The sequence below is a fragment of the Loxodonta africana genome, chromosome 12 (assembly GCF_030014295.1).
Source record: "Loxodonta africana isolate mLoxAfr1 chromosome 12, mLoxAfr1.hap2, whole genome shotgun sequence".
Classification (NCBI taxonomy): Eukaryota; Metazoa; Chordata; class Mammalia; order Proboscidea; family Elephantidae; genus Loxodonta; species Loxodonta africana.
This window is the reverse complement of record NC_087353.1, coordinates 55,537,659-56,098,411: the sequence shown is the minus strand read 5'-3', so window position 1 is coordinate 56,098,411 and position 560,753 is coordinate 55,537,659. Positions and strand designations below refer to the sequence as shown.

Sequence of the window (560,753 nt, the reverse complement as noted above, 5' to 3'; positions counted from 1 at the left end):
GCTCTGTGCCAGCTGCTGCCAAAGAGAAGATTCTTTATGGGACCCACAGAGTAAAAGCTGGCTTTATTTTGACAACCTACAGGGCTTCTAGCCTCCCTGTCTTCATGCTGCCCTGCAGCTGGCTCCACACAATGAAATAGAGCCCCCACACAGTGGGGAAGCGGTTGTAGGGCTGCCTGACTCTTCATCATTGCTGTGAATGGATAACCCAAGGCCAGGCCTAGGTTCCGTGATTCCCTAGAAGGACTCACAGAGCTCAGAAAAGCCATTATATTCATGGTTATGGTTTATTATGGCAAAAGGGTATGGATTACAATCAGCAAAGGCAAAAGGTTCAAAAGGGGGTGTCCAGGAGAGATTAGGTAGGTGTCAGCTTCCAGTTGTCTTCTTCCGTTGGAGTTGTATGGGTAGCGCTTAATTCTCTCCGAAATGATGTGTGACCACACACGTGAGGAACTGGCCACCTGGGAAGCTCATCTGAACCCTGGTGTCCGAGATTTTTACTGGGGGCATAGGCCATTTGCTTGGTCAACCTAAGTTACTCAGTCTCCAGCCCTTCAGAGGTCAATCTGATACTCTGTGGCCCAAGGCCCCCACCATAAACCACATTGTTAGCATAGACTATCTGGCATGGCCCAAGGCCTCAGCTATACAAAGGCACTATTGTTAGGCAGGATATTCCAGGAGCTTAGAGGTTATCTCCCAGAAATTGGCCAAGGGCCAGTTATTTCTTTGAAAAGTACAGGATTTGAACATCACAAACCTGCTGAGTTAACTCTTTATTGCACAAGAACCAAAGATGGAAAAGTGTTCAAGGAAAATCCACATATGCAGAAGAAGGATCTATCTGAATAAACTGAACTGACACCACAGAAAATTGAGACAATATGTGGAACAGCAGACAACTTGGTAAATTCTAACTGGTATCCTCAGAGAGATTCAAGAAGGTTTTATAAACATTAGACAAGATTGCTCAAAGAACAAGAAAGAGTTTTGGTATTTAAAAATATTACTGCTGAAATAAAACATTTTAGAAGGGCTGAACAATAAGATGGACATAGCTAAAGAATGAATTGGTAAAGTTGAAGATAAAGTACATTTTCAGGACTTAGAGCAAAAATTTAAAAAGGGCAGATTATATGGGCAAAAATATAAAGATATGGAGGGATATAGAAGATTGGCCATATACTGATAATTGTTTGACCTGGGGGACAGGCACAGGGTGCTCCTTGTACTAGTCTGTGTATATTTAAGCATTTCCATAATAAAATGTGTTTTAAAGAAAATAAGATAAAAGTTCGAAATAAGACAAAAAGACCAGGCCAAACTCTAGAATTATGATCAGTATACCAACAGCAAGGCAAGTATTTACCTGGTGTTATGGATTGAATTGTGTCCGCTCAGAATATATATTGAAGTCCTAATGCCTGTGCCTGTGAATGTGACCCTGACTGGAAATAGCAGCTTTCTTTTGTTATGTTACTGAAGCCATACTGGAGTAGCCACTAAGAACCCATTGCCTTCGATAGGGTTTGGAACCCCATAGGGTTTCCAAGACTGTAAATCTCTATGGAAGCAGACTGTCATATCTTTCTCCCATGGAGCTGCTGGTGGTGAGACAGATACGGTTAACTGTGCTGACAGAACAGAAGAGCTGTTAAAAGATTACCATCTAGAAGCTGGGTAAACAGGAAGCACACCCTGTCAACATAAGATAAGGATGAAACAACCCGTGAATTATTATCTCCTTCCTAGTGTTTTTCTAGTCCCTTCCCCCTTTACAGGCTCCCAGCGCAAAAGAACAGTGTGTCCACTTCAGTGCGCTTGCGCTGTATCCCATAAGTGATGCCAAGGGCTGCCAGAGGGCTCCATCTTGAATATCAGCAGGTTCCGTCTTGGATTCCAGATGCATGTGCAACCTAATTAATACGTACCGCCATTCTGAGAAGTACCCGCCTCTTGAAAGAAGCCCATTACTTTTTCGTCTCCACAGAACCCATATAAGCCCTAGACTTGCTTCCCTTTTCGAGTCAGTCTTTTGGAGAGGCTTAGATCCCTGCTGACTCCTTTTGCTTGACTCAAGCAAAATAAAGCTTACTGAAGATAAAGTTTGTCTTTCGCGTGTATTCTTACTTGGGAAAAGACAAGGGACCCTTTGTGTCAGATTGGTGATTGGTAACAGTGGTTTTGAACCGCCAGCCTTTCTTTAGCAGTCAATCACTTTTATCACTGTGCTACCAGGGTTTACTGGAGGAGGGTAGGTCTTAACCCTAATCCCTTCTGAGTGGTGTCTTGTAAAGGGGAGTATAGACACTAAGACACACAGGAGAAAGAGGTACCATATGAAGGTACATCTACAAGTGAAACAGGCTGCTCAGCCATATCTTGAACAGTACCTGAGCCAATTTTTTTTCCCCTTCTTTCTTCTTTCTCTCCTTTCCCTCTCCTAGCCCATCCCTGCCTCCAAGTAAGATCCTGATATTAACTCCCCAAATGGTTAAGTGTTAACAAATGTTTCCTCTAAGACTGTGGAAAACAAGTGGTATTGATTTAAGCCTGTCAAATAAGACAAGGATGGTGCCAGCTACCCCCTGAGCTGATGGGATAATGGCAGGAAAAGATCAACATGTTTGAGATACGACCACCAAAACCAAGTGGAAGAAAGAGAGCGCACATGCCACAAGTCCCTAAAACTTATGGCCCCTTTTCCCTTAAAAACCCGAACCCGTTGGTAGTCTGGTGAGACAGATGACTTTAGGAGGAGATCATTCCCCTCTGTCTCCACATACCGGTATATCTAATAAAGCTCTTGTTACCCACCTCACCCTGTCTCAAGAATAGGTATTTGCAGCAGGCGGCTCTAACTTGCGATATTGCGGTAACACAAGTACCCAAAGAACAACAAAAAATGCCCAGGGCTACCGACAAACAAGAACCCTCCCTTAGATGCCCTGATTTGGACTTCTAGCCTCCAAAACTGTGAGACAATTAATTCCTCGTGTTCTTTAATGCCACCCACTTGGAATATTTTTTGTTATGGCAGCACTAGCAAACTGAGACACTTGGTGTTGATTCTGTATGCTCCATGTGTCTGTCTACAGCGGTGTGCACTCCCCTAGATTGGATAATCCTCACTTTGAAGAAGTGTGTTTCCTGCACTTTGTATATTCCTAATGGAACATCAGCTCAAACAAGGAACTTAATGAACACGCTTGGAAAAAGAGGACTGTGAAGGTTGATTGCATTTCAGGGTTAAACGCTTTGCAGGGGCTTTGGATACCTTACCTCCTGGTACCATACTCAGCAGGTCTGTGCCACTGAAAAGGTGTGAATTCTAAGTAACAATTCATCAATGATGATGATAATGACCGTTGTGATGTCTTCAAATGGAAATGTGTTAGCTCTTAAATAATTCTAATTATCTAGGAGCTCTCAAACACAATTTCTGGGAGCAAACTGGAAAAAAAAAAACCAAACACTCAAGCAGGCAGTATAAGCCTTTATCTCCATAAAGTATCAATGAATCATATGAAACTTCGGTTTGTTTTGCAATCCTAAAATAGTTAATAATGTTAATGAAAATACTTATTTGCAAGCCAGACAACTATTCCAGCAAGTACATCCCAGGTTATATATTCCAATAAGTTAGGAAACTTGGTGGTACAGTGGTTAAGAGCTTGGCTGTTAACCAAAAGGTCAGTGGTTCGAACTCATAGCCACTCCACGGGAGAAAGATCTGGCAGTCTGCTTCCGTAAAAAATTACAGCCTTGGGAGCCCTATGGGGCAGTTATACTCTGTTTTACAGGGTTGCCATCAGTTGAAATTGACTTGATGGCAATGGATTTTTTTATAAGCATAAGTAGGTTAAAGCATTTCATTTATTGTAAGTTTTTCTAGACATATATGCAGTTTTATTTTGATTGTCAAAATAAATTTGTGATGCCACAACATGGATGAACCTTGAGAACATCATGCTGAATGAAATAATTCAGTTACAGGACAAATACTGTATGATCTCACTTACATGAAATAGGCAAATATAGAGAAGCCAAAGATTGTTCGTGGTTACTAGGAATAGGAGGGAAGGCAAAGAGGAGCTTCTGCTTGCTGGCCGTTGAATTTCTGCTAATGGCGGTGGAATATTTTGGAAAAGGATAGCAATAATGGTGGCACTCTATGAAAAATGTCTTCAATGCCTTTGAACCGTAAATGGTGGAAGTTGTGCTGGTGAATATTTTGGTGTGTATGTTTTCACCACAATATAAATAAAGTTGTGAAGAAATTCCAAACAAGATGAAATCAGAGGATGAAAGATTAAATATCAGACAAAATCAAATCTAAGGCTAGCAGCCTTAAGCAGGAAAGGTAAGGAAATTTTCCATCGATAAAAGTTTAATCCACTGAAAAGATGTAAGAGGGATGAGCCTTCGTGCCCCCCACAACATAGCTGTGAAACACAGAAAGCAAATAAGTACTCAGGAGTTCAACTCCTGGGTGGCACAAATGGCTAAGCTCTGGACTGCTAACCAAAGAGTTGGCAGTTCAAACCCATGCAGTGGGGCCTCTGGAACTAAGGCCTGGTAACCTGCTTCCAAGGGGTCACAGCCATGAAAACCCGAGGGATAAACAAAATCAGGAGAGACCTCCTTCTCCTTGTCAAGTCCCAAATTATTCCATTGGTTATTTTTGTGAGGCAGAGTGTGAAATGTCCAGGACTCCAAGAGTCAGATAACAATCAAAAAGATTTTCCAACTAAGTTTCTTTTAGTTACAGCTCAAGCTTATTTTAAATTAATCATCAGGTATGATAAACACGCTTCTCAACTCTCTGTTGATGAAGTTTGTTTATTTCTTCTCAGAATCTCAAACAGTGAAGCCTCTCTTAGCCAATTCAGGCAATGAATGAGAAGCTTATTCATGGTGAAACTCCTTGGATATGAAATGTTTTGGACATAAAGTAGGCTGCCTCCCACTTTTTACAAGATTATCAACAGTGGAGTTATTAAATTAAAACTGCTCCTTTCTCACTGAAGGCACCAGGAGATGGGCTGCCCATGTTCTCTACTAGAAATATCACCACGTAGAAAAAAAAAAAAAAAAAGTAGAAGCATGTGTAATTTCTCATGGCATTGAGCAAAAAATAGAAACTTTGTAGATTAGAATACTTCATGCTTTTATTTGCATCTTTTCTTTTAACTTCAGCTTTTCAAGAAAATACTAAAAGCATTCATGAAACATTACTAATAATAATCTCAGAATGATAAATTATTATGACTTTAGCCCTGTATCTTCTGTACTAACCAGTGTTTCCAGAAAACTAGGATTTAGAAGTACTTTCTGTATAAACACATGGCTGTCTTTAGTAAAAGTGGATACCATGTTTGTTTGTTTTTTTAATTTTTATTGTGCTTTAAGTGAAAGTTTTTTTTTTTTTACAAATCAAGTCAGTCTCTCATACAAAAATTTGTATACACCTTGCTACGTACTCCTAATTGCTCTTCGCTTAATGAGACAGCACGCTCCTTCCCTCCACTCTCTATTTTCATGTCTTTTTGGCCAGCTTCTGACCGCCTCTGCCCTCTCATCTCCCCTCCATATAGGAGATGACAACATAGTCTCAAGTGTCCGCCTGATCCAAGAAGCTCACTCTTCACCAGTATCATTTTCCATCCCATAGTCCAGTCCAATCCCTGTCTGAAGCATTGGCTTTGGGAATGGTTCCTGTCTTGGGCTAACAGAAGGTCTGGGGACCATGACCTCTGGGGTCCTTCTAGTCTCAGTAAGACCATTAAATCTGGTCTTTTTACGAGAACTGCGGTCTGCATCCCACTGCTCTCATACTCCCTCAGGGGCTCTCTGTTGTATTCCCTGTCAGGGCAGCCATTGGTTGTAGCCAGGCACCATCTAGCTCTTCTGGTCTCAGGCTGATGTAGTCTCTGGTTATGTGACCCTTTCTGTCTCTTGGGCTCATAATTACCTTGTGTCTTTGGTGTTCTTCATTCTCCTTTGATCCAGGTGGGTTGAGACCAATTGACGCATCTTAGATGGCTGCTTGCTAGCATTTAAGACCCAGACACCACTCTCCAAAGTGGGATGCAGAATGTTTTCTGATAGATTTTATTATGCCAATTGACTTAGATGTCCCCTGAAATCATGGTCCCCAAACTCATCCCCCTGCTACGCTGGCCTTCAAAGCGTTCCGTTTATACAGGAAACTTCTTTGCTTTTGGTTTAGTTCAGTTGTGCAGACCTCGCCTGTATTGTGCATTGTCTTTCCCTTCACCTAAAGTAGTTCTTATATACTGTCATTAGCGAATACCCCTCTCCCACCCTCCCTCCCTCCCCATCTCGTAACCATGGCAGAATATTTCCTTCTCTGTTTAAACTATTTCCCAAGTTCTTATAATAGTGGTCTTATAAAATATTTGTCCTTTTACAACTGGCTGATTTCACTCAGCGTAATGCCTTCCAGGTTCCTCCATGTTATGAAATGTTTCACAGATTCATCACTGTTCCTTATCAATGCATAGTATTCCATTGTGTGACTATACCATAATTTATTTATCCATTGATGGGCACTTTGGTTGCTTCCGACTTTTTGCTATTGTAAACAGTGCTGCAATGAATATGGATGTGCATATATCTGTTTGTGTAAAGGCTCTTATTTCTCTAGGATATATGCCAAGGAGTGAGATTGCTGGATTGTATGGTAATTCGATTTCTAGCTTTTTAAAAAAAAATTAAGGAAGCGCCAAATCAATTTCCAAAGTGGTTGCACCATTTTACATTCCCACCAGCATTATATAAGTGTTCCAGTCTCTCCACAACCTCTCCAACTTTGATTATTTTGTGTTTTTTGGATTAATGTCAGCCTTGTTGGAATGAGATGAAATCTCATTGCAGTTTTGATTTGCATTTCTCTAATGGCTACTGGCTAATGATCGTAAGCATTTCCTCATGTACCTGTTAGCTACCTGAATGTCTTCTTTAGTGAAGTGTGTGTTCATATCTTTTGCCTATTTTTTAACTGGGTTATTTGTCTTTTTGTAGTTGAGTTTTTGCAGTAACCTGTAGATTTTAGAGATCAAGCATTGATTGGAAATGTCATAGCTAAAAACTTTTTCCCAGTCTGTAGGTAATCTTTTTACTCTTCTGTTGAAGTCTTTGGATGAGCATAGTTGGCTGATTTTTAGGTGGTACCAGTTATCTAGTTTTTCTTCTCCATTGTTGGTAATGTTTTGTATAGTTTTTATGCTGTGTATTAGGGCTTCTAACGTTGTCCCTATTTTTTCTTCCATGATCTTTACCTTTTTAGATTTTATATTTAGGTCTTTGATCCATTTTGAGTTTGTTTTTGTGCATGGTGTGAAGTATGGGTCTTGTTTAATTTTTTGCAGATGGATATCCAGTTATGCCAGCACCATTTGTTAAAAAGACTGTCTTTTCCTCATTTTACTGTTTTGGGGCCTTTGTCAAATATCAACTGCTCATATGTGGATGGATTTCTGTCTGGATTCTCAATTCTGTTCCATTGGTCTATGTAACTGTTGTTGTACCAGTACCGGGCTGTTTTGACTACTGTGGCGGTATAATAGATTTTCAAATCAGGTAGAGTGAGGCCTCCCACTTTGTTCTTCTTTTTCAGCAATGCTTTTTTTTTTTTTTTTTTTTACGTATCTGGGGCCTCTTTCCCTTCCATATGAAGTTGGTGATTTGTTCTCCATCTCATCAAAAAAAGGCCTTGGAATTTGGATCAGAATTGCATTAAATCTATAGATTGCTTTTGATAGAATAGACATTTTTATATTGTTAAGCCTTCCTATCCATGAGCAAGGTATGTTTTTCCACTTATGTAGGTCTCTTGATTTCTTGCAGGAGTGTTTTGTAGTTTTCTTTGTATAAGTCTTTTACATCTCTGGTTAGATTTATTCCTAAGTATTTGATCTTCTTGGGGCTACTGTAAATGGTATTGATTTGGTGATTTCCTCTTCGATGTTTTTTTTGTTGGTGTAGAGAAATCCAACTGATTTTCGTATGTTTATCTTGTATCGTGATACTCTGCTGAACTCTTCTATTAGTTTCAGTAATTTTCTTGAGGATTCTTTAGGGTTTTCTGTGTATAAGATCATATCATCTGCAAATAGAGATACTTTGACTTCTTCCTTACCAATCTGTATGCCCTTTATTTCTTTACCTGGCCTGATTGCTCTGGCTAGGATCTCCAGCAGTATGTTGAGTAAGAGTGGTGATAAAGGTCATCCTTGTCTGGTTCCTAATCCCAAGGGGGATGCTTTCAGGCTCTCTCCATTTAGGGTGATGTTAGCTGTTGGCTTTGTATAAATGCCCTTTATTATGTTGAGAAATTTTCCTTCTATTCCTATTTTGCTGAGAGTTTTTATCATGAATGGGTGTTGAACTTTGTCAAATGCCTTTTCTGTGTCAATTGATAAAATCATGTGGTTCTTGTCTTTTGTTTTATTTATATGATGGATTACATTAATTGTTTTTCTAATGCTGAACCATCCCTGCATACCTGGTATGAGTCCCACTAGGTCGTGGCGAATTATTTTTTTGATATGTTGTTGAATTCTATTGGCTAGAATTTTGTTTCCCCCACATGTCTGCCAGTTTTTCATATTGTGGGGGCTTGTGTGTTGCTGTGATGCTGGAAGCTATGCCACCGGTATTCAGATACCAGCAAGGTCACCCATGGAGGACAGGTTTCAGCTGAGCTTCCAGACTAAGATAGACTAGGAAGAAGGACCCGGAACTCTACTTCTGAAAAGCATTAGCCAGTGAAAACCTTATGAATAGCAGTGGAACATTGTCTGATATAGTGCTGGAAGATGAGCCCCCCAGGTTGGAAGGCACTCAAAAGATGACTGGGGAAGAGCTGCCTCCTCAAAGTAGAGTCGACCTTAGTGTCGTGGATGGAGTAAAGCTTTCAGGACCTTCATTTGCAGATGTGGCACGACTCAAAATGAGAAGAAACAGCTGCAAACTTCCATTAATAATCGGAACCTGGAATGTACGAAGTATGAATATAGCAAAATTGGAAATCATCAAAAATGAAATGGAACACATAAACATCGATATCCTAGGCATTAGTGAGCTGAAATGGACTGGTACTGGCCATTTTGAATCGGACAATCATATAGTCTACTATGCTGGGAATGAGAACTTGAAGAGGAATGGTGTTGCATTCATCACCAAAAAGAACATTTCAAGATCTATCCTGAAGTACAACGCTGTCAATGATAGGATAATATCCATACACCTACAAGGAAGACCAGTTAATACGACTATTATTCAAATTTACACACCAACCACTAGGGCCAAAGATGAAGAAATAGAAGATTTTTATCAGCTGCTGCAGTCTGAAATTGATCAAACACGCAATCAAGATGCATTGATAATTACTGGCGATTGGAATGTGAAAGCTGGAAGCAAAGAAGAAGGATCAGTAGTTGGAAAACATGGCCTTGGTGATAGAAACAATGCCAGAGATCGGATGATAGAATTTTGCAAGACCAACGACTTCTTCATTCCAAATACCTTCTTTCACCAACATAAACGGCGACTATACACATGCAGCTCACCAGAGGGAACACACAGAAATCAAATTGACTGCATCTGTGGAAAGAGATGATGGAAAAGCTCAATATCATCAGTCAGAACAAGGCCGGGAACGACTGTGGAACAGACCATCAATTGCTCATATGCAAGTTCAAGCTGAAATTGAAGAAAATCAGAGCAAGTCCACAGGAGCCAAAATATGACCATGAGTATATCCCACCTGAATTTGGAGACCATCTCAAGAATAGATTTGACGCATTTGAACACTAGTTACTGAAGACCAGACGAGTTGTGGAATGACATCAAGGACATCATCCACGAAGAAAGCAAGAGGTCACTGAAAAGACAGGAAAGAAAGAAAAGACCAAGGTGGATGTCAGAGGAGACTCTGAAACTTGCTCTTGAGAGTCGAGCAGCTAAAGCAAAAGGAAGAATTGATGAAGTAAAAGAACTGAACAGAAGATTTCGAAGGGCATCTCGAGAAGACAAAGTACTATAATGACATGTGCAAAGAGCTGGAGATGGAAAACCAAAAGGGAAGAACACGCTTGGCGTTTCTCAAGCTGAAAGAACTGAAGAAAAAATTCAAGCCTCAAGTTGCAATAGTGAAGGATTCCATGGGGAAAATATTAAACGACGCAGGAAGCATCAAAAGAAGATGGAAGGAATACACAGAGTCATTATACCAAAAAGAATCAGTCGATATTCAACCATTTCAAGAGGTGGCATATGATCAGGAACCGATGGTACTGAAGGAAGAAGTCCAAGCTGCTCTGAAGGCATTGGTGAAAAACAAGGCTCCAGGAATTGATGGAATATCAATTGAGATGTTTCAAGAAACAGATGCACCGCTGGAGGTGCTCACTCGTCTATGCCAAGAAATATGGAAGACAGCTTCCTGGCCAACTGACTGGAAGAGACCCATATTTATGCCTATTCACAAGAAAGGTGATCCAGCCGAATGAGGAAATTATAGAACAATATCATTAGTATCACACGAAAGCAAAATTCTGCTGAAGATCATTCAAAAACGGCTGCATCAGTATATCAACAGGGAACTGCCAGAAATTCAGGCTGGTTTCAGAAGAGGACGTGGAACCAGGGATATCATTGCTGATGTCACATGGATCCTGGCTGAAAGCAGAGAATACCAGAAGGATGTTTACCTGTGTTTTATTGACTATGCAAAGGCATTCGTCTGTGTGGATCATAACAAACTATGGATAACACTGTGAAGAATGGGAATTCCAGAACACTTAATTGTGCTCATGAGGAGCCTTTACATAGATCAAGAGGCAGTTGTTCGGAGAGAACAAGGGGATACTGATTGGTTTAAAGTCAGCAAAGGTGTGCGTCAGGGTTGTATTCTTTCACCATATCCATTTAATCTGTATGCTAAACAAATAATATGAGAAGCTGGACTATATGAAGAAGAACGGGGCATCAAGATTCGAGGAAGACTCATTAACAACCTGCGTTATGCAGATGACACAACCTTGCTTGCTGAAAGTGAAGAGGACTTGAAGCACTTACTAACGAAGATCAAAGACCACAGCCTTCAGTATGGATTACACCTCAACATAAAGAAAACAAAAACCCTCACAACTGGCCCAATGAGCAACATCATGATAAAAGATTGAAGTTGCCAAGGATTTCATTTTACTTGGATCCAGAATCAACAGCCATGGAAGCAGTAGTCAAGAAATCAAAAGACACATTGCATTGGGCAAATCTGCTGCAAAGGACTTCTTCAAAGTGTTGAAGAGCAAAGATGTCACCCTGAAGACTAAGGTGTGCCTGACCCAAGCCATGGTATTTTCAATCGCATCATATGCATGTGAAAGCTCTACAACGAATAAGGAAGACCAAAGAAGAGTTGACGCCTTTGAGTTGTGGTGTTGGCGAAGAATATTGAATATACCGTGGACTGCCAAAAGAATGAACAAATCTGTCTTGGAAGAAGTGCAGCCAGAATGCTCCTTAGAGGCAAGGATGGCAAGACTGCATCTTACATACTTTGGACATGATGTCAAGAAGGACCAGTCCCTGGAGAAGGACATCATGCTTGGCAGAGTACAGGGTCGGCAGAAAAGAGGAAGACCCTCAACAAGGTGGATTGACACAGTGGCTGCAACAATGAGCTCAAGCCTAACAACAATTGTAAGAATGGTGCAGGACTGGCAGTGTTTCGTTCTGTTGTGCATAGGGTTGGTATGAGTCAACTCGACGGCACCTAACAACAACAACAACAACAGAATTTTGTTGAGGATTTTTGCATCTAAGTTCATGAGGGATATAGGTCTGTAATTTCCTTTTTTTTGGTGGTGTCTTTACCTGGTTTTGGTATCACGGATATGCTGGCTTCATAGAATGAGTTTGGGAGTATTCCATCCTTTTCTATGCTCTGAAATACCTTAGTAGTAGTGGTGTTAACTCTTCTCTGAAAGTTTGGTAGAACTCTGCAGTGAAGTCGTCCAGACCAGAGCTTTTTTTTGTTGGGAGTTTTTTGATTGCCTTTTCAATCTCTTCTTTCGTTATGGGCCTATTTAGTTGTTCTACCTCTCTTTGTGTTAATTTAGGTAGGTAGTGTGTTTCTAGGAATTCATCCTTTTCTTCTAGGTTTTCAAATTTGTTAGAGTACGATTTTTTCCTATTAATCTGATATGATTCTTTTAATTTCAGTTGGGTCTGTTGTAATATTGCCCATATAATTTCTTATTCGGGTTATTTGCTTCCTCTCCTGTTTTTCTTTTGTCAGTTTGGCCAATGGTTTATCAATTTTATTGATTTTTTCAAAGAACCAGCTGTTGGTCTTGTGAATTCTTCCAATCATTTTTCTGGTTTGTATTTCATTGAATTCTGCTCTAATTTTTATTATTTGTTTTTTCTGGTGCCTGAGGGTTTCTTTTGTTGCTCTCTGTTTGTTCAAGTTGTAGGGATACTTCTTTGATTTTGGCCCTTTCTTCTTTTTGTATGTGTGCATTTATTGATAAAAATTGACGTCTGAGCACTGCTTTAGCTGTGTCCCAAAGGCTCTGATAGGAAGTGTTTTCATTCTCATTGGATTCTATGAATTTCTTTATTCCATCCTTAATGGATTGCGTAGTGGTTAAGTACTATGGCTGCTAACCAAAGTGTTGGCAGTTTGAATCTGCCAAGCGATGCTTGGAAACTCTATGGGGCAGTTCTACTCTGTCCTATGGGGTCACTATGAGTTGGAGTCGACTCGACAGCACTGGGTGTTTTTTTTTTTTTTTTTTGGTTTATTGTTCAGTTTTCCAAGTGTTTGATTTCTTTTCTCTGCTTTTTATGGCCTTATGGTCAGAGAAGATGCTTTGTAATATTTCAATGTTTTGGATTCTGCTAAGGTTTGCTTTATGACCTAATATGTGGTCTATTCTAGAGAATGTTCCATGTGCCCTAGAAAAGAAAATATACTTGGCTGTTGTTGGGTGGAGTGTTCTGTATATGTCTGTGAGGTCAATTTGGTTGATTGTGGCATTTAGATCTTTCGTGTCTTTATTGAGCTTCTTTCTGGATGTTCTGTCCTTCACCGAAAGTGGTGTGTTGAAGTCTCCTACAATTATTGTGGAGCTGCCTATCTCACTTTTCATTGCTGCTAGAGGTTTTTTTTTTTTTAATGTATTTTGCAGCCCTGTCATTGGGTGCATAAATATTTAATATGGTTATGTCTTCTTGGTACATTGTTCCTTTAATCATTATATAGTGTCCTTCCTTATCCTTTACTGATGGATTTAACTTTAAAGCCTATTGTCAAAAATCGATATTGCCACCCCTGCTCTTTTTTGATTGCTGTTTGCTTGGTATATTTTTTTCCATCCTTTGAGTTTTTGTTTGTTTGTTTCTCTAAGTCTAAGGTATGTCTCTTTTAGGCAGCATATAGGTGGGTCTTTTTTTTAATCCATTCTGCCACTCTCTGTCTCTTTATTGGTGCATTTAAGTCCATTTAGATTCAGCGTAATTATGGATAAGTATGAATTTAGTGCTATCATTTTGATGCCTTTTTTTGTGTGTTGTTGACAGCTTCTTTTTCCCACTTAATTTTATGTGCTGAGTAGATTATATATTGTCCTTTCCTCATATTTGTTGTTGTTGATTTTGTTTCTGCTGAGCCTCTATTTTTTTCTCGTATTTTATTTTGATGTGTAGGATAGTTTGTCTCCTTTGTGGTTACCTTATTATTTACCCCTATTTTTCTAAATTTAAACCTAACTTTTATTTCTTTATATCCCCTTGTCTTCCTCTCCATATGAAAGATCTATTTCTTAGTCCCTCATTATTGTTTTAATGTTGTCTTCTTTTACATAATCACACCACTGTTTCCCCGTTTTGAGTGTTTTTTTTTTTTAATAACTTTTATTAAGCTTCAAGTGAAAGTTTACAAATCCAATCAGTCTGTCACATATAAGTTTACATACGTCTCACTCCCTACTCCCACTTGCTCTCCCCCTCTTGAGTCAGCCCTTTCAGTCTCTCCTTTCTTGACAATTTTGCCGGCTTCCATCTCTCTCTATCCTCCCATCCCCCCTCCAGACAAGAGTTGCCAACACAATCTCAAGTGTCCACCTGATATAATTAGCTCACTCTTCATCAGCGTCTCTCTCCCACCCGCTGACCAGTCCCTTTCATTTCTGATGAGTTGTCTTCGGGGATGGTTTCTGTCCTGTGTCAACTGAAGGTCTGGGGAGCATGGCCGCCGGGATTCCTCCAGTCTCAGTAAGACCATTAAGTTTGGTCTTTTTATGAGAATTTGAGGTCTGTATCCCACTGATCTCCTGCTCCCTCAGGGGTCCTCTGCTGTGCTCCCTGTCAGGGCAGTCATCGATTGTGGCCGGGCACCAACTAGTTCTTCTGGTCTCAGGATGATGTAGGTCTCTGGTTCATGTGGCCCTTTCTGTCTCTCGGGCTCTTAGTTGTTGTGTGGCCTTGGTGTTCTTCATTTTCCTTTGCTCCAGGTGGGTTGAGACCAATTGCTGCATCTTAGATGGCCGCTTGTTAGCATTTAAGACCCCAGACGCCACATTTCAAAGTGGGATGCAGAATGATTTCATAATAGAATTATTTTGCCAATTGACTTAGAAGTCCCCGCAAACCATGCTCCCCAGACCCCCGCACTTGCTCCGCTGACCTTTGAAGCATTCATTTTATCCCGGAAACTTCTTTGCTTTTGGTCCAGTCCAACTGAGCTGACCTTCCATGTATTGAGTGTTGTCTTTCCCTTCACCTAAAGCAGTTCTTATCTACTGATTAATCAATAAAAAACCCTCTCCCACCGTCCCTCCCTCCCCCCCTCGTAACCACAAAAGTATGTGTTCTTCTCAGGTTTACTATTACTCAAGATCTTATAATAGTGGTCTTATACAATATTTGTCCTTTTGCCTCTGACTAATTTCGCTCAGCATAATGCCTTCCAGGTTCCTCCATGTTATGAAATGTTTCAGAGATTCGTCACTGTTCTTTATCGATGCGTAGTATTCCATTGTGTGAATATACCACAATTTATTTACCCATTCATCCGTTGATGGACACCTTGGTTGCTTCCAACTTTTTGCTATTGTAAACAGAGCTGCAATAAACATGGGTGTGCATGTATCTGTTTGTATGAAGGCTCTTGTATCTCTAGGGTATATTCCTAGGAGTGGGATTTCTGGGTTGTAGGGTAGTTCTATTTCTAACTGTTTAAGATAACGCCAGATGGATTTCCAAAGTGGTTGTACCATTTTACATTCCCACCAGCAGTGTATGAGAGTTCCAATCTCTCCGCAGCCTCTACAACATTTATTATTTTGTGTTTTTTGGATTAATGCCAGCCTTGCTGGTGTGAGATGGAATCTCATCGTAGTTTTAATTTGCATTTCTCTAATGGCTAATGATCGAGAGCATTTTCTCATGTATCTGTTGGCTGCCTGAATATCTTCTTTAGTGAAATGTGTGTTCATATCCTTTGCCCACTTCTTGATTGGGTTGTTTGTCTTTTTGTGGTTGAGTTTTGACAGAATCATGTAGATTTTAGAGATCAGGCGCTGGTCGGAGATGTCATAGCTGAAAATTCTTTCCCAGTCTGTGGGTGGTCTTTCTACTCTTTTGGTGAAGTCTTTAGATGAGCATAGGTGTTTGATTTTTAGGAGCTCCCAGTTATCGGGTTTCTCTTCATCATTTTTGGTAATGTTTTGTATTCTGTTTATACCTTGTATTAGGGCTCCTAGGGTTGTCCCAATTTTTTCTTCCATGATCTTTATCGTTTTAGTCTTTATGTTTAGGTCTTTGATCCACTTGGAGTTAGTTTTTGTGCATGGTGTGAGGTATGGGTCCTGTTTCATTTTTTTGCAAATGGATATCCAGTTATGCCAGCACCATTTGTTAAAAAGGCTATCTTTTCCCCAGTTAATTGACACTGGTCCTTTGTCAAATATCAGCTGCTCATACGTGGATGGATCTATGTCTGGGTTCTCAATTCTGTTCCATTGGTCTATGTGTCTGTTGTTGTACCAATACCAGGCTGTTTTGACTACTGTGGCTGTATAGTAGGTTCTGAAGTCAGGTAAGGTGAGGCCTCCCACTTTCTTCTTCTTTTTCAGTAGTGCTTTGCTTATCCGGGGCTTCTTTCCCTTCCATATGAAATTGGTGATTTGTTTCTCTATCCCCTTAAAATATGACATTGGAATTTGGATCGGAAGTGCGTTAAATGTATAGATGGCTTTTGGTAGAATAGACATTTTTACTATGTTAAGTCTTCCTATCCATGAGCAGGGTATGTTTTTCCACTTAAGTATGTCCTTTTGAATTTCTTGTAGTAGAGCTTTGTAGTTTTCTTTGTATAGGTCTTTTACATCCTTGGTAAGATTTATTCCTAAGTATCTTATCTTCTTGGGGGCTTCTGTGAATGGTATTGATTTGGTGATTTCCTCTTCGGTGTTCTTTTTGTTGATGTAGAGGAATCCTAGTGATTTTTGTATGTTTATTTTATAACCTGAGACTCTGCCAAACTCTTCTATTAGTTTCAGTAGTTTTCTGGAGGATTTCTTAGGGTTTTCTGTGTATATAATCATGTCATCTGCAAATAGTGATAACTTTACTTCTTCCTTGCCAATCCGGATACCTTTTATTTCTTTGTCTAGCCTAATTGCCCTGGCTAAGACTTCCAACGCGATGTTGAATAAGAGCGGTGATAAAGGGCATCCTTGTCTGGTTCCCGTTCTCAAGGGAAATGCTTTCAGGTTCTCTCCATTTAGAGCGATATTGGCTTTTGGCTTTGCATAGATGCCCTTTATTATGTTGAGGAATTTTCCTTCAATTCCTATTTTGGTAAGAGTTTTTATCATGAATGGGTGTTGGACTTTGTCAAATGCCTTTTCTGCATCAATTGATAAGATCATGTGGTTTTTGTCTTTTGTTTTATTTATGTGATGGATTACATTAATGGTTTTTCTGATATTAAACCAGCCTTGCATACCTGGTATAAATCCCACTTGATCAGGGTGAATTATTTTTTTGATGTGTTGTTGGATTCTATTGGCTAGAATTTTGTTGAGGATTTTTGCATCTATGTTCATGAGGGATATAGGTCTATAATTTTCTTTTTTTGTAATGTCTTTACCTGGTTTTGGTATCAGGGAGATGGTGGCTTCATAGAATGAGTTGGGTAGTATTCCGTCATTTTCTATGCTTTGGAATACCTTTAGTAGTAGTGGTGTTAACTCTTCTCTGAAAGTTTGGTAGAACTCTGCAGTGAAGCCGTCCGGGCCAGGGCTTTTTTTTGTTGGGAGTTTTTTGATTACCGTTTCAATCTCTTTTTTTGTTATGGGTCTATTTAGTTGTTCTACTTCTGAATGTGTTAGTTTAGGTAGGTAGTGTTTTTCCAGGAATTCATCCATTTCTTCTAGGTTTTCAAATTTGTTAGAGTACAATTTTTCATAATAATCTGAAATGATTCTTTTAATTTCATTTGGTTCTGTTGTGATGTGGTCCTTCTCATTTCTTATTCGGGTTATTTGTTTCCTTTCCTGTATTTCTTTAGTCAGTCTAGCCAATGGTTTATCAATTTTGTTAATTTTTTCAAAGAACCAGCTTTTGGCTTTGTTAATTCTTTCAATTGTTTTTCTGTTCTCTAATTCATTTAGTTCAGCTCTAATTTTTATTATTTGTTTTCTTCTGGTGCCTGATGGATTCTTTTGTTGCTCAGTTTCTATTTGTTCAAGTTGTAGGGACAGTTCTCTGATTTTGGCTCTTTCTTCTTTTTGTATGTGTGCATTTATTGATATAAATTGGCCTCTGAGCACTGCTTTTGCTGTGTCCCAGAGGTTTTGATAGGAAGTATTTTCATTCTCGTTGCTTTCTATGAATTTCCTTATTCCCTCCTTGATGTCTTCTATAACCCAGTCTTTTTTCAGGAGGGTGTTGTTCATTTTCCAAGTATTTGATTTCTTTTCCCTAGTTTTTGTGTTATTGATCTCTAGTTTTATTGCCTTGTGGTCTGAGAAGATGCTTTGTAATATTTCGATGTTTTGGACTCTGCAAAGGTTTGTTTTATGACCTAATATGTGGTCTATTCTAGCGAATGTTCCATGTGCGCTAGAAAAAAAAGTATATTTTGCAGCAGTTGGGTGGAGAGTTCTGTATAAGTCAAGGAGGTCAAGTTGGTTGATTGTTGTAATTAGATCTTCCGTGTCTCTGTTGTGCTTCTTACTTGATGTCCTGTCCTTCTCCGAAAGTGGTGTGTTGAAGTCTCCTACTATAATTGTGGAGGTATCTATCACGCTTTTCAATTCTGTTAAAATTTGATTTATGTATCTTGCAGCCCTGTCATTGGGTGCGTAAATATTTAATATGGTTATATCTTCCTGATCAATTGTCCCTTTTATCATTATATAGTGTCCTTCTTTATCCTTTGTGGTGGATTTAAGTCTAAAGTCTATTTTGTCAGAAATTAATATTGCTACTCCTCTTCTTTTTTGCTTATTGTTTGCTTGATATACTTTTTTCCATCCTTTGAGTTTTAGTTTGTTTGTGTCTCTAAGTCTAAGGTGTGTCTCTTGTAGGCAGCATATAGATGGATCGTGTTTCTTTATCCAGTCTGTGACTCTCTGTCTCTTTATTGGTGCATTTAGTCCATTTACATTCAGGGTAATTATAGATAAATAAGTTTTTAGTGCTGTCATTTTGATGGCTTTTTGTGTGTGTTGTTGACAGTTTCATTTTTCCACATACTTTTTTGTGCTGAGGCGTTTTTCTTAGTAAATTGTGAGATCCTCATTTTCATAGTGCTTGACTTTATGTTAGTTGAGTCGTTACGTTTTTCTTGGTTTTTATCTTGAGTTATAGAGTTGTTATACCTTTTTGTGGTTACCTTATTATTTACTCCTATTTTTCTAAGTAAAAACCTAACTTGTATTGTTCTATATCGCCTTGTATCACTCTCCATATGGCAGTTCAATGCCTCCTGTATTTAGTCCCTCTTTTTGATTGTTGTGATCTTTTACCTATTGACTTCCATGATTCCCTGTTATGTGTATTTTTTTTTTTTTAATTAATCTTAATTTGTTTGTTTTTGTGATTTCCCTATTTGAGTTGATATCAGGACGTTCTGTTTTGTGACCTTGTGTTGTGCTGATATCTGATATTATTGGTTCTCTGACCAAACAATATCCTTTAGTATTTCTTGTAGCTTTGGTTTGGTTTTTGAAAATTCTCTAAACTTGTGTTTGTCTGTAAATATCTTAATTTCACCTTCATATTTCAGAGAGAGTTTTGCTGGATATATGATCTTTGGCTGGCAGTTTTTCTCCTTCAGTGTTCTGTATATGTCGTCCCATTCCCTTCTTGCCTGCATGGTTTCTGCTGAGTAGTCAGAACGTATTCTTACTGATTCTCCCTTGAAGGAAACCTTTCTTTTCTCCCTGGCTGCTTTTAAAATTTTCTGTTTATCTTTGGTTTTGGTGAGTTTGATGATAATATGTCTTGGTGTTTTTCTTTTTGGATCAATCTTAAATGGGGTTCGATGAGCACCTTGGATAGATATCCTTTTGTCTTTCATGATGTCAGGGAAGTTTTGTGTCAGGAGTTCTTCAACTATTTTCTCTGTGTTTTCTGTCCCCCCTCCCTGTTCTGGGACTCCAATCACACGCAGGTTATCCTTCTTGATAGAGTCCCACATAATTCTTAGGGTTTCTTCATTTTTTTAAATTCTTTTATCTGATTTTTTTTCAGCTATGTTGGTGTCGATTCCCTGGTCCTCCAGATGTCCCAGTCTGCATTCTAATTGCTCAAGTCTGCTCATCTAACTTCCTATTGCGTTGTCTAATTCTGTTATTTTATTGTTAATCTTTTGGATTTCTACATGTTGTCTCTCTATGGATTCTTGCAACTTATTAATTTTTCCAGTATGTTCTTGAATAATCTTTTTGAGTTCTTCAACAGTTTTATCAGTGTGTTCCTTGGCTTTTTCTGCAGTTATCCTAATTTCATTTGTGATATCATTAAGCATTCTGTAAATTAGTTTTTTATATTCTGTATCTGATAATTCCAAGATTGTATCTTCATTTGGGAAAGATTTTGATTCTTTTGTTTGGGGGGTTGGAGAAGCTGTCATGGTCTGCTTCTTTAAGTGGTTTGATATGGATTGTTGTCTCCGAGCCATCACTGGGAAACTAGTTTTTCCAGAAAATCCGCTAAAAAAAAAAATGCAGTCAGATCCCTATCAGAGTTCTCCCTCTGGCTCAGGCTATTCAGATGTTAATGAAGCCGCCTGGGGAGGGTGGGGGAGGGAACAGAGAGATAGGAGAGTAGCACCTCAGAATATAGCCAGAGTTGCTTGTCTTGCTTGGAGTGACTATTATATCTGAGATTCCCACGGGGCGCGTTGCCTATGTGTGCTGGCTGTGTGGAGATTGCCCCCGGGGGGTCTGGCCCGCTGGAGTCAAGGTCAGATCCTCCGCTTCCAGCCCCATGCCCAGCGTCAAGGCTCCCCTACTGGAACGGTGCACTCTCGACTCCAAAATCAGTCGCTGCCTCCCGGGGACTTCTCGTCCCTCCAGCCGCGTGGCCGTGCCGCCTCCGAGAACCAGTTGGGCCTCCTCCCGGGGTTAGTTCAGATGGGTGGAGCAGGTCCCCGTGCTTGTGCCGTGACCGAGTGTCCCGGCTGGGACGCTGTTCTCCCCGCTCCAATACCAGTCGCTGCCTCCCAGGGACTTCTCCTACCGGCTGCGTCCCACGCCGCCCGCGCGACCCGGCTGGTCCCCTTCCCGGGGTTAGTTCAGGGGGGTGGAGCAACTCTCCGTGTTTATGCCGTACCTGCGTCCAGTCCAAATCCCTGCGGGACGGTTCCCCGGCTTGGACGCTGCTCTTTCTGCTCCAAGACCAGTCACTGCCTCCCGGGGACTTCTCCTACCGGCTGCGCCCCACGCCACCCGCCCGTGAAACCAGCTGGTCCCCCTCCCAGGGTTAGTTCAGGGGGGTGGAGCCGCTCTCTGTGCTTGTGCCGTACATGACTGGTATGCTGGCTCCAGGCTCTGGAAACAATCGCTGCTTCCCCGTATTAGTTCGTTCTCCGTCTCTAAATCTGTGTTTGTTGTTCAGGGTTCGTAGATTGTTATGTATGTGATCGATTCACTTGTTTTTCCGTGTCTTTGTTGTAAGAGGGATCCGAGGTAGCGTCTGCCTAGTCCGCCATCTTGGCTCCGCCCCTTGAGTGTTTTTTTGTATCTTGATTTATTTTTGTGATTTCCCTGTCTGGGTTGTTCTAGTTTTGGGTTGACACTGATGTTATTGATTTTCTAAGCAAGGAACTCTGTTTAGTATTTCTTGTAGTTTTGGTTTGTTTTTACGAATTCCCTAAGCTTCTATTTATCTGGAAATGTCCTAATTTCACCTTCATATTCGAGAGACAGTTTTGCTGGATATATGATTCTTGGCTGGCAATTTTTTCCCTTCGATTTTTTATATAAGTGATCCCATTGCGTTCTTGCCTGCATGTTTTCTGCCGAGTAGTCTGAGCTTATTCTTATTGACTCTCCTTTGTAGGTGACTTTTCATTCATCCCTAGCTGCTCTTAACATTCTGTCTTTATCTTTGGTTTTGACAGGTTTGATCATAATATGTCTTGCTGGCTTTCTTTTAAAATCTACCTTATGTGGTGTTCGATGAGCATCTTGGATAGATATCTTCTGATCTTTCATGATATCAGGGAAGCTTTCTGACAACAGATATTCAACAATCCTCTGTGTTTTTTCTGTCATCCCTCCCTGTCCTGGTACTCCAATCACTCGTAGGTTATTTCTCTTGATCGAGTCCCACATGATTCTTAAGGTTTCTTCATTTTTTAAAATTTTTTAAATCTGATTTTTCTTCAAATATATTGGTGCCAAGTGCTTTATCTTCAGGTTCACAAATTCTGCCTTCCACTTGCTCAATTCTGCTCCTCTGACTGTCTATTGAGTTGTTTACTTCTGAAATTTTATTTTTAATCTTCTGAATTTCTGATTGCTGTCTGTGGGTTTTTCCAGCTTATTAAATTTTTTGGTATGTTCCTGAATAATCATTTTAATTTCTTCAACTGCTTTATCTGTGTTTTCCTTGGCTTGTTCTGTGTATTGCCTGATTTCTTTCCTGATGTCTTGAAGGGTTCTGTATGTTAATCTTTTGTGTTCTGCCTCTGGTAATTCCAGGAAGGCACTTTCATCTAGAAGATCTCTTGATTCTTTGTTTTGAGAGCTTGTTGAGGCGATAAGATCTCTTGATTCTTTGTTTTGAGAGCTTGTTGAGGCAATCATGGTCTGTGTTTTTACATGACTTGATATTGACTGTTGTCTCCGAGCCATCTATAAGTTATTGTATTAGTTTATTTTATGTTTGCTTACTGTGTCGTAGCTTCTTGCTTTGTTCTGTTTTGATATACCTAAATGGGTTGCTTAAGTGAGCTAGCTTGATTATTTTTTCCTTTGGAGCTCTGACGTCCTGTCCCCAGATCGCTAAAGCTGTTATCAGCTATATCAGTCTAGGAGTCCATTCACTTTTCTTGTATGATTTCAGCTCAGGTGTCCAGGTAGCTGCTCATCAAGTGTGTGGTATAGGCTCTGTCCTGCAGTCTTAGAGGGATAGTGGCGATTGGTGTAGGTACTGGTATCTGGTTGTACCAGAGCCATCCCCTAATTGTTTCTGAGGAAAGCATGTCTCTGTTCCCTAGAGTGTACAGGTGGGTGGGTTCTGCAAACGGACCATGGGCACCCAATGTTTTTGTCTGTAAGGACTGGGAGGTACCAGTTATCCTTGGACCCCTGTCGTGGGTGGCTGGGTGGCCTGAGTGGAGCCACTAGTCCTTAGGCCCCTGATGTGGGTAGGTGAAGACCCTGTTTAATAGGCAAAGCAATGTCAAACATCAAACACCCACCTCTCCACCGCACAGCTGAAACAGTTGTCGTCTCATAACAAGGGCCTATTCTCCTGAAATAGGCCCACACAGGTCCATGCAGAGGGGAAAGGTACTCAAAGTCCATGGACCGTTTATGCCTGGACAGGAGCCGTTTCTGCCCTGAGCTCCCCTGGTTAGTGGAACTGGCAAATTATCTTTTCCCCCAATTGCAAATTGACTCCTTCTCCAAGGCCGGGAGGATGGCTGTAGGCACTCAACAGGGCCTGTCTCTGGCCCTGGGAAATCATCCAATGAAGCTGGCTTCAGAGCGGGGGGGGGGGGCGGGGCGGGGCTGCGGTAAAATATACGCAAGTGCTTAGCTTTTGCGGAGAGCACTGTTTTTCTCTGGTTCCAGAGGTGCGAGTAGTCTGTGTGTCTGGCTGCTTCTGCCTGAGGAAATTGCGGCCGGCCAAACGCTAGTACCAGCCCATCGCAGCCGCTCCTGGGAGTGATGCCTGAGGGCTCCCATTGATTCAGGTCCAGTAACTCCTCCCCGCTTCTGAACTGTCTCTTCCTCCCTCTGCCCCTCAGATCATTTTCTAACCTTGCCTTTGATGATCAGGGCTCCTAAGGGCTTGTCATACATATACTTGTTTCACTTGTTTTTTTTGTGTCTTTGTTGTAAGAGGGCTCGCCAGAAGCATCCGTCTATTCCACCATCTTGGCCCTGCCTCCTAAATTCACATTTTTGTTAGAAATGAAGTACCCCAGTACCCAGAGAAATGAAGTAGAGGACAAAAATAAGTAAAGGGAAAAAAAGCAATAACATTAAAATATTCACCGGCTGAAATTTTGGCCTGAATCAAGCATTTGGGGCTGCTCAGAAAGTCAGCGTGTCTCCAGGGGTTGTTAGCCCAGGCCTGTCTGTGGCTGCAGTGACATGGGAAAGACCGGGTGCCCCCCCACCAGGAGGAGTTGCCTGGAGGCCAGGCTGGCAGGGTGGGGTACTCTGTGAGTAGTGGATACAATTTAGGAGTCAGAAAGAGTCTCCTGAAGCCCTACTTCCCCAGGGCCCAGGGGCTGGTCAGCTCCCCTTTCTGGGAGGCACAAGCTCTAGAAAGCCTGTCATCCTGAGAGCCAGGCCATGATGCTCCCTGGTGGACACAGAGGGGCTGAACACCAGGGTGCTTGCTCTTTTCAAGGCCAGAGAGGGTACCAGGGGACCCTCGCTTTTCCTGTTGAGAATCTGGGGTCTTCTCCAGCTGCTTGTTGTTGTTGTTAGGTGCCATCGAGTCGGTTCGAACTCATGGCAACTCTATGTGACAGAGCAGAACTGCCCCATGGGGTTTTCCAGGCTGTAATCTTTAGGAAAGCAGGTCGATAGGTTTTTCTCTCAAGGAGCTGCTGGGTGGGTTTGAACCACTAATCTTTCAGTTAGCAGAGTGCTTAACTGTTGAGCCACCAGAGTTCCTTCTTCCAGCTGCTAGCATCTTAAATAATGAGTCTGCCTCCCATGACCCAGGCATCGTCACCCCACCTAGGGCACCTCAGAGCCCCGTGTTGACAGGGGAGTGGAAGTGGGGAGTGCTCAGCAAAGATGCTCCCCATCAGGCCTAAGACCTGCACTCCCAGCTCCACTTGTCACCCCACTCAGAGCGTCAAGCTTTGCACCTATGGGGCCTTGGACAATTCATTCCTTTTTGGGGTCTCAGTCCTGGAAGGTCAGGGAGGTGTGTGTCATGTATGTGGCACCATGTCAGGCCCACAGCATGCACCCAGCCATGGTGGAGGCTATTGGTGCTGTGATTCCAGCTGGAACAAGGCCCAAGGGCCTACCCAGGGGTCCCAGACCACACAGGCTGGGGAGTGGTCAAGGCCCTGTGCCCAGGAGCAGCCTCCATGGCTCCTCCCTTCCTCAGCCTTATCCTAGAGCAGCCCAGGATTTGGGGTTGGAGCTGCAGTCATCTTCCCCCTTCCTGGAGAGTCTGGAACTCTGACCCTAAGAGCCATCCCAGAAGTGCTGTCCCAAACTCGCCTTGGAGCTGGCCCTCCCTGCCATCCTGCTGGCCCTCTTGCTGGGGCCCTTGCAGGGGAGGGAGACTCCCCAGCTCTCCCATGGGACCTTTCTAGTGCCCAGGAGATAAACCTGGGCTAAGGGTAGGACTGATACGTGGGGAGACTGGCTCGCATAAGAGTAGAAAGCCTGGGCTTAGGGGTAGGTAGGGTCAGAGTAAGGAACCCTGGTAGTGCAACATTTAAGTGCTTGGCTGCTAACTTAAAAGTCAATGGTTTGAACCCACCAGTAACTCCAAGGGAGAAGGACCTGGTGATCTGCCCTTGTAAAAATTAGCCTCGGAAACCCAGTGGGGCAATTCTACCCTTTCACATGGGATCGCTGAGAGTCAGAATCTCCTCCATGGCACCTATCAGAACAACAAGAGCCAGAGCCCCGAGGGGTCTAACCCAGCACCACCCCCCATAGCCTTGCACTTGGGGAGACCCTCTGAGGGGCCCAGATGTGAGGACCTGGTGCACACACCTGACCTTAGCCCCTTCCCGGCCTCCACCAAGACCCCAGGGAAGGGGCCCTGTTAGGAGGGTCCATGGGGTCACAGAGAGGTGTCACTCAGCTCTGCTCTGTGTTCACACTCTCCCCAGGAGTCCTGTCCTGGCCACTCAGGCCAAATAACCAGGCCCCCACCTCGGCCTGTGCCCACCCCCACCTCGGCCATTCTGCACCCCCTGGGGTCCTCTAGCCAGGCTCTATGTTTCACTCTGCCCGGATGGCTCTGTAAAGAGGAGATTGGGTGTCCAGTGCTCAAGTGGCTAACATGATTGAGGGTGGACCTGGGAGCCCTGGGGGGTACAGAAGGGGCCATGTAAGTGCCAGGATCTATGAACTGTCCCTGCAGAAAGTGAGCAGCTGCATGTGTCCAGCCACAACTGGTGTTGTGGCAGGATGCCCACCCCAGCCAGTGGCCATGGCAGGTCAGCCTGTGGGAGTTTGGGGACCACATGTGCGGAGGCTCCCTGATCATCAATGACTGGGTGCTGACCACCACTCACTGCTTTGACCAGTGAGTACCTGGGGGGAGTGCCAGGGGGAGCCAGGGCTGGCCAGGTCCTCCATTTCCCCCCAACACCCTCATTCCCCTACTGGAATGGCAGCCTTCCCCCCACCCCCTGTCCAGGGCAGGATGGGAGGCAAGGGATGCCCCCCCCATCCGGGGTCTCACTTGCCCATTCAGGGTGGCCCCAGGGCCTGGGCTGGGCACAGTGAGAGAGTGGGGAATGGGACAGGCCCAGCCCTGGCCCCCATTGTCCACCCCGAGAAATGATTCCCCAGAAACCAAGAGCTGCCACATCAGAGAATCTCAAATCTCAAATCCACTGTTCACAAGCTGGGTGGCCGCTGACGGGTGACTCCCTCTCCCTACGCCTGTGAATCAGGGGGAAGAATCTGGGCCTTGCAGGATTGCTTCAAGGATTCCACTTGAGGCCTGTGAGCACGTTGCCTGTATCCACTCAGATCCCCCGAAGTTTGTTAGTAGTGTTATGACTCACAAACACTGGCCTTCACCATGAGACTGGCAGTACACTGGCCACAATGAATAAACAAGGGGCTCTGCCAAGGGGCCCAAGCCTGCCATCTTCAGTAACAGAGTTAACTCCCAGCGCAGAAGTTATCCCCTTATTAGGCAAAACAGGAACTAACCTCTGCTTTTAGAGTATCTCCTTATTTAGGTATACTTCCGGTTCCAACTCAGCTAAAGAAAACAAGAGACTGGGGACTTCAGTCCAGCTAAAACCGGTCTTGGACCAGCTCAGGCCCGCCTGGACTGCATAATACTGATGATCTTGCTCCTCAGACAACTTATTGACGTCACAGGCCGAAAAACACACACGTCTACACCCCGGACGTGGGCAAAATGCCATCTTTGTAGCCCCTCTTTCAGACTGAACAGGCATAGAAGACTGGACAGCCCCAAGAATGTCCTCTCATGTCAAACCAGTCAGCAAGCTGGCCCCACCGTAGGGTGCTCCTGAGGACCCCAGACCCAACTTACTTTATCCGTATAAACCCGTTGGGCTATTGTTCTGGGAGACACTTTGGCGACCCGAGTCCCGAGTCCCGGTGTTCTCCTTTACTTGGCCAACTAAATAAAGCTTCCTCTTTCACTTTCATCAGCTCCCTGTATCTTCACAGCCGTGCGAGCAGACCTTGGAGTGTCAGGTTACAACCACACCCTTCCTTCCCTGTCCTCAGAAGCCAGCCCCTGCCACCTACTTGCCACTGGGCTCCTACCCCTAGGCCGGTGATCCTGGGGAGCCGCATGAAGTGGCCCAGCTCATTGTGCACCCCAGCTACCTGGAGCCGCAAGGCTGCAGTGACATTGCACTGGTGCAGCTGGCCTTGCCTGTCACCTTCAGTGAGCTCATCCCTCCAGTCTGCCTCCTCAAACCTGGAGACTCCCTGGGCCCTGGGACGTGGTGCTGGGTCGCTGGCTGGGGGGGCGTAAGCATAAATCTACGTAAGTTTGTTTCAAGGTGCTAGGGGGTGCCACGGGGTGGGGCAGTCCTGCCACCCTTCCTAGAGCCAGCTGGGCCTCTACAGGGCCGACATGGGGCACTGGGTCAGCTGGTCAGCTGTTGAGATACTTCATTCTGTAGCAAAGCATCACAGCCTGCTAACCTAGACCCCCACAGGCCCCCTCTGAAGGATTAAGGCCCCCAGGATGCTGGCCAGCCTGGGGCACACGTACACCCCATTAGCTAGTACTGAGCCATTTATGGGGTTACATAATTCATATGTTGGCTCACAGCACTTGCGCAGTCATGGTGGGACTTGGTGGTATTGTGATGCCAGGGCTGAGGGTCTAGCCAGGGATCCCAGACCACGTAGGCTGAGGAGAAGGCAGCTCCTCCCTTCTCGGCCTCATCCCTTCTGATGAATGAGCTAGACATGAGAGCCTGAGTACAGGCTTGATTATGGATGGGCAGGGTAACCTCCACCACCTGCTGAGACTTGAGTTTCTTATCTGCCAGGTGAGGTCTCAGAGTGTCAACCTCATAGGGTGATGGGAGGGGTGATGGTTAAGATTGTGTGTCAACTTGGCTGAGCCAGGATTCTCAGTGTTTTGGCAGTTGTATGATGTTGTGGTCACTTCCCTGTTGAGGTTTGATATGTGACCACCCCCATGATGGGATTTGCTGTGAGTAGCCAATCAGCTGAAGGGGAGTTTCCTTGGGCCTGTGGCTCACACTGAGCGTGGGCAGACTTTCAGGCAGGGCTTTTGCTCTTTCTGGATCCTGCATCTGGCTCCGTTCATCTGACCTCCAGCTCTTGGGATTTGAGCTAGCAGGTTACCTGCGGTCTTGTCTGCCAGTCTTGGGATTTGTTGATCTTCACAGCCTGTGAGCAACAGCTTTGCTCTCTGGCCTGCCAATCTTGGGTTAGCCAGCCCCTTTGGCTGCATATATCAGGAGAAGCCTCTTTCCTGACCCCTGGGCTTGGGATGTTACAGCCTCTACAACCACATGAGCCACTTCCGATATAAATCTCCCTCCCTATATATTTTTATGCGTTACTGGTTTTCCTTCTCTAGAGAACCCAGCCTGAGACAGGAGGGGTGATGGAAGGGTACGTTTCCGGCACTCCCAACAGAGCTGGGCGAGACTGGATGAGGGTGGAGTACTCCAGATGTCTCAGCAGCTCTCATTGTCATCATCATCATTGTTGTTGCCATCATCATCATCATCACTCGTGTTTGTAGTGTCTTCTACTAACTCACTTTGGGAAACTGAGAAGAACTGGGTCACATGGGGGAAGTGAGTCAACCGACCAGTCGCTGGCCAGACCCAGGCCTCACCCCACCATATGTGCATCCCCCTGATGGCCGGCCACTGGGGGGAGCCTGGGACTCACAATGGTTTCCACTCACCTGTGCTCACCCGCGCATCTTCCTGGTGGGTGTTTGCTATTTTGCCGTCAAGACTTTTTCCAACTTCTGGTGACCCATATGTGTCAGAGTAGAACTGTGCCCCACAGGGTTATTATTATCTTCTATTTATTTTATTTTTGTTGTTGTTGTTGGGAATATACACAGCAGAACACACACCAATTCAACAGGTTTCTACATGTACAATTCAGTGACGTTGATTACATTCTCCGAGTTGTGCAACCATTCTCACCCTCTTCTTCTGAGTTGTTCTCCCTTCACTAACGTAAACTCACTGACCCCTAAGGTTCCTATCTAATATTTCAAGTTGCTGTTGTCAGTTTGGTCCCACCTAGAGAGTTCTCTAAACAAACATGATAGTCATGGACTCTAGACTTTCTGGAGCCGTGAAAGGTGGATGAACCCCTAAAACTATTGTCCTGAAATAATCTTTAAACTTTAAGCCAGAAATATCCCTTTAAGTCATTTTAAAACCAAACAATAGTTTAGCTTGACTAGTAGAAGAGATCTGCCTTGAGCACTGTGCTCTTTTAGGAACTATCTATATGGGATCAGTTTGACCACAGCAATTTGAGAAATTAGAAAGGAACCTAGGGGGGCAGTGAGTTTATGTTAATGAGGAACAACTCAGAAGAGGTGAGAATGGTTGCAGAACTAGAATATTGTAATCAATGTCACTAAACTGTATGTGTAGAAACTGTTGAATTGCTATATGTTTTACTGTGTATATTCTCAACAACAACAAAATAAAATTTAGGAAAAAAAAAAAAAAAACCCACAATGCTCAAGGCAGACGTTCCTTACTAACTTAGCTAAACTATTGTTTGGTTTAAAGAAGGCTTCAGGAGATTTTTTTGGCTTAAAGTTTAAGTCTCACTGTTTCCTCTCTTAACCTTTTGAGTTGCTGTTGTCAGTTTGATCCTGTATAGATAGTTCTTAAAAGAGCATGATGCTCAAGGCAGACATTCTTTACCATTTTTTTTTAATTGCAGTGTGATTCACATCACATACACTTAACTATTTTTAAGTGAACTATTCAGTGGCACCCAGTGCATTCACGGTGTTCAGCCACCACCACCTCTCGCTAGTTTCAAATCTTTTTTATTGCTCCCTTCCTAGCGTTTCCTGCAGCTTCCCTCTGGGCCTCAGATCCCACATCTGTGACATGGCGGTAACATGGGCTCGACTTGCTGCCTTGGCATAGCTGGCAAGAGCTCATGAGCGTAAGTGGAGGTCCCAGAGGACTGACACCAGAGATGGCTTTGCGTGGCTGGTCCATCTGAGTGGGGGCATGGGGACAGCCCAGTGGGGGCCGGGAGGAGACTGCCTTAGGGCTGCAGCTGCCCTCTGAGCCAGCTCTCTGCACCCACCTAGCTCCCGCTGCCTTTCACCCTGAAGGAGCTGCACCTGCCCCTCATTGACACCCAGACCTGCAAGGCCTACTATCAGGAGGGCTCCAGCTCCTCTAGCCAGGGGGCCATCATTCGAGATGACATGCTCTGTGCCAGCTTGGAGGAGGGCCAGAAGGATGCCTGCGGGGTGAGCAGACGAACCCAGACCACCCTGTCTCCCCACACCCTGAAGGGGGGAAGGGGTAGGGGTCCCTGCTCCCCACTCCCACTGGGGACTCTCCTGGGCAGCATCTCCTTATACAACGGTCAATTCAAAAAGGAAAGAAGTGCTCCTGGACTCTGTCTGTCCTTCAGATATCTGCTGCTGTCATGTCCACCCAGACTCCTGCCAACCCCGTGTGGGTCAGAGTAGAACTGCACTCCGTAGGTTTGTTTTTTTTTTTAATTATTTATTTTGTTGTTGTTGTTGTTGAGAATATACACAGCAAAACACACATCAATTCAACAGTTTCTACGTGCACATTTCAGTGACACTGATTACATTCTTTGTGTTGTGCAACCATTCTCACCCTCCTTTTCTGAGTTATTATTCTGAATAACCTTCCCCCATTATTCACCATTAACATAAACTCACTGTTCCCTAAGGTTTCTATCTAATCTTTCGAGTTGCTGTTGTTAATTTGATCCCATATAAACAACCACAGGGTTTTCAATGGCTGGTTTTTCGGTAGTAGATCACCAGGCCTTTCTTCCGAGGTGCCTCTGAGTGGACTCGAACCACTAACCTTTCATTTAGCAGCTGAGTGCTTTAACCATTTGCACCACCCAGGGAATATTGTCAGAACATGTACCATCCTTAAAGCTTTTTCATTTTGGCCTGAAAATACATGTATTTTTTCTTTCCCAAAGTAACACTCAGAGCCATTGAAGGTCACTACTTCTGAGCTGGATTGGTTTTGTCTTTTCTCATCTGCTCCTATAAGCACCCTAACTCCAAACCAAGCTTCTGCTCACCTTGCCTCTTAATATTGCTTTATCTAAGAGTTAAAAAAAATTTTTTTTTTCACCGAAAACAAAGCCAACAGCAATCTTTGCAGCACGGAAATGCACGGTTTTCTTTCATTTTGTCTTCATTTTATGTAATCATAATTTTTTTTTAAGCTCAAACTATTGTATTGATCAAAAATGCCAGTAAACAAATATATTAACATTCTTTTTGGAGCCATATTCTATAATCCCTTGTTATTTACTCTCACGTTTTTTTTTTTTGGAGCAATGGGAGAAAGCAAACAGTTCTGGGAGAAAACCCACAAGAGTCTATTCACATGGACAGACTGCAGGCATGAAAAGCAAAGATTCAGGGGCTTAACTGTTTAATTAACTTTCCTGCTGTTGTTCACTAACTTGAGGTGTGAGGTTTTCCAATTTCCTTTTCCTGTTTGTGGGTGGTCACACCCTATTTAGAGAACAGGCTGTCCCATCCCATTTCTTATCCCATTGGACAGAACTTATTTCCCAGACGAGCCACCCCTGTACCTTCCAGGGACCCCCTGAACCTTCTAGGGAACCCCGACCCATTGGTCCTCCTCTGCCCACTAGACCTGGGCAATAGAGTGGACAAGGGAGGTAGGGGACTCGGGGCCCTGCTGTGAAGCCCTTACCCATCTGTGTGAGGAGGGCAGCTGGAACTGAGCACCCCGGCCCCTTGGGCCCCTACATGAACCACTTCTTTTCCCCAAAGGTGATTCCGGAGGCTCCCTGGTCTGTGACATTGGTGTCTGGGCTCAGGCCGCAGTGGCAAGCTGGGGGTTTGGCTGCAGCCTCCCCAAGAAGCCTGGTGTTTACAGCCACGTCAGCACTACACCATGTGGATTATCATCACAACCTAGAACTCAGCCCCTCCTGACAGAAACTTCTCTCCAAGCCAGGCTGAGATCCTCTGCTCTGCTGCTACTTCTGGGACTGCTGGGGGACACGCCCTTTCCCCTGGGGCTTGGCTAGTCTTGGCCCCCCACGTCCCAAACCCATGACCTCTCTCTGCTCCCTGCTGTCCACCCAGTCCTCCAGTGACCCTCTCTGGGCCTCCTCCCTGCCGCCCCAACTCTAATACCCACCTGGTGTCTTCTTCTCTCTCACCTGCCTGAGGCCGAACTGCGGGGTGCAGCCCATGTCTCAGGGATGACTGTGGTGGTTCCTGGGGGGCTGATGTCTGTCCCTTTGCAGGTCTGTCTTCGGGGCAAAAAAGACAGGGCCTGGAAGGGCCACTTTCCTACTTTGGGCAGTCATCCCTGTGGTTGCAGGGTCACAGCCTCCCCTGGGGCCTGGCAGCTGGGAAGGGGATCCTGTTGATGGGTGTCCTCAGATGCTCACAGCAGCCTGCACTATTACCCCCATTTCTCAGACAAGGAAACTGAGGGCTGGGAACTCCAGGCTTGCCCAAGTCCACTATCCCAGCAGCCCTGTCCCTCGGCTCAGCGGGTCGAGGAGGGTCATCCACAGAACAGAGGGGCAGGAGAAGCAGGTCCTCTGGATTCCCAGCCAATTGCTGAGGCCAAAGCAGTGGTCCCCTGCCTCTCAGCACCTGGTTGCTGCCTATGTCTGGGGCACTGGTCCGCCTGGGTTCAGGGAAAGTGTGGACAGGGAGTGGGAAAGCAGGCTTTGTAAGTCACTAGGAAGGCTGGGCATCGGTCCCAAAGTCGTGGTCAGATGTTAAGGTAAATTCTCAGGTTCAGCCAGGGCTGGGGTCAATCCTGGGGTCATGGGTAGGGCTAGGTCAATCCCAGGGTTGTACAGGGTTGGGGTCAATCCTGGGATCAGGGGTAGGGCTAGGTCAGTTCCAGGGTCATGTGCAGGGTTGGGGTGAATCCCAGGGTCATGAGTAGGACTGGGGTCAATCCTGGGGTCATGGGCAGGGCTATGGTCAGTTCCAGGGTCATGGTAAGGACTGGGGTCAATCCCAGGGTTATGTGCAGGGCTGGGGTCAATCCTGGGGTCATGGGCAACATTAAGTCAATTCCAGGGTCATGTTAAGGGCTGGGGTCAATCTCAGGGTCACAGGCAGGGCTGAGGTCAGGTCTGTGTTCAATCTAGGTTGGGGCGGGGGTGTGACAGCACAGGTTGTTGCCAGGCTGGGCTTGCTGCCGTCTCTCTCATCCCCCTCCCTCTCCTCTGGCCCCAGTCTTTCCAGAAAAGTCTGGAAAGTGCCCAAAGATGTATAAGAAAGCAGTTGGGAGACAGGCACAGGCCCCCATCCCAAGCAAGGGCAGAAGGAGATGGGAGGAAGAGGGGGATGGCTGCCACCCATGCAGCCCACACCTGGCTCTCCCTCCCCGGCTGGCCTGGTGGTCACACCCCCCAGTGGCTCTCATGGCCCTTGGAAACGGAGTACCTCCTCTGCCCTCCAAGGCCCCTCGTGGACCACTATGCATGGCCATGCATTGCCCACATCACTATGTGCTGGCTGGCTGGGCGCTGTGCTGGCTGGCTGGCTGGGCTATGCAGGGAAAAAGGTGAGCCCCTCTGCCCTCACCTGGAAGACCCCTCCTCACATACCCATGCACAAGAACTTAAACTTTGAACCCCACCTTTGCTGGGCCCCTCCTCCTAGGGGTTGGATGCTGGGGAACCCCTCACTCTGCACCCCCTCACTACAGCCCATTGAGCAAGCACAGCCTGCCAGGACTCCCACTCAAGGGTCACTGGTCACAGGGACCCAACGATGAAGGACTCAGTGGTGTCTCTGTGTCCCTTTCTGCCCAGCAATAAAATCTGTCAAAAGAGTTTCAAATTCCACCAATCAGGTGAGGAGAGGGACTGGCCCTGCCACCTGGGGGCTGCCTGGGGAGCAGGGACCAGCGGGCACCGTTCAGGGGGGGCCCAGGCTAAGGACCTCGCCTCCCCCACCAGGGTCCCTTAAAGGATCTTCTGTTTGACACAGAACAGGTCCCAGTGGGTACCCAGTAAGGACTTGCTCATAGCCCTGATGGGGTCCCCAGGTGTGGGCAGGTCCATTGTCCTGGAAGAAGAAATGGGCAGAGGAAGGGGCAATGGGTGAGGCAGTCAGAACTCCTGGAACCCAGAGAAGAGAGAGGGAAGAGTCAGGGTCAGCCATTCGGGGTCGGGGGATATCATGGGTGTGGTTGGGTGACCCAGTCCCAGTGGGAGCCTGAGGAAGGGCGCTGTGAGACCTCGAGATCCCCACACAGCCCTTGAGCCCATAGAGGTCAGGCTGGGAGGGAGTGGTGGGCCAGGGCTCTCACTCTTTCCCTCGCCCCCAGGGGGCGCCCCAGCAGGGCGGGCACAAGAGGAAGCAGAGGGGGAGCCAGGCGGGAAGAGGAGGCCATGCGCACGCTGCTTCTCTGGCTGCTCCTGTCCCGGGCCGGGCTCTGGGGACTGGGGGAGTTCGGGCAGGGCGTGAGGACCCAAGAAGGATCACCTGCTCAACTCCCCCCAGGGTCACCGGATGGGGACTTAGTGTCCTCGAATCCAGGTAAGGGCCCAGGAAGAGTGCTTCGCGGTTCAGGGCACCTGGGCCAGCGTGAGGGCGCTTTACCTTTTATCTCTCTCCCTACCCACCAGGTGCCACGAAATGGAACTTGCTCACGAGTAGGTGATGGGCTCAGGGGAGGGACGGGCTTGCGGATCACGTGGGCGGGGGCCGGAGCGGGGAATCAAGCATCACTGTCTCCCTCCACTGCCCCAGAACAGTCGCGGCCGCGGAGTGCCCCTGCTTTCTGCGCACCGGCAGGGCCTGGCCCCCGCCCCAGCTCAGCCTTCTATCCATCTATCCATCCTAGCACCCTGTGGTCGCCGGAAGGTCCCCACGCGCGTAGTGGGTGGCAAAGACGCGGAACTGGGGAGCTGGCCATGGCAGGGCAGCCTGCGCCTGTGGGGCAACCACGTCTGCGGATGCAGCCTGCTGAGCCGCCGCTGGGTGCTCACCGCCGCACACTGCTTCGAACAGTGAGTCTGGGGGGCCGCCAGGGGGCTGGGGACACCGAGCTTCAGGCCCTGAGTCAACCCGGTCCTGGGCTCACGGATGCTGGTGGACGTGGCCCTGGTGTCCTCTGAGCCCCAGGCCTGGCTGCAGTCCGTTACAACCTCATGCAGTCCTATTGGTGTCCTTGGAGGGAACCCTGTTGAGCGTCTTCCAGAATGTTTTTCCAGAACATTCCCGAGTACATCTGTGTATGTTGTCCTTTAAATTTTAAACAAATGGCACCGCCATCCTTTTCCTTACCCACTTCACCCCAGGCACCTGTACCACAGGTGTGGGAGGAGTTACCTGAGGTGAGGAAAGCTCCTCAGGAAAGCTGCCTTGACCTATGTGCTGGTTAGCACCCTACATTGGGGTCCCCTGAAGAAGTGCCCCTATTTAGGTGTCCTAGAGGGCTCTTTGAGGCAGAGACTGGTTGAGTGACTGGCAGGTCAGGCGTTGGGGGAGTCACCCACCCTCCTGCTCTGCCCCCACACAGCCCCAGGCTCTGAATTGGGTGTGGCCTCTCTGGGCTTCTGCCCTTTCTACAGGGGACCCTTTGGCCATGGAGTAGGACTTGCCAAGGGTGGCTCTCAGACATAGGACGAGCACGTAGTGGCAACCCCAGGGTTTTCCCTCCCTTCCCACGGAGAGGCCCCAGGTGAGCTCAGGTGCCTCCTTCCAAGCCCCTGACTGTGCCCTCCTCTCTGCCAGGACCACTGACCCCTTTCCATGGAGCATCCAGTTTGGTGAGCTGTCTGCCACGCCATCCATCTGGAACCTCCAGGCCTACGAGAACCGTTACAGCGTGGAGAGAGTTGTGATGAACCCCAGGTTTCTGGGGTCTTCACCCTACGACATTGCCCTGATGAAGCTGTCCTCCTCTGTCACCTACAAGGAGCATGTCCAGCCCATCTGTGTCGTGGACTCCACTGTGGAGTTCCAGAACCGAACTGACTGCTGGGTGTCTGGGTGGGGAGACATCATGGAGAACAAGGGTAAGGCTGGGGGACAGGCGGGTTTGGGGAAGGCTGCGTCCACGTCCACTTGTTTACCCACTGGAGCCCGTGGTGACCCGCTCAGTGTTCTCCCCTCACTTGCTGCTGTACTGCCTCCACCTGCACGGGCAGGATTTTCTGGACCAAACTCTCAGTTCCCGCTCCCGGCTGGCTATGTGGCCAGCTGCGTGCATTGGAAGAGGTGGCCAGCTCGGCCCAGGACTGCACCCCAGGCTGTTTCTCTCTCCATAAATGTGAGGATGGGAGCTCTCAATGGGTCTGTAGGTGACGCCGCAAGTTTTTTCCACGCATTCATTCCACTTAAGTTTGGGGTGCCCCCTGCTCCCCAGCATCCCCAGTTGTTCCCTGCCCTCTGCATCTGTCCTCATTCATGTCAACTCCCCTGGAGGACTGAGCCCATTGCTCCATCCTCCTAATCCAAGCCATCCTCCTCCACCCTGGGCTCCCCACTGAAGACCTGCGGGGGGGTGTCCTGCTCACCTCTCACCCCAAGTCCCCAAAGCAACCCGGGGCCTGTGGCCTCAGATGGGCACACTCCCTTTGCCCGCAGTGCCCCTCCCCACTGCTCCCAGGGCTGGCCCATCCCTGCATCTCTCTATCATGACAATAATGACAACAGATCGACTCCTGCATGCAGGTCTCATGCCAGGCACTGTTCTGGGCTCTGGGACTCAGGAGTGAGCAAAGCCAAGTCTCTGCTCCTCCCGGAACTCACTTAACGAAGCCAGGCTGGGAACATTTTTATATCCATTTTACAGATAATGAAACTGAGATTTAGAGAGCTATGGGAATTGCCCAGGGCCCCAAAGCTAGTAAATAGAGGAGAAGCCCAGTCTCATTGGCCCAGAGAGGGAGAGATGTCCCCAAGGCTGCACGCCTGGCATTGGAGGTGGGAGGGCTCCAGGGGAAATCTGCCTCCCTCTAGAGTTGGCAGGAGCTACATAAAGTGCTGCTGCTGCAAGGGGTGAGCGGATGCCGGCCCAGGGGCACAGCCAGCTGCACTTTGTGGTCCTGGGCCTGGACCCTGCAGCCGGACCTTACCATCCTCCACAAGCCAGTTCGTGGCCCCTCCCTGTGCACTCTTTGGTCCAGGAGTCCCCTCACTCGCTGGGGCAGGGGCCATCTTCGCATTTACAGATCAGGAAACTGAGTCTCAGGTAGCCCTGGAGCAGCCTGCCCACCCTCTTGGTTGTTCTGTGGGGTTGGCTGAGCACCCGTGAGGTTCTAGTGCTGGCACTGACGAGAGCTGGGGATGAGAGCCCTGCCCCAGGCCCTGTGGGTGCCCCACAGCCCACCCTGCAGCCTGAGTCTCAGCTGACCATCTCTCTTTGTCTCCTGTCCCCACCCCCCAACAGAGCTGGAGCCTCCATACAACCTCCAGGAAGTTCAGATCTCCATCATAAACACCACCATATGTAACCACCTGTACCAACAGCCGGATTTCCGCCATAACATCTGGGGAGACATGGTTTGCGCTGGCGAGCCAGAAGGTGGCAAAGATGCCTGCTTTGTGAGTGTCTCCCTTTCCCCACCAGGGCCTCTGTGCCCCGACATCCCAACCCCCCACCCTACTCCTGCCCTGGAGTTTACCACCTGCCCCTGGTTTCCCACGAACTGAACTTCACGCCAGCCCCGGGAGGTGGGGATTGTTGCCCTACTTTGCAGATGCAGAAACTGAGGCTCAGTCGCTTCAGCTTGTTGTCCAGCTGCACAGCTCCTACTCTCAGGCCTCTCCTTTAGTTCTGTACTGCCCCGGCACCCCCGCCCAGGCTCACGCACACACTGCTCCCCAGGGTGACTCAGGTGGACCCTTGGTCTGCGAACTGGATAATGTGTGGTATCAGATTGGAGTCGTGAGCTGGGGTGTGGGCTGCGGTCGCCCAAACCGGCCTGGCGTCTACACCAACGTCAGCGAGCATTTCCAATGGATCCGAAAGCTGATGGCTTGTGGCCCACTGGGGACAGACCCTTCCTCACTGCTTCTTCTGGCTCTGCTCTGGGCGTCCCTGCTCCTGCTGCCAGCCTGAGCCCATGGAGCTGGCACACTGCGCAGAGCTGGGGACACCCAGGCCAAGCCTTTGCTGAGTTGGGTTCGATCCCTTCTGTCCCCTTTCTTTGCTAATAAACACGTGAGCATGCTTGAGTTGATGCCTTGAGAGCTCCCTCCCCACCACCCCAAGTCCACCAAGCCAGGCCCGTTCCTCCCTCCCAAGTCTCCCTATCTACATTTTCAAGGTTTGTTCTAAGATAGCAGACCCCTCTGGTCAGTTTGATCAGAAAGGTGATTTATGGGAGGAGATTAGCAGTGCCAGGCTCTATAGAGGGGTAGGGAGGATTGGGAGGCTTTGGAGGAAACACTTTGGGACCCCCAGTTCATTGGGGTTCCACACCCACAGATATCAGATTCTCCTGGTCTGACTATGGTTCCCCCAAGGCAGCCCTTGCCTGGGCTGGGATATGGGTGGTTTATTGGGGTGATCCCAGGAAGCACTGGTGAGGGAGGGGGACACGAGGCAGGAAAGGAAGAAAAGGAGTCTGCGTGAACGAGGGCCACTGTGTGGCACCTGGAGTACAGGCTGCCAGCCTCTGAGAAGCCCTGTGTGGGCCAGAGGCTAAGCCAAGATGTGGGCTAGGGTGGCTGCTGGGGTGGGGTGGGCTGCTGGGGCCCCTTGCTTGCCTCTCCCCTTCCTGTCCCCTGCCTGGGCATTGGCACCCCAAAGCCAGGTAGGGCCAGTCTGGGGAGGGGGTACCTGGCAACTGCAATGCAGGAGGTGGTGGGACGTGCTGGGCCTCAGCCCCCCGTAGAGAGTGGGCAGGAATGTGGCTGGTCCCATCTAAGAATGGGGCCACCTTCGCTCCCAGGACCCCTGTGTACAGCTCTTAACAGCGTTCCTTTGCACAGTACACCCTTACGGTAAACACCTATTCGTTGGTTATTTGAAGTTCAGCATTTTAAAAAATAATGCTTTGTTGTTGTTGAGAACATACACAGCAGAACATAACCTTTTCAACAGTTTCTACACGACATTGATTACATTCCTTGAGTTGTGCAGACATTCTCATCCTCCTTTATCCAAGTTGTTTTTTCCCCATTGACATGAACTCACTGCCCCTGAGGTTCTTGTCTGATCTTTGGAGTTGCTGTCACCTGTTTGATCCCATACAGATACATCTTAAAAGAGCACAAATGCTCAAAGCAGACATTCTTTACTAGTAAAGCTAAACTATTGCTTGGTTTTAAGAAGACTTCAGGGGATATTTTTGGTTTAAGGTTTAAAGATTATCCCAGCACAATACTTTTTAGGGGTTCATCCAGCCTCTATGGCTCCAGAAGCCTGACTCCATGAGAATTTGAAGTTCTGTTCTGTGTTTTCCCCCTTTTGGTCAGGATTGTTCTACAGAGTCTTTGATAAAAATATTAAGTAGTGGTAGCTGGGCATCATCTAGTTCTTTTGGTCTCATGGAGTCAATTAGCCTGAAGCTCAAATTTATCTTGGTTTCCTGTACTTTTTTTGGCTAAATTTGGCAGCCCTACGCCCAACTCCTGCTCCTCAGAGCTCCATCCATTTTTCGAGGGCTCCTCCTCCCTCTAATTCCAGCCCCCCTCCCCCCTGCCAAGAAACACACCGCAGGACTTTGAGTAACTTCATTCACTGGTGGAGATTCAGACTCACCACATGGTGGAGTTCCTGTGTTCTGGTACCACACCTGATGGCAGCCACAGGCTACTTTCTGTCCTGTCCCCTGGCTGCAGGCTGCTGAGCCCCTCCACCCTACCAGGAGGCCTCTTCTGGCCAGTAGCCCCTTCCCCATACCCCCATCTGTCTGCATGACAGATCCACAGATGGGGGTGTCTCTGCTGTAGACTGGGGCAGGGTCTGCATGAGGAAGGCTCCTCAACAGTACTGGATGAGTGAAAGAATGACTGAATGGATGAACGTGTCCAGGGCCTGGGGCCTGGAACCAAGGGGGATGCAATGAGGGGGAAGGATGGGCCTGGAGAAGCCCAGCAGATGCTGCCAGACCTACACCTCAGAGCCCCCAGGTCGCCTTGGGGGGCAGAGACTCACCTGGGGTGTGCAGAAGGAGCCTCCCCAGGAGCCATGGGGAGGAGCATCAGCTGTGTCTGGGGAGAGACCCCGACACCAAGCGCTTCTTGTTGGAAACCTAGGGGACCGCTGTCTTGATCTCCCTCAGGGGCACAGCTTGTGATGGCAAGTGGGGCCTTGCAGTGTAGCCTCTTGCCCCCTTGGCTCAGGTGTGGGCACTCAGCAGCCTGGACCTCATAACAGGTAGGGCGGCTACACTGGTCCCTCTGAGAGCAGCCCTGGCTCTGGCCCTTTGTGCCCCTGGTGTTGACTCAGGTGTGCCCTGGGCAGCCTGCCCCCGTGGGCCCTGGGACAGACTCTTCCAAGGTGGGCTCTAGAGGAGTGAGTGCTCTGGCTGCACTTGGACCTGTCATCTGCCGTGCGTGGGCCAAGCAGGCATGGAGCTGGCGCACAGGCAAAGCATGCACTGGCCCTACTGGAGTGTCCTCCTCTCCTGGGGTCCCCACCCTGGGGCCCAGCCAAGGGGAGCCGGGCCGGCATGTGGTGAGCGTCAGATCAGGTGTCCTGCAGCCTCAGCCAGTCCTCTGCCTGCTCCACGTCTGCTCCATGTGCCACCGGGCCATGATCCCTCCTCGGGCTACTCACTAAGATGCACTTAGAGAAGCCAGGCAAAGCCAAGCTGTTTTCACCTGAGGAAGAATCTGCCAGAAGCCTGAGAGGCTGAGAGGCTGAAAGGGGTGAAGCACCCAGTAGGGAGGATAATCCCAAACAAGAGGCGAGTGGCTGGAAAGGGCTCAGGATGTTCTATACATGTGTATGTGGACAGAGGTGCTGCCTTTGGAAGGAAATTTGAGGATTGGTGTTGGGGAGAGGTCCAAGAGGAGTCGGGAAGTTTTGCCTTTGATATCAATGTGGCTCCCCTGCCCTGCAGTCCCAGGGAAAATGGCAGGAAAGGCACTGAAATGAGGGAGCTCGATCATTTTCCTCTAATGCCATGTAGATGCAATTGCAAGTCCCTGAGCAGTGCAAATGCTGAATGCACTTGGCTGCAGACCAAAATGTTGAAGGTTCAAGTCCATCCAGAGGCGCCTTGGAAGAAAGGTCTGGCCATCTTGAGAATCAGTGCCTGGGAACCCTATGGAGCACAGTTCTACTCTGACACACATGGGGTTGCCATGAGTCAGAGTTGATTTAATGGCAACTGGTTTTTAACTGCTTAGATGCAGCCATGTGGAAACCAGGTGGAGGGGCAGGCCCTGGTAGGTGCAAGCCCATCGCGAGATAGTAAAGAACACCTGGCGGCCATGCGATCTCCACCCAGGGCCCTGATGGGGAGCAGCGATGTTCCTCTGAGCCCCCAGGTGGCTGGCAGCAGGCCATAGGGTTAGGAGCACCTGAGTCAACGCAGGAAGAGGAGCAGATCCAAGCCTGAGTCAGTACTCGGTGAGGCCCCCAGGATGCAGACCCCTTCCTGGCAGGAGAGCTGACTGGGCCCAGGCCAGGTACCAAGGCAGAGCAGTCACAGGGCCAACTTGGGGTGGGGGACTCAATCCTCTCTTCCGGGACTGGTGACACAGAGGCGGCCCTGCCCTGGAGAAGCTCCATCTCTAATTCTCTGTTGATACCATAGACACAAGGACTGTCACTCTCTAGTCAGGACAAGGGATGATGGCCTTTTTACTTGTTCTCCTGCCAGGCTCCCGGAGGACAAGCTGAGGCTTCCAGAACATGCTGTGGTGGTGGACGCCTGGGCACAGATCCCAGCCCTCCGCCCACCCCTACCATCCACACGTTGCCCAGGGCCTCTACCCAGGCCAGCCCACCTGGCCTTCCCCATACACCTTGGCCAGGTGGGGAACCTTCCCCTGTGGCTCCCAGGCCGAGGCTGGGTGGGTGGAATTGGCCCTGGGTCCCAAGGAAGCTAGCCCAGGGCCAGGCTGGTGACCGGGAGCCAGGGGCGCCTCCTAGGCCTCACCTATAGAGGACAGAACTGGGGCCTGGCCAGGTGAAGGGGTACCTGGGCTGGCTGAGTCCTGGGGCCCCTCTGCTGAGCAGGCTGCACAGAATCTGGGCACCACAAGAATTCCTGGGCCAGACACCTCATCCCCTCTGACAAGCCTGTGGGCCCAGGCTCTGCCCCTCCTGGGCCTCTCTGCAGGTCAGAACAGCACCCTCTCCTGACCCAGGAGGAAGTCCCACCTCCAACCGTGTGGGTGTCAGAGGACAGAGCCCAGAAGGGAGGGCTGTGCCTGGTGCAAACAAAACAAGGACTCAGACCCCAGCTTCCATCCCATTTAGCTGCCTCCTACCCCAAAATGGGACCCCCTGAACCCTGTAGCCTACAACCTCCAGTCCTGGTGCCCAGAAGGAGCCTCACAGTAGACTGTGGTGCTCAGGGCCACCCTTCCTCCTTTACATCAGAAGCCTTGTCACTTTGAACCAGACCTAAAACCAGCAGGTCAAGTTGATTCTGACTCACAGCAACCCTACGTGTGTCAGAGTAGAACTGCACTCCACAGAGTTTTCAATGGCTGATCTTTTGGCAGTAGACCTCCAGACCTTTCTTTTGAAGCATCTCCAACATTTTGGTGAGCAGCTGACCTCATTAATTGTTTGCACACCCAGTGACCCCTTGACCTAATTTTGTTTTAAGTCTTGGGAATCCCCTCTCTTATCTGAAGCAACAGTCCCCTCAGTACATCAGCAAAGACCCTGTACAGGTCTCTGTGCATGTGGTCTTGATTTAGATCTTCAGGGTTCATTTGATGTGGACAGTTTCAGTCTTCTGGTCACTGCTAGGGTGAAAACAAAATGGACTTAAGGCCCTTCCTGACAGCGGAGCTTCCCCATATGTGGCATTATGACAGCACCTCCTTGGACACTTGGTTGTGGACACTGACCCTGGTCTCCAGGAGTCCATGCCTGTCTCACCACCTTCCAGGCAACAGGGTCCAGCTTGGCCCCCGCCTAGGTCGCAAGGTCCTCCTCACTGAGCCGGCACCTGTGATGGGCTGAGACGGCAGACAGGGCATGCGTGGGGCTGGGCTGGCGTCCAGGCCCATCTGTCCCTGCCCCACCTCCCAGTCACTGTGGCCACCTGCCTTCTCCTTGAGAGAAAGGGCTTGCTATGTGTCTGAACCTAAGGGATCTCAGAGAGTGAGAGGTTCGCCAGGTGGCCCGTGATGAATGTCCTCGAGAGACGGATCTCAGGGCAGATTCCCTGGCGGAACAAAGCAAGGCCGTCCTGCCCCAGGCCTTTCTTTGCTTGGTCTGGGCCAGGCCTTCGTGTGGCTGGCTCCCTTCCTCCAGGCTTTGCCTAATATCCCTGACTAGAAAAAAAATAGTTCTTATAGAGTAAACCCAACCCTAATACCTCTGACTACCACACTTAAAACTGGAACTGTCTCTCCAATCCCCACTGGCCCCATCCTGCCTCTTGCCCTTGCATATTTCCCCTCTAGCACTCATCAAGACTGACTTCCCAAGTCCCATATTTCCTGTCTTTCCCCGATCGAGGTCCCTCCCCCCTACAGCTGAGGGGTGTAGTGCTGCCTTCCTCTCTGTGAACCCCCAAAGCTGAGCTCAGCGCCTGGTTCAGGAAAAGCCTCTGCATTGGTTCCCTCAGAAAAGCAGACCCACCAGGAAATGCACATGTGCAGGGTTTATTGGGGGATTGAGCCCTGCACAATTGACAGGGCTGGTTACCCAGTTGGGGAGGCAGTTCTTTCTGCATGTGGCGGTGGCGCTGCAGCTACTGGGACAGGGTAGGTGGTGGGTCCTGGAGGAGCATGGACACGCTGGACCTGCCTGTGTCTCTCACCGCCTCCCTGGCCCCTGGTGTCCTTCACCCTGGGGCTCGGCTTGCACCTGGCTGGGGTAGGAAAAGCTGAAGGAGATGTAGCCGGAGCTGGGCATGTGGACACCCCATGGCTATCCCTGTGAGCCAGCAGATAAGCAAGCCTGAGGGCTGACTGCCCCTGGTAGGGGTGCTGTGTGTCTCCAATGCAATTCGAGTTTTTAGTCACCAAGGTGGGATTCCTCTGAGCCCCCTTCTTGGGCCCTATTAGGCTAGAACGGCCTCCGAGCTTTTCTTCTGTCATGTCACAGTTGAATTGTGTCTCCTAAAAATATGCATGGAAGTCCTAATCCCTGTCCCTGTAAATATGACTCTGCTTGTAAATAGGGGGTTTCTTTTGTTATGTTAATGAGGCTATACTGGAGTAGGGTGGGTCCTAAACCTATTCCCTTCTGAATCGTGTCTTATAAAAAGAGCAGAATACACAGACACAGTGGGAAAGGGTAACTATAAACAGTCAAGAAACGCCAGGGAATGCCAAGGGCTACAGACAAGGAAGAACCCTCACCTAGAGCTGATGCCCTGATTTGGACTCCTAACCTCCCAAGGAGCCTTGGCGGCAAAACGGTTAAGAGGATTAAGGGCTCAGATGCTAACCAGAAGGTTGGCGATTGGAATCTCCATAGAGAAAGACTGGCCATCTGCTCCAGTAAAGATTACAGCCTAGGGGTTGCTATGAGTCAAAAATTGACTTGATGGCATCCAACAACCACCTTCTAAATTAAGAGACGGTAAATTCTCACAGTCCTTTAATCTACCCAGTTGTGGTATTTTGGTTTATAGTAACTAGGACAAATGGCCTCACTAGAGGCCCCTTCTGTCCCCCACCCTGGGATGTGCCATGACCCAGGATGTAGAAGATGGGCCTGGGTGAAGGGTGGAGAGGGCAGGGAATCTAAGCTGCCATTTTTTTTTTTTCTTTCTTTATAAACTCGTGAAGTTTAATTGTAGAAAACTTACAAAATAAAGGTAAGAAAAACAAAAAAAACTGAATCGCCCTTAAACTCACACCCCAGAGACAGACACAACTCACCTTTGGGAGTTCAGGTGCCACCTGCCTTCGTCATCTCATTGCAGGTCACGAACACCGGTCCCGAGTAGCACATGTGTGTCTCTAGGATGCTCCATTTGTGACCCAGATCACCTCAGTCCCACAAGTGATGGATGCTGAAGATTGCCCCTTAAGGGGAGGGCGGCAGTCCTGGCCCCCAGGGCCTGGCCAGGACCCCTCTTGTGCGGAGCTGGGATTTCTGCCTCCCGGTTCTGGGCATTTCAGGCTGCACTGCTCCCTTGGACTTGCCCTGGGGCGTGCCCTCCCTCTCCAATGCCCTGGGGTTCCTGGCCGTTGGCCACTTCTCCCCTTCTCCCCTCTTTTGAGGGAGAGCGGGAGGGTCCAGGGAGAAATACCAGAGGCCCCACTAGGTACAGTGATTTTGCAGCCCAGCCTTTCCCTGCCCCAGTCCCCCACCTTTCCACACCGGGCCTGCCAGACCTGGCCTCACTTGGAGTGATTTCCCCCCAGGTACCCCGTATTTTCCCTCCCGTCTGGCTTCCATCCTGGTCCCCACCCCTGCCCTGCCACAACGCATCATACACACACACACACACACACACACACACACATACATGCACACATACACAAATATGTACATGCTTACACACATGCACATACACATGCACACACACAAATACACAGTATGCATACACAATACACAAATATACACATACATGCCTATGCAAATACACATACACATATACTCATACATTCATACACACATACAAATATACACACAAATACATACACATATATTAATACATATAAATACATACATGCACACATATACTCCTGCATGCATATGCACATACACACACAAATACACACATCCGTGCACACACAAATACACATATCTGCATACACAAACACATTCACATATATGCATACACACACGCCCATGTGTCTTTCTTCCTCAATTGCTGTGTCTGCTGCCTCTAGAACATAACCTGTGTCAAAGAAAAAGAAAAAAAAAACCCATTCAGTTGATTCCGACCCATAGCGACCCTAGTGGAGAGAGTAGAACTGCCCCATAGGGTTTCCAAGGAGCCGCTGGTGGACTTGAACTGCCGACCTTTTGGTTAGCAGCTGTATCACATATCACTTACCCACACTGCACCACTGAGACAGATAGGTGGTGGTGGAACAAAAGAGCTATTAGAAGGTTACCATCTAAAAGTTGGGTAAACAAGAAACACACCCTGCTCCTTCTTAGTGTTTTTCTAGTCCCTTTCCCCTTTACAGGCTCCCACACGCACAGAACAAGGTGTGACCACTGTTTAACCTTCCTTAGCCCTCTGAAGATGGCGATGTAGTGCCAAAGATCAGTGCTCCTGCACTATATCCCATTAGTGATGCCAAGGGCTGCCAAGAGGACTCCATCTTGAATATCAGCGGGTTCCATCTTGGATTCCAGATGCACATGCAGTTTAATTAACACGCACCACCATTCTGAGAAGTACCCGCGCCTTGAAAGAAGCCCACTAAGTATTCATTACTCTATTGTCTCCACTGAGCCCATATAAGCCCTAGCCTTGCTTCCTTTTTTGAGTCAGCCTTTTGGAGAGGCTTAGAACCCCACTGACTCCTTTTGCTTGACTCAAGCAAAATGAAGCTTGCTGAAGATGAAGTTTGTCTTTGCGTGTATTCTTACTCGGGAAAAGGCAAGGACCCTTTGTGTCAGATTGGCGATTGGTAACAAAATTTGGTGGGCCAGCCAGGAGACTAGGGGCTCAAATTAGCCCCCAGTTAGGGGACACAGACCAGAGGGACTGAGCCTCTGGAACAGACCTCTACTCAGAGACAACCGGCCATCTGGACTGTTTTGTCTGGTGTCTCTTTGAAACGGTAAGTTCAGGTGACTCTCCCCCTCAGTCCTCCTTCCCACTTCAGCAACTTTTATTAACCTCTTTTTTTTCTGCATACCTTGTCTGCATTTTTTTTTCTCTTTTTTCTCTCTTCTTTCCTCTTTCCACCAAATGGGTCGTGAGCCCCAATGAAGGCGGATTCCCAGAGAGTGTTCTGGTCATTTGCCTTTCGTGAAAGGAGAGTTGGGAAAAAGGAGTGAGTCCTTATGAGGGGCTGATAACCCCATATCCCAAGGGTGGGTCACAGACCTCAGACAGAGCCACGGACAAGACCCACCGAGTGGGTCATGAACCCCACCAGAGGATTACAGAGAGCATTCAGTAAACTGAGCAGGTCATGAGCCTCTGATGGGGAGGCTGCCAGGAGTGCTCCTGAACGGGTTGCATAGTCCTTCCTTGACTTTTTTTTTTTTTTCTTTTCTTTCCTTTCGTTTTTAAACTATTCGCTTAGGAGGCCCTTCTATTGGTCTCTGGTGCTCCAGTTTTTTTCCCTCTCTTCTTCTTTCCTCTTTCCACTGAACGGGTCACAAGCCCCAAAGAGGGGGGTTCACAGACAGCATTCTGGTCGTTTGCCTTCCTCAAAAGGGATTTTGGGGACAAGGAGTGCGTCCTTGTTAGAGACTGATCACCCTATATCCCAAGGGCAGGTTGCGGACCTCCAACAGAGCCGTGGAGAGAGCCCACCGAGTGGGTTGCAAACCCCACCAGAGGGTGGTGGAGAGCACTCAGTAAATTGAGCAGGTCACTAACCTCCAATAGGAGGAGGCCACAGAGGGTGCTCCAGAGCGAGTGGAATACCCCCAGTGGGAGGTCGCGGAGATCGCTCCTATAGTCTACTTCCTTGACTTTTTTTTTCTTTCCTTTCATTTTTAAACTATTCTCTCAGGAGGTACTCTTGGTCCTGGTGACTCTAGAGTTTGGGCAGGCATATGAGTGTGTGATGTCCATCCTTTTTGTGTGTCTGGATGTTGTCTGTCTCTGGTTGGTGTGCCATTGTTCTGGGGAGTGGATGTAGGCATCTATGTTTAGATTGGGATATTGAAACCCCTCATCTGATATTGGGGATAGGAGGTATCTGGAGGATTGAAGTAGAGATTCAGATATTCCTAGTAACGTGTAAGACCTCACTAAGATCATCCTCGTCCCGCCTTTCCCTTTCCGGCTTGTCTGGTCCGAGTGCTTTGTTTGTCTATTCATCTTATGTGTGACCAGGCCTGTCTGGGAGGTTGAGTCTGCAAGACTGTCTCAGTCACCTCTGTGCGTGTCTTATGTGTAATTTGTGATTCATAGAAATTAATTGGTGAAAAGAAATTCAAGTTTAATTAGAACGTACTTATAGAGACTCCTAAGAATTTATTGATTGGGCTGAAGAAAAAGATCATTTTGTCTTAAAGTAAAAGTAACAGTTCCAGAACAGTAAAAGGGAAAGAAATTAGTTATCTTTTGCCTTTCAAAAATGTCTAGGTTAACTTAAACATATGTAAATGATTAGAATGACCTAATCTTGTCTTCTACCATGAGATAAAAGGTAGGTGAGGGTGGGGCAAGATCAGTCCTTCTCAGCTCCCAGCCCTCATCTCAAGGTATACGTCCAGGGAAGCTTTTAAAAGACTCCAACTAGGTGGAGCCTTTTTAAGACAAAAAAAAAAAAAAGATAAGGAAATTGCTGCTTTACTATAGTATCAGAAATTGGGTAAATCCTAAGCTCTGTCTATTGTAAAAGAACCTTAAGAAGCCAAATATATATGTATGTGTGTGTGTGTGTGTGTGTGTGCGTGTTTGTGTATTTGGGTCTGCTAATGAGTTTTTTTTAATAAGTAAGTTTATTTTTGCCATTTAAGGGGATACAAAAAGAAGTTTAAGAGGTTTATTGAAAAAGAAATTTATTTGATAATGGTTCAAAAGTTTTATCTGCCTGACTAAAGTTTAATAGTTTATGAGATTTTTAAGAGCTTTAATGTTAAATAGCATGTAAAACAAAGAATTAAGTTTCTCACCGTTAAAATAACAAGTTTCTTTGATTGCTCAATTGAAGAGTTAATCTCTTCTTTGTGTAATCTGCCTCTCTCATTAGAATAAGGTTCCTGAGTCAGAAACCAAGCCACACCACTTTAAGAAAAAAGAAAAAGCTAAGGATTTAGTTTTATTTTAAAATCTTTGGTTAAATAACTAAAAGCATTATTTCTTGATAACTTATGATAAACTCCTGACAGGTTTGGAAGCCATGGAGTTTTTTTATAAAGAAAAAGTGCAAAAAGGTTTATTTAACATGTTATAAATTACATAGAAGATGCTGTTAAAATCAAGAAAAGTGCCTGATTCACTGTAAGTTAAAATTTATGTTCGTATTTTCTTTAGTGTTTTGCCTAATATTAGACAGCAAATGCACAATATTATGTCATAATTTTATTATTTCTGTATTGCTCACTTGGTTGAGACTTTATTTTTTTGAATCTGGCATCATCAAAGCCAATAGTTTGACTGGGGAATTCAAATAATTTACTTAAAAAGTTATTTTTATTACTACTCAGATATTTAGAGGCTTGATAATCTTGGTATGTTCTTAGTATATCCTGACTATATGGTATTATGTCTCAAGATTATTATGTATTATATCTAAAGCTCTTTAAAAATATGGTTAATGATAATATTTAGAGATTTTTTTATCTGAAGTTTTTTTTTAATTGATTTGGCCTTTACATCATGCTTGTAATTAATTTCTATCAAGTTTTTTGCTATTAAGAGCTATGTTTATAAATTAATCGTGGGCACATTAAATTTTGTCATCTGCTACTGTTTTATGAAAATATTTAACCAGAATATCTCAACAAGAAAAGATGGACTATATTGGGCTTATGAAGGGGACTGTGATTAGACTGATAAAGATTTCCAGAAATCTTAAAAAAAAAAAAAAAAATTTTTTATTTATGCAGAAGCTGATGGTTTAGCAGACTGTGGTCGATCCAGAATCACTTCAACAGAAGTTAACTACATACGACTGAGTAAATGAAATGATACTATGGGTTTTATGTAAAAATATTGCTGATGTTTTAAAGCCTTTCTTTCTAGAAATAAGAAACACTTTAAGGTCCTACATTCTGGAGATGAGAAACCATTTTCCTCTTTTCTCCTAAATTAACTAATGCGTTAAGTTATTTTAACTTTTAAATTACAAGTTCCTGTTGGTAAAGTTAACAGAATTGTAAATATCATAACCAGAGAAGGGTCTGAAATTTGAGCTATGATTTTACAAATTCGAATAACATTAGATTTCCTATTAGTTCTCCAAAGAATAGTTTGTGCCTTAATAGATAAATGTTGCTGTGTTTATATATGTGGCAGAATGTAGTTGTTGCTAAGGCACATGAAAAACAGTAACTGATGCTGCTTATGCATAAATAAACACCTCATGAGATTTGTTTCCTTGGCTCAAAGACCTTAGGGCCATGGTTTCATTGGTCATATCAGACAATTGGCCTAATATTATTGTTATAGAGTTTCTATTCTACCTCCTGATCTGCTGTATGATGCCTGAGATCTTAAAAACCAGACAGTGCCCAATTACCATTTATTGAGCACTTTTGATCAAAGATTCTATACAAGATCATGATCCAAGAGGGAGCCATGAGAGAGTTGTGTGGAATTCTCCTGGAATCCAGATTTCTGGCTTTCATGGAGGTTGGGGCAACCTACATAGGCCATCACTTTTGGGTGTCCTTTTTACCCTCCAGCTTTGAGGAAACATTGGTTCTTGAAGCCACTTTGAGGCAAGCAATTGTCCAGATAAACTAACAAGACTATTTTGCTCTGGGCGTTGTGCTTTTTTTTTTTAAGAATTCAGTCTGTTTTGAGAAACTGACTCCTAAGATCAGCAAATAGAATTATATTCAGGGTAAGTCAGTAATTGGTTTAATCAGTCTTATCTACAAGGTTTACATGAAATATGTGTCTAGTATTTATAATCAAACTCTCACCCTCTTGCTATACAGAAAATTACATATCTTAAGAAAACCAGGTTCTCAGAGGAGATTGACCTCATGGCTCAGACTCTGTTTTGTCATAGATTCCATTTCTGCTTCTGAGAAAGTGACCCAAGACTGTTAAAAGGTAAACCAAGGAGAGGCAGCGTGCCTTCAGGGAGAACACTTAGTATGTTTTAGATGAATTAACTGGAGACCTCCAACAGGAGAAGTCCATGCTGTATTATCTTGCTAATCATGAATTCTCTAATGAAAACTTCATTGTTACATGTAAGTTTTTCTATATTTTCTGTTTTCTCTATACAAACGTTGTGTGTTCTTTCTAGATATGTTTTTTATGTGATATATATATTTTTTATCCACCTTTTTGATGATCCCTGTCCAACTGGTAGTGAATTTATGTGGACAATTTCTTGTTTAGATTCCTGATGAATGCGTGGATAGCATACTTTGAGAACTTTAAGATTATCTTTAGATATCCATAGTAAATATTAGAAAGGTAATGTTAAACTTGTTACCCACTGTAAAATAAGAGTCAGAAAAAAGCCCATTGGTCCAACACTTAGGGTATGGTTGGTAACTTTAATTTCTAAACCAAAAAAAAAAAAAAAAAAACAGATCCAGTGCCGTCAAGTCGATTCCGACCCATAGCGACTCTATAGGACAGAGTAGAACTGCCCCATAGAGTTTCCAAGGAGCACCTGGCTGAGCCCAATTGCCGACCCTTTGGTTAGCAGCCGTAGCACTTAACCTACTTACAGTATATTTGAATTGAGAAATCTTTAAGAAATTTATCAATCACTATGGGACAAATAACAGATGAAGTTGCTAGTGGGATGGAAACACAAAATTGATCTCTGACCTCATTAAGCCCAAGTGACATGAGATAACAAAATAGCCTTAGATTTTTATTCATTTGTCCAAGAAAAGTGCAGTCTGTGCAGTAACAAATACCTCTTGTTAAATAACACAAAAGAAGTAGAACACATAGAATTGGACAACAAGCTACTTGGTTACACACTGTAACACCCTTACGAACACTAGATTTATTGGGTTGGTTACTATCAAGAATAAGTACAAGCACTAGGTAACTACTGCAAGGGATAGTCCTGATAGTATTAGCCATAATAAGAGTTATCCTCTATTGTCTTACACACTTAAAAGGCAAAAAGAAAAGCCTCAGACTACAATGTTGATGAGAACTGTGCTCTTACTTAAAATCCTGGTGAAGAACAAGATGGTATCCAGTGGAAAGGCAGCACCATGAGTTTAAGGAGCCTGCAGTGGCCGCCATCTAGGAGCTCAACTCAGTCCAGGTATTGATCATCGATGTGTTCCCTGTCCTTGAGCATAGAGAATGTGACCCAGCTGGAGCTGTGCTCACAAGGGCTCACAAGGACTCCCAAAGACACATCAGCTGAGCCCTGAGATAAAGACAATAGATGAGACAATTCTGAAAATTATCTTTTAGGGAACTTCCCACATAAAGCCACTCAAACAGAACAGAAAAGACTTTCCACTCTTATCTTTTTTCTACTAGCATTTAGTAAATAGAAAATTTGTTGGACCAATGAAGACCCCCAAAATCCTGACAATCTGCCAGCCAATAACGCAGTCCCTGGTATTGATCCAGAGTGGGAATACTATTCAAAGGAAGGCATGAGTAGGCTGAGGCATTATAGAAAGTGCTTACTAGAAGACCTTAAAACTAGGGTACAAAAACAGAAAAACATCTCAAAAATTTATAAAGTAATTCAGGAATCTAAAGAAAATCCCTCTGAGTTTCTTGAAAGAATTTCTCAGGCTTTCCGGAGACACACTGACATAGATCCTGAAGTTACTGAAAATCAACGAATGGTTAATATTGTCTTCGCAGGACAAAGTTCTATAGATAGCTGCAAAAAAACTCCAGAAATTGGATGGAGGACCAGACCCCAGCTGGTGAGATAGTCACATACCTCTAGTAGCAAGGATGGGCAGTGAACAAGGAAAAATACAGGCACCTGGCTTTTCAGTCAAGTATTTGAGTGTTATCTGGTCAGGTAAGACGGGAATGATGCCTGAAGAGGTGATAAGGTCCAAGCCTACCCCCACCCAGAAACTGTGAAGCAACCACAAGCATTGTCAGGCTCCTAGGATATTAGTGCCCCTTCATACCCCATGTAGCCCATACCCTATGGCCCCTATATAGGTTAGTGAAGAAAAAGTGAGACTAAAGGAAAGAGAAACAAAAAGATTGGGTGAGAAAGTGATATAAGAGGATAGAAGAGAAGAGAATGAGTGAGAGAGAGAGACAAAAAGAGACAAAGATTGGAGAGAGAGAAAGAAGGTGAGACTAGGGAGAGTTCTAGAGAGTGAGGGTGTGAGAAGGAGAGAGCCCATAAGAAAAGAGAGACAGAGACACAGAGAATGTAAAGAAAACAACAGTGTGAGATTGTGAAACAAAAGAGAGGAAGGCCAAGATATTTGGTGGTCAGTGCAGGAGGCACTTCCCTCTTTTACTTGGTTTCTACCCTTTTTGGCCCTCCTGGTTGCTATGCTTCTACTTCTGATTTTTGGACCTTGTCTCCTCAAGCTTCTGATAAAGTTTGTGTCTTCTAGGATACAACAATTCCAAGATGCAGCAAGGATTCCGGCCCATTCCTGAAAGTGAGACCGCCAGTCCTTACAAAACTTTAGACCAGATAGGGAGAGATTCCTGCTCTGCTAGGCAGGCCAGCTACCTGGGGTCAGCTTGAAGAGATTACAGAAGAAGATACCTCCACTCCTACACCCTCATAAAGAATCATGAGTATGAAATCTCTCAGGGGGGATTGAGGCAGATAGGGTTAACTGTGCTGGTGGAACAAAACAACTGTTAAAAGATTACCATCTAAAAGATGGGTAAACAGGAGCTACACCGTGTCAATATGAGATAAGGTTGAAACAATTCATGAATTATCTCCTTCTTAGTGTTTTTCTAGTCCCTGCCACTTTACAGGCTCCCGGATGTGCAGAAGAACAAAGTGTGACTGCTGTTTAACCTTCCTTAGCCCACCGAAGATGGTGATGTAGTGCCAAAGATCATTGTGCTTGCGCTGTATCCTATAATAAGCTGCCAGAAGACTCCATCTTGAATATCAGCAGGTTCCATCTTGGATTCCAGATGCACATGCAACCTAATTAACATGGACCGCCATCCTGAGAAGTACCCGCCCCTTGAAAGAAGCCCACTAAATATTCATTACTCTATTGTCTCCTCCGAACCCATATAGGCCCTAGCCTTGCTGCCCTTTTTGAGTCAGCTTTTTGGAGAGGCTTAGACCTCTGCTGACTCCTATTACTTGACTCAAGCAAAACAAAGCTTGCAGAAGATGAAGTTTGTCTTTTGCATGTATTCTTACTCGGGAAAAGAAAAGGACCCTTTGTGTCAGACTGGGGATTGGTAACACCACCAGGGCTCCAACCTGAGCCTGTCTGCCAATATTTTCATAAGAAACAACACGGCTCCTCAAAACAGAGATCTCAGCTCACCCGCAGGGAAACCTGGCCCAAGCAAATCAGGAAATGTGATTATAAAGTCCCATTTAAACATTTCCTAATGTTCCAAAACAATCATGGAGATCAGTTCCAGAGGAAGAGAGGCCCTCAAGGAGTGATGTCTCCTGACCCCTCAACCCAGTCTTGGCTTCATCTGCTGGGCCCTTTGCAGGACGTGGTGGGGCTGCCTGGAATTTACGGAAGCCATCCCATGTTGTTGGACATTGAGATCATGCTCGACTTTTCTAAATACATTACAGTGACCAATGTTGTGACTAGATCTTTGTTCACAGCCTCACATAGTTTCTTGGAATCAGTTCCTTCAAGTGAGGTTACTGGGCCAACGGGTTTGCACATTTTTGATAAGGGTGGCAGGGGACATATTCCGACCTGTGGTGTGAGGAGCTAGAAGCACAGTGAGTGGGAGATGATACAGGTCAAGGTTTGTGGAGCGGCACTCTTTCTTTCTCATACACACACACACATGCATACACACGCACAAACACATACACACAAATGCACACATACACACGTACACATACGTTCACACATATACATATGCACACACAAATGCATACACACATACACACACACACACATACATGCAGATGCATGCAAGCTCACATCTTTCTTCCCCAGTTGCTGTATCCATGGCCGCTGGAATGTAACCCGAGTCCTGTCTTCCAATATTTTCATAAGAAACAACATGGCCCCTCAAGCTACCCGTCTTCCTTGCCTTTCTGGTGGTGGGAATGGGGGGAGAGAAAGCCTCTTAGACAGCATCCCTGCATTTTACAATACACTTATAGTGCCCACTCCTCCTGGAAGCTGGCCAGACACCCCGGGGGATTTTGCGACCTTTGTGGAAAGACCAGGAGTCCCTTCTTCAGATCTGGGTGCAGGCAGAGCACAGAGAAGCCTATTGTGGGAACTGGACCTCTGGTGGAGGGGGTCCAGGCCTGGGGAGAGGGACAGAAGGTGGGGTTCACAGATGGCCTCCCAGGGGTCTCCTCCCAGCTCTTGGCAGGAAGACTCTGGGAGGGCTGGTAGGTGGTCTGTTAATCTCTGTGTTGACTGCTGTCAGGCCTTAGCAATCCCCCATACCTTCCCACACACCCTAAGATGGCCTGGCATCCTCCCAGCAAGCCCTGGAGCTCTCATGAGCAGGATGCGAGGAGATAAGATAAGCACTCTGAAAGGTCGTCTTAGCCTGGCATGGAAGTGCAGGCCCAGAGCTTGGGGGTGGAGTCAGAAAGGTCTGGAGGGGTTCCCTGGCATCCTACCAAAGCCCAGGCCAAGGGCCCTGCACACACCTGCTAAGGGGCCAGGGAGCTGTAGACACTCACAGGAGGCTCTGAGCTGAGACTGAGGTGAGCAGAAGGGCCCTAGCAAGTTGAGGGAGCTAGGACCCTGTCCTCCTGCGTGTAGGCACCGACCATGCAACCTGCCTCTCTTTTCCAGATGCTGCTGTAACTGCTGGCCCTCACCATTCTGGGGAGCTCCACCTGCAGCTCCCAGGGTAAGTTCTGCTCCAGGTGTGGGGGTCTCGGATGGCCTGGGGGCCCAGAGCCCCCAGTCCCACGTCACCCCCTCACTCCCACCCACAGAGCCCTCCATCTACTGAGGACAGGCTCTGCCTCCTGCAGCCCTGACAGCAGCCCCACCACCACCACCAAGTTGGCTGCACTATTGTCTGCTTTTACAGATGAAGAAACTGAGACCCAAGTGGTGCACTCATGCCTCCAGCCACTCACTCAGCTGGCTCGGCCATTGTCCTCTTAGCAATGTTTGAGTCCCTGACCACATGGAGCGGCCCACATGGCCACCTCTTATCAAGGGGACACTCTGGGCCTAAGGCCCCTTCAACTCTCTGAGCCTCTGTCCCTGTCTCTGTAAGGAGGATAAGATGCCCACTCCGAGGGCGTGAGAGGAGGAAATGAGGGGACTTCCTTGTTGGCACAATGGCCCTCAGTAAATGGCAGCTGTTCTGTTATGTCACTTCCAATCACCATGCTGACCAGGGCAGCCAGCGGGCCCCCAGGTGAACCTGGATGAGGCCATGCCACACCTGCCTCCACCCATCTAATCCCTCTGCCTTTCTGGGTCACCACCTCCAGGGGATCTCAGGGAAAGAATCATCGCCTTCAGCCTACCGTGGCCCTTCCCCTGGCACACACTTCAGAAGAAAAGGGGGCTGAGTTGGGCTGGAGGCTCTCGGTGGAAGTTCCTGGGATTGGGTGGCAACGAGAAGTGGGAGGGCCAGTGTTTCAGGCTCTCAGAGTTATCAGAGGCCAGCAGCTGGAGGGTAGCAGACCAGTTCTTCCACTCTCTTAGCCCCAGTCAGTGTCCCAACTAGCAGACTCAGAGTCCTGGCAGCACCGGAATCCCCCTAAAAAGGAGAATGTCTTTTAAAAATTATATATGTCCGATGGTCATCCTCAGAAGCAAGGATGGCAAGACTTTGTCTCACATACTTTGGATGCGTTATCTGGAGGGATCAGTCTCTGGAGAAGGACATCATGCTTGGCAAAGTACAGAGTCAGTGAAAAAGAAGACCCTCAACAAGATGGATTGACACAGTGGCTGCAACAATGGGCTCAAACATAGCAGTGATTGTGAGGATGGCACAGGACTGCAGTGTTTCGTTCTGTTGTACATCAGGTCACTATGAGTCGGAATCAATTTGACGGCACCTGACAACAGTCTCATAGGTGTTTCTAGGGAAAATCCAAACTGTATTTGGCTTGCCTGTGGTTTATTGTTTATTATGAATTATATGGGGTGAAGGGGGTGTATTTTTCTTCTGTTTAGGGTCCCTAAAAGTCCTGGACTCTCCCTCCCAGGACCTCACTCCATGAGAGCAGAGTATGGCACTGGGAGCCCTTCAGCCCTGAGCTCAAATGCAGAGCTGTCCTCCCGGACCCCAGGCCCTCCTCTATCACTGTGTTACCAATTGCAAATCTGGCACAAAGGGTCCTTGCGTTTTCCCGAGTAAGAATACACACGAAAGACAAACTCTATCTTCAGCAAGCTTTATTTTGCTTGAGTCAAGCAAAAGGAATCAGGGGGGACCTAAGCCTCTCCAAAAAACTGACCCAAAAAGGACAGCAAGGCTAGGTCCTATATGGGTTCGGAGGAGACAATAGAGTAATGAATATTTAGAGGGCTTCTTTCAAGGGGCGGGTACTTCTCAGAATGGTGGTGTGTGTTAATTAGGTTGCATGCACATCTGGTATCTAAGATGGAACCTGCTGATATTTCAGGATGAAGCCCTCTCAGCATCTCTTGGCATCACTAATTATGGGATATGGAGTAAGCGCACTTGATCTTCGGCACTACAGTGCCATCTTCAGAGGGCTAAGGTCAAACAGTTGTCACACTCTGCTCCTCTGTGCATACAGAGCCTGCAAAGGAGGAGGGGCTGCCCCAATCCTATCTCCTGTTGGCAGGGTGGATTCTTGTTTACCCAACTTCTAGATGGTAATCTTTTTAAAAGCTCTTTTGTTCCACCAGCACAGTTAGCCCTATCTGTCTCACGACAGGATGTGGTTCCTGTTTACCCAACTTCTAGATGATAATCTTTTGTTCAGCCACCAGCACAATTAACCCTATCTGTCTCAATCCCCCCGAGAGATTTCATACTCTATTCTTAAAGGGAGCATGGGTGAAGGTCTCTTCTGTAACTTCTTCATGCTGGCAAATGGGTGCTGTCCTGCCTAATAGAGTAGAAATCTCTATCTGGTCCAAAGTTTTGTAAGGATTGGCAGTCTCACTTTCAGGAATGGGCTGAAAACCCTGCATCATCTTGGAATTGTTGTAACCTAGAGGACACAAACTTTATCAGAAGTTTGAGGAGACAAGGCCCCAAAATCAGCAGTAGAAGTATAACAACAAAGGGTAGAAACCAAGTAATAGAGGGGAGGGCCTCCCTCACTGTCCACTAAATATCTTGCCTCCTCCCTCCTTTGTTTCTCAATCTCACACTGTTCTTTTCTTTACATTTTCTGTGTCTCTGTCTCTCTTTTCTTATGGGCTCTCTCCTTCTTATACCCTCACTTTCTAGAACTCTCTCCCATCTCACGTTCTCTCTCTCTCCAGTCTTTGTCTCTCCCACTCATTCTTTTCTATCTTCTTGTATTACTTTCTCACCCAATCTTTTTGTTTACTTTAGTCTCGCTTTTTCTTCACTAACCTGTATAGGGGCCATAGGCTGTGGGCTACATGGGGTATGAAGGGACACCAATATCCTAGGAGCCTGACAAATGCTTGTGGTTACTTCACAGTTTCTGGGTGGGGGTAGGCTTGGACCTTATCACCACTTCAGGCATCATTCCCATCTTACCTGACCAGGTAACACTCAAGTACTTGACTGAAAAGCCAGGTGCCTGTATTTTTCCTTGTTCACTGCCCATCCTTGCTACTAGAGGTATGTGACTATCTCACCAGCTGGGGTCTGGTCCTCCATCCAATTTCTGGAGTTTTTTTGCAGCTATCTATAGAACTTTGTCCTGCGAAGACAATATTAACCATTCGTTGATTTTCAGTAACTTCAGGATCTATGTCAGTGTGTCTCCGGAAAGCCTGAGAAATTCTTTCAAGAAACTCAGAGGGGCTTTCTTTAGGTCCCTGAACTACTTTATAAATTTTGAGAGGTTTTTCTGTTTTTGTACCCTAGTTTTAAGGTCTTCTAGTAAGCACTTTCTATAATGCCTCAGCCTACTCATGTCCTCTTTTGAATACTAGTTCCACTCTGGATCTATTACAGATACTGCATTGTTGGCTGGTAATTTGTCAAGATTTTGGGGGTTTTATTGGTCCAACAAATTTTCTATTTACTAAATGCTAGTAGAAAAAAGATAAGAGTGGAAAGTCTTTTCTGTTCTGTTTGATTGGCTTTATGTGGGAAGTTCCCTAAAAGATAATTTTCAGAATTGTCTCATCTATTGTCTTTATCTCAGGGCTCAGCTGATGTGTCTTTGGGAGTCCTTGTGAGCCCTTGTGAGCACAGCTCCAGCTGGGTCACATTCTCTATGCTCAAGGACAGGGAACACATCGATGATCAATACCTGGACTGAGTTGAGCTCCTAGATGGCGGCCACTGCAGGCTCCTTAAACTCATGGTGCTGCCTTTCCACTGGATACCATCTTGTTCTTCACCAGGATTTTAAGTAAGAGCACAGTTCTCATCAACATTGTAGTCTGAGGCTTTTCTTTTGCCTTTTAAGTGTGTAAGACAATAGAGAATAACTCTTATTATGGCTAATACTATCAGGACTATCCCTTGCAGTAGTTACCTAGTGCTTGTACTTATTCTTGATAGTAACCAACCCAATAAATCTGGTGTTCGTAAGGGTGTTACAGTGTGTAACCAAGTAGCTTGTTGTCCAATTCTATGTGTTCTACTTCTCTTGTGTTATTTAACAAGAGGTATTTGTTACAGCACAGACTGTAATTTTCTTAGACCAATAAATAAAAATCTAAGGCTATTTTGTTATCTCATGTCACTTGGGCTTAATGAGGTCAGAGATCACTGTTGTGTTTCTATTCCACTAGCAACTTCATCTGTTATTTGTCCCATAGTGATCGATAAATTTCTTAAGGATTTCTCCAATTCAAATATACTGTAAATAGGAATTAAAATTACCCACCATACCCTGAGTGTTGGACCATGGGCTTTTTTTTTTTTCTGACTCTTGTTTTACAATGGGTAACAAACTTAACATTAAAAAAACATACCTTTCTACTATTTACCATGGATACCTAAAGATAATCTTAAAGTTCCCAAAGTGTATTGTCTATGCATTTATCAGGAATTTAAACAAGAAATTATCTACATAAACTCACTGTCAGTTAGAAAGGGATCATCTAAACTAGTATAAAAAACATGTCTAGAAGGAACACACAAATTTCCTCCAGAGAAAACAGAAAATATAGAAAAACTTAACATATGACAACTAAGTTTTCTTTAGAGAATTCATGATTAGCAAGATAATACAGGATGGACTTCTCTTGCTGGAGGTCTCCAGTTAATCTGTCTGACACATACTTAGTGTTTTCCCTGAGGGCAAACTGCCTCTTCTTGGTTTACCTATTAACAGTTGTGGGTCACTCTCTCAGAAGCAGAAGTGGAATCTAAGACAAAATGGAGTCTGACTCATGAGATTGATCTCCTCTGAGAAGTGGTTTTCTTAAGATATATAATTTTCTGTATAGCAAGAGACTGATTAAACTGATTACTGATAGACCCTAAATGTAACTCTATTTACTGATCTTGGGAGTCAGTTTCTCAGAACAGACTGAATTCTTTAAAAAAAAAAAAAAAAAGCACAACGCCCAGGGCAAAATAGTCTTGTTAGTTTATCTGGATGATTGTTTACCTCAAAGTGGCTTCAGGAATTAGTTGTTTTTTTTTTTTTTTTCCCAAGGCTCAAGGTTCAAAAGGACACCCAAAGGTGATGGCCTGTGTGGGTTGCCCCAACCTCTATGAAAGCCAGAAATAGGGATTCTGGGAAAATTACATATAACTGTGTCATGGTTTTCTCTTTTGGGTCATGATCTTGTTATAGAAACTTTGATCAGAAATGCTCAATTACTATCTGTTTTTAAGATCTCAGGCACAATACAGCAAATCAGGAGGTAGGATGGAAACACTAACATTAGGCCAATTGTCTGAAATAACCAGTGAAACCATGACCCTAAGGTCTTTCAGCCAAGGAAACCAATCTCATGAGGTGTTTGTTTATGCATAAGCAGCATCAGTAACTGCTTTTCATGTGCCTCAGCAGCAACTATATTCTGCCAAACCTAAGATTGTTAATTCAAGAGTTACAATATCTAAACCCACTAGTTAGATAATTTAGGAGAAAAGAGGAGTATGGTTTCTTACCTCCAGAAAGTAGGACCTTAAAGCATTTCTTATTTCCAGAAAGAAAAACCTTAAAACATCAGTAATATTCCCACATAAAACCTACAGTATCATATCGTTTACTCAGCCTATGTAGTTAACTTCTGTTCCATGTGATACTGGATCAACCGCAGTCTGTGAACCCATCAGCATTTGTGTAATAATTTTGGAAATTTTGATTGAGTCTAGTCACTGTCCCTTTCATAAGTCCACTATAGTCCATCTTTTTTTGTTGAGATATTCTTGTCAAAAGTTCTCAGAAAATAAAATCATCTGTAGATGACAAAACTTAATATGGTCATGATGAATTTATAAACATAATTCTTAATGGTGAAAGACATGATAGAAATTAATTACAAGCACAACACAAAGGCCAAATAAAATCAGTTAAAAAAAAAAGTTTTGGAACCATGTTTTTTTTTTTAATAATTTTTATTGAGCTTTAAGTGAACGTTTACAAATCAAGTCAGTCTGTCACACATAAGCTTATATACACCTTACTCCATACTCCCACTTACTCTCCCCCTAATGAGTCAGCGCTTCCAGTCTCTCCTTTCATGACAATTTTGCCAGTTTCTAACCCTCTCTACCCTCCTATCTCCCCTCCAGACAGGAGATGCCAACACAGTCTCAAGTGTCCACATGATACAAGTAGCTCACTCTTCATCAGCGTCTCTCTCCTACCCATTGTCCAGTCCCTTCCATGTCTGATGAGTTTTCTTCAGGAATGGTTCCTGTCCTGGGCCAACAGGAGGTCTGGGGGCCATGACCACTGGGATTCCTCTAGTCTCAGTCAGACCATTAAGTGTGGTCTTTTTATGAGAATTTGGGGTCTGCATCCCACTGATCTCCTGCTCCCTCAGGGGTTCTCTGTTGTGCTCCCTGTGAGGGCAGTCGTTGGTTGTGGCCAGGCACCATCTAGATCTTCTGGTCTCAGGATGATGTAAGTCTCTGGCTCATGTGGCCCTTTCTGTCTCTTGGGCTCGTAGTTATCGTGCGACCTTGGTGTAGAACCATGTTTTTAAAGAACTTTGGATGTAACACATAATAATCTGGAGACATAATAGTATATATCAAGAATATACCAAGACCATCAAGTCTCCAAATACCTGAACAGCAAAAAAAATAGCTTCATGGGTAAATGATGTGAATTCACCAAACAAACTATTGACTTTAATGATGCTAGATTCAAAAAATAAAAAAATACATTTGCAACTAAGTTAGTAATTAAGATGGCATAATATTATGCATTTATTGTCTAGTATTAGGCAAAAACACAAGAGGAAATACTAACAAATAAATTTCAAGCCAAAGAGAAAGAATCAGGCACTTCTCATGATTTTAATAACACTTCCTATGTAATTTATAACATGTTAAATAATTCTTTTTAGCACTTTTTCTTTACAAAGATTTTCTTGGCTTTCAAACTTGTCAGGAGTTTATCATAAGTCACCAAGAAACAATACTTTAGTTATTTAACCCAAAGATCTTAAAATAAAAACTTCAGCTTTTTTCTTAAAGCCGTGTGGCTTGGTTTCTGACTCAGGAATCTTATTCTAATGACAGACTGAACATTCGTCTTTGAAGCAGATTCAATTTAACATCAATAAGTTACCTAAAAGATCTTAGAAATTATTTTAAGCCTGTATACCATAAAACATAACTAAATGAAATAAAGCTTCTTTAAATATTCCACATTTTCATTCGACTTTCACTATTTCTCATATTTTTCCAATCTAATTGGCTTTGGAAATGACAAAGTTTCTGTTCAATTGACTAGTTAAACATTTCTCCAGGCCATTTCATTGTGATTTCTATTCTACCTTGGCAGCGAGGGCTGGGGGCTAAGGAGGCCTGATTTTGCCCCACCCTACCTACCTTTTAGCTCAAGGTGGAAGAAAAGGTTAGCCCATTCTATTCATTTACATACAGAGGCATTTGGAAAGGCTATCTACCCAGTAAACACCAAAGCCCTTTAGCAATTTTGTAAAAGAATCCAATTTTTAGATAGGGAGACTGGAGGCTGGAGGGAGTCAGCCCAATTCCAGATATTTTGAAAGATAAAAATTTATTTTTCTTTTGCTGTTCTGGAACTGTTACTTTTCTTTTAAGACAAAATTACCTTTTTTCTTGAAACCATCTAGAACAAAATATGACCAATTGTTCAGTAAACAGCCCAATCAGTAAATTTTCAGGAGTCTCCACAATCATGTTCCAATTCAACCTGAATTTTTCTTCACCAATTACTTTCTATGCAACACAGACATTACACTTAAGACACAGACAGAAGCGACTGAGATAATCTCGCAGTCTCACCCTTCCCAGACAGCCCTGGTCACACATCAGACAAACAGAGAATCTCAGACCAGACAAGTCAGAAAGGGTTTGGTGAGGTCTAACACACTACTAGGAATATCTGAATCTCCACGTAGATCTTCTAGGTACCTCTTATCTCCAATACCAAACGGAGGGGTTTCAATCTCTCACTCTAGACAGAGACCTCCACATCCATTCCCTAGAAGGAGGGTGCACTAACCAGAGACAGACAACTTCCAGACACACAAAAAGGACGGCCGCCACACACTCATATGCCTGCCAAAACTCTAGATTCACCAAGACCAAGAATAGTTTAAAAATGAAAGGAAAGAAGAAAAAGAAAAAAAAAAAGTCAAGGAAGTAGACTATCGGAGCGCTCCCCAAGACCTGCCGCTGGAAGTACGCGACCCGCTCTGGAGCTGCTCTCCGCGGCCTCCTCCTACTGGAGGCTCTTGACCCAGTCAATTTACTGAGTGTTGTCCGTGACCCTCTGATGGGGTTCATGACCCACTCAGCGGGCACTCTCCGTGGCTCTGTCCAAGGTCGACGACCCACCCTTGGGATATGGGGTGATGAGCCCCTAACAAGGGATCACTCCTTGTCCCCAAACTCTCTTTCTCAAAAGCCAAATGACCAGAACACTCTCTGCTAACCCCCCTCTTTGGGGCTCACAACCCTTTCAGTGGAAAGAGGAAAGAAGAAGAGAGGAAAAAACTGGAGTACCAGAGACCAATAGAAGGGCTTCCTGAGAGAACAGTTTAAAAACGAAAGGAAAGAAAACAAAAAAGGTCAAGGAAGTAGACTATTGGAGCGCTGTCCATGACCTCCCACTGTGGGTACGCTACCTGCCCGGAGCATTCTCTACAGCTTTCTCTTATCAGAGGCTCCCGACCCACTCAATTTAGTTGAGTGCTCTCTGAGACATTATCATATTCTCTGAGACCCTCTGATGGCGTTCACAATCCACTCGGTGGGCGCTCTCCACAGCTCTGTCCAAGGTCCACAACCCGCCCTTGGGATATGGGTGATAAGCCCCTAACAAGGAATCACTCCTTGTCCCCAAACTCTTTCATGAAAGCCAGGCGACTGGAACACGCTCCGCAAAACCCCCTTCATTGGGGCTTGCGACCCGTTCAGTGGAAAGAGGAAAGAAAGAGAGAGAAAAAAGGAAATGGAGACAAGGTAGGCAGAGGAAAAAAAAAAAAGGATAATAAAGGTTGCTGAAGGGGGAAGGAGGACTGAGGGGGGGAGAGTTACCCAAACTTACCGCTTCAAAGGGACACCAGACAAAAAGGTCCAGGCGGCCGCTTGTCTCTGAGTAGAGGTCTGTTCTGCAGACTCAGTCCCTCTAGTCTGCCTCCCCTAACTGGGGGCTAATTTGAGCCCCTAGTCTCCTGGCTGGCTTGCCAAATATTGTTACCAATCGCCAATCTGACACAAAGAGTCCTTGCCTTTTCCCTAGTAAGAATACACACAAAAGACAAACTTCATCTTCAGCAAGCTTTATTTTGCTTGAGTCAAGCAAAAGGAGTCAGGGAGGGGTCTAAGCCTCTCCAAAAGGCTGACTCAAAAAAGGAAGCAAGGCTAGGGCTTAAATGGGTTCTGTGGAGACAATAGAGTAATGAATATTTAGTGGGCTTCTTTCAAGGGGCGGGTAGTTCTCAGAATGGCGGTGTATGTTAATTAGGTTGCATGCACATCTGGTATCTAAGATGGAACCCGCTGATACTCAAGATGGAGTCCACTGGGCAGCCTTGGCATCACTTATTATGGGATATAGTGCAAGCGCACTTGATCTTTGGCACTACGTCACCATCTTCGGAAGACTAAGGAAGGTCAAACAGCAGTCAAACTCTGCTCCTCTGCACATAGGGAGCCTGCAAAGGAGGAGGGGACTAGAAAGACACTAAGAAGGAGATAGTAATTCACAGGCTGTCCCAATCCTATCTCACGTTGACAGGGTGGATTCTTGTTTGCCCAACTTCTAGATGATAATCTTTTAAAAGCTTTTGTTCAGCCACCGTCACAGTTAACCCTATCCATCTCGAGTGCTCTAGGGCCACCTGAAAAACACCACAAATGGAGGCACTTAAAACCATAGGTGTCGCAGTTCTGGAGGCCGTGAGTCCAAACTCAAGGTGAAGCCTCCCTTGAGACTTCCCCCTACTCTCCTGTGGTCCCTCCACTCCCCTCTGCTCACCAAGCCACAGCTTCTAACTGCGGTTTGGCCAGACCCTAACCATAGTTTGAATTTGGTGCCAGAATCCCATGCATGCGCAAACCAAGATTTTGGAGCATGCACAGGACCTGAAGAACTGTGCCCTCAATCTGTCCTTAGATCTGAACATCACCGACATGATTCAGCATCTGGACCTCCACGTGTGGACATGGGAGGGCTAAGGACAGAGAGGAGTTCCAGGCACCAAACCCAACCCCCAGACGCCATTGGAAATAAAAAGTTCCCCAACCCCCTCAGACAGTGAGCACGTGGCCTTATGGTTGCTGCTCCTTGTCTGCGCAGACAATAAATTTCCACTTTCTGTTTCGCTTGCAACTGGTGGTATGGCGTCTGTCTTATTTCGATCAGCTAATAGGACAGGACAAGAACCCTCGGTCAGTTACAAAGGTATAAGCAGGGCCATGCCCTCCTGGAAGGCTCTAGGGGAAGACCCTTGTTATGGAATGAATCGTATCCCCCAAAATATGTGTGTCAACTTGGCTATGCCATGATTCCCAGTATTGTGCGATTGTCCACCATTTTGTCATCTGATGTGATTTTCCTGTGTGTTATAAATCGCACTTCTATGATGTTAATGAGGTGGGATTACTGGCAGTTATATTAATGAGACAGAACTCAATCTACAAGATTAGGCTGTGTTTTAAGTCAATCTCTTTAGAGATATAAAAGAGAGAAGCAAGTGGAGAGAGAGAATGACCTCATTACCACCAAGCATGAAGAGCCAGGAGAGCACATCCTTTGGACCCAGGGTCCCTGTGCTGAAAAGCTCATAGACCGGGGGAAGATTGATGACAAGGACCTTCCCCCAGAGCCGAAAGAGAGAGAAAGCCTTCCCCAGGTGCTAGCTCCAGCCTTGGTCTGTTTGTGAAAGTCATCCTCTTGTGGTATTTCTGTTACAGTAGCACTAGATAACTAAGGCAGCCCTTCCTTCTCTATTCCAGCTTCTGGTGGCTCCCGCAATCCTTGGTGTTCCTTAGCTTGTAGACGCGTCACACTCATATCTGCCTCAGTCTTCACACAGCCTCTCCTCTGTGTCTCCTCTTCTTTATAGGACACCAGTCGGATTGGATCAGGGCCCAACGTACTCCAGTGTGACCTCATGTTAACTGATAACATCTTCAAAGACCTTATTTCCAAACAAGGCCAACTTCACCAGTACTGGGAGTTATGTTTTGAGGGGACACAATTCAACCCACAACACCCCTATGTGTCTCCAGGAGCAGCTGATGTGGTGCCCCAGGGTCTGGGGGATGGAGGAGGGGCTGATCAGGATAAGCAGATGTCCCTGGGACTCCTACCCTTAAGCAAGCCTGACCACGCTCCTGTTCCTTCTCCCTTCAAAGAGATTTTTGGTCACCGCCGGGGCTCCTCGTTCCTCACCCAAGGGAATAATGGCCAGAGGATCACGGGCCTGCGGGTTTTCATGGCACCAGTTGTCAACAAAGGGTGAGTGCGCCTAGACCCGGGCCGTACCAGTCCCCACCTCTGAAGAGACCCAGAGACCCCGGTCCCCTCAAATGCATCTTTTGCCCCCTCAGCCACACCCCAGCCTCCACAGATACTGGCTCTCTGTCTGGTTCTTCTCTGGGGTCCCACAACCCAGGGCTGTCACTGACCCAGACTGAGGGCTGGAGCCAGCACCAAGGGGAACCAGAGGGGCCCACCAGCCTCAGGTCCTCTCACTCCAGCTGCTCGGAGCTTGGGGCTGTGGGGAGCAGTGCTGAGGCCCCCTCTTTCCCTGCGTGTTCTCCCCACCACTTCTTCCTACCCTGGAGAGGTCACCAGCCAGCAAGGACAGTCTTGCCTGAGTTATTGCATGCGTCTGACTTGGCAGTTCTCAGCAGGAGTGGGAGGGAGCCCTGTAGTGTGCAAAAAGTATGCTCTTTATCATGATAAAAGCCCGATGCCCTGGAGTCAATACAGATTCCTGGCAGCCCCATGTGTTACAGGATAGAACTGCTCCATAGAGTTTTCTTGGCTGTAACCTTTACAGGGAGCCCTAGTGGTGCAGCGGTTAAGAGTGTGGCCGCTAACCAAAAGGTCGGTAGTTTGAATCCACCAGCCACTTCTTGGAAACCCTATGGAACAGTTCCACTCTGTCCTATAGGGTAGCTATGAGTTGGAATGGACTTGACGGCAATGGGTATATACATACATATGTATATAGATACACATATATTTATCCTATTTATTTAAAGAGGATTTACATATATGTGTATGTATGTATGTATATGTGTGCATATATATATATATATATATATATACACACAAAGAGTTTTTTTAAGAAGTTGTCTCACACCGTTGTGGAGGCGGGTAAGTGTGAAATCCACAGGGCAGTCTGGCAGGTTAGAAACTCAGGCAAGCGTTGACATTGCAGTCTTGAGGCAGAATTTCTCCCCTGAGAAACCTCAGTTTTTGCTCTTAAGGCCTTCCAGCTGATTGGACGAGGCCCACCCACATTATTGAGGGTGATCTACTTTACTTAAAGCCAACCGTTTGTAGACCTTAACCACATCTACAAGATTCCTTCACAGCAACACCTATATTAGTGTTTGTCTAGATAACTGGCTTAGCCAAGGGGACACATAAAACTCATCATCATACCAGTCATGCACAAAATTGGTCAAAAGATGCCCTGTGGGTTGGACATGCTCACAAAAACATGGCTCCACAAGCAGAGAAGATACTTGCGACTGAAAATGAATTTAAAGTTAACATGGCCCCAAAGTATGGAAATCCATTAGCTATGATAAAAGGGACATTCCATGTTGTAAAGCCATTCTGTGATGCCCCTAAATGACCAATAGGTGACAAAAGTCATTGAAAATGCTAATTTTTATCCAAATGGTTCTTGTTTTTATTTTTAACTAATTTGCCATTTCAAGTAATTTGTTATTTTTCCCCAACTATCTGCTTTTCTTCCAGCATTCAGATAAAATATGGGAAGGTCTGGAGCCAGCGGCAGGACGTTTTGGGGAGCAGGTTTGAGAAATTCCTCCTGGAAGATGGAGAATATATTTCCCAGGTGTCTGGCAGCCACAGGCTGTGCCTGAGACATATCACCATCACTACCAGCAAGGGGCACCACGTGCAATTTGGCTGGCCAGGAATCCATAAATTCTGGGCCTCACCACCGCAGCTGTTGATGGAGGTCAACTCTATCCGTGGCCAGAAAGGGGGAATATCTATAACAAGCATAGCCTTCAACTGGGCCAAGGTACTGACTTCAACTACACCCATACCAAACCCTTCAGCCATTTCAACTCCACCTTCAGGAACCTTGGCCTCCCCCTTCACATCTCTGGGCACTTCCTCCTCCTCTTCCACATCTCTGAGCATTTCCTCCTCCTCTTCCACATTGCCAGACTCTTCTTCTTCCTCTTCCACATCTCTGAGGACTTCCTCCTCCTCTTCCACATCTCCCAGCACTTCCTCCTCCTCTTCCACATCTCCCAGCACTTCCTCCTCCTCTTCTACACCTCTGGGAACTTCCTCCCAGCCACCTAAATTACCCCAACAGAAAGTCCAGCCCCGTCACCTGAAGTGACAGGAAGTTGAAACTTTCCAGTTACAACGTCAGCTTAACAATAAAGAAGTCAGGCCAGATATGGGAAGACCATCTATAAGACTGAAATCTGAGCAGAGAGGAGGGGAATGTAGAACACTGGCCAACTCCAATAAATGAGTACAATTTGAGCAAAACCTTACGCTTGGTGTTGCCTGTTGGGTCCAGGGGCAGGGAAAATGTTGGGAGGCATTGGGAAGCACTGGAGTGAGAGCAGGGACTGGTGGCCTCTCAGCTTGGCCCAAGGGGGCTGGAAGCACAAGAAGGGTGTTAGGAGAGTGCTAAGGGGTATGGCAGTGAGGCAGTAGTCACAGGAAGTGGCCTGGAGACTGGAGGAGGATGGCAGGCTTGGCATGTGGGTTTCTCTTTCCTTAAAAGTCCCTTAAGGACATCTAGGTCAATTGGCATAACAAAGTTTATTAAGAAAATGTTCTGCATCCCACTTTGCAAGTGGTATCTGGGGCCTTAAAAGCTAGCAAGCAGCCATCTAAGAGCTCCCATTTGGAGCACCGGAGAATGAAAAACACCAAAGACACAAGAAAATATGAGCCCAAGAGACAGAAAGGGCCACATAAACCAGAGACTCCATCAGTCTGAGACTGGGAGAACTAGATGGTGCCCCATTACCACCAATGGCTGCCCTGACAGGGAACACATCAGGGAGTCCCTGATGGAACAGGAGAAAAGTGGGGTGCAGAACTCAAATTCTAGTAAAAAGACCAGGCTTGATGGTCTGACTGAGGCTGGAGGGACCCCTGAAGACATGGCCCCTGGACTCTCTGTTAGCCTGGAACTAAAACCTTTCCCAAAGTCAACTCTTCAGACAAAGATTAGACTGGACTATAAGACATAAAATGATACTGGTGAAGAGTGTGTTTCTTTTCTTTTCTTTTTTTTTTATAATTTTTATTGTGCTTTAAGTGAAAGTTTGCAAATCAAGTCAGTCTCTCACACAAAAACTTATATACACCTTGCTACATGCTCCTAATTACTCTCCCCCAATGAGACAGCCTGCTGTCTCCCTCCACTCTCTCTTTTCATGTCCATTTCACCAGCTTCTAACCCCCACCACCCTCCCATCTCCCCTCCAGGCAGGAGATGCCAACATAGTCTCAAGTGTCCACCTGATCCAAGAAGCTCACTCCTCACCAGCATCCCTCTCCAACCCATTGTCCAGTCCAATCCCTGTCTGAAGAGTTGGCTTTGGGACTGGTTCCTGTCCTGGGCCAACAGAAGGTCTGGGGGCCATGACCACTGGGGTCCTTCTAGTCTCAGTCAGACCATTAAGTCTGGTCTTTTTATGAGAATTTGGGGTCTGCATCCCACTACTCTCCTGCTCCCTCAGGGGTTCTCTGTTGTGTTCCTTGTCAGGGCAGTCATCGGTTGTAGCCGGGCACCATCTAGTTCTTCTGGTCTCAGGATGATGTAGTCTCTGGTTCGTGTGGCCCTTTCTGTCTCTTGGGATCGTAATTACCTTGTGTCATTGGTGTTCTTCATGCTCCTTTGCTCCAGGTGGATTGAACAATTGATGCATCTTAGATGGCTGCTTGCTAACTTTTAAGACCCCAGACGCCACGAAGAGTGTGTTTCTTGGCTCAAATAGATACATGAGACTAAATGAGCAGCTCACTCTCGGAAGCAGGATGGGAAGATAAAAAGGGACAGGAGCTGGTTGAACAGACGTGGGAAATACAGGGTGGAGAGGAGGAGTGTGTTGTCACATTGTAGGGAGAGCAAATAGGGTCACATAATAACATGTGTATAAGTTTTTGTATGAGAAACTGACTGGAATTATAAACTTTCACTTAAAGCACAATTTAAAAAAAAAAGCATCTTAAAATTACCAAAAAATATATTGAAAGAGGACAAATAAATAACCTCTCTTGAAAATTAGAAATGAGTTCCATCAGCAAAGCAGAAATTGTGATGATTTCCCAGGAGATAGGAAAAAGATGGGCCAGACCGATAAAGCCTGCCAGGAACCCCCTTCAAGGAAGGCAAGAGCAGACCCGGGGCAGCCTCATGCTCTGAGTGGACAAATAGAAAGCAAGATGGGGCTCCAGGGTGCTAATGGGGTAATTAACAAGCTTATCCTATCAAGTACAAGACCCCATCCACTGGGACCACGAAGAAAGAAAAAACGCTACCCATCAAATGACTCAATCCTTTCTCATCTCTTAGAATTTTTATTTTATATTTATAAGTTGGAAACCCTGGTGGCATAGTGGTTAAGTGCTACGGCTGCTAACCAAAGGGTCGGCAGTTCAAATCCGCCAGGTACTCCTTGGAAACTCTATGGGGCAGTTCTACTCTGTCCTATAGGGTCGCTCTCAGTCGGAATCAACTCGACGGCACTGGGTTTTGGTTTTTACTTATAAGTTGCTGTTGTTAGGTCCCATAGAGTTGGTTACAACTCATAGTGACCCTGTGTGCAACAGAACGAAACTCTGCCCGATCCCGCTCCATCCCGCTTTGCTTTGTTTGAACCCACTGTTGTAGCCACTGTGTCAATCCATCTCATGGAGAGTCTTCCTCTTTTTCACTGACCCTTCACGTTACCAAGCTTGATGCTTCTAATGAGCATTCTGGCTGTACTTTTTCCAAGACAGATTTGTTTGTTCTTTTGGCAGTCTATGGAATATTCAATATTCTTCACCAACACCACAATTCAAAGGCGTCAATTCTTCTTCAGCCTTCCTTATTCATTGTCCAGCTTTCTCATGCGTATGAGGCAATTGAAAATACTGTGTCTTTGGTCAGCTGCACCTCAGTTTTTAAGGTGACATCTTTGCTTTTTAACACTTAAAAGAGGTCTTTTGCAGCAGATTTGCCCAGTGGAAAGTGTCTTTTGATTTCTTGACTGCTGTTTTCATGGATGTTGATTGTGGGTTCAAATAAAATGAAATCCTGACAACTTCAATGTTTTCTCCACTTATCATGATGTTGCTTATTGGTCCAGTTGTGAGGATTTTTGTTCTCTTTATGTTGAGGTGTGATCCATACTGAAGGCTGTGGTCTTTGATCTTCATTAGTAAGTGCTTCAAGCCCTCTTCACTTTCAGCGAGCAAGGCTGTGTCATCTGCATAAGGCAAGTTGTTAACAAGTCTTCCTCCAATCCTGATTCCCCATTCTTCTTTGTACAGTCCAGCTGCTTGGATTGTTTGCTTAGTATACAGAGTGAATTATATGGTGAAAAGATACAACCCTGACGCACACCTTTCCTGACTTTAAACCATGCAGTGTCCCCTTGTTTTGTTTGAATGCCTGCCTCTTGATCTGTGTACAGATTCCTCATGAGCATAATTAAGTGTTCTGGAATTCTCATTCTTCGCAATGTTATCCATAATTTGTTATCCTCCACGTAGTAGAATGCGTTTGCATAGTCAATAAAATACAGGTAAATATCTTTCTAGTATTCTCTGCTTTTAGCCAGGATCCATCTAACATTAACAACGATATTCCTGGTTCCACATCGTCTTCTGAGTCTGGCTTGAATTTCTGGCAGTTCCCTGTTGATATATTGCTGCAGCCACTTTTGAATGATCTTCAGCAAAATTTAACTTGAGTGTGATATTAATGATATTGTTTGATAATTTCTGCATTCGGTTGGATCACCTTCCTTGGGAATAGGCATAAATATGGGTCTTTTCACTCAGCCAGGTAGCTGTCTTCCAAATTTCTTCACATAGACAGGTGAGCACTTCCAGTGCTGCATCTGTTTGTTGAAACATCTGAACTGGCATTCCATCAATTTCTGGAGTCTTGTTTTTTGCCAAATGCCTTCAGTGCAGCTTGGACCTCTTCCTTCAGTACCCTTGATTCTTGACCATATGCTACCCCCTGAAATGGGTGCATGTCAACCAATTCTTTTTGGTATAGTGACTCTGTGTATTCCTATAATGATTACATCCAAGGAAGCAGTAGTCAAGAAATCAAATGATGTATATTACATTGGACAAATCTGCTGCAAAAGACATCTTTAAAGTGTTAAAAGGCAAAGATGTCACTTTAAGAACTAAGATGTGCCTGATCCAACGAGTTTTCAGTTGTCTCATATGTGTGCAAAAGCTGGACAATGAATAAGAAAGACCAAAGAAGTATTACAGGATGCCAACGAGTCAATCTGACTCATAGCAACACTATAGGACAGAGTAGAACTACCCCATAGAGTTTCCAAGGAGCGCCCGATGGATTCGAACTGCCACCAGGGTTTCCATAAGAAGGATTGATGCCTTCAAATTATGGAGTTTGCAAAAAATATTGAATATACCATGGACTGCCAGAAGAAAGAACAAATCTGTCTGGGAAGAAGTACGGCCAGAATGTTCATTAAATGCAAGGATGGCAAGACTTCATTTCACATACTTTGGACATGTTACCAGGATGGACTAGTCCCTGCAGAAGGAAATCAAGTATGGTAAAGTAGAGGGTCAGTGAAAAAGAGGAAGACCCTTAATGAGATGGATGGACACAGTGGCTACAACAATAGGCTCAAGTATAACAACAATTATGAGGATGGCACAGGACCAGGCAGAGTTTCATTCTGTTGTACATGGGATTCCTATGAGTTGGAACTGACTCAAGGGCACCTAACAACAACAACAATGCCTAGGGTATGGATCTTTATGCATTCCATTTTTGACGACTTCAGATTTCTTAGATTCATACTTCGATACTTCATACATTCCATGTTCTGATTATTAATGGATGTTTGCAGCTGTTTCTTCTCATTTTGAGTCATGCCACATTAGCAAATGAAGGTCCTGAAAGCTTGACTCCATCCACGTCTTTAAGGTCTGCTCTACTTGGAGAAGACAGCTCTTCCTCAGCCATATTTTGAGTGCCTTCCAACCTGAGGGGCTCATCTTCCTGCACTATATCAGAGCATGTTCTGCTGCTATTCACAAGGTTTTCACTGGCCAATTTTTAGAAGTAGATCTCTGCTGCTTGTTCCTAGTCTGTCTTAGTCTGGAAGCTCAGCTGAAACCTGTCAACCATGGGTAACCCTGTTGGTATTTTGAAATACAGTGGCGTAACTTCCAGCATCACAGCAATACGCAAGCCACCACAGTACACAAACTGACAGATGTGTGGTGGAAAGCCACCTTCCGGTCAATTTGTAAAACATATTGAACTTGAGCCTTGTGAAGGATTATCTATGTGCAGTCATTTTCAAGAAACAGAAACTCCAAGGTCAGACTAGAAGCTGTGTTTTAGAGTAACTTGTTACTATATGGAAACCCTGGTGGCGTAGTGGTTAAGTCCTACAGCTGCTAACCAAAGGTCGGCAGTTTGAACCCACTAGGAGCTCCCTGGAAACTCTGGGGCAGTTCCACTCTGTCCTGTAGGGTCGCTATGAGTCAGAGTCGACTCGACAGCACTGGGTTAGTTGTTGGTTGGTTGTTATTATATAAATACTGCTCTGGCCCCATTTCCATGGATAAGGTGTGGTAGAAAAATCTATGGAAAATCTCTCATCTTTGGAACATATTGACTCCGTGGTGGTGCAATGGTTAAGCACTCAGCTGCTAGCCAAAAGGTCAGCAGTTCAAGCCCACACAGGAGAAAAGACCTGGCGATCTGCTCCTATAATGATAAAAAGCCTAGAAAACCCTTCGGGGCAGTTCTATAGTTCTGTTATATAGGTTCACCATGAATCAGAATCGACTCGACGGCACACAGTAACAGTCAAAATGTTGCCCCAATTTGCAAATTACATATCCAATAAACTTCAATCAATTTTCGTTGTTGTTGTTAGGTGGTGTTGAGTCGGTTCCAACTCATAGAGACCCTACGTACAACAGAGCAAAACACGGCCTGGTCCTGTGCCATCCTCACGATGGTTGTTATGCTTCAGCCCATTGTTGCAGCCCCTGTGTCAATCCATCTCTTCCTCTTTTTCACTGATCCATACTTTACTAAGTGTCATGGACTGAATTATGTTCCCCCAAAAATATGTGTATCAACTTAGTTAGGCCATGATTCTCAGTGTTGTGTGGTTGTCTTCCATTTCGTGACTGCAATTTTATGTTGAGAGGATTAGGGTGGGATTGTAACAGCACCCTTGCTCAAGTTACCTCCCTGATCCAAGGTGAAGGGAGTTTTCCTGGGGTGTGGCCTACACCACCTTTTATCTCTCAAGAGATAAAAGGAAAGGGAAGCAAGCAGAGAGTTGGGGACCTCATACTACCAAGAAAGCAGTGCTGGGAGCAGAGCACATCCTTTGGACCCGGGGTCCCTGTCCTGAGAAGCTCCCTGACCATGGGAAGACTGATGACAAGGACCTTCCTCCAGAGCCAACAGAGAAAGAAGCCCATCCCCTGGAGGTGACACCCTGAATTTGGACTTGTAACCTACCAGATCGTGAGAGAATAAATTTCTCTTTGTTAAAGCCATCTGCTTGTGGTATTTCCGTTATGGCAGCACTAGATAAATAACCAAGACAGCAAGTATGATGTCCTTCTCCAGGGACTGGTTCCTCCTGATAACATGTGTAAAGCATGTGAGACATAGTCTCTCCATCCTTGTTTCTAAGGAGCATCCTGGTTGTACTTTTTTTTAATCGGTTTTTATTATTGGCTTAATATTATTTTTGTTTTAACACTTAATTAAACCACACGCACACACACATACACACACGATCTACGCTTGTATGTATAGCACTTGTTTACCTTGCAGGAGGTCGAAGGTAAATAAGACCCCAGTGAGTTCCTGGTGGATTCACTGCCAATGCACCTTCCAGCCCACCCCTGCTGCTCTCAGAATGCCTGTGTAGAGACTGGTGTGCTTGTGGTGGAAAGAAAACCCAAGAAGAGAGAAAGAACTGGCTGGGGCAGAACACAGTGGGAACAGGGCAGAAATCCAAGAGCAAGGGGCCCGAGGGTCAGAGTGGACCTCAGGTAAAACAGAGCAGTAGATCCCAGAGTCACTTGGTAGCTTCAAGGAACCCATTCTCAGGCTGAAGAGGGTCTCAGGGTACCGAGAAGGGAGGGGGAGGGGAGAAGAGAGGTGCTGAGAGTCCTGGAACCCCAACTTGTGGGGGCTGGAAGCTGGGATGGATGGGCAAATTTCCGTGCTGAGAGAGGAGGGGTAAGCAAACTCTTGAGAGGTCAGAGAAGCTGCTGTTCCTTCAGGACTAACCCAGAGAGCTTCCCAGAATGCTCTGTGGTACAGGAGCAGGATTGATGTGGCTGAGGAAAGCCGACGGGCTTTGCCTTAGTTTACAGCAGGAAAGCAAAGGTTAGCTCTGGGAAAGGAATTACTCCACAGCCGGGAGGAATGATCTTAGCACAGGAGTGGGTTAGGGAGATTGGGACTAAGATCCAGGGAAAAACTCCCACTTGACGGTGGAGAACAGGGGAGGGGGAGATGGGGTGGGGAAGATGAGAGTTGGGGGCATGTGTTAGAAGGAGAGGATGACTTGTGTTTACTCCCTCAGCATCCAGTGAAAATATGGCGACAAGTGGAGTTCGGGTTGGCCTCCAGGTGGTCATCCATCTGAGCATCCTGCTGATGGTCACCCAAAGCCCCCAAAAGCCAAACCCATTGCAGTCGAGTCGATTTCAACTCATAGCGACCCTATAGGACAGAGTAGAACTGCCCCATAGAGTTTCCAAGGAGCGCCTGGTGGATTCGAATTGCCAACCTTTTGGTTAGCAGCCGTAGCACTTAATCACTACACCACCAGGGTTTTCTAAGGGTCACCCGATGTCCGGGAACTGCCTCCACTACCTCGACTCCGCCACCAGGAGGCGGCACGTGGGCGTCTGGGAATGACACGATTCTCCGTCCCCTGAATGGACTTAGAATTCTAGAGCTAAAGTCGTTTTCTCTCAGATGTGGAGATCTTGCTGCGCCATATCCTCGCGTCCATTGTTGCTGGTAGTAGTGGTCCTGAAACGTCACCAGGAAGGGCTGAGGGCCAGCAGTTTGGTTGGAAGTAGGTGGCTTGAATTTGCCTTTGTGGAGACCCTTAAGAAAACTGAGAAATTGTTGCTTGTCCACAGCAGCCCAACGCTGGATTCTTGTTTGTTTTCAAAATACGTTTATAGTTGTTTTCTGTTTAAAATACCGTAGTAAATGGGTAAGGAAAGAAATTTGGAAGAGATTCAAAAGTACAAAAAAAAAAAAAACATGAAAACCTCCTCCCTGTATTCCCATCACCCAGAGCGAACAAATGCTGATGTTGTAGCAGTGTCTCTGGGTGCCCAACGCTCTTTATGCTAAAATACATACAAGGTTGTGCATTGTGCTTATGTTTAGAACCTGTCAGAATTACTTTAATTTCTTTATGTTGCTGTGTGTTGTTGAGTGGATTCCGACTCATAGCGACCCTATAGGACAGAGTAGAACTGCCCCATAGGATTTCCTAGGTTGTAATCTTCATGGGGAAAGCCTGGTGGCATAGTGGTTAAGTGCTAGGGCTGCTAACCAAAAGGTTGACAGTTCGGATCCACCAGGCGCTCCTTGGAAACTCTTTTGGGCGGTTCTACTCTGTCCTATAGGGTTGCTATGAGTCCGAATCAACTCGATGGCACTGGGTTTGGTTTTTTGTTTTAATCTTTATGGGAGCAAACTCAAGTCTTTTCTCCCATAAAGCACCTGGTGGGTTCAAACTGCCCACCTTTATAATTTTTCTTATTAAGTATTCGCATATAAAAAAAATTTTTTTTTTCGCATATAGGAAATAATAAATCTTAGTGGCTGTCTAAAAACTCCCTTGTGTTCTGTAACTTTTTGGAGAATAAGAAAAGGACGGGAAAAAAAAAAGACATTGGCAGCGTCCTTCACAATTTCAGTGCAAAATAACAAGCATGAGTTTAATGTTGTTGTTGTTAGGTGCTGTCGAGTCGGTTCCAACCATATGTACAATAGAACGAAACACTGCCCGGTCCTGCGCCATCCTTACAATCGTTGTTATGCTTGAGCTTATTATTGCAGCCACTGTGTCAATCCACCTTGTTGAGGGTCTTCCTCTTTTCTGCCGACCCTGTACTCTGCCAAGCATGATGTCCTTCTCCAGGGACTGGTCCCTCTTGACATCATGTCCAAAGTATGTAAGATGCAGTCTTGCCATCCTTGCCTCTAAGGAGCATTCTGGCTGCACTTCTTCCAAGACAGATTTGTTCATTCTTTTGGCAGTCCATGGTATATTCAATATTCTTCGCCAACACCACAATTCAAAGGTGTCAACTCTTCTTCGGTCTTCCTTATTCATTGTCCACCTTTCACATGCATATGATGCGATTGAAAATACCATGGCTTGGGTCAGGCGCACCTTAGTCTTCAGGGTGACATGTTTGTTCTTCAACACTTTAAAGAGGTCCTTTGCAGCAGATTTACCCAATGCAATGCATCTTTTGATTTCTTGACTGCTGCTTCCATGGCTGTTGATTCTGGATCCAAGTAAAATGAAAACCTTGACAACTTCAATCGTTTCTCCGTTCATCATGATGTTGCTCATTGGTTCAGTTGTGAGGGTTTTTGTTTCCTTTATGTTGAGGTGCAGTCCATACTGAAGGCTGTGGTCTTTGATCTTCATTAGTAAGTGCTTCAAGTCCTCTTCACTTTCAGCAAGGAAGGTTGTGTCATCTGCATAACGCAGGTTGTTAATGAGTCTTCCTCCAATCCTGATGCCCCGTTCTTCTTCATATAGTCCAGCTTCTCGGATTATTTGTTCAGCATGCAGATTAAACAGGTATTGTGAAAGAACACAACCCTGACACACAGCTTTTCTGACTTTAAACCAGTCAGTATCCCCTTATTCTCTCCGAACAACTGCCTCTTGATCTATGTAAAGGTTCCTCACGAGCACAATTAAGTGTTCTGAAATTCCCATTCTTCGCAGTGTTATTCATATTTTGTTATGATCCACACAGTCGAATGCCTTTGCATAGTCAATAAAACACAGGTAAACATCCTTCTGGTATTCTCTGCTTTCAGCCAGGATCCATCTGACATCAGCAATGATACCCCTGGTTCCACGTCCTCTTCTGAAACCAGCCTGAATTTCTGGCAGTTCCCTGTCGATATACTGCTGCAGCCGTTTTTGAAGGCTCTTCAGCAAAATTTTGTTTGCGTGTGATATTAATAATATTGTTCTATAATTTCCTCATTCGGTTGGATCACCTTTCTTGTGAATAGGCATAAATATGGATCTCTTCCAGTCAGTTGGCCAGGAAGCTGTCTTCCATATTTCTTGGCATAGACGAGTGAGCACCTCCAGCGGTGCATCTGTTTCTTGAAACATCTCAATTGATATTCCATCAATTCCTGGAGCCTTGTTTTTCGCCAATGCCTTCAGAGCAGCTTGGACTTCTTCCTTCAGTACCATCGGTTCCTGATCATATGCCACCTCTTGAAATGGTTGAATATCGACTAATTCTTTTTGGTATAATGACTCTGTGTATTCCTTCCATCTTCTTTTGATGCTTTCTGTGTCGTTTAATATTTTCCCCATGGAATCCTTCACTATTGCAACTTGAGGCTTGAATTTTTTCTTCAGTTCTTTCAGCTTGAGAAACGCCAAGCGTGTTCTTCCCTTTTGGTTTTCCATCTCCAGCTCTTTGCACATGTCATTATAGTACTTTGTCTTCTCGAGATGCCCTTCGAAATCTTCTGTTCAGTTCTTTTACTTCATCAATTCTTCCTTTTGCTTTAGCTGCTCGACTCTCAAGAGCAAGTTTCAGAGTCTCCTTTGACATCCACCTTGGTCTTTTCTTTCTTTCCTGTCTTTTCAGTGACCTCTTGCTTTCTTCATGGATGATGTCCTTGATGTCATTCCACAACTCATCTGGTCTTTGGTTTAATAAGCTAACATTTACCCCACAAACAAATGGTTCATGAATCCAGGTTAAACTGTTTTCTCAAGGCTAAAGATGAAAGGCTGCAGATTTAACTGTCTTGTCAATAAATTTGATAACAACAGAAAGTTGTCCTGTTTTAACACTGAAAGGTGGAATAATAAATCCTAAGAATATGGTTGCCTAGGAGCTAGCCAACTGAATCTAGTCTTTTCTTACCTGTTTGTCTCAACCTGATCAATGAGGAAGCCAGTTTTTCAGTTCACTGTCTGAGTCATTCATATCCTGTATCCTTACCCTCAAGGAGTCCTGGTTCCTCAGTGGTTAAAGTGCTCGGCTGCTAACTGAAAAGTCGGCGATTAGAACCTACCAGTCTCTCCATGGTAGAAAGAAGTGGAAGTCTGCTCCCATAAAGATTACAGCCTTGGAAACCCTATGGGGCAGTTCTACTCCATCCTATAGGGTCATTACGAATCCAAATTGACTCTATGGCAATAGGTTTGGTTATCCTTAGCTTCTTCTCTGGATAAGATGTCTTGGCCATTATGAAAATATAGCCTAGAAGGCATTTCAGTTTATACACACAAATTAAAAAAAAAAGCAGTTACCATCCAGTCAATTCCGACTCATAGTGACACCATGTGTTTCAGAGTAGAATTGTACTCCATAGAATCTTACGGAAGTAGATCACCAGGCCTTTCTGTGGCGCTGCTGGGTGAATTCGAATTGCCAACCTTTCCATTAATAATTGAGCCATAAACCATTTCCACCACCCAGAGACCCAGGGACCAAATTTTTAACCAGAGAAGGAGGAGGCAGGAGGAAGCCAGCTAGCATTGGAAGAGAGGAAGAGGGGTACCACCTACTGATGCCCAGAAGGAGGCACTGCTTCCACACTCAAGCAATGGAGGCCTGGAGGGCTAACCAGTGCTGGGTTCCCAGAATGTCCCTTACTCCATGCAGTGGTGCCTCCTGAACCACCAGGAGGAAGGGTTGGGGGCACTACTGGCTGCAGAGCTGACCACATACATGAAGGTGGGGCACCTAAGGGAGCCAGGTAGACCTCCCTTTCATGGGCCTGGCATCTGAGCCCACCCTGCTCAGCAGAGAGTCCCTCCTGGCCACAGCTCAGCATTCACCTCCCTCGGCCCAGCCCCGGCCTGCAGAGCCCTGTCCATGGCTGGCCCAGGCCAAGGCCTCTTAGGCTGTACACATATTTTTGCTATTGAGCCAAGTAATGTGATATATCATTAGGTTTATTTTTTACACCTCTGTTTATTTCACTTGAGTTATTCCTTGCCTTTATTTTTCTTTTACTTAGTTTTCTAGAAAGTACTAGAATTTTCAACGGAAATGTAGCATACTGTTTGCATTTCCTAAATGTTAGTGGCCTCAGTCCTTTACTCTTGTCCTTTTGGGGCGTCAAAAAAGACACACAAAGCTCTTTTGGGCGTCTTTGCAATGATGCTCCAGGGAAGGGATGGCAGCTGGAGATTGAGTTCAATCATATTGCCAGTGATTCAATCAGTGGCCTCAATACAGTAAATAATATTATATTTACATATAATAAATATTAAATATGTATGATATTTATATATAATAAAATAATCACTCCTCAATAAAAACTCTCAGTGGCCATCTAAGATACTCCATTAGTCTCACCCCATCTGGAGCAAGGGAGAATGAAGAAAACCAAAGACACAAGGGAAAGATTAGTCTAAAGGACTACTGGACGGCAACTATCACAGCCTCCACCAGCCTGAATCCAGTACAACTACATGGTGCCTGGCTACCACCACCGACTGCTCTGACAGGGATCACAATAGGGGGCCCCGGACAGAGCTGGAGAAAAGTGTAGAACAAAATTCTAGCTCACAAAAATAAATAAATAAAAAGACCAAATTTACTGGGGTGGCTGACAGAGACTGGAGAAACCCTGAGAGTATGGTCCCCAGACACCCTTACTGCTCAGTACTGAAGTCACTCCTGAGGCTCACCCTTCAGCCAGAGATTAGACAGGCCCTTAAAACAAAAAGAGACTAAATGAGCACACCAGCCCAGGGTTAAGGACGAGAAGGCAGGAGGGTACAGGAAAACTGGTAATGCAGAACCCAAGGTCAAGAAGGTGAGAGTGTTGACATACCATGGGGTTAACAGCCAATGTCACAAAATAATATGTGTATTCATTGTTTAATGAGAGACTAGTTTGCTCTGTAAGCCTTTATCTAAAGTACAATGAAAAAATACAAAATAAATAAAAACTCAGAACACTGAGGCTCAGAGGAGCTTCTTGGTTGATATAGACATAGACAGGAGGGTGACATGTCCCTGGGAACAGGAAAGTATCCCATTTGGGACCCTTCCAGTCCCAGCACCATGCATCTCTTCCTTTGGCTGGTTCTGATTTGTCTCCTTTTGCTCTAATAAAACTGTAATTGTAAGTATAGCACTTTCAGTGGGTTCCGTGAGTTGTTCTAGCAAATTATCAAACCTGCGAGGGTAGCAGAAGCCCCAAGACTTGGAGCCAGCTGGTCAGAAGTAAGGGTGGCCTAGGGACCCTGAGGTTGTGGCTGGTATCTGAAGTGAGGGAAGTCTTGTGGAGGACCATGCCATTTTCCTGGGATGCTTAGCCCAGCTCCAGGATGTTGGCACCAGAAGTCATTTGTAATTTCAATAACAAATTCTGTCCACAACAGTTCTTGTTTTTAGTCTCAAGAGATTATCTTGTCCTCACTTAGAAGACCAGTGAGTAGCAGATGGGGCTCCACCTCCTTCCCTGGATCTTTCCTCCTCCCTGTTTCCTCTTTTCCCCTGGTCTCTCTCCATTTCTGGACCTTAACACAGAGCAGGATTAGACGTTTATTATTACTGGCGACAGTCGGACCTTCCCTAAGCTGGTTTTTCAAAAACAAGTGAATAAAGAAGACTTTTGTTTCCCTTTATAAAAAACAAAGCAGCTTAGTTTTTTTCCTCCTGCTCTGGTCCTTGATGGAATTTTCTTCAGGATTTGTTCTGGACTCTGCATCTTGAGATGCCCCAGAGGGCAAAGGTCAGGGCAGTGGTGCTGTCTGGGACTCAGAGACAGGCACCCATTGGGGCTGAAGCCCAGCACTTAAAAACAGCTATTGAGAAAGGAACTGTGTCTTTTTACTAAACAACCATAACTAGGTCCAGTATTGACTGAGAACATACCATGTGAGGCAGCACAGCACAGAAGTCAAGAACCTGGACTTTGGAGCCTGTATTAGTATCACTTAGCTTTTGCTGTGTAACAAACACCCCCAAAACTAAGTGGCTTAAAGCAACAACCATTTTGCACAACATCACGAACGTACTCAATGTCACTAATGGTAAATTTTACGTATATTGTACTACAGTAAAAAAAAAAAAAATTAAAAGCAGTTTAGAACAACAACAACAATTTATTTGGCTCACGATTCTGTGGGTCAGCAATTTGGGCTGGCTCAGCTGTGCGGTTCTTCTAGTCTTCTATAATCTTCAAATATAGTAGATTGTTAAGAAAATGAGAAGCTAGGCAGTGGGTAGATAGGTGTTCACTGTAAAAATCCTTCAGCTTTGCTCTGTATTTGGGCGTGATTACAGTAAAGTGTTGGGGGAAAGACCTTTGCCTTTGTACTTGATAGACAGCTTGTTTGGGTCCACTCTTGGCTTCCATAGTCTTGGTTGGTCTGGACCCTCTCTCCTCTGGCAGGGAGGTGTGGACTGAAGAATTCCAGGTCATCACCATGGGCTCCTGCCCTCTGCAGCCCGCACAGGGAGAGCTTGTCCAGTCTTGGGAAATAGATGAGCACTTTATTCAAGACCAATTTGCTTTTGTTTCAGCACGTAAAACCCTTAGAGCCGACACCAGAGCCTTGTTAGAGCCAGCCCTTGATAAAGGGACCGTACTACCCACCCCAAACCCATTGCTAATATTCTGCACCCCTTGTTCCATTCCACCCTCGTAACCGCCTCATACACTAGGCTCTGTTATGACTCCCATTTGCAGATGAAGAAACTGAGGCTCAGCAAGGTTAAGGAATATGCCAGCAAAGAACAGGGTCAGAAGGGGAGCCCAGGTTGGAGTCCAGGGTTTGGGCCTCAGGTAAAATTTCCAGGGGCAGGCAGTGTGCTCAGCAAATAAGCACTGGCAGAGGGCATCTTGGGGGTCTGCCCTGCTTAGTAGGTACCTTATCTGGAGCCCAAGTGACAGGCAGAAACTCCCCAGGGAGCAGCTCAGCCCTGGGAGGTGCTAACAGGGCAATTAAGACTTGTGCCAGAGCAGCCCGGGGACTCAAACCTGGACATCCTAGCTCTCTCCAGTTGACAGGTGAGTATAATTTATTGTCAACCCACAAGTAGCAGATTTTAATTACACAGATGATGAGGCAGAATGCGTGGTTGGCAGTCCTGGTTTCCCAGGTAAAAAACTGAGCTCTGGGGGGAAACTGTGGATAAAAGCTTAGCATGGAGCATGGTGCCCAGTGAGTATTTGAATGGGTGAGTGAAAGAGTGGGGGGACCTGAGTGTTTAAGTTGTGGGCTTCACTTGGCTTTCAGACAGGGATGCCCTTCCCCTCTGGTCAGTCCCCTCCCCACTCAGTAGGATCTCCAACTGACCCCACAGCCCTGGCATCCTGTGAGGCCCCGTGGTAGAGCAGCTCTCCTTTTGCAACCCACTGTGTGAACCAGGGACACAGGTTTCTGCCTCCCAGCTTGCTGCGGACTTCCCTTCAGAGGGTTGCCCTGACCCCAGGCTCCTCTGAAGAGGCCATGGACAGCTGTCCTTTCTGCTGGGTGTCAGGCTGGAGAAGCCCAGGGAGGTCCTCAGGCCCCACAGCTGGAGCAGAGAGACGAGGCATATGGCCCTGACCCAGCCCCAGGACATGTGGCCGAGGCCCCCTGCTCTGGCCAGCCAGCACTGCCTGTGCTGGAGGAGAAGGCCCCATTGTTCTGATTCCTGGCACACTGAGGTCTGGGGCGTGCCATGTAAAAGCTCACCAGATCCCTCTGACACAAGGACAAAGGCCTTGTGTTACATCTTCACCAGTGTGGGCTGGGGGCCGGGTGACAGTGGGTGCAGGGCAGACCTCTCACCCTGTAATCCACCTCCTGAAGATGGTGCAAGAGTACACACATGTACAAGCAGCACCTGTGTGTAGACAGGTAACCTAGCACCTGTATGTATAGGGTGCATGTGTGTGAGTGTGTGTGTGCACACGCATGTTTCCTTGCATGGGTGTGAATGTACATCTACTGTACCCAGGCATGTGCACGCCTATAAACTTGCCCTCCCCTGGGTGCCCACAAAGCCAGCCTGGAGTTGGAAAGAAAGTGCCAGAACTGGCAGCAAAACCCACCAACAAGCCTTCAGGTTAGCTTGGAACACAAGCCCCCTTTGTGCCACCTCCTTGGCCCCTTCCTCCAAGAGCCACGTGCCTAGGGCTCAGCCCCTTCCACCCCCACCTCCACCAGGGTTCCTCCCAGGGCCTCGGAGGCCCTGCTGCCCACCCCCTTCCTGGACCCAGTTCAATACACCTGGAACTCTCTCAGACCTGGGGCACCAGGAGGGCAGGGGGGCTGGAGGGCAGCGGAGTCCCAGCAGGGCGCCCACATCTCTGCAACAGCCTAAGCCCTAACGCAACTCTGCAGGGAGTGCAGCATGGGAGGCAGAACAAAGGGACAACCTGGGGAGGCCTAACGCTTCCCTCTGGCTCCAGGCTCCCTGCGAAAGGCTGTTTTGTAAAAGAAGAGCCCTGCCCTCACTGGGAGTCCCTGGGTGGTACAAACAGTTGAGATCTCAGCTACAAACACAAAGTCCTGGTGATCTGCTTCCAAAAGCCCACAGCTTTGAAATCCCTATGGAACCACTCTGTGCACATGGGGTCACCAGGAGTCAGAATCAACCTGATGGCAACTAACAGGACAACAAAAGACCCCCACATCCGTCCTGCAGCACTTGGACAGGGATGCATTTGATCTGGGATGGAGGGTCATTTTCCACCAGCGGCCAGCAAACATGTTCTATATCGGGCCAGAGAGCGTATGCTTTAGCCTTTGTGGGCCACTCGATCCCCATCTAATTCTGCCCTTGCATTGCGAAAGCAGCCCAGACAAATGAACGAGCGTATTACTTGTTGACCCTGAAATTTGAAGTTCGGATCATCCTCGCATGTCACAAAATACTACTCTTCTTTGGATTTTTTCCCAAGCATTGAAAACGCTAAAGAGCATTCTTAGCTTCTGGTTGTGCAAAAACAGGTGGTGGATTACTTTACAACAAAGATGAGAAGGCAAGGGGTCAGGGAAACTAGATTAATGGAAATGGAGTAACCAGAATGGAAAAAATGAAAATGTTGATGCATTGTGAAGAATGTGACCAATGTCACTGGACACTTTGTGTAGAAATTGTCTGATGGGAACCTAAACCACTGCGTAAACCTTCGCTGAAAACACTATAAAATACTGTTAAAAAAACCAAAAACAAAAGCAGTATACTTGGGCCCCCCAGCCGTAGTATACTCACCCTGGTATAGATGATCAAAGTCCCAGCTAGGCATGGTTTCCACCCACTGCTATCCCTTGACGTGACCAGTATTGCCAGTCCTGGGGAGCCAGCCCTTCTAGAGTTAGCCTGGCATATACAAGCCCCTTCACTGCACCCCCACTCTTTTTCTTTAAACACAAACAGGGCATCTGGATACACCTGTCTGCCCCAAGCTTTTCCTCCTGGGACAATGTGTCAGTGCAGCCAGCATGTTCTCCATCTTCACACCTGTGCAGTGTACCATGGAGTAGATTGCACCAGAATTTATTTAATCAGTGCCCTCTTGCAGGTACATTTCTAATTGCTGGCGATTTCAAAGAAACCTGCGAAGAACAACTGTGAACCCATGCCTCATACCATCAAAGTCTTGGTAGTGTAGGTCAGGCCCTTTATATGGAGACAACAACTGAGCCCTCGAAACAACCTCAGGGTGGGTTCTGTGATTGTGCCCATCTTGCAGATAAAATGATAGAGGCACAGAGCGGTGAAAACACTTCCCCAAGATCACGTGTCTAATAACTAGGGAAGCAGATTTAAACCCAAGTCTGATCCCAGGGCCTGTGCTCACCTCCACCCTTTCTGTGGGGGACTGGGACCTTGGGGCTATTCCCAAAGGCCAGGGAGGGCCCTTGGGCAGCCTGGCCTCCAGCCTGTGACAATGCATGCAGCATTTCCCGTCAAGTTGCTCTAGCCCCTGGTGTCTACATGGTTGGGCATCTTCCGGCCTTTCTTTCTCTTTTCTCCACCCCCTTGCCATTTTACTACCTCCAGGCCCTGGTTCCTTCCCAGTGGCATGGCTTTGGGGCCCATGGAGCCATCTCCAAACACACCAGCCCTCACAGGCCAGCGACCCAAGCATCACGGTATTATACAAACAGGGATCTGTGTCCCCTAACACAGGACTTCTTCCCAAGGACTCAGGAGGAGAGGACAGGGAGTAGGGGCAGAGGGTGAGATGGGAAAGAAGTGCCACACCAGCAGGGCTGCCCAGGCTCTATGCCTTCAGCTCCTCTTGGCCTCTGCTGTAGTCGTGGCACTGACTGCACCGCTGGTGTCTTCCTTACCACAGCCTGGGAGCCCCTTCCGGGCTGTTCACTCCTTGTGACACCCAGCCCTGCACGAAGGAGGCGCTGTGGACGTCTCCCACATGGCGAACAGGTGAGGCCAGCCTCAGAGCCCCACTCACACCTGGCGCCCAACACACACAGCAGGACTGTCTGCTCCGGCTCTCAGGGGCAGTGGGAGCTCAGCCTGGGGCTCGGTGAAACCCACTGGACTGGGCACTGCCTACACCTGAAGCCTGGAAATGTCCAAAATCTGGTGCTGCATGAAGCAGGAGCCCTGGCCCCACAGAGCCAGCACATGCACCTGCCCTGCCACCCCCATGGGATTGACACCTGCCTGGCCCAGAGACGACAGAGGTATGGCTGTCATTGTCCCTGCCTGTTTTTCTAGGCTGCTGGGCACATCCGGGAGCCTCCTCCAGGCCTGGGGATTACCCGAGGAAGAGCCTTCCTGTCTCCTTGGTGGCCCTCACTCCTTTCTTCTGGATGGGAGTCCATGGGTATAAAGGCCAGGTGGAAGGCACCCAGGCACAGCAAGGACTCCCCAGTCCCGACCTCACCTGGGTGGGTAAGAAGTTCCCACCCCCATGGAGGGGCCCAGTGGGATCTGGGGGTTGGAAGAGCCTTGGGTTACCGTCCCCCGGCCTCTCCTCTTTTCCCCAGGAGCCTTGTGATCTGCAGCCCAGAGCCATGTTGCTGCTGCTGACCCTTGCCGTCCTAGGGACCCCCTCCTGCTGGGCAGGGAGTAAGTTGGCCCTTCTGCAGCCCACACCCTGGGGCCACCCCACATTCTCCAGCCTCTAGGGTCCCCTCCCCACCACCCTGGTACAGGCTAACTCTAGCCACAAGGACCACCCAAACTACCTGTGTGTTTTTTTCCACCCTTGTAGCATTGTATGGGTACGGAGGAGGCAAGTACTTCAACATTTCTGCAGACGATGAAAATGAAATAACGGCAATTCGATTCTGTATAGGTTTAGGTGGGCTATTTAAAAGGTGAGTAGGAGCAGGGGACTCATCCCATGGTCTCGGGAATTCAGGGGGAGGGGGCTTGGAGCCTCTTCTCCCAGTCTCTGGGTCTGCTCCTGGTGACTGGGGCCAGGTGATTCCTTGGAGTCATGGACCCACCCACGTTCACCTTTCAATTTATCCCTTGGCCCCAGCCAGCTTCCCCCACAGTCACCAGCCCCAGTTCTTTCTGCCTCCATGTTCAGGTCCTGCAATTACCTCCTGGGTTGGTCTACAGAGGGTTAAGACCAAAACTCATTGCCGTCGAGTCAATTCTGACTCATAGCGACCCTATAGGACAGAATAGAACTGTCCCTACAGAGTTTCCAAGGCTGTAAATCTTTACAGAAGCAGACTGCCACATCTTTCTCCTGCAGAGAGGCTGGTGGGTTTGAACTGCTGACCTTTTGGCTAGCAGCCAAGTGCTTAACCACCAAGCCACCAGGGCTCTTTTAAAGAGGGTTAGGTGGTGGCTTCTCCCTACCTTCTTCTTTTAACCCAAACTCAACTTCACTAGAAATGGCTCTTTGGTCCCAGAATACCTGATGGGGAAATCAGGTGACAGTCTGTCCAGGTTTGGGTCAAATAGGAAAGGATATGAGGGTCAGAATGGACCACTGATTGAACACAAATCACCAGAAGTATGTAGAGAGCAGTTCTCCTAATACTGGGGTGACGTCTCTGGTCTTGACTGGTGGCAGATTTTTGCTCTGCGCTTATGGGGAACATAGGGACCCAAGGGAGGGAGTGGGGCAGAACTTCCCAACCCCAAAGGAGGCAGAGTGTGAGGTGGGCTGAGCAGAGGGAAGGAGACCTGCAAGGTGAGGGGAGGGACAGGGAGCAGCCCAGTGGGTGGGCTAAAGAAGGGTCATTGCTGGAGGAGCCAGGGATGCTGGCCACCCTGGGTCTGGGCATTTGAAGCTTCACCTCTCTCCCAGTGTCCAGCTGCGAGTTGGGTCCTCCTGGAGCGAGAGACAAGGTGCCACTGGTGGGAAGTGCCAGGAGTTCATCCTGTGGCCAGGGGAGCATATCATCTCAGCCTACGGCACCTACCGGCTTTTTCTCCGGTCCCTGGTACTGTACACCAACCTAGGGCGAGTGGCCTCTTTTGGGAGTGAAAATGGCCAGAGCTTCTTCGCCTACCCTGAAAAGAAGGGGCAGGTGCTCACGGGTGTGTCCGGCCAGCACAAGCTCCTGGGCATCTCCGGCCTTATCTTTGAGTGGAATTTCCATTAGTGAAAACAACAGCTGTTCCAGGAAATACTACCAAGTAACCACTTGAATGAGCTCTCCTTGACCCCTGGGCAGGGACCCAGGAGTAGAAAGAATCCCCCAGCTGAGGCATCTAGGGGTTGAGTGGACCACACTGGTGTAACCCCATCATGACCCCGAATCTGAACCCTCCGATAAATAAAGCTTCTGCAGAAACAGTGAGGCCAGGCGTGGTCCTTGGGTCTAGAATGCAGCCAAACCCTTCTGAACTTGGTGGTGGAGGTGGGGTGGCTGGAGGGACGGAGGAGAGGCAAAGCGCCAGAGGAGATGCCAGTGAAGTGAGCTGAGGGATAAGGTGGAGGGGTCGGATACCCCAGGCCTCAGCGAGTCTGCCGAGGACGTGGACCTATCTGTCAGATGCTGGAATCTTGGAGGAGACGGAGCTCCATCCCAGGACCCCCCCCCAACCCATGCCAGGCCTAGGCCCACCCAGCTGGCCTCCGCTGGCTCCATTCCAGGCTTCTGAGTGTGAAGGGGCCTCAAAGAAGCCTCTGTCATTCATTCACTCACTTCCTCTTTCACTCAGCAAATATTGCCAAGGCCTTCTCCATGCCAGGTTCTCACCTGGCACTTGGGGGTATTCAGAAGGGGCCAGGTGTCTGGCCAGGAGCTGCCCAGTGGGGAGACCAATGCAGGAGCAGAAGGGGGGCAGCTTGGTGTGGCATCTGGGTTCATGACAACACATGAAGGGGGTTGGGGGAAAGGTGCCTCCCAGGCAGAGGCAGAGGTGGGTAGTGTGCTTCAGGGAAGCCTGCCTAGAGGAAGTGACATCTGAGTTGTGCTATCTCAAAGGATATGTGAGGATTGGCCAAGTGGAGAGAAAAGGGAGGGCACTCCAGGCTGAGAGACTATAGGCAGAGATCACATACAACAGTGCTTCTCAGAGTGTGATCCTGGGCCCTTCCAGAGGGTCCACGAGGCCAAAGCCATTTTCACTGTAATACCAAGACGTAATGTGCCTTTTTCACTCTCACTCTGTCCTGAGTGTGCAGTGTCCCAAGGCCATAGGGCACACGACAACGTTGCCACTCTGACAGATAATAGAACTTGTGTTTTAGCGTTCCAGAAATCCTTCTGTCAGACACGTTTTCTACACAGCTCAGCAATTCCACTCCTATGGATTACCCCCCAGAAATGAAAACGTGTGCACACATAAAAAAGTGGACACCAATGTACACAGCAGCATCAGTCATAGTAGACAAAAGCTGAAAACCACACAGGTGATGGGATCCACACCACGGGATCCCTCTCTGCAGTGGACAGGAATGAACCACCCATACACACCACAGCCTGGATGGATCTCAGTTCTGTTACACTGAGTGCAAGAAGCCAGGCTCCAAAGGCCTCAGACTGTATGATCCCACTTAGATAAAATATCTGGAACAGGCAGATGCACAGGGGCCAAAGTTTATGAGTGGTACCCAGGGGGAAGGGAGTTATTGCTGAAGGGGTACTGAGTTTCTTTCTGGGGTGATGTTTGCACAACAAGATGAGTATAATTAAAGCCACTGAATTGTCAGTAGTGAAGGCCAAATTTTGTTAGATCTGTTTTACCACAATAAAATGTTTTCAAATGTTAAAAAAAAAAAAAGCCAGGGGCTGAATGCTACATTCTGTTTGGTGACATTTATAGAAGGAAACTCACAGGCGTGTATGTGTGTGTGTGTGTGTGTGTGTGTGGTGGGGGCAGTGCCTAGACAAATCCTGAAGGAGACCAACAACCCAGGTTGCTGCTGGGAAGGAGTGGGGCACAGACCAGCAGCAGCCCACAAAACAGACGGCAGCATTGTGGGAGCTGGTCCACTCTGATGTAGGAGAATCTATGTACATGCAATGCTTGCTAATGATAAATTAATAAAGTAGGATTTAAAGTACTTTTGTTGAGCATGTACACTGTGGCTGCTCTTTCTGCTGCTTAAACCAGTCCCCTTCCCTAAGCTGCTTCCAGCACAGATGAGCCCTGTGGGGGGCGTAACCATGGCCCCCCGGGGATGTCCAAGCCCTTATCCCCAGAACCTGTGACTGTGGCACCTTACATGGGGTGGTCGGTGAGTAATGGCCCCCCAGTGATGTCCACGTCCTAATCCCAGAAACCTATATGCATTACCCTACATTGGAAAAGGGCTTTGCGGATGTGATTAAGACTTTTGAGATGGGAAGATGACCCTGGATTATCCCAGTGGGCCCAATCTGGTGACAGGGATAATCAGGAAGGAGATCGTGCTGACGTGATAAGTGACAGCACTGACCCCCATAGCAGTCACTGCCCTGTGAGGGGGTGTTAGGGGGAGAGGGAGGAGGGGGGGGAGGAGGGTGGGAGGGGAGGAGGAGGGTGGGGGGGAGCAGGAGGGTGGGGGACAAGGAAGAAAGAGGAGGAGGAAGAGTGAAAACGAGAGAGGGAAAACCCACTGCCGTCAAGTCGATTCCAACTCAGAGCGACTCTATGGAGGAGGGGTGAAAAAGAGCAAAAGGAAGAGGAGGTGGAGGGTGTAGAATAGGAGGAAGAGAAGGGGAGGCAACGATTCCATGCAAAGCCCAGACCCTGGGCCATCAGTCCTTGTCTGTGTGAGACAGTTCTTAGGAATTCATCGCTCAGCGAACACATGGCGCGCATGCTCGGTGCCACCAGAGACAGGTGTTTGAGATGTTGCACCTGTCCTGGCTGACCGTGTGGTCTTAAGTGTACACGGACACGGAATCTGAAGCAGTCGTGGGTGTAGTGCCGCGTTAAGGGCCAAAATGAGGGGGTGGGGGTTGAGAGGTGCCCGTCCCACTCCCCCTGGGGACAAAGACGGCGTGGGCTCACTTTTGTGCACCTACTTTATTCAAAACGGGGTCAGAGTCTCTCTGGCCTTGCTTCTTGGCTCCCTCTGCCACCGCCACCTTGGGATCACCTGGTCTCCCCGCCCCCAGGTGAGTACACCCGGCCCAGGTGGCCGTCCACATGGGCAGCCAGAACCGCTCAGGCTGCAGCAGCTCCACCCTACCCGGCCATTGTGGGCGCTCGGGTCCCCGCCGTGGGCCCCTGGGTGGACGCCGTCCTTTGTGTGAACCCCCACTTGAAGCCTATGCCGGACAGGCAGAGGAGCCTGTACTGGCAGTTGGCGGACAGCAGCTGCTGGCCCACGACCGGCAGGTGGGCGCTGAACGCCAGGCCTGGAGGGCTCCCTAAGCTCACCTGGCGCCCCCTGCTGGTGCTCCGGAGCAGGTGCCCCACGCAGGCGCGGGCGCTGCCAGACACGGTGGTGGTGACGCGCTCGCCTGGCCACAGCAGCCGCTCCTGGGCGCGGCCGCCGGGGGTTCGGTACCGCGCGCTCCAGTGCTACCCGAACCGCAGCTGGATGCTGGGAAGACGGGCTTGGGTCACCCATTGGGAAGTCCTTCGCGCGCTCTACCCCTTTCCCCGGCCGGACATTCCGTCCCTTCATCCCTCCAGAACAGCTGCTCTCTCCCTCTCCAGCTCCCACGTTGCCTCCCTTGGCCTTCTCCCCAAAAGTGCAAGCGATCTCTTCACAGGTGCTGCTGGCCCCAGAGAGGTCAGCTGTCCTCTGACCCACCGTCACGGCTGCTCCCTCCAGCCTCTGCCTCTTTGGGACACGTACCCCCCTGAGTTCCCAGAGTCTCGCCCAGGGGTGGGTGTGGACCCCAATGTCCATTCCTGCGTGTCCGGTGGGCTGTGTGGTCTTCTGTGAGCTGGATGGGGAGAGGCCAGGCTGAGGCATGCTCTGGGCAGCGACGTGGTGCGCGGCCAGTGAGAAAAGAGCCTCCAGAGTGTTGGGCACCAAGTCCTGGGCTGCGCCTCCGCGGGTCGACCCAGGTCACCAGCTCCCCTTTCTGGAGACCACCCCTCTTTCCAGCCCACCCCGAGGAGCCCACAGTGGCCACACTGAGACCTTTGGTGGCATCCCCTCACCTAAGCTGAAAGGAGAAGTGGTGGGCCTGACCCAAGCATGTCCAGGCTGATTCTCAGGGCCAGAAACCACCGGGGCAGGCTCTGCGTGTGGCTGGTGCTGTGACGTGGAGATTGGAGTCAAGCACAGCTGGGTTCCAGGAGACTGGAGACAGCCCTGCCTGTCTTCCAGCCCGGTTCCAGAGTGTTCCAAAGCCCAGCTTATTCCTGCTCTTATTACATTCTAAGACACACCCGGAACAAGATTGCAGACAAAATGCAGGACACCAGCGAAATTACATTTTCAGATAAACAACAAATACATTTTTTTGTAAGATTATATCTCAAATATTGCCTTTTTTTTACTGTATAGCTGAAAATATTTTTTTCTAGTATGAATATGTTTATATCCCAAAGATTGCACATTTTTGTGTAAGTATGTCTCAAATGGAGCTCTAGGTAGCACAAACCGTTAACAAACTCAGCTGCTGACTGAAAGGTTGGCGGTTCAAGTCCACCCAGAGGCACCTCGGAAGAAAGACCCGGAGATCTACTTCTAAGAAATCAGACATTGAAAACCCTGTGGAGCATAGTTCTACTCTGACCCACACAGGGTTGCTATGAGTCAGAGTCAACTCAGTGGCAACTGGTTAGGTTAGATGTCTCAAATATTGCTTTTTTTTTTTTTTAAGTATGAGTATATCCCAAATACTGCATTTATTTAATGCAAATGGTGATGTGGTGGTTAAGTGCTCCGTTGGTAACCAAAAGGTAGATGGTTTGAACCTACTAGCTGTTCCGCAGGAGAAAGATGTGGCAGTCTACTTCCATAAAGATTGTTATTAGTTGCCATCAAGTCGGTTTCGACTCATAGCAACCCTATGTACAGCAGAACAAAACACTGCCCCTCACAATCCTTGCTATGCTTGAGCCCATTGTTGCAGCCACTGTATCAGTCCATCTCATTGAGGGTCTTCCTCTCTTTCACTGACCCTCTACCAAGCATGATGTCCTGCTCCAGGGACTGACTGGTCCCTCCTGATAGCATGTCCAAAATACATGAGACAAAGTCTCGCCATCCTCACTTCTAAGGAGCATTCTGGCTGTACTTCTTCCAAGACAGATTTATTTGTTCTTCTGGCAGTCTGTGGTATATAAAAATCCAGCCTTGGAAACCCTATGGGGTAGTTCTACTCTGTCCTATAGGGTCAACATGAGTCAAAATCAACTTGATGGCAATGAGATGTTCCAAATATTGCACAGGTTATACTTATACTATATATATATATATTGTTTATCTCAGGGAACCCCTGAGGGAGGAGGAGAGCAGTGGGATGCAGACCTCAAATTTTCACAAAAAAGACCAGACTTAATGGTCTGACTGAGACTAGAAGGACCCCGGAGGTCATGGTCCCCGGACCTTCTGTTAGCCCAAGACAGGAACCATTCCCAAAGCCAACTCTTCAGACAGGGATTGGACTGGACTGTGGGATAGAAAATGATAGTGGTGAGGAGTGAGCTTCTTGGATCAAGTAGACACATGAGGCTATGTGGGCAGCTCCTGTCTGGATAGGAGATGAGAGGGCAGAGGGTGTTAGAAGCTGGCCAGAAGGACACGAAAATAGAGAGTGGAAAGAAGGAGCGTGCTGTCTCATTAGGGGAAGAGCAACTAGGAGTATATAACAAGGCATATATAAATTTTTGTATGAGAGACTGACTTGATTTGTAAACCTTCACTTAAGGCACAAAAAAAATTAAAAATAAATTATTGTTTATCTGAAACTGAAATCTTAATAGGTGTATTGTAATTTTATTTGCTATATCTGGCAATCCTAGTGCATCTGGCAACCCTCTAGGTGCTTTGGAAGAAGGATAGACAGATGCTGGCGGGAGCAGTCAGGAGGGGCTGCTCAGAGGAGAGATTGGCCCTCCTGGGACAGAGCCAGGGTTCCGGTTGGGGGGTGGGGGGACAGAATTGCAAGTTAGGAATTGGGAGAAGACCAAGGGAGATCTGAGCATGGGCTTTCTGGGGTGAGTTTCTGTCACTTACCACCAAGAGGCCCTAAACCAAAAAAACCAAACTCATTGCCATTGAGTCGATTCTGATTCGTAAGACCCTACAAGGCAGCAAGAAAGAAACTGGAGGAGGGAGGCCCAGTGTTCTCACCTGACATGCAGGTGATGTGGCCCTTACCTACCCAAAGCACCCTTAGCCTCACTCGGGACTCTCACCCACTGCAGGCCCCCCCATGATTGAAACCGTCCACAGAGAAGTAGGGCCAAGACCGGGGGACAGCCCAGAAAACTGACTCCTACTCACCCCTTGATAAGGCCAGTGATTCCCACGAAGACCCATATGCCCTGGATCTCACCCTGCCCTTCACCCTGAACGTAGAAGTAGGAACCACCGCCCCAGCCCTGTATCTCTGCAGAGGAGGTTTGTGTTAGCGGGGAAGGAAGGCAGAAAATCCAGAAGGCAGGGGATCTGTGGGGGCTGGTCCCTGCACCATCAAGTGTTTGGTGCGTGTCAGCCACCCGGCTGGGATGCCTGTAGAGCGGGACACGGAGGCCAGGGCAGGAGGACCAGGGAGGGCCTCACCCTGGGTGCGGCAGGCAGGACTCGTGAGGAGGACTAGGGTCAGGGCCAGCAGCATGGCACAGAGATGCCCAAGGACCTGGGCCTTGGGTCAGGAGGAGTGCAGGCAAGGGCAGCTCTGATGGAGGCTTGTGAGGAAGTGTCAGGTCTGGGGCCTCCTGGAGTTTGGGCAGGGGGACAAGAGGAAAGACAAGACATGTCCTACAGGAAACTAGCTCAGAGGCCCTCACCTGGTTAATGCCCTCTGCTGTGGCCATCTTGAAGTCTGTAATCATTTTAGAGCAGGGGCCCCTGATTTTCCTTTACATTGGGCCTGCCAAAGTGTGCAACTGGTCCTGGAAGAGACTCCCTTTCATGAGGACATCTCTCCTCCCTGCTTCCTGATTCAGTCCCAGGTGAACCAACGCCCGCCTCCCTGACTCATTATCCCAGTGCCCTCCAGGGCCCACCAGCCCTGCCTTCCCTTACCTGCTCTGCTGTGGTCTGAGCCCCTAACCTGCTGCTTTATACCAGGGGCTGCCCAGTCAGGTCCACCATAAGTGGACCTCAGAGACTCCACCCTCTAGGGAGGATCAGGAGCCCTCTTGTGTGTTGTGCTGTGTTTGCGTTCCTCTCCACAGCCCCCAGACAAGTGAGGCCAACAGCCCAGGCCAAGGTGTCAGGGCACTGCCCTGGGCTCACCTGGGCACCTGGGCCATCCCAGCCCACAGAGATCTCGGGCTGGAAGAGCCACATATGGGGCAGGTGGGGTGATGGTTGACCTCCATGATGCTAACCAGCCAAGTCCAAGGACAGGTCCAACACCAAGTGACCGGTGTTTGTTTTGAGCTCCAAAGATGCTCAGAGCCCTGGACTGTGGGGAGGAGAAACCACCCTGCTCCTTCCCCACGATGGTACAAGGGACAAGGACACAGAATAACTGCCTAGGTGGGAGATGACCAGGTTAGAGAGCAGGCAAGACAGCCCCCACCTTCCCTCAGCTCAGTATGTTGGAAGTAGAAGGAACAGTTAATAATAATGCCCGTTGAGGGAGCACTTTACTGAGGCCAGGGCTCTCGGCGAGTTGTCACATTTCATCCTCGCATCACCACTACTGCTGCTTCCATTTCACAGCTGAAGAAACTGAGACCGAGAGGTCAAGTGCCTTGCCCAAGTCAGGAGGGTCCTTAGTGGCCAAGGCCGGGTTCAGTTATGGGAAGCCTGGGTCCAGAGCTGGGCAGGAATCACCACACCACCTTGGACCCCTGCATCCCAGGCAATGCTGGAGGAGGGACACCCACTGTTGGGCCCCTCAGCTTCTTCCCAGTCACCATCACCTTTTCCTCTCTCCCTGGGCCCTGATTCTCCCAAATGCTCCTGCCAGTCCAGCTCACAGTCACATGCTTAGCTGGCCTACTCTGTGCTGCCTGGTACTGCACTGAGCCTGACAAGGCCACCATGGAAGGAGGACCGGCCACCACCATCTGGCACCTTGAGGCAGTCCTGGGCTCACCTCTGGGCCACAGCCCACTGGGTCCTCCTGAGCTGAGGCCTTTCTGCCCCAAAGCCTGGGAGAGACAGTGTCTGGAGTGCTGTGATGCCAGGGTGAGGACAGGGGTGCCAGCCTGGTAAGCCCTCAGCAAACAGCACTCCTTGGGGAAAGGGCACCAGAAAGGGCCAAACAAAGGGCTTGTGATTCAGGCTTAGTTGAGCCTGAGGCTGGGAAAGTTCATTGGTGGATTTAGCTTTAGGGTATGTTTCAAAATCCGGAAGTATGAGTCCTCCTACTTTGTTCTTCTTTTTCAAGGTTGCTTTGGCAACCAGTGTTCTGGTGGTGCAGTGCTTAAGAGCTATGCCTGCTAATCTAAAGGTGGGCAGTTCAAATCCACCAGCCACTCCCTGGAAACCCTGTGGGGCAGTTCTACTCTGTCCTATAGGGTGACTATGAGTCAGAATCAACTTGACGGAAACAGGTTTTTGGCTATTCAGCGCCCCTTGCTGTTCTATATAAATTTAAGGATTGGCTTTTCCATTTCTGCAAAGAACGCTGTTGGAATTTTGATGGGGGTTTTGTTGAATCTATAGATTGTTTGGGGTAGTATTTTTACAGTCTCCAGTGTACAAGTTTTTTACCCTCTTAGTTAAATTTTTTCCTAAGTGTTTTATTATTTTAGATGCTATTATAAATGGAGTTATTTGCTTATTTTCCTTTTCAGAATGCTCATCTCTGATGTGCCTGTTTTGTTTTTAAATTAACTTTATTGAGAAATAATTAACATACTATATGTTGGCTGTACAACTTAATGAGTTTTGATAAATGTGTACACCCAAGTAACCACCACCACCGTCAATATATAGAAAGTTTCCATCACCCCTAAAAGATCCCCTGGCCCCAAGCAATCACTGATCTACTTTCTATCATCTTTTATAAAATTAATTTCTTATAAATGAAATAATACAGTGCATACTCTTATGTGTCTGGCATCTTTCATTCAACATTATGTTTTTTGAGATTCATCTGTTATTTGTATTTCAGTAATTTTGTTCCACTTTATTGCTGATAAGTATTTCATTTTATTTATCCATTCACTAGTTGATGAACATTTGGGTTGTTTGCTTGGACCTATTATAAATAAAACTTCTATGAACATTTGTACATGGGTCTTTGTGTGGATGGAGGGATAGAAGGGTGGATGGATGGATGGAAGGCTGGATGAATGGATGGATGGGTGGATGGTTGGATGAATGGATGAGTGGATGGATGGGCGGATGGATGGACGGACGGATGGATGGATGGATGGGCGGATGGAAGGGTGGATGCCTGAATGGATGAGTGGATGAATGGAAGGGTGGACGCATGAATGGCTGGAAAGATAGATGGGTAGATAAGTGGATGAATGGATGAGTGGGTGGGTGGGTGGGAGGGTAGATGGATGGATGGAAGGGTAGATGGATAGATAGATGGATGGATAGATGGATGGATGGAGGGATGGAAGTGCAGATAGATAGATGGATGGAAGGGTAGGTCGATGAAAGGAACAAGCTCATGTTCATCTTGCACATATTCTGGGCCAGGCACAATGTTAGGTGCTTTCACAGTTGGTACTTCATTTAATCCTCAGAAACACCGGTGAGGTGGGCATTAATCTGCCATTTTTACAGATGAGAAAGCCAAGACTCAGAGAACTGAAGTAACTTACCCAGTGAGGAGTGGGATTTAAACCCAACTGCAAATCCGTCACACCTTCTAGCAAACCTGCTGAAGTGCTGGCCCAGAGCCCACTACTGTGGGGAGTGTCCTCGCCTGGGTATCCTCCTTGCACCTCAAGTACTCAACTCCTGTTGCACTCCACAGGCCTTGAGGGTTTCCTGCAAGTTTCTCACCATTGCCCTGGAGACTCAGGGCCCAGGAGCATGAAGTGCCATTGGCAGAGTCTGCTTGTTCCTGTGGATTCTTCTCAATAACTCATTATAAAGCCAGAGATGAGGCCATGCCAGACCCAACTCCCGGGTCCAGATTGAGGAAGGGACTGTTTATCCGACCTTGGCTCCTACCTCTGGCCCTCCTCATCCTTGGCAAAACAACCCCCAATCCTGGGTGACTCTCGACTTTGGACAGAGCCCTGTTAGGCTTCCGGAACATCAGAGTAAATTGTAACCACTTCCTTATCCATGCACTGGGTTAACCCTGGAGGAACATTTGCATGTTGGCCCTGAATCATTCTCTCTTGCACAGCCCTGAGCAGTGAGTCCCTGGCCTCTAGCCTGTTCCTGGGCAGGGTCACTTTGTTGGGGCTGCCTGAGGCCCACCAGGGTGAGAGGAAGGGCCAGCAGCTGGGGTGCCCTTGAAAAGACATTTGGTACAAGCCAGCTATGCTATCAGAATGGGCCAGGCAACTGGGTACTGAGAGGGGTTGCTGGAGGGAGTAGGCAGTGCTGCCCACCCACATCTACACCCCCACCTCCCAGGCACCGGACCCACACCTACCAGGCACCAGATGCACACATACCCCCTCCCCCACGTCCCAGGCACCAGGCCCACACCTACCTTCCCCCCACCTCCCAGGCACCAGACCCACACCTTCATCCCACCTCCCAGGCACCATGCCAGCCCTCTCTGTCTGGTGTAAGAAGTCGGGGAGGGGGGTACTTTATAAACAGAACTGCCAGTCTTCTAAATCCTCCACAAACACTGCCTCTGGAGGGGAGCCGGGAAGCGAAAGGGGCTTGAGTTTCTATTCTAATCAAGATGGAGCTGAGAACATCTTTCTGTGGGTTTTGCTGTTGATTTCAGCTCCTTTCTTCTAACTCACTGCTGGCAGACATGGGAGGCCCGGGGAGGGGAAAAGGGAGGGTCTTAGGAGGTGCCCGGGGCAGGGGGAGTAGTGTTTGTGCTGCACTGGGCCCCCCAGGCCTTCTATGCAGCGTGTCCAGGTGGCACTCCACTCTGGGCAGTGGCTCAGGGGACAAAAGCTCCACCCCAGTGGCAACGCCCATGCCGATCCCACATGTGGTTCCCCCATAAGCCTTGTGGACGGACAATTATAAGCTCAACCACCCTGTCTCAAAACTGGGGTGGAAGTTTATTAAACAGTGACTGAGAGAATACAAAGTCCCAAATTCGTCCCTCCCATGAAGTGCTGAGCCATCCTTGTGAGGCTTGGCCCATGCAATCAGGACACAGCCAGGGGGCGCTGGCCATCAATTTGACTACGGCCTCTGTTATCTGCCCTGGGGACTGTCCCAGAGTCACTTTAACTGCCCAGGGACAGCCCTCAAAGCCCCTATTTACTGCCCCCAGGGAAGCCCCAGAACTCCAGTTATCTGTCGCAGGGACAGCCCCCATGTCCTCTGTTAACTGACCCTGCATCACCAGTAGAGAGGGTGGGAGGTGACAGGTTCCTGCTGGGCAGAGGTTGGAGGAAAAGGCCTGTCACTGGCCAGTTGGTGCCCATGGCAACCATACAAGGAGGCCTGGGGTTGAAAACCATGTGGGCTCTGGCTGGCTGAGCCTTGACTGGGGTGACCATATAAATTATCATCCAAATTTTGGGACACTTTTGAAAGGGAGAAGGAGTTTGCACTAATGATTACATCAGGATAGGCATCACCTAAGACTGTCCGAAGACAGCAAGACATATGGTGGCCCTGACCACAAACATACAGAGAAGAGAGACAAGCTCAAACTGTCCAAGGCAGTTCTTCTCAAACTTTCCATGGTGAATGACCTTTTTTTCAATCAACCATGGGCAGGTACTTTTGTAAAATACAATAAAATAAAAACGGATTATTATAAAATTGAAAAGAAAAAAAAAAAGGAAGGATGTATAAAGTATATACCTACATTTTTTATTACTAGATTGAACAACATAAAATTACTCTGTCGTAAGAGTTGCAGCCAAAATAGTCTTACAACTCAATAATAAGATAAAACATTTTTAATGGGCAAAGGATTTGAACAGACACATCACAAGAGAAAACAGGTGAATAGCTAATAAGCTTATGAAAACATGCTCAACATTATTTGTTATTACGGAAATATTAATCAGAACCACAATAAGATACCACTTCATACCCACTAGGAGAGCTATAGTAAATAAGATGAAGTGTTGATGAGGTTGTGGAGAAACTGGAACCCTCATACACTGCTGGTGGGAATGTAATGTGGTACAACCACATTGGAAAGGAATTGGGAATTTCTTAAAAAGTTAAACATATATCTACTACTATATGATCCAGGCATTTCACTTTTAGGTGTTTGCTCAAAAGAAATGAAAACAGGAGTCGGGGTCAAGATGGCGGATTAAGTGAAATGATTATATATGTGACAAGCTAGGAGCCCTGAACTTCAAAGACAAATTTAGGAAATTGGACTGAGCAGCACAGGGTGGGAGAGACGGTTCAGAAGGGGCAAGGAGTTGCCAGACATGACTCAGTGGGAACCAGCTCCCCTCGGGGATGTTCCATTTGAGCGACTGCAGTGGAGCTGGAGGTAGCATGCGGGAAGCAGTTTCCTCAGGGAGAGACAGCAAGCTGCACAGTCTACTCACACCTCCAGAACCAGAGAAGAACAGCACTCTCAGCAAAAGAAAAGTGCTTACATTTATTTTACCATGCCCCAAGGCCCCAAGCCAGCTCCAATGGCTGTCAATTTTCCTGGGCCTGAGATAGGTCCTGCTGCGCACCCTGAGGTGTTCTCTCAGCCTTGGAGAAGGGATAAATTAATAATTGAGGGAAAAGATAATCTGCCAGCTCCACTAAGCTGGGAGTTCAGGACAGAAGCGGCTCTTCTCCAGGCACAAATGGTCCATGGACATTGAATACCTTTCACCACTGCATTGACCTATGTGGGCCCACTTCAGGAGATTAGGCCCTTGGCACACTACTTGAGATCTGACTTCAACTGTTTCAGCTGTGTGGTGGAAAGGTGGGTATTTGATGTTTGACACTTCTTTGCCTATTAAACAGGGTCCTCACCTACCCGCATCAGGGGCCTAAGGACTGGTGCTCCAGCCACTTCACCTAGACATCCGTGACAATGGTCCAAGGATAAATGGTACCTCCCAGTCCTTACAACAAAAAGCATAGAGTGCCAATGGTTCAGCTTCAGAACCCATCCACCTGTGCACCCTAGGGAACAGGGACACACTTTCCCCACAGACACTTGGGGGATGGTTGTCAGCTCCTGCCTTGTTCAGAGCATGACCCCCTGCTCCAACCAGACACCTGCACCTACACCAATCATCCTTGTCCCTCTATGACTAAATGACACAGCCTGTAACACACATTTGATCACCATATACCTGGACACCTGAGCTGAATCTATACAAGAAAAGTGAATGGACTCCTAGGCTCATATACCTGGTAACAGCTCTAGCATCTGGTGACAGGACGTTAAAGCTTCAAAGGTGAAAACGATCAAGCTAGCCCACTCAATCAGCCTATCTGGGCATATCAAAACAAAACAAAGCAATAAGCTATGATACAGTAAGCAAACATAAAATAAACTAATACAATAACTCACTGATGGCTTGGAGACAACAGTCAATATCAAATCACATAAAGAAACAGCTGATGATTGCTTCAACAATCTCTCAAAACAAGGAATCTCCTGGGAGAAGGTGTCTTCCTGGAACTACCAGATGAAGAAGAAAAAAGACTAATATACAGAACTCTTCAAGACATCAAGAAAAACACAGAACAAGCCAAGGAACATGCAGATAAAGCAGTTGAAGAAATTAAAAAGGTTATTCAAGAATGTAATGAAAAATGTAATAGGCTGCAAGAATCCATAGAGAGACAGCAATCAGAAACTCAGAAGACTAACAACAAAATTACAGAATTAGACAACTTGATAGAAAGTCAGGAGAGCAGAATTGAGAAAATGGAAGTCAGGATTAGTAAGAATGCAGATAAAACACTTGGCACCAATATATTTGAAGAAAAATCAGATAAAAAAAATTTTTTTTAATGAAGAAACCCTAAGATGTGGGACTCTACCAAGAGAAACAACCTACGAGTGATTAGAGTACCAGAATAGGGAGGGATAACAGAAAATACAAAGAGGATTGTTGAAGATTTGTTGGCAGAAAACTTCCCTGATATCATGAAAGATGAGAAGACATCTATCCAAGATGCTCATTGAACTCCACATAAGGTAGGTCTCAAAAGAAAGTCACCAAGACATATTCTAATAAAACTTGCCAAAACCAAAGATGAAGAGAGAATTTTAAGAGTGGACAGGGATAAACAAAAAGTCACCTACAAAGGAGAGTAAATAAGAATAAGCTCAGACTATTCGGCAGAAACCACGCAGGCAACAAGGCAATGGGATGACTTATATAAAGCATTGAAGGAAAAAAATTGCCAGCCAAGAATCATATATCCAGCAAAACTGTCCCTCAAATATTAAGGTGAAATTAGGACATTTCCAGATAAACAGAAGTTTAGGGAATTTGTAAAAACCAAACCAAAACTACAAGAAATACTAAAGGGAGTTCTCTGGTAAGAAAATCAATAACATGGGATATCAACACAAGACTGCAACACAAGAGAGAGCAACCAGATATCAACCCAGACAGAGAAATCACAAAAATAAATCAAGATATAGTAGATAAGAACTACTTTAGGTGAAGGGAAAGACAACACACAACACAAGAGAGGTCAGCACAACTGGACTAAACCAAAAGCAAAGAAGTTTCCTGTATAAACTGAATGCTTTGAAACCTAGCATTCCAGGGGTGCAGGTTTGGAGACCATGGTTTCAGGGGACATCTAAGTCAATTGGCATAACAAAATCTATTAAGAAAACATTCTGCATGCCACTAAGGAGAATGGAGTCTGGGGTCTTAAACACTAGCAAGTGGCCATCTAAGGGGCATCAAATGGTCTCAAGCCACCTGGAACAAAGGAGAATGAAGAACACCAAGCCCAACAGACAGAAAGGGCCAAGTAAATTAGAGACTACATCAACCTGAGACCAGTAGAACTAGATGGTGCCTGGCTACAACCGATGACTGCCCTGACAGGGAACACAACAGAGAACCCCTAAGGGAGCAGGAGAGCAGTGGGATGCAGACCCCAAATTCTTGTAAAAAGACAAGTCTTTGTGGTCTGACTGAGACTAGAATGACCCCGGTGGTCACGGTCCCCAGACCTTCTGTTAGTCCAAGACAGGAACCATTCCCAAAGCCAATTCTTCAGACAGGGATTGGACTGGACAATGGAATAGAAAAAGATGCTGGTGAAGAATGAGCTCCTTGGATCAAGTAAACACTTGAGACTTTGTTGGCATCTCCTATTGGGAGGTGAGATAAGAGGGTCAGAAGCTGGCAGAATGGACATGAAAAGAGAGAGTGGAGGAAAGGAGTGGGATGTTTCATTAGGGGGAGAGCAATTAGGAGTATATAAAAATTTTTTTTTTTTTTTTTATATATAGCAAGGTGTATATAAATTTTTGTATGAGAGACTGGCTTGATTTGTAAACTTTCACTTAAAGCACAATAAAAATTAAAAAATAAATAAATAAAGATTAAAAAAATGCTCAAAACAGGAAACAGCAATGTCATTATGTAAAAGATGAAAACATTAAAACAATAAAGAGGGACTAAAAAAGTGTAGCCATAGGTCTTTCATATGGAGGGGAAATGAAGGCGATATAAAGAAATAAAAGTTAGGTTTAAACTTAGAAAAATAGGGGTAAAATATTAAGGTAACCACAAAGGAGACTAAGAATCCTACACATCAAAATGAAGTACAAGAAAAACATAAAGTCTCAGCAAAAACAAAATCAACGGCTATGAATAAGAGGAAAGGACAATATATAAAGATAAACTACTCAGCACAAAAAATTAAGTGGAAAAAAGAAACTCTCAAGAACACACAAAAAAAAGACATCAAAATAACAGCACAAAACTCATACCTCTCCACAATTCCTCTGAATGTAAACGGACTAAATGCATCAATAAAGAGACAGAGAGTGGCAGAATGGATTAAAAAAACATGACCCGTCTATATGCTGCCTACAAGAGACACACCTTAGACTTAAAGACACAAACAAACTAAAACTAAAAGGATGAAAAAAAATATATCTAGCAAACAACAATCAAAAAAGGCCAGGAGTGGCAATACTAACTTCTGACAAAATAGACTTTAAAGTTAAATCCACCACAAAGGATAAGGAAGGACACTATATAATGATTAAAGGGACAATATAACAGAAGGCTACGAGCATATTAAATATTTATCTCTCCAATGATAAGTCTTCAAGATACATAAAACAAACTCTAACAGCACTGAAAAGTAAGGTGGACGGCTTCACAATAATAGTAGGAGACTTCAATACACCACTTTTGGTGAAGGACAGAACATCCACAAAGAAGCTCAATAAAGACACGGAAGATCCGAATCCCACAGTCAAACAACTTGACCTCATAGACATATTGAGAACACTCCACCCAGCAGCAGCCAACTATACTTCCTTTTCTAGTGCACATGGAACATCCTCTAGAACAGACCACATATTAGGTCATAAAGCAAGTCTTAGCACAATCCAAAATATTGAAATATTACAAAGCATCTTCTCTAACTAAAAGGCCATAAAAGTAGAAATCAATAACAGAAAAAGCAGGGAAAAGAAATCAAACACTTGGAAACAGAACAATACCCTGTTCAAAAACAACTGGATTATAGAAGACATGAAGGATGGAATAAAGAAATTAATAGAATCCAATGAGAATGAAAACACTTCCTATCAGAACCTTTGCAACAGAGTGAAAGCAGAGCTCAGAGGTCAATTTATATCAATAAATGCACATGTACAAAAAGAAGAAAGGGCCAAAATCAAAGAATTATCCCTACAACTTGAACAAATATAAAGAGAGCAACAAAAGAAACCCTCAGGCACCAGAAGAAAGAAAATAATAAAAATTAGAGCAGAATTAAATGAAATAAAGAACAGGAAAACAATTGAAAGAGTTAACAAGACCAAAAGCTGGTTCTTTGAAAAAATTAACAAAATTGATAAACCACTGGCCAAACTGACAAAAGAAAAACAGAAGAGGAAGCAAATAACCCGACTATGAAATGAGATGGGCAATATTACAACAGACCCAACAGAAATTAAAAGAATCATATCAGGCTACCATGAAAAATGGAACTCTAACAAATTTGAAAACCTAGAAGAAATGGATGAATTCCTAGAAACACACTACCTACCTAAACTAACACGAACAGGGGTAGATCAACCAAATAGACCCATAACAAAAGAAGAGATTGAAAAGGTAATAAAAAAAACTCCCAACAACAACAACAAAAAAGCCCTGGCCCGGCTTCACTGGAGAGTTCTACCAAACTTTCAGAGAAGAATTAACACAATTACTACTAAAGGTATTTAAGAACATGAAAAAGGACAGAACACTCCCAAACTCACGCTATGAAGCCAGCATATCCCTGATACCAAAATCAGGTAAAGGCACCACAAAAAAAGAAAATTACAGACCTATATCCCTTATGAACTTAGATGCAAAAATCCTCAACAAAATTCTAGCCAATAGAATTCAACAACATATCAAAAAATAATTCACCTTGACCAAGTGGGATTCATACCAGCTACCCAGGGATGGTTCAACATTAGAAAAACAATCAATGTAATCCATCATATAAATAAAAGACAAGAACCACATGGTCTTATCAATTGAAGAAAAGGCATTTGACAAAGTCCAACACCAATTCATGATAAAAACTCTCAGCAAAATAGGAACAGGAGGAAAATCCCACAACATAATAAAGGGCATTTATACAAAGCCAACAGCCAACTTCATCCTCAATGGAGGGATTCTGAAAGCATTCCCTTTGAGAACTGGAACCAGACAAGAATGCCCTTTATCATCACTCTTATTTGACATTATGCTGGAGCTCCTAGCCAGAGCAATTAGGCAAGATAAAGAAATAAAGGGCATCCAGATTGGTAAAGAAGAAGTCAAGTGTCTCTATTTGCAGATGACATGATCTTATACACAGAAAACCTTAAAGAATTCTCAAAAAAAAAACTACTGAAACTAGTAGAAGAGTTCAGCAGAGCATCAGGATACACGATAAACATGCAAAAATCAGTGGGATTCCTCTACACCAACAAAAAGAACATCGAAGAGGAAATCACCAAATTAATACCATTTACAGTAGCCCCCAAGAAGATAAAATACTTAGGAATATATCTTACCAGAGATGTAAAAGACCTATACAAAGAAAAGTACAGGACAGTACTACAAGAAACCAAAAGAGACCTACATAAGTGGAAAAACATACCTTGGTCATGGATAGGAAGACTTAACATTGTAAAAATGTCTATTCTACCAAAAGCAATCTATAGATACAATGCAATTCTAATCCAAATTCCAACGACATTTTTTATGAGATGGAGAAACAAATCACCAACTTCATATGGAAGAGAAAGAGGCCCTGGATATGTAAAGCATTACTGAAAATGAAGAAAAAAGTGGGAGGCCTCACTCTACCTGATTTTAAAACCTATTATAGCACCGCAGCATTAGAACCTATTATACTGCCACAGTAGTCAAAACAGCCTCATACTGGTACAACAGATACATAGACCAACAGAACAGAATCGAGAATCCAGACATAAGTCCAACCACATATGAGCAGTTGATATTTGACAAAGGCCCAAAGTCAGTTAATTGGGGAAAAGACAGTCTTTTTGTGTGTGTGTGTGTTTTTTAATTTTTATTGTGCTTTGAGTGAAAGTTATAAATCAAGTTGGACTGTCATACAAAAGTTTATAAACACCTTGCTATATACTCCTAATTGCTCTCTCCCTAATGAGACAGCACATTCCTTCCCTCCTCTATTTCTTTTTGTGTCCACTTGTCCAGATTCTGACCCTCTTTACTCTCTCATCTCCCCTTCAGACAGGAGATGACAACATAGTCTCAGGTGTCTACTTGATCCAAGAACCTCATTCTTCACCAGTATCATTGTGTATCCCATAGTCTACTCCAATCCCTGTCTGAGAGTTAGCTTTAGGAATGGTTCCTGTCTTGGGCTAACAGAAGGTCTGGGGACCATGACCACCGGGGTCATTCTAGTCTCAGTCAGACCATTAAGTCTGGTCTTTTTATGAGAATTTGGAGTCTGCATCCCACTGCTCTCCTGCTCCCTCAGGGGTTCTTTATTGTGTTCCCTGTCAGGGCAGTCATCGGTTGTAGCCAGGCACCATCTAGTTCTTCTGGTCTCAGGATGATGTAGTCTCTGGTTCATGTGGCCCTTTCTGCCTCTTGGGCTCATAATTACCCTGTATCTTTGGTGTTCTTCATTCTCCTTTGCTCCAGATGGGTTGAGACCAATTGATGCATCTTAGATTGCTGCTTGCTGGCCTTTTAGACCCCAGACTCCACTCTCCAAAGTGGGATGCAGAATGTTTTCTTAATAGATTATATTATGCCAATTGACTTAGATGTGCCCTGAAATCATGGTCCCCAGACCTGCGCCCCTGCTATGCTGGCCTTCGAAGCATTCAGTTTATACAGGAAACTCCTTTGCTTTCGGTTTAGTCCAGTTCTGTTGACCTCTTCTGTATTGTGTATTGTCTTTCCCTTCACCTAAAATAGTTCTATCTACTATCTAATTAGTGAAAACTCCTCTCCCTTCTTCCCTCCCTCCCCCCTCTTATAACCATCAAAGAATATTTTCTTCTCTGTTTAAACTATTTCTCAAGTTCTTATGATAGTGGTCTTATACAGTATTTGTCCTTTTGCAGCTGACTATTTTCACTCAGCCTAATGCCTTCCAGATTCCTCCGTGTTATGAAATGTTTCACGGACTCATCATTGTTCTTTATCGATATGTAATATTCCGTTGTGTGAGTATACCATAATTTATTTATTCATTCATCCGTTGATGGGCACCTTGGTTGCTTCCAACTTTTTGCTATTGTAAACAGTGCTGCAGTGAACATGGGTGTGCATATATCTGTTCGTGTAAAGGCTATTATTTCTCTAGGATATATTCCAAGGAGTGGGATTGCTGGACTGTATGGTAGTTCTATTTCTAGTTTTTTAAGGAAGTGCCAAATAGATTTTCAAAGTGGTTGTACCATTTTACATTCCCACCAGCAGTGTAGAAGTGTTCCAGTCTCTCCACAACCTCTCCAACATTGATTATTTTGTTTTTTGGATTAATGCCAGCCTTGTCGGAGTGAGATGGAATCTCAGTGTAGTTTTGATTTGCATTTCTCTAATGGCTAATGATCGTGAGCATTTCCTCATGTTATCTGTTAGCCACCTGAATATCTTCTTTAGTGAAGTAAGACAGTCTTTTTAACAAATGGTGCTGGCATAACAGGATATCCATATGCAAAAAAATGAAACAAGACCCATACCTCACACAATGCACAAAAACTAACTCAAAATGGATCAAAGACCTAAACACAAAATGTAAAATGGTAAAGATCATGGAAGAAAAAATAGGGACAATGCTAGAAGCCCTAATACATTGAAGCAACCTATTTGGGCATATCAAAACAAAACAAAGCAGGAAGCTAGGATATGGTAAGCAAACAAAATAAACTAATACAATAACTTATAGATGGCTCAGAGACAACAGTCAATATCAAACCACGTAAAGAAGCAGACCATGATTGCTTCAATAAGCTCTCAAAACAAAGAATCAAGGGATCTTCTGGATGAAGGTGTCTTCCTGGAACTACCAGATGCAGAATACAAAAGATTAATATACAGAACTCTTCAACACATCAGGAATGAGATCAGGAAGGAGACCAGGCAATACGTAGAACAACCCAAGGAACACACAGAAAAAGTAGTTGAAGAAATTAAAAAGATTATTCAAGAACATAATGAAAAGTGTAATAGGCTGCAAGAATCCATAGAGAGACAGCAATTCAGAAGATTAACAATAAACTTACAGAATTAGACAACTCCATAGAAGTTAAAAAAAAATTTTTTTTTTTTTTTATAGAAGTTAAAGGTAGCAGAATTGAGGAACTGGAAGGCAGAACTAGTGAGATTGAAGTTAAAATACTTGGCACCAATATATTTGAAGGAAAATCAGATAAAAGAATCTTAAAAAATGAAGAAACCCTAAGAATCATGTGGGACTCTACCAAGAGAAATAACCTATGAGTGATTGGAGTACCAGGACAGGGAGGCATAACAGAAAATACAGAGATAATTGTTGAAGATTTGTTGCCAGAAAAATTTCCTGATATCATGAAGGATGAGAAGATCTCTATCCAAGAGAAGCATCGGACTCCACATAAGGTAGATCTCAAAAGGAAGTCGCCAAGACATTATAATCAAACTTTCCAAAACTAAAGATAAAGAATTTTAAGACCAGCTAGGGATAAACAAAAAGTCACCTACAAAGGAGAGTCATTAAGAATAAGCTTCGATTACTGGGTAGAAACCATGCAGGGAAGAAGGCAATGAGATGACTTATTACATAAAGCATTGAAGAAGCAAGGATAGGAAGACTTTGTCTCACAGATTTTGGATATTGTTATGGATTGAATTGTGCCTCTGAAAATATCTGTCAACTTGGCTAGGCCGTGATTCCCAGCATTGTGTGATTGTCCACCATTTTGTCATCTGATGTGATTTTCCTATGTGTTGTAAATCCTATCTCTATGATGTTAATAAGGTGAGATTAGTGGCAATTATTTTAATGAGGCAGGACTCAATCTATAAAATTAGATTTTGTCTTAAGCCAATCTCTTTTGAGATATAAAAGAGAGAAGTGAGCAGAGAGACATTGGGACCTCATACTACCAAGAAGCAAGAGCCAGGAGAACAGTGAGTCCTTTGGACCCAGGGTCCCTGCACTGAGAAGCTTCTCAACTGAGCAATATCGATGACAAAGACCTTCCCCCAGAACCAACAGAGAGAGAAAGCCTTCCCCTGGAACCGGGGCCCTCAATTCAGACTTCTAGCCTCCTAAACGGTGCAAGAATAAACTTTTGTTTGTTAAAGCCATCCACCTGTGGTGTGTCTGTTATAGTAGCACTAGATGACCAAGAAGAATTGCTATCAGGAGGGACCAGTCCCTGGAGAAGGACATCATGCTTGGTAAAGTAGAGGGTCAGCAAAAGAGTGAAAGGCTCTCAATGAGATGGATTGATACAGTGTCTGCAACTACGGGCTCAAGCATTGCAATGATTATGAGGATGGCACAAAACCAGGCAGTATTCTGTTCTGTTGCACATGGGGTTGCTATGAGTTGGAATCAATTCGACAGCACCTAACAACAACAGCAACAATCACCCTGGAGTCACCCCCATGCCTGTAGAATGTAGCTTTTGTGCCATATATTCTAGGGGCCATGGTTCACAGAGGCCTGCATATCCCATCTCCAGCCAGTTTCTCCAAGGAGCTAGGGCTCAAATCCATCCACTAGGCTGGGTCATGGAGACCACACCAATCCTGCAGGCAGGTGGGAAGATCCCAGTGCTTCACTCATTTTGTTGGGGAGACATTGGCGTCTTCACTCACTGCTAAGGGCCGCCTCACCCTCTCCTCCGCATCCCGCACCAGGGACTGTGTTGTCTGGATACAGACTAGCCTGTGACAGACAATTCCTCTTTCTCTGCAGAGGACACTGTGGCTCAGGGAGAGACCTCCCTTGGCCAACACTACTTAAGGGACAGGATCTTAGTCCAGCCTTGCCCATTGATATGGGAACAAACACAGCCAGGACTTTGTCCCCAAACCAGGAAGTGTTAATGCAGAAATACCCAGTTATTTTTCCAGGTATCATTTCTTCCTGCTGCTCTAAAACTTTGGACCCCACTCTAGGGACAGAAGCAGAGGAGGCCCAGGAAATGTGTGCCACGTCACCAAGCCTGCTGAGGACACCCGATGGGCTTGGTGTTCTTCAGGGCCCAAGGAAACTGAAGGAGACACCATAATTCCATTCTGCCAGTGTAGACAGATCTCCTTCCCTCCCTTTTTCATGCCTTCTTTCTGTTTTCATCCTACTTCATTTTCTTCCTTGTGTTCTTTGATTATTTCTAGTATATTTGATGATATTCTACTAGGAATCCTATACCTTTCTGCCTTGTTATTTTTTAACTGAGCACGGGGGAGATAAAGAGGGAAGAGCCTGGACTCTGAAGTTGCCAGGAGCCAGTTATTCAGTTGTTGTTTCTCAGCTCCAAAATCACCCATCTACACTTGGCTTTGTGATGTTGAGGTTGCCATTCAGTCATCCTCATTTAGGCTTTGCCCATTGCTTTGCCAAGAGGAAGTGCTAGAGTGAGACAGTAAGCCTGCAGGGAGAAGAAGAGAATCACTCCTTCCTGTCTATTTCATAGAGATTTCCCACCAGCTTCCATTAGATTACCATCAGCTTCTGTCCGCTTGCAGTTCCTGTGAGCATCACCCCAAAGGCACATCTTTACCCAGGCAGGAACATTCCTATCCCATAACCAGTTGCTGTCCAGTCAATTCCGACTCATGGCAACCCCATGTGTGTCAGGGTAGAACTGTGCTGCATGGGGTTTTCAGTGGCTGATTTTTTGGAAGGAGATCGCCATGCCTTTTGTCGATTCCCTTCCCAGAGTAGTAGAAGATTCCAGTTTGGAATTTTTCCAGCACTTGGGGAACAAGCTTTATCATTCTCCATCTCAGAGACACCAGTGCCAGGCAGCCAGTGCCTTTTCTTTGCATCCCCTCTTCAGTACTCCTGGGTCCCATGCCCCTTGGCTCCTCTTTCAAGCCCAGACGCACCAGCAATAGCTGAGCAGTGCCTTCTCAGAGCTCTGAGTTTCAGCTCCACAAGGGTGGTATGTGCCAGCCAGCATTACCGATGGCCTATATATGTGTCTCCTTTTTGGGCCTTCCTTTGAAGAGCTCTGGTGGCAGAATGGTTAAGCACTTGACAGCTAACCAAAAGGTTGGTGGTTCAAACCCACCGGACACTCCACAGAAGAAAAGACCTGGCGACTTGCTCCCATAAAGATTACAGCCTAGGAAACCTTATGGGGCAGTTCTATCCTGTCACATGGGTTCGCCATGAGTCGGAATCAACTCAACAACACACAACAACAACATATGTGTCTCCTTTTTTGGATCTTCCTTTGAACCAGTTGTAACAACTTACTGGTTCTCTCAATGTGTTCATTTTATATTTACATATATTATGATATTACCTTTTTAAAAAAACATTATCTTTTAACAATTTACATTCTGATTCAAACAAAAGAAAAAAATAAACAAGCACTGTGCAAAACATTAAAAAATTATCTGGGAAATATGAATGCTAATCATACCTGATATTAATGAATTACTGTGGGGTTTTTTTTAGTGATAATGGTATTGTAGGTATTTTTAGAGATACATACTAAAAAGTTAAAATAAAAAAATTTCTAAATTGTTCTAAAAAGTCCAGAATGAAAATAGCTAGTCGCTGAGTCACCCAGTTATAGAGAAATAGAAATGAATGTTCAGGGAACTGCCTGGTGCTCACTCTTACCTGGAAGCGAGGTAGGTTGAGGTCACAGTCATGACAGTACCAGCGTCTTCTAGGCTGACAAGTGGAAGCATGTGTCATGGGAAAGGAGGTTTCATTAGTTGAGGTACAATCACATGACCAGGCCCTCTTTGTTGTGCTAACATTAGACTAGTAAGCACCATTGTCCTGGGGAAAAGGTGTGGTGGGACCTTTTGTTCAAGGATGGTTAAAGCCTGAGCTGACCTTCTCAAGACCCCTTGATATGCAAATCTGAGTGATGAATTTTGAATTGCCAAGGAGCAATTCAAAAGGAACCCTCCTTGTCATTAAGCTTTACTGGGGTCCACTGTGGGATTGCCACTACTTCCTGGTATATGGATTACATACAGTATCTCTTGACTACAAACCATGACACACGGGCTGGAGACAAACAATGGCAGCACAGGTAAATATCAGCAGTATTTCCTAGCACCATATCATCACGGAGACCTGGTGGCAGAGTGATTAAGAGCTACAGCTGCTAACCAAAAGGTTGGCAGTTGGAATGCACCAACTGCTCCTTAGAAATCCTATGGGGCAATTCTACTCTGTCCTATAGGGTCACTATGAGCAGCAGGTTTGATTTGGATAATGCCATCATCCATTTCCAGATTCTCTTTAGAGCCTTGATGGCACAGTGGTTAAGAACTGGGCTGCTAACCAAAAAGTCGGCAGTTCGAATCCACCAGCCGCTCCTTGGAAACTCAGTGAGGCAGTTCTACTCTGTCCTACACGGTCGCTATGAACTGGAATCAACTCGATGGCAATGCCTTTTTGTTTTCTTATATCATAATGGTACCACTGAGGGAACAGAGGCCCTCCAGACTCAATGGGTCCTTGTCTTTCTCTTGTAAGAATACACAGAGAAGGCAATTTTGGGTTCAATTCTAACAGGTTTATTTTACTTGTGACAAGTAAAAGGAGTCAGCAGGGGCTTATACCTCTCCAAAAGACTGATTCGAAAAGGGGAGAAAGGCTAGGGCTTATATGGGTTCAGTGGAGACAATAGAGTAATGAATATTTAGTGGGTTTCTTTCAAGGGGCAGCTATTTCTCAGAACGGCAGTGCATACTAATTAGGTTGTGCAAGCATCTAGAATTCAAGATGGGACCCACTGATATTCAAGATGGAGTCCTCTCAGCAGCCCTTGGCATCATTTATTATGGCATATAGCGCAAGTGCATTGATCTTCGGCACTACATCACCACCTTCAGAGGGCAAAGGAAGGTTAAACAGCAGTCACACTTTGTTCTTCTGTGCATGCAGAGCCTGTAAAGGGAGAAGGGGCTAGAAAATCACTACGAAGGAGATAGTAATTCACAGGTTGTTTCAACTTTATCTCATGTTGTGGTTCCTGTTCACCCAATTTCTAGATGGTAATCTTTTAACAACTCTTTTGTTCCGCCAGCATGGTTAACCTTATCAGTCTCGATAATAAGACAGGGCTAGAGCCCTTTCCTTAAAATCATTGTTTCCTCAGGATAGCCACTCACCCAGCCCATTTCCTGAAGTTGTTTTTCTCCTCAGAACTTCCTTGAAAAGAAACAGCTACCAGCTAGCCAGAACCAGCTAAAACGGGCCCTGCCCTCCATCTTGGCACTCCAGATAACCTTTAGCTCATTAACTACCTCATGCATGGTAAATTCTCCACCCCTGGGTAGAGAGCTAACATGCTAAAGAACAAAAATGGCTAACCTCTTCCTATGTGGGGAATCAAACCCCAGCCTTACTCATACAATGCTCACTCCTTCTAAAACACTTCTCGACTGCGTGCACGCCATTTTGTATTCTGAAACTGATCCTGCCTATGTAAACCAGCCTCAGCAAGCTGCCTGCGAGGCAGTCTTGGAAGGCACTTAGCTCCAACTGTCTCTTTGCTTGGCCAACCAAAAAAGTTGCCTTTCATCCTCCCTAACTCAATCTCTGTCTTTCTGGCCCCAGACAGAGTTGTACCGATCAGAACCCAGAGTTCCTGGCAGCAACCACAGAACAGGCAAAGCATAAACTAGTTTAATTAAATAGGAGCATACCATGAAAGTAGAGTTTAGTGAGATTCACAATTAGTAGAATTTTTTTCTGACGGATTGGGATGGTTCCAACTAAGGTCCATTAAAAACAAGCTATTGTTTAGTGGATTCCAACTCGTGACAACCCCATGTGTGTCGGAGTAGAACTGTTCTCTGTGGGGTTTTTAATGGCTGAGTTTTCAGTAGCAGATCACTAGGCCTTCTTCTGAGGTGCCTCTGGGTGGACTCTTACCTCCAACCTTTTGGTTAGCAGCAAGTGTGTTAACTGTTTGGCCCACCCAGGGACTCCAAGGTCCATTAGCAGGAAGTACACCCAAGGACCCCAAAGGCAATTCTCCCTAAGTGATTCAAGCTTAATGTGAGTGCCTAAGGGCCCAAGCACAGCATGTGGCTGAGGCTAGAAGTCCTTTTGAACACTGTTACCCTGGCACTCTGCTATAGAGAAAAACGACTGGGCAGGTGAACATGACCATCAAGGCCTGCAGCCTTAGATTCCACATGTAGTACACCAGGGTAGTGCTATCAGCCAACTAGACCAGCAAGGGGATCATCGGAGCCCTGGAGGAGGGTCTAGCAGACTCAGGGGACTAGTGTTCATCAACACCACCATTTGACATTGACCAAAGCAACAGAACTGAACTGAAAGAATGACGTGACTTTTTTGTTCACTTTCTTCGCTGAAAGCTGCGCTAGTCTCTTTAGGCTAAATAAATCCTTAAGATCCTTGGCTAATTCATGGATGGAGTGGAGAGGCCCCAAGAGAAGAATTCTATGCTAATGAGGGAATGTGGGTGCTTGAGTGACTAATTAGAAAAACAGAATAGATGTGTCCACATTGTCCTCCAAACGGATGACACAGATCATATTACCGTGAACTCCAGAAACATTGATTAACACCTACTATTTTATTGGACACACACCAAGGTGCATAAGTCAATTCAGAATATTTCTGGGGAAAGAGTCAAGCAAATAGACGATAATAACAGAATACAATAAATGCATGGACACAGGCTTACCTTTTAGGATGTGTGTTTGGGAGGGAATAATAATAAAAACAAAAACAAATAAAATATATTGTCTATATATACAGCAGGGAAAGACTAGGAAGGGAAGGGAGGGAACACTGATATTGTCACAGGGTCATGAGGGAAGACTGCTTTATGAGTGTGACATTTGAACAGAGATCTACAGGAGGTGATCTGGGGGAAAAGGAGGAGACGCATTTGGGACTTTTGGCCTCCAGGACTACGGGGACAGAGGAGGAGAGGCACAGAAGGGAGAGAAGAGAAGAACAGAGGGAGGGAGCCAGGGAGAAGGAGGAAAAAATGGGGTGCTCTCAGGGATGGAAAGTGGAGGGTGTGAGGAGAGCTTGGGTGGCAGGGGAGAGAGAAAAACCAAAACCAAGTCGTTGCTATCTAGTTAATTCAGACTCAACACGGAGTTACAGAGTAGAACTGCTCTGTAGTGTTTTCTTGGCTGTAATATTTACAGGAGCAGATCGACAGGCCCTTCTTCTGAGGTGCTGCTGGTGGGTTCGAACTGTCAACCTTTGCGTTAGCAGCCAAAAGAAAAATCAGAAGTCAATATGTTGCACAGTAGGTGGAAAACAAGGGTCTGCTTCAGCCCCATGTGGACAGGATGCCTGCGTCTCTAGCCAGGGCACCGTCCAACCTCATGGCCACCTCCCCCCGTTTAACCCTAACTGAACCTCCACTTCCCAATGTCCGTATACACGGGGAAAAAAAAAACAGGAACTGGGGAATAAATAATTTATTGAAACTGGGGAAATAAATAAGTGGGAAGGATTACAAATAACTGTAAAAAGCATTAATATTTATATACACAAACACGCTTCCGGCCCCGGGGGGGAGCCCAAGCCGCAGGGCGGGGGCGGGCCGGGGCCGGGACCACCTTCCAGCTGGAAATGATCCCTGCGACGGCACGCGGGCGCCCCCCAGAGGTAGATGGCTTATTTACAACCGAGAAGACACGTGGTCCAGTGGGCGGGGCACCCCTGGAGGCCTGGTCTCACCAGACCCCAAACCCAGACATCCCCAGCCGGTCCTAGAAGACCCTCCGCAGCGCTCTCCGGGCCCCACTCTCCTGCGAGTGGCCGCGGAGCTGCACCCCTTGAACAATCCTCTGGATCCAGGAGCGGTGGGCGGTGAGGCTGATGTAGACGCCCGGGCGGTTGCGCTCTGCACAGCCCTCGCCCCAGCTTATGATGCCAGCCAGCAGCCAGGTCCCGTCCACTTGGCACATCAGGGGGCCTCCGGAGTCACCCTGCCGGAGAGGGGTCGTTAGGTACCCACACGGGGAGGAGGGGTGGGCAAGGGATTGAGTGGCAGAGGGTTTCTTTCGGGGGAGCCCATTTCTCTTTCCTGAAGGCAGAGCAGGAGGCCAAGGAAGGACAGGGGTGAGGCGCATCTTGCATACCCTCTTCCCTGACAGTAGTGCCCCTGGAGTCTACCCAGGGGTGCCTTGGAAGAAAGGCTTGGCGATCGATCTACTTCCAAAAAATCAGCCACTGAAAAGCCTATGGAGCACAGTTCTACTATGACACATATGGGGCCTATGTGAGTCGGAATCGACTGGATGCCAACTGGATTTTTTTGGTTCTTCCCTCACAGCCCCGTGAAGCAGGATTATTGTTATTTCTGTTTTACAGATGAGGAAACAGAGGCTCAGAAATAAGGAATGTCTTGCTCCAGCTCTCAGAATGCATGAGGTTGAGCAGGAATTCAGTCAGGCCTTTACAATGCCAAAGCCCAGGCCTTAACCACTATGTTACCCTGCCTTCCCCACTGCATGCTGGAGCTGGAGCTGGGGGCCGGGTTTGGGAAGCCCCTCATGGAGATGTAGGTTCCCCACGAGTGGGGTCTATTTTGTTCCTGGCTGCATCCCAGTGCCTAGCACAGGGCCTGCCACAACTGAAATGTTGGATATATACATGAGGGATAAACAAATGAACCATGCGTAAGCCAGGCTGAGGCCTTGCTCTATTAGGGCCCAGGGCTGAGGGGTACGGCCAGGTCACAGCTGGTTCAGGATAGGAGCCCAGTGAGGTGGAGCCCAATGAGGACAGGGCTGATGCTGGCCAGGGTGGGGAGAAGGTGGGATACTCACCAGGCAGGCATCTCGCTCCCCTTCCAGGTACCCAGCACACAGCATGTCCTCAGTAATGGCTCCCTGCCCAGCTCCCTGCCAGTATAGGTGGCTGCAGACTTCCGAGCTGATGATGGGAACCTTCAGCTTCTGCAGGGCCTGAGGGTGGGGCAGGGGCACTGAGAGCAAGGAGAAGAGAGTCAACCATGGACCCTCTTAGTCACCGCCTCAAGGACCTGTTTCCCTCCATTCTCCTCAGCAGTGTTTATCAAAGGCTAATGCTCAGCCTGACTCTAATCAGAATTCCAGGGCCTCGGCCTCTGGACCCGCAGAATTACAATATGTGAACGTAGAGCCTGAGAATCTGCAACTTTAACGAGCCCTCAAATGCCCACAAAACGCTTACAACCAGTGGGCCAGCGTTCCCCATCTCAGGCCCTACTTTTTCCAGCTTGGGGGTTGCTACAGAATAAGTGTTCGATACCGTCCATTGAGGGCGGATGAACATGGATTTCTCTTGTCAGGACTTAAGGAACCTCCACACCCTTCCTAGGGCTGGTCTATAGACTCCCAGTCTGTAATTCTAGCTCCCACTGGCACCCCTTAGGATGACTGTGAAAAAGCTGGAACCTCAGAGGCAGTGAAATCCCCAGACACCCAAACTGGTGTCATTTCTCTGAACTTCTTCTGGAATTTGGTTAAAGTCCCATTTTCCTCCCACTTTTTCCTTACTTAGTCTCTCTTTCCCTCAGAATCTCTGTCTTCCAGATCTCCATCTTATCTCCTTCATCTCCTAGTTTCTGCTTGTCTGTTTCTTATTCTTGGCTCAATTTCTCTCTCACTTTCTACTTCTCTGCCTCTTGTGCTTTATTCAATCTGGCCTGTTTCTCGATCGTGTTTTCCAAACACCCAAACTTGGTTTGAAAATTATATTTAATGGTTATGGAGACAGCATTTTCTCCTGGGAAATTTTGCCTGCAATTGTGGCATGCTGACACCAGGGCATGCCTCTCCCCATTTTGGAATCTTAGGGCTGTTTTCATATTCACACCGCATTCAATTTGGCACTACACATGCCTTCTTTCAGCCATTCCTATATCACGCAATAGTTTGGTTTATCCAGCTGCTGTTGCCTTGGAACACACATCTTAAAATATAAGTGACCTAAAATTGTCCACCCAGGCTTCTGTGACACCATATCTCTAGATTGCAGCCTGTGTCTCAGTCATGCCGCGCCTCTTGGCCTCGACCCGACCCTTTGATCCTCATGGTATCTGTGTCTCTGAGTGTCCACCACCTTCTGCTCCCCTCCATCCCCAACCACCTTGCTGGGGAAGAAGCCACACCTCCATCGTAGATACTCCCCCAGCCTGCAATCCAGCAGTCACTGTTGGGAGGGAAATGGACGGAGGAATCAGGGAGACAGATGGGCAGGATTCGCTCAGAGAACTGGATGGGGTGTTCAAGGAGCACCAGGGCGATGTCGGCACGGGCACCCTCCTTCCAGGAGTACACAGGGTGGGGCTGCACCCGGGCAATCCCCACCTTCTGGGACCGAAGGCCAGGGTTGCCCAGCTGCCAGATCCCCAGCAGCACGGAGAACTGGGATAGTTTGTTCAGATGGCTGGTGGAAAGAAAGAAGAGGGTGGGCTCAGCCAGGGACCACAGGGTGGCCAGGGACAGGGTGGGAGGGAATAACTGGGCAAAGAAACTTCTGGACAGAAGTAGGCTCTCCACCAGGGGGCGCCAAGATTGGACAGAGGCCTGCCGTGGAGCAGGAGGCCTGGACAATCAAGTGGAGGAGACTGGCTTACATATCCCTTGAAGCAGTGGGCAGCAGTGACCACCCAGCGGTTGGTGAGCAGGGAGCCCGCACAGTGGTGAGTCCTGTTCTTCTGGATGCTCACGACCCAAGGCCACTCGGCATCGGCACTGTCCTCGCCCCCCACAATGCGATTCAGCTGCTGTGGCTTCCCACAGGCTGGGGGTGCTGGGGAGGAAGGCCAAGTCTCTGTCATTCCCTCGGGCACTCTCTCCTCCTCCTTCTACTCCCTCAAATACTCAGGCCCACAGTTCCAGTCTTTTTACCCAGTTCCCCATTGCCTTTGCTCCCTCTGCCTTCCTGCATTGACTTACCCTCTTTCTTTGCTATTCCTTCCAAAGACCTTCTTAGCTGGCCTTTCCCCTCCACCTCTTTTCTTAACTCTTCCCTGTCTCTGTCCTGTTTATCTCCTTGAGTCCCTCTTTGACCTCCCCTGGAACCCTCTGGCCCACACCCAGGCTCTTTTCTGCTTTCTGAGTTTTGCTTCATGGAAGAAAGATGTGGCAGTCTGTTTCCGTGAAGATTACAGCCTTAGGAACTCTATGGGCCAGTTCTACTTTGTCCTGTAGGGTCACTATGAGTCAGAATCGACTCGATGGCAATGGATTTGGGTCTTCCTTCCTTCTTCCCTTCCCTCCCTCCTTCTTTCCCTTCTCTCCCTCCTTCCTTTCCAACGCTATCCCCACTTACCCCACTCCCCATCTGACCTGCCCCCACAAACGCAGACACACAGACATGGCCCCTCACTTCCAGCTTTCCTATCCCTCCTTCCCTCAGGACAGCCAGCTGGCACTCACCAGGCATCTTGGCAGCATCCAAGGTGGCTGAGGGGAGAGATGGAAAGAGTCAGGCTGGTGGGAGAAGTCCCTGGCCCGGTGGTGAAGGCACCTTCCAGGTATGGTACCTTCTCCAGGTGGCTCATTTCCCAGGCCTCCCAGGGCGGGCAATTCCTGGAGCCTCAAGCCCTCTCTGTGCAGCTGCAGCCTCGTCCTTACCTCCCACCACCTTCCTGTCCAGGCCCAGGCTCCATCCCACCTGCAGGGGTAGGACCAGGCCTGGAGCCTCTCTCACTGAGGGGCCAAGCTGGGGAGAGGGGAGGTTCAAGAAGCACAAACTTGGGCCCCTTGGGCATTATCCCCCAGGCCTGAGTCTGTGGCCCGCACATTTTCCACACACACAGTCTCTCTCATACACGTGTGCACACACATACACAGAGTATCTCTCTCACAGTGTCTCTCTCACACAGTGTCTCTCACAGAGTGTCTCTCACAAAACACAGAATGTTTCTCTCACACACACCGTGCCTCTCTCACAAACACATACACACAGTGTCTCACAAACACACTCTTTCACAAGCGCAGTGTGTTTTTCTCACACACAGTGTCGCTCACAAACACACACTGTCTCTCTCTCTCACACACACACACACACACTGCCCCCTCCAGACCCAAGGCCCAGATGCTGCTGCCACCCTGTGCCCTCCCCCTCCCCCACCTGCCCCAGGGCCAAAACGTGCCTACTGACATGCCAAGAGAGGACAAGAGGTGGGGAGGAGGAGAGACAAGAGGGAGGGAGGAGATGGTGATGAAGATGGTAAGTAACAACTAGACAGCTGGTGGGTCCTGAGCACTCAGTATGTGCTAGGCGCTGCCTTGGTGCTGACCTGTATTTTCTCATTTAGTGCTTACAGCTGTAGGGGAAACCGAGGCACAGAGCCAAAGTGAACAGAGAGAGAGAGAACACAAAAAGGAAAGGAGAGACCTGGATTTCCGGCCAGGAGGGAAGGAGGGAGGGAGGAAGGGATAGCAGGTCCCAGGACTCACCTGCCCAGGCCAGAAGCAGCAGAGTGGCTAAGATCCGGAGGCTGCCCCCAACCAGGGCCCGGGGACATCTGGAAACCACCATGGTGGGTAGGAATGGGGCACGGCCAGGCGGCAGGCAATCTCAAGGGACCTGAGTGTTGTACCTACTAGGCAGACTTCCTTGCAGGTCAGCCCCACCAGGTTTTATCCCTGGTAGCGGAATGTGGTCAGACCTGTTCCCCAGTGGCTCAGTCCCTGCAACCCCAGGCTGTGGGTCATGGGAGGGAGTGGGGCTGTGGGGAGGAAATGAGCCGTTAGCAGCCTGGGAGCTCTGGTGAGACCCCCACCTGGGGCCTGGGGCCTGCGGGCTGTGGCTTTGGGGCTAGAGGCTCTAGCTCCAATGGGGGTCAAGGACTTGGACTTGACATTGACTCGGGGGCGGTGCAGAGAAGGGTCCCCACAGTGTTGAAAGGCAGGGGTCCAGGTGGAGAGAGGCTCAGACCCAGGTGCCTGGGTCTATGGTGGCTGAAATTTGGGCTTGGGATGTTGGAGGTCCCCAGGGCCTTGAGGTAATGGGACTGATGAGGAGGTGCCAGAGGGTGCAGTAACAGCTTCTGCCTCCAGGGGCTTCTACTGTGACTCAGGGAGCCTGGCCACCTGGGGCCCAGGAATCCCGTTAGCCCACTTCCTGGGAAGGCTGAGTCAGGTTTGAGGCCGCTTCTGGTGGATGGGCTGCCATCCCGTCCCAGCAGCACCTTCCCAGAAGGCGGAAACTCGCCTTCCTGTTGTGTCCCTGGGGCGGGGCTCAGCAAAATCATCCTTCACCTGGGCTCCCCAGCCAGCCTCAGGTGCCCCAGCAGCTGTCACGATGATGGCGGTCAGGGAAGGGCTGGGGTCTGCGACCAGGAACCCCCTTTCTGGACACCCATCCTGGGGCAGCTTCATCCTGCAGGTCCTTGCTGAGAGGTGTAAGCCCCCACCCCCACGGGCTCTGCAGCCAGCTCCCCTGGTCTACCTGGAGGTTGGTGGAGGCCACTCTGGTGCTTCCCTGACAAAGCCTGCCCTCTGGAATCCCAGGGACATCCTGCGGTGCTGAATCCTCCCTCACTGCCCACCACCACTCTTGCAACACACCCACCACAAGCAGGAGCTGACTTCCTCCTCTTCCGGGATAGACCTGGGAACTTTTGTCCATTCCCTTAATCAACAGACCTCCTGCGGGGCCCCTGGTGTGGCAGGATGAATAATAACAACAGTAACACCAGTAGCGAGTGATTAGTATGCCAGGTATCAGCTTGTTTAATTCCCTTATTATTATTGCCACTGTGCAGATGAGGAAACTAAGGTTTAGGGAGGCCAAAGGCTTTGCCCAAGCTCACCCAGCTGGAGTGGTGGAGCAAGAATTGTAACCCTGGTTCTGGAGATGCTCTTGACCACTGTCGGACTAGACTTGGGGAGGCCCTCAGGGCCACAGTCCTGTGGGGGAAGGAAGGAGAACAAACTGGCAATCATACAGGGTCCTAAGTGTTGGGATGGGGGTTTCGGGAGCCCATCAGAGGCACCTGACTCTGACTGGGGGTCAGGAGGGCTGCCCAGGAAAAGGAGGCATCCACACAGGCCTAGAGGGCAAGGTGAGCAGGGCTGGGGGAGGGTGACATGGTTACAGGCTGAAGGAAGAATGGGGCAGGGGCTCAGAGGTGGCTGCAGGCTGGCCGTCTGAGGCTGGAGCACAGAGACCGGGTTCTGGGGCTGCTGCAGGCTGGCCTTGCCTCCGTGGACCAAGTTCACTCTCTGGGCCCCGCTGGGCAGGTCTGACTGCCTTGCAGAGTTCAAATCGAGCTCCATCAAGACCTGTTCCCCCCAGAGCTGTCCAGAACCTGCCCTGGGAATGGACCCCTGCAGCCCACCTCCTCGCTGTTAGGGATTAACGTCTTCTGCAGGACCAGGCTAGCACACGCTGGAGCCCACCTCTTGGGCAGATCTTGCCCAAGAATTGTCACTATCAGAAAGAATCAGTGAGATGGCAGGAGCCCCGTGGCACAACGGTTAAACTCCCAGATGCTAAATGAAATCTTGGTAGTTCGAACCTACCAGCTGCTCCTCGGGAGAAAGACCTGGCAATCTACTCCCATAAAGATTACAGTCGAGAAAACCCTGTGGGGCAATTGTGCTCCATCCCATGGGGTCGCTGTGAGTCAGAATTGACAGATGGCACACAAACACAGCAGGTGGGCTTGTGGTTAAACTACAGGCAACACCAACCTTCAGCTTTGAGGTGAGCCCCTTTGCCCTGCCCCCACCCAAAGATAAGCCAAAGAAGGGGGCTCAGGAGCTCTGAGCAGCCCCCCCGACACACCCACCCCAGTATAGGGCTGCGGGTAGAGGGGAGCTGCATGAAAAGACAGCACAGAATGGCCAAGTGGGGTAGTCTTGTGGGCACCTAGCAGCACTCCTCCTCACTGGTTCCCTCTCTTGGGGTCTGCCTCTGCACCCCAAGTCTCTCAGGCTTCCCCAACCTACTTCCTTCCTGAAACCAAGGTGGCTGGCCTCCCCAGGTTACTCACCAAGCATATACTGGGTGCCTGCCATATACCAGGGCCTTTGCCGGTGCCAGGACACACAGTTGTGAGTAAGACTTAGGTTCTACCATCAGGAAGCACAAGTCCTCTCAGGGATGGGAGGCTGGTGAGCAAGCCATGAAAGTGAGGTGTAGAGGAGGTGGGCAGGGGCCCTGGGACCCACCTGGGAAGGTTGTCATAGGAGGAGGAGGTGTGGGCAGGGACCCCAGAGGCCACCCTGACGGTGGGTGAGCTTTCTACACTCCTAGGTAAGGAGGGTGGGTTTGGGGCTAGTTTGGTGCCTGGTGCACATTGGGTCTCAACAGATTTTTTTTTAATAACTCTTTTTTTTTTTAATTGTGCTTTAAGTGAAAGTTTACAAATCATGTCAGTTTCTCGTACAAAAACTTATATACACCTTGCTATGCACTCCTACCTGCTCTCCCCCTAATGAGACAGCACACTCCTTCTCTCTACCCTGTATTCCGCATATCCATCCAACCAGCTACGGTCGCCCTCTGCCTTCTCATCTTGCCTCCAGACAGGAGTTGCTCACATAGTCTCATGTGTCTACTTGAGCCAAGAAACTCACTCCTCACTGGTATCATTTTCTGTCTTATAGTCCAGTCTAATCCCTGTCTGAAGAGTTGGCTTTGAGAATGGTCCCAGTCTTGGGCTAATAAGGTTCTGGGGACCATGACCTCTGGGGTTCCTCCAGTCTCAGTCAGACCATTAAATCTGGTCTTTTTATGAGAATTTGAGATCTGTATCCCACTGTTCTCCTGCTCCATCAGGGATTCTCTGTAGTGTTCCCTGTCAGGGCAGTCGTTGGTGGTAGCATCTAGTTCTTCTGGTCTCAGGATGATGGAGTCTCTGGTTTATGTGGCCCTTTTATATGTTGGGCTCAGCTTTACCATATGTCTTTGGTGTTCTTCATTCTCCTTTGCTCCAAGTGGGTTGAGATCAATTGATGCATCTTAGATGGCCGCTTGCTAGCATTGAAAACCTCAGACATGACTCACCAAAGTGGGATGCAGAACCTTTTTTTAATACATTTTGTTTTGCTGATTGATCTAGATGTCTCCTGAAACCATGGTCCCCAAGCCCACAACCCTGCTACTCTGGCCTTCGAAGCATTCGGTTGTATTCAGGAAACTGCTTTGCTTTTGGTTTAGTCCAGTTGTGCGGACCTCTCCTGTATTGTGTGTTGTCTTTCCTTCACCTAAAACAGTTCTTGTCTACTATCTAGTGAATACCCCCTCTCTCCCTCCTTCCCCACCCTCGTAACCGTCAAAGAATATTTTCTTCTCTGTTTAAACTTTTTCTAGAGTTCTTATAATAGTGGTCTCGTACAATATTTGTCCTTTTGCTACTGACTGATTTCACTCAGCATAATGCCTTCCAGATTCCTCCGTGTTATGAGATGTTTCACAGATTCATTGTTGTTCTTAATCATTTCGTAGTATTCCATTATGTGAATATACTGTAACTTATTTATCCATTCATCCGTTGATGGGCACCTAGGTTGCTTCCATCTTTTTGCTATTGTAAACAGTGCTGCAGTGAACATGGGTGTGCACATATCTTCAACAGATATTTGTTGAATGAATAAATGAGAGTGGAGGATGGGTGTCTAGAGGATCTCAACCTCCCCTCCTCCACTCCTCTCCTGTCTGCCTTCCTGCTTCCTCTCCATTCCTGCTTTCCCCACATTTCCTAGGTCCCAACCCACTGCCCGGATGACCCAAGGGCCAGGCACGTGCCCCCGACATGCTGCTACCCCAGGATGGGTGGCTGGGAAGGGGGTTCCAAGGAGAAGGGCCTGAAGGAGGCAGAGGAAGTTCTCGGAAGTGGAGGCGAAGCGGCTTCCTGCCACAAGTCTACCCTGGCATGGTTCAACATTCATTCAACAAAACATCAAGTGCTTACTGTATTCCAGACCCACACTGGGCATCCCAGTTGGACATCTCCTTACCTAGGTAAGAGATGGATGAGCCACCCATCCCTGCTGCCCACTCCACAGCCCCCCTGCCAGTAATTTATACTAAGGTGTTAATGACTGATAGGGCTGCAGGGGTATTTACATGTTAAAAGCAACTGGGGCTGGTAAGGCTTAACCCAATGAGATGAGTCACCAATGGTGGCATCTCAGACGTGGGCATGGGAGTCAGAGGAGGTCAAACATGAAGGCCCAGATGAACACTGGAAGGTCTGAACACTGGAGCCCTGCAGGATTTCCAGGGGGGCACTGAGATGCAGCTGTTTTCACAGGATCACTGGCTACTGCATTAGGAACCAATGGTGAGGAGGGCCAGGAGAGATGACGGAGATGTGGATGGATGAGGGCAGTGGCAGTGGGATGGAAAGAAGGGATAGATTCTAGATCTTTCTCTGAGGTTGAGTCAGCAGGACCGGGTGACGGTTTCACGTGGGCATGAGAGCGCAGCATGGAGCTTGATGTCGAGGGCTGGCCAGAGCAACTGGGCTGACAGCACTGCTGGCATGGGAAGTCTGAGCTGGCCTGGTGTGGGGCAGGATCCCAAGAGTGATGGGGAGTCTGGTTTGAGATGGAGGTGTGGCAGACCCCAAGTGGGGATGCCCAGCAGGCAGGGGGAGTTCAGGGAAGGGGCTGGGCTGGGAGGGACCTGGGACCAGAGCACGTGGTGGATTCAAGGCCACGAGGCTGGCCAGGATGCCCGAGGCACAAGGGTAGGTCACAGATGAGAGAAGCTCAAGTAGGTGTCAGTCCAAGAACCTCATGCTCACTGCTGACCCCTCCCGCACATGCCAGAGGAGAGGTGCAGGGGCTGGGGGGCCTGACTCCCCAGGGCAGACCTCCCTGCTGTGGTGATAACCAAGCCAGGAGTAGAGAACAGGTAGGAGAAGAAGTGGGAGCACTTTCGAGGCCAAGCTGCGACCAGCACAGGCAGGAAGCCCCTGGGAGCTGACAGTGTGGCTGGGTGCCCAGTGACATGGAGCTGGGCAGAAGCCACCAGACCACCAACGGCCCCGTGGAGGAAGCTGGCCTTTCCTTACAGGCAGGGGAAGCTACCGAGTTTTGGGTTGAATTGGTTGAATGGTGTTCCCCCAAATATATGTTGAAATCTTAAGCCCTGTACCTTTGAAAGTGAACTTGTTTGGAAATAGGGTCTTTGAAGACGTTGTCAGTTCAGTTGACTTGAGGTTGTGCGGGTCCCATCTGAGTGGTGTCCTCATGAAAGAGAAGACATAGAGAGGGAAGAAGGCCCTGTGACTACAGAGGCACAGCTGTAAGCCAAGGAACTGCAAGGATCGCTGGGGTCACCAGGAGCTAGGAAACAAGAAAGAATTCTTCCCTAGAGCCTTCAGAGAGTGCAGGGAGGGGGTGGGGAGGCAGGTGGGGAGGTGGCAGTCATGTCCACGTAGAGATATGAGATGGAGAGAGATGGACGGCCAGTGAGCCAGGCAGGTAGCAGGGTAACTGGCTGTCCTGCTTTGCCCAGGACAGTGGGGTTTCCTGGGACATGGGACTTTCAGTTCTAAAGTCGGGGCAGTGCTGGACAGACCAGGATGGGTGGTCAACCCCAGCCAACAGTTCCCTCTCCCACTGGGGCTGAGGTGGGGTGTGGTCAACACAGCAGTCACAGACCTGAGGGTTCCATCGTTGGAAAGTCCAGGGTCCTTCCGGCCTCTAGAGGGTGCTAAGAAAGGCAGGTCCTCAGGTCCCTGTAATCCGTGGAGACTGAGACTAAGTGGGAGCTGTAGCCAGAGACTGGGTAGAAACTGTGCCCAGGGCGATGGCAGTGTGGAGTTGGCTCTGTCCTCCACAGCTCTGCTTTCTGCAAGGAGAGGCTGGGTCTCTCCAAGCTGGAGTGGTGGGAAGGCTGGGCCTGGGGCAAAGTTGGAAGCCTGGAAGGAATCCACTTTTTTGGGCATGTTGCTTCACTCAGCCTGTTTCCTCTTAGTTCTGGCAGCTTGTCCTCAGAGACCAGGGTTGCAAAGCACCTGAAACCAGTCTTTGCAGGTTTTGTTAGGCCTGCACGGTAGTGCAGTGTGTTTTGTTTCAGCTGGGCCAATGCACATAAAGAAATCTGCATTTCCAGTTTTTCTTGAAAAACTGGAAGCTCTGGCCACAGTGGGCTGCCTGGGCTGAGAAGCACAATCTACCGTACCCTCCGCTGTCCAACACTGGCCATTGACCCTTCCCATGCTCTTGGTGGCTGCAACAGTGGGCTCAAGCATAGCAACGATTGTGAGGATGATGTAGGACCGGGCAGTGTTTCCTTTTGTTGTACATAGGGTCATTATGAGTTGGAACTGACTCGACAGCACCTAACAACAACAACTTGGAGAGCAGGGGCTGTGTCCTGCCTCCCACAGGGCCTGGGGCACAGAAGACTCTAAGCCCCCTCATTACTGCCTGAGAACCGAAGGAGGGAGTCTTAGCCTCCTGTTGTTGTTAGCTGCTGTCAGCTCATGCCCCAGCTTGCACAATGGGGCAAGATGCTGCCCGATCTTGCACTACGCCATGATGGGTTGCAGATTGGACTGTTGTGATCCATAGGGTTTCCGCTGGCTGATTTTTGGTCTTTCTGATAGCTAGATCTTTCCTCCTAGTTTGTCTTAGTCTGGAAGCTCCACTGAAACCCGTTCAGCATTGTACCAAACAAACCAAACCAAACCTGTTGTTGTCAAGTTGATTTTGACTCATAGCAGCCCTATAGGACAGAGTAGAACTGCCCCATAGGGTTTCCAAAGACCAGCAGTGGATTTGAACTGCCAACCCTTTGGTTAGCAGCCAAGCTCTTAACCACTGTGCCACCAGGGCTCCATTCAGCACCACAGCAACACACAAACCTCCACTGACAGACAGGTGGTGGCTGTGCATGAGGTGCATTGGCCAGGAATTGAACCAGGTCTCGCACGTGGAAGGCAAGAAGTCTACCACTCAACCACCACTGTCTGTCTCTTAGTTTCCTGTGGCTGCCATAACAAATGCCACAGAGTGGGTGGCTTTAAAGAACTGAAATGTATTGTCTTATAGTTGGAAGGCTGGCCATTTGAATCAGGGTGTCAGCCGTGTCAGTTCTTTCTGAGGTTCTGAGGAAGAAGCTCTTCCATGCCTGCCTCCCAGCTTCTGGGGGTTGCTGCCAATCCCTGGCGTTCCTCTGCTCATTGTAGACATGTCTTCACATGGAGTCTGCCCTCCCCCTGTGTCTGACTCTGTTCTCTCCTTTTATACGACATCACTCAGAAGGGATTAGGACCCACCCTACTCTGGTATGACCTTGTTGACTTAACTGAAAACAAAACAAAAATTCTATTTCTAAACAAGGTCGTGTTCACCAGCACAGGGTTAGGACTTCAACATATCTTTTGGGGAACAAAGTACATTCCGTAGCAGACAGGCTTGAAGCTAAGCCCCCAGAATAGAGTGGCGCACTTTGGAGCTAAGTAAACAGTAGTTTCTTCCTCCCATCAGGCCTCAGTTTATTCATCTGTGAAAAGGATCCGTCAGCACCAGCCGGACCTGTCGTGACCTGCTGAAGGAAGGACCACTTGGGTGTGCAGAGCTGAGCAAAGACTGAGCAAGTGGCTGGGCCAGGCTCATCTGCGGGCAAGGTTTTCTGGGCACTAATGATTTTTACAGGCCTGGCTGGTTGGCACGGGGGACACTGGAGGGCCTACTGTGGTGACACTGCTCATCGGCTGGTGGTCTGCCACCTCCCCAGGGGGAGGTCCTTCCTTCTATCTAACCAGACTCCTTAGCTGTCCTGGGAACCTGTTCTCCTGGTAAGTGGCATGTCACTTGGATCTTCCTTGCCTTTTGAAGACTTGGGTCAAACTTGGCTGCAACTTGGTCCTGGGTCTCGGGTCTCGGGTCCAAGGTCCCACTCAGAGCCCTCTGCCAGGTCCCCATTCCCCTTGATCTCACACTGTCTTTGGCCTCCACTCCAGGCACTTCCCGCCAGACTTCTCAGCTCTGGCCTATCTCAGTCCTGGCCCCAAACCTCAGCCCTTCCTCCCTCTGCCCCAAGAAACCCAGCCCCGCCTGGCATTTTGGATGCTCAGTAGCTCTGTTGGATCCCAAGTCTTCCCTCCATCTTCTCGCTGTCCTGCCTCTTCCCAAAACTGGGCTGTGTGGTCCGGGCCCTCTCCACCCCTAACCCACCATTTCTCTCCCAGGCAGCAGCCCCCCACCCAAAGCTAGCATGCTTGCCCATCTCCCCCCACCAAAAAAATTCTGGGGAATAAAGTCTTCTCCATCTTATAACAGCATTGCTCTTCCTCTTGACATTTATTTTAGGTAGAAGTCAAGCAACCCCCTTTCCTGTCCAGCCATCCCTTCTCTAGCCTTAAGGAATCCTCCTCCCCAGTCCCTTTCTCAACTCCAACACCTACTAGCCTTACTCTCTAAATGCAGCACCCCGCTTGCTCATTCTTTGAATGCTGGACTTCTAAGGTCCAGGTGTTCATTACATGACCCTATCAATCTTCACTCTGGCTAACATCTTCCTGAAATACAGAGTACTATTATTTCTTGTGGTCTACTAAGACCTTCAGGCTTTTTTTTTTTTTTTTAAGCTTCACTTATACGTGCTCAGCCTCCCTTGCTGGTCTCTCTCTTTCTGACACCTCACTTGCCTGTGGCTCCGTGGTTATAGCACTCTTCTACACACACCCACAACCTTTCCCTCCTTTAGAAAGTTGACTGTGCACTGGATTTCTATAAAGTTAATCACATTTTCTCCCCTGATTGCAGTTGTTCTTATAGAAAAATATCCCATCAGCCTCGACTAGGAATCTTTGGGGAGAAAGCTGCCTAGTGCCCCACAAACATGTCATTGAACTGTCTGCCCACATCCCCACTCCATGCTCCCATCTATGCACTGCTTCTTCTGGTTCATGGGAAAGCCTCTCATTTTGGTGGACCCCCGCCATGGGAATTTTCTCCTTTTATGTGGCTAATTTGATTGCTCAAAGGTGAAGCTTGGAGCACCCTTGTGTCTGCTTACCTTTAAAATACCATGTTTACTAAAGGGACGTGTTCAAGCTGGGGCCTACTGACTAGCAAGAGCAGACTGTTAACTTTTCAGAATTTGACAAGCAACTGACATCATAGTAGTAGCTTAAAGTCCACCATCCTTGGTGGGAGTATTTACACCACGAAAATCAGCAAATCCTACAAAATGTGTTTTCTGGAGAACCAGCTGTTAAACATCAGGCAGCATACCCCTGAGTGTCAGAATGTTCTCAAGCCAGAGTCTTAACCACTCAAGTACACTTCTCTCCCTTCTACCTGGGGCCAATTTGAGCCTACTCTCGGAACAACTCAAAATCCCAACACAGAGAAACCGATCTGGAAGGACAGGGCTTCCCCCGAGAAGGGAGTTCTAGAGTGGGAAGCAGGGAGCCAGGGAGGCCAGGCTATAGCTCAGACGCCAGCCGGGGGGAGTTGAGCTGGGAAGTAGGACAGAGGGAAACTGGCCATGGCCAGGCCTAGCGGCAAGGGCAAACTTGTGAGGCACCAGTAACTCAAGAAGAGAGGAGGTGTGGGGTCGTGGAGTCTGAGGTCAGAGGTCACGGCCCAGGCTGTCCACCTGCCTCACCTAGGCCTGAGCTCATGGGAGAGGAAGTGGCTGGTACAGCCAGGCTGCCTGTTGGGGATTAGCCCGTCTAGGGGTGGGTGCCACCTAGGGGCTGTGCAGTTCCAGAGGTGAGCCACGCACATAGCTGGGACCTGTAGGGCCTCCAGGCTGGCCTTCAGGGGGACCTGCTGAGCTGTGACCTGGCTGGTCAGCCCCATCATGCCTGGCCCTGTGAGAGTAAGCGAAGGAGAAACTAGCTCCAGCCACCCCCGCAGGGTGAAGAGCCACCTCCAACCATGGTACTCCTCCCTTCTCATTCCCCCAGGGAAATAGATGAGAATGGCTCCTGGGTAAGTTATACTGCTGCTCGTTTCTCTAGCTGGGAGGACAGCCAGTGGACAAGCACAGGTGTGTGGAGAGTCCGTTAGCAGTTGGGATTGGGACAGGAGGGAGAGACCCAGAAAGGCCAGGGAGACACAAGCTACCCACTGCCATTCCTGGAGCTGTCTCTTCAAGCTATGACCTGGGCCCTGGGAACTTGGGCCTCCAACAAGCATCTCAAACTGGGGACTCTATCAAGTTTCTCAAATTCAGACAGTGCTCCAGGCTTCCCTGGGTCAGAAGATGCCCCAGTTGCTCGAGCCATAAGCCCAGGAGGCATCCTCAACTCATCCCTTTCCCCACTACCTGACCAAGTCCATCTGCAAGTCGTGCCCATATATATGTCTGCTGTTCAGTTTCTCTTTTAAACCAGTTTTAACATCTTACTGTCTTCCTCATTCGGTAATGAGCTAAATCTTTGACACTTGTTCATTTTATATTTAGTCAAAAGTTATAATTTTACTTTTTTTTTTTAAAAGTCTACTTTTAACAGGCTACTAATATATACTCAGAAACCCTGGTGGCATGGTGGTTAAGAGCTACAAGCTGCTAACCAAAAGGTCGGCTGTTCGAATCCACCAGGCACTCCTTGGAAACCCTATGGGGCAATTCTACTCTGTCCTATAGGGTCGCCATGAGTCGGAATCTACTTGACAGCAATAGTTTTTTTTTTTTTTTTTTTGGTATATCCTCACTGCCTGGCACATAGTGGCCTCTGATTTGGTTGAATTAATTGATTAGTTAATTAAATGAAACCCAGTTTACAAATTTTTACTTAATTAATGAAATGGGTTAGAGATGCAGTATTTGTTTTTGTATTATTTTAATCTTTTAAAATTTAGTGTATTTTGGCTATCTTTCCATGTCAGTAAGGAGCCTTGGTGGTGCAGTGGTTAAGCCCTTGATTGTTAACTGAAAAGTCAAGGGTTTGAACCCACCAGTCGTTCTTCAGGAGAAAGATGTGGCAGTCTGCTTTTATTGCTCTTTGCCTTTATGTACTGATGTGTTAGCTATGACAGCACACCTTGTATTTCTAGTAGTTCATGAATAATTCTTATCAATTTTATGTGACTATTAAGTATTAGTAGTGAAATGTCACCCATATCAAAATTAAGTTTGTTTTCAGTGAGTTTTATAGTATTAAGCTGGGAATTTTCTACTAAAAAAGGATTTTGAATCTCCCATTTAATATTTAAACAGTATGTTAGGAGTGTTTCTATCACAATACTTTTTTTTTTTAATGTTTTATTGTGCATTAGGTGAAAGTTTATGGAGCGTATCAGTTTCCCGTTCGATAGTTTGTACATAAAGTATTTCATAACACTGCTTTCATTCTCCACAATGACAATGACAATGGGTTTAATGAGTCCTATGTCAGCAAACCATTCATTCACAATGTGACTATTAATACTTGTATAATATTCCATTGTATAATGTACCATGATTCACCCAAGCTCATGTCCTCTGATTCTGGGCATTCAATGCTTTTTACTGTTGCACATGACACTTCAATAAACAAACTTCCTCATAAATCTTTGAAAACAAGGAGGCGGTGCCAAGATGGCAGAGTAGTCAGGTGCTTCCAGTGATCCCTCTTGCAACAAAGACCCCACCCAAAAAAACGAAACAATTATGACAAGCTAGGAGCCCTGAACATCAAAGGCAAAGTTAGAAAATGGACTGAGCGGCAGAGGAAGGGACAGACAGTTCGGAAGTGGAGAGGAGTTCCCAGACCTGAATCACTGGGAACCGTCAGGCACCATTCCCTGGAATGACTGTGGTGGGGCTGGCAGTAACGTTCTGGATGCAGTTTCCTCAGGGAGAAACAGCCAGCAGCACAGTCTACTCATACCTCCAGAATCAGAGAGGACGGCGCTCTCGGCAAAAGCTAAGTACTTGCATATATTTTACCATGCCCCGAGACCTCAAGCCAGCTTCAGTGGCTGTCGATTTCCCTGAGCCTGAGAGAGGCCCTGCTGAGCACCTGGAACCATTCTCTCAGCCTTGGAGAAGGAATAAATTCACAACTGGGGGGAAAGATAATCTGTCTGCTCCACTAAGCTGGGAGCTCAGGACAGAAGTGGCTCCTGTCCAGGCATAAACGGTCTGTGGACTTTGAATACCTTTCCTCCCTGCATGGACATGTGTGCACCTATTTCAGGAAAATAGGCCTTTGTTGGCAGAGTGCAACTGTTTCGGCTGTGTGGTAGAGAGGTGGGTGTCTGATGTTGGATACCACTTTGCCTATTAAACACGGTCCTCACCTAGCCAAATCAGGGGCCTAAGGACTGGTGGCTCCACCCATGTCACCTAGACACCTGCAACAGGGGTCCAAGGATAACTGGTACCTCTCAGTCCTTACAACCAAAAGCACTGGGTGCTGATGGTCCATCTGCAGAACTCACCCACGAGTGTGCTCTAGGGAACAGGAACGTGCTTTCCTCACAGACACTCAGGGGATGGTTGTCAGCCCTCTGCCTTGTTCAGAGCATGACCCCCTGCTACAACCTGCTACCTGTACCGACAACAATCACCCCTGACCCTCTAAGACTACATAACAGAGCCAGTACCACACACTCAATGAACAACTACCTGGACACTACCTGGACACAACTACCTCAGGTGAGCTGAATCCATAGAAGAAAAGTGAATGGACTCCTAGGCTCATATACCTAATAACAGCTCTTGCCATCTGGTGACAGGATGTTAGAGCTTCAAAGGTGAAAATAATCAAGTGAGCTCACTCAAACAGCCTATTTGGGCATATCAAAACAAAACAAAGCAATAAGCTAGGATACAGTAAGCAAACATAAAATAAACTAATACAAAAACTTACAGGTGGCTCAGAGACAACAGTCAATATCAAATCACATAAAGAAGCAGATCATGATCACTTCAACAAGCTCTCAAAACAAAGAATCAACGGGTCTTCTGGATGAAGGTGCTTTCCTGGAATTACCAGATGCAGAACATACAAGATTAATATACAGAACTCTTAAAGACATCAGCAACGAGATCAGGAAAAACACAGAACAAGCCAAGAAACACACAGATAAAGGAGTTGGAGAAATTAAAAAGGTTATTCAAGAACATAATGAAAAAATTTAATAAGCTGCAAGAATCCATAGAGAAACAGCAATCAGAAATTCAGAAGATTAACAATAAAATTAAAAATTAGACAACTCAATAGAAAGTCAGAGGACCAGAACTGAGAAAATGGAAGAAAAAAAAACACTTGGCACCAATATATTTGAAGAAAAATCACACAAAAGAATTAAAAAAAATGAAGAAACCCTAAAAATCACGTGGGAATTTATCAAGAGAAAAAACCTTAGAGTGACTGGAGTACCAGAACAGGGAGGGATAACAGAAAACACAGGGAGAATTGTTGAAGATTCGTTGGTAGAAAACTTCCCTGATATTGCAGAAGATTAGAAGATATTTATCCAAGATGCTCATTGAACTCCACATAAGGTAGATCGCAAAAGGAAGTCACCAAGACATTATAATCAAACTTGCCAGAACCAAAGATAGAGATTTTAAGAGCACCAGGGATAAAGGAAAAATCACCTACAAAGGACAGCCAATAAGAATAAGCTCAGACTACTTGGCAGAAACCCTGCAGGCAAGAAGACAATGGGATGACAGAAGTTTAGGGAATTTGTAAAAACCAAACCAAAACTACAAGAAATACTAAAGAGAGTTCTCTGGTTGGAAAATCAATGATATCAGATATCAATCCAAGACTAGAACACTGGACAGAGCAACCAGATGCCAACCCAGATAGTGAAATCACAAAAATAAATCAAGATAAGAAAAAAAAAACGCTCAAAATAGGGAAACAGTAATGTGATTATGTAAAAGAAGACAACATTAAAAAAATAAAGAGGGACTAAGACATATAGTCATAGATCTTTCATATGGAAAGGAAGACAAAGCAATATAAAGAAATAAAAGTTAGGTTTAAACTTAGAAAAATAGGGGTAAATATTAAGGTAACGACAAAGGAGAGTATCAATACTACTCATCAAAATAAAATACAAGAAAAAAATAAAGACTCAGCAGAAACAAAGTCAACAACAATGAAAAAGAGGAAAAGACAATATATAAAGATAAACTACTCAGCAAAAAAAATTAAGTGGGAAAAAGAAACCGTCAACAACACACAAAAAGAGACATCAAAATGACAGCACTAAACTCATAACTATCCATAATTACATAGGATGTAAATACATTAAATGCACCAATAAAGAGACAGAGAGTGGCAGAATGGATAAAAAACATGATCCATCTATATGCTGCCTACAAGAGACACACCTTAGACTTAGAGACACAAACTAAAATTCAAAGGATGGAAAAAAAATATATCAAGCAAACAACAATCAAAAAAGAGCAGGAGGGGGCCAAGATGGCTGACTAGGTAGAAGCTACCTCAGATCCCTCTTGCAACAAAGACTCGGAAAAACAAGTGAATCGATCACATACATGACAATCTACGAACCCTGTCCATCAAACACAGATCTAAAGAGTTGACCTGAGTGACAGAGACTCAGCCAGCGCAAGCAGGCTGCACACTGACGCGGCTAACGAGAGAACGAGCAACCACGGGGAAGCGGCAACTGTTTTCGGAGCCTGGAGCCAGCGTCCCGGTCAGAAAACCTTGGCGCTGGGCTTTGGACCGGGCGCAGGGGAGCTAAGCAGGGCATCCTGAGAGAGCGCAAACACAGGACGCAGCCCTAGCCCCCAGAAGTGAACTCGGGGGAAGCCCAGCCAGTGCACACAGGCAGCGCAGCGAGGCGGCTGACAGGGGGAGAAGTCACCGGGAGGCAGCAACTGGTTTTGGAGCCTGGAGTGCGGTGTCCCAGCCAGGGAACCTTGGCACTGGGCTTTGGACTGGGAGTGGAGGGACTGACCACGGCTTCTGAGACAACACAAGCACAGGACATGGGCCTGACCCTCAGGGGCAATCTTGACCCAGCCAACGCACACAGGCTACACACCCCTCGGGAATCTCAGATAAAAAAGTCATCACCAAGCAAGATAAGTAACTTTGTCTATATTCCTGGGTGCTACTCTCTCCTATCTATCTGATCCCTCTCCTCCCCTTCCCAGGCAGCTTCATTAACATTGGAATTTCCTGAGCCAGAGAGTGAAATGCTCTGTGGGTTTTTTTTTTTTTTTTTTTGTCTTTTCCTAACCCATTCTCCCGGCCTGAGAGAAGCAGCTACAAAAAAACCAGGGACCAAAAATCCTTCCCTGACTTCCCAAAATTGGATTAAAAATACAGAACCAGCTCCAGCCAAGCATATGAGATCCACAGTCTTGGGCTTTCATCCCTACAGGGAACAAGGTGGCTATTATAATGCAAAGGCAATTCTGATAGGGATCTGACTATAATTGTTTCAGGGGATTACTGGAAAGACAAGTTTCCCAGGTCTGATATCTCTGCCTATTAAACAGAGCCCTCACTGACCCACAATGGGGAACTGAGGGCTGAAGCTTCCCCCAGACCACCTAGCCTCCTGCCATAGGGGTCTGAGGATGGTGACACCTACCAATCTGTAGAGGTACAGGCATTGGGTGCCTAAGGGACAGCTGCAGAGCCCATCCACCAAAGTGCTTTAGGAATAGAGACACACCTACCTCACTGGCACCTGGGGGAAGCCTGTCAGCATCCTGTCCCCCCTGGAGTGTGACCCCCTGCTCCTACTGGAATCTGGTGCACACAACTATCACCACTACTCCTCTAGGTGGATAGGTGACAGTCTGCACCACACACTTGGTGACCCAAAATCAGATTCTACTCAAGAATAGTGAATAGACTGTTAGGCTTATATATCTGGTAACAGCCCAGACCATCTGGTAATAGGACATAAGTGATTCAAGGGCTACAACGATCAAGACAACGCAATCTAGTAGCCCATCTATGCATATTGAAAGAAAACAAAACAAGATAAGACTCAGTGAGCAAATATAAAATAAATCATTAAAATATCTTATAGATGGCTTGGAGACAGCAGTCAATATCAAACCACATAAAGAAGCAGACCATGATTGCTTCTACAACTCCCCAAATTAAAGAATCAAAATCTTTCCCAAATGAAGATACAATCCTGGAATTGCCAGATTCAGAATATAAAAAACTAATTTACAGAATGCTTCAAGACATCAGGGATGACCTCAAAAATGAAATAAGGCAATCTACAGAAAAAGCCAAGGAACACACTGATAAAGCAGTTGAAGAAATCAAAAAGATTATTCAAGAACATAGTGGAAAAATTAATAAGCTGCAAGACTCCATAGAGAGACAGCATTCAGAAATCCAAAAGATTAACAGTAAAATTACAGAATTAGACAACTCAACATGAAGTCAGAGGAGCAGAATTGAGCAATTGGAATGCACAGTGGGGGAGGTGGAGGATAAGGCAATTGACACCAATATAGTTGAAGAAAAATCAGATAAAAGAATTAAAAAAATGAAGAAACCCTAAGAATCATGTGGGACTCTATCAAGAAGAATAACTTGCGTGTGATTGGAGTCCCAGAACAGGGAGGGATAACAGAAAATACAGACAGAATAGTTGAAGATCTGTTGGCAGAAAACTTCCCTGACATCATGAAAGACAAAAGGATATCTATCCAAGATGCTCATCAAACCCCATATAAGATTGATCCAAAAAGAAAATCACCAAGACATATTATCATCAAACTTGCCAAAACCAAAGATAAAGGGAAAATTTTAAAAGCAGCCAGGGATAAAAGAAAGGTCTCCTACAAAGGAGAATCAATAAGAATAAGTTCAGACTACTCATCAGAAACCATTTAGTCAAGAAGGCAATGGGATGACATATATAGAGCACTGAAGGAGAAAAACTGCCAGCCAAGGATCATATATCCAGCAAAACTCTCTCTCAAATATGAAGGTGAAATTAAAACATTTACAGATAAACACGAGCTTAGAGAATTTACAAAAACCAAACCAAAGCTACAAGAAATACTAAAGGAAATTGTTTGGTCAGAAAATCAATAATATCAGATTCCAACACAACAAAAGGTCACAGAACAGAACATCCTGATATCAACTCAAACAGGGAAATCACAAAAACAAATTAAGATTAATTTTAAAAAGAAAAAAATGCTCAAAACAGGGAATCATTGAAGTCATTATGAAAAAGATCACAATAATCAAGAAGAGGGACTAAATATAGGAGGCATAGAACTGCCATATGGAGAGGAAAACAAGGTGATATAGGATGATACGAGTTAGGTTTTTACTTAGAAAAATAGGGGTAAATATTAAGGTAACCACAAAGAGGTATAACAACTCCATAACTCAAAATAAAAACCAAGAAAAACATAACGACTCAGCAAACATAAAGTCAAATACTATGAAAATGAGGAACACACAATTTACAAAGAAAAACATCTCAGCACAAAAAAGTAAGTGGAAAAATGAAATTGTCAACAACACACACAAAAAGCCATCAAAATGACAGCACTAAAAACACATACTTATCTATAATTACGCTGAATATAAATGGACTAAATGCACCAATAAAGAGACAAAGAGTCTCAGACTGGATAAAGAAACACGATCTGTCTATATGCTGCCTACAAGAGACACACCTTAGACTTAGAGACACAAACAAACTAAAACTCAAATGATGGAAAAAAAAATATCAAGCAAACAATTAGCAAAAAAGAGCAGGAGTAGCAATATTAATTTCTGACAAAATAGACTTTAAAGTTAAATCCACCACAAAGGATAAAGAAGGACACTACATAATGATGAAAGGGACAATTGACCAGGAAGATATAACCGTATTAAATATTTATGTACCCAATGACAGGGCTGCAAGATACGTAAAACAAACTTTAACAGAACTGAAAAGTGAGCTAGACACCTCCACAATTATAGTAGGAGACTTCAACACACCACTTTCGGAGAAGGACAGGGCTTCCAGTAAGAAGCTCAATAGAGACACGGAAGACCTAATTGCTACAATCTACCAACTTGACCTCATTGACTTATACAGAACACTCCACCCAACAGCTGCAAAGTATACTTTTTTTTCTAGTGCACATGGAACATTCTCTAGAATAGACCACATATTAGGTCATAAAACAAACCTTTGCAGAACCCAAAACATCGAAATATTACAAAGCATCTTCTCAGACCATAAGGCCATAAAAGTGGAAATCAATAACAGAAAAATCAGGGAAAAGAAATCAAATGCTTAGAAACTGAACAATACCCTGCTCAAAAAAGACTGGGTTATAGAAGACATTAAGGAGGGAATAAAGAGATTCATAGAAAGCAACAAGAATGAAAACATTTCCTATCAAAACCTCTGGGACACAGCAAAAGCAGTGCTCAGAGGTCAATTTATATCAATAAATGCACACACAGAAAAAGAAGAAAGAGCCAAAATCAGAGAACTGTCCCTACAACTTGAACAAATAGAAAGCGAACAACAAAAGAATCCATCAGACACCAGAAGAAAACAAATAATAAAAATTAGAGCTGAACTAAATGAATTAAAGAGCAGAAAAACAATTGAAAGAATTAACAAAGCCAAAAGCTCGTTCTTTCAAAAAATTAACAAAATTGATAAACCATTGGCCAGACTGACTAAAGAAATACAGGAAAGGAAACAAATAACCCGAATAAGAAACGAGATGGGCCATATCACAACAGACCCAACTGAAATTAAAAGAATAATATCAGATTATTATGAAAAATTGTACTCCAACAAATTCGCAAACCTAGAAGAAATGGATGAATTCCTAGAAAAACACTACCTACCTAAACTAACACAATCAGAAGTAGAACAACTAAATAGACCCATAACAAAAAAAGAGATTGAAACGGTAATCAAAAAACTCCCAACAAAAAAAAGCCCTGGCCCGGATGGTTTCACTGCAGAGTTCTACCAAACTTTCAGAGAAGAGTTAACACCACTACTACTAAAGGTATTTCAAAGCATAGAAAATGATGGAATACTACCTAACTTATTCTATGAAGCCACCATATCCCTGATACCAAAACCAGGTAAAGACACCACAAAAAAAGAAAATTACAGGCCTATATCCCTCATGAACATAGATGCAAAAATCCTCAATAAAATTCTAGCCAATAGAATTCAACAACATATCAAAAAGATAATCCACCACGACCAAGTGGGATTTATCTGGTTTAATATTAGAAAAACCATTAATGTAATCCACCATATAAATAAAAGAAAAGACAAAAACCACATGATCTTATCAATTGATGCAGAAAAGGCATTTGACAAAGTCCAACACTCATTCATGATAAAAACTCTCAGCAAAATAGGAATAGAAGGAAAATTCCTCAACATAATAAAGGGCATCTCTACAAAGCCAACAGCCAACATCATTCTAAATGGAGAGAGCCTGAAAGCATTTCCCTTGAGAACAGGAACCAGACAAGGATGCCCTTTATCACTGCTCTTATTCAACATTGTGCTAGAGGTCCTAGCCAGAGCAATTAGGCTAGACAAAGAAATAAAGGGCATCTGGATTGGCAAGGAAGAAGTAAAATTATCTCTAATTCCAGATAACATGATCTTATACACAGAAAACCCTAAGTAATCCTCCGGAAAACTACTGAAACTAACAGAAGAGTTCGGCAGAGTCTCAGGTTATAAGATAAACACACAAAAATCACTTGGATTCCTCTACCTCAACAAAAAGAACATCAAAGAGGAAATCGCCAAATCAATACCATTCACAGTAGCCCCCAAGAAGATAAAATACTTAGGAATAAATCTTACCAAAGATGTAAAAGACTCATACAAAGAAAACTACAAAGTACTAGTGCAACAAACTAAAAAGGACCTACATAAGTGGAAAAACATACCTTGCTCATGGATAGGAAGACTTAACATAGTAAAAATGTCTATTCTACCAAAAGCCATCTCTACATACAATGCACTTCCGATCCAAATTCCAATGACATTTTTTAATGTGATGGAGAAACATATCACCAACTTCATATGGAAGGGAAAGAAGCCTCAGATAAGTAAAGCATTACTGAAAAAGAAGAAGAAAGTGGGAGGCCTCACACTTACCTGATTTTAGAACCTATTATGCAGCCACAGTAGTCAAAACACCCTGGTACTGGTACAACAACAGGTACATAGACCAATGGAACAGAATTGAGAACCCAGATATAAATCCATGCACATATGAGCAGCTGATATTTGATAAAGGCCCAGTGTCAGTTAACTGGGGAAAAGATAGTCTTTTTAACAAATGGTGCTGGCATAACTGGATATCCATCTGCAAAAAAGATGAAACTGGACCCATACTTCACACCATGCACAAAAACTAACTCCAAGTGGATCAAAGACCTAAACATAAAGACTAAAACGATAAAGATCATGGAAGAACAAATAGGGACAACGTTAGGAGCCCTAATACAAGGCATAAACAGAATACAAAACATTACCAAAAATGACGAAGAGAAACGAGATAACTGGGAGCTCCTAAAAATCAAACACCTATGCTCATCTAAAGACTTCACCAAATGAGTAAAAAGACCACCTACAGATTGGGAAAAAAATTTCAGCTATGACATCTCCGACCAGCACCTGATCTCTAAAATCTATATGATTCTGTTAAAACTCAACCACAAAAAGACAAACAACCCAATTAAGAAGTGGGCAAAGGATATGAACACGCACTTCACTAAAGAAGATGTTCAGGCAGCTAACAGATACATGACAAAATGCTCTCGATCATTAGTCATTAGAGAAATGCAAATTAAAACTACGATGAGATTCCATCTCACTCCAACAAGGCTGGCATTAATCCAAAAAACACAAAATAATAAACGTTGGAGAGGCTGTGGAGAGATTGGAACTCTTATACACTGCTGGTGGGAATGTCAAATGGTACAACCACTTTGGAGATCTATCTGGCGTTTTCTTAAAAAGTTAGAAATAGAACTACCATACAACCCAGAAATCCCACTCCTCGGAATATATCCTAGAGAAATAAGAGCATTTACACAAACAGATATATGCACACCCATGTTTATTGCAGCTCTGTTTACAATAGCAAAAAGCTGGAAGCAACCAAGGTGTCCATCAACGGATGAATGGTTAAATAAATTGTGGTATATTCACACAATGGAATACTACACATCGATAAAGAACAGTGATGAATCTGTGAAACATTTCATAACATGGAGGAACCTGGAAGGCATTATGCTGAGTGAAATTAGTCAGAGGCAAAAGGACAAATATTGTATAAGACCACTATTATAACATCTTGAGAGATAGTATAAACTGAGAAGAATACATTCTTTTGTGGTTATGAAGGGGGGAGAGAGAGAGGGTGGGAGAAGGTTATTTACTGATTAGTTAGTAGATAAGAACTACTTTAGGTGAAGGGAAGGACAATACTCAATACAGGGAAGGTCAGCTCAACTGGACTGGACCAAAAGCAAAGAAGTTTCCAGGATAAACTGAATGCTTCGAAGGTCAGCGGAGCAAGGGTGGGGGTTTGGGGACTATGGCTTAAGGGGACTTCTAAGTCAATTGGCAAAATAAACTCTATTATGAAAATATTCTGCATCCCACTTTGAAGTGTGGCGTCTGGGGTCTTAAATGCTAACAAGCAGCCATCTAAGATGCATCCATTGGTCTCAACCCACCTGGATCAAAGGAGAGTGAAGAACACCAAGGTCACACGATAACTATGAGCCCAAGAGACAGAAAGGGCCACATGAACTAGAGACTTACATCATCCTGACACCAGAAGAACTAGGTGGTGCCTGGTCACAACCGATGACTGCCCTGACAGGGAGCACAACAGAGAACCCCTGAGGGAGCAGGAGAACAGTGGGATGCAGACCTCAAGTTCTCATAAAAAGACCAGACTTAATGGTCTGACTGAGACTAGGAGAATCCCGGCAGTCACAGTCCCCAAACCTTCTGTTGGCCCAGGACAGGAACCATTCCTGAAGACAACTCATCAGACATGGAAGGGACTGGACAATGGGTTGGGGAGAGATGCCGACGAAGAGTGAGCTACTTATATCAGGTGGACACTTGAGACTGTGTTGGCATCTCCTGCCTGGAGGGAAGATGGAAGGGTAGAGAGAGTTAGAAACTGGCAAAACAGTCACAAAAGGAGAGGCTGGAAGGAGGGAGCGGGCTGACTCATTAGCGGGAGAGTAAATGGGAGTATGGAGTAAGGTGTATATAAGCTTATATATGATAGACTGACTTGATTTGTAAACTTTCACTTAAAGCACAATAAAAATTATTTTTAAAAAAAGGAGCAGGAATGGCAATATTAATTTCTGAGAAAATTGATTTTAAAGTTAAATCCACTATAAAGGATAAGGAAGGACACTATATAATGATTAAAGGGACAATATAGACAATATACAAGGAGGATATAACCATATTAAATATTTGTGCACCCAATGACAGCTTCAAGATACACAAAACAAACTCTAACAGCATTGAAAGGTGAGCTAGACAGTGCCACAATTATAGTCCAAGACTTCAACACACCACTTTTGGTGAAGGACAGAACATCCAGAAAGAAGCCCAATAAAGACACAGAAGATCTAAATGCCACAGTCAACCAACTTGACCTCATAGACATATACAGAACACCCAACAGCAGCCAAATGCACTTTCTTTTCTAGCACACATAGAACATTCTCTAAAAGAGACCACGTATTAGGCCATAAAGCAAGCCTTAGCAGAATCCAAAATATTGAAATATTACAAACATTTTCTCTGACCATAAGGCCATAAAAGTAGAAATCAATAACAGAAAAGGCAGGGAAAAGAAATCAAACACTTGGAAACTGAACAATACCCTGCTCAAAAACAACTGGGTCACAGAAGACATCAAGGATGAAATAAAGAAATTCATAGAATCCAATGAGAATGAAAACACTTCCTATCGGAACCTTTGGGAAACAGCTAAAGCAGTGCTCAGAGGTCAATTTATATCAATAAATGCACACATACAAAAAGAAGAAAGGGCCAAAGTCAAAAATAATCCCTACAACTTGAACAAATAGAAAGAGAGCAACAAAAGAAATCCTCAGGCACCAGAAGAAAGAAAATAATGAAAGTTAGAGAAGAATTAAACGAACTAGAGAACAGAAAAACAACTGAAAGAGTTAACAAGACCAAAAGCTTGTTCTTTGAAAAAATTAACAAAATCGATAAATCATTGTCCAAACCGACAAAAGAAAAACAGGAGAGGAAGAAAATAACCTGGATAAGAAATGAGATGGGTGATAGCACAACAGACCCAACTGAAATTAAAAGAATCATATCAGATTACTATGAAAAATTAAACTCTAACAAATTTGAAAACCTAGAAGAAATGGATGAATTTGAGAAACACACTACCTACCTAACCTAACACAAACAGAGGTAGAACAACTAAATAAGTCCATAACAAAAGAAGAGATGGAAAAGGTAATTTAAAAACTCCCATCAAAAAAAAAGCCCTGGTCCAGATGGCTTCACTGCAGAGTTCTACCACACTTTCAGAGAAGAGTTAACACCATAGAAAAGGATGGAATACTCCCAAACTCATTCTGTGAAGCCAGCATATCCCTGATACCAAAACCAGGTAAACACTCCACAAAAATAGAAAATCACGACCTATATCTCTCAGGAACTTAAATGTAAAAATCCTCAACAAAATTCTAGCCAATAGAATTCAGCAACATATTTTTTTTTTTGATCATATAAATAATTCACCATGACCAAGTGGGATTCATACCAGGTATGTAGGGATGGTTCAACATCAGAAAAACAATTAATGTAATAAATAAAAGAACCACATGATCTCATCAATTGATGCAGAAAAGGCATTTGACAAAGTTCAACACCCATTCATGATAAAAACTCTCAGCAAAATAGGAATAGAAGGAAAATTCCTCAGCATAATAAAGGGCATTTATACAAAGCCAACAACCAACATCATCCTAAATGGAGAGAGTCTGAAAACATTCCCCTTGAGATCGGGAACCAGACAAGTACGTCCTTTATCACCACTCTTATTCAACATGCTGCTGGAGTTCCTAGCCAGAGCAATTAGGCTAGATAGAGAAATAAAGGCATCCAGATTAGTAAAGAAGAAGTCAAAGTTTCTCTATTTCCAGGTGACATGATCTTACACACAAAAAACCCTAAAGAACCCTCAAGAAAACTACTGAAAGTAATAGAAGAGTTCAGCAGAGTATGAGGATACAAGATAAACATACAAAAATCAGTGGGATTCCTCTACATCAACAAGGAGAATTTCGATGAGGAATTCACCAAATCAATACTATTTACAGTAGCCCCCCCAGAAGATAAAATACTTAGGAATAAATCTTACCAGAGACGTAAAAGATCTATACAAAGAAAACTAAAAGACACTACTGCAAGAAACCAAAAGAGACCTACGTAAGGGGAAAAACATACCTTGTTCATGGATAGGAAGACTTAACATTGTAAAAATGTCTATTCTACCAAAAGCCATCTATAGATACAATGCCATACTGATCCGAATTCCAACGACATTTTTTAATGAGATGGAGAAACAAATCACCAACTTCATATGGAAGGGAAGAGGCGCCAGATAAGTAAAGCATTACCAAAAAGAAGAACAAAGTGGGAGGCCTCACACTACCTGATTTTAGAGCCTATTATACCCCCACAGTAGTCAAAACAGCCTGGTACTGGTCCAACAACACATACATAGACCAAGGGAACAGAATTGAGAATCCAGACATAAATCCATGCACATATGAGCAGCTGATATTTGACAAAGGTCCAAAGTCTGTTAAATGGGGAAAAAACAGTCTTTTTAACAAATGGTGTTGGCATAACTGGATATCCATCTGCCAAAAAAAAAAAAAAAAAAAGAAACAAGAAACATACCTCACACCATGCACAAAAACTAACTCAAGATGGATCAAAGACCTAAATATAAAATCTAAAACAATAAAGATCATGGAAGAAAAAATAGGGACAATGCTAGGAGCCCTAATTCAGGGCATAAACAGTATACAAAACATTACCAACAATGCAGAAGAGAAACTAGATAACTGGGAGCTCCTAAAAATCAAACATCTATGCTCATCCAAAGACTTTTACCAAAAGAGTAAAAAGATTACCTACAGACTGGGAAAAAGATTTTAGCTATAACATTTCCGATCAGCGTCTGATCTCTAAAATCTACATGATACTGCAAAAACTCAACTACAAAAAGACAAACGACCCAATTAAAAAATGGGCAAAGGATATGAACAGACACTTCACTAAAGAAGACATTCAGGTAGCTAACAGATACATGAGGAAATGCTATTGATCATTAGCCATTACAGAAATGCAAATCAAAACTACACTGAGATTCTATCTCACTCCAACAAGGCTAGCATTAATCCAAAAACCACAAAATAATAAATGTTGGAGAGGCTGTGGAGAGACTGGAACACATACACTGCTGGTGGGAAAGTAAAATAGTACAGGCACTTTGGAAATGGATGAATGGTTAAATAAATTCTGGTATATTCACACAATGGAATACTACGCATTGATAAAGAACAGTGATGAATCTGTGAAACATTTCATAACATGGAGGAACCTGGAAGGCATCATGCTGAGTGAAATCAGTCAGTTGCAAAAGGACAAATATTGTATGAGACCAATATTATAAGAACTCAAAAAATAATTTAAACAGAGAAGAAAATATTCTTTGATGGTTATGAAAGTGGGGAGGGATTGAGGGAGAAGGGTTTTCACTAATTAGACAGTAGATAAGAACTATTTTAGATGAAGGGAAAGTCAACACACAATACAGGAGAGATCAGCACAACTGGACTAAACCAAAAGCAAAGAAGTTTCCTGAATAAACTGAACACTTCGAAGGCCAGAGTAGCAGGGGCGGGGGCTGGGGGACCATGGTTTCAGGCGACATCTAAGTCAACTGGCATAACAAAATCTATTACGAAAACATTCTGCATCCCACTTTGGTGAGTGGCATCTTGGGTCTTAAACCCTAGCAAACAGCCATCTAAGATGTATCAATTGGTCTCAACCCACTTGGAGCAAAGGAGAATGAAGAACACCAAAGACACAAGGTAATTATGAGCCCATGAGACAGAAAGGGCCACATAAACCAGAGACTGCACCAGTTTGAGAGCAGAAGAAGTGGATGGTGCCTGGCTACAACCGATGACTGCCCTGAAAGGGAACACAACAAAGAATCCCTGGGGGAGCAGGAGAGCAGTGGGATGCAGACCTCAAATTCTTGTAAAAAGACCAGACTTAATGGTCTGACTGAGACTAGAAGGACCCCGGAGGTCATGGTCCCCAGACCTTCTGTTAGCCCAAGACAGGAACCATTCCCAAAGCCAACTCTTCAGACAGGGATTGGACTGGATTATGGGATAGAAAATGGTACTGGTGAAGAGTGAGCTTCTTGGCTCAAGTAGACACATGAGACTATGTGGGCAGCTCCTGTCTGGAGAGGAGAGGAGAGGGCAGAAGGGGTCAGAAGCTGTCCAAATGGACACAAAAATAGAGAGTAGAGGGAAATAGTGTGCTGTCTCTTTAGAAGGAGAGCAACTAGGAGTATACAGCAAGGTGTATATAAGTTTTTGTATGAGAGACTGACTTGGTTTGTAAACTTTCACCTAAAGCACAATTAAAAAAAAACTAGGAAAGGTGTGTGTCAGGGCTGTATCCTTTCACCATACCTAATTCAATCTATATGCTGAGCAAACAATCCGAGAAGCTGGACTATATGAAGAAGAACATGGTGTCAAGATTGGAGGTAGACTCATTAACCACCTGAGATATGCAGACGACGCAACCTTTCTTGCTGAAAGCAAGGAGGTCTTGAAGCACTCACTGATGAAGATCAAAGACCATAGCCTTCAGTATGGATTACACCTCAACATAAAAAAAAAACAAAAATCCTCACAACTGGGCCAATAAGCAACATCATGATAAACGGAGAAAAGATTGAAGTTGTCAAGGATTTCATTTTACTTGGATCCACAATCAACACCTGTGGAAGCAACAGTCAAGAATCAAATGACATGTTTACTGCATTGGGCAAATCTGCTGCAAAAGACCTCTTTCAAGTGTTAAAATTAAAAATGTTACTTTGAGGACTAAGGTGCCCCAACCCAAGCTATGGTATTTTCGATTGCCTCATATGCATGTGGAAGCTGGACAATGAATAAGGAAGACTGATGAATTGATGCCTTTGAATTACGGTGTTTACAAAGAATACTGAATATATCATGGACTCTCAGAAGAACAAACAAACCTGCCTTGGAAGAAGCACAGCCAGAATGCTCCTTAGAAGCAAGGATGGTGAGACCTCATCTCACGTACTTTGGACATGTTATCATGTTACCAGGATGGAGCACACCCTGGAGAAGGACATCATGCTTGGTAAAGTAGAGGGTCAGTGAAAAAGAGGAAGACCCTTAACAAGATAGATTGACACAGCGGCTGCATCAATGGGCTCAACTATAGCAAGGATCGTGAGGATGGCACAGGACTGAGCAGTGTTTAGTTCTGTTGTACAAAGGGTCACTATGAGTCACAATCAACTCCATGGCACCTAACAACAAGCATTTGACAAAGCGTACAGACCCCAGTGGGCTGAGGCCAGTCAGGATGGATGTCCAACAATGCAGAAAGGGGAATGGTTGTCAGCGTCTGCAGCAGAAACCAATGCCCAGGGGGTTAAACGCTTTGTGCAAGATCCCAGCAAGGAGCTGTCAGCAGATTTGCGAGGAGAATCCAGGCTTCCTCACCCAAACTCCACCGGAAACCTGGGTAGCTTCCTTCCCTGTATGTCCCCAGGCTTCCTCAGGGTGACTCAGGAGGAAACTCCTGTCCCCAGTCTCTCCACACTAATCCAGCCCGGGTCAGGACTACGGGAAAATACAAGCTAATTGCCCTGCGATTAATTAACACCAGCCAATTAACAACGTAGACTTCCTCAGTCCTGGCCAGCGGAAGTATGGTCACTACGTGAGGCTTGCTGGGATGCCTGGGCCTGGGCTGACTTCCGGCTACAAAGGCTGTTGGTTGGAGGCCAGTCAGCAAAGGCAGTCGCAGAGGTGCACCTCAGCAGGCTCCAGAGGCCACGTGGGTATGGCGGGCTAAGAGCTCTAGTTTTCCAGACCAGGAGCCTGAGCTGGGAGGGGCCCATGCTCGCCTCCAGGCTCCTGCCCCCTTCCCTGGGCCGCGAGTAAACACGCCTGAAAGAGAAGGACAAACTCTACATTGTCCAAGGAGCAGAGGCGGGGCCGCATCCTCCCTACCCACCAACCTGGCCCGAGCTGCGTATTGGCCTGTGTCTGCTTCCCCCTGGTGGCCATAGGAGGGACTGGAGCCAGGCTTTGCTTCTCCCTAGCGACTCGACGGCACTGGGTTCTCTGGGTGGAGTGAACCTTGGGCTGCTAACAAAAAGGTCAGCAGTTCGAATCCGCCAGGTGCTCCTTGGAAACTCTACGGGGCAGTTCTACTCTGTCTTATAGGGTCGCTATGAGTCGGAATCGACTTGATGGCACTGGGCTTGGCTTGGCTTGGAGTGAACCCTGGTCACACAGTGATTAAGCACTTGGCTGCTAACCCAAAAGTTGTTGGTTGGAACACACCAGCCACCCTGCAGAAGACCTGGCGATCTGCTCCAAAAAAAATTGTTAGGTGCCGTGGATTTGGTTCTGACTTATAGCGACCTTATGTATAACAGAACAAAATGTTGCCGGGTCCTGGGCCATCCTCACAAGTCATTGCTGTGTTTGAGCTCGTTGTTGCAGCCACTGTGCCAGCCCGTCTGGCTGAGGGTGTTCCTCTTTTTCGCTGACCCTCTACTTTGCCAAGCATGAGTCCTCTTCCAGAGTATGGTCCCTCTTGGTAACATGTCCAAAGTACATGAGAGGAAGTCTCACCATCCTCGCTTCCAAGGAGCACTCTGGCCATATTACTTCTAAGACAGATTTGATCATTCTTCTGGCAGTCCATGGTATATTCAATATTCTTTGCCAACACCATAATTTAAAGGCATCAATTCTGTCTTCCTTATTCATTGTCCAACTTTTGCATGCATAGCTTGGGTCAGGGGCATCCTAGTCCTCAAAGTGACGTCTTTGCTTTTTAACACTTGAAAAGAGGTCTTTTGCAGCAGATTTGCCCAATGCAATACATCATTTGATTCCTGGACTGCTGCTTCCATGAGTGTTGATTGTGGATCCAAGTAAAATGAAATCTTTGACAACTTCAATCTTTTCTCCATTTATCATGATGTTGCTTATTGGCCCAGTTGTGAGGATTTTTGTTTTCTTTATGTTGAGGTGTAATCCATACTGAAGGCTATAGTCTTTGATCTTCATCAGTGAGTGCTTCAAGTCCTCCTTGCTTTCAGCAAGCAAGGTTGTGTCATCTGCATAATGCAGGTTGTTAATGAGCCTGCACCTTTTTTCTCAGCGTTCAGTGATATGCTGACAGCTTGAAATCAGTTCATGATGAGAGTATTTACACCACAGAAACTGGCAAACTCTAGAAATCAGGGCTTTTTTCACCCTCCCAGAGAGCTGGTTGTTAGACACTTACCAGCACACCACTGGACCCAGATAATGGCCAGGCAGGAGAGACGGGAGAGCAAGGCCTGTGTCTTTTATGGGTCAGCGTAGGAGCATAACTGTTTTGTTCTTTATTCAGGCCCAGCACAGGATCTGACACATGGTGCTCAGTGAGGGTTTGAGGAAGGAAGGGAAGGATGGAAGAAATTGTGCCATCAGGACTCTCTGTCAGTGTACTTAAGATCAGCTTACCTGGCCTTGACCGTGGCTGTGAGTCAGCCCTCATTGCAGGGCATGCAGGGTTTTGAATGCCAACAACTGAAAGAACTCCAAAGGCCAAGGAAGAAGTTTGAGTCGGGGTAATATAATCCAGGCTTTGCTCTCAGACAAGAATCAGACTTCTGTGTGCAGAAAGGGCTGGCGAGAGGAACCAACAAAAACAAGTACAGCCCGTCATGAGACAAGACCTTGCTCATCACTTACTGTCATCAGGACCTATGTAGGACCTTAGAAGAGTTTAAGCCACAATCCGTGGCCCCAGGGAGTTCAGTCTTGTGGGTCAAGAGATAGGAAACATAACTGCTATGTGTGATAAGTGCATTGAAAAAGGCAGGTGTGGCGTCAAAGTGAGACTCATTTTGCCTGGGGTGGGCAAGTGGGGCTTGCAGGCAGAGGGAAGTTGTGGGAAGAAGGAAGACAGGTGGAGATCTCAGGCTGGGTGAATGATCTAGGTCTGTTTGGGGCGTGTGGAGGGCTCCAGGCTGTGTAGGAGACCATTGCTAGAATGGAAGGACCAAGGTTGGGGTGATGGGAGATGGATCTGGAAAGCTAGCAAATCCCAGCAGAATGTAGGGCTGTAGTTTCTCACTGCTGAGGCTGAGTAGGAATAGTCAACCAAACCCACTGCCCTCGAGTTGATTTCAACTCACAGCAACCCTATAGGACAGAGTAGCCCCATAAAGTTTCCAAGGCTGTAAATCTTTACGGAAACAGACTGTCACATCTTTCTCCCAAGGAGAGGTTGGTAGGTTTGAACTGCTGTCCTTTTGATTGGCAGCCAAGTGCTTAACCACTGCACCACCAGGGCTTCCTAGGAATAGTCAGCTGGGACAAAGAACTTGACGGAATGGGGAGGATTTTTTTTATTTATTCTTGGGTGGTCCTGGAGCTCCTGTCCACAGGGACCCCGCTGGTGGCTCCCTGCATCAATAGTATTAATGAACACTAATTTACGAATCAATACATAGGCAGATAGGTATACCAAGAGGTGTGGGAGGGTGTCAGGGTACACACCCACCTACAGATATAGGTTTGGTGGTGGATATTTCTACATATGTAACTGTAGGTGCTGCTTATATATTAATATCGACAGAAGACCACACAAGGGCCACAGTCAGGGCAACTTCTTAGATATAACCAATCACCTCATGGGATGAAGTTCCTAAGCTTGAAAGCCAAGGACCGTAGACTCAGGGGACATCTACATCACTTGACATAACATAGTTCATAAAGATAAAGTTCTGCATCCTATCTTGATGAGTAGCATCTGGGGTCTTAAAGACTTGCAAGTGACCATCTAAGATACATCTGTTGGTCTCTTACTGTCTGGAGCAAAGGAGAGTAAAGAAAACCAAAGGCTCAAGAGAGCAATTTAGTTCAAAGGACCACATGAACCACAGCCTACAAGACCCTGAGACCAGAAGAACTAGATTGTGCCCGGCTACCACTACTGAGGGCTCTGACTGGAGTCACAACAAAGGGTCCCGGACAGAGCGGAAGAAAAAAATTGTACAACAAAAAATCAAACTCACAAAAAAGACCAGACTTACGGGTCTGACAGAGACTGGAGGAACCTCCAAGAATATGGCCCTAAGACACCCTGCTGACCTTGAACTGATGCCTTTCCTGGAAACCACCTTTCAGCCAAACAATAGACGGGCCCATAAAATAAACAATAACACCCAAGAGGAATGTGATCCTTAGAACAAATCCATTTTACAAGATCAAAAGGGCGACATTTGCCCAAAAGCAAAGATGAGAAGGTAGGAAGGGATAAAAAATCAGGACGAAACGGAACAGGAACCCAGGACCAAAATGAGGAGAACGCTGACACATTGTGGGGACTGAAACCAATGTTATGGAACACTTTTTTACAAACTATCGAGTGGGAAACTAATATGTTCTATAAACTTTCACCTAATGCACAATAAAAAATTTTAAAAATAGTAGGGGTCTGGGTATCATGATAAAAACACTCCTAATGTACTGTGTATATATTAAATTGAAGATTCAAAATACTTCTTTAGTAGGGAATTCTCAATTCAATCCTATAAGATACACTGAAAACAAACTTAGTTTTGATGTAAGTGACATTTCACTACTAGTACTTAATAATAGTCACGTAAAATTGGTAAGAATTTATTCATGAAATACTAGAAATATGAAATGTGCTATCATACCTAATACATCAATCTATAAAGGCAAAGAGCAATAAAATATTTCCTATTCACCCCAGTTCTAAGCTGAAGAGTTGCCATAACATTACATACAGTAAACATTTTATTACAAATATAGATTTAATTCATACACATTATACAATTCATTAAGAAAACATCATTGCAATAAACCTTAATTGCACCTGGTTAAAAGAATGGCCTCTAATATTTTTCATTTAAGCTATCCTTTCATTTCACAGGATGAATTTCAAACCTGAGAAAGCTCTCTAATGCTGACCCGAGTAGTTGGTGCACCCAAAACTACCACAGCAATTTCATACAAACTGGGGATATTGTGAATAGCTTTCTTCCCAAAATTCAAGAACACTTTTTTTCCCTCAATTCTTTGTACACCATCAAGGCTTGTTAATATAGAGTCAGTATTAACAGTACAGTTGTATGATCTCAATTGAATTTTTGTCTTTCATTTTGAGAAATATTCCCATCTTATCAATATCATCATTTGAAACGAGAGTATTCCCTGGTCTGCTTTCCTCTGTTGTACTTTCAGTATTGCTCTTTTTCAGATTTTCTATCATTTCCCAAATGCTTTTTAAATGCATGTGGCCTTCACATTAAGTTCAGAGCTAATTAGAATTTGATAGCGAGGATCTAGATAAACTGCTCCCAATATGCCATCATTTTCAACGGTAATTTTTCCCTGACGTTAAATTTTTCGATAAATGTGTCTCCAAATGTATTATTAAGAGTTCTTAATTTTAGCCTAATTTCCACCCATATACCAAAAACTTCACTCATGGTTAATTGTTCACTTTGCAATCTTACCGTCATTTTCTTTAAAGAAAGGTTTAAAGTTTCCAGAATTAGTTTGACATGTGCCCATTTGTCATTAGAAAAGCAATGTTTCGTATTATTCTCACCTAATACATTTCTGCATCTGAGTGAGGTTTGTAACTTGGTGTATATACTGCTCCATCTTGTTGGGCCATCCAGTACTGGTTTTCTTAAATTATTTTCCGAAAATTTGGCAGACAATGTCAGAACACGAAGTATTTGAATGAGTTCACCACACTCTCCTAAAAATTCTTCCAGGTCAGCATCCTTTACTGTGTCTTTAATAACTAACTGAAGTGGTGTGCAGCATGCTTTCTACCAGCCAACCTTCTCTTATAAACCTTGTGGCTCTCACTGCACTCTGCAATGGTTCGTGTCTGCAAGTCAGCACGCTAAGTCAGCTTCTGCAAAATTTGTCATTTTGCCAACATTTGCTATTCAATCTCAGTATTATTTCTGAGCAAATCAACAAATTTAATCATATTGGAGCCATTATCTGTGGTTACAGAATAAATCTGTTGAAAATCAATGTTTTATTTCTCTAAAATTTGATGTACTGTGGGGCTTTTTTTGTTTTAGTTTCTCATTCAAAAATTTATAACCAAAGTGTTTTGTGACATTGGCTGCAATTCCTGCAATGTGTCAGCATTCTTCCCCTTTCCACCCTGGGTTCCCCATGTCCATTTGCCCAGTTTTCCTGTCCTTTCCTGCCTTCTTATCTTTGCTTTTGGGCAGGAGTTGCCCATTTGGTCTCGTATACTTGATCAAGCTAAGAAACGCACTCCTCACGTGTGTTATTGTTTTGTTTTATAGGCCTGCCTAATCTTTGCCTGAAAGGTGGACTTCGGGAGCAGCTTTAGTTCCGAGTTAGCAAGGTGTCCAGGGGCTATAGTCTCAGGGCTTACTCCAGAAAGCCTGGTCTGTTTTTTGTGAATTTGAATTTTATACTACATTTTTCTCCCGCTCTGTCTGGGACCCTCAATTGTGATTCCTGTCAGAGCAGGTGGTGTTGGTAGACAGGCATCATCTAGTTCTTCTCGGCTCAGGCTGGTTGAGGCTGTGGTTCATGTGGTCCATTAGCTCTCTGGACTAATATTTTCCTTGTGTCTTTGGTTTTCTTCATTCTCCTTTGCTCTGAACATGATGGGAGCAATAGATGCATCTTAGATGACCACTCAAGAGCTCTTAAGACCCCAGATGCTACTCGCCAAAGTAGGATGTAGAACATTTTCTTTATGAACTATGTTATGCTAACTGACCTAGATGTCCCACAAGACTATTGGCCCCAGTCCTTTGCCCCCAGTAACTTGTTCCCTCAAGGTGTTTGGATGTGTCTAGGAAGCTTCTATGACTTTGCCTTGGTCACATTGTGCTGAATTCCCCTATATTGTGTGCTGTCTTTCCCTTCACCAAAGTTAACACTCGTCTACTATAGGGTCGCTATGAGTCGGAATCGACTCGACGGCACTGGGTTTGGTTTCGTTTTTTTACTATCTAGTTAGTGATTTTCCCTTTCCACTCTTCCTCTCCCTCATAACCATCAAAGATTGTTTCTTTCTGTATGTAAACCTTTTCTTAAGCTTTTATAATACTGGTCTCATACAGTATTTGTCCTTTTGTGATTGACTTATTTCACTCAGCATAGTGCCCTCCAGGTTCATCCATGTTGTGAGATGTTTTGCAGATTCATCATTGTTCTTTATCATTGCATGGTGTTCCATTGTGTGTGTGTACCATAGTTTGTTTATCCATTCGTCCATTGATGGACACTTAGGTTGTTTCCATCTCTTTGCTATTGTGAATAATGCTTCAATGAACATGCATGTGCATATATCTATTTGTGTGATGATTCTTATTTCTTTCCTTTCCATATAAAGTTGGTAGTTAGTATTTCTATTTCTAGCTTTTTGAGGAAGCCCCATAGCATTCTCCATATAGTGGTTGTACCAATTTACATTCCCACCAGCAATGCATGAGACTTCCAATCTCCCTGACACCTCTCCAACATTTATTATTTTCTGTTTTTTGAGTTAGTGCCAGTAACATCGGGGTGAGATGATATTATAGTTTTGATTTGCATTTCTCTAATAGCTAATGATCAAAAGCATTTTCTCATGTATCTGTTAGCCTCCTGAATGTCTTCTTTGGTGAAGTATCTGTTCATAGCCTTTGCCCATTTTTTAATTGGGTTATTTGTTTTTTCACTGTTGAGGTGTTGAAGTATTTTATAGATTAGACCCTTATTGAATATGTCATAGCCAAAAAATTTTTCCCAGTCTGGAGGTTCTCTTTTTACTCTTTTGGTGAAGTCTTTTGATGAGCATAATGCTTAATTTTTAAGCACTCCCAGTTATCTAGTTTATCTTCTGGTGTTTTTGCATTGTTAGCTATGGTTTGTATTGTATTTATGCCATGTATTAGGGCCCCTAGTGTTTTCTCTATTTTTTCCTCCATGATCTTTATACTTTTAGGTTTTGTATTTAGGTCTTTATCCATTTTGAGTTAGTTTTTGTGTATGGTGCAAGGTATGAGTTCTGTTTCATTTTTGTTACACATGAACATCCAGTTTTGCCAGCATCATTTGTTAAAAAGACTGCCTTTTCCCCCATTTAATGGACTTTGGTCCTTTGCCAAAGATCAGCTGATCATAGGTAGGTGGATTTACGTCTGGGTTCTCAATTCTGTTCCATTGGTCTATGTGTCTGTTGTTGTATCAGTACCGGGCTGTCTTGACTACGTGGTGGTATAGTAGGTTCTGTGATCAGGTAGTGTGAGGCCTCCTACTTTGTTTTTTTTTCTTCAGTAATGGTTTGCACATCTGGGGCCTCTTTCCTTTCCATATAAAGTTGGTAGTTAGTTTTTGCATCTCATTAAAAATGCTGTTGGTATTTGGATTGAGATTGCATTATATCTGTAGATCACTTTGGGTAGAATTGACATTTTCGCAATGTTGAGGATACACGTTGGTTTTTATGTACAGATTTATGTGTCTTTCTTTCAATTCTTTCAATCCCAGGGTCAGTGCATGTTTCTTACCATCTTGTGTGAACTGAGCATTAATTTCTAGAATTGACTGACTCAATCTACTGGCAACATCCACTTTCAAAGAAAATATTCATTTTTCTAGATTACTGCTAATTTTGGAGCTAAATTTTAAGGACAAGTGAGTTGTCATTTCCCTAATATTCTCTGAGTTGATTGAAAAATTTTGACCAATTGAAGCAATAATTGAATTTAAAGTTTTACAGAATCCTGAATGTTTAATTAACTCTGGAACAACAATTAACAATAACTAATTCAACACACACATCGACAATTGTTTGTTTATGAAATTTCTTCTTAAGGCATTCCGGAATGGCAAACTCACCTAATGCTTATTCAGAACACTCTGACACTTTCTTCAATCTTTATCTTCTTGCTTTGCACGGTATTACATTCTTCTATATGGTGACGCTTCAGGTGCCTCTCTGAATTTGCTGCAGTCTCCAACCTTATCTGCGTTGCAAATTTTACACATGTTTTTTACTTTCAGTCTTTTCCTACTTGGAAAATTCTCGACATGGATTTTTCTCTGGTTCATCCTATACTAGAATTCAAGAGATAAGAAGTAATATTAACACTAGGGCATATTTTATAGCTACAATATTACATTGCAGTAGAAACAAGCCTTAGACTTTGATAACATAAAGAAAATAGAATGTATAAATACATTTGTAGAAATGAGTTAGGGCCAGTACATATTAGAATGCTTCTAGGCATGTACCGTCAGTATATTAGAAAAACCAGAATAATTTTGATTTTACGTTTGCAGGGCCGCCGATTTCTTCCATTCCAAGTCCCACTTTACAACATTCTCGTACATTTATCCAGCACCTTTTGAAGAAAAATCTCACTTCACAGTGATGCCATCAAGTTGTTTTCAGGGAAATAATGCTATAACGCTGCTGAAAAATTAATTTTCTTCCCATTAGTTGCTGATGTTTGTTAACATTTCGAATCGTGAGCTAAACATCAAATTTAAACATATAAGTACAAACATTTAAATCAAGATCGAATAGAAGAATCGAATCATCAGAAAAGTATACACTATTTTCTATTTCTTGAATTTAAATACCACACTTTAAAAATGTGAATAATGTACGTTTAAAATGTTAACATTCACCTGACAAATTTCTGTCCACATGAAAACCTGTCCAGAACTCTACGCGGTTTAACCAGGTCTTTCAGATTTCCTACTACAAGCGTTCTAACGTTGAGCAGTTCTCACATCTCCAGAAGGCACAGCCCATGCACAGTGTTGTGAGCTAGGTCAAGCACAGAGCGGAAACAGGGAACTTTGCCCGGCCTGTGAATCATCTTGCATAACAGCAGTCATCGCCTGCAGCGGTGGCTGTGCAATGTCTCTGGCCAAAGCAATCAATTGTGCCTTTACCAGCCATGTGCCAGAGAAGCATTTGGCACACATGGGCGCCAGAAGCAAATCAAACATAAATGGCCCTATGGTCTTGCTTACAACTTAAAAATTATCACTGAACTAAAAATAGTGGAGGGGAAAAAATAATAGTTTTCTATTCTGGTTCAGGTTCAGAAAAAATTTTTTTCCATTCAGGTTTCAGTTTCACTCTGGCGAAAATTTTGGGTTTTTTTTTTTTTTTTTTTCAGTTTCTTTGGTTCCATTCTGGTTCGAAGCACTGTCTCAAACTCACTGCAGTCCTCTCCCATGTTGTATTTGTGACTTGCCTTAACCAAAATGATGCAGCAGAAGTGACCTGTGCCAGTTCCAGGCCTAAACCTTAAGAATATCTGGAAGCTTCTGTTTTGGGACTTTTGGAAGCCCTGAGCTTCTATGTAAGAAGTCCAGCTAGAGAGACCATGCGCAGAGACACATGGAGAGGCCTGTGAAGAAACAGAAGTATAAGACTGCATGGAGAGAGATGTTACCGCAAATCACAAGTTTGAGCCGCTTGCCACAAAGCCAATACTGAGACAGGAGGAGGTGAGCAGTAAGAGGGTTTTATTGAATACCAGTGTTCAGGAGACAGAGGGGGTTAAATTTCTCCCAAATTTTGTATACCCTAAAGGGTTGATGGAAGAGTTTTATATGGGGAAGATCAGGGTTACCTAATGTTTTGAGCATGTACTCCACAGATGGTCTTATACATCACAAAACAACTACAAAAAAACTCTTTATTAAACTAAAGATATGCATGTCAGGCATCCAGGCTCTAATCAGCATATTTGTAACAGGCTGAAAAACTCACATAAGAATCTCTCAGCTAGTGGAATTGTTTTGCCAAGTCCGCTGTTGCTGAGATAGGGAGCAAGAAAGAAAGTTGCAGATTAAAAATGCCAGATAGCCTTCCTGTTGGCTTGCAGACTGAAGGCCATTTCTCAAGAGAACAAAAAAAAAAGAAGAGAGACCAAGGCCACAGGAGCTGAGATAGCTCCGCACCCCTTTGGAAGAGACCGGTGCAGCTGGTGCAATCAAAAATGTTTAGAGATTACTTAGAGCATCATTATGGTGTTAGTCAAGTCAAGCTCTCCATCACCTGTTTTGAATAGGGGAAAACATGTTATAAGGTATTAGGATGTTTGTTATGTTTAAGAGTGGAACAGGCTGCTCAGCTATATTTTGAGCAGAGCCTGCACCGTTTTCCAAGGACTAGAGATTAATCACAGCTTATACAGCTATACTAAAACAAATGAGAAAATGTATTCTCTCTAATATTAAAACACTAAAGAAAATGCATTTTCGCTACTTCAGAGAGAGGAAGAACCAGCAGCCCTGAGTGCTTTCAGAGCCAGGCCTTCTCGCTATCCCTGCCAAGGTGGTAGCCCTGTCATCACAACCATCATGTACATGGGCCCACAAGGAAGGCCAGCAGAAGAACCACCCAGCTGAGCACTGGCCAACCCACAGAGTCATGAGGAATAATAAATAACTGCTGTTTTAAGCTACTATGTGTGGGATGGGTGCAACAATAGATAACAGAAACAAACTCAGGCCAGTTAGCTGTAGGGTTGCATGCTCTTATTCTGCATGCAAATTGTTTCCTCCCTTTTGAGGAAGTTAGTTGGTTGATTGAGTCAAGGAACAAAACCAAAAAGAGGATTTACAAATGAGACAGGAGCCAGGACATCCTTTGGTCCCAGGATCCCTGCGCTGAGAAGCTCCTGGAACTAGGAGACAGAGAAAGAGCTGTAATACTGAAGGCAGCAAGAAGCAGCAGCAGAGACTCAGCAGCAGAGACCTGGCAGCAGGAGGCAGCATGATGGATTTCCCGGCCCACGGAGAGAGAAAGCCAAGTGCCTTTGGGCAGAGGCTGAGAGCCAGGGAAAGGTGAGCCTGCAAGCATGGCTGGGAAGAAGCTGTCCTGATGGAAGAACTATATCCTGGGTGTTCCTGAGCCTGAATGGTAACTGTTACTTCCCTAATAATAATAATACTCATAATCGTGAGTATCGTCTGTGAGTTCTGTGTGGCCACTGCAATGAATTATCAAAGCCAGCAGAGAAGTAGAGAGTGCTGTAGGAGGGATGGTTGGTGTCAGAATTGGTAAAGATGGCAGAGAGGAGAGGCATGTCTGACCTCCACCTCATAGGAATAAGCCTTGGGCTGTTGATCTTGATTCTCCTTCCCTCTTGTGAAGTTAGGGGACATCAGACGCCACCTTCGTGCCATTTTTACAGGAAGGGATAGCCTTTTCAATAAATAGTGCTTAACAATTAGATATCTACATAGAAGAAGAGGTATCTTGACCCTTATCTAACATCACACACAAACATTAATTCAAAATGGATCATAGATATAAACATACAAGCTGGAACTACAAAACTTAGATAAGAGAACTTAGGAGAAAATCTTCCTAGCCTGGGCACAAAAAGAACTATGGATACAAGAAAATGGACATAGACTCTCATTTTTACAGAATGGAGAAAGAGGAAGAGATAAAGGAAGGCAGAAGATTATGCATGCATAGAGAAGGGTCTGGAAGGAGGAACAGTGGTCATATCAGGCAGCAGCAGTGAGGTGCAGTAGCTCAGTTACAGAGGTAACCACCAGGTGGCCCCCCAGTATTCACATCTGTTACGGATTGAATTATGTCCCCCCAAAATACATGCTGAAGTCCTTACTCCTGGTACCTGTGAATGTGACCTTATTTGGAAATAAAAGTCTTGGAAGATATTATCAGTTAACATAAGGTCATACTGGAATAGACTGAGTCCCAGCTGAGTGGTGTCCTTACCTTATAAAAGACGAGAAGAGACACAGAGGAACACAACATCCCCGGAGGGGATGATGGCCATGTGAAGTTAGAGGCAAACATTGGAGTAATCCATCTACAAGCCAAGGAAGGCCAAGGATCGCTGGCCATCATCAGAAGCTAGGACACAGACATGGAACAGATTCTCCCTCAGAGCCCTCAGAAGGAATCAACATGGCTAATAACCCTGATTTCAGGCTCCCAGATCCCAGGACTGTGAGACAATAAATTTCTGTTCTTATAAGCCACCCAGTTTGTGGTACTTTATTTTGACAGCCCCACCTTGTGTGGTTCCTTTCAGAATGTGTCTGGGCTGACACCATGTAACTTGTTTTAACCAGTAAAATGCAGCAGAAATGACACTGTCCCTGCTCCAGGCCTAAGATCTGGAAGCTTCTGCTCTTATGCTCTTGGGATCTCCAAGTTGTTGTGAAAGAGGTCTGGCTACCCTGCTGAAGAAACCATATGAAAAGGCCTCAAGAAGAAAAAGAGACCCTAAAAGTGCATGGGAAGAGAGAAAGGCCTAGTTATCTTAGCATCTCAACTGAGCCACAGCACAACTGAGCCAAGGTGCCAGGCATGAATAAGCCATCTTGAACATTCCAGCCCAGGTGAGCCTCCGAGTGACTGCAGCCACCATCGCACAGGGCAGAAGAACTGCCCATCTGACAGAGCATGAGTGAATCAGAGCATCTTTTCAGAGCAGAAGGAGAGTGGAAGAGGTCAGGTGTTACAAATCTAATCAATGTATATTATACAATGATACATAGAGACAGAAAGTAGGTTAGTAGTTACCAGAGGCTGGGAGGAGGGGGCATGGGTGTTATTGCTTAATGGGTACAGAGTTTCTGTTTGGAAGGAATGGAAAAGTTTGGGGAGCAAATAGTGGTATGGTGGCACAACATCGTGGGTGTGATTGATGCCACTGGATTGTACACTTGAAAAGTTAAAATGGCAAAATTTATGTTGTGTATATTTTACCAATTTAAAAAAAAAAAAAAGCTAAGGGTACATACCGACAACCCAGTGTATAAAAGGGTTGTGCCAGGTACATGTCCACCTGCTGGCCCATTTCGCCATGGCCCTGAGTAATAGCATTCCTTCAGTGCTGGGTTAACTCAATACAGGAGAACTAGCATCTCCTCACTTGTGGCTTTGATTTGCATTTATTTAATTACAGAGGCTGAACACTTCTTGGCAAGCCTATTAGCCAGATTGGTTTCTTCTTTGGTGACTTATCTATTTGTGCCATTTCTTCATTTAATCTTTAGGGTCTTCTTGTTTTTGTGATCAATTTCTCCAGCATCTCACATGGTAATGGTGCCAGCATTTTGCCGTATTTCCGGAAAACACTTCACCTACTGGTTTGCCTTTTTATTTTGTAAGCGATTTTGGTTCTGTTTTTTAACCTGTGGACCACACATGCTTTCTTTTGTGATGTCTTCTATTACTTCTAACCTTGAACACTGTTCCCCTTCCAAAGAGTTGATCAATGTCCAGTTCTTTTTTTTTTTTTTCTGAAGGAAGACTTGATATTTGAAAAATACTTAAGTCTTCGTATTCCTCTGGATTCAGTCTCTTCCACATCTGTTTGGTGGACAGTGTGAGGAGGGGGCTTAGCTTCCTGAACACGCCTCACTCCCACCCAGTTTCCCACCCCAGTATGCTGTTCCACAGAAGTCCAGCTTTCTCTGGCAGCCCTACTTTCTCATCCGCATCTCGACTTTTGTTGCTTGCTTGATTTTATGGTACAATCACCTCTAGAATAACTGGTTTTAAAGGAAAACGCAGGGGAAACAGAGAAAGGTGCCCAAAAGGAAGTAGTTAGTCTCAAAGGATCTCAAACCCCCCCCCCATCACTAATGAGATCAAGTGACTCTGGGAGCCTGGAAAACTGGGGTCACTCAGTTGTTTTTGAAACACCTCCCACAGTATATAGATTTTCTTTCTTAAATTATTCCTTGCTATCTCCCTCTTCACATTGTAAGCTGTCTGTTTTGTTCACTCCATAGTCCCCTCCCTGAATTTGTGCATACTTACTGAATAAATGAATGAATCTGGAGTCCTAGGTCTTCTCATGGTATATTCAATATTCAATACACCATGGACTGCCAGAAGAACAAACACATCTGTCTTGGAAGAAGTACAACCAGAATGCTCCTTAGAAGCAAGATGGTGAGACTTTGTCTCACATACTTTGGACATGTATGTGAGACCAGGAGGGACCAGTCCCTGAAGGACATCATGCTTGGTAAAGTAGAGGGTCAGTGGAAAAGAGGAAGACCCTCAACAAGATGGATTGACACAGTGGCTGCAACAATGGGGCTCAAACAGAGCAATGATGGTGAGGATGGTGCAGGACCTGGCAGTGTTTCGTTCTGTTGTACATGGGGTCACTCTTCCCATACCCAGCTCTCTCTTCTTCCCTCCAGCCCCTCAGAGGTAGCTCGGCCTCCACCTGGAACTCCAGGGTACAAGGGGCGGTAGGTAAGGGAGGGCAAGGAAGCTGGGAAGAGGGGGGCCAGCACCTGGGCTGCAGTCCTGAATTGGGGACTCCTGGTGGTCGGCAGTTTGAATCCCCCAGGCACTCCTTAGAAACCCTATGAGGCAATTCTACTCTGTCCTGTAGGGTCGCTATGAGTCCGAATCGACTCATCAGCAGTGGGTTTTGTCTTTTTTTTTTTTTTGAGGGGGGTAAGTGAAGTGAGATGCGTGGACCCAGAGCCCACCAGGTGCCCACACTTGCCCTCGGGGGGGTGGGATGAGTCCAAAGGCAGGGCGAGAGACGGGGAGCTGTGGGAGATCCCCATGCCCATCTCTCCCACTCCATCCTATCATCTCTCTCAGTTCATTCCCCCTCCCCGTCTCCCACCTCCATCTCCCCATTTTCCTACCCTCACCTCCCATCTCCAGCCAGCTGCTCTGCGCTGCTCCCGCTGGCCACCAGACGGCAGCATTGCGCGGCCCAGGCGCTCCGGGAGGCCACGGCCAGAGCGCGGGTGACTGTGGAACCCTCACCGTACCGGGACCCAGGGGCGACCCCGGCCCCCGAGACTGCCCGGGCCGGGCTGCAGCGCACCCAAGCCCGCGCACGAAAACGGCGCAGATGGGGAAACTGAGACAGGGCTCTCCTCGCCCGCAGCGTCCCCAGGCTGGCGGCGGTGTCCCGGGACGTCCACCCCCGCTCCGACGGGCGAGGCCGCCAAGCACCGACTCCGGCCCTGACGTCACCCCGTGCCCCAGATAACTTCCTTCGGGAGCCGCTTCCGCCGCACGTCCCGAGCCACCGGCCGCGCCCTGGGCCGTGATTCTGGCGACGGTCACCCGGGCCCGGCCTTCCCAGAACCATCTTCCGCCCCGCCCTCCAGCTGTGGGTTCCGGGAAGCCCCCAACTCCAGGCCTGGGTCAGGCCACCAGGGGGCGGGGCCCGCGCCCTAGGGTGGGGGCTTCTGGGTCCCAGTTTCCTGGGGAGGAGGGCCCGGGAGGAGCGCTGGCGCCAGCCGGGGTCCCCACACCTCCCACCCTTCACTAGCTCATTTTTCTCCATAAGCACGAGCTACCTTGATGGTTCACCTCTGCCCCACCAAAGTGTCACCTGAGCCGGGTCTTTGTCCACCGATGCTTGCCCTTCCAGACGCTCAATAAATATTGAATGAATGAACCAAAAGGGGAGGGTCTCTCCCTACAGTCAGTTCATGTGGGCCCTGTGGTCAGTTGAGGGGGTTCTGGGGCTGCTTGAGGGTGTCCATGGTCAGTTGTAATGGGGTAAGTCAAGGCCGCCAGCACCCAGAAGGCAGCGCCCTCAGCACCAGAACTCCAAGGGGTGCTGGGGTGGGGTGGGAGGTCTGGCCCCACCGGGTTTAGTGGGTTCAGGGCCAGGTCAAGAGAGCTGGGGCTCCTGGGGCACCTCCTTCCTGCAGGAGAGGAGCTGGGCGGGCTGGGCCAACAAGTCAGGCAGCATAGCTGAACCCACACGCAGCACCACAGGCATAAAACCCCACTTCATGGAGCCCTGCAGCTCGCTAGTGCTCCCGGTGCCCCCACCCAGGCCGAGAACATGAGGACCCCAGCCGTGGCTCTGCTGCTGCTTGTGCTCAGGCTAGGTGAGTCCAGGTGCAGCCCTGCTGCCCCCCTAGGGGTCTTCTCAGGCCCAGCCCAAGCTCTGCCTGGTCCCCGACTGGCTGGGCCAGGTCTGGGCTGCAGGACAGGCCTCCCTTCTTTCCTCAGTGGTAGTGCCCTGGGGCGGTAAGAAGGTTCCATATAACCCACAGGGGAGGGGAGGAGAATGGGGTGGGGAAGGGGAGGCGGGCTTGGATGCAGGCCTGAGAGACCCCCTCAAGCAGTGATGTCGACTGGGGCTTCCCTTCCTGCCTCCCCCTTTCTGGAGCTCTGTGCTTGGGGCTTCTCCTGCTTCCTCTCATCCTGGCCTCTCTGCATCCCCCTAAAACTCTGGGGCAGCAGCTATGGCTTCCCCATCTCCCGGATCAAACCTGGAGGCTCCAAGTGTTCCAGTCACTTGGTAAGGATTTGAACTCAAACCCCTGGACCCCATCAGCTGAGACAGGGCTGTGTAGCGAAGCTGCTGCCACTGCCTGATCCCAGAAGCCCTAGGAGGCTGGTGAAGGGTGCCTGGCAGAGAGCTTGGATCGAGGGTGCAGGCTGCAGAGGGTCCCCCCAGAGAAGAAGGGGGTGGCAGGAGCAGGCAAAGCTGCATTGGTCCCTCTCCCAATCCTGGGTGGGGTCAGCAGGTGCCAGCCACGGGGGGCCCCCCTACCAGGTCCCTCCCTGAGGGGCTGGCCCCTTTCTGCCAAGGAAATCTTTCCGCATTCCTGGGCCAGCCCAGCCAGCCTGGCAGCCATCACACTTCCCTGACCTCAAGTCACCTCCCAGGCCGGGCCGGTAACCCCAGGCTGTGGCCGGGCTCCAGGCTTCCTCCTTCTCAGTGGTAGAAAGATGCCAGGTCGGCACATCCACAGGAGGCCCCCAGGCTGCCAGGGCCCCAAGTGGGCCTGAGCCGCACCGCCCTGCCCCTGCCCGTGCCCCTGCTCCCTCCTGGCACAGGGATAATAGCATTCTTTGAGGGAGTCTGGCTCCATTAGGGTGTGTATGTTGGGATTGCTCTGGTGGGGCTGAGTAATTGGGGTCACTGCCAAAGTGGAGACAGGGGCCTCCCAAACAGGCCATGGCCAGGAGCCTGGACTCCTACGCCACCCTCACCCCCAGCCCACTGCTGGCGCAGCACCCCCCCACCCTCCCCGGGCCTCTGGCTTTTCTCTGCTAGAGCCCCAGGCCTCTCCTGTCCCCGCCAGCCCAGCTGCATCCCAACCAGCTCCGGAAGCATTGGGGCCCTGGACTCAGGGATGACAGGCCTGACACACTGGCCATCCCATCCAGCCCCCTACTGGAAGCCCCCGGGAGCACCCAGGTCTCCCAGCTACCCCTCCCTGGTTAGCCATGGGCCACAGCCACTCTTCTTCTGCCCCCAAAGCAGTCCATGAGCTCAGGCCCCAGATGCAGCCGTGCCTCCACGGAGCTCCCAGGCCCATGGGTGAGCTAAAAGGAGGCTTCTAGCTCTATAATGAGTTGGGCAGCGCCATTCGAGGCCCAGGGAAGGGAGGAAAGCTTCCCAGATGGGCAGTGCAAGCAAGGAAGACTTCTCAGAGGAGGTGAAGGCCTTTCAGTTTGGCCTTGATCAGCAACTAGGATTTGGACTTGTAGAGCCTGGGAGGGGGAATCCAGGCAGAGAGGGTGGCGTAGCAAACCCCTGCCACCCCCAGGGCCAGAAAGCTCAGCACTGACAAGTAACAGCAGATAGAGGGGTGGTCTGGATTGAGGGAGCCTCAGAAAGCCCATTGGGCCTCAGGAGTTTGGACTTGATCCTGGGAGCCTTGAGCACTGTGAGTAGGGACGGCTCAATATGATCTGCCACTTCAGGTGGGACATCCAAGGGGAGGTTCTTGCAAAATCCCAGAAAGAGCAAAAGAACCTAAAGTACGCTAATGCCAGGGAGGACAGAGCATGAGTGAATCCATGCATCTTTTTGTGGCAGAAAGAGCAAGGGAGAGATCAGGTGTCATAAATCTAATCAAACTCTATTATACTACAGAGTGAAGGGCTGATAGGAATACCCCTCTGCAGTCATTTGCATTTTAAAAAGGCATCTTGTTAACACAAATTCATGAGCAGGATGCCCAGGGCAACTTCTGACACTACTTTGCCTTATGCTTGGCACCCCTGCTTTGAAAAAGGGTCAGTCCCTGCCCTGTGCTTTCTCAGCCACCCAGCGTCCACACCCTCCTCTTGCCCCATCATAGCTGACCCTTTCTTTCCTCCTTGCTGCTTCATCTCCCAGCCCCCACTCACCAGCACCCTCATTTCCCCTCCATGGCACTGGGGAGTAGGCCCCTAGGGCTGGTAGTCCACCAGAAAGAAAGGGATTCTGTAAAAATCCTTGGAGTCCTCAGGCTCCCCATGGAGATGCATGGCCACAGCCTGGTACTTCCTGTCCTCATGGTCCTCCAACTCCCTCCAGTTGGTTTTCTTTTCTGGTCAAAGAACAAAGAGATGGCCAGTAGCGGCTGCCCATCCTCGGAGCCCAGAAGGAGTCAGGTTTAGGGGAAATGCTGAGGCTGAGGTGGGGGGGGCCTGTTCTGAGGGCTCCACTCCAGCTCTGACAACATCTGCCCCCAGTAAACTGGACAGACTGGGTGGGTAGGTTGAGAAGAGTCTCCGTGGACACATACTTTCTGAGTGTCACTGGGCTGGGGGCTGTAGCCTTGGCTGGGGTCTCAAGGCTGGGCTGGAGGCTCCAATCCTTGGTTAAGGGCCAAGTAACAGGCCCTGCTCCTATTTCCAGTGGTGTGGGAGGTAATGGATTTGGGGAAATGGAGAACCAGAAATGGGGAACAGCCTTCATCCTCTTTCCTCTGCCTGTCCCCTGACTTCCTCTGGGGGAGGAGTGCCATGATCACCAGGGGGTCTTGGGCTCCAACTACAGAGCATACTGGGAGGCCTGAGGGCTCTTGGGAACCCTGCACCTTCGGGGGACCCATGATGACTTCTGGGCCAGAGAGCCTGTGGGGCTGGGGCTGTGCTATCAGGATGGAAGTTAGACTTGGGGAAGAACTTAGAGGAGAGTTGCTGGAACAGACCGTGAGAAGGGCTCAGAACTTTGAAATGCAGAAGCAGTCCCTCTCCCCCACTAGGAATACTTCCTGTACCCCAGCTCTGAGCTGTTCTGCGGGGCTGCAGGCCAGAGCTCTCCCCCAGACCTTCCAGATGATGATGGTTGTGGAGTCTGGAGAAGAGACCCTCTGGCGGACAAGAGCAGAGTCATCTCTCCAAGCAGGAGCTCTTCTTCACTGGCGTCCTCTGGTCAGCCCCTGTGTGGCAAGGAGATTGCCCAGCCTTGCAGACAAGCTCTGGCCACAAGCCAGGGCCTGGGGACATCCCAGAGAGCCAGGCCTAGGGACTGAATGGGACTCTCCTACCAGGTCCCTCTGTGGCTGGGTGGGAGAGGGGAGGGGCTGGGCTGCTGGCAGGGCTCGCCAGAGAAGGAGTGGACCCTGGCTTCTGCAACATTGCTGATCACCCCCTTTTTCCTCACTTCCAGGGACTCAGGGAACCAAGGCATCAAGAGGTGAGCATGCAAAGGCCCTGGGGCGGCGGGGGGGAGTGGGTGAGATCCAGCTTGTCTGAGAACTGCAAGACTGGCTGCGGAATAAGCCACAGGGGGATTCTGACTCTTGAAGCAATGGGGAAAGCACCTGTCTCCACTTTATATATACTATCACATGTGCACACACATATGCACATATGCACTGTTGAGGAACAAAATTCTTATTCTGTTAGGAGCAGAGAAAAAATGAACCTTATCAAGAAATAGCAACTCGAGTTTGGGCAGCACAAAGTGAAAGTGCAGTGTGCCCTGAAGCTTGGATTGTGTGAGGGGTTTTTACACAGGAGATTCAGCACGGTTAGCACTACCGCAAACATTTAGAAATAACTATTTTCTACGTGTCAGCTAATCCACAGGCTTCTGGGAGCCACAAGAACAGGGAGCAATTCTTTCTGACAGCAGATGCAATTCTGCCTCCTCACTGCTGCCACAGTCCCCTCTGGTTGTCTTCCATGCAAAGGTGCCATACCACACCCCTTCCAGGACCCTCCGCACATCAACCAGCCTCCCCAGCCCCTGTGTCGTGTCAGGTTTTGGGATCAGAGTTTTGCAAGCATTATCTGCCCTCTCCCCCCCGCACCCCGAAGACCTCAGGATAGGGCCTAGGTCAGGGCCCAGAGGAGCGGGCTTCGTGGGGTCAGCCCATACCTGAGGCTCCAGCAGGGCAGCGGCAGGGAGGGCCCCGGAATTGAGTCGGAGGTGGGAGGTGGGGCAGGGGGTTGTGGTCTGGGATCCGAGCGCCTGGGAACAGTCGGTGAGCGCCCCTCCCGCTCCGTGTCCCCCCAGCCTGCGGTCGCCCCCGAATGCTAAACCGGATGGTGGGCGGGGAGAACGCGCAAGAGCGCGAGTGGCCGTGGCAGGTCAGCATCCAGCGCAACGGAAGCCACTTCTGCGGGGGCAGCCTCATCACCGCGCGGTGGGTGCTCACCGCCGCGCACTGCTTCTCCAAGTGAGTCCTCGTCCCTCCCGGCCGGGGCTCAGCACCGCGGACAGCGCCCGGCGGCCCCGCCCTCCACAGCTGGCCCGGGCCGGCCAGAGGGGCTGGGGCGCTCAAACTTGGCCAAACTGTCCACCCCCGTGGAAGCCTTATACAGCCCTGACCCGCCTTCCCAGCCAGAAGCTCCTCTAGGGCCAACCCCAGGGCTAACTTCCAGTTGCAACCGCTGCTCCCAGCCTTGCTCCGGTCGGTAGGGAGGGTCCACTCCCCCACTGCTGGTCCCCCGGGGCATTGTCTCTGCAAATGCCTGCCAGCCCCCGAGAGAGAGAGGCTCCTTCCACGCCCCAGCCCTCTTCACTATCTCCCCTCCCACCTTTCAAATCCAAGACTCCTCCCCTCCTGGCTGGGACTCTGTGGGCACATTTGAGCCCAAAGACTGGCCACAATGTCCCTCCCTCCATCCACCCGGTCTGCACTCAGCTCTGCAGTCCCTGAGCAAGGGGTCAGGCCACCCAATCTGCTGCCGAGCTCTGAACCCCGCAGCCCACACATACCACGGTTTCCAGACATCTCAGCTCCCTTCCCCACATTGTAAGTTGGGAAACTTGGGCTCAGAGACAGCAGGCCACCTGACCAAGGTGCACAGGCAGAGCTGGGTCTGCACCCAAGCCACTGGCTCCCAGCTACCCCCTCCTCAAGGGCACAAGCCAGGCCATATCCTTCAATCCTGGCAGCAGGACTTTCAGGTGGGGACTGTCTCTGTCCGCATTTGACAGGTGAGGAAACTGAATCACAGAGGGCTTGCTAGGTGACTTGCCTGAGGTTACTCAGCTGGCTAAGGTGGGGCTGGGAATTAAAGACAGCAGCCTGGCTGCAGTGTCTGCATGGAAACAGAGACTCTGGATCTGTAAGGGGCAACCCCTGCTGCTTCCCCACCTCCCTTCTCCACTCGACCTCCACCAACCGCCATTCAGGCCCCAGAGGGGCTGCCTCACCAGCTCTCTGCTCTCTCCTGCCAGCACCTCTGAAATGTCCCTGTACCGGGTCCTGCTGGGGGCACGGCAACTGGTGAAGCCAGGGCCACATGCTGTGTATGCCTGGGTAAAGCGGGTGGAGAGCAACCCCCTGTACCAGGGAATGGCCTCCAGTGCTGACGTGGCCCTGGTGGAGCTGGAGGATGCAGTAACTTTCACAGACTATATCATCCCTGTGTGCCTGCCTGACCCCTCAGTCGTCTTCAAGGCTGGCATGAACTGCTCCGTCACCGGTTGGGGCAGCCCCAGTGAGCAAGGTAAAGGGGCAGAGCTAGGAAAGAATGCCTTGAGAAGGTCCTGCGCAGCTTGGGGGCCACTCTGAACCAATGATCTTTTTCTGCGATATGGGTACACATGCTTTCTACTCAAATGGGTAGGTTGGGTTGGGAAAGAGGCAGCAAGCCCAGAAGGAGGAGCCATGGGGAAGAAGAGAGAGGGAGAGAGAAACAGCCCAGGCTGCACCTTGGAAGGAGGGAACAAGGAAATCCGTTCCTCAAAGCCCTGAGCCAGAGGAGAAGATCTAAAGCCAAACAAGAAGTAGGGAGGGGCAGAGCTGGGGTCCTTGACTGGACTGTCTTCTGAGCGGCAGTGGCCTCTCCCCTCCCCAGACCGCCTGCCCAGCCCTCGAGTCCTGCAGAAGCTAGGGGTGCCCATCATCGACACACTGAAATGCAACTGGCTCTACAGCAAGGACACAGACATGAACTCTGACTTCCAGCCCCAAACCATCAAGGACGACATGCTGTGCGCCGGCTTCGCTGAGGGCAAGAAGGATGCCTGCAAGGTGGGCCAAGGGGCCAGCCACCCGGGGGCTCAGCCTGCCCACTAGCCAGGTCATGGGAGGAGCTGGTCCAGTCAGGGTGAGGCGCTGGTTACACGGACTTCTCAGGCCCATTTATGCCTCGACCATCTGGGAACCTGTTTTTAAAAAGTAGATTCCTGGGCCCACCCCAGGAGAGCCGGATGCAATGGGTCTGGGGCAGGGCCCAGGAATCTGCATTTTTAATACACATCATTAGGTGAGTTAGGGCAGGAAACAGGCGCCTCAGACAAGAGAAAAAAAGGACTAACAAGGGGGTGGGGGGCTGGGCAGGAAGGGAGCTAGGGAGGGGAGTTAAGCGGGAGATGGACAGGCAGGAGAAGGAAGACAGGCCCAGGGATGAAGTACACGCTTTTGTGTACATGGTGTGTATGCAAATGCATGCATGGATGTGTGAGCATGTGCGTTCGTGCATGTGTGCGTGTGTATATGTGCATGTATGTTGTGTATGCGTGTCTAGGTGCGTGTGTGCACGCGTGTGTGCGTGTGTACACGTTTGCACCTGCAGAGACTGGCTCTTAGGTCCCTGTGGACTCGGGGGTCCCTTATCTATGCCCTGATGCTGGCCTCTGCTCCCCTCGCAGGGTGACTCGGGGGGCCCCTTGGTGTGCCTCGTGGACCAGTCCTGGCTACAGGCCGGGGTGATCAGCTGGGGAGAGGGCTGCGCCCGCCGGAACCGCCCAGGCGTCTATATCCGGGTCACTGCCCACCACGACTGGATCCACCGGATTATCCCCGACCTGCAGTTCCAGGCTGCGGACGCCAGAGGGGGCCAGAAGCGAGACCCTCCCCACCCCCTGTTTCAGCACCCGCAAGGTCGGAACTTGGCGTCCTGCCTGGGCACCCACGCCGTACTCCTGGTCCTCTCGGCCCTGCTCACGGTGCTCTGAGCCCCGAGCCCGCCGCAGAGTCCGGCCACCGTGTACATTTGTAAATAGTTCTCCAATTCTCTCCACCCTCCATGCCCAGTATTTTTATTTATGTTCACCCTCCAATAAACTCCCAACCTCCGGGCCTGCTGCCGTGAGAGTCCTTAGGGGGAAGACAGGAGCTGGGTCCCAGGTCCGAAGGAGCTGTGAGTTGGGGGCCTATGCCCCAGGTGGGGTAAGAGGCGAGGAACCTTAGTAGGAGAAGGGAAAAGTGGGGGGGCGGGGCTTCCCAGCGGGAGGGGCTGGAGTGTCACCAGGGACACCTGTGCCCGGCCCCTCCCAGGAGGCTTCGCCCCCGGATGCATGACTCGAGTAATCCCTGCTTCCACCCGTGTGTCAGCCTGTTTGTTGCCTTGAGTGTTTGCGGAGGACCGCCAGGCTGAGCGACAGATAGAGGGAGTGCACCCGCCCACTCTGCCCACACCTGTCAGGCTCGTCTGGACCGCCCTTTCCCCACCTGCCGCTGGTTACTCTACATCCAGCGCAAACAGGTCTCCAGCTCCATCCACCTGCACACTCCGGCCTTGCCCGCAACCCGGCCCCGCTCGATGTGGCCTGTGTCTTAGCCGGGTGAGGACTGCCCACGGGTGTTCTTCTGCAGCCAGATGGGCAGCACCCCCTACTCATGCAGGCCCATTCCTGAAAGCAGGGAGCTTCTGCTGCATGTGGCAGACTGTCCAGCAGCATGCACACACACCCATGCACACGCTCACCTGGGTACACGTACACCTGTGCACATACACACGTATGCATGCCTATGAACACACCCATGCAATGCTCACCTATGTACACACATGCACTCACCTGCACACACCCATGCATACTCACCTGCATGCACACCCTTCCACACACACATGCCCATGCACACACACACCCATAAACACCTATGCACACATGCATGTACACACAGGCACAGTTGCCCGCCACAGTGCTGGGAGGCACTGGCACTGGCTATTTAGGGAAGGAATCAATAACCACTTGGCGAGCACCTGCTGTGACCTAGCCCTGGGGACGGAGTGGAACAAACAAGTGCACCTCCCTCATGTCCCCTCTGCTGAGAGGCAGGAAGGATGCGCCACCCCCCACTGGCCGCGCAGTGGCCCTCTCTGGGTGTTTGCAGAGCTCCTTGAGACCAGGGACAGGGTGACCCCGGTCCTGGGGCTCCAGGTGCTCAGCATCCCATGGGGGAAGCAGGTGCAGTGTGGCCCCAGCAAATGGGGGACCGGCTGAGAGTCCTGGAGGGTAGGCTCTGAGGAAAAGCTCTGGGCCATCTGGCTGAGCTGACCCAGGCCCCAGTCTTGGAGAGGATGCTGTGGACCCTGGGTAGTACAGCAGCCCTTTTGTAGCGCCTAAGGGAAGGGAACCGTGTTAGTGGGGAGACCTGGGGTGAAGCCTGCCTGCCACTGGGTCAAGGACTAGTGTCTGCTCTTTGGGGCTCATCACCCCATCTGCCCCTCTAGGCTGCTGTCCCTGGCCCCCACCACCCTCCTCATCCTCCTGCCTCTACTAGAGTGGAGCGTAGAGCTGAAAGGACCGGGGGCTGTGGCCAGGTGTGCAGACCCCAGAGGGACAGTGCACACCCAGCTTCTGCATCCCTAGTGCCTGCCGCTGGGAGGGTGAGTCAGGCTGTGCAAGACAGTGACCAGCATGTGGCCAGGCACCGCTCACAGCTACCATCTGCTGAACTGCCACCGAGGCCCACGGCAGACATCCGCAGGAATGGAGAACGCCCTGGCCCAGACCAAGTGTTTTAGGGGAGAACAGGTTTATTTGTGGTTGACAGTCCAGAGAAGCTTAACGTCACAAGTACTTGAAAGAAGCACCACAGACCTGCAAGGCTTGTTCTTGAGATGTCATTTGCCCTCTCCTGGGGTGGGGGCCTCTGATGGGAGCAGCAGCCTCAGTGATGGGCAGGGGAGCTCGCAGGGCCCTCCAGCTGCAGTGACTTCTCTGGAGAACAGACTGGCTCAGACTGGAGGTGCAGGCTGGGGCAGACAACATGGCCCTCTCCAGGCCAGCCATGGCCTTCAACAACGGGGAGGATGGAAGGTGCAGGAAGCAAGGGGCTGAGGAGCGGCGGTGCCGGCCCCAGGCGGTGCCTGGAACGTTGCAGGCATGAACTCACAGGAGTCCCAGTGCTGAGCACCCACAAGCTGACTTCCCCCCAGGCCCTGTCACTGCCCCTCCCCTTAGGGCTGGCAAGCTGGGCCAAGCTTGAGGGCCCTGGAGTGGCGGGCACCTTCCTTGCCCAGAGGCCGTGAGAACAGCGAGGACAGAATGATCCAGGTCCCTGTCAATCCTGCACATAGGCAAAGGTGCTCAGGGCTCCCCCGGGATGCCCCAGGCACTGAGGGCAGTGCAGGTTTCTGCGGGTGTCCGGCGAGCAGCAAATGGCAGGTCAGGGCTGTTCAGAAAGCCAACTCCACAGAGCAGAATCTGGGTTCCCTCCCCGCGGGCGGGCAGGACGCAGAGCGCGGGGTGGCCTGCAGACACCAACCAAGCTGGAGCTCCAGCACGCTGGGGCCAGAGACATCGCGGGGCCTCCTGGAGCCACAGTGCTCTGGGGACATGGACCCAGCTGCAGCTGCCAGGTCCAGACACCTGTGCAGAGTGGTCACCAGGGAGAGCCAGAGCAGCTGCCCAAGGGCCAGACCCCAGATGTGTGGACAAAGAGAACTGGAGGTCTTGGCACTTAAAAAGTCACTCCGATGAGGGTGCTCATCCCCTGGATGAGTTGACACTGACCAGGAGGTCAGCAAGGTGGCTGGGCTGACCTGGCTGAGCTGGGAGCTGCCAGCTCTCAAGCTTGACAGCAGACAGACCCACGGACGGATGGATGGACATGCAGACACTGCCAACTCGCCCAGCAGAAACCTGGTGCGCTCCGTGGCAGGTGGAGGAGCAGCACAGGGGCCGCCACAGGCTGTTCCTGTGGCCTCTTGGTGTAGTTTACGACACTAACAGCTGTTATGCTCATTCATAAATACGCAACTTTATTTGCTATTTTCAGGGGGAACTTAGGCATTAAACTGTAAGCTGATAAAACGTGGACACCTAAAAAAGTATAAAAGTATAAATATCCCCTTGGAATAAATTTTAGCGGATTAAGTCTTAACATCTTTAAATTAAAAAACCACAAACCTATCTATCATGTCAAGGTCGTAAGTCAAGTGCTGCCAAATGGCCAGCAGCTCCCTACAGAGCCCGCCCCCTTGCCAAGAAAAGGGCCACCTCCCCCCTGGGCTCCGCTGAGTTGGCGCAGTCAGTGACAGCTACAAATCCGCTTTATAGAAAGGTTCCATATAAACCATTTAAGCCAAGCACGTAAAAACGTACGATAGACTGTACAAAAAGAAGGAGGTAAGTCTAGATGCTGGAGAACTCAGTTAGCCAGATTATTGGCAAAGGAGAAGAGGGCAGGGGCAAGAAGTCTCCACAAGTATTTGAAACTAGAGGGTGTCAGAGCCTCTGACCTACGAATCAGCAGCCCCAGTGGTCAGTGTGCACAGCTGCCTGGGACAGCCAGGGCTTGAGAAGCAGAATCTGCCTAGCCCACCACGTCCTTCCACCTCTGATGCCCGCCGCCGGTGCAGTAAACTTGGAGCGTGCTAACGGCTGTCGGTGGCAGGGTCCCAGCAGCTCGTGGCTCGCCAAGTGAGTCGAGCCTGTGCAGGCAGCGTGTGTCTCAAACGTCCCAAAACATGAGAGAACTGCATAGTTAGACAAAGGAAACGAGAGCAGGCAAGAAAGACAGACACATGTGATGTGTGTAAACACCCAGAACTTTCCAAGGAATCCAGGGCTTCTACCGAGGAGCCTCCCCTGCCCGACACCATAACAGGCACAACAAAGGCACCCACAGAAGCAGCATCACATGAGCCCGTTTATGGGATGAGGCAAACCTTGACTCTCCTTAAGCTAGTGGACAGGACCGACCTAGAGTGCAGCCGTACTTACAGGCATTTCTAAAAAGTAAAACGCCTGGCCATCTACCACACTAGGAAGAACGGACGGTTCTCTTGCCTGGAAAATACAAAGTGAGCCGCCACGGCTCATCCATGCAGCTGTGCCGGAAGCATGGCTGAGAGGAAAACCCACCACCAGAGGCAGAGGCAGGAGCAGGAGATGCAAGGCCGCGTCAGTCAGGTGCCTCTGGCCCATCGATCCTCAGTCCACAGGAGCATAAAGACGTGGCAGAAAGGCGCCCAGGATGCCCAGATTCAGGCGTCCCATAGCAGATGGGCAACCAGCTACTTTCTGTGGGGGCACACTGCTCTTTAGGGACTGTTTAAGTAGCACCAAGAATGCTGTTCTTTAAGTGATCTTCAATGATTAAAAAAAGAGTCACTCCCTACGGGTCAGTCGCGTCTGGCAGGTCCTGGGTGGCCTTGATGCCCAGTCTGCCAGCCTCAACCCAACCTGTCCTCACTACCCCTCAGACCTGCTCTCTAGAGAGAATTGTCACAAGCAGGTTCCTCCTCATGGCCAGGCTCCCTCGGTGTGGCAGCCAGCTGCATCTTGGGAAAATTAAAAAGTTTTTCAGCTGTCAATACTGTCTTCACATCCTTGAGCCTCGCTCTTGCAAAATCTGAAAAAGACCAAGTACAGAGAGTGAAGCGGGGGCCTGGGCAGAAGCGGCAGCACGTCCCTTACAGCCGACATCCAGGCTCAGGCCGCTGCACACAGCCACACCCGCCACCTGGGACCTCAAGGCCCCTGGGCTTCCTTGAGACCTCGAGGCTCAGGCGCCTGAGACAGGGCACTGCCCTTGAGGTGGGATGGCCCACTGGGACCCACTGACTTCCCACCACGCCAGCCTGCAAGCCCCTCCAGGGCAACCGTCCCCTACTCCCTTCTCCAGGAAAACCCAAGCAGCAGCACCCACCCACCCTCAGGAAGGGTGTGGGCGGCTTTGGGAAGGAGCCAGCAGACCGGGGCCCTCCTCTCAGGCACCCCAACCTGCTCAGAAGGACCTCCTCCTTTCCTCCCTCCCTCCCTCCACACCAGCCACTGGCCAGCACTGCCCCCTGCCCCCGACCTGCTCTTACTGTGGCCACTCAGTTCACTGACACACCACCTGACCAGGCACAGCAAAGATCCCTTGTCCTGCACCCCACCAGCCTGCCACACTGTCCTGTCCAGAGGCCTGTCCCCTGTGTCCCCACGGCCTGAGTCTCGAGTGCACCAGGCCTGTGTGCCCGAAGAGCACCCCACGTGCAGGCAGGAGGTCTGGTAGGCTCCAATCCTGCGGGGCTTTGTCCTGGGGGCTGCTCTCACAGCTAGTCCTGTACCCCCATAGCCCCCTCACTGCCCAGACCCCCCTGAGATAGGGCACGTTGGACGGCAGGCTTTCCATAAATAACTGGGGGTGGAGGCATGTGAGCCAGTCGAGCCCGCAGCGTGGTGAGCAAGCTGTCGATGCAAAGACACCCCAGACCTGGAGGCTTCAAGTAAGAGACAGGAAGAAAGGCAGATGGTTGGTAGTTTATGCTGAAATGAAACTCTGCTTGTGTTGGGCTCATGTTATTGGCAAAGAGTTTCACCTGCTCCCGTTTATTTTTAAAGCGGCAACTAGAAACTGCACGCTGCTGCCGTGCAGCACACGGTTTCCACAGAACAGTGCTGGTCTAACCCTGGGCTCAGCCAGCTTCTCTCCAAGGGCCAGGAGGCAAAACCGAGGGCGTCACTAGGCACTTGGCCATTAAAACCACACGCACGCACACTCAGCCTGCAGCTGGACAGAGCCAGGCAGTGACGGCGCCAGGTCCACCAACCCCTGGTGCGCCCACGTGCTGCTGGGTGCCATGACTCAGGCCCATGGCTGGCATATGCCTGCCCCAGGCTCTCCTGCATACCGAGCACTAGGCAGGGCAGTGGGTGAGACTCCCACCCTGTGGGCCCAGTGGGAGCAAGGTGCCACCAGAATGATATTCTCCCCGGGAGGGCATGGGCCACAATTTCCCTATCCGTGACATGAGGTTGCAGGCCTGGGAGCGGCCCCTGTCGCCCCTCTAACACACTGTGTCGCCTATTTTAGCTGGTTCCACCAGGCCCTGCTGTATGCTGCCTGCAGCCCTGGGCACGGGGCGGGCGGGAGTGGCGGGGCATTGCTGTTTACAGGCCCGGGCATGGGGGGCTGGAAGGGAGTGAAATCTCCATCATAGGTAGCTGGACAGAGACCCAGAGACCACTGCAGCACAGTGAGTCCCTCTGCTCTGGGGATGCTGTGAGAAGGACACCCCCCCCAGGAACAGAGTGCACTCACAACCAGGTGGCTCCTATTGCAATCTACAAGGTGAGCACCTCGGACAGTGGGGAGATCTCTGCCAACTATAGGCGCTATGGTGGGCAGGGCCAGCAGGTGCGGGTCAAGAAAGACAACAAAAGAGTATGGGAGGTCTCAGACTGCAGTCTCACCATGACCTTCACGCTAGTTGGGCTCATCGCCACAGGGACCTGGCTCCTCCTTGCTCTGGCTGCAGCGGCAGTGGGAGGAGAGAAGCTTGGTCAGTGAGAGGTGGATGGGAGGCAGGGGGAAGAACCAGCCACACAGGGTCTCAGCCCATGGAGGCAGCAATGAGGCACACACGGGGTGGACAAGAACCCAGGCAGGGGTGCTCTGGAGCAGGTGGGCCCAGCTCCATGGCACAGATCCCCCTCTGCTCATGGGTGCAGATCACACTGGAGAAGGGGCGCAGGGTCCCCGCACCCACTGTCCCTTAGTTCCAGCCTTTCCTCAAAGGCACCTCCCTGGCCAGGACCCCTCTAGGCATGTGAATTTCTGGGTTGTTACCACCCAGCCCCATACCTAGAAAGTCTGACACCCCGTCTCCCACCATTTCTGATGTGAGGCAGGGAGTGCTAGCCCATTCACACCCAGAGGCACAGCACCAGGCAGTGGCCATGGGAGCTGTGACCACGGAGCAATGACCAGACTCCAGAGGGAGACCTGGAGGGCTGGCAGGGTTGCTTCTAGCAGGGGTGATGGCCACAGGAGCAGACATGTGGTGGCCAGAGGCCACGCAGGCCACTGCCCTGGCTCTTGCCGTCAGTTAAAAGTTCCACATGGCTGACTGCTTCTTGAATGTTCTTTGGCAATACCCGGAGCCTTTACCTGGGCTGCGCCCCAAACTGGCCCCTGCAGAACCCCACTCTACCTCTCACTCTGCCAAGGACCCCCAGCCTTGACGGTGGGCCACAGGAATCTGTCACTCCTGGGACAGCTGCTGCCCCCAGCCCTGCCAATTCCCCGTCCTTCACCCTGAGGTACCTAGCATCCTCAGGATGCAAACTCCACAGGGACTGGACAAGGCCCTCTCCGTGGGTCCAGAAGTCACAGACGCTGCAGGTGACCCTCCTTCTACGAAGCCCCCCACAAGCACGCAGACGAGACCGAGAGGGCTGCTTACATGGAGGCTCAAGCCCCCTCATACCAAGGCTGCCCCTGGGAACAAGGACCTGCGTTGCCCGAAAAAGCAGAGGCTTCACTGCCTGGCCCCACAGCCTCACTGTGTCCTCGAACCAGGGACCCTTGCTGACAAGTGAGGCCAGTTACAGGACAACAAGGCCAAGAAATATCACGACAACCCCAGGCAGCTGCGTGTCACAGCTCAGCTAGAGCAGAGGAAAATGAGCCCCTCACCTGGCCAGCAGACAGCCTCACCCTATGGATACCCCTGGAAGACTACAGCCACCACACCCACCTTGGCTTTCTCACTGGGCTCGCTGGCCATGCCGTACGGCATGTTGTGCAGTTCCTTGGAGACGACACAGAGGAACTCGGCCTGGTCCTCGTTCCCGTAGTTGTAAGAGGAACCAATGCTGACCAGCTAGAAGGAAGGGACAGGCTGCATTATGTCCTCAGGGCAAAGCCCGCCAGCTGACCACCCCAAGCCCACAAAGCCCGTCAGCCACCCACCCCAGATCCACACAGCCTGCCGGCCGGCCGCCTACCCCACACAACCTACCACCCACCCACCCCAGACCCACGCAGCCCACCCACCCCAAGCCCATGCAGCCTGGCGGCCACACACCCTAAACACACATAGCCCACCAGCTGCCCACCTGAGGCACTAACACCAGTGCAGGACATGGCTTGGACATCAGTTTGGGGAGCACCACGGCCTCCACAACCCATAGAGGGACACCGTGCCCAAGACAAGGGTTGGCCTCTGCAAAGGCTCTCAATGAACTTGCGGGAACAGACTCCCAAAATGTCCACATGCACATCTGTGTTCCACACGTACACACACGCTCATGCATGCACACATAACTACGATCCTGCGGCATGCTGGGACAGGCTCTCTTCTCCTCAGTGGACCCCCAACATTTCTCTGTCCAGTATCTTAACTGGCCCAAGGAGATGCTGACTAGGTTGGGGCAGGGGGAGCAAAGCAGTCAAGGGAGGAAGCGACAGAAGCTTCCTACTGGACGGTCCACATGTGTATATGCATTGCCCATGTGCCAGGCTGTGTGTGAGCTCCCAGGGGAAGGCAGGACCTGCAGACTGACCTTCAGTGACCTCGAGGACAGACCCCAGGGGAGTGGAAGGGGAGACAGGCAGGGTCTGGGCTGGCACTGGAGCCCAGCAGAAAAGAGTGAAGACAGGGCTGCCTAAGTTTGGGAGGTGGGCACAGGGAGTCATCTTCCCCCACTTCTCAGTCTGTGTCCAGCCATGGCCCAGCCCTGGACACACCACCTCCTATGGGTCACCCAGGCTCTGGCCTAGGGCCAGTTGCACCAGGGCTAAGAGCTGAAAAGTTCCTCTGGCCAGGTACCCCCACACAGCTACAAACACTTTCAAAATGCAAAATGAACCAAAGGAAACCACTAAAAGGTTAGAGGGGATGCTAATGGTGGAATTATGGAGCCAAAATGTGGCTAAAGGGCTGCTCACTCCAGGTCTCCCTGTGGGTTCCAGGTCGGGCAGCAGTGCACAAAGCAGGCCTACTCGAGGCGGCACTGAGGGAGGGGTTCGGCCACCTGAGGAAGCCTGCAGAACGGTAGGCAGCTTGACTGGGCCCCAGGTAGACAGACAAGATGGCAAGGGATAAGGGGCAGTCTGGGCCCTGCGTTTCCCAAAAGGCAGGCCTGAATGCAAACCAAGAGGGGTGCTGTCAGGCCAGTAACTAAGCAGGCACTGAGGCCATTGGGGCCAGTGCCTCACTGCTGGTCCCCAGGCCCGCCGCCTGCGGACATTGTGCCTTATCATGAGATGTACGGCACCAGCAGGGTAGATCACCAGCTGTCTCCAGGGCTTGGCCAGCTCCTCACCTGTTCAAACTTCCAGCCGTCAGACATGGTGGACACCATCTGCGTGAGTTCCTCCTCTTGGCACTGCAGCACGCGATACACGTGCTTCACTGGCACCTGCGTAAGGGCCAGGGTCAGTGGGCAGCTATCTCTGCACCCCCACCATGCCACCAGCTGCCTACACGGCCCAGAGCCAGGTGCGCGCCTCTCATCGCCAAGGCTCAGGTCAAATGCCCAAAGCAACCTGGACATGTCCACAAAAGCAAAATAAACAACCCATAGCAGCTGCCATTTTCTGCTTTCTCATGCACCTCCAAAAATATTTCTATTTCTAAATCCCAAAATAAAATGAGTCATCTTCCTGGAATCTGAGAGCACCAGTGACTGAGTATGAATGTGTGAGGACACCTGCTTTTGTTCTACACCAAGTATCAGGGTGAGTCCGTGGGGCAGTGCCACGGCCTTCCCACCCCCAGCTCCCCACGGGCCAGCGGGTGAGGGCCCTAGGCTGTATGGGTGCTGGTCTCCTACCCTGCCCACCTGGCTGCCGATCAGCAACTTGAAGTGGCTGGACCATTAGCCAATCTTTTTTCTTTTTTTTTAGTTTTTATTGCGCTTTAAGTGAAAGTTTACAAATCAAGTCAGTCTCTCACACAAAAACCCATATACACCTTGCTACACACTCCCAATTACTCTTCCCCTAATGAGACAGGCCCCCCTTCTTCCTCCTCTCTCTCTTTTCGTGTCCTTTTCACCAGCTTCTAACCCCCTCCACCCTCTCATCTCCCCTCTAGGCAGGAGATGCCAACATAGTCTCAAGTGTCCACCTGATCCAAGAAGCTCATTTCTCACCAGCATCCCTCTCCAATCCGTTGTCCAGTCCAATCCATGTCAGAATGGTTCCTGTCCTGGGCCAATACAAGGACTGAGGGCCATGACCACCGGGGTCCTTCTACTCTCAGTCAGACCATTAAGTCTGGTGTTATGAGAATTTGGAGTCTGCATCCCACTGCTCTCCTGCTCCCTCAGGGGTTCTCTGTCGCGTTCCCTGTCAGGGCAGTCATCGGTTGTAGCCGGGCAACATCTAGTTCTTCTGGTCTCAGGATAATGTAGTCTCTGGTTCATGTGGCCCTTTCTTGTCTCTTGGGCTTGTAATCACCTTGCGTCCTTGGTGTTCTTCATTCTCCTTTGATCCAGGTGGGTTGAGACCAATTGATACATCTTAGATGGCTGCTTGCTAGCGTTTAAAACCCCAGACGCCACTCTCAAAGTGAGATGCAAAATGTTTTCTTAATAGATTTTATTATGCCAATTGACTTAGATGTCCCCTGAAACCATGGTCCCCAGACCCCTGCCCCTGCTATGCTGGCCTTCAAAGCATTCAGTTTATTCAGGAAACTTCTTTGCTTTTGGTTTACTCCAATTGTACTGACCTCCCCTGTATTGTGTGCTGTCTTTCCCTTCACCTAAAGTAGTTCTTATCTACTATGTAATTAGTGAATACCCCTCTCGTAACCACAAAGGTATGTTTTCTTCTCAGTTTAAACTATTTCTCAAGTTCTTATATTAGTAGTCTTATACAATATTTGTCCTTTTGCAACTAATTTCACTCAGCATAATGCCTTCCAGGTTCCTCATTGTTATGAAATGTTTCAGATTCCTCACCGTTCTTTATCGATGTGTAGTATTCCACTGTGTGAATATACCATAATTTATTTACCCATTCATCCGTTGATGGGACACCTTGGTTGCTTCCATCTTTTTGCTATTGTAAACAGTGCTGCAATCAACATGGGTGTGCATGTATCTGTTTGTGTAAAGGCTTTTATTCCTCTAGGATATATTCCAAGGAGTGGGATTGCTGGATCGTATGGTAGTTCTATTTCTAGCTTTTTAAGGAAGTGCCAAATCGATTTCCAAAGTGGTTGTACCATTTCACATTCCCACCAGCAAGTGTTCCAATCTCTCCACAGCCTCTCCAACATTGATTATTTTGTGTTTTTTGGATTAATGCCAGCCTTGTTGGAGTGAGATGAAATCTCATTGCAGTTTTGACCTGCATTTCTCTAATGGCTAATGATCGTGAACATTTCCTCATATATCTGTTAGCTACCTGAATGTCTTCTTTAGTGAAGTGTGTATTCATATCTTTTGTCCATTTTTTAAATTGGGTTGTCTTTTTGCAGTTGAGTTTTTGCAGTATCATGTAGATTTTAGAGATCAGGCGCTGATCAGAAATGTCACAGCTAAAAGCGTTTTCCCAGTCTGTAAGTAGTCTTTTTACTCTTTGGGTGAAGTCTTTGGATGAGCATAGGTGTTTGATTTTTAGGAGCTCCCAGTTATCCAGTTTTTCTTCTACATTCTTTATAATGTTTTGTATACTGTTTATGCCATGTATTAGGGCTCCTAACGTCCCTATTTTTTCTTCCATGGTCTTTATCGTTTTAGATTTTATGTTTAGGTCTTTGATCCATTTTGAGTTAGTTTTTGTGCATGGAGTGAAGTATGGGTCTTGTTGCATTTTTTTTGCAGATGGATATCCAGTTATGCCAGCACCATTTGTTAAAAAGACTGTCTTTTCCTCATTTAACTGTTTTGGGGCCTTTGTCAAATATCAACTGCTCATATGTGGATGGATTTATGTCTGGATTCTCAATTCTGTTCCATTGATCTATGTATCTGTTGTTGCACCAATACCAGGCTGTTCTGACTGCTGTGGTGGTATAATAGGTTCTAAAATCAGGTAGAGTAAGGCCTCCCACTTTGTTCTTCTTTTTCAGTAATGCCTTATGTATCCAGGGCCTCTTTCCCTTCCATATGAAGTTGGTGATTTGTTTCTCCATCTCATTAAAGAATGTCGTTGGGATTTGGATCGGAATTGCATTACATGTATAAATTGCTTTTGGTAAAATAGACATTTTTATGTTAGGTCTTCCTATCCACGAGCAAGGTATGTTCTTCCACTTACCTAAGTCTCTTTTGGTTTCTTGCAGAAGTATATTGTAGTTTTCTTTTTTAAGTCTTTTACATCTCTGGTAAGATTAATTCCTAAGTATTTTATCTTCTTGGGGGCTGCTGTAAATGGCATTGATTTGGTGATTTCCTCTTTGATGTTCTTTTTGTTGGTGTAGAGGAATCCAACTGATTTTTGTATGTTTATCTTATATCCCATAGCCAGTCTTTTTAAAAGGCTCCAGGCCAGCTTGGGTCCCCAGAGGGAAAGCCCATTATGGGGGGCAGGAGGCAGGACGTGAAAGGATCTTAAGCGGACTGACTATGCTAAGGATGTGCGCCAGCAGCATAGTGTCCACTCAGCAGCCTTCCTCCAGAAGAGGAGGACTCGTGGGGGGGGGGGGTCAGCTGCTGCGCTTCCAATCGCAGAGCAGGTTGGGGACAGAGACTGGTGCTCAGACCCACCAGCGCTGCCCTCTATGGAGAGTGTCAGGCACAACCCACTTTTTTCTTTTTATTGCGCTTTAAGTGAAAGTTTACGAATGAAGTCAGTCTCTCATATAAAAATTCGTATGAACCTTACTATGTACTCCTACTTGCTCTGCCCCTAATGAGAGAGCGCACATCTTCTCTCCACCCTGTATTCCCCGTGTCCATTCAGCCACCTTCTCTTCCCCGCCTTCTTGTCTCCACACAGGAGCTGCCCACAGTCTCATGTATCTACTTGAGCCAAGAAGTTCACTCCTCACCAGTATCATTTTTTATCTTATAGTCCAGTCCAGTCCCTCTCTGAAGAGCCGGCTTTGGGAATGGTTCCAGTCTTGGGCTAACAGAAGGTCTGGAGACCATGGCCATCCGGGTTCTTCTAGTCTCCGTCCAACCGTTAAGTCTGATCTTTTTTTTTTTTTTTAATAATTTTTATTGTGCTTTAAGTGAAAGTTTACCAATCAAGTCAGTCTGTCATATATAAACTTATATACACCTTACTCCATACTCCCACTTACTCTCCCCCTAATGAGTCAGCCCGCTCCCTCCTTCCAGTCTCTCCTTTCGTGACAATTTTGCCAGTTTCTAACCCTCTCTACCCTCCTATCTCCCCTCCAGGCAGGAGATGCCAACACAGTCTCAAGTGTCCACCTGATACAAGTAGCTCACTCTTCGTCAGCATCTCTCTCCTACCCATTGTCCAGTCCCTTCCATGTCTGATGAGTTGTCTTTGGGAATGGTTCCTGTCCTGGGCCAAGAGAAGGTTTGGGGACCATGACCGCTGGGATTCCTCTAGTCTCAGTCAGACCATTAAGTCTAGTCTTTTTATGAGAATTTGGGGTCTGCATCCCACTGCTCTCCTGCTCCCTCAGGGGTTCTCTGTTGTGTTCCCTGTCAGGGCAGTCATTGGTTGTAGCCAGGCACCATCTAGTCCTTCTGGTCTCAGGCTGATGTAGTCTCTTATTTATGTGGCCCTTTCTATCTCCTGAGCCTGTAATTACCTTGTATCTTCGGTGTTCTTCATTCTCTTTTACTCCGGTGGGGGGGGGGGGGGATGAGAGCAATTGATGCATCTTAGATGGCCTCTTGCTAGCATTTAAGACCCCAGACACCACGCGACAAAATGGGATACAGAATGTCTTCTTAGTAGGGTTTATTATGCCAACGGACCTAGATGTCCCCTGAAACCACGGTCCTGAGACCCCTGCCCCTGCTACTCTGGGCTTCCAAGTGTTTGGTTTATCCAGAAAACTTCTTAGCTTTTGGTTTAGTCCAGTTGTGCTGACCTTTCCCGTACTGTATGCTGTCTTTCCCTTCACCTAAAATAGTTCTTGTCTACTATCTAATTAGTGAATACCCCTCTCCCTCCCCACCCTTGTAACCATCAAAGAATATTTTCTTCTCTGTTTAAACTATTTCTTGGGTTCTTATAATAGTGGTCTCATACAATATTTGTCTTTTTGCACCTGAGTAATTCCACTCAGTATAATGCCTTCCAGATTCCTCTATGTTATGAAATGTTTCACGGATTCATCATTGTTTATTGATGCATAGTATTCCATTGTGTGAATATACCATGATTTATTTACCCATTCATCCGTTGATGGGCACCTTGGTTGCTTCTATCTTTTTGCTAGTGTAAACAGGGCTGCACTGAACATGGGTGTGCATATATCTGTTCAGGTAAAGGCTCTTATTTCTCTAGGATATATTCCGAGGAGTAGGACTGCTGGATCTTATGGTAGTTCTATCCTCTAGCTTTTTAAGGAAGTGCCAAATCGATTTCCAAAGTGGTTGGACCATTTTACATTCCCACCAGCAATGTGTAAGTGTTCCAGTCTCTCCACAACCTCTTCAACATTTATTATTTTGTGTTTTTTTGGATTAATGCCAGCCTTGTGGGCATGAGATGGTATCTCACTGTAGTTTTGATTTGCATCTATCTAATGGCTAATGATTGTGAGCATTTCCTCACGTATCTGTTAGCTGCCTGAAGGTCCTCTTTGGTGAAGCACCTGTTCATATCCTTTGCCCATTTTCTAACTGGGTTATTGGTCTTTTTGTAGTTGAGTTTTTGCAGCATCATGTAGATTTTAGAGATCACACACTGCTCGGAAATAGCTAAAAACTTTTTCCAGTCAGTAATCTTTTTACTCTTTTGGTAAATTCTTAGGATGAGCATAGGTGTTTGTTTTTTAGGCGCTTCCAGTTATCTAGCTTCTCTTCCAGTGTTTGTGCACTGTTAGTAATGTTTCGTATACTGTTTGTGCCATGTATTAGGGCTCCTAGCGTTGTCCCTATTTTTTCTTCCATGATCTTTATCATTTTAGATTTATATTTAGGTCTTTGATCCATTTTGAGTTAGTTTTTGTGCATGGTGTGAGCTATGGGTCTTGTTTCCTTTTTTTGCAGATGGATATCCAGTTACGCCAGCACCATTTGTTAAAGAGACTGTCTTCTCCATTTACCTGACTTCGGGCCTTGGGCCTTTGTCAAATATCAGCTGCTCATATGTGGATAGATGTATGTCTGGATTCTCAATTCTGTTCCATTGGTCTATGTATCTGTTGTTGTACCAGTACGAGGCTGTTTTGACTACTGTGGTGGTATAATAGGTTCTAAAATCAGGTAGAGTAAGGCCTCCCACTTTGTTCTTCTTTTTCAGTAATGCTTTACTTACCCAAGGCCTACTCCCCTTCCATATGAAGTTGGTGATTTATTTCTCCATCTTATTAAAAAATGTCATTGCAATTTGGAGAGGAATTGCATTATATCTATAGATTGCACTTGGCAGAAGAGACATTTTTACAATGTTGAGTCTTCTTATCCATGAGCAAAATATGTTTTTTCACTTATGTAGGTCTCTTTTGGAAACCCTGGTGGCATAGTGGTTACGTGCTACGGCTGCTAACCAAAGGGTCAGCAGTTTGAATCTGCCAGGCGCTCCTTGGAAACTCTATGGGGGCAGTTCTACTCTGTCCTATAGGGTCGCTATCAGCTGGAGTCGACTCAACGGCACTGGGTTTGGTTTTTTTTTTTTTTTTTTTTGGTTAGGTCTCTTTTGGTTTCTTGCATTAGTGTCTTGTAGTTTTCTTTGTATACGTCTTTTACATCTCTGGTAAGACTTATTCCTAAGTATTTTGTCTTCCTGGTGGCTACTTTAAATGGTATTGATTTGGTGAATTCCTCATCGAAATTCTCCTTGTGGATATAGAGGAATCCCACTGATTTTTTATGTTTATCTTGTATCCTGATACTCTGCTGAACTCTTCTATTAGTTTCAGTAGTTTTCTTGAGGATTCTTTAGGGTTTTCTGTGCATAAGATCATGTCATCTGCAAACAGAAATACTTTGACTTCTTCCTTACAAATCTGGATGCCCTTTATTTATCTAGCCTAATTGCTCTGGCTAGGACCTCCAGTACAATGCTGAATAAGGGTGGTGATAAACAGCATCCTTTTCTGGTTCCCATTCTCAAGGGGAATGCTTTCAGAATCCCTCCATTCAGGATGATGTTGGCTGTTGGCTTTGTATAAATGCCCTATCTTACGTTGCAGAATTCTCCTTCTATTCTTATTTTGTTGAGTTTTTTTTTAATCATGAATGGGTGCTGAACTTTGTCAAATGCCTTTTCTGCATCAATTGATGAGATCATGTGGTTCTTGCCTTTTATTTATATGATGGATTACGTTATTGTTTTTCTAATGTTGAACCATCCCTGCATACCTGGTATGAATCCCACTTGGTCAAAGTGAATTATTTTTTTGATATGTTGTTGAATTCTATTGGCTAGAATTTTGTTGTAGATTTTTGCATCTAAGTTCATGAGGGATATAGGTCTGTAACTTCCTTTTTTTGTGGTGTCTTTACCTGGTTTTGGTATCAGGGATATGCTGGTTTCATAGAATCGGTCTGGGAGTAGTCCATCCTTTTCTGTGCTCTAAAATACCTTTAGTAGTAGTGGTGTTAACTCTTCTCTGAAAGTTCGGTAGAACTCTGCAGTGAAGCCGTCTGGGCCAGTGTTTCTTTTTGTTGGGAGTTTCTTGATTACCTTTTCAATCTCTTGTTATGGGTCTATTTAGTTTTTCTAAGTTTTCAACAGGTATCTCTGTTTGTGTTAGTTGAGGTAGGTAGCGTATTTCTAAAAATTCACCCATTTCTTCTAGGTTTTCCAACTTGTTAGAGTACAATTTTTCACAGTAATCTGATATGACTCTTTTAATTCCATTTAGGTTTGTTGTGGTATCACCCACCTCATTTCTTATTCAGGTTATTTGCTCCCTCTCCTTTCTTCTGTCAGTTTGGCCAATGGTTTATCGATTTTGTTAATTTTTTCAAAAAATGAGCTTTTGGTCTTGTTAACTCTTTCAATTGTTTTTCTGTTCTCTATTTCATTGAATTCTGCTCTAATTTTTATTATTGGCTTTCTTCTGGTGTCTGAGGGTTTCTTTTGTTGCCCTCTATTTGTTGAAGTTGTAGGCGTAATTCTTTGATTTTGGCCCTTTCTTCTTTTTGTATCTATGCACTTATTGATATAAACTGACCTCTAAGCACTGCTTCCTCTGTGTCCCAGAGGCTCTGATAGGAAGTGTTTTCATTCTCATTGGATTCTATGAACTTCTTTATTTCATCTTCAGTGTCTTTTATAACCCAGTCTTTTTGAGCAGAGTATCGTTCAGTTTCCAAGTGTTTGATTTCTTTTGCGTTTTTTCTGTTATTGATTTATTTTATGGCCTTATGGTCAGAGAAGCTGCTTTGTAATATTTCAATGTTTTCAATACTGTTAAGGCTTGCTTTATGAACTAATATGTGGTCTATTCTAGAGAATGTTCCATGTGCGCTGGAAAAGAAATGACACTTGGTTGCTGTTGGGTGAAGTGTACTATATATGTCTATGAGGTCAAGTTGCTTGACTGCATTTAGATCTTCCGTGTCTTTATTGAGCTTCTTTCTGGATGTTCTGTCCTTCACCTAAAGTGGTGTGTTGAAGTCTCCTACTACTATCATGGACCTGTCTATCTCACTTTTCAATGCTGTTAGAGCGTGTTTCATGTATCTTGAAGCCCTAGTCACTGGGTGTTACAACCTCTTTGTATACTGTCCCTTTAATCATTACATAGCGTCCTTCCTCATCCTTTGTGGTGGATTTAACTTTAAAGACTATTCTGTCAGAAATTAATACTGCCACTTCTGTTCTTTTTTGATTGTTGTTTGCTTGATATATTTTTTTCCATCCTTTGAGTTTTAGTTTGTGTCTCTAAGTCTAAAGTGTCTCTTGTAGGAAGCATATAGATCGATCATGTTTTTTTTATCCATTCTGCCACTCTCTGTCTCTTTATTGGTGCATTTATTTCATTTACATTCAGTATAATTATGGATAGGTATTTTTTTTTTTTATGAGTTTAGTGCTGTCATTCTGAGGTCTTTTTTTGTGTGTTGTTGACAGTTTCCTTTTCCCACTTAATTTTCTGTGCTGAGTAGTTTATCTTCATATATTGTCTTTTCCTCTTATTTGTTATTGTTGGCTTTTTTTGCTGAGTCTTTATGTTTTTCTTGTATTTTATTTTGATGTGTAGGATTGTTACTTTTCTTTGTGGTTACCTTAATATTTATCCCTATTTTTCTATGTTTAAGCCTAACTTTTATTTTTTTATATCACCTTAACTTCCTCTCCGTATGAAGGATTGATGGCTACATGTTTTTAGTCCCTCTTTATTGTTTTAATGTTGTCATCTTTTACATAATGACATTACTGTTTCCCTGTTTTCAGCATTTTTTTTATCATGATATATTGTGATTTCCCTGTCTGGGTTGGTATCTGGTTGCTCTGTCCTGTGTTCCAGTCTGGGGTTGATATTTGATATTATTGATTTTCTAACTAGAGAACTCCCTTTAGTATTTCTTGTAGTTTGGGTTTGGTTTTTACAAATTCCCTAAACTTCTATCTGGGAATGTCCTAATTTCACCTCCATATTTGAGACACAGTTTTGCTGGATATATGATTCTTGGCTGGCAATTTTTTTCCTTCAATGTTTTTTATAAGTCATCCCATTGCCCTCTTGCCTTCATGGTTTCTGCCAAGTAGTCTGAGCTTATTCTTATTGACTCTCCTTTGTAGGTGACTTTTTGTTTACCCCTCTCTACGTGCTCTTAAAATTCTCTATCTTTGGTTTTTGGCATTTGATTATGTCTTGAAGACTTTCTTTTGAGATCTACTGTATATGGGGTTCGATGAGCATCTTGGATAGGTATCTTCTCATCTTTTATGATATCACGGAAGTTTTCTGCCAACAAATCTTCAACAATTCTCTATTTTCTGCTATCCCTCCCTGTTCTGGTACTCCAATTGCTTGCACGTTATTTCTCTTGATAGAGTCCCACATGGTTCTTAGGAATTCTTCATTTTTTTAAGTTGTTTTACCTAATTTTTCTTCAAATATATTGGTGCCAAGTGTTTTATCTTCAATCTCACTAATTCTTCCTTCCATTTCCTCAATTCTGCTTCTCTGACTTTCTACTGAGTTGTCTAAGTCTGTAATTTTATTGTTAATCTTCTGAATTTCTGATTGCTGTCTCTCTATGGATCCTTGCAGCCTATTAAATTTTTCATTATGTTCTTGAGTAATCTTTTTACTTTCTTCAACTGCTGTATCTCTGTGTTCCTTGTCTTGTTCTGCATTTTGCTTAATCTCCTTCCTGATCTCTTGAAGAGTTGTGTATATTCATCTTTTGTATTCTACATCTGATAATTCCAAGAAGACATCTTTATCCAAAATATTCCCTGACTCTGTTTTGAGAGCTTGTTGACGTGATCATGGTCTGCTTCTTTATGTGATTTGCTACTGACTGTTGTCTCCAAGCCATTAATAAGTTACTGTATTTATTTTATGTTTGCTTACTGTGGAAACCCTGGTTGCATAGTAGTTAGGTGCTACAGCTGCTAACCAGAAGGTCTGCAGTTTGAATCCACCAGGTGCTCCCTGGAAACTCTATGAGCAGTTCTACTCTGTCCTATAGCATCGCTATGAGTCGAAATCGACCTGACGGCAATGGGTTTGGTTTTTTGCTTACTGTATCCTAGCTTCTTGCTTTGTTTTGTTTTCATATGCCCAATTAGGCTGCGTGAGTGAGCTAGCTTGACTATTTTCACCTTTGAAGCTCTAACGTCCTGTCACCAGATAGCTAGAGCTGTTATCAGGTATTTGAGCGTAGGAGTCCATTCACTTTTCTTGTATGGATTCAGCTCAGGTATACAGGTAGGCGGTCATCAAGTGTGTGGTACAGGCTCTGTCCTAGAGGTTTAGACGGGCAGGAATGATTGGTGTAGACACAGGTATCTGATTGCAGCAGGGGGTCATGCTCTGAACAAGGCAGGGGGCTGACAACCACCCCCCGACCCCGGTGTCTGTGAGGAAAGCACGTCCCTGGTCCCTAGAGCACACAGGTGGGTGGGTTCTGTAGCTGGACCATGGGCAGCCAGTGCTTTTGGCTATAAGGCCTGGGAAGCACCCCTTATCATTGGACTACTGTCACAGGTGGCTAGGTGACGTGGGTGAAGCCATCAGTCTTAAGGCCCCTGGTATGAGTAGATGAGGACCCTGTTTCATAGGCAAAGCAGTGTCAAACATCAGAACCCCACCTCTCCACTACACAGCTGAAACAGCTGAAGTCAGATCTCAAGCACATGCGCACCATTGCAGTCTGCCAACAAGGGCCTAATCTCCTGAAATGGGCCCACACAGGTCCATGCAGGGGTGAAAGGTATTCAAAGTCTGCATACTGTTTGTGCCTGGGCAGGAGCCTCTTCTGTCCTGAGCTCCCCAGCTTAGTGGAGCTGGCAGATTATCTTTTCCCCCAGTTGTTAATTTATTCCTTCCCCAAGGCTGGAAGAATGGCTCAGGGTGTGCAGCAGGACCTATCCCAGGCCCAGGGAAATCAACAGCCACTGAAGCTGGGTTGGGGGCATGGTAAAATAAATGCAAATACTTCGCTTTTGCCAAGAGCGTTGTTCTTCTCTGGTTCCAGGGGTGAGAGTTGTCTGTGCAGCTCACTGTCTCTCCCTGAGGAAATCATGTCTTGAAGGCTACCACCAGCCCCACCACAGAAGCTCCAGGGGATTGTGCCTAGGAGGCGCTGGTTCCTGCTGAGTCAGGTCCGGCAACTCCTCACCACTTCTGAACTGTCCGTCCCTCTCACTGCGGCTCAGTCTGATTTCCTAACTTTGCCCTCGATGTTCAGGGCTCCTAGCTTGACATATACATAATCGTTTCACTTGTTTTTCAGGTCTTTGTTGTAAGAAGGATCACTAGAAACATCTAACTACTCCACCATCTTGGCCCCAATTCCCACAGGCAACTTCTAACAGTGCCAGCCCGTGGCAGCCATGGATGGGCAAGTGAGGATCTGCTTCACCAGGGCACACATCACACAGGAAGCATCAACCCCACCCTCTTGCCCAGTAAACGATGAGGTTCTCCTCATGGCAGCAGAGACCCACAGGCCCTTCTGCCCCAGCGCCGGCCTCATCACCAGCTCCCCTACTCTCCCATCCCAGCCATACTGGTCCCTGCTGGCCACCAGCGTGGCTGAGTCTGCTCCCACCCCAGGCCCTTCACACCTGCCACTTCCCCTGATGCCCCCACCAATGCAGGCCACACTGCTCTCCCCACCGCCCCAGCTCCTCCTGGGCCTTCCTTTCCTCCAAGGCTGTTCTCACGCCATGATGTCCACGGGGTGTGGGCCCGAGGGCAGGGCCAGGCCTGTTTGGCTCGGTGGGCCTTGAAGAGGCCTGGGCACAGAACTGGACAGAGGTGCCCTTCATGCTGACCCTCAGCACCAGTGGGCACCAGGCCAGCCCCCTATGGAGGGAGCAGCCTTGAGGGACAGCTGGAGGGTGGGCTGCCAGGTGGGCACGAGCCACTACGGAGGAGAAAGGGGCCAGGGCAAAGTCCACCTCCATCCAGAGCCTCCCTTGGAGGTGAGGCTGAGTCCTGCCCACATGCCTCGCCCCGGAAGCTTCCGGCACATGAGTCACTCACTCACCTGTGATGTTTTGCTATCTCGTTCTCTAATTCTGTCCTTTACAAGTTTTATTAGCGAGGTGATATTGTAAAACTCCGCTTCTTCCAACACTCCTGGAAGAGAGGAAAATAACCGTCACCCCCACCAAATCAGAGGAGGAGGGCAGGTCAGGCGGCGGGCAAGCACTTACTGACTGATACCCAGGAAACAGGGTCCTCTGACGGAATGGCAGCCAGTGTGCCGGTTACCTCAAGAGGTCTCCCAGGGGAGGAGCCCCCACCAGCACGTAACCAGGCACGTGGGAGAAGAGTGCGCATCAGCCGTGGCCCTCAGTGCCCCCTGCTACAAAGGATCCTGACCCACTGTTTGGGTCTGAAGAGCCACTGTCTCCTGGAGGAGGGAGGGAAGGGGATCTAAGCAGCCCTCGCACCTCCCCAAGAATGAAGGCCTATGTCTTTGAAGCAGGAGACCACTGTCCGTGCAGGAAATGTGGCGCAGGGTGACCCCTTAGGACCCTGTGCCCGCTGCCCAAGGAAGTCCAGGCAACCAGGGTCTGATGCCAGGACCCTGCCCCAGAAAGGAACTCTCCAGAGCGCAGTTATTGTTCACTTACCTTCCTCAGCGAGGTCCTTGTTAATCACCAACTTCCCGTGTCGCAAATAGTTGAGCACGGGCCCAAAATAGGTGGGGTCTCTGTCTATCAAGTAGGCACCAGTTTCATCCTACAAAGAACAGAGCTCCAGCAGCATTAGACCAGGGAGAAGCAAGGTTCTGCAGCTGACCACAACCGCGCCCCACTCACGGGGGCTGGCTGCATCTGAGCCACCTGTGTCTCTTGGGTCTGTGACCACAGCAGCGCTCTCGGCCCAGGAGGGAGTCCACCACCATGCTGAAGCTCTGGCCACAGCAGCCTCAGCCCCCTAAACCTGTCGCTGCATCAGGTCTGAGCCAAGTTCAAGCTGTTTTGTGTTGAGACAACCTGGGCTGTAGAGCCTCTAGAAGTCAGAGACAGGAAGACTCAGGCAGCAGCAGCCCCCACCCCAAGTGTGAGAACGGAGCGGGGAAGGGGTTCTCATTAAATACTCAAGTCCTAAGTCCAGCATTCCCTTTCTTTTAAATGTCTTTAGGGTTGATGTGTATTTTTAAAGCCAGTGCTAAAACAAAAAGGAGTGCTGGTGGTGCAGTGATTAAGCGCTTGGCTGCTAATCAAAAGGTTGGCAGCTGGAACCCATCAGCCACTCCGACGGAGAAAGACGTGGCAGTCTGCTTCCACAAAGACGACAGCCTTGGAAACCCTGTGGACAACTCTACTCTGTCCTATAGGGTCGTTGTGAGTTGGAATAGACTCAACAGCAGCAGATTTGGTTTGGTTTGGTTTGGTTCTGGCCGAGACAAGTAGGCCAAACACTGGCTCAATGGGAAGCAGGGAAATTGTTAAGAAAGCAATCTTAAATATAGCTTTCACAATCAAAAAGAAAGTCTCCGCACTATATAACTGAAAGTAATCCTGATGAAGCAATGGTTAACAGATCGGCTGCTAACCCAAAGTTTGGCGGTTCAAACCCACCCAACAGCTCCTTGGGAAAAAAGACCTGGCAATCTGCTTCCATAGAGATTAACTTGTTGCCATCGAGTCGATTCTGACTCATAGAGACCCCAAAGGACAGAGCAGAACTGCCCTATAGGGCTTCCAAGGAGGGACTGGTGGATTCAAACTGGTGACCTTTTGTTTAGCAGCCATAGTACTTAATCACTGGGATTACAGGCTAGGAAACCCTATGGGGCAATTCTGTCCTGTCCTATAGGGTCGCTATGAGTCAGAATCACTTAACAGCACCCAGCAACAACACAGGACTGTAATACATGCTTGTTACATAAACCGTGGGAAAGGCAGAAAGGAAGGAGAAGGGAAGCCCCGTCCTGTCATGGATCCGCAGGTGAATGTTTTGGTGCACTCATCCTTTGGACCACTGCTCATTATGGCTGCACTGTGCACGCAACCCAAGTGGCTTTTCCTCCCAGGCCTGCGCTAACAGCTGGACCGTGATGTCTGTGAGTGGAAAGTATGGCTCTGGGTTGGAGATGCCACTGCCTCTCAGCCCCACTGGGTATGCCCCAATGCCCTACTCCTGGGCCAGCCAGTGAGCTCACGCCCTGGGAGCTGCTCCTCCCGACAGGAAAGCAATGTTCCGCTACCCCAGGGCCCTCTCTCTTAATCACCAGTGAGACTCCAAAGCCACAGCCCTCATCACCTCCCCACACGGCCCTGGAGTTGCGACAAAGTATCAAGGGCAAAGAGCATGGCTGCTGTCCCTAAAAGGCAGTGTCCCCTTGGACACGGCCACAGGTCTCAAGAACACCAATAAAAGGGAGTCAAGATCACTGCTCCCATGGGAGATTCCAAACAGGAAATGACGCTGCTTACATGTCTCACTGTGCCTGATCCCTTGGAATCACCGTCTCGGGCCAGAGCAGGCTCCAAGCGTGACCCTGTGTGGACAGCTGTGCATGGACAGGCTATGTCTGTGTCCATGGGTTTCTGTGGCGGTTTCCTCCCAAGAGACACTCCAGTGATAGAAACCAGCAAACAAGGCCTCCGGCTATCACAGCACTCACAGCAGTGTGTGTGCTTGAGAGGAAACTGCTGACATGGGAAAAACACCCACAGATGGAGACATGAGGAGACGTGTGTCTGCCCTGGCCCACCTGGGATGCCCCTCCAGGGAGCCTCTACCAGCCGTATGGATCAGCAGGCACTGGGAGAAAGCCACCAGGCACAGGCCCACACCCAGCCAGCTGTCCCTGGGCTAGCCTCTGCTCTCCTCACCCTCGGGGCTGCCGGCTTCCTTGACCCCTTGCCCACCCACCACCTGCTCCCTCTCCCTCCCACAGCCTGTGGGCAGTGAGGAGCCACTGGGCTCACTGCCCCAAGCTATTGCCACCCCAGCCTGCCTGCAAAACCAGACACAGGCCTGAGGCCCAGCTACGGGGAAGAGGAACTGCCCAGGAAATGGGTTTGGGGGCGCGGCTGGTACTGGCCATGCTCGGGGCATTCTGAGCCCTGTCCCAAACATGCCACTCGCTGTGCTGGGACCTTGGCACCAGGGGTCTTAGGCTTGAAGGTGTCAGGTTTCCTGTGGGAAAAACGCAGCAGTTGCCCAGGACACTGTGCTGTGCCCTGCCCTCACACACCTGTCTTCTGTCTCCTCACACTGGCAGGGAGCTATGGGAGGGAAGGACCTGCGGGCAAGGAAGGAGCTGCAGGGAAGCCAGGCAACAGGACAGGGCGTACCTCCCAGCCACCCTCTGGCCCTCAGGATAGCACTCCACCCCTCTCCCCAGTGCCCCAGGAGTTCCATGGCTTGGCCCCTGAGGCTGATGGCAACCAAGCACATTTAAGCAACAGACATTAAACAAAGACGAATTTCAAGGGACAGAAAAAGACACCTTTGGTATATTCTCTTTCTAAAAACAAAAACAGTAACAACAACAATAACAAAAATCGGCTAAAAGTGCTTTCTGTTTACTGCCATGACCCAGCACCAGGCACCAGTGAGGTTATGTTCATCATCTTCCTAATTCCCCTCTACAGAGAACCAAAGCCTCAGAGAGGTGCGTTCACCTGCCCCGAATCACACAGCAGGTTAAGTGGCAGGCAGATCCAAATTCAGCCCGAGTCTCAAGTCTAACTAACTCTGCCACCAAGGGAAATGGCTCCCTCCCACCCCAATGCCACAGCACACCAACCCAGGGCTGTGGCTGCCCAGGCACCCTGCAGCCCCGGGACAGCCTGCCTGATGGAGGCATGGTGAGAACAGGAATGAGCAAGCCGGGGCAGAAGGAACTGCCGGTTCACACCTCCCACGACTCAGTGCCTCCTCGACTCCGAGGCTCTTGGTTCTGTGGTTGTTGGCAGGACAAAGTCCTTGAGCCAGCAGAGGTGGGGATGCTAAGAGGGTCAAAGTGTCAATAAAGGTTCTGGAGAGGAGCTATCACACATGCTCACGGAGTGTCAGGAGTGCGGCTCGAGATGGCCAACAGCCCACACGGCCAGGGCCAGCCACTGCACCACTGCGCACCCCAAACCCAGGACTGGCAAGCGTGTTCCAGAAGGGGCCACACTGGAAGTATACTGGGCTTTACAGGTGTATGGCATGACTTTTCAACACCGCTCTTGCATAGCACAAGCAGCTGAACAGGAGTGGGCGTAGCTACGTTTCAACAAAATTTTATGTGCAAAATCAGGTGGGTAGGCCACAGTATCCTGACCCCTGCTCTAAACCAAGACCCACCACTGTTCCGCTGGGCAACAGCAGCAGTGGCTACATTTGCATTCAGCAGAAAAAGGAACTCTCTGCACCGGACGACCACTTCCTCTGGGCCTGCATGGCCAACGGTGAGCACGTCTGGAGGTCACATGTCTGTGCTGGACACCCCAACAACCTTGCCCAGAGAGGCCTGTTACTACCACCAAAGGCAGGCCCTCCTCTCAGGCCTCACAGCACTGGCTCGTGGGCTGGTGCAGACCCAGGGGCCCTGCCAACAGATGACCCCAGCTGGGGCACGGAGGTGCTGCTGCCCCACTCAGGCCCAAGTAAGCCACGTACCCATGGTCAAGGCTAAGAATAGCATTCAGAGTCCTGTCCTCAACTGAAGGGCTAAGTGAAACAAATCAATGTCTTGGGCCCCTGGCTGCGCTCAAGCTGCTGCAGGTGTCCTCAGAGCACAGGGTGCTCATTCCAACTCGGTGAGGGAGCTCTTCCTTGGATTTAGTTACTCTGAACATAATCCACCATTTCCACTCCAAAAATTCCCATTTCTCTCACCAAGTGGCTTAAAAGACTGTCCTTCCACCCACACCCGCCACTTGGGCGGTCTTGGCAAAACTCCTCTCTGTCTTCCAAATCCTAAAGCTGCAGCCAACACCAAGCACCCCTGAGTGGGCACCGGCAGAGGCTGCCACACCCCCAGAGGCCCATCTGTCGCTGCCTCTGCACCCCTGAAGCCGGTGAAGGCCCCGCTCACATGCCTGATGCCTGTGTGCAGTCAGCCTTATTCACTGCGGGACAGGACCTCCTCAAACCCTCCTTAACCGGCGTGTTTCCAGCCACAAGGCAAGAAGCAGTCTCCCTTTAACTCCTGAAGCACCCCCACACTTCCACAGGGGCTGACTTGGCAACAGACAGTACGCTCTCACTTCAACAGCGCTGTGGCCAGGACCATGTACTCTGAGAGGCGTCAGCAAAACGATTCCCACAACAAGTGTTGGCAAAGCACTTAGTACAGGCGCTTCGGAGCGGGGGAAGGAGGGAGTTACACCTGACCACGCCCACCCGAGGAAAGACCCAGCAACACAGGACAGCGGACTGCAAGGACTGAAACTAGCCAAGAGTGAAATGCGCAGCACAGCTGGTCCCTAGAGGAAGTCCTGAGAGGAAGTCAGAACATGCAAGTGGGCTGTCAAGAAAGATACTTTCAGGGAGGTGGTGGTCCTGGGCACAGAGGGGCATGGTGGGCAGGGGTATGAAGACTGTGGCGGGGGGGTGGGGGAGGACAAGTAGGCCACCGAACCAGTCATAGCCCTGACAGAGGCATAGACATGGGGCCCGGCAACTTCAATGTCCTGGGCACGAGGACCCTGGCTTTTGGCTTGGGTCACACTCCCATCCTAACAACCTGTCAACTTCTATAAAAAGCGTTCCTCCTCCTCTTCCACGTGGCATCACTGCTGCCGCTCACCATAGATATCCTGCATTTGAGAGCATACTCTGGAAGCCACCCACAGGACTCCTGAGTGACCTCCAAACTCCACCAGGTTCCTGGAAGGTTCTGCGTCTTTAGTTTCTTGGGAACTCCTCCACCCAGCCCCTACCTGATCTCCAACACCACATTCTGCAAGCCCAGATGTGCGCTGGATGCTGGTGGAAGGCAGGCAGAAAACGTTCTGCCCTCTGCGCTGAAGTTCAGGAATGGGACTATCCACCAGGTATCTGCTCATTAATCCTGATGATGTAGTCAGGGCACAGAGATTTGAATCAACATCCTGTTTGTCTTCCATCATGTAATTAATGGCATCCCATTCCCCGTAACACCTCTGCCCCTCCACCCTCATCCTCAGATCCTTTACTCAGGGTTTAATAACCTGGGAGAAAATCTCTTGTGACATTCTTTCATCAGAACAACAATCAAAAAAAAAAAATCTGTGAAGACAAATTTCATACATGTTCTCAACTGAAGTAAACCAATTCACTAACGTGACTAATGTGAAGTAGCAGCACTCTTGCTAGCAAGCTGACACTGTGACTAAAACTAACCTTTATTTACTATCAACTGCTTTATGCGACAGACTATCTGCAGTATTACCTTCATGCACTAATTCTTGGCTTTACCATTTGGAAATCAGACGTAATTAGGTGGATGATGATGAAAAAGGCAATTTTTTTTTTTTTGTACTGGGTAGCACAGGTAGATCTTGATAGATTAATTACGTCCCCCAAGGGATTCCTATTACAAGAAAGCATAATTTTTATAAGTCGTCTTAAGAGGCGGCAAAATAAAGAATTGACTTAACCGTGGAAACTCAAACTAATCAGCCTCTGGATCAGTTGATCCAGGAGTGAATACAGCCATTGCCTCAAGACAGCCCAATGGACCAGATATCCAAGGAGTGCCTAGCGGATTCGAACAGCTGACCTTTTGGTTAGCAGCCATAGCACTACGCCACTACACCACCAGGGCTTCCCGCCCAATGCACAGGAGCAATTTAAAAGCTGACCTGATACATGAACTAGAAGGGTTGAGAAGAAATACAAGTGTGCAACCACTAAACTCCGTGTTTAAAAAGAAAAACAAGACAGTAAAACATACACCCACACTACAGAAGGGGAACCACAGCTAACAAAAGCCTGTTTCTAGCCAGGAGATGCCTGTCACTTTCTGCGAGGCCATTCTCTCAGCAGAGAGTAATGGAAATAGCTGGGAGAGGGGGGCAGGAGCGCTGGCATCTCAAACCCCACTTTCTCATGGGCTGGGTGGTTTTGCAGTAACATAAAGAGTCCTCATTTCCTGATCAGTAGGTCATGGCACATTGAGGAGGTTTCTGTCAGGCTTCTTGAACTCAAAGAAGGATCTGAGCCTTCCTGGGAAGCCTCACGCTCACCTGGCCAGGCATACAGCCAAGTGCAATTAAGTCGGCTCAACTGAAAGACCCAGTAAAGTTAGCATAAGGCTTGGGAACTGCCTAGGATAAACATAGGTAACAACGATTCTTCCAGCAGGGCCTTTGCTGAGTTTCAATCCTGTACAGTTCCCAAGTGATGATCTCCCCCGGCCACACAATCGGCCAAACAATTCTTGTAAAGCAAAGGTAATAATCAAGATAGCGTCTACCACAATCTGCACAACAGTGGGAGCCTTTAATTTACGCGCTCCAAAACTCAAAACCCCTAGCCTTTTGCGAGGACAACGGGAAAACTAAGTTCTATCAAAAACAGATTTCCTCCTAGCCCCCTCCTTGAGCCCTCTAATATGAGCAATATTCACTTGGAAAAACCACACCTCTGAGAGCTGATATAGCGCCTAAAAGAATCAGCACCAACTCTCTAAATGCAAGTCACTGGGGAAGGACGGCCACCCGGATCAAACCCCGAGCCAAATGTCCGGAGCGTAAAGAGACGAGAAGAATGCAACGGCTCTTCTCCGTTCCCAGAGCCAGTAAGGCCACCGGGACCGGGAAGAGCAGGCGTTCACACACCCGGAGCAAAAGCGCGGAAAAGTAGATCCAGGATCTAGGGAGTCTGCTCTACCGAAGTGCAGGGAAGGCAAGAAGGAGCGACGCCCCGAGGAGAAGCGGCTGGGGATCCTCGAGGGTGGTGGGCACCGGGGCGCCGTCCTCTCCCTCCCGGGCCCAGGACGGGTAGTCGAGGGTTCGAGTCGCGCTGGTCACGAAAGAGCGCTGGGCTCGGAGCCCGGAGCCGGGGCGTGCGCGGCGCGCGGGCAGGGTGGCCCGGACCCTCGCGGTTGGCCCGCCCGGCCCTCACCTTGTCTGAGTCCAAGTCGGGGTCGGCCTGGCACAAACGGTACAGGAAGGATTTCGGGTCACGGCACAGCGTCTGCCTGGTGGTGAGGAAGCAGGTGCCGCCGACATTGAGCCGGACCCACTTGGACACGCTGCCGGGGCGCTGGGCCGGTACGCCGAGCCCCGCGCTGCAACGGCGGCACAGACCTCCCTCCAGCCCTGCCCGGAGACCGTCCGGGGCCGGACGCAGCAGCTCGCAACGACTCTCCGCCATATTCCCAGAAAGCCCGGCCACAGCTCCCTTCCACCGGAAGCGTCCGGTCTTTAATACGGTCCTCCAGGCCTCGTCCCGCCCACGGGTTAGCCCTCGTAACGCGCCCGCCCCGGCGTTACGCGAGGCGGAAGTTCCGGTTCGGAATATCGGCCGGCCCTGCCCCCTTCCGGCCGGAGTCGGCCTTGGCGTGGCCCGAGGTGAGTTACCAGGGTTGAGCCCCGTGGACGCCCGACTTCCGGCCCGCGACCCCTCAAATGACGACAAGCCACGCCAGCGAACGTCTACATCGCTACATGCCTTTTTTTATTACAAGACTACTTGAGCATACGTGGAAAATTCATCATCTGGTCACTACATCTAAACCACAAAATACTTGAAAAAAAAAAGAACAGATTCATTAAATTATATGATTAAATCATTGATCAAATAGAAAATTTATATAATAAAGCCAGAAAAAAAGTTGTAAAATATAGTTTACAATTATTATTCACATTCAAGGCTGTACATCAATACATACAACAACGTGGCCCCGAACATGAATTCAATCCAAATAATTCATATATTAGAATTTAAATAACATAGACTGAACTAGAGGCCAACAATAGCCAGCAAATAACCTCATATAAGAATAAAATACAAAAAAGTGTGTATCCTAATATCATTGAATTTATTTTCTTTTTTTTTTTTAATTTTTGCTTTGCCTGTACATCACAGTTACACCTACAGACCAAGCAGAGAATATTACACTACATGTTCTAACTGCCACCACCCGGAAAGCCAGCTAACACACTATTGGTTCATCCTATTTTAGGTTAAACAGCTATAGTAGCTCTAAATACCACCACGATTTAATTTTAACAACATCCAATCAAACTTGTGGTCAAGAGAGAAGCTTTTCACCAGCAAGATGACCCCCATTCATGTCATTCAGCCACACAGATTAGACTAGGGTGGATGCACAGCTATAAAAGGTCTGCCTTTTGTAAAAAGCTCTTTGTACATCAAGTTTGGTATTTCTTCATATTGAAGAAGTGTTATGGGGAAATTCAGGTAGACTGGTAGCCTCGTTCAGTTGTCCACCATGGCTGTTTGAGCTACTGATCAAACTGCTCTTTGCTGAAGCTGCATCCTCCCGACAAGCCTTCCACAGGAAGGCTGACCTACAACCCTGCGATCTTGTGCCAGTAAGCTCTACCCAAGCCTGATAAGAGGACATTTGCCAGGTATGCTGCTTGAAAAGCAAAGGCCACACCCACTTGAGTCACCTCCAGTTCATGTTAGGTGAGAGGATGAAAAGAAGCAAAATGGGAAAACGTGTATGGCAAAATCTCAAAGACTAGTACCTTCACCATACTCTCACAGCAGGTGCAACCTGTACTGCCTGGTCTGTGGGCCAGCTAGGGGTGAGAGGACTCAGGGCATAAGGAGGGCAGGAGACCTAACTCTGTACAACTCAATCATAGCCTCTGGTGGAGTTAAGTGCCACTGAGCATGGCGCACAGATAAACGTGGCATGCACATTTACAGTCAGGATCTATGCCCCCCTCCCACACGGCCACACACACACACACACACACACACACACATACAAAGTCGAAAAATTAAGAATGAAACCAAATTGGATGGTCTGGCCTTGAAGGCAACCAGGCAACCTTCAGCACTGTGGGCAGGAGGGGACAGAGAAGGCACATATATTCATACCAGCCAGGGCAACCACATCTGAAAATGCAAAAACGACTGGGCTGCTGTGCTCCACTGGACCGCTGAAACGTTCTGACCAAATCTCACAATTCAAAGACTGGAGGCTCAAGTACACTTCTGTAAAACCCCACCAGTCTACATGGTTTCTTTTTTTGAGCATAAAGGCTCTTCTGATTCCAAGTGGACCGACACACTTTGAGTCAATATGTGTAATAACAAATCACCCACTAAGCATGTGGCAAGACCAGTTCAACAACTTATATCTCTGCTGACTGTGCAGATATAAATTCAGTACCATTGTGGACACCAAGTACAAGATTCTGAAAAGCTCGCCGAGCACGTGAAGCGAGAGCAGCGGGGAGAGAACCTGCATGCAGGCACAGCCAGACTCTGCCAATGAAAGCAAGGAGAACGGCTTTCAGAAAAACCTGTCACAGATGGATTGCAGCAATGACTTTTAGCATTTAAAAATAAAATAAATAAAGCGGGCTTATTCAAACTTTTTTTGGAACATCTGGCTTACGGAAACTTATGTTTGAACTCTGCAGGACAGAACTGATGAGGGTGTTCCTGGGACTCTGAGAAGCGAGGCATCGGATCAAGAAGAGAGCGAGAAAGAATACTTTTAAAATGAGCAAACTCTTTAACCCAAAAATACCACTTCTTGGAAGCTACAGGGAGAAAAAAAAAAAATCAGTCAAAATCAAAGGTTTATAAGGCTATTCATCACAGCGTTATCCAAATAGTGAGAAAACAAAACCACCTAAGTGTGTCACAGCAGGTCAAGTAGATCGTGATGAAATTCACAACCATAAACTCTACAATCATTAAAAACATGTTTTTGAAAAATTGTTTATGACATGGGCAGACACTGGGTGCAAAACAATCTATGTTGTAAGATCCCAGGCTGGTCAGCAAAGCAAACCAATGTGTGTGGGGACACCTGGCAAGACCTACACCCAAATGTTCACAGCAGTCTCCTCTGGCGGCAAGCCTCCAGTTGACTTTAGAAGACCAATGTGGGCTCTAAGAGAGCACAGCATTGCCCGGAGCCCCTGGAGAGCCCTGGGGGTCTGTACCATGTGCTGTCTCCTCTGCAATTCCACCAGGCCTGGGCCACAAATGCCACAGAGTGGTCCAGGAAGAACGCTGGGGCAGGTGAAGAAGCTCCCGCCAGCCACCTTTTCCAAAGATATCTTTAGCAGGCGCGAGGCAGCAGCCTCACAGCATCACTACCCACCAGGGATGGGATGACCTGGGGTCCACAGGCACTGCACATGGCCCTCCACGGTCCACAAGAAGGCAGGGGACATCCTCATCTTAGCCAGCTGCCCCTGCACTCTCCTTGCCCACTGCTCAGACTTTGGGAACGTTCCTGCCCGCTCTGACACACGCATCCTGAATCTGTTATACCTAGGTAACAGCCACTTTTATTTTTCCATGCATGTGCATCCATGCACATAGACATGCAAGTATACACATGAGAACGTAAGGCACCTGTGTGCCAGAGCTATGGCTTCAGGGAGGGGCTGGATAAAATGCAGGTTGACATGAACAAGAAACAGCAAGTGTGGACCTTCAAAAACAGCAAGAGGAAAAGGGCTTACGGGTGGAAGGAAAGAATGGCCTAGAGACAGACAGTGCTCATCAGCTCAGGCAAAGGGCAGTATGCACAGCTCTGTGTGCCACAAGCTTCACCAGGACCCTGTTTCTGAGCCTCAGGCTGTGTGGGAGCATGTCGGTGAAGCCCAGGAGGTAGTGGGGCTGCCAGAGGGGCAGAGGCCAGTGTGACGGCCACCTCCCCTACAGCCCAGCGAGGTGCTTGAGAGGGAAACCTTCCCTCACTGTGGGCCTGGCCTGATACCCAGGGCCAGAGGTGGCTCATTCCAGACAGGGAGTGGGGGAGTGGGAACTTTTTCTATTTGAGCCTTTTGCTCCTGCCACTTTGTGAAAATCTAGGGGAAATGCAAAGTTCTTATCCCGTGGGACTTTGAACTCAGAGCCATGTCTGGGAGCCGACTGTGAACGTGGTGGTGTCAAGGGCTGCCCTATGGGGACAACCTGGGGCAGGGAAAGGAAGGACTGGCCGAGTCTGCTAGACCACCGAGAGTCCTCTCCACCTGAGCAGGGCAAAGAATAAAATAGCCGACAAGTTCTGGACCGTGTGTACAACACCAGTACACACGTAACAACCTGAAAACGGGAAGAGGGAGCCAGGCCAGGTGTACTTAGGTACAGGTGTGTGTGAGGTTCAGGCCAGGTATGCTCAGGTACAGGTGTGTGTGAGGTTCAGACCAGGTGTACTTAGGAACGGGTGTATGCACGGCTCAGACCAGGTATACACAGGTACAGGTGTGTGCAGGGTTCAGACCAGGTATACTCAGGAATAGGTGTATGTTGGGGGTGGGGGTTCTCGCCTCTTTCATGCAATGGTGAGTGGAAAACACTTCCTTCCAGACAACGTTGGCTCTTTACAGGACGAGTGGCCAGCCCCATGTGAGATAAGAAGCTGGGTGTCAGGCTGCCCAGAACAAGTGGCCACAGCAGCACAGGAAAAGGGCATGGCTATACCTGCTGGACCCCAGGCTCCTCTCAGCCATGCTTAACCAATGCGGAGCCACATTAACGCTTTTTCAACAGACGGGGGAGGGACCAGACGTCTCACTGTCCCCAGGCCATGAGGTGGCTTGCAGGGGCCACCTGTAACATGACCAGGGTTGTGCCAGTCAGGCTCACCATGACAGGGCTCCTTCCCTTCCAAGCCACGCTGTTCCCTGGTTTGAGATCTGACCACTTCCTGACAACCTGCGTTCCCACCTCACCCCATGGCATCTGACCCCACATAATGAGGGCCAGGACCACAGGGACCCTGCAGCCTGGTCTGCATGGGGTCAGGCTGGGCCGGAAGTGAGGGCACAGGCAGAGAGCACAAACGACTGCACTGACAACTGTCCTCCAGCACAGTGTGCCACAGCTGCCTGTGAAAGGACTGGTGGTAACACAGAAGGCCCATGCAGGACCAGCACTCAGGGGGTGGGTCGAGGAGTGGGGCCTCAGCTGACTGACATGGGGAGAAGCTGGGATGCAGGTCGGCCCACTAGTCTGCAGAGGGAATGAGACACCATGCACGAAGCGGGGTCCGCGCAAGCGAGAGTGGGTGGAGCCTCCACAGAAGCACAGAGTGAGCAAAGCAACCCTGAATTCCTGCATGTCTGTTATTGGTTTTGTTCTCTGTGTTGTTGGTTTTTTCTTCTTTTCTCTTAAGTAAGAAAGCTGCAAGGTGTCCGACGTCTGCTCTCCCCTTGAGGTTCCAGCAGGTGGTCTAGGAGAGTCCTGGTGACGTGGCGGCGAGCCCTCATGGGGCACATGTCCTGGCAGCGAGTGCCACCTGGCCATGGCATGTCACTGCACAGCAGCGTCCGGCTGGTTCTGGTACCTCTGCCTCCACACCTCCTGGATCTTCTTGCACCACTTGTGAGCATTGCCGCTTGGGTCCATCAGGTAGTACGTCCGGTTAGGCTGCAAGGCAGGAAGAGTTTAATGCTCCTAGAGGACCACCCACCAAAGAAAACCTATAGCCTAAGGGCAGAGGCACAGAGAGGCAGCCTCGACTTGCTGCCAGACACTGCAGGGTGAACTCTTCATTCCTCCTAAATTAAATTCGCAAGAGAATGTGCCTACAGATCCCTAGTGCACCCCCAAACTCCCAGACCGACTCAGGCCTGAGCCATTAATGAGGAGGCCATGGGCCAGGGGAACACACGCCCTTGAACTCAGCCACCCCTCGGGTCAGAGCACTCCAACAGCCTGCTCTTCAGGAGGGCCCTCGGGAGCACACTCACTGTGTGAACAAAGAAGGTTTTAAAGTTCTTCGCCTCTGGTCGGAGCTCCTGTGACCATGGGATCTCCCCTTTCAGGACTTTGTTGATGGGATCCACGTAGTATAGATGTGGCCCTTCTGTGAGCAGTAGCTGTCGTCGGCGAGCAAATAAACCCTGAAAAAGAAAAGGCCCGGTTATAAAGCTCAGAAGTGGGTGCCGATTGCACTTAATGCTTCCCCAGGGGTAGCACCCCCTTCAGGTAGTCCCGGGCACAGGGAGCGCTACCCAGCCCCTGGCTGAGAGGCTGCTCAAACAGCATCTGCAGCATCTCCTCCACCCTTGCTCATGCTGAGGGGGCGGGTCTTGCCTTGGCTGGAGGGCACAGGGTGGCTGAGGTTCAGCAGGGTCACACAGGCAGGAGATTTGGGAAGCCTAGTATTTTTTGAGAACTCTGCTCCATTTGCATCTCCATAAAGCACAACATTAACAACTCGTGCAAAACAAGTCCAGTGAAATACTAGGCTATCTGCCTAGCCAGCATGGTGGCCTTGGCCCAATGGCCTGCAGCAGGGAAGGCCATTCCCCTGGACACAGAGCCCTGCTCAGGACTCTAAGCACTGCCTCCCATGTGGGTTTGACAGGCTGTGTCCCCACATGTCCTCTCACTATTAAATCCAGAGACCATATCTAAAAGGTGAACCAGAATGAAGGCACTGAACTAGCAGTGCACCAGAGCTGGCGAAGACCTGTTCCCAGTCAGTGCTAGAGTGTGCATTCACCCCAGGGGCAGTGGCGGACTTACCTTCCGCTTATCTACTGGACCCATTTTTAGTATTAAGTTATTTTCTACAAACTGGTGCCTATATAGAGAAGAAAACAAGAATGAGAAATTCATGGAGGGTGTTGGACAGAAATTCTTCAACAGCCCCCAGCCCCCACCCCACCGTCAACAGCCCCCACGATCGATGTCCCCTGCAGTGAACGCTCCCCCTCTACGGTCAACACTCCCCCAATGGTCAACGCCCCTCCACAGCTAAAGCCACTCTCTTACCAAAACCACCCCCCCCACACACCCTGTAAACAACCCCCACATGAAGTCTGCACTCACCCAGCTCTCCTCCTCTGCTGCTCAAGCCCCGCTTTAATCAGGTGAGAAAACCCAAAATGTGACTTAGCACGAAAGCACCCATTTGCGTTAGAGTTTCTCTTCAGGATTTGGTCTAGAGACTAGACACTGGAACCATCACCCAGTATCGCTTGTCACTTGGAAACCGGAGCCACAGAGCTGAGCTGGAGCCACCCTCATTTGTCACCTCAGACCCACTGAAGGGTGGGTGCTGCTGGGAACCACCCCCAGCACGCAGAATGCTGTTCTTAACCCGCACTGAGCTAGATCCCCATTCAGGCTCTGAGTCTACAGAGCGGTTTAGAATCACAAACCCCTAGAAGGCCAGAGTCGGAACTGGCCTAAGAACTTCCCACCTGGCCTTTTTACCACAGCAACAAAGCAATGGCATTCAAATAAGGCAGGGCTGTGCAGGGGAAGCTCCCAATGCAGTCTCTGGTTCAGTGCACGTGAGTTCATGTCCCAAGGAAGGAAGTACACCTCACTGCTTTATGATTATAAAGGTGGTGCTTTGATGTCCGTAGGTTACTTTTTCTAGTTAGAGCCAACTGTTACTGCTTTATGTTCCTTTGATTTTACCAAAATTCCTGACCTGAGTTCTCCTATAGAGATATTATGTTATATAACTAAAAAGGAGCCCTGCTGGCACAGTGGTTAAGTGCTGGGCTGCTAACTAAAAGGTTGGTGGTCCAAACCTACCAGCCTACCCGGCAGGAGTAAGATGTAGCAGCAGTCTGCTTCCATAAAGATTATAGCCTTGGAAACCCTATGGGGCAGTTCTACTCTGTCCTATAGGCTTACTATGAGTCAAAACCAACCCGACGGCAGTGCGTTTGGTTTTGGCTATGTATAAGTGAAAAAGGCCTAAGATGATTGCCATGTCACTGGAAAAACAAAGAAAAGGAATTCTTTCTCCAACCATTCACAAGCTCCCGTGGGACTGGGGACTGGCAGCTCGTGTAAAAAGACTGACCCAAAGCCTAAGCCATCCTTACCTACTGAGCAAGGCCTGGTCAGCAGAGCTGGTGGGGCCCCACACCTGTGCTCAGAGTGCTGGGGGTCTCATACTGAGGGGCCAGCTGCAAGTGACCCTGACACAAGCAGTGCAAATCTTAAGAACTAAGAAGAACTTACGAGAAATGTGCTGTGACCTCCATTAGGAAGACAGTGATACTTGACTTAGACACTCGAAAACAAACCCAAACAAACAGAAAGCAAGGCTGGACAGAGACAGGCCACCTCCCTGGCAGGAGAGGGGACATTATAAAGACAATTGTTCTTCCTGGATTTGTTTTTATGGGTTTAATCCAATTTGTTTTATAGAACTTGACAAAGCAACTCTGAAGTTCAGCTAGAAGAATAAACAGGTGAGAGCACCAAGGAGATTTCTGAAAAGGGGTCCAGTGAGGGGGGCCAGCTGCACTGCACGGAAGGCACAAAAATGCACGGAACAGAAAGCTGATCACAGACAGGCCCGGCTACATGTGAACTCAGTAAAGGAAGAGTCACAAATTAATCCTGGTAAGGCACTTATCTTATATTTTATATTATAAATGTATCTCATACTATATTTAATTATCCTGGGGGACAGTCAGGTGTGAGGGGAAGGGTCAACTTAAGCCCATCTAGTGGCTGCTGCTGGCTGTGGCTGAGCCACTCTGTCAGGTGTGGACCTCCAGAGCAGCCGCAAAGGCACGGGGACAGAGGGTCACAGGGGACCTCTGGGGCCTCAGCTTTCACATGTAGCAATGTAAGTGCCAGATGGATAAACGAGAGGGTTTTAGAAATTGAACAAAAGAAAAACTAGAAAAAAAAGAGAACTAGATATTTTTTAAGCCTAAACAGGAGGGATTACTCTCTAAGCTTAAAGCAAAACAAATCACCAAATATAGGGCAGCAGACATGACGACATAAAAACAAATATAGGCAAGCAAGTCGGGAAAGATTTTCAGCATATTCAACTCACATAGGGTCGGCATGTGCACTCTGCAGACTGTCTACAGAGTGACCTGGAAGGCCTAGAGCTGCCACAGAAATCTGGGTACACTCCCAAGAGAGGAATTAGGTAAAGCGAGAAGCTTCTCAATGGCCCTCAAAAAAGAAATGACATAGAGCCCCACTTGTCATCTGTTGGGATTGGGGTGCACTGGTGCTCGGATAACACTGAGTGGACTCTGGCTAAGTGCTGTTCTTGCCCAGCTATGGTGGCCCTGAAATGAGGGCTCTCTGAGGAGGCTTCTCCTGTCCAGAAACCCATCCTAAGGGGTGAGGGATAAGGAGCAGAGATGTCCCAGCAGGACTGTTTATTCTAGAAAAACTGGAGCCACAGTAATGCTTCAGCAACAGAACATTCCTCACGCCGCAGCGTAAGGACCTCATCCTGACCGACATCAGCCCCCTTGCATGAGCACCCTCTTTGACACACACAGCCCCACCACCCTCACCTCCTCAGCTGAGGCTGCAAAGCCAACTGGATGCCAGCAGACTCCTGACCAGACCCAGTGGCTGGGCAAACCCAGAGAGGCCAGAGACAGGCCAGGGCAGCTCGGCTATCAGTATAAACACCAGAGTCTACTCATTTAGCTAATTAACCAGTTAGCTTCCAGCAGCTTTCAAGCTATTTATCTACTTGGAAAAACTGAACTGCTTAAAGGAATTATTGAAATTTTTAATTTCAAAAGGGCATTCCCACTCTCCTGAGGAAAACACCTGCCCCCTCTAAAGCATTAACCAGTTGCCGTGGCATCCACTCCAACACATGGCACCCCCAAGTGTGTCAGAGTAGAACTGTACCCCACGGGGCTATCAAGGCTGTGAGCTTTCTGGGGACCCCGGTGCGCGTGCGCACAGGATGCTCCTGTGCCCCATGCCCTCACGCAGCTCCCATTCCCCAACCCTGTGTGCCCCCTGTCCCCACATGCCCCCCACCACCACACGCCTGGACAGAGCCGTTCGGCCCAGCATTTCTCAAACTGAGGCGGCCCAAACTCCACCCCCTCCCCACCGCAGTGTATGTTAGCATCGCCAGTAACATCACATTAGGAAATACTGATGCAAAAGACAAATTTAAGCCCCCTACAATTGGAGACTCTGTCGGCTGGCATCAGTACCCACTTTTTAGAGTCTGGCAACATCCTAGTTTTCTCCCTGCTTGTTGCCTCTTTCCCTGCGCCTCGCGCTGGTTGGCCCTCCTCTCTCCTCCCCCACATGTCCTCTCCTAAGTTATCTGCGTCTGCTCTCCTGCCCAAGCCAGAAGTACTTCCTGCCTTCTCCCTACATCTCCCTGCACCCTTCTATCCAAGCGCACCCCCTCCCCCGCGCACCCACCCTCCACACCTGCCTTGGCCAGCGCTCTGCCTGTGCAAACAGCGAACACAGGAAAATGCTGAAGAAAAGCCCAGTGAATAATGGACCCGGGGAAGCCCTTTCGAATGCGCCCAGGATAGAAAGATTAAGTCAAAAACATACACAGGTCTGCCTTCTTCACAGTTTGCAATTTCCATACCCTCCAGAAAAAACACCTAGCATCAACAGACTAAAGAGATAAAGAAAAACATTTGCAAAATATACAACAAAGGAGAAATATGCTTTATATATGTAGCTCTTAAACATTAATTGTTGAAAAAAACACATAACATACAAAAAGAGAAATATTTAAAGGATACCAAGTACCTCACATGGCCAGTGAGCACCCAAGATGTCAGCCTCAACAGTCATGAGCCCAGCTCACTGCACCCAAGCACTCACAGATGGCCAGACTGCTGGGCACATGGGCTCCCAGGCACATCTTGCTGACACAAATCCCGACGCCTTACCAGGCCACCCTCACTCCCAGCCACCACCCCAGCAACTTCATCTTAAAAGAAAGAATCAGACAAGTGGGGAAAGACTGTGCAAAGAATTATTTACAGCAGCAAAAACTTGGAAACGCCTCCAAGTGTCTAACCACAGGGCAGTGAGTATTTTGATCCAGGTGAAGCAACAGACATACCTGGAATGCCAGGTCAAGGGCCTTGCCTGATGAAGCAGGGGCAGAACGAGGACTGGAGCTCCCAGCCCATTCCCCCTCCCCCCGACACACCCCCAACTGCACCCACGAATCCTCCTTGGGGCGCATTAGTGGCAGTCCTGGAAGTCTAACGGGCTGCCAAACACTCACAGGCAGCAGCAAGGAGGGCACGGCGGCCTGAGTCTCTGTGCTCACCATAAGGGGAGGTACCCTCCACCATTCTACGTGCAGGTAAGTCCTTACCAAGGGTTCCCACCAGCCTGCTTCTCCAACAGTAACCTCTTCTCATCCTCAGAGAACTGTAAGTCCAGTTCAAAAGAGTTCGAATCCAGGTCGTGGATGTACTGCTCGATGTTGCTGCCAGAGCGCTGTGGGAGGCCTGGCTCTGGGGCTGATAGGGAGTGGCACGAGGATGATGAGGATACCTGCATGCAGCCGAACTGGCTCAGGAGGTTGTCATACTGTGAGAGGGAGCGAGAGAGGTGCCTCAGTGCCAGCACACCTGCCCTCGTGAGCGCCCTGTGCACAGCAAGCCCTCACACGCAGGGCTCACCCCCACCCCCCACTGCTGCATACGTTCCCGTAGCAGTCCTCATCGTCCTCGGACATCGCTGGCAGGTAGGCCGTGAGCTTTGGGGGTGTCTGGTGGTGCAGGTTCTCCCATATGATAGACTCGAAGAACGAGTGGGCTTTCAGAGGCGTGTAACCGTCCATCTCCTCACAGCCTAATCGCTTCGTGGCATCTAAGACCTTTGACAGAGGTGAAGACAGGGCAGGCCGGGTTAAAAGGCCATTCTGGCATCGAAAATGATTTTGAGGAATCTTGCTCAATTCTTGCCCGGAGATAGCAAGGGCCCCTGACTGTCCCCTCCCCGCCATGGGCTGGGGGAGGCCTGGGTCAGCCCCCAGGGTCCCTCCGTATCTCACTTTCCTCTTAGGAGAAAATGAATCACAACCTTGTGACTGTATTCTTAAAATACAGTGGAAAACCTAACTTGCTGGCCTGGATAACCAGGGCACAAGTAACTGGCCTGAATAGTGCCTCACACGGACGTGGAATGACGCACCCATGTGTACCACCAGCACCTGACCGCCAACACCTGCTGAGTGGTCTCCTCCCCAGTGACCCGCTGCCACCAGCTCCCACGAGGACCAGCCCCTTCCCCGCCAAGGGTAAGGAGGAAGGTGATCGGAGCTTTCTGTCTCCACCAGACTGCATTGGGCCATCCTCTCCCTCTCCAGGGTCAAAAGCACACCATAGTCAGACACTTCCGTTTCTAGAACGTAAACCAACGTGTCTTTCCCAGGTGACTCTACCTTAACAAGCCCCCTGCTCCAGCATCAGCATTCCAGTGCTGTATCGCAACGGATGACCAAACGCAAAGTGGTCAGGACCAGGGACTTGGAAACGGAAAAGAACTCATTCTGGGATGAGACGTCAGGAACGAGCCTATCCACGATCACTATCAACTTGAAGGCGCATGCCATCAGACACAGGGGGCTCCAGGAGACCTGCTCTGCACACAGGAGCAGAGAGACGCAGGGGCTGAGAAGAAATTCAGAATATTTACCAAAAGCTTTTCCACAAGGTCTCTGGCCTTGGGGAAGAATTTTTCTGGAAAGTCATATTCCAACTTAATGATCTTCTGGAAGATAAGATACTCATTTCTGCAAAATAAAAAAAGCAGTCACTCCTGGTGGGGTCCTTTCAGCCCCTCAGTGTGGTGACCACTGTCCCTTCCCTGCCACGTGCTCACTCACACAGCTGCCCACAACGCTCCAGGCTGGAGTTCAGCGTCGCTGCAAAAGTCACACACACTCCCAGGTGGCACCGACCTCCCACCCTCAGTCCCTCCCTCTCTGGAGTCATGTCGGCGGCTGCAATCACTGTACACAGTGCCTGGAGTCTCTTACCCTGCTCTGAACGGTGGGAGTCCTGCCACAAGCTGGTAGATTATGCAGCCAAGGGCCCAAAGGTCTGAACTTTAGGGTGGAGGAAAAACAAAGAAAAAGGACATTTGTAAAACATGAACAACCAGCAGGGTCACTTCGGTTCTGGGTACTGTCACCCACACTGCCTCAGCCCCCAGCCTCCTCTCCTGGAAAATCAATGACTTGGCAGGGGGACTTGCCCTGGCCCGTTCCAGAGAGGGGGCCTCCTGGGTCTGGGCCGAAAGCACCCACAGACAGCTGCCCCTGCAGTCCCTCACTTCGCCCCTTCCAGCAGGGGCCCCCCAACCTCCTCACATGCCTGTTCTCGGAGACAGCAGGGGCGGGGGAGCTAGGACAGTCCCAACATGGACTCCAGTGATGATCGCTTGTGGGGGGCCACAGCTCAGCACCTCCATCAGTGCAGAGGGAGCGAGACATAGAGAAACAGGGAGAGACAGAGGGAGAGAAAGAGGGGGGAGAGAGTGAGAGGTGGAGATAGAGGAGAGAGTAAGAGAGAGAGAAGGAAAGAGACAGAGCAAGGAGGAGGATAAGAGAGGGAGAGGCACAGAGAAAGAGCAAGAGAGAGTGCGAGGAGAGAAAGAGGGAGAGAGAGAGCACAAGAGGGAAAGAGAGCAACTGAAAGAGAGAGAGCACGCTCTGGAGAGGGAGAAAGACAGAGGGGAGAGAGAGCTGCAAGAACTTGCCCATGTCATGAGAAGGTTGGCAGCGTTATGGATACACTCTAATTCCCTCACCCCCTCAGTGCTGACCCTCAGGATGCCAATGTAAACATGTGTTGAGAGGAGCTGAATCCAAGCACCCACAGGCTGTGCATAAAAGCAGGCTTACCTTGCCCTGCTTGGCCTGGTGGTGAAAACCCTGCCCCTCCTTTATAAACATCTTAATTACACATCTCAGAAGGTACACTGCAGCTCTGATTTCCTCTAAATCATTTCCAGAACATAGCCAGGTTTTCTGATTTTGTGTTCTACGCCCAGCTCAACCCTGTGAAGCATCAAGATGCAACTCTGCCCCACACTCCAGTGGCCACCCTCCAAGGCCACCCCAGCCTGGCCTTCTGGAAACCAAGTCACAGGATGGGGTCCAAGTAAGTGCAAGAGATGGCAGCCAGGCCAGGCTGGGACCCGCAGGCCCTCAACGGGCGAGGTGCTCAGTGTGGGGGACTGGAAACCTGAGTCACAGCAGAGTGGGTAGTTAAAGAGAAGCTTGCACTCAGTCAGTGACTGGTGTTCACGCTTGGCTTTCTATACTGTTTAGTCTAGTTTAAAAGAGGAGCTAGGAAAGGCAGGACAGAAACTCCCCCCGTGAGGGTAGAGGCAGGGGAGGGGCTGCTGGCTGGGGTCTCTTTCTGGACAGGAGAGCTGCGAGAGCAAAGGGCTTTTTGGTAACTTTCTACCTCTGTGAGTTATTGGAATGTTTTATCATATGCATGTATTTTATCCTTTAGGATGGTTTTTAATACAATAAAAAATAAAGGGGAAGCCAGCATAACTTTTCTGAAAAGCATTAAGTACTAAAGACTTGTAAAATGTTCAGACAGCTGGACAAAGGCATTCGACTTTTAAGTCCAAACAGAGGCCCGGGCGGGCAGCACTTGTGCCACAGCTCAGGGTAGCCACCTGCGGACGTGGCCGGAGCAAGGCCAGGGCCACCTTGGTCATCACCACTGACCGTGGCCCACGGTAGGCAGGCCAAAGTTTGCTAATAACCCAGAACTATCTCAGCACCTGAGAGTGAGGGAAGAGCTGGAGGAACTCTGACAAAGCCATCTGCTGGGAAACCATACAGCATTACAAAAGTCTATAAATAACTGCAAGTGTTCATTATATCATCACCGTTAAACTAGTTATTCACGATGGCCTCTGTCATATAAGAATTATGTAAGCACATACAAAGTGTACACATAAAGGACTGGAAAGATGTCAAATTACTACCCACAATTATTCCTGGGCCTGGAGACTAGGGGTGCTTTTTGTTTTCAGTCTGTAGATTTTCCAAGAATTCTTGACAATGAATGGTATAATTTTTTAAATGAGAAAAAAAAAATCTTTGAGTAGGTATCACATTTTTAAAAAAGTCAAAAAGCATAAAAAGATAAACAATGACGGCTCTCTCACAGACCCTGCCCCCCTACCCACACAGGAAACCTCTGCAGCCTGGTTCTGATACATACTTCTAGAAAATGCTAAATGCACACACAAGCAAATAGAATATACATACGTGACCTCCTCCTTTTATTTCCACAAAAGGTAGGTACTACACATGCTAGTCTGCATCTTTCAGTTCACTGAATGGACATGGGAGATCTTTCCATGTCAATGCTAAAGAGCTGCTTCATTCCAGAATAAAGTTTAAAAGCAAGGAAAAGCTCCTTCTGAGGTAATGGGTGGGACATTTTGAAAACCTGGTAAGTAGTGCCCCACCACAGGAGGGTTTCACCCGGGGGCCCTGTGGACACCTGGGCAGGTTGTTCTCATGTGGGGACTGCCATGGGCACGTGCATTAAAGGAAAGATACTGGCTAAGAAGCAAAACTCGAGTTTCTTTCAAAGCGTGCTCCTCAATACTGGTTTCTCACTGTGACAAGAGCAGGCAAAGCGATTACCTTTTACAGGCCGCCTTCTCTGTGAGCAGCTCTGGAGAGACGTATTGGGCTGTTCCCACAAATGAGTTGGCCCTGGCTGGAGAGAAGACAGAGGGGTAAGGTCACACACAGCTCCAACACCATGACCTCCCCAAACACCCTGAGATGGTATGACTGTAACGGGTTCTCGTCTACACAGCAGTGGGCACCCCTCATTGGCCTGATACTCCAAGTCCCCTGTCCACGGCCTCCCCTAGGCCCTCCCCCTCACCTGCCACCTGCCCCAGGTGCACCCACTGAGCCTTGGTCAGCTGTGCCCCACCACCACCAAAGTGAAGCTCCATGGGGGTCTGCTCATTCCAGCAAAGGACATGCAGGGAGCAGGTGAGTACCACTTGTGGAATATGGGAAGGTGCAGGACCCCAGGGTGGGAGGAGCTCACTTCTTGAGGATAAGCGCCAACTCAAGGGTCCAAGGAGCCTCCAGTCCCTTCATCCTACCCTCTCCAACCATGCAGTCTCTCCAGGTTCACAGGCAGGCTCTCAGGTTTGGGTGGCATCAGAACCCCTGAAGACCCACCCTCCCTGAGAGGCAGCCGATAGGGCAGCCCATGCGCAAGTCAGCCCGCTGCCAGCCCTTGTCCTCCCGCAGCACCCCGTGGAGTGGCCTTGTCCGCAGGCTCTGAGGCTCTGAGAGCCAGATGCCCAGACAGCACATCGTTTCTCTAAGAGTCCGTGACATGCGTCATCACCCAAGATTCCCCAGTGACTTCCACAGCCCTTCCACACGTGTACTAGCCATCTCCACCTGAAACCAGGTGCTAGCCTCCCTCTTGCCACAGTGGTGCAGTTTGAAAGGAAACCACCTTTTCCACCAGCAGGTCCTGACAGCAGCAGCACTGCCTGTCTCCACCCCAGCAAGCCCCCACCAGACAGGAGACAAGACTCCAAGGTTTAAAATCTTCGTGCCCCATGACAAATGAGCCCCTTTCACCTAAGCCCTTATGAAGCAGATGGAGCTGTCCTTTCCCTCAATGCCTTTAACACTGTGGCTGGAAATCATTTGTCTTTTTTTTTTTTTTAAATAATTTTTATTGTGCTTTAAGTGAAAGTTTACAAATCATGTCAGTCTCTCACACAAAGACCCATATACACCTTGCTACACACTCCCAATTACTCTCCCCCTAATGACACAGCCTGCTCTCTCCCTCCACTCTCTCTTTTCGTGTCCTTTTTGCCAGCTTCTAACCCCCTCCACCCTCTCATCTCCCCTCTAGGCAGGAGATGCCAACATAGTCTCAAGTGTCCACCTGATCCAAGAAGCTCACTCCTTACCAGCATCCCTCTCCAACCCATTGTCCAGTCCAATCCATGTCTGAAGACTTGGCTTCGGGAATGGTTCCTGTCCTGGGCCAACAGAAGGTCTGAGGGCCATGACCACCAGGGTCCTTCCAGTCTCAGTTAGACCATTAAGTCTGGTCTTTTTATGAGAATTTGGGGTCTGCATCCCACTGCTGTCCTGCTCCCTCAGGGGTTCTCTGTTGTGTTCCCTGTCAGGGCAGTCATCAGTTGTAGCCGGGCACCATCTAGTTCTTCTGGTCTCAGGATGATGTAGTCGCTGGTTCATGTGGCCCTTTCTGTCTCTTGGGCTCATAATCAGCTTGTGTCCTTGGTGTTCTTCATTCTCCTTTGATCCAGGTGGGTTGAGACCAATTGATGCATCTTAGATGGCTGCTTGCTGGTGTTTAAGACCCCAGATGCCACACTTCAAAGTGGGATGCAGAAAGTTTTCTTAATAGATTTTATTATGCCAGTTGACTTAGATGTCCCCTGAAACCATGGTCCCCAGACCCCTGCCTCTGCTATGCTGGCCTTTGAAGCATTCAGGTTATTCAGGAAACTTTCTTTTGGTTTAGTCCAATTGTGCTGACGTCCCCTGTACTGTGTGCTGTCTTTCCCTTCACCTAAAGTAGTTCTTATCCACTATCTAATTAGTGAATACCCCCTCCCACCCTCCCTCCCTCCCCCTTCTCGTAACCACAAAAGAATGTTTTCTTCTCAGTTTAAACTATTTTTCAAGTTCTTATAATAGTGGTCTTATACAATATTTGTCCTTTTGCAACTAATTTCACCCAGCATAATGCCTTCCAGGTTCCTCCATGTTATAAAATGTTTCACAGATTCCTCACTGTTCTTTATCGATGCGTAGTATTCCATTGTGTGAATATACCACAATTTATTTATCTACTCATCCGTTGATAGGACACCTCGGTTGCTTCCATCTTTTTGCTATTGTAAACTGTGCTGCAATAAACATGGGTGTGCATATATCTGATTGTGTAAAGGCTCTTATTTCTCTAGGATATATTCCAAGGAGTGGGATTGCTGGATCGTATGGTAGCTCTATTTCTAACTTTTTAAGGAAGCGCCAAATCGATTTCCAAAGTGGCTGTACCATTTGACATTCCGGAAATAATTTGTCTTTAAGGATAAACCTTCCTAAACCGACTCAAACGCATCCTGGGTAGAGTATTTCACTGATAAATTCACATCCAAAGCTGTCAAGCTCATGGCCCTGACATCCATATCCTATGACACTGGCAGACATGCAGGATGAAAGCACAGAGTGCAGGTGAGGATTTGGGGAGCTGTGCTCACAGCACGGTAGGTGGAGTACACCAGGGTGTAACTTTCGAGAGCCACTTGCCCGTAGGCCTCAAGGTCACAGAGAATGGGCCTGCCCTGTGACCCAGCCCTCCGTGTCTAGTACCTGAGCCTCAGAGAAGAGCCTGCCACACCACATGGGAAAGAACGCAGGCTGCCGGCATGCTGCGAGGGGCTGGTACCTCCATGTGGGCCTCATGTCCTTGGCACTGCTCTCTGTGCTATTTCTCTAAATCCCAGTATTTACAAGTTCTAGAAAAATGTCTTCATGTAGAAAGATGTATACTGTGCATCATTAATAATTCTGGCTATAAAATGGTCCATAAAGCCAGCTACATTATGCACAAAAATAAAAGTCTAGAAGGATGTACACCCCACCCCGTGAAAGCATTTTAGCAGGGAACCATCGTGTTATGAAGATGGTTTTGCTGCTGCTGCTGTTGTCTGAGGCTTCCGGCAGCCAAGTCACTGGCCTGGGCTGCGTGTCTCCACAACACCCGCTCTCCCCTGCTGTCCTCCACTCCATTCCCAGGCAGAGGCCCTTCTCCCAGCGACAGCCCCCCAGTCCCGGCCCCACAGAGCTCCTTTCAGCCCAGTGACATCCCCTCGTCCTCCTGCCCCAGCCCAGAACCTTGGCCCCAAATCGGCCTTTTCTCCTCAGGGCTCTGCAAGGGTGCCCCCTTTCTCTTCCCCAGCAGCTGGGGTGGCCTTTGGCCCTGGGGAGATGCAGCCCGCTCCCTTGGGAATGGACCTTCTCTCCTTCACCTGGAGCTCATGCTCCTGGCAGCTGATGACATGTATGACCCTCTCAGAATTAATAAGGTCTCAAATGCATAACGTAAAACACATAGAAATACAAGTGTCAAAACATCAAACTAACACATCTGTGATGCAGTTAATACGGTTCTTTATTAATGCATTCAATAAAAAGACTGAGCAGCAGGTCTGGTAGCTACAGTTGTTTTGAGGCAGTGATGGGTATAAACAGCATTTTAAGATCTCCGAGCCAGCTGTGATGGCACATGAGGACATGTGTGGGTTCTCCTGGGGTGACGGGCACTTGCTGCATCCCTGACTGGAAGAAATGCTAAAGGCTGGTGAGAGTCAGCACCTTTTCTCCTATCTGGCTTCATGGATCCCTGTCCATCTATGAGACCCAAGCTGAGAACCCCTGACAGGGAGCATCAGGAAGTCCACAGAGATCATCTAGTTACCCCCCTGTAAGATCAGGGATCAGGCAAAGGTCAAACCTCACCAGCTATTAGAAACCAGACCTAACCCCAGCCCAGCGCTGCCTCTCACGGCCACTGCCTCATCAATAGTACACACAGAAGTTTACCTGAAAGAAGGGTCTTAGGTGGGTTTGTCATCTCCAGCCTCAAAGTGGTTGGGAAAACCAAGCAGTGTGCTGGGTCCACCCCACCTGGTCACCACAGACTGAGTCAACCCTGAGGAGCCAGTGAGAAGGATGGACTTGAAGGCGTATACTTGAGTTCAGAAGACGTCTAAACTCTCTTTAAAGCCAAGGGCATCAAAAGCTACCTGCCTTACCCACACCTGAAGCCCAGAAACCACATACCACAAAACATGACTTACTCTTTGGACAAAATGCTAGCAAACCAAATCCAGCAACACATAAAAAGGGTCATACACTGTGAACCAGAGGGATTTATCCCAAAAACGTTAAGGTTGGGTCAACAAATACAATGCAACGTAAGACACCACATCAATGGAATAGAGAACCAAACCCACAGATTGTCTCCACAAACACTGAAACAGCGTTCCTTCAGCCTCTCCTCCCTCGGCCCTCGACAATCACTAATCCACTTTCTATCTAGGATCTGCCCGGTCTGGACATTTCATATAAATGGAATCATACAAGATGTCATTCTTTGTGACCAGCTTCTTCCACTCAGCATAATGCTTTCAAGGTTCATGATGTGGTATGTATCAGACCTTTGCTCCTTCTAATTCCCAAATAATATTCCATTGTATGGACAGACCACATGCTGTTTATCCGCTCATCAGCTGATGGACATTTGGGTTGTTTCTACTCTTTGGCTGTTATGAAAAATGCTGCCATGAGCATTTGTGTGCATGTTTTTGTGTGAACGTGTTTTCAATTCACGTACATATGTTTCTGTGTGGGCATTTTAACATTTCTCCTGGGTATGAGTGGAATTGCTTGGTCATACATTAACTTTACGCTTTATCTTTTAAGCAACTGCCGGACTATTTTCCAAAGCTGCTGCACCATTTTACATTTCCACTAGCAGTGTTAGGACAGTTCCAATTCTTCATATCCTTGTCAACACTTACTATCTATCTTTTTTATTATAGCCTTCCTGTTGTTGTTTTTGGGTGCTGTCAAGTCGATTCCAACTCAGGGCAACCCCTACATACAACAGAATAAAACAATGCCCAGTCCTGTGCCATCCTCACAATTATTATGCTTCAGCCCATCATTGTAGCCACTGTGTCAGTCCATCTCGTTAAGGGTCTTCCTCTTTTGTCCAAGCATGATGTTCTTTTCCAGGGACTGTTGCCTCCTGATAACATGTCCACAAGTATGTGAGACGAAGTCTCGCCATCCTTGCTTCTAAGAACCATTCCGGCTATACTTCTTCCAAGACATTTGTTTGTTCTTCTGGCGGTCCATGGTACATTCAATATTCTTTGCCTTCCTAGTGGTATAAAATAACATCTCATTGTAGTTTTGATATGCATTTCCCTAAAGGCCAACAGTGTTGAGCATTTTTTCATGTGCTTATTGGCCATTTGTGTATCTTTTTTCGAAAAATGTCTATTCAGATCCTTTGCCTACTTTTTAATTGAGTTATCTATCTTTTTATTATTGAGTTGTAAGAGTTCTTATACTTTATGGATACAAGTGCATTACCAGATTCATGAGTTGCAAAACTGCCCCCCACCTGTGTGGTTTATCTTTTCACTTTCTTCATGGTATCATTTGCAACCTAGAAGTTTTTTAATTTTGATGGAGTCTGGTTATCTGTTTTTTCTTTTGTTGCTTGTGCTTTTGGTGTTATATGTAAGAAACCATCACCTAACTCAAGGTCATGAAGATTTACCTCTGCATTTTCTCTGAAGAGTATTATAACTCGCTCTTACATTCGGGTCGCTTATCCATTTTGTATATGGCACGGAATAGTGGTAATAATTTTTTTTAATAAACTGGTCATCATGGGATAATGCTGGTAAACCAATTCACAGTTTTCAAAAGTGGCAAATAAAAGGGAAAGAAGCAAGCATTCATCCTGCTTTTCCTCTACAAACGATACCACTGGATAACCAAAAAGCTGACAAGGGGAAGTTTCTCTTTAAAATTTCCAGCTCATGAATGAAATTTGACTATGACCACTCCACAATCTCTACTGAATTAGTGCATGGAGGCCATCATGGCTACAAATGGCTGCTGGCCTCACAGCTGACTGAGGTTGGGTGCTTCCGCATGGACAGCACTCCCCCGGCCAGACTTGCCTGAATGAGATCAAGCGGCCAGAGCCAGCTCCCAACTTACAAACAACCAGAGCACAGAGGACCACATGAAATGACTCCATGAGGCGCGATCAGCAAGATCTGCAAAACTCAGAAGGACAAGTGACCTGGTTCCTCAACAAACTGGGAGGGAAATGTCAAGATGGTGGAAGCTATAGAGTAAAACAGTATCTACGAGACAAATTAGCCAAGCTTAGTGCGTGAACTTTAATGGATCCTGATTCAAGTAAACAGCATTTAAAAAAAAAAAAAATTATGTAATGTGTGGAAACAATTGGAAGTTTAACACTGAATATTTTGAATATTAAGCAATTGTTCTAATTTTATGCATACAAATTGTATGATATCGTGGCTATGCTTTTGAAATGGAAGCTTTATGTTTTGGAGATACAGACTGGAATATTTACAGGGAAAACAAACCAAGGGTAGAAGTCAGGTCACAAGTACGGTTTTAATTTTTTACAATATGCAGGTACTCTGATTAAGAAAAAACAAAAAACAGAAAAATCTGCATTCCAGCTACAGATAAACAAACACAAGTACTGAGATGCCCAGAGTCAAATACATCACTATGGGAAGAGTCGTGTATAGTGGTGGAAGTCTGGACCACCCCCGTCTGGCAAACTCTGAAACGTCCCACTCAGGGGGCATCTGCTTTGAGATGGTGCCTCTGTCATAGGCAGCAAATGCTCTGAACAGGCTACGTCTGGACAATGGTGCCCACAGATGGGGACTGAGGTGTGACTGGAGGGACAGCCTCCTCCCATCTGCTGAGCCCTTCTCTCCTCTGCACCTGGCTGTTCTCAGAGCACCCTGGCAGCACAAGTCAGAACACGGGCTTCCAGACCCAGACCCTGAGTCTGCACCTCAAGCCTGTGGAGCTCCGAGCAGCTTTGGCCCAGAGAGCACAGGGCAAGGACACAGCACAGACAAGAGCTCCTCCGAGGTGGGCCATGGGACCCACAAGTGAGGTCAGAGGTCAGAAGTCAGAGCACTCTCAGTCAGAAAGCCCTCATCAGCTCCATGCGCCTGGGCAGCTGCTAGCCTCTCTCCCTCCACTGGCCCCCACTGACTGGGCTCTGAAGCAGCCTCTGGGACAGTGACCGTGAGGACGGACGGCCTGCTGCCCCCCAGGAGGAGACACAGCACTACCCCGACCACCGGAGCAACTGCGGCCACCGCCACCACAGGCACTTTCCTGGAAGCTTTGAAGCTGTTTTGCAGAAAGCATCTCTGCAGAAAAGTGAAACAGCCAATGCAGCAAGAACTCCTGGGGTTCTGAGTCCCTGAGCCCTCAGGTTTACTCAAACACAAGACAAGAGCAAGAATTAAAATGAACCTTGCCCACAATTAATGACATGCATTTCTCTTTTCTTCTAAGAAGAATAAAAAACACCAATTTATCTATATACACAAGCAATTGTCCCTGGTTTACAACTGTAATTCCTGAAGCAACTTTCAGCCTAGTTTCAGAAAGAAAAGCAAGTTTATCACACAATTTCATCAATACACACAAACTATTCTATTTTTTAATGGTTGCAGGCCACAGGACAAGCCCTATGCCAAGTATCAGATTCTGAAGACAGTCTACACGCAGATAAAAAGGTCGAGTGCAGATCCCTGCAGGGGGCGGGGGGTGGGGGGAGCGGATCCCTGGCACCCTCGTGCTCACTACCACCATCAGACAGCAGTGGTCAGTCTCCATGGTAGGAAAAGAGTCTGCAGATAAGACACAGAGTAGCAAACAAATCATAATGAGAAAACTTGGGGACACAGCTGTTCCCACGTGACTCGACGTTCCCATGGACCATATGCATACAAGCGGGATCACCTGATAGTAAAGCGATGCCTTGTCGATCACATCAACATTTCTTGGCTTCTCACAAATGCCAGAGGGCTTCCGGGGGGCCGCTCGCCCAGGAGCTGAGGAGGAATGGACTCCTGGGCACGGCCGCCCAGCCATGCACTTACAACGACTACTGCACTCTCGTCGCTGAGCAGGCCCCACTCATCCAGCCCATCTGAGCAAGGGGACTCTTCCCAAGATCCAGCCTCTGCCCCCACAACAGCTGCTGTCCTTTAGGTTTCTGCACGCCAGACAACACAAAAGTCACCCCACACATTAGAGGAGTCCACGTGCACTGGACACGCGCACCCTTCTAGACCTCTAAGGCGGCCTCACGGCAGTTCCTGTGGCTCCAGGTTGGCGGCCGGGTCCACTGGCACCAGGCCGCCACCTTCAGGGACACGGCTGTGAAGCATGGCTCAGAGACTGCCCACATGTAGGTGCAATTTGGACAGGCAGGATAAAGTAAGCCAGAAACACACAAGCATGCGTCTCCTACATAAAAATAAACCACTCAAGCCACGTCCTCACAACTCACTAATCTTTACTACTCGCACAACGACCAAACAAACCCTGATGATGCGTGGCTGTATCAAGGGACTGAGTTTTGAAGACCTTCTTCACTCACTGTGACTACTCTCCATCCCTCCCAGGAATGTTTTCCAGCCAAAACAAGCTGTTGCTGCCGCCCTGCTCACACCCTGCTCCCCTCAGCACACCAGCACCCAGACTCACCAGTCCAAACCAGTCTCCAGCGTATTTGCTCACAGGCCTGGTCGGGTGAGGGCAGTAACCGCAAGCCCAGACGCAGAGGGGCAAGCACCCCACAGAGGCCCTGCGGCCGCCTCTCAGCTGAGGGCTGCCCAACGCCATGCTGTTCCTCCCCAGCACCTGGCTTGTCCTTGAGGCCACTTAGTAACTCACCTAGCAGCTTCCGGTTTCCTCTGAACATCATCGTCAAGAGCTTCATCTTCTACCCAACACTTTAAAACAGTCTCCAGAAGTTAAAGTGCCACTCTTGACCCCTTCTGCTTGTGATTTTCATCTAGCAGACACCTGAAGGACAGTCAGGATCTTGCATGGTTGAGACAACCCAGGTTGCTTTCTGGCAACACCGCCTCGGGTGACGGAGCTGTCACCATAGACCACCGGGGCTGGAAACCATCCCGGGGAAGAGTGACTTGGAGGGAGGGTCTGTCTGCGATGTTAAGTGTGCACATGAGCCACCGGTAAATGCACACTCACTCTGTAACCGTGCAGAACCTCACTGAATGAACAATGCCCATGCCCTTCAACCCATGCCCCATGACATATACCCCATGACTGTGTCCCATGACATAAACCCTGTGACCTATGTCCCACAACCTATACCCCATGACTGCGTCTCATAACCCATGCCCCACCTGCGCCCAACGACCTATACTCCATGACCTATACCCCACGACCCTTGTCCCACAACATACATCCCACAACCTATACCCCATGACCCGTGCCCCACGACCTATACCCCATGACTGGGCCTCACGACTTATACCCCACGACCATGCCCCATGACCTGTGCCCTACGACCTATACCCCACGACTATGTCTCATGATCTGTGCCCCATGACCTACACCCAATGACCTATATCCCATGACCTGCATCCCAGGACATATGACCTATACCCCACAACACGTGCCCCACAACCTATACCCCATGACCGTGCCCCACAACATATACCCCATGACTGTGCTCCACAATCCGTGCCGCACAACCTATGCCCCATGACTGTGTCTCACAACCCATGTCCCATGACGTATACCCCATGACTGTGTCTCACGACCCATGTCTCACGACCTATGTCCCACAACCCGCATCCCACGACATATGCCCCACGAACTATACGCGATGACTATGTCTCACAACCCGTGTCCCATGACCTACACCCCAAGACTGTCTCATGACCCATGGCCCATGACCTATACCCCATGACAGTGCCCCTCAACCTGTGTCTCACGACCTCTGTGGCCACAGGGAGCAGAGGGCACTGGGAGACCCCCAGCGCCAAGGAGGAGGCAGTGGGCGTGGGCTGCACCAAGCCCATGGCCCTGCATTGGTGACCAGGAACGCAGGTAGCACCCAGCAGCTCTGGGAGCAGCCCCAGTGGTGCGCACCAGAACTGGCAACAGCAGAACAGGGACGGTCCCCCACAGGCAGTGCCTCCCTCCACCCCCAGACATCTGGCAGATCTCGCTGAGAAAGCACCTGTCATCAGGATGAACGCAGCCTGGCACGCGGCCGCACGCACCTTGCTTGCTCTCAGGGGAGAGCACTTTGGCGGTTCCAAAGTCTGTGATTTGGATATGCATGTCTTCATTCAACAGAATGTTCTCTGGTTTAAGGTCCCTGAAAAGGTAGATTTCTACATTAGAGATGAAATTTTTAAAGCAGTTGCATTATTACATGCTTTAAATATTGCTGAAAACAAAATGGACTGATTAATACTTATCATCTTTACTAAAAACCAAGAGTCACAGCCAAGTGTGTGAGTCTGGCTGAAAGCCCAGCCCGAACAAACGTCCAGTGCAACCAAGGGGACATTCCCATTATGCGTTTCCTGACTGCACCTGTTGCTTCATGAACTTCTGATGAGGGACATAGGATCTATTGTTTTTCACCATAAAATCAAGAGCTTTGAGAAGGTTCTATTTGACTCTATCAGAAGTAGTGATACATAGAGCTGTAACTGACAGAATAAAATCCCACTCAAGATGGCCCAAGGAGCTGTGAGCTCGGCAGTGCTGCTTAAAAGCCCGTGTGTCTCTCCACAACTGTGTCACCTGAGGCATCACCTGTTAGCTTAGTCACACCTTCATTACATAAACTAGAGCTGACCCCATAGGGCACCACCTGTTTTGGCATCAACGCAGTAAAGTCCTTGGCCCTGATTTAACAAAGGCAGAAGGCGGTCCTTTTAAAGCCTAGCCTAGTGTTAGTCTTCACAGTCTGTCATCACTGTGGGTCCAGTCCCTGCCTGAGGGTTACCTGTGGATGATGCCTTTGCCATGCAGGTACTCTAAAGCAGACACGATTTCGGCGGTATAAAATCGGGTACAGGTCTCATCGAATGAGCCAATTTTGCGAATGTATTTAAGTAGTTCTCCATTTTTGGCATAACTAAGGCCAAAATCTGAACATTGTATCGTTAAGGAAGGGTGTAAAATTCATCTTTTATAGTTACCTCAGAACCCTCATAAGAATTTTTTTAATTAAAGAACACTGCTGATGTTTACTGAGCCCCTGCTGTGCCCCATGTGCTGTGCTAAACATCTCCCAAAGGAATGTTCCTTTCTACGCCGTGACACATCTTGTGAGAGTAAAGCCATGTGATCAGCTTCTTGCCTCCAACACCTTCTCTTCCATCTGTGAGGCAACACTGGGAGTGGGACGGATGTACAGACATCCCTCCCTCGGGCACCAACGTGTTGTGATTTGGGTTATTTCTATTCTCCTTTTCCCAAAAAGGGATTAAGGTTAGACAGTATGTGGGTTCCATATAACTGCTTCCTCCTAGAAGCACCAAACATTTACATCTACTAAGGGACACCTCTGGGCACCTGAGCACCCTGGAGCTGTGAATCCCATCCTCACTGCCCCAGGAAGTGGCCGCCCTGGGTTGAGGCGCAGGAGGCCTTTGTGTTCTGCTCTAGTCTCTGTTTACTAAGATGCCTCCCCGGCTGCAGTGTGGTGAGGACAAGCCCAGGAGAACAGGAGGGACACCCAGAGCAGCAGGAAGCTTGCCCTGGTAGCCCACCTCTGGCCACCTGAGCCCCCCAGCTCAGACACCTTTCAACAGGACCTGAATCAAAAACACTGAATCACTTCCAGGGAACAGAGTCTGGCCAGGCCCCGTTCCACTCACTCCGCAAAGAGGGCCTAGGCCACCAGTCAGGTAGCAGGTTGCCTACACCAGGGCCTCCACAGCTCAGGCCCTCGCAGCCCCCAGCTCTGGCCAGCCAGACCCCAAGCCCAGCTAAGCACTTCTGGGCAGATGGTTCCACCTGGGCTGGTGCAGAGCCTCACGTGAAGCCTGTGTGGGCTCAGCCATGGCCATGGAGGCACAAGTCTGGGCCCTTATCTGACTATTCACCGGGTTCTGGTTCCTGAATGAGACCCATCTAGTTCTCTGCTTAGAACAGAGCACCAAAAAATGCTCCAGATACGCATGCACGCACACACACACGTGCCTCAGCCCGAATTACTCATCCAGAATCCCCCTAGCACACTTCACAGCCCAGGCCCCAGGGCAGTGAGAAGGCAGCCCTGAGGCATAGAACCTGGGAGTGTGGTGAGCCCACTGCCTGCACTTTGAAAAGGAACCCCGAACCAAAGGGTTAAGCAACTTCCTCAAGGTCACAGAACAAAGGAGAGAGAAGACTGGAGCCCAGTCACCTGAGGCCTCAGGATGGACACTGCAACAGGGGACGAGAAGGTGCAGGACCATACTCAAGGGAGGTGCAGGAAGAGCCCGAGCAACGGACACCTAGATCTGCCCAGCTCTCACGTGCTAGACGGGAAGGGTACCCTCCCACAGCTCTGTCATGTGGAAATCAGGCTAGTGGGAGGACAGCGGTCGTTTCGGGCTCTTCTGCACATGTTCCTGTCTTTGGACCCCACCACAGACGCCATAGCATCTCCAGTGGGCAGCAGTCCTGGGTGTGACCCCACAGAGGCTGCGGGGTTACAAACCAAGGGCAGCATGCACCACTGGACAAAGCACCACGATCACTCCCCGGCCACCCTACCTGGACATTAAGAAGTGTGGTCACTTTGGTCTGGACACTGCACTACCCTCAGAAGGTGGCCCTGGGGGAGGACAAGGTGGGCATGGGAGGTATCTCAGAGCCACACGGCCAGCAGGACGACCATCCGTGGGTTCTGGTGAAGCCAGCCCTGCACTGCTCCCCAGTGTCTTACAACCAGAGAGCCCTGGGCTGAAAGAGGGCCCCGGGAGGCACAGGGAACGTGGGGTCCCTGAAGGAGAAGCAGCCCAGACAGCCCAGTAGAAGAGAGGGACTGAGTCACCAGAAGCAGCAAGGGCAGAGGAAGGCCAGGTTCTTGGGGCACACAAAGTGTTCAGCTCCTGAGGGTCCTCCCCTGGCTGTTCAATGGGGGTTGAACACGCCCCTCCACGTGCCTCTCCCACCCCACTTGACTTGAGCACAGGACTTGACACCTACAGACACTCCAAGGGCAGTGGTTACTGAGACAGAATGACTGAACAAATGCCTGCAACCACTGGGTCAGATAACCACCACCCTCCAGAAACTGTGCTTACCAACGTCGCCTTAAAACAGGAGCCTCAGCTGCCCAGGCCTCCCTTGCTGCTTCCTGACACATCAACTAAGAGGTTCCCTGAGCACAGTTAACATCGAATCAACTTTGTATTTCTAATACGCCGCCCTTTTCCTTTTAGGAGAAGGGGCTACTTGGGAAAACAGACCACAGGGTCATGATTCCCAAACGTCAGGGGTCCCAGACTGCTCTGAGCACTCAAAAGATACACAGCTTCTCGTCATCCTGGAATGTGAAGTAAAGCTTCACGAAGAAGGGGTGGTCCAGGCGCGACATCACATCCCGTTCTCTGGTCACATACGGGACCTTGTTCTCCTTGATGATGTGACGTTTCTCAAGAATTTTAACTTAGGGTGAAAGAGAAGCGAGTTACTACCACTGGAAACAGTAAAAAATAAAATAAAATACTGAAGACACAACTCATACATGTAACAGATACGATTGAGGCTCTTCAGGAAACTGGCTGGTCTCTGAGACCAACAGTGTCCTACATGCTGCTATCAGCATGGCACTCCGGAATGCCCACTAACCAGCTGCACAGGCCGTAAGGCCACACCATCCCTGCACCCCGACACAGGGCTTGGGCATTCTTACTTACTCGCATATTCTCTTGAGGTGGCCAGTTCTCGGGCCAGGACGACCTGGTGGTGGAGAGAAGGGAAAAGACATACCATGTAACTGGGCACTGTGCTCATTACCTCACTTTTGGGTCCACCCCACCCTGCTTCCCCCTGCCCCCATTGAAGGTTGGCCGTCGCATGTACAATTTCTGGTCCTATGACACCAAACATGGTTGAGTGCCACGAGAGTGGGTTCTAATCATTAACAGCAAACATGTCATCTCTCAAGTGTTTTCAGAACGTTGCTGATCTGCTGCCAATAGTTCCCATGGGGCAGTGAAAGTATAAATTCAGGAACATCCCAGACTAATGGAACCTTCGGAGATTAGGAAGAAGTAGTACTTAATACTACCACAAGTGAGTACTGGAAATTTCTTCCAAAAAGAAATTCAAGGCTATGTCCTTCTGGTAGATGTTCATTGCAAAATGCCACCCGGAATTTGGGCTTTCTCCATTAAATTTTTGCCATACGTTTTTACTGATGACACTCTCAGACATCATCAGTATTATCTGGGCTATGAAGGGACAAGAAGCTGTCCGCCCTGGGTGTGCCCTCCTGGAGCCCCAGCCAAGAGCGGGCTATCTTCCCACAGCTCTGTCAGAGGCCCACCTAGTACCTCTGGGTAGCGCACCCGAGTCTTGTATTCAAATCCCAGTTCGAGACAGAAGCCTCAACACAGCATGCCCTCAAGTGGAGGAAGCCTTTCTCCACAAGTAGTCCTGGGGCTGCGTGGGAGCGATCTGAGGTGACACAGTTGATGACCCCCCTGTGCCAGCACTGCCCGTGGAGGCACCCCTGCAGCTGGTCACCTGAAGAGGGGTGGCCTGTGGACCCCAAACAGATGCAGCCCTGTCCCTGTGCCTGAGAGACCCCCAGCCAGATGGAAGGACTCATCATTGCAAACTCCGCTGCCCACACTTAGGCATGCTCTCCCATTACGGGATCCCTTTAGGCCTCGTCGGAAGCATCCTGGAACAGTGCTGGTGGAACACCAGACCTTAGGAAGAAGAATGAGGACAGACTGTGTACACTGGAGTGGAAAAATCTCAGAGATCTTTCCAGAGAGCTCTACCCTAGACTGCTGTCTGCAGCTGGAGGAGAGAGGCGGAAGGCGCATTCTTCTCCAGGCTATGTACTTCTGCATATTTAAGTCTCTTCACAGGAGCAAGTACTAGCTTTGTAAATAGCAAAAACGAAGAATTATGTTAGCTGTTAGTGAGCACTGGAGTTTACCGGGGTCCCTTTCTGAACAAGGTTTTTCCCTAATCTTTCTGTTATGTAAATCCAGCAGCTCAAAAGCAGGTTTCCCCGTGAGGGAAGGGTTTCTCTTCCAGAGGAAAGGGCATGACGCATCAGTCCACACCACTGGGGTGATAGCAGGGCAGACTGGACATCATGACCGTCCCCGGGGGCCTTCCAGACAGTCCAGCACTGGCACCAGGATCTGTCAGCAAAGATCCCGCCAGCTTGTAACTGTCACTGCCCCCTCCTCTGAAATCTAACCCTAAGTGGCTTCCATTCCAGGACTGCAGGGGACACGCAGATGCAGAGACCCAGGCCTGTAGGGCTCCCAGGGGCCCAGGAATGAGCCTGCTCACACGGCTTTCCAGGGCACCCCCAGCACAGGGCTCACAGGGCACAGGGGTGATGAGTCATGACCACAGTTTCTCAGCACGAGGAGAAAGTGGTGCCGTGCTGCCTTCCCACACACCGTGGAGACCGAGGGCCACCTCGCTTTCCAGCCAAGGGAAACATCTGGCAAAGCACAAGTGAAGAGACGGAGGCTCCGTCTTCTCTGGCTGTGCTGCTGTCAGTGGCTGTACGTTGCCCCAGGCTCTCTGCAAACCAGAGGCCTTCTTTCGGACAGGATGGGGCAGTGCATTCCAGAGCTACTGGGGGCAGGCTCACGGCTTATGTGTTTCCATCGTCAGGAAAATTTAAGAGGAGCAAAAAATTAACATTAATTTAAACAAGATGTTGGGTACATGGGTGTTCTTCACGTTCTTCTATTCTGGAGTATTTCACAAATGTCAAAAAGAGAAAAACAATTCAACTATGGATTCTCCACAGAGCTAGGGCACTCAGGCACCCCTGCAGCAAGCAGGCCTCTAGAGTCAGGGGCATCCTCAGCACACTCGGCTGCCACCACGGAATCCCAGCAGGCAGTGGCCATGTTCTGTGGAGGCACGGGTGCAGACTATGCTCTGGGGCTGGATGAGTGCGCCTGGTTCCCTGCCTGCACTGCAGCCTGGGGCCCAGCTGTTTCCTCTTCAGTAGAGGGGTGCATTTCTTTGCTTTAAGAAGGAAAAAAAAATCACATAACAGACAAAACTGTCACTCAGGTTGTCAGAGAGCTAACAACTGACTAGACCAGTCCAAACCCGGTGCTGCCTAGACAGCACCTGGCAAATCTCTCTGTTTATGAAATTGAGGACACAGGCCTAAGGGCTCAGGGATGCTGGGGTGCACCCCCACACACATCAAGGGCACACTGTTCTGTCCATACTTTAAAATACACACACACACACACACAGAAAAAAACTTGTTGCTGTTGAGTCAATTCCAGCTCACAGCGACCCTATAGGACAGAGCAGAACTGCCCCATAGAGTTTCCAAAGAGTGTCTGGTGGGTTCAAACTGCCAACCTTTTGGTTAACAGCCAAGCTCTTAATCACTGAGCCACCACAGCTCCACACTTTTAAAAGAGCAGAGAAATAATTAAGGTCATGAAATGGTACCAGAAATCTCTGAAAGAATAAGAACACTGATACTGACTTTCAATCTAAGGAACAGAAAGCCTCCCAAGGCCTCTGTCAAAGGGACCTAAGAACACAGACTGTAACCAGAATGTATCTGGCTAGTATTTGGCTAGAATGAAAAGTTAGTGCATTAAAAAAGAAATCAAGAGATACTTTGTAAAGCTTTCATCTACAAAACCAGCTTAGGGTTCATATGCCCTGCAGCAGGTGGGCAGCTGGGTGGGAGACTCCAGTCACCTTCACGACAGGACCCACGAGGGGCTAGAGACCCCAGGACAGACGCTTTCTCCCAGGGGGACCACTCTGCCGGCCAGGTTTTCTAGCTCGAGGCTCCATGGAGGGTCAGCTGCCTCAAGAGCAGCAGCGGTACTCACTGTGGAAAAAGAGCCTTCGCCAAGAATCTTTCCAAACTTGAAGTCTTCGGGCCGCTTCTTGCGAGGCTGGGCCGGCGGCTGAGCAGCGTGCTGCAGGGCATTGGCGCCAGGCCTGGGCTCAACCATGGTGCCATCCATGCTGGGCCCCTGCCTGCTGCTGCTGCTGGGAACAGCAGGGGCGCTGCCGGCATCAGTCTGGCTCCTCACCATGGATGGGGATGAGCAGGAACATAACACCACGCTGGGCTGGATGGGGACGGCGTCATACTGGGGGCACACAAGAGCAGTCAGATCCTACATGCTGGAACTGTTACAGCCAAGCCTGAGACACAGTAGACCACTTGATGTCTGCTGGGACATTTGGAGAATCCCCGCCGGCCCCACCCTGCAGCCCACCAGACACTGTGCCCCTGGTCCAGAGGCTGTCCCTCTTCTCCCCTCAATCCCCTGTGCTCATGCCCTCCCTCATCACTGCACAAAGCTCCAGCCACTCTGTCCCAACCCTGTCTGCTGTGGCTGCCAGTCCAAGCACCCGGACAGAAGCCCCTCGCCCTGCCCATCCACCCACTTGGTATCAGGCTGGACACACAGGAGGCCCAAATTAGGACTTTACTCGATGGCCAGAAACAGAAGTAGAAACATAATGTTAGGGAAGAGAGCATTCAAGAACCGCCAACTACACATCAAAATCACATTTGATAAAAAGTAAGCTTCTCAGCAAGATGGTACTGGAATAACTGGTTAACAATTTGGGAATAATTTATTCAGAGTCAAACTGCTGACCACACACCAAAGTAACTCCAAACTAATTGAAAGGTTATAGATTGTAAAATTCTAAAAAACATTGCTCAATGCAATCCCTATCTATATCTTAGCAACGTCTTTGCAGAAACTGATACACGCACACACACAAAAAACAAACCCGTTGCCACTGTGTCGATTCCAACTCATAGCAATCCTACAGGACAAAGTAGAACTGCCCCCATAGAGTTTCCAAGGAGTGCCTGGTGGATTAGAGCTGCTGACCTTTTGGATACTAGCCATTATACTTAACAGCTACGCCACCAGAAAATGACAAGCTGATCCTAAAATTCATATGGAAATGCAAAGGATCCAGGATAGGCAAAATTATTTTGAAAAAGAACAAAGTAGGAAGACTCATACTTTTTGAAATAAAAACATACTAAAAGCTACAGTAATCAAAACTGTGGTACTGGCATAAGAACAGACACACAGGTCATCAGGACTTTCAATAAAGAAATGGGCAAAGAGTAGTCACCAAAAAGCTCAAGTAACCAAAAGATGAAATGTGTACAGTACTCAAAGACAAGTTAAAGCAACTAGAGATAGCACTGGATGTTTTTAATTATTGGAAAGAGGTGGGGGATGAACTAGTAGATAAGAATGATAAATGAATATGTTTACAATACACAGGCGCACCCAATGCTGGCAAGACCAGGGCAGCAAGTGCACTCATACAACTTTGGCTGGTACAGGAAACCCCTGTCCCCTGTCGCTGCAGACTGGCAATTGTCAACAAAAACAACTACAAGACAGTTGTCAGTGAGCCACGTAAGACACAAAACAGGGTAGAATCACCCTTACAACTTTAAAAGTGGGCATTAAGAAAGGGCTGAAATATAAAAGTGGAACTCACAACAGGAGAAAGAATTGGCTTGTGCAGCTCTGACACTGAAATGTCCTGATAGCTACTGGCCACCAGACTGCTGTGCGACAACATGAAGTCAACTCCCAGCACCCAGATTTTGGGTTCTAGTTCCGTTCTCCAGGAGACCCTGGGTGGCACAAACAGTTAAGCACTCTTCTAACTGAAAGGTTGGTGGTTCGAACCCATCTGGGGCGCCTTGGAAGGCAAGCCTGGCCACCTGCTTCCAAAAGGTCACAGTCTCAAAAATCCTATGGGGCAGTTCTACTCTGCACCCACGGAGTTGCGGACAATACAGTTCTCCACTAAAAGAATCCAGGAGAGCACCTGGCTCCAGGCCTTAGACCAGGGAAAAATAATATGGCCCTAGAATGTCCTGTTATGTGTGAAAACAAGGCCCATGGAGTGGTGAGAGGCAGGGAGGCTGCCCTTAAACACTGTGGCCCTTCAACACTGAAAGGAGATATTAATGACAGGTAATCAGAGTAAGCTGAAGCTGGGAGAAGCCAGGAGTCTATAATGAAAGGTGATCGATATTGCAACATAAAAGCAAGGTAAACACAATGGAATGCCCAATTTTATCAATCTGAGTAAACAGGGGTGGGTGGGCATTCCAAGGCTTGCTTCTTGTATTGTGTGTATGTTTCTTTACAAAGGATAGACAAGTACTTTTCTCTCTCCTTATAAATGGGCAAGGGTAGGCACAGGGAGCCAAGGGTTCTGGAAAAAGCAGGAACTGTACCCAGTACTGGAAAGACAGGTCCGTCTAGTAGGCACACGGTACCTTATGAGGTGCAGCAGGATGACAGTGCAGCCACCCTGGGAGAAGCACTAACAGGAGTGCACATCTTCATACTTGCAATGTGCTTAACAAAGGAAAAACAAATCCAGATGGAACACCCTGTGACCCAAACATGGTGAGCAAGGAGGCACTAGATGGTAAGAACAGGCAGAGCCTGGGACGGCCTGTGAAGCAGCCGCTAAAGCTCGGTTCTGCCTGGGGGCGCCCAGGAGGCTGGCTCCACTGGACAGCCCCAGGGAGACAGAGCCCACCCCAGATCCCAGCCAAGCAGCCATCACAGTAGACTGCAGCTGTGAGGCTGGGCTGCTCCAATCATTGTAACCCCAGGCGAGGCACAAAAATACACGTAAAAATAGGAAGGAATTAATCAGTCACACAATATCAATAAAATATTTAGGAGCACATGGTTAACTTTGTAATTAATATTTAAGAAAATCTTAGCAAAAACAAAGTTTTCATTTTCTAGTTGTTAGTAGTGTTTAAGTGTTCAGTAAAATCTTTAACAGATGTAGAAGTTTAATAGTTTAACATTAAAGAAAGCTCAGCTAGTAAGTATCCCCCATATACAAAAACCCCTTGGGCATAAAGTAATCATCTTTTGCCTTACTCTGAGGCCACATTTATAAAATATACCACTGCAGCAGTTTCAGAAATTACACCAGACATAGATCCATCCACGTATGAGCAGCTGATATTTGACAAAGGACCAGTGTCAATTAACTGGGGAAAAGATAGTCTTTTTAACAAATGGTGCTGGCATAACTGGATATCCATTTGCAAAAAAATGAAACAGGACCCATACCTCACACCATGCACAAAAACTAACTCCAAGTGGATCAAAGACCTAAACATAAAGACTAAAACGATAAAGATCATGGAAGAAAAAATTGGGACAACCCTAGGAGCCCTAATACAAGGTATAAACAGAATACAAAACATTACCAAAAATGATGAAGAGAAACCCGATAACTGGGAGCTCCTAAAAATCAAACACCTATGCTCATCTAGAGACTTCTCCAAAAGAGTAAAAAGACCACCTACAGACTGGGAAAGAATTTTTCAGCTATGACATCTCCGACCAGCGCCTGATCTCTAAAATCAACATGATTCTGTCAAAACTCAACCACAAAAAGACAAACAACCCAATCAAGAAGTGGGCAAAGGATATGAACACACATTTCTCTAAAGAAGATATTCAGGCAGCCAACAGATACATGAGAAAATGCTCTCGATCATTAGCCATTAGAGAAATGCAAATTAAAACTACGATGAGATTCCATCTCACACCAGCAAGGCTGGCATTAATCCAAAAAACACAAAATAATAAATGTTGGAGAGGCTGCGGAGAGATTGGAACTCTCATACACTGCTGGTGGGAATGTAAAATGGTACAACCACTTTGGAAATCTATCTGGTGTTATCTTAAACAGTTAGAAATAGAACTACCATACAACCCAGAAATCCCATTCCTAGGAATATACCCTAGAGATACAAGAGCCTTCATACAAACAGATATATGCACACCCATGTTTATTGCAGCTCTGTTTACAACAGCAAAAAGCTGGAAGCAACCAAAGTGTCCATCAACGGATGAATGGGTAAATAAATTGTGGTATATTCACACAATGGAATACTACGCATCGATAAAGAACAGTGACGAATCTCTGAAACATTTCATAACATGGAGGAACCTGGAAGGCATTATGCTGAGCGAAATTAGTCAGAGGAAAAAGGACAAATATTGTATAAGACCACTATTATAAGATCTTGAGAAATAGTAAACCTGAGAAGAACACATACTTTTCTGGTTACGAGGGGGGGAGGGACGGAGGGTGGGAGAGGGTTTTTTATTGATTAATCAGTAGATAAGAACTGCTTTAGGTGAAGGGAAAGACAACACTCAATACATGGAAGGTCAGCTCAATTGGACTGGACCAAAAGCAAAGAAGTTTCCGGGATAAAATGAATGCTTCAAAGGTCAGGGGAGCAAGTGCGGGGGTCTGGGGAACATGGTTTGCGGGGACTTCTAAGTCAATTGGCAAAATAATTCTATTATGAAATCATTCTGCATCCCACTTTGAAATGTGGCGTCTGGGGTCTTAAATGCTAACAAGCGGCCATCTAAGATGCATCAATTGGTCTCAACCCACCTGGATCAAAGGAGAATGAAGAACACCAAGGCCACACGACAACTAAGAGCCCAAGAGACAGAAAGGGCCACATGAACCAGAGACCTACATCATCCTGAGACCAGAAGAACTAGTTGGTGCCTGGCCACAATCGATGACTGCCCTGACAGGGAGCACAGGAGAGGACCCCTGAGGGAGCAGGAGATCAGTGGGATACAGACCCCAAATTCTCACAAAAAGACCAAACTTAATGGTCTGACTGAGACTGGAGGAATCCCGGCGGCCATGCTCCCCAGACCTTCAGTTGACATAGGACAGGAACCATCCCCGAAGACAACTCATCAGACATGAAAGGAACTGGTCAGCGGGTGGGAGAGAGACGCTGATGAAGAGTGAGCTAATTATATCAGGTGGACACTTGAGATTGTGTTGGCAACTCTTGTCTGGAGGGGGGATGGGAGGATAGAGAGAGAGGGAAGCCAGCAAAATTGTCAAGAAAGGAGAGACTGAAAGGGCTGACTCAAGAGGGGGAGAGCAAGTGGGAGTAGGGAGTGAGATGTATGTAAACTTATATGTGACAGACTGATTGGATTTGTAAACGTTCACTTGAAGCTTAATAAAAGTTATTAAAAAAAAAAAAAAAACCTTACAATAGCCCAGATGCACACACAGAGAATGATGAAGTAAACGCGGCATATAGGTGTAATGGAATACTATGCACCCCTTAAAAATATAAAAGCTGTGGAAACATGGTTAAAAAAAAATTAAAGCGGTTGGTGATTCTGGTTTAAGGGTGTATTCTTGCAACTTTCCTATTGGTTTGAAATTACTGCTAATTAAATAGTGAAGCATACGAACAGATATATACACACCTATGTTCACTGCAGCACTGTTTACAATAGCAAAAAGATGGAAGCAACCAAGGTGCCCATCAACGGATGAATGGATAAATAAATTATGGTATATTCACACAATGGAATACTATGCATCAATAAGGAAAAATGATGAATCCAGGAAACATTTCATAACATGGAGGAATGTAGAAGGCATCATGCTGAGTGAAATTAGTCAGTTGCAAAGAAACAAATATTGTATGAGACCACTATTATAAGAACTCGAGAAACAGTTTAAACAGAGAAGAAAATATTCTTTGATGTAATGAGGGCACGGAGAAGGTGAGGAGGGAGGGAGGGAGGGAGGGGGTAGTCACTAATTAGATAGGTGACAAGAACTATTTTAGGTGAAAGGAAAGACAATACACAATACAGGAGGGGTCAGCACAACTGTACTAAACCAAAAGCAAATAAGTTTCCTGAATACAACCAAATGCTTTGAAGGCCAGCATAGCAGGGGCGGGCTTCTGGGGTCCATGGTTTCAGGGGAAATCTAGGTCAACTGGCATAACATAATCTATTAGGAAAATAGTCTGCATCCCACTTTGGTGACTGGCGTCTGGGATCTTAAATGCTAGCAAGTGGCCATCTAAGATGCATCAATTAGTCTCAACCCACCTGGAGCAAAGGCGAGTAAACACCAAAGACACAGGTAATTATAAGCCCAAGAGACAGAAAGGGACCCATAAACCAGAGACTGCATCAGCCTGAGACCAGAAGAACTAGATGGTGCCCAGCTATAACTGATGGCTGTCCTGACAGGGAACACAACAGAGAATCCCTGATGGAGCAGGAGAGCAGTAGAATGCAGATCTCAAATTCTCCTAAAAAGACCAGACTTAATGGTCTGACTGAGACTAAAAGGACCCCAGAGGTCATGGTCCCCGGACCTTCTGTCAGCCCAAGGCTGGAACCATTCCCAAAGCCAACTCTTCAGACAGGGGTTGGACTGAGCTGCAAGATAGAAAATGATACTGATGAAGAGTGAGCTTCTTGGCTCAAGTAGACACATGAGATTATGTGGGCAGCTCCCGTCTGGAGGGGAGATGAGAAGGCGAGAAGGCAGAGGGGGACAAAAGCTAGCTAAATGGACATGGGGAATACAGGGTGGAGAAAAGGAATGTGTTGTCTCATTAGGGGGAGACCAACTAGGAGTACATAGCAAGGTGTATATAAATTTTTGTATGAGAGACTGACTTGATTTGTAAACTTTCACTAAAAGCACAATGAAAAAAATTTTTTTTAATTTTTTTTAAGTGAAACATATGTATAAAAGAATGCAGAGTATAGAAATACTAACACTGAAAAAAATGTAACAAATCTACCTGGGGGAAGAGAATGACCAGAAACCACAAAATGAAATGAGGTTGTGAACATGGCAGGATCATAAATTTCTCTTTTGTGCTACATTTTCAAACCCGGGGCTGTCCAGTCGATGCTAACTCATACCGGCCCCATAGTACAGAACAGAACTGCCCCTTAGGGTTTTCAAGGAGGTGCTGGTGGATCTGAACTGCCGACCTTTTCGTTAGCAGCCGATCGCTTAACTACTGTTCCACTAGGGCTCAAAAAAATAAACAAACATCATTTGAACTCAAAGGTTGCGAGCTTTGTGTTAGTGAAGAGGCAGACTTAGCCAGATACCTAAGCAGGTGTGGGAGAGGACCGAGTTCTGAAGGACAGGACAAGTGTTCTGTTGTTACTCTTGTTTTTTGTTTGGGGGAGGGGGTGGCAGAGAGTAAGACTCAATTCCTTCAGAAAAACCACCACAGAACAGCCGTTTTCACTGCAGAACGTCAGCATCCAAGAACCCTTCAACAGCCAGGTGCCCAGAACTAGACACCGGAGGGCCTCCCCCACCAGCCCCATCAGGAGAGGCTTGGCCAGGCCTGGCTGCCCTGCCCCTGCCCAGGAGCTGCAGGGGCTCGGGCCCCCCTGCTGCACAGCCAGTCAGGGCAGACACAGCTACTACCAACACCACCACGTGTTCCCTGTTGCTGAAGTAATAACCCGCACAAGGCCGATCCCCAAATGCAAAGGTAATTCACATCTCACTTTCCCACAGCTCACTTCTGTCCACCAGCCACCCAAGGCTGGGGTCTCCAAAAGTCAGGACTCTGTCCCGCTAGTCAACTGACAAACAGGCAGAGGCCAGGTAGCCCCTAACCAAACAAACAAACAAACAAAAAACCCCGTTACAGTGGAGTCAATTCTGACACACAGTGACCCTACAGGACAGAACAGAACTGCCCCATGGGATTTCCAAGAAGCAGCTGGTGGATTCAAACTGCCAACCTTTTGGGTAGCAGCCAAGCTCTTAACCAATGCACCACCAGGGCTCAGGCAGCCCCCGCTGGGTTCAAAAATTCATTAGAATTATTTACAGAACTCCCAGGAAGGGGTATTCTCGCTATACCCCTTTTAATATACCACAAAAGCATATGCAGAAAGAGATTCCCATGCGAGGTCTAGAAGGGTCTGTCATGTGCACCATCAATCCAGAAGCTCAAAAAAAAGCTGCCAGGTCCGGGGTCCTTTAAATGGTTGTTGGGGCCTCAATGCATAGGGGCAATTGGCTGAATCCCCAACGACTGGTTCCATATGCCTCCCTTTCCTAAGTTAGCTCACCAGGTGTGGTCCTTGGGGTCCCATCTCATTGGTCCTTTTAGAAAAACGAAGACACCTGGGACTGCTGAGCATTCTGGGGCTGTTTTCAGAAACCAAAGACAGAAGCCAAACCAAGTTCCTTGTCCCACACCAGTCTTAGGGACCTGCCCCCCACCCGCCCCACCTCTCACGTGTCCTATCCAGTGGCTCTCAACCAGGGCATTTCTGACCCCCAGGGATACTGGGTAGTATCTGGGGCATTTCTGGTTGTCACAGCTGGGAGGTGGGGAGGTGCTGCTGGCATCTAGTGGGTGAGGGCAGGGATGCTGCTCAACACCCTACAGTGCACAGGATGCCCCACCACAGGGAGCCCGATCACCCACAGTCACGCAGGTGAGAAGCTCTGCTCCGTTCTCATACACTCGACCTCCCTCCCCAGGAAGGGCCATCAGAGTTGGGGGAAGAGGACAGATGCCAGACACTGGGTCCACAGAGAGGGTCAGTGCTGAAACAGGCATATTAAAAGTCCTGGCACTGCATCTGAGAAACAACTTATTTCCATGATACAAACTGTGCAAACAGCAATGTCAATGTGGCTTCACAAACAAGCTCTCGACGAGGGGAGGGGAAAGTTTTCACTGAGGAGCACTGAGTTGGAGCAGAAGTGCACTGAGCTTTATGCCTGTTTGTGGGCTCAGGGGGGCAGGGCTGGTGACACTGCTGGGGCAGCTGGTGGAGGCAGGCGGAAGGGGGGGGACACAGCTCTAGTGGTGAGTGGTGACACCCAACATCCTCACAGCTGTGACCCACATTCAGCTCCCAGAGTGTCACAAGCACTAACCTGGCAAAGATGCCACTAATCCCAAAGTCTCAGGGAGGCGGGCCTCATGACAGAAGAGCAGGGATGCACAGGGGCCCCGCTGACAACACTGTGCCCAAAGGCCAGCCTTTGACAGCTCACTGCTGCAAGGTTACACCCAGCAATTTTTCTGATTTAAGACTTTTTTTTTTACTACTGAAGCAAATTCTCAACACCAAGCAGGGATGAAAACCACAACTAGAAGCCCAGCCTCAGCTCCTGGGTGGAACGCCCTGCTGGTCCCACAGTAAGGCAACCATTACAGAGAAAGAACACGCTGCCGTGGCAGGAAACCAGAGCACGAAAAGGAGAACTGCAGGCCAAGCACGGCTGACCCACAACAGGGTGCAGCGGTCACAGTCACACCAAGGAGCCAACTGGGGCCACTGCTTTCCTGCAGGGGACGGGCCACCTTTTACAGACGACCCAGGCATTAACACAGCCTACTGTGAGGGTATTCTTAGCATGTGTGCCTTGTGGGTGACCCATGATGGGAGGGCACTCTGTAGAACTCACAGAGCCCAGCCCAAGATAAAGGTCAAGCGCGGGTTCTCATCTGCAAACAGGACCGCACCTAAAGCTAACTCTGACCTTTAGGGGCTGCCTGGCAAGCACGCCCAGGACAAAAGCACAATTCCAAGGAAGGCTCTAAGGCGCTGACCAGCCTCTCCTTGAAGGTGCACACTCACCTTAGAATCAACCGAGGTGAACTCTCTCCGACTTGGTTGCTGGCCTCTGGCATGAGAGGAGAGGGTGCAGAAGGCTTCAGGGCCGAGCTAAGCTGTGTGTGCTCTGGTCTGGGAGACCCTGAGGTAGAAGGTAGGGCCCTCCGTGGTCAGAGGGGAGGAAAAGTGCATGTTCCGGAGGGTGCCGGAAGGCAGGACCACAGGGGGAAAGGGAGAGGAAGTGGTGTGTTGACAAGCGCATGGCTGCTGAGAACCCACAACGTCCAACACCCTCCTCCCCTTCATCTAGAATCTCAGCGGCCACATCTTCATTCCACCTTGGCCAGCAGGCCCATGTCTGTTGTCTGCCAGTGCTCAGGGCATGTTCCGCAACCCCATTTCCACTGGTCCCAGAAAAGCTGAGGGCAGTTCTAGACCTGGGACCAGCCCACTGAGCAGCTCGAGATGCGGAATCGTCTCCGCAAGGGTGCCAACTCTCTGAAGTCACGACCGTACATCCGCTCAGTAGGCTAGTCAAAGTCTCTTACAGGAGGTAAATTAACTACACTACGAACCCAATGACTCAACAAGCATGACCACTGGGGAACCTGACATCTGTTACAGAATTTCCCAGTTGAGGCCGGGCAGGTAGGTACTGGGAGGGTCCAGAGCAGACCCCTGGCTGCCATGGGGCAGAGCCTGGAGTGGTGAGGGGCAAGGAGTGGCTTCAGGTGGTGCAGTCAAGGGCTAAACGCTGGTGGGGGCGGGGGGGGGGACGGCTCAGACAGCGCCATGCAGTAGAGAGGGAAATAGTCCCATGTGGAAGACAGTGCGACTTAAAACCTCCACGCCCACCACACGGCGTGAAGTGTCACTCTCCCCTAAGGCTTACATTCAAAAGACAGCAGTTTCACAAGTCAGAAAGAAGCCAGTTGTTCTGAAATCAACATCCAAAGTAAGTGTAAAAAGAACTCTGCATTTTTAAAATAGCAATAACAGATGATGATCTCTCTCTCTCTCTCTCTCTCTCACACACACACACACGCACATGCGCTTTTCCATCACATGCTTTATATGAAACTGTAGGTCCTCCACCAGCCATCTCAAAGCAGCTTCATCGACTGAAAGCAAACACAACACCCTCAAGCCTATCCACTTCATTCATTCCATCAACAAATATTTACTGAGCACCTACCACATCCGCACACTGCACACTGCTCTGGGCACCGGGGAATCAGCAAAGAACAAAACAAAGCCCATGCCCTCAAGCCGGCCCATTCCAGTGGGGCGGGTGCGTGCGCGTGCACGCGCACACACACGCAGAGGGAAAATTTACCGTATGTTGGACAGTGATAAACTGTGCAGAAAAAACAGGGAAGGGAGACAAGAATACAGTCATTATATGCAGATGCCATATCTGTGATTTCGCTTCATTGTTAAAATTTATTTGTAACCCCAAAATCAATACCCGTGGCACTTTGCTGGTCACCTGCAGACACCCACAGAGTGGGCAAGGTGAGATGCCAATGCACACGTCCACCACTGAGGTCGAACAAGCCAACACTCTCTGCTCTTGTCTCAGCTCTCAGACTGCAAAAAAGTGTCCTCTCCACAGTCTGTATGGTGCCACGTTTTTTGCATTTTTGTGCTTTTTGTTGGAGATTTACTTAAAATGGCCCCCAGCATCCTGCTGAAGTGCTGTTTCATGTTGCTAGGCACAAGAAGGCTGTTGTGTGCCTTATGAGAAAATACGAGTTAGACCAGCTTCATGTAGACATGTGTTACAATGTTGCTGGCCATTGAGTTCAATGCTGATGATTCAACAATATATATTAAATAAGGTGACTTTAAACAGAAACACACATAAAATAAGGTTATATACTGACCAGTTGATGAAAACATGACCAGAGGCTCACAGGACCCCAGCCCTGTCTTCTCCCAGGAGCAATGATTCTGTATTCCCTAATTCAATGTTGGCAGCAGCTTTGCAGAACAGAACCACCTCAGGTAAAGAGAATCGATTGCATTTGGATGAGAGGTCACCAAAGAAGCCCTTTCTGAGAAGGGGACAGGAGGAGGTGGGGAAAGCTCACACAGGGAGCTTTCCAGGCAAGGATTGGCCAGTGCAAAGACCCCGTGGCAGGAGCAGCTCTAGACTCACAGCTGTCCAGCCTAGCCCACAGGCCACTTCCAGGCAGCGTCCCTGGGTGCTGAGCAGAAACCTTGGGGCACGTCAAACCACAGGGATGGGGAGCCCGATAAATGCAGCTGGCCACAGAGGCCCAGGCGCCCCCTGAATTCGACTTCCTGTGCCAGCCAAACCACAGGCTCAAGTCCCTCATCCTGGACTCTGGAAGTGTCCTGGCCACATCGGGCAACCCCCAGCCCTAGTATATGACGTGGGCACCTGTCCACAGGTAGCCTTCCTCCTTCTAAGAGTCCTGCATGTCCTCCTGCCACAGCCACGGTCCCCAGTCACCACCTCAGCCAAGACCAGCTTTCAGAGCTGACACAGGTCAGCAAGGGGCTCTGGTCTTCTCTTCAGGGCAGCCATAACATACTGGCGTGGGGGATGTTTCAATAAGCAAATTCAAGACTGCAGTGAGAGAAATGCTGGCTGCAGTCTTACCTGATAGAGCACTTTTTACACATCAACAGTGAAATGAAAGGCCTAAGGAAAAAAACCTCTTTGAGTGTGAGAAGTTCAAGTGTTCGTTGAAATGACAGCTGTAATAATGCTAAATGACTAACTCTTTGGAGTTTTCTGGCACCAAGTAAGCTGTACAGCCAGCTCTCTGCGGACGTCTGCCACCGTCTGGAGGGCCCTCGCTGCCCAGCAGCCCCTGCCGTCAGTCAGGCGTCTGGGCAGGCTCTGGGCACCCCCCCTGCAGTGCCACCCTAGCCCTCCACCCAGATGCAGCCCTGCTTGCAAGAGCCCAGCAGACTCACCGCAGTGAGGCACAATCTCCTGGCAGAGCCCAGCCGGCATGCCACCCACTTCGTGACTCAAAATTATGGTAAGTAAATACTCCTGCTTACTCAGTAGCTTCTGAAATTTAAATCTCTGGAGAAATTTAAAGCAACGAAGCCCTTGACATGCCTGCCCACCATCCGTCCTCATTAGTTACCTAACAGAGCAGCAGCTGGGCACGCAGCCTCTGCTCAGTCCTGCAGATAGTGTTATTGTGAGGATCACGGGGGAAGCCCCCTGAGGACCACTGGCCTTTCATTTACACACCACACACACACACACACATACACACACCCCCCAACACAAGGCCCTCATACCTAAGGGAAGGCTGGGTGGCCTCACACCTGAGGCTGCTGTGGCCGCCCATGGCCAAGGCATACTTAGGGTTGATGCTCGTTCCCTACCAGGAGCCACCCACCCTCCCCCACCGCCTGGCTTCCCAACACCAGCCACCAGTCTCTCTCCTCTGTCGGGGATGGCAGCATTGTACCCAGTTGTGGGACAGGCTTCTGTTAACTTCCTGACACTGACAAACATGGAAGGCAGGCTCATGGTGTGGCCCCACCAAGAACAAGAAAGGGCAATGCCCTAAAGTGAATTTAGAGGAGAATCCGTGCCTGCAGCATCCAGTCCTTGAAGCTGCCCGGATGGCATCTTTGGAATCTCTGGGCAAGTGGGAGTCACCACATCCTCCTCTAACTCCACTGTGCTCTAGCCACTTCAACACTCAGCAGAATTCCTTGCTCCCTGTTTATCCAGGAAACGTTGGTGGTGTAGTGGTTGAGTGCTACGGCTGCTAACCAAACTGTCAGCAGTTTGAATCGGCAGGCGCTCCTTGGAAACTCTACGGGGCAGTTCCACTCTGTTCTATACGGTCACTATGAGTCAGAATCGACTCAACGGCACTGTGTTTGGTTTGGTTCCTGTTTATCCACTGCTGTGCTGAATTGGTCCGTAGTCCCGTAGCAATGCTTCCTCCTCTTTCAGAGCTGCCACACCATACCGGCCGGCTTCAGCGGCTCTCTGCATGGGTGCATAAGGCCCAGGCCGCACCTCTACAACCGAGCCCTTGGTCAGACGGAGAACAACTGACTCCTACACACAATACAGGGAAAGTCACCACAACTGGACTAAACTAAAAGCTATGAAGTTTTCTGAATACAACCAAACACTTCAAAGGACACAGTAGCAGGGGCAGGAGTGTGGAGACCATGGTTTCAGGGGACATCTAGGTGAATTGGCATACAAAGTTTACGAAGAAAATTTTCTGCATCCACTTTGGTGAGTGGCGTCTGGGGTCTTAAAAGCTAGCAAGCAGCCATCTAAGATGCATCAATTGGTCCCAACCCACTGGGAGCAAAGGAGAATGAAGAACACCAAAGACACAAGGAAGATATGAGCCCAAGAGACAGAAAGGGCCACATAAACCAGAGAGTCCATCAGCCGGAGACCAAAGAACTAGATGGTGCCCAGCTACTACCAATGACTGCCCTGACATGGAACATAACAGAGAATCCCTGATGGAGCAGGAGAAAAGTGGGATGCAAATCTCAAATTCTTGTAAAAAGACCAGGCTTAACAGTGTGAATGAGACTGGAGGGACCCCAGGGCCCCTGGACTCTCTGTTAGCTCAAAACTGAAACTATTCCTGAAGTCAACTCTTCAGGCAAAGATTAGACTGGACTATAAGACATTTAATGATACTTGTGAAGAGTATGCTAAAGTAGGTAACATGAGACTAAATAGGCAGCTCCTGTCTGGAAGCGAGATAAGAAGGCAGAGGGGGACAGGAGCTGGTTGAATGGACACGGGAAATATAGGATAGAAAGCAGGAGTGTGCTGTCAAATTATAGGAAGAACAATAAGGGTCACATAGCAATGTGTGTATAAATTTTTGTAGGAGAAACTGACTTGAGCTGTAAATTTTCACTTAAAGCACACACATACAAAAAAAAAACTTGTATGGTAAGCCCAGGGTTTCATTGGAAATAAATTCTCTCCTAAGATGTTAAATTAAAAAAAAAAAATCCAGCCCATTTGTAAGCGGGGCATTTTCTGCAGAGGTCAATGTGTCTCACATAATTTGTACGTAAGAATTTCTTTGGCTTTTTTGATCTGTAACAAAACATCTGCTACTTTAACCATGTTTACCTGTATTATTTGGTGACATTAATTGGGTTCACCATGCTGTACAACCATCAACACCATCCATGTCCAAATTTTTCATCACCCTAAACAGAAACTCAGTGCACTTTAAACAATAACTTCCCATTTCCCCCTCCCTCCCACCCCTGGTAACCACTAATAAACTTTGGTCTCTATGCATTTGCCTTTTCTTGATAAGTGTGATCATACAATACTAGCCTTTTTGTATCTGATTTATTCCACTCAGTTTAATGTTTTCAAGGTTCATCTATGTCATAGCATGCATCAGAATTTCACTTCTCTTTATAGCTGAGTAATATTCCATTGTGTGGATAGACCATATTTTATTAATTCATCTGTTGATGGACACTTGGGTTGTTTCCACCTTTTGGCTATTATGAACAGTGCTGCAGTGAACATTGGTGTACAAGCATCTGTTTCAGTCCCTGCTGTCAATTCTTTGGGGTAGATACACAGAAGCGGAATTGCTGGGTCAAATGGTAAGTCTACGTTTAACTTTCTGAGAAACCATAGAACTGTTTTCCACAGCGGCTATACCATTTTACAATTTCACCAGCAATGGATGAGGATTCCAATTTCTCCACATCCTTAACACTTGTATTTTCTGTTTTTCTGACTTGGTTATTTTGTTTTTTTTTTTTTTCTGGTAAGAGCCATCTTAGTGGGTGTGAAGCAGTATCTCACTGTGGCTTTGATTTGCATTTCCCTAATGGCTAATAAGCATCTTTTCATGTGCTCACTGGCCATTTGTGTATCTTCTTTGGAGATATGTCTATTCAAGCCCTTTGCCTGTTTTTTGATTGGGTTGTCTTTTGTTGTTGAGTTGTAGGAGCTCTTTGACTTTTTTTTAGGTATTGAGTTCAGCAGTCTCCTCTTAGAAGTAGAATCTCTCTCCCAAGGGAAAATTCGTTTGCGATCTAGTTACATTTTCATATCCACCAAAAATACATCAAAGCTCAAATACTTAGCACATGTCTCACTCACTAAAGATTGTTTAGAAAAATACCCAGTAACCAACATTCAAAACTGTTGAAAGTGATAAGACATTTGATTGGCAGAGAGATTAAAACTGTAAACAAATTGGGGCCAAAGGAAAACAAGTGGACCACAGACGACTCCTCTCTTCCATCAGGTCCCACAAGGCCAGACCCCACCTCCTCCCATGCTGGGACTCCTGGCTTCCGTGGCTTCCAACACCCTTTACCCTTCAGAAACTCAGTGTCAGGCAGACTGAAGGTTGGGTTTTAAAATACAGAGTTACACATTTTGAAAGCACACCTCACAATCCTTAGTTATCTAGCAGGAGGTCAGTATTGCATCTGGAAGATGAGGAAGTAGAGAAGGGACCTCGCCCCCAGTGCCCGAGGCCACTGCAAGTGTCCATGGGGAAATGCAGGGCCTTCGGCTGGGCAGCACCCCTCCCCACACTCTTCAACCCCACCCCACCCCCTCACCCCTGATTCTGGCCACTTCTAGGGCTCCTGGGAGGCTGCTGAGGGGGAGCCTAGGTGAAGGGGCGGGTTCTTCTCAGAAATGCCTCAGAGGGGTTGGTTATGTCAGGGTGGTTTTTCCTCTTCTATTTTCAAAATGCTCTGAAAGGTGACTTAGAACAACGAAAAATGATTTAACCCCTCATTCCCCAAACATAGTCACTGGGCACCTAGCAGGGGCCCAATTCCTTGAGCCCTAGGGACAAAAAAAAAAGAAAAGAAGGTGGGTCAGAGGCCAAGGAGGGAAAGAGTGATAGTCCTCAGACCTGGGATCTTTATCTCTTTGTCTCTATATTTTTAGATAAAGTGCAAACTGAGTAAAGGTCTCTCTATAAATGAGCTTGGGGGTGATGCAGTCAGCGGGTCCTGAGGGTGGAGGGCGCCGCCAGGGTGGGGCAGGGGCTGGGTTCACACACCCAGCACTTAAGCAATCACAAATAGGCTTAAACAACTTATGGCTCTTAAGATTTTTTTTCTTTTTTAATTTTTAAAAACCTGCTAAGGAAGAATCTAACTCCATGATGTCACAGGAATAAACAGATCCAAAAGCTTCAACTCTGATTACTGTGAAACACCCTGGCATGCACAGGGCATCGAGGTGGGGCTTGGCCAAGTGCTGCCCAGTGAGGCCAGCTCTGCCAGGAACTGGCTGTTTCACCAAGGGCAGGTTATCTAACCCCTCTGTGCCTCAGCCTCTCCGTTGGAAAGGTGGGCCTAGTGGGCTGACTGTGAGGCCCTCCAGCAGAGCCTGGCTCAGCATAAGCACTGTTTTATGCCTGAATAACACAGAAAGCATGTGCGCACGCAGACACCTTTCCCAACCAAGGGTCATCAGATCCTAAAATGAGCCTTTTGAGGCCAAAAATGAAGCCTACCCTCTTCCCAGAGGCTGTTTACTCATCAAATCAAGCATGAGGAGGCCCACGTGAGCTGTGAAGGACAGGCGATGGGAGGGATCCAATGGAAAGCAGGCCTTGTAGGGTCAAGAGGCTGGCTCCCAGGTGGCCAGTGGAGAAAGAAATCCAACTCCAAGGCTCAGCGAAAAACTGGCACAGGCAGGGTGCCCTGGGGTGCTGACCTGGCAACAGGCACCGCTCCCAGGCCCCTGCCACCAAATCCCACCAGCCCAGAGAAAGCGCACACAGCCAGGCCCAGCCAGCTACCAAGTAGGAGGAGAGACTGAAGACTAACTGCCTCACTGCGGCCCTCCACATCCTGGAAACTTCCACCAAGAGGACAGCTGTGGCCAAGTGACAGCACTGAGGACCTGCACAAGCCACAGTCTCCCTGAGCCTCAATCTACAACTCTACAAAATGAGGCGGATCGCATCCACTTGCCCGAGGGCTGCTGGGTGGCCCCACAAGACAGGAGCATCAGGGTCACCGGTCCATGGCTGCCCCATGGCTACTGACTATAGTAACTGGGCGAATTCCCAGGCTCATCTGCCGTGGCTCTGCCAGCACTGGCCTTCAGTCATACCACACAGTGGTGACCACCATTCGTTTGACGGGACACACCATTGCACGCAGCTTGTCCCAGTGACGGGAGCCCTGCTTCCGGGCTGCAGCGCCAAGCGGCTGGGTGCTGGTTTTACACAAGACCCTGAGAATAAGATGGTTTCTACTGCTCCATGGGCGAGTTGGGGAAAGGATAAAGGGAAGAAGTGGTCAGTGTGGCATCCTCAACTGCCCCCCGCCACTGTCCATGTCCACTCTCTCCCGGCACCTCTGGAGCACTCCCCTGAGCCAGAAGCAGACAGAGGGACAGGCCGGGCTGCCTGCTCCTGAGCCTACTCCTTCGTATCACTGACAGCAGGGCTCAGGGAACAGGGTTTCTCTGAATTTACTAACCTACACTTCCAACACTGACCACAGGTCACCACCAGGAGCTGCACTCCAGGCCCTCAATGAATGCGCACCGGCCTAGCTCACTTCATGCACTTTGGAACTGCCTAAAGGTATAATGTTAAACACCTTTAACTCATTAACATGAAAATCAGGCTGGGGGTGACCTCTGGACTAGAGGGAAGGAAGGATTACAACCAGGGCAGGGCTCTGTTATGTTAGTTGTTAGTTAGAATCCACCCAGAGGCACCTAGCAAGACAGACCTGGTGATGGGCTTCCCAAAGGTCACAGCCTTGAAAACCCTATGGAGCACATGTAGGGAAGCCACGAGTCAGAATGCACTTGAAGGCAATGAACAACCATTTACTGAGTGTCTACTATCCGGAGCATTTTAAACGTATTATCACAGTTAATCCTCAAAACAACTTTACAGGGTGTTTTTACAGGTGGGGACACTGAGTCACAGGGCAGTGATTCGTTCAAGTCACACTGTGGAGCGGGAAAGCCATATTCCATCACAGCAAGGTGAACCGTGAACTTCATGCTCTTCACCTGGGCTGTGAGCCAGCCAAGGCCACGGTGTCGTGTGCCAGGGCAGGGCCCTGAGTGGGCAGTGCCCCCTGGAAGGCGCTCAGTGAACGGCACCATCACCATGCCCTCAGCTCACACCATCCTGACCCGGCAAATCCCCCGCTAGGAATCTAGCCAAAACAATGAAAACCGCAGACTAAGATGATCATAAAAATAATCATTAAGAAATTACTCATACCGTAAAGCATTACTGAAAAAGAACAAAGTGGGAGGCTTCACACTACCTGATTTTAGAACATATTATACTTCCACAGTAGTCAAAACAGCCTGGTACTGGTACAACAACAGATACATAAACCAGTGGAACAGAACTGAGAATCCAGACATAAATCCATCCACGTAAGAGCAGCTGATATTTGACAAAGGCCCAAAGTCAGTTAAATGGAGAAAAAACAGTCTTTTTAACAAATGCTGCTGGCTTAACTGGATATCCATCTGCGAAAAAGTGAAATAAGACCCATACCTCACACCATGCACAAAAACTAACTCCAAATGGATCAAAGACCTAAATATAAAATCTAAAACGATAAAGATCATGGAAGAAAAAATAGGGATAACGCCAGGAGCCCTAATACATGGCATAAACAGTACACAAAACATTACTAACAATGCACAAACACCAGAAGAGAAACTAGATAACTTGGAGCTCCTAAAAATCAAACACCTATGCTCATCCAAAGACTTTATCCAAAGAGTAAAAAGATTACTACACACAGGGAAAAGTTTTTAGCTATGACATTTCCAATCAGCATCTGATCTCTAAAACCTACATGATACTGCAAAAACTGAACTGCAAAAAGACAAATAACTCAATTAAAAAATGGGCAAACGATATGAACAGGCACTTCACTAAAGAAGACAGTCAGGTAGCTAACAGATACAGGAGGAAATGCTCACATTCATTAGCCGTTACAGAAATGCAAATCAAAACTACAATGAACTAAACACTTATTTATCTATAATTACGCTGAATGTAAATGGACTAAATGCACCAATAAAGAGACAGAGAGTCTCGCACTGGATAAAGAAACACGATCCGTCTATATGCTGCCTACAAGAGACACACCTTAGACTTAGAGACACAAACAAACCAAAACTCAAAGGATGGAAAAAAATATATCAAGCAAACAATAAGCAAAAAAGAAGAGGAGTAGCAATATTAATTTCTGACAAAATAGACTTTAGACTTAAATCCACCACAAAGGATAAAGAAGGACACTACATAATGATAAAAGGGACAACTGATCAGGAAGACATAACCATATTAAATATTTATGCACCCAATGACAGGGCTGCAAGATACATAAATCAAATTTTAACAGAATTGAAAAGTGAGATAGACACCTCCACAATTATAGTAGGAGACTTCAACACACCACTTTCGGAGAAGGACAGGACATCCAGTCAGAAGCTCAATAGAGACACGGAAGACCTAATTACTGCAATCAACCAACTTGACCTCATTGACTTATACAGAACTCTCCACCCAACTGCTGCAAAGTATACTTTTTTTTCTAGCGCAAATGCATCATTCTCTAGAATAGACCACATATTAGGTCATAAAACAAACCTTTGCAGAGTCCAAAACATCAAAATATTACAAAGCATCTTCTCAGACCACAAGGCAATAAAACTAGAAATCAATAACAGAAAAACTAGAGAAAAGAAATCAAATACTTGGAAACTGAACAATACCCTCCTGAAAAAAGACTGGGTTATAGAAAACATCAAGGAGGGAAAAAGCAAATTCATAGAATGCAACGAGAATGAAAATACTTCCTATCAAAACCTCTGGGACACAGCAAAAGCAGTGCTCAGAGGCCAATTTATATCGATAAATGCACACACAGAAAAAGAAGAAAGAGCCAAAATCAGAGAACTGTCCCTACAACTTGAACAAATAGAAACTGAGCAACAAAAGAATCCATCAGGCACCAGAAGAAAACAAATAATAAAAATTAGAGCTGAACTAAATGAATTAGAGAACAGAAAAACAATTGAAAGAATTAACAAAGCCAAAAGCTGGTTCTTTGAAAAAATTAACAAAATTGATAAACCATTGGCTAGACTGACTAAAGAAATACAGGAAAGGAAACAAATAACCCGAATAAGAAACGAGAAGGACCACATCACAACAGAACCAACTGAAATTAAAAGAATCGTATCAGATTATTATGAAAAATTGTACTCTAACAAATTTGCAAACCTAGAAGAAATGGATGAATTCCTGGAAAAACACTATCTACCTAAACTAACACATTCAGAAGTAGAACAACTAAATAGACCCATAACAAAAAAAGGGATTGAAACGGTAATCAAAAAACTCCCAACAAAAAAAAAGCCCTGGCCCGGACGGCTTCACTGCAGAGTTCTACCAAACTTTCAGAGAAGAGTTAACACCACTACTACTGAAGGTATTTCAAAGCATAGAAAATGACAGAATACCACCCAATTCATTCTATGAAGCCACCATCTCCCTGGTACCAAAACCAGGTAAAGACATTACAAAAAGAGAAAATTACAGACCTATATCCCTCATGAACATAGATGCAAAAATCCTCAACAAAATTCTAGCCAATAGAATTCAACAACATATCAAAAAATAATCCACCACGACCAAGTGGGATTTATACCAGGTATGCAAGGCTGGTTTAATATCAGAAAAACCATTAATGTAATCCATCACATAAATAAAAGACAAAAACCACATGATCTTATCAATTGATGCAGAAAAGGCATTTGACAAAGTCCAACACCCATTCATGATAAAAACTCTCACCAAAATAGGAATTGAAGGAAAATTCCTCAACATCACAAAGGGCATTTATACAAAGCCAACAGCCAATATCCCTCTAAATGGAGAGAACCTGAAAGCATTTCCCTTGAGAACGGGAACCAGACAAGGATGCCCTTTATCACCGCTCTTATTCAACATTGTGCTAGAAGTCCTAGCCAGGGCAATTAGGCTAGACAAAGAAATAAAAGGCATCCAGCCTGGCAAGGAGGAAGTAAAATTATCTCTATTTGCAGATGACATGATCTTATACACAGAAAACCCTAAAGAATCCTCCAGAAAACTACTGAAACTAATAGAAGAGTTTGGCAGAGTCTCAGGTTATAAGATAAACATACAAAAATCACTTGGATTCCTCTACATCAACAGAAAGAACACCGAAGAGGAAATAACCGAAGCAATACCATTCATAGTAGCCCCCAAGAAGATAAAATACTTAGGAATAAATCTTACCGAGGATGTAAAAGACCTATACAAAGAAAACTACAAAGCTCTACTACAAGAAATTCAAAAGGACATACTTAAGTGGAAAAACATACGTTGCTCATGGATAGGAAGACTTAACATAGTAAAAATGTCTATTCTACCAAAAGCCATCTATACATATAACGCACTTCGATCCAAATTCCAATGTCATTTTTTAAGGTGATAGAGAAACAAATCACCAATTTCATATGGAAGGGAAAGAAGCATCGGATAAGCAAAGCATTACTGAAAAAGAAGAAGAAAGTGGGAGGCCTCACTCTACCTGATTTCAGAAGCTATTATACAGCCACAGTAGTCAAAACAGCCTGGTACTGGTACAACAACAGGCACATAGACCAATGGAACAGAATTGAGAACCCAGATATAAATCCATCCACGTATGAGCAGCTGATATTTGACAAAGGACCAGGGTCAGTTAATTGGGGGAAAGATAGTCTTTTTAACAAATGGTGCTGGCATAACTGGATATCCATTTGCAAAAAAATGAAGCAGGACCCATACCTCACACCATGCACAAAAACTAACTCCAAGTGGATCAAAGACCTAAACATAAAGACTAAAACGATAAAGATCATGGAAGAAAAAATAGAGACAACCCTAGGAGCCCTAATACAAGGCATAAACAGAATACAAAGCATTACCAAAAATGACGAAGAGAAACCCGATAACTGGGAGCTCCTAAAAATCAAACACCTATGCTCATCTAAAGACTTCACCAAGAGTAAAAAGACCACCTACAGACTGGGAAAGAATTTTCAGCTATGACATCTCCGACCAGCGCCTGATCTCTAAAATCTACATGATTCTGTCAAAACTCAACCACAAAAAGACGAACAACCCAATCAAGAAGTGGGCAAAGGATATGAACACACACTTCACTAAAGAAGATATTCAGGCAGCTAACAGATACATGAGAAAATGCTCTCGATCATTAGCCATTAAAAAAAAAGAAATGCAAATTAAAACTACGATGAGATTCCATCTCACTCCAACAAGGCTGGCATTAATCCAAAAAACACAAAATAATAAATGTTGGAGAGGCTGCGGAGAGATTGGAACTCTTCTACACTGCTGGTAGGAATATTAAATGGTACAACCACTTTGGAAATCTATCTGGCGTTTTCTTAAAAAGTTAGAAATAGAACTACCATACAGCCCAGAAATCCCATTCCTCGGATTATGCCCTAGAGAAATAAGAGCCTTCACACGAACAGATATATGCACACCCATGTTTATTGCAGCTCTGTTTACAATAGCAAAAAGCTGGAAGCAACCAAGGTGTCCATCAACGGATGAATGGGTAAATAAATTGTGGTATATTCACACAATGGAATACTACACATCGATAAAGAACAGTGATGAATCTGTGAAACATTTCATAACATGGAGGAACCTGGAAGGCATTATGCTGAGCGAAATTAGTCAGAGGAAAAAGGACAAATATTGTATAAGACCACTATTATAAGATCTTGAGAAATAGTATAAATTGAGAAGAACACATACTTTTGTGGTTACGAGGCGGGGAGGGAGGGAGGGAGGGAGGGAGGGTGGGAGAAGGTTATTTACTGATTAGTTAGTAGATAAGAACTACTTTAGGTGAAGGGAAGGACAATACTCAATACAGGGAAGGTCAGCTCAACTGGACTGGACCAAAAGCAAAGAAGTTTCTGGGATAAAATGAATGCTTCAAAGGTCAGCGGAACAAGGGCGGGGTTTTGGGGACTATGGCTTAAGGGGGCTTCTAAGTCAATTGGCAAAATAATTCTATTATGAAAACATTCTCCATTCCACTTTGAAATGTGGCGTCTGGGGTCTTAAATGCTAACAAGCGGCCATCTAAGATGCATCAATTGGTCTCAACCCACCTGGATCAAAGGAGAATGAAGAACACCAAGGTCACACGACAACTATGAGCCCAAGAGACAGAAAGGGCCACATGAACCAGAGACCTACATCATCCTGAGACCAGAAGAACTAGTTGGTGCCCGGCCACAATCGATGACTGCCCTCACAGGGAGCACAACAGAGAACCCCTGAGGGAGCAGGAGATCAGTGGGATGCAGACCCCAAATTCTCACAAAAAGACCAGACTTAATGGTCTGACTGAGACTAGAGGAATCCCGGCGGTCATGGTCCCCAAACCTTCTGTTGGCACAGGACAGGAACCATCCCCGAAGACAACTCATCAGACATGAAAGGGACTGGACAATGGGTGGGAGAGAGATGCTGATGAAGAGTGAGCTAATAATATCAGGTGGACACTTGTGACTGTGTTGGCATCTCCTGTCTGGAGGGGGGATGGGAGGATAGAGAGAGTGGGAAGCTGGCAAAATTGTCACGAAAGGACCGACTGGAAGGGCTGAGTCATTAGGGGGAGAGCAAGTGGGAGTACGGAGTAAGATGTATGTAAACTTATATGTGACAGACTGACTTGAATTGTAAACGTTCACTTGAAGCTTAATAAAAGTTATTAAAAAAAAAAAAACTACAATGAGATTCCATCTCACTCCAACAAGGCTGGCATTAACCAAAAAGAACACAAAATAATAAATGTTGGAGAGGGTGTGGAGAGATTGGAACACTTATATACTGCTGGTGCAAATGTAAAATGGTACAACCACTTTGGAAATCGATTTGGCGCTTCCTTAAAAAAATAGAAGTAGAACTACCATGCAATCCAGCAAACCCACTCCTCGGAATATATCTTGGAGAAATAAGAGCCTTTACATGAACAGATACATCCGCACCTATGTTCACTGCAGCACTGTTCACAATAGCAAAAAGACAGAAGCAACCAAGGTGCCCATCAATGGATGAATGGATAAATTATGGTTTATTCACATAATGGAACACTATGCATCGATAAAGAACAGTGATGAATCCGTGAAACACTTCATAACATGGAGGAATCTGGAAGGCATTATGCTGAGTGCAATTAGTCAGTTGCAAAAGGACAAATATTGTATGAAACCACTATTATAAGAACTCAAGAAACAGTTTAAACACAGAAGAAAATATTCTTTGATGGTTACAAGAGTGGGGAGGGGAGAGGGAGGGAGGGAAGAGAGGTAGTCACTAATTAGATAGTAGACAAAAACTATTTTAGGTGAAAGGAAAGACAACACACAATACAGGAGAGGACAGCACAACTGGACTAAACCAAAAGCAGATAAGTTTCCTGAATACAACTGAATGCTTTGAAGGCCAGAGTATCAGGGGCTGAGGTTTGGGGGCATGGTTTCAGGGGACATCTAGGTCAACTGGCATAATAAAATCTGTTAAGAAAACATTCCGCATCCCACTTTGGTGAGTGGCGTCTGGGGTCTTAAACACTAGAAAGCAGCCATCTAAGATGCATCAATTGCTCAACCCACCTGTAACAAAGGAGAATGAAGAACACCAAAGACACAGGTAATTATGAGCCCAAGAGACATCAGAGACTACATCAGCCTGGGACCAGAAGAACTAGATGGTGCCCAGCTACAACCGATGACTGCCCTGACAGGGAACACAACAGAGTATCACTGATATAACAGGAGAGCAGTGGGAAGCAGATCTCAAATTCTTATAAAAAGACCAGACTTAATGGTCTGACTGAGACTACAAGGACCCCAGAGGTCATGGTCCCCAGACCTTCTGTTAGCCCAAGACTGGAACCATTCCCAAAGCCAACTCTTCAGACAGGGACTGGACTGGACTATAAGACAGAAAATGATACTGACAAAGACTGAGCTTCTTGGCTCAAGTAGACACATGAGACTATGTGGGCAGCTCCTGCCTGGAGGGGAGATGAGAAGGCAGAGAGGGACAGAACCTAGCTGAAAGGACACGGGGAATACAAGATGGAGAGAAGAAGTGTGCTGTCTCATTAGGGGGAGAACAACTAGGAGTATAAAGCAAGGTGTATATAAATTTTTGTATGAGAGACTGACTTGATTTGTAAAGTTTCACTTAAAGTACAATAAAAATAAAACAAAATTTAAAAAAGGAATTACTCATGACAAGTGAAAACAACCTATCTCTGTGTCCAACAACAGCAAAATGGCTAATGATGGCTCCCCGGGAGAAAGGAATAGTCCACAGTCACTGGCAGCCACCAGAAGTGGAGCTTTAAAGAAAGGCTCATGTACAAAAGTGAAGTGGAACTAGCAGGAAAGAAAACTCTGTTCTGTATACAACAGGAATCACCATTTGGTTTTAGAAAGAAAGGAAAGGCATCAGCCTGCCCACAGTGAGCATCTCTGAGAAATGAGTGAGACTGCTTCTCTCTTCTTCCCCATTCCCTATCATTCCCTGCTGAAAGGATGGCTAGGCTGACCGGGGCTGAACACCTGAAAGCGGGGGTGAGAGTCTCTCCAGGCAAAGAGAGGCTGCAAGAGGAGAGGCCTGACCGAGCACCCACCCACCTTATGGACACTGGAAATACCACGTGGGCTCACACACCTTGTGAACATTCAGAACTCTTGGTGTATAACACCTGCTTGCTGATGAGCAGTGGAGGAGCTACTATTTCTAGATGCAGACCATATGGGAGGGGGGGCAGAAGTCATTAACCAACAGTGGGGCTCCAGGGTGAACATTCTATTTCTGCATTCCAAACCCCACCACCCTGGGCCTGCATCAGAAAAGCTGCATCACTTTAAAGATAATTAGTCCAATACATATACTTAAGATTCCATTTCACAGCCAAACAACCCTGCATAAAATTTTAGAATGAATACACATTTAAAAGCTTTACTCAGTGAAATCTATTAGTCAGAAAACAATAATATCAATAGGTTCTTGCCTTCTGTTCTGCTAAAATTAATAATTTAACAGATTTAAGTGACAACTAAGACAGAAAACCGGAGTCACGAACCCAATGTCACACTAATTATACATCACTTAGATACGAATCTCTCCTTGGGAATTAAACTCCTCAGCAAACATCTCCCCACAGTCTAGTTTGGATACGAGCACTCTCTAGCTTGATCGGAAGTATGTCGGCTCCTCAGGTACAGCAAGGCTGTCTCCTCTTCCACCCAGAGGAGTCTGCCATAGCCACTGGTCCCACTCTGCAGCTTCAGCCCCAGCTCCTCACAAGAAAACTCCTGCGGCCTCCAGACTGAAGGGTCAAACCCAAAAAAAACCCCAGAGCACACAGGCGCTGCCATGAAATGAGACCCTTTCAATCAGGGTCCCCACCTACCAGGCCCCCCTCCAGTCCCTACTGGCTCGCCTGCCCTCCCCCTGCCCCACTCAAAGACAGCCACGCATCTGTGGGCTGGGGACCCTTAGCCCCTGTCACCTACCCCTCACCCAAACCGGCCCCCCATTAACTCTGCGTCCCCTCCCTCGGTGCCACTTCCGTCTCAGGGTGGCCTGCGTGGCTCTCTGTCCTCTTGGGCCACATGGACACGGTCTCCCAGGCAAGCTGCAGGATCCTAGGGAGGAGCACTGGATCTGCTGGAGCTTTACACAGAGTTCCGTAAATTCGTTTCTGCACAGAAATAGGCAGCCAGTCAATGGGCACCAGTTCTAGTAACTCTAATGGTCATTCTGTAAGGAAAATGCCAGGTTAATGTGGCACTAATTCTCAGAAGCGACTCTCTCCTTGAACTAGTGGGGTGGGGAATCAGCCCCAGAAAGCCGCAGGTCACATGAGTAAATGTCACCCAGCAGGGACCCCTTTGGTAGGCGAGCGCAGCCTGTCTTCTCCATCGCTGGTGGTTTCTGACCGTACAGGAGAGGCATCTCCTCCTAACCATGCCTGCCAGCCCCTCTGCCTGAAAAGCACCACAAACAGCTGCCCTCTCTACGCAGGCTCCCTATCTGCAAATTCTGAATCAAGAGTTTCTTATCGAGGACAGTATCATCAACTGAGTATGTCAACAGCTACCTTTCGGAGCAGGACTAACCTCAAACCATCGGTGCAAAGAAAGGCCAATTCAGGTCAGCATTCCACTGTTCAGCCCCACCAGTCCCCAGTGTGGAGCTTAGTGACTAGAAACAGGCAAGGAGGGTAGGAGAGAGGACCACTCTGGCACTGCACCTTCTCGTAGCCAACTCTGGGAACCTAAATAGCCTGGGTCACCCCGCGCTCTGAGGCCCAGCTGTGCACTGCCAGGACAGGCCCCACGTTACCAACTGCTGGAGACCCTACCACCACTGTTTCCAAAGTCCTTTCCCAATATCTCCACGTCCTGTCTTCCTTCCAAACCACAACCGTCACCACTCTGGCATTTTGGCAGTGGTTGTGTGGAAAGGAGGCTGCAGGGGCCAATCTGTCCACGGGTGAGAAAAGGGACCAAAGTAATGATTTCCCTGAAGTGTCTATCTTCTAACTTCTTCACTAGAATTTCTTGGTTCAACATGAACACCTCAAACAAAGTAACAACCCGTAGGTTCCTCTGTGAGTCTGAAAAAGGCCTTTAGAAAATAAACGACATTGTAACTTTACCTGAAAGAAAAAAGGCCAGAGGAGACCTTATCAAGCTGACCACACTCCCTTCACAAAGGCCAGTGATGCAAATCTACCCTCCCACCTACAAAGAGAGCTCAGGAGACAAGTGAGCAGAACCAGAGCAGATTGCAGCCAAGGCCGATGAGGTCAGAAAGAGCAGCCTCAGACCCTGCAGTGCCACCAGCGGCCCCCAAATAGAAAGTTGCTCTCCCTGCAAGTGAGATCTCTGCACTCCTGGGGACCACGCAGTCCCTCGGGTCTTAGGGAGGACTCTGTGCTGCAGAGAGGGGTCAGGACAGAAGGATCAGCCTCCAGTTTGCCTGGCGGTCACCAAATGTGACCTGTATGTGAGTCAGGAGCCTGGAAGGATCTGGCTGGGTGACCACAAAGGTCCCCTCAATACAAACACACTGTGGTCACCCAGGGTCTATGACACACACAGCAAGCATCAGAGCACAGAGTGGGGCCGCAGGTTCAACACGGCCAGTGACAGGTCACACAGGCCCGCCTGTGGATGCCATGTGCCGTTGGTAAGACACACTAAGGAGGACACCTGTGTGGGATTCTTCTGGAACTCATCACCGCAGACCAGTCACAAGAAAACGTCAGACAAACCCCAACTGAGGAACACTCTATAAAGCACCCACCAGTGCTCCTCTGAATGTGAGGTCCTGAAGACAGGGGAGAATGAGACTCCACGACCAAGTGGGAAATGGGAAATCCAGGAATGACCCGTGGGCTAGCTAACACTGCTATGTCTTAGTTGTGACAGAAGTGGTGTGACTATTTAAGATGTTCGCCTCTGGGGAAGCTGCTGAAGGAGAGAAGAAGTCTCTGTATTGTCTTTGCCACTTTTCTACCTATCAAAAATCAAGTTTATTTTACAGATAATTTGGTTTGGGGGCTATTTTGACAGAATCAAGCAAACCTGAAGGACCTGAGAGCACCAGTGCCTGAGTTGGCACTCAGTGGCCTTACTGGAACATGTAGCGCTGCTCAATAAAGGGCACCACCACAGACAAAGCTCCATGGGAACTTCCGAACGTGACCAACGTCCTCCTCTTGCATTGTCCAAAAAAGGTCAGGTCTGGACACAACTGGCCTCAGTACAAAGACCTGCCTGGCCCTCCCTCCCAAGAACCTCCTCCACACTCGGCCACAGCCCTGCTCTGGCTCCCCCACAGCCCGCCCAGCCAGGAGAGCGCTTCCCCACCTGGGGCCCCAGGGTCTCCCTGGGCACCTGTTAGGAGCACCTCCGGAGGCCGGCCACCCTCCCCTGGCAGGCTGGTCCACATGCTGCTGACAGCTTCCCACCAGCCCGTGGATCGCGCGCCTTGGTTGGTGGGGTTCCTGGGGCTGGGAGCACCCCAAAGGCTGACCTGGACGCCAAGGGCTGCACCAACCACTAAGCACAGGGGCCTCTTCCAACGCTGAGTACCACCCACCCACTCTAACCCCCTCCCACCCCAGTGAAAGCCTTTCAGCAGGAGTCTTCTGACCGCCACAACACCCCCCCAAAAAAGCTTCATTTATACCACGAGGTGTTGTTTTTGTTTCACAAATGAAATCTACTCATAAATACAACCTACATTTAGATGCTCATTTTTAAAACTACATATCTGATAACAACCAGTTATGTATAAATAATCAGTAGCAGAGACTATAATTTGTCACTTTGACCGATGAGAAGAAAAAAACCATGAAAGAAAAATGTCAAGCTGCAGGAAGAAAAACAAGTTAACAAGAGAAAAAGTAATGGCGAGTGCTGTGAGTGCCTGAGACTGTGCAGAGGCAAGTTTATTCTCTCAGCCTCGTTTCCACCATAAGTCATGGCCCACTTGGAGAGAAAAAGGCAGCACGGCCAAGCGCTCATGAATACACACACTGCCCCTGGAAACAGGCAGGCACCAAGCTTTGGGGCCCCCCTGCCTCCCAGGGCCTGCCTGCTTTCAGGGCCCCCTGCCTCCCAGGGCCTTCCCGCTTTCTAGGGGTCCCCCTGCCTCCCAGGACCTGGCCTGTGTCGCCCTCCTGCCGAAGAACATGTTGCACACAGCCAGTGTTCGGGCAATCTCCCCACCATGTTCCCCAAAAGCAGCTGCCGTACCGCTTTGCAGCCAGTGTCTGCCCAAACTGGGCTGACGGTTCTGAGTCCTGCCCTCCCTAGGCTGTGGCTCTTCTCACTCAGCAAACACTTACTGAACCTCACGTGCAGGAAGTATGCTGGGCACGTGGCAGTGGGGAACCTCAAGATGAAGTAGGCTGCTTGACATGGTGTATGGGGTCTTCCAGGACCGCCAGCCACACAACCACGCCAGGAGGGCAAGCAAGACCCAACGCTGGCAGCTCTCACATCCGGGAACACAAATGGCTAAGCAACATTCGCACCACAGGACAGCGCTAGAACCTGGAGCAAAGTCAAGGCCTGGGCGAGAGGTGCACTGAGGAGCCGCAGCTGCCATTGCTCCCACTGGCCCTCCAAGTGAGGGGCAAGGGCAGCTCTGCTGCCTGTGGGGGGAGGGGAGGGACCCCTGGAGTGGTCCTGGCCCTCAATTAGGATCTTCAAAGAACAGCCCTCCTGTTGGGAGAGGCAGCCATCACACCAGGCCTTCCACACTTCCACGTAAAGGTCTGTGTGAACGCTGCTCTTCTGCAGGTTAGGGACTGGAGGGCCAGGCCAGGGAGGGGAGTGTCCATTAGCAGGCCATCCACCATGGCAGCAGGGCCAGCAAGGAGCCAGCTCAGATACTGCACATGTGGCCCAATATTCTGCTAACCCAGATTTAATCCAGCATTTGATGGTTCAAAACTTCCCAACAAAGGCTATACTATAAAAAGGAGCCAAGGGCTTTCACATTTAGCCTTTTGCAAGTAGGTTCTGACAAGTAAAAAAACAAATTCTAGGTGATGAAGGACTGCAAGCACTGGTGAGCTCAGATTCAGTGGTTGGGCCCACTCCTCTCAGCAAGACAGATGCACTTCGGGTGAGGCCACACCGGCGACACCCCCGCTCACTCACACTGATGCTGGAAGCAGAGGTCACACGCCTGCCGATCCCGTGTGTCTATCTCTGAGGTCAGGTTGTGAGTTACTGCCCACAAAGGGCATGTTCCCAACCGTCAGAACAGCACCTGCGCTTCCAGAAGGCTGGTGTGGAAATGACAGCCGAGGGCAGCTGCTCAGCCATTGACCTTCACACACCAGGTCCCGAGACCCCAGAACGAAACACACTGCTTCAAAGACAGATCAAAGGCATCATCTTGAACTAGAGATTACTTTTCACCTTAAATTCAGCATAACCAAATATTTCCTTAACTCACTTATGCAAACAAAACCTAGTCATCTCCCTTTTCCAAATGAAAAAAGTTCAAAAACAGATTAACAATATCATTATTTTCCTTCCCTAGGGTATCATCCTGAGGTGCTCTGGTGGCTCAAGGGTTAAGTGTTCAGCTGCTAACTGAAAGGTCAGTGGTTCAGACCCACCTAGTAGCTCCATGGGAGACCTGGTGATCTCGTCCCATAAAGATTACAGTCTAGGAAACTCCAAGGGGCAGTTCTACTGTGTTGCAATGTGATCTTCAAATACACACGTGCACCTAAACCTGTGAAAACATAACAATGTGATCTTCAAGTACACACATACGCCCTAAACCTGTGACAACACAACATCACCTTCAAGTACACACTAAACCTGTGAAAACAACATGATCTTCAAGTACACATGTGCACCCTAAACCTGTGAAAACATACAATGTGATCATCAACTACGCATGTCCACCCTAAACCTGTGACAACATGACCTTCAAATACACACATGCACCTTAAACCTGTGAAAACACAACAGTGTGATTTTCAAGTACACACGTGCACCCTAAACCTGTGAAAACACAACAATATGATCTTCCAGTACACTTGGGCACCCTAAACCTGTGACAACATGATCTTCAAGTACACATATGCACCCTAAATCTATGAAAACACAATGTGATCTTCAAGCACACATGTGCACCCTACACCTGTGACGTGATTGTCAAGTACCCAAGTGCACCCGAAACCTGTGTAGAATCAGTGCCCATGCAGCTTTGGATGAATGCTCAACTATCTGTGATTAAAAAATGTGCTCGTCATAAAAATCAGTATCCAGAAACCAAAACTAAACCCACTGCCGTTGAGTCAATTCCGACTCATAATGACCGTATAGGACAGAGAACTGCCCCACAGAGTTTCAAGGAGTGCCTGGCAGATTTAACTGCCGACCTCTTGGTTAACACCTGTAGCACTTAACCACTACACCACCAGGGTTTCCCAAAAATCAGTATATGCTGATAAAAATTACACTAAGGGTGCACGTGACTCCCCACTCCTTATGTCTGGGCTGCGCTTGGTGACCCCACCAAAGAGCACAGTGTGGAAAAGGGGAAATGTAACTTCCCAGTGGAAAAGGCTGATAAGGAGATCAAGGTCAACGTCAACAGTGATGAGTGACAGCAGGTACCCTGACAGGACATGTTAGAGGCATTTCACCTCTGGTCTTCCTCCCAAAATCCATCACCCTAGTCTAAACGTGAGGGAAAAAAAAAAAACCAACAGAGGGGATTCCTGCAAAATATCTGGCCAGTACTCAAAACTGGCAAAGTCATCAAAAACAAGGAAAGTCTGAGAAACTGTCACCACCAAGACAACCCTCAGGAGACATGACAACTAACTAATGTAGAATCCAGAAAAAGGATATAAGGTGAAAACTAAGCAAATCGAAGTATGGACTTTACTTAATAATAAGGTATCTGTATCAATTCATTCATTGTAAATCTAAAACTCTTCTTGGTATATTTTTTAAAAAAGAAAGAAATTAAGACACCCTCTAGCGCGTTATCTAAGTAATTTTTTTTTTTAATTAATTAATTTTTATTGTGCTTTAAGTGAAAGTTTACAAATCAGGTCAGTCTCTCATACAAAAATTTACATACACCTTGCTATACACTCCTAATTGCTCTCCTCCTAATGAGACGACTTGGTCCTTCCCTCCACTCTCTCTCCTCATGTCCATTCGGGCAGCTTCTGGCCCCCTCTGCCTTCTCATCCCCCCTCCAGACAAAAGATGCCAACATAGTCTCATGTGTCTACTTGATCCAAGAAGCTCGTTCTTCACCAGTATCATTTTCCATCCCATATTCCAGTCCAATCCCTGTCTGAAGAGTTAGCTTTGGGAACGGTTCCTGTCTTGGGCTAACAGAAGGTCTGGGGACTATGGCCTCCTGGGTCCTTCTAGTCCCAATCTGACCATTAAGTCTGGTCTTTTTACAAGGATTTGGGGTCTGCATCCCACTGCTCTCCTGCTCCCTCAGGGGTTCTCTGTTGTGTTCCCTGTCATGGCCGTTATCGGTTGTGGGCGGGCACCATCTAGTTCTTCTGGTCTCAGGCTGATGTAGACTCTGGTTTATGTGGTTCTTTCTGTCTCTTAGGCTCATAATTACCTTGTGTCTGTGGTGTTCTTCATTCTTCTAAGTAGTTTTCTTGACATAAATATTTAGCCTGAGGAGACAAACCTAATCCATCAGACAAATTCAGTCTTTTACAAGACAACTAGTCTGATCTTTCAAAAAATGTCCATGTCGTTTTTGAAAAAGGCAAGGGGACTATTTTAGATGAAAGGAAATGAGAGAGACACACAGATGCAAATGAGTAACCCTTGCTTGGATCCTGACTATTAAAAAAGCAAAGCTGTAGAGAATATTGAGAGGCCCACTGGAGGAAATGGCATGTAGACTGTGTATTAGATAATGCTGTATCAGTGTTCCATGCCACAGTCGTGACCATGCAGGTGTGGCTCTGCAGACCACCCTTGTGCTCACAAAGCACCTGTGGAAGAATGACTTCTGCGAGTTACTTTCAAATTCAGCACCAGTACAAAGAACAGGATTAAAAAACGTGCAAGGTCAGGAGTATGCATAAGCAAATAAGGCAAAAGCTAAGGACTGGCAACTCCCGGGGAGGGGGTACGGCATTCACTATACTATTCTTCCAACTCTGCAGTCTGGAAATTTTTCAAAATAAAAACGGGGGTGGGGGAGACAGTGAGAATGGTGACACAACGGGAAGTACATGACCTTTGTCACTGAACTGCACATGTAAAAAATGTTGAATGAGTATAAGCTTTGTTATGTATATTTTCACCCAAAAAATGTATCTCAGGGATGTTGGAAGGATTAAAGAAGACAGAGTACCTGAAACACTATAAATGAATGCAAATCGGGGAGAAAGGATGATGCTCTGTTCTGGACCCCCCTCCCTTGTCCAGAGCAGTTTTCCACCTGCTGGCTGAAGGCCTGGCCCACCAATGAATGTGGAAATGCTGAGTGCTCCTCCCAACCCAGGAATTCACTGACGCTGCTTCTGAGGAGACCTCTTTCTAAGCTTTTTTCTGTGCCTTAAAAAAGTCATATTGGGCATACTGCTTAGCAACCAGGTCTTTTCAAGACTTAGAGACACTTTGTAACCATCTCTCAAGAAAATAAACAGGGACTGGCCATAATGTTCCTAACCTACCTCTAACTGAGGGAATTTCAGGATGTTTCCAATTCTCCCCTATTTCATAAAAAAAAAAAAAAGCTGTGATAAATATTCTAACAGCAAAATCTTTGCACACACCTTATTTCTTAAGCTTAAAATCCTTCAAACTGAATTGTTGAATCACATAGCGTGTCACTCTCTTTTTATACACATCCTCATCCCCACCAAAAGGGGTACCAGTGTACATTCACTCTCTCAATGAGTACCATTTCCCTGCACCTTCAAATGTGAGGTATTGCCATTTTTATTGCCAAGTGTTTTAAAACTATCCATTCTTCAAAACTTTTTATTAAAGTATAATATACAAAAAAGATATCGTCTTTACAGCTATATTTCCTTAGATACTGAAGAAGTTGAATATCGTTCCACATTGTTGGCCGTTTGACTTCTTCCTAATTTTGAATGTCTTTGTGTTTGGCACTAAACTGGAAGCTAACAAGTTTAAGGTAAGATCCTTCATCCCTCAAACATACACAGAAATCTGAATGCAGAGAATGTCCACGTAGGATTCAGACAAGTTTCTGTTAATAAGAAGTAAAAACAGTAGACACAGGTGTGTGTCACAGACACATACAGGAAGCCCAGGTACGAGAACCATGAGGACAAACAGTAAAAAAAGAACAGCAGAAACCACCTAGAGACTCAACATTCAGGAAGATAAGGCCATAATGAGGTACAGAACCTGTTTTAGAAAAACAGAAGACCAAGTCTATAACAAGGGGGCAGCCACAAAGAAGCAGATTGGTCAGAAAAAGCTTTGCAGCCAGGGGGCAGGGGGTTTCCACTGAGGGGAATTTCTCCAAGCAAAGAGGAAGGGCCTAGAGAAGAAGAGAAGCTGGCAGCCCAGAAGATCCTGGACACATCCTGGGCCGTGCAGACTAGAAAGAGAGGCCAGGCTGCAAGGGCTCCTGAGGCAGGGACCCTCGCCAGAAGGAACTAGGCCTGAAAACAAGGGGGAAAGTGACAGGAGTGCTGGGACCGTTACTTCCTCCCTCAGCAGGAAAGGGGGAGCTAGGATGTAAAGCACGTCTGTGTTTTGAGCCACCCCAGGCTTGGACAAGGGAGGAGAAGATGCAAGGTCACACCCCTCATCTCACAGGTCCTGCACTGGAGGGAAACCATTTCATGTACTACAGCTGAGCCCATGGGGCACTACAGACCCTCAAGAGCAGGGTCCACACTCAGGTTCAGGAGCAGGGTCTATAAGACACAGCCTGCTCCCCGCTGGGTGAGGACAGGGTTCCTAGGCCTACCTACAGGCCCTGGCCTCCCTACCACCTGGAAACAGGAGGGGAGAACCAAGAAACCAACTCTAGGCACCTTTACTCACAAGTTTCCATTGCATGTCAAAGCCCCTAACAAGAATTCTGGAGCACCTTCAAGTCCTCCCTGCAAATCTTACTAGCCCTCACTGCGGCATCCAATACAGCTGTCCTGTACTGCACTTCCTGCAGTAAGATGAACTCCACAACAGGAAAACAGATTGAAGAATGGGGCTTCAACAATGAGTTTACCATAAAAATTAAGCCTTATCCTGATGAATTCTGACTGAAACACTGCTGAGAAACACACATGGCCTCTCACTAGCCTTCTCCAGGCTGAGCTGACCTGCTACCAGCTCCACAACCATGCAGAACAGGAGCATGCCCCGGACCACCATCCTTGTTGTCTTTACACACTTGGATTCCCTGCAGGCTGGTATGAAGCCTGGTGGGGCAGGGCAGTCCCCCGTAGAGCCTGGTAGAGTGCAGCCACCTTATGTGCGGGTGAGGGTGTTCCTCAGCGGCTTGACACTTCACGCCCACCTTACCCAGGCCCCTCAGCCAATCTGCAGCCAGAAGCACCACGTGTTGATCCTTCAGGGGCCTGCTCAGCAGTGGACTGCTAACACCAGACTCACCCATTTCTTTATACACAGAGTCTGTAGTTCGTCTGCTCTAGCTCCTGTGAGTCTGTGCATGCTCAAACAGAAGCCTAAACCATCTCTCTAAAGGGCTTTGAAGGCTGTAAAAGTGGCCTACAATGAACCAAGTATCTCTCTTAACAACGGTCAGCTGTAGCTAAAAACGACTGGAAACTTCTGGGAGTAAAAATTTCAGGTTAAACCTTAGGAAAATTTTCTAGGCTAAGGGATGAAAGCATGACTTTGTGGAACTATGTAAATGCAGCCAGCATCAAGCATAGAAAACAAGCCCTGAGGACCATCATGAGCCCAAACAGGTCTTCCTGCTCACTCAGGTACAGACTCACCCAATGATGCAGTGACTCTTCAAATGGTTACCCTTCAAGAAAACGCAGTTAATCTGACAAACAGCTAGAGATTGAATACACAAGCGTTTCTTAATATTCAAATATTTAAAATTAAAAAAAAAAGAAAACCAAAGACCTGCTTTCCCACTGAGCTAAGCCAGACTGTGACCCAGTTACAGAAGGACCCACCACTGAAGGGGCCTGAGCAACAAGTGTCCAACAAGCTTGGTTTCCACACCAGCCATTTCCTCCCCAGTGGCTGCCCTTTGAACCTTCCTTCAAAACAACTGTGTTATGCACCCGCTGCCACCTGTGACCACAGGGAGGCGCCCAGCAGACACCTGTGGAAAGTAGCCGCTGCGCTGAACCCCCTCTGCAGCAACTACCAATGTGCCGAGCGCCCTCTGCGAGCACATTCTGTTCTGCGAACCTGCCTAGGGTCACCGCTGCACTGACCACCCTCTGCAGCAACCATCTACTGAGAGTTACCACTGCCCCCGAGCGCCCTCCGCCTGCCAACAGTCACCACCGTGCCAAGAGCCCTCTACGGCAACCACCTGGCCTCGCCGCAGAGCTGAGTCAGCACGAGGGGTCCTGTCAGGGCCCACTTACCCAGCAGATTCTCCTCCTGGTGAAGCTCTCTTCCAAACCCAGCATCTCAGGAGGACAAGGCACCTGGTCGCACATCCCTGCCTGGCTTCTCTGTGGCACTTCCTGACAGGGTCCCTCAGCTGGCCTGCTCATTCCTAGCACTGACTTAGGTGGCTAACACGACAGGAGGAGGGGCAGATTGAAAAGGGAGACACCCAGGAGCCCCCTTTCCCGCCTCCTTCAAAACCATCCTGAAGTAGCCTGGAGGCCAAGGACCTGCCTGCCAGCTGCCCAAGTCTCCTCCAGGCCCCACATCCTGGGGGCAGCTGCTGGGACTCCTCAGCACTTCCATCTCCTGTTAGCACTGGGACCTCACCTTGCCAGCCTTGGACTTGTCTCAGTAACTGCTGTGGGGGCTTCACTGGAGACAGAAGTACCTGCCACTTCAAACCAGAGCAGCCACAGGAGAGGAGCTACTACCCAGAAGGACTCAGGAAATCAGACGCCACTTCATTCCACACTCTCCTCTCTTCCCACTGTTATCCCCCGTGGATCCAGCAGTCCTTCCACCCCAGCATGCCTAGCCCCTCAAGTCCACCTTGAACAAAATCATCACATAGCTCTTTTTTCCAAAGAGAGGACGCTAGCCTCACCCATTCAGAAGATCAGCCCTCAAGTAAGAATGAACCAGAGTGTTTTTCCAGACAGCTGCCTTCTGACAGCATGGGATTGAGACAGACTTCAGGTCACAAAGTCTGGGCCACATCTGCCCAAAGGACAGGTGTGCTGTCTTTCTACACTGAGATGTCCCTCCTGCCTTCCATGGGGACACTGAGGAATGCTTTAGGCTGAGTGCTCACTGAGCTCCAGCAGACACCCTCTCTGGGAGTTGGCACATGAGGGGCAGGGTGGCACCAGCCTCTGCCACCACCCAGACTCAGCTCCAAGCTGCGCTCTGCTGTCTAAGAGTCTGGTACTTAACCTCTCTGTGCCTCAGTTTCCAAACCTGTAGAATGAGAAAGATACCTCCCCCACAACCCTCTTGCCCAAAGCAGGTCAGCATGGTGTAAGGACCTAACACAGGCCTGCCTTAAAGTAAGTGCTCCATGAACGGTACTGACAGCAATCGGCCCCCCGAGCACCAGGCTGGGCCAGCCGCTTCCTAACCTGCCCTTGTACTGCTCCTTCAATGGGCCACACACACCTAGAGACACTTGGGCAGTGATCACAGGACAGCACCTCAGGGCCACCTTCAGATCCAGATGCAGATTCACAGGTACCAGGCACACCATTACCTATCCTTAGACAAGAAACCAAGTACAGCTTATAACCTATTCAACTTAAGACTAACCTCACTTAACGATCGTCTGTCTTTTGTACATCTTATTGTTAGTAATATGTACTACATTTAATGTTAAAATATATCCTTAAGTTTATATGTAATCTTTCCAACCCATAAAGATTGGATTCATAAAGATACTAATAATAAAAGGCAACAGGGCCCTGGTGGCATAGTAGTTAAGAGCTCAGCTGCTAACCAAAAGGTCAGTAGTTCAAATCCACCATCTGATCCTAGGAAACCCAATGGGGCAGTTCTACTCTGTCCTATAGGGTCACTATGAGTTGGAACTGACTCGACGACCCCTAATGACAATAATAATAAAAGACAGTAATGAAAAAAAAAATGTATTTGGCTTATATCAGAACCAACTTATGATGGAGTCACTGGAACAGAGCCCCATCATATGTCAGAGACTACCTGTGCTGGGGGCGTCTCTACCACGACCGATGGGAGCAGTGGCACATCTCATGGATAAACAGACAGACAGATAAGACAGACAGACATATATACATATATATACACATATATACACATATATACATATACATACATATACATATATATATATATATATATATATATATATATATACATACATACATACATGTGGGGGAATCTGTTTGACAAGGACACAAACCTAGTTCCTCTCACTTCCTGACATGGAGGTCTGTAATAACCCACCCCACCCCCAACCCCGCCACTGGATTTCTGCATTTTTGCACTAAAAAGTTGCCATATGTGAAGAAAACGGCAGATGTCAAGTGTCCATCATGTAGAGCTCCCAAGCCATGACAAAACGTGCCCTCTTCCCTTCCCAGGATGCTGTCTAAGCAGCACGCACCTTGCATCACAACAGCACTGCTGTGTGAAAGTTCATCTCACAAACTACCCCGACAGATGTCCACCCGGAGGTTCGGCAAGCAGCCTGATTCAGGTTTTTGTGCATTAGCCCAGGGCTAATAGTCAATGACATCCCTTTCGCCTTTCACCATTTTTCTCAACTGAACAGGTCTTCCTTCTTTTAGATTCTGGATTCATTTGGTATCATCCATCTCTACAAAACAAGAAAGTCTTAACCTGGAGCCACCGGTGAGCTGCAGAAAGTTCAAGAACCTCCTGAAATAGTTACAAAAATTGGTGAAGTTCTGCATTTTTCTTATGATTGTCAAAGGGGCTCATGACGCCCAAAAAAGGTTAAGATCCTCCATCATAAAGCCACACTGTTGTTAGGTGCCATTGAGTCAATTCCAACTCATAGTGACCCCATGTGACAGACCAGAACTGCTCCACAGTTTTCTAGTCTGTAATCTTCACAAGAGCAGATCAACAGGTCTTTCTCCTGAGGTTACTGCCAATCTTTCGGTTGGTAACCAAGCGCTTAACCACCGCATCACTAGGGCTCCTTCCATAAAGTCATACATGGAAGATAAGGGACCAAAAAATTTCTTGGGTTTTCCGTCATTGAAGGGATTTGCCTTTTGAATGGAATTTACACGGTGTCTAAGTGTTTCTCTACCACCCACTTCACATTCGCACACAAGGTATATAAGTTCTTAAGCCATCTTTCCAAGATTCGAGAATCTAACAATAAAAACAAAAATACTAGCGATACTTTCAGCAACAGAGAGAAAACATAGAAGCACTAATGATACTTTTAGCAAAACACAGAGCCCAACAAGTGCTGTGTGGGAGCACTGCCCCCCCCCCCCGGTTAAAATCCCCTCTCACCTGTCAAGCTCACTTTCCCTGAGGTGATGTGTTCCACCGTGGCCTCCCAGGGGTTTCCCGCAACAAGGATGCACGTACCCGGGAGCAGAGCCCCAGGAAAAACACACAAACGCCCTCCGCCGGGCCGTGGGCACAGTTTATTGGGCTCTGTCCTAATTAGCAATTTGGAAATGGGGTCCCGGGAGCATCAGGTGCTCTGAGCCAGGACTCGAACCACCTGCTCCTCCTGCCGCTAGAGACAGCGGGACCCGGTTCCAGGTGAAGGCCCGTGGCGGTTCCTCCGCGCAGACCCGAAAGGCAGCCCAACGGCGCAGCCCCGAGCAGCAACGAGCCGAAAACAAACTTTGCGGCACTTCCACCCGACCGGCCGGTGACACCTCCCTGGCCTCCCCCGCCCGCCGCGCGACGTCAGCTCCCCCGGCCGGCGCCCGCCGAGCCGAGGCCCGCGCTCCCCGCGGACGAGCGGAGCCCGGCCCGCTCCCGCGCCCCGGCCCGCGCGGCCGCCCGGCCTCGCACCCCTGCCGTCCCGCCTCGCCGGGCCCCGGGCAGCCGCGGTGGCCGGAGTACCGGCCAGCGCGTCCTCCCCGCCGCCGCCGCGCACTCACGAGCTGGCTGGTGGTCCGGGCCATGGACCCCGCGTTGGTGCAGGCGCCTCCTCCGCAGCGCTGCGTGGCTCGGCGCCTCCTCAGCGTCCTCCTCCCAGCGGCAGAGCCCCAGCAATGGCCGCCCGCATCCTGCACCCGCCCCACCGCCCACCGCCCCCGGCACTGCCCCGCCCCCGCGGCACGCTGGGAGGGACTTCCGTCGCGCCGCTGCCACCGCCGCGCCCATTGGCCGAGCCCGCCGTCGCTCCGCCGCGGCCCCGGAGACACATTTCCAGGTTGGGGCACGGCGGGCGGGAGCGGACCGGCCCCGCCGGGGAGAGGGGGCCTGCGCGGCCAATCCGGGGGCCCACGGGGCGGGGCTTGGCGAGGAAGGGGCGAGCTGTCATCCCCGGCTCACAGACACAGAAACTGAGGCTCAAGGGGCCCGGGCCAAGGTCACGCCCGAGGGAATCCCGGACTGGGACTCTGGAGCCCCGGTCTGCGTAAACACGAAGATGTGCAACTTTTTTAGCTACAAAACTCCCAAGTGTTCACGGAAGGAAATTCAGGCTACAGAGACACAGGTATGAGACAGAAAACCGAAGCATCTCAGCTCTGTTAGTAGTCCCAAGGACATCCTCAGAACGTTTGTGTCCAGGATTTTTTTTTTTTTATTTTGTTGTTGTTGTTGAAAATATACACAGCAAAACGTATACCAGTTCAACGGTTTCTACATATACAGTTCAGTGACATTGATTACATTCAAGTTGTGCAACCATTCTTACCCTCTTTCTCTGAGCTATTCCTCCCCAGTTGACGTAAGCCCCACAGCCACCTAAGGTTCCTATCTAATCTTTCAAGTTGCTGTTGTCAATCTGAACCCAGATAGATAGGTCTTGAAAGAGCATAATGCTCAAGGCAGACATTTTTTACTAGTTAAGCTAAACTATTGTTTGGTTTTAAGAAGGCTTCACGGGTAGAAATGCATTTTTTTATTTATTTGTTGTTGATGACCATGATGTTGTTTTAAGCAAAATAAGGATCATCCTGGTTACCTAAGGGTTTGCATATTTTAAAATAACCTTTTTTATTTCTATATCCAAACAGAATATATGTTTATTTATTTCTTAAATAACAGTTTAGACAATACGGAGAAGTAACAAAAAGGTAGACTCATCCATGATCCCAAGTGGCCAGAATGAATCGTTGAATAGCAGTAATAGCTGCTAGGATTTATTCAGTGCTAACTATGAGGAATTTTCACTTACTACTTTCTCATTTACTAATTTCGACTATGTGGATCATAACAAATTATGGGTAATGTTGCGAAGAATAGGAATTCCAGAACACTTAATTGTGCTCATGAGGAAACTTTACATAGATCAAGAGACAGTTATTTGGACAGCACAAGGGGATACTGATCGGTTTAAAGTCAGAAAAGGTGTGCATCAGGGTTGTATTCTTTCACCATACCTATTCAATCCGTATGCTAAGCAAATTATACATGAAGCTGGACTATATGAAGAAGAACAGGGCATCAGGATTGGAGGAAGACTCACTAACAACCTGTGTTATACAGACGACACAGCCTTGCTTGCTGAAAGTGAAGAGTACTTGAAGCATTTACTAATGAAGATCGAAGACCACAGCCTTCAGTATGGATTGCACCTCGACATAAAGAAAACAAAAATCCTCACAACTGGACCAATGAGCAGCATCATGGTGAACGGAGAAAAGATTGAAGTTGTCAAGGATTTAGTTTTACTTGGATACACAATCAACAGCCATGGAAGCAGCAGTTAAGAAATCAAAAGATAGGATGCCCTTTATCACCGCTCTTGTTCAACATTGTGCTAGAGGTCCTAGCCAGAGCAATTAGGCTAGACAAAGAAATAAAGGGCATCCGGATTGGCAAGGAGGAAGTAAAATTATCTCTATTTGCAGATGACATGATCTTATACACAGAAAACCCTAAGGAATCCTCCAGAAAACTACTGAAACTAATAGAAGAGTTTGGCAGAGCCTCAGGTTATAAGATAAACATACAAAAATCACTTGGATTCCTCTACATCAACAAAAAGAACATCGAAGAGGAAATAACCAAATCAATACCATTCACAGCAGCCCTCACGAAGATAAAATACTTAGGAATAATTCTTACCAAAGATGTAAAAGACCTATATAAAGAAAACTACAAAGTACTACTACAAGAAACTAAAAAGGACCTTCTTAAGTGGAAAAACATACCTTGCTCATGGATAGGAAGACTTAACATAGTAAAAATGTCTATTCTACCAAAAGCCATCTATACATACAATGCACTTCTGATCCAAATTCCAATGACATTTTTTAATGTGATGGAGAAACAAATCACCAACTTCATATGGAAGGGAAAGAAGCCTCGGATAAGTAAAGCATTACTGACAAAGAAGAGGAAAGTGGGAGGCCTCGTTCTACCTGGTTTTAGAACCTATTATACAGCCACAGTAGTCAAAACAGCCTGGTACTGGTACAACAACAGGCACATAGACCAATGGAACAGAATTGAGAATCCAGATATAAATCCATCCATATATGAGCAGCTAATATTTGACAAAGGCCAGGTGTCAGTTAATTGGGGAAAAGATAGCCTTTTTAACAAATGGTGCTGGCATAACTGGATATCCATTTGCAAAAAAATGAAACAGGACCCATACCTCACACCATGCACAAAAACTAACTCCAAGTGGATCAAAGACCTAAACATAAAGACTAAAACGATAAAGATCATGGAAGAAAAAATAGGGACAACGTTAGGAGCCCTAATACAAGGCATAAACAGGATACAAAACATTACCAAAAATGGCGAAGAGAAACCAGATAACTGGGAGCTCCTAAAAATCAAACACCTATGCTCATCTAAAGACTTCACCAAAAGAGTAAAAAGACCACCTACAGACTGGGAAAGAATTTTCAGCTATGACATCTCCGACCAGCGCCTGATCTCTAAAACCTATATGATTCTTTTAAAACTCAACGACAAAAGGACAAACAACCCAGTCAAGAAGTGGGCAAAGGATATGAACACACACTTCACTAAAGAAGATATTCAGGCAGCTAACAGATACATGAGAAAATGCTCTTGATCATTAGCCATTAGAGAAATGCAAATCAAAACTATGATGAGATTCCATCTCACTCCAACAAGGCTGGCATTAATCCAAAACACACAAAATAACAAATGTTGGAGAGGCTGTGGAGAGATTGGAACTCTTATACACTGCTGGTAGGAATATTAAATGGTACAACCACTTTGGAAATCTATCTGGCGTTTTCTTAAAAAGTTAGAAATAGAACTACCATACAGCCCAGAAATCCCATTCCTCGGATTATGCCCTAGAGAAATAAGAGCCTTCACACGAACAGATATATGCACACCCATGTTTATTGCAGCTCTGTTTACAATAGCAAAAAGCTGGAAGCAACCAAGGTGTCCATCAACGGATGAATGGGTAAATAAATTGTGGTATATTCACACAATGGAATACTACACATCGATAAAGAACAGTGATGAATCTGTGAAACATTTCATAACATGGAGGAACCTGGAAGGCATTATGCTGAGCGAAATTAGTCAGAGGAAAAAGGACAAATATTGTATAAGACCACTATTATAAGATCTTGAGAAATAGTATAAATTGAGAAGAACACATACTTTTGTGGTTACGAGGCGGGGAGGGAGGGAGGGAGGGAGGGAGGGTGGGAGAAGGTTATTTACTGATTAGTTAGTAGATAAGAACTACTTTAGGTGAAGGGAAGGACAATACTCAATACAGGGAAGGTCAGCTCAACTGGACTGGACCAAAAGCAAAGAAGTTTCTGGGATAAAATGAATGCTTCAAAGGTCAGCGGAACAAGGGCGGGGTTTTGGGGACTATGGCTTAAGGGGGCTTCTAAGTCAATTGGCAAAATAATTCTATTATGAAAACATTCTCCATTCCACTTTGAAATGTGGCGTCTGGGGTCTTTAATGCTAACAAGCGGCCATCTAAGATGCATCAATTGGTCTCAACCCACCTGGATCAAAGGAGAATGAAGAACACCAAGGTCACACGACAACTATGAGCCCAAGAGACAGAAAGGGCCACATGAACCAGAGACTTACATCATCCTGAGACCAGAAGAACTAGATGGTGCCTGGCCACAACCAATGACTGCCCTGACAGGGAGCACAACAGAGAACCCCTGAGGGAGCAGGAGATCAGTGGGATGCAGACCCCAAATTCTCATAAAAAGACCACACTTAATGATCTGACTGAGACTGGAGGAATCCCGGCGGTCATGGTCCCCAAACCTTCTGTTGGCCCAGGACAGGAACCATTCCTGAAGACAACTCATCAGACATGGAAGGGACAGGACAATGGGTAGGAGAGAGATGCTGATGAAGAGTGAGCTACTTGTATCAGGTGGACACTTGAGACTGTGTTGGCATCTCCTGTCTGGAGGGGAGATGGGAGGATAGAGAGGGTTAGAAACTGGCAAAATTGTCACAAAAGGAGAGACTGGAAGGGCTGACTCATTAGGGGGAGAGTAAGTGGGAGTATGGAGTAAGGTGTATATAAGCTTATTTGTGACAGACTGACTTGATTTGTAAACGTTCACTTAAAGCTCAATAAAAATTATTAAAAAAAAAATCAAAAGATGCATTGCATTGGGTAAATCTGCTGCAAAGGACCTCTTTAAAGTGTTGAAGAGCAAAGATGTCACCTTGAAGACTGAGGTGTGCCTGACCCAAGCCATGGTATTTTCAATCACATCATATGCATGTGACAGCTGGACAATGAATAAGGAAGACTCAAGAAGAATTGACGCCTTTGAATTGTGGTGTTGGGGAAGAATATTCTCTATACCATGGACTGCCAAAAGAATGAACACATCTGTCTTTGAAGAAATACAACCAGAATGCTCCTTAGAGGCAAGGATGGTGAGACTGTGTCTTATATACTTTGGACATGTTGTCAGGAGGGATCAGTCCCTGGAGAAGGACATCATGCTTGGCAGAGTACAGGGTCAGCAGAAAAGAGGAAGACCCTCAACGAGGTGGATTGACACAGTGGCTGCAACAATGAGTTCAAGCATAACAAAGATTGTAAGGATGGCTCAGGACCAGGCAGTGTTTCGTTCTGTTGTGCATAGGGTCGCTATGAGTCGGAACCAATTCGACGGCACCTAACAACAACAACAACAATTTCTCATTTACTAATCTCTGGTGGCACAGTAGTTAAGTGCTCAGCTGCTAACAGAAACAGAGGTTCGAACCCACCAGCCACTCCACGGGAAAAGATGTGGCAGTTTGCTTCCATAAAGATTAAAACCATTGCAGTCAAGTCCAACTCATAGCGAATCCTGTAGGACAGAATAGAACTGCCCCATAGGGTTTCCAAGGAGCAGCTGGTGGATTCAAACTGCTGACCTTTTGGTTAGCAGCCAAACTCTTAGCCACTGTGCCACCAGAGCTCCCCGTAAAGATTTGTTGTTGCTGTTGTTGTTGTTAGGTGCCATCGAGTCGCTTCCAACTCGTAGCAACCCTACGTAAAACAGAACTAAACATGCCCAGTCCTGTGCCATCCTCACAATCATTGTTATGCTTGAGCTCATTGTCACAGCCACTGTGTCAATCCATCTCGTTGAGAGTTTTTTTCGTTTTCACTCACCCTCTACTTTACCAAGCATGAGTCCTTCTCCGGGGACTGGTCCCTCCTGATATGTTCAAAGCACATGAGACGAAGTCTTGCCATCCTTGCTTCTAGGGAGCACTCTGGCTGTACTTCTTCCAAGACAGATACGTTTGTTCTTCTGGCAGTCCGTGGCATATTCAATATTCTTCACCAACACCACAGTTCAAAGGCATCAGTTCTTCTTCGGTGTTCCTTAGTCAGTGCCCAGCTTCCACATGCATATGAAGCTATTGAAAACAGCATGACTTCGATCAGGTGCACTTTAGTCCTTAAAATGACATCTTTGCTTTTTAATACCTGAAAGATGTCTTTTGCAGCAGATTTCCCCAAGCAATGCATCTGATTTCTTTTTTTTACTGGTTGTTGACTGTCGATCCAAGTAAAATGAAATCCTTGACAACCTCAGTCTTTTCTCCGTTTATCATGATGTTGCTTATTGTTCCCATCCTGAGAGTTTCTGTTTTTGTTTTCTTTATGTTGGGGTGTAATCCATACTGAAGGGTGTGGTCCTTGATATTCATCAGAAGTGCTTCAAGTACTCTTCACTTTCAGCAAGCAAGGTTGTGTCACCTGCATATCACAGGTTGTTAATGAGTCTTCCTTCAACCCCAATGGTATGGTGTTCTTCATATAAGCCCATTTCTCAGATTGTTTGCTCAGCATACAGAATGAAAAAATATGATGAAAGGATACAACCCTGACACACACTTTTCTTAACTTTAAATCACATGGTATCCCCTTGTTCTGTTCAAACAACTGCCTCTTGGTCTATGTACAGGTTCCTCATGAGCACAATTAAGTGTTCCAGAATTCCTATTCTTCGCAATATTATTCATAATTTGTTATGATGCACACAGTCAAATGCCTTTGCATAGTCAATGAAGCACAGCTAAACATCTTTCTGGTATTCTCTGCTTTCAGCCAGGATCCATCTGACATCAGCAGTGATATCCCTTGTTCCATGTCCTCTTCTGAATCTGGCTTGAATTTCTGGCAGTTCCCTGACAATATACTGGTACAACCACTTTTGAATGATCTTCAGCAAAATTGTGGTTATGTGTGATATTTAAAATATTGTTCACTAATTACTGCATGCTGTTGGATCACCTTTGTTTGGAATGGGTACAAATATGGATCTCTTCTAGTCAGTTGGCCAGGTAGCTATCTTCCAAATTTCTTGGCATGGACGAGTGAGCACCTCCAGCGCTGCATCCGTTTGTTGAAACATCTCAATTGGTAGTCCATCAGTTCCTGGAGCCTTGTTTTTTGCCAGTGCCTTCAGTGCATCTTAGACCTCTTCCTTCAGTACTATTGGTTCTTGATCATACACTACCTCCAGAAATGGTTTAATGTCAACCAATTCTTTTTGGTACAGTGACTCCGTGTATTCCTTCTATCTTCTTTCAATGATTCCTGTGTCATTTAATATTTCCCCTGTAGAATCCTTCATCATTGCAATTTGAGGCTTGAATTTTTTCTTCAAGTCTTTCAGCTTGAGAAATGCCTAGCATGTTCTTCCGTTTTGGTTTGATCTTTGTATATTCATTATAGTGCTTTACCTTGTCTTCTGGAGCTGCCCTTTGAAATCTTCTGTTCGTCTCTTTTACTTCATCATGTAAAAATTTACAGCCTTGGAAATTGTATGGGGTAGTTCTAATTTGTCCTATAGGGTCACTCTGAGTGGGAATTAACTCAACAGCTACGAGTTTCATTTTTTGGTTTTGGAATCTCACTCTAAACAAGCATCCCTACTATTATAACCCCCACTTTTCAGATGAGGAAACTTGCTCAAGGTCACGTAGTGCCAACGCTGGAATCTAGACACCATGTGCAGAAGCCTTTGCACTGACCACTAGGCAACACCACCCATTTGCTTGTGTAGCCTTCAAGTCTCCTGTACATTTATATACCTTACAAAACAGCAAACTGAACAACAAAAGGACAAACAACCCAATTAAAAAATGGGCAAAGAATTTGAATAAACAGTTTTCCAAAGAAGAGATACAAACTGCCAGCAGTCATATGAAAAGATGTTCACTGTCTTTAGGAAAGTGCAGATCAAAACCACACTAGGATGGCTATTATCAGGAAAAAAAGAAACTGAAAACAACAAATGTTGGAGAGGACGTGGAGAGATAGGAACCCTCGTGCATAGCTGGTAGAAATGTAAAATGGTGCAGCTGCTGCAGGAAACAGTTTGGTGGTTTCCCAAAATGTTAAACGGAATTACCTTATGGCCCAGCAATCCCTCTCCTAGGTTTATACCCAAAATAATTGAAAGCAGGAACTCAAACAGACATTTGTACACCAGTGTTCATTGCAGCATTACGTATTCACGGTAACTAAATGGTAGAAATTCAAGTGTCCCTCAATAGATGAAGCATAAACAAAGTGTAGTGCGTACACACGATGGAATATTAGTCATAAAGAGAAATGAAGTTCTGACACATGCTATGACATGGATGAACCTAGAAAACATGCTGAGTAAGATAAGTCAGATCCACAAAAACGCAAATATTATGGTCCCACTTATAGGAAATAGCTAGAATAAGCAAATATGATTAAAGCACTCAGCTGCCAACCAAAGGTCAGCAGTTTGAACCCACTAGGTGCTCTGTGGGAGAAAGATGTGGCAGTCTGCTTCCGTAAAGATTACAGCCTTGGAAACCCTATAGGGCCGTTCTACTCTGTCCTATAGGGTCGCCGCTATGAGAATCAACTCAGCAGCAGTGGATTTGGGTTTTGTTTTTTTGCACTTAAAAGGAACCCTGGTGGCAGCGCAGTGGTTAAGAGCTCAGCTGCTAACCAAAAGGTTGGGAATTCGAATCCACCAGCTGCTCCTTGGAAACCCTACGGGGCAGTTCTACTCAGTCCTATAGGGTTGCGAGTCTGAATCAACTCAATGGCAGTGGATGTGGTTTGGTTTTTTTGCACTTAACAGTGTATTACCCTGAACTCCACACAGCTCTCCTGGCACATGGCTGCCTCTCCTTGGTGTAGGCGCTGTGCAGGATTCTGTTGGATGGGCATCTGTAGCTTATCAAGCCACGAATTCTCCCGCTCCCTCCTGATGGACACTGAACAGGGCCCTGGGGTTCAATCTGGGCACCCTTACTTATTTCCTTCTGATAAATTCCTAGCATGTGGAAATGCTGGATCAAACCACAGGTATGTCTCTCAAGACTTGCCACATGCTGCCAATTGCCTGTCCTGCCCCAGAAAGGCAGTCCTAGTCCATATTCTCAGCCTCCATGGACACAAAACTAGACACCAGCCTTGCCACCATACCAAGAGGTATCCAAGATTTGGAACTGTTGATAACACCATGCTACATCAATAACCCCTACTGTTTATTGTTGGAGAAAATTTACTAAAAAAACGGTATCCGCTCCCAACCCAGAGCCGTGGTGGTGCAGTGGTTAAGAGCTTGGCTGCTAACAAAAAGGTTAGCAGTTTGAATCCACTAACAGCTCCTTGGAAACCCTATGGGGCAGTTCTACTCTGTCCTCTAGGGTCACTATGAGTCAGAATCGACTGAACAGCAATAGGTTGGTTTGGTTTACTCCAAACCCAGAAAACCTCTCCACAAAAATAGAAGAGGAAGAAAAATTTCATGATTGAATCAGCATTAAACCAAAATGTGATGCATTACAGGCAATTTGCTAAAGAGATGGCAAAGCATGACCATGTATTCCTTGAGTAATTAAAAGAGAGAGGCAGGGAGTGAGGAAAAAAGTAAAGGAAGCGTACCTGGCAAATGCTAGAGCCCATGGGTAGCAGGTTAGCAGGTGGAAAAGACAGAGTCCCAGCAAGCCTCAGGGCAGGGGGTGAGGGCAGAGAGGAGGCTGTGACCCTGAAAAAGGCAGGCAACTGAGCAGGCAGTGGGAGCTGGGCAGGGAAGGGCAGCAGAAGGTCGGGGAACAAAGGCCAGTTCTCAGCTCTCCCTGGGCCTCAGTGGCAGTCAGAGTGCAAAGCCCAAGCCAGGCCAGGCAGCTCCTCACCCCAGGAGATGAAGGGCATCCCTTCATGCAGCCATAGATTCAGCCTGGCTGCCTATTCCAGACAATGGACACAAGGGGGAATGGTCTTACCTGGGCCAGCAAAGTTCATTGGCAGCCTGGGTGGAAGAAGACACCCCCCTCCCCTGCTCCCTGCTCTTCGGGAGCCTCTGCCAGTGGCCCAGAGATGACCTTGGGCCAAAAGTGTGATGGCTTGGCCTGGGATTGTGAAGTCACACTTCACCCAGGGAGGGGCAAGGGAACTATGGTAACCATCCTGCTGGGAGAGAGGGTGGAGGGCTGCCTTACGTGTACAGCCATGTGTACCTGGGTGGTGCAAGCAGTTTGTGATCAGCTACTAACATAAAGGTGGGTGATTTGAATCCACCCAGTGGTGCCATGGGAGAAAGACCTGGAAATCTGTTTTCATAAAGATTGTTGTTGTGTGCTGTTGATACAATTCCGACTCATAGCGACCCTATAGGACAGAGTAGAACTGCCTCATAGGGTTTCCTAGGCTGTAATCTTTATGAGGGAGCCCTGGTAGTGCAGTGGTTAAGAGCTTGGCTGCTAACCAAAAGGTCTGCAGTTCAAATCCACTAGCCACTCCCTGGAAACCCTACAGGGCAGCTCCACTTTGTCCTTTGGGGTCACTGTGAGTCAGAGTCGGATTCGCTCGACAGCAGTGAGTTTGGTTTTTTTTTCTTGTTGTTGTTAATCTTTGCAGGAGCAGATCTCCAGGTCTTTCTCCAGTGGAGTCATTGGTTTGTTCAAACCTCCAACCCTTCAATTAGCACTCGAGTGTTAAACCATTGTGCCACCATGGCTCCTTTCATAATGATTACAGCCAAGAAAACCCTATGGAACAGTTCTACTCTAACATATGGGGTCATCATGAGTTGGAATCGACTTGATGGCAACAGGTTTGGTTACTCAATTTAATGTGTGTTGAGTCCTTGGTGCAAACAGGCCCTGTGCTTGCACTTGGCCTGCATTATTTTGTGTGTCTCTCACTCATCTACTCTTTACCACTCATGGCACAAGTAAGGAAACCAGGGTTCGGAAGCTGAAGAACTTGCCCAAGGTCACACAGCTAGTGGGTAATTTTTGGGTAACGAATTATTCCAGAATGCACAGGCTTACAACAACAAACATTTACTAGCTTGTGTTTTCTGTGGGTCAGGAATCCAGGTGCAGTTTAGCTGGGTGGTTCTGGCTTAGGGTCTTTTTAATGAAGTTTCAGTCAAGATATTGACCAAGGTTGAGTCATCTCAAGGCTTGACTGGAGCTAAAGTATCTACTTCCAAAAAGGCTCATTCACATGGCTGTTGGCTGGAGGCCTCAGTTCCTTTCTGGGTGTTGGTTGGAAGCTTCAATTCTTCACTGGCTGTTGGATGGAGGCTTCAGTTCCTCTTTGGTTGTTGGTTGGAAGCTTTAGTTCCTCTCTGGCTATTGGCTGGAGGCCTCAGTTCCTCACTGACTGTTGGCTGGAGGCTTCAATTCCTCTCTGGCTATTGGTTGGAGAGCTCAGTATGTGTTGGCTGATAGCCATGGATGGATGAGTGTATAAAAGATGCCAAAGTCATTAAATGGTTTCCAAGCAGCCCCTTGGGTAAATGCCCAAATAAATGACGCTAAGCAAGAAAAGAACTAGTCTAGGGATCAGAAAACAGACAGGAAGTTGTGTGAGACCTCGGGCAAGCTACTTGCTCTCCTTGAACCTCAACTTCCCCAACTGTAAAATGGCCTGACCCTAAAAGTTAGCAGAAAATCAAAAGACAAAAAACATCCATTTGTCGGAAAGGATATAGGGAAATGGACAACTTCATACACTGATGATAGGAATGTAGTACCTCCCTGAGAGCCAAGCAGTGGGACCCCTAACCTGGGCCCCTCTCTCTAGAAGGTATGGTAGGCAGAAAGATGGCCCCTCCAAAGATGTCCACACCCTGATCTCTGGAACCTGTAAATAAATTATATTATATGGCAAGTGGGGGACTAAGGTTGCTAATCAGATGACCAAGGATCCCTGGTGGTACATTGGTTAAATGCACAGCTGCTAACTGAAAGGTCAGCAGTTCAAACCCACCAGCTGATCCATGGGAGAAAGATGTGGCAGTCTGCTTCCTAAGGATTTACAGCCTTGTAACTAACAACATCAATAAGTGAAAAGAGTTACAGATTAATAATAGAATAGAATACATCCATTGCTTAATTTTTAAATTCTAACTGAAACATAAACTCTTCTTGATCAGGGTAGAGAAGCTCAACTTTTTGCTCTTTAAGTTGTTACAACATGTACATTTTACCTTTAAAATTCAAATAACTAAGTTATTTTTTTAAAAAAACAAAAGGTTATTTTTATTAAAATGTGCAAACTGCTTTTCAAGATACTTTTTATCTCATGCATATGGAAGCTAAAAATGGATGTGGGTTGAATTCGGCAAGAAACAACTCAGGATCAAGAAAGAAAGAAAAATGTCTTGAAATGGACTGTGTTATATGTAATTCCCATAGGGTGAAGTAGGGATATTTTCTAGTTAAGTATGTTGCAGTACATTTTTCCAGGGTACAGGAGAAAGAATTACGGCCCTCGGTTCCTGGAACGGTATCCCCTTCCTTGTGTTACAGGAATGAGACTTTTCCAGCTTCCTGAGGTGGCCCAACCCAGTACGCCAACAGCTTCTTCAGGTTTCCGCAGAATGGCAGGCCATGCTGAAGAACTTCTTCCAATTCTTCTTGCCGTCCTCCCCACATCTTTAAATCTCCTTTTTATGCTTCCTCACATTTCTCTCCTCTCTCTGCAACAACTGCCTGACCCAACACAATGTGGATCTCGGGAATAAACGCCAGAACAGAATTTTATCATTTTGCCATTCTGGAGGTTAGGAGTCTAAATTCAGTTTGTCAGCAGGGCCATGTTGTCTCCAAGGCTCTAGGGGAAGATCATTTCCTGTCTCTCCAGGCTTCTGGAAGCACCAGGCACTTCTTGGCTTGCAGCTGCAGCAGATCTTCCTCATCACATGGCCCTCTTTCCTCTGTGTCTAAGATTCATTTTTAAAAAAATAATAATAAATGCTCCTCAATTACTTAAAAAAGATTGTACCCTTAGAAACCTTATGGGGTAGTTCTACTCTGCCCTATAGGGTCACTTTAAGTCGGAGTCAACTCAACGGCAACCAGTTTCTTTTTAATCAGATGACCTCAAAGTCGGGAAGTGATGATGGACTGTCCAGGTGGGCCCAATGTAATCACAAGGGTCCTTAAAAAATGGAAGAGGGAGTCAGGAGGGACAGTGTCTGAGGGACACAACATGAGAAAGACTCCGCTGGCCACTGCTGGCTTTGAAGATGGAGGGGGCCACAAGCCAAAGAATGTGGGCAGCCTCTAGAGGCAGGAAAAGGCAAGAAAGCCCACTCTCCCTTAGAGCCCCCAGAAGGAGCACAGCCCTACCCACACATTGATTTGAGCCCTGGGAGGCCCATTTCAGACTTCTGACCTCCAGAGCTGTGAGAAAATCAATTCTTGTTGTTTTAAGCCACTATATTTGTGGTAATTTGCTACAGCAGCAACAGGAAACTAAAGCAGAAGCTTTTCTTTGGCTTCCTGTGGCCACACACTTCACACCGAATCCACAGGGCCAAGAGGAGGCCTCCCTACCTCCCCTTCCACCTTCCAGACACACTTGGTATGTGTTGTTGTTAGGTGCCCTCAAGTCAGTTCCAACTCACAGCGACCCTATAAACAACAGAATGAAACACTGTCCTGTCCTATCCTTACAATCATTGTTATGCTTGAGCTCATAGTTGCAGCCACTGTGTCAATCCACCTCGTTGAGGGTCTTCCTCTTTTCCACTGACCCAGTACTTTAACAAGTCCGTCTGACAACATGTCCAAAGTATGTAAGACAGTCTCACCATCCTTGCTTCTAAGGAGCATTCTGGTTGTACTTCTTAGAAGACAGATTTGTTCATTCTTTTGGCAGTCCATATTCTTCCCCAACACCACAATTCAAAGGCTTCTTCAGTCTTCCTTATTCATTGTCCAGCTTTCCCATGCATACAGTGCAACCGAAAATACCATGGCTTGGGTTAGGCGCACCTTAGTCTTCAAGGTGCTATCTTTGCTTTTCAACACTTTAAAGAGGTCCTTTACAGCAGATTCACCCAATGCGATGTGTTGATTTCTTGACTGCTGCTTCCATGGCTGTTGATTGTGTATCCAAGTAAAGTGAAATCCTTGACAACTTCAATCTTTTCTCTGTTTATAAGGATGTTGCTCATTGGTCCAGTTGTGAGGATTTTTGTTTTCTTTATGTTGAGGTGCAATCCATACTGAAGGCTGTGGTATGTTGTATGTGGACGCCCAGAATCCCCTGCCCATGGCCTCCAAAGTCCATGCTCCCCAGGGTTGGGTGGAGAGGAAGCCCGTTAGTCCACCCATGGAACCTGTTTAATAACTCAAGGAGCAGCTGCTGTCGTGGACAACAGCAGGCACCTTTCTCACAGGGAGACAGATCCACCGGTCCTGGGGGGACACGCTCCAGTTTAAAAACAGCAAGCTGCACTCTCATTTTGTAAAAACAAACCAAGACATAAACGTGGTATTCGGAATAAGGACAGGTTGGAAGGGAGTGCATCCAGTTGTTACTGGGAGTGGTGGGGGCAGGCCGGGGAGGGCAGGACTCAGGGAACGCAGCGAGGCGAGGGCCACCGACTCTGGGCACAAGGAAGGGGCGCTGAGGAGGTGTCCTTCAGGATGCAGCCCCCCTGCTGCGCCCACCCCGGGCCCAGACCTCCATCTCCAGACAAGATCGGAGAAGAGGTGGGGCCAGAGAGTAGAGACCGTGGAAAGAGGTCGGCAGGGAAACCCCACCCCTCACCTCCTGGACACGCGGGGCGCTGGGTGGGAGGGACTCAGCGGGGAGGGGCGGGGCGTGGGAAAAAAGGCGCGGCAGGGGGGAGGTGCCGGGCATCAAGGCCGCCCAGACCACCCGTAGCTCTTTGCTATCGGTCGCCGCCTAAGGAGGTGCGAGGCGACACGCCCCCACTGCTAGCCAGAATAGCCCCGGCAGAGCCCTTCCCACGGTAGGCGTGTCCCCCGACAGCCACACCCCTTCCAGCACTCGCGGTCCGCGTAGATCCGGCGCCGGGCAGCAGGACCCGGGTGGAGCCGAAGCTTTGGATCCGGCGCGCCCTCGGACTCGCGGTAGAGCACGATCGGGGCTGGCCGCACCCCTGGCTACCCCGTTGACTGTCTCTCGGGTCCCTGTCTGCTTGGCTAACATATCCCTTCCCACTGGCCGGGCTCTTGGTCTGGGTCACCCAGAACCTCCCACCCCGGGCCCGAGCCCACACCAGCAACCCCGCTGCAGCGCGCCGGCGCGCTACCGGCCAGGTCCCACTGAGCCTGTGGGCCCCATTATTTCAAGGCGGTACCCGAGGTTTTGGAGGATAAAATGACCTTCCTGGGAACATCCGGAGCCGGGAATTAAACCCTCGTCTGCTTGGCTCGCTGTCTAAGCGTATGGAGTTGGCGCGGCCGGCCCGCCTACCTGAGCCCCTGCAGTCCCCAGCTCGGCCGCCAGGTGACTGGCTCCAGCAGGAGATCCAGACTTCGGGTAACAGCGGCCACTGTGGTGCAGCCCTTCCTCTGGGGCACTTAGGGAAGTGGGTCCTTGAATCCTTCCGCTCACGTACAAAACGAAACCACCGAGGGAATGCACCAGCGTCCTCCGGTCACGCACTCCCCTAATCTCTGCCAGGATTTCCCACCGGCATCCTGAGCTCTGGATCCCACCCTAACGATTCTCCAATTCCGTGAGCGCCAACCCACCCACCCGGTGACTCAGACAGACACCTGGGTGTCCCCCTCTCCAGCTGTCTCCAGCCCACAGCCACCCCCATATGCCGGGCCAGGCCTGTACCAACCCCCCTCAGACTTGATCACACGGCCCACACCACCTGCTCCCCAGCAACCTGAGGCTAATGAAAAGGCCCCCACATCCTTCTATTCAAAGGCCTGCAGCAGGCTCCCTGTACCTGGAATAAATCCAAGCTCCCACTTGGCCGACTAACCTACCCCTCATGCGGGTCACCCCGGTCCAACCTGTCTGCCTTTGAGCTTGTCAGCCCCCCATCTCCTCACCCAGAGCCTTGGCCGACCCCCCCATCTTGGCAAGGCCCCCCCGCCTGGTGCTTAAGTGTCACACCACCAGCAGTGTGGCCCTGGGTAGGGCAGGCTGGATTGAAGCCTGGGCCTGGGGCTCCCCAGCTAGGGAATTTGGTGCCCCACATCCCCCCTCTGAAAAATGGGATGATGAATAGGACCCCTCTTTGGATCTTTGGCAAAAGGATGGCCAAGGCACCTAGACTCGGGGATGTCTGCCTATCCCCTCCCTGCTACTGGCCCTGCAGTGTGCCCCACAGAGGGCCCTGCTTATGGCTATCTTCCAGCCCTGGCACACTGCAGGAGCTGGCTGGTGGCGTATTGAGGGTACACAGCCATCCAGGTGCAGACTCAGACATCACAGTAACCAGTACCCCAGGGCCACCTGCAGATCAGGGTCCCATGCACCCTTCCTAAGCTGAGTGTACCCAGGGGGGCACCTGGCTCTGGGGTGGCCCCTGGCCCAGGTCTCCTCAGTCCAGGCAGCCAGGGGTCCTTCTCCAGAGGCTGACCCCCTCAAATACAGGTGGGGCCCAGGGGTGTACTTAGAGACGCTTCCTGAAACAGGTTTTGAAGTGGAGTCGGGTGAACAGTGGCTGAGCCCCTGCGTGGTGTGAAAGGGGAGGGGCCCCTTGCCCTGGGGCCCAGTTGTCTTTGTTGTTTGCCATCAAGTCAATTCCATAATCGGGATGACCCCACATGACAGAGCAGAACTGCACCAAAGGGTTTTCTAGGCTGTAATTTTCATGGGAGCAGATCTCCAGGTCTTTGTCCCGTAGAGTTGCTGGGTAGAATCGAACCGCCCATCTTTTGGTTAGCAGCCCGCTGCTTAACTCTCACACCATCAGGGCTGGAGCAGGGTCCAAATGGAGAGTAAGTCAAGCCACAACCCCAGACCTGAGGCTGGAAGCACTGATCCGTCACAGCTGACCTCAGAGCCAGGTGGGGCCCTGTGAGACTATCACCTTAGTGCTCTCTGGGGGGCCTGTGCTCCCCGAGCTGGCCAGTGGCACGAGCAGGGTCACCCACACCATCGGGCGCACGAGTGGATGTCACATTAACCTAGGAGTAGGGTCATGAGCGGGGGTTATTGAGAAGATTCCCATTGAGATGGAACCTCAGTTCTCCATGAGGGTTCAGGGTGGTGGGGCCTAGGGCTGGGCACGCTAGGGAGCAGGGCCAGAGTACTGGGCCCATCCCAGGCCTCAGGCCACTGCCTCCAGCACTGGAGTCCCTCCTGAAGGTCAGAGGAATACCTAGCCCAGAACTCACTGTGCCTTGAGGCCCCTCCCCACTCTCCATCCTCTCTGTTTGAAGCTCTGAGAAAAGAACCCTCCCTCCACCTTGTCAGGCTACCTTCTGAGGCCGTGCATGCTCACTGTCCCAGGCTTCCACCCCCTTGTGCCACCCAGCATCGCTGCCAGCTTCACCCATCCCTACACTCCACCACACATCGCCTAAGCCCATGGAGTCATCCCCAAAGGGACCACCTTCTTGCAGCCGTGCAGGCCTCGGTCTCCCCTGCCTCCGCTGCTGGGGTGCAAGAAGCCCAGCAATGCTACTCCCACACCCGAGCCACACATACCTCCCCCAGGAGGTCCACCAGAGTGACAGCATAAGTAGCCAGGAGGCCTGCTTTGAATACAAGCAAGACTCGAGACAGCATGGGGTCCCTGCAGATGTACATTTATTCAAACCCCGCCTGCTCCATCATGGCCACTCACTCCAGAGACCAGATCCCTGATGACCCTGCCTGACTGCCCAGCTGGGGCCAGCATCCTCGCCGCTGTGGTCCTTGGTCACTGCCTGGCCATCTCTGCCTGCCACACCAGCTCACCCGAGATGTAGGTGGCCTGGACATGGAGAGCATCATCGAGCACCACGAAGTCTGGAGGGAGGCAGCAGTGAGGACGGGGGGCCATGTCACAGCCCCACCCCCACCGCCAGCTTGTGGGGACACTGAGGCCCAGGGACGTGCTCCACGCAGGAAGCCAGACTAAGGTGGGCGGCTGGACAGGGCTGTCTGAGAATGGGGAATGGGTTAGAGCCCACTCGCCTACCCTGGCCCTGTCCCCAGGCCTCTCAGGAACTCTCCAGTCTCCTTGCAGGGCAAAGGCAGCCCTCACCTGCATCAGCACCAAAGTCCAGGGTCCCTTTGTGCTTCTCCAGCCCCAGCAGCTGGGCGGGGTGCAGGGATGCAGACTCCAGGGCCGACTCCACACTGCAGCCTGCACACGGACACAGGTCAGTGACGACCCTGGCTCCAGCAGGCTCTGCCATGGCCCCTCACCCATGCACACCCCAGAGCTCCTAGCTCGAAGCCCAAGGCTGACCAGGGCCCACTCTCCCCCACCCGAGAATGCCACTCAGACCTGCTTTTCCCAGGCCCTCCCCCTACTGCAAAGACCCTTTCCTCACTGACAAACTGCTCTCTGGGTCCAAAGGCCCCCAGCCTCACTGACCTGTGGTCTGCAGGAAGTGCCGCACACAGACATCCATGGGGGCGATGCTGCCGCAGAGCGTCTTGGTGCCTGGAGAGCAGAGAGGGTGGTGCTTGGGGACACAGGGCTGCCTGACACACTGGCGGGGTAGGGCGTGGGGGAGACCCAGTAGGCTGGCAGGAGCCCTGGGTTCTTGCCTCCCACCCTGAGGGGCTGTTCTCATGGTTGGCAGACAGGAGGCAGGGACACTCACCTGCCACATAGGCTGATAGCCCGTCCACCTCCACCACCTGCTGCCCCAGCGTGTGACGACCATTGCCTAGGCCCAGGGCAGGGATAGCATCAGTGACCAGCACCAGCCCTGAGGGAGAAAGGAGCATGAGGACCTGCAGGCAGGTCCCCAGCCTACCATCAACCACCCTGCCCCACCACTTACCCTGGGGGTGGGCCCGGTGGGCGATGCGCAGGGCTGCTGGGTTGGTATGGATGCCGTCTGCAATCATCCCATAGAAAATGTGGCGGCCTGGGGGCACCTGGTCACTGGTCAGGAGCCCCACAATGCCCGGGTCGCGGTGGTGGAACTGGGCAGAAGGAAGCAACAGCTGAATACATGCAGGCCCCAAGCCCCCACCTGCCCGGGCACAGGGCAGTACTCACAGGCAGCATGGCATTGAAGAGGTGAGTGATGAAGGTGGCCCCGCTCTGCATCGCGTCCTCGGCCGTTCGCAGGTCTGCCACTGAGTGCCCTGTGCAGGGGACAGGATCAGATCCTGTGCAGGCCCAGCCCTGCCTCCACCCTGCAGACAGCCCCCTCACCAAGTGACACGCGGATACCACGGGCTGTCAGCTCCTGGATCACCTCGTGACTGCGGCCCAGCTCGGGGGCCAGTGTCAAGATGCAGACGTTGTCCAGGGACCCATAGGTGGCTAGCACATCATGAAAGGCGTTGGCCTCAAAGGAGCGGACGTAGGCCTCAGGGTGAGCGCCCCGCTTCTGCCGGCTGATGAATGGACCCTCCAGATGCACCCCTGGGAGGAAGGCGACGGAGCAGCTCTAGCAGGCAGCCCCACCCCACAGCCCCTGCCTGGGCCCCTCTCACCTGCCCTCCCTCCCTGGTGGTGGGGCATCTGGAAGGAGAAGGGCTGCCAACAGGTTCCCCCCTCTTGGAGTCTCACAAGGCTGGGTGGGAGAAGGGGCCAGCTACTTACCGATGACTCCTGCCCCATGGGGGCCACCTCTCTTCACAGGGATCTGAGGAAGGACCTGGGGGGAACCAGCTGTTAAAGCCCTGCACACACAGCCCAGCACCCTGAGGTCACAGCCCAGCCAAGGTCAGAGCTCTGAGCCCAGCCCCAAGCTCAAGCCCAGTCCAGAGTCCAAAGCTAATGGCAGCGCCTAGCCCAGTCCCTGCTGGCCCTCCCTCAGGTCATCAGAAGAGGGCTGAAGCCCCACCAGGGTCCAGACAAGCCAGGTCCACCAGGCATCTTGGGCAGGTCTCTAGAACGAAGGGCCACAACAAACAAGAAGACAAAGCAACTGGGGTAGAAAGCAGAAACCAAAGGAGAGTGAAATATCTTATATCCATGAGATAACAACAGGGTATTAAAAAACAGGAACAGTCAGGGAAAAAACCCAGGGAAGAGCTGGAAGATAAAAACTGAGGAAACATCCAGAAAGCAGTCAAAAAGAGAAAAAAAAAAAAAAAAAAAAGGACCAGTCCATCCAGGAGGTCCAGCAGTAAACTAGCAGGACTTTCAAAAAAAATACAACAGAGAAACGGAAGTGGGGAAAAAAAATCATCAATAATTCAAGAAAAACAAAAAAAAAATGATAATAAAAAAATAAAACATAGCAAAACCCTGAGTTTCTAGATAGGCAGGGCCTGCCAACACAATGGGTGAAAAGAGACACCCTCTGGCTCCCCTCTCCCCACATCCTCCTGAGGGCTCAGAACACAGCAACAAAGAAAGGACCCCACAAGTCTCCAGGGAGAAGAAACAGGCCACACACAAGTGATGCAATGTCAGATGGCTTCAGATTTCTCATCAACAATTCCAGAAATTAAAAGGCAACACAGCAAAGTCTTTAAAGTTTTTCCAATTTAAGGAAGGAAAATGCCTTCCAACAGAATTCTATCCCAGCAAAACAACCAATTACGAGAACAAAGGCATTTTCAAAAGATTTACCTCCCGTGACCCCTTTCTGTGGAAGCTACTGGATGTGCTCTGCCAAAATGAAAGCATAAAACAGGAGAGAGGAAGGCACCGGACACCAGACACAGGCAACAGAGCAGGAAGAGGCCAGGAGGCTCTCTCTCCTGGATAGGGAAGGGAGTTTCCAGGACAGTCTGGCCTGGTAGGGCTGGCAGCCAGTGCTGAAGAGAACAGGTCTCAAAGGCTCCACAAGAAGAGGAAAACGACGGCACCATTGAAGAAAAGAGTGAGAAAATTGGCGGAAAGCCTGGAGCAGACCAGAAGACCTAGTTGGTACCCAGCTACCGGTACCAACAGTTCTGATCAGGGCCACAACATATAGAACGAGAGAAAAATGCAGAACAAAACTCAAATTCTTAAAAAGTCCAGACTTACTGGACCAGGTGAGACTAGAGTACTCCCTGAGACGATTGCCTTGAGATATTCTTTAAACCCTGAACCTGAACCGAAACCATCCCAAGGTCACCTTTTGACGAAATAACAGATGGGCACACAAAAGAAAGGATATTATTGGGGAGTACAGTGCTCCATTAAAAAAAACATCTATGTGAGACCAAAAGGTCAACAATTCTAAAGCTAAGATGTAAAGACAGGGGAGCAGGGAAACTAGAGCACTGGAATAACCAGAACACAGAAAGAATGCTGACACATTGTGAAAAACGTATCTAATGTCACTGAACAATCTGCATAGAAATTGTCAAAGAGGAATCTAATCTGCTGGGTAAACTTTCACTGAAAACATTGTTAAAAAAGAAAGCAAGCCTGGAGCAAAGGCAGTAGCTACAAAACGAGAAAAGCAAGGAGTATTAACTCCAAGGACAGCAGGTTGGCAGATAAGGAAAAGTAAGCAGGGTGCATGGCAGGGTAAGCCTGAGGTCCACGCACACAGTCCTGACAGCTGAGCATGGCGGAGGATGGGGTTTAAGTTTTTCCAGAATTGAAGCAAAGGGCATGAGAGGGGGCTCGAGAGACTGAAAACAGGGCTACAGCTAATCTTTCTTGGTAGGGAACAAACAGATATTACCCTGCCTGTGATTTACAAATAAGGAGGAAAATTCCAAAAGAATCAGCTGGAGATGGAAATGGTTGTCCCTATTGTGGAAAAACCAAAACATCGCATCATATGCATGTGAAAGCTGGACAACAAATAAGGAAGACCAAAGAAGAACTGACGCCTTTGCATTGTGGTATTGGCGAAAAATACTGAATATACCATGGACTGCCAAAAGAACGAACAAATCTGTCTTAGGAGAAGTACAGCCAGAATGCTCCTTAGAACCAGGGATGGCGAGACTGCATCTTAAATATTTTGGACATGTTGTCAGGAGGGATCAGGCCCTGGAGGACATCATGCTTGGCAGAGTACAGGCTCAGTGGAAAAGAGGAAGACCCTCAACGAGGTGGATTGACACAGTGGCTGCAGCAATGAACTCAAGCATAACAACGATTGTAAGGATGGCTCAGGACCGGGCAATCTTTCATTCTGTTGTGCATAGGGTCGCTATGAGCCGGAACCGACTCAACAGCATCTAAGAACAACAACAACAACACGGTGGAAAACCAAATCTGCTACCATCAAGTCAAGTAGAACTTACCCCACAGTGTTTCGAAGAAGCAGCTAGTGGATTTGAACTGTTGACCTTCTGGATAACAGCTGAGGTCTTAACCACTACACCGCCAGGGCTCCACAACAATGGGTTTGGTTTTTTTGGTTTAGGGTGGAAAACTGGCAGGGCCAAAGGGTTGCTGTTTTTCCTAATAAGACTGGGTATGTGCTTGAGCATAAGGTCACTAGAAATCAACAACAAAAAGACAATAGCTGAGTTTTTAGAGAATTGAGTTTTTGAAGACAAAGCAAAAGAGAAAAGAATGAACCGTAACCTGGAGGCGAAGAAAATGAGTCACTTTCAAGGTAGGGAGGCGACTTGGCTGCTAACCAAAACAAGGGCAGTGTGAATGCACCAGCTGCTCCTTGGAAACCTTATGGGGCAATTCTACTCTGTTCTATAGAGTTGCCATGAGCTTGAATTGACTTGATGACTTCAAGGCAGGTGTCCTTGCCACGGAGTCAATTCTGACTCATAAGGACCCCATAGCACGGAGTAGAAGTGATCTGTAGGATTTCCAAGGCTGTAATCTTTATGGAAGCAGACTGTCACATCTTTCTCCCGCAGGGCGGGTGATGGGTTCAAACCACCACCTTTCGGTTAGCACCCAGGAATGTAACCACTGCACCATCAGGGCTCCTTTCAGGGCAAGTAAGCAGCTGTAAAGTGTACAGAGCATGTGGAGCCTGACTGCCACCCTTAGGAGACGCTTGGCACTGGTTCAAGAGACCGCAGACCCAAAGCAGGGAACAGATACAATCAGGTCTTTGTTCTGGGAACAAAGGGCACAGCTGGAGGAGATACCACAAACATGAAGGTGGTTGCAATAGACCAGAGCGTGACAAGTGACATGGGCAACTGCTGGCCACCTGGCAATGCAATGCCACCCAGTATGAATGGGCCTCCAAAGGAAGGTAGGGGGAATACCCAAGTGAATGGCCCTCTAATTTCTAAGCTGAAACTGGTATTAAGTGCTCCATAGCCAAAGCCCTCCACAATCTCTTCCATAATCAGGTCCTCTCTGCCTCCCAAGCCTTCATCCTGTAAGCACTTATCCAGGGTTTACAAAGTGCCTGGACTGTGATGGGTGCTGGAAAGAAAACTTCAAGTTAAGTCCTTCTTGAAAGAAGTTCCTTAAGTCTGTATCAGGGATATCAGATGTGGTGCTATTGGCACGTGATGGCCCTAGGTTTGGCCAACAGAGCACAACAAAGGCATTCCCAGCAGATGGCTTGGGGGCTGGAGAGAGAAAGTGCCAGAATGTGCCTGGGAGGGATGCTAAGGAGGTAAAAGGTAAAAGGGGTAGAGAGGGGGAGGGCGTGCAGACTCCTGCACTTGGCAAGGTCACCTGCAAGGGCCAGTCCCAAGGTTCAGTTGTGCTGCCTAGTGGGAGACAGCATATCTCCCCAAGTTACCGGCAGAGTGCACCATGGGCTATCAACCAGGACAGAACACGCCTGGTGAGGCGCTGGCTTGCAGTAGGAAGATAAGTTTGGTTTTTGGCATTTTGACATTGTTGTGAGAGAGCCGAGGAAATTCCCAGAAAATAATCCACAGCTGATATTAACTAAGTGCTTAATACGTACCAAGTGCAGCGCACCATACAACCCTAAGAGATGGATGCTACAATTACTCTCATTCCTAATTGAGAGAAAGGGTTTGAGGAAACTAAAGTTCAGAATGAAGTAAGGGCTCGTCCTAAGTCTCACAGATGTTGGTGAAATTGGAAGGCCAGGACCAAACAAACCCAGGAAGCTGGAACCCAGAGCCCACCCTTGACCCACTATAGTTTCCTTCTCTTGCTCCACACACCCAAAAGGGAAGTGTGTGTGTGAGACAAAGACAGACAGACAGACAGAGATAGAGAGGAGAGAGCGGACCAGCAAAATGAAATATGGTGACCCTGGAATGGATGCTGTACTGGTGTTAACACATAAGAACAACAGGCAAAACTAAATAATACAGTAAAACCCGTGAAAGCCAGAACCCGGTCAGAAAAAAAAACTCAAATAATTTCCACTACAACAAGCAAATAAAAGTGGTAAGACTGCACCATCCTGTTAAAGACAGAAAACTTTCGAGACCCAGAAAAACAAAGCAGTCCCCAGGAATTTTGGCTCTCACAAGTTTCACTCTAGTATTTTAACAGTTAGCTTCCTAAACTTAGTAACTGTGTTGATTATTTATGTGAATAGCCATCTTTTAAAACAAAGTATTAAAGAATAAAGAAGCAAGATACAACCAACGGACTCACAAATAGCCCAGAGAAAAATAACATACATATGAACAGAAATATTAAATGATAAAACATGGCAGACTTAAAACTAGAGACCCTTAAAGATGAGGGACAAGGAGTCCTGGAACTTGCAGGTGGAAAGGAAAGGTGGGGAAACCAGCCCCAGGAACACCCTGTGGAGAGACAGTGAAGCTTTCTGTAAGATGTGTGCCACCACATACCAAAGACAAATTAGGGAGGCTGAGCCTGTGAAGTAACTCTTGGATGTGGCAATCAGAGGCCCTGGTGACCTTGGTCAAGGTGGCAGTTTCTGGAGCCCGAAAGCAGCCAGAGTGCAGGGTGGGGAGGGTGTGTGGCAGGTTTGAGCACGGAGACAGCAAACATGCGGTGGACTATGCGCAGCTGCAGGGGCAGCCAGGGAACCTGAGGGTCGCAGGGGCAGGATGCCAGGCCAGGCAGAGGGCTGGCAGCAGGTGAGGCCAGACACTGAAGCCAAGCATCCTGCTGGGAGGTGGGAGAGGATGAGGTTCGTCGGAAGTTAAGGAGCTGCCTCCTGGGGCACCCTTCCTCCAGGCCCTGGAGCCCGACCTCACCTTATGATAAACCTCGGGCGGGGAGGTGACCAGCGTGGGACAGAAGGCCGTGACTCCGTGTGACAGTATTTTCCGGGCCACCAGGGCGACCCCTGAACCCACGTCCTCGGTGGCCTGAGAGAAGTCAACGCCAAATCCGCCTGCGGCCACAGAAAACAAGGTCGCGCGGTGCTCTGGGACCCCCGCCCCCGCCCCCGCCCCCGCCCCCAGGCCCCCCGCGGGCCGCACCGTTGATCTGCACGTCGATGAAGCCTGGCGCCAGTATGCAGCCTCCGCAGTCCTTCTGCTTGTCGGCCAAGCGCCGCTCGTCAAAGAACAGCTTCTCCGGATCCAGAACGCGGCCCTCACGAACCCACAGGTCCTCCCTGCCACCGAGCGGCCGGATCTCGGATCGCTCGCTGGGGAGTCCTCTGCCCCGCACTCTACCCCAGGCCCTCAAGCTGTCCCAGCGCCGGGGCGCGTCCTACATCTCGCGCAACCTCGCAGCCCCCGCTCGGCCTCTACACCCCGCCCCGTCTCGCGTCCCTGGCCGGCCCCCGCACTCCGCAGCCCCACCTGAGCAGCGTCCCGCCTCGCAGGAGTCGGCAGTTGGTGAACTGGAGGACCGAGGCCCGCGCCGCGCCCTGCCCGCGGCGCATCGTGAGCCAAGCCGCCTGCAGCTCCGCCGAGTCCAAATCCCGCGCCCGGGCAAGCCCAGAGCGGGCGGTGCCACGTAGCCCTCAGCTGACTGAGGCAACGCGCCACGTGACCGCCGCGGCCATGTGACCCAGCCATCCACGTGACCGAGTGCAGCGCTCTGCGCTGGTGAAATCCCGCCCCGGTGCCCCCAGCGGCGGCGTACCCGATGCAGTCTGGCGCCACCAGAGCCCCGGCTGCAGCATGGGCCCATAGAAACGGCGCGGACACGGGATCCTGTAACATCCGAGAACTTTATTGGACACAGGTTGCGCTGGGCCCGTGGGCCCAGCACCCTGCCCTCCTCGGGCCGCGCGAGGAGAGGGAGGTGTTACATCCACGGAAGTCTCAGCGTACCGGAACCCCACAACGGAACACGCTACCTAAGATTACTATAGAATGGGAGACGAGGGCTGCTCCACAGACGTTATGGATAGGTCAAATTTTTTATAAATAAACATCCAGTGAAGAGAAAAATTACAAGTCTAATTCATCCTTATACACTCTGGGGGCACCCAGGGCCTGCTCCTCATTGGTAAGGGGCCTGGGTGGGAAAGGAGTGGGCCCAAATGTCCACCGCACGGGGCGGGGGCCGGGGGCAAGGCGGGCAACAGACAGTGGGCACTAGACACTGCGCATTTACAAGACCAACTACTGAGGGGTCTGCGGCCCCGTGCGTGTGTGTCAGGCTGTTCATCCTGGAATGAGGAGGGGGGTGATCTTTACATTGTATTCTGTGGCTGCTGGGTGCAGAGGGGCTACTTCGTAGAGAGGATGAGGGCAACGATGAGGCCGTAGAGGCCAAGCACCTCTGCGAAGATGAGAATCAGGATCATGCCCACAAATAGCCGGGGCTGCTGGGCAGTGCCCCGGACACCAGCATCCCCCACGATGCCAATGGCAAAGCCAGCTGCCAGCCCACTGAGGCCCACGCTCAGGCCTGCACCCAGCTGAAGGAAACTCCTGGGGAGAGAGACACAGGATTGACATTAGCAGCCAGGCACTGTCTCCCCCATCCCATACATTCACAGAGTCCCCCCAGCCCTGTGGAGTGCCTGATAAGGATGGGGGAGGGCATGGCACCAGCAGGCTGCCTGGCACTCACTTGTAGAGGGTGATGTTGTCATTCAGGGAGTTGGCGATGAGGACAGCCACCACTAGGCCGTAAATGGCGATGATGCCAGCCATGACCACTGGGATGATGGACTTCATGATCAGCTCCGGCCGCATGACCGACATGGCCGCGATGCCTGTGCCACTCTTAGCCGTGCCATAGGCGGCACCCAGGGCTGTGGGAGGGAGGCGAAGTAAGCCCAGGGCAGGGGAGGCCACCTGAGGCCAGCACCCTGGGGGACAGCTCTGACACAGCTTTGAGGGCCACCCCAAGTTATCACACGCAATGTGAGGTGGCACTGAGCAGAACAGCCTGGCCAGGGCAGGAGAGGCCTCTTGGGAGGAACAGCTGTGCCTTTCCTCTGGTGAGGCCCTTCCCACTGTCTGGGCAATCTGAGGCTCCAGCTCTGCCAGGAAGCCCCACTCCCCAGCACACCCCAAAGCCTGCTGCTCTTAAGGAGCCTTGGCTGCAGCTGCCTGCAACCAAAAGGTAGAGCTAGAACAGGTCAGGGTGCCCAGTGATTGTGGGGGGTTGGGGAGGGGGCAAGCTGACAGGCCACTTGGGGCCCAGAAACCCTGGAGTCCCAGGCACCTAAGTCAGAAAAGACCCAGAAAGCATCTCAGCAGCCCATGTATCAAGCCAGGCCAGCCCTCGGGGCTATCTACCAGAGACACCATGCTGGAAGAGCCACCCAAGGTCACAGGGCCAGGAGAGGCTGAACTGGCAGGTGCAGTTCTCTCAGGCCACTGCTCCACTTGCCCATGTGAGGGTCAGGGCCTGTGGTACCTAGCTGGGTGCGCTGCTCAAAGAGCTGCTTCCAGCTCCCCTAGCCAAACAGCAGGCCCTCAGCAGCCCAGAGAATCTTTTCTCAATCATGGGGAGGGTCAAGGACAAGACGTGGGCTCTGCTCGGGCACCCATCACCCAGCCAGGACCACATGATAAGGCCACCCTGTGAGCACCACAGCCTCCAGTTCACCAGGCCTAGCTCAGAGGCCACTACCTGAGGCCTCCCACAGCACAGAAGGGACTCCAGAGGACCTGTCTCCTCTAAAGGTGTCCCTCCTCCTCCTCCCCCAAACTCTCTCCACGAAAGCTACGGTAGTGTTGGAACAGAACAATGGAGATCCATGGGGGACCAGCCAGCTGCCACCTGCCCTCCAGAGTGACCTGAGGAGTCTGGTGGGAGCAGGCTGCACTGGTAGCCCCACCTCGGCCCACATTATCCTAGTGGAGCACCGAGGGGCCAGTAATGGGCCTGCTCCACAGAGGATGACCTAGGTCAGGGGTGGCAGTTGTTGTTAGAGGCCATCGAGTTGGTTCTTATTCATAGCAACCCTGTGTACAAGGGAAGAAAACACTGCTCGGTCCTTCACCACCCTCACAATTGTTGCTATGTTTTAGCCCACTGTTGTTGCCACTGTGTCAATCCATCTCACTGAGGGTCTTCTTTTTTACTGGCCCTCTAACTCTACCAAGTATCATGTCCTCTTCCAGGGACTGGTCCCTTCAGACATGTCCAAAGTAGGTGAGATGAAATCTCACCATTCTCGCTTCTAAGGAGCATTCTGGCTGTAGTTCTTCCAAGACAGATTAGCCCATTCTTTTCGCATTCCACAGTATAGTCAATATTCTTCACCAATACCATAATTCAAAGGCATCATTAATTCTTGTATCTTCCTCATTCACTGCCCAGCTTTTCACATGCATACAAGGAGACTGAAAACACCATGGCTTGGGTCAGGTGCACCTGAGTCCTTGAAGTGATGTGTTTACTTCTTAACACTTTAAAGAGGTGTTTTGCAGCACATAATGCCTACTGCAGTATGTCGTTTGATTTCCTGACTGCTGCTTCTATGGGCATTGAGGTGGCAGAGGCCCGGCCATTCCTGTGCATGTTCTACTCATCAATTTGGTCCAAGAGATGACCACTCTGCCCAGAGAGATCTCCACCTTCACAGGACTCTTGTGCACTAAGTGCAGCAGCCTCTTCTGAGATAGGACAGGCAGGGGCTCTGGGGAAAGGTTTTGTGGAGGCGGTGATGCCACATGGAGCTGCGGAGGTGTGTGGGGGATCACAGAAAGATGGGGCAAAGTAAGAGCTCCACACAGTGCGGAGACACCAAACAAGATGGGTGGGGAAGGCTGGAGGGCACCGTCTGAGGTGTGGACGATGCCATGCCTGGACATCAGCATCCTCCACCCAGACTGGGGGCCCACCTTCAGGAGGCCTTGCCTGCAACTCTCCTGCCACCAAATGTATCTTTGGGCTCCCCACGGACCCAGCTGCCACTGGGAGACTGAATACCGGGAACAGAACGCACCCGATGCAGAAGTGCGAGCCCTTCACTACTAGGGCAGTGGGGAGATCATGAGTCTTGGAAGAGGAGGGAGCAACAAGAGGAACAAAGGGAAGAGACCGCAGGACCATCAACCATCAAGAAGCAGAGCAACAGATGAAAGCCGCTCATCCCAGGCAGAGGCAGGTCTCCAAGAAGGCCCAGCCTGCCACCCCGGGGTTTGGGAAGGCACATCTTCCAGCACCTCCAGACAGAGGGGACAAGCCAGCAGGCAGTTCCTGGAATGTACCCACCACCCACAGGGTGCCACCAGCAGGGAGGAAGTCAAAAATACGGAAAAGGAGCAACAGACGTTTTGTGGAAGGAGTGATGAAGAAACAAATGCCAGCATTTCTGTCACTGTCAAGAGAAAAGGGGAAGCTGGAATGTGAGTGGGAGTGGGGCCTGAAGACAGGTTCAGACCGCAATTGGTTTTAAGAGGACGACCAACCAGGACAAGTGCTAGGCAAGCCAAGAGCTGCTGAGGCCGGGGTGCGGTAAAGAGCTAGGGTCAGCCTGGGTGCAGCACCAAGGCCTCGGACAGAGGGACCTGATCAGGGAGAGACCCTGAGAAGTGAGTGCAGTAGAAAAAGGCCACCCCTGGAAAAGGGCTACATTCAGAGGCAAAATGAAGTCAGGAGCTGACTCAATTGGCTCAGTAAGAAGGTGGCTCTTGTGCGTAGGGGAGCAGGGCTGAAAGCAGACAGAGAGGAGCCAGCATGGAGGCCCACAGGAGTGGACAGGACCCAGTGCCCAGGAGCCAGGGTTAAGCAGTAAAGCCCTGGGCCAGTGATGGCCTGTTCTGGCCTCATCTATAAGCACCTTGCGGATTTCTGGATGAAGGGAAGGGAAGCGCTGGTGGGGGGAGGCAGGAAAATTGTGCAGGAAAGGGCTTGGGGAACAAGCAGAGAAAACTAGAATGCTCCAGTTCCATGAGGCAGGGATCTTTTTGCTCGCTGACATCTCCCCAGTGCCCGGCACAGTAGGAACTACAGCCACACATGACAACCCACAGGTAGCCAGGCAGACCAGAATGCTGGGAAAGATTCTTGCCACAAAGAGCAGAAAAGGCTGGTGGAGAAGATTCAAAGGAGCTCCAGAGCAGGAGGCACCCCCAAGCTGTGAAAAGAGCAGGCTAGCCTGGAAGAGAAGGGGAAGTCCTGACCATTTCTCCCACCACAAATGACCCCCTACTGGTGCATGATGGGGAAGGCAGGGCTCACTCAGCAGCATGTGACCAGCAGGCAAGCCCAGACAGGGGCACCCAGAAAGCAGAGTCCCCAAGCCCCCACCCCCAAGTGTTTACAGTCAGCAGACACTGTGTTTGGAGTTCAAACCCTCCCCATACCTGCTCTGGAGGGGAGCCTCCCCAGTCCACAGGTAAGGTGGGGCAGGGTGGGGTCATCAGAGCCCAAAACCACACCTACCTGAGGTAGCTCAGACCAGGTCGGACCAGTCCCTGGGGGATGCGGCCAGGCTGGTACTTGCTTTCCTGGATCCAGCATTCCCACTCCTGGCCCAAGCACCTTCCTCCCAGGTAGGACGATTCTCACTGGACTTGATACCCCAGGACTGCCAAGAGCCAACCCCACTCTAGGGAGACCCAACTGTCACCTCAGGAATAGGGGGCCATCAAGAACCCAGGAGGTCCCCTCCCCCACACCCAGGGCAGCCCCTCCCAATTTCAGGACGAGAAAAAAGGTCATTCATTCATCAGGGCCAGAATTAAAAGACTCCCTCCCAAGAGACAAAGACCTAATCCTGTAAATGGGGACACCTCAAGGCATAGACCCTCAGAGTGCCTCCACACGGCAGAGCCTCAGCCTGTCTAACCCCCCATCTTCCACAAACTGACAGTGCCACCCCCCTCCGCCCCTCGGTCCTTCCGACTCTCAGGACCAAGCCCTCGGCACAGCTTTCCCAACCAGCCCACACAACTGACGACCCTACTGGGAAACCGCAGCAAACCCTAACCGGAAGCACCTGTCCCTGTCGAGGCCGGGCCGCGGCCAATGCGAAGGGCCTGAGTCTCTGCAGTGACAAGGCTCCCTCGGCCCGATCCCCCCCGCCGCCCACAGACAAGGCGGCCCCGCGTCGGGGGAGCCTGCGGAGATGTGATGTCACACCCGCCCGCAATATTGGGGGGGAGGCCGGGTGCGGAGCAGGCGCAGGCCCGCGCATCGCCCCCCGCACCCCCAACCCAGCCTCCCGCTCGCCTTCCCGGCTAAGATGGCAGCGGTGGCGCCGTTGCCCCACCCCCGCACAGACTCGAACGGCTGGCAGGGGCTGCCCGGCCCAGGAGCTCTCGAACCCCCGGACCCCAGGCTGTCCCTGCAGCCCACCGGCCCGGATCCCCCGCCCGTAGTCACTTGTGGCTCCAGGCACCCCCAACAGCTCCGAATTGCATCAGTGACGTCACAGGCCGAACCCCGCGGACTGCGGCCAAAAGCCCCGCGCACTCCGGCACTCCCCGCCCGCGGTCCCTCCTGCCGCGGCGCTCACCGCTGAAGACCATGGCGGCCGAGGCGCCCATGACGGCGAAAAAGGAGGCGTACTCGGGGCCAGCCGCGGTCTCGGACATGTCTGCGGGTGGGTGGCGAGCTCAGCGGGCCAAGGCGGGGGAGACTCGGCAGGGCCCCGGGCGGCGGGCGGGCGGGAACTGAGGAAAGGGGACCAGCGGCGGCAAAAGCGATCCCGCCCGTCAGCTGCTGCGCTCTAAATACCAGCACCGCAGAGCAAAATGGCGTCCGCGTCCACGTCACATGACTGGCGCCCCGCCCCTGCGGGCCGCACCACCTCACGCCGGCAGGGGAGATGCGTCCCGGCGACGCCCGGGCCGCTCGCGGACCGCCCATCGCCCCACCGGCCCGGGCTCCCTGGCCACTCCCCGCCTCGGCTTCCGGGGCGCGTTGCCGGGTGCTGCCGGCCTCTCGGACCCCTCAGCGTTGGACCCGTCCGACCCCCGGGCGGGGCAGAGCGGTGGAGCGTATATTAACATACAGGGCGTGGCTTTACCGTCCCGCCTCCTCTGCGGGCTGCGCGGCGCCGACCGCTTTTAGGTCTGAGATTTACTTCTCCTTGGCGTTCCCTGCGCAGAGGGTTTTCACCGCCTGGCCTTTCTTCCGTATCTCTCACTGACTGAGCACCAGCGTAGTCTAGACCCTGTGGGCGTTGGATCGGGCCAGGCCGGACCACAGTCTTCTCAAAGCAGACAAAGCTGGAATGCCGAGTCCCGGGCTCAAGCCTGCTCTGCTCCGGAGCCCAGGAGAGCCCCCATCCCACCTATGAGGTCAAGACCTCCAGCTGCAGACCTGTGTGTCTCTCGGTCGTCCCTGCAATCACCAGACAGGCACTGTGGGTCCTCGCCAGTCTCCTCCAGGGTGAGACCTATCAGCTCTGACCCTCCATTTGGTGATTTTACCCTTCGCTTCTGATGAAAAAGAGCTCCCTTCTCGGCATCTGTCCCCTCCCCTGCGTCAGGGACCCAGATCAGTTGGGCGGGGGGCAGGAGCCCCTCAAGATGGAGGCATGACTAGTTTGAAGCCCTGCCAGTTTTGTGGCCTGTCTTGGGGCCCCCATCCTGTCCCCACCCCTGCAGGGCTGCCTTTATCCCCGAGCCTTTATCCTCTGTCCCGGGCTGGCACTGCCCGATACCCCCCATGCAACGGGTCCCATGCCTTATCTCCACTTCTCAGCTCCTCAGGCTTCCTTTAACCTTTTGTATTCACCTCCACCGGCCCCTTCAGGAGCCCTGGCAGTGGCTGGGTCTCCCTTCTACCCCCAAGCCCTCATCCCTGTGTTAAAGCATTTCCTTGTGCCTACTGTAATCAACTCCTTCCACTTGGGTGGCAGGGTCACCTTCCTTGATCTGGGCCTCTCTCTGCTGGACTCTCAGCTCCTCCTTCCACACAGGAACCTCCCTCTGCCCTCCAACCTCCCAGCTAAGCTGGATCTGGCACCCTCTGAACCTGCAGGCCCTAAAAGTCCCACATCTGTCCTGCTTCCAGAAAGGAGACAGCAGCTACCCCTAGAAGTCCTCTCTGCCTCCCTCTGCCCCCCTTTCTTGCCTCCCACTGAGGCTTCTTGAGAGAGGACTTTTCCCACAGTGCCCCTAATTCCTCATTACCCTGCCCTCCCTGGTTCCTTGTCCTTGTGAAGGTCACTGGTGACCACCATTTCTCTAGATGGAAGAACATTTGTCAGGCTTCGCAGCACCCTCTCCTCTCTCCTGCACCCCTCCTATAGCTCATCCGTCAGACCACTGCTTCCTAGAGTCACAAGGGGGAGCAGAGCTGGGCCCTGTCGAGTAACCCCAGCTTTGCTGCAGGTCCGAGGCTCTCCCAGGGCTGCCCTTCCCCTGAGCGGTCATGGCCTCACCTTCGTGTCATCCTCCATCTACACTGACCAGTCCTTCAGCTGCACCTTTCTAGCCCTGATCTCCCTCCAAGGGCCTACCCAAGGCCAGACCCCATAACTCCAGGCACTTAGGATACAGGGCTATTGGAGCCTCAGACAAGGCTGGGGCTGGGTGGGGGCTGGGAGGCTGCCTGGAGAGGGTGGCTCATGAATTGCACCTTGCTGGAGGGGAGGGTTTGGGCCAAAGGAAGGAGGAGCAGGGTGGCCCACCTACAGGGACAAGCGATTGCAGGTGCAGAGGCCAGAAGTGCACAGAGGCCTGGATTGGCAGCAGAGCAGGGAGACAGTCCCCTCAGGGATCAGCAGGTAGTCCGCTTTGCTCACTGCTGGCTGTGTGTTCTCCCACTTCCAGCTGTGGCTCGGGGGTGAGAGGTCACACTGGGTCTCTGCTGGGGCTTGGAACACCTCAAACCAGCATGTCTCAAACTCTGCTAGCCCCTGCCCCCGTGGCCACCAGAGGTCTCCAGCCTGCCACCTGACCTAGGGATTTGCTGGCCTCCACAATTGCACAAGCCATTTCCTTGAAGTAATTTTCTGTATGTATGTACACATATATATGTACCAAAAAAAAAAAAAAACATTGCTGTTGAGTTGATTCTGACTCAGAGCAAGACTATAGGACAGAGCAGAGTTGCCCCATAGGGTTTCCAAGGAGGGGCTGGTGGATGCGAACTGCTAGTTTTGGTTAGCAGCCATAGCTTGCTGTAGCTCTTTAACCACTGCATACGTCTCACTGGTTTGGTCCAGACAACCTAGATATTTTGGTTTTTTCCTTGCTTTCTGCCAAAGGCCTCCCAGCTGCCCAGCCTCTCACACTAGCAGTCACACTGCTTCTCCTCTTCTTCACTTTTGACTACTCACTCAGTGCCCCCCCCACCCCCCGCATTGTGCCCTGCCACCACTGGGCCCCTGTGGGCTGTTCCCACCCCACTTCTGGCCTGGGTCATTTCCCCATCAACCCGTTCTTCACCCTGAAACCACAGGATCCTTCTAAGTGGCAAATCTGAGCAGTCACTTCCCTCCAGGAATCCTTCAACATCTCCCTGTCACCGGCGGGACCCTACAGGGTCTACTCCCACTTACAACTGCGCCCCTATTCATGATGCTCCACTCCCTCCCCCATCGCCAGTGTCCTTGAGCATGTGGCTCCTTCTGCACCAGCTACTCTTTCACCCTTCTGAGTTAGCTAATACTACTCAGTCTTTAAACCCACTTAGACACCATCTCCTCCAGGAAGCCCTCTTGACCTCCCCCCTCTTCCCTCATAGTCTCCCCCACTGATAGTCCCAGTTCTCTTTCTCTGTGTCCCCTGATAGGGTGCGTGGCACACAGAGCTAACACTTATTGAGCACCTACCGTATGCCTGGCCCTCTTCTTTCCAAGCCTTGTGTGGTATTATCTCAGGTACCCTCGGGTGACCCTATGAGGAAGACACCATGATCGTCCTCATTTTGCAGACAAGGAACAGGCACAGGAAGGTGAGCAACCTTGCCTAAGGTCACCAGGTGAGAGGTGGAACTGAAACTCAAAGCCCAGGGGCTGAGAATGGCCCATCTGGTCACCAGGTGAAGGGACCTCAAGGGCCCAGGTCACCAATTTGGACTTCCTAGCCATGGCAGGGTCCCGGGGTGGGGATGGGGCATTTCTCAGGCCCTGTGCTCTAACTGGGACTGCAGGAGGAGGCAGCCAAGAACAAACCTGTGGCTTCTCACTCACAGTTACTTCCCTGCCCCCCCCCCCAACCCTGGCACGAAATCACAGTGTCATGAGTCACTGGCCTGTCTGCATGGGTTTGGATTTCCAGTCATGGAAAGGGAGGGCCTTTGGGAAACTCAAGAGACCCTGAAAAGGGGAGGCAGTCAAAGACACAGGGTGGGACCTTCAGCTCACCATCCTGACTGAAAGCCAGCTGGAGAAAGAAAACCGATGGCACTTTGCAGAATGGGGGGGGGGGAGGGGGAGGACAGGGATGGGCAAAGACACCAGGAACAAAATTCCAAATGGCCTCAAGTGATTGGGAAGATGAACTTCTCCCAAGGAAGCTCTTCAAAAGAAGAGGCTCCAGTGGGCCCAGCAGCATAATCGGGAATGTCAGAAAACTGCAGACAAGCGCCGTGTCCAATTGAGTGGGGCCTTGTTCCCGAGTCGCCATAAAGACATGTCCAGAGTGGGCCTGACGATGCTGAGAAATGGCATAGCTCTCTCTACCTGGTTAGCTAAGAGCTATGTGGGGCCCAGGGAGGCTGAAGGGAGATAGGACAGGAATGCAGTGGCATTGTTGGGGTGGGGGGCGGAATATAAAGGTGATGCATTTTTTCCGTAATTAAAAAAAACATGGCTTATAAAATGATATTTGTTGTTGGGTGCTGTCGAGTCAGTTTCAACTCATAGCAACCCCATGTGACAGAACGGAACTGCCCGGGAGGGTTTTCTAGGCCGTAATCTTTATGGGGAAACCCTGGTGGCATAGGGGTTAAATGCTGTAGCTGATAACCAAAAGGTCAGCAGTTCGATTCCACCAGGCACTCCTTGGAAACTCTGTGGGGCAGTTCTGCTCTGTCCTATAGGGTCGCTATGAGTTGGAGTCCACTTGACAGCAATGGGTTTGGGTTTTTTTCAATCTTTATGGGAGCAGATCGCCAGATGTTTCTTCCTCAGAACTGCTGGGTGGGTTCGAACTGCCCTTTTGGTTAGCAGTCAAACGCTTATCCACTGCACCACCAGGGCTCATAAAATGATAAAAATTAAAAATGGCTTATACGTCTGGGGTCTTAAAAGCCTGAGAGCAGCCCTCTAAGATACTCCACGGGTCTCACCCCTTCAGGAGCAAGAGAGAATGAAAACTAAAGATACAAAGGAAAGATTAGTCCAAAGGACTAATGAACCACAACTACCACGGCCTCCACCAGACTGAGTCCAGTAAAACTAAATAGTGCCCAGCTACCACCACTAACTGCTCTGACAGGGATCACAATAGAGGGTCCCGGACAGAGCTGGAGGAAAACGTGGAACAAGATTCTAACTCACAAAAAAAGACCAGACTTACTGGCCTGACAGAGACTGGAAAAAATCCCAGAGTATGGCCCACAGACACCTTTTTAGCTCAGTAATGAAGTCACTCCTGAGGTTCACCCTTCAGCTAAAGATTAGACAGGCCCATAAAACAAAATGAGCCTAAAGGGGCACACCAGCCCAGGGGCAGGGACTAGAAGGCAGGAGGGGAGAGGAAAGTGGTAATAGGGAACCCAAGGTCAAGAAGGGAGGGTGTTGACATGTCGTGGGGTTAGCAACCAATGTCATAAAACAGTATGTGTACTAACTGTTTAATGAGAAGCTAGTTTGTCCTGTAAACCTTCATCTAAAGTACAATAAAATACGTGGTATAAGGGAGACCTGAAGGCCACCAACTGCTCTTGGCCCAGGGAGGTTCTGTGGGTGGCGTAGTTATAGGGAGACTCGTGATGGTGGATTTGTCAGACACTGAAAGGTCAAGAGGTCAGAGTCAGATGACAGGGAGGACCCTAGGGACAGGCCATTCCCCCATCCTTCTCGCTGACCCCAGTCTTGGAGGATTAATGCCCAAGGGCCTGGTGGGTTCTGACTCTCGGCAGCCAAGCCAGGTGCGGTATGTTTTCTCTCCCTCTCTCTCTCTCAGTCTCCCCTCTTCTCTCTCTCCCCGCCTCCTATCCCCCTCTCTCCTTCTCTCCCTCTCTACCTCCATGAGCATCCTGGGAAGGGACACAGTCTGGCTGATTGCTGGAACCCAGTCAGTACCTGGTCCCGGGAGCAGATTCTCAGGATGCTGGATGCATCCCGCCCTGGACCCTCCTCTGGCTAGGTCAACACCCCGAAGGCCCCGCACAACTCCCTCACGCTCCCCCAGTTGGGATTTGCACAACCAGGGCCATGTCAGCCTTGGACTCTCATTCATCCCGCATTTACAGGCCCTGGAGATACAAGATGAGGGGGACCCGGGGAAGCTGGGCACCCTAACGATAAGGCCCGAAGCATGGTTATTAGATGCTGAGATGTAGGAAGGAGGGAGGAGCTGGGGCTCTGTGACCTGGGGCCTGGCAGATACGAGGGTCTGTACCCAGTCCAGCTTGTGTTTGAAAGGAAGCAGGCAAGTGGTTAAAAATAATGACCAGACCAGCAGCAGGTCATCCATTCTGCTGTGGAATGATCCCTATGGGCAATTAAGCCTCCAGAAGCAAGGGCTAAGGGCATGTCACAGTGCACAAGGCTGAGACCCTCGTGGTGGTTGTTGCTAGTTGCTGTTGAGTTGATTCTGACTCATGGCGACCCCATGTGTGCAGAGCAGAACTGATAGGGTTTTCAAGTTTGTGACTTCTTGGAAGCAGATCACCAGGCCTGTCTTCTGAGGAGCCTCTGGGTGGGGCCAAACTGTCCATCTTTTGGCTAGTAGTTGAGCACTTAACTGTTCACTCCACCCAGGGACTCCTTTACCCACATAAACAGCTGATGTTAACAGTGGTGGCCTCTGGGGAGGGGGCAGGAAGGAAACTTCCCACTGCACATACCCTGTACTGTATTAATTTTCTACTAGGTGAACATTTTACCTTTTAAAACCAAGACAACCAAACAGATGAAACACCTTCACAGGAGGCTAGAGGCAGCGACGCCAGCTGGGCCGCGATGGCCATAGACCAGGCCAGGAGAAGGGGCTGCAGGAAGGCAGATGGTGCAGGTACCCAGAAAGAAGGGGCCAGCCTGCCTGGTCCAGTTGGGCCCGAACTGTGGCCTCCCCGCTGACTGGGCCTCTGCGACATCAGAGGACACAGCCCTGGGCCCTCTTCCAGCCAGGCCCTCCCGATGCTCCCAGGTCTTGCCCAATTCCGGCCTCGGAGGGGTCCAGAGCACTGATACTGCAGGGAATGCTGGTGGGGGGCCCAACTTGAGCCCTGGAAATGCACACCCCACATAAGACCAGTGCACACCAGTGTGGACACCCAACACTCCTCCAGAATGGCCCCAGACAGCCCCCAGCAGCTCAGGCAAAATCACGCGGGGGCTTCTTGCATTCCACAGTGTTCTGGGCTCACAGTCTCGAGGGCAGGGGCACAGGGAGACTGATAAACGACTTAAAAAAAAAAAAAACTCATAGCCTTCGACTCATAGTGACCCTATAGGACAGAGTAGAACTGCCCCATAGAGTTTCCAAGGAGCGCCTGGTGGATTCAAACTGCTGACCTTTTGGTTAGCAGCTGTATAGCATTTAACCACTATGCCACCAGGGTTTCCGATAAACACTTTAGAGTCGTCTAAAGTGCTTGAAGGCATTGGAGCAGAGGAGCCAGCCCGCTTTGGGCCCCTAGGTGGAAGTCTCCTGGCAAAGAAGCGCTGCAGCCAGCTGAGGAAATGGCATGTACGAAGACCCTGAGGTAGGAGCTCTTGATCTGTTAGAGTAACTGAAAGCAAGCTGGTGCAGAGAGAGAGAGCGCGGTAGTGCTATGGGCCAAGCCAAGCCAAGCCATCTCAGACGTGGCCAGCAGCACAGCACTCATACAGAAATCTGCTTGTCTTGGGAGGCAGAGAAGGAAGAGGGAGTTGTCCACCCATGTGGCCAGCTTGAGTAAGGGGAACCTGGGGAGGAAATCATGGCCAGCAGCAGTTTCACAAGAAAACCGAGCAGAGCTCCTGCAGCACCAGCAGCAAGGGCAGGGGCACGGACAGGACGCACCTGGGAGGGACTGGAAGGGGTTGGGGCATCTGAGTGGTGGTCACAGAAAAAGCATGTTTCATTTTCTTTATATTATACAGATATAAACAACTAAAACCTGAGGTATTGAAAAGACATTAACACTGATCTGTACAAACTTCCAGACAAAATATTCTCATTTTGAATGAGAAATGTGAGCTTGCTTTCAGGAGCATAACTTTTGATGTTGGGTTTTAGGGACATTCTTTTTTTTTTTTTAAATAATTTTTATTGTGCTTTAAGTGAAAGTTTACAAATCAAGTCAGCCCTTTACATATAAACTTATATACACCTTACTACATACTCCCAACTACTCTCCCCCTGAGGCAGCCCACTCCCTCCTTTCAGTCTCTCTTTTCGTGACCATTTTGCCAGCATCTAATCCCCTCTACCCTCCCATCTCCCCTCCAGACAGGAGATGCCAACATAGTCTCAAGTGTCCACCTGATCCAAGAAGCTCACTCCTCATCAGCATCTCTCTCCAACCCATTGTCCAGTCCAATCCATGTCTGACGAGTTGGCTTCAGGAATGGTTCCTGTCCTGGGCCTATAGAAGGTTTGGGGAACATGACCACCAGGGTCCTTCTAGTCTCAGTCAGGACATTAAGTCTGGTCTTTTTATGAGAATTTGGGGTCTGCATCCCGCAGTTCTTCTGCTCCCTCAGGGGTTCTCTGTTGTGTTCCGTATCAGGGCAGTCATCGGTTGTGGCCAGGCACCATCTAGTTCTTCTGGTCTCAGAATGATGTAGTCTCTAGTTCATGTAGCCCCTTCTGTCTCTTGGGGTCGTAATTACCTTGTGTCCTTGGTGTTCTTCATTCTCATTTGATCCAGATGGGTTGAGACTCACTGATGCATCTTAGATGGCCACCTGCTAGCGTTTAAGACCCCAGACGCCACACTTCAAAGTGGGATGCAGAATGTTTTCTTAATAGATTTTATTATGCCAATTGACTTAGATGTCCCCTGAAACCATGGTCTTTAGGGACATTCTTGATGGAGAAGTTATTCCTTCCTATTCCCTTTGGTTGTTCCCCATCCGCCCCTCAGACATCCACTGAGCATGTCTGTGTGTCAGGTGCTGCAAACAAAATGATAGGAAACAGTACCAGTGAAAGCTTGGTGTGCACTGATTGGCTGCCTCTGGGCCTTTGCATGTGCCCTTTCCTCAACTTAGCTATTTCCTCCTTCCAGTTGGCTGCAGTGCTCCTTCCCAGGAGACTTCCATGATCACAAGTAGTGTTTATCTGACTTCTCAGAAGGACAGATTGACCATGCTTCAACTAGTGCAATCCTTTGAAATTGTACCTTGGGAGGGCAGTTCCTTTATCTCACATGCTTCCTTCTTCTCTTCTGACAGACAGTCGGACTGACAGACGGGTGCTACTGTCCCCGGAGGCAATGCACGGACAATTTCCGGTCCTACCAAGCATTGGCACGTCAAGCCTTTCACAAGGCTGCTACTCCATGAATCTTGGATAATTTCACTTAGGGCTGAAGTCAACACCAACCAAACACCTTGGTAAATCATTCTCACTTCTGCAAAGTTGAGTTTTGCTTAAAATCCATATGTATGGTCATTGTTGCTGTTGTTGTGAGTTGCCATCAAGCGGCTCCAACTCATGGTGACCTTATGTACATTAGAATGAAATGCTGCTTGGTCCTGTGCCATCTTCATGTTCGTTGGTATGTTTGAGTTCGTTCTTGTGGCTACTGTGTTAATCCATTTCATGGGGGGTTTCCCTCATTTCTGCTTTGCTAAACAGGATGTCCTTCACATGGTCACTACAGGTTCACAGATTTTCACACCGCCCTGGCAACGTTTTATTTTCACATTCACGCAGATGTTCCAGAGTGTCGGTCCGGTAAACTGGTTTTCAAAGCCAGTAACCATCCTTCACAAGATCAAAAAGGTAAAATCACCCACACAACTAGTGTTTTTCTTCAATCGGTAGCTTATAAACTTTTGATAAGACTTGGATTGTGGATGGGCTTCAGTGTGGACCAGAGCAGCGTTTGCTCCTGTCTCTTCTTATGGACACAGGGCACCGGGACAGCGTGGGTGGCAGGAGCTTCGACATCACTGAACAGGGAAGAGGAGATCTGCAGCAGGAATGGGCCACAGCTGGAACACTCCCTCAGTGCCCAGCCTTCCCCTGCGCCCTGCCCCAGCCACCCATCAGGATACAGATTTACAGGGGAACTTCCTAACACTGTGTTTGTTTCCAGGAGCTCATTCACTACCCTCCTCTGCATTCCAACTGCTGGTGTGTGAGCAGTTAGGCGGTGTGGTGGACGCACAGTCTGTGATGGGGGCTTTGGGCTGCTGGTTGGCACTGTCCTCATGTCATGTCATTGGTCAATGTGCCCACTCTAAAATGTGGCTTTGCTTCCTTCGTCCCAAACACCGTGTTGACACATTCCATACCCAAACCAAAACCACCAGAGACTCCACCAGCCTGAGACCAGAAGAACTAGATGGTGTCCGGCTACCACCAATGATCGCCCTGACAGGGAACACAATAGAGAGTCCTGGACAGAGCAGGAGAAAAGTTTGGAAAACTCAAATTCACATAAAAAGACCAGACTTAATGGTCTGAGAGACACTGGAGGAACCCCCTGAAACTATGGCTCCTGGATGCTCGGTTAACCCAGAACTAAAACCATTCCTGAAGCCCACTATTCAGACAAAGATTAGACTGGACTATAAAACAAAAAATAATACTCATGAGGAGTGTGCTGCTTAGTTCAAACAGATACACGAGATCAAATGGGCAGCTCCTGTCAGGAGGCAGGATGAAAAGGCAGGAAGGGACATGAACTGGTTGAATGGACACAGGGAACCAGGAGTGGAAAAGCGGAGTGTGTTGTCGCATTGTGAGGATTGCAACTAATGTCACAAAACAATATGTGTATACATTTTTGTATGAGAAATTAACTGGAACTGTTAACTTTCACCTAAAGTACAATTAAAAAAAAAATTCCAACTCATGGGAACCCCACGTGTGTCAGGGTAGAACAGCTCCATGAGGTTTTCACAGGCTGGTTTTTGGGAAGTAGATTGCCAGGCTTTTCTTCCGAGGCACCTCTGAGTGGGTTCCAACCACCAACCTTTCTGTTAGTAGCCCAGCACTTAACCATTTGTGCTGCCTAGGGACTCCAAATTCCATTGGTCTGCTAAAACGAGTGAGTCTGCATTTGTGTGACACATTTCATTTTTAGCAATGACTCATACAACCTCAGACCCAGCTTCTCAAGCACCTTGGACACTAATATAACCCGGATTATAATTTTTTTTTTAATTTAACACCAGCAGATTATTTTTAAAAACCCACAAGCTTTTCTAACATAGATGTTTGGGTGAGGGAGATACCCTGAGGGTTGCTTGGCACCCGGCTTCACTTGGTGAAATTTTGACACAAAGGGGCCATTGAGGCATTTAGGCCGAGGAGGAGAACTATCCAGGTACACGGATCCAAATGTGACATGGTTGCTAGACTGCTTAGTTAGTGGCAATTTTTTTTTGGAGCCAATATTAGCCTGTGAATTTGATGACACTCTGGATTTAATAAAAGGAATTTATATCTGGAACAGAAAAGGGACATTGGTGGAAAAACTGGGGAAATCTGACTAGTCTGTAGGTTAGTTTAGAACAGCATTGTACCAGCGACCATTCTCTTGGTTTTGATCATTGTACCACAGTTACGTAGGATAGTGACATGAGGGGAAGCTGGGTAAAGAGCATACGGAACTCTCTGTTCCATTTTTGCAACTCTTCTATAAACTTAAAATTACTTCAAAATAAAAAATTAAATTTATTAAATACAAAATAGATGTTGTTTGTTGTCGAGTTGACTCTGACTCACAGTGACCCTACAGCACCGAGCAGAACGGCCCGATAGGGTTGTCTAGGCTGTAACTTTTTTTTTTATTAAACTCTGAAACACATGGGGTCACCATGAGCTGGAGATGACTCAACGGCAACTGATTTTATTGAGCCATAGTTCACATATAAAATTCAACTCCCTCCCCCCCCTTTTTTTTTATTGTGCTTTAGGTGAAAGCTTACATACAGCTCAAGTTAATTTCTGGACTGTTCTGAGGGGTGACATCTGTAAGCCCTGCACAGTCTTCTGCCCCATTTGACCTTGGGGCCCCTGGAAGCGCCTGAGGAAGAAAAAATAGACTGGGAGCCCTGGAGTTGATACAAGACAGTCTTTAATGCACACAAACTTGGCGGTACAGGCAAGTGCTGGGGGGCCAGGGAGGGGGCTGCAGCAGTCCACAGGGGAGGGGGGAGAATCGGGGCCCTCCCCCACAGCACTGCTCCCCTCTACAGGGACTCACACCACCATCACCACCCCTCAGCTTCCCAACAGTCCTGTGAGAAGAGCAGGGAAGGACAACTGTCTCCATATTACAGTTGGGGAAACTGAGTTCTGACAGGTTTGCTGGATTCCCAAAGCCACAGAGGCTTCCTGGTTTTCCTCCTACACTCCTGCTGCCCTGCTAAGAGGCAAAGGCTAGAGTCAGAGGCCTAGGGAGCACAAGTCCCAACAGGAGGAGTGAGGGAAGATGTGGAGATGGGCAGAGCATGGCATCGTGGAGACATTGAGGTGGGGCTGCCTGGAGCCACATGGGGGCCAGGCTGTGGGTGGCAGGTCCCAGGGCCTCCACAGGCCCACTCGGCATCCACTTGTCCCTCTCCCCCTGCAGTGCCAACCCTCAGAACCAGCTGAGGGGGACAGGGGGTGGAAAGGGCTACTCTGTAGTCCTCGCTTGCAAGTGTTCATCTGGCACCCACCGCCTGCCGGGCCCAAAGTCTGGACAACCACGATGTGTGGCAGTCAGATGCTACCAGAGTGCTGAGGAAGGGTGTCTCCACACAGAGCAAGCAGGCAGGGACTAGCGGTGGCAGTACCAGCACCTGTGTACTGAGGCTGGCACATGCAGGTGTGTGGGCACAAGAAGGGAAGGCGGCACCGGGTGAGATCGAGACGTGCATGCTGTGGGTAGTTCCCAGGGGCCTGTCACACCAGGGACATGGAAGGCTAAACGGGCAGCGCAGCAGGGAGACCTTGGAAGCTCACAGGAAGGGCTGCTCCGACAATGCACAAGGCGCCGCTTGGGCAGGCCCTGAGGTGGAGCTGCCGGCAGTCAGCCACAGAGGTGCAAGCATGTGCCAAGGTCTGGCAGGAGCTCCAGACTCTGCAGAAACACAGGGACACAGCATCTCCCTCCAGCCCTTCACCCCGGACCCTGGTGCTCTCTCAGGGCCTGTCCTCCACTAACCACCCTGCAGCAGTAAATGGAAACTTGGGGGAGCCTCACAGCCAGCTAAGTGGGGTCACTGCCCAAGAGGCAGCGCCGGATGGGCCAGTGCGGGCAAGGGACCGGGCTGAACTGGGGAGTTAGGTCCTGCCAAGGAGGGGTGCCAGGAGCCTGTGTTAGTCTGAGGAGGGCCTGTAGCTGCCCTGCCTCTGCTGGGCATGGTGCTAAGGAGCACCAGCAGGGGGCTCCAAGGACCCATATTTCACAGCAGCATCCTCTGTCGCCACCCCTTCCGCTCCCCCCGCCCCCCCCCCCGCCCCCAGGGCTCAAGCAGCTACAGCCCAGTCCCTGAGGCCTCAGCTTTGACACGTCCACAGAAGGAGCCAGGGCCCTGTGTGCATGGAGGTGCCAAGTGCCCAGGAGTAGCAGAGACCCCCAGGGGCCTTCCTAAAGCCTAGGCCCAGGACTGGTAACATGGGGGGGCAGGTCAGCCACCCCTATGAGCCCCGACAGTAGTGGGTGGGCTCAGGGAGCCAGGGATGAGCCAGGTGAGGGCCCGGATGGAAATGCTGCCCATGACCCTAACCAGGCACATGGATGTCTCCACTGGCTCGCTCTCCCCTAACCCCCACCCGGAGCGGTGGCTTGGTCACTGTCAGCACGGGCTGTCACTGGCCCGGGTTCTGGATGTCAGGGTCTTGGAAGCCCCATGCCTCAATGGCAGCGATGAGAAAGTTCTCGGAGCAAAGAGCCTGGTTGTTGAAAGTGTCACAGTGCCCCGTCCGACCCCGGTTCAGGTCCCCGTCGATGAAGAGCGCCTGGCCACCCCCACCACCTGCGGGTGATTCATCAGGTCAGTGGCAGCTCCTGATCCCAACAGCCAGGGGCCTGTCCCCCAGGGTGTTCCCCCCCTCAGCACTGTCCCCTGGGCTGTTCTCCCCCTCACCACTGTCCCCCAGGGTATTCCCCCCCTTAGCACTATCCCCCAGGGTGTTCCCCCACTCAGCGCTGTCCCCTGGGCCATCTCCCCCTCAGCACTGTGCCCCAGACCATCTACCCCCTCAGCACTGTCCCCTGGGCTGTCTCCCCCTCAGCACTGTTCCCCAGGGTGTTCCCCCCCTCAGCACTGTCCCCTGGGCTGTTCTCCCCCTCACCACTGTCCCCCAGGGTATTCCCCCCCTTAGCACCATCCCCCAGGGTGTTCTCCCCCTCAGTACTGTCCCCCAGGTGTCCCCCCCTCAGCAATGTCTCCCGGGCCATCTTCTGTCTCCTCCTGGGAATCCCCGCCTGGACCTGGCAAGTCTCTCAGTGGCCCCTCCCCAGCTTCTCTGAGTAGCCTTTCTCATGGCCCAGGCTGACTTGTGCTGTGAGAGGGTCCCTGCCCAACCACCCTCCCGTCCCACTCCCATCCCTCATGGCTGCTCCACCCTGACAACCTGGGGTTTCCTCCTTTGCCATCCTGGGGCCCTGCCTGCCCCCAGGGGAGGCACAGTGCTCCCCGCTCTGCCAGGAGCTCAGGAGACCCAGGCCTGGGTAGTGTGGGCCCACCTATGATAAGGCAATCGCTGCCCCCAGCCATGAACATGGACTCCATCTTGGAGGGCAGGTTGAAGTGGCGTGCAGCTAAGAACGGTGAGAGGCGGTCGGCAGGGTCTGTGGAGGTGGAGTGGCCAGGCTGGGCGGGGTTGGTAGTGGTCTCTGAGGGCATCAGGGATGACACCTTGGTCAGCTCCGGGTGCTTAATGACCACCCACTCGTAGCGCTGGACCTCAGGCTGCAGCTGTGGGCAGAGGAGCAGGCTAAGAGGTTGAGTGCCGCAACCCCAGCTCACAGACTTCCACCCAGAGCTGTGTCTGGCCACATGGGCAGAAACCCCCACCTGCGCCCCTGGGGCTGGCGGTCTGACAACCAAAACCAGAAGTGGAAAGTCATTCTGTGAGGTGACCACTATGATGGACACAGACCAGTCACATGGTGGCATGGGCGTGACTATGGTCCCCTCAGGGAGAAACTCCCGGTTGGAGCCTTGGCCACACGTCAGGGGCCTGTGGGGCCTGGGGTGGCTGCTGGCTTCACCTGTGGCCCTGCTAAGCCCAGCCAGGCAGAGCCCCACTCACCCGAAACACGAAGCACTCTCCTGTCCCAAAGAAGCCCAGCTTGCCCCCAAACTTATTCCTCTCATTCCAGTCTGTTGACAGGTACGCTCCACAGACCTGGGGAGAGAGGCCCAGGTGAGGGCCCCCGCCTGCCTGCAGGTGTCACCCTTCCTGAAGACCTGCTACTAGCTCAAGGGCAAGGGGCTGGTGGATGACGGTGGGGGGAGATTTAGAGTTTGAGGTGATGACATGGTCACCTTCCCCCAAAGAGCCACCGGGCCCGTCTCCCACTGGGGCCTGGGAGGGGGTAGCAGTCAGGGGGAGGGAAGGCTGTCTTGACCCCCAGGTCAGGCTTGGTTTGGACACTTTCATTTCCCTTCCTGTACCTCGAATGTGGGAACAAGACCGGTGGCCTCACTTGCTGGCTGCCCAAACTCTGATCTTGGGCACCAGCCCCAGGGAAGCCCCAGCCAGGAAGCATCATCAGGCAGAAGCTCCCAGGAGGTGCTCCTGCTCAAGAACATCCCCCAGGCCCCAGCCGCCTGCAGAGCATTTGATTTCCCCATTGGCAAGTCGGAGCTCTGTAGCGTGGCATTGTGTGCCCGGAGCACCTGGAGATCGGAGCACCTGTCAGATGCCCCGCTTGGGGTGGGGGTAGGTGCAGGTGCAGGACTCTGCACCAGGGTGGAGTGGAACCCCGTAATTGAACCAGGATGCTCTATGGCATGTGGATGCCTGGGCATGACCTTTGATCTGGTGATGGCCACCGCATAGACAGGGCCCAGCAGATCACAGTGTCAGTGGTGTGGGGGTGTGGCTCACCAGCCCAGCCCACTGAGTGGCTGAGTGGGAGCAGGCTGTGTCCGAAGGGCCTGGGCCCCAGGAGACAGGAAGCCCCTGGGTACACAGAGGTCAGCAGGGGGCAGTGGGGACCCACCTCTTTGTGGAGGGCTGGCCCTGCCCTGTGCCCCTGAGCCCAGGAAGCCCCCTGAGCTGACCCAGGAGCAGCAGACATTCAAGAGCTGGCTAGATCTGAAGAGCAGGGTGTTAGCCAAGCCTGGACCCCGGCCCCCACACTGCTCCTTACCTCCTTCTGCCCCTCCTCACCTCCTCCTGCCCCTCCTCACCTCCTCCTGTCCCTCCTCACCTCCTCCTGTCTCTCCTCACCTCCTTCTGTGTGGTCTTGATAAGCAGGAGAGTGGGCTCATGGCCTTCACACTGGAAATAAAACCTGAGGGCAGAGATCACACGTGCCAGGGCCCCTGATGGCAGTGCCCACCTGGCACTTCCTCCCAGGCCACCCCAACCAGCCTCTGCGGACTGGAGTCACCGGTGCCTGAAGACCTAGGGCTGTCGGGCGAAGGGGCCTGGGGACTGAGCTTCCTGCCCTCCTTGGAACTGAGTAGGCAGCTGCAGACCCGAGTGTGTCCCTGGGGGCCCTCTGCAGAGCCCCAAGTCCTCAGTGCCCAGGCTGTGGTCCTGCAGGCTCAGAGGAGAGGCCGCTCCCACGACGGCACCCACATGTTCCCACAGGCTCAGAAGAGAGGCTGCCCCCGTGATGGCACCTGTGCCCTCTGACAGGCCCCACAAGCAGAGCTGCAGCTGGTGCTGAAGAGGAGCCAGAACCACAGGGGCGCCTCAACCCACAGGCTCTGAGAGCCCAGAGGAGGGGCTGGGGGATTGCAGCTGGGCTACACCAGACCTGCAGTGAGGGCTGAGCCAGCTCTGCCTGTGCCAGCTCTCCTGGGTCACCTGGGACACCCACGGGTGGACAGGGGACCCATGGCTCACAAGCCTCACCTGGTCAGGCTGTAGCCGTGTTGCAGCGAGGAGAAGAGCAGCAGGGGCTGGCAGAGGGCAAAGCGCTCAGGCACCCATGACCAGATGTCCCGCATCTCCTTCACGCTGACAATCTCTGAGTGAAAGTTCTCCACGTGCACAGCCAGGTGTACAAACTGCCTGGAAGAGCGGCAGGGCTCAGACCACACGCTCATCCGCCCACCCGCACCCTGCGCCCCCGTGTCCCCTGCCAGCTCTCTCCCTGAGCTGAACCTGCAGGGGCCTTCCCAGCACATCCAGGTTTGACGCCTGGTTCTCAGGTGGCATCAAGAAGAGATGGGGCAGTGCTCCCCCCCACCCAGGGTCCTGTCTCCCACTCCAGTCACAGAAAAAGGACGGTACCCAGCCTGGGTGGGACAAAAGTCCTCTTCTCTAAGAAACTGGGACAGAGTCAGTCAGCTCTGGTGAGACAAGGCTTTAGAGTCAGCCAAGCACTGACAGAGAGCACCATGGAGCAGCCAGGCCCTGAGAGCCAGAGCATGCAGTGGGGCCCCAGACAGCCAGGCAGAGACAGGTGCCAGCTCGAGGTGTGCTTTCAGACCTACCTTTTAGAAAGTGAGACACTGAAAAACAGGAGGAAGCAATGACACGGAGAAGACAGGGAAATAAAACACACACAGAAGTTAGCGTGGGTGCCAGCTCCTTCCTGTGGCCCCTGAGACAATACGACGCGTGCACACACTCACACACGAGTACAGAGACAGCTGCCAAGACAGTCTCGGGACCTGGGGACACTGCCTAGGCCTGTTCCCAAGAACAGGCCACGTCCCGCCAACACTGCACAGACCAGCGTGGAGTTTGCAGTGGAGGGGTGGACCCGATCTGAGGCATCTACCCATGCCTTTGCTCCACAGCTGCCTTGGCCAGGGACCCAGGGGACGAGACCTGACCTGAGGTGTCCACCCATGCCTCTTGTTCCAAAGCTGCCTTAGCAGCTGGCAGCCATACCCGGAAAGGCCCTTGCTCTCTTCCCCATGTTTTTCTCTCCACGCATGGGTGGGTGAATGGATAAATGGGTGGACAAACCAAGAGGTTGGCAGGACAAGCTTTTGTCCCCAACTTCCAGGATGTACCACACTCCGCCACAGGCCCTGCCCCTCGCTCCAGGCCCCTAACACCTGGCTGCACCCCTGACCCCATCTCTGACCCTTAACCCTTAGTGCCCGGACATACCCTTGACCTCTTATATCTGGCCACATATCCCTGACCCCTCGCCCTCAGTCACACCCCTGGTCCCTCATGCCTGGCCCCTTGTACCCAGCCACATGCCCAGCCTCTCACAGTAGGCCCTTCACACTTAGCTGTACACCTAACCCCTTGTGCCTGGCTCCTCACACCCAGCTGCACATCCAGCCCCTAGCACCAGGTCCCTTGCACCTGGCTGCACACCTAACCGCCCAGCTCCTTGTGCCCAGCTGCCTACCTCTTCTGCTTGACAGTGATGCCCTTCTGCTTGAGTGCCTTCTCGTTGGCCATCTGCAGGAGCTGGATCTCCTTCCGAGAGAAGAGCCGGATAGCAAACGCCTTCTCGAGCAGCTTCTCGGGAGACACTGTCTTCGCGATATCCTTGACGAACATGCGGATGTCCTGCCTCACGTTGTCTGACTCGGGGGGCTGCCCAGCCCTCACCTTGTGGAAGAACTTGAGAATGGCCAGGGCCACGCGGTACAGCACCTTGTAGCCCTCGATCAGGAAGACATCGAAGACACGGGCGAAGTAGCTGAGGGGCAGCTCTCCAAAGAGCCAGCGCTGCCAGTCGGAGTAGACCTGCAGCACATCCTCTGACACAGCCACCATCAACTTGTGGGCTGCCTGGCAGTACTTGTTCACCAAGTCCCCGAAGGTCATGCAGGACGACTCAAAGGCTAGGAAGCTCTGGTCGATGAGCTTCTTGCCGGGGTCGTTGCAGGCCAGGATGCGGCAGGCCTTCTCGAAGCACTCAGCCTCGTCGATGCTATAGTGCAGCAGCAGAGCCACCACGGCTGGCAGCGCAGGGCAGAAGGAGATGTCCGGGAACTGGTTGGCAATGCACAGCAGGATCTTGCGCACGGCCCCCTCACCTCGTGCGTTCAAGCAGTAGCTAGGCACCTGCGTGTTGTCTACAAACTCAGGCAGGGGCAGGCTGCTGCTGCTGTGCTTGCCCACTATCTTGCCCACGATGTCGCTGTAGACGCTGGCGTCAGGTGTGACCGTGCGGCAGGGGATGTCTCCGATCAGGTGCTTGTACACCTTGCTCCGCAGAGTGTGGCTACGTGCCCAGTAGCCCTGCCGTGCCAGCTGCTTCAGCTCTTGCAGCTCTGTGCAGCTCAGCTCCTTCGGGCCAAGGTCCTGGATGGCTGCGTCCATCTTGTCCTGGTCCACGAAGCAGTTGTACCCCAGGGAGTCCATAGTTCAGGGTGCGTCCACAAGGAGAACCCTGTGCTGCCTGCTGGGGGTGTCTGCCCTCCCCCGAAGGGGACCAGAGAGCAGCTAAATCCTGCAGCCACCTCTTAGAGGACTCTCTGCTGCCTTGTTTGCCATCCCATGCCTTGTAGGATTAAAGAAAAGACATTTTTTAATACATGTGCCTGGAGGGTCACACGTTTTTCTCAACTGTGAGGTTTATTTCACTCTGGAATTGTCCGAGTGCCTTCCAACCTAGGGAGCTCATCTTCTAGCACTGTGTCAGATGATATTCTGTTGTTACCCACAGGGCTTTCATTGGCTAATTTTCTAAAGCAGATTCCCAGGCGTTTCCTCTTAGTCTGGAAGTTCCACTAAAACTTGTCCCCCATGGGTAGCCCTACTGGTATTCGAAATACTCATGGCACAGCCTTCCAGCATCATAGCAACGTGCAAACCACTGCAGTATGTCAAATTGACAGTCGGGTGGGTCATACTTAAACATTATTAGGAGGAACTGGGCAACACTGAGGAAAGAAGACCCTGGGTGGTCAAACAGTTAAGCACTTGACTACTAGCCGATAGGTTGGTGATTCAAATCCATCCAGGGGCTCCCTGTAAGACAGGTCTGGCAATCTGCTTCTGAAAGGTCACAGCCTTGAAAACCCTATCGAGAAGTTCTACTCTGCACACATGGAATCGCCATGACTAAGATCGCCATCAACTCGACGGCAACTAACAACCGTGAGGAAACACTAGGGCAAAGTGCAAGAAATTCCTCAAAATAACTGGCGTGTACCCTGGTGGCATAGTGGTTAAGTGCTACAGCTGCTAACCAAGAGACTGGCAGTTCAAATCCACCAGGTGCTCCTTGGGAACTCTATGGGGCAGTTATACCGTCCTATAGGGTCGCTATGAGTCAGAATCGACTTGACGGCAGTGGGTTTGGTCTTTTCTGGGGTTTGGTACTCTTCAAAAGCTCAAGAATCTGAAAGTTCAGGAAGTACTGAGTAACTTTTCCAGGCAGCTAACTGCAGAGAAAAACCACTAGGGGCACGGTAGGTGTGGAAAGAAAGGGAGGACTCTGAGGTAAATGGAAGGAAGCCAAGGCTGCCAAAATTAACCTTTCTGGGTATTGGGGGACTTAGGGTCCCCTCTCCATCATGGGCAACTACTGAGATGCAGGCCAACAGAAAAGAAATGGGTGAGATGTGCTACTGGAGACACTCTGGACAACAGTCTGCTGCATGTGGTCAGACAGCTCAACAGAAGTCGACCATTTAAGGGCAGCAGCTTAATGTCTGCTCCTCAGCACAGAAGTGCACTGAGACTGACCTTTCCACCTAGGATGGTACAAGTGCCTACTGATGTCACATGAAGTCTGCTTCACTGAGTTTGGGTTAATGGTCAGATCATTTTAGTTTCTCATGCATCTAGAAACAAAAAGCAAACACTAAAACATCGAGTGGAAAGTAAAGAACTATAGTGTGAAATGTACGTGTGAGATGACGTCTGGAGAATGTACCTTGCTGCTATTCCCACAGGGGTTCCCATGGCAAATGTGGACTAAAACAAGGCCTTCTGACTACATCAACTTAATATGTCCAGCTGGAAAAGCCATGCCCAGGGCAGGGCCAGGCCTGCTGCCAGGGCAGTAACCAGCCTCTCAGGAGACAGGGAACCCTAGTGGCAGCTGACTGGTTTGCTTTGTTCTGGGAGGGGAGGCAGTGTGGGTTTCCTTCCTCCCCTGGTTTTAAGTCCAGACCAACAGGCCCAGTCGGCATCCTCACAGCCATCCCAGGCCAGCCAATCTTCCCTGTGCAAAATTGGGCCAGGCCATCCTGCATGGGTAAAAATATCCAGCGCCTTTTCAGGGCAACAAACATGTTTATGACCAGAGCAGCAGCTGGGCAGAACTGTGCCAACTCTCACTCAACTCGCCCCAGAGTAGGGTTGGATATTAAACTGGAAACTCCAAAAGCAATCATGGCACCTTGCAAAGTTTCTGCTTAAAGAACCTTCAGAGGAAGTAGATCTGGGATTTTTGTTTGCAGCAGGAAGTCGCCCAAGGATGTGCCAGATTCACATGGACGCCCAAGGCAAGAACAGGTGCAGGAGACCCTGAAGGAGCCCTTTAGGCCAGCCACTTCTGGCCTCCTCCCCAAAGCCCCACCCAAACAGAAAGCACACCATTTCTGGGGCAGCAAAGCAGATTTGTAACAATCTCCTTATGGCAGCTCTAAAATCAGGTCCAGGGTGGTTGTCTCGGATTTTTTTTTTTTTTTAAGATTACTATACAAATGATACATGAATGAATAATCACAGAAAAGTCAAATACAACAAAATTGGGAGCGGGAATAAGGGGGCAGGAAATAGAAAACACACAATCCAGTTTGAACACTCACAGGCGTGAACACTGATGCCTTGGAGGTAGGTGTTTATAGCTCAGGCGACTCTCTTCCCTGTGAGCCCATCTGCAGCCTTGCTGCTGCTATACAACATGGCTCTCCCAGCTCTGCTCCCACACAGCAAACAAGGCTCTCCAGCTCCTGGCAAAGGCACTGTGCCCAGGCAGGCGGTGAGTTCTCTCCCATACCCGGAGATGGAATGATCCAGGGGCGGTGCAGGTAGATGCAGTCCCATTTGGGAGTCAGCCAAGCTTAACAGTTGTTTGCTTGGCCCTTGGACAGGCCCAGCCATCTTCCCCAAACTACAGTTTCCTCCTCTGTAATGTGGAGCTAATGACTGACATCCGCTCACAGGCATACGCTCAATGCAATGCCTGCGTGACAAGCCCTTCCTAGAACCAGGGCTGCACTACGGCCAGTGTGTGAGAAAGGCAAGGGCCCAGCCTGCCCTGGCAGAGACGGCACAACTGCAGGTGTGTATGTGCACCTGTATGTGCCTAACTGCACACAGGAGGGTATGCAATGGGAGAATGGGGCTGGGTGCCGTTCTCTCCCCGCCACGTCCCCTCCTCTGTTGGGGCAGCCCCAGGGTCCGGCTGGACCCTCCTGAGGCTCCGGCTGGGCCCTCCTGAGGCTCCTCTAGCTGTAAGAGTGAACTCTTGTGGAGAACCACTTTCCTTTGGCCTTGGGGCATGAGGGAATCATTTCTCACCGCAAACAGTGCACTCACCTCAAGGCCAGCAACGCTGCAGCCCCATGGGGAGGTGGCCGGGCCCAGCTGCTGGCAGCTCCCTGAATTTGGAAGGTGGGATAGTACTTTGTGTCTTTTGGCTCCAGCTTTGGGCCTAGCCTGTAATTCCAGGAAAACAGGAAATAATTCCCGTTGGCATCCTGTTAGACTAACAAGAACTGCAGAGATGGTGACAATTTCAGATGGGGGGGGGGCGCCACGCAGAGCATCTGGAGGGCGACAGCTGCTTTGGTGAGGGCAGTCAGGGCAGAGCCCCCCCAGAGCCGACACTGCAGCTGACGTGACATGAGGGGCTGGGGCACCTGCAAGTACAGGCTTGGTGGAAGCACAGGTGTCCACAGTGGCAGACACAGCGAGCAAGGGGAGCAGCAGTGGAGGCAGTTAGTTGGGGCTAGACGGCGCATGGGGAGGAGTCTGGGTTTTACTCTAAGCTCAGCAGGAAGCAGGCAGGGATGCGATCCAACGTGTTTAAGGCCTGACTCTGGCCCATTGTGTGTGAGGATTAACAGAGGCTGCTTACAGAAAGCACCCGGCCAGCCTGGCATGCCAAGGCAGCTCAGGTGTCCTGTGGTTTTCTCATTGTCACTGCTCCGAAGGGTCCCCTGCCTGGCATGAGGGGGACACTCAGGCCTGTCAGAGGGTGCCAGGATCCCAAGTTCTAAGGGGGAGGCCCGAGAGCATGCACAAGGCGGTGAAGCCGCAGACACTGGGGTGGCACAGTGCCCCTAGGGCTCCAGGGACCAGGACTTACCTTCTGGTGATGGCCCCCAAATGGCCTCCTTTAATGACATGCTTCCCTCACACCCCCTACCAGGCTGCATCTTTTCCCACCCCAGAAGACTCTTCCAGTGACCCCCACGTCATTTTTCCACACAAACATGATAAGGAAGGACAAGGCCTTAACCTGGACTGGGACAGGAAGTGCCAGCACCTGCTCATCAGAACCCCCACCCCATCCCCAGGGCCACCGAACCCAAACTCACAGCTGTTGCACCAGGTTACTGAGCTTCCCATTCTCTGGTTTAATCCCAACGACAACCCCAAGACATGGTGTCTGCGCTACTTGACAGGTGAGGAAATGCAGATGGACAGGGACTGGAGGGTTCCCAAGCACAGTGAAAATTAGCCCTGATCTGTGGGGACCCCACCACCCCTCCCCCTGCCCGCCATGGTGTGGCTCATGGCTTCCCTGTGAGGCGGCCAGCAGCTGGCCAGCCCCTGCACCCCACCCGTTGGCAGGTTTGGGGCTCGGCTCCTCAGTGTCACACCACTGTCCTGAGATACCACTATGCTTCCCACCTCTCAAGTGGAGAATGTGGTTTTCACGTTCAATCCCCAGATGGATGAGAAAGCAAACTCCTCCATGCGACGTACAGCACAGCACGTCAAGCCTCGGATCACAGTTTAACCACTGCCAGCACCGGCCTGCAGCCTCCTCCTGGTGCCGGCCCTGGCCCAGTCTCAGCTCCTGAGCTGGCTCCCCAGCCCAGACCTCCTTCACTGGACACACTATCTCTGAGCTGCCTGTGTGGCCCCGGGCTAGGCACTGGGCAGGGCAGGAAGAGATGCTCTTGCAAAGGAGACTGGTGGTCACAACAGCCCGAGGTGAGGGCTATGAGGGCCAGCGGGTGCTGACTCATGAGCAAAGCTCATAGCTTCTTCCTAGAGGTGACGGTGCCTGGGTCCTTAAAGATCAGTACCTGCCTAGGGCAGGGGCACGGGTAGGAGGAAGGGTGTGGAGATGAGAGAGAGCAGGGAGGAGCTTGAGCGGGCAGTCTCGAGGGGCTGGAGTAGAATGGGGGCGAGGCCCTGCGTGCTGGGGAAAGCTGACTGTCCCGCATAAATGCAGGGAAGAAGGAGATGCTGAGCAGAATGTAAGAGGGCCGGATCTGACTATAAGGGCCAGGGGAGAAAGGCAGGCAAGAGTCCAGACGGGCCGTGCAGAGACCTGAGGAGGCTGTGCCAAGAACATGGTGCCTGATGGCAAGGGAAGAGGACCAAGTCCCTTGGCAGATCCTGGGGGCAGTGAGTGAATACAGAAGCCCAGGGTGTGGTTTCAGGTGAGCGAGGGAGGGCGTCCATCTGAACGTGTAGTTTTAAGACCTAGTCACTGAGGCCTGCCCCAAGACGTATCCACCTTTGCCCGCACCCCCACCCTGGCTCTGGCCTTCTCTTTAGTCCCGGCCACCTCAGGGCACTGCGCTCCCCAGGAGATACCCAGGGATCATGGAGGCCCCAGTCCCACCCCCGACAACACCAAAGGGCCCCTGTGGCCTCCCCCAGCAAGAGGCTGCCCTGCCTGCGACCCTGACCACCCCACACAACCCCACCCTCACCAGGGCCTCAGGAGCAGCTCCCAGGTCATGGCTTCCCAGACCCTGCCTGGCCTACATCTTAGCCATCACGGCATGGGACAGGCCGGGCATCAGCTGTCCCTGTGTCTCAAGTCTTACTCTGAGCAACCCTGGGTTCCCCGGGAGCTGGTGATGAAGCTTGGGGCTCTGGGGACTGGGCCTGGGCAGGCAGTACAGCACTTTGCTGGGCCCTAAGGATTTCCATGTGACAGAAAGGCTGGCTCTTCCAGGGCAGCTCCCATGAAATGGAATTCAGAACATTCTCCCTCCATTCTAGACCCCAACTTGCCTGAAGGCACAAAAAGGTATGAGAAGCCATGGCCCCAGTGACATGGGTCCTGGTGACATGGGGTGGCAGACAGGTTGAAAAGACAGAGCAGAAGCGTGAATCGGGTATCCACTTAGCATGGCCCACACCTTCGGCTGGGATGAGACGTGCGATGACTAAGACACCAATCCAGCCTAGCTCCCAGGCAGGGGTGAGGCAGACACAATGGCTATCTTATGACACCATATGATGCATCAGCTGCCCGTAAGGAGCTGCTTCCAGCACCAGGATAGCACCCATGGGCCGTGAGGCCAGCAGCTCACCGGCATTTAGGGTTAGGCAGCAGGCAGGGGAGCAGGGCCTCAGGCTCAGGAGATGCACGAGCAGGGAGGGGGGAGGAGGAGGGGTGAGGAGGGTGGAGAGGCAGCCAGACTACAGCCAGGAGCTGAATATGCAGGCATTCAAAAGATGGGGGGATCACACTCCTCCTGCCTCTCAGGAGGATGCTCATCCAGGTCAAATCTGATTGCCTCAAGGCACCTCGGCCCAAGGGGAGAGGCCAGGGAAACACCTATCCCCTGCACAAGAATCTCAAGATGCCTCAGAGGCACAATCAACAGTTCCACTTTGTCTGCAATCCCTGCCTGCGACCAGGACAGGAGGACACTCATTCCCCCTCCACACAGGGCTCCAAGAGTCACCAGTGTGACCCACCCAACCCATCCACCACCTGGAACCCTTCCCCGGGTGCCCACTGGGTCCCTGGCCTCCCAAGCAAGGCCCAGCAGACACATAAACACGGTAACACACTAAGGAAACATGCTGAGCTCAAAACAGGTGAAAGGCTGGGCAGTAGCGCAGGGGACCACTAAACCTCACATCTAGGTGCGCAAGTGGGGGTTCCGGGAACCCTTCATGGAGGAGATGGCAGCTGTGCTGAGGTGTGGATGCCACATGAGGGGACACTCATAGGTACCTTACCAGGAAGAGTCTGCAGAGGAGGTGGGGTGGGGAGGCAAGCATGGAGGTGCCCACAGAGGCCCGTGTCCCACTGAGGGGCTTCCAGGGCCTCCTGCCTGGTGAAGACAGAATCACAATCAAGCTTTCATGACGGAAGGATCTCTCTGGTGACAGGAGGAACCGACAGAAGGTGGGGCCTGAAAGGATGCAGAGGCAGCTTTCGGAAATGCTGGGCCAGCAGACACCTGGGCGAGGGGGATCCAAGAGCCTGAGTGGAGGGCCTGTATCCGGAGTCCACGCGTCTCAGTGGGAGGTCAGCAGTTCTCAGTGGGGACAGGAGGCCCCAGGCAGGCACTTTCCAACGTCCAACTGTTCAGTGAGGACCTCCGCTGCTGGATGACTCATGTCTGGCCTGGGTGACCAGTGGTCACTGTCTCCCTGGCTGAGGTGCCCCTTGGTCCCAGTTCTCTTCCAGGCCTCCTTTTCCATACTGCTGGCTGTTCATGCCCCATCCTACCTTTCTTCTTGCTATGGAACTCGCTCCCTGAAGGCACCTGTTCTCTTCCAGCTCTCCCCAGGACCCTGCCCAGCTCTTACTCTGCCACAGCTGCAACCCTGGCTCTGGGGTCCCTGACTTGAGATGCCTTTACGTGTCTACCTCTGTATCCGCTGGCCACCTCGTGAAATGCCGCACCCTGACGTGTATTCAAACTTCCGCTCTGTCCTCACTCCCACCCCAGGGCTCTTCCTGCTCCTGCTCCCACCTCCTGTCCGCCATACCAGAGCCTGCCGTCCATCACCCCTCCTCTACCAGCCGAGACCATTCCTGCCAAACCTCAAACCTTCAGCGGTGTACCTCCTTGTCCTCCAGTCTCGGCCCTGGCAAGACCGCACCAGAGGCAGCTTGGCCATGAGCCGTGCATCGTGCTTAACTGCCAGGGGATATCATGCCCCAGCCAGCAGCCTCTCCTGTGCCTGTGGGGCCAGCTTCCAGTTTCAGTGCCCACCCCAGCTCATCCTGCCAGCTCCTCTCCCACTCTCCCCAGAAAGGGGCCAGCAGCAAGGATTCCTCATCTCTCTGACCTTCGTGTTCATCTCCTCCCACCCCGGATGGGCCTACGCTCAAGGCCTCCACTGGGTCCTGGGCTGCACCTCCTGGGGTATCTTCAGTGCTCCCTCTCTGCAGGTCCCTGCCCCTCAGGGAACTTGCGGCCAGCCTGGCTCTACTTCCTCCCTGTCACTCCTTCCAGTCAATTTCTGCCAGAAGCTGGCTGCAGCCCTGTCTCCCACCCTGCCCACCAAATCTAACAGATGCACGTGGGCCTTTTCTCCTTATCTCACAGCCTCTGTGAAGCTCACACATGGGGCTCTCACTCTGTTCTGCACCTCTCCTGGGCTACCTGAGAGCTCACCCTCAGGGTTTCCCCTTACATGGCTGGCTGCCACTTCTCAGCACCTGGCCCTCCACCTGGCTCTTCCCCTGTACTAGCAGGGTGTTTTAGCATCCTCCCTCTCCTCAGTCTGCACTGAGGAATCCTCTTGGGGACTCTGGCTGCCTATCTCCACAGCTGCCCAGGAGTCTCCAGGTGACTTGTGATGTTGCACACCTCAGCTAACCTGCAGCCACATCGGCCTGGCTTGGGGCTTCATGGGGCCGCTGCTCTCCCAAGTCCCCCACCCTTCAGGATCGGGCCCACCTGCCCTCCAAATATAGCCTCAGGAACTCTGGCCCTAGGCATCTGCTATAGTTCCCCTGCTACACTCAGGGGGACAGGTCGTCGCCGCAAAGGAGGATACACCTGTCCCTTATCCCTTTCTCCTCTTGGTCCAATCCACTTCAAATGCCCTTCCCCCACCTCTCAAGGCCTCCTCGACCTCCTGGGCATGCTGAGCTCCCTGACTCCACGGCTCCTTGTCCCAATCTGCTTTAATTCTTGGCACACCGCTGCACCAGGCTGCCAACAGGTCCATCTCTCCTATTAGACTTCTGAACCTGGGTGCCCACTCTCCCCGGCCTACCTGCGAAGGAAGAGCACAAGAAGGGAACAGGCAGAGGCTCAGAAACTTCGCAAACCACTCTGGCCCAAGAACCAAAACCAAATCAAACTCACTGCTGTTGAGTTGATTCCGACTCATAGCAACCCTATAGGACAGAGGAGAACTGCCCCACAGAGTTTCCAAGGAGCGCCTGGCGGATTCAAACTGCTGGCCTTTTGGTTACCAGCCATAGCACTTAACCACTACACCATCAGGATTTCCTGGCCCAAGAGGAACATTTAATTCTAAAGGCCAAATGACCACAGGGAGCATTGTGCAACGTGTTCCAGGCATGTGACCCTCCCAGCCATCAGCTTCACAGAACAGGAAAGCTAGGTGAGCTTCTGCCTCAGCTGTGAAGCCAGCGTTGGCATTTCCCATTTCCCAAATAGTCGGCATTTCCCAAATATTCGAGGTAACTAGAGTGCCACAGGGACGATCAGGTAGCTAATTGCCCAGGGACCTGACAGTGTGGCCTTTGCTGGTGGCACACAATGGCAGACAAAGCCCAGTACAACAGGGGTGTAGCCACTAATGAGGTGTTAGTCACAGCACCTTGGGCCAGCTGACTGGCCCTCCGGCCTGTCCCTGGTTGGAAGTTCAAATGCAAGTGTTGACAGGAGAGCCTACAGCCTACTGAGCGGCACCGAGAGCAGGGCAGTTTGCGTCCAGGCCTTGGCTGGCACCTCGGAAGGATCCCTGGGTCCTTTTGGCAGGCACCACACCTTTCCCTGAGCCTGGTCCGGTCTGCCCATAGAAAAGGCTGCACATAGAAAAGGCTGCACATAGAATGGAGCTCTGCTAATTTCAGATCTTTATTTTCTGGCTGGAAGGGACCTCCCAACAGCTGGTCATGAAAAACATTCCCAGACCACAGGATAAGCCAGCCAGCCTCACAGAAAAATAACCAGAGGACAAGGAGGCCACTATCAACAGCACTAGAAATTTGATCAGTGTGAGTTCCAAGTGAGGTGCCTGCTACAGGTGTGCCTTGGAAGGCTGGCCCACAGTAGGTTCTCAGTGAGTATTCTATTTTTAGGTCTGGGCCTGGGATGGAGTTTTGCAGGCTTAATCATTTTAACCCAAGAAGCGCTTCTTGAACGCCTGAACCCAGTGCTGGAAGACAAGGATGAAAAGCCCAGCCTCAGCCCTCCACTAGCTCCAGCTGTGGGGAATACAGATGGAGTGGCTGTGCCAATTCGAAGTGGCAAGTGCTATGACACAGGCAAACATGGGTGTCTGGGCCCCCATCCCAGAAGGAAAGACAGGCCAGGGGAGGCTTCCCTAAGCCAAGTCATGCCTTAGCTGGGCCCTGAAGGGTGAGGAGGCCTCAGCCCCATGAAATGGCAGGCACAGCGCAGACAAGGCCACGGGAGAACAACCTCATCCAGGGCCCAGCATTCAGGGCCCTGGGGAAGGGTAGGCCAGGGAGCGTGTACTTTGTGGCTGCGCTTAAAAGACAGTCCTAATAATGCTACGGTCCAGCGGCTTCCTGGGTGGCGCAAGTAGTTTGTGTTCAACAACAAACAAAAAGGTTGGCAGTTCAAACCCACCCAGCAGCTCTGTGGAAGAAAGGCCTGGCAAACTGCTTCCGTTAAGATTACCGCCAAGAAAACCCTATGGAGCTCAGTTCTGCTGTGTAACACATGCAGTCACCACGAATCGGAATGGACTCAATGGCAACAAGTTTGTTTTTTTTGGTTTATGGTCCAGCCTCATGGGGACCAAGATGCCAAAGAGCCTGATGCAGGGGCCTGGGATTCCCTGGGCCGTTGAGGAAAGGAGGAGGAAACACCCAGGAAGATAGGACCAGATGCCAGAGACAGGACGGGGGGGTTCCTCAGAGGCCCAGGGGTTTACCGAGATAAAAAGGCCAGAATGACCCTTCCCAGAAAAGAAACTGTGGAGGAGCGTTAGAGCATGAGGGGAAGTGAAGCAAGGAAAGGCAGCAGGGATGGAGGTGAGGGGGATGCTGGTGGGAGGAACTGTAGAAAGGCTTCCGTAGGTAACATAATCACCATGGTAAACAACAACTTTCAGTGTGTGCAGGAGCCTACTTAAAACTGTGTAACAATTAGGCCAACACACAGTTTCAGATCAGGGGAAACAATCCAAGTCTTCCTGTGTGTTCCTGGGTGCAGGAGACCTCCCCAGAGTGGAGAGGAGCAAGAACCCACTCTGTGCCTATGTGGCAGGTGTAGCCCAAGAGCAGCTAGACGCTGGGGAAGGACCCCACAGCCCACACACGTGCCCCTGGGTGAGCAAGTTGTCAGAGATAAAGACAGCTGTTAACAGCCAGGCACAGTCACCTGCAGGCAGATAGTGGCTCCTTTACAACCTCAGCCTTCCTGGCGCTCTCACCTTCCCCTCTCCCCAGCTGCCCCTCAGCGGGGGGTGCGGGGTGGAGGGGGTCGGGGACACCCTTGCATTTAGCCTCTGCATTCTCACTGGGCTCTTCCCAGACTCTCTCTGCTGCTAATGCCCAGGCACCAATAGGGTCCTGGAAGGAGCGGGAGGGGATCCCACACTCATTTCTGAAGCCTTCTATGCATGGACTCTAAGGACTCTGCTGGCCAGGATCTCAGGCTGAGAAGGCTCGTTTTCATGAGGACCAACCCTCAGTCTGGAGGAAAATACGATCCTTTAGGTAAGTGACTCCCATTAGAGACAGAAGGGCCCTGAAAGGAACCTGGAACAGGGTGATTTTGCACCGTTATCTTACGTAAGTCCCTGGGTAGCACAAACAATTTGCATTTGACTACTAACTGGAAGGCTGGCAGTTCGAAGCCACCCAGGAGCCAAGAAGATTCTGTGGCGCTCAGTTCTACTCTGTAACACATGGGGTTACCATGAATCAGAATAGACTCCATGGCAAGAGCTTTCTATCTTACATCCATCCTGTCCTTTGCTCTAACAAAGCAGCCAGGCCTCTGTGATAAAAATCAAAAGCCCACTATCCTTTCCCCCCAAGAAAAGCAATGGGTTATTAATCGGCCTTCTGTGTTTTAAGATATAAGGAGTCTCTGGGGCTCAGTTTTCTTTTTCTCTTCTTTTCTCACTCCATACATTCTCCTGGGAAGATCCAACTCACTTCCACTTCAAGGCCACCCAGAAATTAAACAAATCACTCTCCAGCCCAGTGCTTTCTCCTTGGCTCCACACCTGTATACATCTAACTGACCTTTGACTGTCTTATCGCCACCTGTCCCTAGTCCCGCTCTCTTGCCACCCAGTCGCTCACCTGAAGGCGTTCCTGAAGTCCTCCTTTCCCCCTGGCTTTCCCACCCAGGCAACCAATCAGTCTCCTGGGAACTCCTATCTGTCTCCTCCTTCTCTTCCATAGTGCTGTGCCTTTTGTCTCACTGGTGTGCTGCAGGGGCCCCTCCACCAGTCCCCTAGGCCCAGTGCAGCCCTTCCCCAGGTCATCCCGGCCACCACTGCCTGGTCATCGTTAGAAAACACAAGCCTGACAAGGTCATTTACAAGCCTTAAATCCTTTGGTGGCTTCCCATTGCTCTCAGGAAAAGAGTCAAACTCTTCTGCCTCACACTCCAGCCACACAGAGCTCCGCACTGCTCTTCTCCAGCAGCGGTGTGTGGTAACTGGGCCTCTTCCTTCACATGTGCCTTTCCTTTGTTCGAAGGCCCTTTTCCCTTATTTGTTCTTGCCACTCTTAACCATCCTTCAAAACTCAGCTTAAGCCCTTCTCAGACACCCTGCACCAAAGTCCAGCTGGAAGTCAGTCCTCCACACACCCAGAGCAAGCCTGTGGCCACCTGGGGAGCACCTACCAGGTGAATTTACCTGCCTGTCTCCTCTATACACTGCAAGCCCCTCAAGGGCAGAGACCAAATGTTACTCAACTTTAAATCCACAAAATACGGCGCAGTTCGTCCTCCGGTGAAATATGAACCCAAGAAACGTGTGCTGAAGGAATAAAGAAAACTACTGAATAATGAATTCAAGTAGTTTCTTAGTAAAAAGCCTGAGGTTTTGTTTGTCTGATATTATCTCAATTTGGAAGGATAAATTACTGCCCTGAAATTACTGCTTCAAGTTGGAAAGGTCTCTTTCTGCCACTTACAGAGTTGTCGTAACACAAAAGGTATGCTCACATAGGTAAAACATTCAAAGGTAAGTATTGTATAAGTGCTTTTTTACAAATGGCTTCGCTGTCCTTATGTACTTTAAACCAGAAACCACCCAAGGGCAAACTCTGAAATGTGTGTTCTGAGGTTGGCTTGGGTGGTAATGAGAATTAGGAGCAGAACTGTGTGCCCAAGGTGACTGGGGCCTCCTGGACAGCCCTGGCAGGTGTGGTTAGCGAGAGCTGGCAAGGCCCACCTGGAGGTAAACTTGTGGATCCAGGGGGTGAATTTTATTACTGTTATGAAAACTGTGCCTAGATTTCTAGATTGCTTCTGCATCCCAGAAAGGTCACCCTTAACCTGAACGAAAACCACTGTGTTAGTTCATGTCTATTGCTCCAACAACAGCAATTTCGTTCATTTTAACAAACACTTACGGAGGACCCAGCCCAGGCTGAGGCAACAGGGGAGCTGAAGATGAAGGAGATTTGGTTCCAGCCCTGTTCACAGGGAGACACAGACTTCTAAGCAGAGCACTCCCTACCCGATAAGCACTTCACACAGAGGCTTTATTGGAGCATTGAGAAGACTAGATGAGGATCAACCCTCAGAAACAACAACAACAACAAAAAAACCTGCTGCTGTAGAGTTGATTGGACTCATAGCGACATTACAGGACAGAGTAGAACTGCCCCCATAGGGTTTCCAAGGAGCAACTGGTGAATTCGAACTGCTGAGCTTTTGGTTAGCAGCCAGGTTAACAGCTTCGCCACCAAAGTTCCCACAAGGACAAAGGTAAATCTTTGTGAGACTTCTTGATCTTGTCTTATCTTCTCTCTGGCTGTGGCCCTTTAAATTTAAAAAACCCTGCATAATCCTCAAGGCAACTAAGCAAACATTTACAGGTGCCACCTGTGCATCAGGGATAAAAAGGAAAGACAGGGCCAGTGCCCTGAACATATGCTAACTAGTGTGACTGCCCTTTCTGCAAATTTCCCTGGATGTCACCTGCCAAATCTGGAGCAGACATTCAGGGAGATAAAGAAAATCACCTCTGTGCTTCTAGGGGCCCTGGAGAGGCGAATTCCTGGCTAGGAATAAGCAGCTGAGTAATGATGACAACCCCTGCAACACAGATACAGCTGTTACCAGCTCCTAACCTCCGGGGCCTCCCAGTCCACTGCTAACATAACAATCAACACATGGCTCTTAAACAACCTTCGGCCCTCGCTGCCAGCCCGAGTAATAATCCAGAAGACCCACATCAAAGTCGGCTTTCCACACCAGTGTGGCCAGGCTGCCAGCACCCCTGACCCGACCCAAGCATGACAAGGGGCATGTCACCACCTCCAGCTGTCTTCCAAGCCACACCCGTTTCCATGTCCCCTGGCACGGAGGCCACGGCCAAGGGGGCACCTGCGGACAGGGCTTAGAGGCTGGGTGGATCCCTACGTGGCAGTGTGTCTTCCTGGGGCAAGTGGGGGGCCTGGCGGTCCAGGTCTTCCCAGCAGCAAGCAGGACAGGATCTGTTGAAATTGTGACCCAATCCGGGGCGGGGGGGGGGGGTGGTTTCCTGCCCGGCGGAGACAAAAACGCTCGCAGGAAAGAGCGACAAGGAGCGCTCCATGCCCCCTGGGCGGGAAGCGTCGGCCCTCCCGGTGGCCGGTTCCTGGGAATGGCGGCCCCGGCCCGGGGATGGCGGGCAGTGCCGGCCGGGGACGCCGAGGGCGCGAGGGTTCCGGGGCCCCCTGACGGGCGCCGTGGCCAGGGTCCTCGCGCGTCCGGCCTCGAATGAGACCCCGCAGCTGGCCCCACGCGCCCTCCCTGCGCCCGCCCCCCAGCGGCTCTACCGCGGTGACAGCCGGGCGACCCTGGCCCGCCCGGCGGCCCACACCCTCCGCCTGAAGCGCCGCGTACCCACCTCGGCCACCGCAATCCTCCTCAGCTAGCCGAGCGACCTCGCCGCCCGCCCTTTGCGCAAGCGCGCCTCTGGCCCCGCCCCCTGAGCTCGCGCCGCCGGCACCGCCCTCTGAGCACGCGCCGCAGGCCTCCCACCCTGAGCACCCTCAGGACTCCCCGGAGCAGCCTCTGGGCATGCGCGCCGGCGCCTGGGGAAGGCCGCTGGGGAGCAAGCGCTGGCAGAGCACTGCATCCCCCGCGGAGAGGCTAGGGCTAGCGCGCTGTCCTCCAGAGCGTTGGTGAAGTGGGGCGGGGGCCTGCGCGGCCCCGCTGAGGGCAAGGCGCTGGACGTCTAGAGTCGGGACGCGATGACGGCTGCCCGCTGGAGTCGCCGTCCAGACGGTCACGCATGTACCTGTGACCGCGCGTCCGCGACGTCCGGTCCCGAACAGGAGGAGAGGGGGCTCACGGGTCCTGGGGCGGGACCTGAGCAGAGGGGCGGGAAGGAGAGTCGGAGGAGCCCTGAGGCAGGGGTCAGAGACGCAGGCTGAGGCACCCGAACGAGACAGGGTCGCAGCAGGCAGAGACCTAGCTGGGGGCAGGGACGCGGATACCCAACTGCAGAGACAGTGACAGACAGGCAGGTGACAGGCTGGGCGGGCCAGGCCAGGACGGACGTGGAGCCAGAGACCGCGCGCCGTGGACAGAAGCGGCGATCCTCGCTGGGAAAAAGACATAGCTGCCTCTGCAGGTCCTGGCGGAGGGTGGGGGGATTACTGTTCTGGAAGTGGTGGGGGTCACCGAACCCCAGGGGGGTTCAAAGGAGCCTGTGGTGGCCACAGTGCCCCTTGCGGAAATCAGAGGCTGTCTGAAGGATCACAGAGTCCTGAGGGGCACGGTGGTTCTTAACGGTTTGCAGAGCCCTGCAGGGTCCGGTCCCACAAGGGGGTTCACAGCATTTTGGGGGATCACGGTGCCCCTTGGAGAGGGTAGACAGCGCGGGGGGATCACAGAGTCCTCTCGGGATGACGACCGCCCAGGAGAGCCTCAAAGCAGCTTTTGGGGTGGTCACCCTGTATCTGATGCAGGGTGTCGCTCCGTCTGTTCTCAACATCCCTCCCGGCACAGGCGTCAGGCATAAAGGGAGGCACCGGAAGGGGACGGCGCGGGGGTGGGGGCCGCAGATGAGGGACGCACGCGACAGGAGCAAAGACTCCTCGGCAGGCGGATGCGCTGGGTGATCGTGTGCGGTGATGGGGAGCCGCGACCCACCCAGACCGCGGGCTCAGGCCGCTCCGCAGCGCCCCCGCCGCTCGCGTCGCTGCAGCCTCCTCAGGCGCCGCGTCCACGCGTCCCTCCAGGGCACCACGAGGCTCCCGCGAGCAGCGCTGAGCCCCGGCCCCCGGCCCCCCATGCCCCCGGCTGCAGCCCCGAGTCCGCCCCCCAGCAGTAAGTAGCGGCGGCCGGGTAGTAGGCGCGGGCAGCCGCAGGCAGCGTCCCGCGCCGGCACCCACAGCGCGCTGCTCCCGCGCCGCGCGCGCTCGTCGCCGCTCCGGAACACTGCGAGTACAGCCACCGGGAAGCGCGTCCACGCGCCGTGCACCTCGCCGCGCGCGCCCACCGCCACCTGAACCGCTGCGGGGAGGGCGAGACGGGCGGGGTCAGGCGGGGGATGAGGCCACGCGGTGGAGCCCTGGACGCCCACAGGGAGTGGGGCACAGAGAGGACATCCACCGGAGGATGCTACGGGGTAGGGGGCAGGACCTGCGAGGGTCAGAATATGCAAAAGAAACTGGGGAGGCAAGAGGTGGGCAGGTGGCCCTGGGTGGCCTACCGTAATCCTTTCGGCAGAATTTCTTCAGGCTGATGCGGTAGCTCCCTGGGGTGGGTTTGCAGTGGGCATCACAGTCTGAGGGAGGGCGAGAGGCTGGCATGGCTCCCCACTGCTCCCCACCTGCACCCTCTCCTCCATTCCTTGAACCCATGCCCTGCCCCCACAGCCCCCAGTCTGGGCCCCTGGTCTGTGTCCACTCACCCTGGGGCTCCACAGGGCTGCCCTCTTCAGTGGGCCAGGGAACAGCGGTCTCTGGGGAGAAGGTGTGAGAAGGCCTGCGATGGGGTGGGGTGGTGGTGGTGCAGGGCACAGGGGAGGTGGCAGCAGAAGGGCTGTGGGTGGTCTCAGCTGGGGAGGCTGGGCAGGGTCACTCACTGATGCAGGGTGCCACGGGAGAGCGGCTCTGCTGGAAGCCTGGGGCACAGCGGTTGCAGGTGAGGCCTGTGACACCATCCTTGCAGGGACACTGGCCTGTAGTCTGGTTGCAGGTTTTGCCAGCAGCCCCAACTGGGTGACAGTCACAGGCTGAGAGCAGAGGTGGGAGGAAGGGCCTGGTCAGTCCTGGGCTTGGCAGAGGCCCCTGGGGGGACGGGGAGCGAGAGGGCCAGGGAAGCCGGGGGCTCACCCCTACAGGCGTGGCGGTCACTCAGGGCACGGCCTGGGTCTCGATAGAAGCCCTCCCTGCAGTAGTGGCAGTGGCGGCCTGCCGTGTTGTGCCGGCAGTTAAGGCAGACACCCCCACTGCGACGGCCAGACAAGCGATACAGCTCCATGTTGAAGCGGCAGCGGCGGGTGTGGCCATTACAGGAGCAGGCTGCAGGGAAGGATGGCATCAGGGGCAGGCCACCCAGGTCCCAGCTCCCCAGGCCACCCTTCAGGGCCTCACCAAGGCAGGCGTGGGCTTCCCTGGTTGTGGCCCGCTGCCACGGCCTGTCACAGTAGAAGGGCTTGCAGCGGCTGCAGTCAGGGCCCTCTGTCCCATGCTGGCAGTCACAGACCAGGTGGCTTTGGGCATCCAACAGGCACCTCGAGGCATGCCCATTACACTTGCAGCGCCCGCCCACCTGGAGCTCGGTGGCCGAGTAGGTGTAAGGGACCACAGCCTTGGAGTCCCTGGTGTCCTCCAGCATGGTGGGCCTGGTGAGTACCACACGGATGTCTGTGGCAGTTACCCAGTCCTGGAGCACGGGGCTGCTGTCCAGATCCAGGCCTGGAGGGCTGCCATCCTGCACACTGAAGGCCAGGAGGCCACCACCATCTTGTTGGGCCTGGGGTGCCGGGAAGCACAAGGCCTCAGGCCCTGGTCCTGACGGGCCAGTGGCAGGGATGGGCAGGCGACCATAGTCTAAGCCACAGAGAGAGGAGAAGAAGCCCAGAGGGGCCCAGCTGCGGCCATGGTCCTGTGACTTGAGCAGGGCCACGGAGGCTGGGGGCTGAGAACAGAAGCGCAGGCTCACGAAGACCAGCTCGAAAGCCTTGCCCAGGGGCACTGTGAGTGTCACATTCAGAGGCACCCCCACCAGCGAATCTGAGCGCCAGCACAGGGGCCCCGCCGTGCCTCCCGCCGCCGTCAGGAGGGTGGCGGGGTGTGCCCGCCGAGGGTCCGAGGCGTCGCAGGCCCGTGTGGCCGGCCGCCCGCACGTGCTGGACGCCAGTACCTCACGGCCCAGGGCGGCATTCACCAGGCCCGGCACACAGCCGCGGGGTGCGCCGACCTCGTCATGGCAGGGGTCGGCGGCTGCCGGCTGCCCGGCGCTCAAGGCAGAGAACGTGCCCGCGGTCAGCAGCAGCCCCCACGGCCAGCTGAGCATGGCTGGAGCCTCTAGGGTCAGCCGGCGGCCGGGGCGGGCTCACCCTCGGGGAGAGGTTCTGCCAGCCGCCCGCAGTACCGGCCCAGAGGTGGGAGCAATCGCCGGCACGCCCCGGGCCGCTCAGCAGCAGGCCGTTGGCGCGTCCTCCCGCTGGGCCTGCACCGATGACAGGCGTCGCCCGCTCCCGGCGCCTCCGCCCGCGAGGCCCCACCCGCTCGCCGCCCGCCGCTCTCACCCACCACCGAGGGCCCGGCGGAGCAGTTCTCGGGCCTCCCGGGAAGGGCCGAGGCGGGCAGGGCCTGGGCGCCAGGCCACCGCCTCCTCGGGCTGCAGCGAGGGCTGGCGCGCAGTGCCAGGAGGGTAGGGGGCGCAGTAGGCTGGAGCCAGGTCCCAGCCGGGGGCGGGGCCGTGGGGCAGGGACGGAGGAGGAGGGAAGGGGGCCTCGTGGCGGAGCCAGAATCAGAAGCAGATTCAGACATAAGCTGGGCCAGCGGGGAGGGGGCTGGGCGGGGCGGGGGAGCCAGGAATGTGCGGGCGGAGCGGGGTGGAGGGGTGGCTGGTGGGGGACCACCCAGCAGGGTCCCGGGCCTGGAGCCAGGCCTTGGCTACTCCTGGGGCCGTGCCACGTGCTGGGCAGGGGTCTGGGCCGCCTGCTACCTCAGACCCAAGGAGCAGCCACCGAAGGGAGGTCTTGACTGCCCCCCCCCACCCCGCAGGGCACACTCAGGGCAGGGGAACTAAACAGGGCTTCAGGGCAGTCGGTATCCCCCAGCTAGAGCCGACACTAGCAGAAAGAAGCCAGGGCTGGAGTCAGACCTGATTTTGGATCCAAGCTGGCTTATTTATCAGTGGGTGGCCTGTGTTCCTCAGCCTGCCTGTGCCTCAGTTTCTTCAACTGTCAGATGTGTTATTCAACATGCTTTGTGGAGCTGTTGGGAGGATTTGATAAGACAGAGTTGGCATCGGACCTAGCCAGGTGCCCATATGACCATACAGTCAGGAAAGACTTTACCTGGGCTGGCCTGAGATCACCTGAGGGGTCAGGTCAGACTTATCCCAAAGCGTCCCTGGGTCTCAAGTGTGTAGCTCTATCACATGATGGGGCCAGCGGCAGGGCTGGCAGGGAGGAAGTGGAGGTCCAGTGTATGGGGAGGGGAGAGTACGGACCGTTAGGTGGTAGGGCCCCAGGGGTTCAGGGCTTTAGTGAGCCACTGAGGACCTCCATGGAGGTGTAAGGAGTAAGGGCTTGATCTACAGGTGTAGGAAAAGGTCTTACCACAAATGGCTCAGTGTCAGAACCTTTGAGCTGGGTCCACATCCCAGCATCTTTGGGCAGGGAAACTGAGGCAGAAGCCCAGTTGGGCAGCCTGGGCACTAGCTGGAAACAGTGGCTGCAGCTGGCAGGGATTAGGGTGCCCAGTACCCAGCCAAGAGGGGGCAAGGATGGCTGTTGGCACAGAGACCTCTTCTTCATCACCTTTAGGTGCTTCATGGAGGGGGCCAAGCAACCCAAGGAAGGCTGGGGAGGGCCCCACACCGAGGGGCTGGGAAGGGGTCCCAGCCTGGGGCAGCCCAAGGCCACACTGGAGTGCCCACAGTCTCAGATGGGTGGTTGATCACAGGCTGGGACCTGTGGCTGGTGGACACCAGGGTCTTCTAACAAGAACATGGATGTGTCTATGAGCAGGTGGAGCTGCTGCCTTGGACGTGGGGGGACCTTTAAGAACCAATGAGATGGAAGAGAGGCAGAAGCATTGTGCTGCTCAGGAGAGGGTGGAGGGCTCCCAAAGTGGGGAGGAGGACACTGGAGGCTCCCAGAGGACTGGAAGGAGAAAAGGAGGGCCTGGCCTTGGAGGAAGAGGGGCAGAAGGGCAGGAGGGAGGATGCAGCACTGGCTTTGGCTCCTGGAGCTTGACCCCCTCTGGACAGGCCCCTCCCTGGCCTGACAGCCACTGGTGCAGGGTGCAGGTAGAGGGGCTAATGGGCTGATGGAACACTGCAGAGAGAGCCCCGAGGACAGAAGGGCTGCTGGCCTCTCCCTCCCTTCATGTTGTGCCATGGCTGGAAGACTCAGACCTCCCTCTGTCCCCACAGGACAAGTATCACAGAGCCTTGTCCTTCAACTTCCTAATAAAGAGAATTCACCTCTTAAACATGTGTGAGGCTGAGCACCTGCAGGACCCATGATCTGCTCTGGATGGGTGGCGTTCAGAACCAGCACTTCCAGCCACTGTCTTCACAGCCCCTCTGGCCTGGAGCCCCACCTGGGATGGGAGGAGCCCTGGGTGGAGAGGGAAGGATGCAATAGTTTGGGGGACTTTAGAAACAGGGAGGTGACCAACTGGCCACAGTGGTCAGGTGAGAGCAGGCTGGGCCATGTCTAGCCTCTGGGGAGACCCTGGCTGTCTCTGGACCTTGGGACTCTGGTCAGGCTGGGGGAAAGAGCAGAGGGAGGCCACATCTCCCCTTTGTCAGTAGAGCTGGCTTTGTATCCAGCCAACTTCCCTGGGACTTGGGATTGGGGTCTGCAGAACATCTGGTGACCTCTGGCTGGAGGAAGCAAGTGCCTGAACCCAGCCATGCTGCCTATGCACCTGGGTCCAGCTCCTTCGGCCTCCTCCCCAGGCCCCCAAATTGGCCACATCTTCAGGTGTGATGGGGCCAGGATGGGCTTCCCTATACCCCCCAGGCGCTGCGTGCCACCTGTCCCAGCCCCTAGGGGGGCTCTCACACTTCCCACTACCAGCAGGCCCAGTACTTTCCAGGCACCTTCAGACACAAAGAGGTTCCACTTCCCCTACCCCGTCCTGGAACACCTCAGGCCGCTGCAGATCTCCCCTTCCACTCAGAGTGAGCTGCTGGCTTGGGGGCACCCTGGGCCTCCAGGGGGACTGGAAGGGGCCTGACCTACTCTGGCCTCAGGGAGCTGAGCCTTTCCCTTGAGAGGGAGACTGATTCAAGCTCCATCCAGCCAGGGTCCACTGTTTCCCAGCCCTTCAAGTCACCACTTGCTCATGTGTTGCACAACCATTTACTGAGCGCCTGTTATCTTCCAGGGGCGCAAATCCAGCAGGGAAGCGAAAGCCCGCAGCCTGAGGGGCCCGGCAGTTGCACCTCGGACGGTGGCTGTGGCCGGGCTAAGTCCACGTCACCAAGCCCTGCCCGCCAGCCCGGGCCTCTTCTGCAAGGATCCCGCCCGCCCCGCGCTGAGGTGGTGCAGGCTCGGCGCGCCTAAAGGAACGCCAAGGAGCAGCTGGGGGCAAAGGGCGAGAGGGGCGAGCAGGGAACGCGGCCCGTAGCCTGCGACGCCGGGGCAACGGAAGGCTTAGGAAAGAGGCGGATTGCAGAGGGAGGCTTCCGCCACCAGCGCCCGCCCAGCGGTGCGGCCCGGGAGGGGGTGTCGCCTGGCCGTGACCTCCCCGGAGAGGGGCTCGGCGCGCCTGCCTCCCGTCGCGCCTCGCGCACCGCCCTCCTCCCGCGCCGCCGGGCGCACCAGCACAGGAAGACCGTGACCAGGAGCCCGAGGCCCGCGCTGAGCGCCGCCAGCGACGCGCCCTGGGCCAGGTCCAGGCGGGGTCCGCGCAGCGAGAAGGTGATGGCCGTGGCTGCGGCGCCAGCCAGCAGGGCCACGGCGCCGAACGGCAGGACGCAGCGCGGCCACGAGCCCACCGGTGGCCAAGAGCAGCGCACGCAGGGCCGGGGGGGACGTGAGGGGCGCGGGGCCCGGCAGGGCTGGCGCGGCGGGCAGGGGATCCAGCGCGTTCATGCCGCTGACACAGGGGCCACGCTCGTGGGTGGATGGGTGGGAGTGGGCGCCGGCGCACTCCGCGCTCCCTTTTCCGCCTGCCATATCAGAATGGATTGGCAGGGGACGCGGTGACGCCACTGGGGACTCCGGCAATCAGGGTGGGAGGGAACTAATCCGGAGAGGGTCTTCCTTTCCTGCTCTGTGCGCCTTGTGTTGGGACCTACTCAGAGACCCGCCAGTGCCACCTCCTTGCCCAAGAAGGCCCACCCACGCCCACAAGCAGCCCCCAGAACACAACTGGTGCCCAGCCTGGCCTAGGTGGGCACGAGGATTTTGAACCGTTTACATCTTAAGATACCCTGGTGATTTTTACAAATAATAAATTTTGAGAACTACTGCTCTGCTAGTGTATAGTAGCCCTCGTGGCATAGTGGTTAAAGTAATTGACTGCTAAGTGTAAGGTCGGCGTTTCAAAACCACCAGTGGCTCAGAGGGAGCAAGATGTGGTAGTCTGCTTCTGCAGAGCTTTACAGTCTGGGAAACCCTATGGGGTTACTGAGGACTTGAAGGCAGTGGGTTGGGCTCTACTCATGGTTCTCAGGAATGTTCCCTAACCAGCAGCAGCATTAGCATTGCCTGGGAATTTGTTAGGAATGCAAAATTTCAGCAGGGAATGAACCAATTCAAAGCCCTGGTGGGCACTGAGGCGACCACTGTTGGGTGCTCATCTGGGCCTGGCAGGGACAGAGATGGACAGCTCCCTGCCCTGGTAGACAAAGATAGCCAACAAGCTCAAAGGATCAGTGAGAGAATTCAGGGTGGATACCGCCTTGTGGGAGTGGACATGGCAAGGGGAGGGGGAACAGTAGCCGGGTTGTGGTGGGATCAACCCTGGGGATCAAGGGGTCCTCCAAGAGTTAAACTGTCAATTTCACAGAAAGGACAAACCCTGCCCTAAGGAGCATCCTGCTTTGAAGGTGTGGCAGGTGGGTGGGGTGCCTCCAAACCCCCAGACCAGGTGGCAATGCAGTGGCTAGGAGGGGTGTGGGTGGCTGATCCCTGCCCCAGGTGGTGGTGCCAACCAGCCTGGTCTCCCCAGGGTTCCCATCCTGGGAGGGACCTAACTATAGAAAATACAGCCTGTGACAATTAACGTTAAATTGCTGAATCTCTCAGAGCTGGTGATGGAAACTGCTCATCAGCACTCCTTGAGCAGTGCCCAGGGCACACGCCCTCCCTGCCATGCCTTAGTTATGCCTCCACGCCCTGGGCAGGGGACGGAGCTGTCCCAGTTCCTGGGAAGGGATCAACTGCCACTACAGCCCTGCTTTTCCATTTCCTACTCTGGCCTGTCACTTGGTCCCTAGCAGTCCTCAACCCAGTCCACGTGAGTGTTTCAGGCCTGCTGGATTGTGGAGTCCTTTCCAAGTAGGGCCTCCTGGTTGGGGGACTGGGGAGTCACTCCACGGTTGCTCCACCACCACCTCGTGCACCCCTATACCTGCAGCCCTTCACCTGGCTGTGGAAGACCTGCCTTCTACCATGCTGCCTGCCAGCTGGGTCCCTCTGAGCAGCGACCAGTGCTGTTCCCATGGCAGTGTCCTCCACAACCCAGTGTGTTCTTGATCCAAAGTCAGTGTCCCCAGCTTGAGGTGTACTGGGCACATAGTAGGTAGTCTATAAAGATGTCTTAGGAGAGCGTTAACGGCACCCACCCCCAAGTGCTCAGCAGGCCCAGCTGCCTTAGAGGCATGGCTCCACCCCAGGAGGTAATAACCACAACCCCCCAGTTTGACAGTGGGGACAACCCTGGAGGATTGAGGCTCAGCGTCTTCAGGAATCTTGCTGAAAGCCCCACAGCAGGCAACAGCCACCACTGTCTATGACCATGGAGGCTGCAGACTTGACCCTGATGTGTTTCTGCTTCCCCGGGGAAGCAGTGCTGCCTTCAGTGGGATGGGGGTGGAGGAACTTCAGGGGTGGCAGTGGGTGGGCCGGAGAGGCGGGATGGCTTTTGCTGAGTGAAGGCTTAAGGGCCTTCCCCTGCTGGAGGCTCAATGTAGGGACTCCACACCTGCCTGTGTTGGGAGAAGTTCTGGGCATGGGGAGCTGGGTGGCTGTGGGCAGTGACAGCCAATTCTCAGTGTCTCCCTCACCTGGGCTAAAGGAGGGCTTCTAGTGTGTTCAGGTGAATGTCAGATGGTGATTCCATGGTGCAGCCTGCCCTGAGTGGAACCCCCCCACCCCGTCCCTTGTACAGAAGGGATGTGTAATTCTTGAAAGATAAAAAGACAAAGAAGCAAAAAATAGAAAACTTCCAAGTCCCACCTTGATAGTTTTTAAATATGCTTTTCAAAGGAGTTTAATGTCACATGGTGGCTTTCAAGTCTACAGCGAGAGAAAGCAGAAGTAGCTGAGATAGGCTCTGCACGGCCTCCAGTCCCCCCCGCTCCCAGGAAGGCAGAGTGGGGCACGGACCTGCAGGTGTCATTGTGCTAAGGCTCTAGAGTCCTATGGAAGGGCCTGGATGTGGGACATGTGGCCGCCCCGCCCCCTGGAACCTTCCTTTCACAGGGAGGCCCTGGGCAGCTAGGGCACGGCTCAGTCTGCAGGTTCGTCCTGCAGGACCGTGGGGAAGTGCTGGCCTCCATTGCAGAGCAGGCTGTGCACAGCCCGGCACACGGCCACACAGCAAGGCCTCTGGGTCCTCACCAGAGGGAGGAGCTCATCCATCAGGACCTGGGTGGGTAGGGGCCAAGGGCTCAGGAGGGCGTGTCTCAGAGCCGCCACAGGTGGGCCCAGGAGGTGGGGAAACCCCAGGCACCCTGCTCCAGCCCCTCTCCCTTCCAGGACATCAAGGCCCCATGCTTCCCTGCCCCTTGGCCCAGCATCGCCTCTGGCAGCTGCCATAACGCTGGGCGGCCACTCCCTGGCCTATGCACAGACCTAGGCTCAACCAGAGGCTCACATACCCTCCGCTGGGTCCCTATGTGTGGAGCTCCTGAGGATGAGCCCCCACTTTATCCTTCCCTCTGAAAATACCTTTTCCAGGTGGAGCTGTTGGTCCAGCATGGCCACTCGCAGCCTGAGGGCTGCCAGGGTTTGCAGCTCCTGGGTGCTGGAGTAGAGAAGAGGCTGGGGGCTCCAGGCTGCATCAGCACCTCCTTCACAGAGACATGAGGCCCTAGCGGGCATCCCTGAGGGGCACAGCTCCAGGTGATGTTTAGCAACCACTGTGAGGATAGGGCATGTGGCCTCCATGCCCAAAGCTCAGCCTCTCTCGTGGGCCAGTGCCTGTTCCCCAGTTATCCCTCCTCACCCTCGTGCATAGATGAGCATGGGTGTGCCTTGGGTGTACAGGGATGGGCGTGCCGTGTGTATATGGGGACAGCTGGATGTAGGAGGGAGGCTACACTCCATCCATAGCCTTCTCCTCGATACCAGGTTTCTGTCACCAGGCATGTGTGTGATGTTTTTGGAGAATGATTTTGTTTCTGACAAACGATGTATATCCGCTCTTAAAACTTCAAGCAATTAAGGAAAAAAAGACAAAGGAGATTTAAAAACCCCTAATTTCCAAAAAGGAGCCCTAGTGGTGCAGTGGTTAAGTGCTCAGCTACTAACCAAAAGGTCAACAATTTGAACCCACTAGCCGCTCCTTGGGAGAAAGATGAGGCAGTCTGCTCCCGTAAAGATTACAGCCTGGGAAACCCAGTGGGGCAGATCTGTTCTGTCTTATAGAGTCGCTATGAGTCAAGATCAACTCAATGGCTGTGGATTTTTGGTTTGGGATGTCCAGAAATAATCACTTTTTGCAGTAGCGGGTGAGCCATCTACCAGCACATGTACTCACAAGCTACTTTTTCTATAAACGGATGGATAAGCAAAACTCCGAGTGATAGGGTTCTGATGTCTGGGCTGGGACGGGGGGTGCAGAGCTATTTCCAGGAGGTGAGGCCTGTCGCCTGGCCCCACACGCATCTCCTGGTGAGGGCCCAGTGGGCATGGGTGGCCTTGAGGAAGGGCGAGCCCACCTCTGGGCCGATCATCCTTCCTGACAGCCTTGGACAACTGGCTAAAGTCCCAGAGATGCCCTGCAGCCCAGTCCATACTCTGGCCAGGTGGGGTGAGGCCTCACCTTTGCGAAGCTCCTGCAGCCAGTGAAGACACTGCCCCACTGTGGCCTGCAGCCCCTCTAGGAGGAGCAGACAGCGGTATTCCTGCACGCAGTCGGTGGGGGCTACGTCAGAGTAAGAGAAGGTAGGATTTAGTTGAGGCCCTTCTTGTACCCCCTTCCCACCCAAGACCCACACCAGGACCTGCAGACCTGCCGCCAGCTCAGTCCCCATGCGCAGTCTCAGCCGTAAGCAGGCCTTCCGTAGGCGCCCCACCTCTGCCTCCACCACGGCCGCACTGAGCCCCACGCCAGGCCAGCCTGACTAAGAAGCGGTCAGGGAAAGTTTCCTGTGGTCAGGCCCCACCCTGCCCACCAAGGACAGTGGCCCAAGCAGCACTGCCCAGAGCTTCCCTGGTCATCCCATGCTGGCTCTTCCCTGGCAGTTCCTTCAGCCTGCCACCAGTCCCCAAGCTCCCACAGGCCTGACAGGATACAGCTGCCTGCATTTTCAGCAGGAATCGGGTTCTGGCCGTGGCATTCGCAGAGTCACTGGCCTGTGTAGAGTCGATCTGGGCCCATAGACTGGGACACACGAGCACCCAGGAATCAGGAGAGGGATGCCAATTATTCCAGCCAGCTGGGCAAGGCCAGGCAGGGCCACAGCTGGGATGTCTAGCTCTCCTGAATGCCAGGAAGGACCCCCAGAGGCCTTGGGGAATGAGGGGACACTGACCAGGAAACAAGGACAAAGGTGACCGCCTCTGGGAAATGCTAACAGATATTACAGGATGAAGGGGAGGGGCTGTCCTTCCCTCGGAGACAGGTGGGGGCGGTAGACTAGTAACTACGATGCTCAGTTTGCCAGGCATAGTACAAACATGGGAAGGGGCTGCCTGGTTCACTCTTCTCAATGCCTTGACAAAGCTGGTACAATGTCTCCTTCACCAGGAGGGTATGCTGGGACTCAGGGAAACCTCCCCTGATGACCTCCTCCCTGCCCACCCAGCCACCACACCCCTCTCACTGAGCATTTTGGGACGCTGCCTTCCAGAAGGCCATGGGCAGTCGCAGCAGGGTCCTGTTGGGAAACCAGTGCTCAGCGTGGCCTGCAGGCTCCAATCCCTGCTCAGAACCCCTTTAGGGATAAGCCTCTCCTCCTCTTACCCCCCCATACTGAGACATGCCCCCAGGGGCAGGGCTCCCAGAGTGGCCCAGGAGGCCAGTCCAGCCCAGGTCTGTCCAACAGGGAGAGGAGGCACCACGAGCACAGCCAGCCTTCTGAGCCTATTTGTAGCCTGAGGACTGGGCATGAGGGGACAGGCCCTGGAGAGCCAGCTGCTAAAATCTGCCAGCTTCAGGATGTGAGGATCAAGGGGTGGTACCTCAGGGCTCCGAGTGACCACACCCAGCTCAGTGCCCTGCCCCTCCCTCACCCCAAAACTCAGACTCCTAGCCAGCGTGTGCCAGTGGAGAGAACAGGTTCTACAGTACAGGTGAGGGAAGCATTACCCCTTCTCCTTGAGTGTGAAAGCTTCTGGAACCAGAGGAGTCACTGATGGGGTCACCTGTTGGTCCCCAAGGCTGGGCCTGGTGGCTCGGGCTCCTCTCCCCAGAGAGGTCCTCTCCCTAGTGGACAGAAGCCTGTGCTCCGGGAGGCTCCTGGCCGGCACCTTGGGTTGGCGGATGCCCCTGGGGGATCTTGTCTCTGATGTTCCGTTGCCAGCCTGACCTGGGGCCTGGGGTGGGACTGAGGTTGTGGTGGCAGGAGGGGTGGCCACTGTCCGGGGTTTCAGGCTGGGGGCCTTGTCTCCCTCTCCAACCTTAGAGATGCCTTTTCGCACCCGTACAGCCTTCTCCAGCGCCTGGGTCAATAGCTCCAGCTCCGTGAGGTCTTGAAGGCTGGGTGCACATGCTGTGAAAGGCAAGCATCATGCCAGAGTCTCTCCTGGTGGATGTGCCACTTCCTGGCACCTACCTGCAAGCCAGTGACAGTCCAGGCCTGGGGGGCTGAGGTTTACCTGGAGATGGGTCCTCTTCATTCGGTTCTGGCCCTGGAGTTGGCTCTGGAGCTGCGGGTCTGGTTGGTTCCCTGAGGAGACACAGGCAGACATGGCAAGGCCAGGGGTCAGGGCTGAGGTCGAATAGTCCCCACGGGGGCCTCCATCCCTCCGCGACCGTGGTGGTTAAGCGGATGCTGGCAGCAGCAGCTTGGAAATGGGTCAGCGCAGGGACCCCGAACGGACTCTGAGAAACCGAGAGGGGCCCACCCGGCACCCTGGGTCCGCCTACCAGGCCCTCAGCAGTCGCCGGCAGACTCGCAGGCTCTGGTCTAGCTGCCTCTGCTGCTCGCCGCAGGCATCCAGCGCGGCCCGCAGCTCGGCCACCAGCCTGGGAGGCACGCACCGGCGGCTCAGCACCGCGGCCCGGCCCCGACCCCGCGCCTGCCCGCACACCCTCCCAGCACGCAGGGCTCACCGGAGCGAGCAGTCGGCAGGCAGCATGGAGGTGACGGCCGTGGTGGCGGCTGTCCCCCGCGGGTTGCCGCCAAAGGGAAGCTCCGCCCCTTCCGTGTGAGAAGACGGTCTCTTTCCGGCCGGGTTATCCAATCCTGAGCCGAGATCTCAGAGCCCGCCCGGCTCCTTTATGCTCCGCCAAGCCCGACTGCGCCCTGGCCCCCCCATCACGCACCGGAAGAGGCCCCGCCCCGCCATTCCCGACCACGCCCCAAGTCCTGTCCCGGGAGGGTGGTGGTGCCTGCGGCTGTGGCCCGCGCGGAGGCCGCCGCGCGGGGAGGAACCTCGGTGACGCGTAACTTTCTGGTTTGGTTAATGGGTGGACGGGAGCGCCGCTTAGGGGCGTCTCTTGCAGAGCACTTGTCCTCATTTAACGTTTGAGTTTATGTCTGCCTCCCAGCACTGGGCGAGACACGTGGCGAACCCGTCGCTGAAGGGGAACGAGTGAGCGAGCCAGCGTGCGTGTGTTGGACCGGTAGCTGAAGACGAGCGTGTGTGCGTGTGAAAGCCGCAAAGAACTGTTCACTTCTGGGCGTGTTGCCATTGAGATGATGGCACACACCTGGACAGGGGTGGTTTGGAGAGCCAGGTGTGGTCCATGGACCACGAGGCTGGGTGAAATGGCCTAAGGCAGGGCGGTGTGCGAGGACAGGGCAGGTAGGAGGTGGAGAGTGGGAGGCTAGACCTGGAGGACGGCCAGACATGGGGCTTTAAAGCATTGCAGCGTTAGTCCCAGGAGGGAGTGGCCATGGCGTCTTCAGTGACCCTGGGGACACCTGGGCGGGGGGGCAGATTGTGAGGACAGACACTGGCTGGAATGAGGGAGGGGCAGCAGGCCCCAGTGTGACGAGGGTAACAAGAATCAAAAAATGTAGGGCCAAGGAATATGGGGGCAGTAGCTGGAAGGAGGAAACACATGGGGGCATTGTCGTTTAAAACACTGGAGCAATTAGATGAATCCATTTTGTAGTCCAAAAAAAAAAAAAAAAATTTTTTTTTTTTTTTTTTTAATGGGAAGGTAAAAGTAAAGAGCTCCAGTGGCACAGCCAGCTGCTCACCAAAAGGTAGGCAGTTCAAACCCACCAGCTGCTCCATGGAAGAAAGGCCTGGCGATCTGCTCCTGTAAAGACTACAACCAAGAAAACCCTGTGGAGCAGTTCTACTCTGTCACACATTGTACCTATGAGTTGAAATGGACTGGAGGGCACCTACCAATGGGAAGGTGGCATAAGAGGGGGTGGAGGACACAAAGAGGGAACTCCAGGGTGGCATGGAGGCTCCTAAGATGATACGTCCTTCAGCAGTGACCTGTTTCTTTGTGTAGGGGAAGGCTGGTGGCATTCCTGGCTGGTAGATATTTGATTCTCTGGGGAAGGAGGAGTCAGCACTTGGGAGGCTACACGGGGTACCAGAGCTCCCCAGAGTGGTTTCCTCCCCACGGGGCAGGCCAGGAGAAGGCAGAGAGCTGCGTCCATGCCAAGTTGGGATTTTGGTAGAGGGACCCCAGACAAGAGGACGAGACCATGAAGGTAAGTCACTTGTTTGACACTATCCTCATCACATTTAATCCTCACAACATCCCTGTGAGGTAGGTATTGCCACCCCATCTTACAGATGAAGAGACTGAGGCTCAAGAGGTCAAAACGCACACCACGGGCAGTCTACAGGAGAGGTCTGTGATTCCTTATGCCAGCCATGCCCCTTGGGGTGTGGGGTTCTTACAGGGGCCAGAAGACAGCTGCTGTGGGGGCATGATGCGCACAGGAGAAGCAGACAGGAAAGTGACCATCAGGTCAGCACCTCCACATCCCCGTACATCTGTTCAAGAGCATTGTGGATGCTACCAGCCAAGTGGTTCTTTCTTACATTTCAAGAGGAAGCAAAAGCATATCACAGTGGGCTAAGTGCGTCAGTGGTCAACTTGACCTGGGAGAAACCTCATGGCTGGCCCCTGGGGCATCCCAGATGTTTTGGCTGCTGCCACGTTATTTCTTATGACTTCAAAGGGCAGATGGCTGGCTTTCTTCCCATGGGAATCAAGAGGAGATACACAGTGACGGATCACTCCAGGACACCAGAGGGGATGGAGACAGGCTTCATGCTGTGTGGCATGACAGCTGCAAGGCTCAGTCTCTCTGTCCCTCTGCGTCTTGGTCCCCTCAGATGTTACAAATGACTTTATTTTCTGGCTAACCTCATGGGGAAAATTATTTTTGTATTAAAAAAAGCAGAAACAACGAAACCGGTTGCCGTCGAGTTGATTCTGACTCATAACTGTCTAATAGCTTGAGGGGCTTGAGTCCGATATCCCCTTTTGGGTGAGCCTAAGAACGCCAGGGACTTCTTGTCTCTGTCAAATACCCTTGATTCTTAAGTCTTCTTTTGTTTCATCTAGAAGAGCAGTGAAGGGTAAAGACGGTAAAGGCAGCATAGAAATTCAGTGCAGAGAGTTCACGTAGATGTTGTCTGTGGGGACACGGGGATGGAAGGGCAGGCAGTTCTGGAAGAGGGGACCAGATTCCCAAGGTAGACAGGCTGGAGTGGGGAGCACAGAGCCAGGACCCCAGACCTGGCAGTCACAGCCTAGCCCATGCTGACATTAGGGGACACAGCCCCCTCATCACGGGACCCACTGCCAAATGAAGGCAGAAGCTGTCAGGCCACAGGCCAAGGTGGGCGCCAGAAAGGAGATGTGCTCCAAGCTGTCAGCAGCTCCCCCTCACGACTAGGAGGGACAAACAAGGGAAGGGGGACACTGCACAGGCTACCTGGTCCCAGGTGTTGTGGGGGCTGGGAAGACCAGGATGTGGGCTAAAGCTGCCGGAGAAGAGGCACAGGGAGAGGCAGAGTGCAGGCTTCAGGAAGCACAGCGCGATTGCTCTGGGGCTTGGCATCCTGGGAGACAGAATCTCAATGTTTCCTTCAGGTCTGGATATTTGGATGCCTGTATGGAACCCCCTGGGAAAGAAACTTGGTGCTGACAAGTTGGCCTCCCACTGCCATCCAATGGCCATGGCGGGAGGACATGGTGGCATCCATTTCAGGGCCCCCTCCCTTTTTCTCCTCAGTGAAGCAGTACCCCCAGTAAACATTCACTGCACACACCTGTGCAGCATTCACAGTGTTGGGAAGCCCAAGGTCACGCCCCCGCCACTGTGCTCTGCTGTGTGTTTCCGTTTTGCCTGTTGTCTGTGCCCGCTGCTGTCAGGGGGTTTGGGGGGACAGCACTGTAAACATGATTTCCTGGTGTTACAGCAGCAGGGGTGTGGGTTCAAGCCGCTGCCCAGAGACAGCGCTGAGGTAGGTGGGAGGGGGCCGGCATCCCTGGAGCTGGTGGGACTGGTGCTGCTGCTGATAGAGGAGTACCCTGAGGTCATGGTGTCCTTGCTCAGCCCCTGCTTGCTGCAGGGAGGGGGCTTGGCCCCTGGGGTCTGTGGGGTCTGGGGGCTTGGTGCTGTGGCAGGTGGGCCCTGGAGGGCCTCCTCCTCTGGGCAGGCCTCCTCATCACTCGACTCCTGGCAGCAGTGCTGCTCTGGGTTCAGGTAGACCATGGTGACATCAAGGACGCTGCTGGGAGCCATCACTGCGGGACACGTCAGGAGAGGTCACGCCAGCGTCAGGACACAGGGTAGACCAGAGGCCAGGCCATGAGCTTAAAACACCCTGTGTCAGGACTACACGCCCACAACCTGGCCCACCTGTCCTGTTCCCCCTGGGTAGAAAGGGGGATGAAGGATGGCTTTCAAGCTGGTGCCCTTGTGACTCTGAGGATAGGACAGAGTGACAGCGCAATGGCGTCTAACTCACTTGAGCCACTCCAGAGGGTCACAACAGCGACTGGAAATTGGAGAGGCTGCATCCGGTCTGGGCCTCCTGTGTGAGCACTGCCCAAGGACGCTGGGGACCGGCCTCTGCACCAGCCCTGGAGGGGAGCTAGGCCCACAGAGCTGGGGAGGGCTCGGGCAAAACGCTTGTTCTAAACTTGTTCTCCTCCAGACAAAGGTCTGGCATTGGCCAGCCTGCCCAGCCCTCCTCTACAGGACACCTGGGCATGCTCCCTCCCTTCCTCCCCAAGGCATCTGGACAACTACATGACCCCTAACAGTTGCCAAACAACTCTGATTCATGGCAACTCCACAGTATCAGAGTAGAGCAACACTCCATAGAGTTTTCAGGGCTAGTTTTTTTGAAGATAGCTAGGCCTTTCTTCTAAGATGCCTCTAGATGGACTCAAACCTCTAACCTTTTGGTTAGCAGCTGAGCATTTAACTTTCTGCACCACCCAGGGACTCCTTATACAACCCCAGTGTACCCCAAACTTTCCTAGCCCACGGAGGGGGAGGGACGCAGCAGCCCAGGTGGAGGGCGGGTCCGCCGCACCTACCATCGCCCTCCTTCTCGCCCTCGCTCTCCCGGTCGCCCTCATAGCCAGAGCAGTAGTCCAGGCTCCAGTCCAGGAAGCTGCCCAGCAGCGTCTCCTCCTGGCTGGAGAGCTCAGCCGTGGGGGTGGTCACAAAGCTGCCACGGCCTTCCTGCATGCTGTTCTCCCGCTTCCTGTGGAGAGGGGGTGCATCAGGTGAGTGCAACCCTGCCCACCTGCCCACGCGCTCCTGGATGGACAACTCCGATAACGCTAGCAGAGGCAGAAGCCCTGAGAGCAGGGTCCTAGTGGACCAAACTAAACTCGTCGTCGTGGAGTCAATTCCAACTCACAGCGACCCTATAAGACAGGGTACAGCTGCCCCATAGGGTGTCCTAGGCTGTAATCTTTACAGGAGCAGATTGCCAAGTCTTTCTCCCATGGAGCGGCTGGTAGGTTCGAACTGCTGATCTTTCAGTAGGCAGCCGAGAGCTTTAACCACTGTGCTACAAGAGCTCCTTGGAAGAAGCATGATTTAGGCAAGAAAAAGGCCCCGTCAGGGTTAGGGTCCTGCCTGCCTGGCCACAGAGGGGTCTGGGCCAACTACGTGGCTCCTCTGGAAAATGGGACAACAGTGCTGGCCCTGACAGTTGTCTGATTCCAAGAGATGTGTGAGCGCTGGACACAGGGCCTGGCACCTGGCAGGGCTGCCCAGAGCTCCTGTCTAGGGGGCCGGGTCTTGCTGGGGAGGGGGTCACAAGTGGAGGGGGTGATCCCTGGGAGAAGCTGCTGCACCAGCTGAGCAGGGCCCACTGCTTCCTGTCTGCCCCATGTCATATGTGAGGGTCTCTGCAGGCTTGCACAGCAAGGCCAACATGCCAGGGAGGCCAGGGCCCTGGATCACAGATGCACAGATGCACCCTGGATAACCAAGGTGCTGTCTGTAAAAAGGACAGCAAGTGGCAGCCCCAGAGCAGTGACCTAATCAGTACTCAGTTCTCCAGGTTCTGGACAGTCTGGCTTCGGATGCAGGGAGAGACTGTTGTAGCTTTCCGGGGAGGAAGCAGCAGCGGCACCAGGCTGCGTCCATATCTGCTGCTTCCTAGGGGCTCCTGGGAGTTGAGGTCTGCTGCCCCAGGCCATCCACTGGCCCCACTCCCCTTGGAATCACAGAGCCGCCCCACCTGCCCTGTGCCCAGATGCAGCTGGCCTGTAGCTCCTGGCCCACTGGGGCTCGCTCACTGGGGCTCTGAAGAATCAATAATTCTGAGTGGGGTGGTAAGATGGGAGGGGAAGTCATTCCAGGAGGTCAGTTTGTGCCAAGGCACTAATATGGGGGACATGGGGTCAAGGGGAGATCAAGGTGACCGTGGCTGAGTTGAGAGAGGAGGGAAGCGCTGAGGATGGTGAATCGGGTTTCTGCTTGATGTCTAGGAGTGGCATTGACACCGTGGGGCAGAGCAGCCCAAGATGGCACCCAGGGGTGAGTGGCAGGGCATAACCCCTGTCAGGGAAGTCTTTCCTCAGAGGGGAGCAGGCTAAATGACAGAAGCAAGCCCTTAGAAGGAGAGTGGGCTTGAAGGCTGCAGACAGAGCATAAGCAGAGGCCGAGTGTTGGGATCTGGTCCCAGCTCCACCTCACGTGGGATCCAGATGCACTGTCTCAACCCACAGCCTAGTGACCTCTGCAAAATGGGGTGCTAGTACCCCGAGACTACGCAGGGACTAGATAGGACATTCAGACAGCACTGCCTCAGCACATGGGAGCTGATGTGTCGATGTTCTGTGGCCCTGTTTTGGACGTGGGGTGCACTCACCGTTTGGTCCTCCTTCCAGAGGGAGAGCTGAGGAAGGCATGGATTTCCCCCGCACTGAGAAAAGACACGGGTTCTGGGTTCTCCTGTTTCATGCCTAACAACGTGCACAACTGGCTGTAGCTAATCACCTAAGAAGAAGGCGGGGTCAGTGGATGCGAAGAGGGGATGTGGAGCACATTCCACCCTGGCTCCCCTGCCTAGCAACCCCACCCTGGCACCCCCCCCAGCAACCCCACCCTGGCACCCCTGCCCTCACTCCCCCTGGTACCTCTTCCTGACTGATTCCCTCATAGCGCTTGTCCTCAAATCGCTGCTTCACAGCAGTCAGAGAAACCTGCCTGTAGTCCTTGGGGGCATCATCGTGGAAGCTGGGAAAAAGAACAGTGAGGGAGAGCCATGCAGGGGGTTCCAGGCGGGTGGCATTGACACCCTAATCCAAGAGGCTCACATTTTTAGCCTCAGCTCACTGCCATGAGGCGACAGTACACTTCTAATCAATGAGAATGTGAAGTGTGCTGCCGCTGTGCGAAACAAACATTAAATACAGTCGGCATATGATCCAGCAATTTCGCTCCTGGTCAGATAGATGCCCAAGAGAAGTGAAAACCTGCATCCACACAGATCCTTGTGCATGAATGGTCATAGCAGCACTCTTTACAATAGCCAAGAAGTGGACATAACCCAAGCATCCTTTAGCTTATGTATGGATAGATACAATATGGTATTTACACACAATGGAATATTATTATTCAGCTATAAAAAAGAACGAAATTCTTGGTGGTGCCTTGGCTATCATTACTGAATGTTTTGATGAAAGGCTCTATAGAAGAATCCTGATCGAAAGGGGGAAAAAATATAGACCAGAATTTCAAATTCTCATGAAATCAGACTTTTTGGAGCCACGGAGGCTGGATGAACCCCCAAAACTATTGCCCTGAGATAATCTTTAAACCTTAAACCAAAAAAATCCCTGGAAGTCTTCTTTAAACCAAACAATTGTTTAGCTTAATTAGTAAAGAATGTAAAGAATGTCTGCCTTGAGCATTGTCCTCTTTTAAGATCTATCTATATGAGATCAAATTGACAACGGCAACTTGAAAGATTAGATAGGAACTATAGGAGGCCATGAGTTTGTTAATGGGGGAGGAACAATTTGGAAAAGGAGGGTGAGAATGGTTGCGCAAGTTGAAGACTGTAACCGATGCCACTGAATTGTACATGTAGGAACTGTTGAATCGACGTATGTTTTGTTGTATATATTTTCTCCAACAATTTAAGAAAAAGAAAAAAAGAATGAAGTTCTGATACATGCTAGAACATAGATGAACCTCGAAATGAACCAGCCAGACACAATGGACAAACATTGTCTGAATCCGTTTCTATGAAAAGTCCAGAAGGGCAAATTCATAGAGACAGGAAGTCAATTAGTGGTTATCGGGGGCTGGTGCAGGGGCTGGGGCGCTAATGGGACCAGTTTTCTCTTTGGGGAGATGGAAATGTTCTAAAATTGATCATGCTTATGCTTGCACAGCTCTGTGAACATACTGAAAACCACTGAAGTGTACTACAAAAAACTCAAGTTTCTTTTTTTTTTTTTTAAAGTTTAAAAACCCAGTAAAGTTTAGCTTCTAATTTATCTGGTTTAAAGAAAACCTCCATTAAGGAAAGAAAAAAACCCAAACCAGCCCTATGACAAATTTTAGTAGCTGGTGCCACCCAAGTGAAGGGGAACTGAGATGGGGTGGGGGTAGCAAGCCTTCCAGCATGGCCGCCAAAAAGAGAAAAGGGGGTGTGGGGGAGGTGACAGCCGTGCAGGAAATGGACTTGTCCTGTACCCCCCACGTAGCTCTGGCTGGGCCTCACACAGCAGTAGGCCCCTGCCTCCGGCCCTGGCCCTCTCCCCCTCTGCCTGGAACTGGTTGTCTGAGTCCCTGCCGCACTGCCTTCAAGTTTTTGCCCAGATGTCACTCTCGGGGAGCCCTGCCCCCGTTCCCATCTCCCACCCCTTCCTGCTGTATCTCCCGCTGCCCCTCACCATGTGACAGACCACACTGCCCACCTTGCCCTGGTCCCCTGGACCTAACTGTCCAGCAGGCTCTTGGTTGCTCATTGCTGTATCTGAAGCTCCTGGGTGGGGCTCTGTGAGCATGTGTGCCTTGAACCAATGAGCACTGGAGTGCAACAGGCCAGGGAACAGCTGGGGAAGGTGGCGGGCATGGGCCTGGGTGGGCTGAGCTTAGTTCAGAGCCCACTGGGGGAAGGTGGACAGACCAATACAGATGGGATTTGATGGTGAGAGACCCCTCTCCTGCCAGCTTCTATTTCCTCAGTGAGATGGAGGTTCTATCTACCCTTAACAGCTAGATCTGAGGTTGGCATGCTTTTTCTGAAAAGAGCCAGAGTCAAGGTTTTCAGCTTGGCAAGGTATTTGGTTTGTTGTGACAACTCGACTCTCCCATTGCAGCGCAAAAGCAGCCACAAAGTGGAAATGAATGAATGAATGACTGTGTGCTGATAAAACTTTATTTACAGAAACAGCTGGAGGGCTGGATTTGACCTGTGGGCCGTAGTTTGCCGACCCCTAAACTAGATGAAGGCTTGTCATATGCTGAAGTGACCAATGGTCAGGGATTGGTCTCCATGTTCTGAGGTTTTGCTGACTATAGAATCAGGTTTGGGTAGGGAGAGGTTGCTACACACTCACTGAATGTTCAGCGACAGAGTCCTGGGGTTTTTTAACGTCAACTCCCTGAAAGACTTTCCTTGCATGCAACTCACGTTGCAGGTGTGTGTTGACTGCTAGCTCTCACAAGAGAAAGCAGATTCCGTAGATGGTACATGAGGGCCCACCCGTGCTGGCCTCCTGATACAGACTCACCACTTTTTATGAAGGCTCAAGACACAGGGCACGAGGTCTTCATAGGAGAACCCGGTGAGGTCCCAGAGCTGAGGGGTCCAGGCCTGTGCTGGAGAGGAGAGCAGGCCAGGAATGAAAGGGCCGTACTAACGGCAGCTGAGCACTCATGCCCCAGCAACTCTGCCTGTTCCTTTGGGACATTTCTGGGAGCTAAGGACTTTTTTAAGGACTACGATCCCTTTACTACTATTTTGAAAACACCCCCAGATAACAAATGCATAGTCACTGCCAAAAATATGGAACCTACTTGAGTTAGAACCAGCTTAATTGACTCTAACTCATGGCAACCCCATTTGTGTCAGAGTAGAACTGTGCTCCATGGGGTTTTCAATGGCTGATTTTCCAGAAGTAGATTGCCAGGCCTTTCTTCCAAGGAGCCTCTGGGTGGACTTGACCTTGAACCTTTTGGTTAGCGGCCAAGCCCCATTAATCATTTGCACCATACAGGGACTCCACTTTAGCTAGATATTTTTAGATGCGGACAAGTCAATTCTGATTCATTACAACCCCATGTGTGCAGAGCAGATGTGCTCCATAGGGTTTTCAAGGCTGTGACCTTTTGGAAGCAGATAGTGAGGCCTTTCTTCTGAGGCACCTTTGGTTGGTTTCAACCACCAACCTTTCAGCTAGTAGCTGAGTGCTTATCCATTTGCCCCACTCGGGGACTCCAGTTAAGCTAGGACCCCCTCTAATCTCAGCCCCCAGAAAGAACTGCTGCTGGGTTGTTCTCAGGAGCTTCCCTCCCCCCAAGAGATGGACTTAGTTCTATCTTTTCCCTCCACCTGCTTGTGTCCTGGGCATCTCCATCTTGACCCCTGGGACCCCTGGGCACCAGCTCCTTACTCTGCCCATGTATCAGCCTGGCCAGGAGCAGGGCAGCAGCTGCCAGGTGGGCAGGGGCGTAGGCAGAGAGGCTGGTGTGTAGCAGGGAAAGCTCGCATAGCAGGCTGCACAGGTGCTGGGTCCTGCGTGCCATGGGGACCAGCGCCATCAGGACATCTTTGTAGTCGACCACAGTGGGGATCTGCACAGAGCGGGAGGCGGATGCTGAGCCTGTGGCATTCACAGGGCTCCCCTGCCTGGTCGCTCAAGCTCAGGGCGCCAAGGTGTGAGAGGCGCATGCAGCTGGCAGGTCCTGGCCCCGCAGCCCCCGCCAGCCCCATGCCCGAAAGCTCAAAGCCACATGAAGGCTCCTGGCCCTGCCCTCCAGTGTGGCCTCCAGCAGCCAAGGAGAAAGGCTGCTCACCCGGATCTTCCCCTCCAGGGCAGCGACGATCTCGCCCATGGTCCTCACCAGGTCTTCATACTTGTAGGTGTTGTCAGTGAGCCACACGGCCTCTCGGATCGTCAGGATCTCCTTGCTGATGAACCTGAAACGTGCATGGGGAAGGGTTCTCAGCACTGAGCCCAACCTCCCATGTGGCAGGTATAGGGCTCAGGGCACCACAGGAGCTTCCGGGATGGACAGAGGAAACTCTTCAGGCTTCCATGACAATAGGAGGCTCACAATGAACTTGTCTGCCTGTGGAAGACCAGGGGACATGAAAAGGGGAGACTGTAACAAGGTGCCGGAAGGGAAAGAGGGATGAGACAACAGAGCTAGTTGAACAGTGTGGAATGGTGGGAGGGAACAAACCAAACACACAAATATCTTCCTAGGAGCCCCAATGATCTTGCTGTCCTCTTAGTAACTTCAGAATCATAATTTCTATGATGCACTTAGTAACTGAAATGCCCTGCCTACGACAGCATCTATCAAACAAGCATAGACGACTGAAGCTGAGGAGGCGGGGTCACCCCGACTAGGAGCTGGATGGCAGAAGGTTTTAGGCTCCCTAAGAAGGTGGGTGCACACCCAGGGATTCTGACTGTCCCTAGCAGTGGTCACCCTGTTCTCTACTCCCCCTCAGTACCAATGCTCAGGAACACACTGGTCAAGCTCCCATCAGAAGGATGCCTTCCCTGGGAGGATAGCCTGGGGCCAGATCCTCGGCTGCCTGGTCTTGGGGACCCTGCAGCTCCTAGGGAGGGAAGGCTGCAGTGCCTGGATTGGAATTCTGAAGCCAAAAAGGTGAACCATGAGCAGGGTTCTGAGGGCCTGTGCCTGGGTGCAAGGTGGGGCAGCACAGTGGGTGTGATTCAGAGTGTTTGGTGGGTGGGGCTACCCTAGAAGGAGGGCCTGGTCAGTGCTTAGTAGGCGAGGCCACACTGGGAGAAGGGTGTGCCCACCACTGAATATCCATGGCCTGTGAGTGCCACCTGTAGGGAGTTGGTGGGGACAAGAGGCCCACTAACTGAAGGATGAGGGGAATGGTGAGGGTGAAGACTTGAGAGCTCTTTATGTGATCTCAAGTCCCTCCCATGTCTCTGTTTGCCCTTGGGGCCAGGAGCAGCAAAATGGCACCTCTCGTGCCTGGACGAGACCACCTTCCAACTCCCGAGACCTCGTGCTGGGAGCAGCTCCCTAGATACAGGTGTCCCTGTGGAGTGGCCATCCACACCGAGTGCTGAGTCTGAGTGCCCTCCACTGCCCAGGGGATGCTTGGCTTCGACACTCCCCAAAGTCGAAACCACTAAATAATGAAGGGGACACCCAGGGGCTGGTCACTTAGACCCAGCCTTGAGCGTGGATGGCTTGGTGCACAATTCAATCCACAACGTCATCTAAGACCCAGTTAGGGAGCCACATGCCGCAAGCAGCAAGGTAGTAGCTTCTTAAAAGAAAGTTCTGGAATCTAGAACAGGCAAATGGAGGGAGTCCCTCACCTGGTGCAGATGACCATGCAGGCGATGCCCAGCAGCTGGAGCTGGTGCCGGGGCACCAGCCTCCGCCGTAGGTAACGGTCCACGCACTCCACAGTCAGGTGAAGGCACAGGCTTGTGAAGTCCTTCATGGTGGCGACCTCCACCAGCCAGTCGATCAAAATGTACCTGTGGCAAGAGGACAGATGGCCTCGTAAAAAATGGGCAAAAGATCTGAACAGACACTGGTGCAAACAAGACATACGCATATGAAAAAGAGCTTAACATCATTAGTCATCAGGGAAATGCAAATCAAAACCACATGACATACCAGCTCACACCCACCAGAAAACCACGAGTGTTGGCGAGGACATGGAGAAATTGGAACCCTCATCCATTGCTGGTGGGAATACAAAATGGTACAGTAGCCACGGAAAAGTGTAGCATTTCCCCAAAAACTTAAACATAGAATTACCGTACGACCCAGCAATTCCGCTCCTGGGTATATACCTGAGAGACTTGAAAGCAGAGACTCAAGCAGGTACTTGTACACTAATGTTCACTGTAGCACTGTTTACAATAGCCAAAAAGTGGTAACAACCATGTGTTCGTCAATAGATAAACAGATTAAGAAAATCTGGTCTATCCATACCCAAACCAAAACCAAACCCATTGCTCTCAAGTCGATTCCAACTCATAGTGACCTTTAGGACAGGGTAGATCTGCCACATAGGGTTTCCAAGCGGTAATCTTTATGGAAGCAGGCAACCACATCTCTCTCCAGTGGTGTGGCTGGTGGGTTCAAACTGTCAACCTTTTGGATAGCAACCAAGTGCTTAACTGCACCACCAGGGCTCCTTTCTATCCATACAATGGAGTATTATTTAGGCATAAAAAGAAATGACGTCCTGATAAGTATCGCAACATAGATGAACCTTGAAAACATACTCAGTGAAGTAAGTCAGTCACAAAAAGACAAACATTGTATGACCCAACTTATATCAAATATCCAGAACAGGCAAATATAAGGAGTACTGGTGGCGAAATGGTCAAATGCTCTGCTGCCAACAGAAAGATAGATGGTTTGAACCCACCCAGCGGCTCCATGGGAGAAAGACCTGGAGATCTGCTTCCATAAAGATTAGAGCCAAGAAAACCCAATGGAGCAGTTCTACTCTGTCACATGGGGTTGCTGTGAGTTGGAATTGACTCAATGGCACCTAGCAACAACAACAGGCAAACGTATAGAGAAAGAAAGTAGGTTAGAGGTTACTAGGGGCTGATGAGGGGAGGAATGGGAAGTTATTGCTTCAAAGGTATACAGTTTCTGTTTGGAGTGGTGAAACTTTTTTGGAACTAGATGGCAGTGGTTGTACACCACACAGACACGGATACAGAAAAACATACACATACACAAACAGGGGAATCCTGGCAGGGTTGGTAAAGGGACGTCAGGTGCCCTGTGATGGTTACTGAGGTTAAATAGAAACCAGGGCCCCTCTGCCCTGAGGCTCACTGTTCCTCTGCCTGCTGGAAGCCGTGGCCTGGACACCTACCTCATCATGTCGTTGAGCCCCTTCTGCACAGAAAAGATCCGCTGCTTACTGGTGGCGCGGGAAGCCTGGAAGAGCTGGCAGACGATCTCACTGCAAGCTTTCTCCTCTAGGCCAAGCTGGCTCCCATTTGCACAGGCTTTGGCCAAGGACAGCTATGGGTGAGAACAGCAAGCCAGGCGTGAAGCGCCGGCATTGTGAGGCCTCCTGTCTCAGAACACATGGGTCTCTGCGTGGTACAAATGCTTAAGTGCCCAACAGGAGCCTTGGTGGCTCTGTGGGAGAAAAGATCTGGCAGTATGCTCCTGTAAAGATTACAGCCAAGGAAAACCTTTGTAGTCATTCTACTCTGTCACATGGGATCACTATAAGTTGGAATAGATTCGATGGCACACAACCATAGAAGCATCTATTTTAATCACACTTTCTACCTGCAAAACTATGTCGAGAAAAATACGTATTTTCAGAAGTAACTAGCTATCCACCCCAAACACACACAGAGAATATATACACTGGCTAATAGGACTGGCCCCAAACATCTCGTTCCACCTTGCTTCACTGGCTAGGTGTGCACATGGAGCACAGCTGTCTCCTCTTTCTTGAGCCTTTCCTCAGGGCTTTTGGATGCCTGTTGTTAGTTGTCATTGAGTCGATTCCGACTCACAGTGACCCCATGTGTGTGCTCCACAGGGTTTTTAGTGGCTGATTTTCCAGAAGTAAATCACCAGGCCTTTCTTCTGAGGCAACTCCAGGTAGGTTCGGATTGCCAACTTTTCAGCTAGTAGTTGAGAACTTAACCACATGAACCACCCCGGGACTCCTTTTGGATGCCTACCAGGGTCTTACTGTTCTTATTGATTAGCTTCAGCTTCCAATAGAACCACACAGGTATATTTCTTCTAAGTCTGTTGACTATCATTTTGGGCATAAGCATTACAAGGTCTGTGACTCGCCAGCTGTTTACCTATCGCTTTGATGCTTTTGAGCTTAGAGGACTCTCCTACCAGCCCTCAGTGGGGTGACAGGTCACAAGCTCTGACCTACCTGACAAAGGAGGGCTTTCTTTGGTTTGTCTAGACACAACAGCTTGTCTGCAGCCCCCAGGTGAGAGTGTAAAGGCTCGCTCTCTCTCTCTCTGAGAGGGGCCAGGTTCACGACCACGAAAAACTTCTGCTGGGAGTTGCCTTCTGCTGACTTTGATTTTCCAGGACCGCCTCTTCCAATAGTTTCCTGTTTTGCAAACTATACTTCATTTGAAAGTATATGAATCACCCATTTCTGGCTCAAATTTATCTTTTGCGCTGCATTTTCCTTAGTTGCATTTTTGCAATTTCAGCAAAATGCCTTTCCACAAATCATCCTGGCAGTCTGGTCTGGCTGTCTTTCTTTCTGGGCCTGTTCCTATTTTCCTACCGGGACCCTGAGGGGTACAGAGAGGTGGTGCTCCCATGGCTAACGGACCCTGGGGGGGTCTACCCTCTGGGGACAGGAAGCAACAAAAATTGCATTGTACTGTTGAAGGACACTGTTGAAGAATCAATCATAGATAATTCCAAGAATTTAAAGTTTTTGGTATGTAACTATAGAACATTTCAAAACTTTGTTGTCAAAGGGTTACTTTGTCTGCCTGAAAAAGTTTAAAGAACGTACCACAAAATGCTCAGTGTTTATCTCTGAGTGATGCGCTTGCAGAGGGTCACAATTTTCTTTCTCTCCTTCCTTCCCTTCTTCCCTCTCCTTCCTTTCGCCTTGCTCTTCTTTCTTCCCTCCCTCTCCCTCTTCTTCCTTCTCTCTCCCCTCCTTCCCTCTTTAATTCCTTTTACCTTCTTGTTCATTGCTTTTCTGATGTTCCAAAAATGAGTAAGCAATTAGAACAATAAATCTGTGTCTATGTACTTTGGTGAAAAGGAAGAAATGCTGAAAAAATGCCCTTTATGGCGGGAAGCCACTACTAGCTTGTCAAATCACAGATGCAAGCTTCCGTAGGAATCTGCCCTAAGAGACATCTACACATGCGCAAAGTGACAAGTAAACGTTTCTTCTGGCAGAGATGAGAAGCCACTGAATGTCCACCCACCGGGGACCAAAGAAACGCTGCTTTGTCTGCGCAGTGGGAGGAGAAGACAGTAAGGACACACGTATTGAGGCAGGAAGATCTCCAAGATCCATTACTCGGTTAAAGAGAACAGGCAGGGACAGAACAGAGTATAAAGGATGCTGTTGCTATTGGGTGCCGTCAAGTCGATTCCGACTCATAGCGACTCCATGTGACAGAACAGAATTGCCCATAGGGTTTTCTAGGCTGTGATTTTTACTGGAGTAGATCTCCAGGTCTTTTTCCTGAAGATCTGCTGGGTGGATTCAAACCACCAACCTTTTAGTAGCCCAGCACTTAACCACTGTGCTACCAGGGCTCCTTATAGAGGATGCTACCGTTCATACAGGAAAGGGGGAACCTAAGAACGGTAATTTGTGTTCGATGGCATATCCATAATGAAGTACTGGAAAGACTGACCAGAAACTCACACATGCTTTATATTTTACCACAATTAAAAAAAATAAATAAACTCACAGACCCTGTGAAGGGGAAGAGGAGGCACAGGTAGATGACACAGGTGTGGAAGAACGCTCCACACGTTACCTTTTAATACTGTTTTGATTCTCCAACCATGTAAAGGAATTAATTACTGTTATGGATTGAATTATGTGCCCCCAAAATGTGTGTTGTAAATTCTACTATACCTGTGCTTATAATCCCATTTGGGAATAGGGTTTTCTTTGCATGTTAATGAGGCAGTATTAGTGTAGGGCGTGTCTTAAATCAATCTCTTTTGAGATCTAAAACAGCACTTGAACCAAGCACAGATGGGGAGGGTAATGCCACGTGAGATCTACAAAGAACCATGAAACGGAAGCTGAAGAGACAAGAACCTTCCCCAGACCCAACAGAGAGAAGCCTTCCCCTAGTGCCAGCACCCTGAATCAGGACTTCTAGACTCCTAAACAGTGAGAAAATAAATTTCTGTTTGTTAAAGCCATGCACATATAGTATTTCTGTTATAGCAGCACTAGATACTACGAAGGAAAATTTAATTTAATAAAATAAAGAGAAAGAAGATTCTGACAGGTGGTTGTGGCCTTGGAGAAAGAGGCTGCCCTCCTCCTGCCCCCATGTTCCCACACATCCTCCAAGAAAGGGTCCCACACACCCTGCCTCCATGGCACCAGGCCTACCTGTGCTTCCCAGCAGCCTTTGGCAGCATAGTCCCTGAGTTTCCGGAAGCTGTGGAGGAACCTTCCAGGATCGGACATCTGTTGACAGAGAGTCTTTACATACCATGCCTTGGGGGAACACAGAACTGACAGTGCATTCTTAAACATTTTCACCCCACAGCCCCAGAGGCCCCTGACTCACTGGAACCCAGGCCCTTGTCTCCCAAATGGCAGTAGTCACTTCCGGGCCATGCCAAAACCTCACTGACAAGGGGCCCCTGGGCCCGAGGGGCCTGGGACTGGTGAAAGGTCCTCCCTGATGCCAACAGAGCCTCGTCTGAGGGTCCATTTAGAGGCAGCTCCTTTGCACCTGCGTCTACTCACCTCTGTCCTCTGGTCACGCTCCCAGAGCAGGTATGCGCTGGGCAAGCAGCCCTGGCTGGCGGACTCTGCAAACAGGGCAAGGGCCTGCTGCTGCTTCTCTTCATCCTGCAATGAGCGCAAGCACGGTGCATTCTTCCCTTGTCCCGTCCGTCCGCTAAGTCATTCTGCAACCCCCTTGGACCGTGGCTGTGCCAGCCACCAGCTTCTAAGTCATCACACTCATTGCTCTGTCTTTAGTGAGCAAGCAAATAAAAATCAGAGCAAACACGGCTTCTCTGATACACTGAGGGCAGTGGGGCTCGATGGTGGAACTTTTACTTTCCATGTGGGAGACCTGGGTTCGATTCCCAGTCAATGCACCTCACGTGCAGCCACCACCTGCCTGTCAGTGGAGGCTTGCTTGTTGCTATGATGCTGAACAGGTTTCAGTTAAGCTTCCAGACTAAGATGGAGTAGAAACAAATGCCTGGCAACCTATACTTCCAAAAATCATCCCTAAGAATTTTCCCTATGAAAACCCTGGGGAGTATAGTTCTGTTCCGACACATACGGGATTGCCATAAGTCGGAGTCAACTTGTGGCAGCTGGTTTTTGGTCTGTGGCTCTGGGATTTCCTTTCACTTCCTTTCTGGCTCTTGGGGGAGTAGCACACAGATGAGGTACTGCTGCAGCATTTGGCCCCATGCTCACCTGAGCCAGGGATGTGGTGACAGACCCACATCCATGTGCAACGAGCACCCCACTCACCTCGAAGAGGCTCAGCACCCTCCCCAGACAGTGCAGGATGGCTGCGCGATGGGCCTGGAGAAAAGGAGGAAGATGGGCACTGTGGAATTAACTGTGTCCCCCCAGATATGTGCTGTAAACCGTAAACCCCTGTACCTGTGGCTGTAATCCCATTTGGGAATTGGACTTTGTTACAGTAATGAGGCCATATCAGCATAACGTGAATCTTAAACCAATCACTCCTGAGATACAGAGAGCTGATTAGGCGCTGCTAGTTAAGCACTAGGCTGCTAAACAAAAGATCGGTGGTTCAAACCCATGTACCAGCTGTGTGGGAGAAAGGCCTATCGATCTGTTTCCATAAAGATTATAGCCAAGAAACCCTATGGGGCAGTTCTACTCCATCATACAGGGTCGCTGTCAGTTGGAATAGACTTGATGGCACCCAGCAATAACAGGCATAGAGAAGGAAGCACAAATGGAGGGTGTAATGGACTGAATTGTGTCCCCCCAAAATATGTGTCACCTTGGTTAGGCCCTGTGTAGTTGTCCTCCATTTTGTGATTTTCCTATGTGTTATAGATCATAATCTCTGCCTGTGGTTAAAGGGATTACTCAGGTTGCCTCCCAGATCCAAAAGGGAGTTTTCCTGGGGTGTGGCCTGTACCACCTTTATCTCTCAAGAGATAAAAGGAAAGGGAAGCAAACAGAGAGTGGGGGACCTCACACCACCGAGAAAGCAGCACCAGGAGCAGAGCGCATGCTTTAGACACAGGGTTCCTGAGCCTAAGAAGTTCCTCAACCAGGGGAAGTTTGAGGACAAGGAATCTTCCTCCAGAGCCAACACAGAGAGGAAGCCTTCCCCTGGAGCTGACACCCTGAATTTGAACTTGTAACCTAACAAGATTGTGAGAAAATAAATTTCTCTTTGTTAAAGCTATCCCCTTGTGGTATTTCTGTTATGGCAACACTAGATGACCAAGACAGAGGAAAAGATACATGCTACACAAATATCACCAAGGAACTGTGCAACAGAAGCTAAAAGAGATAAGGACCTTCCCCCAGAGTCGACGGAGGAAGAGAGCCGGAGCCCTGAATTTGGACTTCTAGCCTCCTAACTGTGAGAAAATAAATTTCTATTCACTAAAGCCATCCACTTGTGGTATTTCTGTTATAGCAGCACTAGATGACTAAGAAGGAGAGGAGGGGAAGTGGGGTTCTCTGCAGGGACAATGTCCAGTAGGGTACTCTGCCCTGTCTTGGCATCCTCGTGGCCCCTGCCTGTGGCCCTGCTGCCCGACCCACCCCCCAACGCAGAGTACCAGCCCTCACTTCAGCTTCAAGCTCTTAACTGAGTGAGCCTGCATGTCCACCCAGAACTCTGCAGCTGGCCCCTCATCTGAGCCCTGGCCCCTTGCTCTGCCACCCCCTCCTCCATATCTGCCCCCCTCAGCTTCTCCACCTCCACTTGCCCTCAGGCCTAGTTTTAACTTCCATAATGGAGTCAGCTCCCACCTCGCAGCCACCCACGTGCTCACCAACCCAGATGGCAGTGCGAACCCTGGTGCCACGTGTCACTCACCCTCTGTAGCTGGCACTCGGTGTGGAGGCTACCGTGAACCACAGCCTTGCAGCAGCTCCCGGAGTCTGACCAGGGTGGGCGGATGAAGAGCCAGATGAAGGGTGTGGCACCCATGTTCAGGCGCTCGGCAAGGCTGAAGAAGCGTGAGGCCTTCAGCCCGTTCACTTCCGCACGGGCCTCATCGGACACGGACACTGCAAAGACGGACAGGAGGTGCCCCGGGGCATGGGATCCAGAATGTTCTCCACAGTCATTTCTGAAAGTCTCAAAACCTCAGCCCACTGCAGCTCAAAGTTGCTGGGGTTTTAGGTGAAAATCTCCTTCCAGGGTGAGGGCTTGTTCCTTTGTTACAGGTATAGGACAGGTTTTTTTTTTTTTTTTCTTATCATGGTAAATATAAATATAACAAAACATTTGTCATTTCAACCATTTTTAAGCATACAATTCAGTGACATTAATTATGGTCACCATCTTTTTGATAAAAGATTCCATAGAAGAATCCTGATCTAAAGGTGGGAAAGTGTGAAACAGAATATAGAATCCACTTTCTGGAGCTACTGAGGCTAGATGAACTTCTGAAACTATTGGCCTGAGACAATCTTTAAATCTTAAACGAAAAAATATCCCCTGAAGTCTTCTTTAAACCAAACAATAGCTTAGCTTAACCAGTAAAGAATGTCTTTGTTGATCTACATGGGATCAAATTGATAACAGCAACTTGAAAGGTTAGATAGGAAACTTATTGGGTAGTGAATTTATGTTAATGGGGTAGGAATAACCCAGAAAAGGAGGGTGAGTGGTTGCACAACTTGAAGAATGTACTCAATGTCACTGAATTGATTACATGTAGAAATTACTGGTATATGGTTTTGCTGTTATACAACATTGTGAATATTCTTTTGCTGTGCACATTTTCAACAACAGATAAATTACATTGCCACATTATATAACCATCACCACTATCTGTTTTCAAATATTTCATCTCCTTTAACAGAAACTCAGTGCCCCGTAAGCACCGAGTCCCCCTCCCACGCCCCCTCTACCTGCTCCTCCTAACCATTAACAAACTTTGGTTTCTCTGCATTTGCCTACTCTAGAGAATTCATAAAACTGTCATTGTTTGCTATGCAGTCAATTCCGATTCATAGTGGCCCTGTGTGACAGAGTAGAAATTCCCCATAGGATTTCCTAGGCTGTAATCTTTATGGGATCAAATCATCAGGTCGTTTCTCCTACAGAGCCACTGGTGGGTTCAAATCCCCGACCTTTCGGTCAGCAGGTAAGTGATTAGCCGTTGTGCCCACTGGAGTCATACAATCTTTGTCCGTCACCTGCTTCACACCTGGAGCAGTGGCTGCCCATGTCTCTGACTTCTAGAGCAGATGTGCCCCACAAACGGTGGCTGAGGACAGGCGCCCATGCCCATGTGGGCTGTGGGCTTCACTACATACAGGGAGGAGGCTGGGCAGGGCTGGCTGGTTTCCCAATTCTGTGTCTGTTCAGAACCATTCTTTACTCTTTAAAAGTGAACGGTTTGCTCAGTGAGATAAGCCAGACACATATGGACAAATGTTGTATAATCCCACTTATTTGAAACATCTACATAGGCAAATGCATAGAGACAAAAAGATTAGGGGTTCCCGGGGCCTGTGGGAGGTGCGGAGGGGTTCCGGATGATGGGCCCTGAGTTTCTATCTGGGGGCAAGAAAAAGCCTGTACACAGGTGGTGGTGATGGTTACATGACACTGTGAATGTACTTATTGTTGGGTGCTGCTGAGTCAATTCGGGCTCAGAGAGACCCCATGTGACAGTGTAGAAGTGCCCCACAGTGCGTCTATATATGCCACAATGAAAATGCCCATCGGTCGGAGGAGGGATAGCTAACCTGTGAATAACAGTGGAATACCTAAAGGTAGTTAAGTTAATAAACCAGAGTGAAGTGTACCAAGACATCATTAAAAATACTATTTTAAAAAGGCAATTGTAAAATAACAATTGTAATATATATATATTTTAACTCAAATTGCAGTTTTATTGCACGTTTAATTTTTTTTAAATAAACATAATAGGCCATACAAAGATTGTTTAAATTGGAAATTTATGAAAGCTCAAAGCTACTATAATGGGAGAAAAATTATAACCCCTACTTATAAAGCTTTGAGGTAATGTAATCATGTAGCATTTTTTAAAAAACATATGAATGCAACACAAAGTCTCTTTCTCTTTCCTTATTATAACTCCCCATTCTCCTTCTCCCCCAGCCCCTAGCAACCACCAATTTGTTTTTGCAAAGACTGCTTCTCATTCTAAAACATTAGTCCCCACGGGGGAAGCCACGGCCTCCTCCCTGAAAGCACTTACAGCCTTCATTGTAGAGGTAGGCTATGCCGAGCTTCACAGCAGCTTCAAAATTTCCCTTTTCAGCAGCCCTAAAACATTCAGAACATAAATATCACCATATTTTATTCCACAAAGGATTATGTACTACCATTCCACTTAGAGATGGAATGCTTGTTTTTCCTGAACTTTTTTTTTTCTAGAAAACAGTCAAATATCAATTGTCCATCACATGCTGCAATATGGATGAACCTTGAAAACTTTATGATACATCCAAGAAGCCAGACCCAAAAGAACCACATGTTGCATAATTTTATTTATAAGAAGTGTCCAGAATAGGCAAATCCATAGAGACAGAAAGTAGAGTAGTGGTTGCCTAGGACTTGGGGGAAAATGGAGAGTGACTGCTAATGGGTACGGGGTTTCTTTTTGGGTTAATGAAAATGTTCTGGAATCAGACAGAAGTGATGGCCATACGACTCTGTGAATATACAAGAAGCCACTGAATTGTAAATTTAAGTGGGTGAATTGTATGGTATGTGAATTATCTTGCAATAAGAAAACATACACATTAATTTTCCAGAAGCAGCTCGAGCGCAGCCAAAGCGATATTGGCACCCTGTACCGTGGGCTCTGGCTGGGTTTTAGGCAGCTCAGGAGGAGGAGTGAGCTCTCCAACGAGCCCTCATCTGGTTCCTCCTAGCTTTTTCCTCACTAGGTATGTGAGCCTAGGCGAGGAGAAGCCCCTCCAGAGTTGTGCTTTCCTAGGTTGATTAATGAGGAAGCTCAAGCCGATCCCGGGTCTAAGGGCAGCCTGCCTGGACATCAGCACACTTGGACTGTTAGCCTAGTGGTTGGTGTGTGTGTGGCAGGCGGGGGGCAGGGGATGTTGCTTATAGGCTTCAGGTGCCCTCATATCCCCTCTGGATCCTGACATGGCCAGGTAGCGGACCAGTCAGTGAGTGAAACAGAACAGAACCTAAATCCCTTGGTTCTGATCAAAGATAAAAAGGCTGGAGCAGTGTCTCTGCACATAGCTGACTCATTGTGTCTGAGTCACATGGGATGGGTCCCAGGACTGCTGGGATCCCACAGTGACTAATAAAAGTGCCAGGCCTATGTGGGCGGTATGGTTTATGATACATGGCTGCTTCTGAAGTTGTGTGACTCACAGCATATCTACCATCCTCAGCTGCACCCTTGGTGGTCAGTCAATGTCGTGGCCGAGTTGGGCCACAGAACATGCTCCCAAGCCAGAGGAGGACCTAGGGTGGGAGATGATAAAGCCACTCTCGGGACAGGTACCTTTCAAACAGCTCGAGGTTCTCTGGAGAAGGCCACAGCTCCTGGAAACTGGCACAGGCCCACACGCTGGTATGGTTGTCCACCAGGTACTTCAGGTGGGAGTGTACCTGCAGAGCAACGGAAGCCAGGTGGTGGGTCATCATGGGCCATGTGTAAGACCCACTCCAAGAGGCTCTTGAAGACAAGAAGTTGCCTCTTACAGGGTGCCCCAACTCCCTTCCAATCCCAAATAGTAAAAACCCCAGTCTGTGTATAAAAATTATAGTTGCTTTCAACTCAGAAGATAGCCTAGATGTGAGTTTCTCTGTGGCTCTAAAGTGGGGACAGAGGTCCTGGGGAGGGGATAACCACCTAGGGAGAGAGGAGATGACAATACCTCTGCCAAGGTGTACACCTGCAAGGAGCCAATGCTAAAGCAGGCAGGTAGGGCATGCTGCTTTGTGCTTCTCTACCTGGGGTCTTGCTAGAGAGAGTGAGGCATGGAGCCTGGAGGTCATGGGAGCTCAAAGAAAGACTGTCACAAACGTGGCAGCAGCCTTAGGTAGAAACGTGGAGCTTTCTGCCCTGGGCAGAAGCAGGAAGGGACCAGTTCAAGCAAGCATTTCAGGCTGGAAACTTCCCACTGCAGAAACACAGCAGCCGGTGGGCTTGGTCAAGTGACATGTGACCACACTGAAAGCAGCTTTGGGAGTCAGGGACATGGGTTCTTGTTGGAGACTTCCTATGAACTCGCTGTCTGACCTTGCTAAGTCATTCAAGGAGCCCTGGTGGTGGAATGATTAAGCGATTGGCTGCTTGGCAGTACAAACCCACCCAGTGGCTCCATGGGAGAAAAGACCTGGTGATTTGCTTCCATAAAGATTACAGTCAAGAATACCCTATGGGGCAGTTCTACTCTGTTACATGGGGTTGCCCGGAGTTGGAACTGACTTGACAGCACCTAATAACAAGTCACTCAAAGTGAGTGACTTTGATGCTATGGTTCCAATACTGACAAAATAATTACTAGGGTCCCTTTCAGTGCTGAATGTCACATGGGGTTTGACCTCAAAGGTATATTTTTATTCTTTTTAATACAATTTTATGTCTTAAGTGATGCAAATTCACCTCCATCAAAAGGTGCTCTCCCAACTGAAATAGGTATTGTGGTGAACTATCAGAGTGGAGGCTTATAGTGCACATTTAAGCTTTCTTGCCATGGGAAACCTTCAAGCAAGTACTAACCATACCATTCTCGTGCCCTCTGCCCTCTTCAGAGCCCACATTTTCTGACATTTAAAACACAGGGACTCACTAGAATGACACACGATGCCGGGGCCACTTACAGCTCTGACAGCGAGGATGTCCCCAACAGGAAGCCACTTCATGATGTGAAAGAGCACATCTTCAGGGAGACTCAGGATGGTTAGGTTTCGGGGTCTCTTTCTTATTCTTCGCTTTGTAGGATAACAGAAGCACTTGGCGCACCTACAACGGATCACTTAAGAAAAAAAATAACCTGGATGGTATAAGCAATGTATTGGAAGGGAGCTAAGATGATGTGAAAAGTTTTATCTGAAGATGACTGAGACATTACTGTCCCCTACCCCACAAAAGAAGAAACTGGCCATATTTCTATTTCCAAGTAAAAGGCTAAGTAAAAGAGTGGTGTTAAATGAATTAGAGAAGACATAATCATTCCTTCACACATTCAGCAAATGTTTACAGCAATGGTGGATATCACGTCACTTGGCTATGAGGAAACTTTGTTGTTCGGAACCCAGATGACAACTGGGAAGGAAAAAACCAGCCAACATTGGTGACAGTTGTCCTTGCACTTTACTCAGGGAAGCCCCTCAGACCCTCCTTACTGGGTTTATTTAATTCTATTTTCACAAGACTAAAAAGTCTCGTGTCCAATCAATATCTGTGGCCTTGAAGAGTCTGGTTTTTGAGTCCAGAATCAGGAATTTGGGCATTGCAGAGAAAAGCTGAGACATGGAAGCCAGGCCAGGCTGGTCTGATCCACAGCCGGGCTATGCAGCCCACTGAATGGCAGTCAGGGGCTGTCCAGCCTGAGTCTCTGTGTCCTTTGCTGTAAGATGGGGAGATGACAGCTACTCAGCAAGTTGTTGTGGGGATCCCAGCACAAAACCCAGACCCACACAGGTGCTGTCATTAAAGGTGAGACAGGCCCTTCACTCACTTGGCTGCCCATCCATGTGTCCTGGATGGCACAGCTACTTCTATTCCAGCAACTCTTTCCTAATTCTAACCATATAACCTTATTACATCTCATTTCATAGGAAGATAGAAATCCTCAGACAGAACCTCAAGATCCTGCCACGCCACCTACAAACTTACCTGTTTACTCCCTTCCTTTCCACCTGTCCCGGGTGGAAGAGACTGCTCTGCCCTATCTAGGGAGAATTCTTCCAGCTGAGCTGGGTAGACCCCATTCCCTCCCCAGGGATTTTGCTCTAGCAATTGCCTCCCCACTCCTTCTCTTTGCTCTTCTACATTGTTGCCAAAAAAGATGCTTTCCAAATTCAAAGCAGATCATTAGGTCTTGGTGCAAATTCAACTTCTCCTAAGAGATGTGGCAAGTATGAAATAAGGCTGAGCCACAGGCCCTGCGCAGCCCTTTGGATCTCCCTGCTATTTCTGCAGCATTCGCTCATATCTTTGAAGCACAGCTGAGCCACCAAGGGGTTTAAGAATGCTATCCCTCTCTCTTCAGCTATGTCTTCCTACCAACAGTTAAGTGTGGGCAAAAAGCAAACGCCCACAGGGATTCTACCGAAGGCTTTCCTCATTCTCTATGAAGGCCGTTGCTAATGCTTCTCAGCATAACAAGCAGTGAGGTCGCAGCCCCGACACGTGCTGGGCTCCGGGGCACGGTTTGACACGAAGGGGGTCCCACTGCGCCCCGCCGGCCAAAGGACCTGGCCGAAGTCCGCGCTGGGTGGCCGGTGCTGGCGCCCCCTGCCCACGCCGAACCCCCGGAGGACGTCAGCGGTGGCCCAGCTCCGCAGGGGGAGCCCAGCGGGTGGGGAGCTTACCCCCGGCGCGCTCGCACCGGCCCCTCGTCCACGCGGCCCGATCGTCCCAGCCGAGGGCGCCAACCCGGCATTTAAACCGCGGCCGGGCGGGCTGGGCTCGGCCTTGGCGCACCGGACCGGCCTCCGTTGACACTACCCTCCGGCCTGGGGCCCGCTCCTGCCGCCTAGCACTCACCGCCGCCGCTGCCCATCGCCACCGCCCGCTTGGCCAAGCCAGCCGGTGAGTGCCGAGCTGGGACCGAGCCACGCAGGCGCAGACCCCGCCTGCGGCCCGCCCTATTTTTTCAAACGCTCCCGGCACTCCCATTGGCTGGCGCCGAGGGGCGGGCCGCTGCGAATATGGCCCCGCCCTATCCCCGCCCACTTATCCCCACCCTGCCCGCTCCTGGCGTCCGCGATTGGCAGCCCCAGGACGCGAATTCGAACGCCGAGCGCTGACTGGTGAGTTCTGCGAGGCCGCCCCGCCTCCTCGACCGGGTTTGGGGTCCCGGAGGGGTGTTCCTCTTGAGTTTGGGCTGGGGGTGCTTCTGGCCGCAGAGAGGGCGCCTCTGGGTACGCCCGCTGCGTGGGGCCTCCGGGAGCGCCGCAGAGGCCGAGCTGCAAGAGGGCCGGGAGCGCCGCAGAGGCCGAGCTGCAAGAGGGCCGGGTTCGCGCCGGCCGGGCCCTGACGAGGCAATTCCAGGGCGCGTACATGCAGCCCAATGTCCCGGGGCTGGGGCTCTCCGTTCCTGCCCTCGATTCTGCACCCGGCCGCACTGACGCCGACACATGGACCCTGGTTTGGTGGCGCAGCCACTGGGGAGGGGTCGGCAGGTATCCTCCCTACAGGGAAAGTGCTGAGAGCTGGGGGTCCGAATCCCGGGGTCTCCTCTCTCCACTAGCTCGGCAAGCAGGTTTGGTCCTTCTTCTGGTGTAGCCGGGCTCACCCTGGACCCCCTGTCCTGCCTCAAGGGCGCATTCCCCCTCCGACCAGCGGCTGTCCCTGTCCGTCCTCAGTCTCTCCTTCCCACCGCCCCCTGCGAGCTCTTCCTAAAACAGGGGGCTACACTTGGTACTTCTTTGGCTTGCTGGCCGCCAGCCGGGAAAATTCCAAGATCAGCTCCGTTCATTCAAACTGTGTTCACCCAGGCCGGTCCTTCACTATCCGGCTCAAATCCCACCTCCTTCACAAGGCATCAGTCAGAGAAAGGAACTGGGTCTTCTGGGAGAAGTGAGATGTTGGAGGACAGAATGGAGTCTCCCCACCCTGTCGCTCCATCAGCCATCACCCATCCTTCCTCCAGCATGCTCACTGGACTTCTGCAGAGAGCTTGGCCTGTGATAAAAGGTCATGGTGTCATGCCTCATGCAAGTCTTGAGCAGGGGACACCAAAGTAGACAATCACAACACAGGGGACACAAGGGACCTGGCGGACCCCAAGAGACAAGGGGACGAGACCCTGAAGTGATGAGTCTTCCCTGCCTGACTCGGATGTGCAGATGAAGCAGAGTGGTCAGCACAGAGCTGGCATGCTGGGGCCTGCTCCTTGTGTCTCCCGTCCTGCTGAAAGAGGGGAGTCCAGAGCCAGCTCTGACTTCTCCTGCTTGTTAGTGGCAACTTGGCTCTGTAGGTTACTGTTTCACAGGTGGTTACTTTGTTACCTGTCTTCCCCAGGGTGAATTTTTGGTAGGCTGTGAAAGGACTGAGAAACTAGAGGCAGCACTGAGTTCTCACAGCTGCCCTGGAGTCTGCAACAGCTCCCTGGTTACTCAAAGCCCTCCCTGCCCTTCAGTCTACCCCGTTATGTCCTAATTGTCACCATTCTGTTTATTCAGAGGCAGTCTTCTTCTTTTTCAGGAAGCAGGTGCTCTTGTTCTGCACTGGCAGGAGGGGCTTCTAAGGCCCAGGCCAGGACAATGAGCCACTTTCTCACTGCACTTCAGGAGGGTGTGATGACTTGATGGAAATTTCTAGATTGTGAGGTACTCAGGGAAGGCCCGGAAGTGCAGGGCACAGAGTGGGGAGTGACACACGGCCTGGATGGACAGCACCGGGCAGGGCTTCCTCCAAGGCTCCTTCTGAAGCAGGTCTTGATGTGGCCACAGGCACAGGTGGGAGTCAGGGGCTTCCTTCCTCGAGAATACACTTGGTCCCACTGGGACCCCATGCACGGTGGACTGGTGGGAGCAGCAGCAGGCTGTCACCTGGCTGACTGGTCATGGCAGTCTTTATTACAGCAGCCCACCTCCCCACCCTCAGCCTCACACATCTGCCCCCTGGCTGGGGGGTGCAGGGCTGGCAAAGCTCAGGAAGATGTCCTCGAGGGAAACCTGGCTGACCGCGTAGTCATCCAGCGCATAAATCTCCTTCGCTTGCTCCAGAGTCCCGAAAACCTGGAGGAGGGAGGAGGCTGTTTCAGACAAAGCCAGAGGGGATGATAGGATGATGGGCTCGTCCTTGGGGGGGTGACAAGGCCCCCGAAGGGCCAGGCCCTCTCTCAGTTGCCCCTGCAGCCCCTCGCAAGAAGTCTTCCTACAGATTTCAGCTGTCTGTCCCTCAGGGAAGGAATCTTGGTGGCACAGTCATTAAGAGCTCGGCTGCTAACCAAAAGGTTGGTTGTTCGAATCCAAGAGCCACTCCATGGGAGAAAGATATGGCGATCTGCTCCCATAAAGATTAAAAACCCAATGACGCTGAGTTGATTCCAACTCATAGCGACCCTATAGGTCAGAGTACAACTGCCCCACATGGTTTCCAAAGCTGTAAATCTTTATGGATCAAACCACTGACCTTTCAGTTAGCAGCTGAGCTCTTAACCACTGTGCCACTAGGGCTTTTTCTCATAAAGATTACAACCTTGGGGCAGTTCTGTTCTGTCCTATAGGTTTGCTATGAGTCATAACAGATTTGACAGCAACAGGTTTGAGTTTTGGTTTGGGATGGTGTGCTGGCAGGGTCCCCTCAGTGAATGGAGCGGGCAGAGGAGCTGATCTCTGAGGTCCCTTCCAGCTCAAACACCTTATATTTTATGAGATCCACTTGAATGGTGCCACGAAGACGTCAGAGGAGGAATTGCAGCAGTGCTGAATGAGATTTCCACCTGAAAGAGGTGGACTGAGGCACCCCAGGAAATGGGTGACACTGCAGGTACACTCACTCAGGTGCCCACTCACCTTTGCCCAGCTGAGGCCGTGGCTGGGCAGGTGGTAGTGGACCATCCCCTGGTGCTCGTCCTCCAGGATGCTGCCTGCACAGGGAGAGACAGAGTCTCTGTGAGCGCCAGAGTCTGGGATATGGGACTTGGCAGGGGTGAGGCCCAGACCCCTCTGCGGGCAGTGGGGAGAGGCCCCGTGGGCCGCTGGCCACATGCACCTGGGAAGGTCAGGTGCATAAAGGCCTTGAACTCCTCCAGTACCACCTTCTGCGCGTCGACCTGGACCTTGGCCCGCAGGGAGTAGCCGCTGCCAAACTTGCTCTTGAGGTGCTGTGGGCTCCCCAGGCACTTGAACTGGCCCTGCACCATGATGGCCAGCCGGGTGCACAGGGCCTCGCACTCCTCCATGCTGAGAGAGAGGCAGGTGGGCGGGCCTGAGACTGGCAGGCGCATGATGACGACGATGTGGGGAGAGATGTTCCACAGACAGGAGGTGCTGGTGCCCAGATCAGGCTGTTCCTGATTCCCATGCTCAGAGTGTCCCAGGAGGCAGAGCCTACCCCTCCCACTGGCTCCGAGAGACCAGGCTGTACCTGTGGGAGGTGAAGATGATGGCCTTGCCAGACTCACGGGCCCGCACCACCGTGTCCCAGAGCAGACGCCGGGCCATGGGGTCCATGCCACTGGATGGCTCATCCAGGAAGATGACTGCAGGGTCTCCGATCAGGGCGGCGATGGCATTCAGCTTCCTCTTGTTACCACCACTACAGCCATGCGAGTAGAAGGTCAGGGTGAAGGCTCGTCAGTCAGTCTCTATCAGTGAACTTGCTTGTCCATTGGGCCCACTTCTGGCTACAGGGGCACCTCTGTTCAGGAAGTACCTGGGGGCTTTCAATAACATGGCCTAGTGCCCCCACTGAGGGCTGTACTGTGACTTGGGTTGTCCAGTCGGGGCACAAACCGTTCCCCGGACACAGTGAGTCTAGGGTGAGTACATGGTCCATGAGTCATCTATGAGGGTCTCTGTGGATGTTCAAGGGGTCCCTGGTGGCGCAAACGGTTAACACTTGGCTGCTAACCACAAGGTTGCCAATCTCCCCAGAGGTGCCTGGAGATCTACTTCTGAAAAATCAGCCACTGAAATCCCTTTGGAGCACAATTCTACTCAGACATACACGGGGTTGCCATGCATCAGCATTGACTTGATGGCACCTGGTTACTGGATGTTTGGGATAGAGCTTCTCCATCTGAGGGTAAGGGTAGAGGGCTATTTTAGCTAACCTTGTAAAACACATACACTTCAGTAGCATTCACTATATGCAAGGTCTGCGAATGTTAACTCATTCAATCTTCAAAAGACCCTGTGAAGTTGAACGAGAAAGACGACAACCGGCTTGAAATCAAAGCCAACAGAGGAGTGTAGTGCCTAGAATGGGGTGGTGGGAAGTCTCAGCTGAGCCTGAAGCCTGGACCCGACCCTTCCTCAGGGCTGGCCTCTCTGGACTGCCCAGTACCGCTGCACACGTACCCCCAGGGGGTGCTGCACACAGCTTCCTTTGTGAATCTGAGGGATTTTCCTTAGCAAAACATCAGTAGCACAGATGCCCCAGACAAAAGGATGGGGGATGTGGGCCTAGAAGACAGATGTACCCCAAACAGGACATCCTCATGGGAGGAAAGATGCAAGGGCAGTCTCCAACTGTCTGTGATGCTGTCTGCCTGTGTTCAGCCAGGTAAACTGAGGCCATATCTGCAGCCCAGGGCCAAGAGGAGGCAGTGTGTGGGGCAGCCCCGACCACCGGCCCACCCTTCACAGGGAAAAGGGTGGCATGGACCAGGTAGCTCCCCTTCAGACCTTGCTCTGGCAGGAACGGGAGCTAACCTGTGACTGAGGGCAGCCCAAGCCTCACCTGTAGGTATGTACCAGCTTGTTTGCAGACTTGTACATGAGTAACTCATCCAGCATGTGGTCCACGCAGGCCCTGATGTAGCACTCAGGGATGCCCCGGAGCCGGGCGTACATGACCAGCGTCTCTTGTGCTGTCATATGGTCCAGCAGGGCATCAAGCTGTGGGCAGTAGCCGATGTACTGCCACACCTGAGGGTCAGACAGCCAGGCAGGAAGCTGGTCAGAGAGAAAGGCTGCTCCTGGGAATCAGGTTCATGGAGCCTCCAATGTGGCCAGTCCAGGCCCTGCCTCTGCCCTGCGCCTCATGATGGACAACAGATATGTGCTGCAGGGCTGAGGGCTGGGCCCCATGGCCCGGATCTTACTAAATTTAGGTGACAGGGTAGGCTGGCGGTGGAGGCAGCCCTGGTACACAGCCCCATGGAGGACCGTGGCTACTGGGAGGCTGCGTCTCTCTGTACCGGCACTGGGGCTGGAACTAGCACACGGGCCTTCTGTGGTCAGAGAAGCCAGTTCTGGAATCGGGGAGGAAGTGGCAGCTGCTCAGCTCTCCTCCTTCTGCCCACCTGGCGTCAAGCCGTGTTCCTGGCCCCTCTCCCCTGCCGTCCATAGAAGCCTTGCTTTATTTTTTCCCTCTAAACGTATTTTTGAGACACGTGATAGGTTGGGTTTGGGCAAATGTATTTTTGAGACATGTGATATATGGATAGGTTTTCTTTGTAAAATATTCGAACAAAGGCTGTTGGTGCCTCTGCTGGTTGCAGGCCCAGGCATGCGCTCGCTGACCTTTGCTGAACGCAGGCCCCATGTGGATGAGTGCTTCCCATGCAGGGCCATTTTTGTGTGGCTTTGTCCAACAGTCTCATCCCACATCTGTCATTCTGCAATTTGCTTTTTGAACTCCACACGTCTTGGAGCTCTTCTTGTTCAGCAAGTACAGACCTACCCCGTTCCACCTCACTGCTACATCATTCAGGTCCACATTCTACTTAGCCATTTCAAAAATTTATGCATGCTTATTTCCAAGTTTCTACCACTATAAACTTGCAGCAAACCACCCTGGTTTGTGCCCAAGTCCAAGCATGCCCCTAAAGTAGATGGATCCTATTTTTGAAAAAATAACCAATGTTTTCCCCCTCCTTCCCCTTCCCCTCCCCACACAAGCAGATGGACAGCCCAGGCTCAGCTGCCTGGGGTGGGCACAGAAGGGAGCATGCCCCAGGGAGAAACCACAGTGTCTTTTATAAACTAATCTTGAAAGTTATATACCATCCCTTCTGCCACATTTTGTGGGTCACACAGATCACCCCTGGTTTGATGTGGGAAGGGACCATCCAAGGGTACAAATACCAGATGGGGAGTCACTGGGGCCATCTTTTATATCTTCTGCCCTTGTAACTCTTCACACTCCATTCTAAATCATTTCAGGGTGTTGTCTTTTATCCACCTGTACCTGGTCATTTTTTATTGTGTATCAAGCACAGCATTTGCAAAATTGTTTGTAGGAATCACTGGAGGCCTAGGATGCCTCCTATCATCTTCTAGAAAAGATTGACATTTGCTGCTCCCAGACACCTTGGAGCACTAGAAGTTTAGGGCCACATCAAGTCAATTTTAGTACCTGCCAGGATTCCAAGCTGAGCTGCAATCTTCGTAGGAGCTTGTCTACTTACGGCTCACTCCTGTACCTGGGTTGCAGCCACTCAAGGTCTCCAGCTCAAAGGAATTCTGCCTTCAGCAGATACCACCTGCCCCAGGTGAGCCTGCAACTCCAATACCAGGACTTCAATATCAAGAGCAATGCTCAGCATCTCAGCTGCCCTATGTTGAATGGATCACCTTCGGAATTACCTAGTCCTTCATTACCAGAAGCCTTGCCCATAATTGTTTTAAATAATAAAAAATGTCAAAATTAACAATAAATGTTTCCCAGCCAGGAGAGGGTGATAATGCCGAGAATGGTTCAACTAAGTTGTGTGTACCAAAAGGCAGCCGCTGCCGTAGTGCTATTGAGAGTGTACTTCAGAGCATGGGTTCTGGATTTAGGCTGTGTAGGTTCAAACAGCATCAACATCTCAGCCGGGTTTCGAGGCCTCTCTGCACCTCCATTTCCTCATCTAAGACACAGTGGTGTTGACTGGTATAGCACTTGCCTCACCTAGCTGTTGTATCAGACAAGTTTGTATATAAAAGAGTAAACAGCAGTGGAAGTTAGCCATTATCATTGTCACATCTGGCTCGAGTGCAGGCAGATGGGTCCTTTGATTTCCAATAAATCAGAATACGAGTCTGTCAGTTTGTCATACTGTGGTGGCTTGGGTGTTGCTGTGATGCTGGAAGCTCTGCCACCATATTTCAAATACTAGCAGGGTCACTCATGTTGGACAGTTTCAGTGGAGCTTCCAGACTAAGACAGACTAGGAAGAAGGACCTGGTGGTCTACTTCCAAAAAAATTGACGAGTGAAAACCTTATAAATAGCAGTGGAACATTGTCTGATATAGTGCCGAAAGATGAGTTCCCCAAGTTGGAAGGCACTCAAAAGATGACTGGGGAAGAGCTGCTTCCTCAAAGTGGAGTTGACCTTAATGAAGCTTTTAGGACCTTCATTTGCAGATGTGGCACAACTCAAATGAGAACAGCTACAAAATCTATTAATAATTGGAACGTGGAATGCATGAGGTATGAATCTAGAGAAATTGGAAATGGTCAGAAATGAAATGTAATGCATAAAGATCGATACCTTAGGCATTAGTGAGCTGAAATAGACTGGTATTGGCCATTTTGAATCAGACAATCATATGGTCTGCTATGCCAGGAATGACAAAGAAGAATGGCATCACATTCATCATCAAAAAGAACACTGCAAGATGTATCCTGAAGTACGATGCTGTCAGTGATAAAATAATATCCATACGCCTACAAGGAAGACCAGTTAATACCATTATTATTCAAATTTACGCACCAACCACTAATGCCAAAGATGAGGAAATTGAAGATTTTACCAACTTCTGCAGTCTGATATTGATCAAACAGGCAATCAAGATGCATTGATAATTACCAGTGATTGGAATTCAAAAGCTGGAAACAAGGAAGGATCCAAACCAAACCCGCTGCTGTCAAGTCAATTCTGACTCATAGCGACCCTATGGGGCAGAGTAGAACAGTCCCATAGAGTTTCCAAGGAGCACCTGGTGGATTTGAACTGCTGACCTTTTGGTTAGCAGCCATAGCACTTAATCACTACGCCACCAGGGTTTCCAAAGAAGGATCAGTAGTTGGAAAATATGGCCTTGGTGATAGAAATGATGCCAGAGATCACATGATAGAATTTTGCAAGAACAACGACTTCCTCATTGCAAATACATTTTTTCAACAACATGAACAGAGATTATACACGTGGACCTCGACAGATGGAATACACAGGAATCAAATCGACCTCATCTGTGGAAACAGAGGATGGAGAAGCTCAATATCATCAGTTAGAACAAGAACAGGGGCTGACTGTGGAACAGACCATCAATGGCTCATATGTAAGTTCAAGTTGAAACTGAAGAAAATTAGAGCAAGTTCATGAGAGCCAAAATATGACCTTGAGTATATCCCACCTGAATTTAGAGACCGTCTCGAGAACAGATTTGATGCATTGAACACCAATGGCCAAAGACTAGACGAGTTGTGGAATGACATCAAGGACATAATGAAAGGTCACTAAAAAGACAGGAAAGAAAGAAAAGACCAAAACGCATGTCAGAAGAGACTCTGAAACTTGCTCTTGAACATTGAGTAGCTAAAGCAAAAGGAAGAAATGATGAAGTAAAAGAGCTGAACAGAAGATTTCAAAGGGCAGCTCGAGAAGATATAGTTGAGTATAATGAAATGTGTAAAGATCTGGAGTTACAAAACCAAAAGGGACAAACATGCTCAGCATTTCTCAAGCTGAAAGGACTGAAGAAAAAATTCAAGCCTCGAGTTGTAATACTGGGGGATTCTACAGGGAAAATATTGAACAATGCAGGAAGCATCAAAATAAGGTGGAAGGAATACACAAAGTCACTGTACCAAAAAGAATCGGTTGACTTTCAACCTTTCCAGGAGGTAGCATACGATCAAGAACCAATGGTACTGAAGGAAGAAGCCCAAGCTGCACTGATAGGAACAGTGAAAAACAAGGATCCAGGAATTGATGGAATACTAATTGAGATGTTTCAACAAATGGGTGCAGCACTGGAGGTGCTCACTCATCTATGTCAAGAAATTTGGAAGACAATTTCCTGGCCAACTGAGTGGAAGAGATCCCTATTTGTGCACATTCCAAAGAAAGGTGATCCAACAGAATGAGGAAATTATTGAACAATATCATTAATATCACATGCAAGTAAAATTTTGCTGAGACCATTCAAAAGCAGTTGCAGCAGTACATCAAAAGAGAGCTGACAGAAGCTCAAGCTGGATACAGAAGAGGATGTGGAACTAGGGATATCATTGCTGACATCAGATGGACCTTGCCTGCAAGCAGAGAATACCAGAAAGATATTTACCTATGTTTCATTGACTATGCAAAGGCATTTGACTGTGTAGATCATAACAAATTACTGATAACCTTGTGAAAAATGGGAATTCTAGAACACTTGTGTTCATGAGGAACCTGTACATACACCAAGAGGCAGTCATTCAAACAGAACAAGGCGCTACTGTGTGATTTAAAGTCAGGAAAGGTGTGAGTCAGGATTGTATCCTTTCACCATACTTATTCAATCTCTATGCTGAACAAATATTCTAAGAAACTGGACTATATGAAGAAGAATGTGGCCTCAGGACTGGAGGAAGACTCACTAACAACCTGCAATATGCAGATGACACAACCTTACTTGCTGAAAGTGAAGAGGGTTTGAAGCACTCACTGATGAAGATCAAAGACTACAGCCTTCAGTATGGATTGCACTGCAACATAAAGAAAACAGAAATACCCACAACTGGACCAATAAGCAATATCATGATAAATGGAGAAAAGATTGAAGTTGTCAAGGATTTCATTTTACTTAGGTCCACAACACCCATGGAGGCAGCAGTCAAGAAATCAAACGATGTATTGGATTGGGCAAATCTGCTGCAAAGGATCTCTTTCAAGTATTAAAAAGCAAAGATGTCACTTTGAGGACTAAGGTGCACCTGACCCAAGCCATGGTATTTTCAGTTGCCTCATATACATGTGAAAGCTGGATAATGAATAAGGAAGACTGAAGAAATGACGCCTTTTAATTACGGTGTTGGTGAAGAATATTGAATATACCATGGACTGCCGGAAGAACAAACATACCTGTCTTGGGAGAAGTACAGCCAGAATGCTCCTTAGAAGCGAGGATGGTGAGACTTCATCTCATGTACTTTGGACATGTTATCAGGTGGGACCACTCCCCAGAAAAGGACATCATGCTTGGTAAAGTTGAGGGTCAGAGAAAAAAAGGAAGACGCTCAAAGAGATGGATTGACACAGTGGCTGCAACAGTGGGCTCAAGTATAACAATGATTGTGAGGATATTGCAGGACCGGACAGTGTTTCGTTCTGTTGTACATAGGGTCATTTATGAGTTGGAACGGACTTGACGGCACCCAACAACCACAACAACAATTTATAATAATAAATTGCCAGGAGTGATAGCAAGTATTCTCTGGTTCTATCAGACTAAATATCAGCTGTTGTTGATGTTGGGTGCCACAGAGTCAGTTTCTAACTCATGGCGATGCCATGTGACAAAGTAGAACTGCCCCATGGGGTTTTCTAGGCTGTAATCTTTATGGGAGCAGATCACCAGGCCTTTCTCCCATGGAGCCACTGGTGGCTTTGAACTGCCAACCTTCCGGTTAGCAGCTGAGAGCTTAATCGTTGCGCCAGCAGGGCTCCTTAGATATCAGTTAGAGGGCAGGACTTTTTGATTTATGAGACAGTGGCAGATAATGTCTTAAAGTAGTGTTTGTTGTATTCAACTTCTGGAAAATGCATCTTCACATTCTGTGCAGCACTAGGATGTGGGCCTGAAAATGTATCATTGACATTTTCTTCAACAAATAAAGAATATAATCATGAATGAGAACAGCTATCCTTTCAGTGATCTAATCTAATCTGACCTCTTATCTACATTAAACATTTGTGTTATTTTGGCCCTCAACTGCTTGGTTCAGGCTACTTGAGATACTGATTCGATCTCTGAAATACTTGAACAAACCACTGAAAAACATAAAAATGGTCTTTTTCCAGCATTATCAGTGCAGGGAGTGCAGTGGTAATACTTGATGCCTTGTTTCTAGAACTCTCCTAAGTGCAGCTGCCCTGGGAAGCCGGGGCCACTTCCATCGTGGAGCAGCAGAGCTTGTCTTTGTACAACCTGCTAAGCAGACCTACACTCTAGGTCTGATCTGATCATATTCACTGTCTTCACAGTTTCACTAGGCATTGGATCATGATCAGAGGGCTTCACCAGCAGTGACATTTAAACAAGACACAGTGGATTGACCTTGAGGAGCAGTCTCATTTACTTCTGGGGTCATGTCCCTTCTTGGAGGCACACAGGAGTGCCCCCATGTGCCCGTTCCAGTTAAATTGCAGCCCACGTACTGTGGATTTGCGATGGCAGAGAGACAGTCTCTGGGCCACTATGCCAGGGGTACAGTTGCTGGCAGGCATAGCTGAGAGGCTACCTTTCCACAGAGTAGGCCGGCAACGCCAGCCATCAACATGGTTTCCTTGATAAGGGAATTCTGTTGGTACTGTCTTCTGGTTTCTCTCTGAATGATGTACAAGCAGGTTTTATAAACTTCTCAGCAATAGCATAATGCATGCATGTTCCTGCTATGAGGAGCAGAGCTCTGACTGAGTGCCTGTAGCTGGGTGTCCTCTCTGCCTTCTTCTGGAGCCTCTGTTCCTCTCACCCCCTCTGTTATCACACTCCCTTGCTGCACCATGGCAGGCGGCCTATCCATGTGAGGAGGAGCCGCTGGCAAGCCAGAATCATTTCTTGGGATCCCCGGGCCTAGCACAGTTGTTAGTACACACTAGGTATTCAAAAAGTAAGAAGCCTTGGTGGCACACTGATAAAGTGCTCAACTGCTAACCAAAAGGTTGGTGGTTCAAACCTGCCAGCTGCTCTGCAGGAGAAAGATGTGGCAGTCTGCTTCCCAACGGATTTACAGCCTTGGAAACCCTATGGGGTCGCAATGAATCAGAATGGACTGAACGCCTGTGGGTTTGGGTATTCAACAAGTGCTTAATTAAATTGGTGCCAATAACTGAGAAAGAGACTCTAAGGAGGCCAGGTTTGAGAGGTAGATAAGAAGTTCGGTTTTAGCCAACTTGGGTTTGGAACATTTGTGAGATGCTGGAGGAGAGCTGCCTAGAAGGCAAGCCCGTGCAGGTCTGAAGCACAGAACAGAGGCTGGCTGGGGATCTAGCTACTTGGGAGACATCAGCAAACAGAAGATGACGGGAGTGCAGTCAGGGACAGTAGGTAGAGTGACAAGGAAAGAGGGCAGACCTGAGAAGCACCAAGATCCAATGGGCCAGGTAAAGGACAACATCTACGCCAGGCATCTGAGAAAGTGGAACCAGCAGAGAGGGGACAGCAGAGAAGTGACCCCAGGAAGGAAAGGGTTGGAAGGAGGGCAAGGCCAGCATTAGGAGGTGCTGCAGCCAAGTCCAGGCTCACAGGACTGAAACAAGGAACAGGCTTGGCTGGGTGAGTGCAGTGAGGTGGGGTGGGGAGACCAGATTTAAGGGTCTCTGGGCTGAGACTGCTGACTTGGACAGTGTGGGGAGATGCACAGGATGGGAGATTGGGGTGTGTGGGGCAGCTGGTGGCTCTCATGGGCACTGGGTTGCAGGGCCTGGGGGACATCCAGGACGCCTTGTGGGGTGAGCAGCCAGGGGTGGGGCTGGAGGGAAGGAAAGGGGTCTAGGATGGAGCTATGGGTTTGGGAGTCACAGCTTAAACTTACACATGGAATTTAAGAAGGTAAGTCCCATTCTAGTTTCCTCTCCAGCATCCTATGTAACACCCCTGTGTGTCCTGGTGCCCCCTTCTTCCAGCCTCCAGCGGCACCCACCTTCCTGAGGTCAGAGTTGATGCTGAAGCCCTGGATAAAGGCGTCCCCAGAGGTGATGAGCTCCTCCCCGGTCAGCATCTTGAAAATGGACGTTTTCCCGGCTCCATTAATGCCGAGAAGGCCAAAGCATTCCGCTACTTGCACAGTGAAGGAAACCTTGTCCACGGCTAGCAGGGGCATCTCCGTGAAGTATACCTGAAGTTCAGCACAGCACCAGACACACCGTGAGGTGGCCCAGGGCAGGTGCCCAGCAGTGACGCTGGGATCTATGCACCCTGCCCTGGGCCTCCCACCTACCCGGCCTGGGCCTGCCTCCTCCCAGCTGTGATGGCAGCAGGGTTTAGCCAGGCATTCTCTCCTCCCTCGCCCCTACATATTCAGGACTCAGCTCTCTGAGAGGAGCCTCTCCCCTCCTGTCCCTGAAGTAAGCAAAGTCCCTTTGATGTTGCCTGTCTTTTTTTTTTTTTTTAACCACCAATAACTATAGGGGAAGCAGAGAATAGGATTAATAAGCTTGGGGAAATGTCACAAAGATCTTTCCTGTCTTAACGGTCTCTCAGTAAAGTCCTCCCTGGGTTCTCGGCGAGACTGAAGAGGTTTTGTGGGAGCTTTCTGATCCCTTCCCCGGTTGTGGCTCTTCCACAGATTTTCTTTTAGATCCAGGAGAGAGTCAGCTCAGCACATCCAACCTGCCAGCCTTCCTTGCTTCTTGGGGTTCGTGGCTCTGGTCCCCCTCACTCCCTTTCTCAGACCCTCCTGTCTAATGGGACCACAAAGGAGACAAAGGAGGGCTACCTTCTGTTTCAGAGTTCTCAAATGAACTCATGTGATTCGTTTACAAGCAGAGGAGTCCCACTCGGAGTGTCCCTAGCAGACCTGTCTGTGGGCATCTGCCAATACTCCAGAATGCAGGAGAGCCAGGAGCCTTCCCATTGGCACGGTGACTTCTCCGATGTCCCCTTCCTTATGGGAAGGACCCAGAAGAAAAATGGCTTTGCCTTTCAAAGCCACGTCTGACTTTACCTTTGACATTTCCTTGACAACCAGTGGATTCTTCTCATGCAAATTTTCCAAGTGTGACTGGACTGCCTTCCTCTCCTCTGTCACATTTTGGTCTTCTGGCACTAACGCCAGGCTGTGAATCGCTTCCTGCATTCCCAAAAAGGGTTGAAGATGTAACTTTTTGTGTGAGAATAGGCAGTAGAGACAGAAGGGAGCCCTGGCGAGTGGATCCTCCCTGAGAAGGCCTTGAGTTGCTCCACCCACCCTCAGTTCCCACACACAACCCCACTATCTCAAGAGCGACTACTTGTATTCAAGGCTGAACTCCAAACAGGGGACATGGAAACTTCACGTGGCATCCGCTTTTTAGGGAAACAAAAAGACTGAAAGCTTGGGTAGCCCAGGTATAAAAGGGCCCGTTTTCTACAGTTTCCTTGGGAGGCCCTGGCCTCTGGAAGATAGTCAAACCAAGAGCTAAGAGAACAAACCTTTCTCCTAACTGGCTTATGGATGCCTGTGGGGGAAGAGGTGTTGCAGAAAGGTGGCTGGTTCTAGAACACCCAACCCAATGTCTTGCTCCTTGGCTGTTGAGAGGCCATCAAAGCCCTACGGGGGACTGGCACACTGAGGTCACAGGGGTATAATGGAGGACTGGCACACTGATTGGGGTCACAGGGGCCTGATGGGGGACCAGCACACTGACCGAGGTCACAGGGGCCTAATGGAGGACTGGCACACTGACTGGGGTCACAGGGGCCTGAAGGAGGACGGCACACTGAGGTTGCAGGGGCCTGACAGGGGACCAGCACACTGACTCAGGTCCCAGGAGCCCAATGGAGGACCGGCACACTAACTGAGGTCACACGGGCCTTATGGGAGACTGGCACACTGACTGATGTCACAAGGGCCTACTGGAGGACCAACACACTGACTGGGGTCACGGGGCCTGATGGGGGATGGCACACTGACTAGGGTCACAGGGGACTCTGCCAGACTCTTTCTCCCTCTCCTGCCAAGTCCCTGGGCCCCAGGCATGACCTGTTGCCTCTCTGCCCTGAGGTTGGACTAGATGGCCTCTGGCTTTCTCTGATGCTCGGAATCAGGGCCGGGACAGATCACAGAAAGGACACTTTGAGGATCTTGACCTCTCCCTTGGCAGGGTTATGCTCTGACCCACTCACCAAATTTTGCTTCCTGAAAAAGCCAGAGACCCTGGCTCTCAGCCTCCTCAGGGTGTTGGTCTCAATGAGGAAAAGCAGGATGATGTACACAGATCCTGAGATGGCCAGGGCTGTCACGTACCTCCCCATCCCCAGAGACTCCCAGGCATAAACGTTCTCTTGGACCACATATCCCTCTGCTAAAGGGGAACAAGCAGATGTTAGCTAGCTCAGGGCAGTTTTCCAACCTTCTCCTTACCTTTCACACAAAGTAGCAAATTCCTAGTAGAACAAATACCATTTTGAAGAAGCATTATTATTACCACATTCCAGCAGATGATAAATATGAATAATATTTTGTTTTGCTTCTGTAATAAAGGTTTTATGAAAATAATGGAGTGAAAAAATAATTTCTGATGGAATATCCCTGTCTGTGATGGTTAATGTTGTGAGTGAACTTGGCTAGGTTATGATTCTCAGTGGTTTGGCAGACACTATGTAATCATCCTCCATTTTGTGATCTGATGTGAGCAGCCAATCAGTTGGAAGGAAGTTTCCTTGGGGGTGTGTCCTCCATCTAATATATAAATGGATGTTCTGGCAAAGCTTGCTCTCTTAGTCCTGCATTCACTTCATCGTCATGCGACCTCCAGTTCTTGGGACATGAGAAGCTTTCAACCTGACACTTGACCACTGATTTTGGGTTTGCCAGGTCGTGTAACCCTGTGAGCCAGCAGCCTGTCACCTGATCTGCAGATTTTGGGTTTGTCAGTACCTGCAACCTCATTAGTTAGGAGAAGCCTTCGGCCTGCCGCCTGACCCACAAATTTGGGATCTTGCCAGCCTCCACAATTGTGTGAGCCATTTCCTTGAAATAAATCTTTCTCTATATTTATATATATGCTTCACTGGTTTTGCTCCTCTAGAGAGCCAGCCTAAAACACTGTCCATAATATGAGTGTTATTTGAAATACAAAGTATTTATATGTTTGGTCCTTCCATCCATCATTAATCACCCTGCAACCTCAACTGACCACTCAAGTGAAAAACACCTAGGAGCCTCTTTTGTCCTTTTTGAATCTGACTTAAATTATTTTTCGTTTAAATTGCATACATAAAAAATGATACAATAAACACACAGTCCTTGGAAAAAAGAGACATGTATGAGGTACAAAGTAAAGGAGCATCCCCATTCCCCAAATCCATTCTTACAGTTTTGTGTACAACCTTTGTGTATATTTTCTAGATATAAACTTTTAAAAGAAAAATGGAATGATACTGGCATATTTTCTCCATCTTACTTGTTTCATTTGATAATATATGATGGACAGTGATCGTATCAGAACATACAGATAAAAATAATTCTTGATGGTTTCACCATTTTATATTCTATCTATGCCCTCTAATTTGTTAGCCAGTCTCTTTTCAATGGGGATTTAAGTTATTTCTACGTTTTTACTTTTATAAAACAATGTGAAAATAAACATTCTTCTATACGTAATTTTGCATATTGGTACAACTACTTCTTCAGGCTTAATTTCTACAAGTGGAGATTACTCGTGGCAATCTGGGGAGCATTTATTCAAGAAAAGCAGCTGAATCTCAGTAAGAACAATGAGCTTTGTGGCATTTTAACAAGCCCTAGTCCCATCTTCCACTTGCTAGCTTTAAATATAACAGCCATAGTCATAGGAAAAGCCAGTAGGCTGGTAGTCACCAGAGGATGCAGAGTTAGCTGGAGCTCTTTGAAAGCCTCACTCACAGAAAACTGTCATGATTTGACCCATCTCGTGGTTCCCTGGAAGACCCCACTTGTAAGGCAATCTGTATTTGATCTGATTCAGAACTTGCCCATTTGCAGAAAAACCTTTTCCCCTGGGGGTAGTTGCCAAAAACGATTATAGGCAATTGATTAACTTTGCAGCTGCCTGATGTGGTGGATAACAGTTGGGGCAAACAATAGACTAACCAAAAAGCTTAAATAAAAAACTAGGGAATAAGACATTCTAGAGGTTTGAAAAGCTCCAACATATTCTTGAAAATCTGGAAGACCAGGTGTGTATGTAATGCTGTGCACATGCTCAGGAAAGACCTGAGAAGTCCCTAAGCTCCCACCCCCAGTTGACCTGAGGCTCTGCCCAAGTAGAAAATGAACACTAAGGCAGAACTGTCAACTGCCTGGCTAAGTGTTGAAGGCATGCCCCAATATACACACAGAACCCCAAGGCAAAGACTGGGAGACTTATTAGTTGCAGATTTTAGAGGAAATCTCTGTCTGTTCATTGACTGACCACTAAGTTAACAGAAGAGACTTTAGGGGTCACACATGACAAATAAGACAGACATTATAGAATTAATTCAGAAAAATTCTATAATTATAATTATAATTCTATAATTCATTAATTCACCAAATGAACAACAATAACTAAAACAAACAGCAACAACAACAAATCCTGAGGAGTGGAGACAATCTTCCAAAGCTGCTACTTTGTTATTTAAAATGTCCAGTTTTCAACAAAAAATTATGAGACCTGTGAAGAAACAAGGGGGTATTGCCTATGCACAGGAAAAAAGTAATCAATAGTAACCGTCCCTGAGGAAGTCCAGATGCTGAACTTCCTAAACAGAGACTTTAAATCAATAATTTAAAATACTTTCAAAAAACTAAGGAGCTCCTAGGTGGTGCTCAGCTCTCTCTCACTCTGTGGGTTATTGAGCCCAGCTTTGCCAAGTACCCAGGGGTATGCCACTCTGCCAGCAAGCCTCCTGTCTGAAGGCACTCAACTCTCTCACTCTGTGGGTGGCAAGCCTACAGTAAACATCTTGCTCTGTAGGCCAGCAAGCCCACTGGATCGTCTCACGCCAGCCTCCTAGTACTGCTGCTGCCATTTCTCCGCCACAGCTTCTTGCTGTCTCATGCTGTCTCTGGTGTTATAGCTCTTTCTCTGTCTCCTGGGTCTAGAAGGTTCTCGGTGCAGGGACCCCAGCTTCAAAGGACATGCTTTACTTCTGGCTCTTCTTTCTTGGTGGTAGTGAGGTCCGCTTTTCCTGTCTCTGGGATGGCTCATTTTAAGCCTGATGGGATGGCAATACTGATCAATCCCCATCTTAGGGTTCCATACACCTTATTTGTATGGTCACACCCCGATAAGGGTGTCATGCACCTTATTTGCAGTATTAGCAAGCTGTCCAATCCCCTTGGTGGGCCGCAAGGACCTTATTTGTATAGCACCCCCCAATCATTTGGTGGGAGTTACAAAACCATGACGATAAAGCCCATATAAAAGCAATTCATCACATCACAGAGTCCCAGAAGAAGAAGCAAAAGGAACAAAGAATATTTGGAGAAATAATCACTGAAACTTCCCAAATTTGAAGAAAAACATTAATCTATACATCCAGAAGCTCAATGAAATCCAAGGAGGAGAAATTCAAAGAGACACATAATCAAACTGTGAAAAGACTAAGAAAAAGAGAGAATGTTGAAAGCAGCCAGGGAGAAAACCTTCCACATGACCCAGAAATTCCACTCCTTGGTGTATACCCAAGATAAATGAAAACCTACATCTACACAAAAATTTGTACACAAATGTTCATAGCAGCATTATTCATAATAGCCAAAAAGTGGAAACAACCCAAATACTCATCAACAGGTGAACTGATAAACAAAATGTGGTAATTATATCCAATGGGATATTACCCAGCCATAAAAAGGAATGAAGTACTACTATACATGCTATAGCACGGATGAACTTTGAAAACTTTATGCTAAGTGAGAGAAGACAATTGTATAAGACCACACATTGTATGATTTCCTTTATATGAAATCTCCAGAATAGGCAAACACATAGAGACAGAAAGTAGAATAATGATTGCCAGGAGTAGTGGAGTGGGAAGTGACTGCTACTGGGTACTGGGTTTCTTTTTGGAGTAATGAAAATGTTCTGGAATTAGAATAGTGATGATGATTGTGTAACCTTGAGAATATACTAAAAATCACTGAGTTGTACAATTTAAAAGTGTGAATGTTGTTAGGTGTCTTATATCTTAATAAAAAATGTAATTAAAAATTCCTTTTACAGTACTCACCAGCTTGAATGCAATCTGTCTTGTTCAACTTCTTGGCATTGCAAAATTTCCTGAATCCAAAGTTGTAATATAAGTTGGAAAAAGCCATCCCCAGGCAGTGGCCTGGAAATACTATGAATGTATCATCCAAAGACTCTGAGACTGTTGTGTAGCCCAGATCTGTGAGAGAAATAGAAAATATTAACTTTACTTGCAGGAAGGAAAGAGCACATCCTCTATCATCTCTTCCGATCCACTGTCCCTCTTCATCTTGTCTCCATCACTCTACCATCACACTCCTAGGACCCCAGACCTGGTCTACACCTGAGGCGTTGTTTTCTCTCATCCTCAGTAGTCATTCAACCTCCCAGCCATAAGTGTTTTTCTTTTGTAAGTGCCTCTTGATCTGTCACTTTATTTCAAATCCAATTGTCTATGCAGAAGAATCAGAAAGAGCACGGGCTGTTTGGAAAAATCAGCAGTAGTGTGGCTGGAATATGGGTGCATGCATACACGGACAGAGTAAATTTGAGGCTGGAGGGGGATGAGTTTTACAAGTGAGCTGGGGCAGACACAGGGACGGATTACCCAATAAGCAAGGTAAGCACGCGCTTAGGACATCAACAAAACAAGGGCACCAGTTGTCCAAAGCAAAGACCCATAAATGCCAAGCAGACAGGACACAAGGAAAAGCGAGTGCCACATGGAAGGGAATGGGCAGGGCACTAAATGAAACGGATACCAGCTCCAGTGCGCGAGAGACTGTGCTGGCCAGAAATAAAGTTCACGCGGAATCTTGAGAGCACCCACAGGGAAGGCTCTTTAAGCTATGAGGCCCCTACTGCTTCAACACCTTTGTTGACATCTGTCTCCTACGGTCCCCTCCTGTGTAACTGAAACTCCTTATCTCGGAAGGTCTCTTGAGAGTATACTATTTATTTCTACAGGATGTTCATTTTTGTTCCTAAAGAGACCTCAAAAACCCTCAGCGTACAATAATGATTCAAGAAAGACTCAATTCATTATCTTTATTATGTATAGAGGTAATTATTGTTCGGTGCTTAATTGTGATGAAAGCATTGAAGAAATTGTAAGAGCACAGAATAGAAAGAAATGTTTTTAATTATAACATGCTAGAGATAAAGATTTATCTAAAAATAAAATACAGTAATCTGTTGTAATATTTGTTTTCTGATGATTAAATTTTCTTTTATGACATCTTTTCATTTGTTCACTTATAATTATGGCATTTATTACAAAACAAGCATCAAAACTGAAGTATGAGCTATTTAAAGCAAAACTGGTGAAAGCCAATTTTTTGTTGTGGGAGAGCAACAGAATTTTACATTGATTGTTGAACCAATTAAGTTCACTGACTCATTTTCTTTGTTGTAGAATATGTGGAATATTCTTTTTGTAGAAAATGTGGTATATAGGAAAAATCTTAGTATCTCACATCCACTAAAAATTTTATAATCTAGTTCATCTCTTGCTGCTAAAAAGGCTTATGCTACTTCTGGGTTCAGTCGCTAACATTATATCAAAACCCACTGCTATCGAGTCAATAGCAACTCATAGTGACCCTATAGGACGGAGTAGAACTGCCTCATAGAATTTCCAAGGAGCTCCTGTTGGCTTTGAACTGCCAACCTTTTGGTTAGCAGCCATAGCTCTTAACCACTGTGCCACGAGGGTTTCCGTTAATATTATAGTCAAATTTAAAAAGAAGCTAAGACACACACACACTCATAATTTATATATCCCTTTCAAATCTGTGAGTAAGCAGAGGAGGGGGCACCACAGATTATCAGTGTTTAGGGCCCTCATTTGCCTTAATCCAGCCCTGGCCAGACAGGGTAGGGTCTAGTATATCAGCTGTGGAGTTGTTTTGGTTCGGTAAGGACACAGTCCCTACCTATATAGTGCATGGAGACAAAACTATCATTATTTGAAGATGCTATGCATATCGTGTACCTGGAAAAGCCAAGAGAATCAATCAAATAAAAGAGAGTTTGGTAAATTGGCTGGTGATCTTCTCAGAGGTCAAGAAATGCAACTTTCAGGTCATGTTATATCAAAAGAATGCTAAAAAGGGTTATAAATGAACTGTGATATACTTGAAATGTTTACTTCCAACAAGTAAAATATAAAATGCTTCACAAAATAAATGACTCATAATAATTAATTTATAAGAGAATCAACGCCTAACCCTGTGGGGCATGCTCCAAAGGGACAACAGTTGATGGTGTGTATTGGAGCCCTGGTGGTAAAGTGGTTAAAAGCTCAGGCTGCTAACCAAAAGGCTGGCAGTTCAAATTCACCAGCCGGTCCTTGGAAACCCTATGGGGCAGTTCTACTCTGTCTTATAGGGTCACTATGAGTCGGAATTGACTCGACAGCACACAACAATAACAACAACAAATGTCGCTGATCCCTCACCACTCACAGGTTGCTTTGTTCTGACCCCTAATAGCTCCATGTGCTCTAGGTGTTGACCTTCGCAAAGTCCAACACATTTTCAAGGACACAAAGGAGAAATAAAGGGTAGGTTAGAGCTCAAACTCTAGACTTCATAACAACTCATGCAACCAGCTCCAGGCCAGTGGATGGTTTAGGGGAGAGAGCATGCAGACATAGGATTCACGGATGCCACGGGAAGGGGCTGAACCAATGATAAAAAAGCACACTCTAGTCTTAGGACATCGACTTTGAATAGCACAACATTTGGGGACCAATATGTGAGGTTTCCATCAGTTGAGGTCACTGTGATATATGTATGACATGCTGAACTTGGATGATCTACAGTAGGTCTCCCAACCAACATTTCCTAGGCCAGGACTCAGAAACCTTGCAGTAGAGTGAGAATCTATGTGCCGGGGATGAAACTCAGTTTGGGGCAGAAGTCAGAAGCTGTGGACCTCAGCAGCCCCACTGAGATTCAGGCCCCAAGGCCCCAGGGTCATACATCGGAGGAGTTTGTTGTTGAGGTCACTGTGTATTTTGAGGGTCTTCCAACCTAGGGGCTCAGCTTCCAGCTCTATATGAGACAATATTCTGTTGTAATCCATAGGGTTTCTACCGGCTAATTTTCAGAAGTAGATTGCCAGGCCTTTCTTCCTAATCTGTCTTAGTCTGGAAGTTACACTGAAACTTGTCCACCAAGGGTGACCATACTGGTAATTGAAATACTGGTAGCCTAGCTTCCAACATCACAGCAATGCATAAGCCACCACAGTATAACAAACTGACAGACGAGTGGTTGCACAGCGGATTAGTACATTTTAATTTCCCTTTCTACCATTTTAGTGGGGCCTCTGGAAAAGAGAGCTCAGATGTTCATATCCTTGACTATCTGTCTACCACCATAGCTGCAGCCATCCTAAGGAGGCCTCTAGGGAGTGTATTTAGAGGCCAAGGCCAGGCAAATGCACACTTTCTACTACTAGCTGGAACTCTGGCCCCCAAGTCTCCATCAGTGTCCTTCCTTGGGGAGTAGGGATGGAGCACATAAACCTATCAGCCTCCCTTCTTTAGGCCAGAGGTCGGGTTCCTTTCCTTGTCCCAGGCATCCCAGTGCCTATGACTCACCAGCTTCCAATTTAGCTTTTCAGTTGGAAGGCGTTTCCTACTTAGTGGAAGGAAGGTGTTGACCCTTTTGATTGCTGCATATTACTGGGGGGAGAAAAATAGCTTGAGGCAATCTAAAAAGAAAGGGATCTCAGGAAGGCCAAGGGAATCCAGAGAGAATGTCTGAGAGTGAGAACACCCTCATGTCCTCAGTGTCTCCAACAGCTCCACCCTTGGGCATCAGGGATCCTTGGCATCAGGAACCCTTAGAGTCCATGGACTTAGCCTGTGTCAGTGCATGTCCCTTTGGTGTGAGGCTGGGCAGCAGGCAGTGGAAGGAGGTTCTCCCTGCAGATTAGGGTGGCATTTCTCAAAGTGGGTCCCTGGGCCACCTGATCGGAGTTCCCTGAATGGGCCTTAAAACGCCGTCAGTAACTCTCAGGTGCACAGTACAGTGGCAACCTTGGTGAGCGCTCCATCAATTCACACCTCTGCTGCCTCCCTCCACTCTACCTACATGGTGCTTTTTACTCTACTTCAATCATAAAGTCAAAATGCTGCCGCTTTTCTGATCTGCTCAGAAGGAGATGCTTTCTCTTTTGGAGCTCTGTGGGTGGTATGCATGAAAAACAGAAAGGCCATCACATCACACCAATACTACTCAAACTATTTCAGAGCATAGAAAAGGAAGGAATGTTCCTGAATTCATTCTATGAAGCTGGCATAACCCTGATACCAAAGCCAGGCAAAGACATCACAAAAAAAGAAAACTACAGATCCATATCCATCATGAATATAGACACAAAAATTCTCAACAAAATTCTAGCCAATAGAATTCAATGGCATATCAAAAAAATAATACATCATGACCAAGTGGCATTCATACAAGGTGTGTAAGGATGGTTGAACATTAGAATATCAATCAATGTAATCAGCTACATAAATAGGACAAAAGAAAAGGATCACATGGTCATTTCAATCAAAGCACAAAAGGTATTTGACAAAGCACAACCCATTCCTGATGAAAATTCTCAGTGAAATAGAAATAGAAGGGAAACTCCTCTATATAATAAAGGGCATTTATACAAAACTAATAGCCAACATTATTCTCAATGGAGAGAGAATGAAAGCATTCTCCTTGAGAACAGGAACTAGACAAGGATACCCTTTACCAAGACTCTTATTCAACATCACGCTGGAAGTCCTAGCTAGAGCAATAAGGCAAGAAAAGGAAAAAAAGGGCATCCAAACTGGTAAGGAAGAGGTAAAACTACCCCTATTTGCACATGATATGATCTTATACATAGAAAAGCCAAAAAAATCCATAAGAAAGACACTGGAACTAATAAAAGTTTTCAGCAAAGTAACAGGATACAAGATTAACATACAAAAATCAGTTGGATTCCTCTACACCAACAAAGAGAACTTTGAAAACTAAATCAGGAAATCAATACCAACTACAATAGCCCATCAAAAGATAAATTACTTAGCAATAAATCTAACCACGGACATATAAAACCTATACAAAGAAAACTAAAAACACTACTGCAAGAAACCAAAAGAGACCCAAATAAATGGAAAAATATACCATGCTCATGGATGTGAAGACTCAACATTGGGAAAATGTCAATACTACCCAAAGCAATATACAGATACAATGCAATCCTGATCCAATTTCCAATAACATTCTTTAATGAGATGGAGAAACTACTTGCCAACTTTATATGGAAAGGGAAGAGGCCCTGGATAAGCAAAGCATTATTGAAGAAGAAGAACCAACTAGGATGCCTCACACAACCTGATCTTACAACCTACTATACACCCGTGGTAGTCAAAACAACCTGGTATTGGTACAACAGATACATAGACCAATGGAACAGATTTGAAAATCCAGATGTAAATGCATTCATCTACAGGCAGCTGATATTTGACAAAGGGCCAAAGTCCATTAAATGGGTAAAAGACAGTGTCTAACAAATGGTGCTGACATAACTAGATGTCCATTTGTAAAAAAGTGAAACAGGATCCGTACCTCACACCATATATAAAAACTGACTCAGAATGGATCAAAGACCTAAATACAAAGCCTAAAATGATAAAGGTCATGGGAGAAAAAATAGGGGCAATGCTAGGAGCCCTAATACATGGCATAAATATAATACAAACCATAATTAACAATACACAAACACCAGAAGATAAACTGGATCACTGGGAGCTTCTAAAAATTAAACACGTATGCTCATCAGAAGATTTTCCAAAAGAGTAAAAAGAGAACCTACAGAGCAGGAAAAAATTTTTGGCTACAACATATCTGACAAGGGTCTAATCTCTAAAATCTACAAAATACTTTAACACTCCAGCAACAAAAAGACAAATAATCCAATAAAAATTGGGCAAAGAACATGAACGGAAACTGCACCAAAGAAGACAATCAGGCAGCTAACAGACATGTAAAGAAATGCTCATGATCATTAGCCATAAGAGAAATGCAAATCAAAACTACAATGAGATACCATCTGACCCCAACAATATTGGCACTAATAATAATAATAATAAAAAGAAAATAATAAATGTTACAGAAGTCACGGGGAGATTGGAACTCTTATGAGCTGCTGGTGGGAATGTAAAATGGTACAAACAGTAATGAAAATGATACGGTGCTTCCTTAAATCCTAGAAATAGAAATACCATACAAAGTAGCAATTGCGCTCTTAGGAACATATTGCAGAAAGATGGAAATGACGTAAGTGTCCACCAACAGATGAATGGATAAACAAATACAATGGAATACTATAAAGAACAATGATGAATTGGTGTAACATCTGACAATGTGGATGACTCTGGAGGGCATTATGCTGAGTGAAAGAAGTCAATCATAAAAGGACAAATATTGTATGAGACCACTGTTTAAAAGCTCAAGAAAAGGTTTACACACTGAAGAGAGGAAGGGAGGGGAAATTACTAACTAGATAGCAGACAAGTGTCAGCTCTGGTGAAGGAAAACACAACAAACAATATAGAGGAAGTCAGCACGACTTGATCAAGGCAAAGTCATAGAAGCTTCCTAGACACATCCAAACACCTTGAGGGACTGAGCTACTGGGACTGAGGCCTGGGGACCATTGTCTCGGGAGACATCTAGGTCAATTGGCATAACATAGTTCATAAAGGAAATGTTCTACATCCTACTTTGATGAGTAGTATCTGGGTTCTTGAAAGCTTGTGAATGGCCATCTAAGATATATCTATTGATCCCATCCTATCTGGAGCAAAGGAGAATGAAGAAATCCAAAGACACAAGGAAAACATTAGCCTAAAGGACTAATGAACCGCGTGAACTACCACCTCCATCAGCCTGAGCCCAGAAGAACTAGATGGTGCCTGGCTCCTGCCACCAAACTCTCTGACAGGGATCACAATAGAGTCCCGGCCAAAGCAGGATAAAAATGTTGAACAAAACTCATATTCACAAAAAAAAGACCAGACTTGCTGATCTGACAGAGACTGGAGTAACCACCAAGACTATGGCCCTGGACATCCTGCTAACTCAGAACTGAAGCTACTCCCAACACCTACTTTTCAGACAAAGATTAGACAAGCCTATAAAACAAACAATAACATATGTGAGGAATGTACTTTTTAGTTCAATCAAATATACAAGACCAAATGGGCAACTCCTGCCCAAAAGTAAGATGAGAAGGTAGGAAGGGACAGGAAAACTGGACAAATGGTCATGGGGAACCCTGGGGTAGAGAGGGAGGGGGGAGTGGGGGGAGTGCTATCACATTGCAGGGATTGCAACCAATGTCACAAAACAATATGTGTGTAAATGTTTGAACGAGAAATTAATTTGTGCTGTAAACTTTCACTTACTGCAAAATTAAAAAAAAAAAAAAAAAAGGCCACCACAAATTGTGAGTTAGACAGAAGGAAGAGAGTGTGGTGGCATGGACACAGGAACACCAGAGCTAAGGTGTGGGGGATTCGTGAGTGCACAGCTTCAGCTTCCTTTACTCCAATTTACTTTCTAAGCAGTCTTGCTCCATTACCTTGGCTTATTTATTTACTTGTTAATTCTTTTATTGAGGTATTATTCATTCCAGTGAAATGCACATTTAATAAGTGGACAATTTGATAAATTTTAGTAAATTTATGCACCTGGATAACCAACACCCCAATCAAGTCATAGAATATTTCCACCACTCCAGAAAACTCCCTAACATCCCTTTTCAGTCACTCCTCACCCTCCACACCCTGAAGCAATCACTGTTCAAACTGTGTCACTACGGATTCGTTCTGCTTGTTCTTTGGCTCTCTTTTGTCCAATTCTCTTGCATAGCATTGCATTTTTTATATTTGTCTACACTGTTGTATGTACCCGTGGCTGCTTTCCTTTGCTATTGCTGAGCAATGATATATTTTGTGAATATAACAGTTTACCCATTCTCCTGGCTGTTTGAGATATTTCCAGTTCGGGGATCTTAAGACTAACTAAAGCTGCCAAGCACATTCTTGCAGAGGGTTTGATAGACGCATGCTTGCACGGTACCTTCTTTGTGGCTGCTCTAGGGAAAATAGCTCTGTGTGACATGTGGCTATGGCAGGCCTCACCTTTCTCACTTGTGACGGAGACGAGAATGAAGGGGCCGATGCTCAGGAAGGTGAGCATTATGATGAGCTTAACAAAAGCGTTGCAGGTGTTGGTAAAGCAGAAGCTGGCCAAGTAGATGAAGGGGATGATGGCCCAGCCGTAGAGCATTAACATCAGGAAGACAGCCAGGATATTTCCATTGCAGGTGAAAGCTTCTTCTTTGTAGTATAGAAACACCACCTTAGGAAGGGGTGAGGGATTTGAAGAAGTCACCAATCCTAAGCACTGGAGAAGGACTATAATACTCTCAGCTTTAAAAATAAGGCATTGGCAACACTCCACAGCCAACTCCCTTCATTCTTTCATCCATCAATGCCAGATGGGCAAGCCTTGCACCTGGAAATCAATAGCCACAGTGCAGTGAGATAAGGAGGTTCAGAGATGCTTAAAAAACAATCACGAAAGGGATCTGTTCTCCATAAAGGAACCAGGGACCCATGAGCTACTCAATTCAATCATCACTGAGTACTCAGCAGTACCCTGGTGAGCTGTTTTCCACCTCTTTTTTTACTCAGAAGAAGGCAGTTTCTTATTAGCTCAGGGAGCAACTGTGAGGAGGCCACATAGTAGAGGCCCTGGAGAAGGGCTCTCTCCTCCTGAAGGCACCAGGAACCAGGGCATCTTACTGAGGGGCAGTGATGAAGGTGTATCACACAAGGGATCCCCAAATCAGTGCTGAGGCTGCCAACCTAGGCTCCTGCCAGCTCAGGCTCTGGGCAGTGCTCCAGGCCAGCCCCTTGCCTTCAGGCAAGGGCCCCCCAGCTGTGCTCACCAGCTCCAGCAGGCTGGGGACCAGGTAACCTGCAGGGGAAGGCCACACTCACCAGCAGCAGCAGGCTGGGGACCAGGAAGGAGATGAGATCCCACAGCAGGGCGGAGAGCCAGAAGGTCACCACATGGACACCACTGACAAACTGGACGTGCTTGGCCTTGCTGGAGTTCTCCTTGACTGTCAGGATGGAAAACGAGCTAGACAGGAAAGCCATTCCAAAGAGCAAGTTGATAACAAGGTAATGTACTTTGAGGCCCCTGCAGGATACAGGACAGGAGGAGAGAGGCAGCAGTTTAAGCAGGACTGCTCATGGCCATCATCTTCCAAAAGAGCAGTGTGCAATTAAAAGAGGACACAGACAAGCAGGAGTTAAGGGGGAGGCTGTGGGCATGGGTGCAGGAGAAGGGAAGGCACATACTGGTACAGGATGTCCTCAGAGGTCTCTATGGCAGTCTGCGGTTGAGGGTGATTCGTTGCAGTAATGGAAGCCTTGGCACCAGAGAGCAGCTTGAATAGAAAATTGTCCACCAGAGCCACAGCCAGGGCGGGGGAGTGGTATGCCTCATTGTTGAACAGAGCTGTCACAACGGTACGGCCTTTGACGTCTTCAATGGAAGCTGCGACGACGTAGCGGTTGTCAAAACCCTCAGGTTCCTCCTCTGCCTTTTGCAGTAGGAACTCTTCCACCGGACCTGGAACAGAGCAGAACACCTGCTGACAATATGCAGTGAGGATGATAGAGAGCTCGGCACCAGGCCCAGTGAGGTGGGGCTCCCCAGCTCCTGTCCCTGACTCACCGAGCACAATCACATGTCTACGCTTACAGCTTCCCTGCTTGCCTCTCCTCACACAAATTCTAGCCATGCCTGAGGACTTATCATTCCCCAAAGCTTACAAAATTCTTGTTGTTTGGAATGTTCTTCAGTTTACCTTCCCCTTCTATCCGTCAGTTCCCATACAGACTTCAGGCCTTGACCTAGACAGTGCTTACTCTGGAAGCTTCCTTTGACCCCTAAGTCTGATACATGTCTATGCGATCCGGTAGCACTCCAATCAGTGATGATCCCTTTGCACTGAAATGATCTGTTATTTATTCATGAGACCACTAGACTTTCAGTCCTTGAGGGCTACTACTAAGCTTGCTCATCACTGAATTCCCGGCACACGTTGCCGTGTGAAATATACGACCCATCTAGACCCACATGTCTGTCAGTTTGTCGTACTGTGGGGGCTTGCGTGTTGCTGTGATGTTGGAAGCTATGCCACTGGTATTCAGATACCAGCAGGGTCACCCATGGCGGACAGGTTTCAGTTGAGCTTCCAGACTGAGATAGCCTAGAAAGAAGGACCTGGCAGTCTCCTTCTGAAAAGAATTAGCCGGTGAAAACCTTACGAACAGCAATGGAACATTGTCTGATACAGTGCCAGAAGATGAGCCTCCCAGGTTGGAAGGCACTCAAAAGATGACTGGGGAAGAGCTGCCTCCTCAAAGTAGAGTCGACCTTAATGACATGGATGGAGTCAAGCTTTCAGGACCTTCATTTGAGGATGTGGCACAACTCAAAATGAGATGAAACAGCTGCAACCATCCATTAATAATCAGAACATGGTATGTATGATGTATGAATCTAGGAAAATTGGAAATTGCCAAAAATGAAATGGCATGCATAAACACTGATATCCTGGGCATTAGTAAGCTGAAATGGACCGTTATTGGCCATTCTGAATCAGACAATCATATGGTCTACTATGCTGTGAATGAAAACCTGAAGAGGAAAGGCAATGCACTCATCATCAAAAAGAACATTTCAAGATCTATCCTGAAGTACAACACTGTCAGTGATAGGATAATATCCATATGCCTACAAGGAAGACCAGTTAATATGACTATTATTCATTCAAATTGACGCACCAATCACTAATGCTAAAGATGAAGAAATTGAAGATTTTTACCAGCTTCTACAGTCTGAAATTGACCAAACATGCTATTAGGATGCATTGATAATTACTGGTAATTGGAATGCAAAAGTTGGAAACAAAGAAGAAGGATCGGTAGCTGGAAAATATGGCCTTGGTGATAGAAAGTATGCCGGAGATCTCATGATAGACTTTTGCAAGACTAACGACTTCTTTGGAAACCCTGGTGGCATAGTGGTTGAGTACTATGGCTGCTAACCAAGAGGTCAGCAGTTCGAATCTGCCAGGTGCTCCTCGGAAACTCCACAGAGCAGTTCTACTCTGTCCTATAGGGTTGCTATGAGTCGGAATTGACTCAACGGCGGTGGGTTTTTGGTTTTTGGGTAATGACTTCTTCATTGCAAATATATTTTTTCACCAACAGAAACTTCGACTATACACACCGACCTCACCAGATGGAATACACAGGAATCAAATCGACTACATCTGTGGAAAGAGATGATGGAAAAGCTCAATATCATTGGTCAGAACAAGGCCAGGGGACAACTGTGGAACGGACCATTAATTGCTCATATGCAAGTTCAAGTTGTAACTGAAGAAAATCAGAACAAATTCATGACAGCCAAAGTATGACCTTGAGTAAGTATATCCCACCTGAATTTAGAGACCCTCTTAAGAATAGATTTGACACATTGAACACCAATGACTGAAGACCAGACGAGTTGTGGAATGACATCAAGGACATCATACGTGAAGAAATCAAGACGTCATTAAAAAGACAGGAAAGAAAGAAAAGACCAAAATGGATGTCAGAATAGTCTCTGAAACTTGCTCTTGAACATCAAGCAGCTAAAGTGAAAGGAAGAAATGATGAAGTAAAAAAATTGAACAGAAGATTTCAAAAGGCAGCTAGAGAAGACAAAGTAAAGTATTATAATGACATATGCAAAGAGCTGGAGATAGGAAATCAAAAGGGAAGAACACACTCAGCATTCCTCAAGCTGAAAGAACTGAAGGAAAAATTCAAGCTTGGAGTTGCAATAGTGGAGGATTCTATGGGGAAAATATTAAAAGACGCAGGAGAAGATGGAAGGAACACACAGAGTCATCACACCAAATAGAACTGGTTGACGTTCGACCATTTCAAGAGGTAGTGTATGATCAGGAACCGATGGTACTGAAGGAAGAAGTCAAAGCTGCACTGAAGGCACTGGTGAAAAACAAGGCTCCAGGAATTGACGGAATATCAATTGAGGTGTTTCAACAAATAGATGCAGTGCTGGAAGCGCTCACTCGTCTATGCCAAGAAATTTGGAAGACAGCTAGCTACCTGGCCAACTGACAGGAAGAGATCCATATTTATGCATATTCCCCAAAAAGGTGATCCAACTGTGGAAATTATTGAACAGTACTGGGTTTTATCATTAATATCACATGTAAGCAAAATTTTGCTGAAGATCATTCAAAAGCAGCTGCAGCAGTATATTGACAGGGAACTGCCAGAAATTCAGGCTGGATTCAGAAGAGGATGTGGAACCAGAGCTATCACTGCTGATGTCAAATGGATCCTAGCTGAAAGCCAAGAATACCAGAACGATGTTTTATTGACTATGCAAACACGTTGGACTGTGCGGATCATAACAAATTTTGAATAACATTGCGAAGAATGGGAATTCCAGAACACTTCATTGTGCTCATGAGAAACCTGGACATATATCAAGAGGCAGCTGTTTGGACAGAGCAAGGGGATATTGCATGGTTTAAAGTCAGGAAAGGAGTGTGCTAGGATTGCACTCTTTCACCGTACTTATTCAGTCTGTATGCTGAGCAAATAATCCAAGAAGCTGGACTATATGAAGAAGAACAGGGCATCAGGATTGCAGGAAGACTCATTAACAACCTGCAACATGCAGATGACACAACCTTGCTTGCTGAAAGTGAAGAAGACTTGAAGTACTTACTGATGAAGATCAAAGACCACAGCCTTCAGTATGGATTACACCTCAACATAAAGAAAACAAACCCTCACAACTAGACCAATAAGCAACATCATGATAAATGGAGAAAAGATTGAAGTTGTTAAGGATTTCATTTTACCTGGATCCACAATCAACAGCCATCGAAGCAGCATTCAAGAAATCAAAAGATGCATTGCATTGGGCAAATTTGCTGCAAAGGGCCTCTTCAAAGTGTTGAAAAGCAATGATGTCACCTTGAAGACTAAGGTGCGCCTGACCCAAGCCATGGCATTTCCAATCACATCATAATCATGGGAAAGCTAGACAATGGATAAGGAAGGCTGAAGAATTGATGCCTTTGACTTATGGTGTTGGAGAAGAATATTGAATATACCACAGACTGCCAAAACAAATCTGTCTTGGAAGAAGTACAATCAGAATGCTCCTTAGAAGCAAGGATGGTGAGACTGTGACTTGCATACTTTGGACATATTGTCAGGAGGGATCAGTCCCTGGAGAAGGACATCATGCTTGGTAAAGTACAGGCTCAGCGGAAAAGAGGAAGACCCTTAATGAGATGGATTGACACAGTGACTGTAACAATGGGCTCAAGCATATTAACAATTGTGAGCATGGCGCAGGACTGGGCAGTGTTTCGTTCTTGATACATAGTGTCGTTATGAGTGGGAACCAACTGAAAGGCACCTAGCAACAACAGAGCTCTTGAGTCTTTAGTGCTGGAAGGGGTCTTCGGTCTTAACAACAATAAGAAATAGCATCATTGGCTGAATGCTCACTCAGTGCCAACTGTGCAAAGTGCTGAACAGGCACCCTGGCATGTCTTCCTCCCCACATTTCGGAGAGGCCGGGTCATTAGTCTCTCATTTCGTATATGAAGAATCCGAGCCTCAGGGAGGTAGGCGTTGTGATCCCTCATCCTAGCCATTTTTCTACATTATGTTCTGCATTTGGTCTCCTTACTTCAGTTTTTTAAAAACATAATTATTTTAAGTTTTTATTTTCAGTCAAAATAATACACGGATACAAATTTTAAAATCAAACAGTTATATACAACTTACAGTGGAAACAGGCAATCTCCTGCCCTGCCCCTCGCCATTCCCAGGGCCTGCTCACTAGAAAAAAGAGGGGACAACTTTTCAATTCCCTTGGCTACTGTGTCTTATATTTTTAAAGGACACGTTTAAGCCGCTTGCTCTTGATTCTTTAGTTCCAGGCGTTATCTACTGACGTCCTATTATGGAGACGAGGATCTGCTCTCCTACAGCCATCCCTGGCCCCTACAGCCTTCCCCTCCCCTTTCCCCCCATTAGAGTTAAAGCATAATTTTGGTGAAGTCGATTATCATGTGTTGAATTGTGTCTCCCAAAAATATGCATATCGCTTTGGCTAGGCCATGATTCTCAGTATTGTGTGATTGTCCACTGTTCTGTCGTCCAATGTGATTTTCCCATGTGTTGTAAATTCTGTCTCTATCATGTTAATGAGATGGGTTTAGTGGCAATTGTGTTAATAAGGCAGAACTCAATCTACAAGATTAGATTTTATCTTAAGCCAATCTCTCTTGAGACATGAAAGAGAGAAACGACCAGAGAGACATGGGGGACCTCATACCAGGGGGACCTCATACAGCCAAGAAACCCGGGGTCCCTGCAGTGAGAAGCTCCTCCACAGGGGAAGATTAATGATAAGGACCTTCCCCCAGAGCTGACAGAGAAAGAGAAAGCCTTCCCCTGGAGCTGGCACCGTGCATTCGGACTTCTAGCCTTCTAGTCTGTGAGAGAATAAATTTCTCTTTGTTAAAGCCATCCACTTCTGGTATTTCTGTTATAGCAGCACTAGATAACTAAGACATTGATATTCAGGTTTGACATTACTATGACTAAGGAAAAACTATTCACAGCTGTACCATGTAGTACATTATGATTATGCCTCGTTTATGGAAATTTCCACCCCCCACCTGCTCCGGTGGTAATACTTTCCTTGTTTCCTCATGCACTTCCTTTTATAATGTTGTTGATTCTGACTCATAGCAACCCTGAGTGACAGAGTAGAACTGCCCCAGAGAGCTTCCTAGGCTGTAATCTTTAATGGAGCAAATCGCCAGGTCTTTTCTCCCATGGAGCCGGTAGGAGAGCTGCAGATTTTGCAGTTAGCAAACACGCTCTTAACTGTTGCACCACCAGGGCTCCTTAGTTTTCTAATATCAATCACACCCTGACAGAAGTGTAAATTTCTCAGTAAATTCAAACACAGTGGGTTGTTTATTGGTTTCATTTTTGGCTGTCCTTTCATCCCTAGAAACACACACATGGCTTCATCTCCAGAAGGTGTCACTTTGCTGTCCTGTTGGAGTTTGAAAGATATTTTCTGAGACTGTCTGGCTACTCACTGTGACCTCGGACAGTGCCATGCGAAAGGACAAAGCCTCATGGCAAAGGCCACCATAGGCTGGCTTCAAGCACTGTTCTCCTCCTGCGCCTTGTACTTACCCGAGACCTCCAGAGGGATCTGTAATTCAGCCTCCAACATGTCTGTAAAGTGTTTTGAAAGGCGTGAGCTCAGACTGGAATTCTGAGAAATAAAGAATGGAACAATAGTTTGGCCATGTGTTTTCAAAGTCAGCTTCAATGGGACGTTTTCCATGCTCGATGCCTTGAGGTTGAATGACATGAGGCTGAATATAACGATCACCAGAGGCACCAGGATCTGTACTGACAGCATCATTGTCCAGTTGCGCCAAGAATATGTCATCCTTTTCAGGAACATGGCATAGAATTGTTGGCAGAAAAGATAGAACTACAATAAAAACAGGGGAGACATAGCATTAATGCGGTCACAGATAGAAACTGGCAGGCCGTCAGGTGGCCCCTGACGTCAGGTGTTCCCTCTTATGATAGCCATGAGAACTTTTCTGTTACATTGAAAATTTGCTTCTAGTGAAAATTCTTTGAACTTATGATTTGATTGGAGTCAAGTGGCAGAAAGAGAAGACACAGGCTAAGAAGAGTCTGGAAGAGCAGCCTGGACAGGTACAAAATATAAATAAGATGCAGTCTTTTTCCACTTACCAGATGGGCAAAAATGTAAAGCTGATGAGGATGTGGGGAAAATACCACTATTGGTGGGTCTTGTTTTTTTTTTTTTTCCTTTTAGAAAACAAATTGGCTGTATGAATAAATTTAATATGCCCATAGTCTTTAACCCAGAAATTCTACTCCTAGTAATGCGCCCTACAGACACACCTGTATAAGTATTCAAGGTCCATGCACAAAGATGGCCTATCTCACTGCTAGGAAAAGTCAAAGGGCACAGGCATGCGCACAGAACAGGCCTGGTCGGGGAGGGACACCCTTGAGGTTAGCATTGGGCACTTCCACTTTGCTGCTCTGGGGCCCTGCAGAACTGGGGGTGTGAAGGGGGCCTTTAAGCCTCAGCCTCAGTGTCTTCTGTGCCACACTTTCCTCTTGGAAGGAGGCCTGGTGGGCAGGCATGAGTCAGGCATTTCTAAGGTCTTGGCAAAAACACTGACAAATACCCGAAATTCTCTACCAAACATTCTTATTCAACATGAGGTAGGCTACATTCATCTCCGGCATTTGTCAAAAGGCTCTTGCTTGAGATTGTACACTGAGAAATACTTCCCGAGAAGACTTGGAGCTGTCTCCAAAGCCAAGCTTGGCCAAGCGAAGCGTGGATAACCAATTGCTGGGGGTTGGAAAAGAGGCTCCTATTTGTATAGGACAGGAGACAGGCTAGACAACTCCAAGACCCTTTCCAACTCGACAGCTTACCCTTTCATATATCTGATTCAAAATTATAAAACAATGAAATCATTCTTTTCACTAATCCATGAAAATCAGTCTCATTATTTTACAATAATACCTTGTGGGTAGCTAAATCAAGACCACCTTATAATGGGGTCTTAAAAGCTTGTAAGTAGCCATCCAAGGCACAACAATTGGTCTCTATGTGCCTGAACTACAGAGGAAGAAGAGAGTCAGGAATAGGAAGAAGATACAGAATGTGTGGCTAATTGTCTCCATGAACAATTGCCTCCTTTGCCATGAGACCAGAAGAACTGGATGGTGCCCAACTACCATTACCGAGCATTTTGATCAAAGATTCCATAGAAGAATCCTGATCAAAAGGGGGAAAATGCAGAACAAAATTTCAAATTCTCGTGGACTCCAGACTTCCTAGAGCTATGAAGTTTGGATGAACTCCCAAAACTATTGCCCCGAGATAATCTTTAAACCTGAAACCAAAAATAGCCCTAAAATCTTTTTTAAAATCAAACAATAGTTTAGCTCAACTAGTAAAAAATGCCTGCCTTGAGCTCTTATAAGAGCTACCTATATGGGATCGAACAGGTCACAGCAACTTGAAAGATTGGACAGGAAATTTAGGGGGCAGTGAATTTATGCTAATGGGGAAAGAACAACTCAGAAAAGGAGGACGAGAATGGTTATGCAACTCAAAGAATGTAGTCGATGTCACTAAATGGTACATGTAGAAACTGTTGAATTGGTGTATGTTTTCCTGTGTATATTCTCAACAACAACAACCAAATAAATAAGATTATATTGAAAAAAAGATCACTTTATAAAATGCACATCAATATTCTTTCTTTAACATTACAAGAATGCAACAGGTTGTCCACATGTCTCACAGGATATATTTTTAAATTTTACATTCCAATTGGAACAATACATGATTGGTTTCTCAGTGAAAGATTAAACAGAGTTTTTGGCTAATAGTTTTAGTGTTTTTATTCTTTCTTCTTACTGATGAGAGGAGTGGCCAAGATCTTTACTATGAGCTTTTCTGATACTTTCTTCCATCAGGTTAATTCCAGTCAGAAAACACCATCACTTTGCCTTGGAGGGGAGCAGATAGCATGGTATTGCTCACACCTGGCAGAGTCAGTCTTTTACACCTGAAACGTGCACATTTTCCTTAGGCCCTGTAAAAGGTTGATACATGCACTTCTTGAGGGAATGATAGTATGATTCCAAGAATTAGCCACACTCTGCTTCCTTGCCTGTATTTGGTGTAAGCGCTCACCCCGGTGTTCTGCTCGATGGGCAGGCCCGTCTGCACTGAGAAAATCCTTGAATGAAGACATTTAATTTTATCAACAGGAACTCTGTTAACCAGTGACCGGGAATTTATCGAGAATTTGCTGACTTGGGTATCTGCAGTACATTCTACCAATTTATTAACCCTGGGCCAAACAAAAAACAAATACAAATTCTCAAAATCACAGAACATTTCGTTTCACTTGGATTTAAAGAATGAAGGTCAAATTATGTAAAAAAAAAAAAAAAAAGGGCAAAATAATGAGGGAAAAAGGAGCTGCCACACTTAGAATAGTCTATACTGGCTAGCAAGGTCTTAGATGTGAACTGAGTGATGCTAAACAGGATTCAGCAGAGCTTCCAGACTAAGATGGACTAGGAAGAAAGGCCCAGGCTTCTGAAAACCAGCCCATGAAAACCCTGGTAGAAAATATAAAATAAAATGATAGACACAAATTTGAATGTATCACAAGTAATACCTGTTAATGGACTACTTGTTCCAGTTAAAAGACACCTATTGCCAGACTGGATAAAGTAACTTACCTGTTACCCACACCACTTCTGCCAGTTTACCTGCTGGGCCTTGTTGAGGCCTTCCGAGACTTGGGCCTGTGTCCCTGCTTCATGACCCTCACATTGCTTAGTGGGTGACATCATATTCAACACTATCCCCATGATCCAACACCCCATCACTGGAAGTACCGGTAGAGGGTGACGACCATTCAGTGAGGATGGTGGTCTCTAGGATCCCCTCCAGCCCTGAGGTTCTTGGCATTTACAGTTTTGCACTTGCTTACCGAATGAAGACCTCCTCCATGGTGGTCACAGAGGCTCCGAAGCTGGAGATGCCCAGCTCCTCCTGCCTCCGCTCCAGGTCAGAAAAGAGAGATTCAAACCTGGAAGGAAAACATAGTTTTACTTCTGGAAGGTGAAAGGGGAACCTCCCCCCCGCTTTGGCTCTCCACCGAGGAAAATGCATGGGTTTTGGAATCCAATCCCAACTTTGTGTAACCCCGTGAACTCAGTTTCTCTTGAACAGTGAGGGTAATGGTGTTTACTTCAGAAGGTTCCCACAAGGAATAAACATAACAGGTGCCTCACCCATTTTAGATGGAAAGTGAATACAGTGAAACCAGCGAGAGCCAGAACTTGACAGGACTGCCTTGTTTTTCTCAGTCTCAAAAGTTTTCTGCCTTTGACAGGGTGCAGTCTTACCACTTTTTCTACTGCTTGTTTTTGTGGAAAATATTTGTGTTTTCCTTTTCTAACAGGCTTCTGCCTTACACAGGTTCTTGTTTTTGCAGGTTTTACTGTATTTATTTATTTCTATTCTTTTCTTTTCTTTTTTTTTTTTTTTTGAGTAGAAGGAAAAAGCAATACTATTTTTGGAGTGCTTACTAAATGTCACGGGCCATTCTAAGCCATTTTACGTGTATTAACTCAGTTAGTCCTTTTAACAGCTCTTTGAAGACTGTGCAGAAGAGCCAGGACTAAACTCAGGCAGTCCATCTCCAAAGCAGTGCTTTGAAAGGTTATGCAAGCGAATAAAGACATGAATTCTTAACACTCTGCTAACCTTGAGCCTTCCCTCATTCCTGCTTTCATTTTTTGAACTGAAGGAATCCTGGCTTTTTGAGCACCCAGTGGACCTGCCCTGTTGCACCATAGCTGAATGACTGTCCCTGCCCATTGGACAACAAGGTGAAAAGTATCGTGACTACAGACAAGCAAACAACAAAGAACCCACAGGCTGCCTGTCCAGACATAACCAAATAAAACAAAAAACCAGGACAAAAGAAACAAATCTATAATCAGAAAACAAAGAAAATAACTACTGAATGTCCCAAAGACAGCAGTCAATATCAAAACACATTAAAAAACAGGACAGGATGGGTCCAGTAGATGTCCAAAATAAAATACTGGATGACTTTCCAGTAGAAGAAAAGGCACTAGAACTACCTGACAGGGAATTCAAATCTCTAATATTCAGAGCAATCCAAGAGTTGAAGCAAAAAGCAGACAAAAATGAGGAAAAAATAGACAAATTTTTGGAAAAGACAGACAAATTCATGGAAAATACAGACCAAAAAAAAAAAGGAACAATTCAGGAAAGTCATACAGGAACAAAATGCCAAAATAAATTCACAACTAGAAATCGTACAAAAGCAACATATAGAAATCCAAGAGATAAACAACAAGATTTCAGAAATGGGCAGTGTCATTCACAGAAGGGCTGAGGAGCAGGTTTGAACCAATGGATGACAGAGTCAGCGAAATTGAAGACAAACACTTGGATACAATTCTGTTTGAGGAAAAAGTGCAAAGGAAAATGAAGAAACCCTGAGAATTATGTGGGATACAGTCAAAAGCAAAAATTCGTGAGTGATCAGAGATCCAGAACAGGGAGAGAAAATGGAAAACACAGAGAGGATCACAGAAGAATTGCTGACTGAAAACTTCCCTAATACCATGAATGATGAAAAGCTGACCATCCAAGATGCGCAACGAATCCCATATAGGATAGACCCCAAAAGAAAAACACCAAGGCATATCATAATCACACTCGCTAAAACCACAGACAAAAAATCCTGCGAGCAGCTCAAGAAAAACAAAAAGTCACATTTAGAGGAGAAACAATAAGACTAAGCTCTGATTATTTGGCAGAAAACATGCAGGCAAGAAGGCAATGGGATGACATATATAAAACCTTGAAAGAAAAAAACTGCCAACCACGAATAATATATCCTGCAAAACTTTCATTCAAATATGATGAAATTAGGACACTTCCAGATAAACAGATATTAAGGGAATATGTAAAACCAAACCAAACTTACAAGAATTATTAAAGGGAGTCCTTCAGTCCGAGAATAAACAACATCAGACCACAGCCTGAATCTAGGATGCAAGATTGTACCAGCCAGGAACCAACCTAGGAAATGAACTCTCAGGGACTATCCAAAACCAAAAGAATTGCAACAGGGAACCAGAGAGGTTAATCTGTAAATGACAACAACGTCAGAATAATAAAAGAAGGAATAAACGGTATAGATATAGAACTCTCTAATGGAGAGGAAAGCAAGGCGATACCAAGTAATAACAGACTGGTTCAAACCTAGGAAGATGCGGTTCAAGGTAACTAAAAAGAAAGTTAACAAACCTACTTATCAAAACAAAGAAGAAAAACATAAAGTCTCAATAAAAACAAAATTTACAAAAACAAAAGAAATGAAAAAGAAATCCACAAGGAACTCAGTACAGGACATTATGCTGAGTGAAATAAGTTAATCGTAAAAGGACAAATATCATATGAGACGACTACTGTAAAAACTCATGAAAAGGTTCACGTACAAAAAGAAACAATATTTGATGGTTACGAGGGAGGGGAGGGGTAGGGATGTAAAAACACTTAATAGACAAAAGATAAGCAAGCGGTAACTTTGGTGAAGGGTAAGACAGTACACAGTACTAGGGAAGCCAGCACAACCTGTACAAGGCAAGGTCATGGTAGCTCCATAGACACATCCACACTCCCTGAGGGACCAAACTGCTGGGCTGAGGGCTGTGGGGACCATGGTCTCAGGGAACATCTAGCTTAATTGGCATAACAGAGTTTATAAAGAAAATGTTCTACATTCTACTTTGGTAAGTAGCATCGGGGGTCTTAAAAGCCTGTGAGCGGCCAGCTAGCATACTCCATTGGTCTCACCTGTTCGGGAGCAAGGACGAATGAAGAAAACTAAAGACACAAGGGAAAGATTAGTCCAAAGGAGTAATGGGCCACATCTACCATGGCTTCCACCAGACTGAGTCCAGTACAACTAGATGGTGCCTGGCTACCTCCACTGACTGCTCTGACAGGGGTCACAATAGAGGGTCCCAGACAGAGCTGGAGAAAAATGTAGAACAAAATTCTAACTCAAAAAGAAAGACTAGACTTGCTGGCCTGACAGAGACTGGAGAAACTCTGAGAGTATGGCCCCCGGACACCCTTTCAGCTCAGTAATGAGGCCACTCCTGAGGTTCACCCTTCAGCCAAAGGTTGAACAGGCCCATGGAACAAAACAAGACTAAAGGGGTGTACCAGCCCTGGAGTAGGGACTGGAAGGCAGGAAGGAGCAGGAAAGTTGGTAATAGGCAACCCGGGGTTGAGAAGGGAGAGTGTTGACATGTCATGGAGTTGTTAACCAACGTCACACAACAATGTGTGCACTAATTTTTTGATAAGAAACTAGTTTGTTCTGTAAATCTTCATCTAAAGTTCAATAATAATAATAAAAAAAAACGCATTGTAAAAAAATAAAACAAAAAGGGGTCTAAATATGCTGCCTCCTTTTTCTTACCTCCCATGTGTTTCTCTTTAACTCATACCCTTCCGTCTACACTGTGCTTTACAAGATCATCATGGGCCTCCATCTTACCAAAGGCAGTAGTGACTTCCCTTCTTTATTTAAAAAAAATTTTAGGTACTATTTCATACCTGGAGTCCCTGAATGGTGTAAATGGTTAAGTACTTGACTACTAGCCAAAAGGTTGGCAGTTCAAATCCACCCAGAGACACCTTGGAAGACAGGCTTGGCGATCTGCTTCTGAAACCCAAACCAAAAACAAAAACAAAAGAACTCATTGTTGTTGAGTCGATTCTGTCTCATAGCAACCCTATACGACAGAGTAGAACTGCCCCATAGGGTTTCCAAGGAGGGGCTGGTGGATTCAAACCGCTGACCTATTGGTTAACAGCCAGGCTCTTAACCACTGTACCACCAGGGCTCTTCTGAAATGTCATAGCCTTGAAAACCCTATGGAGCAGTTCTACTCTGCACATGTTAGTTGCCATGAGTTAGAATCGACTTCAGGGCAACTAACAACAACAACATTTTGTATCTACAAGTATAAGGTGTAATAATAAAATGAGCCTGGTAAACCCACAATTCAACCTAAGATCTAAAACGTAGTGATAACTTCCTATCCAGATCATACTTGACCTCATGATATCAATTATGTAGTTAACCCATTCCTTTCTTCTTGAAACACTCTTCTCTCTAGGCTTCCTTGAACAGTTTTGCTCCTTGCTACACCTCTGGCTATGCCCACAGGGTGGTGGGGAGGCTGGAAGACAGTTTTGAAAGGGGTGGTCGTCAAAAGATCAGTTTTAAGCACTTTACATCTGAAATACCTGTGAGACGCCCCAGTGGAGACATAGGAAGGCAGCTGGACATACATGAATCTAGAGGTTGAGGAGGTAAACTTGGGACTCCGCAGCTTACTGAGGTGTTTAAAGTCATAGAGAGAGATGAGGTCATGGAATAAGGAAGTGCAGAGAAAGAAGAAAACAGGACATATGATCAATCCCTGAGGCACACCTCAATTTTGAAGCTCTGCAGAGAGGGCGGACGATGCAAAGAAGACTGGGAAGGAGCAGCTTCATCAAGAGGAATGGAGAACAAGCACAAATACATGAAATTAGAATTGAGAGTTGAGAAAAGACCACAGACACAGAAGGATGAAAGGGCAATGTTTTGCAAAATTTTAAGCTAATATATTAGAAAACCTGATTGAAATAGATGATCATCTTGAAAAATAATTTTATTAAAACTGACTCAAGAAGTACTAGAAGGTTTTTTATAAATCTAGTAAGTTTTTATCAAATATTTAAGGAAAAGATAATTTGGATGTTATTCCAATTCTTGTAGAGAGAAGAGAATGTAAAAAAATACTCCCCACTTCTTTTTAATAATCCAGTTTAATGTAATTCCAGTTCATTGAAAGAATAATACACCATGTTGAAAGGGCTGTTTGATTTTAGGATTAATTAACATAATTTACCATATTCAATCCAATCCAATCCCATTGCCATCGAGTTGATTCCAACTCATAGTGACTCTATAGAATAGAGTAGAACTGCCTTATAGGGTTTCCAAGGCTGTAATTCTTATGGAAGCAGACTGCCACATCTTTCTCCAGTAATTTACCACATTAGTATGTCAAAAAGAAACACCATGTAATCATCCACATAAATGAGAAAAATACTTTTGCTATAATTCTACATTCATTGCTATTTTTTAAAGTTAGAAAAATAATTTATTCTCAACATTTCTTTTTCAACATAGTTAAAAAATACCTCAAGCCAAAATATATTTAGATGACTTAAATTTTTTATATCAAAAATTAAACTATGAAAGTACTATAAAATATACCACAGAAAATTTTTACAGTCTAGAGTGAGGGAGGTTTTCATAGGAATAACACCAAGACCAAAATTATAAAAGGATGAATTGGTTGATTGTAAATTTCTGAATGGCAAAGAGCGCATGCACACACACACACAATCTCATATTAAACTGAACACAAAACAGAAACAAGGATTCACTTTTGCTTCTAGACATGATGGAGTAACTGATACAAGACATGCCCTCCCACCGTAAACAAGTATAAAACTGGACAGAAATATATGAAGTAAGGTCAGATATTACACAATGGGTAGCCCAGGATCATGGTTCTTCAGACAGAGAAAACACCAAGCAGACACTTATATTTGCCCCAGCTCTGTGGCTTGGGGCACTTGCCAGAACATGGTCTGAGAACTTAGAGAACTTTTTATAAGCTAGAAAGAGAGTCAGCTGAAGAAGTTGCTTCTCCAGAGTATGTTGGTATGTTAAAGGAGACGACCCAGTGGAGAGCGAAACTGAGGTGGAGATGAGAGAGGAGGCATTCAAACAAGTGACTTCTTGAGAAGGTAAGGTGGCTGGGGTCTGAGCTGGTGTTGAAGGACAGGGTTTAGATAGGAGAAGCACTTTCTCAGCTGTAACAAGATGGAAGAAAGACAAGAATGAGTGCAGGAGTGTGCAGGATTGGAAGTTTGCAATAGGGATGTAACAGGGTTCCTGCTTGATGGTTTAAATTTTCTTGGTGAGGTATACGGTAAGATTTCCGTCTGAGAGTGACACGGGGGACTTGGGAGAAAAAGAGGGGGAAGTGTCGTAAGCCTGTTTGAGGTCTAAACTAAAGAAAAGTCAAGTAAAGTCTTCATCTGAGCTCAGTAATGTGGGTGCAAGCAACTACAGTTCACACCATAAAGGGCCCCTATAAGCCCTTGAAAAGCTCAGACTTGAACCTGAGGGCAACTGGGAGCCATTGAGGGCTTTTAAGGAGAGAGCTGACATGACAGAATCCTTGTTTCCAAAGCTTTCTCTGGCTGTGGTGTTGTCTTTTCAGGGAATGGCAATGCCAAAGGCCTGGAGGTCCAGGCCCTCACCTAGTTGAGCGCCCTTGCCAAGGGTGGGAAGCAGGAGAGATGGTGCTGAACCATTCCGTCAGCCCTCTCAGCCGTACCTGTGTGTGCTGTCTTTGGGAAGGATGAATGTTAGTTCCTCTCCCATGCTGGCCTCCAGAACTGCATTGGGGACGTGGTGGTAAATCAGATGAGCGATTTCCTCCGTGTCACACCGAGGCTTTCTCACTAAAGTCATGTAATATCCTGAACCTGAAACACCAGGTAAAGACCATGAGACTGCTTTGCTGGCGACGCTTCTCTTCTCTGGCCATGATTGGCTTCCTGCAGCTTAGACTGGGACAGCTCCACGGAAAGGAAATATAGAGAGCCCCGTGGTGCAACGTTTAACCCACAAAGAGCTTGCCTGGGAAGCTTCTCAATGCTGTTCTTGAGAGTCTGGCCTTCTGCTCCATAACTGGAGGTGGAATTGGCGAGTTTGAGAAGCCCTGGTGGCACGATAGCTAAAAGCTCAGCTGCTAACCAAAAGGTCAGCGGTTCGAATCCACCAGCCACTCCACAGGAGAAAGATGTGCCAGTTTGCTTCCATAAAAATTACAACCTTGGAAACCCCATGGGGCAGTTCTACTCTGTTCTACAGGGTCGCTAGGAGTCATAATTGACTCAGTGGGAATGGAATGGCGAGTTTAGCGATGCTGAGCTAAATGAAGAGCCGCAGTGAGGGGGCACTTCCTTTAGGTGATAACTAACTCGAGGAATGGAGACTTGTTAGGCAAAGGCTTTGAAAGTGAAGGTAAAGAGCAAAGATATCTGCACAACCGTTAAATTGTATTTTTGAGGATGTATACCTTGTGGCATTCTAAATATTCTTTGAGGGTAACAGTTACTGTTATACTGGTGATTTATTTACTCAGCAGATGCGACAGACACTGCTCCAGGTGCTGGGGATATGGAAGTGAATGAAACAGTCGAAACCCCCTACTGTTACCAAGAGTGGGGAACAGACAACAAACAAGGTAAGTGAATAAAATTTATAGAATATTAAAGACTGAGAGTAGACCCTGGGTGATACAAACAGTTAACTGCACTCGGCTGCTAACCCAAAGTTTGGAGGTTCAAGTCTACCCAGGGGCACCTTGGAAGGAAGGCCTGCCGCTCTACTGAAAAATCAGCTGTTGAAAACCCTGTGAAGCACAGTTCTACTCTGACACACGTGGGATTGCCATGAGTTGGAGTTGACTTGATGTGACTAGTTGTAAATAATGAGAGGGACTAAAGAGGAAAATAAACAGGGAAGGGGAGGGCATGCAGTGGTGTGGTTTTAAACAGGGTGAGGAAGGAAGGCCTCACTGACAAGATGACATCTGCATAAGGAGCTGAAGGCAGCTAAGCGGTGACCTGAAGAAGAGCAAGCAGGAGGCACAACACTGCAGTAGCTGACACAGGAGCATTTGAACCACAATGCTGGCTCGGCCATGGATTCAGTGGGCAAGAGCTGAGCAAAGAGGCAGGAGAGTGCGAGGTCAAGGTTGGGGCGATAAAGCCAGGCTAAGTATGGCCCATGGGCCCCTGAGGACTTTGGCTGTCACTGAGTGAGGGCAGTGACGGGAGGGTCTGAGCAGTAGAGTGACTGGCTCGTCCTGACAGTGGGGCTGAAGACAAAGTAAGGATGTGGAAGGGCATAGGCAGGGGCATTGGCTTGGATGGAGGGAGGTGCTGGCTTGGGCCAGGGTCCAGAAGGCAGCCAGAGGTGGTGAGAAGCTGACAGATCCGGCATATGTCTGGAAGGAAAGGCCACAGGGTTTGCATATGGGTCAGTTATTTTGGCTGTGAGAGAAATGAGTCAGGGGCCGTCAAGGTTTGGCTGAGCCCCTGGAAGGACAAGGAAAGCTGAATGTAGGGAGAGGAGGGAGCCTGCCAGGGTGGGTGTGGGGGTGCAGAACTCACGGGCCCAGGCTTTGGCTAAGTCTGAGATGTCTGTTCATCTCTACATGGAGATGTGAACGGGCAGTGCAGCATATGAATGTGGAGTTCAGGTGAGAGGTCCAGGTGAGGTATGAATATTTTCAGCTCAGAGAGGTTTTTTTTTTTTTTTTAATTTTTGTTGTGCTTTAAGTGAAAGTTTACAAATCAAGTTGGACTTTCATACAAAAATTATAAACACCTTGGTATATATTCCTAATTGCTCTCCCCCTAATGAGAAAGCACAGTCCTTCCCTCCTCTATTTCTTTTTGAGTCCATTCGGCTGGCTTCTGACCCTCTCTACCCTCTCATCTCCCCTTCAGACAGGAGACGCCAACATAGTCTCATGTATGTACTCGATCCAAGAAGCTCATTCTTCACCAGTATCATTGTCTACCCCATAGTCTAGTCCAATTCCTGTCTGAAGAGTTAGCTTTAGGAATGGTTCCTGTCTTGGGGTAACAGAAAGTCTGGGGACCATGTCCTCCGGGGTCATTCTAGTCTCAGTCAGACCATTAAATCTGGTCTTTTTACGAGAATTTGGGGTCTGCATCCCACTACTCTCCTGCTCTCTCAGGGGTTCTTTGTTGTGTTCCCTGTCAGGGCAGTCATCGGTTGTAGCCGGCACCATCTAGTTCTTCTGGTTCAGAGAGGTATTTAAAGCCATGAGATAACGAGATCACTAAGTCAGCAAGCAGAGAGAGAAAAGAGAGGTGTTGAAGTTGCCTCCACAGTCAGAGGCAGGAGTGAGGTGAAGGAGCAGCCAGAGGCAGAGGAGAGGAACCAAGAGAGTGCGGGCTCCTGGAGAGCAAGGGGAGGGAGGGTGCTTGAACTGGGGCTGCACGAGGCTGACAACCCGGTTTAGAAATAACAGCCCCCACATGCTACCTCACTCCTGGAAGAACATAGCATCTTAATCTCTGTTTCAGAGGTCGGACACTCAGGCTGAGAAAGGATAAGCTAACTGGGCCAATGGGCTGCCCAGGCAGTAAGCTGGCAGAATGGGAACTCAGATACAGGTCTTCTGACTCCAAGTCTCTGAGATTCTTTTCCCTTCATTCCTTTGCCCTTCTCACAAACCCCTCTCCACAGCCTGTGCCCACCCACGCACTCACCGTATTTCTGCTTGAGGAACAGAGACGACCCGCAGCACTGCAGCTCCCCCTTGGCCATGATGGCAATGCGGTCCCCCAGGAGGTCGGCCTCGTCCATGAAGTGGGTGGTCAGCAGGATGGTGCGGTCACTCTTCTGCTGCTGGAGCAGGTCCCAGATGGCCCTCCGGGAGATGGCATCCATGCCTGAGGTGGGCTCATCCAACATCAGCACCTGAGATCATGGGGCAGCCTTGTGATGTAGGCAGGGTCATGCTGGGCCCAGCGTGGCGGCCCCGTGGGCCCCGGGCAGCCCAGGTCCAGTTCCACGAAGTCGTGTTCGGACCACCCCACGCCGGGTTTCCCTCCTGTGGCTGAGGGGGCTGGCCACATGTGAGGGACCTCGCACCTCGGAGCCCGCGATGAGGGCAATGCCGATGGACAGCTTGCGCCTCATGCCCCCACTCAGGAACTTGCTCGGGGAGTCCTGCTTGTCCTCCAGGTCGAGGGTGTGCAGCATCTCCTGAACTTCCTCCCTGCACTTCTGAAGCGACAGTCCTTTCAGCTGCAATGGCGGGGACCACAGAGAAATCAGATCAGGCGCTTTGACAAAGGATGACCCCCTCAAGCAAGCATTATGCTTGTATATGCATAAAATGGAAACCCTGGTGGCGTAGTGGTTAAGAACTACAGCTGCTAACCAAAATGTCAACAGTTCGAATCCACCAGGTGCTCCCTGGAAGCTCTATGAGGCAGTTCTACTCTGTCCTACAGGGTCACTATGAGTCACTGGACGGCAACGGGTTTTGGTTATGCATAAAATAGACACAAGAAGGAAACACAAGAAACTTACAACCTTCAGAGAGAGGAATCTGCAAAAAGTCTTTTGTATTCTGAACCATGTAAACATATGACTCATTAAAAGTAAAAGAAAAAAAAAAAACTCAAAAAACAAACCCATTGCTGTCCAGTTGATTTCAACAGAGCAACCCCATAGGACAGAGTAGAACTGCCCCACAGGGTTTCCAAGGAGTGGCTGGTGGATTTGAACTGCTGACTTTTTGGTTAGCATCTGAGCTCTCAATCACTGGGCCACCAGGGCTCTGAGGAATGGGGAGTGACTGTTTAGTGGGTGTTTCTTTAAGGGCAACGAAAATGTTCTGGATTTAGACAGTGATGATGGCTGCACAACATTGTGAATACACTAAAAACCACTGAATTGTACACTTTAGAATGGTTAAAATAGTGAATTTTATGGCAATAAAATTATGTAATAAACACATAAAATTAAAATATAATACTTTTAGAAACCCTTTAACTCAGGAGTCTTGACTTAAATGCACTCCGCTCCCTCCACCCTGCCCTGAATGCTCAGAGAATGATGGCCAGAGGAGGTTGCGAGACCCTCCAAGGTTGGGGCAGAGAGTTGTAGGCCAAACCCCTGCCCCGCCGACTCACCCGAGCATAGAAATAGAGGTGTTCTGAGACTGTCAGGTCATAAAATAAGATGTCATGCTGGGGGCACCAGCCCAAGCTCTTCTGAACTTGAACCAAGTCTTCTGAAATTTCATAGCCGTTGATATAAACTCGTCCACTCGAAATGGGGAGGAGACCTAGAACCAGTGAAGACACATCCCAGAGTCACCGCCAGTCAGATCGAACAGCAGAACAGGGGTGGAGGGCACCCTCGGGCTCATCTACTTGTTCTCACACAGACTGCGGTACATGTGGGTATAACAAGTAACAAGTAACGTGGAACAATGCTAGTATCTGACTTGCCTCCTTGACTGCTTGGCCTGGGGGTCTAGCTGGACCGCTCTTCATGCAGGGAGAGCCTCACAAGTCTACTTAGGAGGGGAGGCCTTCCCTAAGGGGCCACAGTCACTGCCAGGAGCAGCAAGGCCTAGGTCTGAGAGAGGCCCATGCCCCAGAGACACTACTGTGCTCCAGTCCAGGAGGCAGGTGTGCTCGGTCCCAAGCCCAGACCCAAACGAGCCCAACCAGCATATATCTGCTGGGCCAAGACCTGACTTTTATGTTCCGGGCACCAGAGGGACAACCAAGGCACCTCAGACCCAGCTTCACTCCTTTACTGCTCTTCAGATGCGCTTGCTGGAAAGCGCACCTGCAAGCCACCGAGGGGAGCTGGGACAAGCTGACATTGAGAGCCCAGGAGATGGGTGTGCTGCGTGCAAACAGGAAGCACTCGTTGGCTTTTGGAGCCCCTTTTGGGTTGGAAATGCATCAGTCTGAGCCAGGATTTACACGTGTTTGTTGTTGCTGAGTGTCCGGCTCATAAAAAACCCTATATGACAGTGTGCAACTGCCCCATAGGACTTTCTAGGCTGTAATCTTTACGGGAGCAGAGTGCCTGGTCTTTTCTCCCACAGGACCACTGGTGGGTTCAAACTGCCAACTTTTGAGTTAGCAGCCAAGTCATTAACCACTTCATCACCAGAGCTCCTCTTACACACGTTAAGCCTTCGGTAAACATGTTTTTCTTGAACTGATGAGTTTTCAAATTCCACAGATCATCATTTTTGCCCATGGAACGGAAGAGAATTATTTAGGCATAAAAAATATTCTGAAATCCTGGCAATCGCCTCTGGTGATCAAAAGCAAATGGGTGGAGTGTCTTGTTAAGAGATTCCTGCTGCCTTATTGTTGCTGGAAGTTTCTATCTGAGAAGAACATATAAGTACCATTCACAGCTTCTCAATAGTGCTTGTCATATGCCCTGAGCATATGAGATTAAGTTCTTCAGATTTACTGAAAGAGCTAAAGATCCTTTCTCCTGGTACAGGGAACACTGAATGTCCAGATGCCACATTGTTGTTGTGTGCTGTCCGGTCGATTCTGACTCATGGTGATGCCATGTGACAGGGTAGATGTAAAAATGTCATGGGGGCAGCGTCTGACCTCCTCTAACTTCACAAAGGGAAGGAGAATCAAGATCAATAGCCCAAGGCTGATTCCTGTGAGGGGGAGGTCAGAAGTGCCTCTCCTTTCTAACTTTTTTACCAATTGTGACACCAACTGTCCCTTTCACGGCACTCTCTGCTTCCCTGCTGGGTTGGATAATTCATTGCAGTGGCCACACAGAACTCACAGACCATGTTGTTATTGTTAGGTGCTGTCTAGCCGGTTCCAACTCATAGCAACCCTATGCAAAACAGAATGGAACGCTGCCCAGTCCTGTTCCATCCTCACAATTGTTGCTACGCTTGAGCCCACTGTTGCAGCCACTGTGTGAATCCATCTTGTTGAAGGTCTTCCTCTTTTTTGCTGACCCTCTATTTTACCAAGCTTGATGTCCTTCTCCAGGGACTGGAGATAGTCTCCAGGGACTCCTGATAACATGTCGAAAGTATGTGAGATGTAGTCACACCATCCTTGGCTCTAAGGAGCATTCCGGCTGTACTTCTTCCAAGATAGATCTGTTCGTTCTTTTAGCAGTCCACGTTATATTCAATTTCTTCGCCAACACCACAATTCAAAGGCATCAATTCTTCCTTGGTCTTCCTTATTCATTGTCCATCTTTTGCTTGCATATGAGGTGATAGAAAACACCATGGCTTGGGTCAGGTGCATCTTAGTCCTCAAGGTGACATTTTTGCTTTTCAACACTTATTTGGTTTATTACAGAAGTAACAAGTTAAATTCAGGTTCAGAAATGCTTAGGATACAGTTCTTTGATCAGGACAGCTTTTTTTTTCAGCCGCGCTGCCGGCACGCCTCCCTCTGGCCCCTCGTCCTCTGCCTTGCCCGGGCAGGTGTTATAGAACTCTTTTCACTCTGATGATGAGTGCCCAGAGGAACCCCATTCCGCCAGTAACCCTTGGTCCGAAGGCACTCAGCATTCTTGCTCCCTGGGCCACACTATGCCCTGCTGGTCTCCTGTTTCTGCTGTCTCTGGTGCCACCATTTCTCTGCGCCTGCTTCTCATTGTCTCTTGCTCTGTCCACTGTTACTGCTCTCTCTCTCTGTCTCCTGGGTCTAGGAGGTTGTCAGCACAGAGATCCTGTGTCCAAAGGACTCGCTTCACTCCTAGCTCTTCTTGGTGGTACTCAGGTCCCCCACTTCCCGCCTCTGGGATGGCTCACTTTAAGCCTATTGGGATGGCAAAACCAATCAATCCCCACATTAGGGTTCCACATACCTTATTTACATGGTCCCACCCCCACAAGGGTGCCATGCACCTTATGTGCATTATTGGCAAGCTATCCAATCCCCTAGGTAGGCCACAAGCACCTTATTTGCATAGCCCCACCCAATCATTTGGTGAGAGTTACAAGACCATGGTGAGAAAGGCCATATAAAAGCAATCCATTGCAACACGGTAGAACTGCCCCATAGGATTTTCTTAACGGGAGCAGATCGCCAGGTATTTTCTCCTGTGAAGCCACTGATGGGTTTGAACAGCCAATTTTTCGGTTAGCAGGTGACCGCTTAATCATTGTGCCACCAGGGCTCCTTAGACTCTACATAGATGGTTTAAAAAAAAAAAAAAACTATAAAAAATGCTTCCTACTAAAATGGTAATGAAATCTCATGAGGGGGGATGGAGTCGAACATTGAGACCTGTTCAATAACTCCTCGTGGACCCAGCAGACAGCTGGCTGCACACATACCTGTGAGCATAGAGCAGGTGGTGGTCTTTCCTGCTCCATTATGTCCCAGGAGAACAGTGATCTGCCCCCTGTACAGATTCATGGTCAGGTCCTTGACGGCTATGTTCTTGTTCCTTCCCTTGTGAAACACCTGTGGAAGAGACAGTTGTGACCCAAAGCATGACAGGCACATATGTGGTCATCCCTGAAGGGCCATATGCCTGATCATGTGCCCACATCCACTTCCCTTCCAAGTTCATCAGTGGGAGGCCAGGTGGAAATCTGAAAAGGGAGTTGAACTGCCAGGAGCTACTGAGGAAACAGACCAGGAGGGACTTCACTTTCTCGGGAGCCCCTGGAACCTGGCATAGGGAACCTGAACCCTGGAGGAATGGGAGCTTGGACAATGTGCTCAGAGTGCAGGCGGGGACACCTTGCTCTGCAACCTGGCAGAGTCCACGGAGAAAGGGCACCCTGCCCCTCCAGGCGGGGGTGCTGATCTGAGGAGGGTGTCCCAGACATAGTAGCCTGCTTTCAAGTACCATCAGGAAGAAAGTAAGTCACCCTTAATGCCACCCCGAGATAACATAAAAAAAAAAAAAAAAAATGCCACCCCGAGATAACATAGCACTTTAATAAATGCCTTTTCTTTTTTCTGTCTAAATGTAATGGGGTGCAGATAGTACAGCTGGGTAGGAGTTAGGTGCTACCATCTAATTGTGGGCGGGGGCAGGGTGCTGCTGAAAAGAGTCTGACAAACTTCTTCACATCCCTTTGGTCCTGACTGTTGTAAATCAAGTCTGACAGTCCTGCTCCCTGACTTTCCTGTCTCCTTTGGAGTAGAGGTGGTCTTGTGACATAACTCTGGCCAATAAGAATAAGGGGACATCTACTGAAGGGCTTCTAAAGAAAGTGAGGGAGGCAGGGGGCAGGAAAGGAAGAGGAAGGTAGGGTGGAGGGAAAGAGGGAGGTGGGGAAGGAAGAACGGATGGAAGAAGGGAGGAGAAAAGGGAGGGAGAGAGGGAAGAAAGAAGGAGGAAGGGAGGGAAGTAGGGAAAGAGGAAGGAAGGCAGGGAGGGGGAGAGGGAAGAAGGAAGGAAGGGAGGAGAAATGTAAAGAAGAAAGGAAGGAAAGATGAATGGCGAAGGGCAGGAGGACAAAGCCTAGCCAAAAGGAAGCCTTTAGCCCTTGGCCTTGTCTTTTCCCGTAGACAGCCGCGGCAGGTATCTTGCAACCATGAAGTGATGAGTACCAACAAAAGCCAATCTGTCAGAAAGGCCAATCTGTCAGGGAAAAAACAAAAACAGACAAAGCCATGATCTGGGCTGTCTTTGTCGAGCAGCTGAAATCAGGCCAGCAACCATCTGCGTGGAAATTTCTTGTTAAATGAAAAAAGAAAACGAAATTCCTACTTATTTTCAACCTAAAATCCACTGCAGTCCAGTCGATTCCAACTCATAATGATCCTATAGCACAGGGTAGAATTGCCTCATAGGGTTTCCAGCAGTCTTTACATAAGCAGAACGCCAAATCTTTCTCCTGTGGAGTGGCTAGCCCATTGTCATCCACTTGATCCTGACTCATAGCGACCCTATAGGACAGAATAGAGCTGCCCCATAGGGCTTCCCCAAGTAGCGGCTGATGGGTTCAAACTGCCAACCTTTTGGTTAGCAGCTGAGCGCTTTAACACTGTGCCACCAGGAATCCTTCGACACCAGGGCTCCTTCCTACTTATTGTTGTTGTTAGGTGCTGTCAAGTCAGTTCCAATTCATAGTGACCCCATGTAGAAGAGAACAAAACTCTGCCCGGTCCTGCACCATCCTCATAATCACTATGCTTGAGCCCATTGTTGCAGCCACTGTGTCAATCCATCTCGTTGAAGGTCTTCTTCTTTTTCCCTCACCCTCTACTTTACCAAGCATGATGTCCTTCTCCAGGAACTGATCCCTCCTGATAACATGTCCAAAGTACATGAGACGAAGCTTTGCCATCCTTGCTTCTAAGGACCATTCTGGCTGTACTTCTTCCAAGACAGATTTGTTCATTTTTCTGGCAGTCTATTCAATACTCTTCACCAATACCTTAATTCAAAGGCATCAATTCTTCTTCAGTCTTCCTTACTAATTGTCCATCTTTTTCAGTCATGTGAGGCAACTGAAAACACCATGGCTTGGGTCAGGTGCACCTTAGCCCTCAAAGTGATGTCTTTGTTTTTCAACACTTGAAAGAGGTCCTTTGCAGCAGATTTGCTCAATGCAATACGTCATGTGATTTTTTGACTTCTGCTTCCATAGGCAATGATTGCAGATATAAGTAAAATGAAAGTCTTGACAACGTCAATATTTTCTCCTTTTATCATGATGTTGCTTATTGGTCCAGTTGTGAGGATTTTTGTTTTCATTATGTTGAGGAGCAATCCATATCGAAGACTGTAGTCTTTGATCTTCATCAGTGAGTGTTTCAAGTCCTCTTTACTTTCAGCAAGCAAGATTGTGTCGTCTGCATATTGCAGGTCGTTAATGAGTCTCCCTCCAATCCTGATGCCACATCCTTCTTCATATAGTCCAGCTTCTCAGATTATTTGTTTAGCGTACAGAATGAATAAGTGTAGCGAAAGGATACAACCCTGACGCACACCTTTCCTGACTTAAAACCACACAGTACTCCCTTGTTCTGTTCGAAAAACTGCCTCTTGGTCTATGTACAGGTCCTCCGTGAGCACAATGGAGTGTTCTGGAATTCCAACTCTTTACAATGTTATATGTAATTTGTTATCATCCACACAGTCAAATGCCTTTGCATAGTCAATAAAACACAGGTAAACATCTTTCTGATGTTCTTTGCTTTCAGCCATGATCTATCTGACATCAACACATCCCTCGTTCCAAGTCCTCTTCTGAATCTGGCTTGAATTTCTGGTGGTTCCCTGTCAATGTACTGCTGCAATCACTTTTGAATGATCTTCAGCAAAATTTTACATGTGTGTAATATTAATGATATTGTTCGATAAAGGATCGACTTCTTGGACTTGTTCCAATTTTTTTCAGCTTCATCTTGAACCTGAATATGAGCAACTGATGGTCTGTTCCACACTTGGTCCTTGGTCTTGTTCTGATGATATTGACCTTTACCAACCTCTCTTTCCACAGATATAGTTGATACTATTCCTGCGTATTTCATCTGGAGAGGCCCCCGTGTATAGTTGCCGTTTATGTTGTTGAAAAACAGTGTTTGCAGTGAGTAAGTCGTTGGTCTTGCAAAATTCTATCATGTGATCTCTGGTGTCATTTCTGTCTCCGGGGCCATGTTTTCCAACCACTGATCCTTCTTTGTTTCCAACTTTCAAATTTCAATCTCCAGTAATTATCAATGCATTTTGATTGCATGTTCGATCAATTTTAGACTGCAGAAGTTGGCAAAAATCTTCAATCTCTTCATCTTTGGCCTTAGTGGTTGGCGCACATTTTGAATAATAGTCATATTCACTGGTCTTCCTTATAGGCGTATGGGTATTATCCTATCACTGACAGTGTTGTACTTCAGGATAGATCTCAAAATATTCTTTTTTTTTTACTGTACTTTAGATGAAGGTTTACAGAGCAAACTAGTTTCTCATTAAACAGTTAGTATACATGTAGTTTTATGACAATGGTTAACAATGCCACAACCTGTCAACACTCTCCCTTCTCGACCTTGGGTTCCTATCACCAGCTTTCCTGTCCCCTCCTGCCTTCTCGTCCTTGCCCCTGGGCTGGTGTGCCCCTTTAGTCTCGTTTTGTTCTTTGGGTCTGTCTAATCTTTGGCTGAAGGGTGGACCTGGGGAGTGACTTCATTACTGAGCTAACGGGGTGTTCGAAGGCCATACACTCAGATTTCTCCAATCTTTGTCAGGCCAGTAAGTCTGGTCTCTTGAAATGTTCTTTTTGAAGATGAACACAATGTCATTCCTCTTCAATTTGTCATTCCCAGTGTCTAGTTATCTAGACTGGCCATAACAGAAATGCCATAAGTGGATGGCTTTAACAAAGAGAAATTTATTTCCTCATGGTAAAGTAAGCTAAAAGTCCAAAGCCAAGGTGTCAGCTCCAGGGGAAGGCTTTTTCTCTCTGTCAGCTCTGGAAGAAGGTCCTTGTCTTCAATCTTCCCGTGGTCGAGGAACTTCTCAGGCACAGGGACCCCAGTCTAAAGAACACGCTCTGCTCCTGGTGCTGCATTCTTGGTGGTATGAGGTCCCCACCTCTTTGCTTTCTTCCCTTTCATCTCTTGAGAGATAAAAGTTGGTGCAGGCCACACCCCGGGGAAACTCCCTTTACCTTGGATCAGGGAGGTGACCTGAGTAAGGGTGGTGTTACAATCCCACCCTAATCCTCTCAACATAAAATTACAATCACAAAATGGAGGACAACCACACAATACTGGGAATCATGGCCTAACCAAGTTGATAACACATTTTTGGGGGGACATAATTCAATCCATGATACCCAGCATAGTATACCATATGATCGTCTGATTCAAAATGGCCAATACTGGTCTATTTCAGCTCACTAATGCCTTTTTTTTTTTTTTTTTAATGCTTAAGATGTCTATCTTTATGTGCTCCATCTCATTTTTGGTGACTTCCAATTTTCCTAGATTCATACTTCGTACATTCCACGTTCCAATTATTAATGGTTTTGTAACTGTTTCTTCTCATTTTGAGTCATGCCACAACAGCAGACGAAGGTCACGAAAGCTTGACACCATCCACATCATTAAGGTTGACTCTACTTTGAGGAAGCAGCTCTTCCCCAGTCATATTTTGAGTGCCTTCCAACCTGAGGGGCTCATCTTCTGGCACTATACCAGACAATATTGCGCTGCTATTCATAAGGTGTTCAGTGGCCAGTTTTTTCAGAAGTAGACAGGTCCTTCTTCCTAGCCTTAATCTGGAAGCTTCACTGAAACTGTCCACCATGGGTGAGCCTGCTAGTATTTGAAATACCAGTGGCATAGCTTTCAGCACACAGCAACACGCAAACAGCCACAGCACAGCAAATGGACAGATGAGTGATGGCCCTACTTATTTAAGCCTCAATAATTTGGGGGAGGAGTGCTGGGTGGTGCAAATCTTTAAGCACTTGACTACTAACCAAAAGGCTGGCAGTTTGAGGTACCTCGGAATACAGGCCTGGCAATTTGCTTCAGTGACGATTACAGCCAGGAAAACCCTGTGGAGCAGTTCTACTCTGTACACATATGGTCACCATGAGTGGGAATCGCCTTGATGGAACTAGTTCAAGTGGGGAAACTGAGAAAAGAATCAAACATTTCTAAGTGCTATACAGTCAGTGGAGGGCGAGAGTTGACCCCCAGCCTACGGGTGCCCTGGGCTCCCATGTGCTCCCTGCTTTCCCATACGCGGAGGATAGCAGGACCTCAAGTGTGAGTTTCTGCTCCATGGAAGATGTTCAAACAAACAAATGAACGAACAGCAGTGCTCTGTGGGACATTCTGGGGCAAGCAGCTCCCCACCAGACACCCCAGGATGGGAGGCCTTGGGTCAGACACGGAAAATCTGCCCTTAATTCACACAGGGCTGTGCGAACCCGGTGACAAGACAAGTGCCTTGATGTTGGTGCTTGGGAGCCAACAGTGAAAGCTGGCTTTTGGCTACCCAAAAATGCTGCCGAACAAATTTGGCTGTCAGAGGCCTGAGTTCCAGTGTGTCCCAGGGATGGGGGTGGCATTGGGAGGAGACCATTCTCTGGCAGGCCACCTATACCCTCCATCCAGCCGTTTTACTTTATAACAGGAAATGGCATTTTAACACCATATTCCTAACTTTAGGATAGCATTGCAGAGGGGAATTAAAATTCATCACAAAATATACCATGGACCCATGGTCAGAATAAAACAGAAGCTTGTGTGAACTATTCCTTAAGTTCTCCAGGAGGAGGTTTGGGAGTGGATACCTTGTAGAGATGCTGGATTTCAATGCCTTTCATCAAACCAATGGGCTCTTCTTGAATAAACACGCCCTTCAGAGCTTCCTTGGAATCCTTGATTTGCAGCATTGAGTGAGTAGGAGGTATGGGTTTTCCTTGCCAGTAGGAGGGCTGGAGAGGAAGTGAACTTATACATTAATACATTTGTGTGAACTGACTCTCTTTTTCTGGAAAATAAATATTTTGTTAAATTAAATTCCTTTTTCTCATGCATTCCAGACTTTCTGGTGCTGCTGAGGCTGGATGAAACCCTGAAACTATTGCCCTGAGATAATCTTTAAACCTTCAACCAAAACTTTCCCCTGAAGTCTTCTTAAAACCAAATAATAATCTAGTTTAACTAGTAAAGAATGTCTGCCTTGAGCATTATGCTCTTTTAAGAACTATCTATATGGAATCAAATTGACAACAGCAACTCAAAACATTAGTTTGGAAACATGGGCAGTAAGTTTATGTTAATGGTGGAAGAACAACTCAGAGAAGGAAGGTGAGAATGGTTTGCGCAACTCGAAGAATGTAATCAATTGCACTCAATTGTACATGCAGAAATTGTTGAATTGGTGTATGTTTTGCTGTGCATATTCTCAACAACAACAAAATAAAAACATTTTAAAAAGTTCCTTTTCCCCAGTTTCTTTGTTGGATCATTTAATGGTGCCTGGAAAAGTTAAGTAATTTTTTCATGGACTCCCATATAGCCCACGGCCCCAAGGATGGAGCTACACAGGATGTTCCTGGTGCCTGGAGTCGCCATGGTGTCAGCAGTCAGTGTTCCTACGGGCTGAGGACATGCTGGAGCAGCAACCTACCCACGTTTTCAAAGTCCAATGAGGGGTCAAGAGGGGCAGGGGTGGGAGCTGAGGACCTGTGGGGGCAGGCACAGCAGAGGCTGAGTAAGGACTGAGTCAGGGATGACGAGCCTGACTCTATAGGAAAGCTTAGTCATCACAGCAGAGAAGTGCTCCTCGGAAGTCACACAGGCTGTCAGTGCAGGCTGTCTCTGGCCACTTGCTGGGCTCACAGAGGCCTCCTCTCAGGACTATTCCAATACAGTGCTGCTCAGTGGGGAAAGAGGAAGTGAAGTCCTGGTGCTCTGGCACAGTGGGTGGTGTCAGCGGTTGGGGTATATGGGCCTGACCCTTGAGCGGGCACAAGGGAGACACCTGCAGACACCCTGGGAGGGACTCTGCCAGGAACTTGGCAATGAAACTGAAAATGACTTTAGTAACACCCCACTGGGAACCACAGGGTTTCAGGTGAATCCAGGTTAAAGCATTCCTGGAGTTTGAGATTTCAATCAGGACACCACTAAGGAGGGTAAGACTGCCGATGACAAACAAGAATTCTAAGGCCAATCTGAAAAACACCAGCACTGGAACTCACCATGACAAAGAAGTACCAGGGCTTGGGTATACCATTCGCCCCTGGGAAGGCGGACTCCAAGTACCAGGCCACTAAGCCATATAAGAAAGAGTCAAACAGTAGCATCAGCAGCACTTGAGCGAAATTAAAGTCTCCATTTATACCGCCTATGTTCCTCCATTGCAGGCCTACACCTGTTAAAATGGAAGGAAAAATTACTAAGCCTATCACATACATCCAAGGCAGAGAAGAGTTACCTGAACTTCCCAATCGAGCAGTCAGAAACTAGGCTAACTACACAACTGGACACCCTGATGCAGTGTCTAGGCATTTAGGGACAAACACTGGGCACAGAAAGGGGAAGGAGAGAGTCGTTCGTTTCTCCCGTGTGAGAAAAGATTTTCCTTATTGCCAAAATGTGGCAGTAGTTTCATTGGCACCAAGACGTAAGAAGCTTGGGGATCTGAGCCTCATCTCCGCATTTCTGCACATGCAGCCTGAAAGCTCTCCCACCTTCTGTGCTCGGCCAATTCTAACTTCAAAGGCCAGTGCCACTATCTCCTCATCCAGGAAGTATGCATGCCCACCTCCCCTGTCTAGATGAGATGCCCAGCCATTGCATCAGGGTGCCTGCCTGCACTATGATGGCAGAACTTCCTGCATCACATTGTGAATCTGCTCACTTACTGCTCTCCCACTGTGGGCCAACTGGGGCCAGGGACTATAACTATCTCCAACACCAGGCACAGGGCCTCTGGTGCAGCAGACACTCAGAAACAAAAACCAAACCTGTGGGTGTCGAGTCTCTTTTGACTCACAGTGAACCTACAGGATAGTATAGAGCTGCCACAATGGGTTTTCAAAGCCCTAATCTTTATGGAAGTAGACTGCAGAGCAGAAGACACTCAGTATGTGCTTATTCCATGAATAAAGAAAGCATTGAAAAAGGATATGGTCTACTGTGCCAAGAATGACAAATTGAAGAGGAGCGGCTTCACATTCATCATCAAAAAGAACATTTCAAAATCTGTCCTGAAGTACAGCACTGACAGTGATAGGATAATATCCATATACCTACAAGGAAGTCTGGTTAATACAATTATTCAAATTTACATACCAACCACTAAGGCCAAAGTTGAAGAAATTGAAGATTTTTACCAACTTCTGCAGTCTGAAGTTGATCAAACATGCAATCAAGATGGATTAATAATTATTGGTGTTTGGAATGCAAAAGAAATAAAGAAGGATTGGTAGTTAGAAAATATGGCCTTGGTGATAGAAATGATACCAGAGATTGCATGACAGAGTTTTGTAAGACTAACGATTTATTCATTTGCAAATACTGTTTTTCAACAACATAAATGGCTGGATGGAATACACAGGTATCAAATCGACGACATCTGTGGAAAGAGATGATGGAGAAGCTCAATATCATCAGTCAGAACAAGGCCAAGGGCCCACTGTGGAATTGATCATCAATTGCTCACATGCAAGTTCAACTTGGAGCTGAAGAAAATTAAATCCACAAGAGCTAAAGTACAATCTTGGGTACACCCCACCTGAATTTAGAGACCAAAGACTAGACAGTCTGTGGAATGGCATCAAGGACATCAGATATGAAGAAAGCAAAAGGTCATTAAAAAGACAGGAAAGAAAGAAAAGACCAAAATGGATGTCAGAAGAAGCTCTGAAACCTGCTCTAGAATGTAGAGCAGCCAAAGCGAATGGAAGAAATGATGAAGTAAAAGATCTGAACAGAAAATTTCAGAGCGCAACACAAGAAGACAGAATAAAGTATTACGATGAAACGTGCAAAGACCTGGGGTTAGAAAACCAAAAGGGAAGAACATGCTCAGCATTTCTCAAGCTGAAAGAACGGAAGAAAAATTCAAGCCTTGTGTTGCAATATTGGAGGATTCTACGGACAAAATATTGAATGACACAGGAAAGCATCAAAAGAAGATGGAAGAAATACACAGAGTCACTATACCAAAAATAATTTGTTGATATTCAAACGTTTCAGGAGGCAGCATATGAACAAGAACCGATGGTACTAAAAGAAGAAGTCTAAGCTGCACTGAAGGCATCGGTGAAAATCAAGCTCCAGGAACTGATGGAATACCAATTGAAAAGTTTCAACAAATAGATGCAGCACTGGAGGTACTCGTCTATAATTCGGAAGACAGGTACCTGGTTAACTGACTGGAAGAGGTCTGTATTTGTGCCCATTCCAAAGAAAGGTGATCCAACAGAATGCAGAAATTATCGAACAATATCATTAATATCACATGCAAGTAAAATTTTGCTGAAGATCATTCAAAAACTGTTGCAGAAGTGCTGTGACAGGGAACTGCCAGAAATTCAAGCCAGATTCAGAAGAGGACGTGGAATAAAGGATATCATTACTGACGTCAGATAGATCTTGGCTGCAAGCACAGAATACTAGCAAGATGTTTATGTGTATTTTATTGACTATCCAAAGGCATTTGACTCTGTGGATCATAACAAATATGGATAACATTACAAAGAGTGGGAATTCCAGAACACTTAATTGTGCTTATGAGAAACTTGTACACAGACCAAGAGGCGGTCATTCGAATAGAACAAGGGGATACTGTGTGGTTTAAAATCAGGAAAGGTAAGCATCAGGGCTATACCTTTCACAATATTTATTCAATCTCTATGCTGAGCAGATAACCCAAGAATCAACACTATATCAAGAAGAACACAGCATCTGGTTTGGAGGGAGACTCATTAACATCCTGTGATATGCAGATGACACAACCTTGCTTGCAGACAGTGAAGAGGACTTGAAGCACTTAATGATGAAGATCAAAGACTACAGCCTTCAGTATGGATTGCACCTCAACATGAAGAAAATAAAAATCCTCACAACTGGACCAATAAGCAACATCATGATAAAGAGAGAAAATACTGAAGTTGTCAAGGATTTCATTTTATTTGGATCCACAATCAATGCCCATGGAAGTAGCAGTCAAGAAACCAAACTGCATATTGCATTGAGCAAATTTGCTGCAAAAGACCTCTTTAAACTGTTGAAAAGCAAAAATGTCACCTTGAGGACTAAGGTGCCTCTGACCCATGCTACAGTATTTTCAATCACCTCATATGCCTCAAAAGCTGGACAATGAATAAGTAAGATTGAAGATGAAATGATGCCTTTGAATTATGGTGTTAGCAAAGAATATTGAATATACCATGGACTGTCAGAAGAAAGAACAAATCTGTCTTGGAGGAAGTACACTCAGTATGTTCGTTAGAAGCGAGAATGGCCAGACTTCACCTCACATACTTTGGACATGTTATTAGGAGGGGCCAGTCCTTGGAGAAGGACATCACACTTGGTAAAGTAGAGGGTGAGCAAAAAAGAGGAAGACCCTCAACAAAATGGACTGACACAGTGGCTGCAACAATGGGCTCAAGCATAAGATGGCACAGGACTGAGCAGTGTTCGTACATAGGGTCACTATAAGTCCAAACTGACTCGACAGCACCTAACAACAACAACAACAACTGAAGGAGCGTTGGGATCAATTCCTGGAAATATGGACCCTAAGCGATGCCAAAGTGTCTGATCTGAATAAAAGTTGACCACACTTTTTATTTCAAGCATCTGAGATATCTGAGATGTGGTGCTGCCATGGTAGGACTTGCTGGGTGCCATTGAGTTGATTTTCAACTCATAGCCACCCCATGTTACAGAATATAACTGCCTCATAGGGTTTTCTAGGCTGTAATCTTTATGGAAGTAGTTCGTCAGGTCTTTCTCCCTTGGAGCTGCTGGGTGGGTTTGAACCACCAACCTTTCAGTTAGCCACTGAGCACTTAACTGCTGCACCTCCAGGGCTCCTCTGGTGGAATTTAGGAGATGGAAATCAGTGACTGGTGAGCAGACAGATTAAATCGCCTCAACTTTAACGCTCTTACGAGTCACCTGAAGATTTTGTTAAAATGCAGATTCTATTATATTAGACCAAATGGTAAATGCTTACTCTAAAGCAAAGATGAAAAGGTGAGGGAACAGGGAAATTAGATTACTGGAAACTGAACAACCACAACAGAAATAATGATAATGTTGACATATTGCATAGAATGTAACCCATGTCATGAACAAATTGTGTAGAAATTGTTAAATGGGAACCGAATTTGCCATGTAAACTTTCACTGAAAGCACAAGAAAATATTATTTTAAAAACTTGAGGATTCCAATTTAGAATCTGGGTGGGGCCTGAGATTCTGCATTTCTAACAAGCTCTAGTGAAGCTTATTAGTAAAAGTACTATGTTATCTGCTAAGTTCTATTATCTGAACTTATGATCAATCATAATCATAATAAAATATCTATGTATTTTTTATCTACATAATTATATACAAACCAAACCAAACCCATTGCCGACGAGTCAATTCCAACACATAGTGACTTTACAGGACAGAGTAGAACTGCCCTGTAGGGTTTCCAAGGAATGGCTGGTGGACTCAAACTGCTGATCTTTTGGTTAGCAGCCATAGCTCACTGTAGCTCTTAACCACTGAACCACCAGGGCTCATTTCCTAATTGGTTGATATGTTTTAGTTCTGTGTCCCCAGCTATGTTGCAAGCTGTGTGATGGCAAGGATCACATCCTATATTTCTCTAGTATCCCACACATTACCTACCATAAACAAAACCAAAACAAAGCCACTACTGTCGAGTCGATTCTGACTCATAACGACACTGTAGGACAGAGTAGAACTGCCCCATAGGGTTTCCAAGGCTGTAAATCTGTATGGAAGCAGATTGCTACATCTTTCACAGAGCAGCCGGTGGGTTTGAACGGCAGATATTTTGGTTAGCAGCTGAGCACTTTAACCACTCTACCACCAGGGTTCCTGTACCTACCATAGTTATAAGTATATTGTAAATGCTCAAAACACAGATTGAAATGCGCCAATTTTTTAGTTATTTATTTTGTTGTTGTTGTAGAGTGTATGCATAGCAAAACATACACCAACTCAACAATTTCTACATGTACAATTCAATGACACTGATTACATTCTCCAAGTTGTGCAAACATTCCCACCCTCCTTCTCTGAGTTCTTCCTCCCTCATTAACATAAACTCACTTCCTCTCAAGTTTCTATCGAATCTTTTGAGTCGCTGTTGTCAATTTGTCCCATATAGATAGCTCTTAAAAGAGCATAATGCTCAAGGGAGACATTCTTTATATCAGTTAAGCTAAACTGTTGTTTGGCTTTAAGAGACTTCAGGGAATATTTTTGGTTTCAGGTTTAAAGATTATCTCAGGGCAACAGTTTCAGGGATGTGCCAGTTGTTTTTATTTGAAAATGAAGGCCATTGTGGCCTGTGGCCAAGGTGAGGCATTGAGGAGGATTAGAGAGCATTTGGGAAGGAGCAAGCTCACCTTTTGCCTCTGACAAGGATATGAATCGGATTCCCAAGGCCATGGCAACATTTGAGAAGAGACAACAGGCGATCTTCTGGAGGTGACTCCTCTGCGTGTAGCTGAAAGTGATGTACAGGTACGGGAGGTAGGTGAAGAAGAATGTGACACCGCCTGTAGCAGTTGCAACTTGGGCTACGAGTTCAGAAGGAGACACAAAAAGAGATTCACAAATAATGTATGAAGATCTACAGCATAAACCTCACTCCCTGCCACAATAAAGAAGGTGTCTCTGCATGTATCACAGCATTTCAGAAGGGAAGACATTTTCTAAGAAATTCCTTCTATAGTTGAACTTTCACTATTGAAAGAAGAGTTGTGGGACTTAAAATATGAACCAGTCCTCAACAAAAGCACGAGAAACAAGAGAAAAATACATAAATTGAACTTCATCAGAATTAAAAATGTCTGTGCATCAAATGATAGTATCAAGAAAGTGAAAAGGCAACCTACAGAAAGGGAGAAAATATTTGCAAATTACATATCTGATAAGGGTTTAATATCCAGAATATACAAAGAACTCCTACAATTTGACAACAAAAAGACAAACAATCCAGTTAAAAAATTGGCAAAAGACTTGAACAGACATTCCTCCAAAGAAGATATACAAATGGCCAATAAGCACCTGAAAAAATGCTCAACGTTATTAGTCATCAGGAACATGCAAATCAAAACCACAATGTCACTTCATACCCACTAAGATGGTTATAAAAAACAAGAAAGAAAAATAGCAATTGTTGGTGAGGATACACAGAAATTGGAATGCTTGTGCATTGCTGGTGAAATTGTAAAATACCGCAGTCGCTGGGGAAAATGGTTTGACAATTCCTCAAAAAGTTAAACAGAATTTTCATGTTTTTTTTTTTTTTTTTTTTTTAGGTGCCATCAAGTCAGTTTCAACTCATAGCTGCCTCATGTACACCAGAACAAAACTCTTCCTGGTCCTGTGCCATCCTCACCATAGTAGATATGCTTAAGCTCATTGTTGCAGCCACTGTGTCAATCCATCTCGCTGAGGGTCTTCTTTTTTGCTCACCCTCTGCCATATGACCCAGCAATTTCACTCCTAGGTGTATACCCCCAAGAATTTACAGCAGGGACTCAAACAGGTTCTTATACACCAACGTTCATTGCAGCATTATTCACAACAGCCAAAAGCAGGAAACAACCCATATTGAAATAGGCTGCTCAGCCGTATTGAAAACTCCAATCAACACCCCTTCCCCCCACTTTGTCTTGCTAACCACAAGCTTGTTTTGAGCAGGAAGTCGCAGCAGGGAGTGGCTCCGTCCACTGACTAGCCCTAGTTACACCCTGAAGCATGCACAGATTGAAATCACGTCCTTCAACAGACCCCCCCCCGCCCACCCCCAAATATAGGCATGGGAGGGCTAAAGGCAGAAAATTCCAGGTACCAAACCCAACCGCCTGACGCCACTGGAAAGAAAAAGCTCCCCAGCCCCCTTAGTCAGCGAGCACGTGGCCTTAAGGTCACTAGACCCCACGCGCTCCTTGTATGCGCAGACAATAAACTTGCCACTTTCTGTTTCCGTTGCAATCAGCGTCCGTCTTATTTCAATCGGCTAAAAAGACAGGACAAGAACCCCAGTGGTGTTCGGTTATGATACGTCCTTCAACAAATGAATGGATAGACAAAACGTGCTCTATTCACACAATAGAAATTTATTTAGCAATAAAAAGGAATGAAGTTCTGCTACATGCTACAACAGGGATGAATCTTGGAACCACGCTAAGCGAAAGAAGCCAGACACAAAAGGATAAATGTTGTGTCATTCCACTTATATGAAATATCTAGAATAGTCAAACTCACTGAGACAAAATGTTGATTAAAGGTTATCAGGGGCAGGGGAAAGGGATAGTGGGGAGTTATTGCTAAATAGGTACAGAGTTTCTGTGTGGGGTAATGAAAACTTCTGGAAATGGATAGTGGTGATGGTTGCACAATACAGTGAATGTGCTTAATGCCACTGGGCTGTGTACTTAAAAAAAAAGGACGGTTAAAATGGCAAATTTTATAAGAGAGAATGATAGCGAGAGAGGGAGCGCAGTGGTTAAGCACCTGGCTGCTAACTGAAAGGTCAGTCGTTCGAACCCTTGAGCCACTCCGTGGAAGAAAGATGTAGCAGTTTGATTCTGTAAAGATTATAGCCTTGGAAACCCTATGGGGCAGTTCTACTCTGTCCTATATGTCTCTGTTAGTTGGAATTGATTCAACGGCAATGTGGTATATATATATATATATACACACACACACTGTAAAAACAGTTAAAACAAGAATGAGATGCTGAGATTCTCAGGTCCAACGATTGGTGGGGCCAAAGCCTAGGGATGCCCACAGCCACATGGGGTCACTATGCAGAGTAGAGGAAAAGGTCATCAGAATGAGGTCAGGAACTGAGAGGCGAAGGAGCTGGAGCACCAAGGATGGTCACAGGAGTTGTTAGTGGAGAGAAAAACAGTGAGCCAGAAGTTAATACTTCCATGAATGAGTGGAAGCCCCAGGAGCAATGGAGGACTGCAACATAAAGCAACACCTGATTTAGTCTGATGACCTCCCTCTTCAAAGAGGCTGGGTCTTCTGAGACAAGAGGGAAGAGCAATGATCTGGGGGCAGCAGTGGGAGCACTGAGAACATCCTCCTCCCTTTAGGCCTGTGGTGGCACCAGGGTGAAATGAGCAGAGGGCCTAGAAATAGCAAACACTGAGGTATTTTTTAGCATCATTATAAATCACGGATTTTTACATATTACTATTCTACATTTCAATCCACTGCAGTCATTATACTTTCTGATACTCAAAATGTCCTATCTTAACCAGTGGAAGCTTTTTCAAGTAGACTCTTTTATCCTTTAGATGCTGTCCCATCCATTGAGAGCTTCCTTACTGTCATACAAAGTGCCCCATGCCTGTCTTGTACATTTCCTACCCCAGATCTAAAATCACCTATGTCCCCAAGGAGAAATTCCTCACAGAGGCATTCAGCAGCCACAGTCTGGGCACCAAGGTGTTTATTGCTACTGGGTTGTCTCTGCTTTTGTGCCTTTTTGGTGGACATGGTGAGAAAATATTTTAAAAGAAAGAAGAATGATGAGTTCATACTGACAATTCTAACAAAAATTTATGATTGTAGGGCATGGTTATAATCTTGGTATTGTATCTGTAGCTCTTTTCTCTTACATTGAAAATTTTTGTTTCTTTTTTTTTTGTTTGTTTGTTTTGTTTTACCCTATGGAACCCTGCTGGTACAATAGTTAAACACTTCGCTGCTAACCAAAGGGTTGGTGGTTGGAACCCACTCAGAAGCTCTGCAGGAGAAAGATCTGGCAATCTGTTCCCATAAAGACTACAGCCTATAATACCCTATGGGGGATTTCTATTCTGTGACATGGGGTTGCTTTGTTGTAAGTCAAAAATCAGCTGGACAGCACTCAACAACATACTTGTATTAGTTCCAAAAATAGCAGTACCTATCCTACTATTAACAGCAAGGCTACAAAACACAGCTTTAAATTTCTTTGTAATTCTTTTCGTCCTTAAAATATCACTCACAATCCCCTGAAACTATTCCCCAGAGATAGCCTTTAAACCTTAAACCAAAAATATCCCCTGAAGTCTTCTTAAGACCAAACAGTAGTTTAACTAGTCAAGAATGCCTGCCTCGAGCATTGTGCTTTCTTAAGAGCCATCTATATGGGATCAAATTGACAACAGCAACTCAAAAGATTAGATAGGAAACTTAAGGGCCAGTGAGTTTATGTTAACGGGGGAGAAACAATTTAGAAAAGGAGAGTAAGAATGGTTGAACAACTTGAAGAATTAATGTCCCTAAATGGTACATGCAGAAACTGCTGAATTGGTGTATGTTTTGCTATGTATATTTTCAACAACAATGTAAATAAAATTTAGGAAAAAAAATCACTCACAATGGATATATAATAAAATCATTTTGTTTTAAAGACATTTGAAGTAATTCTTTTTTTGTGGGAATAAACCCCCGAGTTGAAAACATTTGTTTCCACTGGTTTTCAATTTTTAAAAACTGCTTTTATAATTTCTTTTACATATATATAGTTTTCTTTTTCAAAGGTTTTCATGATATGGTAAGCAGAATAATGACCTCCCAAAGATGGGCATGTCCTAATCCCTGAAACCTGTGAATATGTTACAGGGCAAAAGGGACTTTGCAGATGTGATTAAATTAAAGATCTTGAGGTGGGGAGATTATCCTGGATTATCTGGTGGGCCCAATGTAATCACAAGAGTCCTTATAAGAGGGAGACAGGGGTGTCAGAATCAAAGAAGGAGACATGGGTACAGGAGCAGAAGTTGGAGGAAAGGGGAAGATTGAGATTTGAAGATGCTTCACTGCTGGCTTTAAAGATGGAGGAAGAGGCCATGAGCCAAGGATTGGAGGCATCCTCTGGAAGTTGGAGAAGGCAAGGGGAAGGATTCTCCTCTACAGCTTCCAGAAGGAACACAGCTCTGCCGATATCTTGACTCTAGCCTAGAAAAACACATTTTGGACTTTGACTCTGAAATAATCACTTGTTATAATTTTAAGGCACTAAGTATGTGACAAGTTGTTACAGTAACAATAGGAAACTAATTCACATGGTTTAAAAATCAAAATTACGTGTACAATCACAGAAGTCTCCTTCCACCACTACCCTCTGAACCTATTCCTTCATTCTCTCAGTAACAGCCATTTTTATCACTTTTTAATTTATCTTTGTATTGTTTCTTTTTGAAAGTATAAACAAATTCTGTATTAATCTTTACATTTCTGTATAGATATAAACACAGTTTTACATCTTGCTTTTTTTCACTTACAATTTAGCCTGGAGATCATTCTGTATCAACACATGAAGATTCTCCTCATTACTTTTTATTGCTGCATAGTACTCCACTGTATGGTTGCTTACCAGCGGGTACCCTACTGATGGAAGTAGAGTTGTTTTCAATCTTTTGAGATTACAAATAATGTCACAATTAATTGCCTTGTACAATTCTGACTTTTTGACAGGCTAAATTGGGGTAGATTCTTAGAAGTAGAATTCCTGGGTCAAAGGATAAATCTGTACATGATTTTGCTAGCTATCGCAAATTCCCCAAAGAGATTGTAGCATTCACATTCACAATGTATGAGAGCGGCTGTTTCCCTAGAACTGTGCCCACCAAAGATATTGTCAAGCTTTTGGATTTTTGCCAATCTGTCAGTTAAGATATGGTATCTTGGTGTTTATTTCATCTGTTTAAGGCTATCTGAATTCCTTTTGTCTATGAACTGTTTGCTTCCATATTTTAATCATTTTTTTCTGTTTGGTGTTCAGAGTTTTCTCAAATTTTAAAAGGTCTTTATGGATTAGAAATATTAGCCCTTTATGATGCAAGTTCAAAAATATTTTCCTCTTTGTTATTTATATTTTGAGTCTGTGTATATAGGGTCGCTATGAGTTTTTTTTTATGAGTTGGAATCGAAAGCAGTGGGCTTGGTTTTTTGGATGGTGCCTTTAAAAAAAAAAGGTAAAATTACCTTGAGTGAAATTCACAGATCTTAAGTGGGTAATTTGATGAGTTCTTATGAATGTATAAACTTGTACAACTCAAATCACCAATCATGAAATTTCTATCATCCCAGAAAAGTACCTCAGGCCCCTTTCCTGTAAAGCCTCAAAATGAAGAGGCTAATACTGTTCTGAGTTCTATAACCATACATTAGTTTTGCCTGGTGTAAAACTTCACATTAAAAGAACCATAGAGTATTTTTTTTCTAGATTCATCCATGTTATTTCATGTCTCAATAGTTCATTTCTTTTTATTCTGGAATAGTATTCCATTATGTTATTATTACCACAGTTTATCCATTTTGCTGTTGACGAACACCTTTATCAATCTCCTTTACTGTTTGTGCTTCTGGAGTCATATCTAAGAAATCATTGTCTAATCCAAGATCATAAAGGTTTACCCCTGTGTTGTAAGAGTTTTCTAGTTTTATCTCTTACATGTAGATCTATGAAACACTTTGAGTTTATTTTTGTGCATGGTGTGAGGTGAGGTAGGGGTTCAACTTCAGTTTTTTGCATGCGGCTATCCAGTTGTACCAGCACAATTGTTGAAAAGATTATTCTTTCCTCATCAAATTATCTTGGCCCCTTTGTTGAAAATTAATTATCATACATGTTGGGTTACCTGGTATATTTTTGCTTTCACTTGGCACTCTTTCTTGCTATTTGCTTTCCACACTGATTTATTGAGCTTCTGACCTCATTGGTTTTGTCTCTTATTTCTGGTCCTCTGCTTATTTCTTGTACTTAACCATGAGTTCACCTTTTCAGGCTCCAACCTTTGGCACCCCTTAGGCTTAGGCTGCAGGCATCCTTTGATGCTCATACTCCAAGTTCCCCACGTGACCCTCTGAACTTGACTATCGCTACTGCCATGTGTACCCTAAAGCTATGGGGGGGGCTGGAAATTAGATACAGAGTTTAAGTCAGGAGTTGGTGTCCAGTCCCCTTCAACATCCCAAACCATCCATGTCCTTCTTGGCAGAGTCAATATTTGCCAGGGCCCACATGTTAGAAGATGCTATTCAATGTAAAATATTCACAAATATAAATAATAAACTGCCCTAGCTGCACTTCCACCACACACTGATTTTTTTCCCAGTTCTCTTTAAGCCTCTTTTTGTCACCAATTACTGGACCTATGCTCCATCAGAATTTCTGCCTATGCCTTGCTAGGCTGACCCACAACTGAATTCTCCTGCACCCTGATTTCATGACTATTATTTTTACCCCTTGTGGTTAATCAATTCTACCAATAGGTAATACTCCTTCTGATAGTACCAAATTCTAAAGAATTCCTCTCTTATGTGGTGTCTGAAAAGCCAGCCTATGGTTGTGCCCCAACTTCACAATCAGACCTGGAAAACTATTTGCCCTGTAAATCTTATTCCTCCCTTTTCTTCCCAATTGAGACTCACTACCTGTCTCCATTAGACATGATATTTAGAAGCCAAAAGGAGCATAGAAACATACATATATCAAGATGCTTCAACAGGCCTTCAATGGTGAATAGAATTCTTCTATTGTTAAAAAAGTGGACACTTGGCTCTGGAGGAATAATAATTAACATTGCAGGTAATGGGAAGAGCCACGCTATGTGAAAAAGAAGTCATAAACCCACTGCCTGACAGAAAACAGGATCAAGACTCACCTTTTGTGAAGAATGTGCTGGCCATGAAAGCAAAGAACAGTGTGGCAACGCCAAAGCACATTAGAAAAACAAATATCAAACTAGGGTCACTGTTGTTGAACACTGCCAGATCAGGTATCTACAAAACAATCACAGATGTATATCATTTTTACATGGAAAGAACGAGGAGAAAGCATAAAATACCCTTAAAAAAATACAGAAATTTTAAAAATCAAGATTATCTTAAAACTATATATAGTTTTTAAGGCAGATCTTTGACCCAGCAATGCCATCACTATTTACAAATTATGTTCTCTCCATTATCTTTTTATTTTTTATAATTTATTTTACTTTTATTGTTGCTGTTTTTGACAATATACACAGCAAAACATGCACGAGTTTAACAAAATTTCTATATGTACAATTCAGTGACACCGATTACATACTTTGAATTGTGCAACCATTCTCACCCTCCTTTTCTGAGTTGCTCCTCCCCCGTGAACATAAACTCACTGCCTCTAAAGTTCCTATGTAATCATTCCAGTTGCTGTTGTCAATTTGATCCCAAGATAGATCTTAAAAGAGCACAATGCTCAAGGCAGACATTCTTTACTAGCTAAGCTAAACTACTGTTTGGTTATTAGAAGACTTCGGGGGATAGTTTTGGTTTAAGGCTTAAAGATTATCTCTGGGCAATACTTTCAGGGTTTCATCCAGTCTCCATGTCTCCAGAAATTCTAAAGTCTGTAAGAATTTGAAATTCTGTGCTGCTTTTCCCCTCTTTTGATCAGGGTTCTTCTATAGAATTTTTTATCAAAATGTTCAGTAGCAGTACCCAGGCACCATTCAGTTCTTCTGGTCTCTGGCAAAGGGAGCAGTTGTTCATGGAGGCAGTTAGCCATACTTTCCCTTTCCTCCTCCTAGTCCTGATTCCCCTTCCCCTGTTGCTCCAGGTGAATAGAGGCCAGTTGCTGTGCCTTGGATGGCTGCTTGCAAGCTTTTAAGACCCCATGCACTACACAATGAACTAGGAGGTAGAACAGTAGCGCTAAAAAAGGTTATTAGGCCAATTAACTGGGATGTCCCAAAAAATCATGACCCTGAATCTCCAAAATAAGGAACCAAATCCCATGAGGTATTTGGTTGTACATAAGCAGCCTCAGCAGCAACTTTTTTTTTGTCATTGTTGTAAATATTATCACACAACTTTTTGCCAATTCAACTTCTTACAGGTATACAACTTATTGACAGAAATTACACTAATGGGCTGTGCAATCTTACCCTTAATCAACGTGATTTTTCTGTCACCATAATCCGAACCTCAGTACTCCATAAGCAGTAACACCCTCCCTTTTTTCTTTTCCTTCCACCCCTGAAAACCAATAATAAACTTCACTCTCTTTACGTTTGTCTGTTCTTGTCTCACTGTTCTGTGTGAGGTCATAAGGCATTTCTCCTTTTGTGATTGACTTACGTCACTCAGCATGATGTCTTCCAGCTCCATCTATATTGCAACATGTATCAAAACTTACTTTTTCCTACTAAGTAGTATGTATGTACCACATTTTGTTTGTCATTCATCTCTTGATGTGCATTTAGGTTGTTTCTACCTTTTGGCTACTGTGAATAGTGCTGCAATAAACATTGGTGTACAATTCTGTTTGAGTCTCTGCTTTCAAGTACTTTGGGTATATACCTAGGAGTGAAATTGCTGCGTCACATGGTAGTTTAATTTTTAGTTTTTGAGGGTATCTCTTGAGAGCATAAGTTTGGATTTAAGTTTTTGATCCAATGTGAGTGTTTTCTTCTTTTAATAAATGAGTTTATCCCATTTTTAATTATTCTCAGTTTAAACTATTTCTCAAGTTCTTATAATAGTGGTCTTATACAATATTTGTCCTTTTGCAACTAATTTCACTCAGCATAATGCCTTCCACATTCCTCCACGTTATGAAATGATGCACAGATTCCTCACTGTTCTTTATCGATGTGTAGTATTCCATTGTGTGAATATACCATAATTTCTTTATCCATTCATCTGTTGATGGGCACCTTGGTTGCTTCCATCTTTTTGCTACTGTAAACAGTGCTGCAATAAACATGGATGTGCACATATCTGTTTGTGTAAAGGCTCTTATTTCTCTAGGATATATTCCGAGGAGTGGGATTGCTGGATCCTATGGTAGTTCTATCTCTAGCTTTTTAAGGAAGTGCCAAATCGATTTCCAAAGTGGTTGTACCATTTTACATTTCCACCAGCAGTGTAGAATTGTTCCAATCCCTCCACAGCCTCTCCACCATTTATTATTTTGTGTTTTTTGGATTAATGCCAGCCTTGTTGGAGTGAGATGAAATCTCATTGTAGCTCTGATCTGTGTTTCTCTAATGGCTAATGATCGTGAACATTTCCTCGTGTATTTGTTAGCTACCTGAATGTTTTCTTTAGTTAAGCGTCTATTCATATCATTTGCCCATTTTTTAATTGGGTTATTTATCTTTTTGTAGTTGAGTTTTTGCAGTATCATGTAGATTTTAGAGATCAGACGCTGATCGGAAACGTCATAGCTAAAAACTTTTTCCCAGTCTATAGGTAGTCTTTTTACCCCTTCGGTGAAGTCTTTGGATGAGCATAGGTGTTTGATTTTTAGGAGCTCCCAGTTATCTAGTTTTTCTTCCACATTCTTAATAATGTTTTGTATACTGTTTATGCCTTGCATTAGGGCTCCTAACGTGTCTCTATTTTTTCTTCCATGATCTTTATCGTTTTAGATTTTATATTTAGGTCTTTGATCCATTTCAAGCTCGTTTTTGTGCATGGAGTGAGGTATGGGTTTTGTTTTACTTTTTTGCAGATGGATATCCAGTTATGCCAGCACCATTTGTTAAAAAGACTGTCTTTTCCCCCCTTAACTGTTTTGGGGCCTTTGTCAAATATCAACTGCTCATATGTGGATGGATTTATATCTGGTTTCTCAATTCTGTCCCATTGGTCTACGTGTCTGTTGTACCAGTACCTGGCTGTTTTGACTACTGTGGGGGTATAAATAGGTTCTAAAATCAGGTAAAGTAAGGCCTCCCACTTTGTTCTTTTTCAATAATGCCTTGTTTATCCGGGGCCTCTTTCCCTTCCATATGAAGTTGGTGATTTGTTTCTCCATCTCATTAAAGAATGTCGTTGGGATTTGGATCGGAATTGCATTGTACATATAGATTGCTTTCGGTAGGATAGACATTTTTACAATGTTGAGTCTTCCTATCCACAAGCAAGGTATGTTTTTCCACTTATGTAAGTCTCTTTTGGTTTCTTGCAGTAGCGCCTTACAGTTTTCTTTGTGTAGGTCTTTTACATCTCTGGTTAGATTTATTCCTACGTATTCAGTCTTTTTTTTTTTTTATTCAGTCTTCTAAGGGGCTGTTGTAAATGGTATTGATTTGGTGATTTCCTCATCGACACTGTCTTTGTTGGTGTAGAGGAATCCAACTGATTTTTGTATGTTTATCTTGTATCCCGATACTCTGCTGAACTCTTCTATTAGTTTCAGCAGTTTTCATGAGCATTCCTTAGGGTTTTCTGTGTATAAGATCATGTCATCTGCAAATAGAGATCCTTATACTTCTTCCTTGCCAATCCGGATGCACTTTATTTCTTTATCTAGCCTAATTGCTCTGGCTAGGACTTCCAGCACACTGTTGAATAAGAGCAGTGATAAAGGGCATCCTTGTCTGGTTCCCCATCTCAGTGGGAATGCTTTCAGGCTCTCTCCATGTAGGGTGATGTTGGCTCCTGGCTTTGTATAGGTGCCCTTTATTATGTTGAGGAATTGTCCTTCTATTCCTATTTGGCTGAGAGTTTTTATCACGAATGGGTGTTGAACTTTGTCCAATGCCTTTTCTGCATCAATTGATAAACTCATGTGATTCTTGTCTTTTGTTTTATTTGTGTGGTGGATTACATTATTTGTTTTTCTAATGTTGAACCATCGCTGCATACCTGGTATGAATCCCACTTGGTCATGGTGAATTATTTTTTTGATATGCTGTTGAATTCTGTTGACTAGAATTTTGTTGAGGATTTTTGCATCTACGTTCATGAGGGATACAGGTCTATAATTTTCTTTTCTTGTGGTATCTTTACCTGGTTTTGGTATCAGGGATATGGTGGCTTCATAGAATGAGTTTGGGAGTATTCTGTCCTTTTCTATGCTCTGAAATACCTTTAGTAGTAGTGGTGTTAACTCCTCTCTGACAGTTTGGTAGAACTCTGCAGTGAAGCTGTCCCAACCAGGGCTGTTTTTTGTTGGAAGTTTTCTGATTACCTTTTCAATCTCTTCTTTCGTTATGGGCCTATTTAGTTGTTCTACCTCTCTTTGTGTTAATTTAGGTAGGCAGTGTGTTTCTAGGAATTCATCCGTTTCTTCTAGGTTTTCAAATTTGTTAGGGTACAATTTTTCACATTAATCTGATATGATTCTCTGAATTTCAGTTGGGTCTTTTGTAATACCGCCCATCTCATTTCTTATTTGGGTTATTTGCTTCTTCTGTTTTTCTTTTGTCAGTTTGGCCAGTGGCTTATCAATTTTGTTGATTTTTTTCAGAAAAACAGCTTTTGGTCTTGTTAATCCTTTCAATTGTTTTTCTGTTTTCTATTTCATTTAGTTCAGCTCTAATTTTTACTATTTGTTTTCTTCTGGTGCCTGTAGGTTTCTTTTGTTGCGCTCTTTCTATTTGTTCAAGTTGTAGGGATAATTCTTTGATTTTGGCCCTTTCTTCTTTTTGTATGTGTGCATTTATTGATATAAATTGGCCTCTGAGCACCGCTTTTGCTGTGTCCAAAAGGTTCTGATAGGAAGTATTTTCATTCTCATTGGATTCTATGAATTTCTTTATTCCATCCTTAATGTCTTCTATAATCCAGTCTTTTTTGAGCAGGGTATTGTTCAGTTTCCAATAGTGTTTTATTTCTTTTCCCTGTTTTTCTGTTATTGGTTTCCACGTTTATGGCCTTATGGTCAGAGAAGATATTTTGTAATATTTCAATGTTTTGGATTCTGCTAAAGCTTGCTTTATTACCTAATATGTGGTCTATTCTAGAGAATGTTCCATGTGCACCAGAAAAGAAAGTACACTTAGTTGCTGTTGGGTGGAGTGTTCTGTATATGTCTATGAGGTCAAGTCAGTGGCATTTAGATCTTCCACGTCTTTATTGAGCTTCTTTTTGGATGTCTTGTCCTTCATCGAAAGTGGTGTGTTGAAGTCTCCTACTATTATTGTGGAGCTGTCTCTCACTTTTCAATGCTGATAGAGTTTGTTTTATGTTTTATGTATCTTGCAGCTCTGTCATTGGGTGCATAAATATTTAATATGGTTATGTCTTCTTGGTGTACTATCCCTTTAATCATTAAAGGGCTGAGAACCGACTCCCACGTGTCTCTGAGAAAAGCGTCCGTGTTCCCTAGAGTGTGCAGGTGGGTGGGTTCTGCAGATGGACCATGGGCACCCAAAGTTTTTGGTTGTAAGGACTGGGAGGTACCAGTTATCTTTGGACCCCTGTCATGGGTGGCTGGGTGACCTGAGTGGAGCTACCAGTCCTTAGGTCCCTGATGTGGGTAGGTGAGGACCTTGTTTAATAGGCAAAGCAATGTCAAACATCAAACACCCAACTCTCCACCACACAGCTAAAACGATTGGAGTCTGCCTACAACGGCCTATTCTCCCGAAATAGGCCCACACAGGTCCATGCAGAAGGGAAAGGTGCTCAAAGTCCACAGACTGTTTATGCCTGGACAGGAGCCGCTTCTGTCCTGAGCTCCCTCAGTTAGTGGAGCTAGCAAATTATCTTTTCCCCCAGTTGCAAAATTTTTCCCTTCCCAAGGCTGGGAGGATGGCTCTAGGTGCTCAACATTGTCTGTCTCAGGCCCAGGGAATTCAGCCACTGAAGCCTGCTTGGGGGTGGGGGTGGGGGCATAGTAAAATATATGCAAGTATTTAGCTTTTGCCAAAAGCGCCGCTCTTCTCAGGTTCCAGAGGTGTGAGTAGGCTGTGTGGCTGGCTGCTTCTCCCTGAGGAAACTGCTGCTGATTGCTAGTACTAGCCCGCCGCAGCTGCTCCAGGAATGGTGCCTGATGGCTGCCCCTGATTCAGGTCTGGTAACTCCTATCTGCTTCTGAATGGTCTCTTCCTCCCTCTGCCCCTCAGTTCGTTTCCTAAGCTTGCCTTTGAAGCTCAGGGCTCCCAGCTTGTCACAAATATACTCATTTTACTTGTTTTTTCAGGTCTTTGTTGTAAAGAGGGCTCACCAGAAGCATCTGTGTATTCTGCCATCTTGGCTCTGCCTCCCATTTTTAATTATTATCGTTACGGATAATTTTGGCATTCCTTTTGATATGTTTTCTCTTTTTAATATTTCCTGGCCATTTCCTTTGTTTCCTATCTTTTCCTATTTAGTCTAGGTTTTCCTGCATTCCTTTCCCAAATTGTGCCTATTTTGGTAATTGAGAAGGTAGTTTTTTTATATTCATCCAGTGTATGACACAATCATTAAATGCATGTTAGCAGATGATAACACCAAATTTTATTGACAGCGTAAAAGAAAAAATAACAAGATATCACCAGCATGAAAGAATATTTTTGTCTTTCGCAATAACTTTTTAAAAACTATTTATAGGTTATAAAATTTATAATACTTTAAAGTTCATAAAAGACATTTTTTGGCATTCCACTTTGCTAATGATGTTAACCACACCCATGTCCAGTACTTGAAACCAGGGAACTGAAGGGAGGGCAAAGCCCTCCCCATCCTTAACTTTAGCAAATACCACCACACAGCAACTTGCGCTTTTCCAAGTGCTCACCAGCAGCTGTGTTTCATCAGATATTGAACCTCAGCACCACCACCCACCAAGGATCTTTCCCACCTATTCAGAGCACAGCACATCCTGAGGGAGAAACATGCGTACCTTGGTGCAGAACAACACTGTCATTAAAGAAACAGCAATGAAGATGGAAATGAAGAACATGATGAACCAAGCAACCCAGTGCAGCCAGTTGTGCAGTCCCATCATACACGTATACTCCTAGAGAAAGCAAAATAACCACATGTGACACCGTCTGATGTGCAGTTCCCACTGGGTGGGTTTAACTGCCTGTTACTGCAACACCAGCAGCCTGGGATGAAGGGTCTGTATGTGTATATTGGGGATGGGTATCTACTGGGGTATGCTGAAGACAAAACTAGAAAGAGGAGTACAAACCAGTGAGAGGCATTTACCTGGCTTAGGTGCGGTAGAGATGAGCCCTGGGTTAAAATTAGTCTTTTTTTTTTCATTTACTTATTGAAGGCCTGCCCTAAGTGAATGGCCCTTATGGCCCTCAGGATAAAATCTAAACTCCCTGACATCCTATGCTGTAGCTACACAAGCCTTCTTGCAATTTACTGAACATACCACGGTCTCTTTTTTATTTTTCACACACATTGTTCTCACTCTTTTTTTTTTTTTTCTCTCATCCTCTCTTTACCTAGCAAAATCCTACTTGACTTTCAAAACCTAGTTCAAGAGTTACCTGCTCTGTGAAACTTTCTCTGGTCAACTCTGCCCATCTTCTACCCAGCATAACACTCTATTTATCCCATTACCTTAGCACTTCTAATTCTTTTGGCATACTTGGTTTTATGGCTGTGACTTACCTGAGGGGCAGGGCCGAGTCATGTATACCTATATCTCTAATGTACATGCCTGATAAACAGAACCCACTCAATGTTTGATGAGTGAGTAAATGCAAAGCACTGTGCTAGGTTCCAAGGAGGAAAAATACGAAACATAAAAGAGTTACTGCCTTCCAAAATTCAGAACCTAGAGATGCGTATACAATAACGCAGCCTTGGTGGTGCAGTGGTTAAGAGCTCGGCTGATAACTGAAAGGTCGGCAGTTCAAATCCTTCAGCCGCTCCTTAGAAACCCTATGGGGCAGTTCTACTGATCCTACAGGGTCACTATGAATCAGAATTGACTCGACGGCAATGGGTTTTATACTTCATACTCTACGTACAGGAGCAGCCTTTTTGTCTTTTAAGACGGGCATTGCTAATAGGTTGGTTAATCAGAAAACAAGTTGGTTAAAGCAAGGAATCACAAAAATGTATACATATACCTTAAAATTTTTATTTTAACTTATATAAATGTACAGTCATGTGCCACTATTTTGATGTGGGAACATGAAGTCTTCTTTTGCAGCATGGGCCGGCTGGGCGGTGTGTTAGTATAACACCCACCATAATGTGTAAGCTATGATCAGAGTCTCAAGAGAAGATTGAGCACATAAATACAGGTGTGAAGTGACCTAGTGTGGACTCTGCCCAGGTTCTTACAATTTTTCCTCAAATTTTAGTCATCTCACCCACACAAAATGTACCAGCTTTTTTATTTCTTAGGGATCTGCTTTACTGAGTCTTTCCAAAGCATTTGACAAAACTCTCAAAGGCAACTCCAGTCCATTTCATCCATTTATATAATATTTAATTAAATCGCAAATTGTAAGCACCAAACCCATTGCCACTGAGTCATTTCCAACTCATAGTGACCCTATAGGACAGGGTAGAACTGCCATATAGGGTTTCCAAGGAGCAGCTGGTGGGTTCGAACTGCCAACCTTTTGGTTAGCAGCCAAGCTCTCAACCACTGTGCCACCAGAGTCCAGCACAACCACAAGTGTACGTACAGTGAGATTTAGGAACAAACCCTGGGAAGCATGCACTCAGCAGGGAGAGGACACAGGCCTGTGTACACTGGAGAAAAGGCTGCCAGCCACAGTGGGCTGAGCCATCTACGTGGTCCGTCTGCTGTAGAGAGGGGAGGGAGGGCCAGTTAACTGGGGGAACTGATTACATGGATGTCAGTTAAGCTCTAACTGTCCAATAGTAGAGGTGGACGCAACACTGGAGGTTGGGATGAAAGACTGATGGACTTTGGAAAGATTTCTTGAAGGAGGTGAACCACAACGCAAATTTTGAAGTAGAGGGAATTCCTACAGAGGAACAGTATAGAGCTAGCACCTACTTGGGGAATAGGAAAGAGCCCTATTCAACTAGAGCAAAGGGCCTATACCAGCAGTGGGGGGCCCAGGTGGCTCTTAAATTAAAAACAATCCATTTGTCTGCTCCTTAACCCATCTGCACTGTCAGACTGGATCCAACACTCAGCATCAAACCAAAACCCATTGCCATGGAGTCAATTCTGACTCAGAATGACCCTGTAGGATAGAGTAGAACTGCCCAATAGGGTTTCCAAGGCTATCTTAGTCATCTAGTGCTGCTATAACAGAAGTGCCACAAGCAGATGGCTTTAACAAAGAGAAGTTAATTTCTTCACAGTAAAGTAGGTTAAAAGTCCAAATTCAAGGCATCAGCTTCAGGGAAAGGCTTTCTGTCTCTGTCAGCTCTGGAGGAAGGTCCTTCTCATCAATCTTTGCTTGGTGTGGGAGCATCTCCGTGCAGGAACCTCAGGCCCAAAGGACATACTCTACTCCTGGCACTTCTTTCTTGGTGGAATGAGGTCCCCAACTCTCTGCTTGCTTCCCTTTCCTTTTATCTCTTGTAAGATAAAAAGTGGTGCAGGCCACACCCCAGGGAAATTCCCTTTACATTGGATCAGGGATGTGACCTGAGCGAGAGTGTTACATCCTACCCTAATTCTCTTTAACCACAGGCACCAATTATGATTTATAACACCTAGGAAAATCACAAAATGGAGAACATTCACACAATACTGGGAATCATGGCCTAACCAAGTTGATGCATATTTTTGGGAGATACAATTCAATCCATGACAAAGGCTGTAATCTTTACAGAAGCAGACTGCCACATCTTTCTCCCCAAGATCGAACCATGGGCCTTTCACTTCACAGCTGAGTGCTTAACCACTGTGCCATCAGGACTCCTCCACTCAGCACAAAGTACTTTAAAAGAGAAGAGAGCTCTGCCTGTTGCATTCAGTGCTCAGAAAAGACAGTGACACTCCCATTCTCCCACCTTGGTCCCAGGGAAAAACTTTATTAGGGCACTCTCCCTCTTGGAGTAGATGCCATATTAATGATTCCTCCTGGAATATAACTTTCCTGCTCCTGGGTCTTCACCAAAGAAAAGCTGAGAAGTTTGGGTTGGGTTCAAGGCACCTTATGAAGAAAAACGAGGAGCCAACCACATGGATCCCTCTGGGCTCTAGGGCTCAAAGCTCTCTAGAGCTCCCCAGTGGGTAGTCTCCTTCAGACTTCAACCAGCAGAAACAGAGCCTCTTCCTCTCCAGCATATTTCATCAAGATTCCCAGTTGGAGAAGCTAAAGCTTAATTATTGGAAAACTTAGGAGATGGAAACTGTTTTTTTATGGTCAGGTTGTGCTGTGCTGTAAAAAGTGATCTTAAAATTATTAACCTCTCTATGCCTCAGGTTACCTCCCTTGCTCAGGAAGAGTTAGAGTAGTAGTTATCTCACAAAACTGTGTGTCAGTCAGGGCCCCTAAAAGAAACAGATGTTACACTCAAATGGAACTATGCAAGAAGGATTTGTTTATAATGGGAGTCCCTGGGTGGTGCACATGGTTAGCTAGCTCAGCTGCTAAACACTCAGGGGCACCTGGAAGAATAGCCTGGCCATCTGCTTCTGAAAAATCAGCTATTGAAAACCCTATGAAGCACAGTTCTACTCTGACATACATGGGGTCACCATGAGTTGGAACTGACTTGACTTTTTGACAACTGGTTTGGTTGTTTATAAAAAGCCTAATTACAAACATGTGCATCTAGATAGAAAATCCAGCAGGATGGCGCAGGCACCTAGGGCACCTATACAGAAAATCCAACAAGATGGCGCAGGCACCTAGGAATAGCAGCAACCAAGCTGTTGCCATCCTGGGGCCCAAAGGGATGAGAAGGAAGAGAGGTTGCCAGAACCCAGAAGCGAATAGAGTCATGTACAGCAAGACATCTTGACAGAACAGTGACCTTCAGTTAAGGGGCAAACCAAGCCCTGAATGATCTGTAGAGACACAGCCAGGGGAGTAAACACTCTGACCTCATTCCTCCTCCTCCAAGACCCTACTGGCTCCAGGGAGTGTGCGCTGAAGCCCTGCAGGGCAGCCTTCAGGGCAGAGGACAGAATGGAGAGGCTGGAGGGGTGAGCACAAGATTTTGGCCCAAGCTGTTAGGAGGGTGTTATGGTTTGAACTGTGTCCCCCAAAACACGTGTTGTAAATCCTAACCCATATACCTCTGGTTATGATCCATTTGGGAATGGATTTTCTTTGTTATGTTAATGAGACAGTATTGATGTAGGGTGTGTCTTAAGTAGGAGCCCAGGCAGTACAGTGGTTAAAGCGCTTGGTTGCTAACGAAAAGATCGACTGTTGGAACCCACCAGCTGCTCCACGGGAGAAAGATGTGGTACTGTTTCTGTAAAGATTTATAGCCTTGGAAATCCTATGGGGCAGTTCTATTCTGTCCTATGAGTCGGAATCAACTCGAAGGCAGTAGGTTTGGCTTTTTTTTTTTTTTTTGATGAGTGTCTTAAGTTAAGCTCTTTTGAGATATGAAAGAGACTAAACAAGCAAGCAAGCAACCAGAGATGGGGGAAGAGAGATGCTAAGCCACCTGAAGATCACCCAGGAGCAGAAACTGAAAAGAGACAAGGACCTTCCTCCAGAGCTGGCAGAGAAAGAAAGCCTTTCCCTGGAGCTAGCACCCTGAATTCAGACTTCTAGCCTCCTAAACTGTGAGAAAATAAATTTCTGTTTGTTAAAGCTACCCATTTGTGGTATTCCTGTTATAGCAGCACTAGATAGCTAAGACGTGGGTGACACACACAGTGCTTCAAAGAGTACCCAGTACATGGAAAGCACTACATACCAGTGCTATTAAATCAACCAAGAACAGTGTGCTTTGTGTCATTTTGTCAGGCCTTCGAACAGAACAGTTCATTAGGGTTTGAACCCCTGTTGAGAATTTGCATTTCTAACAACTTTTTTTTTTTTTCCCCAGGAGGTGCTAATGCTGCTGGCTAGGGACCAAGTCTGAGAATCACCAGTAGAGCAGATCACTCTGGTTCCGATTTGTTCCGGTTCCTGTTCGCACCCATATACTTTGTTTTAGATGGATTTTGTTTCTTGAACTATTCTAAGTTTTTTTTTTTTTTCCTTTTGAAAGGAGAGGTGGTCCCATTTCCATTTATCATTTTAACTGTCACGTTCAGTCTTCATCTATTTTATTTAATACTTTTATACTTTCTGTTCCGTCTGATTTTTTGTGATTCCTTTGGTTCTTTGGCTTGGTATATGGGCTACAATTTCTTCGTTTTTATTATCTCTTTTAGTGTTCTAAAAGTTACATGTCCTACTTTTTAATTCTATTGGTGGTTATTTTTAAGTTTCTCAGAAGCATTCTTTAACTACTTTTGTCTAGACAGCAGACTCAAGTGTGAAAGCAGCAACGAATGACCAATTTGATGGTCTAAGCCCAGCACCTCCCTCCGCCAGTTTGCTGCTGACATAGTTTAACCAGCTGGGAAGGGAAAGGCTTCCACACCGGAGATTAAAAAGGGGATTCCACCCGCACACAGAAGTCTAGTTTCTCTGGGTTTTCAGTAGGTACAGAGCCAAGTGGAAGGGTCTGCCAGGCAGCCCACAATCCCACTACCACCACGGCCAAGCCAACACCCTCCCATGGCCAGGCTCCGTCACAAGACACCAGCAGTTAGGCCCCTTCCTTCCTAGTGGAAATGCAAGAAGGCAAAGCAGACCGGAGCAATCTGCTCTTATACCGTAGACGTTGGCAGTGAGGCCAAGCGAGGCTCTGGAAGTCCCTGGCAGGCTATTTTAACACATAGCCATGAGAAACAATAAAAGGAGAAAAAATAAAAAGAATGAGAAGAAAATATTAAAAAAGAGAGAGAGCAAAAAAATGAGGCTAGAGAAATAATGGGAGCACATGAGCGAACAGCAGCGTGCAGAAAGCAGAGGAAAGCTGTGAACCTCAGGAGCAGCTCAGCAATCCCCCTGGCCTTGGCTCTCCCAAGAGCGTTCTCCTGTCTGCCTCACAGCAAAGAGGGAGTCTGTTTGGGATGATTATTCGCCTCCTAAATGTTGTTGCAGACCCTGGCTGGTGCAACAGTTAACACGCTTGGCTCCTAAATGGTTGGAGGTTCAAGTCTACCCTGAGGTGCCTCAGAAAAAAGTCCTGTCAATGTACACTTTGGAAAAATCAGCCATTGGAAACCCCATGCAACACAGCTCTAACCTGACACACATGGGGTCGCCTTGGGTCAGAGTCAACTTGTCGGCAACTGGTACCAGTATGCGTTTATCAGTTGGTCACTCCACAAGGCATTTCTGAACACCTACTGCATGCTAAGAGCATGCTAGCCAACCAGTAGCCACTAGGTGGGCCATGCCCTGTCTGAAAGCAGTAAAGCCAACTTTGGTGCCTCCTGGAGGCACTTTTTTGGAGGCACAGTGGTTAAGAGCTTGGCTGCTAACCAAAAGGTCAGCAGTTTGAATCCACCAGCCATTCCCTGGAAACCCTATGGGGCAGTTCTACTCTGTCCTGTAGGGTTGCTGAGTTGGAATCGACTTGATGACAACAGGTTTAGGTTTTTTTTGTTTTAAGTTCCAAGCAGGTTAAAATTACCAAAGAATTTCTAGGCTTCCACTCACCTGGCCAGCCACTCTGACACCTAAGCAGCCTCTTACCTGCCTGGCCCTGCTTCCCACTCTGGGCATTTCTCATTAGCAGCCTCCAAACCTTCCTGCCCCAGGAGAGGCCACCCACCAGAGGAGCTGGTGTTACCTTCAGCTTCCTCTCTTTCTCCAGGACAATGGAGTTGATGATGGTGAGCTCGATGCAGATGAAGCTGAGCATGAGAAGCGGTGGGAACTCGTTCTGCAGGACCAGAAAGAAGTGGTCCTGGATGTAGGGCCCATGTGGGAACCTCTTCACCAGCACGCTGACGTTAGCAAACATCTTGGTCATTGCATCTTTACCATGGTGCCACATGATGGCTTTATCCAGAGCATGCTGGATGGCTAGAAAGCCTTCTTTGTGGTAGCCTACATGAGAAGAAAGTGGATGTCAAGCCATGGAGATGAGGAGACACTGAAGATGCAAAGAATAGGGTGGCTACAAAGAGGAATCCACTCGATAGCAATGGGTTAGTTTTGGGTTTGAAGATGTGAACAATTGATGACTCAGGTGGATCACGGCGAGGCACCCCTAACCCTCACGGACAGCAGCAGGAAAACTGTGCCCACAGCCCGCTGCAGTGCACAAGGAGAAGAAAGCCAAGTGGAAGCCACTGTGGCAAGGCTGCTGGAGTCTCTTGTCAGAAAATGGGCAGACAAGGGATGTCAGTGCCAGAACCTTCTTGGTAGGGCCACCCTTCTACCCTTAGTACCCAAGCTTGGGGAGTAGGTGCTTGTTCTGCAGTTTTGATCATTCAGCACCTCTAAGATTTTTAAACTCTGAGCACTTGGAAGAGGCTGCCTGGCTGACCTACTATGATCTGTTTCTGGGCTGTCACTGTTGCTATAGTCCAAGGACTATGGTCACTGGGTTTTGCTGCCAAGCCTCAAAGACAGTCCTTACCGTAAGCAACTCTCGTGTCTCAGTACAGTGTAGCTGGAGTGCTAGGGCCAGCTTTGGGGAAATAGGTTGGGAGGCAAAGGTCCCTCTGAAGTGGCAAAGAGGGCAGGACATGTGAGCAGTGCACTCTGGGGACTCTGGGAGAGCTTTCCTGGTGGGACCCTATCAAAGTAAATTCCCACACAACACTCATAATAATACCACAACCAAACCCACTGCTGTCGAGTCAATTCCAACTCAGCCATCCCATAGGGTTTCCAAGGCTGTAAATCTCTACGGAAGCAGACTGCCACATCTTTCTCCAGTGGAGCGACTGGTGGTTTCAAACTGCCGACCTTTCAGTTAGCAGTTAATCGCGTTAACCACTAACCCACCAGGCCTTGTTGCTCATAATAATAACTGGTAGTAAAATCCTTACAACAAAAAGACCCTAGATGTTTATCTTCAGGGGGAACAAAGACTGAGAAAGTAGGGAGAAGGCAGCGGCAGCTACTCAACAGAGAACAGGCCCGGTCAGTTCCTGTGTCTGCAAACGAGGAAACAAAAATGCAGGGAGACTCTGGGGCCAGGCAGGAGGCTGAGACCCGAACAAGGGACATTGTAGATGGGCATTCTGTGATGGAGCTTCTCCTCTCTCCTCTGTCCTCATGGTGGGACGCTGGAGGGTCAGAACATACCTAACTGGGAATTATGTGCCGAAACAAAGGAGGCAACAAGCTCAAACGGCAGTAGGAAAATCTTTGCCACAGCAAGCCAGGAAATGGCTGTATGGATGTAGGAAATAAGAATCCCAAAAAAGAAAGCAAGTTTCCAAAATGAAGACTAATTTTTCCTTACACATACAAAGAGAAATGGGGTGCAGCACTCCAATATTACATAGTGTCACAAAATATCTTTGATTGCTAAACTTGGAAGAAATCAAACAGGTAGTGACATTTCTAGAGAGGCTTTGCCATGCAAGCTAGCGCCATGGGGGCAGTGTGCAGCAGATGCCAGAATAGCCCTCAGGGTCTGCAAAGCGTTTTTCAAACTTCCTCTTGATTGGAAGTCAGGATAGTGGTTACTCTTGAGAGGGGAGTGCCTGAGGGGGCAGAGGGGGCTTGTGTGCTGCTGTAATGTTCTGTTTCTGGATCTGTGTGCTGGTTACCCAGATGCGTTCAGTTTGTGAAAACTCATGGAGCTGTACACTTAGGACTGTACTTAGGTCCTGCGTCAATAGAAAGCTAAAAAAATAAACCACTTTAGATTGCAGCATACACCCCAGACTGTCAATCATGGGGACTGGAAGCAATGGCCAGGAGGCAAGAGGGTCCCTGGGTGTTATGGATTTAATTGTGTCCCCACAAAATATGTGTTGAAATCCTAACCCGTATACCTGTGGAGGGGTCCCCAGTGGCACAGTGGTTAAGAGGTACAGCTGCTAACTGAAAGTTGGCAGTTTTAATCCACCAGTCGCTCCTTGGAAACCCTATGGGGCAGTTCTACTCTGTCCTTTTAGGGTCCCTCTGAGTAGGAATTGACTTGACGGCAACGGGTTTGGTTTTTGATTTTCATACCCATGGCTATAATTCCTGTTTGAGAATAGAGGTTTCTTTGTTATGTTAACGAGGCAGTATCAGTGTAGGGTGTGTTTTAAACCAAACACTTTTGAGATACAAAAGAGCAAATTAGGCACAGAAGCAAGCAAGCACAGATGGTGGAAGATAGGTGCCACGCCACAGGAAGACCACCAAGGAACCGAGGAACAGAAGCTGAAAAGAGACAAGGACATTCCCCAGAGCAGAATGAGAAAGGCTTCACTTAGAGCCGGTGCCCTGAATTCAGACTTCTAGCCTCCTAAAAAGGAGCCCTGGTGGCACAATGGTAAAGCAAGCTCTCGGCTGCTAACTGAAAGGTTGGTAGGTTGTTCAAACCCACCAGCAGCTCTGAGGGAGAAAAGACTTGGCAATTTGCTCCCGTAAAGATTACAGCCTAGGAAATCCTATGGGGCAGCTCTGCTCTGTTGTACAAGGTGACTTTGGGTCAGAATTAACTCTAAGCACACAACAACAGCAACAAGCCTCCTAAATGGTGAGAAAACAAATTTCTATTGGTTAAAGTCACCCACTTGTGATATTTCTGTTAGAGCAGCGCTAGCTAATTGAGACACTGGGGCAAGGGTGGCATGAGGACAAAGGCCTGAGTTAGAGAAGAGGTGGCATAGAGATCACGTTATGAGAGTATAAACAACGGATAAAATTAAGCCCACTTCAATTGAAAATAGACATTTTTATAAACAGAAAGTTAATAAATACAGAAACGTAAAGAAGGGTCTCACTCATTGTTCCTGTGAAATGTTTGGACCCTTCCTTCAAACGACGCATCATTACAAAGCAGACACACTCATACCTGCCTCTTTAACTGACACTGGGTTGTAAGGATTTTACCGTGGGCCACATTTCTAGAGGTAATTCCTTCAGGCTCTTCTGAAATGCTAGTTTAGCAGTGTTCAGAGAGCAGAAACAACTCAAACAGCTCCACAGACACAGGCCACTGGCTGCGAGCGGCTGGCTTTCTCACCAGGGCTCCCCCCATCGTTAAATGCGTGGTCCCGGGGCTCATCTCCTGGATTCGGAGGATAAAGAAAGGATGTGCTCCAGCCTTCAACATAATCCTGAGGGACTATTACCCTCAAGAATAAAAAATTCCTCATGATGCAGCTGAAGCGCAAGGAATAGCTGACCTATGAAGAACAAAAAGAAAATAAATTTGGTCAGGAGATGTTGAAGCTCAGAAAAGGCATAGGACACAGCAAAGGTGTGGGTCATGTCATCTGTACCAGGAGGAAAGGCACCCACCTTAGCAAACGTCCCCCCAGGGAAGCACACGTCAGTAACCATTGCAGGACTTGGACAGTGGGCTGCTTCACCACCTTCCAGGAGCCAGACTACCTGGATCCAAATCCAAACTCTCCTACTGAATAGCCATGTCACTTTAGGCAAGTTTCTTAACCTCTGTTGACTTAGTTTCCTCATCAGTCAAATGCAGATGGTATTAACAGCACTTCCCTCACAGGTTGTTGCAGGATTAAAGGAGAGGGTCCCTTGCGATGTGACTGGCATTAGTAAGGCTTGAAAGATGTTGGTTATTTTACTACTGTCTCTCTCCACCTTCCAGTATCCCGTGGAAGTTCTAACAACCAATCAATCATTATCTAGACTGTACAGCACAAAGCAAAGGCAATAAGCTAGTTTTCCTGTCCCAAAACAGAAGCCAGATAATCCCATGTTTAAAACACTACCTCCCCCTTAAAAAAAAAACAACTTACCATGTCTGAAATCCCATGAGATTAATAATGATGACAGCAATAGTAACTAATTCTGGTGGTAAATTCCTATGTTCCAGGCCCTGTTCTGAGCACTTTATAGTCATAAACTCATTTAATCCTTACACCAACTCTAGGAGTTAGGTACCAATGTGAGCCCAATTACATTGATAAGGGAACTGAGGCCCAGAAATGTTACTAATTTTCCCAAGGTCACAAAGCTAGTAAGTTGCAGAGCCAGGATTCAAACCCATAGAGTCTGGTGTTGGAGTCCATACTCCTAACATTCTGCTTTTGTAATCAAGCAGCTGAACATATGCCGTCCTGTACTCTCAGGATAGAGGCTTGCTTGGAGCAAGTCTCCTCTCTTAAAGCATCAGAAAACCGGAAGGGAACTCAAAGTCTAGTTCATAAAATGTGCCATGGACATGGAAGCATTCTCTCATCTCCTATGCAAATAGGATGGCAGCTAGCTGACAGAGCTGAAACAGACCAAGGCAGATGAGTCAGGTAACAAGGTCAGCCTGGGGACCCATAAGGCTGTTAGGGAGAATATGTTCTTACCGAGAGGGGCAGGGAATCCTTGCTGTCGTTGAAGCTATGATCAAAAACAATTCCCGTCAATATGTAGAAAGCACTGGGATCATTAATTACGTAACTTTCAAATGCAGACTCCGAATGATAGCCCCGAACTAAAAAAAAAAAAAATTTTTTTTTTTTTTTTTTTTAAAAATCCAATCAGTTGAGTGGTTGAATGAAGGCAAACATTGCTCAATCCCCACCTCCCCATCTGCCTTAGGAAATTGCCAGTTTACTTCTCAACTAAGGGAGAGCAAACCTTGCTCACTCACTCACTCATTCATTCATTCTGCAAACACTTGAGCACATACAAGATGCTAGAAACAAAGTCAAATAATAATGGCCTACACCTTAATTGAGGCTTTGGAAAACTCTTTATATTCTAATTCTCCTTAGCTAGGTAGTACTTTTTTTTAGGTAGTACTTAGTATAAACAGGCGGGTGGACGCAATGCTTGCCCATGTTTGTGAGGAAATTACTATCACTCCATATCAACCTTCTCTCCTAAGTTTTAACAACCACCCAAAATGGAAAACAAAATAATAAAGAAATTAAAGTGCTCTGATGAAAGAAATAATTTCTACAGCTAATTGCCCTCAAACTTGGTAGTTTGATATAAAATTCTCCTCGAAAGTAATTCTTCCTCAGAATGCTGAAAGTGTTACTACACAATTTAGCATACAACGTTGCTGAGTGTAATGTCTGCTTCTTTGTTAAGTAACCTGGTTTTCCTCTCTGAAAGCTTTTAGGACTTCTATTTCTTCATCCTGTGAAGTTCAGAAGTGCCATTAATATGTGTCTAAGTTTGCCCTATTTTTGTTTTCCTGCTTGGACTAGTGAAACCCTTTGAATCTGAAGTCTCAAGTGTTCCTTCAGAAATTCTTTTCTATATTTGATGGTTTTTTTCCTCCCCTTAGTCATCTCCTTTTCTTCCTTCTGGGACTCCAGGTAGATGAAGGTTGACTTCATCTGGCCTTCATGGCTATTAACTTTTTTTTCATATTTTCCATTTCTTTGTCCTTTTGCTTTACATTCTCAGAGACTTCCTTGACTTTACCTTCTGGATCACCTATCAGGCTTCTGACATGTCCATTCTATCATTTCCATGAATGTTATTTTAATAATCATTTTTAATTTTCAAGACATCTTTCTGTTTCTTTGTTTCCTTTTCATAGGAGTCTGTTTTGTTTAGAGCAGCAATATTTTCTCAAATTTGAGAATACTAATGTTTTATTAACTAGTTTTTTTTTTTCTATTGAAAACATAAGGCATGCACATGGCCCCCAAACACTCTTTTAACTCAGTACTGAAGTAATTCCTGAGGTTCACCTTCAGCCAGAAATTAGGCACAAAAAACAAAACGAGACTAAATGGGCACACCGGCCCAGGGTCAAGGACGAGAAGGCAGGAGAGGACAGGAAAGCTGATAATGGGGAACCCAAGGTAGAGAAGGGGAGAGTGTTCACATGTTGTGGGGTTGACAACCAATGTCACGAAACAATATGTGTATTAATTGTTTAAGAAGAAACTAATTTGCTGTGTAAACCTTCACCTAAAGTACGATAAAAAAGGGAAATTTTTTTTTTTTTAATTTTTATTGTGTTTTAAGTGAAAGTTTACAAATCAAGTCAGTGCATCATAAAAAAACTTATAAACACCCTGCTGTATATTCCTGGTTGCTCTCCCCCTGAGACAACACACTCCTCTCCACCCTGTATTTCTGTGTCCAAGTAGCCAGCTTCTCTCCCGCTCAGACTTCACATAACCCCTCCAGACAGGTGCTGCCCACATAGTCTCACGTGCGTACTTGATCCAAGAGGCTCACTCCTCCTCACCGGTATCATTTTCTATCTTATAGTCCAGTCCAATCCCTGTCTGAAGAGTTGGCTTTGGGAATGGTTCCTGTCTTGGGCTAACAGAAGGTCTGGGGACCATGACCTCCAGGGTCCTTCTACTCTCAGTCAGACCACTAAGTTTGGTCATTTTGCAAGAACTTGAGGTCTGCATCCCACTGTTCTCCTGCTCCTTCAGGGATTCTCTGTTGTGTTCCCTGTCATGACCATCATCGGTTATAGCTAGGCACCATCTAGTTCTTCTGGTCTCAGGTTGACGTGGTCTCTGATTTGTGTGGCCCTTTCTGTCTCTTTCTGTCTCATGGGCTCATAATTACCTTGTGTCTTTGGTTTGCTTCGTTCTCCTTTGCTCCAGGTAGGTTGAGACCAATTGATGCATCTTAGATGGCCACTTGCTAGCATTTAAGACCCCAGACACCACTCTCCAAAATGGAATGCAGAATGTTTTCTTCCTAGATTTTATTATGCCAATTGACCTAGATGTCCCCTGAAACCATGGTCCCCAAACCCCTGCCTCTGCTACGCTGGCCTTCAAAGCGTTTGGTTTATTCAGGAAACTTCTTTGCTTTTAGTTTAGTCCAGTTATGCTCACTTCTCCTGTATTGTGTGTTATCTTTCCCTTCACCTAAATTAGTTCTTCTCTACTACCTAATTAATGAATCCCCTCTCCTCCCCTCCCTCCCCTCTCTTGTAACCATCAAAGAATATTTTCTTCTCTGTTTAAACTATTTCTTGAGCTCTTATTATAGTGGTCTCATACGACATTTGTCCTTTTGCAACTGACTAATTTCACTCAGCATAATGCCTGCCACATTCCTCCATGTTATGAAATGTTTCACAGATTCATCGCTGTTCTTTATGGATGCATAGTATTCCATTGTGTGAATATACCATTATTTATTTATCCACTCATCCGTTGATGGGCACCTTGGTTGCTTCCATCTTTTTGCTATTGTAAACAGTGCTGCAATAAACATGGGTGTGCATATATCTGTTTGTGTAAAGGCTCTTATCTCTCTAGGATATATTCCGAGAGGTGGGATTGCTGGATCATACAGTAGTACTACTTCTAGGTTTTTAAGGAAGCGCCAAATCAATTTCCAAAGTGGATGTATCATTTTACATTCCCACCAGCAGTGTATAAGTGTCTGATTCTCTCCACAACCTCTCCACCATTTATTATTTTGTGTTTTTTGGATTAATGCCAGCTGTGTTGGAGTGAGATGGAATCTCATTGTAGTTTTGATTTGCATTTTTCTAATGGCTAATGATCTTGAGCATTTCCTCATGTATCTGTTAGCTACCTGAATGTCTTCTTTAGTCAAGTGTCTGTTCATATCCTTTGCCCATTTTTTAAAATGGGTTATTTGTCTTTTTGTTGTTGAGTTTTTGCAGTATCATGTAGATTTTAGAGATCAGTCTCTGACCGGAAATGTCATAGCTAAAAACTTTTTCCCAATCAGTAGGTAATCTTTTTACTCTTTTGGTGAAGTCTTTGGATGAGCATAGGTGTTTGACTTTTAGGAGCTCCCAGTTATCTAATTTCTTTTCTGATGTTTGTACACTTCCAGTAATGTTTTGTATACTGTTTATGCTATGTATTAGAACTCCTAGCATTGCCCCTATTTTTTCTTCCACGATCTTTATCATTTTAGATTTTATATTTAGGTCTTTGATCCATTTTGAGTTGGTTTTTGTGCATGGTGTGAGTTATGGGTCTTCTTTCATTTTTTTGCAGATGGATATTCAGTTATGCCAGCACCATTTGTTAAAGAGACTGTCTTTTCCCCAATTAACAGACTTTGGGTCTTTGTAAAATATCAGTTGCTCATATGTGGATAGATTTATATCTAGATTCTCAATTCTGTTCCATTGGTCTATGTATCTGTTGTTGTACCAGTACCAGGCTGTTTCGACTACCGTGACATTATAATAGGTTCTAAAATCAGGTAGTCTGAGGCCTCCCACTTTGTTCTTCTTTTTCGGTAATGCTTTTCTTTTCCACAGTCTCTTTCCCTTCCATATGAAGTTGGTGATTTGTTTCTCCATCTCATTAAAAAATTTCACTGGTATTTGGATTGGGATTGCATTGTATCTATAAATTGCTTTGTGCAGAACAGACGTTTTTACAATGTTGAGTCTCCCTATCCACGAGCAAGGTACGTTTTTCCACTTATGTAAGTCTCTTTTGGTTTCTTGCAGTAGCGCCTTACAGTTTTCTTTGTGTAGGTCTCTTACATCTCTGGTTAGATTTATTCCTAAGCATTTAATCTTCTAAGGGGCTATTGTAAATAGTATTGATTTGGTGATTTCCTCATCGACACTCTCTTTGTTGGTGTAGAGGAATCCAACTTATTTTTGTAGGTTTATTTTGTATCCTGATAATCTGCTGAACTCTTCTATTAGTTTTGGTAGTTTTCTTGAGGATTCTTTAGGGTTTTCTGTGTATAAGCTCATGTCATCTGCAAACAGAAATACTTCGACTTCTTCCTTACAAATCTGGATGCCCTTTATTTCTTTATCTAGCGTAATTGCTAGGACCTCCAGCACAATGTTGAATAAGAAAGAGTGTGATAGACAGCATCCTTGTCTGGTTCCCATTCTCAAGGGGAATGCTTTCAGAATCTCTCCATTTAGGGTGATGTTGGCTGTTGGCTTTGTATAAATGGCCTTTATTATGTTGCGGAATTTTCCTTCTATTCCTATTTTGCTGAGAGTTTTTTTTTTAATCATGAATGGGTGTTGGACTTTGTCAAATGCCTTTTCTGCATCAGTTAATAGGATCATGTGGTTCTTGTCTTTTGTTTTATTTGTGTGATGGATTACATTGCTTGTTTTTCTAATGTTGAACCATCCCTGCATACCTGGTATGAATCCCAGTTGGTCATGGTGAATTTTTTTTTTTTTGATATGTTGTTGAATTCTATTGGCCAAAATTTTGTTGAGAATTTTTGCGTCTAAGTTCACGAGGGATGTTGGTCTGTAATTTTCTGTTTTTGTGGAGTCTTCACCTGGTTGGTTGGTATCAGGGATATGCTCGCTTCATAGATTGAGTTTTGGACCATTCCATCCTCTTCTATGCTCTGAAATACCTTTAGTAGTAGTGGTGTTAGCTCTTCTCTGAAAGTTTGGTATAATTCTGAAGTGAAGCTCTCTGGGCCTGGGCTTTTTTTGGTGGCAGTTTTTGATTCCTTTTCAATCTCTTCTTTTGTTGTGGGTCCATTTAGTTGTTCTACCCCTGTTTGTGTTAGTTTAGGTAGGTAGTGTGTTTCTAGGAATTCATCCATTTCTTCTAGGTTTTCAAATTTGTTAGAGTGCAATTTTTTATAGTAATGTGGTGTGATTCTTTTAATTTCAGTTGGGTCTGTTGTAATATCGCCCATCTCATTTCTTATTTGGGCTATTTGCTTCCTCTCCTCTTTTTCTTTTGTCAGTTTGGCCAATGGTTTATCAATTTTGTTAAGTTTTTCAAAGAACCAGCTTTTGGTCTTGTTAATTCTTTCAATTGTTTTTCTGTTTTCTATTTCATTTAATTCTGCTCTAATTGTTATTATTTGCTTTCTTCTGGTGCCTGAGGGTTTCTTTTGTTGCTGTCTTTCTATTGTTCAAGTTGTAGGGATGATTCTTTGATTTCGGCCCTTTCTTCTTTTTGTATGTGTGCATTTATTGATATAAATTGACCTCTGAGCACTGCTTTTACTGTGTCCCAAAGGTTCTGAAAGGAAGTGTTTTCATTCTTGTTGGATTCTATGAATTTCTTTATTCTGTCCTTAATTTGTTCTATAATCCAATCAATTTTGAGCAAAGTGTTCAGTTTCCAAGTGTTTGATTTCTTTTCCCTGATTTTTCTGTTATTGACTTCTAGCTTTATGGCTTTATGGTCAGAGAAGATGCTTTGTGATATTTCAATGTTTTGGGTTCTGTCAAGCCTTGCTTTATGGCCTAATACGTGGTCTATTCTAGAGAATGTTCAATGTGCATTGGAAAAGAAAGTATACTTGGATGATATTGGGTGGAGTGATCTGTATATGTCTATGAGGTCAAGTTGGTTAATTGTGGCATTTAGCTCTTCCATGTCTTTATCGAGCTTCTTTTTGGACCTTCTGTCCTTCACCAAAAGTGGTGTGTTGAAGTCTCCTATTATTATTGTGCAGCTATCTCACTTTTCAACGCTATTAGAGTTTGTTTTATGCATCTTGAAGCCCTGTCGTTGGGTGCATAAATATTTAATATGGTAATATCCTCCTGGTACATTGTCCCTTTAATCATTATATAGTGTCCTTCATTATCCTTTGTGGTAGATTTAAGTTCGAAGTCTGTTTTGTCAGAAATTGGTATGGCCACTCCTGCTCTTTTTTGATTGTTGTTTGCTTGATATATTTTTTCCATCCTTTGAGTTTTAGTCTTTAAGTCTAAGGTGTGTCTTGTAGGCAGCATATAGACGGATTGTGTTTTTTTAATCCAGTCTGCAGCTCTGTCTCTTTATTGGTGCATTTAGTCCATTTACATTCAGTGTGATTATAGATAGGTACGAGTTTAGTGTAGTCATTTTGATGACTTTTTTTGTGTTGTTCACAGTTTCATTTTTCCACTTTTTTTGTGCTGAGTAGTTTTCTTTGTAAATTGTGTGTTCCTCTTTTTCACTGTAGTTGATTTTGTTTTTGCCGAGTTTTTGTTTTTCTTTTTTTTAATTTTGATGTGTAGGATTTTTAGTCTTCTTTGTGGTTACCTTAATATCTACCCCTATTTTTCTAAGTTTAAACCTAACCTGTATCTCCCTATATCGCCTTGACTTTGTCTCCATATGGAAGATCTATGCCTACTTTATTTAGTTCCTCTTTATTGATTTAATGTTGTCATGTTTTACATAATAACATCACTGATTCCCTGTTTTGAGCACTTTTTTATCTTGATTTTTTTTTTTACTATTATTATTTTTTATTAAGTTGATTTATTTTTATGATTTCCCTATCTGGGTTGATATCTGCTTGTTCTGTCCTGTGTTCTAGTGTTGGGTTGATATCTGATATTATTGATTTTCTAACCAGAGAATTCCCTTTAATATTTCTTGTAGTTTTGCTTCGGTTTTTGCAAATTCCCTAAGCTTCTGTTTATCTGGAAGTGTCTTAATTTCGCCTTCATATTTGAGAGACAGTTTTGCTGGATATACGATTCTTGGCTGGCAATTTTTCTCCTCCAGTGCTTATATATGTCATCCCACTGCCTTTTGACTGCATGGTTTCTACCGAGAAGTCCGAGCTTATTCTTAATGATTCTCCTTTATAGGTGACTTTTTGCTTATCCCTGGCTGCTCTTAAAATTTTCTCTTTATCTTTGGTTTTGGCAAGTTTGATTGTAATATGTCTTAGAGACTTTCTTTTGGGATTTACCTTGTTTGGGGTTCAATGAGCATCTTGGATAGATATCCTTCCATCTTTCACGATGTCATGGAAATTTTCTGCCAACAAATTTTCAACAATTCTGTCTGCATTTTCTGTTATCCCTCCCTGTTCTGGTATTCCAATCACTTGCAAATTATTCTTTTTGATAGAGTCCCACATGATTCTTAAAGTTTCTTCATTTTTTTAATTATTTTATCCGATTTTTCTTCAAATATATTGTTGCCAAGTGTTTTATTTTCAATCTCACTAATTCTGCCTTCCACTTCCTCAATTCTGCTCTTCTATTGAATTGTCTAATTTTGTAATTTTATTGTTAACCTTCTGAATTTGATTGCTGTCTCTCTATGGATTCTTGCAGCTCATTAAATTTTTCATTATGTTCTTGAACAATCTTTTTAATTGCTTCAACTGCTTTGTCTGTGTGTTTTTTGGCTTCTTCTGCATATTGTCTGATCTCATGTCTGATTTCTTGAAGAGTTCTGTATATTAATCTTTTGTATTCTATATCTGGTAATTCCAGGAATACATTCTCATCCAGGAGAGTCCTTGATTCTTTGTTTTGGGAGTTTGTTGAAGCATTCATGGTCTGCTTCTTTATGTGGTTTGATATTGACTGTTGTCTCTGAGCCATCTATAAGTTATTGTATTAATTTCTTTTATATTTGCTCACTGTGTTCTAGTTTCTTGCTTTGTTTTGTTTTGATATACCCAAATAGGCTACTGTAAAAAAAAAAAAAAAAAAATTTTTATAGTAAGCTCACTTGATTTTTGGAGCCTTCAAAGCACTAATATCCTGTTATCAGATGGCTAGAGCTGTTACCAGGTATATGAGCCTAGGAGTCTACTCACTATTCTTGTATTCCTGATAGTTGGTCACCTAGTGTGTGGTTTAGGCTCTCACCTACTATCTTAGAGAAGCAGTGTTGATTGGTGTATGCACAGGTTTCTGGAAGCAGCAGGATGTCACACTCTGAGGAAGAAAGTTAGGAAAATACATCCCTGTTCTCTAGAGCACTCTGGTGGGGGGGTTCCATAGGCACCCAATGCTTTTACCTCTAAGGACTGGTAGGCACCACTTATGTTTGGTGCCCTTTTGCAGGTGGCTAGGTAGCGTGGTTGGAGCCTCCAGTACTCAGGCCTCTGCTGTGGGTGGGTGAAGGCCTTGTTTAATAGGCAAAGCAGTATCAAATGTCCAAAACCTGCCTCTGCATCACACAGCTGAAACAGTTATAGTCAGGCCTCAAACAGATTTGCCCTTGCAATATAATAGCCAGATCCTGTCTGGGGTAGTCAAGCCAATGAGGGTTTTTTTTTTTTTTTTTTTTTTTTAAATCTATGTACAGGTTCCTCATGAGCACAATTATGTGTTCTAGAGTTCTCATTCTTCACAATATTATCCATAATTTTTTATGATCCACACAGTCCAATGCCTTTGCATAGTCAATAAAATACAAGTAAACTCCCTTCTGGTAGTCTCTGCTTTCAGCCAGGATCCATCTGACATCAGCAATGATATCCCTGGTTTCACATCGTCTTCTGAATCCAGCTTGAATTTCTGGCATCCTGCTGCAGACACTTTTGAATGATCTTCAGCAAAATTTTACTTCTGTGTGATTTTAATGATATTGTTTGATAATTTCCACGTTCAGTTGGATCACCTTTCTTGGAAATAGGCATAAATATGGATCTCTTCCAGTTGGTTGGTGTCTTAGTCATCTTGTGTTGCTATAACAGAAATATCACAAGTGGATGGCTTTAACACAGAGAAATATATTCTCTCACAGTCTAGTAAGCTACAAGTCCAAATTCAGAACGTCAGCTCAGGGGGAAGGCTTTCTCTCTCTGCCAGCTCTGGAGGAAGGTCCTCGTCATCAATCTTCCCTTGGCCTGGGAGCATTTCAGCACAGTATCCTCAGGTCCAAAGGATGTGCTCTGTTCCTGGCCCTGCTTTCTTGGTGGTATGAGGTTCCCCTGTCTCTCTGCTCACTTCTCTCTTTTATATTTCAGAAGAGATTGGCTTAAGACATATATAATCTTGTAGACCTCATCAGTACAACTGCCACTAATCCTTCTTACTACATTATAGCGATGGGATTTACAACACATAGGGAAATCACATCAGACGATAAAATGGTAGACAATCAGACCTAGCCAAGTTGACAGACTTTTTTGGGGGACACAATCCAATCCATGACAGTTGGCCAGGTAGCTGTCTTCCAAATTTCTTGGCATAGACAAATGAGAACTTCCAGGGCTGCATCCATTCATTGAAACATCTCAATTGTTTCAACAACTGAAGAAGAACTGCCTCTTCAAGGTAGAGTTGAGCTTTATGACATGGGTGGAGTCAAGGTTTCAGAATCTTAATTCGCTGATGTGGCATGACTCAAAATGAGAAGAAACCATTAATAATCGGAACCTGGAATGTATGAAGTATGAATCTAGGGACATTGGAAATCGTCAAAAATGAAATGGAATGCAGAAAGATCGATATCCTGGCATTAGTGAGGTGAAATGGGCTGGTATTTGTCATTTTGAATTGGGCAATCATATGGCCTACTATGCTTGGAATGACAACTTGAAGAGGAATGGCATTGCATTCATTGTCAAAAAGAACATTTCAAGATCTATCCTGAAGTACAACGCTGTCAGTGATAGGATAATATCCATATGCCTACAAGGAACAGCAGGTAATACAACTATTATTCAAATTGACGCACCAACCACTAAGGCCAAAGATGAAGAAGCTGAAGATTTTTACCAACTTCTGCAGTCTCAAATTGATCCAACATGCAATTAGGATGCACTGATAGTTACTGGTTTGACTATAGTAAGTTAAAAACAAAAACATTTAATATTTTATTAGCCTTGAAACATAAATACACGTGTTTCCATCGTGTCTTCTAAAAGAATAAAAATCCCGCATGGACTACTTCCCCTCAACTACCACTTCTGTTGCCTCTTTAGAATTTGAAGACCCTATAATTGGAATCTCTATCATTCTTTCTTAGGAAACAACTTCAAGCAATACTTTATAAAAATGCCTCCCTTATTCTTATCCCGTCTTTATGTCTAACCTTCAAAATCAACATCAAAGCTTTCCCCCACCATTTCTGTGATATTCTTCAAAGCTTCACTTCTGGCAGGGATATAAACTAGTTGAAATTTATTTTTCACAGGATAATGATAGAAGAATCCTGGCAGTGAACTGATATCAACTGGTTGGTAGTTAGATGAAGGTCTTTTTCTTGGCAAACTATTGAAACGAAGATACATTACAACTGTAGAAAATAATACTGGCATCAAGATTTCAAGAACTGTAATCAGAGGTTTCCGCTTCTAAAATAAAAAACAAAAGCTTTATGTTAGTCCAAAACAGAACGCAAGTATAAATCTCTCTATGGTGAATATTCTTCCAATAAGAACTCCTTAATTTTTCTGGCCTCCCTGCAAAATGCATGAAGAAGAAAAAATAAAGAATTACCTAGAAACATTTCCTTTTAGCTTTTCTGTAACACCAGAAGAGAGAAATCAGCACCAATTATGCCATTTTTAATAATTACAGTTAACAACGACTCATTTGCAGAAAAGGGCCCTTTTACAAGTAAAGTTCTTAATTTTTCTTTAAACCATTATTGGAAACCAATTTAACGTAAACATTCCGACTCATAGCGACCCTATTGGGTGGCGTAGAACTGCACCATAGGGTTTCCAAGGCTGTAAATCTTTAAGGAAGCAGACTGCCACATCTTTCTCCTGAGGAGCAGCTGGGGGTTTGAACCACCAACCTTTCGGTTAGCAGCCACCCGGGCTCCTTAGTCCCTCTCAAGGACTCACATTTTCCCTACAGTTAACCGTACCTACCTTTAAGATGAAATTCTTCCAGAGAAGAAGTTTTAAGTTCCTGAATACTTTCATTTTTCTAGCTGAAGAAGACCGCACACCTCTGGTCAGGAAACAAATGGGGGAAATGGCATGCATATTACAACGAGGTCAAAGGCTTTCAGAGGTCAAGGGCTTTCAGAACATCGTGCTGGACTAATTTCCCTTCTACTTTTCTAGCATTTCCTTCATGGTCTCTTTTACTGGTTCCTCCTCCTCCCCATAGTGCCCAGGGGCTCAGCCTGTGGACCATTCTCCACCTCCACACTCTGTCTTCTAGGTTTAAATCCATCTACACGCTGATGGCTCCTAAATGTATATCCCTAGCCTAGGCCTTGCCTGAAACTGTAGACCCCAATACCAAATTGCCTGCTTAACATCTCCACATGTCAAACACATCTCAAACTTACCATGTCCAAGATTGAGCTATTCATATTCTTTTTTTTTTTAATAACTTTTATTAAGCTGCAAGTGAACGTTTACAAATCCAATCAGTCTGTCACGTATAAGTTTACATACATCTCACTCCCTACTCCCACTTGCTCTCCCCCTCTTGAGTCAGCCCTTTCAGTCTCTCCTTTCTTGACAATTTTGCCGGCTTCCCTCTCTCTCTATCCTCCCATCCCCCCTCCAGACAAGAGTGGCCAACACAATCTCAAGTGTCCACCTGATATAATTAGCTCACTCTTCATCAGCGTCTCTCTCCCACCCGCTGACCAGTCCCTTTCATTTCTGATGAGTTGTCTTAGGGGATGGTTTCTGTCCTGTGTCAACTGAAGGTCTGGGGAGCATGGCCGCCGGGATTCCTCCAGTCTCAGTCAGACCATTAAGTTTGGTCTTTTTATGAGAATTTGGGGTCTGCATCCCACTGATCTCCTGTTCCCTCAGGGGTCCTCTGCTGTGCTCCCTGTCAGGGCAGTCATCGATTGTGGCCGGGCACCAACTAGTTCTTCTGGTCTCAGGATGATGTAGGTCTCTGGTTCATGTGGCCCTTTCTGTCTCTCGGGCTCTTAGTTGTTGTGTGGCCTTAGTGTTCTTCATTTTCCTTTGCTCCAGGTGGGTTGAGACCAATTGCTGCATCTTAGATGGCCGCTTGTTAGCATTTAAGACCCCAGACGCCACATTTCAAAGTGGGATGCAGAATGATTTCATAATAGAATTATTTTGCCATTTGACTTAGAAGTCCCCGCAAACCATGTTCCCCAGACCCCCGCACTTGCTCCGCTGACCTTTGAAGTCATATTCTTTTAAAACAGATCTTCCTACATTTTTTCTGAATTAGTGGCAATGCCATGCTTCAAGATATACAGGGCTATTGTTGACTCCTCTCTCTCTTTCACATCCTATATCCAGTTTGTCAGCAAATCCTTTAGAAGCCTCCACTTTCAAAATATACCCAGAATTCAATCCCTTTTCACCACCCCTTACCCTTATCACCAAGGAGCCCTGGTGGCACAAACAGTTAAGTGCTCAGCTGCTAACTGAAAGGTTGGTGGTTTGAACCCACCCAGCAGCTCCTCAGGAGAAAAAACTTGGTGATCTGCTTCCATAAAGATTAAAAAAAAAAAAGCCTTACAGCCTAGAAATCCCTGTGGGGCGGTTTTACTCTGTCACATGGGTCTCTATGAGTCAGAATCGACTCAACGGTGCCCAACAACAAACATATTTTGTAACACTCCTCCATGCTTTTTCTTCTTAGCGTTTTTTAATTACCTTTTTTTTTTAGCATAATACTTATTTATCTTATTTACAATCTGACTTCCCCACTAAAACGTAAGCTCCACGAAAGCCGGTAATTCTGTCTGTTTTCTTCACCACTATGTTTCTAGACACAGGAGCACTTGCCTGGGTATGTGCAGAGGCTAGCACAGGGTAGGCACTCAGTAAATACTGAACAAGTGAACGTATGAATGAGTGAATGATAGGGTCTACAGTTGTTTTAGGGAGATTATTAGGACATAAGTGACTGTGAGGAAAGAAGAAAAATATTTTAGATACCAGAAAATTTTTTTCTTTTCACTTTTTTTGACTTCCCAAGTATAGTTTATGCATTAACTTTTAGACACAACTACAGTGAAGTTTTTATTTGCAGAAAAAAATCATTCCAGTAGGGAAAGGAGAATGTATAACTTTTTCTCAGGTTAAAGTTCCCCTGACCTTGCACATTAGAAATTAAAGAAACAGGGCTCATATAAACATGCGGGAAATTCAACGTCTATTCCGAAAGAGTTCTTATTCTGTGAGTATTCTTGTCTCTGTTGTGCTTTCTACAGCGCTACTTCCTTAAGGCTGCTTCTTTGTCAGGAATACAGGAGTATCAGAAGCAGCATCTTCAAGAGTGAATGTAACAAACAGAAATCTGTACATCAATGTTCATGGCAGCACTTTTCACAACAGCCAAAAGGTGGAAACAACCAAAATGTCCGTCAACAGACGAATGGATAAACAAAACGTAGTATACATACACAATGGAATGCTATTTAATCATAAAAAGAAATGAAGTCCTGATGCATGCCACAACATGGAGGAACCTTGAAAACAACAATGCTGAGTGAAATACGTCAGTCGCAAAAGGATAAGTATTGTATGATCTCACTTACGTGAGATAAACAAATTTATAGAAACCAAAGATTATTGTGGTTACTGGGGTGGGAGGGAGTGGTGGAAGGAGGAGTTTTTGTTTAGGGGGCACTGACTTTATGTTCATGGCGGTGGAATGATTTGGAAAAGGATAGCAAGAACAGTTGCACAACATGAAGATTGTAATTGTTACTGAATTGTACATGTAGAAATTGTTGAGATGGTATATGTTTTGCTATACATATTCTAACCACAATAAAATAAAAAAGAGTGAATGCAATGACACGTTTATATTAGTCAGCTATTGCTGCTGCAAGAATCTTGTATGACAAACATCATCGTAACTCAGTGGCTTGCAACTACAAGCACTTAGCTCCTGTTCACAAGACCACAGGCAAGATGTGGTCTGCTGGGCTCCTGGGAGTAGCTGGGCTTCAGGCTGGCTCCACATCCATGTGTCCTGGCATCCTTCTTGGGCCAGCTGTTGGTTCGGGCATGTTCTTCTGATGGCAAGGGGCCAAGTCAAAGCACACAAGTACTCCTAAAGCTTCTGCTCATGCAACATGTGCTAACCGTTCCACTGGCCAAAGCAAGTCACACAGCCAAGCCCAGTATCAATGCAACAGGTAAATAAACTGTGCCTACTCTAGTGGGCCCCCACGTGTCTGTCAGCTTGTCATACTTTGGGGGCTTGCGTATTGCTGTGATGCTGGAAGCTATGCCACCAGTATTCAGATACCAGCAGGGTCACCCAGAAAGGACAGGTTTCAGCTGAGCTTCCAGACTAAGATAGACTAGGAAGAAGGACCCAGCAGTCTACTTCTGAAAAGCATTAGCCAGTGAAAACCTTATGAACAGCAGCAGAACATTGTCTGATATAGTGCTGGAAGATGAGCCCCCCAGGTTGGAAGGTACTCAAAAGATGACTGGGGAGGAGCTGCCTCCTCAAAATAGAGTCAACCTTAATGACATGGATGGAGCAAAGCTTTCGGGACCTTCATTTGCTGATGTGGCGTGACTCAAAATGAGAAGAAACAGCTGCAAACATCCACTAATAATTGGAACCTGGAATGTATGAAGTATGAATATAGGAAAACTGGAAATCATCAAAAATGAAATGGAATGCATAAACATCGGTATCCCAGGCATTAGTGAGCTGAAATGGACTGGTATTGGCCATTTTGAATCAGACAATCATATGGTCTACTATGCTGGGAATGACACTTGAAGAGGAATGGTGTTGCATTCATTGTCAAAAAGAACGTTTCAAGGTCTATCCTGAAGTACAACGCTGTCAGTGATAGGATAATATCCATACACCTACAAGGAAGACCAGTTAATATGAGTATTATTCAAATTTACACACCAACCACTAGGGCCAAAGATGAAGAAATAGAAGATCTACATCAGCTGCTGCAGTCTGAAATTGACTGAACATGCAATCAAGATGCATTGATAATTACCAGCAAATGGAATGTGAAAGTTGGAAACAAAGAAGAAGGATCAGTAGTTGGAAAATATGGCCTTGGTGATAGAAACAATGCCGGAGATCAAATGATAGAATTTTGCAAGACCAACGACTTCTTCATTGCAAATACCTTCTTTCACCAACATAAACAGTGACTATACACATGGACCTCACCAGATGGAACACACAGAAATCAAATTGTCTACAATTGTGGAAAGAGACGATGGAAAAGCTCAATATCATCAGTCAGAACAAGTCCAGGGGCCGACTGTGGAACAGACCATCAGTTGCTCATATGCAAGGTCAAGCTGAAACTGAAGGAAACCAGAGCAAGTCCACGACAGCCAAAATATGACTTTGAGTATATCCCACCTGAATTTAGAGACCATCTCAAGAATAGATTTGATGCATTGAACGCTAGTGACCAAAGACCAGACAAGTTGTGGAATGACATCAAGGACATCATCCATGAAGAAAGCAAGAGGTCATTGAAAAGACAGAAAAGAATAAAAAGAATGAAAAGACCACGATGGATGTCAGAGGAGACTCTGAAACTTGCTCTTGAACATTGAGCAGATAAAGCAAAAGGAAGAATTGATGAAGTAAAAAAACTGAACAGAATATTTCAAAGGGAAGCTCAAGAAGACAAAGTAAAATATTACAATGACACATGCAAAGAGCTGGAGAAGGGAAACCAAAAGGGAAGAACATGCTCAGTATTTCTCAAGCTGAAAGAACTGAAGAATAAATTCAAGCCCCGAGTTGCAACAGTGAAGGATTCTATGGGGAAAATATTAAACGACACAGGAAGCATCAAAAAAAAGATGGAAGGATTACACAGAGTCATTACACCAAAAAGAATTAGTCAATGTTCAACCATTTCAAGAAGTGGCATATGATCAGGAACCGATGGTACTGAAAGAAGAAGTCCAAGCTGCTCTGAAGGCATTGGCAAAAAACAAGGCTCCAGGAATTGATGGAATATCAATTGAGATGTTTCAACAAACAGATGCAGCACTGGAAGTGCTCACTTGTCTATGCCAAGAAATATGGAAGACAGCTTCATGGCCAACTGACTGGAAAAGATCCATATTTAAGCCTATTCCCAAGAAAGTTGATCCAACGGAATGTGGAAATTATAGAACGATATCATTAATATCACACGCAAGCAAAATTCTTCTGAAGATCATTCAAAAATGGCTGCAACGAGTATATTGACAGGGAATTGCCAGAAATTGCCAGGCTGGTTTCAGAAGAGGACGTGGAACCAGGGATATCATTGCTGATGTCAGATGGATCCTGGCTGAAAGCAGAGAATACCAGAAGGATATCTACCTGTGTTTTATTGACTATGCAAAGGCGTTCAACTGTGTGGATCATTACAAATTATGGATAACGTTGCAAAGAATGGGAATTCCAGAACACTTAATTGTGCTCATGAGGAACCTTTACACAGATCAAGAGGCAGTTGTTCAGACAGAACAAGGGGATACTGATTGGTTTAAAGTCAGGAAAGGTGTGCATCAGGGTTGTATTCTTTCACCATACCTATTCAATCTGTATGCTGAGCAAATAATCCAAGAAGCTGAGCTATATGGTGAAGAACAGGGGATCAGGATTGGAGGAAAACTCATTAACAACCCGCGATATGCAGATGACAGAACCTTGCTTGCTGAAAGTGAAGAGGACTTGAAGCACTTACTAATGAAGATCAAAGACCACAGCCTTCAGTATGGATTGCACCTCAACATAAAGAAAACAAAAATCCTCACAACTGGACCAATGAGCAACATCATGATAAAGGGAGAAAAGTTTGAAGTTGTCAAGCATTTCATTCTACTTGGATCCACAATCAACAGCCATGGAAGCAGCAGTCAAGAAATGAAAAGACGCATTGCGTTGGGTAAATCTGCTGCAAAGGACCTCTTTAAAGTGTTGAAGAGCAAAGATGTCACCTTGAAGACCAAGGTGCGCCTGACCCAAGCGATGGCATTTTCAATCGCATCATATGCATGTGAAAGGTGGACAATGAATAAGGAAGACCGAAGAAGAATTGATGCCTTTGAATTGTGGTGTTGGCGAAGAATATTGAATATACCATGGACTGCCAAAAGAACGAACAAATCTGTCTTAGAAGTACAACGGGAATGCTCCTTAGAGGCAAGGATGGCGAGACTGTGTCTTACATACTTTGGACACGTTGTCAGGAGGGATCAGTCCCTGGAGAAGGACATCATGCTTGGCAGAGTACAGGGTCAGCGGAAAAGAGGAAGACCCTCAATGAGGAGGATTGACACAGTGGTTGCAACAATGAGTTCAAGCATGACAACGATTGTCAGGATGGCTCAGGACCGGGCAGTGTTTCCTTCTGTTGTGCATAGGGTCGCTATGAGTTGGAACCGACTAGACGGCACCTAACGACAACAACTCTAGTGGGAGGCACTGCAAAATTGCACGGCAAAAGGTACAAGGAAGGCAAGAAGAACTGGGAACATGAACCATCTACCAAAACATCCAATATTTTGGTCTTTAAAGTTTGTGTTGTGAACTTGCCAACCTTAACTCTCGCCATCTTGATAAGGAATTATTTTAGTTCATTACCAGCCCAATACAGATAAAAAATAAAAGCTAAAGACAATGAGAATACATGGTTTTCTCCAACCACAGTTACAGTTCTGTGAAATGGGGCAGAAAAAATAAGAGTAAATGAGGGCTTTCATACTGAACATCTTTTTAAATTGATGATAACATAGGTGGGATGGTCCTTTTTTTTTTTTTTTTTTAGAAGCTTGTAATGTACAACAATCTACTAACTAAACAATTACATATTGAAACTGTGTTTGGTGCAATATGCTATCATAAAAAGGTCAATCAGTAAAGAACTTCACCTTCATGCTAACCTGATTTTTTAAAATTGGAAGTTTTCTGTCTTTCTATCTTTAAACCAATTTTTTAAATCAGGTTCATGGAACTCAGTAGTGGAAAATAAGGCTAGTAAGGGAAAGCACCATATAGAAAAGAAAAATTAAATGAGATAAAAAATAGTGATGAACAAAAGAGGTGCACTTATGGATAGACAAACTGACCAAGGAAACAGAATAAAAGTCTATATATGGTCACCATTTATAACAAAGCTGACACTTCTGTACATCAGGAAGCAAGGCTTTTTCAATAAATGGTGTGGGGTCACTTGGATATCCATGTGGGAAACAATATATAATGACCCCTTCCTCACACCATATACAAAAATACCAATTTCAGATGGATTACAGTTCTAAATGTGAAAGACAAAACAATGAAGCTTTTAGAAAAAAGAACAGGAAAAAAATTCGTGACCTTAAAGTGGGCAAAAATTTCTTAACATGACACCAAACCACTAAACAAACAAACAAAAATTGATAAATCACATTGTATTAAAGTGAATAACTTCTGTTCCACAGAATATACCAATAAGAGAGAAAACACAACCCAGAGTGTCACTTTGTGGATTAAGGTGCACCTGACCCAAGCTATGATGTTTTCAATCACCTGATATGCATGCAAAAGCTGGACAATGAATCAGGAAGACTGAAGGAGAGCTGATGCCTTTGAATTTTGGTGTTGGCAAAGAATATTGAATATAACATGGACTACCAGAAGAATGAACAAATCTGTCTTGGAAGAAGTACAGCCAAAATGCTCCTTAGAAGCAAGGGTGGCAAGACTTCACATACTTTGGACATGTTATTAGGAAGGATCAGTCCCTGGAGAAAGACATTATGGTTGATAAAGTAGAGGGTCATTGAAAAAGAGGAAGACCCTCAATGGGCTGGACTGACACAGTGGCTGCGACAGTGGGCTCAAAGATAGCAATGACTGTGAGGATGGCACAGGACCAGGCATTGTTTTGTTCTGTTATACACATGGTTGCTGTGAGTTGGAACCAACTCGATGGCACCTAACAACAACAGTGTGCAAAGATATTTACAGTACATATGTCTGACAAAGGGCTTATATCTAGAATATTTAAAGAGCTCCTACAAATCACTAAGAAAAAGACAAAAAACCAAATAGAAAAATGGGCAAGAGACTTGAACAGACACTTCCCAAAAGAGCATATTCAAATCGCTAATAAACATATGACCAGGTGCCCAACCTCACAGGTCATCAGAAAAATGCATCTTAAAGCCACAGTCTAATACTACTGCTGTCACAGATCCCATTCCTATTGGCGTGGTTTGGGGAAATACTTGGGATTACAGGCCTTTGCTTATTAAACTTTTTTCTTTCTTCTGGAAATAAAATTTTAGTAAAACAAAAACCAGCTGCCAATTTACCTTCTGTTAACTCTTCATGTTAGGAACCAAAACTGAGTACTCTGTCCAACACAGGACTTGAATCTGGATGGTCGCCATGGGGTTTTGTCTTTTACTGATTGCTTCAGTGCTCTCTCAAGTCCTCCATTTACAGCTTCTTGAAGCCTTGGCTCCTGTCTCCCAAGCCAGAGGCTGACTTATTGATGTGGTTCACTGCAATTGGCTTAATGTAATTCTTTTTTTTTTTTTTAATAATTTTTACTGAGCTTTAAGTGAACGTTTACAAATCAAGTCAATCTGTCACATATAAGCTTATATACACCTTACTCCATACTCCCACTTACTCTTCCTCTAATGAGTCAGCCCGCTCCCTCCTTCCAGTCTCTCTTTTCATGACAATTTTGCCTCAGTCTCAAGTGTCCACCTGATACAAGTAGCTTACTCTTCATCAGCATCTCTCTCCAACCCATTGTCCGGTCCCTTCCATGTCTGATGAGTTGTCTTCAGGAATGGTTCCTGTCCTGGGCCAACAGAAGGTTTGGGGACCATGACCGCCGGGATTCCTCTACTCTCAGTCAGACCATTTAGTCTGATCATTTTATGAGAATTTGGGGTCTGTATCCCACTGATCTCCTGCTCCCTCAGGGGTTCTCTGTTGTGCTCCCTGTCAGGGCACTCGTCGATTGTGGGCGGGCACCATCTAGTTCTTCTGGTCTCAGGATGATGTAAGTCTCTGGTTCCTGTGGCCCTTTCTATCTCTTGGGCTCATAGTTATCATGTGACCTTGGTGTTCTTCATTCTCCTTTGATCCAGGTGGATTGAGACCAATTGATGCATCTTAGGTGGCCGCTTGTTAGCATTTAAGACCCCAGACGCCACATTTAAAGGTGGGATGCAGAATGTTTTCATAATAGAATTATTTTGCCAATTGACTTAGAAGTCCCTTTAAGCCGTAGTCCCCAAGTCCCCGCCCTTGCTCTGCTGACCTTTGAAGCATTCATTTTATCCCAGAAACTTCTTTGCTTTTGGTCCAGTCCAGTTGAGCTGACCTTCCGTGTATTGAGTATTGTCCTTCCCTTCACCTAAAGTAGTTCTTATCTACTATTTTTTTTTAATCAGTAAATAACCCTCTCCCACCCTCCCTCCTTCCTCCCTCATAACCACAAAAGTATGTGTTCTTCTCAGTTTATACTATTTCTTAAGATCTTATAATAGTGGTCTTATACAATATTTGTCCTTTTGCCTCTGAATAATTTCACTCAGCATAATGCCTTCCAGGTTCCTCCATGTTATGAAATGTTTCACAGATTCGTCACTGTTCTTTATCGATGTGTAGTATTCCATTGTGTGAATATACCAGAATTTATTTAACCATTCATCCGTTGATGGACACCTTGGTTGCTTCCAGCTTTTTGCTATTGTAAACAGAGCTGCAATAAACATGGGTGTGCATGTATCTGTTCTTGTGAAGGCTCTTATTTCTCTAGGGTATATTCCGAGGAGTGGCATTTCTGGGTTGTATGGCAGTTCTATTTCTAACTTTTTAAGAAAACGCGATAGATTTCCAAAGTGGTTGTACCATTTGACATTCCCACCAGCAGTGTATAAGAGTTCCAATCTCTCTGCAGCCTCTCCAACATTTATTATTTTGTGTTTTTTGGATTAATGCCAGCCTTGTTGGAGTGAGATGGAATCTCATCCTAGTTTTAATTTGCATTTCTTTTTAATGGCTAATGATCGAGAGCATTTTCTTATGTATCTGTTAGCTGCCTGAATATCTTCTTTAGTGAAGTATGTGTTCATATCCTTTGCCCACTTCTTGATTGGGTTGTTTGTCTTTTTGTGGTTGAGTTTTGACAGAATCATATAGATTTAGAGATCAGGCGCTGGTCGGAGATGTCATAGCTGAAAATTCTTTCCCAATCTGTAGGTGGTCTTTTTACTCTTTTGGTGAAGTCTTTAGATGAGCATAAGTGTTTGATTTTTAGGAGCTCCCAGTTATCTGGTTTCTCTTCGTCATTTGTGGTAATGTTTTGTATTCTGTTTATGCCTTGTATTAGGGCTCCTAACGTTGTCCCTATTTTTTCTTCCATGATCTTTATCGTTTTAGTCTTTATGTTTAGGTCTTTGATCCACTTGGAGTTAGTTTTTGTGCATAGTGTGAGGTATGGGTCCTGTTTCATTTTTTTGCAAATGGATATCCAGTTATGCCAGCACCATTTGTTAAAAAGACTATCTTTTCCCCAATTGGATTGGGCCTTTGTCAAATATCAGCTGCTCATACATGGATGGATTTATATCTGGGTTCTCAATTCTGTCCCATTGGTCTATGTGCCTGTTGTTGTACCAGTACTAGGCTGTTTTGACTACTGTGGCTGTATAATAGGTTCTAAAATCAGGTAGAGTGAGGCCTCCCACTTTCTTCTTCTTTTTCAGTAATTCTTTACTTTTCTGAGGCTTCTTTCCCTTTCATGTGAAGTTGGTGATTTGTTTCTCCATCACATTAAAAAATGTCATTGGAATTTGGATCGAAAGTGCATTGTATGTATAGATGGCTTTTGGTAGAATAGACATTTTTACTATGTTAAGTCTTCCTATCCATGAGCAAGGTATGTTTTTCCACTTAAGTAGGTCCTTTTTAGTTTCTTGCAGTAGTACTTTGTAGTTTTCTTTGTATAGGTCTTTTACATCCTCGGTAAGATTTATTCCTAAGTATTTTATCTTCTTGGGGGCTACTGTGAATGGTATTGATTTGGTGATTCCTTCTTTGATGTTCTTTTTGTTGATGTAGAGGAATCCAAGTGATTTTTGTATGTTTATCTTATAACCTGAGACTCTGCCAAACTCTTCTATTAGTTTCAGTAGTTTTCTGGAGGATTCCTTAGGGTTTTCTGTGTATAAGATCATGTCATCTGCAAATAGAGATAATTTTACTTCCTCCTTGCCAATCCGGATGCCCTTTATTTTTTTGTCTAGCCTAATTGCTCTGGCTAGGACCTCTAGCACAATGTTGAATAAGAGCGGTGATAAAGGGCATCCTTGTCTGGTTCCCGTTCTCAAGGGAAATGCTTTCAGGCTCTCTCCATTTAGAGTGATGTTGGCTGTTGGCTTTGTATAGATGCGCTTTATTATGTTGAGGAATTTTCCTTCAATTCCTATTTTGGTGAGAGTTTTTATCATGAATGGGTGTTGGACTTTGTCAAATGCCTTTTCTGCATCAATTGATAAGATCATGTGGCTTTTGTCTTTTGTTTTATTTATATGGTGGATTACATTAATGGTTTTTCTAATATTAAGCCAGGCTTGCATACCTGGTATAAATCCCACTTGGTCGTGGTGGATTATTTTTTGATATGTTGTTGAATTCTATTGGCTAGAATTTTGTTGAGGATTTTTGCAACTATGTTCATGAGGGATATAGGTCTGTAATTTTCTTTTTTTGTGATGTCTTTACCTGGTTTTGGTATCAGGGATATGGTGGCTTCATAGAATGAGTCAGGTAGTTTTCCGTCATTTTCTATGCTTTGAAATACCTTTAGTAGTAGTGGTGTTAACCCTTCTCTGAAAGTTTGGTAGAACTCTGCAGTAAAGCCATCCGGGCCAGGGCTTTTTTTTGTTGGGAGTTTTTTGATTACCTTTTCAATCTCTTATTTTGTTATGGGTCTATTTAGTTGTTCTACTTCTGATTGTGTTAGTTTAGGTAGGTAGTGTGTTTCTAGGAATCATCCATTTCTTCTAGGTTTGCAAATTTGTTAGAGTACAATTTTTCGTAATAATCTGACATGATTCTTTTAATTTCAGTTGGGTCTGTTTTGATGTGGCCCATCTCGTTTCTTATGCGGGTTATTTGTTTCCTTGCCTGTATTTCTTTAGTTAGTCTGGGCAATGGTTTATCAATTTTGTTAATTTTTTGAAAGAACGAGCTTTTGGCTTTGTTAATTCTTTCAATTGTTTTTCTGTTCTCTAATTCATTTAGTTCAGCTCTAATTTTTATTATTTGTTTTCTTCTGGTGCCTGATGGATTCTTTTGGTCTCACTTTCTATTTGTTCAAGTTGTAGGGACAGTTCTCTGATTTTGGCTCTTTGTTCTTATTGTATGTGTGCGTTTATCGATATAAATTGACCTCTGAGCACTACTTTTGCTGTGTCCCAGAGGTTTTGATAGGAAGGGTTTTCATTCTCGTTGCATTCTATGAATTTCTTTATTCCCTCCTTAATGTCTTCTATAACCCAGTCTTTTTTCAGCAGGGTGTTGTTCAGTTTCCAAGTATTTGATTTTTTTTCCCCTAATTCTTCTGTTATTGATTTCCACTTTTATGGCCTTATGGTCTGAGAAGATGCTTTGTAATATTTTGATGTTTGGATTCTGCAAAGGTTTGTTTTATGACCTAATATGTGGTCTATTCCAGAGAATGTTCTATGTGCACTAGAAAAAAAAAAGTATACTTGGCAGCCGTTGGGTGGAGTGTTCTGTATAAGTCAATGAGATCAAGTGGGTTGATTGTAGCAATTAGGTCTTCCATGTCTCTATTGAGCGTCTTACTGGATGTCCTGTCCTCCGAAAGTGGTGTGTTGAAGTCTCCTACTATAATTGTGGAGGTGTCTATCTCACTTTTCAGTTCTGTCAAAGTTTGTTTTATGTATCTTGCAACCCTGTCATTGGGTGCATAAATATTTAATACGGTTATATCTTCCTGGTCAATTGTCTCTTTCATCATTATGTAGTGTCTTTCTTTATCCTTTTTGGTGGATTTAACTTTAAAGTTTGTTTTGTCAGAAATTAATATTGCTACTCCTCTTCTTTTTTGCTTATTGTTTGCTTGATATATTTTTTTCCATCCTTTGAGTTTTAGTTTGTTTGTGTCTTTAAGTCTCAGGTGTGTCTCTTATAGGCAGCATATAGAGGGATCGTGTTTCTTTATCCAGTCTGAGACTCTCTGTCTCTTTACTGGTGTGTGTTTAGTCCATTTACATTCAGCATAATTATAGATAAGTGTGTGTTTAGTGCTGTCATTTTGATGCCTTTTTATGTATGTTGTTGACAGTTTCATTTTTCCACTTACTTTTTTGCGCTGAGACGTTTTTCTTTGTAAATTGTGTGTTCCTCATTTTCATAGTAGTTGACTTTGTTTGCTGAGTCGTTATGTTTTTCTTGGTTTTTATTTTGAGTTATGGAGTTGTTTACCTCTTTGTGGTTACCTTAATATTTACCCCTATTTTTCTAAGTAAAAACCTAACTTGTATTGTCCTGTATCGCCTTGTATCCCTCTCCATATGGCAGTTCTATGCCACCTGTATTTAGTCCATCTTTTTGATTATTGTGACCTTTTCATACTGACTTCAATGATTCCCTGTTTTGAGCCTTTCTTTTTAAAATTAATCTTAATTTGTTTTTGTGATTTCCCTACTTGAGTTGATATCAGGATGTTCTGTTCTGTGACCTTGTGTTGTGCTGGTATCAGATATTATTGGTTTTCTGACCAAACAATTTCCTTTAGTATTTCTCGTAGCTTTGGTTTGGTTTTTGCAAATTCTCTAAGCTTGTGTTTATCTGTAAATGTTTTAATTTCACCTTCATATTTTAGAGAGAGTTTTGCTGGATATATGATCCTTGGCTGGCAGTTTTTCTCCTTCAGTGCTCTATATATGTCATCCCATTGCCTTCTTGACTGCATGGTTTCTTCTGAGTAGTCTGAATTTAATAGCCACCTTGTTCCCTGCAGGGATGAAAGCCTAAGACTGTGAATCACATATGCTTGGCTGGAGCTGGTTCTGTGTTTTTAGTCCAATTAGGGAAGGATTTTTGGTCCCTGGGTTTTTTGTAGCTCCTTCTCTCAGGCCATGAGAATGGGTTAGTAATAGACAAAAAAAAAAAGAAAGAAAGAAAAACCACAGCGCAGTTCACTCTCTGGCTCAGGAAATTCCAATGTTAATGAAGCCGCCTGGGAAGGGGAGGGGAGGGTTCAGATAAATAGGAGAGAGTAGCACCCCGGAACATAGACAAAGTTACTTATCTTGCTTGGGATGACTGTTTTATCTGAGATTCCCACGGGGCGCGTCGACTGTGTACGCTGGCTGGGTAGAGATTGCCGCCGGGGGTCAGGCCCGCGTCCCATGCTTGCGCTGTCTCAGAGGACGTGGTTAGTTCCTCCGCTCCCAGTCCGAAGCCCAGCACCAAGGTTCCCCGGCTGGGATGCCGCACTCCCTGCTCCAAAACCAGTCACTGCCTCCTGGTCACTTCTCTTCCTGTCAGCTGCGTCGCTGCGGAGCCTGCATGCATTGGCTGGGCTTCCCCCGTGGTCACTTTTGGGGGCTAGAGCTGCGTCCCATGTTTCCGCCATCTCAGGATGCCCTGCTCAGCTCCCCTGTGCCCAGTCCAAAGCCCAGCGCCAAGGTTTCCTGACTGGGACGCTGGCTCCAGGCTCCAAACAGTCGCTGCTTCCCAGTGGTTGTTCGTTCTCAGTCTCTGTCACTCAGGTCAACTCTTTAGATCTGTGTTTGATGGTCAGGGTTCATACATTGTCATGTATGTGATCGATTCACTTGTTTTTCCGAGCCTTTGTTGCAAGAGGGATCCGAGGTAGCTTCTACCTCGTCAGCCATCTCGGCCCCACCTTAATGTAATTCTTGTACAAAATACTTTCTGATGGAAATTCACCACTGCTGGTATAATTCTCACTTACAGGTATATGCATCCCAAACACCCTTAGCATCAAAATGTCCACCAGATGAAAAAAAACTCCGTTGCCGTTGAGTCGATTCCGACTCATAGTGACCCTATAGGACAGAGTAGCACTGCCCCATAGAGTTTCCAAGGAGCACCTGGTCGATTTGAGCTGCTGACCCTTTGGTTGGTAGCTGTGGCACTTAAACACTACGCCACCAGAGTTTCCACCAGATGAAAAGGGAGCCAACATAAGTGGGTCAAAACATTTTATATGCACCCATGGACTATTCGTGAAAACGAAGTATGTGTTAGACAATAAAGAATGCCAAATTCCAAAAAGTTAAGTAATGCTAATGATATCCTAGATCAATGTACTAAAACTAAGTATTAACAATAAAAACAGCAAAAAAAAAAAACCTTTGTAAATTAAAAACTAAATCACAAAATACTAGCTATCAAAGCTGTATCAATAGGAAACTGTATCAAAAGGAAAATTCATAACCCTAAACCCTTTCTACATTAGAAAAAGCGTTTAATGTAAGAAGTTAGAGAATTAAAAAAAAGCCAGATAAAGCTGGATAACAAAATCAGTTAATTAGGAATATGTGATTTTCATTACATAGACCATAAGCGGTTAAACTGATTGAAGGAACTACTTCTGCACAGTTGCACATCTGTAAGAGTTTCTCATAGGAAACTACTAGCACCTTTATCACCCACTGTCACAGATGTTAAGAATGTGTATGATGCTTTGGTTTAATGATAGTGCTGTCGGTGATAGGACAGAAAGGCAGTACCTCCTGAGCAAAAGCTAGATTTAATTAAATACTCAGTTTGTGTTCCATAGCTATTGTTGTTAGCTGCCATCGAGTTGCTTCTGACTCATAGCCACCCTGTGCACAAGAGAACGAAACACTGCCTGGTCCTGCGCCATCCTCACAATCATTGCTATGCTTGAGTGCATTGTTGCAGCCACTGTGTCAATCTGCTTGAGGGCCTTCCTCTCTTTCACTGACCCTCTACCAACCATTCTCCAGGGACTGGTCCCTCCTGACAACTTGTCCAAAGTACCTGAGACGAAGTCTTGCCATCCTCACTCCTGAGGAGCATGCTGGCTCTACCTCTTCCAATAGAGATTTGTTCGTTCTTCTGGCAGTCCACGGTATTTTCAATATTCTTTGTCAACATCATAATTCAAAGGCATCAATTCTTCTTCAATCTTACTTAACAAGTCCAGCTTTTGCATGCATATGAGTCGACGGAAAATACCATAGCTTGGGTCAGGTGCATCTTAGTCCTCAAAGTGACATCTACATTTTTTAACACTTCAAAGAGATCTTTTGCAGCACATTTGCTCAGTGCAATATGCAGTTTGGTTTCCTGACTGCTGCTTCCACGGGTATTGATTGTGAATCCAAGTAAAATGAAATCCTTGACAACTTCAATCTTTCTCCATTTATCACAATGTTGCTTATTGGTCCAGTAGAGAGGATTTTTGTTTTCTTTATGAGGTGTAATCCATACAGAAGGCTGTAGTCTTTGATCTTCATCAGTAAGTGCTTCAAGTCCTTCTCACTTTCAGCAAGCAAAGTTGTGTCATCTGCATATCATAGGTTGTTAATGGTCTTCCGCCTATCTTGATGCTGCATTCTGCTTCATATAGTCTGGATTCTCAGATTCTTTGCCCAGCATAGAGATTGAATAAGTATGGTGAAAGGATACAACCCTGATGCACACCTTTCTTTACTTGAAACCATGCAGTATCCCCTTGTTCTGTCAGGACAACTGCCTCTTGGTCTATGCAAAGGTTCCTCATGAGCACAATTAAGTGTTCTGGAATTTCCATTCTTGACAATGTTATCCATAATTTGTTATGATCCACACAGTCAAATGCCTTTGCATAATCAATAAAACACAGGTAAGCATCTTTCTGGTAGACTCTGCTTTCAGCAAAGATCCATCTGACCTAAGCAATGATATCTCTCATTCCATGTCCTCTTCTGAATCCGGCTTGAATTTCTGGCAGTTCCCCATCAATGAACTGCTGCAACTGTCTTTTTAATTGTCTTCAGCAAAATTTTACTTGTGTGTGATATTAATGATGTTGTTTGACAAGTTCCACATTCTCTTGGATCACCTTTCTTTGGAATGGGCACAAATACGAATCTCTTCCAGTCAGTTGGCCAGGTAGGTGTCTTCCAAATTTCTTGGCATAGATGAGTAAGCACCTCCAGTGCCTTGGTTTTTGCCAATGCCTTCAGTGAAGCTTGGACTTCTTCCTCCAGTACTACTGGTTCTTGATCATATGCTACATCCTGAAATGACTGAACATCTTTTTTTTATGCTTTCTTGCATCGTTCACTATTTTGTCCACAGAATCCTTCAACATTGCAACTTGAGGCTTGAATTTTTTTTTCAGGTCTTTCAGCTTGAGAAATGCCAAGCATGTTCTTCCCTTTTGGTTTTCTAACTCTAGGTCTTTGCACATCTCATTATAATACTTCACTTGTCTTCTCCAGCTGTCCTTTGAAATCTTCTGTTCAGCTCTTTTACTTCATCATTTCCTCCATTCACTTTAGCTACTCTACATTCAAGAGCAAGTTTCAGAGTCTCTTCTGACATCCATTTTGGTCTTTTCTTTCTTTCTTTCCTGTCTTTTTAATGGCCTTTTGCTTTTTTCATGTATGATGTCCTTGATGTCATCCCACAACTTGTCTGGTCTTAGGTCATTAATGTCCAATGAGTCAAATTTCTTGAGATGGTCTTTAAATTCAGGTGGGATATACTCAAAGTCATATTTTGGCTCTCATGGACTTGCTCTAATTTTCTTCAGCTTGAACTTGAACTTGCATATGAGCAATTGATTGTTCCTTTCACAGTCAGCCCCTGGCCTTGTTCTGACTGATGATACTGAGCTTCTCCATCATCTCTTTCTACAGGTATAATCAATTCAATTCCTGTGTATTTCATCTGGCAAGTTTCACTTATGTTGTTTAAAAAACGTGCTTGTAATGAATAAATCATTGGTCTTGCAAAATTCTGTCATGTGGCCTCTGCATCATTTCTATCACCAACGCCATATTTTCAACTACTGATCTTTCTTCTTTGTTTCCAACTTTGGCATTCCAATCACCAGTAATTATCAACTTATCTTGATTGCATGTTTGATCAATTTCAGGCTGCAGAAGTTGGTAAAAATCTTCAATTTCTTCATCTTTGGCATTGGTGATCGATGCATAAATTTGAATCATACTCATATTATCCACTTAGAGGTATTAAAAAAATATCATTATTGAAATTCTGTCAGGAAAAGAATCATTGTTATGGCACGCTAGTCTACAACCCTTCCTTGTTGAACTGTTTCTGTAATGTGTATTTTTAACTCAAAATTCTTATGTTTTATAGTAGAAAGTTTGAATTAGAAAAAAGAAGAACTGACGAGTGCAAATAAAACCTCTAAAATAAATACTCCATTAGCACATTGAGTCATCACAAACAGGGAACAAACACACTGACACATTAAGATTAAAAAAGGCAAAAATAACTAAAGATGCATAGCAAATCAAAAGCTTTTTATAACATTATGCTAATAATTTTTTTTATTGCACTTTAAGTGAAAGTTTACAAATCAAGTCAGTCTCTCATACAAAACCTTATATACACCTTGCTATATTCTCCCAGATGCTCTCCCCCTAATGAGACAGCACACTCCTTCTCTCCACCGTCTATTTCCGTGCCTGTCCAGCAATCTTCGGTCCCCCTCAGCCTTCACATCTTCCCTCCAGACAGGAGCTGCACACATAGTCTTATGCGTCTACTTGATCCAAGAAGCTCATTCCTTACCAGTATCATTTTCTGTCTTATAGTCCAGTCCAATCCCTGTCTGAAGAGTTGGCTTTGGGATGGTTCCTGTCTTGGGCTAACAGAAGGTCTGGAGACCATGACCACTGGGGTCCTTCTAGTCTCAGTAAGACCATTATGTCTGGGCTTTTTTACAAGAATTTGAGGTCTGCATTCCACGGCTCTCCTGCTCCTTCAGGGATTCTCTGTCCTGTTCCCTGTCATGGCAGTCATTAGTTGTTGCCGGGCACCACCTAGTTCTTCTGGTCTCAGGCTGATGTAGTCTCTGATTTATGCGGCCCATTCTGACTCTTGGGATCATACTTACCTTGTGTCTTTGGTGTTCTTCATTCTCCTTTGCTCCATGTAGGTTGAGACCAATTGTCGCATCCTAGATGGCTGCTTGCTATATGCTAATAAATTTGTCAACCTGCCTGGGATGGGTTGATTACCTAGGACAACAGAAACTACCAAATCCAAGAAGAGATAAAAGAAATCTAAATATTTCTTCAAATAATTGTACAGAAATTGAAAAAGCTGTCAACGAGCCCTTTAAAAAAGTGCAAGTACAGATAACTAAAATGGGTGAGTTATTTTAAATTATAAGCAGCAGATCATTCTGATGCTCTTTAAACTGATCCACAAGTACAGAGAAAGATAGAAAACTTCCAATTTTTAAAATCGGGTTAGCATAACAGTACAGCACAATCTGATGATAGTATTAAAAAAAAAAAGACTAAAGTACAATAGCACTGAAGAGAGAATGGATGTAAAAATTCTTGCTAACACAGAATTCAGAAATTAAAAGAATTATCAGCTCTGAATAAATAGGAGATTAGCTTAGAAAGGGCTGAGGAAAATTGCAAGCCAATTTAAGTTGAAAGTGGCAAGAATTGGTACTGTACTTGAAAAAAAAAAAAAAGATTGAGTGAGGGAGGCAAGATGAAGAGAAGGGTCAGCCAGCTACGCTCATTGAATTTTCTGGCAGAGAGCAGAGGATGGGAAAGCCACTTTGGTGGAGTAGGTGAAGTACAATCTGTGTGGTGGACAGTGAGAGGGACATATAGGGAGAGAGGGTTTTTAAAATAATCCACACCTCCACTCATCCTCTGGGGACTAAACAAAGCCTGTAATTGCTTTCAATCCTTCCCCCCCCCGCCACCCCCCGTATGCTCACTGCAGACTAAGCTATGTAAGTCTCCAGTTATACTATATATTACTAGGGGTGGATGACCCAGTAAGCAAGGTAAGCACAGGCTTACTTTTGCTTACTTACTAATCTGTAGGGCATATTCCACATGGAATGTGATGAAATTGTGCCCAACAGATGAGTAAGTAAGCACAAGTAAGCTTGTGCTTACCTTGTTTACTGGGTCATCTGCTCCTGTCGGAGGCTGTAAATTTGAAAAGAGGCTCTGATTCCATAGGAAGGTTCTGTGGGTTGGGAGAGAGACAGATGCCAGCCATACCTAGAAGCAGAATCTTTGATGTGGTGAAAAAATTGCTCTCTACAGATGATCTACCGTGCTTACCTTGTCTATTGGATAGTCCACTCCAGTACATTATACTACCATTTATTGAGCATTTGTGTGCCAGACATTGTGGTAAGCATTTAGACATGCATTTTCTCTGCTCCTCAAAATAACAACAAAAAGCCCCCCTAAAAAAAATTTTTTTAAGGACTTTTGAGTTTGGTATTACCGCTATAACTATTATTACCCATCATTTCAATTTTAGGGATAGGAAACTGAGATTCAGAAAGGCGACATTCATGCATGCCGGTGGTCATACAGCTAGTTAAGGGTCTTTATGACTCTCAACTTTGTGACTCTCTTCACAAGTATCCGTAAATGCCTCCTCTGGGCCAGGCACTTTAGGGCCCTGGGATATAGCGATGAGTTAGACAAAATCCCTTCCGTCGTGCAGCACACCTTCCCTTCTGGTTGAGAAGACAGCTGGGGGTGGGAGTGGGGGAGTAAGCAAACAAAACACACACTAAAAAAAAAAAAAAAACACTAGAATAGCATAATTACAGATAGCAAAAGGTGTACGAAGAATAAAATGGGGCAGTGAAGCTCTGACGTTAGACACTAATCCAGAGGAGTCCCTGAGACAAGAAAATGAAACCGCCCGGCTCGGTCCATTAAGTTACGGACCGATCGGTCACTTTCTGACTCCAGCGGCAAGCGGGCTGGGCCGGAGCAGGGGAGCAGGGCTGGTCAGTGGGCGGTACCCAGGGGAGGCGGGGCCGGCTCACTCACCTTAGGCGTCGGGGCTGCTGGCGCTTGGGTCCGGGCGCTCAGGACGCCGGGCCCAGGCAGCCGCCAACTGTTGGCCTCGTGCCGAGCCCGCCCCGCGCTTCGCCCCAGACGACCTCTGCCCGACCCCGGGATCCTCCCGCCTCAGGCGACCTCGACCAGTCCCGGAGACCCTCCCGGCCAGACGACCCCGACCCGGCCCCGGGTCCCTTCCGCCTAAGGCGACCCCGACCCGGGCAGGAAAACCGCCCGCCTCAGGCGACCCCGACCCGGCCCGGGCACCGTCTGCCTGAAGCGACCTTGACCCGGCCCCGTATCCCTCCTGCCTCAGGCGGCCCCGACCCGACCTCAGGACCCTCCCGCCTAGGTGACCCTGACCCGGCCCCTGGGCCCCTGTGGCCGGTGGCTGCCTGCGCCCGGGATGCCGGACCTTCCCCGTAAACTCGATGCCTCGAGACCCGTTTCCAGAAAGCTCCTCGGCCCTCACCTCGTCCTCCGTCCCAACCCCAGGGGCCTCGCCCTTGCACCACCGTCCGCCCCAGGCCTCAAGCGGTAACTCGTCTTCCCTTGGTGACAGAAACTAGCGGCCACTCCTCGAGGGGCGAGGCGGAGGGAAGGGCCGCGACCCCTCACCAAGATCTCCCTGAGAGGACCCTGAACAGCTCAAAGACCAAATGGAATCATGGCCAACAGAGTCCGAACTTCTCGGTGATAACCTGTTAGCGGTTCTGAAATGTATACGGTACACATAATTGTTTTCACAAAGGCCATTCCCTCGCTCCGCGGCCTTAAGGCTTCGGGTCAGTCTCGAACTCTGGACCAGCGCCGCCGCCGGGACGCGCGCCCCCTGCCGGACGTCGGCGCGCGGAGCACTGAGCAGGGGTGGGCGGGCTTGGGACACTGCGCAGACGCAGACCGGCGGGGCGGGCGGGGCGTCACCGGCGCCCGCAGGGCCGGGGCACTGCGCACGCGCGAGCCGCGAGCCCGCGCGCCCCCTGGCAGTAGCCGAAGCTGCGCGGCTCTGTCCCCCTCCGGGAGTCGCAGGCGCCCGTTTCTCGCCATGGCCGACTAGTAGCTCTCTGCACCGGCCACGGCCGCGGCTGCGAGGCTGCAGCAGAGCCTCGGGCCGAGGGAGGGGCCCCGCGAGAGGGCAGCGCGGCGGCCTCCGCCGCCCGGACGCCGAGGGTCGGTGAGTGCCGCCGGACCCGCAGCTCGCGCGCTCGCTCCCGGCTTCGCAGCCTCCCTGCTGGAGTCTGCCCTCCCCGCCCTCGCGCCGGCCACCCCCAACCCCGGCAGCGCGCCGTGCGCCCCGGCATGGCCTGCCCGGGCCCCTCCTGCAGCCCTGCACCCCATCTACCCAGACCCCCAGGTCAATCCCCTAACCACACCCCACCCCAGACCTCCACCTCGGCTCCACTTAGACCCCGGGCCCGGATCCCACCCCGGCCCCACCCAGACCCCCGACCCGGATCCCGTCCCGACCCAGCGCCCCCGAGAGTCGCAGGCGCCCCCTCCTCGCCAAGACCGCATCTCCTGCAGTGCCAAGGTGCTGTGACTCACGCTTCTCGCCGGCGGGGAGGGGGGGCGGGGAAGGTGGAGGCCCTTTGGGTGTGTTGCCACCATTGGAACACCTCGCTAAAGCCGGCTTGGCTCGGCTTCCGAAACGAAACTTAACCTTATGGGGAGTTGGAATCGCCGTGGAATCTTTTGTACGGAGCCCAGAGGGCTGCTCAGACACTGACCATATTAGCAGCCGGCATGCGGTGCTGGCCAGCATCCATCCGCGGACACTTTGAGCGCCTGCCTGCTAGATGCCACGCGGAGGCTGGGCTGGGCTGGGCCAGAGCCTCAGGGATGCTTCTCCATGCAGATGTTCCCACCCCACTTGTCTGAGTCCGTCTTGCTCCCAGCCCCATCCTCCCCTTGAGCCTCAAAATAGGGGCCGTGTGACCTACTGTGGGTGGTGCGAGCCTGTTTACCCCATCTGGTAATGGAAATAGAGGGAAAGGCGACCACTGGTCCTGACGGAGGGGCTTAGAACCTTAAGGATTACTTTCTCTGGTTCCCCAAACCATTACAGTCCAGTGGATTCTGACTCATGGTAACCCCATGTGTGAGGGTGGACCTAAGCTCCATGGGGTTTTCTTGGCTGTCTTCTTTATGGGAAGTCCCTGGGTGGCGCGAACAGTTTGGACTTGGCCACTAACCTAAAGGTTCAAATCCACCGATCAGGCACCATGGAAGAAGCCCTGGCGATCTGCTTCCATAAAGATTACAGCCAATCAACCGATGACTGCTGTAACAGGAAACACAACAGAGAGCCCCTGAGGGAGCAGGAGAGCAGTAGGATGCAGACCCCAAATTCTCATAAAAAGACCAGACTTAATGGTCTGACTGAGACTAGAAGGACCCCAGTGGTCATGGCCCCCAGACCTTCTGTTGGCCCAGGACAGGAACCAGTCCCAAAGCCAACTCTTCAGACAGGGATTGGACTGGACAATGGGTTGGAGAGGGATGCTGGTGAGGAGTGAGCTTCTTGGATCAGGTGGACACTTGAGACTATGTTGGCATCTCCTGCCTGGAGGGGAGATGGGAGGGTGGAGGGGTTAGAAGCTGGTGAAATGGACACGTTTGAAAAGAGAGAGTGGAGGGAGAGAGGGGGCTGTCTCATTAGGGGGAGAGTAATTGGGAGTGTGTAGCAAGGTGTATATGGGTTTTTGTGTGAGAGACTGACTTGATTTGTAAACTTTCACTTAAAGCACAATAAAAATTATTTTAAAAAAAAGGTTACAGCCAAGAAAACCCTATGGAGCAGTTCTACTCTGGCACGCATGGGGTAACCACGAGCCGGGATTGACTCAACAACAAATTTTGTTTGTTTTAATCTTTATGGAAGTTTGTTGCCAGGCCTTTCTTCCATGGTGTCAACGGGTGGGTTTGCACTGCCAACCTTTCAGTTAGTAGCTAAGCACAAACTGTCTGTGCCACACAAGGACCTTCTGGTGCCCCAGCTAGTATGTACCTGTGTGTTTATTGGCTGTTTCCCGCACATGGAACATAAGCTTCTCATGGGCAGAGACTGTGGTTTATGGACAGCAACTTAGGGCACGGCTTGAGGTAGATCAGGTGTTCCAGGTGTATTTGTTGCATGAGTGAGTGTCCCTCCCCACTTCCTTGTAGCCTAATTAAAACTGTTGCATTATATAGGCAGTCCCCAGGCAACAAACGTCAGACATAGGTACAACCCATAGTTACTAGCCAACCCCCATAAAGCCTATTATATCAAAAAATCAAGGTGCATACAGTGATTCATAATAACAAACGGGCGCTACTTCGCAAAGCACATCAAAACATTATCTCTGCTGTATTAATGTGGAACATGTTTTAGTGTATCTGGAAGTATTTCTTTGTTTTTTATGCATAGAAAGGTACACTATATACTATATACTAAGACAAGCATTTGACTGACTAAACCATAGCTAACTCTTCCAGTTTACACACAAATTTGACTTAAAGACAGGCTTAGGAACAGAGCTAGTACGTTATCTGGGGACTGCCTATAGTACTGTTTCTGGCTGTTTGCCCATTCGCTTCCTGTACTGGAAACCCCTGCAAGGCATGGATGGGGTCTTATTGATGTTTGGATTCCTGGCATGTAGCCCAGCACTGGCCTGTCAGTAGTAATAGGCACTCAGAAATGTTGAAGAAGCGGCTGAGACTATGTAGCTGTGTGGGGCCCAGGCGGGTGCAAATGGAAGAGTTCCATCTTTTCCCCCTGAGCAGCAGGGTCATTTTATCCAGAAACTCTTGATGCTGCCTTTTGTAAACTTAAAAAGGTTAAGGCTATTTTCTTTTAGAAAGTTTGTATCTTGCAGAATGTAAGAGAAAAAGAGGTAAAAATGGACGCAATAGGTGTCTTCCCGCCCCCCTTGTTTTTTTAACATCTTAGAGAATTTAAAAAAAAAAAAAAATTTTTTTTTTTTTGGCTACCCACCAGTTGCATCAAGTCACTTCTAACTGATGGTGACCCTATGTGTGTCATTATGGAACTGTGCTCCATACAGTTTTCAGTGGCTGATTTCTCAAGAGTAGATAACCAAGCCTTTCTTCTGAGGTGCCTCCGGGTAAACTCAAACCTCCGGCCTTTCGGTTTAGCAGTGTATTAGCTGTTTGCACCACCCAGGGGCCAAAAAAAAAAAAAAAAAAAACTGAACCCTTGTGACAAACAGGATGATGCCTTTCCTCTCTAAGGCTGTCTGCCACCATTTTGAAAGGCCGTTTGGAACAAGAAGGGGTTGCTCTATTTGTTCTTAGAAAGACTTTAGCCTTCCACACAAGTGTGTCATGCAGTCTCACGGAAACCTGTTTTTACTTGGCCTCAACTGGGAAGGCCCAGGTAAGACTTATTAGATCACAGTTTCTTCTCCAGCCTACCTCCAAGATGGCTGTAGGCCCTTCTACCAAAGGAAATCTGTGGGGGAAGCATTCCAGAACTCAAATGGCGCCTCTGACGTTCAAGGCACTTTGCATGACTAGAAGGCCAGTTGGTCGTGGTCCCTGTTTTCAGGGACCCTAGGATGGAATTAAAAAATATTATTCACAAGGAATCGTGATAGGGAGTCACTGGGTGGTATAAACAGTTAACATGGCTGCTAACTGAAAAGTTGGAAGTTTGAGTCCACCTAGAGGCACCTTAGAAGAAAGGTCTGGTGATCTGCTTCCAAAAAATCAGCTGTTGAAAACCCCATGGAACACAATTCTGTTCTAACACACGGAGTGGCCATGAGTCAGAGTCAACGCCATGGCGTCCAGCGGTGGAGGAACTGTTATAGAAGACACAGGACATAAGGGCCACATGGGGTGTGCAGAGAAAGTCCTGCTGGCGTCAGAGGTGGGGAGGGGATGGCTTTCACTGGAGCCATGGATCTCAACCTCAGAAACACCCAGGGAGACGTTCCCATGCGAGGAGCAGAGCCCAGCATCCCTGGGGGTGATTCCAGGGTGCAGCCAATATGAAGAACCACTGAACCAGAGCTGCCTGCTTCTTGGAGGGCTTGGCATCAGAACTGGACTTTGACACGCTAAGATTTCAGCAGGAAGAGATGGGTATGCAGGGTGATATTCCAAGCAGGGAAAACCACTGAGGGTACTTGAAACATGAGGCAGCCTGGGCGTGGGGCTGCCTGTCCTGGCCCCTGCTGCAACACCCATTCTCCAGAAGGGCAACATCTGAAGAGTTTGGAGTAAACAGGCTAGCTGGCACTTTTGCAGGGGCTGGATAATGAGCTCCACACTGTTTCACTTGTTATGGAAGATCTATGGTTACACCTCTCTGGGGATTCTCCTCCTTTCCTACAGGGGCAGAGCAGCAGGAAGACCTGGGAGTAGGCCCACGTGAGCAGCAGCAGTCAGGAGAGCAGGTGGCCACACAGGCTTTGTTGAACTCTCTCCCAGTGGCCCCTGTGGGCCATACCTTCGACTTAAAATTAAGCTTTACCAGTCCCCTTAAGGTGCTTCAATTCAAACAGAGAATCATATGAACCTGGGCAGTGGCTGCCTCTGCACCCTAGAGGAAGCTGGTGTGAGCTCTAGGTAACTAGGCCTCTACTTGGGGCCTCCGATGCAAATGACGGTGGCCTCAGACCAACCACGCACACCCCTTCCAGATGACAGCTCTCTGGTGGATTGTTTCTGCCTCATTCCTACAAGGTCAGTTTGCGTAAACAAGCTGTCCTCAAACTTTTTTGTTGTAAATTTGAGCATCACCCCCATATATGTAAGGAACCCTGGTGGCACAACCGCTAAGTACCGGGCTGCTGATCAGAAGCTTGGTGGATTATTAGAAGTAGAACTACCATACAACCCAGAAATCCCACTCCTCGGAATATATCCTAGAGAAATAAGAGCCTTTACACGAACAGATATATGCACACCCATGTTTATTGCAGCTCTGTTTACAATAGCAAAAAGCTGGAAGCAACCAAGGTGTCCATCAATGGATGAATGGGTAAATAAATTCTGATATATTCACACAATGGAATACTACACATCGATAAAGAACAGTGACGAATCTTTGAAACATTTCATAACATGGAGGAACCTGGAAGGCATTATGCTGAGTGAAATTATTCAGAGGCAAAAGGACAAGTATTGTATAAGACAACGATTATAAGATCTTGAGAAATAGTATAAACTGAGAAGAACACATACTTTTGTGGTTATGAGGCGGGGAGGGAGGGAGGGTGGGAGAGGGTTATCTACTGATTAGTTAGTAGATAAGAACTACTTTAGGTGAAGGGAAGGACAATACTCAATACACGGAAGGTCAGCGTAACTGGGCTGGACCAAAAGCAAAGAGGTTTCCGGGATAAAATGAATGCTTCAAAGGTCAGCAGAGCAAGGGTGGGGATTTGGGGACTATGGCTTACGGGGACTCTAAGTCAATTGGCAAAATAATTCTGTTATGAAACCATTCTGCATCCCAGTTTGAAATGTGGCATCTGGGGTCTTAAATGCTAACAAGCGGCCATCTAAGATGCATCAATTGGTCTCAACCCACCTGGATCAAAGGAGAATGAAGAACACCAAGGTCACATGATAACTATGAGCCCAAGAGACAGAAAGGGCCACAGGAACCAGAGACTTACATCATCCTGAGACCAGAAGAACTAGATGGTGCCCGCCCACAATCGACGAGTGCCCTGACAGGGAGCACAACAGAGAACCCCTGAGGGAGCAGGAGATCAGTGGGATGCAGACCCCAAATTCTCATAAAAAGATCAGACTTACTGGTCTGACTGAGAGTCAGGAATCCCGGCGGTCATGGTCCCCAAACCTTCTGTTGGCCCAGGACAGGAACCATTCCTGAAGACAACTCATCAGACATGGAAGGGACTGGACAATGGGTTGGAGAGAGATGCTGACGAAGAGTAAGCTACTTGTATCAGGTGGACACTTGAGACTGTGTTGGCATCTCCTGCCTGGAGGGGAGATAGGAGGGTAGAGAGGGTTAGAAACTGGCAAAATTGTCACGAAAGGAGAGACTGGAAGGAGGGAGCGGGCTGACTCATTAGGGGGAGAGTAAGTGGGAGTATGGAGTAAGGTATATATAAGCTTATATGTGACAGACTGGCTTGATTTGTAAACGTTCACTTAAAGCTCAATAAAAATTATTAAAAAAAAAAAAAAAGCTTGGTAGATTAAACCCATCCAGCAGCTCCACAGGGGAAAGACCTGGCGATCTGCTCCTGTAAAGATTACAGCCTAGAAAACCCTATGTGGCTGTTCTACTCTGTCATGTTGGCCAACTGTGAGTCAGAACCACTCCATGGCACCTAACAACAACCACCCATACATGTTACTTACTTATTTATAAATTGTAGTCCTGTTCTAGTGGCTTGGTGTATTACGGACATATACCGAAATAGAGACCTTTAAAAGCTGAAGTAAACACGATTACAAGTTGCTGTCGAGTCAACTCCATTCTTCAAGTTGTGACAACTTTCTCACAACTTTTCCAAACTATTTCACCATCGTTGACACACACTTGCTTCTTGCTAAGCTTCTTATCTATCCTTTCGAGTTGCTGTTGTCAGTTTGATCACATATAGATAATTCTTTTAGAAGAGTCTAATGCTTAATGTGGACATTCTTTTCTAATTAGATTAAACTGTATTTAGTTCACGGATGACTTCAAGGAATACCAAACATCCATTTTCATAAACACTGCATTCCTGGCACAAGTTATTTTGAGTAGCTGTAACTCTCACTCATGGTCATCTTTTCCTGGAAGGGACAGATCTTAGTGCATTTGTTTAGGAGAAATAAGCTAGCTGACACACTGCTACAGCCATTTGTCATTTAAAGGCAGAAAAAAAGTACTCTGCAGATTTGGAACCCTCATCTTTTCATGAAAGAACATGTGTGCCTCCTCTAGAAGTTCTCTGTGCTTCTTCAGGTATTGAGACGTGATATAACCAGTGAGCCTCTGAGCCATCCAACAGGTCCTCATGGTCACTGTCCAAGTCACTACAAAGTATTGCAAAGCTTTGGCTATTCAGAGCTCCTGTTTTTACAAAATTAACCAAGCCATAATATCCAGAAGCATGTAAACTATACACGTCCAAAGGTGCTCACAGTAAACTTTTAAGTCAGGGCACACCATCACCCCCATATCACAAGTCCTCCTCCTCCTCTCTCTCCTCCCCTTCTGCCTTCTCCTCTCCTTCCTCCTCCTCCTCTTCCTCTTCTCCCTTCTCCTCCTCCCCTTCCTCTTCCCCTTTTTCTTCCTCCTTCTCCTCTCCCTCCTCCTCCTCCTCCTCTTGTTCCTCCTTCTCCTCTCCCTCTTCCCCCTCCTCCTCATCATCCTCCTCCCCTTCCTCCTCATCCTCCTCAGCCTTGCCTCTCCCTCCACCTCCTCCTCCCTCTCTCCCTCCTCTTCCTCTTTCTTTCCCTCCTCCTCCTCCATGACGAGGCCTCAGACACATGAGCCAGGGAAATCACCAGGTTCTGCCCATATAGTAAATACTGGTGGAGCCAATATTGTTCTCATTTTTAAAGACATAGATGTAAACAGTATTCTCACCACTTCTGGACTCCAGTGAATTGGCTTGCTCACCCCATTTGGGGACCATTGGTAGAGTTCAGTATGCTCATGGCACAATGGTTGAGTGCTCAGCTGCTAATCAATTGGTGGTTTGAACCCACCAGGCATTCTGCAGGAGAAAGACCTGGCAGTCTGCTTCCATAAAGATTATAGCCTGGGAAACCCTACGGGGCAGTTCTTCTCTGTCCTATAGAGTTGCTGTGAGTCAGAATGAATTTGGCGGCACATGGCAACAACAGTGAGGTTTGCAGCATGACCCCATACTCCCTAAACATAACTGGCCATCTTCACCCTGTTTCTTTACAGGCAAACTAGGATTTGGGTATTTCATCTGCAGAATCCATTGAACTAGACATTTTCAAATATTTACTGTGCACCCCTCCCCCCGAAAAAAAAGGTTGAGGACTGGGTGAAAGATTCAGAACCCCTCCAGCAGCACAGCTGCAGGTCTGGACCCCCCAAGTCCCCTTCCTGGCTGGTGCCCCAGGTGACGTTGGGCCTTGGTCAGCTTGCCTTTCTGGCTTATCCCCACCTGCCCCCACATTCACGCCCTAGCCACACTGGATGACTTGCTGTTGCGCATTCTTTTCTCTATGGCCTTGTAATGCCCTCCCCACCCCCACTAACTGGTAACTTGAGGTCTGTTTCCCCGTCCCAAAGCCTTCTCACACCATCCCCTCCCTCCCTCACACATCCACTCCTGTCTGCTCCAGGGTAATGGGACTTTATTTAGCGTCAGCAGGAGCCCTGGTGCCCCAAAGGTTCAGCGCTCAGCTCCTAACCAAAAGGTCAGCTGTTCTAACCCACCACCAGGGAGAAAAGACCAGGTGAACTGCACCTCGTAACAGCAATTACAGTACACATGAGTGCCCATTTGCCATAGACTGCGAACTCCTTGGGTCAAGAACAGCATCATTCTCCTTTCCATATCCTTAGGACTTGGTATAAGTTCCTGTCACACAGGAAGCTCTCCACGAGTGTTTGTTGAATGAATAAATGTTTTTCTGTCTCGTGTATCCTAAAAGGCCATAGGGGCAACCAGCAAACACATCCCAAGCACCTGCCTTGCCTCTGTCACCTCCCACCCGTAGACTTTAGCACCAGCTGACTGCCGTGGGCTCCCCGCATTGGGATTGAGATGCTTTCCTACGAGCAAAATGCACCGGGTCTCAGCCAGTGCCACTGACAGGGGCATCTCTGTATCCCACACCTGTGGTCAAGTGGGCAGGGCCATGGTCACCTCTCTTGAGACCCCCTTCTTTACCGCGTAGGTGGAAACGAACCCATACCCTGGATATGACAGGAACATATCACACGATGGGCTGGGTGCCTCTTACTGGGACCCCAGCTACTTCTGCCCACTCAGCAGTGACCTTTCTACAAGCGTTGGCACCATTCTGGTCCATCTGTGCAGAAATGAAAATTTTTTGCATGGGCATGTAGAAATTGGATGGCGTATCTAAGTCCATAGTGAAAAAAAGAAAAAAGTGGAGGTATTTGGTAACTCCAAAACATTTTGTCGTTTAAAAAGCCCTGCTGAGCAGTTGGCAAGGAGCCCTGGTTGCTCAGTGGTTAAAGCACTTGGCTGCTAACCAAAAGGTCAGCAGTTCAAACCCACCAGCTGCTCTGCAGGAGAAAGGTGTGGCAGTCGGCATCTCTGAAGATTTACACCTTGGAAGCCCAATGGGGCAGTTCTCCTCTGTCCTACAGGGTTGGTATGAGTCGGCATCGACTTGATGGCAGCAGGTTCAATGGTTTGGAGCAGTAGGTACACGGAGGATCCTGGGTGCTTACTAACCAGCAGGACTGGTACCACGCACATTCACAACTGTTACTGGAAAAACCATTTTCAGGGGAATCCTGCATTCAACTGAGAGAGTTCTCAGAAATGAGCAGCCCATGGTATGCACTTGTGTTGGGTTGATTCAATTGCTCACCTAAAAAGCAAACACTGAAATAGTCGATGATGTGTGTAATGATTAATATTTTAACAGTGTGCAAACAAGCTTTTTAGTTGGAGAAGGGGAAAAAAAAAAAAAAAACAGGCATCCCCTTCCTTCTTGTCTCTGTCCCAGGAGTTATAAAGTGAGCCAGCCCTTTGGAGAGCAGTTCTTGGAGGCACTCTTGTCAGGCTGCAGGTGTCGGCTTCGGAAGTGGCCTGAAGCCTGGCATGTTTGCCTTAAAGTCATCCCCAGCTTGGCCCCAGGCCGTCGCCAATTCTGAGAACCCTGTGTGCCTCTGCAGGGAGTGCTTCAAGGAACTCCAACTTCCTCTTTGTTTACATTTGCTGTTGTAACCAGAGAGCTTTCCACATTTTGTAATTCCAGGGTCTCCTTGAGATTCCTTTCACTCACAAAAGCAGGTGAAGTGTAGAATTCAGGGAGCTGCTTAGAGAAAACCCCGCCTGTGCAAAACAATAAGCTGCGGGGATACAGAAGCAAACAGTCTCTTAGGATGGTGGGACCTGCGGGATTACTTCGTCCTTTTGATTTCTATTATGATGTCTGTCTGGGAGCAATAAGTGAAGATTTTATAAGGTGTTCACTACTTTTAGGAGATGCAAAGGTGTGATGTAGTGGTTGAGAACACAGACTTGTAAGTTCAAATAAGCCGAGGTTCGAATCCTGGCTCTGTGTGCTCTTTTTGTGTGATCCTGGGGGCGGGTACCTCATGTCCCAAACAGTAACGATACCTGAAGCCAGAGCATAACTGTGAGGCTGTTGCATGAATCTAGGTGACAGAGAGAGATGAGGCCAGCATGTGTACACATATAATGTGATATTTGGTTAAGCCTATTTTATACAGCAGCATTAATGCACTCAGCTGCTAAACAAAAGATTTGACTCTACCCAGAATTGCCTCAGAAGAAAGGTCTGGCCATCTTCTAAAAAGTCAGTCATTGCAAACCCTCTGGAGTGCAGTTCTTCTCTGACACACATGGAGCCGCTGTGAGTCAGACCGATCAACGAGGGCATCTTGTTTTGGTTGTTTTACACAGTGAATGTAAGAGCATGGAACAGAGTGGTTCCTTGTATCATAATGTACCAGGGGGGTACAAGGAGCACCCCTGTGAATCTGTTTTCTAAGTCATCCTTCTGTGCTAGCATATCTGCTTTGCTGTAAATACCATCCTTACCATCTGTTTCATTCTTTTATTTTCTAACTCGATCAGAGGGGCTTGGTGGTTTTTTTCCTAGACCCTGCTTAAACATCCTCCATTTGTCTAAAGGTGCTGGAGAGTCATGCCAGCGACCCCCAGGTCCCTCCGGATGCCCGGTGAAGTGTCAGTGCCCTGCCACACCCACACTGCCCTGCCACACTCAAGAGGCCTGCCAGCCCCGCCCCGGGGCCTGCTGCCCAGGGCAGCCTCCTACTGGCCAGTTCTCCTGTGAGCCTGGAGGACGACCACTGCCAGGAGCCTCTCCCCGGATACAGGTCAGTCCTTAGATGCTGCCTCCCTAACACATGTGGGAAGATGTATAGTCTGTCTTTGTCACAGGGTTCGCATGGGCTGTCTCCTCTTGGCTGGAGTTTTCCAGAAATCAGGAAGGAACTCACCTACTTCTCTGACCAGAAGACTTCTTTGAACTGTAACTTCTTTAGATCCCTCCCTTGGTGGAAGGAACAATTTTATCTTGGCCAAACCCTCTGCCCATCTAGCCCTTATTATGGGGACAGCTGGCCCAGAGCAAGGCATTGCCCTCCCCTTTCAGCCTAAACAACTTCCAGAAACTTCTCATAAACCGTTGGCGTTGGTGTGCCGTTAAATCACTGCTCCCGATTGTCTACAACTGATTTTAATTGTTTTTCTACCTTGTCATTGTTATTGGGTGCTGTCCTGTCAATTTCCAATTCGTGCCATGGCAATGCGACAGAGTAGAACAGCCCCGTAGGGTTTCCTAGGCTGTAAGCTTTATGGAAGCAGATCATCAGGCCCTTTTCCCATGGAGCCACTGGATGGGTTGGAACTGCTAACCTATCAGTTGGCAGCCAAGCTCTTAACCTTTGCACCACCAGGATTCCTTAAAAAGTGAAACTAGCCTTTTTAAACAACGAATGACCTCTTATTCTGCGCCCTGGGGTCTTGAGGAGGGTTATTTTGACAGTAGTGTTAGTGCACGTTACTTAATGAACGATTTACTAATCGTTTGAGTATTCTGTGCTATACTAACCTGATTAATGGCTGCTGTGTGGTTAGGATCAGCCATGAGCATGGATTGAACTTGAAGCTCTTCCTCTGAGTCATTGAGCTTTTCTCCCTTTGAAGGGCCTTCCCCTCCTTGCCTGCAGTGCTGCATGTGGACGATGACCGGGAGCCTTGAGTGCCCACACTAGACCAGAGCTGCCAGGTCTGCATGTCATCCCCATTACTTCAGGGTCCAGAATGAGCCCCTTCCACTTCCTGGGTGCCAAAGGGTCTCTTTGAGCAAATCTCCAGCACCTGTTTCTCTTGCAGGTCAGCACCTGATGACTCTGGCAGAGACCTCTGGTTGTGTGCCCCTGCTTCCCACATTTAGAATTTAGTCACATGGGCTTACCACATCGGGGGCAACTTGGATAAAGCTGAGCTCTTGCTTTTACGTCACTTGCATTGGCAGACTTTCTCCCGGGTGTATGTGCCAACTTTAAATAGTACATTTCTCTGTAATGTAGGACTGATTTTTCTTTTTTTTTTTGGATGCATCTTCTTTGGAGAAGTGATAAAATAAAGACAAAAGTGGCCAGTCTTTGGCAGTGGAGGCTCAGATGTCAGTACCCATGATAACAACAAGAAAAACTGGTTTTTAGGGTTTGAGGCAGGAGGGTGAGTGATTTCAGCTCATTCTTTCTTCACATCCTGCGTCTGGGTCAGCAAGGCCAGTGAGGACCCCTGAGGTGGCTCTGATTCCAGCCCTCCCTTGACGGTCCTCTCCAAGTCTTAGAAGTCACCCTGCAGCCAGAACACTAAACTGAGCCTCCCTTTACTGGTACTGTGTTGTTTGAGGATAACACCAGTCCTGGCAAAGAATTCCATACACCTGAATAGTTTGCTAATAAACAGCAAATTCACATTAACTACAGAGACAGTGTGAGTGTTTATTAAATGACAAATTGCACATAAAAGCATGTACATTGCACATAAAAGCATGTACATTGGGTAAGAAAAAGATAGTCTCCAAAAAGCGTTCACGTTCTTTGAACGTGCAGAATAGAGTTTAAGCCATCAAGGTGGCTCAGAGACTGATGTCTTTCTTTCAAGGGTTCTTGTCTTAAGTTGTTGTTGGGTGCCATCAAGTCAATTCTGACTCATAGCAACTCCATGTGACAGAACAGAACTGCCCCACAGGGTTTTCTAGGCCATAATTTTTGTTGTTGAGAATATACGTGGCAAAACGTAACACCAATTCAAGGGTTTCTACACATACAGTTCAGTGACACTGATTACATTCTTCTAGTTGTGCAACCATCCTCCCCCCATCTTCAGACTTATTGCTCATCGATTAGCGTAATCTCACCGCCTGCTAAGTTTGCTGTCTTATCTTTCGAGTTGTTGTTGTCACTTTGATCCCATATAGGTAGTTCTTAAAAGAACACAATACTCAAGGCAGACGTTCTTTACTAGTTAAACTAAACTGTTGTTTGGTTTTGAGAAGACTTCGGGGCATGTTTTTGGTTTAAGTAAGCTGTAATCTTTACAGGAGCAGATGGCCAGGCCTTTCTCCCAGGCTACCTACGGTTGGGTTTGAAGCACTAACCTTTCAGTTTGCAGCTGAGCGTTTAACCACTGCACCCCCAGGGCTCCTTTGTCTTGAGTTAAAAACCTGTTGCTGTGGAGTTGATCCCAACTCATAGCGACCTGATAGGACAGAGTAGAACTGCCCCATAGAGTTTCCAAGGAACACCTGGTAGATTCAAATGACTGACCTTTTGGTTAGCAGCTGTAGCATTTAACCACTACACCACCAGGATTTCCTTGGCTTGAGTTAAGGTGGTATAAAAAGGCAGAAGAAACGCTGGAGGAGGAGGAGCTGTGTTTGGTGTCGGTTCCTCCTGCCTCCCTGCCTCCTCCCCCTGCAGACACCTACCATTACCTGTCTCCACGAAAACCAAAAACCAAATCTGTTGCCATTGAGTTGATTCTGGCTCACAGTGACCCTGTAGGGCAGAGTAGAACTGCCCCATAGGGTTTCCAAGGCTGTAATCTTTACAGATATGGAGCCCTGGTGGTATAGTGGTTAAGAGCTCAGTTGCTAAACAAAAGGTCAGCAGTTCAAATCCACCAGCCGCTCCTTGGAAGCTCTGTGAGGCAGCTCTGCTCTGTCCTATAGGGTCACTATGAGCCGGAATCAACTCAAAAGCACCTAACAACACGACAACAATCTTTACGGAAGCAGACTGATACAAGTTTCTCCTACAGAGTGGCTGGCAGGTTCAAACTGTGGACCTTTTGGTCAGCAGCCAAGCACTTCCTATCTCCACTGCACCCCTGATTTTCTGTCTTTGGTCGGCACCTAGAGCTGCACGTCCCTGGCAGGAAGATGGCAGTGCTCCAGCAGCTGGCGCTGCTGCTCTGGAAGAATTACACCCTGCAGGTAGGCGCAGCCCTGCAGGTAGGGCCAGTGTGGGTCTTAGGTCAAGGAGGGAGCCTGAGGGAGAGATGGGCTCGAGGGAGGGAACTCTGTGGGCCTGTCCTTCCATTTGGCCCTGGATCAATGGCAGTTTTTTTCACTAGATTTTATATTTTAGAGCTAGATTTTTTATTTACAGAAAATTTGTGTAGAAAGTACAGAGAATTCCCATGTACCCTCTCCCCCACACCCACTGTTTCTCCTAATATTTCCCGTTGCAGGGGGACATTTGTTACAATTGATGAGCCAATATTGACACACTGTTATTAACTAAAGTCCATAGTTTATATTAGGGTACACTCTGTGTTGTAACCCTGTGGGTTTTGACAAATGCATAATGTCACATGTCCACCATTAGAGTATCCTGCATAATAGGCAGGATACTTCACTGCCCTGAAGATGCCCTGGGCTCACCTGTTCATCCCTCCTCTCCCCCTGAGCCTCGGGCAGCCACCGATCTTTTTATTGTCTCTAAAAGCCAGTTCTTGTTGAGTTTATTTCTACTCATGGCGACCCAATGTGGGTCAGAGTAGAACTGTGCCCCATAAGGTTTTCAGTGAACGATTTTTTGGAAGTAGATCGCCAAGCCTTTCTTCTGAGACACCTCTAGGTGGACTTGAACTTCCAAACTTTCGGTTAGCAGCCAAGCAAGTTAACCATTTGCACCACCCAGGGACTCCACTGTCCCTATAGTTTTGCCTTTTCCAGAATGTCATCCTGTTGGAATCGTACAGTACATAGCCTTTTCAGACTGGCTTCAATATGCAGTTTTGCTTTCTCTTCTAGAAACGGAAGGTTGTCGTCACAGTCTTGGAAATCTTCCTGCCGTTGCTGTTTTCTGGGATCCTGATTTGGCTTCGCTTGAAAATCCAGTCAGAAAACGTCTCCAATGCTACCATATATCCTGGCCAGTCCCTCCGTGAGCTGCCTCTGTTCTTCAGCTTTCCTCCTCCAGAAGACACCTGGGAGCTGGTGTACATTCCCTCCAGAAGCGACGCCGCGAGGACCATCACCGAGACGGTGAAGAAGGCCTTAGTGATCAATATGAGAGGTAAGGCGATGGGGGAAGGGCCCTGGAAGGCACGTGTGGAGCCATGGGTAGGGTTCCCCACTGCTGGGACTGTGAAGATGTCTCTATGGCCTGTGGGCTGAGGGGCTTATGCCCTTTGATCTCAGCCCAAGGCTGCTGTCCAGTCTCGATGTCACCGCTCAGGCTGGGTCATCTCAGGTGGGACCCTGGGCTTCTCTGTGTCTGGGTCCCACTTATAAAATGGGACCAGGCGCCTGGACACCATCTGTCCCGAGTTGTAAGGGCTAAGTGAAGAATGTGTGTGACGATGCTTTGGATTTAACCAGCTCCAGACCACGTCTCATTTATAGTGGGAACAATACATCCTGAAGGATAACTGAGTGGCCACTATCCTCTAATGACAAGGCCAGAGCATAGCCTGAGCAGAAATGGCACAGAGCCTTTTCTGGCTGGGGTTCCAGGAGGGCAGCTCTAAAACACAGGCATCAGAAAGCCTGTCGAAAAGAACAATTTATATGGGGTCAGATTGACAGCAGCAACTTGAAAGGTTAGATAGGAACCCTAGGGAGGAGTGAGTGTGCATTAATGGGGGAGGAACAACTCAGAAAAGGAGGGTGAGAATGGTTGCACAGCTTGTAGAATGCAATCAGTGTTGCTGAATTTACATGTAGAAACTGTTGAATTGGAGTTATGTTCTGTGTGTATTCTTGACAACAAAAAATATTAAATTACTTTTTTAAAAAACCGAGCAGCATTAGGAATGAAAAGGGGCCCTAACTACAAATGCAGAGGACATTTGAAAAAGAAGGAAGGAAGGAAGGAAGGAAAGCAAGCCTGTTGAGGGAAACTTCCTTTAAACATGTGCTAGCCAATTTTTCGGAAACCCTGCTGGCATAGTGGTTAAGTGCTACAGCTGCTAACCAAAAGGTCAGTAGTTCGAATCCACCAGGCGCTCCTTGGAAACTCTATGGGGCAGTTCTCCTCCATCCTATAGGGTTGCTATGAGTCGGAGTCAACTCGACGGCACTGGGTTTGGTTTCTGGGTTTAGCCAATTTTTCTAAATGTTTCCTTTCAACATCAAGAAACATTGTCCTTTTTTTCCTTTTTATTTTGCCAGTACCTCCCACTGGCGTTTAGTTCAGTTTAGTAAGCACTTTGACGAAGTGCCTCAGTCCCTTGCCGTACGATCACAGTCAAACCTTGAGGTGAAGTGGCACCTGGGCAATAGCAAGGTCTTGGAGAGTCTACACATGAGCATCCACTCGAGGTTATTGTGGCTACAAGGTGGAGATGCTGACCCAGGCAGCAGAGGCCCACCCAGGTGGTGCCCTGCCTGGAGGAGCACTTTGAGTTTGTACAACTCCTTGTGGCTCCCAGTGCTCCCTTCCAGCTCACAGAATATCACAGGGTGACAAATCTCTGTCCCGTGCCTGGCCTGGTGGAGCTGTTCTGCCGGCCTGTATGCAGCCTGCCTCCCCACGAACAATGGAAGTCAACCTGAGTCTTAGGAAAGGCTTACAAAGCCCTAGGGAAACCTGTAGAAGCCTGGGTGGTACAAGCGGTTTGCAGTTGGTTGCTAACCGAAAGATTGGCAGTTCTAACCCACCTGGTGGTACCGCAGAAGAAAGGCCTAGTGATCTGCTTCTGTAAAGATTACAGCTAGAAAATCCCATGGAGCAATCTACTCTGTAACATGTGGGGTCACCATGAGTTAGGGCCGACTCGGCAGCAGCTAACAACAACAGTGAAACTTGCCCAGGCAGTGCTGTTTCGGTAGTAGGATTCTCAGCTTCCCTACTGGAGACCCTCGTTCGATTCTCGGCCATTGCACCTCGTGCACAGCCACCACCCATCTGTCAGTGGACAATTGCGTGTTGCTGTAATGCTAAACATGTTTCAGCGGAGCTTCCAGAGTAACACAGACTAAGCAGAAATGACTGGTGATCTACTTCTGAAAATCAGCCAGTGAAAACCCTATGGAGCACAAAGGTCCAATTCCATCATGCACGGGGTTACCACGAATTGGAGGCTGACTCTATGGCAGCTTACAGTGGGGAAACTTGTAACCTTGCCATTTTTGATCTGAAAACGACCTGAAATTTCACACCTCTGCTTGTGTGTTCTCTCCACAGTTCGAGGCTTCCCCTCTGAGGAGGACTTTGAGTACTACATCAAGTACAACAACTGCTCCTCCAACGTGCTGGCCGCCGTGGTTTTCGAGCATACCTTCAACCACAGCAGGGACCCTCTGCCGCTGGCGGTGAGAATTGCCCCTCATTGTTGTGATGAGGGGCCACAGGAGGGTCAGCAGGGCCTTAGCATCCTCCACTGTGAGCTGACCCAACCTATGGAAGCTGCTGCTTTTCCCCAACTCCTGCCCAAGAGTAGATACTAGACTCTCTGTCTATGAGCCTGGGGTTACCCTTCATCCCGCTGATGCAGCTCCTGGAGGCTCAGTCCAGCATAGCTTAGAACACTTCACCTGCCTGAAGAAGCAGTTGCGTGAGGCCCCTTTTAGTTCCTTCATTTTGGAGAAGGTAACACTATCTCTAGGCCTGCATGGATGGGGTCAAATGGAATAGAGAGGAGAGGAGCAGACACTTGGGACTTTAAGTGTGATGAGCCATTAGAATTTCAGTTACATATTAACGGAAAAAAAGGCAAGTTTTTTGCTTCTGGGAAATGGTCAATTCATCCAGTATTATCTTGGCAGCCCTCTGTGGGCCCCAAATTGGTGGTTACTGGGGACCCATCTCACATAGAGTTTATGTCGGAAGGTGGCAAAAGAGGGCAGCTAAGAGCACCCCAAAGCTGCCCACATGGGGCTCCCTTAGCCCACTGCAGCACACCACCACCATCGCACTGACATTCCAGGCCCCCTTGGACGTTTGGGGAAGCGAGGGAGGGAGGGACTGAATTCATGGTGGTAAGCCCACTATGAGCCCACTATACCTTCACATCGATGCCTGGCCTGCATCCCTCACGCTGTTTCCTTTCTGTTTCTGCAGGTGAAATACCACCTGCGCTTCAGCTACACACGAAGAAATTACATGTGGACAAAGACAGGCTCCTTCTTCCTAAAGGACACAGAGGGGTGGCACACCACCTCCCTCTTCCCGCTTTTCCCAAACCCAGGCCCAAGGGAACCCACGTCCCCTGATGGTGGAGAGCCTGGTAAGAGGCACCCTGGTGGGCTGAGCAATTAGCCCCACGCTGCTAACTGGTGGTGGTAACACAGAAAACAATGCCCACACCACCCATACCTGCACCCCATGTCCTCTTCTTGTCCTTTAGGCTTGGGCCTCAGGATCACAGGCTGCCTTTTGCTGTCCTAATATTACACACCTGCCTTCCTGCATGCTGCACATGGTTGAGTGCTTGACTACTAGCTGAAAGGTTGATGGTTCAAACTCACCCAGAGGGACCTCGGAAGACAGGCCTGGCAACCTGATTCCAAAAGTTTACAGCCTTGAGAATCCTATGAAGCAGTTCTACTCTGCACACATGGGTCGCCATGAGTCAGAATCAACTCGACGTCAACTGGTAACAATGTTATGCCCACTCATTCCTTGGACTCATTCTGTCCCAAGCCTGGCTCTTGATTGAGGTCTCCTGTGTTCCCAGGCTGTCACTCCTCCCTGTCCTGAAAACGAGTACACAGGCCCTCTTCACATTAAGGATGCCATTAGAGACCACTCCAATCAGAACAAGTGAGCCTGGGGGAACTAGGGAGCACACGAAGGCCTCTGCCTCCCTGACATAGCAACTTGAGGGTGGAGGTCACTGTGGCAAGATAATGTACCCCCAGGAATGTCTGGTTACTAATGGATGTTTACAGCTGTTTCTTCTCATTTTGAGTCTTGCCACATCAACAAATGAATGTCCTGAAAGCTTGCCTCTATCTACATCAGTAAGGTGACTCTACTTTGAGGAGGCAGCTCTTCCCCAGTCACATCTTGAGTCCCTTCCAACCTGAGGGGCTCATCTTCCAGCACTATATCAGACAGTGTTCCGCTGCTATTCATAAGGTTTTCACTGGCCAGTTTTTTCAGAAGTAGATCGCCAGGTCCTTCTTCGTAGTCTGTTGTAGTCTGAAACCTCAGATGAAACTATATGTGACCCTGCTGGTATTTGAAATACCAGTGGCACGTCTTCCAGCATCACAGCAACACACAAGCCACTACATTACACAAACTGACATACGAATGATGTCATTGTGATGGCATTGGTGAAAAACAAGGCTCTAGGAATTGATGGAATACCGATTGAGATGTTTCAACAAACAGAGGCAACACTTGTCCATGCCAAGAAATTTGGACACAAATCACAGCTACCTGGCCAACTAACTGGAGGAGATCCATGTTTGTACCCATTCCAAAGGTGATTCAACAGAATGGTGAAAATATTGAACAATATCATTAATATCACATATAAGTAAAATTCTACTAAAAATCATTCAAAAGCAGTTACAGCAGTACATCGACAGGGAACTGCCAGAAATTCAAGCCGGATTCAGAAGAGGACTTGGAACCAAAGATATCATTGCTAATGTCAGATGGTTCTTGGCCGAAAGTAGAGAATACCAGAAAAAGGTTTACCTGTGTTTTATTGACGATGCAAAGCCATTCAACTGTGTGGATCATAGCAAATTATGGATAAGACTGTGAAGAATGGGAATTCCAGAACACTTAATTGTGCCTGTGTGGAACCTGTACATAGAGTAAGCGGCAGTCATTCAAACAGAACAAGGGGATACTGCGTGGTTTAAATTGAGGAAAGGTGTGCATCAGGGTTGTATTCTTTCACCGTACTTATTCAATTTGTGTGCTGTGCAAATAATCCAAGAAGCTGGACTATATGAAGAAGGACATTGTATCAGGATTGGAGGAAGACTGATTAACAGCCTTCGATACGCACATGACACAACCTTGCTTTCTGAAAGTGAAGAGGCTTAAAGCACTTACTGATGAAGATCAAAGACCACAGCCTTCAGTATGGATTACACTTCAACATAAAGAAAACAAAAATCCTCACAACTGGACCGATAAGCAACATCATAAATGAAGATTGAAGTTGTCAAGGATTTCATTTTACTTGGATCCACAATCAACACGCATGGAAGCAGCAGTCAAGAAATCAAAAAATGTATTGCACTGGGCATATCTGCTGCAAAAGACCTCTTTCAGTTGTTGAAAAGCAAAGATGTCGCATTGAGGACTAAGGTGCACCTGACCGAAACTGTGGTATTTTCAATTGCCTCATATGCCTGCAAAAGCTGAGTAATGAATAAGACCAAAGAACTGATGCCTTTAAATTATGATATTGGCAGAAGAATGAACAAATCTGTCTTGGAAGAAATACAGCCAGAATGTTCCTTAAAAATGAAGATGGTGAGACTTCCTCTCACATACTTTGGACATATTATCAGTAGGGACCGGTCCCTGGAGAAGGACATCATGCTTGGTAGAGTAGAGGATCAGCAAAAAAGAGGAAGGAAGCCCTCAAGAAGATGGATTGACACAGTGGCTACAACAATGGGCTCAAGCATAGCAATGATTGTGAGGATGACATAGGACCAGGCAGTGTTTCGTTCTGTTGTACGTGGGGTTGCTATGAATCAGAACAGACTTGACAACACCTAACAACAACAATACCAAGAATATCCACATCCTAATCCTTGGAACCTATGAATATGTCTGGTTACATGGCAAAGGACAGTTAAGGTTGCAAATGGAATTAGGGGTGCTAATCAGCTGACTTTACGAGAGGGAGATTATCCTGGATTACTTGGTTGGGCCCAGTGTGGTCACCAAACCAGAAAAACCAAACCCATTGCTATCAAATCTATTCCAACTCGTAGAACTGCCCAGTAGGATTTCCAAGGGTTTGCTATATGGAAGCAGATCACCAGGTCTTTTCTCCTGAGGAGTGGTTCGTGGGTTCAAACCACTAACCTTCTGGTTGGCATCTGTGCGCTTAATCACTACACCACCAGAGTTCCAGTGTGGAAGCAGTAGAGAGGATCTGAGAGATATGTTTGGCTTTGAGGATGAAGGAAGGGGCCAGGAGCCAAGGAATGCAATGGCCTCTCGAAGCTGGAAGAGGCAGTAAATGGATTCTCCCCTAGACCCTCCAGAAGGAATGACGCCCTGACAACCTTTTTATTTTAGGCCGGTGAGACCTATGTCAGACTCTCCACCTACAGAACTGCAGGATAATAACTGTGTTGTTTTAAGCCACTAAGGTTGAGATTATCTGTTGTAGCAGCAGCAGGAAGCCAGCGCACTGGCTGAGCCCTTCTCTTTTCTGATTCCACCTCGACAAAGCCCGTCAGCCTCTTTCTGGTCTCTGCCCACCTCCCTGAAGTTACAGCCTCTCCCTGCAGTTCCCTTTTCCTGCTGGGGTAGACCTCCACTGGAAATGGAGAACCAGTCTCTATTCTTATGACCTGTTCGTTGACCCTGCTTCCACTAACCTAAGTCTTTTGGCATAATTTTTCCTAGTGTATTTTTGGCCTGTTTTTTTTATTTCTTTGTTTAGAATTCCACCAAACCCATTCAGGGCAGGTAGGGTCTTTCCATCGAAGTCCATGTCAAGGAGTTTATAGACGTGATGGTACATGTGAAAGTGGTTTGTTGGTGAGAGTGAAGTGAGACTAGTATCTCGCCTCGTTTGCTGTTACTGCTTGTCTCTGATGTGTTTCCTCCCGTCTCCCATGGAGCCTCTGAACATCTGAGACCGCTGCCTAAGGCCACAGAAGGACATTCAATGAAGTCACTCTGTCACCTCGTGTGCCCCTTTCTCAAGGACCCTGGGGTATCCTTGTGCACGCAGTTCACGCAGCTGTTTGAGCAAACAGCACTGCCACGTGGCCTTTCTGACACATGTCAACCCGACATGTCAGAGTGTCCTTTGCTTTTAAACGCAGGGTACATCCGAGAAGGCTTCCTGGCCGTGCAGCACGCTGTGGACAGAGCCATCATGCAGTATCACGCAAACACTGCCACTCACCAGCTGTTCCACACGGTCACCGTGATTGCAAAGAGGTTCCCCTACCCGCCTTTCATCTCGGACCCCTTCCTTGTCGCCATCCAGTACCAGTTCCCCCTGCTGCTCATGCTGAGCTTCACCTACACCTCGCTCACCATCATCCGGGCTGTCGTGCAGGAGAAGGAGAAGAAACTCAAGGTAACCCTGCACATCGGCTACCAGCTCCCCACCCAGATGACCTCCATCTCTCATCGTCTTTGAGCTCTTCTATTATTGGGTGCCATCGAGTCAATTCCAACTCCTAGTGACCCAGGTGACAGATTAGAACTGCCCTGTATTGCTTTCTTTCTTTTTATTATGTGTGTAAACCTTTTCTTGAGTTTTTACAATATTGGTCTCATACACTACTCAAAGGGTTTTCTAGGCTATAATCTTTACAGAAGGAGCCCTGGTGGTGCAGTGGTTAAGGGCTAGGCTGCTAACTGAAAGGTTGGCAGTTCGAACCCACCAGCCACTCTGTGGGCGAAGGACGTGGCAATGACGATACCGCCCCTCCTCAGGAGTACATGCATATGATGGGGCTGAGCAGCTGGCTGCACTGGAGCGCCTGGTTCCTCTTGTTCTTCCTCTTCCTCCTCATCGCTGTCTCCTTCATAACCCTGCTCTTCTGCATCAAGGCAAGTGTCCGGCTCTGGGAGGGAGGTCCCATGCCGAGAGAGTGGTGGTCAAGGTGACGGGATCCCAAGGCGGTGGGGGCTCCCCTCGGAAACCCGAGCCTGAGCGTGGTCAGTGTCTGCAGAGAAATGGTGGGGCTCCCTCGCTGCGTATGCAGACCCCCTCTGGTCCTTGTCCGCCTCACATGACTGCGGGTGTTTGCTCACTCCCGGCTTGTCTCCACCTGCCCACCCACCTGTGGCCAGCTGACCTGTCAGCGTCTCGCAGGTGAAGAAGAACATGGCAGTGCTCACCAACAGCGACCCATCCCTTGTGCTGGTCTTCCTGCTGTGCTTCTCCATCTCCTCCATCTCCTTCAGCTTCATGGTCAGCACCTTCTTCAGCAAAGGTCAGTTGTCTACCTACCCCCCTGGGTGCTCTGAGTCCGGGAAAGCAGGGCAGTTCTGCTCAGGATATGTAAGGATGAGGGTGGTGTGAGTGTCCTGTGGCCGCTGTGACAGATCGCCATAAACTGGGGGCTTAGAACAACAGGAACTTACTCTCTCATGTTCTGGAGGCCAGAAGTCCCAATTCAGGGTGTTAGCAGAGCAGCCGTCCCACTGGAGGCTCTAGGGGAAAATCATCCTTTCTTCTTCCAGCTTCTGGTGGCCCCAGGCATTCCTTGGTTTGTGGTCTCATCCTTCTAGTCTGGGCCTCCGTCATCACATAGCTGCCTTCTGTCTGTGTCCCTTCTCTTTTATAAGGACACCCATCATGTTGGACAAGGACCCACTCCAGTATGACCTTGTTGTTATTGTGCCATCAAGTCAGTTCCATTCCAACTCATAGCGCCACCATGTGACAGAGCAGAGCTGCCCCATAGGGTTTCGTAGGCTGTTATCTTTACAGGAGCAGATCGCCAGGTCTTTCTCCCATTGAGCCGCTGGGTGGGTTTGAATCACCAACCTTTTGGCTAGCAGCCAAGCACTTAACTGTTGCTGCACCAGGGCTCATGTTAACTAATTACATTTTCAAAGGCCATATTTCCAAACAAGGTTACATTCACAAGTAACAGGTTCCAAAAAAAACCAAACCAGACCCGTTGCCATCAAGTTGATTCCGAATCATAGCAACCCTATAGGACAGAGTAGAACTGCCTCATAGGGTTGCCAAGGAGCACCTGGTGGATTTGAACCTTTTAGTTAGCAGCCTGAGCTCTTAACCACTGTACCACCAGGGGTCCAACATATCAGGGGTTAAGACTCAACATATCTTTGTAAATGACACAATTTAACCCATAACAGAGGGATCAGAGGACATCTAAGTAGCAATAACCTAGAGCATGAGTTGACGGAAAGGGAGGAGACATGAGAGGAAGTGCTGGATGGGATGGCACACAGGACGTCTTGTCCCCTTCTCTGCCTTGTTCCCCTGCTCTTCCAGTGTACTCCATGCCTGGCTGACTTGTCCGTTTACACTGTCTCCCCACTAGATTAGAAGCTCCAGAGGGTGGGCCTTTTGTCTCTCTGGAACAGGGCGTGGCACAAAGTGGGTGTTTAGCAAGTATTTGTTGAACGACTAAATGAACACCAAGGTTGGGCAGACCGGGAGAAACGTGGGACTTGTAGCAGGGGGATCAAGAGTTCAGTTTTAGCCATGTCAGAGAGGCAACTGGACATCGCGTCTGGGGTCAGGGCTAGAGAGACCACCACAGGGTCCTTAGGATGGGGAAAGTGTGTGAAGCCCTTGGTGGGTGTCATTTTCCGGATGCAGAACACCAACAAGAGGCTGGCCGAACCCTGGAACCCCTCCAGCACTGGAGCTTGCACTCTGACGCTGGGAAGCACGGGGCAACCTATCCCAGGGAAGGTCCCCTCTGTACCGCTGACCCCATGGATGCCCCCAGCACCATCTCCTGTCCCTTTCTCCACCTACAGCCAACATGGCGGCGGCCATCGGTGGCTTTCTCTACTTCTTCACCTATATCCCGTACTTCTTCGTGGCTCCCCGCTACAACTGGATGACCCTCAGTCAGAAGCTCTTCTCTTGCCTCCTCTCCAACGTTGCCATGGCCATGGGGGCCCAGCTCATAGGGAAATTTGAAGCAAAAGGTGAGTATTTTCCTCTTCATTATCACTTTGAGGGAATCTAGGCAGAGGGACCTCCAACGGGCTAGACTCAGATAATAACGTAAGCTGGGACAGAGATACGGTGAATTCACATGGCGATGGGCATGACAGGGGTCACTTCCCAGGAGGCCTGAGACCCGGCTTTGGGTCCTCCTAGCAGCTCTGCTCCTGTCTGGAGAGAAGATGAGAGGGCAGAGGGGATTAGAAGCTGGCCGAATGGACACGAAAATAGAGAGTGGAGGGAAGGAGTATGCTGTCTCATTACAGGGAGAGCACCTAGGAGTATATAGCAAGGCGTATAAAAGTTTTTGTATGAGGAACTGACTTGGTTTGTAAAGTGTCACATAAAGCACAATAAGAATATATATATTTTGTTGTATTTTTGGTGAAAGTATGCACGGTAAAACAGGCTTCCATTCCATAATTTCTACACACAATGTTTAGTGGCAGTGGTTACATTCTTCAGTTAGTATCAACCTTCTCATTATTTCTAGTTGTTCCACTCCCTTTAATTTGGTCTCACTGCCACCCTAGACATCTCATCTATGCTTTAGAGTAACTGTTGTCCATTTGGTCTCATATGGATAATTTTTTTAAAAGCACAGCACTCAAGGATGAAATTGTTTACTTTTTGAACTTCCTGCTTTTTAAGACACTCAGTGTCATCACAGCAGAGAGCTCAGAATCCAAGGATTTGAGCCTTGAGATCAACCCCTAGCTCTGGGTAAAGTGGTAGCAGTAGCCCCCCCTGCAGGGACCCCAGGACTCTGGGGGGGGTCTTGACTAAAGCTAGGAAGCTAGGGTGCACTGAGGGAGGCCTGAAAGGAACCAGCGATGAACTAGGAAGGTTTTTCCTTGATTTTTATGGACTTTCTTGATTTTTTAAATACCATGGGGTCAGATACCACTCTTCTCTGGGCTGGGTTTGGCTCATGCGCCCCGCCTTTGCAGACAGTGTGGTAGACACTCATATTGTAATTGATCAGAGCACAGCCTTCCCCTTTGACTGGATGAAAGGGGGCACCTAGTTTACCCCTCACCTGCTGGAACGTTTCTGGAGAGAGAGACTCCGCTCTTAGGAGTCACTCCAAGCAGACCCCACCCACTCTCATTGGATGGTGCGAACAGTGCCTTACAGGGTCGGGTTGGATTAGGTACTCCCCTGGGGTGGGCGGCAGTCACAGTGCTTGTGTTGCTGACACCTGCCTTGTTGCTGTACCTGTGGGAGCTGGAACACAGCCTACCTTCTATGTGACTGACCCCTAAGCATTGTTAGATGACCTCAGCCCGTCTCCATCCAGACATTGTCATTTCCTCCAGCCATGTGGCTCCTACTGGTTCCTACTGGTTGTGGCTCCCAAACATTGGGTCTTTGGAAAGAGGCAGGGAGAGGCCACAGGAACGGCCAGTGTCACTTGGTCTCCGATTAGGGTTTTCTTCTTCGTTGGTAACATCTTCTGACAGTGGAGCTTTTAAATATGTGTGTTTCTGGGTATAGAAGTAGTCGATTACATGGAGGCTTTGTAAATGAACAGCCCTTTCCAGGGATCAAATTGTTCTTAAAAAATCATTTACAAAGAAGCATTCAACCATGGGCACCTTAGATCTGTCTACTTTTCTGACAGTTGTATAGTGAGTGTCCAGAGACAAACTCCAGTCCTTTGAAGGCGTGTGTTCACCCAGGCTAGACAGCAGCCGGTTCCAGCACAGCTCTGGGACGGGCAGAGGGCAGCTGGCCGGACAGAGCTTCCAGGCAGGTGGATGAGTGGTGGCGAACGAACAAGAAGAAAAACTGCTACAAGCACTGCTAATTCTACCTTCAAATATGTCTGAAATAGTTCAGTTTGCAAAAAAGAGTTCTATTAAGTGTACTTCGGTCCACTGTTGGCAGGACCCCACGTCTGTGTATATGTGTATGTGTGTATGTGTGCATGTATCTGTGTGTGTGAGCATGTCTGTGTGTGGAGCCCTGGTGGAGCAGTGGTTCAGCACTCCACTGCTAACCAAAAAGGTCAGCAGTTCCAACCCACCAGCCCCTCTATGGGAGAAAGATGTGGCAGTCTACTTCTGTAAAGATTACGTCCTTGGAAACCTTGTAGGGCAACCCTACAGGGTTGCTATGAGTCGGCATTGACTTAATGGCAGTGGATTTGGTTTTTGGTTTGGTGTGTACATATATACGTATATATGCATGTGTACATACGTACAGAGGAGTTCCTGGGTAGTGCAGATGATTAACACGCTCAGCTGTTAACCAAAAGGTTGGTGATTCACATGCACCCAGATGCACCCCAGAAGAAAGGCCTGGTCATCTGCTTCCAGAAAGTCACAGCCATGAAAACCATGGAGTGCAGTTCTACTCTGCAACACATGGGGTCATCATGAGTCAGGAATCAGCTTGACAGCAACTGGTAAATGTATGTACATGTAATATGTATGTGTATGTATATATGTGTGCATGTGTCATAAACATCATAAACGTGACGCATCTAGTGAGTCAGTGAGCTGCTGGTTTTGAAACTTACCAACTTCGTAACTTATTATCCTAAAGACCTGAAGAAACTTAAAAATGTGTTAGAAAATCAGGTGGGAAAAGTTGCTCTGGCTTTTGTGTGGAAGCGTACACTCACACCCACACACCCACCTACACACCCACCCATACCCACACCCCCCCACACACACCCACACACCCATACCCACACCCACACCCACCCACCTACCCATACCCACACACACACCCACACATACACACACACCCCGGGCGGGGCCACCCAATATCGCCATCTCCCTGTGTGTCTTCCAGGCACAGGCCTGCAGTGGCGAAACCTCCTGAGCCCGGTCAGCGTGGACGACAACTTCTCCTTTGGGCAGGTACTGGGCATGCTGCTGTTTGACGCTGTCCTCTATGGCTTGGTGGCCTGGTATGTGGAGGCCATCTGCCCCGGCCAGTTCGGAGTGCCCCAGCCCTGGTACTTTTTCTTCACGGTGAGTTCTAATGCCATTCCCCTTCCCGTTGACAGCCCTGTGGGTGGTAGTAGTGTGACCTGGAATTCACTGTTGGGGTGGCTTAAGCTCCTGGCAAGGGCACCCACCGGGGGCGGGCCAGCACGGCCTCCCTAGAGGTGCTCCCCTGAGCCAACTCCTCCAGGCAGGCCCTGAGATGAGGGATCCAAAACCACACCAGCTCATCACCTCCATGGCCAGTGCATATCGACCACTGCTGCCCACTTAGACCCGGTCCCTAACAGCCTCCATCTTACTGAGGTCTCTGCAACCTTTAACACTCTTGCTTGCTTTTGCTGCCTCGTGAAAAGTATATTACTAGGTTTTCTGCCCACAAAAGAATACACGTTTATTGTAAAAATTATGGCATTGCCGAGATAGGTAGCACAGTCCCCTACCCAGAGGACACAGTGACACTTTGGTCTGAACCTCTTCACACAACACCACATATGTATATTAACACACACGTTGTTGTTTTTAATTGCCACGGAGTGATTTTGAACTCATGACAACCCCACATGTGACAGAATAGACCTGCCACATATGGTTTTCTAGGCTGTAATCTTTATTATGGGGCCAGATCACCAGGTCTTTGTCCCACGGAGTTGCTGGGTGGGTTCAAACCACCAGCCTTCTGGTTAGGAGCCAAGTGCTTAACCGATGCACCACCTGGGCTCTTTATGTGTATATTAACACACCCACACATATATAACACATATGCGTGTTTATAACATGTATGTGGTACACATACGTGTTTGCTTTTAACACAACACGATCATATTGTAATAACGACTGAAACTTGCTTTTTCACCTAACAATGTATCTCCAACATCTTAAGTGAATATACATATGTGCGCTTATTATAAATATATTTTCAGGCTTTTATGCGTATATATTTACAAGTTTTGCTTTATTTATTCAAAAGCGTGTTTATACTTAAACATATGCCTCTTTCTTTCTAAGTCAGCCTCATTTTTACGACGGCACAGGGTCCTACCTCTGTGTAGTTCGTTCATCCCCTGCTGGTGCAAGGTTAGGTGCCTCTTCTTGATTCATTCTGTAATTCAGTTAATACTTGCCACATGTCTATGTGAGTTTCCTGGTGCAGCTGGGACAAAGTGCCATGCGCTAGAGGACTTGAAACCACAGGGGAGTGTATTCTTGCTCAGTTCTGGAGGCCGGAAGTCCAAAACCAAGGTGCGGGCAGGGCTGCGCTCCCTCCAGAGGTTCTAGGGAAGTATCCTGCCTTGCCTCTTCCATCTTCTGGTGGCCCCAGGCATTCCTGGGCCTGGGGCTGCACCGCTGCAGTCTCTACCTCAGTGGTCACACGGCCCTCTCCTCCGTGTCTGTGTCTCCCCTCTTCCTACAAGGACACCAGCCACTGAACCGGGGCCACCCTGCTCTGGTGCGAGTTCATCTTCACGAACTCTGTCTGCAAAGATCCCTTTTCCAAATCAGGTCCTGTTCTGAGGTTCCGGGGTTTAGGACTTCAGTACATCTTTTGGGAGAACATACTCCAAACCCTTGCAGTCCCCCACTGTATTCATCCACTCTAAGATAGCTCTGATTGTTTAATGCACTGTTACTTTATTAATCACTAGTAATAAAGACACAGGTAAACTGTGGAATTCTCCAATTACAAGATGCATACTGATTTCAGAGTCCCTTAAATTGTGAAAAATAGTCTCTTAAAACCAGCCGAATTTGGTGTGTTGCAGACGCTACTCTAGACCCTGGAAACCCTGCTGCGAGTTAAAGCCCCACCCTCACAGAGCTTGCCCGTGGTGGGAATTCTCCCAGGGCTCTGGCCTGCCCACACTCTTGTGTTGTGTGCAGCTCCATAAACTCCCAGGTATCCTCGAGGGCTAGGAGTGCGCGATTTGTCATGTGTTTTTTCCCCTGCATGGCGTCTGTCACTAGGCGGCTGGACAGAGGAGACAAGTTCTTGTCATGTGTAGCAGAGGGGCCCCAGCCCGTTCGGCGTCTTTCACTTGTGACAGCTCACATGCAGCTTGAGCTAGGTACGTAGACTCAGCCAGCGGCACAGAGACACAGCCTCCTTGGCTTTCTGGCCCTGACATCACACTCTGGGCTGAAATGTTTCATAACCTCTCTTGGTGTTCAGTTTCCCAGTTTAGTTCCTAGGGAATCATCACTGTGCCCATTGGCCAGTTCAGAACACTGAGGCCTAGAGCTCTCCCACAGGGGCAGCAGGAGCAAGGAGCCAAGCGGACTCAAAGCAGGGTCTCCTGGGCAGCTCGGGGAGAGTCAAGACCAAGGCCATGCTGCAGCATGAATTCAGTACTCCAGCTAATTGCTGCTCTGTGTATCTCTAACCGGATAAGTGGGTGTGAATTGACCACTTTGACCCCCATCTGGTTTCACCCTAGCCCTCATACTGGTGCAGAAGCCTGAGGACTATCTTGGTGAAGGAGGATAAAGATGATGACCCAGAAAAAGTGCTCAGGATGGAGTTCTTTGAGGCCGAGCCAGAGGACCTGGTAGCCGGGATCAAAATCAAGCATCTTTCCAAGGTGCAGCCTCCCTGTGAGATGGGCAGGGGCTGGGACGAAGGCAGGTGGCCCTGGGCAGTGTGCTTCCGAGCTGGCAAGGTCTTCCCACACTGATCCTCCTCCAGAGCTCAGAGCGTCCCTCAACTACACCTCAGAGTCGGGGCGCAGACCCGCTTACCCCTGCCACTCTGACCCAACTCCCAGCAGCTTTCCAGTAAACTCTCATTCCCAGGCAGCCCCTTGGCCTCCAGGCCTTCTACTGTGGACACAGGGGAAAGCCAGAACATAGGGAGGGGGAGGCAGGAAGCATCAGTGCCCTCTAACCATGGCTCTCTGTCCGACCCTGCCCCAGCCTTCACTCTGCACAGCCCTTGCCACCTGGACACTGGGCGTGGCTTCCTTCCGCCATCTGCATGCCCACGGGGAGCAGGAGCTGATGGGGTGAGGCGCCCCCAGGGCCCAGGGGTGTACAGGGCAGCCTTTTGCCTTACTGCAGGTTTTCAGAGTTGGGAATAAGGGGAAGGTGGCCGTCAGGGACCTGAACCTGAACCTGTACGAGGGACAGATCACAGTCCTGCTGGGCCACAATGGCGCTGGAAAGACCACCACCCTATCCATGCTCACAGGTAAGCTGGGTATGGGGGAGACCACACCTGTCCATGCTTACAGGTAAATTGGGTGTGGGGGAGACCATCACCTGTCCACACAGGTAAGCCAGGTGCAGGGGAGACCACCACCTGTCCATGCTCACAGGTAAGTTGGGTACGGGGGAGACTACCATCTGTCTGCCGTCACAGGCCAGCCTCTCAAGCCTCCCGCTGTGGCTGGCAGGCCTCTTAGCCACCACCCCAGCCTAGGCCATGGCCCCCTACCTCTCATGGTCTCCAGTCCCTCCACGGCCCTGGGACTCCAGGATGGAGGGGTGTGCTCTCCCTCCTGGCAGTGCCGCAGGCCCAGGGGACAGGGCACTGCCCCTCCAGTAACACCACCCTCCCTTCAGCCACTGTTCATAAATGTCCATGCTTAGACTGTTAGCAGAAACAAGTCCACTCCATGCATGACCGTGTCATCCGAAACCAGCACAAAGCCAGCACTTCCAGAGAGCCTTCTCTGAGGTACCATGCCCAACTACAACTCCACAAGTTTTCAGGCTGTTTTCTAAGTTCCTCAACAGCTGTCAGGAGGCCGGCGTGAGTGCGGTGCAGTCTGGCTCTGAGAGGTGGTGGCCTTACCGCACATGCGGAGGGTGTGAGCATGTCCTGCTCATTCCTCAAGCTCAGGCGCCTGAGAGAGGACCGTCCCCGTTCCCCCTCTCTGCAGTCCCGGCTGCAGGCCCATGCAGCCCCATATCTGGGGCAGGGGTTAGTGACAACTTAGTAGTCAGCACGGCCACGGCCAAGACTGTGGATGAAATAAGGGTCGATACCCCACTGCTGACCTGCAATCATTTCAGGCTGAATTTCAGCTCCTGGGGTCGTCTGCTTGATCCTAGGTCTCTTTCCCCCCACCAGCGGGTGGGCGTACATCAGTGGGTATGAGATCTCACAAGACATGGCTCAGATCCGAAAGAGCCTGGGTCTGTGCCCCCAGCATGACATCTTGTTCGACGACCTGACAGTGGTGGAGCATCTGTACTTCTATGCCCAGGTGAGCCACCGGCCGGGTTTCTCTCAGCAGCTGCTGTTGTGTCGCTTATCTGCTCCAGTTTCCGAGGCAGCCGAGTGCACTCTGATCCTCCCCACAAAGAGCAGACAAATGTCAAGGGGAGACGGGTCTCGGGCCAAGGAGCATGTTGGAGGGTCAGCCTGTCAGAGGCCTTGATCTGATCTTCCTGTGGTCCTCGCCATTACAGCTGAAAGGACTGTCGCTCCAGAAGTGCCAGGAAGAAGTCCGGCACATGCTGCGCACCCTTGACCTGGAGGACAAGCAGGACTCCCTGAGCAAGTTCCTGAGTGGAGGCATGAGGCGCAAGCTGTCCATCGGCATCGCCCTCATCGCAGGCTCCAAGGTGCAGGGTCACCCATGCACAGACAGGCCCGTTCACCATGGCCAGCCCCCTCAGCCCTCGGCACCACAGGAGGGAAATCCGGCGTGGGGTGGTCTGACCGTGTCTCGGTGGAAGTGGACTCAGGCCTTCCAGGGCCCACAGGGTGGCCAGGCTGGGCCCGGTGTGACCCTTCCCACATCACAAGGCTGCCCCATGCCCTCAGGTGCTAATGCTGGACGAGCCTACCTCAGGCATGGATGCCATCTCCCGGAGGGCCATCTGGGACCTGCTCCAGCAGCAGAAGAGTGACCGCACCATCCTGCTGACCACCCACTTCATGGACGAGGCAGACCTCCTGGGGGACCGCATAGCCATCATGGCTAAGGGGGAGCTGCAGTGCTGTGGGTCGTCGCTGTTCCTCAAGCAGAAATATGGTGAGCAAGTGGCGGACAAGGCAGGCCGGCCCACCGCATTTGTTCAGCATCCCCGGAAACTGCCCCTGTTTCCCTTCATGGGGGTGAGTCAGGCAGGGGAGCCCTTCTCTGGACTTCATATCCAGTCCTCTCTGGGTGTGGACCTACAGCCCAAGGCAGAGGATCTTGTGAGAACAGGAAGGGGCGGAGCAGTGTCATGGTTTGGTTAGGACTCAGGGCAGCTGTGACCAAAACACCAGTAGTCATTGGTGGCTCAGAGTGGCTCAACAGGAAAGAGGCTGATGAGCCCAAGGGCAGCGTAGTGACGCCCAGCGTCAGGGACGCAGCCCCCGAGCCCTGCCCTACTGTGTGGTGAGGCTTGTTTTCTTGAGATCACCACCTGGTCTGGCTGTGCCAGCTTCCTGTCCACATCCCCCTGCAGGAAGGAGCACATGTCCCCCTTGGACATGCTCCCCAGGCTACACGCCCAGTGCTGTCTAATCAGGGTCAACACCAGACTGCAGGGAGGCTGGAGCCTGCAGCCTTGGTGCTGGACAACTATGTACACAGCAAAAAGACATTATTTAGTTACCAGTAGAGGGGAGAGCAGATCTTGGGGGACAAGGAGCAGACTCTGTCTTATCCTGAGACCTGAAGCTGGAGCCCTGGGCCGAGTTCCAGCTCTCACTTCCTGCCGCCTCATCACTTGGCTGAGCATTACACTTCCTAGGCTTCTGCGTCCTTGTCTGTGACATGGACCCAGAAACAACATCCCTGCCACATGACGTAGCAAAAGGAAGGGAGACGGTATATTTGGAAGTCCCATGAAGATGAAATCACTGTGACTAGCATCACTACCATTTCTGCCTCTACCATTACTGTCTTCTTCTTCGTGGTTACCTCATAGTAACAATGCTTAGTGTTAATCCTTCAGGAACAGGTGAAATCCCACAACATACATTCCCTGAAACATAGGGCTGGCATTTCCTGTGAATACTGTGTCCGTCCCGGGAACTGGAGGTCTCAATCTGGGGATCTTGCCTCACCCTGGTTGGTTGAGCAGTCAAGGGAAGGCTTGTACAGTGCTACCACCCATTCACATCAGGATCTCTTCCCAGCTAGGGAGCCAAGGGGACCCCAGGACAGCACGCGGAGTTCGGCGGCAAGGAGTCCATCTGGGTTAGAGGCCTCCTTTCATGCGCCTGGCCCAGTGTGGGCACCCTGAGACCCAGCATGGTTCAGGAGGGGGTGTGAGAAGGCACGGTTGAGCAGCTGACACGTGTTTTCCCCATGTTCCAGGCGCAGGGTACCACATGACCCTCGTGAAGGAGCCCCATTGTGACCCAGAGGCTGTTTCCCAGCTGGTCCACCACCACGTCCCCAACGCCACCCTAGAGAGCAGTGCTGGGGCCGAGCTTTCCTTCATCCTTCCCAAAGAGAGCACACACAGGTACAGCCCCAGAGAGCGCGTGCATGGGTGCAGCCCCAAGGAGAACACCCACAGGTACAGCCCCAGAGAGGGCACCTACAGGTACAGCCCCAGGAGAGCACCCACAGGTACAGCCCCAGGAGAACACCCACAGGTATATCTCAGAGAGGACACCCACAGATACAGCCCCAGAGAGGGTACCCACAGGTACAGTCTCAGAAAGGGCACCCACAGGTTCAGCTGCAGAGAGAGTACCCACAGGTATGGTTTCAGAGGGCACTCACAGGTACAGCCCCAGAGAGGGCACCTACAGGTATGGTCCCAAAAGGCCAGGCGAGAGCACTCACAGGTCCTTATCCCAGCATCCCCAAAAGTCCTACCGCCTTCCAGCATCCACTCCAAGTTCAGAATCTCATCTTTTGAATCATCTAAATCAGACATGGTGACACCAAGCATGGTCCACCCTGGGGCAAAGCTCCATCTGCAGCCCTGTGAGACCTGTTTCCAGAGCACAATGGTGAAGCAGGCATAAGGCAGACTTTCCCATTCCCAAAGAGAGAAATTGGAGTGAAAGAAGGGGTCGTCGGTACCAAGCAAGTCTGAAACCCAGCAGGACAAATCTCTAGTTTTCAAGGCTTGAAGATACTTCTCTGTTCTCTCTACTCCAATATCACTGACCACATCTGCAAAGAAAAACCCTGTTTCCCCAAACAAGGTCCCATTCACCAGTTCAGGGGTGATGACTGCGTCAAAGCTTTTGGGGGAACACAGTTCAACATATGAAAAAATGGTGTGGTATGTCGTCAGGACCTCCTCGTCTGACCTCACGAAGGGGGAGAATCATCATCAGCACCATCAGTCCAAAGCTGATTCCTGTGAGGTGGAGGTCAGACGCCAATTCTGACACCAGCCATCCCTCCCACAGCTCTCTACTTTTCTGCTGGGTTTGAGAATTCATCACAGTGGCCACACAGAACTCAAAGACAGTACTTACTATTAAGGGGTTTATTAGGGGAGCAACAGGTTACAATTCAGGATCAAAAACGACTCAGAATACAGTTCTCCGATCAGGACAGCCTCTTCTCAGCCATGGCCGCAGGCAGGCCTCCTCTGGCCCTCGGTCCCTTGGGCCTCTTGGGCTGGCCGGGCCTCTGCCCTGCTCGGGCAAGTGTCACGAAGCTCTTTAGCTCTCCAACAAGTGCCCAGAGGCCCCCCACTACAACAGCAGGCCTCAGCCCAAAGATGCTCAGCTTTCCAGCTCTGTGGGTTGTCAAGCCCAACTCTTCTGACAAGTACGCAGAGGTACCCCACTCCCATCAGTAAGCCTTTTACCCGAAGGCACTCAGCTTTTTTGCTCTGTGGGCTGGGAAGCACACTGCGCCATTTCCTCCTGGTCTCCTGGTTCTCCTGCCTTTGCTGCCACTATTTCTTTCCTGCTGCTTCTCACCGTCTCGGTGTTACAACTCTCTCTGTCTTCTGGGTCTAGGAGGTTCTCAGCACAGGGATCCCAAGTCCAAAGGATGTACTCCACTCCTAGGACTTCTTTCTTGGTGGTAGTGATGTCCGCACCCCCCCCCCCCGTTTCCTCCTCTGGGAAGGCTCATTTTAAGCCTTGTGGCATGGCAAAACTGACCAATCCCCTCAGAGTTTCATATACCTTATTTGCATAGTCCCACCCCCCACAAGGGTGCCATGCACCTTGTTTGCATTATTGGCAAACTGTCCAATCCCCTTGATGGGCCAGAAGTACCTCATTTGCATAGTCCCACCCCATCACTTGGGTGGGAGTTACAAGAACATGGCAAGAAAGGCCACACAAAAATGATCCATCTCACTGCAGGCCACCCCCTAGCTTTTCTAGCCATGGATAACTCTCCCTTCCCAATCATTCCACCAGTCCAAAACAGCCATTGTCTTGGTCATCTAGTGCTGCTAGAACAGAAATACCACAAGTGGATGGCTTTAACAAAGAGAAATTATTTTCTCACAGTCAGTAGGCTAGAAGTCCAAGTTCAGGGGAAGGATTTCTCTCTCGGCTCTGGAGGAAGGTCCTTGTCATCAGTCTTCCCTTGGCCTGGGAGCATCTCAGCACAGGAAGCTCAGGTCCAAAGGATGCACTTTGTTCCTGGCCCTGCTTTCTTGGTGGCATGAGGTTCCCAACTTTCTGTTTACTTCCCTTTCTTTTTATGTCTTAAGAGATAAAAGGTGGTGCAGGCCATACCCCAGGGGAACTCCCTTTACATTGGATCAGGGACATGATGTGGTAAGGGTGTTACAATCCTACCCTAATCCTCTTTAACATAAAATTTTTACAGTCACAAAATAGAGGACAACTGCAGAATGCTAGGAATCATGGCCTAACCAAGTTGATACATTTTTGGGGGGACATAATTCAATCCATGACAGTCATTAACAGTTTTTCAGTAGGGCAGAAGAGTCCTTGGGGTGAGGTTACTCAGCCATTCAGGTCTGCTGCAGATATTGGTTTGATGTGGTCAGGTTCTCCAAAAATCATCTCAGCTTCACCCTTTCTGGCCTCTGATAAAATTTTAACTGAGAGATTGTTCCCTTACTCTAAACCTCTCTCGAGGTATCAGCATAGCAAAACCTTTAAGGGAGTTGAGGTTTGGCTACTGTACTGCAGTCCTGTTAACAGTCAACACACACAACTGAATCATATCATCCTATCAGCATTTCACCAACTGTCTGTTACCCAGACCCATGAGGAAAAGAGGAAACTATTCAGTGGGTGTGCTCCCTTGTCCCCCTCATTTTGAGTGTAAATACACCTCTTAAAGCATGTAAGTCAGCCACTACGTGTCTTTATCTCCCCTTGTTTTATACTGTCAATGTTTAAATTGCCCGTCCCTGTAAAACCAGTACTGTGAGGAGACAGCATGTTCCTTGGTCTTGAATCTTCTGTTCTTGTTGGAACTTTGAGCATCTGCACCTGTAAGCAAAGCCCAATCCAGAGCATGCCATCAAATTGCAGCAATTTACACCAGCTCACAGTGTCAAACATCTCTTTCTCTCTCAGTTTGGTTGGGTTCTGGTCAACTTATCCCTAGCCCCTGTGGTCTAGGTCAGTGGGTACCAGCCATAGGTTCAGGTGTCCACATAACTCCCTCTACTTGAGACCAGCCAACCCCTTCTCTCTTTCTGTTTCTCATCTATAGCGCCTGTGGGCTAGATCAGCAGGTGCCAATGGAACATGTCGAAACTCAGCCCATCTCTTCATTTCTGCGCCTCCCCTACTTCCACTCAAGTGGACCCAGATGGTCTCCACAAGCTAGCATACCAGGTGGTCAAATCACTGGCTCCTTTTAACCTCCAGTCTTAGAAGGGTGTTCTTTTGATGGGCACTGACTTTTCCTGCCTTCATGCATACAATAGCAAAATGCTTGAAATTGAAAAAGCAAAACAGTCATTTTTTTTTTCTGCAGGTCTTTCCTTCAAATGCAAATTCCCTGCACCCTCAGCAGTTCTGAGTGGGTCTGCATTTCTTTTCAAATACGAATCTCTTGACTCTGAAGGTTCTGGGTGAGGCTCAAGTTTTTGATCTAAGCTCCCAATTGGGGCTACTCCATTGTAATTAACAGCCTATGTTTCTTTTGGGCAAATCCTAGTTCCCCTTTTAGCGTATCCAATCAAGTATCGGCGGAAGGCGGAGTTACATGCTCTGTAATCTGTAATACCCAATATTCGTTACCATCATACATGTAGATCTGTTTTACAGCATTAGACGGGAGAAATAGTCAATGTCCAGAGTACATTCAGATAAACACATAACCCTTTTAAAAACATTCCAGTTTCATCTTATCTCCTCCATAACTTGACTGTCTTCCCATTCATATGCCTATGACCTTGAGCCTCTGGTTAGGTGGAACCAGAAGACCCTAGCCCCCTATCAGTCATCTTGTTTAACCTGCCAGACTTTTGCCCCAAGCAACTCCAGATGTAGCTTTTTTCCCCTCAGCTGCAGCAGAATATCTCCTACTTTCCTTTCAGCCATTACAGGTAACAACAACCAAAGCAACCATCTCAGAATCGGAAGTTTTACTTCCCACGCCCCTTTATTCCTTCTCTTATAAAGTCCCATGTGTCCATGAGTCTAGAGCCATTGCAACAAACCCCACTTCTGACACCGATTGTAAAAAGGTGTGGCAGAGGCATCTGACCTCATCTAACTTCACAAGGGGAGGGAGAGAAAATCGTTGCCAGCATCAAGAACCCAAAACATATAATACTCTATTACGCCTTTTTTTTTTTCTTTTTCTTGTGTACTTTTCCTAAAAAATGGGCTAACAAACATCCACATCTAAAACTCTTTGCCCATGTCTCTCCAGTTACCCTCTTTGGATCAGTTCCCATTAGTGGGGTAAATATGGCCAATTCCTTTCTAGAAATTGCTGCTTCACTCGTCCATCAGGATATGAGGAGAGCACCTATTTTATTCCAAGGCTGTTGGCTTGGAATAAGTTATACTTTGTGTATCTAATGATGAAATAAGGAACCCTGGTGGCACAATGGGTGAGCACTCAGCTGGTTCAAACTCACCAGCAGCTCCACAGGAGAAAGTCCTGGCAATCTGCTCCCTTAAAGATTACCCCATTGGAGAAACCCTATGGGGTAATTTTACTCTGGCACATAGGGTCACTGAGTCAGAATTGACTTGCTGGCAATGAGTAATGGTGAAATGTCTTATCGTTGCTTGGTTTGCATTGCAAGCTTTTCTTCTTTTCTTACCAGTGCGGGGTTGATCATGTTCAATGCTCATTGGCTGTTAAGTAGCACTTCTCCTGGGTATGGTTTGCTTTAGTCTTCTGTTCAGTTGTTGGGTGGGGCATTTTCTATATTAATACCCACCATTTTTGTTGCAACTTTCTCAAATTTGTTGCAGCCTCTTAATTTTGTGGGATCTATTTCCCTACAGATGTATTACATTTAAGGTATTATATTTCTTACTTTGTGATTTCTTCTATTACTTTTATGCTTAAAAAGTGCTTCCCTACTTTGAGATCAAATGAGCATTCATCTGTTTCCTCTCGGTTTGTTTTATTTCATTTAGATGTATGTTGTCAAAGAATTTCTAGCAGGCCAGCATACTCACAAGATGTTATATGGAAACTAAACCATAAGAACCAACTTTTTTTCCCCCCTAAATGGTGTTTCAAGGAGTTAGCCACCATTTGTCCCTGCCCCATCCTATAGGGAGGTGATTTAGGAGCAAATTATCTAGAAAGTCACTGAGAAGGGACTGATTTTTTTTTTTTCAGGTTTGAAACTCTCTTCACTAAACTGGAGAAGAATCAGAAGGAGCTGGGCATCGCAAGCTTTGGGGCCTCCATCACCACCATGGAGGAGGTCTTCCTGCGGTCAGTCTAAGGCACAGTGATGTGGACGGTCTTTCTAAAGTGCAATGATAAAGCAGTCACCGCACTCATGAGCTCAGATACCCGCAGATAGATGATAGGTAGATAGATGATTCATTGATAAGTTGACAGATAATAGAGAGCTGGATAATAGACTGATCAGTTAATTGATAGACGATAGGTTAGCTGTTGTGAATAGTGCTGTTATGAACATTTGTGATCACGTCTCTGTGTAGACACATGTGTTCATTTCTCTTGGGTGGATTCCTAGGAGTGGAAAAGCTGGGTCACGCCATAACTGGGTTTCACATGTCTCTCCATGCTTGGAGAGGGTCCATTCTCACCTCTCCCTTGGGCACTAGGGTTCCTCTGGACCCAGCTTCTGCTGCTGGCCCGTGTTCACTGAATGAATGAACAAAGGAAAAAGTGAATGAACGAGCTAAGAAGCCAATGGCATTCTCTGATACTTGTCCTTTTCCTGGTTGAATGGTAGCTGTACTCCCTACCCCTTCTGAGCCCTCTCTAACCGATGCCCTCGTGTCTCGGCGCAGGGTCGGCAAGCTGGTGGACACGAGCATGGACATCCAGGCCATCCAGCTCCCAGCTCTGCAGTACCAGCACGAGCGGCGGGCCAGCGACTGGGCAGTGGACAGCCACCTCTCTGGCATGATGGACCCCAGCGATGGCGCTGGTGCTCTCATTGAGGAGGACTGCGGCGCCATCCAGCTCAACACCGGGGTGAGCAGCCAGTAGGGACCAGCAGGAGAGGGAGGGCAGGCAGCCCCTGGGCCTGGTGAGATGCAGCCAGCAGCAAGCAGGCAGAGCCTACAGAGGCGGTTTGGGCTCCAGGAAGGCCAACAGCTGGGCCATTGGCAGGTACAGGAAGATGAGGAACTGGGAGCATTCTCCTCGAGCAGTTGCCACTTCTTAGTATTCTGCATGAAATGGGGCCAATGCTTGGCCACTCGTGAGCCAGAGGGCAGGTCTGCTTATAACACCACGGTGAAGCATCTGCAGAGGGTGCTCCACGTGCCAGTGCCATGCTCTCAGGGAAGGTCTGCCTGGAACAGCACAGCGCTGCATCTGCAGAGGGCACACCATGTGCCACCATCGTGCTCACAGGCCACACATCAGTTTAGCTAGGTAGAGGACTATCCTGCTCCATATTAGTCAGGAAACCATGACTAGACAGCCAGCAGCACAGAGCTGGGCTCGGTCCCTCCTCACTGCTTTTGGAGGACAGTGATGGGGGAGGCACTGGGGAATATGGGGAAGTGCTTGGGAAGTTTGTGCGTCTGCTCCCAGTAAGCATGGCAGGGGTCCCCCATCCAGTGCTGCCTCCAGCATGGAGCAGTGGTGGGGGTGGGGGCAGAGGGGCATCAGGCTACACGGTTTCCGCCAGCCCCCTAACATCCCACACAGATAATGTGGTGTCTGCCTGCCTCCCGTGCTGCTCTCAGTCCCCAAGTGCCTATGTGCAGGCCCATGGTTGGACCTGTGGGGTGTGTGTAGGCGGGGTTGTATGGTGCAGTGGACTCCTCCAGAAAGCCCTGGCTGCTCTTGTCTGGCTGCTCATGCAGTTGTGGCAGAAGGCCACTCTCCCAGGCTCAAGCACACAGGGCTGCTGCAGCGGGGCAGGTAGGGGGCAGACCCCAACCTGCACAGCACCACTGTGACCCTGAGTGACACCATGCCTCCCTGTCCGCAGCTCGCCCTACATTGCCAGCAGTTCTGGGCCATGTTCATGAAGAAGGCTGTGTACAGCTGGCGGGAGTGGAAGGTGGTGGCGGCCCAGGTCCTGGTCCCTCTGACGTGCCTCACCTTAGCCCTACTGGCCATAAACTACTCATCGGAGATCCTCGACGACCCCAGCCTGGAGCTGACCCTAGGAGAATACGGTACTACCGTCGTGCCCTTTTCGGCTCCCGGGACATCACAGCTGGACCAGCAGCTGTCCGAGCACCTGAGAGACATGCTACAGGCTGAGGGGCAGGAGCCCCGTGAGGTGCTGGGTAAGGGCCACCCAGAGGCTTGGGCCAGATGTGCTGTGTGAGCCGGGTGTGCTGTGTGGGCCAGGTGGCCAGCTGGGCCCAGGTGTGCATTTGGATCAGGTGTGTGGTCAGGCCCAGGTGGGCAATCAGGCCATGTATGCTGTGTGGCCCAGGTGGACAGTTGGGGCAGGGCTTCCCAACAACAGACTCTTGACACTTGGGGCTGGATCCTTCTCTGCAATCCCAGGCACTGTAGGACGTCAAGCAACATCCCTGGCATTACCCCCCACCCCAGTCCAGTGACTGGGTCCCACGTAGCCCCACTGAGACACCCGCCCTTGCACAACCATCAAGGTTGTGGGCCCACAACCGCCAAGGTTGTGGGCCCACCTGGCCTGCAAGGATTCCAGGGCCCTCCATGCACGGTGGCTCCAAGGGCCAGGATTAGGCTCCCAAAGCTGCCACAGCCTTCTCTGGCCAAGCCTGTCTGAGCATCTAGCTTGCCTGGCTCCCATGCTGAGTGTGGAACTTCAAGTTCTAACTGCCTCGCTGTGGGGTTTTATGAGCTTTTACTTAAAGATCCAGAGCTGTGGTGGCATAGTGGTTAAGAGTTTGGCTGCTAACCAAAAGGTTGACAGTTCTCAGTCTACCAGCCGCTCCTTGGAAACCCTATGGAACAGTTCTACTGTGTTCTATAGGGTAGCTATGAGTTGGAATCAACTTGGTGGCAGAGGGAACTTAGATATCCAGCCTTTAATTTCATGTAGCAGCAGACACAGGCACGCACTATGGCTCTGCAGTGCATGGTGTTTGCGTCAGTGTTCACATCTAGAGCAGCCGTTGACATGCACGAGGGCTTTGCAGTGTGCAGTGTTTGTCAGTGTTCATGTGTAGAGCAGCTGCAGGCATGCATGACGGCTCTGCAGTATGCGGTATCTGCCAGTGTTCACATGTAGACCAGCCACAGATATGCACAGTGGCTCTGCAGTGTGCAGTATCTGTCAGTGTTCACGAGTGCAGTCCTGTTGGGTACTGTGAGCAGTCACATCACACTTGCAGCCTCAGGTCCTGCTGCTGCCCACAACACGGCCACCACCTCCACACAGCATGTCTACATTGGGAAGGCTATGTGGACATGTGCTCCAGGGCGCATTGTTGATCCCCTCAGTGCTTCCAGGAGGGCAGGGTCCTTGGCATAGACCTTCCCTTGGGGTATGGGTGGGGTGGGTGCCTGGTCAACCAACCCAACCATTCTCCCCAGGTGACCTGGAGGAGTTCCTCATCTTCAGGGCCTCGGTGGAGGGCGGAGGCTTTAATGAGCGCTGCCTGGTGGCGACATCCTTCAGAGATGTTGGGGAACGGACGGTCATCACCGCCCTGTTCAACAACCAGGCCTACCACTCCCCAGCCACTGCTCTGGCTGTCGTGGACAACCTGCTGTTCAAGCTGCTTTGTGGCCCTCGGGCCTCCATCACCGTTTCCAACTACCCTCAGCCTCGGAGCACCCTGCAGGCTGCCAAGGACCAGTTCAATGAGTGCGTCTGTTTCCCTGCCCCGCCCAGTTGAGACCCCCGCTCCACTCTGCCAGGCACACGTTAATGGGGGTCTGGCCCAGGGCAGTGTAGAGAGGAGGGGACAGAGCGTTCTCATAGGAGATACTCTGAAAAGCAGCTTGACAGATGGCACTGTCACCTGGGTGATTGGGTGGGGGACGGGGTACCAACTGAAGGTGACTGGGCGGGGGAGGTGCTGCTGCTGTCAGTGAGAACAGAGAAGCCAGAGGAGGGGCTGTGTTGGGGGCACAATGGGACCTGCACAGCCTCGACATTCCCCAGCACCTCTAACAGTGGGGTGACGGGGCTGCCTGCTGCAGGCAGTAAGGACAGCGCCCAGCCTCGCTCTGCATGGTGTGTGGCGCTTGCCTTGACCACCCGTCCCTGCAGGGGCCGGAAGGGCTTCCACATCGCCCTCAACCTACTCTTTGCCATGGCATTCCTGGCCAGCACCTTCTCCATCCTGGCGGTCAGCGAGAGGGCCACCCAAGCCAAACATGTCCAGTTTGTCAGTGGTGTCCACGTGGCGACCTTCTGGCTCTCTGCCCTGCTATGGGATCTCATCTCCTTCCTGGTCCCCAGCCTGCTGCTGCTGGTAAGTGTGGCTTAGGGGGCCTTCCTCTGCAGGTTACGTGGTCCCCAGCCTGCTTTTGCTGCTGAGCATGGCCAGGGGGCCTTCCCCTGCAGGCGAGGGGCTGGCCTGGAACACTGCCCAGAGCCTGAACCCATAGAGCCCCTAACCTGGGAGACATATAGGAACTCTCCACAGCCCCACTCGGCTCCTCTCATCCCTGCCAAACCCTAACCTTGGGTAGGCAGGCCTGGCGTGGGGCCTCATTACAGAGGAGGCACTGTCTGTCCAAATGGAGCCCTGGGCTGAGCCAGGCGACTGGTAACAGTTTCAAAGCCCCCCTCACATTCCCAGCACCCTCTTCTGCCTGGTGAGTCTCTGGTGGCTCCCTAGTACCTCAAGCCTCGTGTCTGCGCTGCAGGTGGTATTCAAGGCCTTTGACGTGCACGCGTTCACGCAGGACGGCCACGAGGCTGATGCCCTGGCGCTGCTCCTGCTCTACGGCTGGGCCATCATCCCTCTCATGTACCTGATGAGCTTCCTCTTTTCGGGGGCGGCCACCGCCTACACGCGGCTGACCATCTTCAACATCCTCTCAGGCATTGCCACCTTCCTTGTGGTCACCATCATGCGCATCCCAGGTGGGGCCCCAATACCCTCTCCCACCACCCGCAGAGCGGCTGTGCCTGGGAAGGGGACACCAGCACCAGGCCCTGGACGTGCCCTGCAGCCCCTCTGCCCGAGGAGGCCTCTGTGGGCATCTGTCAGTGCCCACTTTTCTTCGGGGAACAGCTGCCAGGTGGCTGAGAAGGAACCAGGACTGCGCAGGGAACACCCTGGGGGCCGGCGTGCAGAGTGGCCCTTGGAGCCAACCGGTCCACGTCTCCTCACTGCAGCGGTCAAGCTGGAAGAACTCTCCAGAACCCTGGACCAGGTGTTCCTGGTGCTGCCCAACCACTGCCTGGGCATGGCCATCAGCAGCTTCTATGAGAACTACGAGACCCGGAGATATTGCACCTCCTCCGAGGTGGCCACCCACTACTGCCAGAAGTACCGTGAGTATCTGCTGGCCCCAAGCAGCTTCTCTCACCTCCTCTGGAGAGGGCCCGGGGTTTGTCCAGGCAGCAACACCTCTGACTGGCCCTCTCCCACCCTCTGTAAGCTCAGCCCAGCCACCCCTCCCCTAAGTGGCCTCTTCCACCACACCCCAGAACTCAGACGCATCTCTCACACCTTGTACTGCACAGGCAGGTCTCCTTCTCCCTGGCCTGTTCCCTCCAGACCACCAGCTGGCAGTGCCTAGGGGACCCTCAGTCCACTACCTCATGCTGAGCATGGGCCGTGGGCCAAGGCCTGGGTATGCCAGGAAGGGGGCAGGAGGCCTGGAAAGGGGCGGCAGAGCGCGGGGTGATGCTGTGTCCCTGTGCCGCAGACATCGAGTACCAGGAAAACTTCTATGCATGGAGGGCCCCAGGAGTCGGCAGGTTCGTCACCTCCATGGCTGTCTCAGGCTTCATATACCTCACCATACTCTTCCTCCTGGAGACGGACCTGCTGTGGAGACTGAAGAACCTCCTCTGTGCCTTCCGGGGCCGGCGCATGCTGGTGAGAGCCTCTGCAGCGGGCTTGGGAACGCATCCCGCGTGAGGGGTTGCTCGGCCTGCTGCGTCTGTAACGAAGAGGGGAGATGGCTCTGCACCTGTCAGCTCCCACACAGAGGGGCTCCCCATGGTGGACACTCAGGGCCTGGCCACCAGGCAGGCTGCGTCCACAGTCGGCCACTGCCAGGCCACCCTCAGCACTTGAGAGCGATGTCCCCAGTCATGAGACCTTGATGTCATGGTGTAGAGGTGCTGCCCCTCAACAGAAGTCAGCCCCCCAGATGCCCCAGGGCAGCTGGCCTGGGGAGGGGGAGGTAGGGCCCTGGCAGGCCAGGTACCCTCGGCTGTCAGACTGTCCTGACTGCATTTCCCTACTCCTTACTGCCAGCAAACCAACAAGCCTGTGAGACTTGGTAGTTCACGTGTAACTTAAGGCCCATTGCTGCCGCTTCAGTTTGTCAGCACATCTCTCCCACCAAAGCCTCCTTTGACATCCTCGGGGTTATGGTCTTACTCCAGAGCCTATCTCTTGGAGGGGGCGTTATGGCCTCTCTCTGGAGCCCTGCCCTGTAGTTTGTGTCCTTGATGCCGACCCCAGGGCCTCACCCATCCCAGCGGAAGCTCCGAGTTCGGCCCATGGGGCCTAGACTGACCTGAACTCCTACTCAGTCCATCAGACCGACCCTGTCCTGCCCCTCTGCCTGCCCGGCAGGACCTCACCAGCCATCTTTGTCTTGAGTGCTAGATGGACTCATACAGCCGGGCACCAGCGCTGCCTGAAGACCAGGACGTAGCAGACGAGAGGAGCCGAGTACTGGCCCCCACGCTAGACACGCCACCACGGGACCCGCCACTGGTTATCCAGGAGCTCTCCAAGGTGATGCAGGGACACTGGTCCATGCTGAGGTCTGCATTGCTGGAAGCTAAGGGCTCAGGCCCAGAGTGGCTCCAGGTCTCAGGCCTTCTCAACCAGTGTTTCATCTTGGCGGCACAGGTGTATGAGCAGCGGACACCCCTCCTTGCAGTGGACAAGCTCTCCCTTGCAGTCCAGAAGGGCGAGTGCTTTGGCCTGCTGGGCTTCAATGGGGCCGGGAAAACTACCACCTTCAAAATGTTGACCGGGGAGGAGACCATCACCTCAGGGGATGCCTTCGTCGGGGGCCACAGCATTCGCTCTGACCTTGGGAAGGTGGGCGTGTGGGCTCCAACCCAGGGTGGGTACCCTGGAGGCAGGGACAGGCTGGTCTGGGCTCTTAGGGCACAGCACACGGTGGGGGGGTGGGGGGTGGCATGATCAGGCCATGGGCCAGAGCCAGTGGGTAGGGGGTCAGGGGAGACAGCAGGATGGTCTGGGCCTGGGCTGGCTGGCGGGGCCGCTGCTCTGGGTCTGGGGGCAGTGCTCTGCAGTGTCCCCCACTCCCCACATTCGTCCTGCCACCCAGTCTGCATGAAGGATTTAGGCACAGTGCCTGGGAAGAGGCAATGGCTGAAGAGACAATGGTTAAGCATTTTCCCACACCCACTAAAAATAGAGTCCAGAAGCCTAAGAGGCCCAAGGAGGGCGGAGAAAAAGACACCCAGTTTCTGGAGCCCACAGACCCCAGGCATACCTGTCCCCCATCAGCTCTGAGGGCAGTTGGGTGGCTGGTAGCCGCATGCACTTTAGACCTGAGAGCCCTGGGCAGCGTCTGGGTATGCTGGGATGTGGCCACATGCCCAAGAACAGCTGTCCTGCCATCTGACAAAGGAGTGCGCTCAGAGGTGCTACTAGCAAACATTCATTTTACCAGAGAGAAAAACACAAGGTCCCAGCATGGATGCGAGGTTACTGGGCATGTGATGGGTGAAGGGGCATACACTGCTCTTGCCAGGCAGTTTTGCATGACAGTCACTGTACAGTCAATGAAGCCGTTCTCACACAGCCCACCCATGGCTGCTGGCCATCGCCCAGGTTCCAAGCTGGCCCACCTGGCCTGTCTCTGGCCCCTCGGTATGGGGTCCAAGTGGTGGTACATCTGGTGAGCAGCTCCTAGGACAGCTGGTGACACCTCCAGCCCACTGTGCCCTTCCCGAATCCCCTCGGAGCGGCCACTTGGCCCAGCTCCCTGGAAGGAACCACCAGGTCCTGCCGCCCAGCTCAATAGACCACCTGGAGAGGCGCTCCAGCCCCAGAGACAGGCCAGGGCGGGAAGGCCGGCTTTCTGTGTTGGTGTTTCCCTCTCATGGCTCCTTCCCGGGCTGTCTGACCCTCAGGTGAGGCAGCGTATCGGCTATTGCCCTCAGTTTGATGCCCTGCTGGACCACCTGACGGCATGGGAGACACTGGTCATGTACGCCCGACTCCGGGGCATTCCCGAGCACCACATCGGGTCCTGCGTGGAGAACATGCTGCGGGGCCTGCTCTTGGAGCCACACGCCAACAAACTGGTCAGGACCTATAGGTACACCCGCCAGCCCCTGCTCTTCCCAGTGTGGGGTCAGCGTCCTCCTGAGCATAGAGCTGGGATGCCCACATGGGTCTGCAGCCAGAGTTTTGTGGCCCTGGAAGTGGGGATGGGGAGTCTGGTAACCTGATCCAGGCCCCAGACAGTGCCAGGTGAGGGCTGCAGGGGAGACACCTGTAGACAGGACTGCCGGCAGGTAATGTGAGGGCCCATCAAGACCCCGTTCAGCACAGAGAGTTCTCGGGAGCCCCCATCCTGTGAGGTGGGCCTTCCAGGCTTGGCTCACCTGTCCCTCTTCACCTGGCACCTGCAATCCCGGGGCTGGGCTTTCCTGGGACCTGGGAGCACATGGAGCTGTCAGCCTTGTCCCCGGCCCCTCTGCCCTCAGTGGTGGTAACAAGCGGAAGCTGAGCACCGGCATCGCCCTGATCGGAGATCCCACAGTCATCTTCCTAGACGAGCCATCCACTGGCATGGACCCTGTGGCCCGGCGTCTGCTCTGGGACACGGTGGTGCGGGCCCGTGAGTCTGGCAAGGCCATCATCTTCACCTCCCACAGGTACGGCCTGGTCTTTTGGGGTCAGTGGGAGGGGCAGGCTCTGCCTTCTGGGACACCCTGAGCATGGGAATCAGGAACAGCCTGATCTGGGCACCAGCACCTCCTGTCTGTGGAGCATCTCTCCCCACATCGTTGTCATCGTGCGCCTGACAGTCTCAGGCCCGCCCACCTGCCTCTCCCCCAGCATGGAGGAGTGCGAGGCCCTGTGCACCCGGCTGGCCATCATGGTACAGGGCCAGTTCAAGTGCCTGGGGAGCCCACAGCACCTCAAGAGCAAGTTTGGCAGTGGCTACTCCCTGCGGGCCAAGGTCCGGGTCGACGGGCAGAAGGCGGCGCCGGAGGTGTTCAAGGCCTTTGTGGACCTGACCTTCCCAGGTGTGTGCAGCTGGCAGCCCACTGAGTGGGCCCAGGGCCTCTCCCCACTGCCCATAGATGGGTTTGGGCCTCACCCCTGCCAAGTCCCACATCTTGGACCCTGGCACTCACAGGAACTCGGTCTCTCCCTGTGCAGGCAGCATCCTGGAGGACGAGCACCAGGGGATGGTCCACTACCACCTGCCCAGCCACGGCCTCAGCTGGGCGAAGGTGAGTGCACCAGGCCAGGCTGGAACGGTCCCCTCCAGCTGTCACCCCGCCCCTGCATCTGTTCCCCAAGACACACCTGGTACCTGCTGGGCCCTGGGCTTTATACTCAGAGTACTTGATTTGGAAACATTACTGAACAAAAAGGAAACTGGCTCAAGGTCGTGCCCTGAGCTGGGAGCAGAGCTGGAAGACACCCCCTGCCTCAGTTCCCACACACATACCACTCAGCCAGGCTCCACCCCAGGAGCACAGCAGGGGGTGCCAGGACTGACTGCCCACAGGCACTCGGGATGAGGCAGGGGCCTTGTCACCTCATGTTGCAGAGGCCCCTCAGGCCCAGCACCTTCCTAGTGGGGGCCCTTGGAGCAGGGCTGAGCCCTCTCCTCAGACCTTCTGTGCCTTACTCCCAGACCCTGGGCCTGTGACCACAGTATGTCTGCTTCCCACAGGTGTTTGGTGTTCTGGAGAAGGCCAAGGAAAAGTACGGAGTGGACGACTATTCCGTGAGCCAGATCTCGCTGGAGCAAGTCTTCCTGAGCTTTGCCCACCTGCAGCCGCCTGCCCAGGATGAGGGGCAGTGAGAGGTGGGTACCCACTCCCTGAGCTCGCCACATCCTGCACCTTTACTTTCTTCACTTTTCTACAACAGAGAAGCAATGGTGGCAGTGCACACCATGGACTGAGTTTCTCAAGCCCCACGCTGGGGAGCAGCGTGTCAATGACGACCTCTGAACCAGGCCTCCCAAGCCGGGATGGGGCTCTGACAGAGAGGCACTGCCTGCTGGGGGGTTTGGATTTTTCTACCCAGTGGAGTCTCCGTGTTTCCACATGGCACTGTGCTCTCCCTGAGGGCAACGGGCAGCCATCAGGATGGTCTGCAGCAGGGCACGCCCAGCCACCATGGGTGACATACCTCAGCTGCAGCTAGGGCACGGGCCTCTGCGTGGGGACAGCCCAACCCAAGCCAGCTTGGGCCTCACCCCAGGAGGATCTTCTGGAACCAGCCATCACAGTGAGGAAAGGGGTCTTCTGTTCCCCCCTAGAAATCCCCCACCAGGCGAGTCAGAGGGACTACCGCGGGGACTTGGCAGCCTGCTCTGCGAATCCGCTAAGCACACCATCCTTTGTCCAGAAAATAAAAGCTGAGAGGGAGGCTGGGCGTGTCTGTCACACCACACACACACACTTAACACAGTGAGGGAGTCCAAGGGCCAGGGCACCATTCCGGGAGCCTCCTCACCCCACAACCCAACAATAAGGCTGACATTTGGAAAAACAAGAAGAGGAACTTTTTTTCCCACTAGGTAATAAATGCACAGAACTCACTGTCCTGAGCTGGGGGGATAAGCAAAAACACCAGTGAAAAGGTAGCTTAGAAAAAGGCCCAACTGACAAATGCTTTCCCTAATGGGGGGTGGGGGCTGGTGGGCAGAAGGCTCCAGGCCCTTCCGGAAGGTGACCCTTCTTTTACACCTGGTCCCTTTACACACCACTATTTCTTAGTTTTCTAAAACTTGGTGGTTGAAATCTCTGTGCCTTTTACCTCCCCCTCCCCCCACCCCTTAGAATTCACAGCTTTAGGCAAGACTCATCACTTTTGGGACAATTTCAGATTTGCATTTTTATCAGTCTCTCCAAGTTTACCAACCTGGGAAATGGTTTTCCTTCAAGCTCTCCTCATTTAGTTTCACATAAGGAATAAATTTAGGGGTGCTTGGGGCAGAAACACCATCCAAAACCGGATTTCTCTTCTGGCCACTGGTCTCGGTGCAGGCTTGGCCAGCTGACAAGTTGGGTTTATGGGTGGGGGGCCTGGCCATGGCCACGCTCCTTGCCTCCTCCCTCCTCTTCTGCAACCCCCAGCTCAGAAGTGCACTCCAGGAGTGGGTGTGGCACGGGACTCGGGGCTGAGGAACAGCCTGGGCAGGGAACAGAGGCCAGGAAGCAGAGGTGGCGGGCTTGAAGGGAGGACAAAGGCAGGGTGGCGGGAGGACAGGACAAAGCCAGGACAAAGCCCTCAGCCAAGGACTTTAAATTGGGATAGTCCCTGAGAGAGGCGGAGAACAGGCGCTACAGTGGGACAGGACTCCCAAGGGCAGTCAGGAATGGAGGCCTGGAGGTGCAGTGGGGAGTCTGGCCACACCTAAGTGCAGAGCCTGGGCAAGCTGTGGGAGTGATACCTTAGTGGAGGTCCCATAGTAACAGAAGGGGTGCTGACCTGAGGGTCTGCAAGGCTGCTGAAAACACCGCACCGAGGCGGAAAGGGAGCTTCAGGGAGTCATCATGGCAGAGATCATTGTGGCAGGGGCAGTCCTGAGCCCAATGGGGGGGAGGGAGTCAGGCCTACTTCACCCGTCACCCATATTCCACTCCTTTAGACCGTCAGGGCTAGGTGTTCCTGGAAGAGCTAGACCTGGACAGCTGCCTAGCACGCCCAGGGTCAGCCCTCCACCAGGACCCCATCCTGCCCCTGATCTGCTGTGAAAACAAGGCCAGGAAGGGAGGTTTTGCTGAGGGTCACACCCACACGATCCAGCTGAAAGCAGATCTGGGAGGCAGCCGCACAAGCACAGCACACAGCAGTGGACACAGGGACCCGAACGGCTACACCTAGACATTAAGGGAGTGTTAATGAGCAAGGAGGGCAGCCCCCTGGGGAAAGCAGGAGACCCTAGCCCCCCACCACTGCCTCCACAGGTGTGAAAGGGAGGGAAGGGCTGCCCAGGTAATCTTTCCCGCCAGCCCAGCGTAGAAGTGGCTG

General features: G+C 48.1%; 14 protein-coding genes, 2 long non-coding RNA genes and 1 other non-coding gene across 52 annotated transcripts; 6 read left to right on the top strand and 11 right to left on the bottom strand.

The window, feature by feature from the left end:
* The first annotated feature begins 30,277 nt into the window (after window positions 1-30,277).
* LOC100659179 (testisin-like) lies at window positions 30,278-38,386 on the top strand. 4 transcript variants are annotated; one of them, XM_064295407.1, is made up of 9 exons: window positions 30,278-30,441; window positions 30,574-30,681; window positions 31,996-34,054; window positions 34,532-34,743; window positions 34,833-34,859; window positions 35,051-35,216; window positions 35,944-36,227; window positions 37,604-37,758; window positions 38,042-38,386. In XM_064295407.1, exons 4-9 carry the CDS (start codon window positions 34,596-34,598, stop codon window positions 38,273-38,275), a joined length of 1,014 nt encoding a protein of 337 aa, XP_064151477.1. In that variant the 5' UTR covers window positions 30,278-30,441; window positions 30,574-30,681; window positions 31,996-34,054; window positions 34,532-34,595; the 3' UTR covers window positions 38,276-38,386. The 4 variants fall into 4 exon arrangements, with proteins under 4 accessions (XP_064151477.1, XP_064151478.1, XP_023413258.1 ...); XM_064295408.1 differs by having other exon boundaries at window positions 34,192-34,743; XM_023557490.2 differs by having other exon boundaries at window positions 30,609-30,681; window positions 31,996-34,743.
* Window positions 38,387-88,697: 50,311 nt separating this feature from the next.
* ZG16B (zymogen granule protein 16B) lies at window positions 88,698-90,341 on the top strand. Its single transcript, XM_064294912.1, has 3 exons — window positions 88,698-88,752; window positions 88,898-89,003; window positions 89,954-90,341. Exons 1-3 carry the CDS (start codon window positions 88,698-88,700, stop codon window positions 90,249-90,251), a joined length of 459 nt encoding a protein of 152 aa, XP_064150982.1. The 3' UTR covers window positions 90,252-90,341.
* Window positions 90,342-118,860: 28,519 nt separating this feature from the next.
* On the bottom strand, window positions 118,861-123,628 carry PRSS22 (serine protease 22). Its single transcript, XM_064294786.1, has 6 exons — window positions 123,547-123,628; window positions 122,521-122,547; window positions 121,708-121,891; window positions 121,248-121,525; window positions 119,923-120,080; window positions 118,861-119,079 (listed from the first exon to the last, which is right to left on the bottom strand). Exons 1-6 carry the CDS (start codon window positions 123,626-123,628, stop codon window positions 118,861-118,863), a joined length of 948 nt encoding a protein of 315 aa, XP_064150856.1.
* A 44,616-nt stretch (window positions 123,629-168,244) lies between these two features.
* On the top strand, window positions 168,245-175,766 carry PRSS27 (serine protease 27). The gene is made up of 6 exons (XM_064294785.1): window positions 168,245-168,290; window positions 171,800-171,826; window positions 172,652-172,814; window positions 173,822-174,093; window positions 174,445-174,620; window positions 175,241-175,766. Exons 1-6 carry the CDS (start codon window positions 168,245-168,247, stop codon window positions 175,544-175,546), a joined length of 990 nt encoding a protein of 329 aa, XP_064150855.1. The 3' UTR covers window positions 175,547-175,766.
* A 1,567-nt stretch (window positions 175,767-177,333) lies between these two features.
* On the bottom strand, window positions 177,334-205,755 carry KCTD5 (potassium channel tetramerization domain containing 5). The gene is made up of 6 exons (XM_003417760.4): window positions 205,336-205,755; window positions 197,910-198,018; window positions 197,318-197,409; window positions 184,859-184,954; window positions 183,289-183,414; window positions 177,334-180,173 (listed from the first exon to the last, which is right to left on the bottom strand). Exons 1-6 carry the CDS (start codon window positions 205,585-205,587, stop codon window positions 180,144-180,146), a joined length of 705 nt encoding a protein of 234 aa, XP_003417808.1. The 5' UTR covers window positions 205,588-205,755; the 3' UTR covers window positions 177,334-180,143.
* Window positions 205,756-207,988: 2,233 nt separating this feature from the next.
* PDPK1 (3-phosphoinositide dependent protein kinase 1) lies at window positions 207,989-279,518 on the bottom strand. 4 transcript variants are annotated; one of them, XM_010597389.2, is made up of 14 exons: window positions 279,388-279,518; window positions 237,895-238,161; window positions 234,739-234,781; window positions 234,350-234,487; window positions 231,831-231,975; window positions 231,094-231,191; window positions 220,802-220,877; window positions 218,159-218,227; window positions 217,816-217,912; window positions 216,821-216,994; window positions 216,488-216,705; window positions 211,912-211,969; window positions 211,131-211,283; window positions 207,989-210,807 (listed from the first exon to the last, which is right to left on the bottom strand). In XM_010597389.2, exons 1-14 carry the CDS (start codon window positions 279,409-279,411, stop codon window positions 210,691-210,693), a joined length of 1,677 nt encoding a protein of 558 aa, XP_010595691.1. In that variant the 5' UTR covers window positions 279,412-279,518; the 3' UTR covers window positions 207,989-210,690. The 4 variants fall into 4 exon arrangements, with proteins under 4 accessions (XP_010595691.1, XP_064151476.1, XP_064151475.1 ...); XM_064295406.1 differs by lacking the exon at window positions 279,388-279,518 and adding an exon at window positions 277,896-279,167; XM_064295405.1 differs by lacking the exon at window positions 279,388-279,518 and adding an exon at window positions 269,785-277,715.
* A 17,401-nt stretch (window positions 279,519-296,919) lies between these two features.
* On the bottom strand, window positions 296,920-305,234 carry AMDHD2 (amidohydrolase domain containing 2). Of its 8 annotated transcripts, none has more exons than XM_023557495.2 (12): window positions 304,896-305,234; window positions 304,569-304,705; window positions 304,341-304,480; window positions 301,500-301,695; window positions 298,900-298,954; window positions 298,507-298,719; window positions 298,348-298,436; window positions 298,127-298,271; window positions 297,944-298,051; window positions 297,712-297,780; window positions 297,310-297,477; window positions 296,920-297,137 (listed from the first exon to the last, which is right to left on the bottom strand). In XM_023557495.2, exons 1-11 carry the CDS (start codon window positions 305,227-305,229, stop codon window positions 297,332-297,334), a joined length of 1,632 nt encoding a protein of 543 aa, XP_023413263.1. In that variant the 5' UTR covers window positions 305,230-305,234; the 3' UTR covers window positions 296,920-297,137; window positions 297,310-297,331. The 8 variants fall into 8 exon arrangements, with proteins under 8 accessions (XP_023413263.1, XP_023413260.2, XP_023413262.1 ...); XM_023557492.2 differs by having other exon boundaries at window positions 296,920-297,272; window positions 297,376-297,477; XM_023557494.2 differs by having other exon boundaries at window positions 297,376-297,477.
* A 16-nt stretch (window positions 305,235-305,250) lies between these two features.
* On the bottom strand, window positions 305,251-311,177 carry ATP6V0C (ATPase H+ transporting V0 subunit c). The gene is made up of 3 exons (XM_003417762.4): window positions 310,970-311,177; window positions 306,121-306,304; window positions 305,251-305,978 (listed from the first exon to the last, which is right to left on the bottom strand). Exons 1-3 carry the CDS (start codon window positions 311,046-311,048, stop codon window positions 305,774-305,776), a joined length of 468 nt encoding a protein of 155 aa, XP_003417810.1. The 5' UTR covers window positions 311,049-311,177; the 3' UTR covers window positions 305,251-305,773.
* Window positions 311,178-311,340: 163 nt separating this feature from the next.
* On the top strand, window positions 311,341-322,850 carry LOC104846615 (uncharacterized). 2 transcript variants are annotated; one of them, XR_010323597.1, is made up of 5 exons: window positions 311,341-311,847; window positions 314,288-314,361; window positions 319,961-320,122; window positions 320,367-320,513; window positions 322,658-322,850. It is a non-coding gene; the product is annotated as an uncharacterized LOC104846615 (long non-coding RNA). The 2 variants fall into 2 exon arrangements; XR_010323596.1 differs by having other exon boundaries at window positions 311,346-311,847; window positions 320,367-322,850.
* A 1,331-nt stretch (window positions 322,851-324,181) lies between these two features.
* TBC1D24 (TBC1 domain family member 24) lies at window positions 324,182-345,037 on the bottom strand. Of its 8 annotated transcripts, XM_064295402.1 has the most exons (9): window positions 344,976-345,021; window positions 336,951-338,948; window positions 333,327-333,446; window positions 329,230-330,333; window positions 327,768-327,926; window positions 327,135-327,198; window positions 325,989-326,084; window positions 325,420-325,651; window positions 324,182-324,706 (listed from the first exon to the last, which is right to left on the bottom strand). In XM_064295402.1, exons 4-9 carry the CDS (start codon window positions 330,192-330,194, stop codon window positions 324,540-324,542), a joined length of 1,683 nt encoding a protein of 560 aa, XP_064151472.1. In that variant the 5' UTR covers window positions 330,195-330,333; window positions 333,327-333,446; window positions 336,951-338,948; window positions 344,976-345,021; the 3' UTR covers window positions 324,182-324,539. The 8 variants fall into 8 exon arrangements, with proteins under 8 accessions (XP_064151472.1, XP_023413270.1, XP_064151471.1 ...); XM_023557502.2 differs by lacking the exon at window positions 344,976-345,021 and having other exon boundaries at window positions 336,951-344,574; XM_064295401.1 differs by lacking the exons at window positions 333,327-333,446; window positions 336,951-338,948 and having other exon boundaries at window positions 344,976-345,037.
* Window positions 345,038-346,238: 1,201 nt separating this feature from the next.
* On the bottom strand, window positions 346,239-348,598 carry NTN3 (netrin 3). Its single transcript, XM_003417668.2, has 6 exons — window positions 347,674-348,598; window positions 347,413-347,601; window positions 347,163-347,312; window positions 346,989-347,039; window positions 346,788-346,862; window positions 346,239-346,588 (listed from the first exon to the last, which is right to left on the bottom strand). Exons 1-6 carry the CDS (start codon window positions 348,596-348,598, stop codon window positions 346,239-346,241), a joined length of 1,740 nt encoding a protein of 579 aa, XP_003417716.2.
* A 6,081-nt stretch (window positions 348,599-354,679) lies between these two features.
* On the bottom strand, window positions 354,680-359,082 carry TEDC2 (tubulin epsilon and delta complex 2). The gene is made up of 10 exons (XM_064294784.1): window positions 358,939-359,082; window positions 358,753-358,851; window positions 358,482-358,552; window positions 357,973-358,375; window positions 357,488-357,541; window positions 356,958-357,402; window positions 356,674-356,785; window positions 356,485-356,586; window positions 355,389-355,579; window positions 354,680-355,085 (listed from the first exon to the last, which is right to left on the bottom strand). Exons 1-10 carry the CDS (start codon window positions 358,962-358,964, stop codon window positions 354,948-354,950), a joined length of 1,641 nt encoding a protein of 546 aa, XP_064150854.1. The 5' UTR covers window positions 358,965-359,082; the 3' UTR covers window positions 354,680-354,947.
* A 115-nt stretch (window positions 359,083-359,197) lies between these two features.
* Window positions 359,198-361,218, top strand: LOC135232953 (uncharacterized). 2 transcript variants are annotated; one of them, XR_010323595.1, is made up of 3 exons: window positions 359,198-359,471; window positions 359,995-360,505; window positions 360,591-361,218. It is a non-coding gene; the product is annotated as an uncharacterized LOC135232953 (long non-coding RNA). The 2 variants fall into 2 exon arrangements; XR_010323594.1 differs by having other exon boundaries at window positions 359,198-360,505.
* Window positions 360,515-385,194, bottom strand: CCNF (cyclin F). Of its 5 annotated transcripts, none has more exons than XM_003417670.4 (17): window positions 385,130-385,194; window positions 383,239-383,393; window positions 381,914-382,020; window positions 380,633-380,700; window positions 378,271-378,464; window positions 376,710-376,763; window positions 375,963-376,067; window positions 375,600-375,677; window positions 372,369-372,520; window positions 370,837-371,001; window positions 369,317-369,440; window positions 368,914-369,094; window positions 368,032-368,119; window positions 365,422-365,521; window positions 365,154-365,281; window positions 363,361-363,530; window positions 360,515-362,559 (listed from the first exon to the last, which is right to left on the bottom strand). In XM_003417670.4, exons 1-17 carry the CDS (start codon window positions 385,143-385,145, stop codon window positions 362,093-362,095), a joined length of 2,352 nt encoding a protein of 783 aa, XP_003417718.1. In that variant the 5' UTR covers window positions 385,146-385,194; the 3' UTR covers window positions 360,515-362,092. The 5 variants fall into 5 exon arrangements, with proteins under 5 accessions (XP_003417718.1, XP_023413277.1, XP_010595702.1 ...); XM_023557509.2 differs by lacking the exon at window positions 385,130-385,194 and adding an exon at window positions 384,955-385,101; XM_010597400.3 differs by lacking the exon at window positions 385,130-385,194 and adding an exon at window positions 384,257-384,892.
* On the bottom strand, window positions 384,488-384,617 carry LOC111752717 (small nucleolar RNA SNORA14). The gene has a single exon (XR_002787616.1). It is a non-coding gene; the product is annotated as a small nucleolar RNA SNORA14 (small nucleolar RNA).
* A 150-nt stretch (window positions 385,195-385,344) lies between the features above and the next one.
* Window positions 385,345-471,241, bottom strand: LOC100661465 (ATP-binding cassette sub-family A member 17-like). Its single transcript, XM_064294783.1, has 23 exons — window positions 470,938-471,241; window positions 449,953-450,192; window positions 444,551-444,723; window positions 443,135-443,278; window positions 437,204-437,333; window positions 434,031-434,185; window positions 432,982-433,137; window positions 432,597-432,807; window positions 429,620-429,770; window positions 423,087-423,186; window positions 419,702-420,008; window positions 413,735-414,008; window positions 413,369-413,573; window positions 412,505-412,724; window positions 404,348-404,506; window positions 400,280-400,458; window positions 399,120-399,245; window positions 398,049-398,291; window positions 389,999-390,237; window positions 388,682-388,852; window positions 388,307-388,497; window positions 388,108-388,181; window positions 385,345-387,327 (listed from the first exon to the last, which is right to left on the bottom strand). The coding sequence occupies exons 1-23, from the start codon at window positions 471,239-471,241 to the stop codon at window positions 387,196-387,198; spliced, it is 4,284 nt and encodes a 1,427-aa protein (XP_064150853.1). The 3' UTR covers window positions 385,345-387,195.
* A 37,787-nt stretch (window positions 471,242-509,028) lies between these two features.
* ABCA3 (ATP binding cassette subfamily A member 3) lies at window positions 509,029-559,145 on the top strand. Of its 10 annotated transcripts, none has more exons than XM_064295394.1 (33): window positions 509,030-509,143; window positions 519,789-519,994; window positions 522,957-523,131; window positions 523,954-524,218; window positions 526,331-526,458; window positions 527,207-527,372; window positions 531,127-531,386; window positions 531,749-531,865; window positions 532,131-532,251; window positions 533,780-533,953; window positions 536,775-536,956; window positions 539,365-539,508; window positions 539,984-540,113; window positions 540,980-541,134; window positions 541,340-541,495; window positions 541,698-541,908; window positions 543,187-543,337; window positions 548,593-548,691; window positions 549,240-549,426; window positions 550,397-550,700; window positions 551,941-552,214; window positions 552,623-552,827; window positions 553,225-553,444; window positions 553,700-553,858; window positions 554,236-554,408; window positions 555,150-555,281; window positions 555,399-555,593; window positions 556,658-556,845; window positions 557,237-557,407; window positions 557,592-557,782; window positions 557,919-557,992; window positions 558,442-558,576; window positions 559,036-559,145. In XM_064295394.1, the coding sequence occupies exons 3-32, from the start codon at window positions 523,078-523,080 to the stop codon at window positions 558,571-558,573; spliced, it is 5,118 nt and encodes a 1,705-aa protein (XP_064151464.1). In that variant the 5' UTR covers window positions 509,030-509,143; window positions 519,789-519,994; window positions 522,957-523,077; the 3' UTR covers window positions 558,574-558,576; window positions 559,036-559,145. The 10 variants fall into 10 exon arrangements, with proteins under 10 accessions (XP_064151466.1, XP_064151464.1, XP_064151462.1 ...); XM_064295392.1 differs by lacking the exon at window positions 559,036-559,145 and adding an exon at window positions 520,827-520,908 and having other exon boundaries at window positions 523,055-523,131; window positions 558,442-558,927; XM_064295388.1 differs by lacking the exon at window positions 559,036-559,145 and adding an exon at window positions 520,827-520,908 and having other exon boundaries at window positions 558,442-558,927.
* Window positions 559,146-560,753: the final 1,608 nt, after the last annotated feature.

Bases quoted from the DNA above. Each gene is read 5' to 3' on its own strand.
- LOC100659179 (XM_023557491.2), top strand. From the start codon at position 34,596: ATGCGCACGCTGCTTCTCTGGCTGCTCCTGTCCCGGGCCGGGCTCTGG. The intron at 34,744-34,832 runs GTAAGGGCCCAG...CCTACCCACCAG, and splicing joins CTTAGTGTCCTCGAATCCAG to GTGCCACGAAATGGAACTTG. The intron at 34,860-35,050 runs GTAGGTGATGGG...TATCCATCCTAG, and splicing joins GAAATGGAACTTGCTCACGA to CACCCTGTGGTCGCCGGAAG.
- ZG16B (XM_064294912.1), top strand. From the start codon at position 88,698: ATGTTGCTGCTGCTGACCCTTGCCGTCCTAGGGACCCCCTCCTGCTGG. The intron at 88,753-88,897 runs GTAAGTTGGCCC...CCACCCTTGTAG, and splicing joins CCCCTCCTGCTGGGCAGGGA to CATTGTATGGGTACGGAGGA. The intron at 89,004-89,953 runs GTGAGTAGGAGC...CCTCTCTCCCAG, and splicing joins TTAGGTGGGCTATTTAAAAG to TGTCCAGCTGCGAGTTGGGT.
- PRSS22 (XM_064294786.1), bottom strand. From the start codon at position 123,628: ATGGTGGTTTCCAGATGTCCCCGGGCCCTGGTTGGGGGCAGCCTCCGG. The intron at 122,548-123,546 runs GTGAGTCCTGGG...CTCTCCCCTCAG, and splicing joins GCTGCTTCTGGCCTGGGCAG to CCACCTTGGATGCTGCCAAG. The intron at 121,892-122,520 runs GTGAGTGCCAGC...CTTCCTCCCCAG, and splicing joins GGATGCTGCCAAGATGCCTG to CACCCCCAGCCTGTGGGAAG.
- PRSS27 (XM_064294785.1), top strand. From the start codon at position 168,245: ATGAGGACCCCAGCCGTGGCTCTGCTGCTGCTTGTGCTCAGGCTAG. The intron at 172,815-173,821 runs GTGAGTCCTCGT...CTCTCCTGCCAG, and splicing joins GCCGCGCACTGCTTCTCCAA to CACCTCTGAAATGTCCCTGT. The intron at 174,621-175,240 runs GTGGGCCAAGGG...CTCCCCTCGCAG, and splicing joins GCAAGAAGGATGCCTGCAAG to GGTGACTCGGGGGGCCCCTT.
- KCTD5 (XM_003417760.4), bottom strand. From the start codon at position 205,587: ATGGCGGAGAGTCGTTGCGAGCTGCTGCGTCCGGCCCCGGACGGTCTC. The intron at 184,955-197,317 runs GTGAGTGAGTGA...GCCCTTACGCAG, and splicing joins GAGATAGCAAAACATCACAG to GTGCCAGTGAAGCACGTGTA. The intron at 183,415-184,858 runs GTGAGGAGCTGG...CCTTCCTTCTAG, and splicing joins ACGGCTGGAAGTTTGAACAG to CTGGTCAGCATTGGTTCCTC.
- PDPK1 (XM_010597389.2), bottom strand. From the start codon at position 279,411: ATGGCCCGGACCACCAGCCAGCTC. The intron at 211,284-211,911 runs GTAAGTCCGCCA...TTTCTTTTTCAG, and splicing joins GTCCAGTAGATAAGCGGAAG to GGTTTATTTGCTCGCCGACG. The intron at 210,808-211,130 runs GTGAGTGTGCTC...CCTGCCTTGCAG, and splicing joins AAACCTTCTTTGTTCACACA to CCTAACCGGACGTACTACCT.
- AMDHD2 (XM_023557492.2), bottom strand. From the start codon at position 305,229: ATGGGCCCATGCTGCAGCCGGGGCTCTGGTGGCGCCAGACTGCATCGG. The intron at 298,272-298,347 runs GTGAGTACTGCC...CCTTCTGCCCAG, and splicing joins TCTTCAATGCCATGCTGCCT to TTCCACCACCGCGACCCGGG. The intron at 297,273-297,375 runs GTGAGGGCTGCC...CCCCATTCTCAG, and splicing joins GGACTTTGGTGCTGATGCAG to ACAGCCCTGTCCAGCCGCCC.
- ATP6V0C (XM_003417762.4), bottom strand. From the start codon at position 311,048: ATGTCCGAGACCGCGGCTGGCCCCGAGTACGCCTCCTTTTTCGCCGTC. The intron at 306,305-310,969 runs GTGAGCGCCGCG...TCCCTCCCACAG, and splicing joins GGCCGCCATGGTCTTCAGCG to CCCTGGGTGCCGCCTATGGC. The intron at 305,979-306,120 runs GTGAGTGCCAGG...CTCTCTCCCCAG, and splicing joins GACAACATCACCCTCTACAA to GAGTTTCCTTCAGCTGGGTG.
- TBC1D24 (XM_064295401.1), bottom strand. From the start codon at position 330,194: ATGGACTCCCTGGGGTACAACTGCTTCGTGGACCAGGACAAGATGGAC. The intron at 327,927-329,229 runs GTAGGCAGCTGG...CCGCTCTTCCAG, and splicing joins ATCACTGTCAAGCAGAAGAG to GCAGTTTGTACACCTGGCTG. The intron at 327,199-327,767 runs GTGAGGCTTGTG...CTCTGCCCTCAG, and splicing joins CACGGCTACAGCCTGACCAG to GTTTTATTTCCAGTGTGAAG.
- NTN3 (XM_003417668.2), bottom strand. From the start codon at position 348,598: ATGCTCAGCTGGCCGTGGGGGCTGCTGCTGACCGCGGGCACGTTCTCT. The intron at 347,313-347,412 runs GTGAGCCCCCGG...CTCTGCTCTCAG, and splicing joins TGACCGCCACGCCTGTAGGG to CCTGTGACTGTCACCCAGTT. The intron at 346,589-346,787 runs GTAGGCCACCCA...CCCTCCCCGCAG, and splicing joins ATTCTGCCGAAAGGATTACG to CGGTTCAGGTGGCGGTGGGC.
- TEDC2 (XM_064294784.1), bottom strand. From the start codon at position 358,964: ATGCTGCCTGCCGACTGCTCGCTCCG. The intron at 357,542-357,972 runs GTAATGCTTCCC...GTTTCCCAACAG, and splicing joins TTCACACTCAAGGAGAAGGG to GACCCTGCTGCGACTGCCCA. The intron at 356,587-356,673 runs GTCTGCAGGTCC...ACTCTGACGTAG, and splicing joins GGGGACTGAGCTGGCGGCAG to CCCCCACCGACTGCGTGCAG.
- CCNF (XM_003417670.4), bottom strand. The intron at 376,068-376,709 runs GTGAGTGGGGTG...CGCTCATTGCAG, and splicing joins GGGTGCTGAGCCTCTTCGAG to GATGAAGAGAAGCAGCAGCA. The intron at 362,560-363,360 runs GTAGGTGCGGCG...CGTGTCCCGCAG, and splicing joins GGGCGAGAAGGAGGGCGATG to TGATGGCTCCCAGCAGCGTC.
- LOC100661465 (XM_064294783.1), bottom strand. From the start codon at position 471,241: ATGTGGCACCATGGTAAAGATGCAATGACCAAGATGTTTGCTAACGTC. The intron at 413,574-413,734 runs GTATGTGCCTTC...TGTATCCTGCAG, and splicing joins TCTGAGGACATCCTGTACCA to GGGCCTCAAAGTACATTACC. The intron at 388,182-388,306 runs GTGCATGTGGCC...CTCCCTGTGCAG, and splicing joins TATGCACCTGACCTTCCCAG to GCAGCATCCTGGAGGACGAG.
- ABCA3 (XM_064295394.1), top strand. From the start codon at position 523,078: ATGGCAGTGCTCCAGCAGCTGGCGCTGCTGCTCTGGAAGAATTACACC. The intron at 531,866-532,130 runs GCAAGTGTCCGG...AGCGTCTCGCAG, and splicing joins CCCTGCTCTTCTGCATCAAG to GTGAAGAAGAACATGGCAGT. The intron at 553,445-553,699 runs GTGGGGCCCCAA...TCCTCACTGCAG, and splicing joins CACCATCATGCGCATCCCAG to CGGTCAAGCTGGAAGAACTC.